The sequence below is a fragment of the Chiroxiphia lanceolata genome, chromosome 1 (assembly GCF_009829145.1).
Source record: "Chiroxiphia lanceolata isolate bChiLan1 chromosome 1, bChiLan1.pri, whole genome shotgun sequence".
NCBI lineage: Eukaryota > Metazoa > Chordata > Aves > Passeriformes > Pipridae > Chiroxiphia > Chiroxiphia lanceolata.
Window position 1 is genome coordinate 134690389 of NC_045637.1, and position 576716 is coordinate 135267104.

The window sequence follows — 576716 nt, forward strand, 5'->3', positions numbered from 1 at the left end:
TTTATGTTTTGAAAAATCTCAGAAATTTCTCTAATGACTCTTTGACTGGAGAAGAGAACAATGTTTTCCATTGGCCTCCTTGCTGAAAGTATTGCCCTCCAAAATTCCCATCCTCAGCAACAAGAGAGTTTGGGCAGGTCTGACCTCTCCTGTTCCTGATGGTGCATTTCTCACCTGATGGCTTTTTGGGGTGGCAAACCCTTTATTTAGAGAGGACTTCACTGAGTGGACCAGTGTAGGGCTAGTGAGCAGCCACAGTACCAGTGGTTACTGCTATCTCCAGATATCATCTCCTTCACAACAGAGCCCTTCCAAAAGGGGATGAAAAGGAGAAAAAAGCAGTATCATACAGGAGGTTCCCCACAAGGGCTGCCTGTTGCCATGGGGGAGGATGGTCACATAACCCGTTTTCAAAGACACACATATAAAGAAACTTCTCCTGAGCCAGGAACAAGCTTGGCTTTATCACCTCTGCAAGATCCCACATGCAATTACGACTCTGCAAGTGTGTGACCTGCTAAACTGGATGTTGAGATAAGATAACGTGCTCTCATCCATTTCTGTCAAGGAAGGCTGGTTTTGGCATGGCTAATGACAAAATTCTTGCCTCTGAACAAAACAGTGCATTTTTGTGATTCTGATGCTGGCTGTGATTCAGCTTTTCTGTGTGTCAGTTGCCAGCAGCTTCCTCAGATGAATCAGTTTCTGTTCCCTAAACTGAGGCAGACAGATGTTAGCAAAATATCTGTGCAGTACTTAATTCCAAATACTATAAAGAGAACTTTCTTACTTTTACCTTCTGTCAAGAGTACTGGTTGAGGCTGTGCAAAATTTGCCTTGGAAACAAAAGGAGGAGAAGGTATCTCCTCGTTCCAGTTTGGGCAGAAGTCTTTGGGACCCTCACATAAACTGTATTTCATATGTTATTCAGCCTCTGTGGGATTTCAAAATATGTTTTTTCTACATGATTCTGAAAATGTTAAGATTCCAAATTATCTTTGGACAGAAAACTCTAGCATTACCTTTTGGCCAGAAGGTGATCACAGAGCTTTTTGACTCATTTCTAGCACAAATAGTAAACAAAGCTTTTTCAGCATTGAACATCCACCTATGTTGACAGATTTTGTGACAATCCCAGCAAGAGTGGAACCCTACCAAAACAAGATTGTGCCTAGTTAACAGAGTACATCACAGAGGCCAGCATCTGCAAGTCCTCTTCCTATTGCTGTCAGATACAGAAAGCCTTGGTGCTGGGTATTACATTTGGAAAAGTATCTTGGCTTTTCCACATAAACATACTGCTCTGGAACAGATAGCTTGACCAAAGAAGAAAATACACACTGACATTATTTTGATTAACCTTCCGGGGAACCATTCATGAGGGAGTATAAATAGTTCTATAGGAAAAACCTGAAGAATTTGACAGCAGTATTAAATTACACTCTACCTCAGTAGTTGCTTTTCCTGATTGTTAGCCTGAAATGGAAATATTCTGGGAATGATTACCTGATCACCTTTCATTTTTAATGACAAAGAGAGCTTAAGTCCAAGAAAAGCAATAGCATTTTTAGGAAAAAGAAAAATGTATGTAGAAACATTTTCTGTATATCAAATGCATGCCCATTTATAACAATAAGCTAGAATGTATGGATTCCACTTTATGTGTCCTTAAAAAGAGTTCAGTGACTACTAAGGAAGCTATTATTATTCTTAAAATGTCTTAAATGACCAAAGGGCAAACAGATGGGTGATTCCAAGCAGGGTAGACAAGAAGCTCCTGTGGTACAGTTGGTGTTTGCAGCGTCACCACCTCCAGCTGAACTGCTCACCCCAGCTCCCCTGTAGGGTCATTGGAGAGGAAGGCATGACCCCCAAAACATGCTTATGGCATGACTCACCAAATCTCTTTTACAGTCAAAATTGGAGCATGAGAATTCAAGCACTGGAACAGGCTGTCCAGGGAAGTGATTAAGTCACTATCCCTGGAGTTATTTAAAAGATGAGGCACTTAAGGACATGGTTTGGTAGTGGAATTGGCACTGTAAATTTTATGGTTGGACTTCATGATCTTAGAAGTCTTTTCCAACCTAAATGATTCTCTGATTCTAATCTGAATTTCTCTTGCTGCAGCGTGGGAAGGTTTTCTTTCACTGCTCGTCTCAGTGAGGAATCTGACCCTCCCTCTAACCTCTGTCAGGTACCTGAGAACAGCAATCACATTCCACTTCCATGTCTCTCCTCCAGTTGAACAAGCCCAGCTCTTAGAAACCCGTGTCAGGCTAGGGTGAAGCTCCCACTACTCTCGCTGGCCAGCACCACCTGCATCTCCCTGGAGCAAGGTGAAAATCTCAGACTCAGGTAGTGATGAGTAGCAGGTTTAACAGTGTCACTTGTCAACTATCCATCTGTAGTTAAACACATGCCTTACCCTGGCTGATGAGCAGGGAAGCCTGTCCTCCCACACAGACTGCTCTAAGGACAGTGAGCATTGTGCTCAGATAGTCAGCTTAGCATCCCTTTTCAGACGTTAGGCAGGTATCACTGATAGTCTCAAAATTAATCAGCCACTGAACTGATATTTTGAAAATATCCAAAAGTTCATCTGTCTGGAGAAGTTTCAAAGAGAAAAAGGCAAGTGAGGTGTAATGGCAAAACACTGTTTCTAGAGTGACTTGAGTCAAAGCGCAGCTGTCGTTGCCAGCAGTATGACTACGTTCACAAGGTAGGTAGCTTCAAAAATAAAATGATTTCACCAGAACAGATAAGTGTTGTTTCAGAAATGGCAGATACTATTTTAGCATTCGTATGAGAAATGTTATAATTAGGTAGTTTTGAATATAAAGCATCCAAGCTACAAGAGAAGACAGACCCTGTTTTATGCTGTTGCTGCCTGGATTATCTGTGCTGTGACTTTGCTCCAGGAGGAATCAGCATTACCAACATTCTCTGACCTCAGAGAAGGACAGAAATTATGTTGAAGACGATATAAGAGTCCATGAGACCTGCCCTCTCAGGGTCCTTTAAAATCACGATGGGTGATTCTCCTTTTTTGTGTGTCTACACATCACGTTTTACACTAAAGGCTGTGGGTGGTCATCGGAGAAGACATGGAGGAGGAGAGACACACAAGCAGGAAAAGACTGGGATGTCATTCTGCACCTGGGCCAGCGTTATTTCCTTGGATGGGACAGAGGCTTTTCTCAGGAACTTGGAAGAGTATAGGTAGAGCCGTTTCTATACCTTTGTACTTTCACTCTGTCTAAAAAGTTTTCTGTTTCATGTGTTCCTTTTTAGCATTACAGATTCCTCCCTTCTCTTTAGGGAATTTAATCTCAAAGTCTTGGTCCATTTGGGGTATGTCACAGGAGCTGTCTGTCCTTGTCACCATGCTAAACAAATCATTGACTGACCTGTACATGAAACCATGCTATATATTTGAGAAAAAATATGTATGAAAATTTATACAGTATAAAAACAATCACAGGAAAGTTGGCATATACTGGGCATCTCATGAGGGGTTTCATTTTACAAAGCAATTTTAATTTTTTTTTTCATTTGTGTATTGCAAGAAAGATGAGTGCCAGGGATAAAATTAAATGAAATAAGGTAGTAACTTAGCACCCTGGGACAAGGAGGACAAGAGGTGTTGCACATGGGAAAACACATGATGAGAGATTCATGGTGTGCTGGAGCTTTGCAAAGCTTTCCTGGCACAGCCAAGAAAATTCAAATGAGACAGAATGGGCAACAAGGAGTCAGTGGCATGAATCACAAGGGTGTAATGAGGAAAAGGTCAGGAGCCAAGTTCATGTTAACTAGCTGGATAGACTGAATGGGAACAAAGTAAATCTCAGGAAGGCTAAATTCAATGACAGCACAATGTGAGTTGATGATTTGTAATTTTAATAATGCAAAATTCAGTAAATAAAATGTTAAAATAAGCAACTTTAATAATTCATTGCAACGTTTACTATTTTAGGACTGTTATTTTATAGCATATTTGATTCAATTGCTCAGTGTCATTGTATGTCCTTTCCTTCTAACCATGTCACAACTTAGACATTACAGTGTTTCATAATGGCCAGCTAATTGTAAGGTATTTCTGGATTTTTCAATAAAGCAGGACCCTGTCTGTCACTCTAGAACATCAGCTTTGAACTACACTCTTGCTTACCAAGATTTTATATTGCCTTAGGTGGCCTATATTTCTAGTGCTTGTACTCAACCAGTAAGTTTATGTAGGTTTGAATACCATTTTGGACTTCAGTAGTTTGTATCTTCAAAGCACTGTGTAAATATTAACCAATGTAGACATATTGTAACTCCACCAAACAATACTTGTGGTAAATGCAGGAGTTAAGAGTCAGAGGCTGCATCAAAATCTAGAGGTTATGTTGTGATTATCTTTGCAATATCTGTAAAAGCATCTGTAGGTGCTTTTGGTAGAGCTGAAATTTTTGCATGCAGAACATATATAACCTACACTAAAATCTATCTTTTTTTATAACAGTTGCCTGTGTTTGATGCTCACAATGACAGATGCAGATATATGAATAGGTAAAGTATTACTGGTGGGCAAAAATTCCAAAGGCTCAAAGGGGACACATGGCTGACTGCTGGCTTGTTAGCTTAGCACTCATCCTAAGCAAAATCGTGGGGAAGATTGAGCATGACATATGTATTATTGTTAAAGACTGGTTTAAGTACAATGTGAGATGCAAATAAGAAACACTGACAATACACCTTAATGAAAACAATAGCATCCCTGTTAAATGTAAATTTTTAAATGTTAGCATTTAAAACTGAAATACTGCTAGTATTTTTGACAAGCTTAATTAATAAAAAGTGACAGCTGACATAATACACTTAGATTTCCAAAGGTTCTTTTACTTGATATAATATGACATCCTGATTAAAAACATTTAAATGAACCACTGAAGCACAAACTAAAAAAGATTTAAAACTATCTATTGGGTGAATCTCAGAGATAATCATTGGTGGGGTCTCTTTTTAGGCTCAAATGTGTTCAATCTCTTCGCTGAGGAGCAGAAGCCATCAGATTACACCTACAACCCAGCAAGGCCAAGGCTTAGGAGAAGACTAGCCAGCTCAGTTTCTCACTAGCACAGAAAGGTTCTCAAGAAAGCCCCTACATCTGTGGTCATATATTCACATCTACTCTCTTGTTTTTCTTATCTGGCATTTTCCTCATCTGACCTATTCAAGTTACACAGTGTTCAGGGCAAAGTCTTCACTCCTGAGTTGGAACAAAATCTCATTGTAGCCAGTACCAGGCTTTCTGTTAATTTCAGTGAACTTAAGGTCCCCAGTGAGATATTCAAACAAACAAAATTCCATCAATTCCTTGTACCTTAACAGTGGTGAAAACTGACTCCCTGATGCCCCTGAGAACCTCTACAAAGAAAAACACTAGTCACAGAGATTTGGGTGAAAACAAGCCCCCATATATTACTCACGCTTGAGGGTAGCTTCCAGCCATAATAGACAATAGGTAGAAGAAAAGTAGAACAGGTACATACACCTTGCACTGCACAGCAAAATACTCTGCAAACTCTGTGTGAAAACAGAAAACTTTGGCATTGCTATGTACACAAAATTGTGCAGATCCAGGCCTTGTGCAAACCTGAGTAAATTGATCTCCAGAGCCCTGATGATGGGATTAACAGCCTCATAGTTACAGTGCACAAACTGAGATGACAGATGTGATGGACATAGAGAATTAAAATGTGATTAACATTACATACATGATATATGCTTACATTAACTGCCAATCTGACTATTGCACTATATAACCCATGAGAAAAATTGAGGAAGCCTGAGCATAAACAGAGATATTTTTTTATATGGGCATCAGTAGCCATGAAAATTAAATCAGAAAAACAATGGTGATCACACAATGCTCTCTGAGCCTGTGGCACAGAAGTAAGAGATTTGCAATTTATCATGTAGTTAAGAAGACAGCAGGAACCCTACAATTCCTATTGTGAAGCTACAGAATTGTCCTGTAGTCAGCAATTCAGTCTGGACCATTTTATAAAAATACCTTTTTGTGCTTTGCAACATAACTTCTATTTGAGACAATATGCTTAAATTAAAAGTGAGAAGAGTCTCCAGGCTCAGCGGAGAGCTCTGCAAGCTCAAGAGGACAGATTGCTATTAGCACTCTAGCAGCTCCTCACTGTGGGTAATCACTATAATATGCTTTCTTCTCCTGTAGGGGCTGATAAATGTATGTATATATAACAGGTCCAAGACTCATGTTTCTACCATTTTTAAAGTCTGACTTCTTACTGCGCCAGTAACTTGCTTTCTGTTTAACATAGACGAGTAAAAAAATTGCTAGAACATGGGCATCTTTCCCAGTCTCTTTAAACATAATGCCGTTATAGGAGGGATGACGCTTTATATGCTCCCACTACAAACAGCATAAGGAGCTCACTCTGTCCTTTGTTGTATCAAGCTTGTTATGGCTTTCATTTGACAAGATTGCATATATGTAAACCTCAGATAATGCAAATTGGTTTAGCTTGATCTGACATTTGTAGCACGACTCAAACTTGTTGGTTTGGAGTGCAAGGAAAAAGGATCATACAAATGGAGACTCCATATCAAAATTCATGTACTTGAGGTTCCTATTCAACTGTTATCAAGCCTTTGAAAATGCCTTATCATTTCAATGAAGATAAATAGAACGAATATATTGTGGTCTAGATCCGCAACTTTTTATGGCACAAAATACTGCTCCAATGAACAAGCAAATTAACAACAAGAGATAGGTCTCAGAAGAGGTCCTTCAGTCCCTTGTTTTTCCAGTTATAATGGGTCTTTACAGTAATTTTGAGATCCAGTCCAATAATGCAGCACAACATAAGAACACAAGAGGTGTTACTGAGGCAGATCACAGGTTTGTTGATCACTGTATCCTGTTCCTGACTACGGTCAACAACAGAGGAATACTAAAGCAAGGAAAGCAGGTAGTTGTATTTGCCCTGAGTTCTGTCCGTGACTCCAAAAAACATTGTAGCTTAGAGACTTTCTGAACAAGAGCTGTTGCCATTCCATTTAAAGGATGCTCATGGGTTCTTTTCAGTGAATTTTATCTAGTTGTGTTTTTAAATCTGTGCAAATTCTTAGTATTCACAGAATCCAGACTCAAGGGGTTACAGATTATCTCATAGTATGCAAAAACCATCTCCTTTGTTTGCTTTGAACTTTCTACCTGCTGGCGAAGTTATATGTTCCTCAGATCTTGTAAGTGAATGTGTCAGAGCCACCACTGATTCCCCATTAACTCTTTCTGAGCTGCTCCTTATTTTATAGATCTCATATGCCCTGAAACTCTCATATCTTAAGGCATATAGATCTTCTTTGCAATAAACTTAGCTCACAAAAAGAAACCATTGTAAGCTTTAGCCTTCTAACAGGATAGGAAGAAATCATCACTATCTTCAGACATCACGACAAAATACACATTGGCCATAAAACATCTTAGCAGTTTTTCTGTCTCACTCCAATACAAAACTTTTATTTGGAATGATCATACCCTGGGTGATGCAACATTGTTCCTCTTCCCAATTGTGTTCTGCAGCCATATGCAAACAGGCCAGTCATCAGAGGGCATCATCTCATCTTCAGTGTCCCATACACAAATTCCAAAGAGTAAGTGGTCTCCACGGACCCATATGTTTTATCATAACAAGGAATTGCACAGCTTGATTTTCACATTGAGGTAGTGCTTTAAAGGTTTTTCTGAGTCTGTGCTTGAATATATCAGTTGTGTTTGTTCGATGGTGGAATAACTACCACATTTCACATAGCAGCAAGTAGTATGGGAACTTCCAATATGAAAAAAAAAGTCTTAAATCACACAAATCTTCAGTTCATACTGACTCAGAATTATCTTCCATTTCTATCATTTACAGGAAATGGACACTTATGAAGTTTCTAAGCCTGAGTAGATATGGGCCCATTTCAAAATTACTGCTGTCTTTTCAAGCCTGTCTCCTTTGAGTAACAGAGGGCGGTGATGTACATTAACCAAGTATGCCTTTAGAACAAATCAGTACAACAATGAGTGCCATAGCTCAGGAGTTTCTCTCCAAACTATCTGCAATGCCTTAAACCACAAATCTTTGCTCCCTTCCTGACCACAGGAACATCAGAGGTGGATTTTATGTTCAGCTCCGAATAGCCAGGAGGTGGAGTCATGAGGCTTCAGCATGGCCCAGCCTAGCTCTTAGCCCACAAGCCTCTTTAAATGACCAGTCTACTAGAGATCTATCTTCTGAAAATAAAAAATATAAACCCATAAAGTTTTTAATGGATCATAGAAACCATTAAGCCCCTGAGCCAGCACATGCTTCTGAATTTGCTGCACAGACATATTTTGTGTCATTGGCAGAAGCCAGTACCATTATTGGAGAAATGGTTCAGAGAAAGGAAAACAATATGAAATTGTCTGCAGCCAGTCTTGCTAAGACACTATGGATCTGAATTTCAATACATTGTAAACAAGCAGCCCATCTCCGAGGATGTCAGCAGTTTTAATGTCATGTCATCCAATCAACACAGGTTATGTTCTGGGAATCAGAAAAAACCACTTCTACATTCATGGGAGAGAAGATGTTTTGTCTTATTTTACTAATTCCTTATACTAAATTGTACCCTATTTAGCACCTTGCTGATGGTAAAGACCAACATTCACTTTCTGGTACTGTGGAATTCCTCTTTGAACAATATAATGAGCTCACACACACTTCCAAACTGCCATACAGAAAGAAGTAGCAAATCACTCTACAGAGTGACATCTTCTTCTGTGATGCAGTTTGAGTGCACCACTGCTGAACACACTTTTTAAGGTGAACTGTCTATTTGAAATCACAATTTGCCTGAAGATACTGAGCTATTTCTTCAGCTGCTGAAGTCTGTCAGAGCTCCATTTAATTCAATGGAGACATGCTAATTTGAACCACAGAACTGACCCTTTGTGCCTAACCATATTAAATTATTATTCTATTAGACAGATCACAGATAATTATAATCCTTCATGTTTCAGTTTATTGACACTGTGCCTCTGGGAGCACTCTCTTAAAGGAATTTAGCCAGTCACCTGACATTTGCTTCAATTATAGAAACACACACACAGGCTCACAAACTAAAACTGAAAAAAATCCAACCCAGAAATAAAAGACTATAAAACCACAGAAAGTATCGGAGAAATTATAGGCTGGTCTAATATGTGATCTGCTTTCAACTCATTGTAAAAACATTGCCTATCAAGCTGGTGAGATTTGAATGACTCCTTAACAGGCAATTCATGAACCTTGTCATGCAATATCAGTCTGCACACATAAGCTCTGTCTCATTCAGTTCTTGACCAGGACTGGTCCCGGCACTCTTCAGACCATAAGTTTTTTCTTATTATAATTTGTCAAGAACAGATGTCTCCTGCCTGCCAGCATATCACTACCTTTGAGCAATGAAGAGCCACAGACTAGCCTCCTGCTGCCCACTGACCACAGCACAGAGCCTTGCCAGTGTGGTATGGAGGGCTCAACGTGTTACAGAGATGCTGCCCCACTGCTGTAATGGTGATGCTGCCTCATTGTGCCCTGTCTCATTCCATGATAGAGACTAACAGAGGTACAGTTACCTCCTATCTTCATGTTCTCATGAAAATCAGAGAGGAAAGGAGCTTTGTAGTCCACATGAGCCTTCCTATTTGTTTGGGTTTTCTTCCCCCCCACTGTGTTCATTTCACTAGTAAAAGACTGTGAACTTGGTTTAACAGATAAGCCTAAACCCTCTTCACATTGTAGTTAGTCCTTGTCTGTCTTAGTAAAGTAGGGTTTCATTTAATCCTAAATCACTAAATAGAAAAGTGTGAGGTGCCCTGCACATCTTACCATGTACGGTGGGAGAGGTACTACAACCACCTTGTATGCCATTTACACAAATCTAATCACACCAAATTTTACTCAAAAGGCAGACCATCCCCTTTCTTGTCTCTGATCTAGCTCACAAATCACTGTATTGCTGTACATCTGGCATGAAATAACCCTTGCAATAGCACAGGCTGGGTCCAGTGTGGGCACTGGTGGAGGGGCAGCTGAACCTGAGTCTGCAATGAGTTCTTGGGGCAGGGAAGGGCAGCCATGTGCTGGGCTGCATGTGAAAAGCAAGCTAGCAGATCGAGGGATGTGTTTATTCCCCTCTTTCTAGCACTAATGAGACCACATCTGGTGTGCTATATTTAGATTTGCGTTCCCCAATGCAGTAAAGGCATTAACAAATGGGAGATTCCATAGGATAACAAGAAAATTACAGGGTGGGAGCACAAATCAGGATTTGTTCAGTTTGAAGATGAGCAGGCTGAGATCTTATTGTCTTCTTCAACCAACTCCTGCGAGGATATAGGGAATATATCAGTAAGATATATGCAGTAAGAGAAATTTGACAAGACATAGGGAAAAGTACCTTAACAGTGAAACTAAACAAATTCTGGAACAAGCTATCCGGCAAGTTTCTGGAATTTCCATCCTTGAAAACACCCAAAACACAACTGGGCAGTCAAACAACTTGGTCTAGCTTTGAAGTTAGTCCAGCTCTGACCATGTGACATTCAGGATCCCCTCAAACCTGAACCATTCTGTGACGCTATATGGTACAGTAGTGGAAGAAACAGATGTTTTGAGGGGATGTAAGGTGGTGCAAATCCCTGGAAGGCCAATGGACTCATAAGGTCTAGATGCTACTTCTGAACCTGCCCCCAACCTCCCGTGTGACCAACCACTCTGAGGTAGCTTAGGCATCATGTCTCCTGGTGAACCTGGAGACAACAGGAACACCTATGTTGTGGGAGTAATGTCCCACTGCCAACAGCAAGGCATTCAGCCTAGTCTAGGATCATGCCATCATCTGTCAGAAGAGAAAACTACAGACACATACAGTGAGACAGATTAACTGTATTTGAAGGATACAGCTCCATAGCAATGGAGGCCATCAGGCAATAAAGGAAAATGTCTACAAATAACACAAACTCACATCCAATTCTGGGAAAACCCATCCATTTTATCTGCCAACTTGTCTGGAATGGAAATCAGACGTGAGGGACTGCAGTTAAGTGAGGAATGTGAAAACATGATTTTAAATGTTTGGTAAGTACTTTTCAAGGCAATATTAACATTAATAAATCCTGCTGGTATTTGGGCCTCCGTTGTCACCCACTCACTTTGGCATCATGTCATACATAAAAACTTTTGCCATTTAAGCTAGTTAGTAATGTCCTCCAATACTGCTACTTGCATTTAACTTTCAATTTGTCATCATTTAATGTTGCCAGGTCATCTGTTTGTACAATCTTTTAACTTATTCTTCCACATACTCAGAATCATTTACAGGCTATGGGCATCCAAATTTTACTAGACAGCCCTCCCCGTGAATCTGATTCATGACCTGCAGTACCATCTCTGTGCAGGCTGGATCTAGGAGTTCTTTGTCATTTAAAAGTAGGAGCCACCTGCTGCCCTTTGCATGCATTGAAACTGCTGCTGAAACCAGGAAACTTGCGTGCACAGGAAGGTTCATACGACTGTATACACTGTGGTCACCCTGCGGTACCTAATCACAGCTTTGTGGATGTATGCCTGTACAGGGCACCACAGTGCCACATAAAGAGACCCAGATCAGCTGAAATACTGATACTTTATTCTGGTGATCCATGAGGATGATTCATCTATTTCTCATCTTTAACAATAGGTTATATAGTATCTTCTTGCAATCATGAGAGAGCTACTTCCAGATGCTGATTACCTTGATCTTGGCAAGTAAAATTGCTGGCAGGCAGTTCAACAAGGTCAGACTGACCTCCAACACACTTGAGAGGAGTCTTTGGGGGATCACTGGCCAATATAAGGAACATGATGAAGCAGCTATATGAAATGTAGAAGTAATAATACTCCCAATAAGCACCTAGCTTTTCATTGCTACAAGATTTTGAGTTTATTTTCTTGTAAGGACTCTGCTGTAACTCAAGGTCAGAAGTGACCATCTCTTTACAGACCTAGCATTAAGAATTAAAATAAATACCAGTCAATAGCCATAAGCTTTTAAAAAGCCCTGGTTTTCATATTTTGCTGATATTTTACCATTATCTTTATTACAAGAAAGTGACACAAAATCAGAAGAATGTCTGGCCTGTCTTTATTGCATGTTTAATTTTGATACCTAAATAAATGCATTTTCAAGTATATAGCAGAGCTGAGGACAACATGCTTGACTGTGGGGCATGTGCCTTTTGCAGTAAGTGGGGTTTCAGAGATGCTGCCTTGCACTGAGACATGACCCCAAGCTTGTCTCTACACACGATGCTTTTCCCCATGGCCTGGAAGTGCAGAGGAAGTGCAGGAAGTGCATCTGCTGATGGCCACCGAGGCCACTTGCTGCCTGCCCTTCTCCAGGGATGTCTCAGCAGGTGGGGGCAGCAGCCCCCTGGCTCACTGCATTGCTCTGAGAGCTTCCCTCAAAGACAGACATCCAGCTACAGAGACCAGCCAGTCTCCGGGTCCCTGCACTTCTAACCAGGAGCACGGAGGAAAAGCAGAGGCAGAGGCAAGGTAGGGAGGAGAGATGTACTAGTCTGGGCAGATTTATTTTCCAACCATTTTTTTTTCTTACTGGCTGCATTTTGTATGTAAATGTGAGGGGGTTTTATTGGAGTAGGAAGTCATGTGTTGTAATAGATAATTTACAAATTCATACCACCTTTCTTAGTTCCTTATGAGTGGCTCAAAAGTGTATAAAAGATAAATATGTATTTATATAAAAGGTTAATATATTTCTTTTTTTTCTTAAGGGTATACATACTGTGAGAAGCTACAATTTAATGCCTAATACTGATTGGCAACCTGCACAGTCTGCAAAGGTTGAAGGGCTTTATCAGCTGTGTGATCTCATGGTCCAGTTTATAGCAAATATAGAAGGGCCAAGTCTGACTGTTAGCAACAACACAGCCATGGGCAGAAAACAGTTACTGAAAATATCAGTCACTAGAACAAAACAAAATTCTCTTTTAGTCCCACCCCCACAAACACTATATTCAATGCAAACCAGGAAAGATTTAAAAAAAAACCCCAAACTTATTATTCAAACAAAATAAAATGCTCAGCTCTAGAGCTAAAAAAAGACAGTACTGATGTGGGCATACAGAAGATGCTACTTTTCAGGGAAGTATTTGCCTTGCTAACACCCTGTCTATCTGTGAGACAAAAATTACACAAACATATGAAGATGATAAAACGGGGTTATCCACGGGGGTACGCACATTCACAAGAGGGGGAGGCTGAAAGCCTGCATTTACCAGTTACCCAGCACACTACTACTTGGTAGTGTGTCCAAATGGACAGTCTCTAATCCTCTTCTTAAGACCTTGTTGCTGCAGAGCTTGTTCTTCTCTGCCAAGACCCTGTCTGGTTGCATCTAACCTAGGTGAGGATGGGCCTGAGGTGGGTGTCCACTGCTGCTTGCAGGAATGCCAGCTCTCCCACTTCCTAAGCATTGGAATGATGCCTCCCTCAGATGGCCCTTGAGGTAGTTCAGAGGGGCAGCTTCTGTAAGAAGGTGTCAGAAGCTTTCCCCATGTCTGGAAGAGCCGATGCCAGCCGGCTAAAAGGCAGACTCACTGCTGGCCAAGGCTGAGCCCATCAGTGATGGTGGTAGCACCTCTGGGATAACGCAGGTAAGATGGGGGGAAAAATCCTGAATAGAACCTGCAGTCAGAGAAAGGAGTGAGAATATGTGAGAAAACAACTCTGAAGACACCAAGGTCAGTGTCGAAGGAGAGGGAGGAGGTGCTCAAGGCAATGGAACTGAGATTCCCCTGCAGCCCATAGGGGTCCACATTGGAGTAGATACTCACCTGTAGCTCATAGAGAACCCCACACTAGAGGAAGTGGATGCCCACCTGTGACCCCATGGAAAGCCTGGAGCAGGCTCCTGGCAGGACCTGTGACCCCATGGAGAGAGGAGCCCATGCTGGAGCAGGTTTGCTCGCAGGGCTTGTGATCCCACGGGGACCCATGCTGGAGCTGACTGTTCCTGAAGGACTGCACCCGATGGAAGGGACCCATGCTGGCACAGGTCTTGAAGAACTGCATCCTGCAGAAAGGATTCATGTTGGAGAAGTTCATGGAGGACTGTCTCCCATGGAAGGGACCCCACGCTGCAGCAGGAGAAGAGTGTGAGGAATCCAGCAACAGTCAGCCTGCTACTACAGTAAAAAGCACACCAAGTTTATAATCTAAATAAGACAGGTGTAAAACACGAAAGGAAGTCTGATTAGGGTACCAAAATCTTTAGCAGGACACAAAGGAAAAGAAAAATTATTTGATTTTGTTCATGACCAGTGAAGGAATCTACAGTAATATTCAAAAGCCATCCACTCCTCATGAATCTTCACCACAGATCCCTCACCTAGTGCAATCTAAGTTGAACCTGACTAGCCCTTTACCCAGCCTCAAAGTGTCTTCCTGGAAAATCCTTGTGTATTTGTGTCAATGCAGGCAGTGAGACAGTGCTATACCATGGAAATGGTTGCAGGTTCAGCACCAATCAAGAAAAGTGAAAAGGTGCTACCAAACACTTCACAATCTAGATAGAAAATAAAACACTTTGGTCCATTAGGAAATGGGCTTCCTTAAGTTCTCTTATTGGTTGTTCCACATATGGAAGGTTTTTAGAAACAGACATCAATAAGCTTATCCTCAGCTGCAGCAGGGCTCCATGGTTTGTTATTAACCACTTGTGCTCTCTAAAACCATATGTTGACTTGTTTGTATCTTTACAGAACTCTGTTCAGAACTGCCAAAATGAATTCCTAAGATATATGCTTGGGAAATTTTGTCCCAGTAGACTCTGTTTTTATTTAGCTTCTACTAGATTATTTCAGTCAACTGAAAAAAATTTTCCATCCCTTTCAATTATTCATTTTTTTTCCAGAGATGTTATTTATACAGTAGTGTACACAGTGCTTTGCAGTAAGTAGGTATGTCAGGCAAAGAACAATGTCCTCTTGACAGCCTTTGCAGCACAAAGAAATTAATAAGTTACAGACCAAAACAGTAAGAGTAAGGAGGCAAGGTGACTGCAGTTCAAATATTTCATTGAACAAAAGCAATGGTAAGAATGTTTGAAAAAGCAAAAATACTTGCCACATTGAGAAGGGTTTGTTCACTTACCTTCACACATCTATAATGCAAGGATCCGTGTCTGAGCTGGTCACTGGAGGTTCCTTTCTGGTGAGAAACAAGCATTTTAATTGCTGAGATTCATCTAATTTGGACACCTTTAGGAAGAAAGGAATCATGCTTTATGCTCTACTTATCATATAAAGCGTTCCTCCATTGACTGTAACATAGTCAAGCTGACCAACTCAGATATGGATAGCTATATCTAGCTGGATGATTCCAACCTACTGTTCTAGCCACATGATAATGTCTCTTTTAAGTCCTTTGTAAATTAATTTCTGCTTGACAAGCTTTAAGCAGTGGTTCCCATTCTTTTCCACTGTGGAGAGCTTTTTTTAAAGCACTTGTTCACAAACACTTTTTTTTTTCCCCTAGAGGTAATTGTTAGATTAGCTCAACTAAATCATCTGTCTCGTAGGCTGCACTCAAAATCAGATTTGGTTATAGAAGCCTGTTTTTTAAAAGCTGTCTGCAGATATTTTTTCCTTTTTTTGTAAATAGATGCCGTGTAAGTGTCATTTATGGCTCTGCCATGCCAAAGCCTGAATCAGAGCAAACTGGAAGTGACCTGACTTAGACTACTACATGACTGGTCACAAGCTCGGATAGGGTATCTGGGGGAGGAAGAAACCTTTTAGCTGTGTCTGTAACCTGTGGATCACTTCATGGCACCATGTCCTCAGATTCCACTGCTCCCACTCCTATTCAGAATGGTCACCCACTGAGCAGGAACAAAGTAGGCAGACATCCAAAGCGGTTTTGCCTGACACCCTGTGACTACTGGAGTTCCAACTTGAACTCTCACCTTTGAGAAAGAAAGTGGAATGCAGCATAGAAGAGCACAAGTGCACCCCATGCTGAGCACCTTCAGGTCCCTGCACCAACAAGGAAAGCTGAGGCTGCTCAGTGCTTGGTCTCACACGTGAGGTTATGAAAATTGCCACTAGAGAAAATACCTTTTATTTTCTTCTGAAGGTACAGAGTATTAAGCCACTTGCGCTGTGGCACTGAGCAGCAATGAGATTGCAATGATTTGGTGGCTGTGGTTACTGAAGCCCATTGATCTGGAATGGAAAGTCCTGCTTCCCATTAGCACTGCTAAACCTCAATCAGTTAGTCTCCTGTATGAGACATCCTTTGTTTTCTATTTAATAATTTCAGTAACTCTGCAATATGAAGCTTTCTCAATCCAGTCCTTGTGTGTGGGAGGGTGCGAATATTTCCAGCTCATAGTAATGAATGCTTTGGCACAGGCAGTTGCAGCAGGCATAGGCCTGCAAGCACTGCTTTCCAAGCCTAGTTCCAGTATGCTTCTTGCTGCACCCCAGTGCTAATGCAATTAGCTTGGCTTTGCGTGTGCACCACGGTGAGACAACACTGCCAGGGCAACAGAAGAGTACTCTAAAGACTCTGACATTTATCTGTGTTTTTTTACATACTAAGAAGTAATTCACAGTTCTTACTTCAGGCTCTTCAGTCTGAAAAAGGTGCCTAAGAATCTGAGACACCCATGAAAACAGAATGTCCCTTTGCAGTGCCTTGGTGGCACAGAAGAATGCACCCAGATCAGCTCAAAACTGGTCCCACCCTGGCAGAATATGGGGCTGAAGGAAGCAGGTACAGATGCTGCCTGCTCTCTTCCCCAGAAAACAAATTCTCTCTCAGCTACATTCAGGAGGGGTTTGAATTATCTCTCTGTTTTCAACATGCACATTACCTTCCTTTTCAATCCTGAAGCCAGGTTCCAGTGAAGACCTGGAGCAGCCAGACAGTATAAAACGCTTCTGAGTTGCCTTTTCTGTGACAACCCCATGAATGCATTAACATTTTAGCATTTTTGCTGCATTGTGGCAACACTGAAGTGTTGATTGCCATTTAAATGGTCCCAAGTAAGTAATGAAGTGATTAGATGCTGCCACAGTATGTAAATTAGATGTGCAGCACAAAACTTGTATATTTAGACTATCATATTATTTCTCTAAATGAAGCCTAATTTCAAACTCTAAATAAATAGAATGAAAAATATAAGTTAAGGGGAGAAAAAAGCAAAATATCAGCTAATGAAATTAGTTGATAATAGATTATTGTGCATGGTTTAATCACAAAAAGCACATTGTTTTAAATAATACATTGCACACTAAAACTGGATAGATGTAGATGCTAATTGTCTGCTCCATTACAGAGAGAGATAATGCCATGGATTTGAGACAAATGGCACTTAACCTCCTGAACCCCAGATGAAGAGGGAGATAGATGTTTACTTTTGATCATTCTGGTCTTTTCATGATCTGAATCAATAAGTACCCCTTATAGCTTTGAGTCATGTTTCTAATTAGTCAGCCTCTTGGGCCTGGTTTACAAAATAAAATATAAATCAACGCACATTTGTAAATTCCAACAAGCATGCTGGGCCAATGCCATCTCAATAAAATAATTAAAATGCCATCAGCCTGTTAACTTGCTCTCATTTCTGCCAAAATATATATACTGTCAAATGCCATCTCATATTTTGAGTGATAAGGAGAAAGGTATTTTGAAGATACAATAGCTGCAATAAATGTAATATATAAAATACATGTCTTAATATAACCAATTAAAACTTATTTTTCTTTGTTAGTGCAAGGTATTGCAGAAAGAGAACTAGCAAGGAATGTTCTTGACTATGATGATGATTGAATCACAGAATAGTTTGGGTTGGAAGGGACCTTTAAAAGTCATCTGAGCCAACAGTTTTGCAATGAGCAGGGACATCTTCAACTAGACCAGGTTGCTCAGAAGCCCATCAAGCCTAACCTTGAATGTTTCCAGGGATGGGATATCCACTGGGCAACCTGTTCCAGAGTTCCTCACCCTCATTGTAAAAATTGTCTACTTCCTAGCTAGTTAAAATCTACCCTCTTCTGTTTTAAAACCATTATGCCTTGTCTTTTTGCAACATGACCTGCTAAAAAGTTTGTCCCCATCTTTCTTATAAGCTGCCTGGAGACTGCTAGAAGGTCTTCCTGGAGCCTTCTCTTCTCCAGGCTGAACAGCCCCTACTCTCTCAGCCTTTCCTCACAAGAGAGGTGTTCCGTCCCTCTGACCATTTTTGTGGCTGTCCTCTGGGCTTGCTCCAACCCGCCTATGTCTTTCCTGTGCTGGGGATCCTAGAGCTGGATGCAGTACTGCAGGTGAGGTCTCATCAGAGCAGAGTAGAAGGGCAAAATCACCTCCCTTGACCTGCTGGCCACACTGCTGGTGATGCAGCCCAGGATACAATTGGCTTTCTGAGCTGTAAGTGCACATTGCCAGCTCATGTCCAGCCTCTCATTCAGCAGCACCCCCAAGTCCTTCTCAGCAAGGCTGCTCTTGATCCCTTCATCCCCCAGCCTGTACAGATACCAGGCAGTTGCCCTGACTCAGGTAGGTCAGATATCCATGATCCAGAAAAAACTCAGTGAAGTTCACAATCAGCTTCTCTAAAAGGCAAATGCAGCAGGTAAACTCTGCATTACAGAGCAAAATACATACAGTGCCTCATGGGGCTTGAACTCTACAAAGACAACAGCCTGTGAGGGACCCCCCTCATTAGGGACCATCCAGGAGACAAATTGTCCATTAGCAAGATGATTAATTTTCCCTTCTTTTGCTTACTATTATGCCTCATGTGTACTAGGACAAATGTGTAAGGACAAATTATCAAAAACAGCCTCTGAAATCCCATCTGCCCCTCTCTGCATTCCCAGCTTTGTGTACACGCTGTCGCTTGCTGCTTCCAACAAAAGGGCAGATTCAAGTCTCACTGGCACCAGTGAAAGAAGGGAGATAGAAAATAGCACATTTAAAGTGGAAGCCAAATCCCTATGCAAAAGAAAGAAAGGACTGGAATTTCTCCATGAAGGATCTCAAGTGAACTATTCAGGTAAGTGATGTGCTACATATCAAACATCAATTAATTGAAAATCTATAATTATGAGGGTCATCAACAGTATGCAAGACTTGAGAAAGAATTCTTAAGGGAAGAAAAGTGAAAGATATAGAAACATACAGGAAATGAGATAGAAATACTTTTTTTTCCAGAATAGATAAAGCCAAACTATCCTGATATTTTGAGGAGTTGTATGGTAATTGCTGATGATCTGTCCTAAATTTCATTTGTCTAAATTTAAGATAATCTACGTATGGTGCCATATGAGAAACAGTTAAACTGTTACTGAAGTGATTAGTGTTAGTGTAAGAATCATAAATTTGCTCAGAAACTGACTGCAATGGCAAAGGGAAAAGAAACAGGAAAGTTACTGGTGGAACTCCCAAAACACAAGTCTCAGGATGTAGCATGCTTAAAATTTTTACTAATGGCACTGACACAAACATAAGGATGCACAAAATGATCTAGGTGCTTCTGACACCCTACTGGGTGAATCCCCATGATGGGGATTCAAAACAACACAAAAGAAAAAAGCAGTAACTTAGTGACAGGGAGGAGAGGAACAGAATAGTAACACAATTAGCACATGAAGTTTACCAGGATTTAGTAGGAAGGGGCAAAAAAATTCTTTTTTGGCTACTCCAAGATAGCAGTCTAAATTCTGTAGCAAATAGCTTATCTCAGAACTATGAATTTTTAAGTCAAAGTGATATAAAATGCTCAACAGAGATGTCTGTTGTCCTGTGTCTGAGTTTTATCAGGATCAGAAGCTGATTCTCTTACTGGGATGATGCACCTTCTCTGTTCTTAAGGCCACGCTGCAGGAGCCGTAGGAAAAACTGGGAGGGGGACAGGTGGTGCTCCCATGGCAAGCAGGTCTGCATGGGCTCCTGAGCTCCAGTGAGAACCAAAGGTGATGTTTCTAATACACACCCCAAAGCTCAGTGAGCTTTCTTTTTGGCAGACTTTCCTTTCTCTTTTTGGCAAACCGTTCTGCTCTCTGCAGTTATGCCTCAGCTTTGATCTGAAAGCCCTGGGGCCTGAGAGCTGGGAGGAAGGATTCGAGAAGCACTAACATCAAAAGCCCTTTCCCTCTCAGAGCACCTTCGGCACTGGTCCCCCGTGGGATATACTGGGTCACCTCTCCAATATGCACTGCAATGGGCAATGAAGGGGATGAAGAGGGACGTGTTCTTGCTGGGTGTCATGCTTGCTTTGACAGTACTCTGTGTAATTCTGCATGGGTGGTTTTAGGCACAGAGGCTCACAAAGGTTTTAGTCAGGTGCTGGTTTGCAGTCAGCTTTAAAAAATAATTGAAATAGTGTCTACTGATGAAATAATGCAGCATTACAATGGAAGTAAAAGGCTGGGGAGTTGGGACAGAAGCTCCAATTTTGCCTATGCTAGTGACCAAGGAATCAGTGTGCATGGTTACATTTTTTCATCCCAGCATAAAGACCTATGGGACACAACATAACAGTCACTGGTTGGAAGACAGATGGAGGAGGATGTGCTTGAAAGGTAGTATCCCTTATCTGGACAACCCCAACCCGAGCAATATCTCAAGCTGGAAATCCCTCTGTTAATATGTTATGTATATCAACTAGTTTAAACACATTAATTCACACATACTTCCATTTTAAAAAGCTTAAGAATTTGTAACCATTTATTTCTTTACAGAAAACATTGTTTTGTAAGCACACTCAGAGAAGAGTACAATAATGGGTTTCTAGGTTCTTGGCCTTTGGCAGACTGTTTATGATAAAAACTTTAATACCTCAGTAAGTGATGATATAATCATCTTTACAGATAATAAAAAGGACTCACATCTCTGTTTTGTTGTTTTGTTGTTTTGTTGTTCTACTACTCTGAACTTAAGGAAAGACACAGAGAACCAGAGGAATGTAAAGGCCACCTGTTTCCGTGGCCTTCATAAACAGATAAAGCAGAGATTACAGGAAAGGGAAGGCAGTGTATTGCTCCATGGCTAATTGAGGAATCAGTGTGCTTCATTGCCTTAAAGACCCTAACATTCAAGAGAACTAGTGAAATTCAGAGCAAGAGGAAACCTTGCAGCTTCTGGAGCTTGAGGGAAATCAGCCTTCTATAGGATTAGGCACAAGAGGGTAGAGAGGGTATAGGAGGATTTCGCCACTCTCATCTTTACCCATTACCAGACTGCTGCTTTGATCTTGATTTTCTGATTTTTAAATTACTAGGATATTATTTTAAGGTCTCCTAATTTCCTCTGTTTCAATTTTCCCCAAATAAGAATAATTGTATATATTTGCTAATTATCATTATTTACAACAATTATTTCAAAGACTAATTACTCTTAATAATTTAAATCAGTTTCAAAAGCTGGAGGCTGCTGATGTTATATGAACAGGACAGAAAGAAAAGTTAGAAACCACTCAGTCTATTTTTTTCCAATTCTACTCCTGGGCAACCTCAACCAGCACCAATGGACACCCTACTGATTCCCTGAGGATAAGGAGAAGACAAAAGTGTCATCTGAGTTGTACCTATAATTTCTAAGATTGGTAGAGTGGTTTAGATCATCTGTCGCAGGGAAGTGATATCAACTAGGTTGAACACAAACACAAGACCATGTAAAACTGACAATAAAATAAACTCTCTACAGAAGAAGGATGAGTTACAAAATATTCACAATGTTGAATTGAACATATTCAGCCAGTAGAAATAGAGAAATTAGGCAATGAAGCTAAATTTATATTTATTTTATACTGGTGATAAAGACAGATTTAAATAAATATCAAATACCAACAAATACCCAAAGCAATTGTATTTCTTCTTGAGAAGAGGCTATGTTCTGGTCTTTTGCCTAATGAAGGATGCTAGGCAGGGACTGTAGGCCACTCCTGCATGGTTGGATATCATGAAATGCCAAATTTTAAAAATCACAGACATTCTAATGAGTGCAAAATATTTATCCCATGGCTGTAGTTGCATATGCAGTTTTCTTTCACTATAGGCACAAAATCCAGCAGTACAGTTGTGGCATGTCTTTTGTATCTTATTCCTGAAGACAGCTCAGTCTAGCCTGAGGCTGTTTTGAAACAGTAAAATCATTCCCCATTAAACAACTGTATTTTTAAGCTGTGATTAAGCTTTATAGCAACAAGCAAACAAGAATCTGATGTAAAACACGTATATAGCTTAGGATCTTACAATTTATTTGTTTGGGGTTTTTTTTCTTGTTTCTGAAGTACCTTAGGTGCCCAAGTCTTTGGAAAACCACACCTCGCTTCCAAATTTTTGGTAACGTTTAGAAGCGGAGTACAGAGAAGTGAGATAAAAGGGAGGAGTTCTGGTAGCAAGGTGGTGAGAGCATAGTAAACACTTGGAAAGATTCCTTATACGTTAATAAAAATTATTATCAAACTACTCCCGTCACATACCAGGCATATCAGCAGCTCTGCGAGGGCATACTGAGTGCATGGGGACTGTGCATTAAGGACAACACTTCTGCCTACATGCATACAGACATGATCATAACTGCTGTAGAGTAGAGAGAGCTGCTGGCCAGGAATCTCCAGCACAGCTGCACATGTAAACATTGAAGCACTGTTCCCCTTTCTCCCTGATGCAAAAAGCCTGAAGTCCCTTCTGCTCATCACACAGGGAGACCCTGACACATCAAGGCCAATGTCAGTGGTCACTACAAGGCCTGTCCTATGATGCTTTCCCTTAGGACTAGCTTTGTACATTTTCTTATAGATACTTTTATTCCTAGATGCTAAAATTCCATTATTTGCCTTGAATTGAATAGCAGAACTGTAGCATATCGTAAGATATGTGTTTCATTCTTCAGCAGATGCAGATAATGGCACAGATTTCTCAGATTAGGCTGGAGAAATTCTTTCATACTTTAAAATAATTAAAATGGTCTGGCATGCAAATGTCAAAATGGAAGAAATTTAGCAGAAAATGGAGGAGAAATGGCCAGATCTTCCTATTATCACTTGCTGTACATCTCTCAAGACAGCTGATTCCTGGCTCTGTATGGGTTCCAGCATTCAGTGATTTATTGGGTAATTCAGCATTTGCCAGTATGTCTTGTGCTAATTAAATGCATCGCACTCTATTCAGAAATGTCACAATTGATTTGTCTTCTGCAAGCACTGACTTTATTTCAATCTTCTAAAAAAGATTTTATGAGCCCCAGATAACTTATCCTGGCACATTCATTTCCCAGGGCAGCTTCTGCATCTGAGGGCAGTATGGGAAGAAACCAACAGTGAACATCCAATACAAATGTCTTCTTTGGACAGGTTATTTATCTCATATATCCTGTACATCCAGGAGTGCGTAGCCTATATGGTGAAATTACAAGCTGCTCCATTAATGTATAAAAACACTCAAATGTGACAGAAATTATATGCTGCATTGGTAGATTTTATTGGCTGATAGACTGGGTCGAAGAGCCCTGAGGATTGAGAATACTGTAATCTGTAACAAGGTGCTTATTTACAAGTGGTTTTGTGACTGAATTTAGCTATTAACTAAACTGTATCAAGAGGAAATGAGCATAAAATAGCTCACTCTAAATATAAGATGCCAAAGCATGCTTAGTATAATATTCAGAGTCTGAGGACAATTCTGTCATTTTAATTTACTGCTTTTCCCCACATACTATGCATAACTGGGTGCTGGGGGTGAATTGCAGCTTTTGCTACTCAGCCATGGAGAACATAGTTACAGTGCACAGTAGAAAACTGCTTTGTTCTGAGAAAGTCCAATTCCTGACAGAAAATTGTGCTTGAAGCTTAATCAGAACTGAAAATCTGTGATGCAAGACCAGAAAGGGTGCTTTTCATGGACACAAAAGAAAATAATTCCCTGTTTTAGGGCAGGAATGATTATTCAGAGAGCCAATAGGAGAACCAATGCAAACGTCTGATTCTTTATTATAAACCAATAATTTTTTATTACTTCTGTCCCCGACCCTTTAGTTCTTAGATTCTTCTGTGACAGAAATTGTTCCAGAGAGGGACTTGCTGTCTTGACTAGAAACTTTCCATAATAGGCTTGAATCAGTTAAACACAGTTTGAATTTGTCGTTTGTCTCATTAGCAACTGAATGTTGCATTTGCAGCAATTTGGTGTGTATAGCAGAGGGAGGACCCTCTGTTTTTTGCTGCACAGGCTTCCGCTGCTGGGCTCCAACCAAGGATGCCTCCTATAAGTGGTCGTCTGAGATACTGCAGCAGTGATGACATTTAACTGGAAGACAGTGATTCACACAGTTTACTCCCTGGTGTCAGACGGTGACTCTTTATATGCTGTCTGAAGAAAAGCCATTGCAATGGTCATGCACATGGTTATCTGGCTATGGCTGTTCGTCTTGGGAAAACATGGATGGGTGTGGACTGCTGGTTGGAAGTTCCTGTCCTTTTTTAAGTCTTTGTTGTCTCTTCTTTGCTGACTTGTATGTGAAAGTGAGGAAACACAGTTTATGAACTGGAATAGGAAAATAAGTCTTGTGTCCTCTGTTCTGCAACTTCAGGCACTTCTCGTAAACTCACCGTGTTCAGACTGCTGAAACCACCTCTTGTGTGAGGCTGTTCCAGAATCTTATCAGCAATTGGAAACATGCTTCTCCTATTTTCCCCTCTTAAGATATGTATTTATTTGTTCTGTGCTTATATGATTCTTTTGCTTATATAGCTTGTCTTACTCTGACTACATATGTCCTTTACACATTTATAGAGCACAATCATATGTTCTCCCAGTTTCCACCCAGCCCGTCTGCTAAGCTGCACCAACCAACTGTTTTGATCTCCATTCCTCTGGCCTTCCTCACTCCCTCCAACAATTCTAATTTTAATTCATGTTTCTAGCACACAGATAGCCAGAACTGTTTCCAATAATCTATATTGTACAACGACTTTTATACTTTTCTCTTTTTTTTTCTGCAAGTGCTTCATATGCTAGTATCAAATTTGTGTTTTTCACAACTGCATGACAATTATTGCTCACAGCCACTGTCATTGAGTGACACACTCCAGTTTTCTTCTCCTTTTTCATTTCAAACCTATGAGTTCCCAGTTTACCTTAAAAGATTACATCACTCTCCCTTAAGTGCAATTACATTTTACCCCATTTTATTACCTAATCTGTTTTAGTCCTCTGGTTACCAAGTTCTTCATATTATTCTGATTTGTGTCTCTCCATTATTTTCTGGTGCAACAATTTCTTTTTCTATATTCAGAATATATTTCATGTAAAAAACAAATATGTTCTTTACATAAAAGAGGGAAAAAATTACATATCAGAAGACATCTTTGCTGCAACCATATTTTAGCACTGCTTAATTTTTCCATGTCACTGATAAAGAAGGGTGCCATGCAAGTAACTGTCCCTTTACTACTGAAAGGAGCATCTGCTTCTGTAATAAAGGGTAGACATTTTTCTCCAGGAGTATTTTAGGATATCATTACTGCAGAAGGCTGAGACTGCTCACAGAAGAGCAATATTTTCAAAACCACAGTTTTTCATAACTGGCTGTTGGAAAGTAAGAATCAGTAGTTCAGCAAAGCTGGTATTTTAGAGAACTGAGATGAAGGAACAAATCTGGTTAATGAAGAGGATAACATCACATATGGAAATCTAGCTGATTAGTAGAGTCATTGACTATGCTTCTATTTAATCAGAAAAACTTTCTGTTAATCCAGAAAGCTTAAATCTAACACAGTATCTGGTGTTCTGGTAAGTTTTGCTTTCAGCTGTGATTGCCAATCCACTCTTTCAAGGGATCAGTTTTAGGTCCTGCAGGGAATCAGCACTCTGGAGTATCCTCAAGAGCACTCACTATTCACTTGCCAACCCAAGAAATCATGGACTATTCCCACTTACACTACTGTATCTTCCCACACAAACTTTTACCATCAGAGATCCTGTTTTCAGAAGGGGTCTCCAAATTTGCAAATTGCATTTAATGTCCCACCCATTGTGCTTGGTAAGTCTTCATAAAATTTTGTCATTTGGTAATGACAAAGATGTGGTTGAGTGAGATGGCTGAGGGCTGATACCCCTTGTCTGCTGTATGTGCAGCAGAGAAGGTCAAGTTTAAATGCATGTCAAGCTGGAGACACTGACAACAGTGTCACTTCTTGGTCTGCCCTTGTTGGGGAGCACTTACTGGGGAGGGATTGCAGGAATCTCAGTCTCTGAAGAAAGAAACACCCTCATACACTCTACGGTGTGAGACTTCTCTCATTTCTTCTAAATTTAAATTCTGTCTTGAGCCTATTACATCGCTACAAAGAGGGGGGTAAGGGACTCGGCCCAATTAAATCTTCTAATTGGAAGTTAGAGTAAAAATGTACAGTTAATGCCTGGAAGATAGAAGCAATGAATCTGATTACCCCTGAGTACCTCTAATGGGACAGTGCTAATGTAGCTGCTTTTTCTTCTATACATGCAAAGCTGATGCACTTCTCCACAAATATTTCCCATTCTCTTTCCTGCCAATTCACTCCCATTTGTGTCATTGGCAAAACTCCCATTGATCACACAGGAAGCATGATCAATGCCTTCTGTACCTGGATGTTTGTTTTCCTTTTTAGGAGATATTTGACTGAGTTTCTTCTTACTAGCACTCTTGTTCTTTCTCCTTGAAGGTCTTCCCTTTAAGGCACTGTCATAAAGACGGTCATTTAACAGAGGTGAGCAAAAGCCCACCTCTGAGTCTTTCTCTGTGTAAGAACAGAGAAAGAGATTGCTAGGTAGGTGATAATATGCATATCTACTGGTATTTAGATTAAAAACTGTGTAGAAATATCTTGGTAGACAGGAAAACCTAGTTAATGATGTGCAGGGCACATTAATCAAACACAAGCTTTTTCTTAGATCCCTAGGACATGCAGGCACCACAGACAAGCTCTATGTTAGAGCACTCCAGAGGTCCACAAATGCAGCACTGCTAGCTCAAGTCCTGGGAGAAACCTGTCCTTCCTCCCTGGCTATGGGATTGCTCTCCTCTGCCTTGGAGAGGTCATAGCATGCTATTGTGGCTATTGTGAGCAGATATCACAGAACCATAGAATATGCTGAGCTGGAAGGGACCCACCGGGATCACCGATTCCAACTCCTGGTCCTGCTCAGGACACACCAAAAATCTCACCACGTGCCTGGGAGTGTTGTCCAAACACTTCTTGAACTCTCTTTCTCTTTCTTCACACACCATCTACACTTCTCATCCCAGAAATGAACTACCGTTCCTCTATTCCTGTATCTTCTTTTTGTAGTCCCTCTTTCTGTTATGTCCCAATAGCTTCAGTCCTGAGTGTGGTTCCCCAAGGCAGGTTGCAGTGTGCCATCCTGAGCACGGTTCTGTGCAACAGCATGAATTTTCACTGGATGAGAGGCAAACACTGAAAGCAGAGAAGGGTTCTCTCTAGACTATGCAGGACTGTTCTGCCCTTGTTTTTGTTTAGACTTCTGTCAAATAAAAGCAAGCATTTGTTGTCTGAGCTATGTCCCCTCACTATGACAACAAACACGGATCTCAGAAAGGGGAAGGGAAAACGTGTTATGGAGAAATCCTGTACACAGGGTAGTGACCCCAGCCTGCTTTTAATGGCTCCTTGAGATACCCCAGCTCAGAGGAACTGTTGCAGGATGATCCCACACGGCGCGGCACTCTCACAAGCCTCCTCTCCACCACCCACACAGCCACAGCGCCGGTGCCAGGGAGCCTCCCACGCTGGCTGAGTCACAACACCCGCCGCCCGCCCAACGGAGCCCCAGCATTACTGAGCTCGTCCATGCTCCTCATCTTCCCCAGGGTTTCTGAGGGGAAAGCCAAAAGAGCCTTTTCCTCTCAGTCATTCTTGGAAGGCAGGCATTCATCCCACGGAAGCAAGAAGGCTATGTTTCTTTCATTTGCAATTAAAATACAGTTCTTAAGCACCACATTTTAAAGTAGAAGCAAAATAAACAATAAATCAACAAAAGCATGGTTTGTTAGTGAGAGAAAACTGCTAAATTCTGCCTTTTCTTCTTGCTTTCTGGGATACGACAGAATCCAGTCAGTCCCTGGGTGCCAAGGATTCAAACAAAAAATATATACATAAAAACAGTTACTTCTAGCAGAAAGCCAGGATTCGTGCATGATAGGCTCTAGAATAGCTATTACTCACTAGTTGCATCTGCTGAAAGTCTGGATCTTTCCTTGGAATATGTCATCTTACCTTCAAGCCACAAACTGAACCAAGGAGTTTCTTAGGGACTGTGAGCTCCTATCTGCTGTGAGGGTAAAGGTGGCCACAGGTGCTCAGGACAGCTGAGACAGTTGTGTGCAAATATCAGTCCTTGGAAAAATATCAGTCCTATTGACACAAAACTGCCATGAAATAAAATTATTTTTTCTTCTGGCATACAGACAACCTCTGAGTTTATTTAAATTAGCTGCACAAATCTAAATGAGCTGCACTTGGCCTCATCTGACTTCCTGATCATTTTGCAGCATGAAAAATTACATGCAGAAAACTTTAAGTGGGCGGCTTGTCCTGGGCAAAGGCCAGGGTTGTTGGAAGTTGCCTCAATAGGCAACTCAAAAGTAAACTTGCCATTTCCCTGATCCCTATGTGTTTCCCTGTTTCCTTGATTCCCTGGACATGTTTCCCCATTCAGTTCTTTGTCTGTCATTCCTTTGGTGGTAGAAATGCTCCATAACAAATTTCTGCATTTTTCTTGCTCTGCTAAAACACCAGGAATACCTTCTCTTGGTGTGAGTGTGACTATTCACAGTGACCAGAGTTTGCAAAGTCCCAACCCTGGCTGAGAAGACACCCACTGTAATTGATAGATGAGGTGATTACCATCAGAAACACTACCCCAAGGAAGTGAAAAAAGCAGCTAAGTGCTGATGAAATCCTGCAGTCAAGTGGCAACCGAGTCGCAGAATATCAGTCTTACCTGTTAATTGCTGTGATTTGCTTCTGAGACAGCTGGAGGCTGGCAAGAAAGAAATTTGTTTTGTTCAGCAGAAAATAAAAGCACTTCCGGGGAGTAATAGAGAAAATTCTTTTGATTACGCACCTGGGCAAGGTTAGACTTAAATCTCATAATTTTATTTCAAAAGGAGTTTTAATGGAGGAAGGATATTTTGGCAAGTGTGAAAAATTCCTCTTTAGGGTTCTTGTGACTGAATTTTGAGTGAGAATTAACCCTTGCAGTCTGAACAGCAGGAAGTGGAAAAAGCACTGACAAGCAAGACATTTGTTTCTTATTGTGCTGACTCTGGTAAGGAGTATGGTGACAAGCAAAAAGGACAGAAGAGATGGTCAGATGTTGCCTAGGAATAAAAAACAAAATACTTTTTGCAGGAAGCACAGAGAAATGAGTAAAACAGGGAATTAAGAGGAAGATTCAGAAAACAGATCACGCACAAACAGGAAGCAAAAACCAAACTAAACCAAACGTCACACATGATTAAGAAGAGGGAAAAACCAACAAAGAGGGAAAAGGGACTACAAATTTACTATGGTCCAAGAGAAAAAAAATAGATGGCCTTTCAGTAGAAGCTGATCACTCAAACCATCGATAGGTAAAAGAAGTAGCAAGACAGGTCTGTGTATCTCGCCACATCCTCAGCTGCCTTCAGGAAATCAGTACACATCAACTGAAATGACACCAATGGTGTTTCCGGCCCAAAGATTTCAAATTGTTGTGATTAGCTGCCTGTCAATAGAAGATGTGTAACTGAAGGAATATCCTTTCTTAACTAAAGCCACAAGTGTATCATTAAACACAAATCACAATGAAACCCAAAAGGTGGAGGAATCATCCACACTGACTCAGTGATGTTTGAGAGATCCAACTCAGACGCAGAGTCCTGTTTTTCAATTTGGAAAGGAAAATATTTACACAAAGAACCTGGGAAGCCTCATAGCTTTGAGTATAAGCAACTCTTGCATGAAGCTGGGCCAGCTGGTCACATCCACTTGAACAGTGGAATTATGGTAACAAATAAGCATATCAGCAAAGTTCCTTGTTTCTGGTATCACTAAGCATGCTCAAATGCCTCTCAGCAATTAAATTGCAACTTTACATTTGAAATGCCTTGTTAGAAAGAAATTAAGATGGTATGTAGGAGGTCAGCTAACATATCCAGCAAAGGAACCCTCCTGCTCTTATTGGAGGGCAAATGTTGAAATATGACAAAAAGCAAGAAATTTATAATTACGTTTCCTCAACACAGAAAGTCTAAGAGAAGTCTGTTAATGATGATGATGGGAGCAAAACAATTTCTTATCTCATTGCTAGTCCACTCCTCTTGGACAGCAGATGGACCTACCTGTTGGTAAGAACACAGATGGGCAGGCAGTCTGCATCACAAGCAACTTCGTGTAATCAGCTCTGCATGGAGGGCTGGTCCCTTATAGGACTCTGAAAAGTCTAACAAGAATGTCACTGAAACTTAGCACCAAGCAAATTAAAAAAAAAAAAAAGAAAGTTGGAAATAGTTATTCTTTTCTATTTTTCCATCCTTTTACTTTCCATGTTATGAAGTCTTTCCTACTCTTTTAAACAGTCTTGCATTAGAGTACTTGCAATAGTTTCAGACCAGATGGAGTCACTCATTGATAGGCAATACTGTATAAGAAGTGTCCAATAATTAATAATTACTTGGCATTTCATAATTTGTTATAAAAATCATCATATACTAATTTACCGCAAGCAGGAATCCAACAGGCAATTCCAGATGACTGCTATAGCTTGACTGTTATAGCTTGGCATCAGCTCATGTTCTTCATGTATATATGGTACAGCATTTTCATTTTAAAAAAGAGCTCTAGCAAAATCTTACAACTAAAATACACAGAAAAAAAATCACCAGCTCTCTTCCCCACACTAAGCTTTTCTGTGTCAGTAGAGAGTGGAGATCTTCTGTTGTGAAAGGTGATATAAATGTTGTACCTTTCTGATGGAAACCTTGTGACCACCTCCAGAGCAATGAAAATTTTTCTGTGCAACAACATACTCAGGTTTTACTGTCTTTAAAGTAAATCAGGATTTCTGGTCCATGGCCTAGTAAGAAAAGCTTCCTAAGGAATATTATGACTCAGGTACAAAGCTTTTCAGCTACATTGCACAGAATGTACAAATATGGGCTTCTTTTCAACATATTGGTGAGACTTTGGTGTCACTGCAGAAACTCTTTTGAAAGGAGCAATAAGAAATCTGTTCAACTAACTACAATGTGACCCTCACATGATTTTCATATGAAACATCTTCATAGGCTATTTTGTAATCAACACATGAACCAACATGTGCACCAGGTTCATGATCTCTCTTGAGCCTAGATATTTGATCGTGCTTCTTAAAACTTCATTTCATCAAGTTAAACAGTTTCATCTAAAAATGTACAATGTTGGCTTAAAAAAACAAACCAGCACATCTCCCTTCCCAACATCTCTAGCCCTAAGGGGAGCTGCTGAGAAAACCCTCTGAACATAACCCAGGCACTCACAAAGACTGAAAAGCTAAATGAGAGCTCAAGCTGCATGAATTCTCGCAAAAGCACCCCTTTCCCACACTGCTGGAGAAACTCTCCCCATGACACTGGGGAGCGGGCAGCCCTTGCTCTGCTCCTGCTGCAGAGCAAATCCTTCACTTACCCAGTAACTCTGTGAGCAGGAGCACTCATTCCAGCAGCTCCCTGGCTACTCCCACCCCAGCTCTCTGACACACAAATGTTTCAAACTTTTTTTTCATGTCTTGTTTGTAGCCCTGGAAGAGCCTTTTTGAATAATCCTAGTTTCAGTGTATTTTGCCAGTTCAGAAAAGCTCTGCAGACTTTAGATTCCAGCTTTTTCTTAGCCTACAGGCAAATTAGAAATACATGCACATTTTACAATACTGGAAATCTCAGAGGGACTTCTAAAGGGAACTGGAATACTTTCACAGTTAAGTCACACCAAGGGATGTTACCTTTATTCAAATAACCTTTACATAAGTGATCATTTGTACTGCCTGTGAGATGTCAAAGCAGTCGAGACAATAAGCAAAATGTCAATTCTCCTGCTTTCAACAGACTTCGCTACAGACCCCAGCAGAATCCTCTGGGCCTCTGGGAATAGAGTTGTCATGCTGCAGGAGTTAGAAGTGAAGGTGAGGTAGTTAATATCCCTAACAAGGCACCTACATTGATCTCCAGTCTACTCTCGTTCATATTTCTCTCAGCGGGATTAGATGCAGAGCAGCCTCCCCGAAGACCACTTAGCAGGCAGTCTGTGATTTGAACCACTTCAGGGCTTCTCGATCGGGTTGCTACCAAACACTAACAACCAACAGTTCTCAAGCTGTTCTGCCCTTTTGCTTAAGGTTGCTTCGTGCCTGCTAACCAAACTGATATCTCAATCATGGCAGATTAATGTCACTTTGCTATACCCTGAGAAAAAGGGGAGAAAAAAAAGAAGTGTGCTTCTTCCTTCATAAAGGCTACCATGCAAGAAGGGACCATGATGAAATTGCTCTATCCATTTGCCTATCTGCTCTGCACTCTCTCCATCAGGTGCTCTTTAGCAAGGCAGACTATCTTGTGTGATAAAAGACTCTGGGTAATAATTATGAACACCACCAAGCTTGTAAAAGGGTGTCCTGGTTCCAGCCAGGACAGAGTTAATTTTTTGCCATAGCTGGGAGGGGCATGGCTAGGACACAGAGGTTATTCTATATCACCTCACCTCACTGTCAGGGTTTGGGAAGACGGACTCTTGCAGGGAGAAGGGATTACTTCCAGTGGAGAAAACATGGTGATGTGATCCATCCAGTATTGTCTATTATCGGGAAGGCTTTTTTCTGTGTGAATAGTTTCTCTTCTTATACCCTCTGTCATACATTGTTGCTGTTACTGTTCGTTTTGTCTCATTGCTGTTTCCAGTAAATTGTTCTTGTCTCAGCCTGCCATCTTTGCCTTTTGCACCTCTAATTCTCCCCTCCATCCCGCTGCAGCAGGGAGGGGGATGGGAAAATGGGGCAGCGAGAGAGAGTGGCGCGTGTTTTGAGAGTCTTGGTGAGGGCACTGAATTGGGAAGTATCATTCCTAAACCATGAAAAACAGGCAGTGAGGGATAAATAATTTCCTTTTATCAGAATTAATGAATCTTATTAGGAAGGTCAGTAATTCCATGTCCTTCTAGTCCACAATCATGCCAGAAAAGCAGAATAATTTCAATAGTCTTGTGGTTAGATATGTTGAGCTGCTGTACAAGTATTGAACTTACCACTCTTACCTCTTGTCCTTTGAAAGTTGATGAGGCTGTTATTATGGTGGGGCCTGCAAAACGCAAAATGGAAGCCATTTCAATTTGATTTTTGGAGATTTTGTCATAAATCAGTGACAAACTACCCCTGAAGGATGTTTATATCCTCACTTTCTTTTCAATCTCACCACAAGGCTTACTGCATTTTATATGATCAGAGAGATATGAAACTGCTCTGATTGTCTCCTGTTTCCCTCCCCACTATTAGTGTCTGTGTACATAAAAATATGTTTGGTCACAAAAGAAATTGGGCAAGGGAGACTAAGGGGCCCTCCATTAGCCCTACATCCTGGTTCTGAAGTGACAGCTGAAATGCCCACTGTGACAACCTAAATAGAAAAAAAATCTTCTGATGCCTCAGGACTGCCAAAAGACCTGGGGAAAATGATTGCACTCAAATTTCCATTCTGGGTTTTCATAACCAAATGGGGCAACAGCAAAAAAGAAACCTCTCTCATCTCTTCTTCAAAAAGCTGGAAAAGACTTTTTTTACATGTTGATTTTCATCTTGACTCCAGGAAAGAAACAGCTTGAGAAAGCACATGCCTCCCATGAAATAACCAAAATTCCAAACCACTTCTCGCTGTCTGTTCTGTTCCTGGCCTTCTGATCTATGCTAATTGCTAAACTTTGAGTATGTACTTGAAATTTTCTGTGGGCAATGTGACTCTCTTCAAATAAAAATAGATGCCAGAAATTTTTTTCTAACTGAAATACAGAGAATGACATTTAATGTAAGTGTTTAATCATTATTAATTGCTTTGGTATTCGTTGAAATTATGATGGGTTCATTTGAATGTACAGCACCATTTAAGAATAATCTGAACAAGCAAATATGCCAGATCAGTGTAAAAAAGCTCAGTGAAGCCTTCTAGGAATGTTATTTAATCCATAGATGTGTGTGCTGGAGATGGTTAGAAATTCCAACTAATTGCATAACATACCTTTAAGGAATAACCCTACCTATTTTGCCAAATAAACAGTTTTGTTGAAAATATGAAGTCTAAAACATTTTCAAAGCAAAATCACTAAAATAATTAATTTTAAAATTTGAAATAAATTTTTCCTAGCAGTTTTTGTAATAAAGTTATGTTTCGTATTTTTGTTAAAATATCAGCCAAAAAAGAGAAAATGTCCAGCTCTAGACAAGGTAGGCAGACAAATTTGTCAGCTAAATTACACAGAACCTGTCAGGGAATATGGCATCCCAGAGCCTTGCCAAAAAGGCTGCTACAGAGCTCTTTCTTGTGAGTTCAGGGAAAACTGTTAACAATCCTGCCATTTTAGGGACACAGTGACTCCAGAGGACACTAAGAGCACAATTTTCAGTTTTGACTCTTTCTGCATTAAAATATCTCACTGCAACAAGTCAGGACTCTCTCTAACCTCATAACACAGAGGTCTGGTGTAAATTTATCCACTTACCTCTTCTCCAAAAAACCCTGTTTAGACTTATGAGCTCTTTACAACATCAGAAATACAATGATGAGAACTGGCAGAGGTAGCAAGCCAAGGACTTAGAGCCACACAGGGCAATGTACAGCCATTTATTCACACGTTCATGCACATAGATGCCATACAATTTAGTTTCAGAAAAAAACAATTTTAAAATGTTATTACTTCTTCATCTGATCTGGTAGCTAACATTTCTTCCAATTTCCTACTCATTACATACACCATTTTCCATGTTTCAGCCATGTTAAGCCTTAGCTGAATGAGGTCAAACTTTTCAGTATTAGACACCAGTGTTTGTTATTGAGCCAGTTGATGGCATCACAATTTTACTTGGTTTTTATCATTGAAAATTGGCACCAAACAAAAAAGAGAAACAGAGGCTGGATAAAGGGAAGGAAAACAGTTGCTCTACTGGAAAAATCTATCTTGATGATTGGGAAGAGCAATTGGTTTTCTTTCTAAAGTTGTGTATCTGAGCAGAGCAGGGTTTTACAAACTGCATAACTGCCCCTGCAGGAATCTACAGCAATGGATGTTAAGAAATCAAGAGTTAAAAGCAAGTTATTCTGAAAGATAATAAATCTATATATATATATTTGCATGACAATTTCTATTCCCATTTCAGAACGTGAGTGCACAGTCAAAGATATGCAGTGGTGAACATTTTGATATCTATCCCTACATTGTACCAGTGCTACCCACCACGTCAGCCCTCCTGCACTGCAAATACAATAGCAGAGTAATGCACTTCTCTCTATATTAATAACTGTATCTTAGCTCTCATGCTCCATATTTACAATTGCAAAAGCTTAAATGAAAAGAGTCATCTGGCCTTTTACATATAGAAGTTGTCATTTTATCTTAATGTGACAAAAGAATTGTTATGATACTAGATCATATATAAAGACTATTTTGAACGAGGCAGAAAGATTCAAATAGCAAGTTATATATTCTTCTACAAAATACGGAGATGTTTCACTCTGCTGGCTTAAAGCAGCTGGAGAACAAGCATAATGACATTTTGAAGTAAGAAGAAATCTGGCTTATTTGTAGAAGCAAGACTAAAGGTGACAGGAGATGTGAATTCTCTTCTCAGAAGAGAGAAAACATTTGAAAATGTATGCCTTAAATTCTCTACTTTTATATTTGTTGATTGAATTCCTGATAGAATTGGAGTCCTGCTACTGCCTTCCAAAAGATCAATATTGGAGTTGATCAGAATTTTTCTGGTAAAATAGCTTTCTGTCACAAAGATGTCAACTGCTCAAAGCCAAAAGTTTGTGCAAAAAATAGACATGCTTCAATAAAGATAATTTCCCCTGTGCTGGGGAGGGAGCAGGAGGGAAAAAAAAAAAAAGATTCAGAGCTAATATTTGCATCCCAACCCTTTTCTCTCAGATGACTGGCCAAAATACTGTGTTTTCATTCATTGTAAGGTGAGCAAGACCAGAAAGAATAACAAAAGCAGGATAGGTTGTGCCCCCCTTATTTTGTATGGTATGACTTTCACTTTTAAACCTGAGACTAAGAATAAGCTTCCCCTTTCACGTCCCAATTCATATAATATTTATGTCTGTCCTGAATGTCCAATCTATCTTATTTTCTCATTTTTCCATTTTGAAAACAGGTGAACACTCTTTGGTTTATCCCCATGTGGAACAGGCAATCAAGAAAACTTTTCTGAGGAGGCTGAAAAACATTTCTTATTTGGACTTTATTAATATTACTGGTTTCTAAAGAGCCCTTTCTGTTAAAAAAGGTGTTAAAAGAAAGTGTCCTTTCACAGCTAAGTGAAAAAAATCTTGACAGAAAGATAGCTACCTTTGCAATTAAAAACATTGGCAAAACTGTAGCTAAATGTGTTTCAAATTCAGTTTGGTACTTTCTAGGTGATAAGCTGCACAGCAGTTGAAAACCAAGGGAGATAAAGGAAGATATCCTGCTGGTGAATCAGCAACCATGGCAAAATCACTCTCATTGGACTGATACATGTCTCCATCCCCAGGTTATCTCAGGTACTGTCCTGATATACCTGCCTCCACAGTATGATCACCACTCACTGAGTAAGATGTATGATTACAGTCACTCAAGCTCCACCTAAACATAACAAAATATTATAACAGTGAATTAAGAATGGGGAGAAGTCGGGGAAGACTCCAACGTAACATTTGGGATCAATCGACAAGCTGAACCCATCATCTCCTCTATAGGGATACCTGTTGGGTAAGAACTGTACTCTATGCATGCTGAATCATTATCTCAAACTAGCTTTTATTGGGGATTAGAGCTGCTTAGTATATTGCTTTGAACTAGTATATTGCTTTGAACATATTTTTACAGTCAGATACTGTCACCAACCATTCTTGAATCTTAACCTGTAAAGAGTGTTACCCTATAAACTGGTAATATGAGTCCTTCAAGGGCACTGGCAGTCATTGGCAGTGGTAAACACCCAAGAAGGTGTTTCTCTGTTTGGAATGTGGCCCTGAACAAGTCAGTGAAACCACCCTCCTGATCTAGTGAACTGCTCAGTGAAGGGTCCCCATAACGGGATGCTGACACACTGATTGGGCACAAGGGTCTTGCCTTTCTGGGGGCACTAACAGACTAATCAAACACAAAGGGTTTGGGTAAATCTCCCCCTTTCATGTGACACCTTTTAATGCAGTTACACGTGACACTGAGAAAATTCCATCTGCTTACTTCTTTTTTTATATTGGCAGACGTAAGCATGCAGGAATTATATTGCTCTCTTGCATAGAGCATCACATTGGGGTCTTGGCTTCTTACGATTGTCTGCTGTGACTCCCATGTCATTTTCGTATTACTGAATCACACCCTTGCCTTATCAATACTTTCTTTGAGTCTAGATATGTCTTCATATGGGGATGAACTAAAAACCATATTTTTCAGGTAAGCATAGCAGATATAATTTACTCCACTGTGATTTTTGTATCTGTACATTTTAGCATGATGATTCAAAAATAATTAGCAAGACAAATGAACAGCAACAATGCAAGAATAGACATCTTCTTCCAGACAGATAATTATTTTCCCATTTTCCCATTCTGTGAGACTTACTAAGTAGCCAAATTCCAGGTAATACAGGTAACATTGACCTCACCTTCTCTTCTCAGTTTATTTTTCAAGTTGAAAACTGAATTTCTAGAAATCATTATGAGAAGTGGTCAATTATAAATGTTGATATCTTTAGATGTGAAAAGTAAAGAATTTTTCTTTTTTTAAAAAAACCCTAAAATTTTATGAAGAAAAAACATTCTGGAAAGCTCACGAATCTCAAGAACCCATCTTCTGTAAGGAATCTAGAAAATTCAGGGAATTCTTCTTTTTTTTTTTTAATGTAACTACAGAATATTCATCTGGTTTTGGAAATGTTCAGCCTATTCAAGGACTACAGCTAAGGAACAATATCTCAATATCAGCAAACAAGTATCATTCTTTACTTTGACTATTAACTTTGCTAATACAGCGATTACTAAGTCACTGTGTCTATGGCCTAAACAGGCTCACATTAATATATACATAGGACTATTTCAGCACGCAATTACCACTAATTATTTAATATGTACTCATTACAAGATGCAGTTGCAAGTGTGATGACTAAGGCTTCAGAAATATAAACTAATTTTTTATCATGCATATTAGATTATTTTCTGGAGCTTCCTTGCTTTAAACAAGGTTTTTCCCCTCCCCTCCCTTCCCTCCCTTCCCCTCCCTTCCCCTTTGCCCTTCCCCTTTGCCCTTCCCCTTCCCTTTCCCCTTCCCTTTCCCTTTCCTCTTCCCTTTCCCTTTCCCCTTCCCTTTCCCTTTCCCCTTCCCTCCTCTCTCCTTTCCTTTAGTTTTTTTTCTAAGTACCTTTAAGAGAAGAGATTATGTGAAGGAAAAAAAATTACAAATTCATTCAAGAACAAGTGATTTAGAAAAAGAAAATATTGTGTTCAGTCTACCATGAGGGTAGTAAGTAAACTTTTGTCTAAGGTACCCAGGAAATTGTCTTTTTCAGCATCCACTGATTCTCAGACACCTGAAATACAGACATTTTACACAAAGAAATAAAAAACGAGAATATTCTGACAGGATCAGGAAACAGCCTTGTCATGAAAAACCACATTAGAATGAGCTAGATTACACCAAAAATGCCAATTTGTTCTCAGGAGAGGAAGTTTCTGGAGATATTTCATATTTTAGCTACTATTAGTCAATTGTGTCTACATTTTAAATGAGATCATTTGCTTGTATTTGCTCCCTCAGTTACAGAAAACATCTCTGTTTTATTAGTCTGCCATGGAAGGACACTAGGGGCACAGGTTTATCCTAAATGAAGCACCTTTCCTACAGTGAGATGCCAGACTGATTTATATGCTCTTGCAACACGTGCCTCATGGCAAAATACAGACACCTCTAATCTGAAACCCGAGAGCTGTTTAACAGTGTACATAGATAATAAACTATACTTCAAACTTTGAAAGATAAGAATGTTTTATCCAAATCAAATTCCAGGATTTTTGGACAGCATTAGCACATACCTACCACATTTCATAGCACAAAACCCTCAGAACTGTAGGACTGTCAGCAGCCTAGACCTAAGACCTTGTCTTTAAGTTAGCTACACAACAGCAAAGTCCCCTGAACATATTGAACTGCACCAATTACTTTTTGCTGCTTTAATGCAGATGTGATATACTCTGTAGGTTTGCATCAGCCTGGTTTCCTAGTGAAGGAGGACACATTCCTGGGTGCTTCAGTACACCAAGACTGAATGCTAACAGACTGATGGCTGGAGAAAGATGGTGTGTCTCCTGATGCAAAAACTTACATACAGAAAGACTAAACAGCAAGGATATTAGTCCAACTTTTTAGTGAATGTCATATACAGGGGATCAAACCCATGACCTCGGTGTTATTAGCACCAGGTTTTAAACAACTGAGCTAATCTCAGGTATTCAGATGGTAGAGGGGTTAGAAGTGCCTTTACTAACACTTCTGTGCCAAAAAAAAAAATCTCTGTAAGCCTCATCTGACTTTTATTGGGTTACTTTAGTATAGGAGGAAATTGTATCACTAGACTGGTAATCTAACTCTCAAATGTTGAGAAAAAACTACTGTGAGTCTATTGATAATAATACATAATGTCATAATTCCTTCCTGGGTATTTCACCCTAACTAGTTTTAAAAATCTGCTGCTGCCCCTCTTCCAGCCCTTATGCATATATAAAAAAAACCAAACCCAAAACCCCAAAGTTTTAATTAAGAAACAAAATGTGGGTGCTTTCATCTGCACTGGAAGCCAGTTTTCTTTCTGTACATGAAAAATCAAATGCAGGTGCATTTGGGAGTATTTGTACTGCCAACTGTTTGACTGGTATCTTCAAATAAATTGTTCATGGTCCAAGTACTCAGGTGTAAAGTTTACACAATTGAATTCTAAGTGTAAGAGGGAAGCAAAGCTTGACACCTGCTATTTCATTGTTGCAAAAATATATCTCTTTGAACCTGAAGTCCTGTATGCACTAGAAACAATACGTTCAAAATAGTCAAGATGCTAGCTCCTAAGTCAAACACATATGGAAATGTCCTGTACCCTCAGATATCTACATGCTTTGATATGTAAAACAGAAGCTTTTTCCTGGACTTACATGGCTTTATAAAGGGTTATAGGAAGACTTGATCACCACCTAACAACTTTTAATATTAAGCAAAACTGATTATTATCAAAGAGCTTTTAGTAAAATAAGAATAATGGACAGAGATCAATAGAACACTTAAGAAAGGGCTTAAATTAAGACAGGTAGCCCATTCTCTTCTGCAGGACTACGTTTAACTGCTTTTTTAAACTCATTCCTACAAAGTCATCAACGTGCAGCATTTTAACCAAACCTTGTAAACCACTTCCCCATAGGAAGCAACAGACCTGGCAAATGTGAGGAAAAGCTATTGACTTGTTATGAAAGAAGACATGGCAGACAGGAGAAAAATCTATGATTTCAGCTCTGAATGCCACAGAGCACTGCAATGTTCCTGTTGAAGCAGTGTGAGCAGGACAAGCAAAGACCCAGCCTGCATGAGTCTGAACTACCTTCTCCTTCCACTGGCTGGACAACTAAATGTCAAATTACTGGGGCAGCAAACACCGGATTCTCACTGCAGGTATTCTGAATTTCCTCTGGAAAAATAAGTGAAAACCTCCAAGGCTGTTCATTTGGCATCTTTCATGAACACTAAATTCACATAAAAAAATTAAGAAGGGAAGAGTCACTAAGCCAGTTTAAGTGGAATGACACAAGTTGTGATAAATGTACTGACTTGTGATAAACCACTAAAAGTGTGGAGTGACTCTATTTTCAAAGCAATTGAAAAGGTACTGTTCGAATGCAGCACTAAGAATAACTAATTTGTTCTGGTAGTGTCTTCAGGCTGCCAAATGCATTTTAAAAAAACCCCATTTACAATGCAACCTTATAGTAAAACATACCAGTGTTATCTAATTGGACAGTGAAAGCAAGGGCCCACTGTGTCTCTTCCAAGCAAGAATGGTGGAAGAAAAGAATATTTCTGTTGCACCAAAATACAAAGCTGTAGGTGAAAACTGCATTTTCCTATCCATTTCAGCCTTAATGGGTCAGTACAATCACTATCACACTAAACTTCAACTTGCAGCATCAAAAAAATTAGAAGAGACAGGCACCATTTTAGGGCAGTTGGCACCATTTACCTTGACTTAATAGGGTCTTTCCGTGGGAGGATAGCTAGGGTTATAAACAGTCCTACACATATGTTCACACCTTTCTTTGATGCTTCCTAAGACTGTCTATTTTCATGATATTGATCATAGAAATATTTATCCTGCTCAGTGCTTTTTTGAATATGTCTTCATTCTATTAAAAATTACCAGATTTTTTAAATGTTCATCAGGTTCAGATGCAGGCATTGACAAAGGGTTTTTTCATGGCTGTTTTCTCTCAACTCTGTTTTATGTGCAGACACATTTTGGAGCTAACCTAGTGTGTACTCCTTCTGCTCCGCTCCCAACAGCAAGACCAACAGAGCTCTACTGGCTGTGGAGCAGTCTCTTAGTTCCTTCTTTTGTAGACAAAAGTAGCTATTTAAGGCAACTTAGACAAATAAGCAACAAATGTCCTGTTGTTTTACAGAACATCATATTTTCCAGTAATTAAAGGTGTCCTTGTTAGAGGAGGAATCCACTTCTCAGAGTCCCTGGGGTAAATGATATGACTGAAAGGAAGGTATGACCAGGATCCTCATCATCTGGATAGTGTTTTGAGGGCCACTGGCTGGAAAATCACATTGACTCTGGCTGAGTCCAAAACTCATGTACTCATTTCTGGGTTGTAAGTATTCTCCTAAATTTAACAGAGGAAGCCACAAATTGTTAGGACACAAGTAGCTGGAACTGGCTCTGCATATTTCTAACAAAGTGGCACCCATGTTACAGACAATTTTATAAATATACCAAGTTAATATTTCTGAAATTATAGACTTTCAAACAGGAAACAAAAATATACTCTAAATTTATAAAATGTATGTATTATCTATGATTAGTTTGTCCCATTTGATTTCCTTAGAAAATGATCTCTCTGTAAACATGGGCTTCCATGTACGATTGTTGTCACTGCTAAAACAAGAGGAGAAATTTCACTAAGTAGAATATTCACACTCCTTTGCACAGAAGTAACTGGCTATACAATCTGCATGACAATATAGGAACTCAGACCTAGAGCTTCTGCAAGGCAATTAAACAGGCAGGTACAGTGTCCCAAGTGCACTGTCTGACATAATTAATATAATATTCAGAAACTGTAACTTTCCCTCCTAAAGTGCAAGCTCTTCTGATTTATCTATCACCAAGAGAGGAGAAAAAAACCACTCCTGCTCATAATAAGAATATTGTGGCCTGAGACTTGGTATCTTGTCAAACATAAGCAAGGCAATAAATCAAAGAACACAGCAACCAAATTTTTAAAGAAAGAATGTTTTCAGCTGAAAGAGAACTGCCCTTGACTTTCTTCATCTGGATGTAAAACTGATTCAACAGCAAATATGAATAAAAAATTAAAATGTACATATAAAATAACTGTAGCTCTATCCTCAGAAATCAAAACATGAGAAAATGAGAAATCTCTCCCTGTGAGATGCTGCAATTGATAATGCTGTTTCAGGATACAAAGGGATACTGTCAGCTCATAATTTAGACAACACAAAAATTAACTAGAATAGCTTCTTTTGATATCTGCTTTGTCTTTGTGCATGTGTAGTTCCGCGTGTGTGTGGACGAGGATGCATGTGCAGCTTTCAGTTCTTTGCTACCTTTTATCTTCCTTTTTTTTTTGCCTGGAAGATCAACATAAACAAGGGAAGACTGACTAATGCACCTCATGCTGAAAGTTTCTCTCCAGGGGGAATTGCCTTTGCCCACACAGCACACCATTAAAAATGGTGAGGCTCCACATGGGAGCACAGGGCTTCCCACATGCAGCAGCCAGCAGGATCGGGGGAATTAATGATGCAAAATGTTGTCTAAAGCAGGCACTTGACTAAAGATCAAAAAACAATATAGATCTAAAAACTCAAGGAGATCCTTGTAAATGGAAAATAAAAAAAAATGTTTTTCTTGTCCTGTTCTCCCACGAACATTCAATATGAGAAAATCCCTTTTATTTGTTTGACTGATCTCCAGTTGGTTATTCTTAAAGAACTGTCAGTTTTCCCCTTTTCCCATGGCTACACCAATTCCTGCATGGTGTACACAAAGCAGAAGGGGAACATTTTTACTTTCAGAGCTGGATTCTTAGAAATTTTTTAACTGAAGAATTATGCAGGAAAAAGGTAAATCCAGGTCATCCTCACTCCAACAATCCCCAGCAGCTGCTATAGCCCCTGAAGTGACAGTAGTCAGCCTTGAAATTTCTACAGCTATGTAATATGGCTGGAAGCAATACCGTTGAGCATACAGTTGGTATCATATAAATTAATACAGTGTAAATTTTGCTACTTTGCTGCTCACCCCAGTGAACTCTTTCTTTCCCTTTCAAAGAGTAGCTGTGCTGATCAATAACTAGAAAATCTGTTAGAACCAGAGAAAATTGTTTGCCTTGTGAAAACTGGTTCTCTCCTGTAAACATTTGCTTTTAAATAGGATGGACTGCAGCTGCACCCTAGATTGAGCAAGCCAGCAGAAATGGCTCACCCTAGCTTGACTTGAAAGGGGCAGTCACTTCTGCTTCTATCAATCAGCCTAAAACTTGACCCTTCTCCCACCCAACTTATGGCCAATGCCAAGGGACTGCAGGATCATTAAGCAATGCTGAATGGATAAGTCCTGAAGCAAAGCAGAGGGACAGTCAATTGTAGGCGTAACGCAGCAGATTTATATCCACTAGGTGAAAGAAAAATGACTCCTAAGTGGGCTGGAGCAGCTGTGAAACTGGTCTGCCATAAGCAAGGATGAAGCATGGGAATCTCAGAGAAGAGCCTTTTTGCTTTCCAGCTCTAAAAGCAATTACCATAGATAAGAGCAAGTTCCTGACAGGGCAGGCAAACTGACAGGGCTCAATTCTTAAACAGCAATCTGATCCTAGGGGAGCTTCCAGGTCACTTACAGACCTACCATCACAGTATCTTTACTGACTGAAAATATGACAATGGAGTAAGAGTGGGAGAGACTGTCCCTTCAAATAAACTGATATTGCCAGAAAGAGAGGGATTAAAGAGAGGATTCCACATGGAAATTACTGTTCTCGATGCAGGTATCAGGAAAAAGCAATATAGTCAAGGTTGGTAAGAGTGAGCTGCAGTTCCACAAATCAGAAAGTAAAACTCTCAGGCATTTAAATTTTTAATTGAATTCCCTTTTATTGTACTAGATCTGATTGTGATTAGTGTTTTGTAGTTAATTTCACGGATCAGAACAATTGTTCTATAATCTGCTAAACACAATTCTGTAATGCCTAAAGCTGTATTACATTTTTGCTGTAAGCACAAATTAATATGATTTTTTTAATAAAAGATGAAATAATAACATATTACATTGTGTGGGGAGGCAACTATTTGGTCTAGTGGTAGGCACTGGTTTATTAAAAAAAAAAAATCAGACAAAAGATCAAGGTTAAAGTGAGACTGGAGAAAATACAATATCTTTCACTTCTCTAAAAGAAAGTTTTGAACCGTGTGACCCATGAGCCATGACAGAGAGCAAAAACTGAGAAGATAGAGCAGAGCAAGAAGCTGGACACTGAAGCATGGAAAGATGTATGTTTATTATTACTTAGAGAGACAGGTGAAAACAATGGGTAAGTGAACAAGTGAGAACAAAAATCTAGAAGATGAGGTTAAAGCTGAAGGCAGATGGCCATGCTGCAAGAAGGGAAAATAAAGAAACTCTACTTGTGAAAAAATAGATACCAATAATATAAGTTTACAAAAAGAAGCCAACACAAATAAAACTTTCAGTATGTGGATGGCTGGAGACAGAACTATCAAAGTTTTACTCAACAGGGAAATGATTAAAGGCATCATGTGACAACTCCTCTATTGCCTGTGTAGTTTCTTGGATTAGGCTAGCTTAGTGCAAAGTACAGGCAAGCTAAGGCATGCATGGCTGCATCATCATCACCAGGGGTAACCTAGATAGCATCAATAAGTACAAATACTTGAGCTTTCCTTGATCTAGCATTAACCAATTTCAGATCCATCTGTTCCACTTTGGATTGCAGCCTGGATGTTTCATGTTAACTTCATACGCTTCTAAATTGCCATCAGTTGTATCTCCTATTAAATAATGTTCATAATTCAATAACCATCTGGACAGAACAAGGGCAGTGTTCTCCTCACTAATTTTAAGATTACTTAGAGAATGAGGCATAGAAGACCTGATCCCATGCCTCTAAATTCACTCCTAGGTTTAAAGAACACTACTTACAGCATCTTTCTGTGCCCAAATTAGCAGAGAAACATATTCAAACTAAATAGAAATGTGCTTTAAGCAAACAAAGGCTTGCAAGCCAATTTTTTTTTTAATATAAGCAATTTCATGACCTTCAGAACCCTTTTCCTAAGTAATGGAAATTTGAGGTTAAAAAGGACAAATCTGGTTTGCAATAAAGAAATGGGAGGTAAGGCACTGATTTAAGGAGATAGGATTTGATCCAGTGAGTTAGTGGGAAAACAAAACAGTCTAGGCTCTCTTTATGATTTACTTTGAACCTGTAGAGCCGTCTCCATTTCAATTCCCTCATTAAGGAGTTTTCTCATTCTCAGTTTCTCTCATTAAAGACAAAGTTTAAAAGGTGTCAACTAACTGGAAGAAATTGTGTTTGTACAGTGAATTGAAATCTAGCAGCCTCAAGTTTTGCCCTCAATTACATCCACACGAACATATTTGTAACTTTGGTATTAATTGCAAGTACAGATGGTATCAAAGTCATTTATTTGCAGCTCTTGGGATTTATCAAAAGAACAAAGGTAAAGTGGTAGGCTGAATTGACAACTCTTGGTTTACTCATGTATGTTATCACTGATCACCAGCAGAAAGAAGCTTGAATTTTGTGCTACTGAATGAAGTCATTCTAGCACTGAGCTGGAAACAAAGCAGGAATTGTTTCCAGATTTCCTCCATGTAGTACTATAAAATGATGCTGAAATCAATAACAATGAACGAAACAGTAAAATTCACTCTAATATTGTTTTGTATTGTATTGTTGTGTAATATTTAGTGAAAAGAGATGGAAATATTTATTTGGGAATTTTTTACTGTTGATCAGCAGCCCATTATAAATTATGCAAATTGCCCCACCATCCTCTCTTCCACTCTGGCAGTGAACTATTCCTCTCCTTCCCTGTTCCTTCTCATTCCTCTCCCTCTTCTTTTCCTCTGCCATGCAGTCATCAACAGTAAAACACCTGCAGTTTAAGATTATATGTGACTGCTAAACCTGTCATTTACTAAAAAAAAGTCTGCGTAGTCACTTGCCATCTAGATCGAATAGATTTACGTATATGTCTTTGAAAAAATTCCTCTTAACACAGAAAGTGAACATGCACTTTTTTTCTGAAAATATCTCAGAAGCTTACAGACTCCCAGGAATACTTGTCTGCATACTCCTCTCCGGGAAAAAAATAAAATCTTTTTTAGATCAAACAAAAGCTTGAATACTTTCCCTCCTAAAATATTAATCAATAAGATAACAGAAGAGGTACCATCATATAACCTGCTTAGAGTTTCTAGCCTAGTCAGACAAAGAAAAAGCAGATGAAGGTGCTGAGAGAATTGAATTCAATGGTATTCTGAAATAATATTAAAGCTGAATTCTGCAAACTTTCTTAATGATCAGTCTAGCTTAGCTATTTCTAAATACCCTCCACTAACTCAAGTAATAACTAAGAATGTAGGATTAAGTAAGTCTTTAGTCAAAGTCAACGTTGTTCTGCCTTTTGCTTCCACAGACATATTTACTTTTGCTGTTAATGAATAGCTTTGTGTTATTTCCATTTAAATATTTTGTATTGCCTACTACTTCCAATTTTTATTTGCTCCTTGGAGCACCTGCAATTTAACAGTCAGGCTGGTACCTACATCTTTAGCATACCAGAATTTTTCAAAAACAGCCACTGAATAATACTGTTAATAACAAAAAAAAAGCCTTCCTAAACAAAAAAGACATACCTGAAGCCCCTTCCAAACAGTCACAGCTGATTTTAATATGCTACTTATCATAAAATTCTTCTCCTGTCGTTCTGTCATTTAAAAGCAACAGGCACATGCCAGACTGACTAGCAAATTATTCTTTCTAACCCTCCCAGTCCATGGAATCCCTTTGGAAAGAGCAGGGGGAATTTTGCTATAAGGATCAATAAAGGGTTTCCCTGGAGGATTAAATTTTTCATATTTTACCCTTACTAAATGAATTTTCTCTGCAGCGTTTTTTATGTTCTGGGATTCCTATTTATTCTACTACCAACTTGTAAATTGTGGATTATATTGTGCATGCATGCAAACGATACTCTCACTTCCCATTCCTCAACACTATGTGCAAATGCTTATGTTTTCAATGGCCCTTGCACAAATACTGCTTAAGTTACATTTTGTCTCTTTTTTCTTTCCGTGCTTATTATCTTTCTGAAGAAGGAATAGCAGTAATCTCTAGCCTTCAGCCACTAATTTGTACTAAAGCAAACTGGAATTTCCTTGTCTTTGAGACATACCAGAAGAAAAACTCATATACAACATGATATTGAAGAAGTGCTTGTTTATGTCTGGAATTTTGTCTGATTTTCCAGTTACATTAGAATCATAGAACTTTTAGATTGGAAAAGACCTCTAAGATCACTGAGTCCAACCATTAACTTAACACTGCCAAGCCCACCACTAAACCATGTCCCTAAGCACCATATCTACATGTCTCTTAAATACCTTTAGGGATGGTGACTCCACAACTTCCCTGAGCAGCCCTAATGAGTTTGGCCTAATGAGTGCTACAATGCTTCAGTGTTACCACAGTCCTCTCAAAAGGGGGCTTGTCTCAAAGAAGAAAAATATTACATTTAAGCTAGTGTAAACATTATCAATTGCTCTCTAAGTAAACCTAAAATATAGCATGGTTTTTATATTTTCTGCAACACCTGAGTAACTGAGCCCTGAGCAGAAGATTTCAGTCTGGAGAAGATCACTCAGTCCCCAGGGTCCCGGTGCAGTGGCTCAGCTGTTGCCATAACTACCCAGGTGGCAATGGCTGTCACAGCCTCTCTGCCCTGGGAAATCCCACCTGGTTTTGGGACCTCTGCATTCTCTGGGTATGGTCCTTTGAGAGCACTTTCCCCTGGGTCAGCCTGACCTGGCATTGCAGCTATTGATCTGCTCTCTTCTTCATGCACCTTTGGAAAGAGAAGAGATGCTACTGAAGCTCAAGTACTGCAAGTATTCGGTCCTTATTTGTGTCCACTGTTGAATAGTTGACAGAGTTTACAACAGTGTCCCAAATGGAAAAAGGAACATGGGCTTCAGTGACCTTTTTGGTCACTCCATGATTGAAGGGGACAAAAGCACAGGCATGACTTAGCCCTGAGCAGACTGTAACTTCTACAAAAGCTACTGTACTGACAGCAAGCTTTGCTGACAAAGAACACCTTTTCTTTATTTTTTTTTTAATAGTAAACTACTTCTCCTTTTTTCTGAATTATGCAATATGGATATTTTAGCTTGTGATGTTACTGACAGTTGTTGCTGCTATTTGTATAGCTGAGGGGCTTGGGGGACAAGGGTAGTGGGTTGTTTCCCCAATATCATGAACCATTTAACGTGGTAATCAATTCAATAAAAAGCCCACAGCCTGCTTTTCAGATTCAGGAAAGTGGATACAAATGACAGATACATTACCTACAGTTGTATATCACCTAAATTGTAAGTACAGTGTCATATGTATAGACTCTGCCAGCTGCTGACTTGTTTTCACTGTTCACTATGCATCTCGTCTGAACAAGACAGTCTTGTTACTTTATGTTTACAAACCTCAGTTTTGTTGCAGGTTGAAGTCAAGGACGTAAAAAATAAAAATATAGTACCTAACTTTGCTTTGGACATAGTGAAGATTGCTTTAAAAAGAAGCTCACTCTGCATGTGTAAAAATGTAGATTGAACATGGTTTTACTTTGTACCTACTCAAATTTTAATACTGCTTTTATATTTTAAAACACAAAAGAAATGTAGAAGTACAGGTCTTATGTAAAATTCATCACAAATCTTCAAAACAGGTTTGATATGGCCACTGACAAATGATGTCTCATAAAGCATTGCATGACTATTTTTAACATAACTCTCATACATTATTTCTCCTGCGTTGATTGCCCAGCAATATGAACACGTTGAAATACAAGGCAATATAAGCAACTTTCGTATCTCTGTTTAATCTTTGCAGGACCTCTACTTCCTTGACTTCATGTGAGAAGCAAATAAAATAAGTGACACTGACAACTGGAACCATCCCAGCAGCTTAGCTCTAGCCATCTATTTGTATTAATCACTGCTGCGTATACATGGTGAGTGGCTGCTAATTCAAAAGATTCTAAGCATTTCACTTGCTTCACTGTCTTCATCTTTACTTTTCCTTTACTGGGCAGTAATTTGCCTTTCAGTTGAGACCCTACAGGTTGAGCTTGAGCCCTCCCCACACCAGTATCACCAGTCATTGCGGACTCTAACCCTTGGATTCTAATATTCTCACAATGCCTTTTTTCTTTGTGTTTTGTTATCGTTGTTTTGTTTTCTTTTGGTTTTTTTGTTTGTTTGTTTGTTTGGGTTGGGTTTTTTTAAAAGACAAAATTCCATTTCTCTATCACTTTCATAAAAGCACAACTTTCTCTTACCTCCTACCTCTCTAAAGTTGTTTACTTTGGCACCCTCCTCATTTTTCATCCACTACCTCCACTTTTGTCCTTTGCTGTAAGACAGATGATAAACGGCCTGAGCATCGGCATGCGTTGGCTTTCATTCCCAGTTTTGCCCACTCACTTTCTGCATCACAGGATTATCCAGGATCTGAATAAAAGCTAGGATCTATCTCCCCCAGGCAATGAAAAGCCATATTAAAGGAAGGCACACCAGAATCCATTTCAGGCACTGTGCTCAGTGCTGGCCCCAACCTGGTACAAATCGGGACAGGGAAGAAGTCAAAGCAGAACAGATAACAATGAGAAGAGCAAGTACTTCTCCCAGGAAAGCCTCTCTCCCCAGAAAAGGTCTCCCACCTGACTTCAGGTAACATGTCTGCACAGTGCACAGGGTGGCTTTGCTGCAGCTTGGGCTGTGTGTAAGGGCTAGAGAAGTTCACTGTCCTCTGTGCCTTTGCTGGTCACGTTGCCAGCATCTGTTTACCCTTCTATAAAATGGAATAGTACCACACAAGATGTTGTGAGCCTTAGGGAAATAAGATACTTTTGAGATCCTGGATGAAGGATACTGAAGGTGAATTCTTCATCGGGAAGCATTTATTGACTAAAAGGGTTAAAAAGCATTAGAACTGGCTGTCTGGAGAAGTGATATAGCACTTAGTGCTATGGTTTAGTTAACGTGGTGGCCAAAGGTTGGTCTAGACGAACTTGGTTCTTTTCCAACCTTGATGATTCTAACTTGGTGTCAGCTCTGTTTTCATTTCATACTTTGCACCTGCACTTTTTTCCAGAATTACTGTCATTGTCATCCTGTTTACAGATACTGGGAAGCGCCTCTTCAACCTTCCCAGTTACTTGCATTGCAAGGGCAAATTAGAAAATATTGCCACTTGCAAGCCCGAGCATTCAGCGCGAGCTCCCAACCCCCCGAAATGACTCAGTGGATCCCAGCCTCCTTCCTGCTGTGTAAACAGGGGGTACGCGCAAGGACAGGCAGGATGCTCAAAACCACCGACTCTCATCTGTACTTGGAGCCAAGACTGGCACAAAGCACTGCTGCACCTCACTCCACGGGGCTCCTGGGAACGGGGAGGGGGCCCAGCGCCGGGCAGCCAGCCGGGCGGGGCCCGCAGGAAGCCAGAGGGGCAGCGCTGCCGTCCCGCTCCCGGGCCGTGGGGCAGCGCTGAAGTCCCGTCCCGGTGCCCGGCCGTGGGGCAGCGCTCCGCTCCCCTGCGCTCACTCGCCCGCCCTCCGGGCTCCCCGGCCTCTGGCAACCCCCACCACCCCCCTCCCGGCCCGCTCCACTACTCGCTCCCGTGCCCGGGAAGTCCCGCCCCGCTCGGGGCGGTCGCGGCTCCCGGCCAGCCCGGGCCCTGCCGGGGTGCAGTGCTGTCGGCGGAGGCTCCGTGGAGGCTCTGTGGAGGCTCTTGCCTGTGGGGTGAGCGGCGGGTTTCGTGACCTCCCGCGGCCCAGAGCCGCCCCCCGGGCGCGCCCGGGCCGGGAAACTTCTCCGGAGTTGAGGGGCGAGAGCGGCTTTCTAGCTCTACGCTGCCGGCCCAGGAGAGCCGGGGCGGGAGAGCGGGAAGGGCTGGCGGTGCCGCGGGGCTGGGCAGCGCAGGGCCGGGTGCCGGGGCTCGGGGCCGCCGCTCGGTGCGGGTCGGGGCTGTGGCGGGGCCCTGCCCAGCCCCGGCAGAGGGAGCGGCTGCGGGACGAGGGGCAGAGCGTGGCCGGGACAGGGCGCTGAGTCAGGAGTGTAAGGGGATGAACACCTCCTTCTCTCTGGAAAAGCGTTTCACAGGACCAGATGATAGTTACCAGCAGAGTAGCCTTCGAGCTCAGGCGCCTTAACTGTGTGAGTGCAGCTACGCTGCTATTTTTACCGCTGATTTTTAATATTTGTACTGTCATAACAAGTTAAATATTGCAACTACGTCCCCTCTAGTACTTCCCTCCCGACAATCCCCGATGGTGGCTCTGGGAAGGAACAAATGCCTCAATCCAAAACTAGGACCTTCAGAGCCTGCCTGCAGCTCACTCTCCATCTGGAAGCACCCGTATCCCTGTGCAAGATGCTTCCAGAGTTGCTTAAGCTTGACAAGGCTCAACGGCAAAGCGCCAGACTTGCCTGTGAGCCTTGTTGGGATTCACACACTATGCATGTTCTCTGTGGCCTGGGGCGTGCTGCCCTTTACAAGCCACAGCTGTGGCAGACTCTGCTCTCTCCTCCTCTTGCATGGGTTTGGTGAGTGCGGAGGGGAGTGCAGGAACGAGGGAGGTTTAGATCCCCCTGCCAAGTCTGCTTCAGTACTGTAGCCAAGCCACTGCTGGGCAGTCACCTTGTGTGTTTGGCAACCCCTCTGCAGCAGGTCTTGTATTGTGATGAATTTGACCTCAAGTTGAAGCATACAAGTCCTGTTGGTGAGGAACTCAGACGAACCTAGCAAGTATTTGAATGTATATATGATCTCTAAGATACTTGTAAGAACAATTATTCTTTTTAGGTGTCTGTTGTTAGGGATGGTATCTTCTGTATGCTAGAGGCTTGTCATAGCTGTTGAACGAAACAAATTTTTAGCCAGAGGTCACTTGCATTTGGGAAACTTTATTTTACTTGTTTGGAATTCCCTTCTGCTTTGTGTTGAATACATTACTCAGTGTTCTCTGTTGTAATATGTTCTGTAGTGTTTAAAGGTTGTTGCCTTCTTTCTGCTGGAGGCTGTTTCAGTGATGGGTGAAGTGATGCTTCTAATAGGTAGTTTTGTATCATTTTGTCAGGTACTTTGGGATTGTTTTATGAAAGAGTACATAAATGTCATTTATTATTATGAATACCTCTCATGGTTTGGAATTTAACAGACATAATATTTGCCATCATGTCACCATCGTCACATTCATTTTTGTAGTTGTAATCAAAGATGGCAATAATGGCATTCAGACGCTTAATTATATTTTATGTAGGTGACCAGTTCTAACTTATTAAATTAATGCATGGTGGAGCAGGAACAAGTGTCACTGCTTCCCTCTGTGGTTAGGGAACCATCAGCTTGCTTCTCACACATAAAAATCAGTATATAGTGAAGCATATGGCACCAGTGAGTTCTGTGTTTATTAAAGGACTATTTCTCTGAACATTCTGTGAATTTTGTTCCTTATTTCACTTGATGTAGATCTAAAATGTTTTTCCCACCTTTCAAAACTTGAAATACTGAACAAGTTCATTTTTTAGTAAGCTGAAACGAAGACTTCTTAAGGTTCATGAAAACAGTGAGACTTCTACTTTCATCAGACTGGCCACCTGTCTGGTAGGGGGAGAACAGAAATCTGTCTAAACTGTGGAAACCTAAGGTTCAAGTCCCTAGTTTGATTCAGAGCAGTTTTGAACATTTTTACATTTTCTGTATTTCTGGATAACTGGATTGCTAGCTGTATTGGAAAGAGAAGGGAGTGTCCCATCCCCCTAGTTCTAAGTTACATCTTCTCAAAACTGGTAGAGTAGGTTTTCTTCTTTAATGTCATTTTCTGGTCACAAATTAGAAAGCTTCCTCAGAATTTTCTAAGGAGTGGCCATGTCTTTGGTCTGATAGTAATATATACGTGGATAATAATCCAAGAAAAGCATTTTATCCTAGCAACAGCTGGGATATTTTTTACAAGTATTTAGCTGCCAAGAAGAAAGGCCACCACCATCATCCCTTATATGACAGCTTCAAGTAAATCACAATTTTTAACTTGGATGTCAGAGACCTGTAGAATCACTCTTCTCAAAGACACTCTGAAGCCCTAGTTTTGTCGAGCCAAAGCCACAGGGTTTTTCCTGAACTAATTTCTGTGGAGGAGGGGGGACCAAAGAAGAATGGTACTGCTGAACTACTCTCCCCTTTTCTGCTCTTTCAGCATCTTACCTCAAAGTGTAAAAGGGGAATTGTTTTATCCTACAGTTGTCTTTGCCTTGTCCAGTGTCACTGCAGTGAGGATGATTCACCCAATGAAAGGAATTCGACTCTTTTCCTTGCTGTGATTTGTGTACCTTCTGGCTGATGGGTCATTTTCAGATGGGTCTGGAAATGTTCGACTGGTTTTAATGCTTGAACTCTGGTGGTTTGTGAAGTTTATTGCAGGACTTTGTTCTTGGTTATTCATTTTAGACTGGGTAGCAAGGATTTTTTAATTGTGTGTGTTCATTGTTCCTGCTATTCCACTGCTGTACCCCGTTGGGGGTAAGAACTTAAAAACAATAGAAGTTGTGCAAGCAAGAGGTTGTTGACTTTGACCACTGACAAAGCATGCAGACTCTGTAAAGGCAGTCTCTAAGTTAAAAGATACTCATTAAGTTACACATATCACCTTTACATTTTCCCTTGACTAACATTAACTTTTCTTTTGTGGGCTAGTTTCTTGTTAGAGCAGAAGCGGACCTTGAGAAGGGCGTTTAGGTTCCATTTCCTTACGCAGCCATAAAGAACAACAACATTAGAAACTCTGAGGCTTTTCTGAGAATGTTTTTTTTCCAGTAGGTCTTCAGATTGGTTGCAAGTTTTGTGATGTAGTTGTTTGCAGTAGTGGGACATTGAATTTAGTTCTGCACATCTAAGCTTGTCACTCACTAGTAAAGAAGGTGGTTTTCTGAAAGTCTCTGCTTATCTCAGTTGCTGCAATCTGCAGTATTGAATGAAACACTAAACTCAATCCCCATGCTCTTTTCCACCTTCACAGGTCTCAGTGGATCAGTGACTGGTATGTTCTGTGGCAAAGCTGACCTTGAGGTTCATTCATATGAATTTGCTAGCTAGTAATGTCCAGTCTTGATCAGGAGGTAGTAATGCACATCAGTCATCCATTGCTTAGAGATTTGTGTGGTGAGAAGGGTGATATCTGTTCTTTGGTGTCTTAGACCTCCATCCCTTTTCTCCTTATTTCTGCATGTAAAGATCATAGAGTGATTTTATGTGGCTCTTGGTGATAGGGCTGTACAACTGAATGATAATGCTCCACTCAACATGCTTACTGAAATGTTCAAGCTCACGTGAAAATCTGTGTATGTGACCTTAAGTAGAGACAAAACGAATGAAAGTCAATGAGAATAACAGCAAGAGTAGTGTTTGATGTATACTGGTTTCAAATTTGAAATTTAGAGGGAATGAAGACTGGATATCCATTTCTGAAAAGCACAGGCTTTTTCCTACTTCCTATTGTCCTAGCAGGAAAGAGCATATGTGCTTGTAGCCCAGAACCCATGAGAAGCAAATATGATTCCATTTAGTCTTAAGAATACAAATGTATGTATCAACATGCAGGACATAGCCCATATTTGCATATAGCATAATGTGACTTCAGTTCTGATTTTTGGCCTAAAAACACTATGTGTGCATGTAAAATATAATTAATGTAATGTTTGACCCTGGAGGAGAATTTTTATCTGACCTTTTATTGAGAGTAATTTTGGAAGCTGCCCAAAATGTAAAATCCCCTGAAGTTCTTCTAAAGGAGATGTTAATGAAAAAACACTTACGGGTATGCTGGTCTCTCTGAGGAAGAGAAACTTCAATGTGACTTTGCTCAGAGAAGCCTAGATTTTGAGACTGTTTTCTGCACAGAAATAAGGTAAAATAGTAGTCTGACTGTTCTAGTCAGACTTTAACCAAATTGAAAAATTGCGCATAGTACAAAGTGGCTTAGATTCTGCTTCTTGGGGCAAATCACTATTGGCATACATGGTCATATGCTGAGCACATGTGCTTGCTTTGATCCAAAGGTTTGGCCTCTGTACTGAGAGGTCCGTATGAGGGGCTGCACTTGGTCTGGTGTGGCAGTTCAAATCTAAGGAAGCAATCTGGTTTTTATATGTGACCCTCAGACCAGGTGAAGCTGGAAGGTCTGTCTGTCTGCCACTAACTGAGCCACGAAGGGAATACGCAGTAAGAATTTTCACATACCTTTCAGAGGAGCATTTAAAAGCTTTGCTTCTCACTTACCCAGCTTCTCACCCCAGAGTGTGCTTTCTGGAGGTTCTGAGGGCAGGGGATCAATATATTGGCCTTTCCCGTAGGTGTACTAGTGTTTAAATTTCTCTTAAAGTTTAAGTGACTGCTTTTAGGCTGTAAAACATGTAATGTAACTCAAGCAGTGTAAATGGTGTGGTGTGTGTACCTGCATATTTTGCTGGGACTTCCTTTTATCACTGTAGGATTATATAAGGCTTGGGCTAAAGCTCTCCTAATTTTTTTTCATAGCACATAGAGTAACTTTTTATATGGTCTTACTTTTAGTATCCCTTCTCACTTCTGTAGCGTAAAGATTTTTTGGTTGCTCAATGCATATATAGACAGTCTAGTGAAAAACAATATTTAGTGTTTCTTTTAGCTTGGCTTCTTAAGGAAATATATGCTTCTGAATGGTTTGGGGACCAGAGGTAAGTTGTTGAGGGCTACAGCATTAACCCACTACTCTGAGTGTGTTTTGTGAAAAAATGTGGCAAGGTAAGGATAGATGATGCTTTTTAAATATTTAAATAGAAGGTCTCTAGGCTTTGAATCTCTTGGCCAATTTCTACCTAGTTGAGAGATTACACATATCTGAAATGCTGAGGTTCTTACTCACTGCACGAAGGTACAGCCACCCAAAGGTGGGAAAGTGCAGGTGCCCCACTAAGGGAAGAGCTGCAACATATGCTCCTGTGGGGTTAGACAGGAGTCTGTGTAGGAGAGAGGCACTGTAAATGTTCCCTTCCTCTCTGATAAGAGCTTTATTCAAGGCATGAGAGTTCTCCCATGTGACATCGTTCCTTAGGACACAAAGCCTTGCCTCAGTGTTGATGCCTGTGTTCATACTAGTGTGCCCTTGTCCCCTTAGTACACTTCTGCACTAGGCAAGGGGCCATACTATGAAAAGCTATCATGATACTTTTTTTTAATTAACAGGGTATGAAGGTTTTTAAAAAAAAACCCAAACACTACTTCTGAATAGGTAAGATTATTTTCCTTGGCTCATTTTTCTGAGTTAGCTTGAAGTTCAGGAAATCATGATAATCTCAGTTCCATTTTGGGAGAGGAAAAAGACCAATGTCTCTTCTAACCAATGGCAATTCTGAAGATGAGGAAGAACATTTAAGACTTGAATGAGAATAATCTGTCACCTTCAGAGCAGTATATCTGCCGTTTCTGCGGAAGAGACAGAAGTTTGCCCAGCAATTTGCATTTTGTCAGTACTTTTACCCCATTTTCAAATTCTGTTTCTTGGGCAAAATAACTCAAAAGCAACATAAGATAAGCTGTTGTCTCATGTAACATAGAGACAAACTAGTGGTGGTGTAAGGGCGCCTGTGTAGGAGTGCAACGTCACAGGCTGTTGGACACCTTTGCAGGGACTGACAGAGAAGTAATTGCTGGACTAAGTGGCAGGTGAGCCTGTGTCTGTGCTGGAGCAGATGCAAATCCAGTCATACTGCTGCTCTCACCCAGCCAGCTGTGGTGAGCTCTGCTCCACAGCCCCTGTAGCTGCACTTTGCTGACGCTGTGCATGAACAAAAAAGCCATGCTTATTTGAAACCTGTGTATGAGAGAATGTTTCAGGCATGTTTGTCCTGTAATTAGCACTTGTGAATACCTTTTTGAAGAAGGTAAAGCAGATCTGACACCCATCTGTTGGAGAAGTTAAAAAACTTGCTTGTCTACTGGGGAAGAAGAAGAACCGTGCTGGCAGTATCGAGTTCATTCCACCCTGTAAACCTCTACAGGGTTGGCAGAAACAGGAGGAAAGAGAGAAGTTAATTTTTTTAAATTCTTCCTGACATAGCCTACGTGTGTTCTCTTATGCTCTGCCTCATGTCTTCCTTTGTCTTCCTGACTTTTTCCCTTGTCGCAAAATGTTTACATTTGGGGAACGGTGAGATAACACAGCACAGGCTAGCTGATGGCAATTACCTGCAGATGTGTCATACATTTCTAATTTGTGGCTTTTCCATGCTCTGTAGGGGTTGCTCAAAGTAGAATTGAATGCTCAGAACATTTCCTCCATCTGTAAATATATAGTGAACCTGCACTATGTCACATTTCCCAGGACTGCATGGTTAAAAAGGAACGACCCGCTTAAAATGCTCTTGATGCAGCCAGGGCAGCCCTTGTTTCTAAATGGCAGCCGTATTTAACTTTTTCTGGATACAGTAAATACCTCTCGAGCCATTCTTTTTGCTTTTTTGTAAATTTTATGTCACAGCAGTCTGGATTTAGTGTTGCTGTGATCTCACATTGTAATGTAACGGCAATAAAACGATTCCCATACCAGTCTACAGAGAATCTGTGCTAATGCCATTAAAATGTGCTTACCGAATCAAAACAAATGCAGCATTAGCATGTGGAAGCTGTGTTTATGTGATTATAATGTTTCAGCAATATGAGATTACTGTAGGAAGCAACTAATCCAAACCCAAGGAGACTTCCCATTACAAGACCATTAAAATGACACAATGACTGAAGCGCAAGTTTCAGATGGGAAAAGCAGAAACACAAATCTTGTCATCAGTATTCAGGCAAAACATCTATTGAACTCGGTGGAGTTTTTACCAGACTCAGGAATGCAGTACCGTGACCTTTTTAGCAGCAAGTCTCTTTTAACAATACCTCTAGGAAAAATATTTACTTCAGCAATATTTAATAATTGATGGTGAGAGTTGTATTTTATGTACCATACATAAAATATGGTGGTTGTAAAGATTTGTCCAGAGTTTATCACAAAACTGTTAAGGTATTGTTTCAAGGCTGTTGTGAAAAAATACAAGTTTTGGTTATATCTTAAGGCAGTTCTCATTTTGTTTTTGTCTGAATATGTAATTTTCAGGAAATATTTATTTCTCTCTTTATAGAGCATCTGGAGGACAGAAGCCTTGGTCTATGCAGGAGCACCTTGGTAATACCACCACATGAATTAGTGATTTTCAAAACCAAAATAGCTATTATTTCCATATATGAGCCTACCTGCTTATCTTCCATCATAGAAATCAGCAGCTTTCCCTCTCACATCAGACTGGATTAAGATTGAGGAAATATAATTCACATGTCTTGTGTAGGACCATCTGGAATATACTTGTCTTGTCCAGGATTGTTTCTTGGCTCCCTCCTTAGTCCATGGAAAGAGGATAATATAACAAAAAGTAACTTGTCCTGTCCTATTACAAACACTCAAAATAGCCTGCATGAGTTGCCTGTGAATATGTCTTTCCATCTCCACTATGAAAATGGTCTAGATGATTGCTCTGTAAAAGACATACATAATTTTAGATGGCTAAATGAGGTGATATGAATTCAGTCCTTGGTGTATGGAAGAAGAAACTTTTTCAGAAGAAAGTTCTGTGGAAAACGTGGCATGCAAGTCGTTAGTTGATAGTTGATAGTTGATTTTTGTAGTAACATATACATACTTAAACTAAGCAGCAATCTTTACTCCTTTTAAAAGCTATTTGCACCTAAAATCTGTTTTAAAAACACTCAATTAAATTCCGATTCCACTAAGTGAATCTTATTAGGAATAATGTATCATTATTGCATAATCAGGGTAGGCTGTCTGTGTAAATGACAGTAGGGAAGATATCAAGACAGTGGTTTTAAAAATTATTCCAGTCACAGGTTGTTGACTGTCTTTATTTTTTATAATTCTTTTATTAAAAGCACTGGGTTTCTAAATCTGTGTTAGTAAGCAGGCACAGGCATTAATATTAATCATATTTTTCATGCAGATAAAATTAGACCTACTTTAAATGCTGTTTGTGTCAGTTTCCATTTTTGTGATGGTTCTTATATTTATAAAATCCTTCATCTCAATCAAAAGGTTCTGTAAATTCTGTATGTGAGCTGTAATATGAAATCTAGAGCCTAAAAATCAACAGGTTTGTGTCTACAAGAGAAACCTGGAACTGGTAATTTTAGATGTTTCCTGCTGTTATAAATCAGAAGACAGCAGCCTCAGGCTATAAGATGATCTCACATGTGCAACCACAGGTCTTCATAATGGGCAAACCAGATTAATTGAGGGTAGTCTAAATTAACTGTGTCAAAAAGTAATTAGTGGGAACAAATACTGAAAGTCACCTTTTCATCAAAGGTATAATCTGAAAGTGAGCAAAAAGTCACATTCAATTAGAGTGGCCTTTTTGAGTAACTACACTATTAAATAACTAAGTAACTGAAGTGGAAAATTGTTAAGGAAACAGACTGTAATCAATTTGTGCAAGCTTTATCAAAAGAAGTTAAATACTTGTATATTTAATTGTATGAAAAATTTGTATATGGGTTTGTTTTGCTAACTTAATAAATTGATTGGAAAATTCTCAGTGAACATGGGGAAAGAAAAGTGTGTCTCTGATGCAGAGTGTAGTTATCACTCTTTATGCTGTCAGGGGTTTACTGAGTGCCAGAGTGTAGATATTTAACATTTAAAATAAAAAAGGAAAAAAACCAAAGGTAACGCTTAGAATTGTCATTCACTTTGCTGTGCATGTAAGAATGACTCATATCACTGAACTTTCTCCAGAATAGTAGGTTGCTCTGTAGAACACCAGCCTTGTTCAAGGATGGAATTAATGACTGGGTTGGACAGCTTAATTGAATTGCAGTGAGCAGCAGTTTCTGACTGAGACAGGTATTTTACTTTTAATTGTTTGCTTAAGAATAATATTTTCTGAAATCATGCACTTCTTATTTGGCAAAAATTAAATCATTATATTAATCAGCCAGCAGTCTGTTCTATGAGAGTAATTATTCTTCTACCTTCTCAACCAAGTTAGCACACTAGTTTAAAAACGAAATTCCTAAAAGAACAATTCTTCATAAGTAAGTCTGCTTTTACACAAGGCAAGTAAACATAGTCAGTCGTTTCTTTCTTATGGATGGCCAAGTTTTCATATTGCAGTAACTGCCAGCACTACAGACTTCGCTAGGCAGGTGATAGCTGCCTTTTCCAGGGGCTGGGTCGCTCTTGTGCATTGGTGTTCTGACAGTGACTGCTTCTCCTGAGATCAAAGTACCTCCAAAGAGGTCTTGATGTTCCTGTGCCCTTTGATATGTAGAGTTCAGTGCCCTTCAGATTTCAGTTTTTCTGTCATCCTGGTGGATTAACTTTAGCAGTTAAAAGGAAAATGTCCTCTGAGGGCTTTACCAGTAACAAACCCGTGTTTATGACATTATTCACTAAAAGGGAGACAGGAATGGGAAAGACCTCTCTCTTTAATCAATAATGCATGCTCTAGTTAGTCCTTTCCTCTGGACATGATTAAACATGTATTTTGTTTCATAACTGATGATTTTGGTTGACTAGGGATTTTAACTATATATCCTCAAGCCTTTGTGACTAGCATCAGGAAGATCTAACATGAACTCCCGCTCCCAAAAGGAAAAAAAAAAACCAAAATCCCGATGGGGAGAGCTGCAGATAATTCCAACCTGCAGTGAGTCAGGCCAAACTGGCACAGGGCCTTTGACATGAACCAACTGCAGACAGTAGCCTCAGTGTTTGTCTTTGCCACTGCTCATTTAAGGTTTTGAGAAATATCACTGTTTCCTTCATGTTAGAGATGAATAAAAAAGTGTCTGAGATGCTGAGCCATATAAGTTAAGTGTTAGATTAAGGTCTGTACTTAAATGATAAAATATTTGGCCAGTGAAGCACTTTGACTTCTCCACCGCTCTTTGGGGGCCACACTACATCTTTTGCAACTGTTGTCAGCCTTAGAGGAGTTGTCCTGGGTTGTTCCAGACCTCCACAATGCAGCTGCAGGAGAACCTGAGCCCTTTTGAAGCCAAAGGATCAGGTGATCACCCCCATCCCTGCATTCTGCATACAGAGGAGCAGACAAGGTGCCCAAACACAAACAGCTTCCTTGGTATTTGAGGGAGACAGTGAGTCTTGGAGGACAGAGATAAATAAACTGAACATACCAGTAAGAAATATTCAGCCTTGGTGCCAAGTGTATTCATCTGGTGGCTCAAGCTGACAAGAATTGACAGCTGCTGAGGAGCAATGAATCTTAAATGAACATACAGTGGTTGTTACTAAATAGGAAACATTTGTCTTAATGTGATACTGACTGCAGCACAGTAAATGATGATGATTTCCTTGTACTGGAATGTGATGTGTTTACGTTGCTGGAGTACCAGCACAAGTGTGGTTGGGTAAAATCAATGCTTTGGTTTTCATCCTGACCCCTCTGCTGCGAACAATGTTTGAAAACATCCTGGTGAATACACACAGTGTGTAGTTATGTGTGTGAGAGAGAGGAGGGAATTCAGAAATTGCCTGAGAAAGGTTTTCTGAAATGTTTTTGTTTCCTCTCTTTTTCCTTCTCAGACTCTTTTAGGATCTGATTTTTTTTAACCTTTTGTTGAAGAAAAATGCCTTCCTTGAGAGGGAAAGTGCAGACTGTCTTGGGCCCTGTGGAGCCAGACTGCCTTGGCTATACACTGACTCACGAGCACTTGACTATGAATTACAGCAGCTGTTTTTGTCCACCTTCTCCAGGCCAAGAGCCTTTGTCTGATGGGCCCATTGAGATGAAGAACTTGTTTTGGATTAAGCAAAATCCCTACAGCCATAAAGAAAACCTTCTTTTGTATCAGGAAACAGATGCTGTGAAGGAGGAGCTGTTGCATTTCAAAGCAGCAGGTGGTGGGACTATTGTGGAAAACACAACTACAGGAATTGGTCGGGATATGAATACTTTGAAGAAACTTGCTGAAGAAACTGGAGTTCATATTATTGCTGGTGCTGGGTTTTATGTAGATTCCACTCATTCTTCTCAAACACAGGCCATGACAGTGGAGCAGGTAAGTCTTAACCATTGCTTGAGTGTCCCTCTCCTGTGAATTATCTCTGGGTAAGCCAAAGTTGGACAGAAGTTCCAACAAAATAGATGAAATACAGAGGTTCCAAATGTGAAAAACTTGGGAACAGCATTACTGCTTGGAAATTATATAACTTTCCTGATTTGTTTAATGATCCTAATAAACCTTTTAATTAGTTGTTTTAATTAATCATAGGTTGTGTGTTAGGCCTTAAATCATTTTTAGCCAGCATATAGCAAAAGGTTGTCATAAGCAACTTTTTTGAGAACATAGCTTGGGAAAAGTGCTAAAAATAAGTTTTCTTAAAGTTAACCTTGATATCCTTCAATGAACAAAGCCCATGAGAGAAAGATGTACTGTTGAAGCTGGACATCTGGAAATAAGGACCTTTTGCAGAAACCAGCAGATAACTAAGAAGGCTAATAAAGGCTCAGTATTTATATTGGAAAATCCCTACCAAAGGAAAAAGATACTAAAAAGACTAAAAGTGTGAACTAATTAGCATAAGCAACAAGAGATTTATAACCAGTAGTGTATAGAATTGTAGTTAATGAAAGGGAATTATGTAATTTAGAGCCAGTGGACATTAATTTCTTTGTTAAAAATGTTTAAGTAGGTGAAAAAGTGCTGTATTGGTGTCTGTATGGAGACAGGATTTTTGTTGGCCACATAGACACCCAGTGCTGCAAATAAAGAAATACCTTGCTTTCTAACACTAAAAAGACAATATTAGAGGGTTCTTTTATTTCCTATGATTTCTGAGGTATTTGGCAACAATACAGCTGGAGCAGCACTACTTGCATGTGCTGGGGTTATCTGTCAGCATTTCCAGTTCTTAAGCTCCATTTTCTCAGAGGGATTTATTATAATGCAACAGTAAAGGGAAAATAAAGTATTTCATGTGTGGACATCTGGTACAACACCAATTATCTGGGTTTTTTTACTATTTTTAAGGAAGGAGTATATCTTTGCTAGCTCTTTTGTCTTTTTTTCTGGCTAATTGTTTCCCAGTGAGTTTACCCAGCATTCTTGTAAAGAGCATAAATAATATTTATAGGTCAGTTGTAAATCATTGGTCTGCTCAGGCTGTGTGTTATATCTCTCCTCTCTGTCATTTGTCCAGGCTTTTCAGGGGAGTCTACGTGAGGTTGTTTGTATGGTGCCCAAGACAATGTGTTAATAATAACTGAGGTCCCCAGATATTCCTATAATAATAAATATTCATTCGTCTTTTATTAAGAAAATATTATGATGGAGACAAGAGGGAACAGAACTCTCCAAGGCAGGAGGCTGTGAATGTGAATGAACGGAGCTGAGAAAAATTTTAAAGATCTGTTACAGTTCACAAATGAGTCAAATTCATTTTAAAAATCAATGGTCAAAACTTGAGCAGTGCTGCCACCAAAATTAGACCCTAGCTGGCCCAAGCTGTACGCAACAGTCCTGCTTTTCCTAAATGTTCTTCCATCACTTGAAATTTGATATAAATAGTTTTCTTGAGGCAAAGGTTTCCCTTCTGTATTTGGGGGATTGATGGAGACCCATAGATGTCCTGTACTGAGCACTTCATCCAGTCCAGAAGGCGGGTCACCATCAGAGCCATTTTTTGCTCAGTTCTGAATGTATGCTTAAGATGTGTGGCCTATTCTGGAAAACAATAACTAAAGATTTTATAACAAACTACTTTTATTAAGAGATTCTGATGTCTTTTTTTCCTGTGAATATTTTAAAAGCAAGCTAATTTTGACCTTGTAAATTTGTTAGATAAGCTTTGTTTTTGTGGTCCTGAAGTCAGCAGAGCTCCTCTTGTTTTACATCCACATTCCCATAAGCGGGATTTGCCTTAAATTTGTCTCTTCGGGATCTTTGCCAGAGTTTTTCCCTTCCCTGTCTGAATGACAAGGTTTCCTTATTCTCTGAGCCCTTGTTTTGCAAGAAATTACACTGAATTGTGTCTGGAGCCAATTCACGAGTGCAAGGCACAGGTTTGGGAATAAACTAACTTTTTTTTTTAAAGAGAACTTATCTCAGGCTAAATCACAGTACAAATTATATGTAGACCAGTGTTCTTGGCAAACCTGGACAAATGTGCGAACGGATACTGTTAAATTAATTTGCTTCTCTCTTTATTTTGGTCTTAGTAAATGGCTGGCATAACATTAGTTGACAGAAACCAGATTTTAACTACAGTGTTTTCACACACCCAGCTGTTAATTAAATAAGTTCAGAAAGACCTTGGGAGTATAACAAGTACAGTGTCCATAGGCCAAATTTGATGCTATTTAACACAAATAGTATTAATAACCAAAAATCTCATTTTCCTGTTCTCTAGCTGACAAACATTATTGTTGATGAGATGCTCAAAGGAGCGGATGGGACTAACATCAAGTGTGGTGTGGTGGGAGAAATAGGTTGCTCCTGGCCTTTGACTCAGAGTGAACACCGTGTGCTCCAGGCAACAGCACATGCTCAGTCACAGCTTGGATGCCCTGTTATCATCCATCCTGGCAGGAACAGCGACTCACCTTTCCAGATTGTCCGCATTCTGCAGGAAGCTGGGGCTGATGCTTCAAAGACGGTCATGTCTCACCTGGACAGGTAAGCAGACTATTCTGCTGTCCATCCAGCAGCGTTGCCACAGCTCACTGGGGTTTACGGAACTAGGCTGGATATAGTTGACATAAAGTATTATCTTCAAGTTTACTGTCTTAAAAATAAGTGCTTTTATAGAGCTTGGTTGGCGTCCAGCACTTCAGTCAGGATCAACTTTTAGATTCCTATTGATGAAGAGGCTTTGGTATTTTAAACGCTCTCTTTGAAAGCCTGGGAGAGAGATTAGGAGTAACTGTAACCACATTTTAAAAATCAGAATTCCATTAATTTGTATCCCTGAACAAATCCCTGTATTTACAAAGCATTGGACATTGAGCAGCTCTCAGCAAATTGGGTGGGAAGTTGCTGGGCTTCCAGTGTTTTTGAAAACTGGATCGCTCTTAAGGGCCTTGCCAAAATCTCACAGAAGCTAATGGAAAACTTGATTTTGCTGGATTCTGGGTCAAAGCAGAAGGCAGATTTTTAATGTTCTGCTGCCAGACAGAAGAAATATCGCTTAAAAAGAGAATAGCTGGGTTTTGAATAGTTCATAGTGTAGTCCAGGTAGCTAACTTACAGCTTTCTCAAGAACAAAACCCAGGAGCTCCACATCAGGCATGGAGAGAAATTGGGATACTTTTTTGTCTCCAGCTTAGAAATACAGCCTCTATTACCAAATCAGTTTTGTATGACCTTGTGTTGCTCATGGTGAGCTGGAATATGTCCAAGCATTGATTAGTTTGGCCAGTTGCTGAATAATGGAGACTGTTTGTGGTCATATGATTCTCAGCAATTGGATTGTTTGCCCTCAGTGTGACTGCAGTATAGGCAACAACACTGTGCTCCAAATTTCTGATAGTTGTAGGCTCTAAGAGGTAGCAAATTGAGCTACAGGTGTTTTGTAGGAAGCTCCTTGTTTTACTTATAAATGATACAGACTTCCTTTATGTATTTACCTGCATTCCATTGTATCTATGGCTGTATTTTCCTTCCCTTTTTAAAGAAAAACTGATCACTTAAATCTTCTAATGAAAGACAACTGAGAAGGCTGCAGATATCAGTACTTACATAGCCATTTTGATAAAACATAAACATACAGTTATGGTTTTTTGCCTTTATACATTGTTGTAAATTGTTGAATTAAGTATTTTAAGAATTAAGTAATTTATTGGTGGAAGTTAAGCAATATAAGTAGGAAAATAGTCAAGACAGTGGTGCAGTTTCACTTACAGCCACTGATGCACAATATGACATTTCCTTATATCTCTTTCTATCATTACTTTCACACATTCAGGTTGGCACTTGCTATAACATAAACTACTGTGAAGTTTGGCTTTCCAATGTGCATTTAACATTTTAAGTCTCCTCCAGTGAGAAAAATCCATGTGGGAGCATCCCAGTCCTTTAAATGTGAGATAAATTTGTACATAGCTCCACATTTCTTGTCTGCATTTGACGTAGGCAGAATGGTAGTTTGCAAGTGGATTTACAATGAAATGATAAAGCTAAAATACTGGCTACCATGTTTTGCAATTTAGCATCTTAGAACAAAAGGTAGCAAGTGTCCATAATAGAATATGTGTCCATATGGTGCAGTTAAAGGCTGGGAAGCAAAAGGTATTGAGCTTTGGCTTTGGCCATTCATTAGGGGTTAAGGTTAAAAAGGTATCTTGGTAGGGATCAACATTCATTCACTTTTAGCTTTTGTTAGAAGGCTCACAGCAACTGCTCTGAATATGGGCTTCATAATGGTTTGGTGGCTGTCCCCATGGGGATTTACAGATGAGGCCCAAACTACAGAATGCTTCACTGTGTCCTTTTCCATGAGCTCAAGGCAACTCAGGTACAGTGTTGCCCAAACATCCAATTCCAGCACAGAGATCCACAATCTGAGCTGGGTACTGCTGCTGTTGCTACATCCCCATAGCTCACAATGGGACCCGATGGCTGATGAAACTAAGCTCTCCAGCTCTTCGTTGGGACAGAGCACCAAAAGCATGACAGTAACAATAGTCTAAAAAAGAAATTGTTGGGCTGTGATTTTGAAATATATTGTTGGGTGTTTTTGCTATGTGCACCAGGACTGAATACTCTTGGTGGCTGTCTCCCCATGAACCAAGCAGGGCTGGATCTAAAATAACCTGTTCTCTTGCTCTGCACTTGAAAAACTCATTTGGTAATAAATGTTCAGTCTCTGTAAACTGTAATATTTATTTTAAAATAACATTTTTTATTAATTACAGTTGGCAAGTCTTAGACTCCTGCTGATGGCAGGTTTGTTTGAACAAGGGGTTTGTCTCTCTCAACCCATCTGTTCCTCCTACTTTTAGTCCTGTTGTTAAGTCATAATATTGAAAATGTGACATCAGTCATTTCCATAGCAACAGACTGTGATGTAATTGTGTAGGGTAAAACTGCTTTGTGACATCAATATCTGCAATAATAAAAAAAAATTTAACTACTGCCCTTTTGGTTAACTGTGATGTTCTTGTGGAAATTTGGTTTTTAATTAGCTGAAAAAAATTGTGTTGTGGCTATAAAGATTAAATTGTATCATTTGAGTGGTTTTGGTTTCCTTTGGACAGCTTATACACTTGGTAAAAATGGTTCAAAGAAAACCAAGAATATTCCAGGGAGCTCTTATTTCTGTTGCTGTTCTTTTCCAAATGGGTGATATGTGTTAGAAGCTTTGTTCCTTCACTTTTCAAATCTGCTGTAAAGCCCATGTCCCAGGTACTCACAGTGCCATTATATATTTTGGTGAGAGCATTTCCTTAAGGCGTTCTGGCCAGATCCCAGTGCAAACAATGATATATTGCTGTTCTAATGGCAATCTAGAAACATCACTGTACAGAATAGAAACTAAAGACAAAGTTGTGTATTACTGGTGTGTGATGGATGAAACAAGCCCTGGATGGAGCTGTCTTCTATAAGTCTTTTGGGAAAGTAAATCTGCCTTGTGTAAGTAATCCATTGTCTTTTTTTTTTTTCTAAATGTCACTATGAATTAACCTCCTCCTTTAATGTCCTTCCTGGTTAGGTTGTCTGTTGAGAGGGTTAATGATATCAAAAGTAAGTAACTTTCCTCTTTCCATTTAAAGATTATCATAGATGTTTTCATTATTTCATGGGGAAAGAGTTGGGGTTTTTTTGTTTTTTTTTTTTAAATGCATGAAATCCCAAATGAATGTGAGAAAGACAATGCTGTGTATCAGCTTAAGTTGCATGTGTCAAGTAGGAGTCCTGTTTTTCAAAAGGGTGAATTAAATCTTAGATTATTGGTTTTTTTCCTTACAAGTAGGAGGTCACAAAATTACTGTCCTCATGCCATGAGATATTTTACTCCTGTTTTACAGTGCTGACTCTGTGTTATATATGTTCTGCAGGACCATATTTGATACAAAGAAACTTCTGGAATTTGCTAAACTTGGATGCTATTTAGAGTATGACCTATTTGGTACAGAATTTCTTCACTACCAGTTCCATCCTGATATTGACATGCCGAGCGACAATGAAAGAATTGCAAGGTATCTGCTCCCGTGCAGTTTAAGCTATAGCATGGCCATTGACAAAAGCATATTATTGGTACTTAAGACCATCACAGAGTGATTCTGCTTGCTGTTCAAAATTGTCTTCTTTCATACTAAAATAATACCATTTCCCCCTGCTGCAGTCACACCCTTAGAGCAGCATGTATCATTTCTTCTATCTGCAGAGGAAGATGCAGAATCGTAGTGTTGAACAAAGTTACTTGAGAAGAACATCAAAAGCTTTTTTAACTTCATCCTCCATCCTACTTCCATGCTGATCTGGTTGAATTTTATAATTTACCGCATTTACACAGTCTGTTTAAAAAAAAAGGCTGGTGATACTGGATTTATGTTAGGCTGTGGCTTTTATTTGAAACATAGTATTGGAAACCTAGTGCTGCTACTAAGCATCATCTGAGCCTGTTATATTTCCTCAGTAGTGTGCTAACCCAGCAAAACTTGCTGGTTGTTTTGGGTGGATTTGATCCTGTGCTTCTCTCCTGAAAAACTGCCTTTTTTTTTCCCAAGCGTTTTATCACCTTTCCACCCCCTTTCCTTTTGCCCTTTCTCTCTTTTGAAGGATGCAAGTCCTGTCTGCTCAGAGCTCTCATGCTCCTCACACTCACTCACAATGTGAAAATATTGGCCCCACTGGCAGGATACCTCTTCCCTGCTTCTCATCAGCACTTGCAGTCTCAGCTCAGCTGCACAGCAAATCTGTTGTGCTGTGCTAACACAAGGTATTGCCAAGGAGATGCATTCTGTGCAGAAACTGTCTGAGAGAAGGTAGGATCAGCTGGGAATGGGCACCTCACTCTTTCCACTCCATCTGGAGGTGTGATCCTTCTGTGCTGTTTGTCCACAGTGTTTGTGAGCAGTGAAGTGGCAGGTTTCTGAGGGTCGAGGTGCCATCCTGCCTGTGTCTTTTTACCTTCCAGAGTCAAAAATGGTTCTTATGTTCTCCTTGATGAGAAAGATTTTATGATCTCTGATCACTAATGAAGTAAATTCTAGCTTGCACTTACATTTCAGACATAGCTTCTCTCCCCCTCATTGTCAGATTAACCTTGAAACTAATCTCTGTTTTCAAACTGTTCCCTCCTAAGAAGGTGCTGTGGTTACTCTTCCACTCACTGCCAAGCATTTGCTGCTGCTTTTCACACTAGGAATAGTTTCTCTCTCTTAACAGTGCTCTCAGTCTGGCACTCAGTATTTTAAACTGTTGCAATGAATCTGCAGTTTTCACATTTAGAATGGATAAAGTTGCTCCCTCTCCTGTGCCTCCTCCCCTCTCCTGTGCCATGGAAGGTCAGCTTCTATGGAAGCACTGTGGAATACATATAGAGAACTGGACTATGCCTTGGTTAGCAAGTGCTCGTTCAACCGTGGCAGAGTTTTCATTCCATCCATAATACTTGCTCAGCCACTGATGTCTCTCCTTAAACTCTTTGGCATTTGAGTATTTCTTGCTGCAGGCTGTTCACAGGAAGAAGTGACGAAAAGTTTGTCTTCTCATTGTATGGTGTGAAAATGTGCATTTGAGTTAGAAACGCCCCTAAATGGATATTGATGCACCCACGATGGACTCGAGATGGCAGTGGCAATATCCTTAGGGTTTTGTTTTGTGAAACAGCTCCAGAGAGGTAGAAATCAAATTGACCTCTATATGAAAATACATAAGGGAAAAAATATCTTCAGGTCTTTTCTATTCAAAACATAAACTTATGTAGTCATAATGTACCTGCTGAACACAGTTTAGCCATCTGTGTACTTCGGCAGTTTGACTGCAGTCTACTGCTAATGCAAGTAAAATACTGATTTTTGTTCAGGGCCAGTTTTAATTTGAGTCAGAAGAAAGTACTAACTAAACTTAAAAGAATAAGCAAAAAGGAGCGATGAATACAAAATGGAAAGGATCATATGCCTCCTCAACCCGTGAAATTAGTCCAAATATAAAAGAAGATGATTCTAAATGATGTTTGGTCAGCAAACAACTTAGTTCCCCCAGTGCCATTGCTCTTACTCTCTGTTGAGAATTGGAACAGGCTGCCCAGGGAAGTGGTCACAGCACCAAGCCTGTCTAAGTTCAAGAAGGGTTTAGCTCTCAGGCACATAGTGTGATTCTTGGGGTGTCCTGCAAAGGGTCAGGAGTTGGACTCAATGGTCCTGATGTGTCCCTTCCAACTCATCATATTCTATAATACTATTCTATAGTCTCTCTGTATTTCAGGCTGGAGTAGATACTTGTGATGTTGTAATGCTATGGTATACATAGTGTTGTGCACTCTATGGCACTAGTTATGGTGTTTTTTTCTGAAAGATGATAATATTTTACCAAAATCTATCCTATGTGCTTTCTTCCTGCTGCCCATATTGATTAGGTCCTGCTACATGTATCTCCTCATAACTAATTGCAATAAAAACTGACAGTAAGGGCTTTCAGATACAGTGTAGTTACTTATAAAACTGGTATCTGTTTTCTTGTTGATCAAAGCACAGTCAGGAAGGTAAGAATCAGAATTTCACAGTGTTGGCAAATGACTGAATTGGAGACCTACATGAGAAACAAGCACTTTCCAGGTCTGGTCTGTCTGTCTCTGCCACTTCAATGCAGGAATCTACTGCCAAACTAAACTGAAGCTTACTGGGAAGCTTAACAGTTGTGTAATACAGGTGTTCAGACAATTCTAAAAAATTAGCTGATCAAGGATTAAGGCTACCTGAGTGAAACATGAAACAGAAGGACTTATAGCAGTCCTGCTACAAGGGAGTGACCAGACGGATTACTTCTTTTTCCAAGCTGACTTGTCATTTTGCCAAACCTGTTCAGCTGGGTTGCCATATTCACTCCTCTTATTTCCTGGCACATGCTAGCATTGTGCCATGCCAGTCTTATTTCTGTTCTTCCTTTAATGAATATCTTTGAAATGTGTTTGGATGATAACTGTCTATATGGAACATGATGATGGCGACTTCATATTTTTTTTAACCTGGTTTGCTAAATGGGATTTAACTGAAGATGTGGAAGTATTTGTGCAATTGAGCCAGGCTTCTTAAAGGACCTGTCACACACAGTCTGGTCATTAGCAAATGTAATTGGATCAGCTTTGTGATGGCAGCAAGAAGTAACCTGCTGAGAAGGAGTTTAGGTAGGAAATTATTACTTACTCATATATATAAAACCTGTGTCCCATGCATGGTGATGCTGAAGCTCTTGAATTCCTCTGTGAACTTCATGGGACTGGGAATGCAAAACCATGTGCCAAATGGAAAGAGTTTTCCTTCTCCATTTTGAGATGTGTGGTGGTATGTTTTCAGAGGTGTTTTTTTTTCATGCAATAAAAAGTGTGTTTTAATTTCAAGTAAATATAAGGAGTATGTTTTCTGAGCACCTAAAGTAACTATCTTCTGCTATAATAGAGTCCAGCAGTACAGTAATATAAGAAAGGTAAATCGTGGTTGCTTCTGTGCTGTTGCAGAGTGAGAACTTTCACTGACAAGTGTGCTTTTAATTTTTCAGGATTCGTACACTGATTGATGAAGGCTATGAAGACAGAATTCTGATGGCTCATGATGTGCACACCAAGAACAGGTTGATGAAATATGGAGGTCATGGATATTCACATATCTTAGAAAATATAGTTCCTAAAATGCTAATTAGAGGCATATCCCAAGATAAAATTGATAAAATACTCCTAGCAAATCCAAAGCGGTGGTTGACTTTTAAGTAGGAATAATGAATAATTATTCCTGTTCTGTAGAGAAGCTTGATAAAATTCAAATTTCTTTCCAGAGAGCAGTCATTTTAAAATTTGGTTCTTTTCAGAGAAACTGAAAATTATTAAGGACATGCAAAGAAACTGATTATAAATTTTTTTTTTAATTAGAACATCAAAACTGAGTACTGGCTCTGCAGCTTCTCCCTTCTGGAAATTTGTTCATGAGTGATTTACTGAATATGAACCTACCCCAAAATCTTTTCCATAGAAATTTTAAAATAATTGTTTCAAGAGCGTAATCTAATACTGTTATTGAATGTTACCCCAAACTACTTTTGAAGATGCACCACCTGGACTTTGAAAGAAATTATGGTTTTCAGTTAAATTTCCTGTCTCTGGGAACTGATTTTAATCTTTGTAACACTGACAATCTTCTCATTATCCTTGTATTCTTTGAGTAATGCTTGATGAAAGGTCTGTAACTTTTAAATAGCTTCTGTAGACAACACAAGGCAAAAGAAATCTCAAATAAATCTAAAAAGGTAATTTTTTTATAGTTTAACAATTTACTTAATTTTAACTGAAAGTGTAAAAAATACATGGAAAAATATATTTTTGAATAAAGCAATTTGATGATCTCTTAAACTATGTGCAGTATTATTACAGATGTCTTTTTTTAATCACATTTTTTTTATCATGAACTTTTGGAATCTCACAGTGATCATGTAAAACTTGACACAGACCAGCTTCTTTTTGTAAAGATGCAACACCAGAAGTCAAAATATATTACATAATACAGTTTTAATGAGTTCTAATAGTTATAACAAAGGTTGTGATATAAGTCTTTACAAATCAGTATATCAAGATATGATGAAAAAGGAAGAAATGTTTGCCTTATATGTGGTTTTTACATAAAGCGTGTTCTTTGCTCTTGTCTAACTTTAACCTGGGCATGTGATCTATTCAAAAAATGGTGTTATCCAGTAGCAGTGGGAGCCTGATTTCAAAAGCTTCTTCAAATTTGACCATATACATCTTGTAGTATTGAGCCTTTCCAATAAACACCTTAGTAAATACGCACTGCTGGTTGTGAATGATCTCTAGCTTGGTGCATCGGTGTGTGGCACTACGTAGAGGATCTCTAGCTACACTGCTGTGTGAGTGCACTGACCAGTAAAACAACAGTGGAGCGAACAGACCAACTTCAGTTACACATTTGTTATTAAAGTAATTTCCTCATAGAAATAAAACAGGAGTAATCACTACCATGTACAGATACAGGTTGGCACTTTGTCATGAAGTAAGAGCGTTAACCATTCTGCTGGGATAATACACAAGCAGCTGGCAGCACTATGTCCCCTTATAAACCCTACATGAGTTTGCCTGGTGATCCTGTCAGCCGAGAGTCACTCGGCATTTGTTTTGAATTGGACGACTCAAAACAGAAACAAAGAGTAACATGCTCTGTTTAAGAGAAGCGTCACTTATTCAGATGAGATTTTTAGAGAGATGTGTACAATCTTTATCAGACTTTTGCTGAGCAGCCAGCACTGGAGAGCTTTTTTGTCACAGTGGCAGACACTTCAGACATTTTAGTGCAGATAAATCTGAGTTCGTACCCTTAGTACATTAGACAAGGTTGCTTGTGGCAAAGTACGTGAAATAGCAATGGTAGGGGTAGCCTCTATTACACTTTAATGATTTATAGAAATGTTGCCTTGATTTTGCCAAAATGTTAAAAATAAATAACATAACCAACTGTGCTAAAGAACTATTTAGTAATCTTGCTAAAATTTAGGTTTAGAATGAAATCTGCGAGTTTTAACCTGAGAGAAACAGACAGCCTCCCAAAACCAAAACAAGTAATAAATCCATTTTCTGAATAAAAATATTCTGTGGACATTACTGGTATGACTGATTCTAAAGCATTTTTATAACTATGTAACTCATAGTATCTGTGTTTAGTTTAATTCTCCAAGCCATTAATCCTCTATATGGATTAAACCTCTTTTAGATTTTATATATCTATATCTATACATATATTAATGAGAAAAATAAGTTTTAATACACACTTTTTTTTTTGCATGTAAATATTTGCTTCTTTCTTTGCATATGTGTTAATCATTTTTGGTAATATGCTCAACTGTGTCCATCTCATAGGCACACTTTACTACAGACTGGTAACTAGCTTCCATGGGAAAGGTCTATGTGACAGCATTTTCTTATGTGTCAGATCTCCCACTCCTCCTTTGTGGGAAGAATCCCACTAACTTCAGTGAGACAAGACACCTAAGACAATTAAGGTTTTGACCCATTATATTCCTACAAAATTCTAGTGGAACATCTGTGGTATATTAATCCATAACTACTTTATTAAAAATAGTACCCAAGTACAGACTAAGTGCTAAAAGACTAATGAAAACTAATTGCTGCAAAGAAAACACTCTACCTTAGTGTGATGATGTGGATGATAGGCTTTCTAAATATTTACACAACTAACCATCAAGAATGGGCCTGTAATAATTGTCTAAATATATATTTACACGTATACAAATCAAAAAAGCCAAATCCCTTTTCTACTAATAGCAATGGGAGTTTTGCCATTGGCTTTGGTGGAATCAGGGATTTGATCCAACAGAATAGTTTGTCAACTATTACATTTTTCAGGGGAAAATAAAGTGTTTCTTCTGTCCTCCTTTTTCTTTTAGAACACAGCTAAGGGAAAGACAAAATTTAAACAACTCCACTGGACTGATTTTATGTTAAAAGTCTAATGTAAACCTACAAAGCAGGAACATTGAGTTAAGGCTTGAAGATGATTAGTTTCTAGTTTTAAGTGGAAGGGTAAGAAAAGTACAAGGCAAACAATTTCTTTGCAGAGAGAAAGTATATTTTGATTACCTCTTCCCTTTATTGTAAAATCATTCCTCACCACACTATCAGTGGAATCCAAGCATCATTGTTAGCAAGTAAGTCACAAGAACCAAAGCTGAAGTATGGATAAAGCAGCAAGATCATAACACATCAAAGTATCATATACACTGAAGAAATAACTCAGCGTCCTTAGGTGGGCTTTTTTCCTATAAAAATTTGATCTATGTAGAACTTCATTCACATGGACACTAACAATGAGGAAGTATTTGCTTTGGCGGTAGTGGATCGCACATCTGTTTTGAGCTTGTTTTGTCGTTTTTTAACATAAGATTTCTCTGTGTTGTACAGATGTGAATCAGGTAGCATTTGACTTTTTTCCCCCGCTACTGAGGTGTTTGGTGGTCGCTCTCTGCTGGGGTACTTGTTTCATTGACTTTTGCCACGCAAATCCATCACTTAGAAGAGCAGGCTTCATTTTTGGACTGGTTTGGTGGGTCTTTTTACTCATTATCAGTCAGCGTAAATAATAAATCCAGAAAATGTGCTGTATTTGTTGTTGTTTCCTCCATGTGCTTTTCCTCCATCTAATTTAATGTAAACTTCATCTCCTGGCTCCAAGTGAAGCACCACGCTGTTACTGGCATAGTCGTAGTTCTGATCAGCATCCTGAGCAATCGCACTAGCTCGAACCTACATAAAATACATAATGAGTGGTTAAGAAAACTCAGGTGGCTTTTCTTGCACTGTGAACTTATAGCATATCCTCAATATTTTATTCACCATGCATGAGTTGCCACTTTAAACATCTGGCAACCTATATTTCATGTTTTTTCCTATGGTTGTTGCTTATTTTCTCCTACAACACAACATCTGAAACTAAAGCAATAACACGCTCCTTTCTCAGTCATGTGATGAATACAAAACTTCTTGATCTCCTGTAAATGTCTGGAGCCTTTTTAAATATATGTGTAAGAATAACTGGAGTTGGGAGAACTGGATATGGTCATGTGCTAGTTTTACACTGGTGTAACTTTTATTTCAGTGAGACAAGTGATTGACAATGGTGAGGATCCACAGGGAGCTCCCCAGCTGGACTTTTTCCAGAGGCAGTTTATTGTCATACCAGTAATAGGATCATGCTACAGAAAAGAATACAAGAAATACACATCCACCCACACACATGCACACAAGCAGGTAAGGATCCTAGTCTGGGTTTGAAAAAACTCCTATTGCCACATTTCAGTAAGCAAAAATTTAATTTCGCTGTGTTTTAAGCTGTGTTCGCAGCTTTGAAAAATCACAGGAGAGTCACTATTTGCTTTAAGAGGTTTTTGGAATTTACATGTCATTGAGGGCTTTTAATTTGCAACTTTCTCTTAAACATACTTTTTTCCCATTTCTCCCTTGCTATTCCGCTACTGATTAAATTTGACATTTCTTGCAAACTGGAAGTAATCTGTAGTTTCAAGATATATGCTGGTTTCCAGCAATGAACAGTCTATGCCACTGTAAGTCTCCAAATCATTTATATATAATTTGACCGTGTTTGGTAAAATATTTAAAGATGGTTGTATGTGATTTATTTCAGTGTAACACGTCATCTGCTTGTTGCTTGTCTTTGTTCCAGCATAGTTACAGAGCAGTAAATGATTTAGTGGCATTGCAAAGCTGAACTAAGTAATAATACATGACTTGGCGTACTATATGTGGGATTTTATCTGTTCTGAATTGAAAAAATAGGCTATAAGTCACAATTTTCCATGGATTCCTTTCAAAGTTTACATGATAAATTTCCAAATTAAATTTTCATGTGATATGATTTCACATTAATATTGAAATGCTATAAAGGAGGGAGTTCTTTTACCATGCAGGATCTTATGGCATTATGCAGCTTAAAGATCACAGTAGGTGGAAATTCTTTATGCATCCTGTAAGAAGAGTGAGAAAGGCTGCAAAAGCTTGCAGTGCTGTGACAGGCTGCAAATTTAAACTGATACATGGCACGATGATTAACCCCGACTATTTCAGGACTTCTTGATTCTGACTTGCCTGGTATTGTTTACCATTACTGATCTATTTTGCTAGTGTTTAAGCAATAATTATTCTAAGCACCGGATGTTTTCTCGGGATTAATTACGGGCAGGGTGGAGTCGAAGGCTCTCTGGGTCATTAACCCTGGAAACACCTTCCAGAGAAAATAACAGACTGAAATGGTTGCTGGCCGTGTAAATGGAAAGGGCAAATGGTGAGGAGTGAAAAGTGAAAAGACTATACATGAGCTAGAAAAACTTCCAACCAGTGTCTTGCGTACTGGCAAGCAGATGGTTTTAATATACTTTTCCAATTCCCATTTACATCCTAATGAAATGCTGCTTTGTGGATTTGTATAAAACGTTGTTTTTCTGTGGATAGTAAAGGAGAACTCAAATTATATTAGTGACTATCCTAAAGGAGTCAGCATGTGGACACTGGCTACAACAGCAATGGATATTTCATTTTTAAGATTCTACATAGTACATACTGGCTGAAAAAAAAATATTTTGGGTGTTGAAAGTCTAGAAACCAAAGTGTAGATCTTACTGCCCTGTGTATAGCAGCAAAGGTCCCATAGACTCCAGTACACTATTCCTAGGGGGTTTACCTCCTTGCTTGGTTAGCCAGAGCAATTTCTTTTTAAAGCCTAGGAGAACAGTCTCAAATGAATTCTCAGTGAGTGTACTGCTGCGAGACAGTAAATGTAACTCAAAATTAAACCATTAAGGGACAATACATTTCACAAGTTCCATGCAAGTTTTTTCATGAAGCTATGCTCTCTGGCTGCACACACATATTTGCTGAGCCATCTCAGCACTTTCCTGTTCAAGCTTGATAACCATTAAAGTAGCATTAACACCGAGAACCTTGAGGTTCCACATATGTTTTGCTTAGAAATTATATTTGATATACACTTTCCAATGGTTTGGCTTTTTTCATTGTTAGAAAACACTGGATTTGTAACGTTACCTTTGTCACTCCACAACTTCCAAAATTTCTGAGCTTTCTTATAAATAATACACAAAGTGTCACATCGGCATTTAGTGTTTCAAGTATAAATCATAATCACTGATGAACTAAAACTGCGGGTCCATTTCAAACATTTTATATGCAGTTTATATTACCTAAATACTTGTCTCACACGGGTATATACAAATATATTCACAGAAGCCCGGGCCTTTTTTTTTTTCTTCTTTGAATAACTACGAGTTTAATTTGTCTGTCTGGTACTGGAAGTAGCTATATTTGGGAATGGTTAGACTTCAGGCTCAATTTAATATTTATAACTGGGTACTTCTTTAAAAGTATTGCTATATATATATTCAAGATTTGTGAAAATAAACACTTTAAAACATTATAAGTAGGGGTAAAAAATAGAGTAATGCTTTATTTGCATGTAAAATGGTATTCTTGTAGTATACAAGATTTCCCTTTGTATGAAGATATCGAAGTGAATGTATTGCGACATACTTTGCTTTACCAGTCCTGGTTTATCTGCTGAGACGGTATTTATAGTAGGTATTTTCTAACTTAATTAATTGCCGCTGATGTCCTCATTATTCTGTTTTCACAGTCCTTCTGAGGAGCCATAAACAAAAGGTTAAGTGGTGTATCAGGTTAATTTACCGGCGGCCGCCGCTCCGGTGTGCGCTGAGCACAAAGGGCCGTGAGCCGGAGGGACTCGGCGTGGGACGAGACGCTCAAACGAACGAGACCGTCCGCGACCCGCCCGGCACGGCGGGGGCACGGGGCCGGTGTTCAGTCTCACGGATACCGCACAGAGCTGATCAATCTCCCAGCCCGCCCCGCCGGGGGGTGAACAGCCCGGGGAGAGCGACAGCGCTGGCTCCGGGCTCTCGGAGCCCGGCAGAGCCGACGTACGGCCCCTCAGCCCCCGGGTGCCGGGGCGGCTCGGACGGTGAGGGACCTGTTGAGCAGCCGATGCTCGGCAGGTTCCTCGCCCTCCCCCCGCACGGGGGGCCGGGGGACCGGCGGGAGCACCGCCGGGGGGACCGGCGGGAGCACCGCCGAGCTCCGGGGACACGGGAACGCCCGGGCACACACCACACTGCCCCCGGGCACCCAGAGCCAGAGGGATGGCGGTGCCGCTAAGCGCTGTAGGAATTAGAGCCAACCTATCCGCGTCCGTTAACTACGTACGGAAGAGGCGCAAAATTGCAAAGGACGGCTCCCCGGAGGCAATGTTATAGGCGCAGCCTCTGCGAGCACGGTGGCAACGTTTATCCTAATTAAAAGAAATGATTCCTGTGTCTTTCAGACAGGTAGCATCGCAAGACCTTTAACTATTTCCGTTGTCTCCATCCTGTCCTGGGGGATGCCGACAGACCCGGGCCGTGCCTGGGCTCTCCGGTCGCCCCGCCACGATCCATCAGCCGGGGCCTCCCCTGGCGCTGGCCCGCCAAGGGCCGAGCTCTGCGGCCGCCGAGCTCACTCTGTCACCAGCTCTCCCGGGTGGGGTTCAAGCCTCGCTTCCCGCCGGGGGGCTGAGCGTGTCAAACCCAGCACCCCTTGCCATGCCTGCTTTCCTCCCACCCACCTCACCCTTTCCCCACGCAGTACTACCCTCTCTTGAGCTCACCCGCCGTCTCCAGCTCCCCTTCCTTCCCGGGGAGTTTCCCATTCCCGGGAACGCCGGGCCACGGGCCGGGCTATGCTCACCCCTGCGGGGGCAGCGCTGCCCGCGTGCCCGCCCCCCGCTCTCGTCCCGGCAGAACTGCGGGCAGCGCTCCATGTCCCAGGCGGGCTGGGAGCGGCGCCGAACAGGTGCTGCTGTGCCCGCGGGGCGGCCCGGACGGCGGGCTGGGACAGGCACCTGCGGCGCGGCTCTCGGGGAGGAGAGAGCGTCGAGTCCGCTTTCTGCTCTGCGCGGAACCCCCGGCCCCTCGGTGGTCCTCGGGCACCCGAGGCGGAGCGGGGCGGCGCTGCCCGCAGGGTCTCCGCCGGCTGCGGAAAGACGAACGCCGGTCCCCTGCGGCTCCCTCGGGGCTCACCCCTCCTCGCAACCGCGCCACCTCCAGCGGCCGCCCGGCTCCCCCTCCCCGCCCGCTTCCCGCCCTTCCCGCGCCGCTCCGCCCGCTACCCGCACAGCGCCCGCTCCCTCGGGGAGCCTGGCTATCCCCGGGCGCCTGCTGCCCTCATGTCCCCGGCTGCCCCCGGCGAGGCGCCCACCTGGTTGTTCTTGCAGAGGTCGGCCCACATGCTGGTGCCGTCGCCACCCCGCATGAGCACATGGTACGTGAAGAAGTAGATGCCGGGGATGGAGCAGGTGAACTTGCCGGTGGTGGGGTCGTAGTGGTTGCCCAGGTTGGTGACCACGTCGTCGAACTTGAGCACCTCGTAGCCCTCGTGCTGCCGCTTGAGGCCGGCGTAGAAGGCGATCTTGGGGACGGTGCTGTAGGTGGCGGCACTGATGGCCCCGGCCGCGTTCAGCCCCGGCGCCCCGGGGGGGCCCGGCAGGCCCTGCCGCCCCGGCTCGCCCTTCTCACCCGGCGGCCCCACCGGGCCGGGCGGCCCCGGCTCCCCCGGCGGGCCGCGCGGCCCCGCTTTGCCCGGCCGGCCGGCCTCCCCTTTGGGCCCCTGGATGAAGGTGGGCAGGGACTGCATGAGCCCGCGGTCGGGCGTGGCCGCCGTGCTGGGCGCCTTGGTGCCGCCGTAAGGGTCGCAGACCATGCGGCAGGTGCCCAGCATCTCGTAGTGGGCCGAGGTGCCGGCCGAGCTGACCAGCACCGGGATGAGGATGACCAGCAGCAGCACCATCACCACCCCCAGCGCGCCGGCCGCGATCAGCCGCCGCCTGCTGCCCACCAGCCGGCTCAGCGCAGGGCGATCCTCTTGTCTGCTTTTGGACAAAATCTTGATGGTTGGCGGGGTTCCTCCTCAGAGCCGAAAAAACGCCGAGCCCGTGCGAGCTCGGCTCCCCTGGGGCTCGGCCGCCCTCCCACGGGCCGGCGGTGGCGCGGGGCTCCCGCGGGTCGCGGCGCTTCGCTGCGGCCGCTGCAGCCACCGGGCGGGCAAAGGAGCGGAGAGGGAGAGGAGGGAGAGCTGCCGCCGCGCCTCGGCCGCCCGCACTTTTATGCTCCCGCTGGCGATCGACTTTTTTTTTTTGCAGGCTGTGCCAGTCCGAGTCAACTTTGCCTGGAACTTGCCTTTCCTCTCGCGATCGCCTCGCTCGCCTGCTCGCTCTCACTCTCTCTCTTTTTTTTTCTTCGCAGAGACGACTGTCCTCAGCGGGGACGCGCCTCCCGGCCGCCCCGGTGCCCGCCGCCCAGTGTCCGCGCCGCCGCGCCGAAGCCGGAGCCGGAGCCGAAGGGAGAGCGGGATCCTGCCCGGGTGCCACCTGCCAGGAGAGGAGGAGGCTGACGAGCGCGCTGGAGCAATTTATAGGCACCCAAAAGCGCAGGGGAAAGGGGAGCTGCTTTGGCATCTCATTCCAGCATCTGCTCTGCTCTTCCCACTCGCAGAGAGTTTGGCATTACTCTGTCAGTGTGGGAAATACATATTTTTTTTCTGATCTCCCTCCCCCACCCCTCCCGCAAACGGATGAACAGCGAAATCGTGAGCCTCACTCACTAGCTGCATCTTGCGATGACAGCTCTTCCTGGAGCAAACCAAAGGGAAGAGATGTGCTTAACAGCCTCCAGATACCCTTCAGGTCACCAATCGAGAATTAAAAGGTCAATCCACCTCCTGCTTAATGCTTCCCTGAGGCCACCCTACCATGTTGGTGTTTTATGGGAAATACCTCTTTAAATGCAGAGATGCTTTACCCATTGTTCAAGTAGAAGTTATTTGAAAATATATCTCCCACAATAATAGAGATTAACATCTCTGGCAATTTCGGATCTCTCTCTTCCCCCTCACCCCGATTACAACCACAAAGACAGAGAAAGAAATAGTTCTTCCTGTGAATTAAAATTGACATACTCATCACTGGCAGCAGTGTTTCCTGGTGTTAAAGCCAGCCACTGCTTTGCTTGCAAACTGACACCTAGGGAAAGTGTTCCCTTTTGTTTAGAAGCCAGAGAAAAGTGCGGGACATATGCAAATCAACAGATGCCTGGACCTGAGGAGAGATCTCTTTGGTTTAACTTGGGGGCAGCAAAGCATTTTGTTAAATCTTGGGGTTTTCTCTTTTCTTTGTGTGTGTGTGTGTGTGTGTTCATGAAAGTCTTCTCCTCTCCCAAGGTCTGGTGAGCACCTCTGTGACTGAGTGGGAAGGTGAATGTGCAATATTAGTGGCATTGCTGCTGAGAAAATATTAAGGAACTTGTCCTGCTTACAGACATACAAGGTACACAAAGAGCTGTTTAAATAAACAAACAGAATTGATTCCTAAATCATACTTCTGTATTCAGGAGCAATGGACGTCAATCAAACGTGGGTGACATTTGCCTGTCAATACAGGGATGATGGCTGGAAAGAGTGTGACTTATTACAGCAAGGCAAGAATCAGAAATGAGCAACAGCAGCAAATAGGACAAGAACCAAATAATGGCATCTCCAGCGATGATCAGAGGGCTGTGATCTTGTCTTGGATTTTATTAACACGAATCCCCTCTCCCCTCAGCCGTTCTCTTTTATTTCTTTTCTATTCCACAACACAAGAAGGTCAAACAAGCAGGCAGTGGGAAACAAAGATTCATTGATTCTTCCTTTTAAGCAGAAATGTCAGCAGCTCCTTTTACTCTTTCCTGAGAGACTCAAAGGCAGTGAGTGTGTCCATGCTGCTTAGAGATGGGCCAGTCCAGCTCCTTATCTCCCCAGAAAACTCCTGACAAAGCTTCCATTCATGCACTTGTAAATATTCCTCCCTCCTTTTTTATTTTTTTTTAATAATTTTTTTCTTTTTTCTTGTCTTAAAAAAATTCTTTATCTGGTACTGACACAAACTAGCCAGTTCCCTCAGCTAAGAGCTTCCCCTCAAGACCCAGGAAGCATTGAACACACTTGGAGGATTCTGTTCATATCTCATCCCTCTCTTTACCCCATAGGAAAGGGCTTTCAGCATTGCTCTTTTTTCTGGGCAGGAAAAAAAGAAAAGTTGGACCAGGAGTGACTGGACTGTCTCAGCCTGTAGCTGGGCCCTTGGGGTTTTGTGTGTAGTCATCCCTAACCCAAGTGGTTTTTGCGACATCAGGGTGTGCATAAAACTCCATTTCAATGACTGTGTTACACATTGGGCAAAGAGCAGACCTCTCATCCTCAAATAGACACAAACCTATCATGATCTGTCAAGTCATAGTGATGCTGGATGGCCTACTGGCATCAAGCACACCCTCAGTTCACTACTCTAGCCATGATAAGCCTGATTTTTAAAGTGAGGTCCTACTATACTGTGCTGGTTTAAAGGTAAACCAGCAGGGGAAATGAACTCAACTCAAAAGAGAGATTATAAATCAGAATAACAATTTAATAAAATAATACAATAAGTAGGATTATACAGACAAACAATTGGTTTTAACCCACAAAACCCAAATATATAACCCAGCACCCTGGGGCATGAACAGAGTGGTGTTCTTTGGCCCCCCTGAGTCCAAAGTAAAAGGAGAGGGGAAAAACCTGTTGGTGAGAGTGCTGTTGCAGTCTGATCAAGAGTGGTGATTGCAGTCCGGTCGAGAGTGATGGTTGCAGTCCTGTTGAAAAGTGGTGGTTGCAGTCCAGTCGAGAGTGGTGGTCTCAGTTTGGTTGAGAGCAGTGATCTGCAGTCTTCCTCTGGATCCCACGAGTGCTTAAAAAAGTCCCAAGGCTCCAAGATTATATATCCTCCAGTTCAGGCAGGAATGCTCAGTACATCCCTCAGGGCAGGGGGTTCCTTAATGGGTATGAGGACAGGAGCAACCTCCTATCTCGAAGGCCTCTTAACACCCAGTTTATAGCCTGAGGAGTCAGGCTCTATGTGCAGTTTCTGATAACAGTTTCTGGGAAATGGCATGGAAAGCTATAGAATACACAGTTTTGGGTTGCACCCATCCAATGATGAACTGGTACCCATTGTTCTAACTAGGACATATACCAACCACGTTTTCCTTCTTAATAGGCAGTATTATTCTCATGCATATTGCCAGGGATGCTCATTCACTCTGAACTGTTGCAGACTTTCTCCAAGAGAAGACAGTCACAAAAATCACAGCCAGAGTAAGCAGAATAGAGAGAACAGGGCAAGTAATGATGCTGGGTTGTCAGTGGAGCTTGTATGTTAGCTGGGAATATAACTTGAGACCTTGGATTTAGTTACCAGATTATCCTTAGTTCCCAAGGAAAAATTGTATTTTCCAAGAAAACTGAGAATAGGAAACCAAAGGCCTCAGAAGTTATGCACTGGAGGTCTCAGAAGTCTGGTGCAAAGTAAAAAGAAATGTAGAAACCTCTTTTTATCAGAGGACACTTGTTTTCCTGAAGTGGTGTGTCAAAACATTGATTTGCTGTAATTAAGGCTTAGGTAGCACTTGTGTTATAATCTCTCCATGCTGAAGGCTAACAGTCCAGATTGACAGTCCATTCTTAATATAACTGTTATATTTGCATGAGCTGCTGCCAGTTTAAATGCGTTAAATTTATTTGTATTTTCTGAGCCCTCTTGCAGGCTTGCTCCAGCCTTTCAGCATGTTTGCTTTCCTTCCAGTTCTCTGGGCCCTTTAAGCATTCAGACACGCAGTTGGTGTTTTGAGCCGTGTCCCCTGCAGCTTTTGCCATTTGGAACAGCCTTCTCACAGCTCTTACTGACTAATTAGTTAATATTCCTACAGACTGAAAGATGTACAGCATAACATGTATGTCCATTTTACCTGTGTGCCATTGCCTCAGCACTAACTTCAGGGAAAACTGAAGAAAACCATCTGAGAACCTGTTCCCACTGGCACACAGGAACACGTTCTGCAGTCACCAAGCACAAAATGGCTCCTTGCTCCTGCAGCGCTAAATTCAAAGGATTAGCCTGGGGAAAAAATACTCTCTAAGGAAGGGCAACCTTCTACCAACTACAGTAAGCAGGAGTAACGTGGAAAAAGGCATATGCCTACCAAACGAGCACTTGAATGCTGTGGCAGGTTCATACTGCTTCTGCTCACTCCTATCTGCCTCTGTTTTGTTCTTACTTACATTTTCGCTCCTTTTTATTATTATTTTAGAGAAGCATTTAAATTTCAGTCTATTCAAAAATTAAGGCTTGGCTACACTGGACTGTTATAAACACTGGTTTAATTATGCATGTAAAGGTTAGCATTTTAACTTGGATAACAGTAGTACGGTCAAGGAAAAACACACACTCACTCCAACAGGTAAGTGGGTTCAATACTACAAAATAAATCATAGAGGGAAAAATATTCATATCAGTATCGGTGTCTTAAAGGTACCACGGTGACATGGCAGTAACATACTGGTGTTCTAAACCATTCTTCGTATCCTATTTCAGTTCTGTTCACCTAGTTTGGTAAAATCTCAGTGGTGGCACATGTGTCAGTAGGTCCTGGAAAGCCACATCCTGCACCAGTTTTGGTAGATGCTCATACAGGCAGTGTTAACTACACTCTCACAAAACTTGTTTTGGTCAGCATGACTGAAGACCGTCTTTGTTCATAGTGCTGCAAGATGCTGTATTCTTAAATAAAATTAGGATTTTCATGCTCATGGAAGGAAAATCAGCTTTTGCACGTAAGAGAAAAAAATTGCTTTGCTGATTTTTTTGAAGCTTTTACCTGTCCTTTGGCACATAGGAAGTCCTTCTGCAGGGTATTCTCTGCTACTCAGGGATTTAAGCCATCTTTGTGTGTGCGATTTGAAATATTCTAGATTATCACAATTAATAAAGCTCTTTGAAAAGCAGCTTCTGAATGCAAAGGCAAACAGAAAAATGATGCAAAGAAATTGTGTCCAGCCTTAAAAGGGTTACATCCGCTTTTCAAATCCAAATGAGGGGGGAATGCAGGGAGGGCTGTCACAAAAGTGACAGGGCTCAACAAGGAGAATTTGCAAATAAATTCGACATATCTCTTCCTTTTTAGTTTTTAATCTGAAAAGATCAGTCAAACGTGACTAGTTACTGGGGGAGGGGGAACAGAATTAAAATGGGAAGATTGGAACCCAAGTCATGCATATCATGTTTTGACTGGTGAATTACCACAGATATAAAAACGTAACTGTGTGTGTAAAAATAAGTCTTAAACACATAGGGAGCTAAAGATTACACATTCAGCTGACAAAGTTTAAGAATATAAAATAATCATGTATGACACTTGGTAATTGCCAACATAAATAGCAGTAATTTAGCATAAAAGATGCTCATAATTGCAAGTGCCCCTGTTTATTCCAAAGATTAAAACACTAGTTGCAAGCATAAAAGATTGTTCTTTCAGGTTTCTTCTTTTCCATGCACCTGCTGCTCTCTGTCTTCTCTCTATTCCATCGCTCCAGAGCCATGATCAGTGGTGGCAAATGCAAAGCTGTGGTGCACGGGAAAGTGTACAGTCAACCTTGGCAGTATTTTTGATCATGATCTCCAACCCCAGTGGTGCCTGACCAGTTGATTGCTCTTGCACCAGTGATGGCATGGAACTGCTAGAGCTGTACCTGGGGTCAGTTTCATGCTCTCTGGGTAAAGCTGCACTCACTGAGATCTTTTTCTGATCTCTCCCCCCCTCCAAGTGGCAGGTTCACACTTCCCTTTGCAGGAGGAACTGGGATTTGGAGAGTTTCTGGGTAGGTTTCTAAGAGCCATGGTGCTATGGAGGTGTAATTGAGCAATGCTTGCACCAACCAGTAAATTCCTCCTCCATAAATAGCCTCAATTTGCCAATAAGTGCACTGCATTTCAGGAACTGGGTTTCCAGCAATAAGGGTTTTTTACACAGCACTCCCACTCAGCTTTCTTCACAGAAGCCTGGGCAGCCAGTGCCCCCAGACACCACGAGAATATCTGCTTGCAGCAGGGTCCAGCTCACAGTCTAGTTCAGCTGAAAACATCTTTTTTCTCTACCCCACCTTTCCCTTCCTGTAGGACAGGCATTTTGACTCATTACCCTCTTTTAACGTAGAAGTCTTGGCTTCTGCAGCTGCCTATGTAACCACAGCAGTGGTGGCAATGTTTTCCATGTAGTCTTTCTGCTTGATCCCCCCTGCTTTTAACTCCTTTCTGATCAAAATCTATAGCAGATAACCTGTCATAAGCAGGCACACAGAGGAACACACACTGGTCATTAATAAAGCCCAAAATATAGAGATATTCCTAATATGCTATTAAATCAAGGAGTATTGCTAAGAGTGAAGGCTACAATGTCGGCATTCTTATGAAGATGTAAATAGTAAATACAAAAGGGTGGAAGATAAATGCCTCTAACATGGGAGTAAGATTAAACAACCACTTTGTCCCTGCTTAAAACTATACCAATAAGCAAAGGCATTTATCATGTTGCACTTCTATTAAAAATTATGTCAGTAGTTAGAGTCAATCAGGAAGAGATTTCAAGATGATTTGCCCATGAGAATGATTTTGGTTACCTTTGAAACGGTTATTAGACTGCCAATGCTATTAAAGAGAGATTTTAGGGGCAAAAAGGAAGAGCAGAGACAAGCTTTTCTAAACTGTCATCTGCGATTTACCCTTCCTCCTCCAAACCTGAAAGACTCCCTTTCTGTTGTTCTACCAACCCAACAATCTTCTGGCATTTCATACTGGAGTCCGTTATATTCATCAGGAAGTTGATGGATGGGCAATAAGAATGGATAGCTGGGAGTGGAAAACTCAAAATTAAAATCCCCGGAGTGGCAAGATGCCCAAGAGATTTATTCTTTCTTCTGTCATCCCCCAACTGAATTTCTTTTTGTGCCTGATTATTGATTTCTGGAATAGTTAATGGTGTAATTTACTTTGCAAGTTGCAATAACTTCTGATCATTAATTTTTCTTCCTATCTGTTCATTAGTTAAAGCAGGAGACCCTTTGATCCCAAACAATCTTCCCTACAACAAGATGGCATACAGTGGACTTTGGTGTGATTCTGCAAGATGCTGAGCTTTTGATTATTATGGTAAGCAACTGTGCTCAGAATTTTGTGGAAGTTGGCCTTGTATTGTTAAAAAAGGCATGTTGCAATATTATTCTGCAGGTCTGATCCATCACAAATTAGGCATGACTTCATTGAAGTAAATTGTAAAATGAGATGTTAACTAATGCATCTGAGATCAGAATTGGGTTTGTTATTTGCATTACATTCTTGGTATCCAATTTCAGTTCTGTTCACCCAGTTTGCTAAAATCAGTTTGCTGCAACAGAGTTTCAAATCACAGGGAGTGCTCTCCTCCCCAAAGGGACTGATTATGCCTCCACAATGAGGGAGGGACCAGGACGTTTGGTCGCCACATTGTAGAGATACAGTCATGCAGAGGAACCATTGTGTAGGTTTCCCAGCATAATGTATTGCCAGTGCCATTATTAATAGGCTATCCTGTACTGGATGTAACTTTGGGTTTGGTATTTGTTATTTTAACTTACATGTATGCATTTAGCAATAATAATAAGTAAAGGAGGCAGATCGAAGAGAAAAAACTGAAGTATTTACCACCTCCTGAGATATGCATGTCTTTATGCAATGCATACATTTTCAGCTAGACTGCTTGTATTCTTTCTAAGCAGCATTAAAACTCTAGTATGCATGATTACTGCACAAATCCAAACTACATCAAGTGAGAAATGGAATGCGACTGGCTAGAGAGCATGTCTACCACTTAGGGACTCAGATTTTCTAATCTCCAGGAAGATAAAATCTCAGATAGACTATTCCTTTCATGTATTGAGATACATATGTTTTCAATATGGAGAGACACACATATGCCCATGCACATGTGTGCATACAAATGTAAAATAGAAATGTGTATGCTTTTCTGAAATCAGAACACTAAAAGCTGTGACTATCACAATTCAGCAACCTGCTATTTTCTGTTTTATTGTTTAAATGTAACCCAAAAGAGCAGGATATCCCAATATCCCATGAAAATAGTCTCAATCACTGACATGCATATGGAGTTACTCTACTGAGTTAATTGATAGAGTGCCAAATGCAGTTTGCACTTGACACAAGTGACTCCGTTGGCCTGGAAGGAGCCCTCGCTCCTGTGCTGCTACACAGTGAAGCTCATTGAACTTACATTACAGTTTCACTGCTGTGAGAATGGAATTTAGCCTGGAATCTTCTGTTTAATTAACTTTAAATCACTAATGACAGTCTTTAAATATCTAAAAGAGGAAAGAATCTTTTATGGATTTTAATGCCTGAGAGAGAAAATGAAGCGGAAAGAATTTGCACTGAGTATCCTGATAAATGCCGCTTCTCCCTGCAATGCTGAAAGGAACCAGAAGGAGATATCCGCGGAGGGGGCAGTGCCTATGAACAGGTTAGACCGTCTAACTGGGAGACTGTTGTAAACCTGGGTTAAAAAGGGAATGTAGAGGAAAGCAGCATTTCTAGCCATAATGTTGCAGTGATAATATGTTGAGAAAAACTTACTTAGGCATTATTTTGAGAACTAATTTTGAACCAGACATAACGCAGCACAGAGAACATGTCTGCAGGAGGAATCTCTGGCACAGTGCTGCAGCAAAGGTGAATGAGAGTAAATTCCAGGCAGCTTTGAGCAAATTCTTCAGATGACTTGTCTGGTAAGTGCTACTCCAACATTTGTCTCCAATCAGGTAGGGATATTAATGGCTTTAAGCTAAAACCAAATTTGTACTGCCGAGTTTGTCACTCAGGTTCCTTTATTCAGGAAGTATGGCAAGCAGAAAGCAATATACTGTTGTGCTGCCAAGCCACCAGCCAGACCAAGTCTAAAGACTTTGAGTTAGAGTCTCCTCTTTATGTATTTAACCATCTCCTTAGGGATTACATCCCAGATTAATTTTTTTTTTTTTGCTGGGCGGGCATTTATTTGGCATTTAACATGTATCTTTTATTAGGTTTCCATTCTTAATTATGTCATCACACCTCCTCACTCAATCTACTACAGCTTTTCTCATTTTGAAGTGCTAATAAATAGCTAGTCTGAAGTCAGCAAGTAGGTATCTCAGGGACAGCATCACATCCGGGTTTCCCTTCCTCTTGCTGTACTCACTGGACAGGTAAAAATACCTTTTTTTTTTTTTAAATTATTTTCCAGTGAAAATAAACTGCCTCACCTCTGTGACTTCAGCGTGTCATATTTGTTGTATGACTATTCATGTTAGAATAGCATGACTAGTCATGTTAGACTAGACTCTTTCATCTGCCCGACTTTCTTTATCCACCCAACTTCAGATGAGTGGCACAAAGGATAGACTGAGCTGCCCTTGCTGTTTCCTTTGCAGGGTTCTTTTTCACTTGTATAAGCATGAGGTCTCAGTGCAGAGGATGCTGCTGCCAGAGGATTGCGAGGGGACAGCAAATGCAAAACCGCCCCCAGCACTCCATTCACCTGAAAGATTCGTTTGTCTTCACTCTGGATGATCACACCTTCTGTGTTCCTGTTTATACAGGTGTTTGTGCCAGGTTTCCAGTCTCCTGTGAGAACACTTTGAATATCTGTGGGCCCATGAACACTATCCCTACAAATGCATTCTCCTTGCTCTCTTTGTCTTCATTTGTATGACAATGTAAATGAATTACTTTCTAATTGCTCCAAGTCAGATAGGCTATAGAACAGTGAAAAATACAGACAAAAGCTGGTTTTTGACACCCCCCGCTGACAAATCTGACACTTGGCCCCACAGCCATTCCCACTGGACACCTGCTCAAGGCAGAGGGTGCAGCATTTCCTCATCCCTAGTGCCAGCAGATAGCAACAGGGAAAGAAGTATAAGTGTCATGCCAAGGACACTCACCATCAGGTGATAACAATTTTCAGGTAAGGTAGACGCTGCAGGGGAGGTACTTGACTCTGCAACAAAGCATGTGTTTGCCTAGCTCCACATGAGAACTCTGGAAAGTGGAATAGAAAGCAAAAGTCTGTGGCTGATCTTGCTGAATGGGACAGATGGAAACCCTTGCCAAAAATAGCTTTGCTAGAAGTAGAACACATGGTAAATTGCATTAATTTTAATAATTGCTTTTTATGCTTTGATAAAAACTGGCAAGGACCTAAAGGATCCTCTACCCAAGATAATTAGCATAGTTCTCCTTGACTGCTCCCCTTTAAAGAGAATGCTGTTTGGAGGCTCTCATGGCTCACGAAATTGAGAAGGATGAGGCTGCCCACTTGTGCCAGGAAAGCAGAGTGCTCAGCTGGATGTAGGACCCACAGAAAAAGCAGCTTAGCCGCCAGTTCCTCAAGTAGTGAGACCACTAAAGCAGTGCTGAGTTTGGTCTACAAGGGGCATGCTTGTCTGCAGCCTGGCAGCATCCAGTGTCTGTCTGGCCAAAGGATCAGCAGTTACACTCTGGAGGTGAGCAGATCCACAGTCTTTAAGAAAATTTCAGCAACAGCCTTTTCCCAAAAGGAAAATGTATTTTAAGAAATTTTTTTTCTGAAGATACACAATTTCCTAGCTGCTCTAGGAGAAAGGGAACAGGCAGTTCCTTTGCCCGCTGCAAAGGGGATTTTGGCCTACCATAGTGCCAGGTAGAACCGTCCCTTTGCTGCATGAAAAGGGATAATGGGAAGAGTATGCTCGAGCTGGGCTGAAGTACACTGTAGCTGGTAAAACATGCAGTGCATTACTGCTTCTTACCCCAACCTCTGGTCAGGCTTTAGGGATGCTTGACTTGGAAAGAAATCCTCATACCAAAGCAAACTCCTCCAGGAATGGTGCTGGATGTAGTGTCAGACAGCACCAGCACCCTGTTTACACTAGCCATCTCACTGCCTACCTAAATTGGTTTAGTCTTCTGCCCAGCTGCAGCTAACCCAAAACACAGAACTCTGGCTGCTGGCAGTGTCCAGGCCAGTAACGCAAAATTGATTTCTAATTGATGTAGTTAATTCAGGGCATCTGTTGTTCAAACAACTCTGGAATAATGTTTAATTACCCAAGGGATTTTGGAGCCAACAATGCCTGCATTTCTTTCCAGTTCACAGGAATACACAATGCACTTCCTACTCAGGTGCTATACATTTTTTATATGAATGAAATGTATTCTCTTTTACAGCTAAAAAGTGTGCCTGTCAGTCCAGATCAGAGTCAGTCAGGGATACAGTCACAAACCTGTCAGAGTCAGGTAGGAGGGAGGACAATGTCTAGAAGTGGTATTTGTTTCTGTTAGATTAAGGAAGCTCACTGGAACTGCAATTTTGTCTCCCCAGAAGCACTGTGTGACTGCAACTGAATGAGGGTGATTTTCTTCTTCCTGCCAGGGCCAAGCTCAGGCAAACAGACAGGATTTGTACCACATAAGAGCAGCCTGGGAAGCTCTGAGTGTGTGATAGAAATGCATAAATATAGAAATATAAATGTGTCTGCACGCAACTAATGCCCCAAAAGGACACCTGAGCTAAACGTTAGTTGGTTTGGGAGCGTGATTTGGATACACTAACTGCTGATTGTTGAAAGTCCTTGGGCAGACAGACTGAAAAAAAATCCCTCTAATTCAGGTCTTCTCCAGCAACAAGGACTATAGAAGTGAGCAAACTCTTCCCTGTACAAGGGGCCTGCTCCCTCAAGTGGGGCATGGTTTGGCATTTTCCTTCCCAAGTCAGAACTGAAGCACATCGACAGGAGCTCAGCAGGGCCAGAGGGATGTTCTGCTCCTCCAGGGAGGAGGCAGCTGCTGGCTGGCAGGTCTGTGCTGCAGCATTTAGAGCAGGATTGGCACCAGAAGCAAGAGCCACCACACCCTGAAATGCCTCCCTACCTTCTCATACCTTTCCCTGGCACCCCAAGGATCTGATCCTTGAGCACATGTGTGCAGATAATGCTACTGATGCCATTTGTATCTGGTAATTTTTTAAAGCTCAGTGATTTAGATTGACAAATGTATTCTGATTTCCTAATATGTTTTTCTTCACATCTTTGCTGTGTTTTTCCATAAGAATTATTCTGTTCAGCAGCTCGGGAAAAACAATCAACAGCTAGAAGGTATATTCCACTTCAGAATTTTGCACAGAATTAGAATGTCTCTTTTTTTTTTCTTCCCTCTGAAAAATGTATTTGTCTCTGTGTTTCTCCCACTGGCACTATCTTGTAGCTCTGTGTTTGACCTGATATTCCATCATCCCTCCTGTTTTTGTTGATGTGTTTCTGTGAGGAGTACGAGGTTGGTCTGCCATGCTGATGTTACTTTTGCTCCCACTTTTTTCCTACAGCTTCACTGTTGTTTAAAGCCTCTTCAAAGAGCATCTTGAAGGCTGCTGATGTTTGTAACGTTGCAAGTGCTCAGTGAAGCCCTCTTCAAACACAGCCATTGGCTGAAAAACACCATGAGTAGAGCAAAGAACTGGGTAGAAGTGGACATACCTGAGCAAACACTGCAAAAGGAATGAGATATTTTGGAGCTGCTAGGTTGAAACATTTGACTACATCACAGGCAGCAGATGAGGACAATTTTTTGACTTTTCTGCAAACCTGTGGGTTTTGACTGTAACTGAAGATGAATGTCTCAGTGTATAAGGAGATGAGAAATCTTAGAAACACCAACAGAATACCAAAAATGCTGCAAGGAAATGAAGCTGATTCAGTTCTTGCCTTATTTAGTAATCAAAGAAGTTGCTTTTGGTAGCTTGCTTGTGAAAAAGTCTTTGTCATTTTGTTCCAGAAATTAGCAACTTTATTTGAAATCAGGATGCCAAAACTATGCAGGGAGTGAGACAACTGTAAAAACTGTATTTTAGGGCTGATTAGGGGTACCCAAGCCCCTAGCTTTGCAAGGTTCGATCAGAGCCACCAGCCTGTACTCGTAGGTCCTATAAATAGAGAAATCCAGCTAGGCACTGGTGGGATTTCTGAGGAGTGCCCAAGAAAGTGCTATTAGATCCATAGTGGTTGAGTTGAACAGGTTTGTGTCATGGCAGGCAAGTCATCCTGCAGAGGATAATTAAAAGGATTATATAGTGGTATAGAAGGAGTCTGCATGATGAGTGAGCTTTTGGAAATATCTGGGAGCTATTTCCAGCATGACAGATACAAAGTTATTTGAGCTTGCTAGACAGAAAATTCCTTTTTTAATCCATCATATGAATAGGCTAGGTTGTTTCTAGAGATGGTGCCTAGAGTTCTGTTTAGAGACAAGTTTCTGGACTCTACAGGGGGGCAGATTTTCCCTGTAAGCTCAAGATGGATGTAGGCTTTCTGTTTAGGATGAGAGATCCTGAAGCAGAGCACTGCTCTGTGCTGAATCCCATTCAAAGATTCACAGTCATCCAAGTCCTGTGGCCAGCTCCAAAGGGGAAGAGGGGGAAGAAGAGACACCAAGACCTGCCTGGCAGAAGGCTCTCTGCTCACTGATAGGGCTTGTCTGCAGAAGGAAAACCTGCTCACTACCAGTATAAAAATGTTACTAGGAATTTCTTCTGGACTTCAGTGCTGGCATTCCAGTGCCCAACAGGCATGAGAGAACAAAGATTCTCCATATGCTATACATCATAATGCATAATGTGTTTGTCCATTTTCCCCAAGAACTTTTCATTTTGAGGAGCCTTCAGCCCCGAGTCCTCGCAGAGGCAGCGGTAGGCAGGGCACTGCTGGTGCAGCCTGAGCAGGGCACCCACTTCCTGTCCTGGCCCTGAAACTTTATTTCTCTTCATAACATCTTCTAACTCCCATCAGGTGCTTCTACCTTCATCCACTCCTTTAAGAAGCTTGAGCCTTTGCCCTGGGTTTACTGTACCTATTTTTTTTGGGATGGTAGCACCTGACTCCCAAGCCAGGGTGAATACCAGCCACTGCTTCAGGTCTCTCAGCAATGTGGTGGTTCAGCCTTGAAGGCAGCTGAGCCTCCTCTGCTGGCTGGCTATGCTGAAATGGAAAATATTGACTGCACGAGGCTTCTGCCAAACACAACATGAGCATTTCCTACTCAACCACATTATAATTTTTTGATCATTCATGCTACAGGTTACAAATATACCTTCCATCCTCCTGGAACAGCCACTAGACAACAAGTGAGGTGAGGAGGAGGAAGGTAGGAAGTCCTGTCAGACAAAAAAAAATAAGGCATGAGGCAGAGCAAAGGCGCTTTGGGCTTCATCAGCATTTTTGCACCCAAAATAGTCCTGAAGGCTCATATCTGGACAATGGTCTTGCATGGTGCCATCAGTCACTCTTCACCCCAAATTCCAGGTAACCCTGAGCTCCTGCACCAGCTGCTGATGCCCGCCTCTGTCTTTTGTAGTGTCACGCCATGTTCCAGCAAACGGAGGAAACTGCAAGACCTTAGAGACAGAAGCTGTGATCTCTGTGAAAGCGTTTAGAATTTGGGCCAAATTTTATTTTCCTTCTTGGTAGGAAATGTCTGCCAAGGCACCTGTAACCAGGAGAAGAGGTCTGAGTGACAAAGGACATTAATTTTCTTCTTTTATAGGGTGTATAAAAGGAAAATGACACTAAGTAAAGACAAGGTAGGAAAACGGCTTATGTGAGATGTATAATAGATGTGCTATCTTCTTAATAATCCCACAGGACCTGATTATCTCAGTTTACAACCAGTTTAAAGTAAAATGCGAAAAAAAATAATGAGGCTGCAGTCATAACCATCACTTTAGAGGGGGATTATTCATATTATATTATAGGAAGTGGTGAATTACTAAAAGCCATCTCTATGTCTGCATTGCTGCAATTACTCCCAATTACTGTCACTCACTCTCGTAAGGGATTTCTCGCCACTGTGTTTGCAGGGGCAGCCTCCCTCTGCGGGGACACACCAAACCTGGCCAGCCACACCAGCTGGGCAGTGCTTCCCATGTGCTACTGTCCCCCAGCTCACTGCTGCTGTCCTGAGGATGATGGTTTTTGGAGCAGGGCTTAGCCAGGTCGCTGGACAGGCTTTGCACAGGTGGGGATATTCTCTCACCGCTATCACCCACTGCATCCAGCCTCTCCTTTGTTTGCCCTCAGCCTAATTACAGGTCTGGCCTTGCACAGGGTTGGCCCACACCAGGGACCCAGTCGAGGGTAGGGAAGCAGCTGCTGCACTGACCCTCAGCCCCAGGAGAGCAGCAGGTGGCACCGAAGCCTCCATTATGCTGCTTGCACTTAATCCTGGCAGGGGTGAATCGTTCATCCCAAGAAAGCCTCCACGTTTGTGAGAAGGGACCAGCTCTGGAGCAGCTCCCCAGCTTGGGCTGTGCTCCTCTGGTGCCATCTGATAATCACCTCCTTTGTCACAGCTTTTTCCTCCCCTCCCCTGTTGTTGGTTTGAGGAACTCCCATTAACTTGGCTGATTTCAAGACCATCAAAAAATTGGCTTGAGACTCATTTAGGTATTCACCCTGTTATACCTCTTCCAGCATCCAAAACCGGTGGGAAGAGAGAAAGGAGCAGTTTATGTCTGAGACCAGCTTTCCTCTGTGATTGTTATAACTTGCCTCCCTGAAGACTCGAGCTCACAGTGATGTGAAGGCTTTTATATACTGCAATACACGAGTGGCTCTTGCCACCAAGTCCTTCTGCCCACTGAGCCAAGCCCAGGTGACCATGCCCTGGAGATGGCAGCAGCCCTGGCTGGTGTCGGGCCTTTGCAGCTCTCTCACCGTGGCAGAGGATTTGTCTGCTTGCAGACACGGCCTGTGCCTGGCGCCAGGGTGCCTCATCCCTTCCTTGTCTGCTGGTGATCAGTGGCAATCTCCAGCATGTGCCAGTGACATTCTCATGCTTGCATTACCTTGAAAGGCAAGAAAGTAGGAGTAGTGCACCATGGAGCTGCAAATAACTACTCCGGAAATGCAACTTTATTTTCTGTTTTCATCTGCATCTGATGCACCATGACTGAAAACAAGAGTCATGTTTCAGAAAGGAAACAAAACTCAGTCTCCTCTTTGTTTTTCATCTTTTTTTTGAGACCTCAGATCCTCATTCCCTGGACACACTCCTTTAGTTTTTGGAAGATCTGGGCACTGATGGGACAGAAGCAGCATGGCTCATCCTTCCCTCACAGATTTATCAAAAGCCTCTTATTAATGACAATAAAGCAGCAAAACCCAAGCATTTGCCATTATTGAGGGATTTTTTTCACTTACAAATGTGGCTGCCTGCATGGTCAGGACTGTTTCTAAGAAACATATGGCACTGATGCGATTTACCTTGGTGTTCTTGCTGCTGGTGATAGATCTGCTTTTTTAACTCAAATGCTGGAGTCTGTTTTCTGAGGTTAGTGCAGGGATAGAGGACAGGAGGAAGCCACCTTGTTTGGCCAGGTTTGTTCTGCAGCATACACAGACATTGTCTGCCTCTTGGTGCCTGGATGCTCCTGGGGACTGAAATCAAACCTCCTGTAAACCCTGGCAGGGAGCTGAGCCTGACCAGCTCCCCGGGCCTGTGTGCAGGATGTGCAATCCCCGTGCCCTTGGGACTGAGCACGAGTTCTCACTGGTGCCATTTATGGGGGCACTTTACCTGTGACTTATGGTTTTCAGCTCTGATTTGCACTGTTGAAGCATCAAGGTTTGGTTCTGGCTCAGGCTCAGGCCTATCTGTTTGGGATGGCTCGATGCAGGGGGTGGCTGAGGGGCAACATGACATGGGAACACCCCTCTCAAACCCACATGTTCACGGCAGCAACCATCAGCATGTGGCCCCCAACTGCACTCTTTAGAGAGGAGCTGGATTCAATGCCTGGTGTATGTTTTCCAGTATTTGTCTTTTCATTTTCCAGAGGGTTTGTGAGCTTTATGAGCACCCAGCGAATCTCAGGGTCCTTCTCCTCCCTCCAATCCCTACCTCAAACCAAACCTTTCTCCCTTGACTTGTTACCCTGAAAATTCCTTACCACTGACTAAGCTTTTCTCTTCCTCCAACCTCAAACACCTGCAGTGTCTAACACCCTACTCCTCCACTCGTTTTCCTCAGGATCCCTTGGTCTCATTTCTGCCCTTTAAGCTGCTAGGCTGTTGCGTAAAAAGATGGTAGAGCCCGTCTGGAATGTCCAGAGGTGCTCGGTTTCCAGTGACACCTCATAGGTATTCAGGCTGCCCTCCTCCTTTCTGACAAGCCCCATCTACAGTTTTCCTGCATAAAAAACTGCACGTCAGAGGGGAAAGACAAATGACGATAGCAATAATGTGGAAGAACATCCTCTGAACATCTGAGAGGGCTGAATCATGAACCACTTTTATCAAGGCGTACAAGAGGCATTTAAATATTAGCTGCTGCTTATAAATAATATTGGTATGTTAAATACACACATATTTTCACAGTTTTATAAAGTGAGTGATCTCTGTTTGCTTTCAACTGGAAATCGTAAAGAAAAAATCAATGAGCTTATATCAAGCTCATATTATAGTCCTTGAAGAGTCAACTGACTCTATAAAAATGACTGTTTTCTAACGAAGTTATAATTAATTGGACTGAGTTGGCAAAGTTTAAGTGCCTTGTCATATTTTGATTGCTATGCAGTGCTAGAACTTATTGATTTTATAGAACACCCTGTAGACAAATGTAATGATTAATTTCATTTGGTTTACAAGAACAGAAAACTTCTATGCAGAACTGGATGCTCTATTTTATTTTTTTCATTACTGCCTGTACCTGGCAGGAGTGTGGGTCTAGCTATGGAGCTATGTCAGGTGGCCTGGCCTTCCCTGGTTCCTTATTTATTCCAAAGAAATTCCATTTTTCTCCCAAATGCAATGGTTTTTTTCATTTCGAGGATTTTTGAGAGATTATTTTTCAATATTTATTTCCTGGCTGTTTCTGTTTTCTTTCTGAAAAAAAAAAAAAAAAAAGGATGTTTTTAAGTTTTATTCCATGTTTCCCTGTTTGCAAAGCCATCAGCCACAGGTCCAAAACCCACGCCCAGCTCATGAACCCACCTCTAGGTCAGTGCTTGCCTTGGGGACAGAGAAGCTGGCTCGAGGCCCCTGCTTCAGAGCACTGAGTGTCTGGGGGCCCTGTGAACCTCCCTGCTCTGCCTTGGCACTCCTGGCCCCACGGGATTTCGGGGCCTCTCCCATGAAGAGGTGCAGACGAGGAATGCTGCCAGGGCCTGCCCTCACAGGCTTTCCTGCTCCCTCAAATCCAGCTGTGTGGAGGGTCAGCCAGGCCAGCTGCTGGGGGTCTGGCTGCCCCCAAAGGGGGGCAAGCCAGGGCTGTGATCCTCTTCACACACACTGCAACGGGGCTTGGCTTGATGCACAGCCCTTGGAGCAAGTTTTCCTGAGGCTCTGGGGTTATTTTTATCCCTTGCTGCAGCATTTGATGCCACATGACTGCCTCTGAATTATTTGGTTTCTTAATTGGTGGAGTTGATGTAAAAGCAAAGTGAGGGGAAAGGAAATACCAGCAACCTCCCTGGGGACACCCTGCCAAACCTGGGGGTGACAGTTGTGTTCACTGGGAACTGTCTCGGCATGTTTTTATATCAGCAACACGGGGAATGAAAAGGATTTCAGGCCTTAATTTTGGATCTGTTCTGGTGTTCCCTCCCTCGCCTCTCCAGCTGTATTCTTGCCCCCACTGCTGGCACAGGCGGAAAGTGCATCCCAAGGTGCTGCCAGGCATCCTCCATTGCTGCACCAGCAGCTTGGAGAGCCACTGACAGCTGGACTCCAAGCCCACATGGTATCAGCAAAGTACCAGGATTAAAATCAAAGCTTTGATTTTTATGTTTGCCCTCAGAATGGATTAGTATTGAATTCCTGATCTACAAGGTGTTTAATGTGTCTCTGGATACCAACCAGCAGAGCAGAGATCTTTTGAGGAGCTTATGATGACCAGAAATGAAGACAGGAAAGTCACTTTGTACAGTCTGGATGGTAGCTGCTAAAATCATATCCCAGTACGTACCCATGCACCGCATGCCTCCAAATCAGTGCTCTCTTCTGCTCCAAACACAGATGCTCCTTTCTCTATGATCTTGGGAACTCACATATGCCAGGTGAGTTTGAGTATCTAAAATAAAATATCTGGATCGATAAAAGAGCAAATAAGAAGTGGCTGAGGATGCTCAAACCAGGCTACCAAGAGTAGAGTTTCTAAACCCTACCCCTCTGAGCAGGCAGCTGACAAGATCACCAGTCCTCTGTGTCACTGCTGTGATGTTAGATCCTAAACCACTCAGTTGGAGGGAAAACATAGTCCAGTATTAAGCTAAAATCTACTCTCCCACTGAGAACCTGAGCCACCCAACACAAATGATAGCCTTTATTTACAGCATTGCCCTTTCTCCAGTGGTGCTCTGGGTTGCAGAGCAGCCCTTTGGCTCTACTCCCCTGTGGCTGGTCCTTGTTGGAGCACTACCCCACAAGTGGTTCCTAGGAGTGACTTTTTCCACGGCACTTCGGTCCTGGGAAGCACTGCTGACCGAGCTCAGTGTGGCTCCTGTGGGTGCAGAATTTCAGGCGAGGATGGCAAGGGCAATCACCAGGGCAGGAGGTGTCCTGCTCCTCAGGCTCTGCCTGGCAATAGCTCTGTGCCACTGGGAAATCCACTGCTACCAGGCTGCAATTTCCACGCTAGCAAAGCAAAGATTAGCAATACCACGAGCAGCACAGCATCGCTCAGGCTCAGGCAGAGGGCGAGACTTTCCCTGAGGGCCTGCAGGACACTCACCCTGGCAGAAGGCATTCAATTTAAAGGATTACTGAAACAGTAGGGGTATTTAGTCCAGTACTTGCATGGTGCCATCTGCAGGCACTAATCACTCCAGGCTGGAAGGTGCAGCTTGTCCCAGTGTTGGCACCCAGTCAGCCACAGCCACGCTCCCCACTCATCCTTGCGCTGGTGGCTGCCCTGGCACCAGGCCATTTGAAACATTATCCTGAATAACTGGGATGTCAGGAAAATTGTGAAGCTACACGCAGCCTGGGGCTCACCGCTGCTTAGCTGAGCACTGGCAGTACATTCAGGGCTGCCGGCGGCACAGGAGCGGGGCAGAGCGGGCAGGGAAGCTCTCACCAGTAGCAAGGGAGCCGAGATGAGGAGTGAGCACCCTGGCACAGCCACCTGCCCCAGTGCTTCCCCCCGACCTCAAACTGTCACAAAAGCTGCCTCTGAACATGCCCACCAAGCTGCAGGAGTGATTCCTGCGACTGGCACTCACACAATTAATGTGCTTTGTGATCTAAAAATACAGTTAAAATTTTGCTCTTGAGATATACGGTAAAAATGTCAGTTTTAAGGGTTTTCTCACAATAGGGATACAGTTCCTGGTGAGCTGTAACTCAGCCACTGCTCCAGGGGGGACCAGAGTGGTGGCACCTGCCTGAGGCACTCAGGTGAACTGGAAAGGGAAGCAGGAGCTCAGCTGTGCCAATAGCAGCGGCTTTGGCAGCAGTGCTGGATGTAAACCAACCACAGAGATTTATAAATCACTGTTCTTTACAGGCAAATTACTTCTCCTTAGATCAGGGGAAACAAAGTACCCAGGAGGGGAAGAAAATCCAACTTCTGGGAAGTTATCGTGGTTTCATCCCAGAACATCTGCCAGCCCTGGTGTCAGTGCAAAGTAACAAATACATGGCACGAATCTGGGAGTATAAAAGATGTGTCATTACAAGAAGGAGTAGGAGGAAAATAAAGCAAGTTGACAGCTCACATCCTGTGCCATAATCCTAGAAATTGTTAATATTTACAAAATTAACAACTAATATAACCGATGACAATCTCACTCCTCCTGGTTGTCATGAGGATATTAACAGTTACCACCCGCTTCAAACTGGAAATATTACCCATCTCTGGAGCTCCTGCTGCTCAGCAAGCGTGGGGACAGCACAGACTCGCCCTCCCAGCTTTCATACCAGCACCAAGCCATGAGCCAGTGTGGAACACCCAAGTGCTGCTGGGGCTGGAAATGCCTCCTGACCTCACTCAGCTCCCTGGGAGCAGAGGGTCTGGCAGAACAGGAGGAAGGTTTTTCTCTAATCTCCTCAGATCCTCCAGGGGCCCAGGATCTAGCCCCATGCACGGCACCATGGTGGGGAGAGCCCGGAGGAGCAGGATGGGGAGCACAGGCAGTGCTGGAGGGAGGAGAGGCGAGGGCCACGCTGGCTCAGATCGTACCTCCAAACAAGCTGCCATTTCAGGAGAAATGCCCATGCTGCTGGTGTGATTTGCCAGCTGTAAGGCTGGAAGCTAACTGATGAACAGATGCTATAATGTCATTTCCTTAACAGGAAAGACCTGACTAAAACCAAAATAAAGATGCAAAGGGACTCCATTGGAAACATATTCCCAGACTAACAATCATAAAAAGGTAAAACTTCAGAATCACAGTGCTGTTCCTCACATATTTTTTTAAACAGGAAAGAGAGTAACAGCAGCGCTCATGTTCCCAGAGCTGAGATTTGTTTGTTTGTTTGTTTGTTTTTAACTGTTACCTGTCCATCAGGAGGACTGCAGGAGGCAATAATGTACCGTAAGTACAAGAAAAGTGTGGATGGTGCGTGCACATGCAGGTTTTCTGACTCCATTTTGTCTATCTTAGCAAGGAGAATTAATTTCCCAGGCCACTCTTTGCACAGGCACATCCTATCCATCTTATGGTAATTTAAAAAAGTTTCCCCTGTAAGAGTGCATTGCACTGTATGCAAAAAAAATCGCCACACTCTTTCCAGTTCACCATGTGCAAAATCAAAACAGAGAATTACCAGCTTAATTGCTTCCAAAGAGCTCCCACGTACCAGAAAGTTATAAAAAACAAATTTCCTCTTCACAGGAATAATTTTCTCCCCTTGAAGTGGCAAGCTGTTGGCTGTATCAGAGGGTGGCCCAGAGAGGCATCTGAACAAGTGACCATGAAAGAATGGATGGCAAAAATGTTCTTTTCAAGGCACCCCGAGACCAGGGATCTCACTGTCAACTAGGCCAGTGAAACAATACTGACCAGCAGAGCAAAGAGTTGCCTTTCCAGAGCTTGGTGCTCCCACTGGCACAACACCCATGCTCACCTAGGGGTAGCACCAAGGGCTCACTGGAAGGGGCCTCACTTTGATGGATCCTCTGGAGAAGTGACTATGGCGACCAGCAAAGGGACCATCACGAGCTGCAGTGCTCATTAACTGGTTCACCACAGTAGAAAACAGCAGCTCTTTTCCCTGAAGTTCAGTGGTGAAATAATTGTGACCCAGTAAAATAAAACATTGTTTTTAAATATTAAAAAAGCAATGACTTTAGAGAACAGATACATAAAATCACCACACTCACATTAAAACTGTTGTGTAGTTTGCTCTAAGAAGCTGGTATCTTTTTAAAAACTCTAAAACCTTAGCATGTTACACCCCAGAAAGTTTGCTTTTCTTCCCCTTGTCTTTTATTCTGTCCCGAGCCTCTGAAGAGCTACTCCTTACTCATTTTGTTTTCTGTTTGTAAAGCTTTATACATTTCAGTTTTTCATCATCTTCTCAGAACATTATCTTATTTTTTCATCTTTCTTTTCAAGAAACTTCTTTTTTTCCCCCATCTGCCACCATCTTCAGTATAATACTTCTCCCTTTAGGATTTCTTTTATCCTTCACATCTTTATGCCTTTCACTTACTCTTCCCCAGACCCTTCATTCCTGCTTTTGCTTGTCAAAACTGTGTTTCTTCCTCCTTCATGAGGGAAGAAGTGGGAAGGTTGGGTGGATTTTTTTGCTATGAACACCCAGGAATGCTCCAATCAATACTTCGAAACCCTGCAGAGGAGAGATTGCATGAGTCTTTCAACACTTTCAAAATTTGCAACTGCAGTTAATGGAAGTCTGACTAATGTTTGAAAATCATAAGCTTATTTTAAAGCAGTGCTGTAGCTTCCCACCAATAACATCACCAGGCCTTCCCCAACAAGCTTTTCATTTTACATTAGAGACTCTACTCCATGTTTTGAAACCCTTGTAGCCCTGTAGCAACTTCTTTTTTTTTCCAAACCCCAGGACACAGCAGGTGACGGACGCAGTCTCAGATACAACCTGAGCCTTTAGCTCTGGTTGGATTTCTGTTCAAGTCAAAGGAAAGTCATAATGCTGCCCCGATCACAGAAAACCATGTCCGGGCATACCCAGCGAGATTCCAGAACAGCAGTGAAGCCAGTTCAGCTGGAAGTGAGCGTACGTAAAACATCCTCAAGCCTCAAAGAAACTGTCTAGCCATGGCTGCAGGATCTGTCAGGAGAGCAGTGGTTCCACCCTGAGGACAGTGCCACCCTCGAGGGAGGGCTTGGGTAGTGTTCAGTGCCGGGGAAGAGTCTAGAGTCTCTTCACCCTGCCCTGATAAATGTGCCCTTGTATTTATTTTGTTTCCAAAAAAATCTGTAATAGTAGTTTGGGGATCTTCTGACATTTCACTGTCATTTCATCAGGACTTCTTGTAGCACAATTATTATTGTCATTAGGTCCCCTCACGTGTTAATGCCTACATAACATTTAATTGTGAGTCTTTGTATCTTCTCTTTGGGGCTCCTCTCTTGTGGCAGCCGGTGGCAAGTTTACCAATAAAGCAGGATCTTAGGGAGTCGGTGGTCCTTCATCCTGGAGACGTGTCCTGCCCAGTGCAGCTGAGTTCTCAGCAACATGGCCTCAATACTTGTGATTGCTGCTTGTTCTAGAACAGATGTATTGGTCACATAATCTGACCAGTGGATGTTTAGGATTGTACGGAGACAGCGTTGATGGAAGCATTCTAGGAGACGCAGGTGGTGATGGTAGATGACCCATGATTCAGATCCGTATTAAGAGAGTAGACAGCACTATGGCTCTGCAAACACTGATACAAGGACTCCCTGAAACAACATCTCAGCCTTGGCCATATTGATCTTCATCACTGGTCTACTCTGGCCTCCAATCGGGAGGTGTGGAGACACGCTATCTTCAATGCACGCAGGATCACTCTTGAGGAGAAAAGACAGTGCAGAAGGAATCGTGCCTTGCAGAATATACCACCTAAGGAGTCTTTCTGCTGTGCCTTTTGCAACCGGACATGTCTATCTCGTATTGGCCTTTTTAGCCACCAACGTGCTTGCAATAAATAAGGATAGAGCCCTCCCCAAATCTTCGTTCGCGAAGCCCAGCCATGATGATGATGATTTAATTGTGAGCATTCCAGATGGGGGCCAGTTCTTGCTGTGAATTCTTAGCATGCAACCAACCTAGCACCTTCATGGGCCTGTTTCAGTTGGACCTGTTCCCTAGACAAATCACTTAAGAGGTCTGGAAAATCCTCTGCAGAGCTTGCAACAGATAGAATTGACTGTTCCTGACAAGTCTACCATTTTTACTGTTCTCCATCTGCCTACCAAGACTGCCTCATTCTTCTGAAGTACTGAAGACCACTTAAAATGTGTCTAAAGCTTGATGCCAACTTCCTAGCCCCACTTGCCAATTCAAAAAATCTGTTGCAAAATATATGTCAATACATTTATTCCTAGACTAAGGCAACCATGTTACTTAAATGCTGGGGTAATCCTAAATGCGCTGGAGAGGATGGTGCTGATAATAGAATCTTCAGACACAAAATGGCTTTTGCAGAAGGTATCAATTCTAGCATGAGATATTTAAAACCTTTTCTTCTCCCACTGAACACCACAGGCCTGTCTCGGCAGTCTGGGCATGCTTCCCAGCTTGCTGTCCGGATAGCAGCCGACTCTCAGTGGGTTGCTCGAGTATGAAACTCACGGAACTGGAAATCAAGGGCAGGAAGGTCCCAACACGAGTGATCTAGGTATGAATATCTGTTCTTGCTTCTTGACTTCCCTCGTTAGCTTTTGTTCTCCTAAGACTAAAATTGTTTGGAAATCACTGGCTTTTAGGTTTTCCTTCCCCACTGGTAAGACCTGAAGCTGTTTGAGCTGTTGAACAATTTGCAGTTTCTGAGCTTGGTTGCAGTGCCAGCTTTGTATAGATAAATATAGAACCTGTGGCATTTTCAAAAGCCATTTGGAATAGCTCTTCAATATAAGCACTTTCAGCAGAGATTAAACACATTATTTGGGTTTTCCGCCTAAAGAAAAAAAAATCACTTAAAAAATTGGCAGAATTACCAGTTTCTTCAATGACAAAGTTCTCTTCCCCAAACTGGGGCTGGCAATTGGCAGCTCTTTACAAAGACAATTTTTTTTTTCTTTCCTGTCTCCCCTTCCCTACTCTTTGATTTCAAAATAACTTTCAAGGCAAAAAGAGCAAGATACAGTAACATTAAAAAAAAAAAAGAAACTGATTAAAATTTTTCATTCTTTAAACAAAATGCCTTGCATTTTTACTAATTTGTATCAGATAAAATGCTACCACATTCCTACAGAAGAAATTAACACCTTACAGGAAACTGGACACATTATGTTCCTCAAGGAATTTTCTATTTCAGAAGTCCTACTCAAAAAAACAAAACAACAATACAAATTAAAAACTTTATTAAAATCAATTGGAATATAATATGAAATTTAATATCATATAATATAGGTGTAAAACCCCTGATATTAACAGTATGTGACACATGTGAAGAGAGGACATTAATATACATATAAATAGAAAAGCTAAAATATGTTTGACAGTGATGTATTAAATGGCTACATAAATGTGACCATAATTAGGAGAATATATAAATTTGTATCCCTCTAGCAGTACCTTCTAAAGCAGTATACATAGTAAATTGCATTTAATTCTAGTCTCTGCTTTCTTATAAGCAACAGGAGATGTGAAGGAATATTATAAGCACATGCAAAAGCAATGTAAAAGATATAAAACAGAGGCAGAAGCCAGGCACTTATTTGTTCTTGGCTGCCAGAGGCTTACGGCTGATCTTCTTTGACTTGTCATTGTTCTTCTTTGGAGGTTCAGGGTTTGCCTGCATGTGTCTGCCATAAAGACTGTAAGGAAATGAGACAAAAAAAATTGTAATAGAGGATTTTACTCTGCAGCATGTTAAACAATGCATCTAGTCACTAGAAATAAAAAAAGTAAGATCTTTATTTTGTCTCAACACACTGAATTTTCTATTAGATCTTGCTGCAGTCATTAACATTTGGGTTTTCGTGACTTTTCAGGGTAGTAACACCAGTAAGAGCAGGCCTTTGGAGCAGTGAAGGAGCAATCAGTTTTGCCTTAAGAAACTAGCAACCTTTATTCTGCAGTTATGGGATTAAGGCTTGGAAGGCTGCAAGGATGTGTATTCAAGTAGACAATGATAAAAATTGGGTTGAACTGAAGAGATAGAGTGCCTGCTTAGAGCAGAGTGAGCATCATCCCTAACCAGAAAACCCAAGGGCTTGATAATGTGACAGAGAGCAATGGTGTCACAGCAGCCTTTGCTACTCACACATGATTGATAGCACTGGGACAGCTACCAACACATCAATGCCACATTAGTAAGTACCACTGATTAAATGTTGACAAAGTATCCTACAATTAAGACACTGGCATTCACTGTGAAGCTAAATAGACTACATGGCTGAGAGGATCTTGCTAAATATCACATAGTAATTGATAGATAATTTATGAGTAATCCCGATTAAACTAAATTAAAAACCTACCCAAAATAAACACAGCTCAAATTTAACTTCCCTTATTGACATAATGTGCTTTTCGAAGACGTGCTTTGCGGGTTTGGTTGGGGTAATTTTCTTTATAGTAGCTGGTATGGGGCTGTGGTTTGGATTTGCACTGAAAACAGTCTTGATAATAGAGATGTTTTTGTTTTTGCTAAGCAGTGCTTGCAAAGAGCCAAGGCCTTTTCTGCTCCTCACCCCACCCCACCAGGGAGTGGGTTGGGGGTGCACAAGTTGTTGGGAGGAGACAAAGCTGGGACAGCAGACCCCAATTGATGCAAGAGATATTCCAGACCATACAGGGTCATGCTCATCATATAAAGCTGGGGGAAGATGGAAGGGGGGGACGTTCAGAGCGATGGTGTTTGTCTTCCCAAGTCACCATTACATGTGATCTTGGAAGTCTTTTCCAACCTTCATGATTCTGTGACTTTATTCTATTCTTTACTATTCTAATTATATGTCAAGTCGTTAAAAGCTACCACCTGCTTTATTTTGCTGTATCTGGAAGATACTGCAACCCTGGGGTTCCTAGACCATGGAGTGGGATTAGAGCTTCTTGTAGGGTGGGGTGGAGAGGAAGTGCTAGCTTCCACCTTCTCAGCAGCTGAAGATTTACATCACACTGCTAAGCAGGCTGCAGTCAAGGTGTACTGTAGCTAAAACAGCCTTGTTCAAGGAAAATACAACTGTAAACTACGACATTACTTCACCTTACTGAAATTTTATACGTGTCATCACCTACTGTCAACAAGGGATCAGGTGCCATTTCCTGACGAATGCAGAGAGCCCTGACCCTCTGTGATAACTACATGCTTTGTGTTAGCTACAACAGTCATATTTTCTTCTATTTCATAAGAGATAGAGCCCCAACAGCACAAGACTGTATTTTATCCAAGTACACAGTATGCATACTAATCAAACATCTATCCTAAATAACCGTCCTGTTTTGGAAGGCATTAAGTGAGTTGAGGGAGGGAGTATGTGGAAGGAGATGGTTTGGTATTAGGAAATACTATCACTGTAGAAGAGCACAGAAGTGACATTCAAGGAGGTTGTCCCATAAGAAACTGATCCAGGGTAGAAAATGTCAGGGAACAAGCAGTATCTTGTTCTCAATGATATGCAATGCAGCATTTGAACCACTGTCAGCAATAATTTTGTAACTCCAAGAAGTTAGCAACAGAGAAGTAGAAATGTATACTCAAATCTGTGAACACCAATAGTTAGCTAAATACTAAATTAACATTCAAGCTGTTTTTTGGCTCTTTTTCATAGAATAACAAAGTCCTCATTTGGGATTTTAAGCACTGAATTAACAGAGAATCCACTGGTCCACCATATTTGAGCACAAAAACCCTTCACAGATGGGAACAGAAGTCCCCTGTCACTGTCCTGTCTTCCACATCCTGCTGCCTCACAGCTCCTTTGTCCTGTTAGTGCCAACCCAGAGAGGATTGAAATAGCTTTAGTGGTTCTCAGCTATTACATACCCTCTTTTTGCACAGGTTGCTTTAGGTTTTCCTTTTTTTGGTTTGGAAACTTCACGTGAGTTTCCCTCTCAGGTGACCCTTTTGGCATTTGTTACGCCTCTCATTTCTTCCTTTCTCAGTGCAAATGTTCAAAGTTTGTGAACTGGCAGAGCTCTGGTAGTGAACTTTTCCTGAAGCAAAAGGGTGTGGTGGGGATTCTACTGACTACACAGATGCTTTCCAAGTGCAGAAACTGAATAATGACAATTTTGAATGAACTTCAGAGTTCTGCTGAAGTCTACGTGGGCAACGCCTTTTGACTGTGAAATGAGATCCAGTGGCCACTGCATGTAAGAATCCCAATTTACCTGGATGGAGTTTTGGTATTTCTTTGATACTTGCTCCTCACAATGTTCAGTGCTATTGGTGCTCCAGTGATTCCCTTTGCCCCATGCAAATACTCCAGTAGTAATAGATGTACATGAGTTGAAGGCATCTACAGAAAATTTCACATTCCTTTTATTTATTCTCACGTCCAACCACTTCTATCATCGTGTGCACTGAAGTTTCATCCAGGAAGATAATTACTGGGTTTGAAATAAGCAAATCGAATACATCTACTTAGGTTTTCCTGGCAAAATGCCAAGGAAGTTTCAGCGCACATTGCTATCTCAACTTAAGATGAGTGCTTTACAGTCTATCACAGGAGTCTGCTACACAAAGAGCAAGGATCAGATGTATTTGGATTATACAAGCCTTCACATACAGGGTCACTCTCTTGTGTTTGCATACATCAAATATGAGGAGACATATGGTGTCACAACAACATTTAAATACAATAATGACTGTGATAATGCCTCTGGGACAGAATTTGCATTCTGTTACACTCGGGAAAAGAGAACTCAAAATTTTCAATGAACTTTTGGTAAAATAACAGACACCACTTCCATAGCTCCCAAGGGGGAAAAAAAACACAGGAAAAAAAAGCAAAAGAAAAAAACTAATGGAGCTTATCTGCACAGAGAAGTAACTATCTGAATTCCACAAGAACCTACAACCCTTTGGTTGTAACAGATGTGAAATTTGCACACACAGCCTTTAATGATTTCAATACCTACTGGAAGGATGCAGCCACAGAAGTAGCCATAGCCAAGGTGTCCAAACTGTGTACACGCTCCTGCTCTGCATCCATGCAAAGTCAGCTGTGTTACGCAGAGACACTTGCACCTCGTCCTCGGCAGCGGAGGTCAGCTTATGACATGCACACAGACAACTGTGCTGCTCGGCTGATGGATGGTAATGTGCTGGGAGATGGCACCTTGACATCGCTGTTTGTATGACTAGACCCTTAGCCACAGCAGACTGTCTCCATAAAGAAACCAGGGAATACTGAGGCAGATTGTGGCTATAGTTTCAAGGCAGCTTTGTGAGATAAGTGCTGATAGCACACGGCAGCACCTTCCCACTTGAGATTTTGAAATGTCACCTGTTTATGGAGCTGGTACTGCTCTGAGAAGGACACTACGACAGCTCACACGCCAAAACCTCTAGTGAAGAATAAAATCTGGAGTGCAAATAAATATTTGAGATGTTTGCAGTTTGCAGCAACAGTCAGCAGCTAGTTATTATAACCACAGCTCACACACTGAAGAACCTTTGTAGACTTAGCAGCTACAGTACTGCATGCAGCCTTCTCATTATGTTAAAGTGAAAGGGGAGACTACATGCAAGACTGAAAGCTCTCAGATAGAGACTTCCAATTGCTTTCTTTCCTCGTATATATTTTTCAAAGCAAATATATCTCATGAACATAAATGTTTCTTTGTATGCAGATTTAAACATAAACAAAATCTCCCTGCATTCTCCACCTGCCTCACTGGAAGTAACAAACAAGAGCACTACGGCTGCTGCTGCAGCAAAACTAACAATATCAAGTGAGAAAGATGCTCATTAAACTTCATCATTCTGTCTACTTTAATGATGTTTTTACTTAATAAAAATTCCCTAAGTAGTTGCAAGGATATTAGGCAAGGTCTCTGCTTATGTATCAGGGGCCTAAGCTGTCACTAGCAAGCATGCAGTTCAGGAGGGGCATTCCCAAGAGGAAAGAGTGAATACAGCTTTCTTGTAATACATTCCAAGAGAATCAATAACCACAGCCTGCCACATTACTTAAGTATTTAGGAAAGTAGGTGATCCTTCTAAATTAAACTACAAATTGCAAAATATTGCAATTTACAGCATAAAATCAGGCATGGAGCCTTGTAACTTGAAAGCATAGAGTCTTGTTACCAAAATCTCTGAATTTAAAAACTGAACCACAGTTAAAATTCATAAAGTTCAAAAGAGTCAGTTTCAAAAACCACCTTCAGCACAACTGTCTCCAAGTTTTCTCTCTTGTACAACAAAATGCTCACTAGCTGAGGGCTACATGCTCCCAGAGATGAAGAGTAAACTTGTGTAAACTAGGGAGTTACTGCAAAGTGTTTGATGCACACATTGATTTTCTTCAGTTCAAGCATTTTGAAAGAGGATTTCGAGATCGAGCCATAAGAAATACACTGCTCTCACTTTATGTCTGTAACAGACCTACAGGGTTGAGTATGCAGTATGAAAAGGACTGCACAGCTAAATACAATCCTGGAGAGATGCTACCTCCAGCTATGTACTGTAATCTGGGAAACAAAGGTGAAACATTCCAGCTTGCTTTTTCAAAAGCTGGAGCTCAGGATCAGGCAGATATTTAGTGTGCAGATGAAGCTTCAAATGTGGGTATTTACAGTGACCTCAACAGGACGGTCCCAAGCCTCAGCTGCTGAAGCAGGAGACAGGAAAAGGCTAAATCAGTGGTAATATCACTAGAAGCCCAAAGCTGAAAGAAGTGCTTGCACGACTGGTACATGCTGGCTACCCTGCATTAGTTACAATTCACATGCACTTACAGAGAGGTGCTTTCACCCTAGTGGTTTTTGCATAGTTAACTGCTGCTCTGGTATCCCCTCCGAGTGACTGGGACTAGCCTTTTCTCCTGTGAGAGCTTCTAACACGTCACCTTCCCAAACCACATATTCTCCCAGAAAAGGGACACAGATACTGGGGTTTAATTTGTCAGTAACATACTAGTGAGAGGAAACAGTGGAGGTTAAAATTACTTTGCAAGTTCATATTATTTTGGTAGCTTACCAGTAATGTTTTTATTCCGTGTGACATAAGTTAGATGATTTCAATGAAGAGGACCACTGCATGGCTAAATGAAACAAATATCTGTTTTCCTTACACTTGGATGGCAAGCTGCCGTTTTAGGATTCTTAATAAGAAAGAACAGACAAGAGTGACTCATTTTATTCAGCTAATTTTTTGCCCCTTGTTTGCAAGTGCTCTGAGAGCAGATGGCAGCAGTGTCAGCAATATTCATCATCTGAACAAGCTCTCCCAAGTTTCTTCAACAAGCCACATCTTTGGCCTGTCATCAGTCTCTGTACCAGCTCTCTCCTCGTGCTCCACAGCGGACGCAGCACTGGCTGGACGAAGCGAGCAGGTGCTGGCAGTGCCACGTGCTATACTGCAAGGGCCTCTGGGCTACTAAATCCGCAGCTCTTAATGTGCTGTGAAACAGCTCCACTACTTTTAGGTCTGTAACGGTTTGCCTTCATCTATAGCCCACTGACTCTGGTACATCTAATGCTTCAGATTGCCCCAATCTCCACACACCATAGAACCCAGCCCTGAAACACTCTGAAGTGTAATAACCGGTGTTATTTTTCCATTCCTTCCACCTGTGCCAGTAATCTTCACAACCCGGAGTTCCGTCAGACTTTGCCTGTCATCACTCTCCCCAATCCCCACTATGTCCTGCATTTCAGCTTTCAAAGAGCCTTTCTGCATCACCAAAAATCCCTAATCCCCTCAAGTGCTTTCCGGGTGCCCACAGGCACTCAGTAGGGGAACTGATCACCTCCTCCCATCTTGGCTTAGCTTTTTTTGTAACTAGTTTCATTTTTCGGAGCCCAAATTTGATAAGAAGGAAAGGATTCAGTAGAGGTAGAGAGCTAGGTAGCTAAGCCCAGGTCTCCCAGTCAGTGGAGATCTAGCTAATGGAGCCATTGGAGTACAGAGCTTTTTGGGTGATCTGCTGTGAGATGCTTAGTTGCATTACCCTGTTAAACATTTTCACCAACTACAGTGGACAGTGGGCAACTGGCTGACATGCAGACATTCATGTTTAGCTATTTTAAAATGCTAGCTGAAGTCCATCCGAAGCAACCACTTCCCACTTTGCACACTCTCACAAGCTGTTAGCCATCTTACGTTATAGACTCTGCTGAGTCACACAGTCCAAAGTTGACTTACTGTGAATTTCTGCCTAAAAACACTTCAAATCTCAATAAACGAAAAAAAGTATTCTGCCAAAACTGTTCTGGAGCTCACTGTCTCAGTGACTGCGCACCCTCCAAAATAAGCCTACCCATTCCATGGGTCTTCCTACTGCCACTTCATTGTTTCCCACAGGGCTCCCTTCTGCTGGATCCCTCCACTATCCCCTTTACATTTGCTGCTCTATATACCTGAAGAAAAGAAAGACTCTGCCATGTTTCTCACCCTCTATCCCTACAGGTTACTGTCAGAGACAGACTCTGACCAGGGGAGATGTGTCTGTGGGAGGAGATTTCACCTGAGGTAACTATAATTTACAAACACTTGCTCTCCTATAGGACTGCCAATTGCTAGATAATTTTAATTCTGCTAGATCCATCTGCTCTTAAAATGGTTAATTTAATCCCTACTTCTTTGAACTCACCATCTTGCATGTTAAGGAGAACTCATTTTTTTTCCATAAGGGAATTCCAAGTAGGTATTAGGTACTTCTTTAATTAATACACAATAATAAAAGAAAGCCTTCTCCTTATATTCTCTGAGGCTAGCAGCCTTTTGAAACAAGTACTTTAAATGTGAGGCTTGTTAGGGAAGCACAGCTGGAAGCTAATAGAAGCCTAGCAAAAAAAAAAGATTTTTTTTAAAGGAAAATATACAGGCTAAGATTTGCAAAGCTGGCTAATGACTTTGCATATACAACCTGAAAGACTTTACAAGATCTGGGGCTTTTGACAGAGAGGGTTTTGAAAGCATATGGAACATGAGCATCTGGTTTCTGAAAGTCAGGCCTATCTAACACCCAGGGAGCCCAGCACTGAAAATCTCAGCCATGCTTACAAAGCCAAAGAGACACACAAGGCGGCCCTCTGTGGAACTGCCACAGAGATTGAAAGAAGAGGGTGCGATTATGATTATTTTTTTCAAAACAGAGACAAACAGGAATTAAGATCTCATCTAGATAATCTATTACGCTGATTAAAAAAAAAAACCAGCTAGCCCAGTAAAACGAAACAGCAGCCTGAGATGACCAGAGAGAGAACAATTTGTTTCTGCACGTGGAAAGTCCTATGAGACTATCTCAATTATCAAGAATTTCTCACCTGGGACTCGCATCTTCAAGAACATCTGTGAGGGCTGATCTCCCTTCTCATGTTTCATTTCAAATGGACTGATGACTTGTTCAGTCTACACATGCAAACCAGTCCCTGAATCCACCCCTGGCATGGAAGAACTGCATAGGTCAGAACCTGAAGTCCTTAAGGGTGAGAATTCCCACAGATTGCAGAGGAATATTTCTCCCCTTGTTTTCACCAATCAAATGGTGCTTTCCCACTTATATATGACCATAAGAAACAATTTAGTGCCAGACATAGGCATCAGCTGTTTACCCTGAGGGCTGAGGTAACCACTAGAAAAAATGACATCCTCCACCTAATTCATAAAAAGCAATTAGGAGCCACAGAATCTGCATGAGCAGGCTCAGCTTCTTTGGCAGAAGCCAGCACAGGCAGCTGCATAGAAAAATGCACGACCAAGAAGGAAAAAGACTGCTCAAGAGAGAAAGAAGTATGTTGTGTTCACTGAAGTCCTGTGTATCATCATAGTCCTTGTATTTATGTATTTGTAATTCATGAGCATTTAGCAGTAGAATCAACAGTTGCTCCACTTCTCCAAACCATGTTGTTGGGACCGCATTCAAGGCCACCGACCTGATCTCAAACTAACCCTGGACAGGCAGCAAACATGGTGCAGAAAACACACTGGCTTGCAGCACAGACAGCCTCCTGGAGCCAGCTGAACACAGTCTTCTTCATTCTTATGTTATTTTAATGCTCTTGTCCACATGGAGTCCTTTGGGCTTCAGTAGAACAGTGCTCATTTTCCTTTCTGAATGCTACACTAAGGGGCTTGCTGCTCAGATAAATCCCCTTACATAATCTTTATTATTGATTTACTACATGCATTTTGCTGTGCATCTAATTAACATTTAAAAAAAGGAAAACAGAGGGTAAAAATAGCTAAGTGCAAGCCAAGGAACTTTCTTTAAGTTATTCTGTGTCTGGCAGGTATGTATTTCTTTTCCAGTAACCAGACGAAGTGTACCAATAAAATGTATAGAAGGGACTCTGGGGAAATACCGATAGAGAGACTCTTCTTTCCTTGTTTTTTGGTTTTTTTTTTTTTAAGCAAAATTGAAGTGTCTGAGTTAATCTAAGCCTGCTCTGCTGCACACTGACAATGACCAATTTCATTGGCAGTAGCATGAAGAACATTCAGGGACCGCAATTCCCCCCATGCAGGGTTTATACAGTAGCCCTGCTCTGCTGGGCTGGCTCACATCTCTCTCCTGCTTCTGCCATCCCAAGTGGCTGCAGGGCCAGCTCTCCAATGGTTCCTTAAAACAGACACAAAATTGAACAGTGACGAGAGACACACTGTCATGGTGGGGAGTTCAACCAAACTAACCACCCTGAATTGCCACTTCTGAGACCCTTGAAGGGGACGGACTAAATCCTGGTCCTGCCACACAACCCAATTGCATGACCCAAAACAAGAAGGCTGTGTGAGCTCTGGGGAGCTCACACAGTATAAGGGGGCATAGGATTTACTGGGGGATGCTTAGAGGGAGACTTGGGATTGAACAAGAATGTTTAAGTATTATACAGGACTTATGAATTCTTATGGGGACAGACCAAGAGAGTGGAAGTGAGGGACCAAGGAGGATGGCAGAGAACAAGTGCAGGGAAAAGGAGAGAGGATCAGGGGGGAAATAAAGGAGGTCAGTAGTGTGTAAGCAGGAGAAGGACAGCACACTTGCTTGGCCGAGCTCTGTGCCAAATCACCTTCACTTTGTCCTGCCTAAACTCTTGTCTTCTGTGTGACTGCTCTCTGTTCTGACAGCATGCATGCATGACCCATCATCAAAGTTCAAGTCAGACTAGCTGGTCACTGGGATGGACTGAATCCTGGATACTGGAGAGACTAAGGGATGTTAGGATCAGCTTCCAAAAAGGCTGAGGGGCTGTAGTCTGGTAAGACTGAATCTGGGGGCCTGATATTGAAACATCAAGATTTGGGAGCCAGGTATCACCTCATTTTACAGCCAGTTTTGAACAAAGCATCACATCCTTAATACTTGGCAAAGAATTACTGGGTTTTAAGCAAATCTTTGGTGTTTTTCCATGGCTTTTACTGTGCCAACAAAGCTGTTCCATAATCTTTTCAGGAGGGACCTACGCTATGTGGCAGCCAATAATCTTTATGACAACACTGCAATGAAAATGCCTCTTACTGTAATGAGCAGAGATCATAAGTTAAGCCCCCAGCTACCTTTCCATTATTTTTCATTAGAGTTTTTCTGGCTTTGTTATGCTTCAAGAGTACTCAGGGAATTACCCCAAATTAGGCTCACTAGTCAGCTTTTCATTACTCAGACCACACTGAAACTGAGCAATCAGCAAACTGAACCAGCTCCTGAGGTAACACAAGACACTAACATTTGTTTCAATGTTTACCATTTCTTTTTTAGTTTCTCCTCTTTCCTAAAGTTCTGTTGTGTAAAACAAAGTTGCCTATAGTTGGAGGTGGTTCTAAAACAAGAAAATCACATAATAGTTTTTCATGCCATTAACACCTTGAGCAAAGGGTTGGGCTTCCCTTCATCTACCAGAAACAAATTGTGATATACTTATGTTTTCTCGACAGTAGTGTTTTTCCTAGATTTGTGTTCCATAGTGCTCGATGAGGTGGGTGAGATAAGAAGTCTCAGTTACTATGTGAATACTTATCCCTTGGAAAATATCTAATCCACTGCAGATTTTTACACTGGCTTTCTTCTTTCTTGCAAAGCAAGAAGCTGACCATCCTGTTGGAAAACAGCAGTAATACTGACATCAGTAAGTTCTGATGTCATCCAATCCGCATGACTTCCCAAGCTGCTTTCAGTGTCTTTCAAGGTCCACAGTGTGAAGAACATAGAGCCTTTTGAAAGGCTTTCTATTCCCCAAATGTGTGTCAAGATGAAACGGCAATATAGTGTCAGCCTGATTTTGATTTCACCAAAATCAATACAAGTTTTGCTTCTGATTTCAGTGGCAATGTTTGGCCTTTAATTACCCATGTAAGCAAAAAGGCATGGTGTGGTTCACAACCTCCAAACTATAAACAACATACGGATAACATCTAGGCTGAGTATGAACAGTGGAGTGAAAATGATGCTTTCTCATCAAGGGCCAATGAGTCACTCTGTGACTTCTTAATGCATGCACTGACCAAAATAGTTTCTCTTGCAAGGAAGGTGGGATTATGCATATCGATCTGGTTTTGCTGAACATCCTTTTGCTATAGGTAGGCAGCACTTATCCTAAATTGTTGGTGCTTACGAATGGTCATGAGTTAGAGGAATGAATACAGAACTTTTACTTTAAAGGACAAGAACTAGTTTACTCATCAGATATTTGCAAAAGGCACCCATGGGAGCCTTCAACAGTGATGTAAAATAAACCAGTGGTTCCACCTGTGTCTGGGCAAGAGGAAAAGGGACATGAAGCTGGAGCTTAAACCACTTGCACTGAATCAGTCTAAGTGACACAGCAGCAATGAAGGCAGAAAGAATGCAACAATGGGGAGCCAAACTCAAGGCTGTAGTCCTTGAGGACAAGCTGCAGATCACCTACTCTGCATCTTCTTAGAAACATGCTGGAAAACACATTGCAGGGAGGGCAAACAAGGTCCTTGGCGCTTTCTTTCTGGTTCCTCAAAACACAGGCTACTAACATGTTTGCTAAATCCCAGAATACGCACAGATGGTAGAAAACATGCAACTCCTTACTTGTGAAAGATAGATATTAGATCGCATATTAGGAAAAATTTGTTCACTGAAAGGGTGGTCCAGCATTGGAACAGGCTGCCCAGGTAAGTGGTGAAATCATCATCCCTGTAAGTGTTCAAAATATGAGTAAGTGTGGTGCTTAGAGGCATGGTTTAGTGGTAGACTTGGCAGTGCTGTGCTAATGGTTGGACTCAATGATCTTAAATGCCTTTTCCAACCTTCATGATTCTGTGATTCTAAATCATCCCAGTATTCCCAAAGTCTGTGGTATAGAGTGAGTTTATGATAAATGCAGTAGTAAGAAAAGCAAAGTGGCAAAAGATTTGCCAACAGCTGTCACCGAGAAAGCACTTCATTAGCCTGTCAATTGCAGTGTCTAGGAGACATTTATTGACAACTCACTGCCAATTGATCCAACATCCATATAAAGCTCTTCTTATGCAACAAGCTTGCTGACTCAGACAATGATGAGATCTATAGAGAACTAATAGCTATACTAAGCCTCAAAGTGCTCTAATTTCTAAACAACATTAAACCAGAGTGGTAAAATCCCATCAACATCTCAGCAGCTGCACCATATTCACTGCTTACAGCACATTTTAGAATGAAATTAATTTTGATACACTTCGTAGCTGGGGCATGAATGCATGACGAGTAAAAGTCCTTATACAAACAATGTTTTCCACTTCTATGGCTATACATGCTTGTGGGACTACTGAAATACAGGGACTTTGCATCTTCTACTCCCTCAATTTAGCATGGAAGCACTCAGAGATGTTTGATGCTGTGTGCCAACAACTGCTCTGTGTGGTCGGGCCCCTCAGCCTCTCCCCAGGCTGGGGTAATGCTGCAAATGGCTAATGGATCCTGCAGCGGCTTTAACAACTGGCAGTCACTTCACACAGCTGGCAGCATTCCTGCAGCACACACGCTCCTAACCCTTGCTTGCTTTGCTTTGTAATACCTGTTTTATCACTTCATGATAAGGCAGCGTCAAAGACAGCAGGCATAACCTATTCTGGCATCTCCATCTGGCTTTATATATCAAACTTGTGCTGCTCTGGTGGATTAGTTTCAGATCCCTGTTGGCAGATCAAAGGCAGCAATAATAACCACAAATCAATCCCTCTTTAAGGCCTAAAACATCTTCTCCCTCATAGCATACCTCATTTCTTCACCACTCCAGAGCCCTTATAAATACCAACTTTGCCTAGACACAACAGTTGTATGCAGACACTCAGGCCCTGGAGAATGTGGCAATTTGCCTGCATTCTTCTATTCAATGACAATCAAATGAGCGGCATCAGCAGAGAGGGGCTCATGTAGATTATAAACTTGTGTTCCTGAAAGTCAGAAAGCTGCCTGATGCCAAAGTGAGGGTATACACAGAAGATGGCTTGCTTCCCTCAATCTCATCTCAGGTAATATATTTTCCAGCACTCATCAGTAAGACAGTGCTGTATTTTCACTGAAGCACCCAGCTACCATCAGCTCACTGCTCAAGTGCTCTAAGCCAACCAACAGATGTTTTCAGATAGAGAACAGATGCATCCTCAGTTGAACAATTGCACTGTGGACCAGTTGCTTTCTAATGGCATTTCCAGACAGTTCATGCCCTTAATGAGCACATGCTCTAGAGAACAGGACTCAGAAAAGGGACTGAAAAGGTTCGAGATTCTCAGGGCTCCTCCCATGTAGGGGAAACATTTGGTCCTTTTTGCCACGATTGTGCTAGCATGCTTGAGATTGCACCTGAATTCCTAATGCTCACCTATTAGGATTTAGCTAAAGGCAGTGGGACTTAAAATATGACTCAAAGACTAGGTATCAGCTCTCTGCCTGATGCTTTGCTTTACTGCCAAATGGGACTTTTACTGCAGAGAAGTAGCTTTTGTTTGCTCCCTCTCCATAACAACTTCACAGTGACAAAGCTGCATTGATTATGATGTAGCTAGGCAGTTCTCTAGATCTCAACTCACCCAGAAAAAAAATCTGTGCCTTGGATTTTACAGGAAAACAGCACTTGTGCTGTAAAAGATATACCTGCACAGGCAGTGAAGACATAAACTCTTCCTCTTATCTTTAAGTCTTTCAGTTCTGTAACTTGCAGTTTGAACAATGTCTCTAAAGAGATGGCAACATTAGCTAGAACAGCAACAGTTCAACATTCCTACATTCTTCTTAAAAGGAAACTCAGAGATAAATAGTGAAAATGACAGCTGCTTAAAGATCTCCTGAAATTCTTAAGAAGAAAATGAATCAGTTAAAGACAAACAGACATAAATCCCTGGTGCTGACATTCCACTTCTACAGTTTGCAAAGGCCATAAAGACACAATATTTCAGGGTTACCACAAAAGGGTCTGAGAAACATTTTGTCCTAAAATTCTTCAGAATACAAATGTAAAGTACTTTGATCCTGATTTTTTTTTCAGTATTCAATTAAGACTCAGTTTCACTCTATTGACTGTTTAACCCTCATAATTTTTTACCAGACATATAAAACTAGAACATTGTCTCAACATATGGAAAATCTGGATGGTACATATTGCTCATAGCTGCACACAATTTTAAGAACTGTAACTGTACTATTTCTAGATAATTTTTAAACTATGACAAAGATGAATGCTATGAAGAAAAATGGTGAGCCTATAAAAAGCTACATGTGTTTGAGTCAATCAAGTAGAGAGTATAATTTTTTTTCTTATAGTATGATTATCCTACTGCTAGTGGAAGCAGGAAGTCAGAAAGATTAACCAAAGATCAAGAAAAAAAGACCATCCTCTTCTTCCCCTCTCCTGCTACTGAGCTTAGAAAAATGTCCTAAAAGGAAAAAAAAATTACACTGGCAGGTTCTAATAAACCTTACAGAAGACCTTAGTGTTGAATTTGCCTTCCCAGTAGTACCTAAAGCACTGCTACTAAAGCAATACAATAAAGTTTATGAACTTGTCTTTACTGCTGCATAATTTATCTTTGAGAAATGATACTATGGTGAACAACTGGTCTCTATGTCAATGGACTGCAGGTTTTATCACAGCAAGATAAAACGGGATCAAGACTGAACTCCAAGTTGAAATATATATAACATATTTTTGTGTGAATGAAAAATACTTAATTCAAAAGTTAAATACTACTACACTGAAATGTTTTTTTATGCTTCACATCAACTTCCCAACTAAAAGTCTTTTTGACACACTTTACACTGAAACTCAAAAGAAACAAATTCCAGAACCTCTCATATTTCTTTCTGTTCAAGAAACTTTCCCTTTTGTTTGATTAGTCTCCTGCCTAACAAAAGCACATATATCCCTTTATTAAAAAACCCAGCCAAAGCAAAACAAAAATCACTAATCCAAAACCACACTACAAATTCAAAATAAACATAAGCAAACCCCAAACAAGCCAAAGGTACACGAATTTCACTTTTTTTGCCTAGTCTGGTGCTCACGCTATAGTTTCCTCAGATCACTTTCCCGGTCCAGAAAATGCTTCTCTTTCGGGGTGCATGCTTTTCTGTCAGGTCAGCAAGTTAATGTGTCTATGCAGCTCTTTAGTTATCAGATGTAATACGAAAGAGGCTGGGAAACCCAGCCAGAGGGAAAAAAGGAAAAGGAAAGAAAATAGACAAATCCATTTTTGTAACTCAACCCCACCCCCACAAATCAGACGGTGGGAATCGGAAGGCGCAACTGCACAGCGGGACATGCATACGTGCTGTGGAGAAAACTCCATTGTCACTCAAAGTCCATGAGCCCATGCAAAGCTGACAACGAGTGGTGAGGAATGAGAACAATGGGACACAGACCCACAGGCAGCCCAATTTCTTGCCCAGGACTTATTAGACAGGTCTGTAGAACACCCTCATAAGGAAAGTGTCAGATGTATCCTGGAAAAACAACTGTGCTTAGGAACTAATGACCTACGAGTATAGTAGGTGTAATTGTACATCCCCAGATGTTATGATTGTTGGCCGAGCGGCATTTCTCCATGTGTTTTTCTATTACACAATAATTTCAGGATGCTGGATTATCTGATGTATTCCAACATTTCAGGGAACGTTCTAGGCAACGGGCAATGTCACATTCATTTTGGTGAAAACAAGAAAATGAAACGGAGAAGGTACATATATACACACACAGGGTTTGTGACCTCTTTCAGTACTTAGCAGTTGCAGCTGTTTCAGGCATCCAGGTCTGCGGGAATGGCCTACAGACCAAAGAGCCAGTGAGTAGTTAACTCTTTGCCAGAGTTAACACTTCCCCCTCATTTCCTCCTGTCCTAGTTAGAACATCTGGGACCTGCTCATCACTGTGTGGGTGTAACCCAAAACTGTGTATTCTATACCCTTCCATGCCATTTCCCAGAAACCAAATAGACCACTTCCAGCAGCTGCCCAGAGCATGCCTGACCCCTCAGGCTATAAGCTGAGTGATAAGAGGCCTGTGAGATAGGAGGATGCTCCTGTCCTCGCACCTATTGTGGAACTTCCCACCCTGAGGGAAGTACTGGGTATTCCTGCCTGAACCTGAGGATATAATCTTGGGGTCTTGGGACTTCTGGTACCATTCGTGGGATCCAGAGAAGGACTGTGACCACTACTCTCAACCAGACTGCAACCACCACTCTTGACCAGACTGCAACAGCACTCTTACCAACAGGTTTTCCCTCTCCTTTTACTCTGGACTCAGGGGGACATGGGGGGATCAGCACCGGAGAGGGGGGCCCAACAAACACCACTCAGTTCAAGCCCCAGGGTGCTGGGTTATACATTTGGGTTTGCGGGTTAAACCAATTGCTTGTCTGTATATCCGTATTTATTGTATTAAATTGTTATTCTGATTTATAATCTCTCTTTTGAGTTGGGTTCATTTCCCCTGAAGTATTACCTTTAAACCAGCACACCCCCATATCCTTGCAGGATTTGCTACCAGTACAGTTTAGGAAGGCTGACACCCAGAACAAATTGCCTCAGGGCGAGGAAGAAAGACCAAGGTAGAGAAAGGATGGAGAGAGGAAAGAAGAGCTGTGAGGGCAAGAGGGGGATAAGAGACACACAAAGCTTCATGACCCTGGCACGTGAAAGAGGACCAAAGCTGGTATTTTGCAAGAAACATGCAGGTAACTCTCACTTCAGTGAAGACAAGGAGCATAGAGGGAAGGAGGGAATAGATGAGCATGTGGACCATGCGAATTCATTAAGCTCTTATGATACAGAACAGAAGAACATGGGGGGGCCTCTTGACTGATGTAAGGATCCCTTAAACGCTGTCTCCTTAGTCTATAATTTTCAGTACCATTACTTCAAGATCAAGCACTGTCAGCGTGAGCACAGACTGCAGCAGACCTTTGCCTGTTTAAACATACATGGTGCTTGTCACTTCTTCACATCCATCTCTCAGTCACATTAGCTGCATTAATGCAAAAATACATGTTGCAAAGGGAAGTATTAACAGAGCCAATGCCAAGGACATTAATTTTAAAAATGCTATTTACTTTGTATCAAGATCATATATCTTGATCTTGAGCCTTGTCCAGATTCTGATTCCATGCTATAGCAACAAACTTGTCCTGACTCTCCTTCCTGCACATGATTCATTCACCTCGACATCTTTAGTACTGTACCCACTCGACAGGCTTCATGTGTTTAGTTAAGTTAATAATTCTTATTTAAGTAAAAATGAGGTTTTCAGTGCAAATCCTGAACAGTGACTTACTGTGAAGTACAGACTCAATACAGCTCGAACTATCTGCTTGAAGAGAGAAGTCCCTGGCTCCAAACATAACAGTTGGCCTGATGCTTTGTGAGAAATTTGCAGATCTGTGGAGAGAGTGGGTGGGTCCCCCAGTCTCGAGGGATAAGTGCTAGGTCCAGCGAGCTGCCTACAAGTATCACTCAGCATCTGTCTTTGAAGATCCAACAGCTCAGATTCATGGCCCTAGCAAAGACACTTGTGCAGGTAACCCATGCTCCTAAATCTGTTCCACTAACACAAACCAATCACAGATGTCAACTCTGCATTTCCTACGAGTCAAGAGAAAATACTGCAGAGAGCACAAAACTATTGCCAAAGCACAGGAAAAGGTCAGCCTACTTTTTTTTTTTTGATTTGCCAAGAGAACTAAGCAGTCAGGGCAGGAGAGCCTGTAAGGCCTCTGGGATGTGAGGGTGGTGCTCTCAAGACACAGAGGACCTGGTAATTATCTCCATAGTGGGTACTGTTAGAATTAAACTCAATATTTTCAGGGAATGGGAGAGGAAGCAGAAGCAATTACCCTGTCAGGAAATGTGCCAATAGATAACTTGGAAATAACCTGCATATGTGAACACAAGGTGAGCTTATTTCCACCACCTCCCCACTTGTCCAAGACATGACTTCAGTGGTTCTTACCAGACTCCAGGTGACCTCGATGCTCTCCTGCTCTCATATCACATTACTGCCCGTCTCCCCACCGGGGCTCTTGGCAGACATCACATGCTAAGTTAGTGTCACTGAAGCCCCAGCTGATATTCTCTTCAAAACTCCTCTGTTACCCCTTTCTTGGTCTCTATGGCAACGCCAGGATCCTGCAAACAGCACCAGCCAGCTCGGGGCTCACTCTGCACTCATTCATCTCAAATGTTTGAAGAATCACCTCTTTTCCTGTACGTGTTTCTAAAAACAGAGTTTTACTCCCTGCTGATGTCCCCACATCTTTGACACAGTTCCACTGCTCCATGTTGCCAAACCTATCACAGCTGCCCCAAATGAGGTCCCACTCCAGACTAGATAAAAGGGCAAAAATCAAAATTAAACACGTTGTCTAAGTATCACTGGCGGCAGACTGAGGAACTCTCTTGAAAATCCTGGTTCTTGGGAACAGTTTTCCCCTTTTAAAAGCTGTCCCTGCTCGGCAATGGATTGAACATCAGCTCGAGAGTCAAAATAAAGACAGAGAGGCAAGGACAAACGGCAGGACTTTCCTTTGAGCTACGCTTTTTCCAGGATACATCTTCCTTACCTGCTATTTTGTTTAGCTGGGCTGTGACTATATTGTTATCACTCTTTACACCCATTCTGTACTTAAGTTAATTCTGGCCTGAGAGAAACAAGAAGATTTCATTTAACTTGATTCTGTTCTTACAGGCTTTTTTTACTATATTCTTGAAATATAATTTCAGTACTGGCAACTTTAGATCAGATATTCTCAGAGTCTTTCTGAACATTTTTTTTACTTGGGAATTTATTTTTAGTAAGGAGGGAGATACACTTGCAGTGTATCTTTTATTTCTGCAAGAACAATGAAGAACAAGCCAGGGGTTCACAACTGCAGTATAAAATAATTAGCACATGAAATAAAAGTTTGAAGGAAAAAGAAACTTCCTTAAAGGAATTATCTTCCATAATTTTTGCAAAAATTAGTTTAATAGATACTTCTGTTTATGTGTATGGGGGAAAAAACTACATATGCAACAATGGGAGATCTTAACTTCTCTCACTACATGGGAGAAAACAACAAGTTCTTTCAGAAGGAAAGAGTAATTTTCCTTGAGACAGTATATAATTTTCCACACAGAAATGTGTTCATCCAAACCCAACCTACATGTCTCTGTACCTTATGCTCAATTTTCTCTCACTGCATTCAACACATTAAGTGCTGCCTAACTCCACCTCCTGAATCAGCAAAAAACTACCATTTTTTCCTTTAAAAAACAGCTTTTGAAATAGAATGTATTCTTTTTGTTATGGCCTACAACTCAGAGGCTAAAATAGCCATTAGTTAACAACATGCCTATTACTCTGTAAAGTGTAACAAGTGTGAACCCCTGCTGCAAGGAAATTGCCCAAAGAAAAGGGCAGAGCACACTCCCTGTCCGGAGAGCAAAAATGTACCTAGGCTTTATCACTTAGAAAGCCTTGCTCTTTTATCCTGCCGTCCTGGCTAACATTTGTTAGCCAGCAAATGAAAGGGTGGGGCCACAGCATAGCCAAGGGTTCATCCCTGCCACAGTCAGCACATCTTGGTCAGCATCTAAATCCTGGGAGCTCTGTACCTCTTCTGGAGCCCCTCACCACCCTAGGGACAGGAGATGCTTGAGATATGCACCACCACCATATTTAGCACCCTGAAGGCTGCACACCCCTTACACACTTGAGCTATGAAGTCAAAGTGTTTGCTAGTTATTGCATTAAAATAGGGGAGGGGATGTACTGAAAACCTGCACTTTTCTAGAAGCACGAGGAAGAGATGATTCAAATTGCCCAGAATATTTTAAAGCCTGTTAGTTCAAGCTATGTTCCTAAAATAATATGATTCAAGTAATTCAAAGCAGTCACTGAGTTTAGCAATATAGTGGTATTAAAGGAAGTGCAGTTGACCCAAAGTAAAGATGTAAACCCTAATCACAAACAACCACCCCCCCCCCGAGTCTAAGAAGAAGACAAGCAAGAAAATAGAAGTTGGTTGTGCTTTTTGACATTTGTCCTCATCCCTCTCCCACCTACTGATGGTAATGGGAGGAAAGGCTGCCAATAATCTTTTATATCCTATCCTTTCATATTTGCATCCCTGATTTCTGCTTTTATTAAATGCTCCATTTTTCTGCTATTGCTGCACTTCCTCCTATCTCTTCTCTTTGGCCTATCAGCTGACCTTCCCATTTATCTCCCCTGTCCAGAATCTCGGTTCTTCCCATTTCTCTTCTCCTTCCAGCTCATCAGCCTTCATCTTCTTACTGGTTTTCTCCTGTACCACTTTATGCTTTTTTTCTTTCCTTTCCTTGTTTTCTCATCCGTTTATAATTCCTTTTTTTAATATACGATACTTATCTTTCCATCTGTGCGCCCTTTTTGTCTCTCAGGTGGTTGGATCTTAAGAGGAGTTTTGAGACATTTAAGTAGAAAATGAATGACCACACACATCACAAAGGAGATCTGCTAAAATCTGTTTTAAGGTATTTCCACGGATCCCATATCATCGTTCAAATATTTTAGAAGTAGTTTAAAGAATTTTGTATGAAACATTTCATATAAATCTTTTATGGGAATTGCAGAAGTTCCATTTTTTCTCCTTAAAAAGCAGGCATGAAATAAAAGTTATTACTGACATCTGTCATATTTCAAATTAGTTTATAAAATTTAGTGGTAGCAGTAACAGATGTAGCATAAAACACTGTGAACAATCTCCCTAATAGAGCATCCTTTAAGAAAAGCAGCTTCATCATTGACAGTCATTTAGTAACACAGAAGGCAGCTTCCCAGAAGATATCTGCTGCTGTTATATTAGAGGTAATTAAACTATGAGGTGATTTATTTCTTTGCAGCCACGTAACTGAATTTTCTAAAGCCATTAATGATACCTTATGAAAGTATCAGCAGATGCAGAACATGATTATCCACAGCAAAACTGTGTTTACAACACATAGAGCCACAAAAATTCTACAGAATGCCACTTATTGGCAAAACATTAATATATTAAACCACAAAGGACAGTGCACTGAGGGTAGAAATGCTGTCACTAAATGTACATCTCTCCACCTCAGCTCTCTCTTCCCTATGATTGACAGTGATTTTCAGAGAGTAGGCTTTATCTCCAGGCAAGAAAATCTGTGTACATAAGAAATAGTTTTACAGTAGTTCTATTGCAGCACTACTGATTACTAAAGGAAGCTGTAGGCAAAAAATGTATATATTTAAAAATAATGTGTATTTAAGAGTAGAAAAAAACTCCTACATATAGAAATTTAAAGGAGTATCAATGCCTCACATATTTTCCCTACCATATTACCTAATCCAGCAAAAAAATCCTTGATATGTCATTTTCTGATTGATGAGCACAGAGAGCTGAGACCTGAGCACAGAATTTTATTGCTGAAGACATTTTCATCTGCAGCCAAATCACCAGGGAAACACTTTGTCAAACAACTTCATTCTGCAGGGAGACTTTGTGACAATATTGGCAACTTAAGAATTTGTTCTGGTTTTTCCAATAGCATCTACCTGTCCATGTTGAGAAATATTTACAGCAGCACTGCAATTTATGCAGATGTCCAGCTTAAAACCTGGGAACAAGTGTTTCACATTTCATTGCAACAATATGTAAAAAGTAGATGCTCAAGCTCTATTTTTTAAAAAAATATTTATCTCCATATAAGTGATCCAATATATTTTTTGGAAAAGTTTCACACCAAGCACCTGTACTTTCATAATAACTGATCTTATATGAAGCATCTGCAGGGCTACAAAATGATACACGTTTTCATATCAAAGAGCTCCAGTGCTTCTTTTACCCCTTTTGTTTGTGGGTTTGGGGTTTTTTTGCAACTGAGGGGGCATTTTGAATCTAACAAAATGCTGCTTTTACGTCATCAAATTAGGCAAGATGCTAGGCTTCCAGTAGGGAAGATCATAGGTTGATATATTCACATACTTGCTGTTCCTGAAAAAGGAAACTGAGTCTTGTTGATTGTCTTGAAGTTTCTAATTATTTTCTCTGTGGAACAACATTCCCAGGTTTCACAACTTTTTACTGAGGTGGCAGCAAGAGTGACTTGCTATGAAATTTCCTCAGCTGAGTAACAGTTATTCGGTGCTCTCAATGGCTCAGCTGTGCTGTCCACAATCGGCTAAATCTGTTAAATCCAGAAACAGGTAGTCTGACAAGGTCTATGTATAAAATTGTATGTACAATTCCTTTGTTCATAGATGAGGATAAAAATCAAAATGAATGGTCAAACAAGATGGTTAAGACTACCTGAGTGATGGAGTGGGGGAAGCAAAGAGTGTTACTGTTTCCCTGCAGTCAGGACATACTTTCATCTCAGCAGATAAACAGCAAGGAACTCCCATCTTCGATTCAAGTCAATGGTAAAACTCCAGTCCCTTGCATTGAACGGGGTTGGTTTCTCCTTGGGATTCTAGGGTTAAACCCTCTAAGCCTAATTGATAAATTCTGTAACTGAAAATGAGGGGTTAAGATGAATAATTACAATTTTTCTCAGAGAAGTTTCCTTAGATACTGCAACAACATTTTACCTGAGCAATCTGCTTATGGCACTGTTCCACTGACCAATATAAAGGATGTGGGGTCAAGGGCTTAATTCTTGCTGCAAGTCAGCTTGCAAATAAAAAGGCTTTCATCCAGCACTGAGCATCCATTTCCACCATGCCTATCACCACAGGATCCACTCAAATCCTCGCTGCTGCCCATCTTCCTGACACTGGCCTTTGGAAACACAGATAGAATTATGCTTTAAAAAAACTCACACCATGTCACATATGTACTAAGCAAGAATAACAGGCTGAAATATGCTCTGAGCAGGTTACCACCAACTTCATTACCTTTTTTTTAAGCTACAAAGACACGTTAATAGTTATCTCTTATGAAACATATTTCTCTTTGTAATCTGCTCTTACCTGAAACTTGAGATCAAGTGCCATCTCAGACAAATCACCTCCTTTGTTTCTACTTTGTGATCTTTGGCTTGTTGATCTAGTTCCTACACCTTGCAGTTCAAATGGCATACAAATAAATATAAACCAAACAACCACGTAGAAGTTCTTATACTCCAGAAAGCAGAAAGCACGAGGACAGGTTGACTGAAGACCTCACCTCACATCTAGAAGGGGAAGCGCTTTTCCCTTTCTACGAGAGCATATGAACACAGCTTGTTACAGGCACTGCTGCGTTAACATGACAGGTTTACAAGGCCCTGGCTTGCTCAGCAGTAATGATCCTTCAACATCCCTGTCAGATCAATGCACAGCTTTCCTCAGGACCCACTTACCGGAACACTGGTCAGCAGGGAATGTAACTTTGCAAAAACCATGTTCAAACTAGATGGCTTTACCCGGAGCTGCTGTAGAGAGAGACACGGGGCTGTTTGCAAAGTCCTCTGATTCAAGATGCTGGAGTAATGCATCCCTGACCCTTCGCTGACCACTCTGCAGCTCAGCTTTTACTCTTACCTACAATCATTGAGGATTTTCGCCTCATGATCTAGTTTTGTTTCAAGCCCTTTCCCACCACTGGGCTGTAATTTTTGGCAAAGTCGTACCCTATCTGGTCTTTGCCCCTCAAATAGGAGACAGAGGGAGGCAGTTAAGGTATTGTCCTGACATACTTTGACAAACTGCAAATGTAAAGAAAACATGCGACATCTCATTACCATAAAAACATGCTGTTTTTAATCTCTCCTAAACATAAGTGTAGCTACACATAGCTTGATCATGAAGACCTGTTCAAAAATAGATAAAACAAAACACCCAAGAAACGACAGCTCAGCAATTAGTGTTGGGCAATGAGTCATTTCTTACAGAACCCCTACAGCAACTTCCTCCTTGGAGACAAGAAGGTATTTGAGTGGAGGGGGCAGGCAAGAAAGGTTTGATAAAGATCAGTTTATTTTTTTAAATGTCTCACTGTTACAATCTAACCTGGTGAAACTAAATTTCAATATTTTTTCTGTTTAAGCCATTACGTTCTAATCCTCTTGCTCTATTCAAAAGTAATAGCTGTGAACAGCATTGCTATTAGTCCAAAGGGAATTCAGACAGTAATTATTCATAGTTACCTTAATCACAGATGCAGAATTTATAAATAAAAAATAATTTCTCATTTTGAAAGTATTATTTTTTTGACAGTCGAAAGTCTACCCCACAATTTCTCAAGGATCTTAATTTTCCCTACTCGGAATTACTAATATGAAAATACATTCTTTCAAAATGTCAAACATCAGGCACTAACACTGCATGTGTCTGAGTCTCAAATGTGGCTTCACTGAAGTGACACTGCCTATTTAAAACCTGCCTTCTCTGAGAGGAAAGACATTAATACCTAACCAAAGCATGCTAACATTGCTCCAGCTTAGGAGGTTGGACACCAGCAGCTCAGAGATGTCAGAAGACTGGTACTACAGCCCTAACAGCAAGCTTTAGCACAAATATTAGTTTCACATAAAACAAGGCAACATTACAGTAACTCAAGAGGAATGTATGTTGCTCAATGCACGTAATTTTAGAAGAAAGCAAAAAACGGAATGCTGGATGGCAAGAGCAGTCAACACCAGGAAGAACAGAACAAAGCTGGTGTGGTCTTCTTGCTGGGGTCCCATCACTGGGGGCAGTTACACAGTTAAGGTCATAATGGAGCAACTGCAGACACTGCATTTTCAATCTGCTTCAAAACTATTATTTAATTCCTAATATATTGCAGTCTCCATCTCAACACCAGAAATAGTATAAAATTAGGACTCAGTACTTATTCATGAGATCAAATTTAAGCAATTCTTCTTTTCAAGATTGCAGGCTTAATTCTCCTCTCATCTGCTCACACACAGAAAAGGAGTAACTCTGCCGAGGTCAATGTCAGTGCAAGAAAGGGATGAGTCATTCCTAAACTGCAGGTCTGTTGAAAAGGAAGAAGTGATTTCCCAGCCAAGGCAGCACAGACAACAGAAGCAGTGAAGAAGCAGAGCTATGAGTTTCAGCTCCACAAGACTGCTGAGCTTTATGTTGTTGTATCTTTACTGTTATTCATACTCATTAAAGCCAGCTCGAATACTTTCTGACATGCTTGGTACCAGAATTTCCTCTTAAGAACAGACAAAAGTAAGGTAGTAAATCTGCTCAGTTTACATGCCATGGGACTGATACTAGCTAGGTGTAAACTGGAACAGCATGATGGACCTCTTAGGTCAGTGGACAATTTCTATTTTACTTTCAGAAGTTAGGAGATTACAGTATGTTTGTTTTATCCTTTTCTTACATTCCAGGGTAAAAGATCTTGCCTTTGACACAACTGTCAAGACTATACTCAAGAATTTAATGGGTGGACTGGCTGTGGTGATAACCAAACAAGTCCACAGATGACTCAGAAACATTACCAACATAATCGAGTCAAATTGGGAACACACATAGTGCACAGAGACCAGCAGGTTAGATTAAAGCCACTGAAATGACTGCATTTAATTACCAGGATACAAGATTCAGATGGACAGAGAACAAAAAAAGACAAAATGAAACACAACCCTGAAGGTGCCTCCTACACAGCAGAAAAGAACTGAAAAAAAAAGTAATGGATATTTTACAGGTACAAGTATTAATAAGGATTTCTATATTTCTTTTACTTCCCTGTGAGGGGAACTTTCTGTTCTGACAGTGACAACTTCTTTGACAGACAAGAATACTCTCACTCCTAAGGTACCAACTTAAACTGCCTCTTAGGAAGGCTCAAACACCGATGAGTACCACTTAGTTTGGGGAGCGCCAAACATGAAAACCCTTGTCAAAATCTTGAGAAGCACCATAACCTCATACCTACTGGAAATCAGCCAGACAGATGAGAAGGAACCACTACATTTGCAAGAAGTTTTATCCAGCAGTTCAAAGCCAGTACAAGAAACCTGTCAAGCCAGTCAGCCAGACATTTCAGAATCAGAAGAGTGACACAGCAGACACGACACACTGAGTAGCACAGCAAACACCAGCAGCTGAATGGCCAGGACCACCACCAGGGATCTGCAAGGGAAATGTCATGTAGGTAACAATTCTTCCCCATAACTGCTCTGACTCTTCCCTGAGAATGACTAATTTTTAACTTGATGGGATCTAAAGAAATCCCATCAGAACAGAAAAAACTAGTTTTGCAAAGTTTAAAACCCATTCCAGCTTTAAGGAAAGGAAAGCATAGAGAGGCACGGATAATACAACAAAAAATGGAGAACTCAGTTTTACCAGTCTCTATTCCAAGAAGAATTAGCAACTTTGTAAGTCACTAACCTCAGAGAACATGCCTGACCTTGAGTATTAGATCTATCACTAATACACGGTGATGCAGCTAGACAACCTTTTTTTAATTAGCCATACATGCCCAGAACATAGGAATACACCAATCATAAGTAGGAAAAAGGCCACACCAGGCCAGAGGATTTGGAACTGAAAAGATCCCTTTGAGAGACTGGATCTATGTTGTATGCAGAAGATGTTGGAGCACCAATACATCTACCATTTAAGTGGCCTGTGAGTACCGAAGAGTGTGGAGAGATGTTCTCCTCTGCATTGCATCTGCTTACTGAACTGCTGGGCTTTAAAACATCATCTCTCCTGTGCCTGCTCAGCCAGGTCCCTCCCCAAAACACCCCAGTAATTCCACTGAAGCATGTCCCCTCTCCTCTGCATGCCCATAATGTTCTCTTGCCATTGACTTAGGGAATTTCTGTCTGATGCTTTTCATCACTGAAGTTCTTAACTCCTTTAATTTGGTAAATCTATGGCATTATGTGACGGGACTTCAAAGGTCAAAAAATTAATAAATTAAAAAATTATCTGGATAATGCCTTTGCTGTTTGAAAAAAAGTATTTTTTCTTCCTTGAGAATTGTGCTCTGCTTGGCTGCTAAGTGCATGCAGTAACACTTGTTGGGAAAACTAGCAAGTGTCTCTCAAAAATGCAACGAAATTATCCCTTTCCTGCAAATAGGATTTCTAAAAGCTGGTTATTTTGGCTGCTTCCAGCCTGCGTGAACACTTCTCCAGCAGGAAGTGCAAGAATTTTTCTGTATTGGGTTCTCATCTGTTTCTCTGAAATTCCCCAATCAGTACTTAAGAATGAGGTAATTTTTTAATCAAAAGCCTATTCAGAGAGCTGTCTGCCCTCAGGTCCATCTCATTCATCTCTCTGGACATGGGTTTCAGTTTTTTCCTCCAAAGAGGTTAACAGATTGCTGTAATTGGATGGCCCCAAGAACAGCGCTTTAAGCACCAGAGCAACTAGGAACAGAACTCAGTCCATGCTCTAAGCAATGAAAGTGTTCCCCCTTATTAAATATTGCTAACTATGTGTTCTAAGTACTTCAGGGAAACATATGATCCAAGGAGTTAATTCACTTGCATCTTGCTATGAAGAGGTCTTCCCTGGCATTCAGGTTGAAACTGTTCATATCCCAAGTGTAATAAGCAATAAAAATATTACTCTGACTAGTGGTTTCATCTTTTAAACATCTGTAGACTGTTATGATTCTGTAATTAACTTCCTCGCCTTACAGCCTTACTGGCAACTACTAGTGCCACAGAAGTACAGCTCCTCATGTCTTCTGCTTTATTTGCAAGCTTATAATCTCAATTATTTTCTAAAAGTACTTCCTGAAAAGACACAAATAAGGAAAGATGTCTTTACTGACCTCTAACATTGTGAAATCTGTACTATATTTGTCCTCATTAAAAAAGCACATCTGGTTCTGCATTCTTCCTGTGTTTTGGTTTGTTGTTTTTTAGGAGAATTTTAACAAGATCATAAGGTATCTTACTGTAATTACAACAAGCAGAAAAACAAAACAATTTTCAACTAATTATGCACAGAGAGTTAAAATCGACATGTCTGAATGACACGCAAAGCTATGTGAAGCACCACCTTTTAAGAAGCCTAAAACTTATCAAGAGTCACATATTTCATCACAATTAACACTTCTTGAATTTTCAATCTGAATATGCTTCATGCCTTAGTTCTCAAAAGAGTTGAAATATCCATGTAGAACTGGTGAATATTTATTGAGTTACCATCACACTGAATAACCAAACAAGGGTAAATAGATAAGTGTAATCTTCTGTGATGACTCTGAAAAAGAACTATGTGAAAACTCCTAACTACCAAGTCAGATTAAACTTTTCAGTATTAGAAGATAAACTGAAGCTTTCCCTAACATTTCATTACTTCTAACACCCTAACTACCAAGTCAGATTAAACTTTTCAGTATTAGAAGATAAACTGAAGCTTTCCCTAACATTTCATTTTAACAAAACTGAATATATTAACTCTGCACTAACAAAAACTCAGTTGTTATCTATTGGTACAACTCACAGATAAAATGGTCCCTGGGATGGCTCAGCATCACATAACACCAACCTACAGTGTGTGTAGAGGGAGTAAGTCCCACAGCACCCTTCACAGTGAATCAGAGATGATACATCTGGACAATACCAGTTAAATCCATAAATACAGTGACTCACTGGAAGGATAATAAGATATAATCTCTTATTGAATCAGGATGTGCAATGATGGATACCCTAAAGAATGATGGATACGCTTCAGTCAGAGGGAGAATTTCTGCTAAACACAGGGATATCAGAGGCAGATCTGAAAAGAATATTTACAGCCTTCAGATGAAACACAAATACTATATCAAAAGCATTTGCTGTATCACTTAACCCAGGCAAAGATATAAAACCACTTTTAAAAGCAAATCTTCCAGAAAAATCCAGTTATCCAAATATGTTTCTTCTATTTCCTGATGCCAGAATTTTAAAGCAATCCATTTATCAAAATTGCTTCTAAGAAGTAGGTTGTTTCTTTTTCCTTTTTGTTTTTAGGGTTGGTAGAGAGCAGCGGGGTGAAAAGGACAATAGACTCATTCATTAAATTCCACACAGACATACATATTCTTTTGTACATAAACTGTCAAGAAAGTAAAAAAAGATCACCATCACCCAAGTGTGAATAAAAAAAATATAATTATATTGAGAGTTCCTGTTTTAAAGGTACCAGAATCACCTGTCACACCAGAGCACTGTTCTGCGAGTCTGAGGGACAACTCTGAAAGGTATTTTTCACTGAACTGATTCACCAGAGCTACTGAACCAATGAACACAGGAAAACCGTTTCAACCAGCAGTGCCTACAAAACAATTGGACTGAAAGGAAGAATTATTTTCTCAAAATTTGAAGTGTGTAAAGACATAGGGTGGAAGACGGCAAAAAGAGTTTTCTTAAAAACATTTGAGCAATCAGCTAGGACTCCTGTATCAAACACAAGGGGAAAGCTCTCTGTGAGCAGAAGCACCAGTGAAGCATTTGTCCCACATTAAGCCCTGCTCCCATGGACATTCCTGTGTGTTATTTACATGCCCAGGAATTTTTGCAATGCACTGAAGGAAGGGCTTACCTGGGAAGAATGACTGGATGACAAACGCTATTTCTGCAAAACACATCCTCCTTAAAAGCACTGCACCTAAATTGTACTACAGATCTAATATATTTCTTAGGAATTATGCTTGAAAACATGTGATTTCCCAAAGCCTTGCTTTACAATTACTTTTCAATGTTTTTCATCAGGTTCTAAAATAGTCTGGTGGCTTCCAACATAAAAACTAAATGTATCTCCCAAAGCATCAAAAAATATAACCAATAGATGAAACCACTTTACCTGACTTTTAAAAATACTGCTGTTGGAGTTACAAATCCAGGAAAGATAAATAAGAACTGTTGCCACTAGATGCTGCTGAAAGAAAACTATTTCACATCATTATATGGTTGCTTTGAAGCTTCTATAACTCTGTCAAAATGCAGGTGAGATATTTTATGGGTACAAGAAAAATATTTCTTAAGTTCTGTGTGTTTCAAAACTTGCCTACACCATGTGCATGCTGACCATATGTGAAAATGAGATGGACAAAGATCCCCCACGTTATCTAAGGTGCAGACACAGTTCCAGCAACGATGCCATTTGATGGACAAGTCATCATCAGTATGCTGAGGATTTACAGCTCAAGAGCTGCTCCTGCAGGAGCTGCCTGCACATATCCTCCAGCCACCCAGTAAATGGCAGGTGACTTTACTGGAGGGGTACAGCCCCTTTGTCTCAGGACATGAGGGTGCATTTTGGTAGGTCTCAGGGAGCAGCTGGTATGCTGGAAGGTGGGGTGGCTCTGTGACCAGGCATCTCACCCTTGCCCTGAGCCTCAGCACTGAAGAAAGGGCAGGGAAGCACACGTGTAGCAGCTGAGGTCTTAAAAATAGCTTCCAGCTGCAAAAGCTGAACTGACCCTGAATAATCGTAGCCTCTCAGGCAATGTAGCAGTTACAGAGTGACTCTACGTAGACTATGGGTCAGCAACCTTGCCCAAGTGGCATGTCAGACTGCATGTATCCAGCCTAAAGCAGCAGAAACCAAACAGACACCAGAAGACACTACATCTCAGAGGAAATGTGCCTCTGTCCTCTGCAGAGGAAACAGCTCTTCCATGATAGCAACCTGGTGGGGAGCAGGTGGCACAGACACCACTTCTTTGGGACCCCTCTTGGCACAGTACAAACGCCATCTCCTCTTCTGCTAAAGCACTTGATCCTCTTTGCAATACACTGCTACACAGACCGTGTCGAACACAGGGCTGACATAACATGAAGGTGCATGGGTAAGAGGAAGAAAAACCCATACAAGTCTCAAAGCATCTCCTCCTGTCAACCACAGGTAACTTCTGCACAGTCTTCTTTTAACTGCTATCTCAACTAACTCCCATCCCATCTTCTAACTCTCAAAAGAATAATAACTTTTTCTGCTCATTGAGCTTTAGGTGGATCCATCTCCAATAACCTGAATATTAAACATTTGCCCCCGAACACGAGTACTCTGGCCTCAAGCAAGGAATGTCCAGGAGACTGAAATACAGCTCCTTACAGAGGCAAAAATTGCACCTGGAGGGTAATGGTATAGCCAGATGCAGTGCCTGGGTTAGGTGATAGCATGTGCTACGACTACTGTTCCTAGTATACAGCAGATTTCTGCCTGGTCCATTCACCCCAATTTTTTCTGTAGGAATGATGGTGATGGGGATATGAAGAGGAGTGATCTTGCCTTCAGACAGCAGCAGAATGAGGCTGGGAATGAATGACATGCTAAATACCAAACCATCTACCTCCTTCCTTTTTTCTGTTTTACTTCTATCCCAGATTATTTCTTGTAATTCTTGGATTATGAGAAATACTTACTAAAGTTCCTCTGTATCGTGCCACTTATTATTTTACAGTTCTCTTACACATCATGGTTGATCATTTCCTTCCCAGGATGGAGAGTTCAGCTCTATTACTGCAGATTTGTATTTCTTACTGAATACATAGTTTTCCAATATTAATTATTTTAATTACGTTCAAGGTCTTCCTAATTAAGTAATGCCACTGAAAACCTATAAACTCTGAATCTACAACTCTTCAACTATTTCTGCTATAAATGTACTGTAAAATTCTAAATTTTGCTTTGTAACCAAATAGACTCATTTTTCACGTTTTTTATATGATTCCAGGCTGAAGAGATTTTGTTATAGTTTTACAGATGTACTTCATAAATCACTTTAGATACATGTATACACAATCTTAACCTAATAATTATTTTGAAAGTTACAGAATAAGAAAAATTGCTTTACAGGCTTCAACTGACAATGACTTCTTAGACAAAAACATTATTTTTATCACGACTGTGCACCTATAGACAATTTCTGCCCAATTAAATACAACAGAAAAAAGAGAGAATTAAGAACTTTTTTCTTTTTCTAAATTAAACAAATCCTATGTGTCATGTTCTCCCTGCTGGACCCTTCTAGGTCGTGTTGCCCCTTCAATCAGGAACAGATTCAAACCCTTACTGTGAAATAAACAAACAAAAAATATTTCCCAGAGGAATAATTTTATCCCTTTCTAGGTAAGTGTCCCCCCTCCACCTTTACATTCCCATATTACTCTTGAAAGACACTGACAGCAGAGTGAAGGTACTGTCAGCTAAAAATTACTTCTGCAGTGGACAGGAATTCAATCTTGTAACACTTCTTTTTGATCAGATAAAATTTTTGTAGACCTTCTCCTAAAATGGAAAGTGGATTTTTTAATCAGATCCATCTTCTGGCAAAACCAGCCTTGCTATTTCAAAGGAACATTGTGAATGAGATGGTTTATTGGAGAGGAAAATGATAGCTACTGGCTTTCTAACTGGCAGAAAAAAAGAATACAAAACATTAGCCATCCACTACTGAACGAAAGACTACAGGAGACAAGCATTTGCCAGAATATTTTCTAAGACTACCTACTACAATAACTCTACCGTGTTACAGGTTTTACAGATAAATGAGAGAAAAGCGAGTCTGAAGGGAAAATTGCTGTAGGTGGAAACCAGTGTTTCAGGCCGGATTTAAAACACTTGTGATGGTAGAACTGAACTAGTCCAATTGCAAGCAAACACTTCAGTTAAAGACAAACAGGGCTGTCCCAAAATATTCCTATTCTGTAACAAGAGATCCGCCACAGCATAATACATTAGTACTTCACAGTTTGTACTGTTACTCTAAGTATGCTTCAGTAGTGAATAAAAATACTAAGGTTGATAAATTAGCTTTTTTTCATTTGTTTAAAAGTTTAAACAAAAAACCCTCAAGAAAATTACCAAGAGAGCATCTCCCTCACTGGCAGTGAAAAACAAGAGCAAAAAATTATGTCCATATATGTAAACTTTTAACTTTGTTTTTTTATATACTCATTTTACTAAGCACATTTCCAGTTTAAATAAAATAATGCTATTTCAAAAAGTTTACATTTGAAATGTCTTCTTTGCACATTAAAACACCCTGACATGACAGTCAAGTTTTACAAGGTGATAAAACACGTCTGTTATTGAGCAGAACTACACACCTTCATCTTTGCGTCCAACAATGCACCCAACACTGGAGTCTGACAAACAATACCTATTTTGCCATCTCTTAATGTTTAAAGAGCTTAATAGTATTTTGTGTAGATAACTACATTACATACAAATTCTTTGTCAATTATTTTGGTGGTGATATATATAGAGTTTACTGTTAGCCACAGCAAATGTGATTTTTTTTTTAAAGGAAAACTACAATTTCTTATTCTTGAAGCCTGTATTTTACACCTTTTGAGTATAAGCAGATAAAATTTCAGTGTCACTATTGCTGAGATTTCCTGCTATTTTTATTTTCTACTGACAGAATATTCAAAGCTGACAAATGTTGTATAACAGACATAGTTATTAAAAGCTTCAATTTACAGCAAATAGTGACAGTTTGCTTTTGCTGCTCATAAACCAAAAATCTTAGAGGTGTAAATAGCAGGAAGGTGACAACAAAACACTTAGATAGATCTTTAAATAATTCTACAAGTAATAGTGATACAGAGTCACAGATCTGCTTTCATTGTGTGCATCTGACATCATCAGGTTTATGGATCTTGAAACAGCCCTTTTAAATTTGCTTATATAAAAAACCCCCCAGGTACCATAAGCCTAAGCAAACAAAAAGACAAAAAGATAAATTGTGTAGTATGTTTAAGCACACCTTTTTGAACTGCTGGGCTTTGCTGTGAGATATCACTGCTCTTCTTTACTGAGGTTGTGCTTATGTTTGATGAAGTAGTGTCTGGCACCTCTCCAATTCAGTCCCTAAAATGATTATTTCTCCTCCCTCACTTCCCTCTCTTCTGCTATCATAAAAGAGTTGGCAATTTGGGTAGCAATTACTACTGAAGCTTTTCAACACTCAAAAATTTGTATATGTTTTTCAATAATCATAAATAATTTATTTCAGCACACAGGTCTTTGAATCAGATTAATTCTAAGCCCATATGCGCAACAGTGAGGTAGTTGTGTGAGATGCTGAAGATCCACACACTCCTGGTATTAAAAACTGAATTGCTGGCTGTATATCCTGTAAATTAGTAACATCAAAAGGGAGAGTATGAAGGATAAGGAAGGAAATCATAGCTGCCACTTCATAGTAAAGACTGGTAGAACTTAACCGTGCTGCAGACAGCTGAAATTCTTGGTATTTATGATGTTCTGGCTTCACTGCGCTTCCCAGTTCCCATGCTCTGCCCAACCTCCACACCTGCACGAAGGCTGAGGCAGCTGGAACATGTTGGACCTCACCTCACGAAGGCCCTACACCAAGTCTGCAGATGGGCAGCATCCCCTGTGTGATGGAGCTTATGGCATTTGATCTCTCCACTAGCAAAGAGCACTGGACAGGAAATGGTGACTTATTGAGTGGCAGAAATGAAATACAAAATCGTCTTACCCTAGCTGAGATCATAAATGAACATGCTGAGTAACTATGCTGTGACTGCAGTGTCCTACGACCCTGACTGGACCAGTGTGCACAGTTTAACAAGACTGATGGTACATTTTACTTCTTAAGAGATCTCGCCTTACTTTTTTACTCCTTTTTCACTGAGAAATTTTTTTCCCACATATTCAGCTCTAACTAAATAAGGCCTCCCTGTGCTTGAAAACCTGCATTAGTAAGCCAGCATTTTGCACAATTGACACTAAACTTTTTTGCATACTTTTTCCTTTCACTGCACTGTGACTTTGCTCTCCAGTAAGTTAAAAATTCCTAGTAAGACTAATTTTCACTACATCAGTCTTGCAGGAAAATATTTTTTAATCTTGTTATAATATGCCCAGTAAAGACTAAAACAATAGGTGCCTCAAACAAAACAGTTGTTTCAAGTTCACCGGGGAAACCAATTTAAACACAGATTGGGTTCTGACCAATGCAAGCTGCAGCATGTTCATGCACTATCTGCATACTATGGGACACATAAAAAAACTCCCAAAACCTAATGAATACCTTAATAACAGCAACAATACTAAAGTTGTATGTTTGATGCATCAATTTCATTTCTTTTCCTAATTATCTCGGGGGGGGGGGGGAAAAGTAATGCTGACTAACAAAACAGTGAAACTCTATTTATTTCATCTTCTCACACTGAAATTTTTAAAGATGACCTATAGAAGGCATTTTTTCAGGCTTCACTGCTGATTCCAAAAAATCCCCACATGAAAAATCTTTTGAGAGCCAAACTTGATAAGAGCAGAAAACAACCTCATAAGGTAGGCAAAGTATGCTGTGGCATATTTCTCTACTTTAAATAGTTATTTTGGCTCACTAAGAAAATTGGCAGTTTTGCGTTCATATTCTTTCCTGACAAAGTTGTGTTTTCAGCCACAAGAGGATATTTTAAAAGCTCTTAACTTTTATTTTTATTTAACTTTATTTAAATTTTTATTTACTTTTAAAGTAAATAAACTTCTTTCCCACTTCTACGTTGTAAAATTCTTCAGGGTTGCGACCTACCTGTAGTGTTTTATGTGTGCTTCACATAAAACCAGGGAGGACACCTCCCTCTAACAACACATGTACTATAAAGCAACATAATGGGTCTGAAGTAAGAGGATTACACAGCTCCACGACAGAGATTAAGATGATGGAGGTTATTACCCTGCAACGAACTCTGCTGAGAAAGCTGGAAGCAAACTGAATCTGCATTCCAGACTTCAGGTGTCCTTTAGGAACAGTTGTTGACCATAATTACAATCTCTCTGCTGAGATTTTTTTTTTCCCCCCAAAAAACCCCATAAAGTGTCAGGCCTCTTTTTTCCCCTCTGGAATTTGATGTTACTATTTAAACGTTTCTTCATTTAAATATTATATTTAAATACATACATAACACATACATAACATTTATGCACCTAAAGCATGATGGACAGACCTGAAGATCATTCAATATTACACAGCAACAAAGACGGTGCTAATTACCACCCACTTCAGGAGCTTTTTAGGGAGGAGGAAAGCACAAGGTACTTTCTTCTCTTCTTTTCTTTAAGAGTAAGGGAGAGGGGGAGAGGAAGGTCAAAGAAAGGCCAGATTTTGAGAACACAGTAAGAAATGGAGTCAGAAAAATAAGGCTGACAGGACATAGAGAACTCATACGCTTCAATCTTCTGCCTCATGACAGGATCAACTCTAGTTTGAGATTACTTTTGAAGATCTGCAGCGATGACAGAAGTTAATTTGAGTCCAATTTTTTTTCTTATTCTCACTAAAGATCACACTTTTTCCCCCCTTCCTCTTCTTCAGAGACTTGTCTGAAAACATTTCAGCATATACTTCTTCAGGGTAAATCCCTCAATTTCATCCATCTTTCCTCATAGGTCAACTTTTCTAGCCTTTGACTTTCCTTGTTCCTCTGCTCTGGACTTTCTCTAATTGGTTCCCATTTTTTTGCAGCTGGGATACATACCTTAAAATAGGGCTGACAGAACTGGGTACAGCAGGAACATTACTTCTTCCATGTCACATAAGACCCTTCCGCAGTGAAATGGCGGCATTTCACTGACACTCTGTGGTTCCAGAGCTCATTCTGCAAATCCAGTGCTCAGCAGTAATTCCCAACCATGTATTTCTTCAATCAGTACTTTACGCTCTGCTGAACTGCAGGCTGTTCTTTTCAGGACACATTTGAAATGTTATTTTATTTTCCAAAATCATTGAGGGTAATTTTTTTTTACTGTAACTCTATCTCCTGTACTGTTATCTTCTCTTTAACTCTGCTAATCACTTTATCATGCTGTCATGCCTACAGAAAAAAATACTTCTCAAAATACACAAGTTCCCAATTTTTCAGAGGAATACTTTCATATACAAATGAACTCTATGATTAAAGAGTCAGTAGGCAAGCAATACAGTAAGTAGAAAAGAAAGAAAAACAATGTCTGATATAAATACTGATTTACTTTGTCTGTGTTATTCACGGTATCATCTATCTCCTAATTTTTTCCCTTTATTCTTAGTTAGCAACTGCTTATATTGCAATCTCAGGTCCAAGCAGTGGAAGGGAATGTGCTTTAACCTTTTGTGCAGTAGAGCAACAACTTCTCCCAAACAAGCAGGAGTGGAGGAAAGACAATCTGATTTGGACTGTGAGATAGGGTCAAAAATGGCATCCAGGAAATCTCTGCCTCAGAAGTCTCCTGAAACATCTGATTTTTCTCACAGAAGTGCTGGCTATTCTAAGAAATCAGCCACTGCCTTTCTTTAAGTTTTCTTTACTCAGATTTGGCTCAAGAAAAGGATAAAAACTTGAAATGTTTTAAACATTTACAGTCATTCTGAAGTAGCTTTCCAATGTAGGCACTTAGATCCTAATCCAGAAAAATGCTAAAATTAATGTCCAGCAGGTGTAGGCCTAGCAGGTGTAGGCATCTATAAAGGAATCTATAGCTGTTAAATGAATTATATAACACCTCTAGCCATGTGCCCCATACAATAAGCACAACAATGACAAAGAGGGAGCCAGAGCCCTAGGGGTATAAAACTTTAATGAAATGGAACACAGGTTGGATAATTTGAATAAGATGTTGGGTGAATTAAGTTTTCTTGAGAAGCCTTGAAAATTTTTCCACCAGAATTCAAGCAATCAGGACTTGAATCCTCATGCTGTTTCCTTCACATCACTCTGAAAATCTGGCCATTGCCCACTGTCCAGATAGCAAAGGGCATAATTTCCCTCTGCCTATGTCACACTTATGAGTGTTTATGTTTTTTCTGATTCTCCTCATTCCACCTGGAAGTGGGGAACAGGGGATGAGTGAGTGGCTGTGAGGTACTTAGCTGCCAGCTGGGGATAAACCATAACACACAGAGCAAACTCCTGATGTGCTTCCACCTACCTATGTACGGACAAATCTCTCTGACATCCTGTGGCAAGGAATTACCCCCTTATAACTCAACATTTTCAATAAGGTCCCATTTATATTGTGAAGCATCTAACCAGTTAATAAAAATAATCATAAAATTATAAAGCACTTTGGAAATATTTATTCCCTTTGACATTGCTTTGCCTTTCACACTTCTCAGTTCTTAGGATCAGGAACTGTCTTGTATTTTGAATATCGTCCAGGATATTTTGGTAGCATCCAAAATCTAATAATCATAACAGCAATAAAAGCAGTAACACATTTCAGACAGTGTCCTTAGAGATTTCACGTTTCACAGGGTTCAGCCAATTAATGGAAAAATCAATGTTGCCAGTAATTGCTTTTAGAGTCAGTTGGTTCAACTCCTTCGAGTATGATGGTTATATTTCCACCCACTGGGTAAACAACCATGATGGAAAGCTCATTTGCATGATTTTTAGAACACATCAGCCCAAACTGAAGTGATCTGCATGATTTGGGAGGCCCTACAACATGATGTTTTTGTCAGTGCATGTGCCAACATTAAAAAAACCTTCTCTTGCAACTCAGTATGGAAGCAGGGTATTAGGAAAAAAAAAGTCCTAATAGAACCATGTCTTTTTAGTTATAACACATTTTGAGCTTCTTCCACCACTTAGTCAACAAAATTAGCAATCAGTAGAAATCCTAAAGTGAGACGGATGGTTTAGTTACTGTCAGTAACGTATTTCAGAGATCTGTAACAAATAGCAGCACCAAATGAATAAATAATGTTCAAAGCCTAACAGCCGGCTTCCCTAACAGTGTGAAAATATGTAAATGTTACATTGCTTTACTCTTCAACTGGCTCTCCTTTCATTCCTCAGAGACTCTTCTGTCAGAATAACAAGCTAAAAACAAAATATGAATGACAAGTGCACATACTTAGCTGATTGAGAACAGAGTCGAACAGTAACCATATTAATCTCGTCTCTCAAAGAGGCTGTGTGAATTCCAGGCAGAAATATTGATTTTGATCTAGTCTACTGCAGTGTAGATTGCTAATTGGTGTTCAAAATCTATGCTGAGTGCTTTCCTAACAAATGGCAACTTTCAGTACTTTTCTTAGTTCAATTAGGACACCTAGAATTTTATACTTAAAATCCATTAACACTGTCAAAAACCTCAGCTATTTCTATACATCCTTGACAAAAGATTTGATTTGTGAACTTTCAGTATATAACCAAGGCCTCAAGACATAAGAAAACTGTAAATGTTATCAGTGACTTTACTCTTGATCTGGGTTTTTTCAGTGAAGCAAGGATGTGGTCAGGAAGTCGAGGGAGGTGATTCTGCCCCTCTACTCCACTCTCATGAGACCCCACCTGCAGAAATGCGTTGAGCTCTGGGGTGCTGAGCACGTGGACCTGTTGGAATGAGTCCAGCAGAGGGCCACCAAAGTGATTAGAGGGCTAGAACACCAACCCTAAGAGAAAAGGCTGAAAGAGTTGTGGTTGTTCAGCCTGGGGAAGAGAAGGCTTCAGGAAGACCTTATTCCAGCCTTTCAGTACTTGAAGGTGGCCTATAAGAAAAATGAGGATGGACCTTTTAGGAGGGTTTCTTGCAACAGGATGAGGGGTAATGGTTTTAAACTAAGAGAGGATAGATTCAGACTAGATATAAGGAAGGAGTTTTGTATAATGAGGATGGTAAAACACTGGAACAGCTTACCCAGAGAGGTAGTAGATGCTCTGTCTCTGGAAATTTTCAAGGTCAGGGTGGACAAAGGTCTTCCTAAACAGTATATCCTCTGGGGCGAGGGGGCTGCTGGGCTTGATGGGTCACAGGTCTAAGACAGAAAGTCTTTTCTTATGTCCTTAGGATGTCCATTGTAAAATGGGAGCTGAAGCAGTCAAACCACAGGTAATACCAGCCACAAACGAATGGGTTTATTCAGAAAAAAACCTACCAATATATTTGTCCAAAAAGGTCAGAATCATTATTTAATATCTAGCTATGAAAAACTCTCAAGCTACTAAATTAAAACTGAAACATTTCATATAGAAGTTTCACTGTGAAAGGTTAGATAAACAGTTGCCTAAACTCCAATTAGTGCTGTATCCCGTGATTTTCACACACTAATTCACAACGGCCCATTTTAATTAAAGGAAAAACGCCAGGTCACTTTTGTTGGCATCATTAGTTGGAAAAAACCTCACAACACCCAACAAACCAACAGCAAAAAAAAAACCCAGCAGGCACAAGCAGCTGTTTACCACTCTCTAATGCTGTAAATAACAATTGCATTAAATCAGAGTTCAGGAACAAGGCCCAAAGTTTGAGCTAGTGTTATTCTTTACTGACTCTAAAAGTTTATGAGATTTTAACAGTAAGAGCATTAAGCATTTCCCCTCAATGGAGTAGGTTCACAGGAAAGTAAAGGATATAATAAAATTGATGACAGTATCCTTGGCTGCTGTTACAGAAGGACTGACCAAGGGTAGTCATTGGTTCAAATTGTCCATTATGCTGGTTAAAAAACAAGACTGAAAAACTTTCAGTCTTCCTGGTAAAACTGATGTCATGTTGTTCTGAGAGGGAAAAGGGCTGTCTGTCCTCCGAAAGGAGAACAGAAAGGTTAAGCTTTCCAAGTGGTCCATCTTTCATCCCCAAAACAATTGTGCTGACAGTAAACCATGAGCCTGCCACTGCCCTGAGACCCACGGGTAGTAAGAAGTGTCACTGCTTGCAGAGACTTAACAAAGAAATTAATATCACTGGCTCACTATTAGCCTGTAAGTGCAAACTCGTCCTGGTCTCTCAGTAGCTTCCAGTCAGTCTGACCCTTTTTGTGCTGAATATCCAGCAAGAAACACCTTCTAATCACAAAACTTCCAGAAAGTCCATAAAATATCTTTTATCTACATTGTGCTGGCAGAACAGGGGTGAGGCTGTCTGGAGAATCATGTGCTTCTCTCAAACTGCTGCCCAACTAAAGCTGTAAAATGTTGGATGGGATACAGAGAAAATCCCTTTGCTAACTGTAGACAAACACTGTCACACAGAGGGTTTGAGGCAGGTCAACCCCCTCAAGTCAGCACATACCTCTACTGTTTCGGAATCAAGTCACTTCAGGTATTTGTCTTATCCACTTGCTATAGCAAAAACTTCTAATAACCCCCATCTGGACACTGATTTCTGTTATCACATCACTTCAGAGAAGCACATGTGGACGTACAGACCACTGACAGGTTGGGAAGAGCCACAGCGGTAATTTGTGAGAGGAGCTTTTGTTCTGCCTAAGAAACAATGAAGCTTAACAGTGCATTTTCACTGTCATCCTACTGCCCTGAACCACTGTATCACACTGTCTGTAGAGAAAAAAGACCTTTTACATAGTATTCTGCTGAAAAGCTAAAATGGAAGGCAACCCCCACAATCTGGTACCTCTGTCCCAAACATTTGAATCAGTCCCAGACATCTGAGAACAGGAATTAAATTAATAAACATTACTGTGGAAAAATATTTTACTTTAGGTAAGGGTGAGCTCAGACATGATGTGGATAAACAGGCTGCTAAAAAGAGAAATTCCTTAGATTTCTGCATATGGATACTTATTATAAAGCAAAAGATTTCAACTGCAGTATCAGCCTGCTCCAGCTTCACGCAACAAGACCCAACCAACTTCTAACCATTCTACATTCCTAATGTGGAAATGTTTTAAGTTAAATTTTTCTTTCTGAAAGCCAAACTTTTCTTCTTGCGCTTTTGCAAATTACATCAAAAAATAAATACATGGTGCATAAAGTAAGGTACACAGGATGTATCATCTTAGGTTACTTCTGTATATTGGTACAGGAAGACTTTTTTGAACTCTGTTGGAAATAAAGATGTCTCACCTGTGTACATAAATTAGCCGATGTTTATGGAACAATCACCAGATAAGGTAACTGTGACTATCTTATAGTCACACTAACTGCACATCACGTTGGTAGAAAGCTTCCCCATCTTGTATTTTTTTTCAGCAAAAGTCTTGTTACCCAGACAAACACAGGGAACAGCTGTGAGGCACCACACACTCCATAGGTATAATTGATTTTTATAACTTTGTTGGGACATTTGTGGGTAAGGTCATAAAAATGCATTATGAACATGTTTCACCATCCTATGATATTTTTAAAAGAACCAATTTATAGTTGTAAGCTGGAGAACAGATAAGTACATAAAATGTAATTAAATGCATAGTCCTACTTTTTTCAATGTATATTCCTTATTCATCTAAATAAAACCTTTTTTTAAAAAAAGAGCAGCAAACAAATAGAAAATATGCATTGCTACTAAACCTTTAAAATGTATTCTTAAATGTAAACTGCAAATACATGTTTTTAAGAGATGCTGATAGGGGTTTTGGAAAATGCCCCATGGATCATTCTAAAATTTAGAAAAATTTCCATTATAATGTCATGATAAAATGATTCAGAAAATGTATTGAAGCAAGACACAAGAATAGAACAGTTCATCTAGACTGCAACCAGTTATGAATAATTTTAATAAATATGCAAAGACTACATTCTGTCACATAAAACAGCTAGTCAGTTGTAAACCTACAATACATTTTTAGGGTACAGTATGTGTATATCTAGAATTACATGATTAATTATGATCCCCATGAATATAATAATTTGGATTCTGCAATATCTACATTTTGCATCAGTTCCTCCCATGATTCATTTTGATAATCTCAGTATTTTACCTATGAATATTATTTTTACAAATTTATTTTTAACACCATTTGTATTTTATTTTGTGTCAACAGAATTCTGCACTTCAATGCCCATTGTTTTCTAAATCTGTCTTTCTCTTGGAATGGAGTTAATGGATGCATCTACTGAACAATATGTAATTTCAGCACTAAAGCAAATATATACAGGATGTGGGAGAATATTATGAATAGATATGTATAGAGACACATACATCACAAACACGTAAACGCACAACTTTTTAGAAGTCCACCTCTATCCTTCTAGCAGAAACACAGGGGACATTTCAGTTTATCTTAATGCAGACTCCTTACTTCTCAATATGTATACTGATTAGTGTTCATGCATATATTCCACTGTACAAATGTTTAAGTGAAAGCAGCCTTTCTGATTCCCAACTCCACTGTCTGGAGTTATATATATCAGGAAAGGAAGACTGGGGGGTGAAATACATCCCAGTATTATTTAATATCACAAATCAATCCTTTACAGGGAAAAAAGAATGACTAACCTTTACCTTTGCTACAAGGGTCTCATTTTCTTACACATAAATGTTAACACCCTCTCCAGTGAGGAAATAATGAAAGCAACTCACACTACTTACTTTGTGAACACAGGTAAATCTGACTCTAGTAAACCAAGTGTCAGAGTGCCAAACTAAACATTAATGAAGTGATGAAACTAAGTTTATGAATAATTATATATTAGCACACAAGAGTTGCCAAGCAGAGGGAATATGAAGTTTTAATTACCATTCATAACACCATAAGTCACAGAATACTTGACATTTAAATGCTCATAAGTAAGTATAACTGAAAAAAAAATAAACAAGTAGTGCAATACTTAAAAAATTAAATTTTAAGAAAAAGGAGCAAACATAAATACTGCCATAATCCAATGGTAATCCAAACACAACACCAGTACGTAAAAGGAAGGTGTTTATCTTTGCAAACTGAAGTGTCATAATATTTGTGAGGGCTCAGGTCACTGTCACGAACCTAATAAAATGCATGTGTGGGTTTCAAGACGGTTCATAAGAACCTTTACCTGCAAACTCTCCTCCATAAAACAATGTGCAATGTACAGATTATTGCAACTCTCAGACATGTATTTGCCCCATCCAAAGCTATCAATCTATGAAGTGAATCACTTGGAACTGATACACTATTACCAGCCAGATTTTGACTATAAGCACATCTGAATCTCTATGGCAATCTAGTTGGTAGTATCTCATCAAACCAACAGGTCTGGAGGAAAAGGAAAAATCTGAAAGAGATTAAAATCTCACGGCATGCAGCTACAGAATAGTCTCAAAAACTGAAGCAAAGAGTAAACAAACTAATCAAAATCTAGAAAGTGAAATGCCAGAAATGCTAGACTGAATTTCTAAGAATTCCATCTGACTTCAGAAAGAAACTATCTTGTTTCAATTCTCAGAGTAAAACTGCAAATTGAAGTCAACCAAAAACCAAAGAAAAAGGAGTCAATGTTACTAATTAAAAAAAAAAAAATCAAAATGACTTGGTAGAGAAATTTGTAGGCAATATAGCATGATTTGATGTACCCCTGTGTAAAACAGTTTTTGAACCATCTTTCCTAGTAATATCAAAAGTACCACACCAGAGACTACCTCAGATGCATCATGTCAGGTACAGAAAGTATCCAGATACACTGAAAAGAATGCATCCTCACTAGCTTCTAATAAAAATGCAAGGTACATGAGACAGCCTCATGAAAACAGAAACATCATCCGTACCTCGAGTTTTCCATATTACTGATTAGAACAGCTCTTGACACCCCTTTCCATCAGTCCTACGGAAGGGGCTGCAGGATCTTGGATTTAAACCCCACTTGACCTCTACATGCTGAAGAAAGGGTAGATCTTTATGCCTTTATCCTATCTATGTTACTGAAGAAAACGCTAGTGAAGCTATAGAAAATAAAGGCCTGGTCAGGTAGGTTTTACACTGGAAGTGACGTGAATTGAGTTCCCAGCGAAGGGAGCAAACAGAAACTGTGTTCTAACGCTGGTCTGTGGTTGACTGGTTGATTTGCTGGCTGACTGAACTGCTGATTCTTGACTACAAAATTCATATATGGTTTTGTCTGCTGGTATGTTCTTTGGGAGCTTATGACCCTAAGCTGGAGATACTTTGTGTTGAGACCTTTGAGAAATTACTAAAGCTGCACATGAAATCTGTGACAGACACAGAACTGGGACATGGAACTTTTACCTTGTCTGCCTCCTGATACTTCTCCAATTTATAGAAAGACTTGGAACTCAAACACTCATTTCACTATTCTGCAGATGCTGCCTAATTTACTCTGGAGCACTCCGAAATACATATGTATTTCAAGCAAGCAATCACTGCCTTTAATCCACAGTATTTAACAGTTCTATTAACTGCAGTTTTACATATTCTACCACAAAGCTGTCCTAAACCTGGACCAGGTCAAACCCCAGTCTGCCTTAAAATCAAGATCAGAAAAGATTAGTCTTTTCTCTGAATGCAAATGCTAATGAGCAGCTGCCACATAAAGGTTCACAGAGAGAGTTAGTTATTGCGATATGTTAATGACAAATACAACAGCTTAGAACTTTCATGTATTATAAATTTGTCTCGAAAATAAAGTTGAAGAAAATGTGGTGCAGCTGCACTCAGATGCTAGCACTGACTACTTGATCACTTTTAAAACCACCACACCTTTAAAGCTATGTCTAGAAGAGAAATAAGAGAACTAAATTTAGTTTTTTTACACCTTACATACACTGCTAAGTGAGTAACCTACAGCAATCATTTTCAGTCGTAACTCACTTGAATTGGAATCACACCAGGGAGATAAACATTAAGAGCTACAAGACAACAGGGTTTCTGTAAGCTGCTCATCCCACAGACAGCCGTATTTTCAGTCATACTTGGGACCAAAAACACAGAAAAGGACAATGCTGAAGTTAAATATGTTTCTCATGTAAAAGCACATAAGGTGGAAGAAGGAACAGTAGGGTTTCTTTTGTATTGTTCACGGTTCTGCACCACTTGGTAGCCATCCAAAAACATCCTTTCTGGTTATTAACACAGAATAAATCCAATCTCCCTTCAGTTATTTTTTTATTACACAAAACATAAGAAAGCTAGCTACAAGAACTCCACTAATGAGACTTGTGTATTTTCAGCATCACCAGATTCATGTAAAATACACAGGCTGCCAGGATTTTGTCCCCCCCTAATATCTGAACACAGAAAAATCCAGACTTCCCATTAGTTGACCGATGTTGGGGAGTTTTAATTTTTTAGTTCTTAAAAGCACTTGTGTTCTTTTCATAGGCTGGTGCACTAAGTAGACTCAGGTTCTCCTCCTTGTGCTGCTGGACAAACAGCTGAGGAGCAGTTTGCAACCAGCTCCTGGAACTTAAACCTACTTCAGCCCTGCCGCCTCTTCTGTGGTTGCACCGCTGCCCTCTAGCCTAGTGCTGGCTGTCAGGCACTGAGTTTGAGGAGGTAATTTGGACTAAAACTGCCAGAATAAGTTATTAGTTTCCAGCTGTATCAGCTCCCTGAATCCCCTTGCTACATGGACACATGAGAGCTCGAGCTGTCCTGGGTGCACTGGTGGGAACACACTGGGCTGGCCTCACCAGCATACCACCCACGGAGTAGTGCCCCACAGCCTTCTCCTCTGGGTGTCAGAAGCATGGCTTAGCTTTTTGGTGAACTGTCTTGTCCCTGAGGTGCCCACTTGATTATAGGGACAACCTAAGGTGGCTCTTTGTCCTCTCCAGACTGCTTGATTTGCCTAGGCTCCACAGAACAACACAATTTTCTCATCATTCCCCAAACACTTGCCCTCCTCTGAGGACAGGGATACCAGCTTGCATGTGGATTTTCCCCACTGATGCATTCAGCAGCAGTTATCAAAGGAAGCCCCGCTCCCCATGCTGTCACCTGCATGTACCACACTCCTGTGGCTTCATAACCTTGCAGTCGAATAGGCCAGGGAAGCCCACTCCTTGTGCACTGACTGGGGAGGAGATTCAGCCAGTGTAGATGTTATTTGCTACAGTGTTTTGGTAAGATGAGCATTTTGCTTTAACAAAAAGGAGGGGAAGTACTCAGCTTTGACTTCCAATGAAAGCTACAAGAATTGTGACCAAGAAATTCTTCTTAAAATACCAAACTAGAATCATGTAAGATTACTGTTTCCAGTAAGACACTAGAGGTCTAACTGGAATGAATATCAAAGCTCCTTAGGTAACCAGATCAGATACGGAAGTACTTTCATGTCACGCCTTACCTGCAATGTACTTCCACCACATCCCTCCTGAAGCATACATGATCTACTGCAACTAATTATAAAAGTTTCAGATTTTAATTAAAGTTATATTACACTTAACATAGAAGTTTTATGCCTTACCAGAATGGTGCTATCATGAATTTTATATATATATATATATATGTATATATATATATACACACACACATACATATATGTACAAAAGAAGGAAGAAATGTCTAGCACAAAAGGTAGCAAATTGTGTCACAATCACGACCATTTTAATGAAAGTGCAAACAAAACCTCTGACCCTAGCAGTAAATGCAACACGCAAGTGTCAAAAGCATGTAGTCTTGAATGATCTTCTACATGCCACTTTGTTCACCCTATTAAGATGCTAGTTGTTTCTTTGATTTATCTGCTAATAAATTTTTGATAGTGAGTATCTAAAAATTGCTCTGGTGCTGACTAAGTTGATTAATAAGCCCAAAGAATCGAAACTGTCAGAAATTCATGGACAAGAGTAAATTACTGCCAAACATACATTAGATATTCCATAAAATATAAAATAAAAAAGGTTGATTTGGTAATTTTATCTTGCATCAATTTGCTTGATACAATTATATTCGGGATCATCACTGTCAGTCCTTGCATACCTTTTCCTTTTTTAAAGTAAACAATAGAGTAAATCTAAATTTGTGAGGCAGAACATCAAATGCAATATCCAAAACTAACATTTAGAATTTAGCTTGGAAATTATATCCAGTTGAAAGGTGACTAAAAACCATCTTCTAAGAGCTGCAGTTTTTTAGGCAAAATTTCTTGTATGTTAGGAGTCAAAACTGACACGTAGGCCTAAATCCTATTCTTCTAAAACAGTGATCTCTCCTTATTGTGGCATTTATACTTAGCAGGTTCTTGCAACGCATCTCTGAAGAGTCCTGGACTCCGTGGTCCCACTCTCTTTTCTTGGATAACTCCCCAGACCATTTAGATGTGCAGAAAATCCCAGGAAAATAGACACCGGAGCAGGCCAGAGGTAGTGATCTGGGTATACATGTGAAGACAGATAAAATTTATCCTCTGCCTATCAAGAAGAACCATACTTACAGCACTGGGTTTAGGATTTGCTCCATTTACTTCTGTATTTATTTACCATTATGTGACAGCATTTCGGTGCAAGACGTATTACTGAAGGATTGAAAAATCTTTCTGATCATAAATTTATATAGATAACAAAAAGGAATCAGGAAATCGCTGTTCCCCATTCAGTGAAATAAATGCTTCTGATTACATCCAGCACGGAAGCCAGTTTCTTAAAACACGGCAAAACTATGAAGGGCTAATATTCCTGCATTTATTATTATTGATTTAGTGAAGCTGGAGCAAGTGCAATGGTCAGTATACTATGTAATTCTATTTACTGTTTATGCTCCTGCATACTTCACTTAAGACTACAATTTCTTTCCCCAATTTCCCAATCAGGTGTAATAAAGAAGAAAAACTACAGGGTATTTTTTTCCTGGGATATTTGATACTGACTGTCACTGTAACAGATTCTTAGGGTTAAATTATTAATGTGGTTCGGTACAGAATAGAAAAAAAAAAGCCATTGCAAAGCTGTAGTCAAAAGGACTTGCCTACACACCTAATCTGACTATCCCCAGCTTTAACAGAAGGGCATTTCTTGTGCAGATGGAGAAAAGCTTTGAAATCCTGTGTCATATAGAGTGGAAGCTCTTGCTTTTCAGGTTATACTTTTCAAGAAAAAGTTAATTTTAATGACATGAATTATAATTAAATCTGATTATAATAATTTTCTACACTCTGTCTTAGAGGTTGTAAAAGTGCGTATAAACGGGTTAACAGTAATACCTGCTAAAATAAAATCATGGCTTTTAAACAGTTTATTACAGCTGGCATTACAAGTGGCTCCAGTAAATTACACCATTCCCACCTCAGTCTTTCACTGGATAAATAGTTAATAAAGGCAACCATAAAATTAGGGACACTTCTCTATCTAACTGATAGCCCTCACCAGGAGGGTAAAAAAAACTTGCTAAAGATCACAAAACCCTCAAATAATGCAAGACTGAAAGAAGAAACTGAAGTTCAATAAAAACCAGCATGCAATAAAACAGATATGACTGCATAGAGAATAGAAATTGCAGACAGATCTGCTTGATTATAAAAGCGCCACTTTTTAATTTATCTCTCAAATAAAACCAGCAAATGTGTGCTGTAACTCTTCTTGTTTGGTTGTAAAGTACCAATCTGAAGAAGAAGAAAAAAAAGCAAATCAACTAAATTTTGAAGATTACGAAGGGTTAACAACTTACCACTACTTCTGGTTAGCTACATAAGTTTACCAGAAAACATTTGTAGCTACCAACATGTTTTCCACATTAGTCCCAATTAGTATTGTTCTGTCTGCCATTTCCTATCTATTCTTCTTCCTCTAGCAGCCTCAAGAATTTTCTTTAAAATTCCCTATTCTTTCTGTAAAGTCTGTTCCCTGCAACATCCTCACCTAAAGAAAAAAATATAAATAAAAGATAAGGTAAGTTATCTTCAGGGACTATCAGTCCAGTTTCTGAATTGCATGCATTTTGGACACTGCCTTTGGTTAGCAACACCACCACCCAAAAATGCTGAGAAAACCCCTTGAATCCACTGGAGGTGAGGAGCTGGACCCACCACGTCCAGAGCAGCTAGAGCCGCAGAGCTCACTATCGGATACAAGGCCTTACAACTACAGCAGTTCTGGTAAAGTCTAAAAATCAGGCAATACGCCATTATCTTTGGATAATACTATGCATAATGTATTAAAATCCATCATGATTCACAAAATAACTATCATACTGAGATGTGACTTTAAAACACGCTTGCCCAGAAAGTATCCTGAGGCAAGCAGAGGACAATAAGAGAAAAATGAATATGCTACTTTCCCTGGCAGTTTGCCTTATTAAGTTGTACCTTGCTTTCTTTATCTGCTTGACGTCTGCTCTCAAATAATCGAGGTGTCTGTATTTAAACACATTTTTAACATCCCTTTAAAACTACTGACACCAGAACTGAATTCAGTATCAGCCCTGGCTGATGTCAGGTTAGTGAATATGGGAATAGGAATCTACTACTTACCACATCAGCTGGGGCTGATACTGAATTCAGTTAGATCTTTCAGGTATAGCACTGAACTGTGAGCTGACAGTGCACTCTTCGATCATATTATGTCTCTTAAAACATTTTTCAGTGCCAATTGCTTTCTGGAAAGAAGTATTCACTCGCTTTTATCTCCTCCAGTAATCATAACCACACCATGCGGTATACCTTGTGAATCTTGTTCACATAACTCTTCTCTGAGCTGCTTTAAAATACACTATGTACAGGGACAGTTCATTAAACAATCCAAGACAGCCCATACTTTCACTGTTGTTTTTCACCAAGCTCCAGGTCATTAGAAACAACTGTATATTTGCTTCCAAATACCTTCAATGATTCCAGGTCAGATCTCTGTGAAGCTCACCAGAAATGTCCCTTTTGGTAACTGTCTCCCAAGACCTATTGTTGTTAGTTCTTCTCAAGTGTTTAACTGAATTAAACAGTGCTCATTTGCTAATGAAAACGTTGTGCAGCTGTAAAAGCTAAATGCCTCACAAAATTCTGTGGTTTAACAGTTGCCTTGACAAACCAATTCTGTAATATTTCTTCAGGAAATAGTTCTCAAAATCATAGTCACGCCTTAAACTGTAAGAATTATATTCATACTACAGTCACGTTCTTTAGATCATCACTAGCAGAATTCCATGTCTTCTTCACTATTTAACTCAAAATTGATTTTGAAGTAAATCAATTCAAAATAAGCAAGTTTGGTCCATTTGCCTTCCTTGATATTGGAAGGATACTGGCACTTCTGTCACTTTTTTGGTGTTTCCCTGATATAGCAATTTAATTAAGACTGAATTTTGGTGACTCCAGACTCTGTCAGTCAAGTCTCCTAAACCTTTTGACTGGATGTCTAGACGCCTGGAGGTTTAAAACCATTTCTCACAACGAATGTTGCTCAGGCTTCTACTCTGGGAACTGAGAAATAACTCATTTTTCCTAAAAGATCATCCGGCTTGCACTGAACACAGAACAAAAGCATAACAAAATATTAATAATTTCCTTCCCTTGTCATTATTAATAATCTATCACAGTTCAGAAAAGGGCCCATTTAATTTCTAGGATTTATCATAATCAGATAGCCATAAGCAGTCTCTCCAATGACTAACAAGATAGATCCCACTTTGGACCAGCCATCTTTCCCACTGCACAAACTTTATTCAATCCCACCTATCATTTTTCCTGCTCAAGGTGCCATTTGCCAGCAGCTGCACATCTCACTCTCTGCTTGCCTGCTTAGACCCCGACTTGTCCTCTAGGCCAGGTCCTTGATCTTGTTGCTTACCACTTTCTCTGGCATACCACTCCCTGTTGCTCATTTGGGATTTTACCATAATTACCACTGATTTTTAATTCAGCTACTGATCTTGCCTTGCCCTATAGTTTGGTGCAACTTTGAATTGTTTCCCTACTCAAATCCTGTATCCTACCATAACTGTTTCCCTAACTTTAGTTTCATCAAGTCCTCAGCTTCTGCACTTAACTACTACTTCATTCGAATTCCACTTCTAACATAGCCCTAGACATCTGCCCCAGTGACTTAAGCCCTGGTTATCATCCTTGACATGGTAAATGGATTACTACATAATATTCTAAACTTTACAGGAAAGTTCATATCAAAGGAAATGGCAAATATCAGTAGTTACACCAATATTTATATGTGCAGTATCTATATCTGTCAGATACATCACTGATAGCTTTGTTTTTATTACATATCCATCTTAGCAATATAAACAAAAATATACAGACATACTGTTTTTATTGTTTATCTTTCAACATGGGTTCTAGTTTGTTCTTCTTTAGGGAAGAGTTACAGATTTGCATGTAAATGTTGTCTAAAGATGTCAGGACTCCTAGTCATCTATTTTCTCTGTTGGAAATAATGTACTAATATATTTATCAATTTTTAAAATACAGCCAATAAATACAACATTTAGTTGGAATACAAATCAGCATTTTCATATAAAATATACAGTACCATGCCCTCAATACAACAGAACCAAACACAAATGACATTTTTATTTCCCCACATCAGGTTGATAAAAGATTGTTATTGGTGAATTTAAATTTTTTTACTGGTACGTGATCAAAATTTGTGAATCAGGACTGTTATAACACTTGTTTACTTCTCAGCTAAGATGGATCTTGCTTCCTGCCATCCTTTGAGAGAAGCTTAATTTGTCATGCGTTCATTGTCATGGGAGATGTGGCATCCCAGAGATTCTCACCTAAGGTAGATCACTGAGGTCATCTTTCTTCCACTACCTTTATCTAGTCTTTGAAACTACGTATGGGGTTTATTATTCTCTTTCTTTAATTACTGTTCTTATTGTATTTTATTATCATCAGTATTATTATTTACTTTGTTTCAATTATGAAACCGCTATTATCTCAACCCACAAGTTTTTTCTTCCCTGATTCTCCTCCCCATCCCATGGGAGAGGGGGAGGGAGCGAGCAGCTGTGTGGTACTTAATTGCTGGCTGGGCTTAAACCTCAACATCCTCAAACTACCAAAGAATACTAGAGCCAAAAGAAAAGAAGAACAAAGAAGGTAAATGGCATTTACTATGGCCTATTTTTCTTAGCAAGGCAGGGCAGACACACTATTCAAGTTCTTTAAATCTTTATTGACCTTCGTGCATTATACAAACAGCTGAGGTGTCTGACTGAACTCCTTTGAATTCAATCTATAGACATTTAAAGCAATCGGTCTTCGTTCCTCTCTGTGATCTTTATTTCCCTCAGGGAGTACAGAATATTAACCACTACAAATCACTCCTGAGATCAACTGTACCTGGTTTTTTTCGGTATTTTTACAAGATTAGTTAATGACTGGATAATTAATTTTACTTAGAGATAGCCAAAGAAAAGCATTCTCTCTATGTATCTCTTCAGTCTAAGCCGAAAAAGAAATATTATGATGACTTTCATAATCCCAAATGATTTTTCCTAATGAATATATAATTTATATAATAAAAAGTACTTATTAGGTTATTAAAAATTTTCAGTAATTTTAAACTATTGCTCAAAACTGCCATACATGTTTATTTAAACAGGTTATTATATGCACAAATATGCAAAATTAATCTTATTTATATTAACAGACAGCAGAGCTTTACCTCCTTTAGTTTAATGTCAGTGGCACTGAGAAGTTATCTTAATACATAGGAGAGTGTAATCTAAATTTTTAACTCCGAAATCAGGAGATATGAATACAAGGTCTGTCCACATCACAAACATGCCATCCTCTGCCACAAGCAATCACATCATATACTCCTGCCCAAACTGATCAGTGCTCATTTTGAAACAAACAAGACTTTGGCCTTCATGTCTTCTGTCAGAACACCACTTCTATCAGAGAGTTATTACTTGCTCTCTTAATAATTAGAGACCTTCCTTCAAATAAACACCTGATCAGCCAATTTATACTTTTTCTTATGTCCACAATTTTTTTATGCCTTAAATGAAGTTTCTTCTTCCCCTTCTCTCTTCCACTGACAGTCATGACCTCTGTTATGAGACCCTGCTTTGCTAAATAAACAAAATACCTTTTAAACCTCCTCTTTTTCTTCATTCATTTCACTATCCTATTATACTTCCATAGTTTGCCTGTTCCTGCCTGAATTCATCTTTCATGAACATAATGACCACAACTGCGTAATATTTCCTGTTCTGTACTGGAAAATTTCCACTCTTTTAACCAAGCTCTGGGGATTGTGCTTATCTTTCTCTTCCCCTTACTCCAGCATATCACACTAGTGACTCACAGAACACCTGTAACTAATGCATCCAAGCCTTCCTCTTTGTTTTCTAATTCTTACTGTGTGGTGTGCTCATTCTTTTCTGTGCTGCTAGTTTCGTACCATCAGTAAATGTCATTAAATACTCCTGCTTTTTATGCTAACATAAAACCCCTCAAATTCTTGCAGGTCCAAGACAGTGTTGCACAAGTAACACCATTTCAGGACAATCTCTCCTCCTGTCAGTTCAACCTGCTTATGCCTCCATCTCAACTGCTGGCAATTCCCACTCGCCAGCATGCTTCCCAAGCACCAACATGTGGATTTTTCACTTGTTTGACCTCTTTGCCACTCCTTGATAGGTGGTTTTACCAATCATCATCTTTACATCTTGAACAGCACCAACCATGCAGCTGAACTTAAATAGGCTTAACAACTGTGGAATAAGAACATGAGTTATTTCAAGATACTATTTGTATTATACAACACTACTCTGAGAATCTTGCCAGTCTCCTTTAGTTGTTAGAAATAAATGCTAAAATACTTTTCATTAATATAGTCCAGAAGAAGAATATCTTACTTCATGACCTGTGTCTGTTGCCCTGGAAGCAGCTGCTACCTAATAGTGGGGGTCCAGTACAGTAACTCATTTTCAAGAAGGTGGGGAGATTGTCTCTAAATAGAGGGCTGAATCAAGAATGGATTTTTCCAGACTGTCACCGATGATAAAATGAGGTTTTCAATTGCAATGCTTAGCACAGAGCAGCCTGCCCAGGGAAACCTATGTTCCAGTGCTGCCAAGAGATATATGCTCAGCACTGCATTTGTCAAACCATTTCCTCTGCTAAGAGTTAATGTGTCAGTCTTGAAAACGGCTTGCTCTTCTACCACCTTTCCTGATGGAAATCTGAAAAGTGCAACTTACTTCCTTTCACAAAGCATTTTGTTGAGACTCTTGACTCCAAACTGACTGCCTCGTGGGGAAAACCCGCTTTCTAGAAACTTAAAAATGCTGACTGTTCCATCATAATTCTGCCTCACTGGAGTAAGGAGGTCAAACAGGGAAACAACAGTTATTAAATATTAAGTGTTAAAAGGCCATTGCTGGGTTTAAGGACAGTTCAAACATGCTTGAAGTCTGAATGCTAATCTAAGCACTCTGGACTCTTTTGTTTTAGCTTTGATTACACGACCAGCAGATGATGACTGCAATAGACTCTCCTGTGATAAAAGAAAAAACCACTATCCTTTCTGTTGCAGATATAAACATGCAAAGAAGCAAGTTTCACATGAAGACTGATCAAGAGCACATGAATAATTCCAGAAATGCATCCAAAGAGCAGCTTTCTGGATTAACTCTGCTGTAAATGCCAGCAACCAAACCCACCCACTGGTACCAATTGCACATCTCGGCTTTACTTCAACTTAATCAAGTCACTAATTATCTTACACAGATCCTGAGGAGCACCACAGGATTTTCGTTCTTCATAGGAGCTTAATTCACTGTTTTCTTTAAACATTTATGTCTGTCTGCACTTATCTAAGTACATTGTAACCACTAAATCACACAATCCATCATCTCTTTGTCAGTATCCTACACCGAGAAGATCCTCTGAGAATATGCTTACAACATAAAGGTCACTCTGAAAGTTGACTAAAGGCATGAATAAAAAATAAAACATTTAGTTAAGCTCTTTGTGGAGATGAGGTTGCCATTACCCTTTATTGTTTAAGCAAGTTCTTCAACTTCTTTTCAACACTATTGTGACATCACACAGAGAGTTTAATGGCAGCTCCTGAGTATATACAGAATCAAAGCCAAAATTGAGCTTACTAAAGTTTCAGAAAGTTACACAGCAGTGAGAGATTAAGAATCATTATAACTTGGCAAACTGACCTATTTCCAAATGATGCTGTCACAGGATGATATGTGCAGTGGGCGTATTTTAGCCAACAAAAGCTAGCAAAGTGCCAAGAGCTGCTGAATTTCCTGTTAAGAATTAAGAGCCCCTCCACACACATTTCCCACTACAATATATGGCCCATCTTTTTGTCAGCCACAAGTCTTTCCTGAAAAATTAGGGTTGAGAAAAAATCACCAGCCACCGTTTCTCACGAAAAGTAAGGAAATTAAAGGAAATGAAAAAAGATACAAAGTAAGAAGAGCTGATCTGAGGGTCCTACTGGTTAACGTGCTTCTGAAGCAAAGTGCAATTCCAGTTTTATACTTGATGCGTGAGCACCATGTAAAATGAGAGTGTGAAAATGTAAAAGTATGCGAGACAAATGACATTTTATCTTTAGACATAGTCATCCCTCATGGGTGTCATGCCTACTTATCAATTAATCACTAGAGCATGAATATCTTAAGACAAGGCTAAAAATGGGGTAATTTTTCACTAAATATGCTTGAAACAGCCAGTACATTTCACAAAGGAAAGAAGAGGTTTGTGATCTATTTTGCAGTTGCTTCATAAGTGCAACCTCACAAAACCTGAATGGAGATCCCTGATACTAACTGCTGGGATGACTTGTGCCAGCCATCAGTAGAAACCTCAAGGTTTAGTGAGTGCATTGCCAAGACTCAGTGAGTTACCACTTCCTGGCTAAGTTAACAGCAAGTGAGCAACTATGAAGTTCTAGCCATTGCAAACACCACATAAAAAGCATTAGCACAAATCACGTAGTGAAATGTGTAACTTCATAAGCCTCTGAAACTTGGCACTTTTGACTCTATGACCATGCCCTCATTGTCTTGGCTAGTACAGACAATGTTAAACATGTAAATGAAGTAAAATCAATATTTCCTATCAGCTAGCAAAAGAAATGGGCATAGGGAGACAAATACACCCTCTGGAGCTCAAAATTCATCTGCCAACAGATGCGTAGGTCTGGTTTATGGAAGTCCACATCTTCTTGTACCTGCAAGTAAACTTACTGATCTGATGGTCATCTGCTAATATATGTTCTATCCTCTCAGTGTTTTAAGTGAGGTTATCTAAACAGCATTCTATTCAATCACCCATTTAACTGTACTGTTTTGCCTCATAGTAAAAGTTATGCTGTCTGGATCTATTAAATGCTGCAAGATTTTTTTTCTTTTGGTAGAATGATATAAAAAAACCTACCAAAAACCCAAGAGCTTGATTTTCCTTAGTTATACCTGCAGGGGAAAATACTACATTCACATCTCAACCTTGTGATTTGCTTAATGAGAAAAAGACACACTGCTTGGACACAGCTCTGAAAGAAAAAGGTAGTTGAAGAAAGTGTATAGCTGTTAGCAGGAAAAGACCAACATTTCATCACAAAAACCAGTTTTGATTTCTTCTGCATGTACATTTACCTGCTTTTGTGTACAATAATGCTACTAAGACCTGTTACCTGGACCATGCTATTGCCTTTGAGTTTTAACACCTAAAACCAAATGCAAACAGAAAAATGTCTGTAGGAGGTGGCATCCTAGTAATTCTCAGATCATATTTAGAGGAAACTGGAAATAAGGACAATATTTTTCAGCAGGAAAATCCACAAACTCTCTTTATAGGAGATGAAACAAGTAAAATCAGGAATCAAAGGAAGTTACTACTGGGATTCTAGCAAAATTATACAGATATTTTTATTATTTAATATAAAATACTGAAAATACAAAATTGACATCTAATTATTAACATGTTCCTGCATTTGGTTTTCCTCACTAAATCTTGAAAATTATGACATTTTAACATAATAAGCTTCTAAGATCAAAGTTGAAGTCATGAATGAGCCACAGAAAGATCATCTGATTTTGATTTTTCTCCTTATTAATGATCAGAGTCTGATTTTGCTTACACTGTTAACTATACATGCTTCAAACATTTACTGTGGATAAAATAAAAACGGGCCTGTTAACCAAAAAGACACTGTTATGCCTCAGCAAAGAACAAGACAACAAACATAATATGGCTAATTTAGAACAAAGAACAACAGCTGAGGTAACTGATGAATTACAGAACCTTTTTGTCAATTTTGATTGCACAAGGAAAGTTGACAGAGCAGTTTAATATACCCACAGTTATAAATTTTTATTTTTTTTTATTATATAGATACGTAACAACAGTCTCCACACTCCCCAACCAAACTAAATGTAGGTCAAATTCTCAAAACCGCACTTCAATCCTTGAAACTCTGCTGTCTTCATGATGCCCAGAGTGGTCCCTCTGAGAAGGGCATGAGGGTCCCTAATCTACATTGCTCAGCAAACAGAAATATAAGATTGACAATATAAAACGAAATTATGAAACATTATCAAGAAACCTGGATGCAGCTACACAATAGACTGGGGAAGAAATGGTCCAAGGAGATAGGCAGCTGTTTCCCTACACCATGTCTGTACTACAGAGTACTACTGTAAGAAGGGTGTTGCAGCCTACTTAAATCTATGAATAAATCTGTCTTCAGAACATGTATTACACCATAAATATCAGGACACTTCTGAGACACAATTTTTGCAACCACTCTCCCATCTGTGATTCTTTTCACTTAAATTCTGTAAATGAAGAACAGCCTACAAAAGCCATTGCTGAATCACTTAGTTTCATATAGAAATTTACATCTCAGTTACTTAACTGGAATCTCCCAACCGTCACTCGTGAATACTCTTCTCTGGTAATTTTGTTCAGACAGATACCATATAAAAGATTGGCAGAAATGCTTCTAAATTGTTAAAATATATTGTTTTAATAAAGGGGAAATGCAAAAACTATCTTTCCAATCCAGAGGTTGTATTGTTGTTGTAATACCTACTGCTGAAGAAGATAACAGCAGGATTGCTGTTGTATGTATGGCCAGTCTTCGCGAACGAAGATTTGGGAAGGGTCTTTGCCCTTCGAGCCTGCGCAGTGGATTTTTTAGGTGACACACAGTGTGCGCTGAACTGAGCCCACCCTTTAATCCTAAGGTTCATTTGCCGGGGCCGAGCAAGCTTGGACGGTGGCAGTGAGGTCCTCAGGACGTAGGTTTGTTTAGAGTGACCTTCTCTTAGATGGATGGCCTTACAGGGCTAACGAGCTCCATCTACCCGGGGGACTCCTCTGACCGGGACCCGAACCTGGGCCGCGGCGGTGAAAGTGCCGCATCCTAACCACTAGACCACCAGAGGGCCCCGAGGATTGCTGTTAAGACACCTAAAAATCCATCTAAAGTTTTACTGTGGACTGGTAAAATGAAGATTTTTACTTAAAATAAATATTTCAATTCAGTGCATGATGGAAGACATTATTTCATAAACAAACGCTTAGCATTTGTACATGGAATTTTGCATTAAAATGGAGAAGCCCCAGCACACAGCTTATTTTACACTGTTCAACATTTACACTGTTGAAGAAAGTACTAGTACCTATATTTGAATTACTAGGGTTGTAGACTTCCGTAAACCAGTCCAGATCAAAACAGGTTTGAATTCTGGACATCTCTCAAAACATAACAATAGGCATCCAAAACTCAACAATTATCTATTTCAATCTATAAAACCTTACTGTACATACTTAAAATTAATACTTCTCAAAAGACTTGTAATGCTCATTCTTTTACACCTCTCATGTTACATAGAAGTAAAAACACATGCAGGACAGTAAACAGTTTTTGAGCTTTCTTAACATGTCTACATGAATCTTATTTACCCCTTTTCTTGGCAACATTCCTTAATATAAATGTACAGGCTTGCATATTTGCCCTGAATACCAAGTCGCTGCATGGATTATGAAAGAAGTGTGTAGCCAAGCACACTACAGGGAAAAAACCAGACACCACAGCTACAGTATATAATGTAATACTTACTTTATATGTTTCTGAACGAATGTATTCAAAAACATGAGATACTCCAAGCTGGAACTGGTCAGCAATAGGGGTAACCCAAGGATTGTTCTCTGCTTTGAAGACTTGCTTTTGACCAGTCAAATCCAAATTACCTGAAGGATTAAACAAAACAGCATATGAAAAATACTTGAAACATGAACAATTTGAAAGAAATACCCTCTGTGCATATAAAAACTTTTCATTTGTTTCAGAGAGCATGGCCATAAAAAAAGCAAGCATTTCAGTCTTAACACAGAGGAACAGGAGGACACAGTAGTTCCCACCATGACGAATGCAGTTCCACTCTATTATTTCAGTGCTGCTACACACTGCACAGCGGGGTTGAACTCCACACGCTGCACATTATATTTATTCATCAAGTCGGTTTTAAGCAGGACCTGATAGCACATAGGTGTGGGCCCTCTCCACCATGATCTGCAGGAACAAAAGGAGAATGATGGCTTTGGTAGGAGTCTGCTCTGCTTGGCATTGCAGAACATTTCTCAATTCCTGCTCCAAGCAAAACACCAACAAGCAATGCCCAATAGGCTTTTTGTCCTCTCAGTGCCAGCCTGTTGTGTGAACTGAGATCCTACCCTAATCTGTGATTAGAGTGCCATACACTCAGAAACAAACAAAGAGCATCATTCTTGTAGCATGCCACTTTTACCTATTCTGTTGACAGGAAGACTTAAGAGACCTATTAGGGGTTTGCTTGGGGTTTTTTGTTTGTTTTTTAAATGTTTACCACCCAACCCCAAAACAGTCCACGCTCCACTGAAACTCCTCATGACTATGGATACAAAGGGCTGAATTCCAGGACAGTCTAGCCATTGAAATACTTTGTGTTCTTTAAATTAAAATAAGAAATCTATGGTACATTTTCAATTTATTTTTGTGAATTTTATGATGAAAAGAGGCCTACCCTCCCCCTAGAAATCTAAATAACTAAAAAAAAAAATTCTTTAACCCCGGGGAACAAAAAAACAAATTACAGGGTTTTGAAGACTGACTGAGCCAAGCTGTTGGAGAAATCCAAAATCAACCTGATGCGCCAAATTTCCAAAATGAAATGCCTGTTTAAGTGCAGGCAACGGGAGCTGCTGCGAACCCTGTGCTTGCTGCCCACGCGGGCTGCACGTTCTACATGACAGCTAATCCTTGGCGCGTTTCTCTCTGTAAAAGGGGTTAACAACAATTAAAGACAGGCTATTATACTGTGTGAAAAGATGCCAAGCATCTCATACTGGCCTATCACCGAGTCACCATTACCTTAACAAGCTCATCTGCCAGCTGCCTGTGGCAGGCTGGTTTGAGCTCACAGCCCGTCAGTCAGGCGGCAGCCGCCGCGCTCCGCACGCTCCAGTGCGCCTCGTTAGGAGCCTCGCGCCCGTCTCCTTTATTAAAGGACGCGGCAGCACTGTTCTAACAAGGATCAGGAAAAAGGATTAAGTACTGTGACAAAGAGGACCTAATAAGCTAGAAAGCAGCGTATCTAAATCTGTGCTGGCTGAAGGCGCAGGCTGGTGCTGCTCACTATCCAGCTCTCAGGTGGAAGCTGCCCGGGAAGCCGGCCAGCGTGGCGATTAGCCGTAACCCTCTGACCAGGGCTGCCGTGAAGATCATGGATCACTCAGGGTTTGCTTTGCAACTGTAAATTGGATTTCCCATTTTATTACCTGCAAAAAATCCCATACGTTGCTCTCCAAAACTACCAACACTGTAAGCATTCTGCAGGTACTGCATCAGGGTAAAATGATCAATGTGTGTACAACTAATAAAAACAATTAAATCTTGGCTCCATCATGGGTCAAGTTCAATGCCACCTATAGGACTAAGTCACGTGTTCCCAAAATCTCAATAGGCTAAATCCTCTCGACCCGAGCTATGTCAGAAATTTACCATCCAGGGAAGGTTGCCACACATTTCCATTCCCACAGTGCAGCGTGCTCATTTCATTTCTAACACCCGTTTAATACCAGTATGGCCTGTTTAAATGTAATTAATTGTAATAATTATTACTCTACTACAGCTGAAGAAATCTTACAGCAAACCTAGGACTGCTCAAGTAAAATGATCTGTAGGTCCCCATGCCAATGTAATACCTTTATTTTCCTCTGTCTTCTGTTTTTCCCAAAGCACACTGGAGGCAGGTGCAAATACTACTTTTTACCTTCAGAGGGAAGAGGGAGGCAGAGACCCTAATTAATCTAATTACAGAGAAACGGGGCACACAAAAGTTCAGCATCCGCACTGAAAACCACCCCTCCTTGCCCAGGACGTCCTTCTGGGAGTCCTGCCAGCAGCAGCTGGCCTGGCAGCCCATCCCACCGGCCACCTAGAGCTGGAGTGAGAGCCCAGGGATTTGAAGTGAAGAATTTAATCAAGTGCGGTGGTGAGAAAAGGAACAATTTGTCTGTCCTCATGGCAAGCACCAGGCAGAGAGCGGGTGCTTCTTTGCAGGTGAGTGGGCTTCCTCACAGAAGGCAGGAAGGACAGGGCAACCGATGCTTTAAAATTCTCCCCATTCAATAATAAAATTTCCATATAGAAATGAAGGACAGAAATGGACAGAAATTAAACAGGATAAGAAGTTACAGAGAGACTGCCCCACCTCATCAACACTAGGGAGGAAATGGCGTCTAACACTCCAGGCATAAGGCAAGCCACTTGAGCACAAAGAGGCCGCATAATTAAAACTGAGACAGAAGGGAAACCCTTCACTCCTGCACCGTACATTGCTTGGGGCCATATCCTGGTGTCCTTTCTGGGTGTACCTAATTCTGCTCTGGCTGCAGGACATCCAGCAGTCCCAAGCACAAGGCCAAAGTCTCAGTAACATCTCAGGAACCGTACATGCAGGGGTAACCAAACACAGGAGCGCTGCACGGACTCTTCTGCTGCAGTGCACCAAGACAAACCCAAGGGCGCGGAAGAGATGCTCACACCGCCTGAAGCAATGGCTCTGGTACCAGGTTCACTGCAGGAGAGCTGTGCAACTGGACACCTTACAGATGTGTACCTGTCCCTCCCATCCCCAATAGTCTCCTTGCCTAGATGATTTTTTTATGGTAGCACCATGTTAGGAAATGCTATTACTCCATCCCTGCAGCACTAGAGCCATTCACCAGGGAAAAAGCTATGGCAGATGCGCCTTCATGCATATTGTCTAACAGCAGCATCAGCAGAACACCATCCCCAGGGCTTTAGGAAATTTATATACTGTTCTGCTACGCAGATCACATTAAGTCCCTCAGATATTTTTAGTAAGCAAAATACAAAATTGCTTCTAGTAAAAACCCAGCACTGAAGATTCAATCACAAAACATATTAGGGTTGGAGACTGCATTGGTCATTGTTGTTTTGTTCTTTTCATGCACATCAGCCTATTAAAAAATATTTATCATCTCTAAAATTCGGCATAACTTGTTGACTAAAATTGTATTTCTTCATTGTGGACTTAAGGTTCTTGATACTCTGCCTTACTGAAGGAGATCGGCTCCACTGAAATGTATCACAGTCATATGCCTCTGGTAAGAGAGGAACAGCCCGTTATCTTCAAGACTAGTCAGCACAGCCCCCTTCCTAGATCACATAAATGTTTTTCACATTATTTTTGAGTGCTTCTAAAACTATTCTAATAAATGATCAGTGCTACACATTCCAGAACCCAGGTCTAACATGCTTAAAGAATATTCAAGTCCTGAGTCTGAAGGATACTTTTTTTACACATTCTACTTTCACTAAACATAGATTTCCAAATAGGAGGAATGCAAAGTGGACATATGCTGTTACCAGCAAGCAGACACTGAAAAGAGAAGAGTCTGGAAAGAGAAGAGCAGAGATCTAGCAGCTGACTGCTGTGCATGACCGGCACAAAATGACCAAAAGCCTTCTAAAAGGAGCAGCCAGCTGTGTGATCTTAAAAATGGCTGATCTTGGCATTTTTATTCCTGTCTCAGCACTCATTGTATCTAAAGATGATCCTGAATCCTTAAGTTTGATTGCATCAGTGTGACTTAACTTCTGTGTTTAACCCACCTTAAAACCAAATTGCTCCTAATGCCCAACTACTAAGCTGTGCAGACCTGAAAACTGTCTGCTGCCTGAACCTCTTATTGGCTGCCACCACAGAGCTACAGTAAATAGATCTACACCAGAACTCTTGAAAATTCAAGGGCAAAATCAAAGTATGCATATTTTTAATTTTAAGGCATTCTAACTTAAACCATGCATTGACTAAAAAGTACCATTTATCACTGCTTACATTCAGAGCTTCCACCACCATGAGTGGACAGAAGGCACATCTCATATGACAGTGAGCACACTCCATCCTGACTGACATTAAAGGAAAAGAAGGCAGCTACAGTTTTCCTGCACCTGTCTCAATGAATCTATCCTGCATTTGAGCTAAAACACAATCATTAATGTTTCTTGTTATTTTTCCTTCAGTGCTGTTGAAATAAAGAGTGGTTTGTGTGAACATTCGTGTTTTGCTCAACTGCCTGCAAAGGTCAGAAAAGAGCTCATAACAGAAAATAAAATGATGCCTCCCACAGTTGTGTTTGCAGACAGTGCCAGAGCCAGTAATACCACCACCTATCACTTTGACCAAGGGTGTCTCCAGACTTCCCAGGCTCCTCCTGTCCATTAGATCCAGTCTGTAAGCGCCTCTTACATACAACTAGAAGCCCATCCTCTTGTGATGTATGATGTATGAAGTGTGCAATGTTTACTCCATGTATGTATACCTGATGTACAGTAAGGTATGACTAAGGTACATGGGCATTGCTTAAACACAAGAAAACAGAATGAAGGCAAACCTGGCTTGTCCTTTCCACTCGAACACCCCTTGGTAACACTTTAAATACTTTCAAAAATTAAAAGGTGAAATTAAGTAATTAAACAACTCTGACATTTGAGAACTGAACATTGGCATTCAACATAAGAAACATGATCCTAGCTGTAAAATGCCAGATCAACGCTTCTTTGTAATGGTTTAAATTCATCCCCAGTGGAGCTTCATTAAAATCGATGGAAATAATTTTTAGCCTGTTGAGTTTCACATCTGTGTTCCATTGATACTCTGACTCACATCCCAGCCTACACTGTACTTCACTGACCTCAAGAAGAGTCCTCAAGCTGTAACATAACCCTTTTAGTGATTCCTCTTAAGACTGCAATTTAAATATTCTTTCCCTTTACCACACAAAGGTCTTACTCTCTGTCATACATGTGACAAGAAGAACAAAATTAGTTTTATTATTTAGATATAAATACCTTTGAATCCTGTTTTATTAAACCCTAAGTAAGGGATCAATCCACTACACTAAATTTAAACCTAGGTTATATGTAAAAATATGTCTGTCCTGGCTTGTTTTAGATTTGCTTTACACTACAGGGCTTATAATTTTTATTACTTTTGTGGCATTTGCTTTGTCTCAATAGAGAGAAAGACTGGTTTAAGCATGAGGGTAGAAGAAATATCATGACTATTATGTCATAAAAATGATGCCAAAACAATTAATTGTGAATGATGTCTTAAAATCTATGTAAAAAATGAAAATTACATATTGCTTTCTATGCCACAAAGTATTAAAAAGCAAATTATTTTTACCCTGATCTTAAGCACATGTAGACTGTGCATCAGTAACTCATACCATTTCTATAAACAAGTAAGATCATCTCTGTTTTGAAGACCTCCATCATTTTTGAAGGATTAGTAACAGAAGAGAGTAGATTTAAACAATATTTATAAAGCAGCATTAAGACAACAGAGAGCAAAGTCTTCTTGTACATAAATGAGGTGTGACTCAATCTCTTTGGAACCAGCAGTAATATTCACAGAAATATTCACTATGATAAACAAATCTAAATCTCCATAGCATATGTCGAAAAAGTAAATTTGGTTATTGATGAGCTTCTATGCATTAAAAGAGAACAACTAGTAAGTCTAAACCCAGACTGAAATGCCTTCAAAAGATGGATCCCAGGAACATTTTTGCTTTCTCACCCCTACATTCTTGTACTGGAGAAGGTCTAACAGTATCACTTCAAGCCATCAGCACTTCAGAGAACCCCAATGTAGCATTTGTGGCGGTTCTACACAACAGGGGAAAAGGTTCAAGTCTCAAATAACAAGCAATCAGATTCAGTACATGCAAATTAACCAGATACTCCAGAGCATCCATCAGACAGAAGCAGGCTGGACACCTTTCTCTGGCTCCTTTCCTAAACACACAATGGGAATGCCTGCAATCTCGCATATGAGTGTTAGACAGGAAGCCTCAAGGCAAAAGAAGGCTGAAGGAGTAACCTGAAAGCCAAACACTGAAGCCTAAGCCCATCCTCAGTTTTACAATTACTTTCAGAGACAGAAAATAGGAGTGCAGGTATCACAATATCACACATTATTCTAACAACTTCTTAGATGTAAATGAGAATTTCCAATAACGAGTTCAGAGATGACACCCCCAACTTCAGAATTCACCTGAATACATCTAACTGTAGATCTCTGTGTCAGTTCAGTAGTTGAACAGCTTACAGAGACTTTTCAAACAGAAAAACATCTGCTCTGAAAAACATCAGGAGATGGAGGCTCTGCCAGTGGTGTCTTGTTGAAACGGTTCATTACTACCAAAATACATTCTTTATTTCAGTGCTGAACTAAGCTTAGTTCTAAAACACTGTTGCTCCCTCTGCCCATCTACAAGGGAAAAGACCAACTGTGCTTTCTTCTCATGGAGTTAGTGAGGATCAGCAGCCAAGACTCCTCTCACTCTTCACTTTGATAGGTTATATAGAGTCTGATTATTCTGTGATACTAATACATAATAGCTACTCCCTTTGCTTCGACTCTTAGTAAAAGGAACACAGCTGAAATAAATAAAGTAAAAGTAGACCAACTAAATCTTGGAATTCTTTACCCTTGATTTAAATGTGAAGTGATACAAGGCAAACTGGTATTACCTCAGCTACAGCTATTACAATTGTATTGGAAGAAAATTTTACTCTCCAGCATTTCATAGAAGAGAGTTTAAAACAAAGTGAATATAGTCCTGAGATATTTATACAAAATCCCAACATCATAGCCAAAGGTCAGCCAGAATCATTATAATGGGAAGCCTGACACTTCAGCATGTGTCAAGACTGAAGATGAAGCCTGGGAAAGACAACAGAATGGATAAAACGCTGAACTACTCCCTTAAACCATACCCTTGCATTTCCATATTCAGGTGGCTGCAGGAGTGGTTAACTCTCTGGGAACACGGGGACAGCTGTGGAAATTTCAACCATCACAAGACATAACAAACTTGACCTTAGCAGAATAACTAGTAGAAAGAGTAAATAATAACAACACTCACAGATGAAAGCCATAAACCAGGAACTTATTTAACACAGCACACAAGGCACTCCTCGCCTAAGCTCTGCTAATGGCTTGTACTGCCACATGACAAATCATGCTGTTTCATCAGCCAAACTCCCACACACAGCCTTCAGGTACCAGGGCAACCAGCCCAGCTGATGCATCGTGTTGGTAGCTAAGAAGAAAGGCAGAAGAAAGAGCATTTTGACAAAAATCCAAGAAATTACTTCAAAATGTACTTTTTAAACTATATTCTTTCTAAAATTATTTCAAATTACTTATAGCTTGATTAAATTAATTTCTCCCACATCTTCACGTAAGAGCAAGACCATTTACTAGAAGACTTACAAATACTGCTACGTTTCACCGATTTCTCTCTGAAAGGTGACATGTTGTGCTGGAAATACCATTTCCTTCACTGCTCTGTGTGAGATCCCCAGCACCGACTGGGATCTCAAGGGGCAAACCGACAGCCACTGCTAAGTGTTCCCAGTGAAGAAACCCAAGGAACACACTACGCAGCAGACGGGTTTTAGAACAAAGGAAATTAATGTGATGTCAAAGTAGTTTAACATCAAAGACACTTTAATGGCACAGGAAGTATTACAGGCTTAGAGGATCAGCATCCCAATTTATTTTGAAATATATTACACATTTTTTCTAGCATCAGAAACTCCCCTGGGATTCTCAATTACACAGGAATTCAACAGAGCATTCTCTCTTTGAAGGGTCCCTATCAGATCAAAATCTAGTTAATTTTAAAAAATTACTTCAAAAAGGATTCACTATATTGCTTTTGCCCCACACCTTTGAAATTTCCATTCAAACACAGGTTGCCAAGAACTCAGAAGAGCGAAACCACTTAAGTACTATGAAACACAAAATGAACCAAATATAACCACAAATGCAACGTTTACTCAGATTGGCTCTAATTATGGTACTCTTACCTACAACAACTCTAACACAACAGATGAAATATCTGCTCACAGAAACATCATTATTATGTTGATTATACTTATAATCAGAGTACAGTCAACATTAGGAGAGCCCACACACACACTGTAGTCATCTGGGAAGTGACTGTAAGACTGGTATATTTTCAAAACTAAAGCAAGATCAAATCTGCATCTTGAAAAGTTTGGCAAGAATTACAGCAGTGTAAGGAAAAGAATGCCTGTGGTGTAAATCTAAATAATGGGTTATAGAAACATCTTCCTGTGTATAATGAAACTGCAGAGCTGCCTTCTTCCCATACACCTTAATCCCCACCAAATACTCTCCGCAATCATCCTGGTTTCTAACTACATAACAAGTGCTGGGGTTTAGTGGTTTTGGTTTTTTTTTTTTTTCATTTTTTTAACTTAAACCTAAAATGAGAATTACAATTAGAATATTCACAGATTTTCACAGAAGCTTTTCTACATAAATAGCCTCTCCATAGCCTATCTTGTTACATACATTTTTTCTATTGTTCCTTCACTAATAACTGCTACATCAGCAGTCCTAGAAAGCAAGTTACTTTGTTTATCCACCTTTGTCTTAGTTCCAAAAGTAGAAACATGTAAGTTTTTAAATTGTAAGGTATCAATTAGCTGTTCCAGTGCTCAGAACTGTTGTCCAAAGAGCCCCAGGGTTCAGGCTTCCAACAAGCACCAACAACCTGTACTTGCAGGTGTGAGCAGTGCTGTGTTGTGACACAGGCAGAGTGTAGTGACAATTTATACAAATAAGAAAAGTTTGGCATTTACGTCAAGTGTATTTAGAAAAGAAATATCTTTTGTGAAATAAGTGATTCCTGTGTTTGCACATGCCTGTTATAATTACCTAAGTAAACTGCTATTTCGATTAATATTAATTTGAACAAACAACTGAAGCAACTACTTTGTGTAATACAATATTAATTCACAAATTCTAGAGCCATTTCAAAAGCCTAAATTTTAAAAGGTCTTCCTGTGATGGAAATACTTTTGGAAGGATTCCCTGGACTTTAAATTTAAAGCCAATTCTTTATCCACAGAAGGTAATTTAGCTGTTCAAAACTAAAGAATGATGAAAGAATTACTTAGCCATTCTGACATAGAGATTTAATTTACAAAATGTTTCATGCTCCTTAAAAAGGAACACGGCTACTTACCCCATCAAGATCTTTTTTTTAAAATGCTTGAATTTTCTACTTTTCAAATATGTATGTAACTTTACACTTTTGATAGTGTTTCTCTTTACCTGAAGAAATTATTTGATAAACTAGAACAGTATTGAATAGCAACTTACAAGCCACAGATGCCAACATTCAATTTTGAAAAAGGAGGATGGTAAGCAGAAATGTATTCTTAGAAATCTCTGTTCTTCCATATGCATAAACATGAGCAAACCTCGTGTACTTGTGCACACGTGTATTGGCAGCAGGGTAATGCACACAGGCAATATTAGAATCTGGGGTTTAAAAATCATACCCTTCATTTTCACATCAAAATCTCAAAACTACAGATAAGCTGGTTACATTCTCTGGGTGGCTATTTAGTGACATCTTTGTGAATACTCTGCACAATATACCACCCTTACAGTCCTGACTCTGCTAAGAAAACCTTTATTGTGGCACATATGGGTGCACCCAGATGACCATACAATGAACATTAAAACACCATCACTGGTGTTACTAATTGCATCTACCACTTATGTGGTTCCTGTTTCTATTCAGCTTTCTTTCCAAACACCATTCTCATTGTTAAATGGTCAGAATACACAAAGCGACAGATTTAGTGCCTCCTTGGCAATTTATATAACTGACTGCAACTCTGTTGTTGCAGTGAATCATGACTTATTTGTCTCGCAATGCAGCACATAACCTTTTAAATGCTAGGGAAAAAAATGCCAGTGCCTCTTTAAAGTTTATATATGACTGCCCACCACCATTCCTCATGAACAAGGTTTTGAGAGACAAATGATAAAAACAAGCTGCAAATTCCACCCACCTACTCCTGGCCATTTCCTGTGTTCATCACTCACACGTACTGTATTTACAGACAACCAGACCACCAGTGCATTCTTTTAGTGCCCTTGTTTCCTCCTGGGCAGGAATATCTTTCTCAAATTAGTGATAGGTATTCTCTGCTAAACACAAAGAAGGATAATGCCAATCTCCCTTTCACTGCTGCCACGTTCAATCACATCAGGTGACATTACAGGCAGGTTGTAGGGTTTTATTTATTGTCATCTCTCTCCACACTAAAGTTGCAATCCAAGGTCTGTGGCCTTTTTTCATACCCTATTCTCCAAGCCTTCTTCTGCACTTATTTCCATCACCTTCAAAAAACTGTTTAATGTAACACACACTGCCATTCTCCTCATCCAAATACACTGTTTTATCCTGATATTTTATACTGTGCCCATCTCCCTGGTAAATGAACATGTAATGACTCTCTGCTGTCCACCAGTGCCCGAACTAAGCCAGTCAAAAGCCTTCAGCACCTTTAATTATGAAAGTGATAATGAGAGAGAAAAGACTGTTTACTTTAAATGGAACAGCAGTAGCTCCAATTAATGCAAACAGGACCTACTCACTGCAAAACTATTTATCCAACATGCACAGCAAAAAGTATTTGGATAGTTCTGAGTACATTATAATTCAATTTAAAAAATTTAGGAGGGAGAATTCGGACTGCAGACAAAGATGGTCTTCCCTCATGTGGTGACTATGGCATTGGCAGTCCACGTAGTAGGTTCCAACCCTTTCAAACCACCTGTCATTGGCAGACTTTAAAACTGACTGCAAAGGTGTGGTGCTTCTCTAAATTGCCTTCATTTGCAGAAGGGAAAACAGGGCTGCAGAGTTGAAGTGACTTTCTAACCATTCAGAGATTCACACTTGCCTGCGGCCTACTCCTACTTGATCTCAAAGAACCCTTCCAAAGCTAGCCTGGCGTTCCATTCCCTAGATGTGTGCCTAGATGTTTAATAAACAAGAACATTACTTTTCACAGTAAATATGCCTGCAAGTTGCACAAGTTACAACTCTAGACTTCAGTGTAATGTTCTTCGGAAATATACTTCGAAATCTATTTCAAACATTTGAGATAGTTCTAGCATTATGCACGGCATAGCCTGTGATAGAAATTATGCCAACTGATGACGAATGAAGGTATTGAGCAAGGCCATAAATTTAATAAATTAATAAATGAAAAGTCAAATTTATAGAATATCTTTTGAGTAGTAAAGACCAGAGGTAACAAAGGACTTAGATGTGTCAGTGCACCTCAGCTTGATCAGCTGGGGCAAAACTACAAGTCCTTTTTCTACCAGACCGTGATACTGTTCTATAATGCAAACAAATGCTAAATAAATGGAAAAACACTTCCCCTGGCCGAGTTTTGCAGGTCAGTGCAAAATAAACATTGAGAACTTTCTTTCAAACATTTCCATTTGGGTTGGATTTTGATAGTAAAATCATTTAACAGGGATTTGCTGCTAAGCTTGTAAGGCAGTAGCATTTAGAATATTTAATTAGCCAAAGAAGGTGGTTAGACTCAGTGTAGCATTTAACGTTCACTTCCTGAAAAAACGCAAAGGTTGTAATTTAGGAAGCTACAGAAAAGTACATTTACAGATGCTACATGCGTCTGAAATGTTACTGGTGTTGAAAGAGACTTTATAAATGAATATTACTTACACAAAAAGCTAAAGAAAGTATACCTGTGTCAAGAAACAAACATCTGAAATGAAGGAAAAGAGAACAAATTTCATCCACCAGTGGTGAGGGGGAAAGGCAAAAAACCTCATAGTGGGTAAATAAGTAAGAGTCAAAACAAACATCTTCCCCTGCCTCACAGAAGAAAAGTAGACACAAAAAGCATACGTTGCAGACTGTCACATTTAAGCACATAGCTGCCACATTCTCAAATGGGTCAATGTAAGTTCTTATGACAACAAATAATTTTACTTTATTACCCTAACTTTAGTCACTATCCTTCTGAGTTTTGGGAACTATTATTTGGAAGGTGCCAGTAGAGACAAAGCAGCTTCACCATTTAACAGTCCACAATAACAAAAACCAAGGAACAGACCCTGTGTAACTGCTGTTTCAAACACAGGTAGTTGATGGAGCTACATTATTCCCAATGAAAACATTTTTAAATATTTAAAGATCTGGAACCAAATTTTGGCTTGGGGTAAACAGGGACAATGCCCCTCACACAAAACGGAATACTGCAATGCAAATTCAGCAAAATCAATACTTGAGTTTCAAATAAAAACTCCAATTTATAGGTTAAAACGAGCCACCTATAACTATTTAAATGGCCAATATCACAAATTCAAAGTATATCAACCTGCTCCACTGCTTTAAGTGAAAGAGCTATCAATTCACTAAGAAACGCAGGTTACTGAAAAACAAAAAATTCTCTAATTTATCTATATTTCACTCTAGTTGATCAAACTTCCATTTTTACAGGAACACTCACTAAAAAATCACTTATGCTGCTGTGCTTTTTGCTTAATATAATTCTGGCTAATCTAAATAGTGTTCTCAAAACCCAGTCAGAGACAAGAATTGTTTTGCAGACCCAATATTTATGACACATTATATAAAGCAAGATGTTATAAACAAATTGTCAGTCAGGTGTATTAATATACAGGAAAAATGTAACGTAAAAAAGTAATAAAACCGAACACTCATCATCTTCCGGCTCCTCCTGTATATCCAGAAGGAGTCAAAAAGTGAGTATTTCTCAAGGAAAAGTAAATATTAGCTTATATAATGACTTAAGCATAATAATTTCAGAAGAAATACAGTGCATCATCATTGTTATTAGAAAAATAAATAAATGATCATCCATAATCTTACCCAGTTCTGGGGGCAGCACAGTAAGACGATTTCCCTGGATATGCAGTTCCTTAAGCTGGGTGAGCTCACCAATTTCTTTAGGCAGTGATATCAGGTCATTGTCTCTAAGACTCAGCTAAGAACAAAAATAAATTCAGTCAGAACAATTTTCGGTTACCATAAAGCAGCTCAAAAGAGAACTCTACTCCCTCTTCCCCCACCATTCTCCTAAATGCTCAATTCTTCCAATTTATTTACAAGTGTCTTCTGGTAAACAAGAAATAGTTCCAGGTGTAGTGGTCTATTGCTGCAAACATAGCCTACCACTCTTCAAATTGACTGGATTCTATTCCTACAAGTGTTGCAAAAGTGAATTGATTTTCCAAGAATTTAGATAAATTACTTACTATCTGCAACTTTGTGAGCTTCCCAATATCTGGCGGCAGGATTTCAAAATCGTTGTCACTTAGATAGAGTGCACGCAGGGTGGCTGCAAATTAAATAGCAATATATAAACAGGGTGGCATATAACCCAACCATTTGAGGTCTAATCAATAAAAAGGAGTCAGGTTTGATTAATAACCCTGACTTGGTGGAAAGCCTTTGACATACCCAGGGCTCACAATAATAACAAGCAGGTCAAACTTAGATTTACTGGCTTATTGTATTGTTGATGAGTTCAAGAAAACACCTATATTCAAAAGGACTAGCACAATTAACAATTTCTGCAATAGTAATCTCTGACAGATTCTGGCATATGGTATGAATGCTCAGATGTCAGAATACAGTCATTACTCTTTATTACCACCGATTCTTATTTATTACATCAATTTGCATCCTAAACAAACATTTTAAAAAAAAAAAAAATCTGAGTTTTTTGGACAAATACACATCTATGTTAAGCTCTACAGAAAGCACAATCTAACACTGGCAAAGAGATCTGAAATTAGAGCAATACAGAAAACTCAAACTGTGTAATTTGTAATTTCCATGCAAAGTCTCTATGAAATTCACTAAAAAAAAGATGACCCAGCACAATCATGTAGCTTGCTATTACTGAATTAGCATACATGCCCGTCTGAAAAACAAATTAAAATGGAGACTCACAAAGAACTATCAGGTGCAGCAGGAAAGAAGGTGGTCAGATCAGCAAAACCTCTCCTCCCCACCAGAGGAGATCCCATTTGTCTTACTCCTCCTCTTTTCATTTCAATAAATGTGACCATTTTTAATAATGCTGACTTAAAACTCTCCTCTGCCAGGTTACAATCAAAACATCCCTCAGACAGCAGCACTCCTTCCTCTCCCCTCACCTGTCACTTTGATGCTGAATGCACTGAACCTGAAGCCACTTCAGCAGAGTACATGGAAAAGATCGGTAAGGTAGCAGAACCACTGAAATCCAGAAAGTGCCAGAATTCAAGTTGCTTAGGCAACCATTTTGCACATATGCATTACAATACCTTTCTTTTAACTTGAGTGTATATTGTTAACATATGCAAAGGTCAGCTTAGGTCTACCATTCCTCTGCCAAGCTTTGTAACCCTAGTGTATGTTTTAACATACTGGACACTTCAACATCGACACGCTGATAAAACTATTTCAGTAACGAACCATCAGGAACACATTTGTTTTCAGACTCAACACACAACAGTTGTGCTGCAAAACTGTTTATTTTCCCCTGAGGCTTGCAACCCTCCATGAAGTTTTAACTGAGTATGGGACCCAAGGAAATATTACTCAGAAGAACTAAGCAAGTCTTCTCATGTCCAAAGGTGTCAGGTGACTGTATATCAGTGATAAATATTGCTGTGCTATGTAGAAGCAGTCAAGACATAAAAAGAAAAACATAAATATCAGAAAAAATTCTGCTGGATTTTGGTCTCCATCAAATAAATTTCAACTGCAGAAAGCAAAGCACCATATCATGAAGATTTGCAAGGTTTATAGAAAAGTTTCTTACTTAGATAGAAGAAGTTTCCTGGTAGGGAATTTTCATTTAAGTTGTTGTAAGTCAAGTCAAGAACTTCTAGAGCTGGTAAAGATCCAAATCCCCTTGGCAAGGTGTTTAGCCTGTTCATGCTGCAGGTAAAGAGGAAAGGAAAAGAACATGACATCAGCATTCACTTCATCTAGTAGGAATAATACAGGCCACAAGACTTGTTTTTGTTTTTTTTTTCCCATAAAAAAATTTAATCTACGTCAAGATTTCCTTTTGTTTTGAAAAGGGGTTGATGCTCTGAGATGCTGAGCAACCCCTTGCAATGCGGATCTTTTTTTATCTTTCACTTCAATAAATATACCCAAACTTAAGCACTCGCAAGGGATTCTGTTTGTTATGTCAACCAGCAGCCACATCTGAAACATACAGCACAAGGAAGAGACCTATCACAGTGCCATGCTCAGCTTAAAAGTGTTCCACAGAGAAAGCTGGTTCTTGTAGATGACTAGCTAAACTACAAATTACCCTTTTGCACATCATCTTGACCATGTGCCATTCTGCCATATACCACATAGTTCTTAACCATGGCACCAAATACAAAGAGGAATACCTCAACTGCACAGTATTTGTGTTCATTGATAACTGCTGCTCAAACCCCTTCTTAAGAACAGCAAATCTGTGTCACCAGATAAGTATTGATGCACACGGAGCATGAAGTAAATAAAATGTCAGTCCTGTGATTGATAAGGCTTAATCTAAATATAGCTCAATCAGCCAGTCTTAAGAGGGTTTAGGATAGCAGTTCCCACTGGCAACAGTCATAACATAAGGAAAACTAAGAGAAGGAAGGGATTTCTCTGATAACCTGGAGCAGACAAGGCACAGAAAACAGTAACTTCTCTCTGACCTCAAAGAGCTTGAACAAGGTGATCCAGAGAGCTGCTGCAATAATGAAGGCAGGCACAGAGCTGGAGATCTCTTCACAGAACCTTACTGTTTGTGTATGAACTAGAGCTCTGCCTGTTTATCATATGAACAGAAAAGAACCACCTGGCAGTTTCGTATTCATACTGTTCCTATTGCATGTACACCAAATATACGCCTTGTGTGTACGGATCCTGCTCTAGTTGTCACCCTGGTTTGAAAGCAGAACAGAGAAGGCAGGCATCTTCAGGAAGAGCCTGTACAGGTAGCCATTGTCAAAAACAGGATTTTATTGTTATGTGATGACTGGAAACAAAGATGACCTTTCAGATGTTATCTCTAAACATATTCTAAATTTTCTCTTTTTGATGCTAAAGTGATAAAGAACAACAGTCACAACTTAAGTCAAGAGGAGATGATATATGAATGTATGAAGCATGATCTAACATTTAAAACTACAAAAAATCCAGTAAACGTACTAACAAATTTGGGTACCCAAAAATAAGAAACACTACACATTCATGGTACCAAAGGTAGGATAAGCACATACACCATTTCTTTCACAAACTCTCATCTTTCCTCTCCCACTTTTGCATAAGCCAGTGCCACCAGAACAAGAACCTGTAGAGATCAGCTCTCTGTAGCTAAACTCCAGATGAACTCATTCTTCCTCCTCATCCCCCATAAGGAGTCCTATCATGGGCATACTCCTACTATTGCTGCGTAGTAGCAATTATTAAAATACAGAAAGCTCCTCTCCCCTATTGCTACTGCAGACTTGTCACTGTTTTAAAACTGTTCTTTACAGCAAACAGGACTAAAAGCAGATCATTAGTGGCCCTGACAGTCTTCCCTTTTTTAACCAAAGAATAGGGTGAGAAGGAATATTCTCCCTTTTGACAACAGGCAGAATGGTATCTATCCTTTGACATGCAAAGCGAACCAGCTCAAAGACCCTGCCCAGCACTATTTGGCCCTGCACAAGTTCAAACACTGAGCTCGTGCCTCAGAAACTGTGCCTCATCTGTCATCCAAATTTTACACTTTTAAGCTTTCAGTGCAGCTGTACACCTTTCCTCTTTCCACTCCACCACTTGACCTTTCCGCAACAAAACTCTCCCAAAAATAATCTCTGCTCTTATTCAAGCTTCCCCTCTCCCCTGGAGGACTGTTCTGAAGCCTTCTAACACATGCCCTGCAGATGACAAAAGGGTTTCTTGGCTGCCTCCTGAAAAACTAGTAGGTCAGAAGAGTTTCCTCTTCACTGACTCCAAGGACCTGCAAAACAGAACCCATTTTGCAGAGCTAAGGCTAGGTGGTAAATCCTGTACCTGGAAGATTATGGGTAAAGAGAGGATTAAGAAGGAAGAGCATTTAATCTATAAGACCTTAGGCCACATGACACATGAGGGTGGCAACTGTGGTTCCAGACCCAAATGTCTTGGCCCTAACATCAAGGTCTTTTGCACTACATTTCTTTTTTCATTAATGAAGACTAGTATTTGAACTATACCAATAATTTTCACTGCTTTAATCCATGGGAAGTGCCCAACTTCTTCCTTCATGTACTGCAACACGTTTATAAATATGGATTTAACCCCCAAAATATATAGAATCCTGATTAATATTTGCTCTGAAAAGCAACTGCGGTTCAAAGAGATATTAAGGAAAGCTAAAGATCTACTATGACCAAATAAAGACCAGGGAAGACAGATCATCATTAAAACATTTACTGGCATTCCAACAGACGCAATTCAATTACCAGTGCTTTACAAAAGTTTCTAAAAGCAGGATACACAGAGCCTAGTGAGAATCAGCTGGTATTCAGAAGAGTTAGAAATGCTTAGTTTAAGGTGTTCAGAAGTTTGACTTTATAAAATACCAACATTCTTTCTATGAGAAGCCTATAGTGCTAAAGCTTATGCTTACCAGTGCTTTTCTAAATAGTTACACTTTAATATGCCAATTTAATTTTAAGAAGGTCCTATGCTTTGTTTTCTTAATTCAAGAAAGTCCTCCACAACTGTAGTTATTATAAAGTATTACCAACTCTACTGGAATATATTATCTGAACACTTAACAGAAACACTCCTGGCTCAAATTCAGTCAATACTAGCTCTTTGAATTAAATGCATACCACATCTAAAGATTTGCTGCTTCTTTTACAGGTTTAATATAAATTAAAATGTCTATAATCCCAGTTTTGGAACCTTGGAATTAAAGTTCTAGATTAATGTGGAATTTTTTTTTTTAAAGCAGAACAGGAAATAAAGCCTGATTCTTCTGCAGCAACTCCAGAAGCAAGAGGCAGTTGCTAGGGAAGTAAAATTCAATAATTGTTCAGTTTGACCTCAGTATGTGATGAATATGAGTTGCTTTGCCTTAAATGTTTATCAGTATACCAGAGTAAGTGCTTGATCACTTCTAAGTATCTGCTTATTCAGAACATTAGCTGAACACTCTGAAGTCGTAATTGCCGAGTTATCCTCACAAACACTTGCAATAAAAAACTTCAATAGCAAAAACAAACTTCAATTGCAAAAAATAAGAAGTTCCAGGTTCAGTTGCAATGACTTTTAATTGCACCTCTATTACAGCAAATTTTTGCATTAAGATACGCACCCAAGGTTCAGATGTTTGAGCTTCTGAAGGCTGCTAATCTGTGTAGGCAGCTCCTCAATCTGGTTGTTGAAAAAGTTGAGCACTTCTATATTTCTCAGGTCTGCGATGTTTGCTGGCACAGCTGTGGGAAAGTTTTCACAGTGAGAGACTGCAATTAGAGCAAGCTACCTAGACTAGAGATGCTCTTCTAGCACCTGGTGTTTGCAGTGACTGCAGTACAAGGAGCATCTCATTGTTACTGCAGTAAAAGCAAAATTTATATTCAAAAAGCCTCCTATCTGGAATTCAAAACTTCAAAAATTACTATCAGAATTGTAAGATATTTTGACTAACAAAGACCACTGCAGAGAGAGAGACAAGGACAACAAATGCTCTTACAGACTAACAAACAGGCACAGGCTGTCATCTCAGTTCATGCAGCACACATAGGTCTCAAAAGAGCAGAGCCTAAGAGACTCGGATCATTTCATGATTTAAGTGGAAAAAAAATGAATGATACAAGTAGTTATACCAAGACAGCAGTTGTACTAAAGGTGTTAAGCAACAAACAAAATAAAACCTCGTTTTTAACAATGCTCCGTTCTGCTTACTGCTTAAATAATCTAGTATCCAAGTTTTTGGTCATTTAAGATACAACAAAATATATAAAAATTAAGTTCAGCCCTAAAAGAAGAACTGTTTAGCCAAGCCTATTTTCGGTTACCTCCCTTGAGTGACAGACTGATCAATACACGCACATGGCTACAGTGGATTACCAACAGATCAATAGCTGCTTGTTATTATCTAGAAATATGACATATAAGGCAGAAGCACAGTATGAATATGCCTGTGCTAATGAGGTTAAAAACCTATTCAGATTTGCATCTTTTCCCCCCGTAAACTTAGTGAGATTAAAGCAGCCAGCTGAGGGGTAAAGGAGGTTGGCAAGTCACCTGCACTGAAGCCTGCACCTGTGTTCAGTATTCACCTTGGTTCAGTCTCAACTTTGACTGCATTAGGAACCTGCAGAGTGCACATCTAAATCATTAGAAGGTTTTACGAGGCCATGATTTTCTTTTATTTGTTGGTATGAAGCAATCTCAGTCTTAAAATGGAGTCAATAATGTTTACAAAGCAGAACATTACAGTATGCCACATTTACTAGATTATAAGTCTGATTACATTGTGAACAATAATGGGATCCCTAAGGAAGACTCTAATTACGTTACATAAATATTACTGTTGAGGGTCATATTCATTGCAGGAGGCTTTTAGCAGACTTTTTTATAAAGTTATTAGGTAAATCTGAATATGTAAAAGACCTCCCTTTGCAGTATTTTCCAACAAGTCCATGCCTATCTGTCATTCAATGATAGTGAGAATTATGTGCCTTCAGAAAGTAAAGAGTAATGCACTACTACTGCTGTTTTAAATTATTCCCTAACACAAGTTAACTGAGGATTTTAATTGACATAATTCAGCTGTTTCCAGTCTCAATATTTCACCAGAACAGTAATTACCAATATTAAAATGTTTTCATTTCAGAAATTAGACTTTATAATTTGACTTTGATGATATGCCATGGACAGGCAAACCATGTTTCTGCTCTTCTCAGATACTATGTTCATGAAGACTAGGAATCAGAAATACTAGCAAATACTAAGTTTTAGCCTAAACAATACAGAGACCAAACACAATTTGCCTGAAGTTATACAATTGAGGCAATTAATAAAAATTTTGTTATGAAGGTTTTGGCCTTTTTGACAGTGTAGGAGGTTACACTCCTCTAAAAAACCCTGCAAATTGGCATCATGAGATGACCCACTGTGGTCTCTTCCAATCTGAACCATTCTGTGATTCTGTGACTCAGGTACTGAGCTACCTTTAACAAACAACAGATTTAGTGGATATATTCTTTCAAATACCAGCTTGTTTCCCCATTCTAGCATAAATTAATTCTTAAGTTTATCTCTCTCTTCTGCCTTAAGCTAGGGGACTGTGGAGAGATAAAGAATCATTTGGAGGAAGAAGGTGAACACTCCTCCTTATTTAAAAAAAAGCAAACAAACAAAAAAAAAACCACAACCAAAAGAAATCCCACAAACCAATCCAAAAAACCCCATGAAACTACACAGAAGAAGATGACATGCAGACATCAAGAAGACAGGAAGAAAACAGCTTCCAGAGATTTGTTCATGAAGATTACATTTGCACTGAAGATCCCACCATCAAAGAGAATCCTAGTTTCAATGAGTTACTACACAGTTGAAGAATCTGAAATTCTACCTGATTATCCCACTTGCAAATACGGGGCAAAACTCAGCTACCACTGGCTAGTTTATCAGAGGTTTTCAATTTGGTTTCTTTTGTCAGGGCACAGGTATGAGTAAGTGTCCCTAGGGAACAACAGGAGCTGTGCCCTTGCACAGCTTCTGATATATCTGTATAATTCCCCCAATACTGTATTTTATGTTGTGAATCACACTTAGGATACTTTATATCATTATTTTCTCCAAGATATACTAAAAGCTGCATGGGTAAGCTATTCAGCAAAGGATTTGAATGAAATACTTCGTGTCTCACTCTGTTAAATTAAAATGAAAAGCCCTAATCCACAATTGTACTTTTTGGTTTGGATGGAGGGCATGGAGCTATTTCGTGAGAAGGAAAACCAGAAAAGTAGGTCAAGACCAGGCTTTTGGTAGGGAAAAGAGAGGACTTTTTTTCTGTAACAGCTTATTTTGTGGTTCAACAATTCAGATTCGTTTGTAATACGAACGAATGCTCTCTTGTATTCAGTGAAAATGAGAAGACTCAAAACTCTCGTACTGCTGAACCTGAAAGTTCAGTACCTTCAGGTCTAAAGATCAGTGGTGGTCAAGCAAGGCTGACTAGTCATATCATGTTCTCTGTTCTGAACTTTACACAACCCAACTACCTTCCCACTGTTACATTGCAAAATTCTTCCCAGATACATAGCAGACTGCCAAATCCCCAGACATTCATATTCTGGCAATACTGAATTCCACTCGAGTCACCTTCTCATGATGAGCTGTGAGAGTGAACTGTCAGCATCCTGGTTCCATTCACCCACATATTTACAGTACGATCCACAGTGTCTTAACAACTCTTCTAAGACCATCTGCTGCCCAGTGTCATTAACAACTCCCCCTCAGCAAATGCTAGTAAAATTTGGCAGCCCCATGCCTTTGTGTTCTCCTGTGAAGCTTCAGTCACATCATACAGCCCCATTCATATTAAGTCACACTTCACAAGACCAGGAGCAGCTTCCATCCCTTTGTTCAATATTGAAAATTGCATACGGTGATTCACTGTGACAGCTCTAGACTTCACCTTGATTTCAAGAGGTTGGCTGACAGTGAAAGACAGGGTCTACAGGCTGCTTACAAGGAATATGAGGACTTTGTTCATGTTTCGGGGAATTAAAACTGGCAACTTGTTATTCTTCAAAGCATTTATAGTCTTTTTTGCCCTGAAGTTAGAGGCAATTCTTTAGACACTAAAACATGTTCTCATCAGAGCAACCTTTCATTCAAGGTGAGTTATTACATTTTATTTCTACATAACCAGCAGGTGTTCAAAAGTTACAAAATTATTTCCAAAACATAGATAAGGAGGACTAAATGCTACTATTTAATGCCTATATAACTCTGCATCTAGAGTATCCTGGATCTAGGCCTTAGTTCTGTTCCCACACTGAGAACCAGACATGATCTTTACAAGAGGTCTGATGTTGCCCTCTGTTGGAGAACAGATACTGGGCTAGAAGGACCTTTCATCCAAGACAACTGCTCTGCAAAGCAACATACTAAGAACATTCAAATCAGTGACAACAGCTTGGAATTAAGTGTCTCAGATGTAACCCTTTCTCATAAAGCAGAAAGTCAAAAGGTTCTCATACCACTACCTAGAATTGACATCCAAATCCAGTTCCTTTTGTATACTCAACCTTTGACAAAGGAGGAAGAACACAGAAAAAGATAAGATAAGAAACGGAGATTTATTATTTCTCTCCAGTTCCACTCTGCCATTCCTTTGTCATTCAGTTAGGTCTCTGTACAGTTGAAAATGCACAGGCTTCAGAAAGTCTTTATTTCTTAAAATAATCTCCAAGATTATTTCTCTTAAAGCATCTGTGAAGTCCTGAAAAACAACAAGGATCCTCGCTACTTTAAAAGTAAACATACTTGGGTGGTTGCAAAATTAAGTCTCCATTTCCTTTCACTTGAAAGATGAAATCTAGTCTGGTGGTTTTTTGTATTTAGTAAGGAACAACATTAAATTAAACATTTCTGAAGACACTCTTGGTAAAAGAGATCCATATCAAAACCTTCTTTACAATTTAAAAATAAAATATAAAACCTTTTAGATAAAGAAGCTCAGATGAAAAAAGTGACAAGAATCAATAAACTACCCAATTGGATAAGTGAAATGATTGAGTAAAAATGTTAGTCTCCATGAGATGAACACATGGTATGTAAACTTCTTTAACCGTTTAATTTATGTTCCAAATAAACACTGTCCCACTGCTGGTTGGAAAAGGGCATTTGTAATACCTTATCATGCATAAAAATGTGCATGAGTAAGGTTGCAATCTCCTTAATAACTATGATCCAAAGGCTATAGAAAACCTCCGATTGAATTCAATGGTTTTTGAAACAGACATCAAGTGAAATAAGAATTTTAATTTTTAAAAATAAGATTAGTTCCTTTGGCATTCACATTCTTAAAAACTTCAGGCTGCACAAACCCTGCTTTTTTTCAGAATGTTTCTTCTACTTAATGAAGTAATTTTGCAGTACCTAGGAACATGATGTTCAGTAGTACTCCAAACCTTTACAGGTTCTAAGGGAATATTTATCCAGAAGAGCTATTTAAATAGCACTACTTGACAGAAAAGAGATTTATAAGACTATGCCAGTTTCTCATTAAATTGTTCCGCTTAAAAGCTGGTCAAGAGTCATACAGAGTAAAGAGAACTCAATACAGACCTTTGAGAGTCCTATCAGTGCACTGTGGATCTCAGGTAAGGTTTTCTTGCCAAGAGCAAAACCCCACTTTTTAAGCCTAAAGTAAAACCTGTGGGCTGTACAATACAATAAACCCAGTTCCACAGATTTGCTAATCCAGTTAGTGTCAGCAGGAACTTTTCATGAGTAAGGATCCCTTAGTGTAAAGGTCATAAAGGTATGAAATGTTACTCACATTTCATGGGGGAGGAAGAATTTAGAATACTAAATATATAATGCATTCTGTGCATCCAATATAACTGTACTCATAGAGCTGGAGTCATGTTTAGATTAATTTGACAAGGGTTCTGTTATACTGAGAGAGAAGCAATCAGCTTCACCAAAATGAAAGAGGAATTAGCTGAGGGAGAACACAACAGTTTTCATTTTAAATATTCATAGGCATGCTGATATCATACTTGGCAGTTAACTGGAGAGAATCCTGATCCCAACTGAAGCATACAGTACTTAATTTACACACTGTGTAGTTCAAGTTTCCCCTTTTGCCCTCCCTCCACTCTTCCAAAGATGGATATTAATCTTCCTCACTCTGAAAACATTAAAAACAAACTTGTCTCCCTAATCTTCAGCTCCTTCCAGAAACCAGCAGGGTTTTTTAATTGCAATTATCCACAGAAGCACCTCAGTTATGAAACTGTTTTTATGAATATGTTTAAATTATACTATAGCTCACTAATGTGCTACTGTGCTAACAAAGCAATTTATCAATAAACAGTTCTAATTTAGAAGCCAGAGAAGTGGCTAAGGAGAAGTGCAGTGAGCACAAGAAAGGCTGAGAGGACACTGGGAATCAAGTGACATCTAGCGAAGACAAAGGACAAATCTGTTCTTCTCTGAGAAGAGAGCTTACGATGAACTTCAGAGATTGAAGAGCAATCTAGAAACCAGCGGTTGAGGTTAGGAAGGTGTTACTAGGTTGAAAATAAATCACGTAACAGCAAAGAACTGAAACCACATCAAAATAACTCACAAAAATCTGATGTTTATTAGCTTTTTTACAGCAGTAAGGAACAGCGCAAATAAGGATGGGTATAAGTATGTGGATATGCCCCTTCATTTCTACAAATAATTTTGAAGAAAATAGAGTATTAGCCAAGTTTTTTGAATTAATGTGACATGAAAATACTGTAGTGGATCACAGCATCTTCAGCTTCAATAATCCTTCTGTGAGGAGTGCACAGTTCAGCCAAGATGCTTTGCTGTCTTATTTTTAAGTCAGAAGGAAAAAAAAACCTCATGCAGTAAACTATGGAAGAGGTTTGAAGTACACCTGTACCCTTGTTACAGGTCAGATTATCTGTATATTTTGATCTTTCAACAGCAGGAAATGGTTAAGATAAATAACTTCTGCAGGACTAAAGAACTTGAGTTGATAGTGTTAAATTTAGAATTATTAGGCATCCACCAAATGCAAACAGTCTCTCTCACTAAATCTCCATGAGTCTCCTTCAGGTGTTTAGGCATGATCTTTTCAGAGTTTTACACTACTGCACAGTTGCCAGCTTTACATAAATCAAACTGTCTGAAGTTCATCCAGCATGTTCACCTTTCCCTCCCTCAATATTCTCTTCACTTCAGTCTATTAAACATGTTGTCTGCAGTTTACAGATGTCCTGAACACCAGGCCTTGAACCAACACCATAGGTTAACCTAAAGGTGAAGGTCACCTTCTCTTACTCAGAAATACTCATGTTGTTGGGTGCTTAGCAAGTGCTTAGTAACAGAATTCTGCTTTCAGCGTATCTAAAGAATGGTTCAAAATTTCAATTTGCATTAATTGGACAGTATTAGCAGCTTACACTTTTTATACCACTGAAATGTTTTTAAGAACTCACACAGGACTATTTTTCACTGCTACTTGGATCAACTGACTCTTCCCCCAGTTCAGCATTGCCGACTGCTGTGCTGACACCGCTTAGCGGGGACACCAGCCTGTCCTCTAAACACACACAGAAGAGGCTGCAGTAAAAGAGCTCACTGCTCAAAACCAAAGTCAGCACATGTGTTCCTTGTTCCAGTCCTCAGAACTGGACATGAATTAAGCTCCTTCCTAGTTTGGGCTCCCTATACCCAGTACTTAAAGCCACAAATTTCAGTCTGTATGGTACAGTCCTCCCTGTGCCTCTGTGTTACCTTCCCCCAGGCTTCAGCTGACTATACATTTCATTTCCAGCTACGGGAGATATTGAGTCAAGAGCAACAGTTACCACATTGCCCATCATCACATAAGGATCAGGAAATTATTTCACCCCAAGGGTTATGTCACAAGACATCAATGGAAAAAGTAAGAGGCCAGATGGTGAGTGGTCTGAAGGGAAAAGCTGTGTCATTATCCGCTTCGACACACCTGACTACTAAAAGAACAAAAAGAATACACAGGAAATAAAGTACAAAACCAAGTATACCAAACTAAATCCAGTTTCCTCTCAATCTAGACCAAATCTACCTTCTTATCTCTGTGCTTCCATATTAGTATCAAAAAATTCCACTTGGCTTGTTAAACAGTAAATTCTGTAATACAAAATTAAGCTCTTTAACAACGTGAGTTCCCTTTTGCACCAGGCACTAGTTTTGAAAATGCTAATTTCAAAATAGTCTGGATCTGGGCAAGAGGATTTCCAACCATTTTCCATTACAATCTGTACATACACATGGAGAATTTATATGGGACAAAAAATTACAGTTAATTTAAGCCACTGGGAAATAAGTGAAGACACAAGAAATTTGTACTAACGTCATAAAACATCGAGACTAAAAAAAAGGAGTTAATATATTTGCAGATGTCTTTTAATAAGAGAAGAACAACAGCTTCTGAAGCACTCTGTTAAAAGCAAGTGATTTCTGTCTATATTTTTAGTATTGACGTTTTACTTACAATGCAAAACTGACTCTGTTGCCATACAGCACAAACTTGACAATTTAATTTATATATAAATTGGGTAGTTTCAGCATGCACCCTTATACCATTACAGCACAAAACTCTTTCATAAATTATTCTGTTTCATTCTCCCAAAGCTTCCTAAAACCAAAATTTTTATTATTTAAAGATAAAATGCTCTACCATCTGTACTTTCTCAGAACCAAAGGTCTGGGTTTTTTTTCAGGAAGGAAAAAAGTTAACATTTTTGCAGAACTCAGATATCACAAATTTAGTAAGGTATATGTAGAGGAATCTCCTTTTCCCTCCTTCTCATGTCTCCCTTTGCACTTCATTCCTAAAGATATTTCCCTTTAGAGACCCCTGCATCAGAAATATAAAGTAAAACTAAATCAAAATATGTAACAAAAATAAAAGGCTTGCTGTCAATTTAAAGCATCACTCCCAGGCACTGCTGATAGGCCACTGTCAGGCACAAGTTCCTGTGCTTTGGACACAACCCTAGTCTCACCACACAGACAGCTTACTTGCACCATTTTGGGGCGTATCATGCCAGTACAACAGCACAGAATGACTTATCAGATGGAAGCAGAGGCAGAAGCAAAGTAGAGGAGACTACAAGAAGCAACAAAGAGTAAAGAATATACAGTCATCTAGTTTCTTCCAGAGGTCAGCAAGTTTGCTATATAAATAACCTGATACCAGGCAAGATGCAAAGTGTCAGACAATACCAGTGGGAAACACCCTAACACGTTTCAGCAGACTGGAGAAGACAGAGCAGCTAGACTGGGAAGGAATTCAGGACAGACAGATGCAGTGTTGCTTTGTCTCTGGAATACCTCCCATACACCCAGGTATCCACTACAGCCAGAAAGGTGACTCAGAAAGGAGACGTCCTAATATAAAAATGAAACCAAGAGATTTTAGCAGCATGTTAAATAAGACCCAGGACACAGTCAAGAGGGTTAGCAGCAATGAACTGACAAGCTTCTGTACTGGTTACATACAGAGCGCAAAACAATTTAGAAGATGGCAGAGAAAAGAAGCAGTAAGTCGTGTGAGCACAAAAAAAAAAAGTAAAGTTTTGAACTGCTCTGCTGGAAGAAGACAAAATGCAAAAGGATGATAAAGGGTGACTACATGGCTGTCAAAGGAACATGATCAATGAGACACAGGTATTCTGACAGGATCAGAAAGTGAACTCCAAAAATTCAGGAGTAGAAATGGGAACCAGCAACAAAAAACTATTGAGTCACCTCACAAAAAGGAAAGGACTAAAGATGAATAAAGGATTACATGAGAATCATGTGAAAAGCAATAGAAAGTGCACAGAACAGCACAAGACATCAGCTCTGGAAAAAAAAGGAGGACAGAGAACACGACATTAGGTAACATAGGAGAGGTCTGATGAAAAAATAGTTGTTCCAGATCTCCCATCATTTAGACATTTGATAATAGTGGGTAAGGAATCAGAGCACGAGAGCCAAAGGATAGAAAAGTTATCAGGCATGACCTCTGAATAGCAGGAAACTACTGAGAAAATTTAAAGGCAGCACAAAATTACGGTGAAACCAGTGAGCACAGACCACCTGAGGTTAAGGAGACTGAGCAGAACAGTAAAAACTTAAGTTACTGTGCACCACCACCTACCAGGCAGGATGAAGAGCTACCAGGAGCACAAGTTTCTTCCCAGGAAACAAACCGCTAAAAGTATTCAAACAGTGACCTCTAATGGACAAACCATACAGTACTGGTACTTCACTGGCAGCAGGAACACTCCAGGTACAAGCAGATAATGACACAAAAGCTAGAATCCCCGAATAGATTTCTCCAAGTGATTACAAGGTCAATTAATCACTGCTGGTAGGTAAGGCAAATAATTGTTAGTGTAGTTACAATTCATCAAAAACTTACTGCACATCCCAAAATAAGTGAAAATAAAACACGACAAGCTGGCAGTGTAATAGTTGCACTCATATTGATGATGACCAGCACTACCTGCTGTCAATGCTGAAGTAACCTTTAACATCCCAACTTGCTTTCCAGTCACATCTTCCCCTCTGTGCCCTCCTGGGGGGGGGGGCCTGGTTAACCTGAGCTTCTGAAAGCTCTTCAAGCATACTTCCTATTCACGATGTAGTACATGGATTTTAATTGTCAAAACTTCATCAGCACACCAAGTAAAAATTCCACATCCTATATTAAAGTGTGAAATTTTGTATATGCTTTCAGTAGCTGCAGACTAATGTTGAGCTAGCCCAGCTCTCTAAAGTCTAGAATGTTCAGTACCACTTCACACTTAATGGCAAAATAGGACACAAAAGCTGGTCTGCTAGGAAAAAATACATCAGGCAAGGCATAATCCACATTTTTTATGCTCTAACAGTTCCCTTTATAAATGGAAGTTTCTCTGTTGCTAATTCTACTCCAATTATTGTTCACTTACAAATGTAGTGGCAACAAGGGGACCCAAAGTTGAAACCTAATCTGCTCTGCTGACTTCAGCCTCCAAAGGCACTTTTTTCCAGTCTAAGGTAGCCATTTATTGCTCTAGCACAACCAATTTATAAAGAAAAAAATCACAAACCCTAAGCCCTCAAGACAATGTGATACACTGCTTGAAATAATATGGGGGCAAGACCTAGAGTAGAACAGACAGATAAACCTGGTGTGATATCCCTTCCTCTCCCTGATCTGGCCTTCCCAGAATATCAGTATTCTGCAATTCCCAACCTGTTCCCCAGAACCATTATGAAACCACACAGACCCCTTCTAGCTGAAGGGTTCTGAACAAAGTAGGACCAAGTTTGATTTCAAGAACTTCTGTGACAAATTCCTTGACACGGGACTGGCACAGCCACTCCATGGAACAGCAACACAAGAGGAATCATGCCACCTGGCTCTTTATTTTGATGATAGCCAATGGGTAAACAGACCCCTGGGTCAGGATCAGACAACCTATGCAGGCTAAGACTGTCTTGAATTTTGCTTCTCAGCTGTATACTGGATAGAAGGCTTTAAATCACTAAATGATGTAACAAAAACCTCCCAGTACAACATACAGAGACACTGGGCCACAAGTCTTACATTATGTTAAAAAAAGCACACATATTCACTATCTCCCTCCACTTTCAGCTGGATTTTCGCAGAGACTCCACAGCAGAGTCATGACAGGTTTGTCACTTATGCAGCAACTGGTTCAAAAAGACTGCAGAATTGCAGCTATTTATCTTTCCCCAGAGTTTTGCTTCTGATTTTGAAGCACAGAAAGTTCTCACCAAGCAGGAAAGGACAGACTCAAAAGGCACCGAGAGCAAAAGCCAATTCAAGACTCCTCCATTAGCACAGCACCAGATAGCTGAAAAAAAATTCAGCCTAATATGCTCCAGAAAAAATCAATGTGGACTGGAGTACATCTGATAGTGAATGATTTAGACACATACATGCAGTAAGAAGGCCACACTACAAATATTAACAAATCCATACCACAAAAGTATTCTGAGCAGTATGATGGATTTAACAGTGCAAACTCCTCATACCTGCTAACGAAACTTAACTTACTTTTAATAGTTCTCTGGCAAAAATATGAAGTATGTTTACATAAAATATGCATATCCAGCTTTTACCCGTATCTATTCTTCCAGATAGACATATTTACTCTAAACAGCAAAAAAAAAAAAAAAAAAAAGGCAAGCAGAACACTCATTTAAATGGCAGAAAACTAGTAGAAGATGCTAATATGACCTTAGTGTAGCATGTCAAGTGTCACTGCCATCAGCTTCCTAGTCATTTTAAGAACAATCTGCTAAGACAATTAATTACATAGCTTAAAAGATTAGGTCAACAGTGTCAAATATGAGAATATGAACTTGAAATTTAGCCTTTTAAAAATGTGTGCTGTCTATTTAAGTGTCAACATCCATTTGTGAAATAAGTTTCAGACTCAATGAGTTACTTCTCAGGAAAAGCAGTGGTCTTACCTTCCCATAAAAGAAACCCAAACACAGCAATTAGAAAGGCTGACAGAATTCCTTGGCTGAGAGAACCCATATATTTGTAGTCTGCTGATCTAATGGCTACTTTAGAAGAAAGCAGTAATTAAAGGCTGAGATTTAATATAACACAAATTTATAACAGTGGCAGTCCGTAAACTGGTATTTTGAAAACTTAAACCACTTTAAAGAAAGAGTATACTCTGGATTTTTCTTGAATAGTTAAAGTAAACCTAAACACATCCTTCTTGGACACCCCTTATTACCATATCTTTCCAAGTCAGGTCTACAGCTAAGACGCATAGCTGGTCATAGGTCAGTTACTTAGCTTTTCATTCTGGTGCTCATGCTGAAGAATGTAACCCCTCCCCAAGCTCAGATCTGACCAAGCCAAGTTTGCCTTGATTCGAGTCTCTGTGCAGGAGTTTCAGCCTGTCTCCTATTCCTCAAAGCAAGGCAGATACCTACTACCTGCCCAGCCAGTTGTGTGTTCAGCTGAAATTATCCTTTAGATACGTTTAAGATTTGTAAGGTGTCATGTGGAAGAGATGATTCAGTTTGTTAGATGTCAACAGTTGTAGGAATTCTACAATCCCAGAGAAAGAATAGTCAAGATTACAAACAGTAACACTTACAACTCATTTCATCCTCACGCCAGATAAGCAGCTACTCAGACAGAGATACCAGAGCATCAGAGAGAAGTTTTGCCTGGCAGCACCAGGTACCCAACTGTGGGTGAGCTGTCAGACCACAAGCATTAGACAGAGGTGTGCAGAATGAACTGTTATCTCAAAGTGCCCACAACCCTCCCAAGTCTGTAGAGAAAGCTGAAGTGGTTGGATCAAATTAACTGCCTGACTTTCAAGCAACTCAAGTTCAGACAGGCATCTCCTTGCAGTACCTGAGAGAACACAGAAGCCACCAGCTGGGTGGCCCCGCAGCCCAACTCCATCAGTGGTTTATAACAGATGCCAGACAGCAAAACGCTCAAAGAAAATTTACCACAATCTTTCTCAAAACATTCTCCCAGCTTCCAGCTATTTGTAACTTCATGACCTTCTAAACCAGTGATAGAACTGCATGTTTAGTAGTGATGATTAGGATTTTTCCTGCCTCGATTTGCCCATCAATTTACCCATCAGTCATCATTTACCTGATAGATGGTAGGAAACTGTTGGTCACATTTATAATTAAGTTGAGATTCTTTGAAAACTACCATAGGGACAAAAACAAATAGCAATACGCCAATCTAGAGGACACTACACAACTAGAAGCAAGGCACAGAATAACTAAGTCATACTTCTTACAGCCATTCAGTCCCCATAGTTTCATCTATTTACTGCTACAAACCCTTTAAGCTACACATAAGTACCCAATAAACTGCATCCAGATAAGTGTTTAAGTACTAGAATCTAAGAATATTTACATTTTTCCTCATGCTTAATCCTCTGCAAATGCTCAGAGCCTTTAGTGAAATTTTTGCATTAATTCATATGTTTTAAATAACACTACCTTACTACCTTCCAGTTCATGCAGCAAGTATTGCAAGAGTTCAATAGGTTGGGTGTTAATGGATTGTTTTTTGGGGGGGGGTTGTTTGTGGTTTTTTAAATCTATCTCAATTTGTAAGGATTTCCTTGGGTACATGCTAAAGCACCTAACCAGTCCTCTCGTCAACACAAACCCATTTTGGTGGTTCCATTCCCCTCCCCATTTCATACACTCTTCAGTTGAGTTCCAAAACAGAAGGACTGGTTGAGAGAGAAATCCACTGGCATGTGCAGAGAGCACACAACGACAAGAACATCAACAAAACCAACACTTCTCTTTAGAAGATGCAGCAACAATATGAGACAAAATTCACTGCTTGAATTTCAGCAACCAAGAAGCAGGAATGTTTCAACAAGACACTGATGGATAAACCTGAAGCATTCTACTACCAAAAGCCCCAAACAAAACAACCCCCCCAAAAAGTCCCCACAAAACCAAAAAAAAACCCCAAAACAAAACACAGAAAAACAAACCAAAAAAAACCCAACAACAAACCAAAAAACCCCCAAAACCCACAAACACTTCTGCCTTGCAAAAGTCAGCCTGATATCTGCCTCCACCAAGTTACATTTCATGTTTACATTGCTCTCATTACATGTTATTTACCAACACCTCACTTAAAGGTTTCTTCACTGTGGGAAGCAGGATTCACAAGGTAATAACTGAAGGCGGTGTGTGCAGTACAAGCAAGAGGAAACTTACACTCAGAAGATTTTTTTTTTTTGACAGAAGTATGCTGCTTGACTCCCATGCCTGATGCTTACATTCAGTTGGCTTTGCTCACATATGTTTGGTTATAGACATAATGCAGTGGAGCTGTAATCTGTTTTGCTTCAGTCAAATTAATTATCACTAAAATGCAAACTCTATCATTTCTGGTACAGTTAAAAATTTCAGAAGTCCTCATCTAAACATAAGGACTTTGGAGCCATGGTAGGAAATGGATTTCTGGCTGAACTGGTAACAAGACTGAGAATTCCAGATCTTCCAGTACACTGCAGATCTGTACTGAAGATGAAAAGGCACGTTGAACATGGCTGCTAAGTCACATCCTCAGTCTCTTTATTTTTAATGAAGTGCTAAACCAAGAAGTACTTTTAACAGTGACATTGTGTCCTATTACAAAAAAAAAAAAAATCAAACTAACAGTGTCACCTTTTCAACTCAACTGCCTGTAATGAAGTCTAAATACAGGAATATACTTACATGTAAGCTTGTTGTGACTCAGAACCAGCTGTGTGATATGAGACAATGTAACTGCAAATAAAGAGAGAAAGGAATTAGTTTATGGACATGGCAACTGAGAGCTTGCATCTATTCCAGCTGAAAATAAAATAGGAAAGTTATTCTCTCCACTCCAGTAACTTCAGATTCATGTGCACTGTCACAACAAACAAGACAAACTCAAGACTAAAGGACACATCCAGCTACTCCTCTGTCCCCACTTCTGTTACTGCATCAAACACGACTTGGAGAGCTTCTACTCACTGATACAGCAGCCCCTTTCAGTAACCCTTGAAAAAGCTCATGACATAACACAGGCAATTATAACCTGTTAGCAGAATGAAAGCAGTCACTCACAGGCACCATCAGATCAGAAAGTTCAGTGCAAAAAAAGAAAGCATCACCACAGTTCCCTATGCAATTGCAGGTTGTAGAGGATGGAAAGGCAGGGAGGAGAAAGGAAGAAACACTGTATCCATCCTAAATTTCTACTAAAATATGAGCACTTTAAGTACTGCCTGCACCACCTCACAATATAGAACAGGAGGACAGGGAAAGAAGCCCATAGAAAGTCTGTAAATATTGCAGGAAAGCCAGCACTAAAGGGCAGACAAAAGCAGCAGCCTCCACAAAGAGCTTTAGGCTTTAAAAGGCATGATGTAACTACAGTGGCAAAAAAGACCCACACCAACTCACCTCCATACTAAAGAGTCAGTATCTTGCCACAAGTACTATGATAACTGGGCTCTGAGCAGGTGGGACCCTGCATCACTGCTGCCCAAAGGTCCCCCAACACCCACACTGCCCAAAGGTCCCCCAACCCCACACTGCCCAAAGGTCCCCCAACCCCACACTGCCCAAAGGTCCCCCAACCCCACACTGAAGTGCAGGGACTGGGATGTCAAATTGGGCAGTCAGGCACAGAGCGGATTCTAAAAGAACTTCTGCACTATTTCTTTTTTCCCTTTTTAGTTGATGGTTCCTATGGTTTATTAGAGCAGAACAAAGACCGAAGGTGTCACCACACTTCTGTGGCCTTAACTAGTTCACTCCAGTTTTGCAGAGCTCTGCCAGCTTCACAGAAGAATCCAAAATTCAGACAATCTGTTCTTTACTTTGTCAGAATCCATAATGAACTTCATTACATTAAGACCATCAATCCCCACCAAGTGCCTTTTAATAAGCAGTTAGAATGACTTGAGAAACTACATGAGGAAAGCTCAAATTTAGTTCATATAACCACCAATATGATAGGACTTTCTTAACTCTTTTCTGCTCATGAACTACCTCTTCCATGAGGATATGACTTCTATGAATGATTATTTGTTAAGGCTACACATGTCCAAGGTATCAAAATAAAAGAAACTTTTCAAGGTAGTGACAGGAAATGGTAATGTCTTCCCCTCCCCACGCTCCACTAAGTGAAACACGCATTATAAGAATACAAATCAGAATGACAACTCACATGGACTAAAAAAAGGGCTGAGGATTTGCTGTTTCTGTGCTCAAGATGTAATTCAATATTTAAAAAAAAGCATGCCAAATAATATTTAACTCATACAAGAAGCCAGTTTATAAGGAGACATCACTCGCATGCAACTTATTTGCACCACAGAAGTATAAAGTCACCGAACTGCCCCAAATGCTAGACAGCAGCACACATGCAAATACCTGCTCTGGATCACCTACAAACTGAACAAAGAAAATTAAGTATTTACTACTAGAAAACAGAGATTGACCCTGATTAATCCACGTGTCCATGGTGAACCTTTCCTGCCACGATTTCATCATGCCTATACATAGGAAGTGTGGATGCCTACTCAAGGGCAATAAAGCTTTGGGGATGCAGACCTTGGTCTTCTGAACATCAAACTCCTCATGAATTTAAATACCATAATAAGTTTGGTGCCTATTTAGTTTTAAAAGGTAAGCCTGCTGACTACACCATCAAGCCATGTGCACTGCTGGCCTTTAACAACACCGGCTTACAAGCATTATTCTCACTATTCCCTCTCCTTTTCTGTCACATTACTTATTCTTCAACCGAGACTATTTTCAGAAAGGCTTCTTCTCACATACCTATACAAAATAGAACAAAGTCCATGTCAAAAATTTCAGGGCCAAATCTCTAGACATTTCAGTCTGGACCTTATTGTCTAAATTCGACTGAAGCCTAGACATCTTGTCTGAAACTCCACTATCTCAGTCCATCCTGATGGACAAAGAATCTCATTGCATCTTTGACCAGCAACAACAGGCCAACATCCCCCAAAGGAACAAAGAGGGCTACATTCCAACACTATTTGGAAAAGAGCAAAGGTTTAGGTGTCTGTGCTCTGGACTACCTCCAGCAGCAATTTAGACATATCCAGACAGAAAGATTCTTCAGTCTTGAAAGGTTCAAAGCTACTACCAGTTCAGAGATAGATTTACAAGCATTTTAAGAAAGGGAGCCTAGACAGAGAGTGGCACTTGATCACTCCTCACATGAAGGGACATTTGCTCACTTACATTAAACTCTCCTATGTGAAACAACCAGCCCCTGCAAATAACATGGTTTTCCATACTCCGCCACACACCTACTCCTGTGAAAAGGACTATGTTGTGGGAACAGCTGACTGTGGTTTTCCTCATCCTGTATACAAAGCCAATCCTGCAGGACAACTAAACTACAAACTCTGATAATAATGACATGTATCTTAAGAAACTAATTAACCTCCTGAGTAACATCTAGAATGCTGAGGGGGTCTGGTGGGGCCATTTGGTTTGGATGCACACAGCCCAGGTAAGCCTAACTAGCAGGACATGCTAAGATCACTCAACAGGTCAGACGATTCAGCCTGAGTACCAGTCTCCTGAGAATGGAAGGGAACAGAGATTCCCACAGGGAATTGCTATGGCCTCTCTATGATGCCACTGGAGGAGCTCCTGGCCATTGCCTTGATAACATTACAGTCATTAGAACACAGGCAATAAGTTATTGTGATTTCAAGAATGCACCAGATATTCACACAGAAGTTTGAGAGTCAGGATAATACCTACTGCCAGTTTTACTTGCACAGTAATTACAAATTCTCATTAAGGTCCCTGTCCCACTATTGCTTCAAAACAGAACAAATCAAAGGAAGAATATTTAGGCTCTTCCCTTTTGGCCCTAGCATCATGCCTTTTTATATACTGCTGCCATGCACTGCAAGCTACCTTTACATAAAGTATCTGGATGACACTACTCAACCTATTTTTTTTTATAAAAGGAAAGAATAAACAAACAAAAAAACTCCATCTCCCTGCCAAAAAAAAAAAAATCAACAAAAACGCAACTAAACCCAGGGTAAAATAAATTACAAAAAAAAACCCCAAAAAACACCCACAAAACAGGAAGACCCCAGCAACCTTGGCTGCACCAAGATAAGGCATTGTCCTGTCCACTGGAGGAAGTTAATGCAGGATGAGCATTTCAGTATTGTTACAGTAGCTTGCCTCTTCATCTTCTGTGCTTTGGTATTTTAGAAATGAACAATTATATCAACACTAACTTTCTGATAAATAATTCTAGGCATGTTAATTCCTACCACACAAGCATGTACTTTATGCAAAATATGAATATCTTACAGATGGAACGATAACGAGAGCAAATTAACACTTACAGAGTAAATCTCCCTGACAACAGAGCAGATGCCTCAAGTTATTTGGGCAAAATAATTCCTTAATGCGTAGCTTCTTCATATCAGCTCTTAAAAGGACACTTACATTAGACTGGTCCATACTCCCACAAACAATTCCATGGCTGTTGATGGCTGTTCAAAGTTCTACCAATAAGTGCCTCTAACCACTTGCTAGGCTAGGGGAAGGGCACATAATTCTTTATGTGCTGAATTTGCTTGCTCACCCTACAGGGTGCCTATTGGCGTTCTCTACCGTTACCCGTCCATAGTGGGTGCCTTATAACCAAAGGTCCATCTATTTATGCCATAATATGAAATAAAAAAAAAACAAACCAACCACCACAGAACACTTCCACAGGGCAAGATATTTTTTTAATACTATTTGTGTATGCAGGATGCACAACTATAGTGCGTATATGTGCTCACAAATGGTTATAACATCTCTTTATTATATGCTGGAATAAGAACAGTCTTTAATGCTTGAAACTGTTTTACGTGGTCTTTGAATTAATATGACAAGCTAAAGCACAGAACATTCAGATCAAGGGAGTATTTCTGTCTCAACTGAAATCTCCTTCCTACAGAACTTCTCTGAAAAGAGCTTTCTTGTATTACAATTCTGAAAGCATGAAAAATTTAGGTGCTCTAAAAGCCTGTAACACAATTCTAGTTTGTACTTTAAGTCATTAGAAGGCAACATGGAAGTACCTGGATTGAGGGACATTCCAAAATAGAACTCTATTTCTAATGATATTAATGAATCCTGAGCAAGGAGTGGCTAAGGAACTAATGAACTTTTCTTGGGAATCTGAATGCCACATTATAATAAGCTGGTAACTCCACTCTGCTAACACAAAACTGGGAAGAGATGTAAAGGTTGCCAAGATGTAAAGGTCTAAGCTAGCTTAAGACAGCTTCAGATACCAAGTGTCAATCTCTTTTCAGATAGAAGTATTGCATCTTGATTTGGAAAGAGACATTGGTATTTGACAGAGGCAAATGTTGTCTGTTTTGTATCTCCCACAGCTGCTACAGAGGGTGGAAGTCAAGGCAAAAGAAAATACAAGTGGTGACTGCCTTGTACTGTAGCAAGTAATTCATTAGACTGAAAGAGAAGCCAGAAGAGAATTGTATCCAAGCCCTTTGCTCCTCTCTGCCCCCATAAAACACCAGTTTTCTATGTCACATTTTGTGGTTTTTTGGTTTTTTTTTTAAACCACACATGACAAGAATAGGTCTACACCTAAGGAGAAGGACACTAAACGATGTTGCATGGTACCACTGCTTCCAAATCTTTGTGCTTTGCAGTAACTCTAAGTGAATTAAGTTAAGAAAGCTTAAATACAAGTCATTAGTCACCCTGCAGCAAGTACTCAGATATGCAGTGGGGCAAGGCTTGTTCCTTTCCTTGAAGAGTAAGGACTACAGCGAGCAGCTTACCTTTAGGAGTTACTGGCCCCCGTGGTAGGGGTATTTACCATCACTAAATAATTACATGAGACAAAATCTTTATCAGGGGTTATTGAACCCAGTAACTTAGGCATATCCTCCAATTACCAAGTCTTTAAACCTCAATAGCGAAAATGTTCCCTCCAATCATAGTCTAAACTTATGCTTATCTCTGAACCTCTATAGTAGCCCTTCTAAAAGACAAAATGCTGTGAAAGAACAGTTGTTGGGCATGAACAGTGATGGTTGCTTTTAACAAAGATCTTTTATTTTGTGAAAAAAAATAATTTAAAAAGTTGTGAAAAGCCAAGCTTTAACACTGCCCTGGAAAGATACCCAACACACCAAGAAAGGAATGGTACCAGGTCAGACTCATGTAGCTTCCATGCCACTTCTGAGAGCCAGAGACAGCCAAAATACCAGCCTATACTAGAAAAGACTTACCCATTCAGAGTCAGATGACAGGATTTGAAAACAACACATTTAACATTTTCTCAAACCTTACCAAAATTCCGAGGTAATACCTATTCATTGCCTTTTTAAAGGTATATCTGGCAGAAGGTATTCCTCATCCAGAAAGCGAATATCTTGACTATAAAAACAAACAAAAAACCAAAACCAAACCAAACAAACACTAAAAAACCAAACCGAAATAAAAACCCTGTCAGGGAGCAAAGTAACTGAATAATAAATTAACTTAACAGAAACCAGTCATTTCCTCCTTTCCTAACTTTCATCTCAAATTGGAGAAGGGCCCAAATCCCCAAATCCCCCATGCTAGATCAAGTCACTCAGTGTGCACCAGGAGTATCTGCACACAGACTTCTCTGATGCAGTGCAGCCTAACCAGGGTATCACAAAGTCTACATTTCAGGTAGGGAGCTCCCTGTCAAAGACACCTCAGATGCTTAATTAGCAGCCTGGTATCAAGGACCATCCATGGACCACAGTGTCCCACCTTGTGGTCCTTGGCTCTGCCTGAAAAAACAAACCCAAAACAGTCTTTGCCACAAGAAAAGCTTGTTTTCTTTTTAGCATTGCCAACATGCTCAACATTATCTTTTTTCCCTACCTAAAGATCAAAGCTGACTAATTAATTATGTGTTTAGTGTTGATAACAGGTGCCAAGCCTATTAACAAAACCAACTGTTACAAGTACTCTGTTGCTGCCCCACACACTCATCATCTATTGCTACCTGACAGGTATAAATATAGTTCTGAAAACTGATCTGTAGTTAATGTGAGCTAACACTACTTTGCCTCAAAGAACTGCCCATCAATAGAAATACAGTGAAGCTTTTATTTAATGTGGTTCACATGTACAGTCTTTACAACATCATCTTCCCAAAATCCCACACGCAACCCAGACAGAGGAAAAGAATAGCACATGATGAAGACTTCAGTACAGAACCTAGTTCTGTTAAACTGGACTTAAGACTTCATCTTTTACTGATGTGACTGCAGGTACCTTGGTGTGTTCCTGACTCTGCAGGTAATGGCAAACTGGTAGCGAGCTATACTCATGTCCATCTTATAAGAGTATGTACATTTGCTCCTGGCTGCTATCAAATTTAACCAAACATGGTAAAGAGGTAAACCCAGGATAGTTACAATTTTAAGTACCTGGGTTGGTTGAGATTTTGCTTTTTGTCTCACACTTCCTGCATTCAGGAAAATTTCAGACTGTGGCACACTACAACCAATCACAACTTTAACTCCCTGCATATTGGCTGTGCCATAACATCATGTGCATTTTTAGAAAAGCAAAAGCAAGGGAAAGGCACCTGACTCTTCATTTATGTGTTCTCCAGAACTGTGACAGCATGCTGTTATTGGTATCCTGCATCTGATGTAAATTAACCACAGTAAATGCAACATACCAGCAGCAACATCCTGTCACGGTTCAGGAAGCATGTGCAATCATTTAATATCTGAAGTATCATGCTGTAATACAGTGCTACTGTCCTCTCCTTCAGAGACCAGCCACGCGTAGTCCCAGGGTGATGTCACCCTATCCCTTCCCAAAAACTGTGGAGATGCTGCTTGGCTGGTGTTTTTGTTTCAGTAGCAAGGCGGAGAGGAGGCAAAGTCTTCCCATCACTCAAGTGCCAGAATGCCAGCAGTGCGACAGGGAACGCTGAGCGCTGCAGGTGCCGGGAGGAAACCCCGGCTCCCCACGCCGGTCCCTCCGGTGCAGGGCTCCCCGGACATACACGGCTCCCCGCGGTGCTGACGGGAGCCTGAAGCGGGGCGTGTTCCCCTGCCCCACGGATCTCTTCCGAAGGCCCCGGCGCCCAAAGCGTCAGGTCTCCCCTGGACGGAGGAGGTTCGGGCGACCACCCCGGGGCAGCGGGGCCGGGGCAGCGGCCGGAGCGGGGCGGGGCGGGGCAGCCAGTCCCCCCCGGCCCCGGGCGGCGGCCCCGGCTCGCCCGGGACAAATAAGGAAGTTTCCGCGCTGTGCCCGCCCGCCAGTACCTACACAGGCCAGGCACGTCCAGCATGCTGGAGATGCCCCGGTTCGCACCATGTCCACCTCGGGTTGGTTCTTCTCCCTGCTCTCCTCCACGATCTTCTTCAGCGACTTGGACATGGTCTGGGAGGGGCAGAAACGGACACCGTGAGCCGTGAGCCGGCCGGGGCTCCCACCGGGACAGCGCCGGGACGGCCCCGGCCCCGAGGGGTCCGAGGGCAGCGAGCCCGCCCGTCCCGCGCCGCCGGCGGGCCCCGTCCCGTCCCGTCCGTCTCCGCCGCGCCCGCCACCAGCCCAGCCCAGCCCAGCGGAGCACTGGCCGGGATGCCGGCCCGCCCTCCCACCCCCGCGCGGAGGACAGGCCCGCCGCTGCCCACGAGGGGACTCACCGCGCGGTGGTGCGGCGGGACGCGAGGGGGATACGGCGGGACACTAGGCAGGACACAGCGGGATCGCGGGGGAAACAGCGGGAGAATCCCGGCGGATCCCTGGTCTGCACGCGCCCGCCCCGCCCCGCCGGGCCCCGCCCGCCGCCTCCCGCCCCGCCCCGCGCGCGCAGGCGCAGTCGCAGCTCCCGCCCCGGAAGCGGGGGGCGCGCCCCGGCCCGGAGGGAGCGGTCGGGACAAGGGGAGTTAGAGCTCGGACAAGTGGCAAAGGCTTTCTGAGGGAAAAGACATTATCAAAAAACCCAACCAAGCAAACAAAAGGGAACATTGAATCAGCGGTTTCCATTTCTTAAGGTGCCTTCGTGGATTGTCTACTCAGTTTTAGTTGCAAACCGAGTGACACGGCTGGACGCCAGTGTCTGAGCACTTTTAGTTGGTCTTGTCACACCATGATGTTGGAGTCACAGCCTTACTGCCCAGAATGTATTTATGCTGTAACATCTTTGACAGGAGATAAGAAGCTCCTACTTGCTGTTGTTACACAGACATGGAAGCTCAGAGCAATTAATGACAAAATCTATAAAATTACCTAAGGCTAGGCTACCTGTTGAGAACCAAAGCTTGAATTTTGCATATGTGCTCCATGATGTTAGCCTAAATAATAAGCTAGCCAAAAGATGATGAGCGGGAATGTGCCTAAGCTGGCAAATAACAAACTTTCTGGAGGCCACAACTTCAACTTTACCTTTTTTAGGAATGTAAGGATTTAACTATGGGCTGCCATTAATGGTGACAGTCAGGGCATTTTCTCAGACACCCAGATGGTGTTTACTACCTTGAGCCTTCCTGTAGCTACAGGCTGCTTTCAGGTCTTTCTTACAAGCACACTAGTGGAAGACCTTCTTTTTATCTGGATTTCTCAGCACAGAACACACTGTCACTCACATGCACAAGACACTGATATATATCTCTTTTTTATCTTACAGGAACACGAATCTGGATCCCTCTTCTGTCTAAGAAAATGCCCTGACTGTCACCAGTCAGTTGTCCCAAAGATGTAGGTGCTAACATGTCTGCAGTTCTTAGTTTCAGGGAGAATGATTGCAGGCTTCATTTAGTAGCAAAGGCTCAGGCAGATTTATTGTCTATAAATATGGTCCTAACTTCCTTATTGCAACAAACAGCACACGTGACTATAACAAGATACTCACAAAACACTGTTTTTGTGGCTAATGCAAAGCTCACCTGGCTTCTCTCTGCCCCGCTTATGCAGTGATCAGAACATTGTATGTTGCCTAGATATCCACATTCTTCCCCTACCATAGAAGTATTTAATTACTCCTCACTTAATAAACATATTTTCATTACTCCCTTTTGTCAGGATTGTGGGGTTTTTTTACCATCCACCTAATTTCATTATCCTGTTGTTATGTAACAAGTTCATCTATCACTCATGCCTTCTATGCAACCTACTTTGGTTCCTGCTTGAGCAAACCTTTTGTCTGAGTAAGTGCACAAATCCATACCCCAGTCAGGTCCGTGCTGGATTTGGCAGAGGAGTTGCTGCCGAGCTTTGCTTTTAAAGTTTGTCAGCATCTCGTGGAGCACTAAATACCAGTTGTCTGAGAAGGAGTGGGAAAGAAGGTTCACAAGCCACACTGTCCAAGGGTCGGGTCATTTCTTGGTCGTGAAAAATTATGCTCATTTTCCCTTCAGCAGTCAAACTCATGAAGTCATTTCCTGCAAGGGGCCTATGCCACTGCAGTAACCCAGTGGCCCCTCTCTTATCCCCCACCACCTCCTCCCACTCCATCAAGTTCTTCTGTAACCCCTTTAGCCCCAAATATCCTTAGCTCCTGCTGTATACCCCCTGCTAGAGGCTGGTCAGCCTGTGCCTGGGGACCAGCCAGTGGAGCCCTCCCCACATGTACAGTGCTTGAGCTCACAGTACAGGCTTTTCCAATTTAGACCATCAAGCTACTGATTTTTTGCTTATGAAACAGCTACAAAATATCTTTGCTATCTGTCAGATTTGTTCTAAATCTGTCACTTGGCTTAAATGTGAGATGAGCAGATGCCTAAATTCTTTGCCGAGGCTGGTGTATGCCTTCTGTCCTTAGGACAGCAGGCTAAAGTAGGTGACTATGAGGTAGATATATGGCCAGGACTGTATGACAGAGCTGCAGCTGCCCTGTAGTGGTCAGAGGAGGGAAAAGTTGCCCCTGCAACAGTGCTCCCAGCCTGCTCTGATCAGGCAGTGAGTGCTGGATGTGGCCCCCACTGCTTCCTTTCACTGTGCTGGGAAGCAGCAAGGGGATCAGTGGCTCTGCCCCCGCCCTTGCTCTCACTGTCCTAGGTAGTTCTTCCAACCAAGGAATCGAGGTTTTGCATTATTATTCTATTTTTATCTTTTTTTCCCCTCTAAGAAAAGCTATGATAATGGACAACATTAATGCAGGGTTAGCATGTGCTCAAAGCGATACAACAGCAACATGCCCCTGCAAAACCACTTGTGTACTTTTGGGCACTGCAACTACAAATGTATCCATCACCATTACACTAAGTAAGTGTGATAAGTGGCATGTAATATTTATTTTGCTGATCTTTTTTCTTATAAAAGCAAAATTTGGCCTTCTATTTTAATTATCATTTAATAAACATTTTAAACATTTACTTGTTAGTAACCCTGTATTGTTGCAGTGGTTCTGTATTATGAACAGTAGTCAATCCTATGAATTTTTGTTGCATTTCATTTAAATTAGGACTGCAGAATAATTCTGTAGTTTTAGTTCAGCAGTTGACAAAAAATAATTATGCTAAATATGTTAATTCTGATGCCTAGGACACTTATCCTGAGTTGTTATGGGAAAATTAGACACCTCTTCCTTTGCTTTATGAACCAACTGAAAACTGTTTTTCAGTCAAAATTGCTTTGAAAATTTAACTAAAATTAGCTAATGTTTTAAATTGACCAACACCATGACTTCTAGCATTTAAGCTGAATATCTTCTGTCTCCTTTACTTCAAGTAACTATAGTCCTAACAATATCTCATTGTGGTATTACCTTTTATTTATTGTTTATAAAGAATAGTCCTGTCACATGGGAAGGGCAATTAAAAACACTGTTATGGACCTTTTAGTTCTTATTCTTCAAATCCTGGTCTTCAGAGGGCTTACTGTTCATATGTAACTGCCACATAAAATTACCTTTATATAAGAATAAATATCTATACTAACATGCAGAAGTTGATTTATGTATAAAATGAAAACATGCAGGCTCTAGGAAGTGAAAATATGCACTTCATTATCTATGCTTTGTCATTGACAGGGAGAGGTTGTAGTTGTGCAGGTATCATAATATGGACATGCAGCATTCACAGCAATGACATTATCTATAAAATAGCAATGTGCACAGACATAAAAGCAAAGATATTCATGGCAGCATTGTGAGTGAAGCTATAAATCTTATTAAACACAGATTTTGTCTTTTGAATTGTACACTGCAAAAAGCACATAGAAGTTTCATGGAATAATTCTTTTTAGATTATCTGTTTAGTTCTTCCTGTTTGCATTTTCTGTGCATTCATTTTAAAGCGTTTTAAATTACTCCTTACCTTCCAAGATAGAAACATGGCTTAGCACTAGCTCTCTCCTCTAAGGACCTCCACTTTAATACTTCTGCAGTTGGTACTTCTGTTGTAGTTCCTCATATAAAATGTTAGAGGACAGCAGTGGGTTACTTTGTTCCTGTTTTTTTAAAAGAATGGGTTTGATAATTTACTCTAATTTTAGACTTTGACTATTTTTGGCTAGAGTCAGTTGGGCTAGATCAATTGAACCTTGTACCAGGAGGTTCATTCAACAGTCTTCATGAGCACAAATTCTCCACTAGACTTTCTTTTTTTTTTTTTCTAAATAACCTTGTGCATTTTACTGATTTGTAAATAAAATTATGCATGAGTATTGAATCTTTCTAACATTTAAAGAATGCACCAATCATTACTTATTGTTAGACTAAAAAAAACCTTAAAAATTTCTCTTCCTCCCATTCCTAGTTCTCTTCAGTCTTTTATTCTGCAGAAGTTCAATGATTCTATAAAATTTGATATTGTGACCAAAGGTCTTGCCAAGAGCAAGTATTTATCATATCGAAAGATGTCCAGTAGTATTTAATCTGCTTTAAAGTGAAACGTTTTTTTTCTTAGTGAGATCAGCCTTTTTGAAGCACAGATTTCAGCAAAGTCACCAGTTCAGCTAGAGTTGCCCTCTAGAGCTTAAGGCCAAAGGTTGTGTTACCAGAATGGCCTCATGCACATCACAGGCCACCAGATCATGTCTGCATACCAGTCCCTAAGCCAGCAGGAGGCCAGCCCCAGTTCAGCAAGCATGGGGACTGGGGTGTTCTTGGGTGTCTTTAAACTGTATCATAAGTGACTGATACCAGTCTCAAAAATCCACTAATGAACTTCATTCATTAAAACCATGTACAGGTTTCTGTTTGTCAGTTTATGCTCTGTCACACTCCTGACAAGGCCAAGGTTTAATGTGAGAACTCATTTCTGACAGGACTGATCCACTTTTAACAGGAGCAATCAATGTACCACAGAACACTGCCTGCAGTGGCAGGGAGTTGTTTGGAGAGACATACCCTTCCCTTTCATCTGTGGCTTCCAGCCAAGCTGTGCTCCAGGCTGCAGCAGAAATGCAGAAAAGGACATTTTTGTCAAGCCAATTCTTGCCTAAAATCTGATGTTTCCATTCCAGCTACCTATCAGCAAGTGACAGCAACCAGATATTGAGGGGATTCTCTGCCCTGCGCCAACTGCGCCAAATCCACGGGGATTCATAGGAAGATCAGAGCCAAAACAGACATTCATAGCCCTGTGATGCAGGAAGAAATACAGTCTTTCTTATCTTTGTAGGCAAATAACTCAATCCATCCTTGATTGCACTTGGAGTGACTTACACATTGCTGTCTTTAGAATTTATTTTGTGGCTTCATCTCCAGGCAGTTCAGATGTTTCTTTCGTTACTGCTTGCTATCCCCTGTAGTGAGTTTTAATAAACAATACGGACAAAGATTGCATCATCCTTTGATTGCAAATATGCCATCAGTTTGGAAGTGGACTCAGAGCAAAAGTTTTCTGGACTACTAAATGTAAAATGTTTTATTTGACATTAGAGTCTTTTATGTCTTCCCTTATTAGAGGAATTTTCTGTTTTGCTAGCAGCTCAGCAGTTTGATCCCACACCAGGCATTTCTCCTTTTTCCATTTTATATTTAGGCATGTTAGCAGGAGTATCACCTGGACACAGGCTCAGTTTTTCTTAGTCCTTGTACAATTTTAAAATGCTGGCTTATATCTCATTCTGTTGGCCCGTGGGAATTAACAGGTTTCTCTCTTTCTAACTTACCATCAGAGGATTTTGAGTTGTATTTTGTATCTTGTCCTTTTTGCCTGCTTTGTTTTTTCTACATTTTATTTTAACCAGAATGGCTGCTCAGCTGCTATAAAGTTTTATGTGTTTGTGGAATGGTGGCTTTTTGGCCTTCACTATGAAATCTTCAGAGTTCCTAGATTTTCTTAAAACTGCCATTTATACTTTATCATCATTTCATAATTAATTTTTGCTATAGTCACATTAAGGAATTGCTTTCACTGTGAATGACTCTTTGTAATAGTTGTGAAGTGAGAGTTCTGATAAGGCCCATGTTCCTTTGCTGTGGTGTGACTTTCTCTTGCCTGTCCATCACAGTTGACATTCAGGAAATGAATTGGTCATTTGTTCTGGGTTGTGACAAAAAATGTTTCATGGTGGGAAACAGTATGCCCTGTCAACAACGTCTTTTATGTTTGATGTGTGTTAGCCCAGGGAACGGAAAATTTAATTGTAGTCAAAGATTAATTGATATTTCTATGTCTGCCCTATTCTGAAGTTATATCTGTTTCATAAATGTCTAGGAAGTTGCCTTAAAGTTGACTAAAAAGGTGACATAGTTGGTAAAGACTCAGAAGTTTTTCATATTCAGTTGTAAAATAGATTTAGAAGCCTGAAAATATAACTCAATAAGTATAATTACAGACATTTGTATATATTGAACATAGGGCTCTGATCCTGACATTACTTCTTAATGTGGTTATAAGATTTAGAACCATAGCACGTCCTTGCAGTGTTAAACTTCAGTAAATGCTCAAGTGCTGATTCAGCTAGGTTCTTATATCCGATGTACATATTAGTGGAAGTTCTTCAGCACAGTTATCTGTGTAAGAGGCTGTAGGATAGGGGTATTTTTTGGAATTTCTCATCTTATCTAATTTGAATAAAACTTGAGTTGACATTTTCAGGGGCACTTGGAACAAAACCACATAACTTCAGAGCAACATAAAGACAATTTCATATCTTTGGTCCTCTTATAAATTTCATGTTTAAGTTTTATCCTAGCTAATTCACTTTCTATAGCATTAATTGTAAAACTTTGAAATTATGTAGAAGAATATAAAAGATATATTGCAAAAACTCCTTTTCCCTGGGTAGATAATAGTTTATTGTCAGTACAACAGGAGATCACTTTTTTCTTTTTTTTTGACAGAATCCTAAATTCATAACAGTAACACTTAACAGTAACTTTTAAAAGGCCTTACTTCAGCTGCAGTTGTCATCACTGGATTTCAAACCTCCTTTATAATCTAAAGTCTCTTCAGTATAGCAAGGAATGGTAATATGTATTTCTCATAAACAGTGTTCTAGCTTGCCCAGCTTAACTGGAATCCTGATGGTAAAGTCACATATTCGGCATGAAATTTTATATAGACTTGATGAGATGTAGCAGTAAATGGAGCGATGTTTGTACCCTAAAATTCAAGACAAGAAAAACGAAAAGCATTAGAGAAAGTGAAGATTGTTTGGAAGAGCCACTGAGAGTGTTAAAACTGAGGCATGTATTGGATCATAGATTGAAAGAGGCATCAGGTCTGTGGTAGATACTGCCACTGCATTTCTCCCTCGGGGTATTGCAACTATTTAAATCACAAATACAACTAAATATGGAGCAAACTAGCTTGATGTCTCCCACTAGATGTCACTGCACGGTCTGAATTGGAAGGCTTCTAAGGCGCTTCACATGCTTTGCGCCTTCACTTCCACTCACGTGGATTCATACGGGAATTAGGGTAACAGTCTTGTATATCGAACAGTAAATAATCATTTTAACCCCTTACAGGGTCACAGACAGAAGGCAATACATACCATCCCACAGTATGGCCCAGCAGAGGGGTAGCTGGCATCTGGCCCATTGTAGAGGATCAGATAGTTGCTGCTGCAATCCCCTGGGTCATCGATGCTGATGAAATCAAAGTTCACTGTGACAATTCGTCCCCGGGGCACAGCAAGGGCCCACTCACAGTCAGTGTTGTTGGGGTAAGTTGCTGGGTAGCTGGGACTGGCAAAAGAGCCAGTGGTGCCGTATAATGTTCCTCCACATCCTGGAAGCAGACATTGTTAACTGGCCTAGAAGGCTTAATTTCACAAAATAATACATCATTTAGTACATTAGTACAGTATTGGTAGTAGCACTGAAAAACAGAGACACTGTGAACTGTAACAACTAATGTGGATAACAGCACTATTCCAATAAGAGACAAAACTGAGGGTCTAGCTTCAGCAGCCTGAGAAAAATATGCAATGGGCATCACTGAATATTAAAAACCAAAGTGCCTTGGTCAGTTCAGTTCCCAGCTACTCAACTAGAGATGAATTCTCTTTGACTGTTCTTCATGAAAAGTAGTGAATCCTCATCTGATAGAAAAAATATAGAGAACAACTCAGAGAAAATAGTCATATTCAGTAAACTAAAGGCCATTTATAAAAAAATTCCATCTTCAACAGTGGGCAGAAGCAAATGACCTGGGAAAAATGCAGGTTTATAGAGTAAGAATGTGCAGGTCATGCCTCAGATTGCTTTCACAGTCTCCAAGAATTTTCAGCTCACAGCTCTCAGAGGTGGAATCTTTCTATTCAGTGTTTATCAAATGTCTTCCATGAATTTGTGTAGGTAGTTTTTGAATCGATGTAAATTTGTAGTATGCTATGGGAAGGAGCCCCACAACTTAACTGCATACTATGTCAAGAACTGGTTTGTTTAGTTTGTTTTGAACCTGCTGACTCCTGGCTGTATCTGATGGCTTCTAGTTCTTCTATGGGAAAAGTCAGTGAACAGTTGATCACTAGTTATCATCCAATATCACTCAATTTTATAGACCTCAGTAGTTTCTTAACTAGACTAACAAGTCTCAGCATCCTTCATACAGAAGCTATTTTTTATGTTGAGCCCTTTGTTAATCCTAATTTTTATAAGAGGAGAAGACCAGAACTGTATACATCATTCAGTTTGTGTATGAGCTATGGATTTATACAGTGGCTTTCTATTTCTTCTCTCTCCCTTTCACAACAATTCCTATCATTCTGCCAGTCTACTTGACCCTTAGTGAGCAGTCAGCTTTTCTTTTCATGAAACTATTTTACCCCTAAGATCTTGCTGTTGAGTACTAAAAGTCAACTCAGTGCCAATATTTTTGTATGTAAAGTTAGGGCTGTCTTTTTTTGACCACATTCTTCATCAACACTTTCCTACACTGAGCTTTATCTGCCTTTTCATCATTAGGCCACTCAGTACTTTATGGTTACTCTGCAGTGCTTTTCATCTGGTCATGAGCTCTCCTACCTCCAGTAACTCAGTGTCATGAACAAACTATTACCCAGCTGTTCACTGCCATTTCATAAGACATTTTTGAGTGTGTCTGTGATACAGTCATCACACATTATAGTGAGTTTATTGTCTTGGGGCAAATTTCAGTCTTCTTCAGGCTTAGCAGTGCCTAGATCCTAGGGCATATCACAACTGGACTATTAACGAGGCAGGCTGAGTCACCATCACCGCTGCCACTCTGTGGATTCCAAAGTAGATGTTCCTGATATTTTCTGACCTCTCAGTGAAAGAAGTTGATCTTCATCTTAAGTGCACTACATCCTCTGAGGCTGCTAAAGTCAGCATTAGAGAGAGGGAATTTCCTCCATCTCATAAAATGAATCTCACCTGCCTGGTCTTGAGGAGCAACTACCTCTCTCCAGTGACTGAATAGGGTGGACTCTGTCCTCTGGGGAAGGTCTAAAGCGTTGATGAGGCAGAGTCCAAAAATAGCAGAATTCCATATTGCTGCATTTTCCTTCTATGTAGAATTACTTTGTAATTACAGCCTTACCACTTGACGATGAAGTCCAAGTGATTTCATATCCATCATGAGCCCCTGAAAAATCACTCTTGAAACGAAGGTAGACAATGTAGTTTTGGGGGAAGATGGGACTGGGCACAGTGTTTCCACAGAACCTGCCAAGTAGTGGTGATTGCACATCACTCCCATTTCTGACCTTCAAGGACACAAAAAATATTGTCAACATTAAATTCCTATGCCAGGTACACACCAGTACAATTATTCAGTGATACAAGCACAACATAAAATGACAATAATGGTATGCATTCAAGTCACTACATAGTTTAATACTGTTATTTTTACTATTATATATTCTTGTACAGAAGGAAAAAAAGACCATTAACCGGTCTGTCTGAGTTTTGTAAGTAATTGCACAGAATAAGTATCATCAGAAACAAGCAGCTAAATTTTATGGTACGGTACATCTCCTGACTGAAGAAAATTACTTAAATAGTAGCTAAGATGTGCTTTTGCAAACCCATATTTTACTTTTCATAAGAAATGTTAATATTCCAGATAAAAAGATTAATTCTTTACCCTCTTTTCCCTGGTCACATTAAGACACAGATCATATTACACAGCTCAGATTTAATTTGATATTTTTCTGAGCTCCAATAATGCTGATCCTCAGATCCATTTCTTGAGACAGTAAAGAGGAAATGAAAAGAGAACTAAATAATGATTCTGCCACAAATATCTGATTTTTCTCATCTGACCAGTGAAGGAGTGAGGATTGTGTAGGAGAAGGATATGTGTTTTATTGACACAAAGTACCTTTGCAAGTATCCTACACTTGTCACTAGAGCTCTTTTTTTTTTTTTAAAGAAAATTAAAAATGCTTTTTTAGGAAAAAAATATCAAGCAGATGGAATCTGCTGCTGGAAAAAAGCACTCATGTTTGTGGCTTTCTGTTCATGCATGAAGGTTAATATCAAATGCAAACTATTCCAGATTGCTCTGTTAACTGGGTAACCTCAACAAGCGCTAGGTAAAGATGAGTTAGCTAATAATGAAACTACTTATTCATTGGTTTTGGACTTACTATAGTGGGTATTGTTTAATCTCTTAATATAACACCTAAGTACCTTTCACCATAAAACTGTAGCAATAAATTAGTCCCTTATGTCAGTTCAGCTCAGACTTGATCAGAGCTTATTAATATCCTTTGAATTCAGCACATTTTGACACAGGCCCACAAAATATGTATACTTGGCTTGATACCTCTAGGAAATCACGTGAACAGTGGATACTGTCTTCCAAACTGAAAGCATGGAAAAAGAGAGATATTGTGTGATTTGGGGGAGCTCGTAGAATGATAGAACAATCCATATTATTGGGGTGACGACCAGGCCATCCAGGGCTCTTCAGGTAACCAAATGACTGATTATACTCTCTGCTGCAACCTTGAGATAGAAAACCAGAAACATGTAAGGATTTCAGGTCTCTGTATTGCTTTTCACTGTATGGCATAAACAGAGGGAATAATAGATAGATTTTTTTCTTCAAGCTTACCTGCAGCTTGATAGGAAAATCTGACTCCGTTATTAATCATATATTCATCTGACTTGAACGTCACGATGGCAGTGCGATCGTAAGAATAAAATTTGGGGATTGGAAAAGTTTCAGTGCCACAGAATCTATGGACTGACCCTTGACCATGCTGGAATTGAATACATGTCACAAGTTACTTAATTATATAATTCAGTTTTCTACTTCCTGAACTTGAGGTAAATAAATCTCTCAACACCTTCTGTACCAATTATGCAATTGTATTTCAAAGTTCTCATGGAAATCACTAAATAATGTTTCAACATTTTATGTTGAATTATTATGAGAAACATATCAAATGTAACAGGTATTGTCATGGTAAAATGAGAAATAATGAAAGGAGTTTTAGAATAATGTAATATAAGAGACATAAACAGTTGGGCCTTTTTTTTGTGGTGTTTTTCACAAACACTCTTCTTGGCATGAGTATTCATTTTTACTATGGTTCTTGCATGGAAGGAAGTAAAATTAGTTTATGGAAACTCACTGTTGGGCAGTATTTTCTGAGTGTTAAGTTTGGCAGAACTGTTACTTGGTGCAACTGGGAAAAACTGTGTAACACTCACCCAGGTCTAATTCAATCTGTGCACAGTGTGCTTCCATGAGGTCTGCGTACCAGTTAACCCACCTTAACTGGGGCACAGTGTGTAACGCTTTGGATGTGCTTCTCACACAGTATCATCAATCAATCTATTACCAAATGCTGGGTTTCTCCTGCCTCTCTTTCCAAAGAGGGATGAGAGCTGAATGTGAATGTGGAATGGTATCACCTGTAAATTTCTTACTGTTGGTGAGTCCTGGAGCTCTAGGTAGTTCTGAGAGCAGTCCTGGATGGAATGGAGGTGGAAGGCCTCTACCTCTACCCTGACTTGCTGTTGTGGAGGGGCATCAATGACCCAAGTACAGAGAGTAAATGGTGGATACTCATTCGGAAAGTTAGGAGATGTTGCAGTCAGGGATGTAGAAGTTGCATTATATATTCCTCCACACAGGCCTGCGTAGAGCAGTAACAAATGCATCAGAGTGAAAGCTTTTTAAATTGGGAAAAAATATTTTGTGAGGAAAACTACACTGGTCAATATACTTTTGTATTTACATCTGAGTCTCTAGAAGGAGAAAGAAAGTAAAACACATGCTAATGTTGCCAATGTACATCATAAAACTCAAATAAATGTTTGTTGCCTATTTGTTAACAATCTGTGAGCATTCCTGTTTTGCACTCCAGACTGAGTCACCTTACAATCAGTCAAGACCAAGGAGAATTGCACTGGGGTCTAGCAGACCTGCTTACAGATGCTGTGCTATGGACTATTTTTGCCCTTTCCTGAGCCTTATATCTATGACAAATTTTGATGAATTACTATTTAAATATAAATATCCACAAAAGAATCACAACAATATATATGCATACATATATATGAATACGTACGATCCACTGTGACGTAGGTAGCATTGAAACCCTCCCTTTCCACAGAATTGTCTGTGATAAATTTCACAGTCAAGGAATTACGGGTAGAGAGAAAAGGAGCTGGCACTGTAGATCCACAGAATGTGCCAACTAAATTGTCATTTTCATTATCTCCATCATACAGCTGAAAGAAGAAGAGTATATAAGCCACTAATAGTTTAGGCATAACAAACAAATAAAGAGAAATAAAATTGTATGACCCCTCCTTTTTCTTTTACTTGAAAGTGCAGTACGTGGTCTTGTGCTTTAACAGGATGTTCTTGATGACCATAATTATTCACTGCCATATTAACTAATTCTGTTGGACAGTAAATCTCATTATGGAACATTCTGGTTCTGTCTCAGCAAATCTATCAAAAAAACTATTATATTTTAATTTGGCATTCTGATTTCTTTATTATATGTGAACTCAAAGTGCTTTTCAGTGGGAAGGTTGATTTTATTCATCAAAATGTATAATGAATTCCTAGTTTCATTGAGAATGTCTAATGTTCAAGGATCTGTAACACTCCTTGGTGGAAATTGTTTAGCAGCATTCTGCTATCTGATGTTTTGTATGCTCATCTCCAAGAAAATAGCTTCCGCGGGTAAGCAGTGAGCGCCAAGACTTGTGTATCCAAAATTTTATGAATTCAAGATCTTTCAAGCATATGATAATGAATATGCAAGTTTGCTTTAAAAGTATTTGAGTTTTGTTTTCTGTGAAGTAAATACCAATTTATATGGGCAGCCTAAGAAGCATGTCCCCATAACAATGTTAAAACTCTTATTGGTTTCCAAAAAGGCAGAATGACATCTGGAGTAGTAATCCAACCCAATGAAAAAAAAATAATTATGTTAAGCAATTTAATTTCTCCTTAAGACCATTTTCTATTAATTAAGTTAGCCTCGTGGAGAAGATAATGGAGTGTATCCCACTGATATTTTCTTTTTAAAATACGCAGATGTCTTACTTTGACATAATCATATCGGCAAATCTGAGCAGTCCGTGCTTCAAGCGCAAATGAAGTGAAGGTGAGGTTGATCAGTTTGTTTACAGGTGCACTTATGGTCCACACACAGTCCAGATTTTTCTCATATCTTCTGGTCACATTGGAGACCGGGGGGCCAAAGGTATAAGCTGAAGCTGTCAAGTAACCACCACAGCCATTCTGAGGTCCTGTTGAAGACAGAGAAGCTTTTTAAAAGCCATTACTGGCATTTATTTAATCTTCAACTCTTTAATGTCAAGCCAGCAGCTTTTTTTTTTTCTATGCTACAGTCCTTTTTACTGTCCTGTCTTGCAAGGACTATCTCAGTGATGAAAAGACTTTCAACACAGAGAGATATGAATCACAATTAGATTTCATGGAGTGAATTAAGAAAGGCTCATGTCTTCTGTTAAGTATAAAAACAGTATCTATTTTGAAAATGTAGCAATAGGTTTTTAAAAGAGACTGTAAGAAGACAAAGGACAGAAATGAAACAAAAGAGCAGTGGTCCGAAGGCCTTTGGACGGGATTCTTGCCAGCCAGTGAGAATATTTGGTCAGTAGGGGGCACTGGGTTGTTGGCTTTGAAAATGTGGTATTTTCTTATTTTGGCAATACAATGGCATCCTAGGGGGATTGAATTTGGCAGCCTGACGCTGGGACTCAGACTCATATTCATGAATCTAGCTAAAAGGGACTTCTGGAAGCATTTTGCTTGGTGGGAACTTACAAGCCCTCTGAAACACAGGCTGCTTCTCATTTGAATCCCACAGATTGGGCTAAGTTCTGGACTTACGTGCTGTGAAAATTCAAGCCCTATAATGTCAGTAACATTGAAAGAACTTAACTTTGGAGAAAAGCAGTTATTAGGAGATCAGAACCCCTTTATTGCATCGAATTACAAACAAGCAAAAAATACAGACTGCTGAAGTTTGTTTTTTTTTTTTAAAGTTTGATTTCTACGGACAGGACTGGGCTAGTAAATGTAATCAATTTATTTTCTTCCTTCCCCAGTCTCTATGGGGTCTCCTGACCACTTATTTAAACTCAGGAATTCAAATAAAATGTGGTTTATACACTTGGTTTTGGGTCCGATAGTTTTTGTAAACTTCACAGAGCGAGGCAGTACCTGCAAGCAGCCTGTTGTCTCCCACAGTAAATCCGTTTACGAGCATTCCATAATAAATGAAGCTACAGCTGTGGCTGAGCAATGTGAGCGGAGTTTCAGAATTTCATCTGCATATGTAAAATATGCTTGTCTGGCACATTCAATGACTTAACCTTGACATGCTGTTACATTTCCAGACATATAAAACTGTGCCTTACTTGAACTACAGTATTACAAAAGATCACTCTGGGGAAAAATCAGCATCCAAGGATCAGGATTGCATCAGTAACCCAGTGCTGGAGAGAGCCCTGTCTTGGAGACTGTAATGGTTAAACCAGAGTGACTAAGGCTAAATGTCATCCTGCTCTACTAACCAAAGCCGGAAAAACCCCACCCTGCAAAGAAGTTTGCTTAACCCCAAAATCTTAATAACATGTGATTTCTGCTTTTGCTAGAGCTAAAAATGATCAGAAGAGACTTATTACCAAGTGAAAAAGCCAGGAATTAGTAGATTATAGTCCAGTTTTTCAGGCAGTTAATGAAGTTGGAAACTAGGAAAAGTGTTAGCGTTCATTCCAATGCCACTGCAGAAGGCGAGAACAACAGCAGGGGAAATGTGAGCAATAAATCACTTTCTTACAAATAGTCTAGGAAGGAGGAAAATGTCAGACAGGAGGGTGCCTGAGCCCTAAGAGTGCAGTTTCACTGTATTTTTTTCTTTGTTCACCCTTCTGCATGATTTATTCAGTCTCCCTGAAACAATCTTGTTGGAGCCATTTCCTGCTCAGCATTTTGAACATCGTCAACTAAACATAACATTAAGCATATAAACATCAGTCATAGATCATAATCTAGCTATCCAGCCCTGCAATATTGAGTCCAGACTGATATATGGGTCAGACACTTACAAAGCTCTCCTTCACCTTTTTTAAAGTTAAAATTGCAGAGATGCCAGTCAGACCATGGCAACAGGAGTCAGGGAATTGCCACAGAGCCAAACAACAGGAAGGCTCTCACTGCTATTGCATTGTACTTTCTTTGAATATCAAATGGACCTTTGCAATGGTGAACTTCACTGCTAGCTGTGCAGCTACAAAGACAGCTCAGATGACAAAAAATACAGATGTGGGTAAGCTGTGTGTGTACAGCATATGAAATGGACCTGACAGAGAGAGAAGCAGGCCAAATTCCCATTATCAGAAAATTAATTCTAGCTAGTATAGTATAGCCAGTAATAGCTTCTAAGGGCAGATAAATTACTAAAAGTGTGATTTATAGTTAACAAAGACGAGGTTTCATCATTAGCTTTCACAATGCCTGCCCTGCTTAGCTGCGGTAGAGTCAGATGCTTACAGGACAGTACATCATAAATACACCTAGACTGAAAGCTGACCAGATATCAAGTAGCCTGGCATCAGGGCAAATAAATAGCAGCCCTTGTTGAAAAATCTATCCATCTTGGTGCTTTTCAGTACTGATCAATGTTACATCTGATTGCAACCACTAGAAGTTACACAATAGTGAAGCAGTACAGATCAAGGGAACACCCACAAGTAAATGAAGAACCAACTGCTTAACAGAAGGGAACTTGTGCTAAGAGAAACAGTACTGCACTGCATTTTAGCCAGGACACAACACAGTGTTTTAAAAATCAGCACCACTTCTGAATAGAAAGCCGAAGAGTAGCCACCTTTAATGGAAAGATATTCATCACTGGCTAACACAGCCAGAAAAAAAATGTAGCTAAAATTTATGCAAAATCTGGGCCTGAGAAGTTTGTTAATTTGTAGGATAGACTCTTAGATATTAAAAGCTAAACTTGATTAAAATTATGAGAAATGTACCTTGTAGAACAGTTTGTATGCCAGCAGATGGACCAGCTATATGGCTGACTGTGTTGTTTCAGTTTCTGGTTTCTTATTTAAAATAAAAATCATAAGGTCATCATAAATCAGATGGCAATCTTGTCTTCCTCATAAACAGCTTGCCAGAGAACACAAATTATCAGAAGAACTAGGGCACACACTGTCATCACTAATTGCTTTTGGAGGGAAGCATTAATGAAACTAAAAGGCTGAAGGACCATTCAGAAAACAAGGTATTGAAGGTTCCTTATGGCAAATAAAAATAATTACAGCAGAGACCAAGCACATGTTTCTCTGTTAAGAGTTATACCCTCTAGATATGAAACGAAAAAGAAGATAAATCTTTGAAGCTGCCTGCCTTTGAAGCACAGCCAGGGGTAAGGTTCATTTATACAGGTATGAGTGCAGTGTAAGGGAGCTTACTGAATAGTTTGAAATCAACTGAACCACTGAAATTTCAAAACACAACAAAGTAATTTTGCTGCCCTTTCCTTCTTAACAAGTGAGCACCCCAAATGGGTACTAGAAGGCAGCAAAGTTCAAAGAACTGCTCTAGTTCTGCTTGAACAGTAAGGAAAATCCTCTCCCAGAATTTTGAATCTCATTTGGTTTTACCTAGAAGCATCCCTGGAAACTGAAGACTCCTCTCTGATCTGAACTAAAGAACAGAATACCCAAAGATTAACTCAGTCAAGACTAATGCTTCTTTCCTGATGGGTCTTATTTCCAGTGCAGAGGAGTGGCTGGATTAATTGTGGCAGCAATAATTATCTTGTAGATTGGTTGGATTGTGGCTTCAAACAGTAAGGCTCGGAAGGACAGGGCTGGAGAGAGGAATTGTACTGTTCTACTTTGTCTCAAGGCTGATGCTAAAGGTTGGTAAACCTTTGCAAGCTGAGCTGAGCTGTTCCCATGTTTGGTAATTGCTGCACCAACTTTGTGTGGCTGCAGGGCCCTGGCAGAAGTGCCAGTCCTGACCACAGAGCCTGAAACTTTTCGGGAGATCTCTGAAAGCACAGGGCCCTTCTTAGTCTATAGACCAGCCTTTATGTAGAAAGGTTTTCTGACTGGTTTGATGGCCTGGAAATGGTACCAGCAGTGACATTTAGGACTGCAAAGCCCCAGTATCCTGCTTTAGCAGGATTTCGCAAATGCACTCAGATGAAGTTCATATTCTTAAGTTTTTTTTGGCTGATACCAAATATAACGGTCCAGACATGCTCTGTGCCAAGCCTGCATAACTGTAGTCTATGTACTGTCCTATCCATCTCCTTGATGCTTGTCTGGGAGACCAGAGGCAGATATGCAGTCTTGCCTCATTTTAGCACTTACTAATACTGCATTAGAGTCCATATTTGGCATCACAGTTCCCAGGCCTTTGCAGGTCTCTTATGATGTGAATCAGAATTGTCTCCTTGCCTCTTTTTCATATGCACCAGAGGACAGATTTTCAGCTGAAGAAGTCATGGATTTCAGTCAAGCTAAGACAATCATGCCATTAGAGAGTTTGCTCACAGTTGTGTGATGTGCCATTAATCTGAATATCCCATCAGCTTCCAACCATTTAGTCACTACAAAGATATGTAATCACTGTCTGAAAATAAGTTTTCACCTAATTTTTTCAGATCAGTCAGAAATATCTTTTTTGAATGTCTGCCTCTCTTGTCTGTCCAATTTGAGCATGCAAGACCCCCTTATATTTATTTTGCTTTGGAAGAAGAAATCCTTCACTGGAGATATTCAAGAACCATATGGATTCAATCCTGCGCAAGGAGCTCTAAGATGACCCTGTCTGAGCAGTGAGGTTGGACCATGTGACCCAATGTGGTCCCTTCCAACCTGAACCATTCTGTGACTCTGCAATTAAATGACTGACATTTCTGAGAGGCATTTGTAGACTATCCCTTAGCTCAACACTTGTATTCTTTTCCAAGATACCAAAGAGATCTGTTTCAACACTGCAAACGCTTTCTAAATTTAGTCAGATTTCAAGCTGATGCATATTTTTATATTTGAGCCCCCAAATACATTTAGAAACAGTCCAGGAACTGTGACTTAGGAACATATATTCTGAGCTTGTCACAGATGTTTTTATTTTCATGGACTATAATAAGATCAAGAAAAGATATTATTAGCCACAATTTATTCATTATTTTAATAGATTAAACTAATCATAGTTCATCCATGACAATGTAATGAAATGTGCAATACTAATGTGTAATATATTTGGCAAAAATTGTGTGAACCAAAAGCCCAAAGAAATTTCTGCCAGAAGACCTGTGAGATTCAGACAATTTGTTTCTCAGCTAAACCCTCTGCAGCATCAGGTTCCAAGTTCAGGCTGGATACCTTAACATACACCCCTGGAAATCAGTCCTAGTTTCTGAAATCTCTGCCAGTCACTGCTGCATGAGAAAATGCAACAGCATTCACATGCCACAGTCAAGGACACATTCTTCTAAGACTTTATTTTGTTGGAGGAAGTTTGAAGGATGCAGCTTTCCCACAGGCCACAACTGCTGTTGTCAGTGCAGGTGCCAACCTTATTTACATAAATCAGTGCAATGAACTACTGCTGATGGTGTGAGAATTTAGAAATTACTCACAAAAGGACACCTAACCCTGACTTATGCAGCAGAATAACCAAACCAATATTTTACACTTTATATTGCACATTCAGATTTTTTTTTCAGGAATTCTGAACAACTCAGAAAGAATCTGCAGCAACTGTGCATCCTGAACACTGCCAAAAATCTGCACCTTGAAACCAAAGGTAGAGTGAGCCATGGTTTCAGTCTGCAGGGTAGAAGAGCATGTAGAACTAAATTAAGAATTTTTTTTTTTGTTGACAATATAAAATAGTATTAAAGTGCTGTGAAAATTCTACTGGACCAACTTTTAAAAAGTAAACTTTAATTTCATTAGGGGAGAGGATAACAATAAACGTGTTTGTGACAGCACTTGGTGTATTGTATTCCAAACAGGAAGTAAGTAATTCAATACACAGAAAATAAAATAAAGGAAGGCAGATCCCTCTGGGTGATTTAGCAAGTAAGCTACAGATCATCTGATCAGGAAAAAAAATATAGATTATAATCTAATTCTATTATACGTATACTAGATTATTTATGTAAATTACCTATTAATGCATTTTTCTGGTATATCAGGAAAGATTTATATTTCCAACTATTTTTTTTCTAAAGTCTGCTTGCTTATGATTATTTTCCTTATGCAAAATGATTAATATGCATTCCATAGAAATGCTCATTTCAATAAAAAGAATGGAGAGATCCTTGAGGGAAAAACTGAGCAAATTTAGGACAATGCAAAGGATGGAGTGTTTCAGGACTTAACATTCCAACAGCCTAATGGTTGCCAAAGGTTTTGGAGACATTTCTCCTGCCCTAGAGCCAACACTAGTCTTCTCATTGTTGCCACCCTATTCTTTGTGCCTGTCTATAACCATCTGGTTTTCCTCGTCTCATGTTTAAATCATAATCTTTTTGTGACAGCAGATTCCTCTGTCTAGTGCAGAGGAATTGTGGCCCCTGAGCTCGTAAGCCCCAAGGTAGTGCAAACAAGGGATGACATTGGTATTAATCCAGTGCATGATACTTGTCTGTCACAGAGCATAAACTTGAATTTCTCCTGCACGTTCACAAAAGATAGTATAAAAAAAAGGGAGAGGAAAGAGCTGGCTACAGCTTGAAGTCAAGCAGAATTTAGGGCAGTAGAGAAAAAGCAGGAAAGCTTCCTCCTCTCCTCCATCCCACCTTTCCCGCTGTCCCAACTCTGTTGCAGTTTTACCTGTATTGTGTGAATTAACCTCAGGAAGAGCTTTCTGACTCAACCTACTTATCTAATCATGTGCAACACTTTTTGCTTCTTGCAAATTCATGTGGCTTCCTTAGACAGCCTCAATGAGCTGAGCTGTATTTCAGAAAACCCCTCGATCCTTCTCCTTTTGTTTAGAATGTGATGTATTTTTTCATTACTGAGACAATGGAGCTATGCACACGAGCAGAGAGCTTTCAAGGAGGAATTATTTGCTGTTAATAAGGTCACAGCTACATCTCCTGACAGGCATTGTTGACTCTTTAAAAACAAGAAAAAAACCCATATGTTTTCTTAGCCTTTGTGTCATAAGCCTCAGAGTGATCACAAATTGAGGTGAGAGAGTCACCCCACTACTGAACGGGAATAGGCAGAAGCTCCATTTATCACCGAAGTCTTATTTGTGCTATTACAGCAGGGATGGCAGAGGTATGTGCAGGCTCTGTCCCTGCCAGCCAGGGTCAGCTGAAAAGCTCAGATCTCTCCTTAGAGCTCAAGAGATAATCAGTAGATCTTTGGCCAAGTCACAAGCTCATTACACGCAGACCTCATTCTTTGGGGAGAGCTCTTAGCTTTCCTTCCTTCTCAGAGACATCTCATGTAACCAAATGCCTTAAGCTGATATTGATTTCTCTCTTCTCATCCTTTTATTGATTGCCTAGAGGAGCACATGCTCACTGTGGAAAGGAGGCATAATTCTCATTTTACAGACTGAAAACAGAGGCAGAAAAGAAAGGTCAGTGGTAACTAAGAGGAGTCTGTCTTTCCATAAATCTAACACTTGGAGCAGGCTAGGATCTTCCAGTCAACCCAGCTCACCAGCTCAGCCTGAGAGCATTTCCAAGTGATTCCAAAAATGGGGCTGATAAGTGTCCAAACTTAGTAGCAGAAATAGTGAAATGATAAACCCTCTGAACCACACCACAAGGACCACATGTCCCACTGCCTCAAATGCCCCATGTCACAGAGTGGGTTATGACAAAGAGTGCTGCTTGTGAAATGTGCACTTAACATTATATTGCACAGTGTACAGGGTAGTATGGGGAAAGAAAAGACATTTCACAAGAAAGGTGAGATGTTGCTGTACTGTCAAATTAATACTATTTCATACTTTCTGTTAGTCTCCTTTTTCTGACTAGTGGGGGGACCTTGAATATTCTAGTGGGTGCAGGATCAGTGATGCAAACAAATTGTTTTAATAAAAACAGAGCACATTTCTCTACAGAAATGTCAGGGTTTAACATTTTGAGTGCCTGGAAGCCGCTGCATTTTGGCAGTACCCTTAAGAGAAGTCCGATCAGGAAAGAAATTTGAAGAGCTTGTGAGGAAAGGAAATAGTTTAGTTTACTACAAACAGAAACAATGTACTGTTTCTGCTCCCTTCTTTCCAATACATAATCAGGGTCACTCACAACATGAAACAGAGACCAATAATTATGTTATCCAGTTGTGCTTCCCTAGGGTAACTAGAGAATAATGTGCTCATTGTCATCCAACAGAGAATGAGGCTTCTTGTTTCTCTACAGATACCATCTTCCTCATTCAAGAGATTTATCATTATTAATTGTCATCTGATTGCATTTGTACTCTTACAAAACCACATGGGTTTTATCTTTTGAAAGACATAAGGGAGCTTCTCTAAAGCACCATGTAGAATAACAGGCTTTTAGATCTTCATGGTTTTATTCTCTTTCATTTGAAGCACAATCTCAGACTTCATAGTACGAAGATGTGTCACAGATTTTCCTGGCTCCATTTTTTAGGCAAGCCAAACTGGAAACATTTATAGGATGTGACTCATTTTTTCCTCTTATAATATACGTTTCTACTTTTTGGCCATTTTGTACTAGGATGGGACTGCCAGGATCCTTGCTAATGGCTGTGTGGTTTAGTCCCTGTGGCTTACTTCCCACAGTGAAGAAAGAAGACCTACCATTAAGCATCTCACCACCACGGGCTCTTTGTCACACAACCCACATCTCCGCTTGGTCATCTTTTATAACTTGCAACTCCATTGCTCCTGAGTAACTCCTGCAACATCATGATCTTTCTTTCCCTGGGAGCCTCCAGAAATGTCCCTCCAAAACATAGCCTAATAGATGTCAAAGTTTATTCATAAAAGGCTTCTCCTCACTCTAGGAAATTATCAGGCATGGTACTGATGTGAAGAGCTTGGCTTGTGTTCTGTTGTGTGCTTAAACAGCCTATCTGGCAAGTTGCACAAACAAATCTAAAGTCAGTGGCTAAAAAAGTTGACTAAATGCCAATAGGAAGAGCAAAAGCTTGGGGGAGTTCCTGATGATCTCATTCTGGAAACATGAACCCAGGCTGCAGGGGATCTATAACAACTGATACCTCAGGGTTTAAAGATAGCAACATGTGAAGCAACACTATGTTACCTGGAATACAGTTCACAAGAGGGGTCTTAATGATACTTGTAGCAATTATTTAGTGTGAAGCAAAGGAAGAGTTAATAATAGTAATAACCATGAGGTTCTGTGGGAATATTTTTCTTGGCAAGGCCAAGTAGAACCAGTTATTTTCCTTATCTGTAAATACTTTCTCAGACTGTATCAAATGAGAAAGTCACTGGCTAGGGGCAGGGAGGGGATTCAATGACTCAGCAGAAGACTATGTTTGCTCTGCCACAAAGGCCTTTCATTCTGATCTGTCTGAGCGCCAGCTTTGCTAACTGGACAATTACTTCTTTCTAGATCACAAAACCCATGGAGTTAATTACACAGGAAACTAGTAGAGATGACATGAAATCAATTTACATGTAATAATTATTTGTTGCTTACCTTCCCTGAAACAATTCAGATGTTATAAGAAGATAAAAAGCTCCTTTTACACCTTGATCTTAAAAAGACTACTGAGTTTAAGCTGTTTTTTTAAGGTAATAATCAAACTTTGCCCCCTCCTCTTGTGCCATCAAAACATTTAATATCCAGTGCCTTCTTACTATGATCCCATTTATGTTATGGCCAGCTAACCAGAATGATCCTGCTAATCAGTAGAAATCAGAACAGTGGTGCTTGGGGGGGAACCACAATCTTAACTCACCTCAACGCTTTTGTTCTTAAAAAGGTGTGAGGTGAACTGAAAGGAAATGGAAACTGAGGATAGATTGAAAGGAGGCATCTTTAGCGCACCACCAACCTCTGACTACAGAAGAATGAGAATTCTCAGATATTGGGTGCTGCTAAGCCTTCAGTCACCCAAGAAATGCCTGTGCCTTCAGAGAGGCAGGAAAAGAATAGCAAAGCATAAAAGGAATCAGTTCAAAACCAGACTGGAATGCAGGGATCCCATAAGCCTAGTATTTAGCTTAGTTCACTCAATTTTCACAAAATCAGAAACATTCTTCCATTTCTAGCACCCCTAGTGAGGCAGATCACAACTGCTCCTCACTAAAAGGAATTACTTACCAGCAAATTCTTGCGGTTATGAGTCTGATAATATGCTTACCTAAGGTCTCCCTGAAAGATGCTTTCCATCCCCTGTCTGCTCCATAGAAGTCAGTGCTAAACACCAGGAACAAGTTATTACCGGAGCTCTTAATATTGGGAGGCAGTTCTGAGCCACAGAATTTCCCGAGGAGAGGAGCATGGGTATCTGAGCCATCATATACTGCCACATAATCTTTGTAGCAGGAGGGAGATATTTCAAGCTGGAAGCTGTTGAATCTGCAAAACACAACTGGAGCTTTAGGTATCACATTTTCATTTCTGTTCCTGTGTTACATGTGTTTTTAATGCTTGAGGAAAAATCTAAGTACTAGCAATAGCCAAAGCCATACACAGACAAAACATATCTCTTCAGAAACAAACAAGCAGAACTATTAGCTGCATGGCAAAACATTTCAGCCAACTAGTCTCAAAGAAATTGTGACCCTCGCCCACCTGGTCTCTTGCAAGGCAAGCTGTCAGCACACCTCAGCTTTCTGTGAAGCAGCAGGTCTCCTTTGTACAAGATAAAATGCAGGTGCAGAGTGCAGACCAGCTGGGTCTTCTGCTAACTTGGGAAATGTTCTCTTAATTCACACTCAGCATATATATGATTGAAGAATGTATCGGTTTTTTTAATTTCTCAGTGGCAAGATTTTGTGGCAACCATATCCCTCTCTTAGGCAAGACAGCACGCACTCAGAAGTATACTCTTTTGGGGTGGGTATTATTACTTTGGCTTTAAAGTGAGTACCAGTCTTAAAAAGAATTACTATTTTTCTTGTATAAACTTACAGGAGTCTCAGAAATCCTCAAAGACTGACAGAATTTAACTAAAAAGCATGAGCTGCATTTTTACTATTTCTTAGTCCTCTTGGTAACCAAAGTGGGAACTTAAAACTGTGGTGATATTTTGCACATAACAAGTTGAAGAGAAAGATGTAATGGAGCCTGAGGTTGATCAAAGTGACTTCAGTAGCCATTTCTCATTTTAGTTAAGCTTTGCCATTGGAAAAGGAAAGACAGAGAAAAAATAGTCAATAATTGCTGTCTTTAATGGGATTCAGAGACTTCCCTGTCGCTTAATGACAAGCTGAACTTTGGTTACATACTTGAGGACCACTACTTTGCCATTTCCAACTGTGATGTAGTATGAGCAGTTCATGTTGTTGTGATAATCAAGAACTGAATGGGCCGGACTGGAGATAACACCGACAGAGCCACTGAAAATGCCACCACAAGCTGTAGGGGAAACAGAAAAAAAAGGTGATTAGTGTCTGAATACTAGCTTCATCCTAATTCTCATATTTCTTGAAGATGTTTACCTGTAAGGAAAAAAAAGCCCTTGATAAATTAGGAGCAGTCTTCAGTGCAATGCCTAGAACTGTAGAATGTGTAGATGTCCATCAGGTTGTGCTCTGCAGTGGAAGACTACTCAGCACTGAAGTAACAGGTTGTTATTAGTCCATACCAAATGGCAATGGCTCTGTGTCTGTGCAGTAAAAGACTGAGCCTGATTTCAAGTGTCCTGCAGTAGGACCAGGGAGCAGTGGGATGGGGTGGATGCCCCATGCAGAAGCATGAGTGAGGTGTGTCTAGAGTAGCTCTTCACCCATTCTAGCTTGCAAAGAGAAACCTGGCTGATATGTGGGCAAAGACATCCCTTCATCCAGGCCCTGGTGCCGTGGAAGCCTCTAAGCAGCCACAATTGGACACACAGCCCTGTCTCTGACTTTTCTGGAATAACTGTATGCAGAGCCTCATCATCTGCCAACATCTGGAAGGGTTGGGGCATTACTGTAGCATTTGTTCTGCACAGAGAAGCAGAGAAAAGTCCCCAGGTATCACTAATCCTGTTTCCCACCTCTCCTTGTGCTGAGACTTGCCAGCAGTGAGGGGTGGCTGAGCTAGAGTATGGAATACTTGCTTTAGTTAAACTTTGCAGCTGTAAATTCAAGGCACTGCTTGGCTTCTCAGGGTTTCACACCATGGATGCAAATGAGGCCAGGATGTGGCTAATGTTTGTTCCCAGCTTCAGTGCTTCAGGGAACAGAAACTATTATAAAACCAACTCTAATCTCCATTGTTAGCTTCAGCCTTTATTTTATAATCTTAACCTTAGCAAAAAAAAAAAAAAAAAAAAAAAAAAAGCTTCCCTGCATCCTGTTGATAAATTAGCTCAAAGCCACACACAGTTTTTCATGTTTTAAAGAAGATGCTGTTACCCAGGCCACCACCTTAACAAAGGCAGTCCCATACAGGGTGCTGTTGGATTCAGAGCCCCTGGCTCCTCAGGCTGGCAGCTTACAGCACTGGCAGATAAAGGACAGGACCTGGGAGGATAAAGAATTAGCATTATTCCACACTAGGAGCAGGGAGCCTTTTAAATTTTTTTTTCAGCAAACAATACAACTAGGGGGAAGAGGAATGTTAATTGCCAGAAGCTGCTTTGTATACAACAACAAGCTAATAAGGCTGCAGTCATCTTTCTCAAATGTCAGAAGTCACAAGTCAGATAGCAGCAACTGACTTGAGTGAGTTATGAAGGTCTTTTCCATGACTAACTGCACATTGTCATTTCTCAGTGCCATTCCCTCTGTCTTATCTGTATCAGGCCATTCATTTCATATAAAGAATTTAGCCTTGTGCTTTCTTGTTGTGGCTTTGAACATGAGGAATGCATTAAGGGAAATACCAAAGTTACAAACTCACACTTTGCAGTTAAAAACTATGCTTTCAAACATAAAAGTAGTCTCTACCAGTTAAATCTAGAAAATATTAAAATTGGTTTTGAAAATAAAATCAATCTTTTGGGATATTTCTGCAGATGTAAATTCTGAAGTCAGTTGGAAACTTTTTTTTTGAATTCACATTTGCTCTTTAAAATAGCTCTCACGTGACTGACAAAAAAAGCTTTGGTAAAAATAACTATCAAAAATTAGAAATATATCTATATCCCAGTTTTTATTTACATTAATACCTGGCACTGCAAGAGGGTCATCAAATGAAGGCATATAGATGTGTCTATTTCAAGATCATGTTCTGCTTCCTGTACGGTATAATATAGTTTCAGTATAACTGAGAATAAGACCATTCTTCTCTATGTGACAAAATATTTTAAATTAAATAAGTTAAGTAAACTGGTCACATTTCTCCTTAAACAATGTAAAAACCAAACAAACAAAATAACTTGCCGAAAATGGTTGCATTCCTTCTCTACAGCAAAGGAAAAGTGCTTCAGTTCCTGACTTGGTCCTACGCAGAGCCTTGAAAGGAGAATTGTGTGTGAGGTAACACACAAGTCAGTGTGTTAACATGCACCAAACAGTTCCATGTCCTCGTCCTGAGAGCTGTTCCCCCTGGAGAGGGAAAATGAACTATCTACATCCGTCTGAGGTATTCCCAAAATGAGGTGGAACATATCCTACACTGAACCGTTATCCAGCTGGAATATTTCTACCATATCAAAACACAGGACAGTGTATACTCACCAAGTGTTCTGTATCTTGCCTGGAATCCAAAGCCTACAATGTGGGAGTCTGTGTAGAAGTTGAGCAGCATAGGTCCAAAGACACTGACTGGGGCAGGGAGCTCATTACCACAGAGCGTGATGAGAGGATGGGCGACCACGCTCATCCCGCTGAAGATGCTCACTCCATCATAAAGACAAGCTCTGCTCAGGAGTGCTGGGGCTGCATGGACATATAATGCACAAGTGTTAGCAGCATATTTTACATGTGATTTACTGAGATGCAAGTATATAGACCTCACACGGGATAAGAATTAAATTTTCTATTATTTTCCATTTCAGGGAACTTAGGATCTCATTTGCTTGCTGAGGAAGCAAATGACAGTTTTTAACATGCAGTAAAACTGGGGCAGAAAAAGGCAAAGAGACCTTGTATATAAGACATCAGACTTGTCTCATTCAACACATCCTATGATCTGGAAAAGGCTCTAGGCCCCTTGATTTTGTGGGAGTTCATAGTTGAATGAATGCTCTCTGTGAGAAGATGAGAGGACCCAATGAAAGCATGGATCTCCTCTGCAGATAAAAGCAACACACCTTTTGTTACAGGCAACTAACTACCTGATATTTCTTTCCCCTAATGCAGAACACAGCACTCAGTGCAGGGACTATTAAATCATTAAGAGTGAGATTTTTGGAAAATGAAAAAGTAGGCCATGCAGTAGCCTGTTTCAGAGCTCACTTCTTTCTCCCTACGTTCCCTCAAACTTTTGAGTACCTAATCCCCGGTTCTTCAGCTTGACTCAGAAGACAAAAAAAAAAAAAGTAAATGTAGTCTTGCAATGATTTTCAAAAGCAATCTGTCTGAGGGGGGAAATCAGTGCAGATATTAAGCTGAGTGAAAAAAAGCACTAAGAAACACAGAAACGGGGAGTTTGGCATTCTATTTTTTTTTTCCCATTGGTTTCAAATTTCTCATTTGCACTTAGCTTTCTGGAGGAATGAGCCATTCTCTCTGTCTCCCTGCCCTACCTACTGGACTTTCTAGCCACCTATTTGCAAACAGATTCAACTGAGGCAAGAGGTCTCAAAAATAGTAAGTTCATATAAATTTTGTGAAGGTCAGTAGCTGAATTAGAGTGCCAGAGGAATGTCCTCAAAGAAGGACAAGTTGTGCTTTCAGTGTAAGGGCTGTGAGTTCAGGCAGAGACCTGCTGAACACCAGCCACCAGCACCCTGGGAGCTCAGAGCCGTGGCACCACCTCCCTGCCCAGCTGGGAGCTGTAAGCATGGGGAGAAGTTGGTGGTACCCAAGCTCATAGCACCAAGGGATGTATGGTGGGAGCAAGAACAGAGCCACATGAGTTGTGCAAGAAAGCTGGATTAATGATGTCAGTGAAAAACACAGCACACACCTACTGAAAAATGAGTTTCATTAGCTGTTATGCTTAAAAAAGAACTTAATGGGTTTTTTGCCTTTTGCATCATTTACAAACTTAATGGAAGCTGGGATGTCACATGTTTATTGAGAGTAAGTTACCATGTTTAATGACCTGTTAGCAATAATGGAGCAGTTATTTAAACTGCAAAGGCTTAATAGGGAATTATCTAAATTTAATAGGACTGATACTGAGCCTACTGTCTCAGTGGAGTGATTCCTTCATGTTGTCCAGTCAAAACAAGCTTCTTTCTATTGTAGGAAACAGGATGACTCAAATTGAACAGGATGACAAATAGGAATGGAGTGATAATTCTGTTTCATGAGAACAACAGAGTGATCTCAGCAGTCAGGTGTATTTTAGATCCTCTCTGGAGATTTAATTTTAAAAATTCCTTCTGTCTCAGTGAAGACAACAGACTTTACAATTATGTCAATACGGAAATATGACATGGTGCTTTTCTGACTCTAATAAGAGTAACTAAGCTGAAAACCAGCCACATTAGATAGCTGATTACACTGTTAGTAAAATAATTAATAAAAATATTCTTCATGTCCTATCCTGTTATTAGAATACTTGATAATGTGATACAATTAAAAAAACTATAATACTTTTAGAATGCAAATGAAAAAAGAAATCAAGATGAATGCAATTTCAGAATGGAAAACATTTAAGAAATCAACTTAGGTAATTTTCTGTAAAGACTCTGGAGAAAGACATGAAGTGAAATAGATTTCTCAGCAAAGCAAATGTCCATAATACTCATCATGAGTTGATTTGAACTGCTGCACTGGAAAATATAAGATGGTTGATGTAGGATTGTAAGCAAAATACTTAATTTCTAGCTTTGAATCCTCATTGTTTGGGCCAATATCAGTTATGACTCATGGATCCTGGCAAGACTGATAATTGTTTGATCTCTACCCTGTAGCTCATTCTCATGTTTACACTTTCCTTAATTTCTCACCATATTAAATGCATTATTCTGTAAATAATCCTCAGCCTCAGATTCTCCTCATATCATACTTTCAGCCTCTACACGTATTCAGCACATCATCAGTAATTCTTCTCTGTAGCTTATTTCTGCTAATCATGTAATCTTAGATCTTTTCTAGACCAATTTCCGTCCCTTACACTACAATGGAACAGCTTTCATGAGTCTCCAGAGATGTGTTCTTAGCCAGATGTAAGACACATATCCTCTTTGAGCTGACAACCACTTTTCACATAGCCAGCACTGTTTTTCTTCATAAAACCTTGTCTCCTAAGAGCTTTTGCTCATCCTTCTGGTATTACTGTATCTTCTCTTCTGATTCATCCATGAGGATTCAATGAGATAACTTCTTTCTGGTCTTTCTCTCTTTATCTGCACGTTAGCTCTGTATAATCTCATTTGCAAGGCCAGATGCAACTACTATCTCTGTGCTGATGACCCCATAAGTTTCCAGTGACTATCTTTCAGATAAATGCCTGTCCTTCCACATAGCTATGACTTTCATCTGAGAAACAGTGATTTTTCCAACATGGATACTGTACCGTTCAGTCCTCTAGCCTTGACAGTATGTCTTCCAAACACTTCTGGAGAGATCATTTATTTGGCCTGACATTTTGAACATATCCCTGTTTCTTTGAATTGCTGCATGCATTTGCTTTCAAGGCCTTTTTTATCTATCTGCACTCTATTTATCATCTCTTGGTACCATTCAGCATGGATACATTGACTCCTGCCTCCAAAGTTCACATGATAAGAGATTCAGTTGTCCTTACATTACATTTTGAAATATGCCTTTGGGTAGTCTCCTTTCCATTTAGCAGAAAATTCTGTCCAGTCTCATTATTCTTCATAAAATAATTTATTTGATATGATGCCTGCACAAAAACCTTGACCAAATTTGGGCCCCTTACTATCTAATCACTATTATCAATTTCCTCTTTCCATCTCCTTGTCTATAGTCATAGATTCTGTTTCATTTAGTTTTGAGGTAGAACCTGTCTTTCTGTTTAAAGCTTATAAAACTTAAAACAGTAAGATTTTGTTTCACAACTGGTTGCTGATATAAGTGGCAATACAATTAGTAATTACTAAAGTAGTAGTATTATGCAGAAATATAGCCTGTGCAATGTGTTAACCAGCTTCATAGCACAAGATATTGTTTTGAAAGCAAGGAATTACAAATCTTTCTCATATATATCCTCTTTCAAAATAATCTATTGCAAAACTTGTCTGTTTTCTGAATTGCCTAGTAACAACTGAGAAAGCAGATAGAGCAGACTCCAAAATAAAGCTGTGACTCTATCCTAGATTGCAAAATTACAGATGCATGTTTAAAAAGAAGAAGAGAAATAAACAAGTTATTAAAACATTTTTCAGGTCAAACATTTTTCGGTATCAACACAAAGCAGTAGTTTTGTAGGCAGAATGTATAAATACTACAGAATTCTAAGCAGATATTGCAGGAAGCCTATGTCCCTTTTCCCTATTTTTCCACTCTTTGGGACTCTGGCTTTATTGGATATTATACTCATACTTGAAGAGTATAACAGCCTTTTAATAATACACTCCTATAGCTGTCCTAGAGGTGCATTTGTAGGGATGTTAATCTGAATAAAGCTTATGTACGCAAAACTGTATGTGGTTAAATATTTCTTAGATAATAAGTCTATTAAGGTAGATAAATAAGGAGTTTTTTTACTAATTCTAATGTTTGATTTGTATAGACCTTTGATCCAAGTAGGGAGTACATATGGAAGATGACACTTATCACTGTAACAGAAGTAGGGCTGAGAAAACAAACTCGTTTGGTTCTTCATAAAATAACCAAGCACAACAATGCAGGTGGTACTACAAGAAGCAAGTGGCAACTTACACAATTTCATGAAATTGGAAAATCAAGAGAGTTCTGTGCCTATATTCAGTTTGGCACAGGAAGAGACATTCTTAAGCCTGCAAGGAAATCACAGAGACTAAGCCAAACTCCATTCATCGGGTTAATCTTGCCTACGTTTTCCTTCCTAAATTTCAGCTATCTTGTGTAAGCTATTACCTATGGCTTCCTGTAAAAATCAACGGGTAAAGAGAGTGAGAGGCCTCCAGAAGGCAATTCACTCCATCTGCATAACACATTTGGTTCTGAGTTTAAAGTACTTTTACACTTCATTATAGGAGGAGATAAATCTAGATGATTATCTAAATTAGATGTCTATTTTCAGGGGCTCTGAGATAAAAATTTTTCTACCTACCAGGAAGCAGACAATTTAGATTAAATTTTGATCACAAAATAAACAAATGCAGTTTCCTCCAGTTCTCTATTGCTCTGTTACTTGCTATATTTAGTGCTTAATACATATTTAATATTTAGTACATGTATGTCATGTTCATTTAGTTCCAGATACTGACACTGTATCGTGGCTGCGAGTTAACTGCCTCATTCGGAGTAGTTCTTTACAATCAGAACAGGCGTCTTATGATAACTGAAAACGTAACTACTCTACAGCAGAGATCTGTGACTAACCCATGAAGTCAATTAATTTTGTAGCAGTTTGTCACTGCACTATAGGCAATTACCTTATGCCTTCTAATATTCTGGAAAAGATATCTCAACCAGTTAAAGTCAATGACATATATATGCCTTACAGGCCTTATTTTAGACACTTCATTCTTTACTAAAAAACCATGGGGAAAAAACCCAATAAATTTATTTTGAGAGGTCAAATAGGTAGTAAATTATGTTAATTGGACATGTAGCTAAACTTTAAAACCTAATCCAGAACATCTCTATTAACATGGTTTAAATTTTAAAGGCCAAACTCAGCAACAATCTAAGCAGGTACATTGCTTACTTGCACATGGAATAGTTAGAAATGTTTTTAGCAGATGCTGCTGAACATTGTCCTACCCTTGCAAAAGAACTAAGAGAATTCACACTGGAAACCCTTAGGCACATGTGCTAAATATATTCAGTGAAACTGCTGAAAATTTTTCACTTCTACAATGATAGCTTGCAAGGAGGTGGTTTTAATCTTCTTTGCAATTTAAACACAGGCAGTTTTTCTTTACTACAGGGTTGTATTTTAAGACTTTGTGAAAAACATTAGTAATCAACTGCTGGAGAGTGTCATACTTTGCTAAGCAGATGTCCTTAAGCTCATATCCACAGTTCTTTCACATGACTCAGGACTTTTAGTTGGTGTAGCCTAAGGAACAAATTTCCCTGCAAGAAGTGCAATATTTTTAGTATTTGTTTAGGTCTATGTTTATTAATATATCTGTATCACTTACCTCTTTGCTTTAATCTTCTTGATAATAAAAGCTTGAATCAATTTACAAATTAACCGATTGAACAGACAGAATACACATCAGTAATGTACTCATAGAGTTGTCAAAGTTGGCACAATCTGATGCAGCCTAATGCTTAGTGTGTCTGATAGATAATGATGCATTCTATGTGAAGAAATTCCCTAATTTCTGTGATTTACATTTCATTAAAAAATTAACTCTTAAAGCAGTGGTTTGTATTAGGGGATGAAAAAAATACTTCAGATGAAACCATAGTCAAATCCAACCTTTGTCTCAGACCTAAATTACTTTTGGACCAGAATATTTTTGAATTCAAAATAGTTTGGAAACTTAAAAACCAAAATAAAAGAAGACTTTTCTCTGACTTTATTGTTTGGTCTGAAGAAAAATTCAAATCACACAACCCATCTTGGTAACAAATTAGTCAAAAATCTCTTTGTCTAGGTAATTTCAAGAGAACTAGATGGCCTCAAAATATATGATATCACCCAAGTAGTTTGGACATACTGATTCCTCTATGTTATCATGGCATCTCCACTCATAAAATTTTGATCCTATCAAAATTGAGAATTTTTTACCACTGTAACCAATGGGATTAGGACATTAAACTTGTTATTGCTTGGCTAAATGCTGCCAAGTTTGATAATTGCAGGAGGGATTTTTGTCCATGGGTAGCAACTTTTATACATTTTCCATTGCTGTAGTCTTTCAGCTAGTTTCACAGTTCTATGTTCTTACATTCTTGTTAAACACCCAAGTATATTTATATCTATTTTACTAGTTAAGGAACAGAAGCATTGAAAAGCAAAACAGCTGACCTAAGATCAAAAAGATTGTAAGACTGAATGGTAAAAAAAGGCAAGAACAGAGAGCTGGATTAGCCATAGTCACTCTTATACTCCAAGAACCTGGTAAATTCCCACCTTCATTGCTGATAAGTATTCAACAGGTGAGATCTATCTTCACTCTTCTAGAAGCCTTCAGTGACTCAAACCTGAACTCTGGAAACTATAAGTGTTTGTCTGTAAAATATTTTCAGAATGGACTAGCAAATTAAACCATCTATGATTTTCCACAATAAAAGACTTCTGTGTTTTCAAATAAGCAGATACACTTCATAATACATACTGAAATTAGGAAGAACAAGTTACCTTCCAAGTGAAAAGTCTCAAATTCTAGGATCACCAGAGACTGTGGTCCCTGATCTATGATATAGTTGCAGTTCAGGTTGTTATCATACTGACGGGGGTAGTTAGGAGAGACAATACGGCCTTCAGGGCTGGTGAAATTTACTCCGCATCCTGCAAACAAATAAATAAGACACAGTTATAATTCAGGTGGTAACATCATCCTGGTTTTACAGTAAGAAAAGAAATAATGTATGTGAGAACCTCATCTCTCCTTAGGAGGCTGGTAAAAACCCAGGGAGAGTAATATATATCACAATGGTAAAAGCAGGTCTTACACATACACAGAGCAGTGTTTTTGACAAACATGGGGCAAGGCCCCGTGTCACACTACAGTGTCACACTCTTAGGTAAGACCAGACCATAGGTACTCAGCCCACTGACCAGAAGGACAATGCTGTTCTTATGGGCATGGAGCCTGCACATTTCAAAATCCCTTAGTACATACAAATGTACCTGAATTGGAAGGAGGGTTACTGGGACACAGCAGCAGTTCAGTCTCATTTGAGAATGCGACTGACATCCAGGAGGATGCAGTCTGCTGTAGAGCCATCTCTGGGTTGCTTTGCTATATGTAGAGGCAGGAAAGGTTTGCCACCCAGAATTTTTCAGGCACACAGAACTGTTCATTTTCATGGAGCTCCTTCTGTTCCTAATGACTCGCGTGGCCTTTTTTCTTTATTTTAAGTCAAAGCTTTAAAAGAATGCAGTGCACAGTGAAATGCTGGCAGAAGATTAGGAACAGGCATATGAAGCCCGTGACTGTCTCCACTAAGAGGTTGTTAGTTGTTACTGACAACATTAGTGCAAACATTATAAAAACAAAAGCAGTTTCAGTTCAGAATTCTGCATACTTCAATATTGTCTTCATCTAAGCACTTGATTTCTCACTAGTTTAATCTGAATCCTGCGAAGGAAAAGTGGTTTCCTTTGGCAGCATCCTACAAAAAAAACCCCAAACAACCTATGGCAGCTAAGAACTACCTCCTCCACTTTTGGTGGGTTTGACTGTCACAAAGCACATGCCATGCTTAAAGAAATGGACAGGCCAACCCAAGAAATACCACTTGAGCTACATGAAACGTAAATACAACAAAACAAAGCAAAGGCCAGAGCAGGTAGTGAGGAATTTATGTGAAGGGCATGGACTACACCGTACACAGGAGAAATTGCCACAGTTTCAGCATGTGCCTTGAAAAGAAGATGAGACATAAAAATTCTGAAGGAAGAGCAGATCCTTTTTAAGATTACAGCTTTTGCTTCCATGTAGTTTAACTACAGAGAAATAATTTTTTTTACGATTAAAGCCCATTCTTTTCTTCTGGGCACAGTGAAATGACAAAGGTGGCTAAGAATAACTATAAAGTTAGAGCTTCATGGTGGACTTCTGGCAAGAGCAACACTGGAGCTCCATTGCATTCAGTATGGAAACTCTTGGTTTCCAAATCTGGGCAGAGGCTTCAATACCTTGTTGGACCGGGACCTGAATTGCTACACAGAGATCAAACTAATCCCAAAAAGACTAATAGAGCAGCCATCTGGCTTTAATATTACTTACTGCTTATGAAAGATGCAGAGAAACCTGGTGCAGGAGTATCCTGAGACTGAAATACTGTAGTTATCACATTGTTTGGAGCAACAACAGGATCAGGAGCTGACCTTCCACATCCTGTGGCTAATAAAGCTGTTTCTTCTTCATCCTTTCCTCTCCACACCTGACAAGGCCAGATTGGAAATTGTTTAGTGCTTTCAAAGACCAAGTAGGTTATGGAAACCCACCAGAAATTACATATGCAATTTTTCTTTCCAAAGACTTAGGTTAAGATTCATCTCACACTGAATCAAAGAGATCTAAATTGGAGCTAATCCCTGCACTCAGGGGAGTGAATCACAGTGATTAACTTTGGTTGCCAGGGACCTCTGAAGGGCATCTGGAGGTCATTTTCTTGAATCCCTGATGACAGCAGAGCAAACATAGATCAGGTCCAGGGGACAAAACTAAAATATGTTGTGTACAATCATTACCTACTTTCATTTTGTCTCTGTTTACTTATCTCCATACACCCTATAAATATGCATAACTATGTGTACAAGGAATTATTACATGCAATCCTTATGTTACTCATGAGTAAATAAAACAAAAAACTGTAATGCTAGAATAATATAGAGGCATCAAGCTGGGAGATCTGGATTCCTAATATCTAGCCTTAGATAATAAAGGTAATAAAAAAAGATTCCCATTTTTGTTATTTTGCATTTACAAGTATCAAGTCACATAGAGAGTTAAGAAAATAATAAAATTCACAAAAAATATAATGAAGAAAACACTACGATTTTTTTTAAGTATTACTTCAACTGTACCAACAGCCAATTTAAGTTCAATCAAGCCCTGAATTCAAGAAGCACATGCAGGTTTAGGTAGGTAAGTGAAAGCCTCTTCAGATATTTACTTAAATATGCACAGTTAAAACTCACAGTTTAAGCACTGAATTTCAAGACAAATATAAAATGAAACATAGGTATAAATGTTTGATGTTTCTAACCATTTAAAAAATTTCCTGAATCAAGATATTTATGGACAAGGATTTAAAAAGTCTACTTAAATACAAATTATTTACTTTAATAATAAAGTTATTTTTGTTGATATGTTTGCATAGTTTCTTTATTGGTAGTTTATACCAAAAATATATTAAAACCAAATTGTATTTGATATTTAAAATAATGTGTTTTAAAGAAATTGAGAGGAACCAGAACAACCACATGAAGCTCTAAGCAACCATCCTAGAAAGGAAAGGGTTAGCCAAGGGTTAGTCTGTAAGTGTAGGCATATGAATCACCTCATTCATGTGACCAGGTGTTTGAGGCAATGGATGCTCAAAGGATTAATTTTAATAGTCTATAGCCTGGCCAAGGTTTTGCAAAGTCACTATTGATTTTGGATTACTCTTTTGTGGCTGCTCAATTTGGATTAAATGGAAGAAACTTACATCTGTTCCACAGTTTTTCATATGCAGACACCTTCATGCATCTCAAACTGGACATTTAGAAATGGAAACGGACATCAAAACTTTCAGATTTTTCTCTATGGAGGAAATATCCAGTTGACATAGTTCTGCTTATGCCATTCAGGGCAGTTTAGGAATTTTAAATTAAACACCTTTACTGGTTGACATTAAGACTTCCATATTAGTGAAATTTATTTTAACATATTACATCAATTAATTACTGTCTTTGAAAAGACAAATCTGTTAGCTGTAGGGCTTTCTTTCACAGCCTTAAAAAATGAGTGCAACTGTGGTTTGTGAGTTAGTAGGTATGGATCAGACCATCCTGATCCAGCTGCTCAAGTCTTCCTACATGTTGTCAAATTATGTTTGCCCTTTATTTCAAGTGGGAGTTGCACTTCTGGGAGAAAATGAGCACAAAACCACTGAACATATGCCAAATGCCTGAGAAAAAAATGACAATGAAAAATTCAAGGCATGTCCACTTCATTCTATTGCTTTGAAAACAAGAGGCTCTTGACAACATATGAAAGATAAGAATACTATCTTTGGTTTTGGAGATTAAAAAAAAGAAGGATTAGTGCAACTTGGACAGTTTAAACACTTATAAAGAAGTTTGGTAGAATTACAGTGTCACATTCCTTTTTTTTTTTACTCACTGGAGTAATCTTTTATTTACATTGTATTTTCTCGTTATTTCCTCGTTCTGAAATCATATATGCTTTTTTTTTCATATTTTTAATTTTTGGGGCAGCAAGGAAGGTGATGGAATCTCAAGAAGAGATGAAAATTCAGACTATATACAAGCCAGTTCACAAAACACACAGAAAATGGACTGTATTGGTACAAGGACTTCAGTTTATATTTCATTAATTTTGTACCTTGACAGTTATAACCATGACAAACACAAAACAGGATTCTGGAATCATGACTTCTTAAACCACTGCTCTGCTGATCTAACCCTAACAATTATTACCTTCACGTAACTGCTCTGGCAGCTTCCATCGCTATCTGGAATATGGAAGTTACTATGGAAGGTCATCTCCAAGTGTTTGCTTTCATGTGCAATGATGGTCCATGTACATCTGGTGTTCATGGGAAAGTTTTGAGGCCAATGAGGGGATTTGATCACACCATTATCAGAATGAATGATTCCACCACAGCCTGCAAAAAACCAGCAACAAGTGGGAGAAATGTTCAAATATTTTTGGTTGGTGTCAGCTTTGAATGGCTGTTTCCTTTTGTGCCTGCAAGAGTGAGAAAGTCCTGATACCCATTGAAACTTCATTTACCCCTCTTTTAAGTAATTTTCTTTCTCCCACCCCTGCAGTAGGGAGGTAGTTACACTCTAGGGAAGGTCTCTCTTTGTACTTCACTTTATCTTCTGCACAAGCTCGTTCTCCTTGCCAGTTCATACACTTTTGCTTTGGTCCATCTATACACTCCTGGTAAATTGAAGTGAGTATTGCGTTGAAAGACTGTAAGGACCAGGAACACATTAATGAGGAGCTTCTCCTGAGACTTTGCAGGTTCCTTCCCACACCCCACAGCATGCACATCATGACAGACAGCCGTTCAGAAGAGTACTCTAGGGAAAAAAACCCAATCTACTGTTGAATACTTTTTTCTTCTCACTCTGCAACATGAAAATATTGCAGTTCTACATGTGAATCTCCTCAAGCTACATCTGTTTACCCAGGGCAAAATGGTGACTTCTCCAGTCCAGGCAGCCCTGTGGATCTCAGTGGGATTATGGAGAGGGTTGGAAAACATGACTTTAGAAATTGCTAACAGATTCATTTATGAAGAGGAATAACTGGTCATGGCTCTGTGGGAGCTCATGTTTTTATACATAGTACATTTAGATAATTAGAAACATATTTGCAAATACCATGCCAAGAATAATTTACTAGGGCTATGCGTACAGCACAAGCAACCCTTATTATTTCAGAGACGATGTAGTAAAAGGATTAATAAAGAGCAAAAAAAGGTTTATAACATTCCTTTTTTCCCTCTTAATTAAAAAAAAATACAGTTTTAAAAGAAAGATTTTATTTTTCATTCTCCTGTGTTAGTAATGGCATTTGTGTTTAGAAGGATGCAAAGCCAGATTTTGGTCACACATAACAAAAACCAGAAATTCTCAGTGAACAAGTGAGAAAAAAGCTAAAGAAAGGAAATCAGGTACATAAAAAAACCCCAAACCCTCTCACAGAGTGAATACTACCTATACATATTGCACATGTAGGCTAATGTCTACTACATCACTGAAGAGTGGTTTTCCTCACACATGAAATCTCAGTGAGAACAGTGTAAAAATCCTGCTTAAGTGACAGTGTATATTCATGCAAGTGTAGACTACTGAGATATTTAAAAAGACATTCCATCACTACTACTAAAAGACGCTGCTACATTATTAACGGACAGAAAGGTGATAAGCATCAGCCAGAAGGTTTGCAGCTGTAGGTGACAGTAGGGAGCACTTGGCCAGCTCTGTTCTGAGGTAGGAAGGCACAGTGATTTCTGTCCTGTCACTATCTGCCACATCTTCTCTTGCCTTCAGTCCTTTATTGACTTCCTGAGGTACACTGTGCAAACAGTGAGCTACCTTTTTTTAAAATCGAGAGAGCTGATAATCTCAACAGAAGGATGGTAGCTTTGAAAAATGTACCATTCAATCCTGCATGTATATCACCTTCAAAAGGGTACCAACATCTCCACTGCAGTGGAAGAGGTTTAGGCTATTGAGACGTGCTCTTTGAGAAATTCTGTCTGCCTCTCTGTTTTGAAACTGACTTCTTCCTAGTTTTAAATGTTTAAACCAAATCAAACTGTGGAACAATTGTTATTCATAAAATGAAATGTCTCATAGTCACTGACAATAGATACCACTGCCGGGAGGCTAATGGACATGGTATCAATTTACAGCCATCAAGAAGCTGCCAGTATGAGACTTAAAAAGTACAAAATCAGTCTAAGTTTTATTTCCTTGTGTGAGATCAGACAGCAACTTGATTTTTTTAATGTTGCTTTCTTTCAGGGATGCTGAAGATGTTGCCACGTATTTCTTTTGTTAGTTAATGCAAACTTACCTAAAGATTCTGATGTCCATGTTGCATAGAAGCCACCTCCTTGAATTGAGTGATCAGAGTTAAAGATGACAAGTAGTTTGCTGGAACCAGACTGAATTGTCCCAGGGGATGTATTTCCACAATACTTCCCTATGACAGGAGACCCTGGAGATCCACCATTCAGGATAGTAACAGAATCCCACTTACAAAGTGAATGATTTTCAACATGGAAGGCTGTAAAAGTAAGCTGCAACACACAAAAGTGACATTCAGGTGCTAAAACCAGTCACTCCAGGGAGGGTTTAGAGCAATTCCAGCCAGATCCTGTAGCCATCCTGGTACAATGATTTCTGGGTATGCTTAGAAATCCAACCCATGCTTCATGATGCTTTCCTGCAAGTATTGCTTGGAATCTTACCACTATAAGTAACAGCAGCTACTTAGCTTGAAGATAGAAATGGAAAAGGAATGCATAGGTTCAAACCTGGCATTATTTGGACTTAACCATACTTTGAAGCTAAGTACGTGCTTCAAAACAGTCTTGAATATGTGCAGGTGTTGAACTCAAGGCTTCTGGTCATGAAATACAAGTAGTTATGTAAGCAGAAGGCTCTGGATTTTTTTTCTTCCTATTATTCTGAATCAATGTACTAACAGTTGCTAAAAATAATGTTAGTTTCCATTAAAACAGAAACAGTTCCATGGTTCATTCCTGTGGGCCTGGAAGCACCACATAAACAGACTAGGAGGGGCAGGCAGCTTCTGACCCTGTCTTCCTCCCACACTGATTCCATTTGTCCTTGCAGTGATATGCACACAGGTGGGATTTCCAGTTCAAAGATTTAGATTGCTGATGCAGTAGACTCATGCATTTGTTGATGCTGAAATATTGATGTACACTAATTACTGCCTGGCCCCGTTACAATCAGTCTTTTTTTTTACCAGTTTCAGGAGCAGGATCTTTGTAGAAAAGTTTAGTGAACACATAATATTTCCCCCTGTACATTCTGTGTGTATTCATTTCCAAAAGAACTCTGCCTCAGTCAAAGACCAAATACAAATTTAGCTCTAATGGTTTAAATTCAGACCAGCAACTGAAACTGGCATCTTATACTGCAAAATTTAGTCTACCTTCATTGAGGGGGCTGCTACTCAGTCCTTTCAAAACAGAAATCTGCTTCCATCTGCTTGAGATTAGTTCTGCTTTAAACAAATTTGTGGATTAAATAGACATTTTGTTTTCTCTTAAAATAATCCTGTATTCCCTGAAGTAAGTACCTAGGCAGTGGTCAGAATATCATGCACCAGAATAATTAGGACTACGGGTTTGCATTTCTAAGAAATACCTTTTTAGTTGTAAACAAGGAAAACATGATAGGGAAATTAATGAAAGACATTACATATGAAAATCTGCAATGTGTTTTAACAAAAGTGCGTTTCAGATACTTTTCTGACCTGGACCATAAATATCAGTGATTGGACCTGTTCTTGAAAGAATCAGTCAAATAATTCAGTGAGTTAAGTTTCACACTGCTTGGTTATAAAGGTGCTTAAATTGGTCTCTCAGGAGTTTGACTCAAGAAAGTAGTACCTCAGGCACTTGTTAATAGTTATTGGGAAATAAGAGCAGCATCTCATAGATGTTATTTGTACCAGAAATTATGTTATCTTCCAGACCATTAAGACACAAAAGTAACTTTCTAGTGGCTTGTAACTTCTCTGAGGAGAAGAAATACCTGCAGCCTCATATTCATTCTCATGATATTGAGAATATCCATGCATACCTAATAAAATGAGTTATTTTAGGTTTTCTAACTATTTTTTTTAACCAAGTCACTGTTTAAAGGAGAAGTCAGTGCTATGTTTTGAGGTCAAGTTATACTAGAATCCTTCTGATTTTCAAAAAGCACAGTCCAGTTTGGTTATCTTCATTCCCCCTCTTAGTTAAGATTGATGGGGAGATATTTCATTTCTCCACATTTCTGATTTTCCAATTTCTCAAACCTGTTCCTCAAGACTCAGAAGATTCTTCTCACACTGTCAGCTGTGCACATAATCATGACATTACATTACTCACAGTGATGGTTTCACCTTCAGGGGCTTCCAACAACCAGGAGCAGTGAGTCAGACTGCTGTAAGGCTCTGGGTAGTTAGGACTTGAGATAACTCCCCTTTCGCCTGACTGTATACCACCACAGGCTGAAGAAAAAAAAAATTCAATACATTTTAGGAACTGAAAACTATAATCAAACAAATGGAAGATTATTCAGCTTATAATAGTACTAAAATGTATTTCAGTTAGACTGATACAGGTAAGGATGAACAACTTCTTTGGGAAAATTCATGTTTAAAATGTTTATCATTGAATAGTGAGTAAACAGATGCAATGACCTTGAAACTTTGCATTTTTTCTGACACTTAATATAGCTCTGCAAAACCTTAACCAACTGACACTTAGAGCTGCTTCTTCCACCTTATCTTCCATTTACTTATCTCAGACACTTAAGAAAATCAGCACCATTCTTGGACCAACACAATCAAGTAAAAAAGTTGTTGATGTGTCTAGAGAAGCCCCAAGGCTAAATTCAGCTGTGACAGGAAGACTAGTTGTGTTGGCATATAAATGGCAAAGTGGTGTAATTTGCACTGATACGGCTTTAAGTGGATTTCAAAATTAGTGCTAAGGTTCAAGCAGCAGAATGCATTTCAGCTCTGCTAGCACTCTGGAGACCTATTTGAAATAAGTCAAACTTGGCTGGTGCTACCTGTTACATCCCTATTCCCAAGAGCAACCAGCTGTTAAGAGTGTTGCACAGCATTGCAAAACTTCAAATGCAGTTTGGGGAATGGGAACAGTGAGGCAGAAAATAAATCTGAAAATTCAGCTTCTAGCATGTGCTTGCTTTAGAAGGATATAAATAGTGGCAGGGACCGTGTAACTTTGAGGGCCTCTTTAAGAGCTGATCCCATCACGTATATTCTCAGTATCACCAAATGAATGGCAACATTCCCCAGAAGTGCCTCAGTTGGCAAAGGCAGCAGTCTAGCAAGTCATTTACCTTCATATGTGTAATGGGCCAAGAATCCTTTATCTTCTGTGTTTTCATCACTTAAAAAGTGTACCCAGACCTGTGGGGCAGCTATGACTAGTGGTACAGATGGTGCAGCCTGACCACAAAGTCTAGCTATTAGCTCTCCATCAGCATCCCCTAAGTAAAGAAAAAAAAAACCACAACAATTTTTGAGTCCTAGAAGAGCTGCAATAGCATAAAGGAATAGGGCAAACATACATTTCCTTGTGTTTTAACTAGAAAACGGAGAAAAGTACATAATCACACTTAGTAACTGATTTTTTGTTATGGACATAAGGAGAGTGCTGCAGTTCATTGCTGGGATCTAAATCTTGGCAACAAGGAAGTTCTCTCCAAAGCTATATTTATGATCCTTTTAATACCCTGGGCTCCTTCCCTTCCTGCCACCCTGAACACTTTCATTTTGTATGTCTCATCAGAACCCTCATTGTTCTGCCTCAAAACTACAGACTTTTGGGGGGCAGAACACTGGGAAGAGATGGCCCAAGGACTGTAACACATGGAAACCTATTGAATCTTTGTTTTTATGACATCCTCATTAAATTCAACAGGGATTTTGAGTTTTCTACCATATAGGGATGTGCATCATCCATGAACAAGCTGTCACTGCTGTATTAACAGTGGGCATCTCTTTCCTAGGGAGATCAACATATTGTTCTCTGTACGGCAAAAAATGCCAGCATTTGCTCAAATCCTTGAAACCTAAAAGGAAGCACAACACAGTCCACTATACTTCTGTGACACTGCAACTTTGCTTATGTTGGTGTAAGCTCTTACCCGTCACATTGGCAAAAGTATCAGTTTCTCTTTATTACTGATAAATTATCAGGAGAAAGAAAAGAAGTGTAATAGCATTCCCCATGACATCCAGGCAATGCCATTCCCAAGTTCACTTCTCTAACAATAGTAGGCTGCTGGTCTTAAAAGTCTCTATTCAAAAAGCAACTTGTAGCTCCACATGTAATGACAGACTTTTCTTGCAGTAAAGCAAGAGGGAGAAATTTTGGGTGTTCTTCAAAGCCCTTTCACAGTTCTTCTAAGTCACACGGCTGAGTGACTTCATGTTTCTGTCATATATGGTGAGGCAGCCACCATTTGAAATGCCTTGAAGCACAAGGATAAAAAGTGACATATAATAAAATTCTATTAATGTAAAATACAAAGAGAATGGCTACAAACTGCCTTGTTAACATGCATTGATATTGACATTGAGCTGTACAAGCAGAAGGCACTCATGATAAATTATGGTTCAGGAAAAAATAGTAATATCTACTTTGAGTATGTGAAGTATATGTTTTGTGCACTTCTTATGAGGTGATTGACTGTGTGACAGATGTGACACAGGTTACTCAGTCTCTACGGTGTGAAAAGTGACACCTATCATTCCTTTCATGAATGGCCAGCTGGCTAGAGAACTAGACTGCTGATAAACAGAAAATGAAAACAGAAATACTGTGCTGTAAGATTTCATTCAAACTGAAGGGAATGGTCTGAAAGACAAACCCAAGAGTTTCCACAAAAGCCAAAAGTTAAGAGTTTATTTCACTGTAGCAGTATGCTCAGCTGTATTATCGTGTACAGACTACATGCACACACCCGATAATTTAATAACTCAATATAAACCCTTTTCCTAAGAGATTTAAAATATTTATTTTATCTATTTAGCTTAAATATTTCTCAGTGAATACATACAGTCAATTCCACTTTTTTCCTTTTTTTTCTTTGAGTACCATGACATGTATTGTATGGGTATCACAAAAGAATTTTGCACATCTTGGCTTCATCTGGGGTCTCTCAGGTAACTTATTGTTGAATTGGACCTTTCCCCAACTACACATCTGCTGTGTCAAGAGTCTTAAACAATACCTGACTGAGTTTAGTGATATTCTGCACTATTTGCATCTCAGTGCTCATTAAATGTTACTTGTCAGCATACACATATGAGTTAGGGCACTCTGCTTTTGACACAAGAGTAGTTGTGAAACTGAAGTTCCATTAGTATGGCTGAAGTGAACATTACTATTTAGATGACAAAACTGTGTAGAGCAAAATAAGACTACAATTTCTCCCCTCTCCTTTGACTGTATTACCTGGAGGCCTGAGGTTCATGATGAAGTGAGTAGTGGGAATGGATGTGTAACAAAGCAGATATATTTTATTATTTCTGTATTTGAGTTTTCTTTCTATTATTCCCCAGCTCCAGTGCATACATGGGAGAGAACTGCTAGGCTATGCAGCTATGCATGCTCTGGCTCTACAGAGGACAAACCAATGCTACACAATCAAAAGCTCTTGCTCAAGTGAATGCAAATAAGGATGTAAAGGATTCCCGCTCTCAACCTTTTCACATCTTTCAGAATTGATTTCCTGGTGAATTAGAACCTGCTCTCTCTGGGACTCACAGATACAGCCCTCAGTGAAGCAGACAGCTGAAGCTTTCATACTACGCTTGGCATCAGCTGAGTGACTTTCATATGACATTTCCAGTTGCTGTTCTTGCAGATAGCTAAAGATGCGCAAATATGCAGAGATATTATTGGTGCATTAATCCTGTGATTTTTGTTTTCCTTTTAAATGCTTCAGTCTGTATTTTGTGATGCAATCGCACAGGAAATATGGATTCCTTTCTGGAGAATCATCTTATAGACTACAAAAATGGGGTATGCAGCCCAGAGAATATGAATAATTAAAGCATTCTTTACTCCATTCCTGCTGTCCCTGGAGACATTGCAGGACCAGGGAGAGAATGGGCAGTGAACCAAATAAATTGTTTTGATCATTCTAACTTCCATCTTTCAAGGAAGATGAAGTTCATATTTTCCCTTGTAAAGAGAGAGTCAGGTTGGTATTGCAAACACCAAAATAATTTATCCTCCTAACATACCTATCCAGTTTTCTATTTTCTCCCCTGAAAGAAAAGGTGACCAAATGCATGCATCAATTGCTCTGGTAGTGAAATCTCGCTCCTGGTCATGGATGCAACATGGAAGGCATAATGTGAACACTCTCAAATGTACAGATTCTACAACAGCCATTCTCTGCAAATATATATGAACAAGAATTGGCACAAACGGAGTTGCACGACCAGAATCTTGACAGGCTTTATCCATTCTCCTGCTGAACATACAAACCTATTCGTAACTCTAGGTAGTCATACTGGCAGTTCTGGTGATGTTCCAAGTGGAAATCCTCGAAAGACATATAAATGGATGAATTATAGTGGGAAGGGTTTTCAATTATCCATTCACAGTTCAGGTTATTTGTGTAATTTTTGATGCCATCATAACCAGGAGAGGAGAAATTCCCACCTTCATGTCCCACCAGGATTCCACCACAAACTGCAGAAACAAAATACAGTTTATTAAAAAATAGTAATAATTCCTGAATGAGGTGAAATCTTGCCCCTGTTTATTCAGATCCGCTCATGTCAGAAAGCACATGTCCTGATTAGATCAAAACCTTTTCCATCTTCTTATTTTTCATAATTTACTGCTAAGTACAAGAGAATTCTTGCCTACTGTCCTAAAATTTATTGTCAAGTCTTTAAAAACACGTGTAAAGCAAAGAACAATTATGTACAGTATCAAATAAAATATTTCAACAGTACTATCAATACAACAAGCATTATTTAACATTTTGATAAAATCTCACTACAGCTTCAGTTCAGTATTGCTCAGCCCTGCTCATTAATGAATTTGAGACTCAAGAGAAAATTTTTCTGAAACACACCCTCAAGAGCAATACACTCACGCTATAGTAGGATGCTTGGGGTGGGAGTTGGAAAATCAAGTTCAAAAGACTCAAGGATGTAGTAGTAAGGCTCTGGCAGCTGCCTCCTCTCTGGAGGCTGGGCTTGCAAAAGTAGGTTAGCTGCACTATTTCACAAGCTACAATAAATTAATTACACCCATGAGTAATAAGGAAGCACTTGAATTATTCAATTTGTCTATGGCACTATGCTTTTTCGAAATTTTCATGGAATAAGGCCACTTCATACCATCTCTTACTCAAGACCAAGTACAAAACAATAGAACAGTAGGGAGAGCAGGGACTGTGATCCATATCTATTCCCATCCAGGGATGTTAGAGAAAAAAGGTATCAGAGATTTGTTATCTGTTTAGGTAATTTTTTTTATATGTGTCACCAAAGATTAACCACTTAATTCAAAAACATACACTACCTGCATCTTCACTAGATGTATATGAGACACTGAAACCTCTGGTTGCACGGGACATGTCTGTCACCAAAATGACTTTCATTGTGTTTCCAGTGGATTTCACCTCAGTGCCTGGATTTACCTCTCCACACAGCTTGGCCAGCCGGGGAGAATTCTGTCTAAGGCCATTGTAAACCTGTGGGGTCAGAGTAAACTCTTATGAGATCAATATATAGTAGTCTGATGAGCATCTCCTGTATCATTTAACAGTGTTTCACATCTTTAATATGAGGTTCATCGATGTCCCTCACAGCAGGTTAGTTCTCGAACTACTTCAAACCTTGGCACAAACTTGCATTGCCTTGAGTGGAGGAGGCCCTGAAGCAAAACATTAAAAATAACTTGCTTATTTTGATGAAACACAAACATATTCTCTCTGTCTCTTTCCTTTTTAAAAAGAGAAATTGAAATACTTTTATTGGGAAGAATACTGCAGTTTAGTTCAATATTTATATATTCAGTCACTTAATAAGATACTGATCATGTTTATTTCATTTCAAATCATTGCCTTTGTATTCTTGTTAAAGCCAACATCAGCTTTATCAAAATCTTCAACATATTGAGTGCTGGTGGGTGTTTTTGATTAATTCAAACATTTCACTTTTTGATGATCCAGAGGTATTTTTCTCAGTTTCTTTCATACAGTCCTTAGGCTAGGAGTTAATTTCCTTCTTTCTACTACTGCCTCAGCAGTGCAAGCAAGGCTGAAATGATGTTTCCCACTGAGAATTGGAATTTGTTAGAGTGTTGAATGCATAAAAGCTAGCAGGAAAAATCTTCCTTTAAGAGATCATTAATTTATAAAAAGCCAGCTCCCAATGCTTTGCCTAAAGCATCTGTGAAGGAAAACAAGGGAAACATCTACAAATCCCAAGGGATAGCTACTTCACCCCCTCCCCCTCCCCCATGCTTGTGCATGGGCTGGCTTCTGATCATCCTATAGTTAATTCCTATGTTTGCACTGCTAATCTGAACAAATGGGAAACTAAAGTCTATCTCTCATTTCTGCAATTTTATAGAGGAATCACATTTTTCAGGCATTTGTACATCTGATCAGGTTAAGGTCTAGATGCCAGGTTTGATTTTTTTTTTTCATTAAATAACCAGAAATCTAAAATAAACATGATAAAATAACCAATGTTTATCCATTTGGAGATGGAGGGTGATAAAGAGGTAGAGTTTCCTGAGATCTCCCTATCTTTCTTTCAGAATATACAAGGTCCCACCCAGTAGTAGTCATTTATTGCAATCCTTGGCTTTTTCTCTCTCTCTCTTTTTTTTTTTTCTTTTTTAATTGGCAGCAGTAAGTAACAACAGCAGTAACAACCTCCAAAGTAAAAAGAGACCTGGAACTGACTGATGAACTTTGTGTCCACAGAAAAGAGACCTTGAAAGCTTTCAAAAACCCCAGAACCTTTTTCCATAACCAATAAAGAGATAATTCCAATTATTTTTTCCAAGTCTTCCACTCCGCCTTGGCCACAATTTCAAAAATTCCACACTCTAAAACAAGCAGATGAGTTTATATCATCTACAGAGGTAACTTTCTCCCATTTATCTGTTTTCCCCAGATTAAATTATGATTTGTCTTTAAACCACATATAGACCTATAAGTGACATTTCAGCTTTATTACATCCACTAGTACTCCATAAAGGGATTAGGAAGAGCAATTTCTGCCTTTACACCCAATACTCACAGCCACATAATCTGATGAACAGCTCCAGTGGTCTTCAGTTTTCATATCATTAAAGGTTAGAGTCACACGTCGTCCTTCTTCCACTGTGATCCTCCATTCACACACTCGGTTATGTGGGTATAGGTTGGGATAGTTGGGTGAAGTAAATGTTCCAACAGGGGCAGTAAGATCCCCACCACATTCTGAAATACCCAAGTATTGGGACACTTCTTAGAGTAAAGCATTGCTTATAGAATTATAGAAAAAAAAAAAACAATAATGCAAGAAAAAGAGATCCTGAGAGGTTAATTTGATTGGCCTACCCTGTCCACATATTTATCTAAACAGCTACATTCCTGCCAGTCTTTATCACTCAGCCATAAATACAGTTGAATATTAACTGACTAAAGCAGCTCTTTTTAGTCCATTTATTAATATTGTCTTCTCTGAAGGGCTCATCCCAGGCTTCAGAAGCCCATGAGTGACACGTGGGCTTTGATGTGAAGTGATACAAGCCTCTCACTGTGGCAAGACTGACATATTTCTGCCCTTTAGATGACTGGGCAGAGCTACAAAGAATGAGCAGGGTCTTAGAGTGGGTAACAATACAATAACCTGACTGGCCACAGCCCTGGGCAACTTCCTCTACCTGACCCTGCTTGAGCAGGGGGTTGGACTACCTCATCTCCAGAGGCTCCTTCCAACCTCAGTGTTTCTGCAGTTCTGTGATTCTGCTTAAAACCTATGGGTTAAAAACTATTGATTTTAGGGAGATTTAAGAATACCACTCACCTTAGAGGGACAGAATAACATAAAGGAAAATTACAGCATTTCTCTACCTTCTTGCTCCTCAAGAGGGATGTGGGGAGGGTATGTTAGGACAACTCTAGACTAATTGCTGAAGAGAAAAGGAATGGAAGAGTATGCTTCATTGTGCAAGACCTACCACTGATGGCAACACCCATTATAGCAGGAGATTGCTTGCTTCACAAAGTTTCATCTCAACTAAGTAGTTGCCAGAGAACTCTATTCATATTTCCCCCTGAGTTTATATTTAAGAGCAAACATCACACCCCTCCAAGAAAAAGTGATCTACAATATATGCTCTATTAGTGCAATACAATCTGTGGTATATGTTGCTTCCTCAAAGTATCTTGCAACGTTACAAATCCAACCTTCAGTACTGGAATCAAAGCGCAGTCTGAAGCCTTGGGCATTGACTGATCCATCAGTGACAAACTTGACATAAGCAAAACTGTCAGAAGTGTCCACAGCATCAGGGAGAGTATTACCACAGTACCTGCCCAACAAATTTCCTGCAAAAATCACATACAGAAAGACAGTTTTATATCAATATTTTATATTTATATTTAAGGATCATTTTCTAGTTTAACTGGACAGGCAGGAACAAACCAGTAAAATCAAGTTATTGCTGGCATATAGAAGGGGGTTGTTTACCTCACTTTGTATTAGCAAGCAAGGCAGACAGAAGCAAATACTGTATACTGAAAAGGCTCACTTTGTACCCAAAGGGAAATGCTTTCAGGAACCTCTGGTGAGGTTTCATAGTAGTACTGGGGAGGGAAAGACAAACACTGAAATAATTCTCTGACCAGAAGCGTTGTATTCTCGGATCTCCACAAAGTCATTTGTGCACTCGGAGGAGTTTTGAATATCTAGGCCTTCTAGTCTGATGGTAAGATAGTGGCCCCTGGGACCCTGCAGAAACCATTCACACAGCAGGTTGTCTTGATAATGAATATCAGGATACCCTGTGCTTTCGATGATGCCAGTTTGTCCTATCACTGTCCCGCCACAGGGAGCTGCAAAAGAAAGAATATTGTTTGGTTGACTGAAGGACCTCAGAAAGATGATCATTCTCCTAGAGTTAAAGCTAAGGCACAACTGACTTGTTCCCTAACTGTGGCAATAAAACAGGAATTGCTTTCTAGTTAAAAATATTCCCTGTTCTCCAGCTAATTCAACCAGTCCTAGTTTGTTTTTTGTTGCTGTTTTTTTTTCACACACACACACATGTCCCCTGCCATTGCAAGCAACCCTTCCTCTCTGTCATATCTTTTGTAACTTGAACAAATTCGCAGTTTTCAATCTTATCTTCACCTATGTCCATATTTAGCAGAAAATCTTGCAAGGATGTATCAGACAAATTATAAAGCAATGCAGCTTGCTAAGCATGGATCTAAATTTTTTATGACTGGTAGAAGTTGACTCCTGGTATGGGCCTACAGCTATGGTCTAGACTCTTCTTTCCTGTTGTCCCTTCCTGTTCACATTCCCCTCCTTGTGATGCCTTGGTAACTGATCATTGCACAATTTGTAAAACAGCTTCAAAAGTTTCATTTTTAATTTTCTCTCTCTGAACACTCATTTCTCTGTGGTACCTGCAAACGTAAGTTTGTATTAGTAAGGCTTACAGCCAACATGTGCTTGTAGGCACATGCTGTGATTTTTCAGGTGGTCCTGTGCAGGGCCAGGAGTTGGACTTCGATGATCCTTGTGGATCCCTTCCAACCCAGGATATTCTATGATTCTATGAAACAATATTTCCAGCAGGAATTTATTGGAAGTTTTTTTACAGTGAATTCTGTGCCTGTCTGTTACAATCTTGCCATGGCAATAACAGTTGTGTTCTTACTGTCTCCTCCTCTGTGATCAGTGCTTTGTGTCAGGATGACTGGCATCCAGACAAGATTCTGTAAATCCATTAGGGTTAAATGTAAGTTGTGGCTTCATATACTAACAAGTATATATATACAGGTTCCTTCAGTTTTCATATTCAGAAATATAATAGCACACTATTTTGGCTTAAGTGCTTGAGATCTAATGCAATCAGCAAAATTCTGTGTAAAAACAATATATTCCACTGTTAATATATTTGAAAACAATATATTAACAATCCTAGACTTTCCTATATGAGTGATACTAACCTAATAGCTGTTATTCTTTGAAGATTATTAACATTATCAAAACCAAAAAAGTAGCATAGCATATTTCTCAGTCTGACCAAAGACTATTTTTTCTTTAATTTTAAAACTTTGCTAGTGCTTTCCAATCCTGTTTTTGCAGTTCGAGAGCAAATAATTTTAAAGTATTTCTCTTCCCAACTGACAAATAATACTTCTCAATTCCTTTTTCAGTCCATTATTCTGCTACCTCTGTTTGCCTAGCAGCATTGTCATTATAGTTTGATTTACATTTACATAGAGAAGCTCCTAATTTGTTCTTCTCCTGCCAGTTCTCAGCCGATCTTTGCATTCCCCTTCAGAATCCTGCTCATGAAAGTGACATTAGGTTTGCATGCAGAAAATCAAAACATGTTACACGACTTTATCCGTATTGACATTTTTTCTACTCCTCCTTTGATAATTGTCTTTGAGAAGAGGTTATCCAGTCATTGTTTTCACTGCTGCATGTCTGTGAGTACTTTCCTATTCATATTTCCCTAATTTTCACTGCTTGCTAAGTGCAGAACATGCTGACATCTGTCAGCCCACAGATCTGATTTAAACCCTATTACAAAAGTCTAACATTTGAGACCAAAATCTTCTTTAAAATCAAGAAATTGAATACAAGCATTACCAATGGAGTATTTAGCATTGAATCCCACGTGTGTGGCGCTGCTGTCAGACCTGAACCTCAGGTACATGACAGCTCCTGAGGATCTCTGCGAGCCTGGCATCAAACCTCCACACAGCTTGGCAATGACAGGGGCGGTGCTGTCAGCACCACTGCGCAGCTCTAGGTAGCTGGAAGTGCAGCTAGAAGAGAAGAGAATTTTCTGTTCAATGTATGGCAGTAAAGCTTCAAAATCATTTCAGTATGTGCACAAAGCCATGAAGCTGCAGTGAATTAGATCGGTTTCCATGCAGTGTGACCAGGACAGAATCAACAATTTCATAATCCATTGTACTATGTAATAATTGAATCAAAAGAAGTGCTAGAAGCATTGAGAAAGATTTATCTAAAACTCAGTCTATGATCAGACCAGATCTGACAAAAGCAAGTTCTGAGAAGAGATATGAACAGTACTGGCAAAGTAGTTGTGACCATCTTTAATATTTTTTATTTGCAGCGTTGAGATTCAGCTGATATTCCCTATTAAGTCTCACTGATGAGTGTTGAAATAAGGAACAACACCACAGATTAAGGGAATAAAAATTCAAATCTGGGGGTTACTTAGCTGCGCATAGAAAGACCCAAAATATCTTAACTAACAACTTTGCTTTCATAATGGTGCAGTGTCCTGGGAAACCAGAAAGGACACCTTTGGAATTGTCTATTTTTCACCATTTTTTCTGGAGGTGGTCTCACAGATGATGCTCACCTTTGCCTTATAGTGGTCCAGCCCTAACCAATGAAGTTACATCAGCTGGAAACGAGCCTTGTTTTATGCTTCAGGCAGGGTGTGCAAAATGTGCAGACCTATTGCAAACCAGCAGTCAGGCAATGGAGGGAGACAAGTGTCATGGTGGCAATCCACTGGCTTTAAATGCACCTGAGAGTCCAAATGACTGCAAAACTAAATACTGAATAGGAAAGAACTAGAGGGCACTGATTTTACAGAAAGCACCTTTCTACCATGGATGTTTCCACTTTGTCAGTTATACTAATTTCTGTTAAACACTGCAAAGTTCTAGGAACGTAAACCAGTGGCCTGATAGCTCCAGTGATCTCTCAAAAATTTCCTAGCCACATTGGATGTAAATCTAGAAGTGTTCTCTGGGAGGAATTAGAGAAAGTAACAGGGAAAGAAGAATTAGAATTAATTCTCTGAAGAAACACAGGTAAAATAATGCAGATGTATACTTTGGTGAAGGTTCAATGTAAAACTGATCTTCAAACTGCAGCTCTACTGCATGTCCATTGGGAGCAGTTATGGTCCAGACACAGTCAGCATGCGGGGGGTAATTGCTCGGATAGTTGGGGGAAGATGTATATCCACTGGGGTTGAAATCATTGATATAAATGTTCCCTCCACAAGCTGGGAAAGAAAAGATCAGCAATAAAAAAAACAACATGTAAAGGAAACGGGTGAGCCACCAAAAATATGAGTTATCACTATATTCCAACAGTTTCCTTTTGATGTCATACAGTTTCATAAAAAACAAATACATTTTATTGTTTACCATGAGAAAACATTTTAATGCAGTAGAATCCTATGTTTCTGTGCTCCTGTTTACCTATCCCTACACATTTCCAAATGTTCAGGGCCCTGAATTAAACTGCTATTAGTTCTTCCTTGGATTGCTTCTAAAACAAGCAGAAAACATATTTCTATCCCAATTCCCAAGAGCTAGAAAGCCCACAAGGCAGACCCATCAATATTTCTGTTAATTGTTCCCCACTTCTATTTTCCAAAAACTGAAATGTCTGTTTGAGAAAATAATGAATGTGTGAGGAATTCCAGTCAGAGCAAACATGAGGCTTTGTTCAGGTCCTTTATCCCACAAAAATATCTTTATTTTGACCAGAACTTTTCCATCAAAACAACACTTTATATTGTAGCAATACTGGTTTAACACAGGGCTTTAGTCAAGTTCCATAAATTGAAGTAGTAGAAATGCTATAGTAGAGCTTCATTGATTCTCCCTGTGAATCCACCAGAAGAAAGATTCTTTGGGGCAGCAGGGAAAATAAGCAAAAATCAAGCACTTAAAAATTTGATAGATGGGTCACCTTAGTTGTGTTTAGATACACTATTTAACAGTGTATCTAAACACGTGTCCTCAGTGGTGTGTGTCATGAATACAGTGGAATAACTGCAAATGCCTAGGTCCTGATTTACTCCTGGGACCTGAGTCTCCATTTTTTTCATTCTTTCAAAAAAGTTAGGTCTGGCAAGTAATGTTATTTTCTCAGCTGGGAATAAAACCTGTGAGAAGTGTTGTCACCTTTCTAGACATACTAGCCTGAATAATTCCTAACATAATTTAGCAGTTGCACTGCATATACTATATGTTCAAAATAATGTTCTTGTTTCCAGGGGTTTTTTCTTTTCCTGCGTGAATTTTTAATGCCTCTTCCTAACTATAGATGTTATTTCCCTACTAAAGTGTTTCCATTTTTTTTTAAACTTTAATATCTCCAGGTTCTGTGACCTGACTTTCCTTAAAAAGGAGAAATTTGAGTGTCAGATCAGAAGTTATGCCCTACAGGACATTTTTGCAGATATATGATTTTACCAGGGTTGGGACTTTTAACAAGAACTTCCTTTAAGAGGACAAACTCCAAGTTACATATATATGAGTGGCAGAATTCAGGCTTATTACCTAGACTTACCTAGACTCTTAGCTTCATATATCAGTTTGAATCCTTGACCCTCATTCCTGCTGTCAGAAACGAAGTGGACAAGCAGCTGATTGTCTGTGGTGTACATGGTTGAGATGGGGTTGCTTCCACAAAACCGTCCATTCCCTCTTGCAGACACCAAAGGTGGAGCAGCATTATCTAACCCATTCTTCAGCTAGAAGAGAAATTGCTAACGTCACTTCAAAACAAAACAGCCCTGGAATGAGCACACTCCATCTGAGTTCTTCCAGGCACAGGGGAAATTAATAACCTAGTGATTAGTTAATGCACAGCAATAAATAAGAGAGAGAGAGAACAAGAGAAATAATATCTGTGGTATTTGCCTTTGGTGTTTGCATGCTGTGACACCCTGACACTGAAATCTGTAAGATTCAGTAGCTTTTATAGCTTTGAGGATTGGGTGACTGAGTCAATAACCTCACCTCTATGTAATCTCCAAGGCTGCAGGAAGTATCCTCACTCTTAACCTGGAAAGGCTGTTCAAAATGAACAGCAATGATAAATCCAGCGGTTACCACTACATGCCAGGAACAATTCAGATTAGGAGCATAGTCTTGAGGGTAGTTGGGGGATGCTATCACACCCCTGCTCGTGTGCAAATAGCCTCCACAACCTGAGAAAAACGAGTTGAAGTAAAGAGAAAAATATTAGTGTCAACCATTCACCTAACCACTTAGAGAAAACCCCTGTCTACTAAAAGATGTGACAGGCAAAAAAAATGTTGAAACAAGTGTATGAAGAGTTGAGGGGTATAGAGCAAGGCACACGATGAATGATGTCCCAAAATACAAGCCAGTAGATTGCAAGATGACACACACCAAAACTCCTGACAGTGAGACTCAGTTCTCAGACTTAGCAGATGAGTAAGCAGGCAGCCATGTCAAGGACCTCCCATGGCATGAGCATATCATTACGCTGTCTGAGGACATTGCTTCTAGCCATGGACCAAACCACTGCCACCTACTCCAGCTGCCAGTCAGATAAACTTCGCTGACTCACTGTTGTCCTAACACCTTCCTTGGTGACCCAGCCCACTCAGGAATCTGTTATCATTCCTGGGTGCATGTGGGAGGACTGTCACTGGAAATTGCTGACAGTCCTGATAGAACTTAAACAGCTTTCTGCATCTGTCTCTTTATATTTTGTGTCTATGCTTTGAATCATTTATTTCCCTCTCTTAGCTGGGCATTCTTTCACTCTTAGCTGAGCTGTTAGAAGCTTAGGCATACACTTTTCTTCCTTCTGAAAGGTGACTGGTCTGGTTGAATCATGCTTTGTTGCATTATATTGCTGTGAAAATAACAAATTTTACCTTTGCAGAGCCAGATGTTTATTAATAAATATTCATGAGATGCAAATAATTGGGGTGTGTGATTAATTAGATAGATTGTAGACAACTGTTAACAATGCCAGGGTCTTTTCTTTTCTTACCCCATTGTTAGCAGCAAGGCAGGCATTTATCTGGGGATAAGAGAAGCATATCTTACTTTTTTGGTAAGAGGCATTAAACCCAGCTCCAGTGACACTTGCATCTGACATGAAGTGGATGAACATTGCCTCTCCAGTTGATCTTATTGGCCCAGGAGGTTCTCGTCCACAGAGAGTAGCCAGCACTGGGGAAAGACTCGTGTCTCCTGAGACCAGAAGAATACATGAGTGATAAAACTAAATCAGTTCACATTTGCCTGCTTGTTGCTGTGTCTCACATCTTCTTTCAGGAAGATGCTTTTTAAGACCTTTAATCCCTTACAGACTAAGAAATATTTTTATAGACTACCAAATATTTTTCTTCACTTTGCTAATTTTGTATTAACTACCAGAATGTCTCAGAATCAAGGAAGAGTACTGACTGAGAGCATGTTCCCATTGCCACCTAGATTGCTTAAGCAGCTATTGGGACCTTGGATCTGTACTGCATGCTGTCAAGGTAGGGCAATGTTGGCTACTCACCATCTTTGATAATAAGTTTGTCATAGTTGCATGAGCTGTGAGATTCTATGTCTAGTGCCAGGATATTGAATTCCACGGTGGATCCTGGAGCTCTGATAAGCCACACACAGTCAGCAAGATTTCTGTAATTCATGGGCCAGCCCGGTGAGAAGAGGAATGAAGGTGTTTCTTCAGTTGTTACAGTCCCTCCACATGCACCTGTCATGTACAAGAAGACAAAAATGAAAACATCCTCTTTTTAAACTGAACTCTCCCCTCATATAAGATGACAGTCCTATAATTAAGCATAATGAGGGCACAGTGATGATGTGTGTAGTCACGGTAATGCAGGAATTCTTCAACTTCAGTTTGGAATAGGGAGTATAAAACCCGAAAATCCTGATCTGTAAGGATGTTCCTGTGCTACCTGGTGCAGCAATGATGTGACCTTTTTCACCACGAATACCTAACAAATGACCTAAGAGTATCTACCACAGCTTAACACAGGTTGTGTATCAGAAAGGAATGGTGCATACATAACCAATAATACAGAAACAATTTAGACCCTCTTGAAATGGAAGTATTCTTTTTTCTCCACTAATTATGTCTCAGCTATACGCTTAGATCACGATGAAGCTGATCAAAGTCATTGCTGGGCTCAGTGCTCTCCCAGCAGTTATATCCCTTACATACTGCTACTATAGTGCAGAGCCCCAGGAATCTGTAGTACCTCTGTCCCCAGAAATCTGCCTTCAGATTTAGAAAGAAGACATTAACTTTTACTTGTTGCACTTGCTCAGAGAAAATCATTGGCACAAGAAGCATATTTCATCTCCTTCCAGGAGCTTTTTGTCAGAGGTACCTGATGATACTGAGCATATTCTTTTTATTTATGAATATGAGATGTATTATAGTGAAAGGTTTCATATCACAATGGCCAGTGATTTAAGAATGGTATTTCAAGAGGGATAATTTTTCATGAAAGAATATAAAATTTTTAGATTTAATGAAATACCCGTGTAAAGAAAAATGACCGTCCAGCAACATGCTTATTTTAGAACGCTGTAAACTAGTATATCTGAGAGTCCCTGGAAATTGTTTTAAAAAGCTATTAAAATGTCTAATTAAAATGTCACTGAATCTTTCCCTTGCTAATAGTAGGGCTTTCTCTTGTGGAGAAATTGGTTTGGAGTTCTTTAAGTACAGCTGAGTGTATCATGGGCTAGTATCGCTTTGAACTGTGCAACCCACTGATAACCCACCTCTAGCAATGGTGTGTGTAACAGCAGAAGCATCCACTGCATACCACTCCAAAAGAAAGCCTTTTCCAGTCACAGATGAATCTGACTGGAACTGGATTGTCATCGAACTGCCAGAGGATGCAAAAGAAGCAGGGTCTGCACCACAGTATGTTGCAATGGGACGAGAATGAACAGTGGGCCCATCATACACCTGCAGAAAGAAGGAGAACAGTGCTGTTCCTCATACAGCCAGGATGTATTTATCTGCCCCATAGCCATCAAGTCTCCAAGGAGAAAATTACCCTGTTCAAATGAGTGAGAGATCTTTCAGCAAATATCAGGTAGAGAGAAACCTCTCTTACAAAAATGGAACAAAATCTCCCTTTCCATTAGATGCTGTTAAATGTGAAGCTTTCACAGAAGAAGAATTTGAATGGAAGTCATAAAATTCAGCTCATTCTTCATCACAGGGCAGCTCTTTGGGGACATAGACTGGCATCCCACATTAAAAAAAGCGCACAGGTACAATTTTGTTACTCGAAGGGGAAAAAAAGCCATGAGATGAAGGGAAAAAGGCATTACTTTTCTTTTTTTTCTTTCCTTTTTTTTTTTTTTCCCCTGAGGAACATATATATTTTGAATTCTATCAAATAAATATGCAAATATACTTTTTTCATTTTATCTATTTATAAGCCAAAATCTTGGCTGGTGAAAAGGTGCTTGTCCTCTGCCACCTTTCAAACCTATTTGTGTCTATGTTGTCTCCTATCCAGTAGAAATGTCCAGTACAAAAAGCTAGAAAATATTAAATAAACATTACTATTAAATTGAAGATCTGATCCTTGAGTCAGGTTAAAGGCCAGGCTGATTTACACTCACGGAATGTCTAGCTGATTTAAGAAACTCATTTTGCTTTCAGAGGGACAAAGAAAGGTTGGCTGAGTTAGAAGAAAAAAAAACTGTTAAAATATGACACGAGATGGAGCAAAAAGTACTTTTTGAATTAATATTACACTCAAATATCAGTAAATTAATAATGAATTGAATATGTTGAACTAGTATGAAATTTCTCAAATATAAAAGGATAATTGGTGAATCAACTGCTTAAAAAAAAGACAAAGCCAAGAAGAGCTTTACCTTATTTATGTTTAGCTAAGTTCAGAAAGAAGCTTTTGCCTCTGTTGTTCCATTTTGCTTAGCACCATGTTTGCTGTATTGAAGATGTCCCTGCTTATTGCAGGGGGATTTGGTCTAGATGACCTATAAAATGTCCCTTCCAACTCAAACTATTCCATGATTCCATGATTCTATTTTTTAGCCTGGTATAAAGGCTAGATTATATTACAGGAGGGTACAGAAAAACAATCAAACTGGAAGAAAGAGGCACCTTTCTACTGCCAGCAGCAAGATTACTGATGCAGAGAGCAAAGAAGGTGCAAGTAAAGGATTGTTCCTTTTAGGATTTAGAAATAACTTAATTTTTAGAAGCACTGAGATGATATTATCACTGTTGTCCTCAACTGAACCAGCACAGAGCAAAGCCCAGTCTGGTATCTGACCTGAAATTCTTGAGTATTAATATTGTACCATTAATATTGTACCATTCTGGGCTTATTTTTAGAAAGTTTCAAACTCACAGATTGGAAATATCTGTTAGGGAGCCAAAGAGTATGTAATCCTTCCTCCAACTATTAATTATTGTAAAGACAACATAGCAAAAGCAATAAGCCACACCAGATCCTCAGAAATTCTTCCTCTTGTAGGTTTCTCTATTCAAGATTTTTATCAAAGTTAATTGAAATAAAATAACTTCTCACAGTGAAATCACCTTTAGCTTGTCATACTGGCAGCTGTGATGATTTTCGATATCCATCTGCAGGATCCGGCCATGGATAACTTGTGAACCATTAACACTTATTCGCCACTGGTAATTGGAATTGTGAGGGTAACTTCTGGGCCACTGTGGTGAAGCTATTTGCCCTCTGTCTCCTACGATGTCATTTCCATACACTGAAAAACAAGAAGGAGATATCTAATGATTCCATTTCACATAGATTAAAAGAAGCATTGGGGCCCATCTGACTTAATTTACTTAGAACTAGACAGTGCTGCAAGGCATAGACTTATGTCTCAGACAGTCCTAGGACACACATCTAATTATTTTCTTGTTTTGAGGGATGCAGTGTGCCCTTATCTGAAGGAAATTCCCCATTTGATGCCCTGTGGGTCTACATGTAGGAGAGGTGAAAAGATGGCATGTCTAAACTCCTCCCTGACTCTGCCTACTTGATGTTCATTTCTTCCTAAATAATATCCTAATTCTTCCTAAATAATATCCTAATAAATAATAATTTGTTTTTAAAATGCCTTTGTGTGTTCTGGTGAAAAACAGTTCTGATTTCATTGAGGTCTAAACTATTGACACTTCGTTTTCAAAATGAGTAGTTAAACTCTCAATACAAGGAAAATTTTTAGAAGTTTAGCTTGCATAATCAGAATGGCTGTGGATGTTTCACTTCAGCAATCTGTTCATGTAGCAAGTTGGACTGATGTTGGCAATAGTGCCTTGAAATTTTGGAACTATAAATTGGCATCATTTCCTTTTCTTCTAATTCCGGTCCCTGCTAGATGGCATCTGGACCCAAATCAGAAGATAGACACTGTCATACTCAAACAGCAAAATGGAAAGATGGGAAAGAAATGATTTTCTCCCCATTTGTCAATTGCCTGATAAATGGCACTTAATATACTCACAAAATTACTCAGTATACTTAACATACACACAAGTTCTGTTCTGGCATGTTTCAGAGCATCCCTTTACATTCAGTAGGTATTTTACAAAATATTTTTAAAGTGAATTTACAGACCTTTTGACATCAGCAAACATTTTGTAACAGACTTTATAGAGTCAAACTATGACTTTTTTGAATAATTTTGGAAGTATTATGAAAGAACAATAGTTTTCAATTAAATAACATCTACTTACAGTGAGAGAATGTGGCCCTGAAGCCAACATCAGTGCCTTCACTGTCCGAGACAAATTTGACCCACAGGACGTGTCCAACAGTAGATGTATAATTTGAAGGCAAGGAGTTCCCACAGAATCGTCCTGACAGTGTGCCTGTATCATTCCCTTCACGAATCTCCAGGTAATCTTTGGTGCAGCCATCGCTATATTCCACCTGAAATGCTCTGTTTCAATAGCAGGAGAAGAGCATTAGCATGCATATGACTGGCACATACTTCAGAGTGTGCCCTGCCAGGCCACTAATCCCCCTGTAGCTGGTACCCTACTGTAAGAGTTGAAAGGAGGGCAGCAATAAAACCTGCATCACCTGCCAAGGCCACCAATACAGGGTTCTCTCTTTCCTAGCCCCTTATTTTATGACAGAGCTTCAGTTTGCAAAGTTACAAATTTTAAAGAGTTCTCAAAACCTAGTAATATTTCTTGGTTCTCTAAGAACAACCATGAAACACAGTAAGATCAGATTTTTAATATAAGCTCAGGTTAGACTGTTTACTGAGTGTCAGGTGCAAAGAATATTTTGGCCTTACAAATCAGTTTGCAGCCCCTTCATATGTGTATTACTTCAGTACACTCTGTGAGAATACAATTGTTGGAGGCCTAGATTAATTTGTAGTTGACACCTCAGAACTCAGAAATCCCTTAGTAGTTTCTCCAGAATGATAAAATATTAATGTTTCTCTAGTGTCTCTGAGTTTCACATATTTGGGTGTGCAACATAATGAAAAGGATTGTTATGAACTCTTCCAAACTACTTTTTACTATAGAACAGGAATGGGATTTAGTATTCAAATTATAAATACTCAATTATTGCACCAAGCTGAATGCTAAATATATTCTAAAAATCATTATCTGTTATTCTAAGTGAAATGCTTTTATTCAATCCAACATGTTTTTCAGAAGCAGGCTATGAATATATGACAAAGATTTCAGAGAGTGCCTCTTATAACCAATGCCTTCAGCCCTGAATATAGCCATATGTGTTCAGCATACATATGCTGTGAAATTGTTCCAACCACTCATCTGGATATACTTCAGAACAATCTAAAGCTAACCCTCACATTGCGAGACAGGCATTTCTGTTCAGACTGAGCTGAAGAAAATTAATGCCTCATGGCAACAAAACTTTATAACCTCCTAATATTAAATAAAATAAATAGTACTTTCTAACACAATTACTCTATGCTTTCCAGTATTTTCAGCTTGCCTTTCAGCTATGTGAAACTGAAGAAAAAGAGTTTACATCTCTTCAGTGTCACTTTATATAAGTGAATGTATGTTCTGCTGAAGGTTTCTGCTTCATATTAGAATTTCTGGTTTGTTTCTGAAAAGCTGTTATTCATTATTTTTTAGCATTTTGAAAAATACTTTCAGGCTTTTGGAAAACATTTTGGAAAATGTTTTCAGGCTGCAGTACTTTTTCTCTGCTTCAGTGAGTAAAGGAGGACTAGAATGTCCTTTTATTGCATTAGTGAATCAGCACATGTCTAACAAGTTGTACTGTATGCAGGTAGTGTGTTACTGAGAAAATGTTCCTTTTGTCCTGATTAACTGCAAATGGAGGTTTCAGAGTTAGTTTTCTTTTCTTGCTCATTCTTGGTAAGCTTTGCAAAAGGCTAGTGCTGTCTTTCTTGGCAGCAGCCACTGTTTGATGCCCGGAAACAGAGAGGCTCAGAAATCCACCTCATGGGTGAAGAACAACCTAATAGTCCTGTTAAATGACTCCACATTATTCTGTAGGTCACACATGACTTTCCTGTCAGAATCTTCAAAGGAAAACTAGTTTGCTGAAGGGAAAACATATTTTCTTGGCTTCTGTTGTACCTCCACTGCTTTAACTGATGGAGAAATTTTGAAGACTTTTATTATCAATTTTAGAATCATAAAGTAGAATCATAGAATGGTTTGGGTTGGAAGAGACCATAAAGATCAACTAGTTCCAAATCCCTGCCATGGACAGAGACACCTCCCACTAGACTAGTTGCTGAGAGCCCCATCCAACCTAGCCTTGAGCACTGTCAGGATTGGGGCATTCACAGCTTCTCTGGGCAACCTTTTTCAGTGCCTCACAGCAAAAAATTTCTTCCTAACATCTAATCTAAATCTACTTTCTTTCAGTTTGAAGCCATTGCCCCTTGTTCTGTCACTACAGTTCTTGATGAAGCATCCCTCTCCAGTTTCCCTGTATTGAATTTCACGAGGTTTGCATCACCCCACCTCTCAAGCCTGTCAAGGTTCCTCTGGAAGGCATAACCCTACAATCTGTGGAGCATCTAGGCTCTTTATATTACTCAGCTATATAATAAACACTACAATGAATCTGGTAGTAAGGAAATAGTAGGAGTTTCCTTTGTAAAGAAAAGGCAGAGCAATGCTAAATTTCCTCTTCTTGTTTATAAGTGAGTGAGAACTGGCTTCTTCAGCATCCCATCCTGCTCAAATAATAAACCACCTATTTACATAACACTGTATATGCCTTAATATAAGCAATGACTAAGACAGGGAAACACTGATTGCAAACTGCCACTAACCCCTACTGTGTTCTCTTCCCAAGTTACTCTAAAAACATGTTTCTGCTTTATCATCTGGTAATTACACTTCCAAATAAACACAGAGCATCCTTCCTTCAGGTCTGTTAAAGGGCTGAATAATAAGCCCTGGCAAGGCATTTACATGAAGGACAGCTGGAGCCGGTTGCCAGGGGAGCTGAGAATTGTCCAGACACACTCGCTGTTGGGCGGATATGGCTCAGGATAGCCAGGGCTGTTGAAAGATCCTCTGTCCATGTGGAAAGTACCCCCACAGGCTGCAAAAAGAAAGAGACAGCAGAGACTTGGAAAAGATGGCATAAAAAAAAAAAACAAACAGTAAAAAGCCTTGATAGAGCCAGAGCATTTGCTAATAAAGAAAGCATTTCTCCTTGTCTCTTTGTTCTTCAGCTTGTTGATATACTTGCTGAGACCTTGGCCAAAAAGGGGAAGGGCAATGGGGGGGTTTAAAAAACGGAATGTCAGAAAGACAAAGAGGTAAAGGATCTGCTCTTTTTCTTAAAAGTCAGAGGCATAAGGGCTGTTATATGGACTTACATGATGATGATGCAGAATAGGTGGCATGGAAGCCCCTGGCAGTAACGTCGTTGTTGGAGATGAAGTTCACTACCAAAGCATTACCAAAAGAAGTGATAGGATGTGGTATAGTAGTGCCACAGTAACGGCCTGAAAGAGAACAAGCAGAGAGAGAAAAAAAGGAGTAATTACAGCATGTAATTACAGCATGTAATTACTACTGTAAATTTAATATTTGGAGTTAATGCTGACAACAGGAGTAACATTTGTTGCTTACAATTGCAGTTCCCAATTCAATCTACATAAAAATGAAATACTCTTTTTCATTTGCACGGAACTCAACTCTGGTGGCAATTTTTTTTTAGCAGAGGAAGGACCTCCTGCACTCCAGACATCCTAGTCACTATCTGTTCTGTCACTGAGCTCCTTTGTGTTCCCTCTAGCCAGAAATTACAGCCTAATCGGAAAAAAAAACCAACCAAAACCAACCAAACCCACCAAACATATCTGACAGCAGTTTCCATTTCACTCAGTTGGTTTCTGATGAAAAAAAACAAGTGAAAAATAACAGATCAGTTCTCCTGTAATGGATTGTAGCAATGGGGATTAGGAATAGGAATCATGATCTAGCAAAAAGGCATCTGACAGCAAAAAGTAACAGAATCATAGAATAGTTTGGGTTGGAAGGGACTTTTAAAGGTCATCAAGTCCAGCCCTCCTGCAATGAGTAGGGATATCTTTAACTAGATTAGCCTGCTCAGAGCCTCGTCCAACCTGACCTTGAATGTTTCGAGGAATGAGGCATCTACCACCTCTCTGGGAAATCTGTTCCAGCATGTCACCACCCTCCTTGTAAAAAAATTTTTCCTTATATTTAGTTTAAATCTACCCTCTTTTAGTTTAAAAGCATTACCCCTTGTCCAATCACAATAGGCCCTGCTAAAAAGTTTTTCCTCATCTATCTTAGATGTCCCCTTTAAGTATTGAAAAGTCCTTTAGCTAATGAAAGCCAAGGATAGACTAAAAATTAATTCTCTTCTTAGTTAAAAAATATTTAAATTGAGTGCAGCTCTACCCTCATAGAGGCATATACAAAAGTAGATAAAGGAGAACAGAATCAGACAGAGATATTCTGAATTTTCCAGAAAGAAATTTGAGGCAACCCTGGATGTGCAAGGAGAGTCAGGACCACCCTTTGTCTGGGGGTCTCTCATGGCTTCCTGGCAGCACAGGCAATGAATTTTGCTGCTCCAGGTTGCTCCTGCCACTTGCTGGTGATGGCTCTGAACAGATGTGTCAGAAGCAAGCTGCAAAAAAAGTCAGGAAAGAGCAGAAAAATCAGGCTTTCCAGGGCTTGAGGAAAAACCATTTTCTGCTCCCAGAAATCTGCAGCTTTCTTGACATATATTTAGCATGAACTGTGCTTATGAGTGTGGGTTACGTTGTGTTTTCTATAGTTAACTTGGAATTCAGTTTAAACTGAATTGCTTGGTTCCCAATATTGTTCAGCTGAAGAGGAAGGAAAAGGCAGCTGGAGTCAACCCCAAACTGCAGGTGAGTAGAAATACAGCCAGAGCCTGGGAGGACTGTGCCATTCATACTGAAAACTTATCCTCCATTCTTCGTTTTCTCTGACCAGAGTGGCCAAGGAGCTTCTGTTATCAGAGAAAATCCATGAAGCAGGAGGCCACACACAGAAAACCTTCTCCTGCTTACCTTGGGTGTAGTTCTACATATGAAATACACAAGGCAAAGGTACAATACCTTGCAGAGGAGCCTCGTAGTTATCCCCATCCAAAATCTCCACAAAATCTGTTGTACAGTTTCGTCTATTGTTTTCAATATCGAAGTCAACGAAAGAGAGGGTGACGTGGTTGACTGGCGAAAGAGTAAAAGCTTAGAAGTTGTAATTTCACAGAGAAATAATTACATGTAAACACATGTATCATCTTTTCTTTTTTCCCTTCAGATCAATCAGTCCCCATAAAGCATAACATCTGAAGTAGTTTTTTCCACAATATGTTGAATGAATTTGACGGAAGTGTATTAACCTTTACTGCAAAGGTCCTGGTAAATCATTTCACCTTTCAGTACCTTCTAGTACAGACAACATTAGAGGCATAGGATTTAACATATACACATGAATGTAAGTTTCCTGGTATCTGAACAGCTTCATTATATACTGAAAGCATCAGCAAAGAAAACATGGGAAATCTACACATGTTCAGAAACAAAACTTATTTCTACACATCCATGACCTTCTGTCCCTTTGTGATCTATACCATAGATCTGGACAAAATGTGAACTGTCTCTGCCCTGCTCCAGGCTTAGAAAGAGACAGTTCTTTCATTGTATTGTAACATTCCATATTCATCAATTGGACTGGTCAAAGGATCATTAACTACCCTCAGCTATACTTGTACAGAATTGGATTTTCCACACTCTTGGACTGCAGGCTACATTCTGAAAAAGAGAATTTCTGACTCAGGGTATTTTTGACCCTCATTTGGCTCTTGCTTGCCTGATATGAACAAAGGTAATCACAACTGGCAGAAGAGAAGCTGTCTCACAGACACCAGTCTGTGACAGTAGTTAGTCCTGGCCTTAGAGCTCCTATGCAGTTTGAGTGGGTCAGAAGGAGTCTCACAATTTAGGTGACAACTAAGTTTTCTCCCACATTGACCAAGCTGAATTTGACACAAATATTTTGCTTCTCACCAGGCCACACTTAATTGGCAAGAATAAGCTGCAGTGACAGACACGGACCCTGGTGCTGCATCCAGCAGGGTGCCGCTGACTGGAATTCAGCTGCATACGCATGTTCCGCGCTCTTTTGTGTCCTGTCTGGTCAATCAATTACAGCTATCAATGCCAGTCCTCAGGATACAGAGCAAAAAGGAAAAACACAGTGGGTGGCCAGGGCAGGAGACTCGTTGGCCTTCTCGGTAAAAGCAGAGCAGGAGCTCTGCTGTGTCTTGCCATTGGCTAAATCTATTGTATATGGTTATGCAACGCAATGTATGTGCGCTGTTTGTGTCTGTAGTGCTGTGGGACAGCAAAATGAAGCCACGTGTAGCTCTAACACGTGACATGTGGTGGTCCTGGTGGTAAGTGGAGAAAGTTACTACATCTTCTACAGCATTTTTCTGGTCTTTCATATTGATGTAATTCAGGAGACAACAGTTATGTATGAGTTTTCAACCTTGTCCAGGAAAAGACTGTCTTTAGAAATAAACGTTGTATAGATGAGGAGCTTTGATGACATCCATTTCACGTATCTGTATATAAAACTATGCTAAATAAAAAAGGTATTTTTTTGTCTCCTGTTTTGTGTTTTGGTGTTTTCTTTGTCAAATTGATTGTCATTTTATAAATTAGCAAAATAAGCTTATAAATGTGATTGGAACATTCTACATTTTTAACAACTCTGGCTAAATATGCACAACTGAAGTAGAATAGTTCCTATTAAAAATACAGATACCATGATACTATTATAGGATTTAACATATAAACATTTTTTTTTTTGGAATCTTATAAACGTAAAGGTAATAGTGGGTATTAAAGGTAATACCAGTATCTGATGAAAAATATTTGGTCTTTTATGATCAATCACAAATCTGTGTAAAATTAGGAATAGCTGAGAGTGTATCTATGCACATAAGACTGGCTTATTTATATAGTTTTGGTTACATTTGAAACTGAAATTCTTCTGTACCTTTTCTCATTATTTAATCTTTTTTTTTTATGTTAACAGCACAGATTTCACGTAACACAACTCTAGTCTGAAAAATCCAGACCAAAATAAGGTCAGCTTTACTTATATATAAACCCTTAGATTTTCTCATAGATGAATCCAACTCCACATAGTATTCAACACCTCATTTATAACTGTAACACTTGGGTCACAGTGAATGGGCTAAGATGACAAAATTGTAAACTGTTTTCCTCACTGTGCACTAAATCTTTTACAGTGAAGTCTGATTTGTGACAGATTAGGAAAGCCACTCTCTCCAACTACCAGGATGCAGGACTTCCTAAAGAAATAAAGGAGGAATTTTGCATTGTTATTACAGAAAAGAAGATGAGGATGTTAGTCATCCCAGCTAACTATAAAAGATGTTTTTACTTACATGGTTCCTGAGCCTGAATAATCCAGCTGCAGTTCTGATTGTTTGGGTATTTGGCAGGATACAGAGGAGAGGAAATTGCTGCCCCAACTGAATCTGACTCTATGAAACTTCCGCACGCTTTAGAATAAAACACATAGATCATATACACACATAAATATTTACATATACAAATCACCTTTCTTAGATTCTGCAGTGCAAATGAATGCACAAACTGTAACCTGGTATATCAATGTGAAATGAGGATAAAATTCACAACAGTAATTTATCAGAAGAAGAGACTTAAGGATTAACTCCCAGCTGGATCCATAGCCATGCTGTACCAGCCTGACCATCTGAGAGAAGCCAGAGTGACTTGAGAATAGACCTGATAATTTTCATCTACTCATAGCACGGAAGAGCAATCTTGGGGCCAAAATAACTTGATTTCAGGGTAGTGCAATACACCCATTTCACTGGTCATTTGCCTGTGTTGGACACTAGGAAGAAAAAATCATGAGTAACTCTCCACAACCTTCCAACACCCAAGGATGGCACCACATTGCACTGGCAGGATCCTCTTGTGAGCTTTGTCAGCAAAGCTGCAATTGTGTGAAGTGTAGCACGTGTGCAAGAGCGTGGTTGACTGCATAACTTTGGTTGACAGTGCTGAGTGCTGCTAAGCCTCACCTCTAAGCATAGTGGCTCATTATAAAGTCCCCAGGTCTAAGTTTAACACATGACTACTTTAAACAGCAGGGTGAGGAGGTAGGTACCAAAGAGTCGGATTCACTTATTGTGCTGTGTTGTCTAAAATACCCAACAGGAGATGGGTTTTAACAGGATTTTCTCAGGAAGAGGGTTGCCAACATCCTAGGCAGGGAGCACTTGCTCACCAGGCATGGTCTGTGCAGGACTGAATCCAGCAAACGTATTCTGAGAAAGTTTAACAGATTAGGCTCTCACAGCTGTTAGTCAGAAATGCTTAATTAGGTATCTAACTAGTACCTCAATAACTGGGGTTTCTGAGATTTTTATTGATGCAAGTTCCTCCTTTTCTTTATCATTTTTCACAATATTTTCAAAGAAAGAAACATTTCTGGGAAAACTACTAATTTATAGTGAAAAGAATCTTGAGAAGTAAATTATTTTCTCCACAAATCTAAATGGCTGTTTCTTGCAGAAAAAATGTTTACCAAATTATTGTGAAAAAAAATGAAAGAAAATCACCAGTTGTCAAATAGTATGTAATTTTATGAAAAATTCTGCCCAGCTGGTGTCATTTTTCATTAAAAAGGAAACCATGTAAAACACCAATTAGTCCTCCACAAATTGGGTAGTTGATGTTTGGCAGGGTGTGCAGGCCTGAATTCATGGACTTCATCAACAGCACCACACAGAATTCTTTTACAGCTTTTCAGATTCATGCGCATGGATGGACATATAAAATGTTATTTTGTCACTAGGTCTGTGGAAATTGCCAGTTGCACATTTTTCTCAGGAAAGCTGTGGAGAGCTAACCCTCTAGGGAGAAAGAATAAGAGGTAGCTGATGTGTTCTAGATGCCTTGCCATAAAAAGTACAGGTTTTTTTCCCAGTTGAAGAATCTAAGGTGATCCTTTAAATTCTTTAAACTATAATTTGGAAAAAATCGGTCCTGATAAAAATACACACCTGTGTGCTACATATATAGAAACAACACTTCTCATTACCAGCTGGGCTAAAAGATTGTGTCTGATACAAACAGACCGGTGATTAGATAAATATGCATTAATGTAAATGATGAAATTACCTTCAGTAAAGCGAGCACTGAAACCCCTGTGCTGGATGGTTGTATCAGAGTGCAGTCGGATGTACATCAGATTCTTGGAGGATGTGATAGGAGGAGGATGCTCTGTTCCACACAGTTTTCTAAGAAGTGGTGCTTCATTGTTAGGACCATCAAATACCTGTTACAAAAAGATCAAATGACTTATTTGGTTTCAATGTCAGTATTGAGAAGGCTTTTATTTCATTCTGTCTCTTAGGTTTCATGTATTCTGATCCTGATATAGATCAGTATGGGTATGGGCAGTGTAAACAAACTGGTATAGGCACTGGTATGGGCAGTGCAAACAAACTGCATTGCGTATCTTAACCCTGTGGCAATTTCCAAAAAATGCATGTATTTCAGTCTGAAGCTACTGTGGCCTTTGTAACAGAAATGCATCAAGTAAATGTGTATCTGGTATGGAAGCATCCGTCTTTTAACAATCCACATGCCCCCATACGTTTGTTGTTTCACAGAATCACAGAATATGCCAAGTTGGAAGGGACCCACAAGGGTCCAACTCCTGGCCCTGCACAGGGCCATCCCCAAAAGTCATGCCACGCGCCTGAGAGTATCAACCAAATGCTTCTCGAACTCTGTCAAGCTTGGTGCTGTGACCACTTCTCTGAGGAGCCTGTTCCAGTGCCCAAGCACCCTCTGGGTGAAGAACCTTTTTCTAATATCTAACCTAAATCTCTCCTGACACAATTTAGGCCATTTCCTCAGTTTCTGTCACTGGTCTTCTGTTAATGACTAACATGAGTTCCCATGTAGCTTTTATTCAGTCAAACTCTATATCTTGCCTCAGTAAAGACTTTTAAACATGCAACTGGTGCACCAGTGAGAGCTCTGACACTGGATAAAAGATCACTAGGATTATATTTTTTACATAAATGCACTCAACATCAAGGGTCAGAGTCCGTATATCTGTGTTTTATAATACCTTTAGGGTGCTGAATTACACACATATACATGAAATGCTATTTAAGTAGAGGGGAAAGAAAAGCGAAAAAAAAAGGGAGGAAGAAAGTAAAGACGGGTTTACAAAACTTCACTTTTAATTTTACCACAAATGCCTTCCTTCTCTTTTTTGTTTTTCTCCTACTGCTGATAATTTTGCTTCCTTCCTCTCTGTTTCACAATCAGGAAGAGAAGGATAGAGAAATTAGAAGCGATGAGCTTATAGCTTAAGCAGCATCAAAATTATAAGAAAAGAAACCAGAGAGAAAGAAAAATGGCCACAGTCTCAGAATCTCCCACTAGTGTTGCTTCTGTGTTTGGAGCCATGGGCCAGTCTCAGAGCTCTGGTGTCTGATTTCAGAAGTGACAAGTGCTGGAGCCCCCAGCACAGTTGCATGACCCACAGAGGAAGAGCCTTTGGGCTACTTACTGGGCAGCAACAGCAGTTGAATTCAGTTCCTGTTTCAGCATTAATGTCCTGCACTGCCACAGGCACTTCATTTAATATAACCTATGACTCAGTCGGAGAAAAATTTGGATTAAAATATGGATAGAAGTACTGGAAGATACTCAGGTGCCAGGATGTTAAAAGCTACATAAAAACTCTGAGCAAAATAATGCCATCAGATTAGAAGATATGTACTTCTTATTGAGATTGTCTTCTTTTACTTTGAAGCACCTCAAATTCCAGCAAGTCTGTGCAAGGCAGCACCAATGAATTAGAGATTTCTAACAAGAATGTATAACACAAGGCAATGTTTCTGCCTCCAGTATTCAAAGGCCTTTAAGCATATTATTGAAAAAAATATAAAAACAGTAGGTGGGAGAAAAGTGACCTCTCTCAAATAAAACCACAGAGCTGAGAAACAAAGGACAAAACTCCTGCTTAATCCACTGACATACCCTACATAGTCAATGCTGTACTCATGAATTAAACATTTGCTTGTGATTCCGTGAACACTAGAGAGCTGTGTGAGACCTTATGACAGAGTATTAAGTGTTCTGTAATGCTTGTAAAAATGAGTACCTGATAAAGGGACCCAAAAATATCCATCCATTCAACCTTTTCTTCTCTCTTGGCATCCTGCCACAATCAGCCCTTTAATACAGAGTGTGCAGTGTTTATTCTTCCTCTGCACATATATTCTGTATATAAATCAGACTGCCTGAAGTTAAAAACCACAAACCACGGAATGTGAAAAAAAAAACTAGTGACTAACAAAATAACCCTTTGGAATGAAGGCATTGTCTTTCCCTAGACAGTAGCAAGAGGATTTTATCTGAATACTAGAATTGAGAATAAGCATTGCATTGAGAGAGCATAGAGAGAGGCCTGACTACAGTTCTCCTAACATGCTGGTTTTGATGGATCTGTGCACCTCTGCCCAGCTGAGGATTTGACCAGTGACACACGGACTGTTGTGATGCTCTAGTGGTTGAGCTTTCTGACTCCTTAAGACGTTAAGGATGAGTAACATAAGAGACTAAGTAGGCATTTCATTCCAAGAGCTTTCTGGAATAAAGAAGTCTTTCTTTGGTAATACTAGGAGAGGAGCATGAAGTCAGAGGAATATTTTCTATATCAAGTGTATTTGCTGTTTCTGGGCATCTTGCTTGAAGAATAGTACTGTCTCCTCTTTGAGAAACTCTGGGATTGATTCCCCATCATTTCACTAGATACAAACCTGTCTCAAGCAACATTTCAGCACAAGCATTAGCAGGATACAGCAGCAACTCTTAGGAGTTACAGCAGCGACAAGTTAAGCAGAAACAGGAACGCGTGGGTATCTTCTGGCTGCATCATTTCCATTCACTTGTTATTTATTAATTTAAACTATTTTATGGGGACAATTTCAGGCTTAAAGTTAGATCAGAAATCACAATATTAACACACTAGTTCTGGAAAGAGTTGTGTCTTTCTGCAGTTTCTTAAATTTGTTTTGAAAACACTCGAGAAATGCATTTTTCTGGCTTTACGAGTAAAGGAAAATTACGCATTTACTTACTTAAAAGCCAAGTTTTGAATTTCACTGTGCATAGCAGCAATTTGCTTTTCTATTCCCTTTCCACAATGAACATAACTGAGTGAATCACTGCCTTCTTCTTCAAATATGTCCTGAATTTTGCAAAAACACATGACAAAAGGACAACAACTTTCATCTTCTGAGCCACAAAAACTCCACATGTTTCTAGCTGTTCTCTCTCGGAAGACTCTCTCTGCCAGTACCTGGAATAAATGAAGTCATACCTCCTCTCTAGATGCAGAAGCTTATATTTTTATATTCCTGTGTATTACTTGTTATACTGAAACAGGAAAGAAAAATAACAATTACTTAATCAAAGTCACTGGACAGAACAAACTATTTCTTCCTCCCCTTCTCAGGACCTTCTGCTACAAGCACTGCCTTCTGAGCCACATCCTCCTCAATCCCTAAATACTTGAAACTCTTGCTGACCTGCACTCCTGGCACAGCATCAGATACATTACTGGTTAAACATGGCCAAAAATACAGCTATTAGTGCACTCACTATTTCTTTCCCTCCATTTTCCTTCAAAGAAAGAAATTTGTTTGTTGTGAGACACACTCTCCAGATAGAAATAGGCTAGTACACAGAGAAGAATTAAAAAATTATTCCTTATGTATGGTGACAGTGACAGCAAAAGAGTCTTATGCTTTCTACAGAATATTACTGAGTTCTATTCGAGATCCTTATTTAGCAGATGAAGAGGTGCTCATCTGTTATTAGAAAAAATAAGGTACACAACTGGGGCACAGAAACAGAGGAATCAACAAAATTTAGGCAGTTAAGCAAATGAAGAATGTGCTCCCTGTGCACTCCTTCCACTGGCTCTAGAGGGAGCTCAGGGCAGTTACCCCGTGGTGACCATGAGGGGCTCAGAATTCATTTGGTTGAACCTAGGTCTGTGCTCAGATTCACATGGGAAATCACTGAGCAGAACTGAAAAATGCACTGAGCTTCTTGGACTTGCAGCATAGCCAAGAAGTAGCAGACACAAGTATTTTCCTTTCCTCCATTTTGCTCACATAACACGTGCAGTGGAAAACCTTAGAGGAAAGAAATACATTTTCATGTGTTCTCCATAGAAGAGAATTTATCATAGAAATATAAAACCAAAAAAAATCTTGAATCATAACACAGGGAAAAATGAGTGGATCTAGAAGGGGAAGGATAAAGGAAAAGACCGTTGGTACACTCAAGGGTGGAGGGAAGCCCCAAGAGAACGCACAGAGAAAATAAAATCCATAAAGATAAGTCAAAATTCAAGAAACAGAAAAGGGTGGAACCACTGTGTTACTCATACATGGTAGTTGTTCCTACATTAGGAAGAGAAAAACAACCCACCTGCTTCCTTAGCTGCCTGTATTTTCCATTTACACAGCTTTTGGAATGCAATTCCTAAATCATTCACAGTCAGACATCTACTTATACATTTCCAGTTCCTCTCTCTTCCCTCACACTGTTTTCCTCTGTGTGAGGCATATAACAAGCCTTTGCAATGAGACGAACACAAATCACAGCTAGGTGTTGGTAACAAGTGATGTTCTTCTTATTGGCATACTAGGAATGAAAGAAACTTCATCTAGTCCTTTCTTGCTCTGCTGATTCCTCTACATGAGCTCTGAAATGCTCTTCACTACCTCGTACTCCAAAGCCTCAGAGCCCTTCATTATCTCTTCAATACAACTTCAAACCAGCGTTGTCCCTCATCAGTTTTCAAACCACACTCCACTTGGTGGGCAGTGATTGATGCCTGCATTAAATTTAAATCTCTCTCCCTGTTCACATTGCTGCTTCAATTGTGTTTGCACAGCTGAGGCTGATGGGGAACTCCCTCCTTCACCACCGCCAGAAAACCAAAAAAGCAGAAGCAAACAGATACTCCTATAGCACTGGAGGACAAGGGGTGTCACTGCACTGCAATGGTCTGCAAACTCCACTCACAAGTGTTAGGTAAGGGGAGCTGTTTCTGTAACTGCAAGGAGCTCATGGAGCTGAGTACTCCACAAAGTGTTTAGATAGGTACACACGTCCATTGGCATCAGGTTTAAAAGAGAAACTTGTATATCAGGCCTTTTCGGAATTTAGCCCTTAACTAGTGAATGGTTCTGGGGGTTTTTTTCAGTAGTATGAGTACTGCCATCTCAGATGGCCCATGTTTCTGTCAGGCACTTTGATTTTCTACTCCTGTGTGATAGCATAGAAGACTTGAAAATTCCCTTCAATGATCCCCTGATGTAGTTAATAATGTAAATAAAAAGACATAACCATATTTCCCTATGCTTCATAACCAGAAAAAAAAAGGAAAAATAGTCATTGTACAAAGATGCTTTGTGGTCAAATGAAATCTTCAGTTCTGCTCAGCAAAATGGGGACACATTTCCTTTTTTTTCTGGTTCAGTACAAAAAAGCTTTACGAGACAATGTTGTTAAAACTGACGCCGTTTTCAAAAGAGTCTCAGTTCCTGCCAAATTGAGTTCTCTGTGAATGACAGTTTATCAAGGAGAGGAAAGCTGGATTTTGGGCTACAGCCACTGTGCTTTGTACAACTAGTACTGATTCACACATGCCTTTGTACTGAGTGAAGTGCAATCTGACATCAAAGGTCAGGACTTCATGTCTCTGCTCCCAAAAGGCCAAGTGGAGATGTGGAGGGTTCTTCGTTGTTGTGCACTGATTGAGAATCAGTTTGAATTTCTGTAGCATCAACAAAAACTCACAAACCAACAGCAATGTGAAGCTTTAAAGAGAGCAGTGCCTCTAATGAAGCAATTAAACAGACAGCTGAGGAGCACCTGAATACGCAGTGCATACGTAAAGAAAACCAGGCAGCCACAATTCCCTCTGGATGTAGACCTCCCTCTCTCCTGAGTTCGTAACAGAGTATGGGCAATGTGTTATATATGTCGGCAGTTCATCCTATGGCTTGGAACAAGCTGTGGTAAACTGTACTATGAATGGGAAAGGGTGTCATAATAACAGCAAACTATGTATGAGGTTATTTTGCAAGCATTTCACCAGACTCTTAAGGGAACCTTTTAAAATATCTTTTGTTACTTACTTCAACATTGTCATAGTTACATGAATGGTGATTTTCAATGTCAAAATCCGTGAAATTCAATAGCACTCTGTGGCTGTAATCAACTTGGATAACCCAAGAACAATCTGTGTTGTTATTATAAGGTTGAGGATAGTTTGGAGAATGGATTTCCCCATTGGTAGCTTGGAAAACACCACCACAACCTGAAAAAGACATGATCAATTTTAATCACAAGCTCTTCTCTTTCATGCTTAGCAAGAATTCAGCTCTATTTTTAAACTAAGAACATCTCCTTCTTTATATTTTCTACATTAAACTTCTGTAAGATGAGTGCTACAACTGTTGAAGTGTCCTGGCTGGAACAAAAATCAATGGAAATTACTATCAGGAAAGTATAATATTATCATTATAGTTGAATATGCAACAACAACACTGTGAAGTAGTTTCTTTCTAGCCCCAGGCTGGTAGTAGATATTGCAAAGGCTGAAGCATTAGTGCTGGTATTTCTTTACCCTAGATACTGCAAAAGCAATCCAAAATACCATTCATTTGAACAACACAAACCTGGCATACTGAGAAAGCAATGACTATTCCTAGCTGAGCATAGGGTGAGAAAAATACTTCTATACCAAGACAGCCGAGAGCTCGTCACTGCTCATGAGCAGTAGAGCAATTGCAAGCCTCAAGTTTCTGCATCTGTACCCATGAAGCTGAGGGTTTACTGAAGATTCCACCCTCAGATATTTCTGACCAGAATAACTCTGGTGCTCTTGAATAACTAAATAGCCTGGAATGATGGATCCTGTATGGAAAGTACACGACTAACACAAACAAATGGACTTTCATATCTTGTAAAGGGATGGAGGAGGGAGAGGGAAACATATTGGGATTGCTGTAGATGGAGGCAGCCTGCTGGAAGAATAAAAGACCATACTGTTATTGCATTCTAGTGAGTGGGTATTTTAGAGGCTAGAGGGGGGTGGAAGTACAAGAGGCAAGACGTTGTAAAGGGATGAGAAAGCTTCAGGGGGCCTAAGTAATAAAAACAAGCTGCTAGATCTTGGAGGGGGATTAATTCAAAGGACTATTGTAGAGTACTTTTCTTCAAAAAAAATCTTGTGCCTTTCTCATAAAACTTGTGAGAGAGGAGAGGTATAAACCTTGACAAATTAATGAATCAGTGTGCTTAATCAAGCAGAACTTCAAGAATTAAAATCTGCCTCTCCTCACTTTTCATTGCAATTATTTTCCGATAATTGGCCTTTTCATAAGAATTCATTCAACATGTGGTTGAATCTTTTCAGCCTGTCTTTTTTACTGATTACCAGTAAAGCTATGAACAATCACATGGGGTGTGGATGAATATTATAGAGTTCAAGTATTTACTAATCATGCCAAATATTTTTGGAGTCCACCGAGTTCACCAAGGTAAGCCACATTGTCAGATATTTTTCACTTTACTGTTTAAAACCAAAAGCATCATTCAGCTAATAAAGGACTCTGTATGGGTAAGTGGGTAGGAAGAACTGGTAGCATGCAAATGTCTTTTTTTGATTACAGGAATATCTTGATTAATTTTGTAGAGAAGAACCACACAAAAAATACATAAATAGGCCTAGATTTCAGCTAGTTAGACAATTTTTTCTTCTGTATGTCTTTCAGCATCTTCTAGTATTACCAAATCTAGTAACACCCACATCCTCCTTCAGCTTTCAGTCCTATGCTGTTTGACTGAGTGCTTGCATGGCTGATCCTCGATTCTCTGACTTCCTGAATTTCTCATGGTATTAATCAGTATACTCACCACCTGGATTTTCTTGCCAGGAGGCATTAAAACCTCTCCCTGTCACTGCTGCATCTGTCTTGAAACGGACAATGGCCGAATTGCCGGTGGTAGAGACTCGCAGTGGGTTTTGTGCTGATCTTGAAACACACAGCTGGGCCAGCCTAGGAGAGAGGAAATCTGGGCCACCATAGACCTAGAAATGGAAGAAATACTGTCAAAGTTTTCCAAAGAGACCGTTTGCCATACAGAGTACATGAAAACTGTTTAGCTAGAAGGAAAAAAGCAATCCAATCTATAACTATTGATTAGACATTTTTAAATGTAAAGCAGATAATAGAGTTATTTTCTCTGCAGGTTTACTTGGTATCTGAACCAACTGATTGAGCCAAGTATGAAATGTTAGATGATTTCAGAATAGTCTTGCATTAAATAGAAGTTTCTGTTTGTGGACTGGGCTACATTCCTCTTCCCCTTACCTTCAGGATTAGCACCTTGTTTCTGTGGGCATGTAAATGCAGATTTTTTTTGCATGCTTGTGCAAACAAACTCCTTCCCTTCACAGGAATCTGTGCTGATGTTTTGCATCATTGATGTTCAGAGACATTACTAAGGATGATTATTATATTGGGGCTAGATTTCATAATTCCTTCTGATAAAACAAAAAAAATTGCAATTTTTTTGACTTCAAGGACAGCATAAACATCCAAATGATGGGATTTTGGTCGAGTAAACTACATTTTAATAATACTCTTTGGAAGCAAGGATATATATCATATATATATGCCACAGAAGACAAGTTTTGACTTCAAAGAGTAATTATTTCCTACTCAGAAGAGTCTGCCCCAGAAAACCATCTCTCTCTTAAGCATCATCAGCAGTATTGTGTACTTATAATGCATTTTTAAACCAAATGAAGTGAATGAGGTGGCAGTGCTGAAGGATTGTTAATTCTGTTTCTTGTTTTCCCAGAAGGGATGTAGGATTTCAGTTTGAGCCCATTTATAACTTGTGGAACTGGCTCAGCTTCCCTAGTCTTCTGCCTCAAAGCAGAAGAAAACACACATGCTCAGTGCCATTTCCAAATCCAGACACGTGATTTTGGTGCTAAGAGCCCTCAATGATTGAATTTTCCTGGCTTCCTGCATGCAAATGAAATGCCACCTGATACTAAGAGTCTACCACCTTCCATCTGTATGTCCCTGGTAGGGCAGCAGCTCCAAAAGGCACCTTGACAGTAACCTCAAATGTGAAAACTAGGAAAGAGATACACCAAATTAAGTGTGCCGCTGTCTTTCAGCAACTGAACTAGTAATGGAAAGATTCTTGCTGTATAAGCATATATTATGTATAAATCCTAAAGCTAAACTAGAGAACAGCAAGTTCTAACAAAAAAACCCCACTACTCAACCCAAAACAAAAAAAACCAACCAACCAACCAAACAACCCCCCGCCCAAACAAACAACACCCCCCCCAAAAAAAAAAAGCAGAGAACAGGAATATAAGGCAACAAAACCCACCAGAATTTTCCAACCAGTAGCATCTCAAGTCTGCTCCAATATTTTATTAGTCTGGTAAACATCAAAAAGGTCAAAAGAAGCAATCCATTTATCTCTCTTCAAAAGCAGCAGTACTGTAAGAAACAGCTTCCTCTGTGACCCTTTTTCGTCTGATCACTTCTAGATGAGGGAAAACTCAATATTTCAATAAGCTCTGTCAAATACTTTTTATCCCCAGAAGAAGTTTGGGTTCTGTACAAGCTAAATATGTGAGCAAGTCTAACAAAGAGCTGAGCTAGTCCCCCCACCTCCAGGGCTGAGTGTAGTGCATTGTTACATAATTTGATTAACTGTATGCTCACTAGCTGCTCACAGGGCCTGACACTGCTCTGATGTTAGAGTTTTAAGAGAAAAAAAATGGGTTTTAACTGGAAAAAATATTCAGAGACTTCAGATTAATGTGAGATCTCAGAAAGTGAAGCTTGCATCCCCAGAAGAAATAAGGAATTGATTTTTTTATAAACATCATAGTCTGTTCAGTGTTCCAAAGACTGCATTTTGCTGATAACACAGCCTTAATAACTTAAACATATTTATTTTGACCGAGACAGCACTTTTTTGCATTCTGCAGAGAGGCTGCCTGACTTGAATAGATAATGGCTCCTCTGTCCAATCGATCGTCTCAGGGCATTCAAGAGAAGTCAGTATGGATGAAATTGCAGCTCAGATTCAGAATCTGTAATGAAGCTGTCACAGTCTGAGGAAGAAGCCTGTTTGTCCGCTGGAAGCTCAGTGTCTTCAGAAAAATCTTACTGCTTGGCTGCTCGTGAGGCCCAGCTGCATTTGTCAGCTGCATTTGTCAGAAGTCTGTTCAAAATGTGAATTTTAAAATGTGTTTGTGGTATATTCCCTAAGTAAGAGCCACAGCATGAGATCTAGCTGGAACACATGCTCTTAATCATCTAAACCAGCCTAGGGAAGCTATGGGACAGAGGAAACAGCAGGAGTTTCTAACATGCATCTAATAAGCCTCATAGACCAGCCTCTCACATCATCCCTGGTGCTCTGTGGGGCCATCTGCACACCACGGACAAGGGAACCAAACCCAGCTCTGACATAAGCCCTGCTGATTTCTGTAGCATTACCTCAGAAATTACCTTGGCCTGAGCTGAACATTTAGAATTGATCTGTTGGGAAGGAGTTAAGGATGGGGAAGAAATATTGATGGAAATCTGAGGTTTGTGGGTCTCGTTTACATTGTTAACTGTTCAGCAACAGCTTTCTGCACAGTTTCAAAATAAAAAGCACTCAGAGGCATGCTCTTTGTAGTTAGGGGTGTATTTTCTTTTCTCCTTTAGGCCAGTTCAATTAATCAGATGCTTTCACAAGGGCTGGAACAAAAACAAATTCAAGTGTTTCCATGACAAAAAACAATAAAATATTATATTTGGCTCCAAAGAGGAAAACCAATAGTTACCACACAAAAAAAAAAAAAAGAGGGAAAAGAGAATGGATGGAAAGAATGAATTCAAGGGTGTGGTTCACAAAGAGTCATAGGATGTCCGAGCTGAAAAAAAAAAAAAACAAAAATAAAAATAAAACCAAAAGCAGCTAGTCTGACCAGAGTACCTGATCCAGAGATAAAGTGGTATTGGATGGCATAACAGTGCTGCAGGACACTGACGTAAAGCTCATGGTTTTAATCTGTTCTTATCATTTGCTTCTGCCCCGTTAGCTCCATTTATTGTTAACAGTCAGCATTCCAGAGTTATGAGCAACAGAAAGCTGTTTTTATGTGGTTGGTCACCCTCATGACACAGATTTTCTGGGAATAACACTGATCCCTGTTCAGATATAACTTCCAGCAAAGAGAGAGCATGGTTTTGACAAAGAATCAAGAACTTTGGTAATATTTGGTGTTTCTTTATATTTAAATGAGAAGACCAAAGCATCTAATAAAGACTTGGAAGTACAATAGATTGAGAGTGTTCCTTCCTTTTCAGCTCAGAGCTACATCTTGGTGAGGCAGATATATTTATAACAATCTGGTCTGTACTAAGGAGAAGGTGTCATAATTTAACAAAGCAGACACGGTAATTTTCCTCTATGTGTGTTTTTTCAATAGAAGCCATTACAAAAATTATTTAACTCTTTCATTGTGTCCAAAATAATGGCTCCTATTTCCATGAAACATTTCTAGGAAACATCTTTATGAACAACTTAAAATTTGCTTCTGGATGTTAATAAAAGGAAGGGAATTTGATGAGGAAGAAAAAAAGACAGGGTGCAACAGGGAGAAAGATTAAAGGAGAATGTGTCAAACACTTGAGCCATGGGGATAACTTGAGGTTTTCACATAAAAAAAAATATTCACCAGTCTTGGTGAAACATACAGCAGTCCTGAGACACTGACATGGAAAGGACAGCTTGTTTAAGAGGCATTGTCAAAGGAAAGGGAAGGGAGATGCTGCATTTTACAAAAACAAGTATGCTTCAGACAAATGTGCAAGAGAGAAATGTTCAAGAAATTATGGTACAAAAATGAAGTTAGCAGGAAAGTGGCTGTAATGGGAAAGATCTCTTAGAATTTTTGTACAATTCTCTGACAGCTCAAAAGGATGAGGGTGTTTCTAACCAAAAGCTAAATGCATCCATAAGAGCAAGTTTTATGATTACTGGGAAATATTTATTACAAGATGGCTTATTTTAGGCAGTAGAGAGAGTTAATGGGACATGGAGGGACAGCACACTGCAGAGCTACTTTTGTACTTATTTTGACTTTCTATTACAACTGGAAAGTTGTTTGACTTGAAAGAAAGCAGGAAGCCGTAGAACTCACTACTCAGAGATAAGGAAAAAGTGAAATTGGAACAATAACTATGAGAAAAATCGGACTTCCAAACCCAAAGAACTGGTAGACAGGATATTCTTGGGAAGATAATGTGAGACTGAGAGACATTTGGAACCTTAGTGATCACTGAAACACACTGTAACAAAAGCACACCAGGAACCTCTTTTTTTCTAACACTTTGCAAATATGTGTGTGTGGTTTTCAGCTTGGACTTATGTAGACAACTAAATGAAAGAAGATGACAAGATAAAGCAGCTTCTGAAAATGGTTAACCCTAAATCTGAGTCATCGTTTGTTCTGTGCAGACTATGTTAATCCTGCTGTGAATGTGTAATTTTATAATAAAAGAAGAAAATATGCATGTGGAAAGGTACATAAAGCTCCACCAAGTGCCTTCAGTTTGGCAGGGCAAGTTCTACACTGCCAGGCAGAACCTTTGATCCCGCACTAAGGAATGAACCAATTTTCCCCAGTAAGCGGATTTACAGTAGGTTATCTGTCAGCAGATCAGAACCAGGTGTTGGGAACAGGATGAACCAAGGTCAGGAGACAAGTAACTAAGAGGCATGCCAATTCTGAGGGCAGGAAGGCAGAGGAGCTCAAACAGCAAGGTGGGTGTCTGTGCAGACGAATGAGTAAGGTTGGAAAGAAGCTAAGCATAGCAACTAGGCTTCAAATGGTAAAGAAAGAAAACCCATGACCTAAGGTGAATACCTTGCTTGGGGACACATAGGAGAAAACTGCAGGATCGTCTTAATCATCTTCTTTAAGCAGTTTGTGTCCAGAAATGCACTCAGTTGGTTTTAGGCCAGCCCTTCCTCCCCAGTCGAAGAGTTGTCAAACAAATGGTTGCCAGCCATCTGTACTCTTACTGGATTATGATAGCTCCTAGATGACAATCTGCAGATGTGGGCATTGTTCTGGGACTACTCAAGAAGTGGTCATACACAGCAGACTTAGATTGCTGTTTAATGGATTCCTCTGGTCAACAGAGACACAGCTGAAGCCTACAGGCAGATTAACTTCAATCTAATAATTCTGGGAACAAACAGCAATGAAGATACAATACAACAGACTTCATCAATACCCAAACCAGAAAATACAGGTCACCTCCCAGTCCCTGGTGTCAGGAATGTGACATACAGTCATACTTGCCAATGCTATTGATGGAGAATTCATGGACCAACTTCCTTACACCCACATCCTACAGAAATCCCAGAGTCAATAGGATACTCAAAGCACAGTGTCCATTTGGTCAAGGTTTCCACTGCATTGCTAAGCTAGAGAAGCCTGTTTTAGAGCCAGAAAGCTGGAGTTAAGCTACACATCTCTTCTATTCATACAAATGTTTAGTTAGCTAGCTATCTACCTGGAAGCTGTATATTCAGGACCTGCCTTAGGATGTGGGTTAAGTTTTCCATGAACAATGTTGCTTAGTGTTTACTAAGTAACACAGGCTGGAGAAATCAAAGGTACTAATGTGGGAATTGGCAGCAGTGAGTAGGTACAGCTGCTGGACAGAAAGCTGTCTAACTCTATGCTGGTGACACATCACATCATCTAGGAAAAGAGTAGAAGAAAGACTCCAGCAGAATGGTACATGACCTCTTAATCAATCTTTTGGGTTCATTATAAAAACATTAAAATGTCACCCATGAATTAACATCGACGAAACTCCCAACAACTCTACTTGCATTAGTGATCTCAAATGTCTCTAGTGAGAACAATCTAGAAAATCTGTAATTCTAAAGAGTTTCTTCCTGAAATTACTTCCTATCCCTTCTTCCTGCACTGAAAGTCTATTCAACTCCATTAGTTGAGATTGGTCATCTAGCTGCTTCCCAACATGAGCAAAAAGATGTCATAAATAAGAGGGTCATCCAGTCTTATGGGGCCCTTACAGTTCAGTACACCCTTAGAGAGGTACCTTTTCTCCTTGTTCCACCACCCTAACATGACCAGGACACTTCCTCTTCTTTTACTCTTTTTTTCTGAGTACGAAGATTCTTCATAGTTTTCATCACTCAAGGTTATAAATATTACCATTTCCTTGGAAGGTCCTACACAAAGTCTCACCATAGTTATCCACACAGTGATCCATTATCTTCCTTTACATCAGGAAATTGTCTCCATGGCACAGTACCCTACATTTAATTCTTTGTAAAAGATGGACTTTTTAAGACTGTTTCAAAACAGTTTTGTCTCTTGTTAGGAAGAGTACAGTGCCTAGCACCATTATTGATTATGATATACAGACACAAAAGACATAAATGCAAAAAATAATAAGAGCATTGTGGCCTCTGTGACAATACCTGTGAAACTTAACTGACCACGGTAGAAATGCGAAGCCACAGTAGAATTGTTTGTTCTGTTGCTGCAGTTCTTGGGATTATCTGTTCCAGACAGAAATCCATGTAACTTGTATATTTTAGTGGAGTAAATATAATGCTCTTACCTCTAAAACATCATAGCTGCAGTTTGGGTGATATTCAATGTCGAATTCCTGAATGGTGAGTTGAATGCTGCTGCCAGGTGCTGTGTGGATGTACCAGATGCACTCCCTGTCGCTTGGGTATCTGCTGGGGTAGTCAGGGCTGTGAAATGAACCAGAAGGGCCAGAGAGTTCTCCTCCACAGCCTGACAACACAGCAAAGCAGCCTGTCAGTGAGGGGCTCTGGAATAAGGACAGACTGTAGCATCCATTCCGTAGACAAATGTGTATTCTGGGCTGGAGGGTCTGATCTATCATAGGGAACCCAGAGAAAGAACAGCTGGCTAGCCCTGTTTGCGCTGCCTGTGCAGTAAGTACTTTGCCTCCTGTTTGGGTATGTTTTATACCATACCTCAGCATCTACTTTGACAGCTGAACAAATTGAGACACAGAGCACAAGAAGTGACATTTTTTTGTATTGGCCTCGAACTTTATCAGTTCTAGAAAGCTGAATCAGATCCATCCTCAGCTCTTACTTAGTTCAATTAATACACAAGTTAAGTTATCATGGGAAAGGCTTCCTATTGTTGTAAAAATGCATTTTCCACTGCCTTAGAAATCATAAAATTAAAGATAATACAATTTCCCTCAGCCTACTGAGCATGAGTACAAGCTGCCAAGTCACAGTGGATAAACTGGCTTTCTGACACTTTGTGGGTGTAATGTTCTTTTTTTTTTTTAATTCAACTGGAACTGTGCAATTGTAAGACAAGCCGTGTTTGAAAAGCTACATATTTTTATTTTCAGATAAGAAATTACTGTCCTAACATCACTCCCCAGCCCCTGGGGTGACTAAGTTCTTGCATATCATGAGCTGGATTGAAAAAAAAAAAGCAGCAAAGCAATGGATCAAATGCAGGCCCTGATTTGACAGCACAAAGCAGCTGAACATCTGAGACTGCAGTTTCACCATTGCTTTATGGAGATGTTGTAAGTGCAGCACCAGCCTCCTGAAGATGCTATCCCTGACTCAGTCCCCAAGTGCAGGCATCAGCAGGGTGGGAAAGCACAGCAGCCCTCCCAGTGTCAGAGAAGACTTAGATCAGCTACATTCATGGCAAAACTTCACCTGTGGAGAAGCCAAGAGGGTGGCTGTGTATCTGTCACATGCAGAAAGTGTTTGATCTGGTTTTACAAGTGTGCTGCTCTGTCTTGCAGCAGCATTTTTTTCTTCTCTAAATTACAAGCCCCCAGGTGTTTCATTTAGGCACTATCTTTTGCTCATACAGCTTTTATAGGGTCACTCGAGCTTTGCAAGTAATGCCCACACTCCATCAATCTCTCTGGTTTCATCTCCAGAGGGAAGGTTCTGTCACATGCAAAAAAGCCCCAAAATACTTAATAAAGCCATCTAACAAACCATGAGCTCTATATGTCCAGAGGCAAATACTGCAGTATGTCAGAAGTGATAAATAGCATTTGTATCAGAACCATTATTTATAGGACATATTTTATAACATAAATAAATTACCCCTTTGACCTGCTCAACTAATCCACACATATATGCAAAACTCATCTAATATCTACTAAGTCTAAGAATAATTTGCAACTTGAACAAGGTATCTTTGGTCATTGCTCTGCCTAATGCTTTCTTTTTTATTTCAGGAAGCTATAGATCAAGATCTTTAGTTAAATGCAAATACTTTCCTTAACACCTTCTGTGGCTGCTAAGTCCCAGAAGTATTTGCCATCATCTCTATCATGGGGTTTTTCAGGTCCTCACTAAAAACTTGGGTTTGGCTTTATCACAGTTGGCTGTTGGACTACAAAATAAAAATCTATGAGGGGAAAGAGCAGCAGGTCTGAAAGGGATCAAAGTAACAAGAAGCTATTTTAAGCTAAAAAAGAGATGTCCAAATACAGATGTGAAGAAGACTCCAGCCATGCCAGCAATGTAACACTGATCTCTGTCAGTCCATCACCCAGTACTCACTGGAAAACCACCTTTTAAACAGAAGAGCTCTCACAGTTGAACAATAGCTAGCTATAACCCAGGAAAATCTTTACATAGCTGAACTGGACCTCACTGGTGAATTCTCCTTTTCCCCACCTCACTGCAGCCTGATGTGGTTTGCCCTGCAGCCACAAAGTTAAACTGTCAAGCTATTGGGTGTCTCAATCTAGGAGCTAAAGAAGATTTAAAGTGTATTTCAAACCAATCCTGCCTTCAGTTCCTAGGAGAGACACAGAACAAGGTAGTGCACTTCCTTCCCTGAGGCCTGCCAGCACTGAAAAATGTTAAGTCCCTGAAACTTTGATATCCATTGATATATTTCATCAGAGAGATGGAGAGGAAGAAAGCTCAGTGTAACCCACCACCCCTTTCTCCCCCAGTGCCATTAGAAGATGGACTAATTTTCCTCAAAAGAAATCAGGTCGTTGAGGTTTTTTAACTGGAGAAAGAAAGGTGTCGGCAGCAGAGGAGCTTTACAGTGGAACTTCCAGGTGAGTTACTCGCTTTCTTTCCCCTCACCAGCCGGATTTACACAGCTACTTAGGACAGATTTCAGGAGGAAAAAGCTGCTTTGCCAGCTTGGAAAACAGAATGATTTTTCAACAAACCGACTTGATGTCTCTGCTCCTGAGGGGGTGGGAACAGGGAGGCAGGGGAGTTTCAGCGGCCGAGAACAAAGCCAATCGTTGTTTATCTCAGCCTGAAGAAAGCTGGGAACATTTTAAAACTAAACAGGCAGTTATGACTCAGCTTCTCCTACTAACAGTTTCCTGATAGCCACAAAAGACATGTTTTTTATTTAAACCCGAAATGGCTCTGATGAGTGGAAAGCTTGTGTGCTGTGCTTTGAGACACAGACCTTTCTTCCTTGTGAATTGTAGGTAGCATTCAGATTACTCACACGCCCTCTCCAGAGAGGTTTATATTTTCTCTGAGCTCAATCAATATTCTCTAGATGAGGTATGTGAAGCACATGAGTAAGAAGGTCAAACTGTTTTTAAAGTCCTGCTTCTTTTCTTCCAACTACAAATGTTCCCAGAAAAGGCTTTTTGTTAAAATAAAGTGATTCTTCTTAAGTGCTCCAATAAAATGATGGTAAAGTTTAGGTCTCTGTGATTCATTTCTTATAATGAATGTGTGGAACTCATGTTGCCAATCATTTATCAATTGTTTGCAAACAGATCAGAATTGCTTGAGTTTATGCCTAAGTGTTCACTGACAAATAGCTGAAAAACGAACTCACTGATTTTTGCAAATATGTGAACTTCACATCTGAATTGTTTTGATTAAAGTGCATATGCCAGTAGAAACCTCCACATCAGAGCAGAAGCACAGCCTCTGAACCTCTGGTCAGCTGGTAAAAAGTCTATATATTACGTTTCCTCATATGGATGAGGTAAGAATCAGTTCTGTTGTGCTTCTCTGAAAATACAGATAGTGGATTTTAACAAAGTATTTACAGAAATACTTAGGAGATTAAAAAAAGTGTTCCTACCTTTAAACTTACTAGCTACATTAAAACACTAAAATAAGAAAACAAAAATAATGATAGAATAACTTTCTGAAATGCTTAAAAAACTTTGATTCATTACATGAATATAAACCTTCTCCCAACTCTCACAATGTTTATATTTGTCTGCAAACATCAGATAAGATTTTGCTTCTATTCAAATAAATAGAACTTGTGCTGTTTATGGCAGCAAAGTAAAAAAATGTGATCTTTAGGGGTACATAAAAATGCAGAAGCAGAACCCATAAAAAGCTGTATGACTTCAGCTCTCACCGAAATAATAGTGAAAAATCCCAAACCATTCTGTTCCTAGTGGAACATTCTCAGCCCAGAAATACATGGTCTTGCTGTATGTGGACAGATATGCAGACAGCTGCACTGCGGAAAAGCTTCTTGCAGCTGAACTGCATACAGCATATACCCAATTTGTGCTGACCTTCATGCAGTAATTTTGGAAATTTCAGCCCTGCAGTTAAACTGAGGAAAAAAAAGAAAGGAGAGATACTTTTTTAGTAGTGTAAAAGTCCTGGAATTGCCTTAAAACAACTTAAAACAACTACCTACTTTGGTGTTAGTTGCTAGGAAATCTGACAACAAATAGAAAGCTTAGGAAACATATATTTGGTGGTTTTGCTTTCCTCTGACTAAAATCTACGTATTCATTGAAGATTGTGCAAGGGATGATTTATAGATCTTTCCATATTACTGCCTGTCTGGTTAGCAGATGCTGTTCATTAACCAAAGAAGAAACCCTATTCTCATAAATAATTATAGCAGAACAGAAATTTAGTAATCTGTGGAAATCTCTTTTATTTGCAAGGTTTTCAGATTTATTCATGGGTATGTTTCAGCCACATGCTAGAAAAATCCTGTCCATAAAGGTTAAAGTGAACTGGCACTGTTCCTGTAAAATCAGAGTTAGAGAAATGAAAGGATTCAGAGCTTTCCAGTTGTGGTGCTCATGGTGAAACATTTCAGTAAACATAAACTGACTCTAACTGCAAGGAAGACGTAGTATAAACATTTGCCTGTACTAAACTAATACTTACTAGCATGAAGTATAATTTGGATTTGATTCTGAAAAATTTTGCTCTGTTGAGTAGGTTTAGTTATAGAATACTGTGCAATGGATAAAGTGGAATAATTTTTGTGATGAGGATTTATGCAAGAGAGTAAAAATTTATGTGAGATACTGTTTTGGTTTTTTCTGCTTTCTGATTAGTTGATCATTTCTGTAGCTTTGATTATCATTTTATCAGTCTCCTGAATTCTGGTATTTTTTCAGTATGTTCCAATCTGAAATCAGTAAGATGGATAATAAATAAAGATAGAGTGCTGGGAGCCAGAGACATTAAATGCAAATTTAGGCATTTAAACAGGAGCTGAATCCTCTAAGATACAGAATGGCCACAGTTCCCATATCAGCTGCCAGTGTTCAGTGTTTTTAAAAAAAAAAAAAAAAAGCCATATTCCAGCTCTCAGACATTGATTGAACAAGCATTTTAAGAAAATTCTGGCCCCTATTGTTATGTATTAGTTTGGGAGTGAAAGAAGAAACAGAAAGAAGAAACAGAAGAAGAAAGAGAAGAAGAAATAGAAGAAGCAGAAGAAACAGAAGTTTGTTGTTGAAGAAACAGAAATTAGCTCTCATAGAGAACATGACTGTGTCTTTAATAGTCAGACTGCAACATAAAAAGCCAGTTCTGAACATGGTAGTACCCACAACTCAAAACAACTGCTCAGGACTTCAAAAGATCACACTCTGTGCATCCTTAGACTTAATGTGGCTGAAAGATGTTGAAAAGGAATGGTCATTTCTGAAAACTGAACAAACGTCAATTTGTCAAAGGCAACATAAGAAATCAACAACAGAGCTATGATTCAGGCTCAGAAAATCTGGGCCTCAGCTCCCTTGTTGACCTGCAGTGTGATATTCTTTTCAGCAATCCTAATGGATGCCTGACAACTGTTGGCAGTGAATGGCTTCAGTATCTTAATCTAACCTCTGTTTCTGTTGTGCCTCTCTGAAGAACTAACAAACTATTTAACATTTTATCTGACACATACACTGAATATATGAGACAAAAAGAATAGTGGGTGCGAATTTTGACTATGCAGAGAAGAGACAATTAAATTTATAAGCTCTACTGACAGCCAAGCAGCCAAGTGAGTGATCTTCCAATGAAATAGAGATATATATATAAATCAGTCAGCTCCTACATGCACATTGCTTAATAAGGTAGGTGACGGCTCTAGGAAATATGTATCTTCTCAGATAGTGACAGTTGTCACTGGTGTAATTTTGCACTAAGAGACCTTTGCCCTCAGCCTCCTGAGTTTTTTTATTTTTTTTTTTTAAGGAAAGCAATGCAATTGGCATTCCATCTTTGCAACATCCAGACTGTTACCAAGAGTTTGTTCTTTCTCAAAGGGCCAATATATGCCCCCTAACATATTTGCCTATATTAAGCAGAAGTGGAATAAGCACCTTGCAGATTCAAGCTTTCCTCTAGTGAATAATCCTCTTGAGGCCTTGGCTTACTGATTTAGCCAAATCAACTCTAAATCTATCCTCATTATTAAAAGCCCCTTAGATGAAAAGTGTTATTTCAGAACCACAACCATTTTTAAATTGAATTATTTGCACTAGAACTTTCCATCCAAGTTAAAATTATATAGGACATCTTTAAGCGTCAATAACAGCATTGTCCTAAGATCAGTTACTAACTCTGTCTTTGTGAAAGCCTAAAGAGTGGGTTTCCTTCAGTACAGCAGCTGGAAAGATCAGATGCAAATATTTTAAATCAAACCAGTTGAAATTTGTGTCATGTGTGGCAGGAGGGGCTATTCAAGTCAGTCATCAATGAGGTAAGCTTTTGGCTTTTTTTTGATCACCTTATAACTGTGAAAAAGGTTCTGGGAAGAGTGTCTGAAGCAAAATGTATCAGGCAAATGGTGTCAAATGTAAGTGCTGCTCTCTTTACCATCAAAGCATGTGAATGTCCTTGATGTATATCTCGTGGATGTTTCACAGCTGCCAGTTAAGGGGCACAGGGACGGTCTGAGAAATAGTTCATAGCAGCTTGAACTCTAGAGCACACATTTGTCACTTGAGCAGAAATAAAAGCTTTTCTCTCAGCAATACATGTAGCCTTGTTTTTTTCTTGTCAGGTGAGATGTTACCAGACCAGGGTGTAGATTCTCTGAGGGATTTGCCCTCAGGGAGGAAGGGACCTGAACACTTCACTCAGAAATATCCAACCAAAGGCTGCAACTCCTGATAAGTTTCCCCTGTACCAGGAGACTTTTTCTAGTGTTTGTTTTTGTTTTTTTTTGTGCACTTGAAATCTTTTCAGAAGGGAGAGGCAAATACAGCACCCTGACCACAGGAACATATTCAGTTTTATGCCCTGGTCTAGGGCAACAGTATATGCCCAGACAACATAGCCCCCAAGAGTAAGAGGAATAGCCATATTTGTGCATCATACCAATTGAGAAAAAAAAAAGGAAGTGCTTGCAATGAACAAAAAGCTGACAACTGTGGTTAGTTCTGGAGGAACTTGCACTCATATCGAAGCTGTCAGAAGTCACAGCCGTGACGTTCAGAGCCAGCAATGACATTCCCTAAGAGCCAGCCCTATCTGACCCTACAGATCCTGGTCTGCTCCTTAGACACAGTCTCACATTAGCAGTCTGTGCCCTGTGCAGCATTAGGCTGCAGTGTGGTGTCCAGGACTTAGCAGAAGGGCAGTGCTGTCTGATGGAGAGGTGAATGTGTGAGTGAAGAAAAGGAGTGCAAAGGGGTGGGAAAAGAGGGAAAGCACAGGAGTGTTTACCATGCAGGCAGATTTTGGAAAGCTTTGAGAGCTTTAGAAAAGCAAGTTAACCCAGCACCATGGCTACTGTATGGAGCTGATGTCATCTGGCTGTGCATAAAAGCCTCCACTTTGTCTTCTTTTGTGCAGTCCCAGAATGACATCACCCCAAAGCACAAGAACATAGCTTTGTGCTGCAGCCCTTCCCCTGCTGGCTCCTTGCACACATCCCACTCTTCCTGCATGTGTCCCTCCTTTAGCCAGAAATGCTCCTTCATTCACCCCCACTGAATGCAAGGCACCACTGTCTGGCCAACGAGAGCCCTTTGGGAGCCCACTAAGCGCCAGCAGTCTGTGGTAGGTGCAAGGAGCTCCTATTCAAACAGCTTATAGAATGCCACACACCTCAGCAACCCACAGCTGGGCCTCTGCAGCCCACTTCAGCTGCTTCACAATGCTGTCAAACCTGAATGCTGTGAACTGATTAGACAGATAGGGCAACTGGGGCAATTTAATTATTTTCAAGGTTGGATCTCCTTAGACGGGATGTACAATGGCACATGATTTAATCTTGTTACATTCCACTATTGCTGTTAAATAAGCAGAGTGAAAAAAAAATTGCATTTGTAGCATCACTGATGAAGAAACTGCAAGCACAGTTTGCAGTTGTACAGTTATACAGATTTGTTTATAAGTGGCATAGTTTTTTGCCTATTTAATAAGGCCTGTGACAATCTTCATGACATGTAAAAACAAGAGAACAAACACCCAAAGCACATCCTGGCCAATGTTATTTCATGCAGACGAGTGGGGTGGGGGGCAGCTGGAAGTGGACATTATCCAAGAAAACAAGTGCTGCTAAATAAAATTAGACAGAAGCCTGCAAAGAACACACTAGTCTATAGAAATGGGGAAAACTGAGGGCTGAATGATCCCATTAGAAAGCCCAAGTCACTCATAGTTACCCTGTAACAGCATCTATCTTCTGTTCAGTACAGACATTCTAGAAATGCTGCTCATCTCTGTTCCTACTCTTGGAAATGAAAGCATATTTCACTAACAGCTCTCAGTGTCCGAGCAGACAAACTTCGAAGGTGTACATGTGCAGAAACACTGACTGGGAAAATATTTAAAGAATTATGAGGAAATCCAAAGTTTTTAGAACTGTAATGGGTTATTTCTACTTAGATGGCATAGAGTGGCATAAGCTGAGACTCCACCAAACATACAGGGAAGGAAACCTACCCTCCCAGAGGAAACATGGCTAACTTACCATTAACATGCCACAGCATCTGGAAGCCACTTCTGGCATTCAGTCCATCAGAATAAAATTCCACATGAAGGCTGGTCCCTGTAGTGCTCCCTGCCAGTGGAAGAGACTGTCCACAGAACGTGCCTATCAGGTTGGATTGTACATTAGGCCCATCAAAGAGCTGAAATGACACAAAAAAACATGCCAGTGAGCAAAAAGCAGCTCCCCAATTCTTAATGTTTTGTACAGGATTTCAAGGAAAAAGCAGTGACACTTCTCACACTGGCCACCCTTGCACAGCAAAATGAGCCTGGGGAGTATGGAAAGATTTGGATTAACTAATAAGCAAATATAACTCCAATATGTCTTTAAACCTGGCTGCACGCTGTGTACAGTAGGAAGGTCTTGCTGTTTCTATTATGGTGTGTATTGGGGGTTGCTGGGGAAGAAGATAAAGGGCAAGTGGCAATGAACTGAAATAGAAAGAAAAAGAGGATGTCACGGGTCTGATTTGCCTGTCCATCTAACTCGCTCAGTGCCTCCAAACCCCTTGGTGACAACTCTGTTTACATCTTCATCTCTCTAAGACTGTGCCCAGGTGATATCAGGACTGACTGGTCTTCTGATGGAGAAAACCAAGCAGTCAGCATCATGAGGGCCTCCCAGAGTAGTGAGGACAAACTGAAAACCAAAAGTAAAGTAAATCTTTAAAAGCACAGGGAAACTTCATATGTGTTTATTTATGATTTCATAATCTTGTGCTAGTGTCCTGCTTTTTTTTTTAATAAAAAAAACCCCCAAACAAGCAAACAAACAAAACAAAAAATGCTGGTAAAATATTCCTGTAGTTAAATATTGACATCTGAAGTTAGCCATATACTCACATTTAAATGAAAACATTTAATACATGTTTTGATGGGGTGACAGTAGGTGCTTAGAGCTTCTAAGCCTCTTTACATTTGTTATCTCCAAACAGATTTAAATTCTTTCAAGTTCTAGTTTTGTAACTTTTTTCAAATCCAGTAAATCACTCTGAGCGTGCATCCATGTTCCTCACCAAATACCACAATGCCCCAGTGTCACTTTTCAGGCATGAAGACTGTAAATTTTTGAAAAGCTGGTAAAAATGAGACATTTTAGCTAAATTGCCTTTGACTTACAATATCAAATTGCTGGTTGTTGTCAAGTTAGGAGTTGCTTTATTATTTCTCCCTTGGTTACTATGATTTTTAAAGTTTAGGAAAACATCAACCCTTGTGCTTTATTATCACTTTGCAACAGTTCATCCGATCTTCTGTCTCACAGTGCATATCTTCCTAACACAACCCAGCAAACTACTGGCACAGAAACCATGTCTGAACATTCTCACTGCGAATTTTTGGCATGCTTCCTTTCAGAATTTCAACAAAATCTTTTCTTTGTTCTGAAGCCATCACTGTAAAGTTCTTTTCATGCAAAGAATCAAATCTATGATCTCTAGATAAACAGCCAGGGTTTATTTATCTTTGCTCTCCATTCAAATCTCTTTTCCAAATATATTTGATTCCACTAAGAATTCTCCTACACTCAGCACCCATAGTATGGAAGCATGATATTACAGCAAATATTGATTAACCATGCTAGCTACTAATTTTCACATATATTTTCTGGCAGACTCACATATGAGAATGAGTAATTAAACCCTCAGCTTTTCTGTTCAAGATGTTGGCCTTGCAGAACCTTCAGAAATCTTGTTGTTCATTTAAAACATACTTGGGGCCAAGAAATCTACTCAAATGCTTTCAAATCCTCAAGCACACGGTCTAATTGAAATGTCTTTTTTAACAAAAAAAAAAAAAAAAAAAAATTGGAGGTAGTTCTGCCAGAAGTTAGGTGCATGCTAAGTGTATTGTAACTTGGGAACTATCACTCTTTGTTATGATTTCTCTTAGTGAAATCAGAAAAGATTGTAGGTTTCTAATTGCAGACACATTGCTGGTAGCTCTTGCAAAGCCTTGATCAGATGTGTTTGATAATAAATATTAAATTTCATAAAGATTAGATGTTTATATGTTGAATATCCACTTGTATTCTTTCCAAACATAAAGTTTGAAGGACCACTTGATAAACGGGTGAGCTGTCCCATGCCCAGCATGCCCAGTTATGACCTTCTTCCAAGCCAGGCTGAAAGCTTTACACATTCTTTTAAGGCTTAAGTTCAACAAAATGAAATCAAGTCAAATCCAATTAGATTTTTTAATAGTACTACTTCCTTTGACAGCTTTGTGGTATATAGTACTCGTATTTCTGTGGCCTCAAGCCATGGAAATCTTACACCAGAAAAATATGAATGGTGAAAAATAAATAACTGTGGAGATCATGAATCCGTGCTCTGAATAGAAGCAAAAACTATGTTAAGATACATATTCACAATCAGCCATTAAGTCTAGAGATTACAAATGAAAAACCATTCTAATGAACTTGGACTAAATCATACCCAGAAACTTCCAAATCCAAACCAAAAAAACAAGCTTCTTGAGTCTCCTGCAATTTGATTCATCAAGGGAGTATTATTTTTACCTAAGACAGCTAATGCTGCATTTCTATGTAATTTCCTCTGAAAACAGTCTGTCAGTTTTTCGAGACACAAAGAATGGTTACTATGGCAATCCCTTCATGCCGTGCTGCCCTGTGGGGTTGGGTTCAGAGCAGCATTTTGCAGGGAATATGAGCGCCTGGCCAGCTGTAACTCATTGAGAGAGGCAGAACCACTACTGCTAGAATTACAGAGGGGTTTTTTTGAGCTGTCGTTCATTTCTAAATGAAGGGAACAGCTGTGTATTTTCTCAGGGCATTTTGAACTTCGCAAACTACCTTTTGCGCTCACACAAACACAGGCAAGTGAAACTGAAGCTGAACACAGCTCTCATGAGCTACAATTTCTCTTCTGATCTCTGAGATAGTGTTTCTTGGTAAGGTCCTGCTTTGTCAGCTGTGTTATCTTAAACTGCTGCAAATTGAGGCAAGATTCTTCTCCAGGCTATATGAGGCAAGGTACTCCTTAGGATTGTGAGAGGCAATTGGATTTTGAGGCACTCCTGTACCATACTGATCTAGGAACCGGTGATTTGCCTCCCTTCCAGCTCCCCATTGGGAAGAAAGTGCTTGCTCCCCTTCTGTGTATATATTTGCTTTGTAATATATTTATTTGTTTAGACTCTTAGCCTCCACCAGAAAATTCAAGTTCTTCATAATAATTTTGGCAGACACTCAAACAGTCAAAATATGCAAACAGCTGCAGCACATGTTCTTACCCTTGGCCTCCCTGCTTTAGCCAAAGAATTGTTGAGCAGCACCCAGAATGCTCCATTTTATCAGCCTGCACCGTGGCACTGGGACCAGGCAGGGATGCAGTATGTTCAGATGAATTATTAGGCATGGGCTCAATAGCTGTTAAGAGAAGCTCCTTATCAGGCTGCCTAGGAGCAAGCCTATAGGCTGACACAAAAGTAGAAAGGGGAGGTACCAGCTTTCTAGGGGAAGAATCAAGCTGTGTGACTGCCCTGCAGCGAAGTGGCAGCTGAAAACCATCTGCTGTACATTAGAATGGGGCTGGGAAAGCAGGACTAGCCAAGGCTGCAGGAAGGGTTCAGCTTGGGTAGCTCTCCCAGGGGAGACACCATGGTCACCAGTATGACATTTTGGCTTTCTGACTCTTCAGCCTGGAAATATGTTGCTGACATGAAGAATGATGCTCTGGAGGCCACAGCTGTTCACCCCTCTTTGGAGGAGCAAAGCAAAGCGGCATGACCTGTGTCACAGAAAAGCTCATTGACAGAACTGGAGGAAGGGCTCAAGAACTGAGCTGACTGGAAAATGGAGGTTCTCCTGCATGGAAGAAATAAAGATCTCAAACAAATGGGAAAAATAAACTTTAAATGTGTTCTATTTAGGCATACTTGAAGCAGGGACATTTTTCTACCTGAGCGCCTTGTCAAGCTTATTCCTTCTTGCAAAGTAAGCCTTCCAGAAAGGTAGTGAGACTCCACCTGCTCAGTTTACCTGGCAGAAAACTGGAGGGGGTTTAGGGCAAAACGCCATTTTTCTGTTGGAAAACTTTATTTCTATTAAAAAGCATGTTTGGTTTTTTTTCATCAGGAAAACCATTACAAAGAAAAAAACCCATGGCTAATCTGCTCTGGAAAAAACCTGCTTACATATAGTAGTTAGTCATAACACATAGTCTCGATCCAGAGATGATGGAGTCTTTGAAGTCAAACTTTCAGTTTCATATGAGGTGAAAATCCATCCTATAATACAGATGGTTCTCATTTTTTTGTATTGTAAATAATACTGTTATCAGATCTCAAGAATTCATTATAATTATGAAAAATTATATCAATAATTGTCTCAATTTGAGTCTTGAAACAGACTGTTTGCAGTCAGAAAGCCTTTTTACAGGGACCAACAACAACAGTCCTGGGCTGTATTTGCAGAACTCATGAAAGGAGGCTGTGCCTTGGATCAGACCAGCAGAGCTGCAAGTGTCCCACCCATGGCCAGAGCTTCTAGGACAGTCTCAAAGACCTTTTCTGACACACACAAGTATCCCTTTCCTCTTAGAAGTGGGAAACCTCATATAGGATTGTTTGGATCTAAATACCAGAGGCAGTGATTACAAGTTTCTGAGTAACTCTTCCTGAAAGGAAATGAAAGAAAAGGAAATTTTGGAAAGGAAGTTTTGATGGCATTACAACAAACATGTTACCAGAAAACAAAATGAAGCAAAAACTAGACAACATAATCATTATCCAAGTAACAGAATGCACTCCAAAGAGAGATTACCATTAATTGTTAAAACAAGAATAACAAAATCAAAACCAATTAATTTCCAAGCAACACATTTCCTTTCCAGATGAGCTAGAGAGTGAATTTAAGAACCTGCAGGTCTGCCAGCCAGATGAAAAAAACAAACTAAAGCTCCAGAATGTGGCCCTCTGTGCTAACTGAGCACCACAGCAACATAATTTCATAGGAACAAAGGTAGTTTAAGACTTTGAGGGGCTTAGTGCATGGAGCCTTGATATTTCTGAACAAACAGGAAAACAAAATGAGGTTATGTTTGTGCTTGCATGATGAGAAGTATTTGCAATTGCCACTAGAAAAAAAGCCCTCCTTAAGAACACCTTCTAATTAATATTTTAATATAATTGTTTAAATATGTTTATACCCTAGATAACCTTTGATAAATATCCTTGCTCTGACCACTGAAGGCAACTTTCTTGTCTCTGCACAAAGATACACTCACTAATTAACCACTTTATTCTATAGCACAATGGAGTTTGACATTGTACATCACAAGACGTGTAGGCACAGTAGTTATTATTGCTGGGATTTATCTAACATATGAAAATGTATAAATGTCTAGTTTTTTAATAGTAAGAGTTTTACCTGAGTCTATGTTTTGTCTCATAACCTGAACCTGAATAACTCAGAGCCCTTTGAAATTTTCAATGTTGAATTCCAAATTAGACTGCAGTATTTTTTAAAATATTTTTTCACCTCTTACATTACCACTTACTATGTTCTCAAAGAAAACAAGGGGTTTTAACTACAGCATATCTGCTTATTCTTATCTTTCTAGGAAAGGTTTATTTTGCAAATTATATAAAACCAGTGTTTTTCTTTAGCAATGAATGAATTATAAGACTGTAAGAAATGCAGGACATATCTTTGGATTAAATTTAAAAAGTGTTTTAGATATAGGAGTAGGAAAAAACTGCTGTTTAAGAACGGAATGTGTAGGAGACATCCACCTAGTTGGTCAACCCTAAGACCTGCACTCAAAATTTTATTTGTTCAGCATGGTATTTTAAATCCCCAAACCTGTATCAAGAGAGCACCTCCACCTAATCCCCAGAATCCAAATGGGTCCCTGAAGTGTCTCTGCAGCCTTTGCTGACCAAGGGACTGCCTTGGGATCCACGCCTTTGTGGCAGTGGGATCACATATGCCTGGTGATGAGGCTGTGGCTATTTTGGTAGAGCACCTGCTTTTCTCAAAGCCTCAGAAATTGAGGCGGTTCCTTTGCAGTGAGAATCCACTCATGGCGGAGGAAGCAGGACTACTTTTGAGCTTGGGACAATAATATTTCCAAAGTTATTCTTCAACAGAAAGCTGCTATTGTGGGAAAAGCTCCTTACAAAGAAACGGGGCTGTGCCTAGGGACACGGTTCTGAAAAGCCCAGGGTGATCTGAGCAGTTTGCAGCCCTGCCGACTCCAATGCAGGGCTGAGTGCTGCTCCTGCGGTGCTTTGCCAGCCCAGATGAACTGAACTGACACTATCAGAGACCAAAAAGGGCAGGATTGTCTCTGTGAATTCCCCCCCCCCCCCCCCCATTTCAGAAAATTTGCATTATGCATAACTATGGCAACTAAGGAGAATTGCAGCTGGTCTCAAATGAAGACAGGACAAAAGGGAAATATTCCTGCCACTTAGGCTTTCAGGCTTGCTCATGGGAACAATTCGGCTGAGGGGGGCAGACACAAAACCTTCCTCAAAGTCTGGTGTGGTTTTCTCTGAGCTGTCTGGGAGCTTCCCTCTGATGAGGGGAAGCTTTGACTGACGCAGATGGGGTTTCTCCTGCCACCATGTAATTTTGTATTGCAATGCCTGTACTGAATGGGATAAGCAATCTCACAGAGGTTGGTGCAGCTTTCCAGCAAAATTTGTAATACAGAAGAAGAACAGAGGAAAGAAGAATTCAGCTGCAATTAGATTAGTCCTAAATGCTCTGTTTCCAACAAGGGGCAAGCACACTACCGTCATATGGTGATATTTCACAGTCACTTCATTGTACAATGCTTTTTTCTGAAGGAGCAGGCAAAGTCACATTGCTCTGAGCTGGCAGGGTGTGGAAAACACAAAGTCCATGAAGGTCTGACTCATTTTGTGAGTCCAAAAGTGGAGTCTGTGCTGGCTTCACTCGTGCTTCTTGTCATCTGAGGTTTCTGTAGGCACCATGCAATCCTTTCATCACTATAAATTTAGTTGTCTTGAGGGGTTGGGGGTAGTTTATGTGTGTCTGTAATTTTGCTTCTACATAACCTTTCAAACAGGGAAGCCAAAGTCTACTTTGATTCTGGCAATGCAGGCAATTAGGAGAAAAAAAAAAGCCAGTCTTTTTTAGGGTGGGCAGCTTTGTGGCTAGACACTCCCCTTTTGAATATCCAGATCCCTCACTGAAAATCAGTGCACGGGCTAAGATTTCGTTGTGTACCAATGGTTAGGTCTGCCAGAGAAACCTGAGGAGAATTGTCACGTTTATCCTTACAGCCTTACACTGAAGGACTTTTTGTGGAGGCCCATAACCCACTGAAGGAATTCAGGGATGGGCTGGCATGCTGCCAGCTTGCATAGTAATACATTAATAGATACCACTGCAGCCTGGCCAGCAGGCTGTAATTTGATGTCTGTGTGCAGAACCTGGATAGGTATATTTCATATATCATCTGCATCCCCAGGGCGATGTACCACTGGTGACATTTTGTAAATCAATGCACAGCCATAAGCAAAGCCATTGTCTGTGCTTGGGGAATTCCTGCAGCACTTTAAAAAGACACACTCATAAATAAAATGTAATAATGCTAATCTCCTAATATGGTTTAAGCATATTTACTAATTACAAGAGAGAGTAACACTAGAAACAGTGTAAGATATTATGTTAGATATTTTTATGTTAAATTAAGAAAAAAAAAGAGTATGACCAGATGAGTGTGAGCAACAATTATCTAATGCAGTATTCCCAGATGGAGAAAAAGGATATTATGGCACATCCCTGGAATGCTACTGTGGTTTAGAAAAGAAAAAAAAAAAAAACAAAACAGCACATCCTGTTACCACCAGAAGGAAATGAAACAGTTCTCAGGAGCAGATGCCATATTAATTCCTATATTCATCTGATAATATTCCACATGTAAGTGTGCAATGGTATTTTAACCACTCTGAGTCTCATTGCTGAAAGAGTCTGGACTGCTTAAGTACACTGACAGTAGGCAAGCAAGGAACTGCTTTAGTCCAAAGGGGAATTCTGTCCTGCCCTGCAGCAGAAGAAAGGCATTTGTTACTATCAGGCCATTGTTTGCCCCCATAAGATGTTCTTTTGCATTAACCAACGATAATTCCATCTTTGACACTAGATCAAAGTGCACAGAGTAAAGGGGTGAAACTCAGAGAGCTCTGAAACATGTCTTGCTTCATGACAAGTTTTTTATCTGCTTATTGGGCTGGTGGCATCTTGCAAAAGGCTGGGCGAGGTCTCTTCTGTACTTATTAAAAGCAGAGGCTAAACAGGGTGGACTTCAAGGGATGGCTGTACTTTCTGAGAATAAGAACAGAGAGGTAGATTGTCATTGAAAGACAGAAAGATTAGTGGTTTTCAAATAATATTTTTCTTGGATAAGGAAGGAATAAATTTCTGTCCTACTGCAAGACTGATCTTCAGAGCAATAACATGACATTATCCTTACTTATAAAAGAGCTTTGCTTCCACAGAGATTATGTTTTACCATACAGAAGAAGAAGGTAATTCTTCATTAAAGATAGGGAATTGAACACATGCTTGTTCAGCTAATAACCTGGTGAATGTAGAGGAAAGAATGACATTTCTATGTCATTGTCTGTAATATCTCACTGGCTACAGCCTGATGACTCCTCTAGAAAGACTAATGTTAAGTTATTGAGCCAAGCCACAGCATGCAATATAATTTAAAGACCATCCAATCTAAATACAGTTAGTGAAGCATCATTAGGAACCAGTCTGCTATTTGGTATGACTTGTATCTTGTCATTGCCACTTCTGTCTTTATCAGAAGCAATTAATCTCATATTCTTGAAACTTTGCTGTAAAACTCCTTCCAAAATGTCACACTTCCTATGAGCATTATTAGCAATGAGCCAGCATCCTCTGACAGGCCATGAAACACTGCACATTGCTCATTTGTTGAGAAAGTGCTTATATGAGGTTCATGCTATAGACTGACATTATAAAGAACTGCAGCTTTGACTCCCTCTCACACTTCCCCTTCTCAATTTCTGTCACTTAATCACAGGGGCAGAAAATTGCCATGAAATCAGAAGAGCAGGGCTTTTTCCTTCCTACTTGGCCATAGTATAAATAGCTGTACATGCTAAAGTGGTGGAGATGCAGGCCCTGCCCAGATCAGAGTGAGTCAAAGTCACTAAATGCTTCCCGTGGAGAGGGAGTGCTGCTTATCATGAGTAACACCAGCCAGCTGGTGGAACAGTGGCCTGGCTGACAAGAAGCATCCCATGATCAAAGGAGAAAAGGAAATACATAACACAGTGCACAGCTGACTTCTCATTGTACAGCTGTGACTGCATTTCAGTCTAGGACAGCCACACATTGCACTTGTACTTACTTATACTCTCTGGACATCTGACTATATTTTCCCTTGTCCTGTATGGGAAATACTTATTTGCTCTACAGGATGATAATATCTTTGGTAACTGACAGTAGCTAGGAATACTCATGTGTAGAAACTTTTGGTTTTGTCATTACTCTACATATTCAATTTCTGGCTCATATGTGGACTAAGCCAGGGAGCAAATAGCAAATTAACATATTCTGTGTATATCAGATTGAATTAGTCATGAGGCAAAATTTTCTTCTTATATACTACATGTGGTTTTGGGTCAGAGTATAAGTCATAATTAAACACAAAACTGAAGAACAGACCCTTTTCCAGTATGGAGACTGGGACCAAAACCACAGTGTCCAACAGGCCAGGTCCAGCAGTACTCAAGAACATAGGTTGCTCAGTCTAACTGTCCCCACCCTATGATTTTCTCCTTCAGAATTCAGAAAGATTTCAAAAAAATCAGAGCTTTAGTTTGAGACATTTGCAATATAATAAAAATATGTCCACGTGCATTAAATCTGTTTCTTATACTAACTTTTTAAAGTGTCTCTGCTATTTTTTTTTTTTTTTTGCAACTGCCATTTCTTGATTGTAATCTGCTAAGGCAGGTAATGTCCCTGCCATAACACCTCTGCAACATTTAATCTTGTCCTTTTCCATCATGTATAACCCTCCCTTACTCCTTCTACCACTACAACTGTGATCATTACCCAATCCAACCTAAAAACTAACTCTTGTCCTTCCTACTCCCAGCCTCCCAGCAAGTAGGAGCAAATATTGTCACCAAGCCTGCCATCTGCTAGCTGCCACAGAGCACCATGCTGCTACTGTCAGAGCTGCCACAGAGGTAAGAAGATAAATAGGGTGCTGCTGCCTGCTGCAAGAGGCTGAGGTGGCAGAGCTGCTGCCACCAAACCCAAAAGGAGATGGGAAAAGGGACATCTAAAAGCTCCCTGGGAAAAGAGCACTTGATCAGCACCAGTGGCCACTCTGGTTTGTGAGTGCAGCTATATGTCTGAGCATCAGCTTCCCATTTCCTTCAAGAAAATGGTGAAGGGTTCTGGCATATGGTCCGTGTATCACCCACTTAGACTACAGTGAACAGGATTATATTTCTATTATACTCAGCCAGACCATTAGATCTCTCCCCTCTTAGGCCTCTTTGCAATAAAGGAATCTCAGAACTAGTATGTGTCAGAAAAGTAATCTATTTTAGCTAAACAGCTATGAGGTTTCTTTTAAATAACCTTTTTTCCAATCTGCAGTGGTGTCAGACTCCACATGGATTTCAATCAGAGAAGTCCCAAATATCTGCAGTCTGCTCAGAAAGTGACCTGTACACTTGTTCCAGATGACTCCCCCTTTCCCTTACACCGCAGAGCGCTCCCAGCCTTGACAATATGCTCCCCTTTCGCAAGATGCAGGGTGGGAGCAAACAGTGTTCAGTTCCCTGGCTGGTTCAACCTTGTTCTCCTTTTTACACTATGGCACATATTTGTGCAGCATGCAACAACCAAATGAGAACATCTTTTCCAAGTGGTATTTCTTAATGGCATTTGGAGAAAGATTTGTAAGTAATGACACAGGAATGACAAATTAAAGCCTCCTTAACACACTTCCATGATTCTCTTTTCCCCCTGTATTTTCCTCTTTATACCTCTTTCAGTCTGTATATTCTTTGATTGAAAGCACTGAAAAGTTGTTAAAACAAAGAGTGCTCCCTGTCTCCTCACTCCCTCAGATATGTTTTATTTCTGTTCTTTTAAGTGCTTTGGATCAGGTCCTTGCCTCTTGCATTATTCCTCCAGCCTTGACTTACATCTAGAATAGTGTCTTCTGGCAAGTTTCTTGCTCCTCACTGGCTGGCTACTGTGTGCAGGGCTCCTGCTTTTCATGGGTCAAGGGCTCAGGCATCTTGAGACTGGCACTGGCTCCAATGTTTCTTTTTTAGTCTCCTCACAAAAACGAACCAGGGTTTAATAGTTAGTTTTCAATGTAGTGCTCCCTTATTTATTTTCTTCACATGTCTGTTCTTTCTTACTGTTCCCGGCCGCAAAGAGAAGAAAGCTTGAAGAACATCACTTTTGCCAGTTTATTACCAGTTTTGAGCTGTGACAGCTGCCATAGTAGGGAGGTAGAGGGAATGAGGGAGGACATCTAGATGGAACAGACTAGCCCATCACCAGGCCTGTTGTTGAATCTTCTGCAAGACCCCAGTGTAAGTAAGTATCCCCAGAAATATGGGCACTATTCCATAGCCCTCTTCCTGGCTGTAAGTAGTCTTTCTAACACTTCTCTAAATTTCAGCTCCTCTAGTGCAAAAACCTAAATAGAGCACAGCAGCTACAGGCTGGCATCCTGTACAAGGGTGAGATCTGAAGGACGGATGAGTTCAGCAAAACAGCAAAAGAGTAGGTAGGGGATTATAACCCACGGTATAGCAGTGATCATGACTACACTCTACTTCCCACAGTACTAAGAACAAAATTGAGAGAAAATATCTTTTAAGTTGTCCTTGAAAATTTTAAGAAAATATCCTCTTTGTCCTAGAGATATTTTTTTTTTAAGGAAATGAAAATAAAGGGTATTTGGCTTTAGGTTGACTGGATGGCTTTATTTGGCTAAAAAATGTCACATTTTATTTGTGGATATCTTCATTTTCTTTCAGTCTCTTTAAAGAGGCAGATGAATTATGAAAAGAAAAATATAAATAGGAGATACAGCAACCCTCCCTTTAAAAATGTAGAAATAAAACATATTAAAGTTTTTGAACCTACCCTGTTCCTTCTCATATAAAAACAAGAGGAAAATAATTGGGCTCATTGCCTTTTTGCAATCAGTTTACTAATCCCAGGATTTCTTCTTCTTTACATGAAGCTGGAATCATGACATCTCACTTCACTTGTAAAAGCCAGTGCATCTAATCTCAAGTGGTAGCTAGACTGTAGCAAACCAAGGATTTGGGATTCATCCTCCCATTTGCACAGACCTGTCTTGAGGCAGCACTGCTTCTCTCCCCACCGATTGCAAAGGAAACAGGGCCAAATCATTTGGATTTAACACTTGAGCTTCAGTGGTTAAATTTAGATACAATAAATTTCCCCTTGCTCTTCTGCATCCTTATTATTTTCCTTTATGGGTGGAGATCTGATTTTTTTTATTTCTACTTACCTTCAAGAAGTCACGATCACAGTCCAATCCATCTTCTAAATCAAAGGCCGTGAAGCTATAGTTGAGAGTGTTCCCCTTGGTAGTTTGGACAGTCCAGCTACAGTGCTCATTTAATGGGTAATTATTTGGATAATTTAAACTTTCCAATATGCCATGGCTACGATTAACAGTCAGTACTTCATGGCAAACTGAAAAAGAAGTGATAACAGATCATATTTGTGCAGTGATCTAATAACTCAAAAATCTAAAAATTGAAGTTACTGATAGTATTACAAGGTGAGAAATGATTTTATTCAGATTAGAGAAGTCATATAGAAAATAAAAATAAACTAAACTAGATAAAGAAGGAAATTACAATTATGGCATCAGGTCAGTGAGTCTCATTTTCCTGTATTCACCTACAAACATCAATGTGGGCACTCCCTTGTCTGGAAGCAACATACGATGTGTATCAGGAGCAGAGCAGTGTAATGCACAGAGAAGTTGGCAGCAGGAGAGGAGTGGACAGGTTCTTTGCTTTGTACAGCAAATCTGCAGTGTTTGAACAGCAGAAATGGCTGAAATTCACTTGCATGACTGTTCTATTGTCTGTCACCAAGGGTAGCACACCTACCTCCTGCATATTTTTTATTCTTTCCAAACATATAAAGAGCAGCAAGGTCTCTGTTTTTAGTACTTTGAAATGCTTGGGATACAGCTGAAGGTCAGGGTTGGGTGAAGAGGAGCTTGTCTGCAAAGCTACACTGAAGCAACAACTCTTTGAAAGGACAAAATGAAGAGCACAAAATGGATTTTGAAGAATGCAAGATGGGTAAAATTTGCTACCCCCTGCCACCAAGATCTTATTAGAAACATATCAAGCACAAAGGTGCCTTTGAATGTTAACTTGATACCATGTTTTCCTTTGCAATGTTTTTCAATTCATCATTACATTTCTTTCACGTACATGTAAATGTATCTGGCATCCTTATTTTACACCATACCGCCTACATAATTTTAGCTTTTGGGCAAGCCATTGCCATTAAAAGCCTTCTCTGATTCATCTTCAGGAATTAAATATGAATGTAAATCACATTATCTGATAGCTCAGGTTCTTCATCTGAGTGCTTTGAAAGTGCTCTTTCTGTTTAATTAATGAAAGGGAGGGGAAACCTCTTCTAATATATCTTCTTGACATTGCAGTCTGAAAAGTACATGCTAGACGACTCTGTGATATCTGTAAGGAATTAGGGAGCCAAAGCTTCCCCACTCTTCTAGTTATTGTATGTGTCATGTGAGGATGAATAGCTTTGGCTTTTTTTGTAATCCATTTACTACTGTCCAACTAAATGTCTGTAAACCTACAGCAATCCCTATCACTCGAGCATGTCATATTTAGGGTGCACAAAGATGCTTGCAAATCATTTTGTATGCAGTGAAGTTATGTATCTTCCAATGTGCATTTAACTATATAAAAAATATAAAGTGTATAAGGAGAAAAGTAAATACTGGGACTATATTCAAGATTAAGACTGTGAATAAAATAACTTTAATTTGTCATGTGTCTTCTTGGATTTTTTTCTCCAAATGTTATTATTCTGATATTTCTAGGGTAGAACTATTTTACAAAAAAGTGTTTGCAAGAAAAATATGACCCTTACCACAAGATATAGAAATGAAACCTTTTTAAGTGTTCCAGGTAGGCTAACTTATCCCAAGCACCTACAATGATGCAGGTTGGCTGACAGGAACTCAATTATCCTTTGTCATCCTGCCTCACAAGAAGCTAGAAAATCAGAGAAGCTTGCTGTATCTGCCTTCTCTGTTTAAAAGTCAAGAGACTGGATGAGCAGAAGAGAAAGAACAGTCCAATCTACCCTGTTATGGACTTCCAGCACTTGTTATTCTGAGTAAATCTGGAGTGGTAAGTGCCACTGGTGCAGGTAATAAAAGTAGAGACACCTCACCAGCTTTCTCTTAAGGAGGAGATGAACTCCATCATAAGGAGATGGGCAGATAATTTTTAGCTCTCTATTCTATAACTGTAGCAGACTAGAGAATCTGGGTCAGTAGTATGCTGCACACATGTACCTCTGCTCATGAATAGGTAAGATCATGGGCTGCAAGAAGTTTCATGAACAATATGAAGTGTTGAAACTTGTTCTCATCTTCTTTTACTTACCCTGTTTGTATTTGGCTAAGAAACCTCCACCTTGCAGACTGTTGTCTGTCCTTAGTTTTACATACACGCTGTCTCCACTGGAATGGATGAGTTCTGGTATCTGATTCCCACAAAATTTACCTAGCTGTCTAGCATTACTGCTGTTGCCATCATATACCTAAAAAAATTTAAAAAATAAATAGAATGAAGCTGATGGCATTACAAACCCAAGTAATTTCCCACTGTGAAATGTCTGCTTAGGGAATTGTTACTGGGTATACAAGAGGTTAAATTCTATTCCCGTGCAGAGGAAGCCTGGCAGGCATTTCAGAAACAAGTAAATCACTGGAAAAACAGAAAGCCAGTAACTGAATACTGGTGGGTTTTGAGGGGCTTGCTCACCAAGAGAGGAAACCTTCACTCCATTTCAACTTTATTAAAAATATTCAAATAATTTATGCAACAATTCAAATATGAAATTTGGAATTAACAATAGGGTTATTGACACAGTTGTGGTTTTTTCCATGTAATTTACTAAGAAAGCATACTAAAGCCTTTGTTCAAAACCCAGCAAATTTAAAAGATATAGACAGATTCTCATTTCAGTGGCCTTTCTATCTAGACATAAATGCTTTTCTTACCAGCAGCTACACAAACACCGCTGCCTTGCCTCTCACAGCTCTGTGATATGAAGGCAGCATATCAGCAAGAAGCTTTTCTATTCTGGGTTTGTTCACCCAGTAACACTTGAAAACCAAGGCTCTGTGTTTTCCCTTGCCTGTGTGCTCATCATACCCCCTTATAGAGCAAAGCATCACGGGGTACATACCGCAAGGTAATCGAAGGTGCACCTCGGGTGATACTCTAGATGAAACTGCTCAAACTGGATTTCAAAAGGGCTTCCTCGGCTTCCTCTGAGGAACCAGTAGCACTCTGAATTGTGGTAATATGGCATAGGGTAGTTGGGAGACATGAAGATGCCAGAAGCTGTCATCAAAGTCCCACCACAACCTGAAAATGGCAAAGAAACCAAACGAACACTTAACATCTAGGATAGCAGAGAACTAGACATGATGTGTGAGATTCTCACTACTGATCTCCTTCACATGCTCTGAACATCTTTAGTGATGCCCCCAAAATCTGCATCTAGCCATCAGCACAATAAGCAGAAGAGTGCCCATAGCACATAGAAATATTAACTATCTAATTTGAAAAGTGCTTCTGATAGGCAGTTAACCTTCAAATAGAAACCTCTCAATTAAATTCTTGATTACCACTTTCCTAAACATGTGAGATAATTGATGCAACATTTTATCTAATAAATAGTATACCCTTCCCTGCAGTGAAAAAGAAAGCACAAGGATCAAGAAAGTTGGATCCTTTATGTTAACAACGTGCGGATATGTTGCTATATAATTAGAGGACAAATTTTAGAAGATGGGAAGCAGAAAAGATGTGGGGGAAAAGGTGAGAAATTAAACACAAAGGATCAAAAATGAGATGCGTAAAATAGTTCTGTACTTGATGCAGTAATTTTACCTGCTGCTGTACCATCCCATTCCACTGAAAATCCCCTTCTGGTGCCAAATACATCACTTACAAACTTTATCCACAGCTTGTTACCATGAGAGATTATAACAGGAGGCAGGTCTGTACCACAGTATTTTCCAAGAGAAGGAGAAGTTTCATAGCCTCCATCTCTAGAATGACAGAGAATAAAAACCTTGGGTCAAAGAGGGAAACCATGAGAAATGTTAACAAATCTAAAATACTGGGATTCTTTCAAGCCTGGGAAAGCCCAATCCTGGCTCTTCATCTTCTACAGCAGTATCACTACCAAATACTAGAGGATTCCTGCTACTTGCAGTAAGAAGCCCTACCACAGGCACCTGCTTGCTGGGTATGTCACTCTGTCGTCTGAGCAGCCTGTCCAGAGGGTGTCAACACAATAACAGGCTCAAGAAGTGCCTCAGGTAGAGTTGGTGCTGCAGAGGGCAGGACTTGCTCTGTATTCTACTAGGTGCAACCAAAGGTAATCCTCTAATTTGAAACAACAGTTTCACTGCTCACTGGTTAGCCTGGTGCAAAACTAGATAAGTTGACTTATTAAAAAAAACATGTTTATTTGCCACCACACAAATGGGAATTAATTTCTGAAGTCATTTTACTGATATGATGTGCATTTTGAAATATCTTCTTAGTCTTCAAAATTGTTTGTAGAACCACTTAGTTTCTTATTTTTAAATTAAGTAATACTTCTAGTAATATTTTTTAATACTGTAATCAAGATGCACAGTTAATGTTCTGTTTTGCTTCCTGCACATCTCTCATGGGAATAAAAAAGACAGTGACAACGTGTTTATCTATTGCTTTCTGACCTTATCTTTAAACACTTTCATATACCCTACAGGTAATTAGGACAATAATAAATACACTTATATCTATATATGGGTGTGATCTTGATATGATGCTTTTTAAGTGACAGTAATACTCTTAATTACATTTTGACATGCTCACTTTTGACTCACCTGCTTTTGAGTGAAATTTCTACTTAGACCTTGCCACTGTTTTCTTGTCATCCTCATAGGTTAAACTGCTTGCTCATGTTACTGGCAGTTGAAGAACTGTGCCAGAACCTCCCCTCACTTGCATCTCAGCCTCTGCAGCTGTGGTCAGTTGAACAATTTTCTTAGATGACTGAATGCAATTTATCAGAGGACATCTCAGGACAAGAAACCAAAGTGACACTTCACCTAAGACTTGTCTAGCTTCCCCTTTTAATGGTATCAGGTTTGATGAGACACTCTGGAAATCCAGTTATGGCAGCAGCAATGTGCTGAATTGCACTTAGCAATGTTCTGGCCGTATTTTAACATCTGTTTAATACTGCTGAGCTCTTCACAGTGAAAAAAGAGTTAGATTTATGCAATAAATGAATGTTTTCAGTTCTCAAGGTGAAAAAGTGAAAAAAGGTCACCCCTGTTACAATCCAGGTTGCCTCAAATTAAAGTGTTAATTGTTAAAATAAAGTTAAATTAAAATTAATCTCCAATTGTTGTTTTAAAACCTAAAACCCAAAACACTTTACTTAGAAAATATTGAAAAAGCTTTTCAGGTTTTCATAGATTTCTCCAGTTTGTATGTACAGCTGAAAAAAACCTCATAGCTAACTCAGTTGGAATTCAGAATCTCAATACTGCAACTTCAGCAAGCAGACTTTTGTTTGGTTTTAAAAAATAAGGCACTACTTACCAAGGAATAATTCGTACAGAATATCTGGTATAATGTTCAGAATCAGCTTTATCATGATGCTAAATGAGGTAATGGAAACTCATGGCATGCTCAGAGCGAAAAAACACACCAGCATTCTGTAGACATGGTTCACCCAGAGAGCTGGCTCATGAGGACAAAAACAGTGCGTCAACACTGCAAAGTGAAAATCCCATCTACAGCTACACGGTAGAAAGGACATGTACTTGGTGCTGCTTAATTGTAGGCATGCAGGTAACCTTCCTGCATTTCTTCTGCTTGTCTCTGTCCTGCAAAATTTCCTAGAAAGCACTGGGTTAGTGTCCTAAATTTAATGGTGATGCCAGTGTAGACAAAAATAGCAGATTATGTACATGCCAGAGTAGCTGCTGTCTAAAGACTATAAACATACAACAGAATATAGAATCATAAATCATATAATAATTTGGGTTGGAAGGGACCTTACAGGTCATCTGTACTACCCCACCTGCAATAAGCAGGGACAGCTTCAACTAGATCAGCCTGCTCAGAGCCTTGTCCAGCCTGACCTTAAATGTTTCCAGGGATGGGGCATCCACCAACTCTCTGGGCAACCCATTCCAGTGCTTCACCACCCCCATTGTTAAAAATTACTTCTGAACAACCCAAACTCTCTCAGCCCTTCTTCATATGAGAGTGCTCCAGCCCTCTGTTTCCATGGCCCTCCTGTAGACTTGTTCCAACAGGTCCATGCCCTTCTTATGTTGGGGGCCCCAGAGCTGGATACAGTATTCCACGTGGGATCTCACCAGAGCATAGGAGAGGGGCAGAATCACCTCCCTCAACCTTGCCATTCTCCTTTTGATGCAGCCCAGGATATGGTTGGCTTTTTGGGCTGCAAGTGCACATTACCAGGTCATGTCCAATTTTTCATCCATCAGCACCTGCAAGTCCTTTGCAGAGCTTCTCTTGATCCATTCATTCCCCAGCCTGTATTGATACTGGGAGTTGCTCCAACTCAGGAGCAGGATCTTGCTACAGACCTTGCACTTGGCCTTGTTGAACCTTATGAGGTTCACATGGGCCCACTGGTCAAGTTTGTCCAGGTTCCTCTGGACGGCATCCTGTCCTTCAGGTGTGTCAACTGCACCTCTCAGCTTACTGTCATCTGCAAATTTGCTGAGGGTTCACTCAGCCCCTTCATCTATATCATTAATTAAGATATTAAATAACACTGGTCCCAGTACAGACCCTGAGGGACACCACTTGTCAGCAATCTCCATCTGCACATCAAGTCATTGACTACTACACTCTAGATGTGACAATCCAACCAATTCCTCATCTTCTGAACCATCCACCCATCAAATCCATTTCTCTCCAATTTAGAGAGAAGGCTGTTGTGGGGGACGGTGTCAAAGGCTTTGCAGAAGACCACACAGGCTCACGTCACGCATCCACTGATGAAGTCATTCCATCATAGAAGGCCACAAGGTTGGTTAAGAATGCCCTTATAGAAAACATGCTGGCTGTCTCAATTCATCTTCCTGTCCTCCATGTGCCTTAGCATAGTTTCTAGGAGGATTTGTTCCATGATCTTCCCAGGCACAGGGATAAGGCTGACAGGTTGTTAGTTCCCAGGGTCCTCTTTTCTACCATTTTAAAAATGTAGAAGTCCAGTCACCTGGGGCTTCACTTGACTATCATGACTTTTCAAATACCATAGAGAATACGTCACAAAACAGGCAATAAAACTCTTTGTTTCTGCACTAAGGAAAACAACCCAAATGCAGTGCATGGGAACAGAGTTCACATACTCCACTTGCTCTCAGAACTGTAATTCATCAAATGGGAAAGCTGACAATGGAGCAGGATGAGAGGAGGAAAAAGGTAGACTTTAAGTTCTCTGCTAATTCCTTTCCCACATTGACAGCACAGGTGTAGAGTTAAAACTAAAGCTTGCGAACATGCCTAAGCGGATTTGGACAATTGACATGGTTATCAGTAATAAGAACAAGAGAAATAATTAGCCTTGCCTGATTTCTACATAATCCTCTGTACAGCGTTTATTCCCTTCCAAGATGAAGTCAGTGAAGTTCAGCACAATCTGTCTGTTCATTCCCACTGTAATGGTGTATATGCACTCAGTCCGGACAGGGTAGTTATTGGGATAGTTGGGAGATGTTAGCACTCCAGTTTCAAAACTGTAGTTGTGTGAGCAAACTTTAAAAAGAAAAGAAACAAGGATGAATTCATTTAACATGTATTCTAAATTAACAGGAAATTTCTATTTTCAACAGACAGAGGAGCAAACATCCTCAGCATTATAACTGTTCCTGGACATATCTTACTGCTGAACATCAACACTATAAACTAAAACCAGAATCCAGGTGTTTCATGGGATTTCTTACATTTGAGTTGATTTGTTTGGCTTTTACCAGAACACTGTGTCTGTAATAAGTAGGCAACATAAGAGCAGTTTCAGCTGCCTAAGTTGGCTTTGTCCCAAAACCCAGATAAGTAGAGAGAGGAAACCAAAAGGGATGTTTTGCTGAACAAAAAAGGTAGGATTTCTGAATTTCTGAAAAGCTGTGGTGGTGGAAACTGAATCTAGTCTCTAGCTATGAGGAAAAGCTACATTGTTCTCAAGCATTCCCCATGATCAAACCTGGCAGATGGAATTTTATATCTAAATTTCCTTTTCCATTTTTGGGGCCAAAAGTGATAAGCAGTTGGAAAGCTGTATAATCCTAAGAATCTGAGGACAAAGTAGTTCCTCTAAAGGTTCTATACTGAAATCAACTGCACTAATATTTTTGTGAGCAATGTAGAAGCACCTTGGTATTATGAGCTGGAAAAAAGAAAAGAGTTTGGACTAATGCTGAGTCAGAACCTAAATAGTAATTTAAAAGAAGCTGTTTTGAAAGCATGGACATAAGGGCTAGGAATAAAAATATTTGCTACATAATAATACATAAGACTTGTTTTGGAAAGAAGAATTGTTGTCTATCAGTTGATCACAGTCAATGAGCAGAGTTTGTGATGTGGCTGCAAAAATGGCAAGAAGAAATGTGAACTGTGTCAGGTGTTCTCAGGCAAAACAGAATCCTGATGCCAATGCACAAGGTAATGGTGACATTTCACCTAGAAAAATGTGGATAAACATGGTCACTGATGTTCTGGAAAATCAAATATGAATAAGCAAGACAGTGATTGTGGAGATAGCAGGACATTACTAGATTGGTAGGCAAGAGATACTAGAAGAGCTTACCTTGTCTAGCTTAGCAAGTGCAGATAAACATCAACAAGCATGAAGAAAAGAAAAATAAAACACATTCTCAGTGACAGTACAAGCTCTGAAGCTAAAAAATGTCTATGAATATGGATACACAGAAATTAGGAAAAAGTTTCTATCAGGAAGTGAGTTTCTAGAGCAATTATGCAGCCAACATAACAGATGTAGAAGGGAGGAAAAAAGTCCACAGGTTTTTAAGATACAGTTTGATTAATTTAAGAAGGGGCTTACATTATGTAGCTCTTGGGAAAAAAAAAAAAAAGAGGGGGGCATAAAATTGTGGTCTGTATTTGAGGACCCTAGGGACTCACTCTGGTCTTCCATTCCCCCATTTCAGTCCTACAGACTGCAAGTATAAGAAGTAGATTTCTTAAATAGTTCCTATCAAATAGGCAGGTTTAGACTAATCATAAGCACAACTGAAAGAGCAAGAAAAATATTACGATTAAGTATACTCATTTAAGCTGGTTGCCACAGATCTCTGAAATCTGTTTTCTAACATATCACAGCTGCAGTGTAGTAATGCTGAACTCTTCAACTGCATAACAGTTTAGGGCGAAGGGGTGAAGTCACAGTTCAGGCCTTTTTTTGTTTAAGGTTGGTCATTTCCATGTCTGTTCTCTATCCATTCTACTACTACATTTTCACTTTTAATTGTGTCTTTTTTAATGGTGTTTTTTTCTGTACTCTTGGTCACCTGAAACTCCTCTGTTGAAAACATTTTCTGTGGGGATAAATACTCGAAAGCTAGCTACCAGACTCATGTTCCTAATTCATCACAAAGAGAACAAAGAAACATGACACAGAAACAGGTCAATAATTTTCTGCCATTAGGCTGTACTTGGGTATTTACAAGTCAAAAAAGTTTCATGCACCCGTGTACCTAAAATCACGATCTACTAAAGTCTTCATCTAGAATTTTAGTCATTTGTGTGGTCCATCACAGATATGCTCTAATGTACTCATATAACAAACAGATTAGTCCTGATCACCTTAAAAACCTTGTGCTGCTTTATAAATCCTTGTAACACCCTGGCTGTCCTGCCACCTTCTGTGGTGTTTCATAATATGTAGGACTTATCATCAAACTCCAGATCCTTAAGTCTTATGATTTTTTGAGAATGCTGCCTGCCGGGTTAGAAATCTGACTTAGAAATGTGACCCAAGTTTTTCCTAACAGAACATTATAGAAAAAGCAATACAAAATTAAAAAGAAAATGTCTGTATATTTATAAGGCTACTTATTTTTTAACCAATTATTTCCTCCTGATTTTGGAGGGGTAAATCTCTGACTCATGCACAGTTAATGATTAGAGCTGTTGGAACACTGCCCTTACTAATTCACTCAGGGGTTGAGACCAGGAATACTAGATTTCAGTCTTGAGAATATTAAAACACGTACTAGATCAGTAACTAGTACTAGTAATCAGTAACAGTGACTAGTGTTGTAAGGGCCCTTACAGTAAAATTAGGGACACAGAAGCCAAAATGTTTCTATCAGCCCTTTTAATAACAATTTCCACAGAATTCTCCAGGTTCCCTCCCTCACTTAAGTTTTCCTTCACAGGAATCCATGCAGAACCTCATATCCCAAGTGTGCCATTTTGAACTGGATGCTGTGCACTGCTTAACACTTCACATAACAATATTCTTTATGAGCTAAGGGGGAATAAATGCAGAAGGTAGAAAAGTGACTGCCTTAGAAATGTCAGACTTCTGGCTACAGAGAAATAATCCAAGTGTAGATGGTGTGTATGCTGGCTGCTATGGGGATTAAGAAAAGTTTAAATGAACCCATGTTTTTTGACAGACAACTCTTTTCTGGTAACTGAATTAATTTATAGTGTTCTACTTTCAGCAGAGAGCTGACACTCACCTCACTAACAACATTTAAGGGGGGGTGCTTGAGCAGTTCCTTCAGTGAACACTTAGCAAAGTTAGCAGGAAAAATGTTCTATGACTCCTTTCCAAAGTTCAGAATGCAGTCTAAAACTATGTGTGATTATTATATGTCTGGAAAAAAATATTAATTCAGTTTAGTTGGAAGACACTTATTGTAGCTCATGAAAAACAGAAGGAGGCAATTGTGGCAGACAATCACACATCTTGCTTTGCCAGTGTGTGAGGTTTTGAAAGCTATTTAATATGCTTTCCGATTTTGGTACTGAATGTGTTTGCTCTTCTGAAAAAAATGCCATAAATGGCAGTAACCCACTGTAATAGCCAATAGAAGAGAAAAATGCCAGCTTTTGTAACACTCACTCATGCAATCATGCATAATGCAGAAAAATATATCCATGTTTTTTGCTATAAAGAGATATTCATCAGTTGCCACAATTTTAATTGATCAAAAATAAAGCTATATTGCTGTATGTAACACGGGATTTTTCTTTCAAATTCTCTGTGCCGAAGAAAAATTGGGATCCCTAACAATTAGATCTTTATGTAATAATATGCTTGTTTAGAAAAAAAAGGAAGAAACTATCACATGAAGTACATGCCTCTCCAAAGGCAATGGAAAAGCACCTCTGCACTTCAGGGCCTTCTGTTACTGCTGCTGACAGATGTGAACAGGCTTACTTTTTACCAAGGAGGCACACAAAGGTCCTTTATAGGGTTTCAGACCCAAACTCCTTTGAAACACTGGGTAGAATTGTTCAAAAAGAATCTCCAACTGTCTTCTGCTGATTTACACATAGACACACAAATTACAGAGTTGTATACACATATATGGGCATATATAGGCAGACTAATACCCTAATCAAACATAACCAAATTACAGCGGCCTAACAAGTTGCCAGATGCCAGCTAATTGAGCCTTTTTCCTGAGAGTCAGGATGAGCTGAGCAAGTGGCCAAGACACATGTAGAACCTTAGCTTTGTTTTCTGTCTTAGGTCAGCCTCGTTCAACCATGCCCTGTACATCTCTGCACATACATATTTGTCAGACATTACTTTCCATTCTTGTCTTTGCTCGTTCAACTGAAGAGCAAAGCCAGGCATCATACTCCAAATAATTACTGGGTTCAGTCAGCAAGATAGGAATGAAGATTTCAACCTGTACTCAGCTATCAATGAAGACACACAAATCTATACGATGCTTTCAGGTACACTTTTAAGTCCTTGAGTTCACGTGTTTTTCTCTCTCCCCATCCTTCTCAAACTCTGACTTCTCCAGTCAGTCATTGCAATTAACATAAACCACACATGAAGCTATTTAAAACCAGCTTACCCCTCTTGATAAATAATACCATTCACAATTCAGGACGATAATGAGGACAATTATCTTTCACCAAAGCCAGACCAGGAATAAAAAGTATCAGGAAGGCAATCTGGTAAAAACCTTGTTAAGGCTCACTTTTCCAAGCAGAAAGAATGACATTAAGCATCTTTAGAAAATAAAAAAAAAATTAGGAAAAAAAGGAGAAAAATAAATCACTGCCAAAACCCCATTTCAAAGTAAAACAAATGAATTCCCACTTATTTGTGAAGAAGTTGAGGACAAAAAAACCCATACACTGATTTCAGTGCTATTCCTGTTGGAAAATTGTGGCCTGGATCTATCAGGACCCTGAGCAAAAGTTCCAGGAAAGACTGAGCCCTTTCAAAGATTTTTCAGTAATTTTACATGGGTTCTTTGTGATGTGGTCAGCCAAGACATGCAGAAGAAAATCCTAAGATCTATCATAACATTTTCATGGCTGTCGTGACATTCATTTATATGAATGATCTGGACTCTTGGAAATAAATTGAAATATTACCTTGCTTTCCATCTGACTTTCCCCTTTCGAAGACAGAAAGGTGACCAAGAATTAACCATCCAAGGTAGATTTAGTTTAAGTGGGCAATACACATTTTAAACAACTGAGTATGAAGTGGGCATGTTTGACTGAAGGATTTCCATCTGTATTGCTGCCATATGAGCTATTCACAGCTACTAGCTGGCAGACGGCTAAAACAATTGTTTGCACTTTATGGTCCATGGCCACGGCTGTATCTCATGGCATTCAAATACTTTGACAGGAAATATAGCTTTGCCATTCTTTTCAGGCTACTTTTCAAGTAATTAATATATCACAGATAAATCATGCTAATTGTTTGCCAAAATGCCTGGAGAAGAAAATTAGTTTTGTTTTACATAAAAAGAAATTTCACCCCTACTTATCCTTTTTTTTTTTTAACTATTTATTTGGGGGAGGGAGAAGGATAATCTGATCCATGTTTTCAATAGCTCATTCTCTAAAATAACTCCAGGCAAAAGACTATTGAAATGTGTAATGTGAACCAGAACATCTTTGACAAGTTCTGATATTGGTTACAGTCTAGCTGGCTAAGAAAACATAACTTAAAAATATGAAGTATTCTTATTGCACAAGAAACATTATTAGAACCATATTTTCCTTAGCAGAAAAAATGAAAATAGCCAGCAGATGTAAAGAAAAAAAATCATAGTTTTGGTAAATCTCTCAGATATGATTATGTTCAGTAATTTGCTACCTTAGTGTAACTGGATATACATGACATGAATATCAGGCCTAAACATCTCACAGTAGGAAAACTAAATTTGATATGATTGCAGGGAAGTGGGGAGTTGCTTCTCACAGCAAAGTCCACATACATACATACATGTGTTTGCCTTCTCTCAGGCCATAGAAACTTTAAAACACTTTATTCTTAAATAAAAAATTAATTTTAGCAGTCTGGTATACATGAAAACATTATAGTACTGCTATGCTTGTTCTGAGACCAAAAGAAACAAATCTGTGTAAAGAAAACAGATGATAGTTTCAACCTCTGTAAGTTTATTACTCTCCATTTCAATAACTATCTCCTGCTCTGCCGTATTTATACAAACTATAGTGGCTGAAATTACAAAGCATTTATTCTAGAGATCATCATTCTAAGTCAGAGTGAAAAAAAAAAAAGTGAGTTAGCCCAGTTTAGCTGAAGAAAAGTAAAGATAACTGTTCAGGATGGGAAAAGAAAGTCAGATGTGTTGTAGAGAGTTTGGATTCAGATATTACATAGTGCTAATTTCATATAGTTGTTTAGAAGCATTGAAGAGAAAGAACATATGCATTTTTAAGGCACAGTTTGAAATACATTCCAAGGACAGTGGTGACGCAGTTTGAACCTGACATGACACATATACCAGCGCTTTGAATGAAAGATGAGAAAAGCCAATCACCATGGTGGTGGTTAAGGAGGGGATATAGAGAAGAGAGGAGGCAGAGCTGTGAAGCTGGACAGCACTGAAATAACAGAACCACAGAAACAGATATGGTTACACAAAGACAAAAATACAGATAAATGCTGAGTAAAGAATACTTTGATCTTGGTGAACTGTGAGAGAAGTTTCTATATGAACATTTAGGAAGGAATCAAATCCACCCATGAAATACTAATCTGAGGTAAAGTAAAAGAAAAAAATACCACATTAACAAGCAACAATCATATTTATAGAAGTTACAGTTAACAGACTTTATGAGGATAATAATTTCATAATTTCTCATTAGTAAGAATTTGGATTTCAAACTACAGAGTTTTCTTGGAAAGATTTTTAAAAGTAGAATTTGGGGTTTTGCCTATTTTTTTCTAGCAAATAGAAATTTCCCTATTGAAACAGTTCTCATTAAATCTTAATTGTTTGTACTGTCTTTTTGGTTTTCATGACAGATAACTCAAATACAAATGAAGGCAGATGAGAAAGTGGATTATTGGATTGTAAGTTATCTGGTGCTGAATAAAACCCCAGTGGCAATATCTGTGCTGGTCTGGCCTACACACAGGCTAAAAGATGAAATAATAGCCAACATTTCCAAGCTGTCACCAAGAAAGCAGTTATTTTTTAAAATGTGGGAATTGGAAATTTTGCTGATTTTAAACAGGTTGAATAAATTCAGGGGTTAGGAAAAATAGAATTATTGAGGGAACTGAGAGCAAACAATGTGGTAGCTAGTGGTAATTTATGACTGCATAGATGAGTACTATGAATTTCTGGTATTCATCTAATAAATCCCTCATATTCTGCACTCACACATGCAAACCATATAAAAACTGGTTATTGATAGATACATGAACATCCTAGCTAAAAATGTATTCTCATTTTTACTTTTTTTCCCTTGTCCCACCCTGCCTCTTCTGTGCTTTAATTCTGCTAGGCAGAACCTGTCCCTCTATTTCCCATAGCACTAAGTGCCACATCCAGTCATTTCTTGAACACCTTCAGGAATGGTGACTCCACCAAATCCCAAGGTAGTCCATTCCAATGCTTAACCACCCTTTCTGTGAAGAAATTCCTCCTGTTCTCCAAAAGAGAAGAGAACCAAGAGAATAAACAGTCATTCTTTGTTTGCCACACTGATGTATGTCTTGGCCCCTTAGAAGAAGATGCTTAAAGAAGATATTTAAGGCATAACAGGAGACTTGAACTCTTGTGGAGACAGAAATGCTGCACTCTGCTGTAATGAAAAAAAACACTTGTGCTTTCAGGTTATTTTCCTGATTTATCAGATTTTATCCTATATGGCCTTTCTCTAACCATCCTCAATATTGAACCTTATAGGGACTAAATTAATTTTTTATGGCACCTGAGAGTCTCCCATTCAAGTGAATTGTCCATCATCACTATGTTTCCTAGATCCCACATACTCAGCTTAGAGTGGACAAAGCAAAGCAAATTCAGAAAATACTTTTCCTAAATAATTCATGCAGTTCTGCCATGTCAGCTTTTACTGCCTTTTTAAAGAAAGGAGCAGTGTTGCTTACAGAAATTGCTTTCTGCTTTCCTAGGGAGGAAGCTTTTGAATAAAGCAGGATGAATAAGAAGGGGTAGAAGAGGCACCAGGCAGTCTTCAGTTAACACAGAAAACAAAGTTTCTGTTTCTTGTAGTGGTTATTTATGTTGACAGCTGAATACATTTAATTTGCATAATGAACAGACTGACATATTACCTTTTGATGCATTCAGGGAGACATAATTAGCTGAGAAGCCCTCAGATGCCATTCTGCGATCTGTCACAAAGTACAACATCATCATGTTGCCACCACTAGTGAGAGATGGTGGCACTGATCTTCCACAGTACCTGCAGCAAAAAGATACCCCAAGTTGAATGGCAATACTTTATAAAGCATCTGTATTTCTGGAAGAGGATTCAGCTTTTCTGAGAAGTTTGAACAGCTACACACGCACAGTTCTCTCCTTTGAGGGATACAGATCCCAGCTATATATCCTGTATCATGGGACTAAATAGCACACTACATGTATAAGGGTACAAATCTAAGGTGTGGCGAAGTCAGAGAAGAAACTGTTCATCAAGTTGTCAAATTCTTATTGGAATTACACTATGCTGTACCTACAACATACTCTGTTCTTTGTTGGAGTCAGAGTGGCTGGCCAAAGACTAAGGTTGCAAAATGCTCACCATTAGGAGAGTCATTTGCTCCTTATTTTCCAAAATACTGTCATGTCAGCCAACTATTTTACAGCCTGTAGCTGCAGCTGGGTACTGTTCCTAAGTAATTCAGATGTTCTTGAATTTGAGGGCAACAAGAAAATGCTGTGTATGCACCAACTGGAGAAGAGGAATAAAAGAAACGATTCTCCCTTAAGATAAAATCACATATCCAGGAGAAAGTGAAAACTAAACCCTACAAAATGCAGATTTTGGTTTAGTTTTTGCCAAGATTCAAATGCACAGTCCTTTAGGTAATATTTCTTTCACTTCTTCAAGTGTTTAAAATCATGCCATTTCTGAGCACAGATATATTAATGTTTTTGAATTTTATTTTCCATAAATCAAGATGTTAATGGAGCTGGAAAATGCCACTATTGAAACCTGTCCTTAAGAAAACTGTCCTTTTGACACAACTAAGTTTCTCCCTATATAATATTTATTAAATGTGCTTCTCATTCCATGGTCAAAGAAAGCAAGCTGCCTTTACTATCTAGCAGAGAAATTGCTTCTATTGTTTCTGTAGTTAAGAGAAAATAATCTATACACAAAACCTGAGGAAGCAAATGGGATGTCAAGATCTACAGAACAGTGATCACTCCAAAGCAATTCAGGTTTGTAGGCTAATGGACATATTCACCTTCCTAATTTTTGCACAGTGCTGTTGTCATATATTTCAAGATAATCCTTTCTGCAGCCATAATCAAACTCCAAGTTAAATGAAGTAAATGTCAGGCGGATAAGGTAGCCGGGTAGAACGTTGATAATCCAGGTACAGTTAATACCATGTGGGTAGACATCTGGATGACCAGGACTTGTAATGGTTCCCGATGGTCCAGTGAGAGTCTCTCCACATACTGCAGAGATTTAAAACATCAGGTTAAAATGATATATTTATAAAAAAAGTTAGGCACTTATAAAATTGGTTACTTTTCTTCTGAAATGTCTTTTTTTTTTTTTCCCTTGATCCATACTACATAGTGGCTGATTCAGAATTTATCTCCCGTTACACCATCATAAAACTTGATGTTCAACTGCTTTCAGTGTACAGGAAAATTTGACAAGTCCCAACACTCTACACAGAAAACAACAAAACAATCCTTACCTGTATCTAATGGCCAGTACTCAGCTCTGAAGCCAAGGTTGGTGAGAGAGGAAGCTCTGAATTTGATATAGAGGTTGTTCCCTGTGGATTGCACTGTAGATGGTACAACTGTACCACAGTATTTCTCCAAAACAGGAGAGTCTCCACTGTTGCCATCTCTGACCTGAAAAAAGTGTATTCAAAATATCCCTTAGAAATTTCTATTATATTCAAGTATTAAGCATAAATTAATCCATAAGAACTCTATAAGAGATTCTTAGTAAGTTAACCCTACCCTTTCTTCAGTGTGTTTTCTACTACAGGCACATACAATTCACCTCATGCCCATCAGAGAGGCATGTCAGAGAAAAGAAGAGATCTCACACCCTCAACAGTAACGGGCACATAAACCTCCCAAATCAGGTCTATCTGTTTAAAGACACATAATACTTGTCTCTGATTATCAATATGGTCACAACATTCCCAAAGAAAAGCTTTGGGATTCCATTATGAAGCTGGCAAAAGCTTTTGTGACTGCTGCAAGGAGTGCTCGCCTGTCAAGCAGTTCTGCTTTGGTAGAGATGAGTATGAGAAGGAACATGCAGATTATGCATCTACTATTCATAGTATATGTGTACTTATTCTTTACCTCAATGTAGTCTGAGTCACAAGTGGTTGCATTTCGAATGTCAAGTCGATAAAGTTAAGAATCACCACTTGACCAGCTGGCTGGGAGATGATCCACTCACAGATCTTTGGGTGAGGGGACACCCTGGGATAGTAAGGTGAATGGATTGTGCCTGCCTCAGACAAGGAACCTCCACAGATGCCAAGAGACACCAAGAATCAGTCTTGTGAATGAATGGTTTCAGGGGATGTATCATGTGATGTCTATCAATATCACTATGAAATTAGAAAAAAACCCCAGCCCTAAACCTGTTTTCTTACAGCAGCTACTTACAGATCACCTAAGTACCATAAGAACATATTTAAAAGAACATATGACTATAAGCATAGCATAAACATGCATATACAGAAGACACTGAATGTGCCCATGAAAACTAAAGGATTCGAACTCATCTGTTTCACAGACACAGACAGGTTTGTTGGGGATTAAGAAGGTAAAGACAAGAAAATAAAAGTCGAAAGGCTTAGGCAGAGTTGTCGCTATATCATCTTCAGTATGTTAGCACTAAGCAATTCATTATTAACAGAAGCAATGAGGCGCCCCACTTCCAAGCATGCTAGGACTGTCTACAAGAGACCTAATGCAGATGTCATCTTAAATAAATAAATGACTCTAGTTTTTTTTACTTCTTTCTTTTGAAGTTTATCTTAAACCTATTATATGAATAATGTAGCACAGAAATGATGGGAAGTGTCCAAATTACAGATCGGTTCACTGGTGAAAGTCACTAGTTCCTCTTACCAACTTGATAACGGCTCTGAAGCTAGCTCTTTGCACAGAAGCATCAGACTTGAATCTGATCCAGAGACTGTGCTGGTAGAAGTGATGGGAGACATGAGTGTACTATGACAGAATTTGCTAATAAGAGAAGACGTCTCACTGTCACCATCTCGAACCTAGTCATAGAAAAGAAAAGAAAAATGTTAACTAATACAAGGATTGGGATCTGATATCCAGATAAAACTATAATCTCACAAGAGCTGCTAAAAAACAAAGGAGTAACTATTTTATGTATTTATAAGAGGTCAAAGAGCCATCACAGTAGTTGGCACATGCACAGGACTTCGGAGAGCTCCAAGGAAGGAATCATATGATCAGCGCATAAGACATACACATGTTGCTGTTCACAGGGCATTAGGATGACACAGATCTTCTCTATGAACCACAGTTTGGACCTATGTTTCCAAAAGTGACACCTTTAGTATGAAAGAGACAGGCAAGGTGCTCCAAATGATAGCTATGAAATTTTTGCACGCACTAAAATCTGCTGGAGAAAAAAAGGTATCTGTGATTTCTGCTCTGGCCATGAAGTTTCTAGTGATTTTTCCAGAAACTTCACTTCTGGCATCCTCCAGAAAAAGCATCTGTTCCATCACACCCATACATCATTGCAGCCAGACAGGTCAGGAACAGGAGATGCAATCTAAGTAAGAAGATATACTTACTCTAAAGAAGATACACTGATGTCTTTCCATTACTTTATCTGAAGGGTTCAATGCATGATATGAAACGAAGCTGTAATCAGGGATCCAGCTTTTACCTTCTACTTTGTCACTCTACTCACCTCAATTAATTTGCTAATCATAGGAGAAAATGTATCTTATATGTTTTCCCTGAAGTTGAATATAAATTCTGATTATCAGTGGGACTAGAAGGGAAAGAGGTGTTGTACTTCAAAACTTCAGACCCTGAATCCATAGTCCATTAGTCCATAGGTACAAACAGGGGACCAAGGCAGAGCACTGGGATATCTCTGAGGTGCCTGTCTCATTCCAATAGGGCTGCCACAAGATGAGGTTCAAAAGACAGGTCCTCTGCTCTTTGCCCAAGCAATAAATGCAATTTTTCTCCCAAAGATTCTCCAGTAAACAAAACAGCTCTTTTCTCCTATAAAAGCAGGAGCAGCTCATGTAGATGGAACTGCTTTTAATGCATCCATATGCTGTCAATGCCAAAAATCATTCCAGTGAAATCACTGGCAAAGCAGGGACATACAGCTTTCAGATCCCCTCTCATCATCAATTCTTTATTCCTCAGCTGTATTCATCCATGGGCTGGGAGAGAAGGCAAGGAACACTTATTGGAGTCCTGGTGAGCAGACAGTGGCTAGCCCGCTTGCCCAGCTTTGGCAGTCTCAAGCTGGTGAGATCATTTTTCTGACTAACAGATATTTTTAATTTCTCTGGAATTTGAATTTAAGATGACAGAATTATTCTGGATTTACAGCAGAGCAGCTAAGATGAGAATTTGCGCTGGAATATTTAGAAATCCTTTGGACAGCAGTGGAAAGCTTCCAGAACTATAATTCACAGGAGTTTAAATATTTTTCTCAAGCGGATTTTCATTACATTTTTGGTTTATATAGCCTGGTGAGTAGTGATAAAAATAACAGCTTCTCTAAACCATGTGAATAATGTCTCCTATTGCCAGTTAGAAGGATAGCATGGAAAAGGAGCAGTCTTGGTAACACCTTACTTCTGCACCATATCACAGCCTTTCCTAAATAAGTTTTATTGTCTCTATTTCTTATTGCAGACATCTGGTCCCAGCCTGTTCCTTCCTTAGTAAGACACTAAACATCCCTCCCTTGAGCAAGTGCCTGTGAGCTGCCCTGTGAAAATTCTACTGGTTTCCTGGTTTCACCAGTGATGGGAATAATCTGCACCTTTTCAACATGACAAAAGAATTGCTGGAGAGTGACTTACAAAGTAACTTTGACACCCAAAGCTATCTATCTCCCTAGCTAAACTCACTGTAAAACCCAGTGAGACACTACTTACAAAAGCATATGTTGAAAAAACCAGGCCTTGAAAACAGAGCATAGTACTTTGGTTGTACTGACTGTCCCGGCCAGAAATGTCGGTCCTGTTTCTCTGCGCTGGGCTGAGCACTGAGTAGGAAGGTAGGAAGACGAGGAGGGTAGAAGAGAGGGAAACTGAAACAGTTTGTGACTGATCAGCAAACAGCGAGGTAAATGCCTTGCTTAACTAATACAAACCGATGGCGATCAACAGAAATGGTTTTGTGTTTTCTGGCTGCTGTGAATTAGCTGCTGTTCTGCCAGCAATTAGGCAAGAGGAGTACCAGGCCAAACCAAACAAAAGCTGTCTGTTTTCATTAAACACACTTCCCCTCTCATTTCAGAAACTAATTACACTTCATTCCAACCACGGACTTTAAATTAGAGGAGGACGGAAGGCAAGGATGTCAGCACAATGACATCTTTTAAAATAGACTAACAGCACGGAGCTCACAGGGGCCTGTTCCTCACTGGTCAAGAGGAGATTAAACACAAAACCAAACCTGTGCTGGACCACGTGGCCAGCAGCACTGGATCCTGCTCTCTGCTGGAGCACAGAGATGGCTCCCGCCTGCTTCAGCTGCAGCAGCACCTTCACTAATCAGTGTCTGTGCCTAGTATTTTTTACTTCTGTTAATCTGTGCATGGCACTGCCACTGTTTGTATACAGACAGTGGTACCCAGCACTCATCCCATGTAGGATGAGGTATTTGTGACTGTATGTAGAAATACACACTGAGTATGACAGCAGATACTTTGAGAAATGGCAAGTCAGAGTGCAGTGCAGAGGAGAACAGGGACAGGGTGACAGAAGGGGCAGAGGCCACCAACATACAGAGCTTGTCAGGCCCTGAGGGCACCACCATGACTCCCGTAGGCCAGCCTTGCCCACAGCCCAGGACTCCATGTCAGCCCCCCAGGGCTGCCCCAGTGAATCCACAGCCGGGCCAGTCTCTGGCTCCCCACAACCCTGGCCCTGTCCAGCCACAGGCTCTGCTGAGCCAGGCTCTCCTGTATGCCAAATGTCCTAGCCTGGCCTCAGTCCATCCCCATCCTCTGGGAGGTGTCCAAGGCCTGGGGCTCCCCTGCTCCCTGGCCAGGGCAGTGGGATGTCCCTGGCTCTGCCTGTGAGGAGCCCCAGTCCCTGGGATATGCGGGCTACACAGCACCAAGCCACACCTTCCCCATGGGTAGCTTAGGGGGTGCAGATTTGGAGCTGGGGCAAAACTGGGTTTAGGGATAACAAAGAAAATGAAGAATTGGTATCTCCTGTACTTAAAAGGCATCCTATGGTCATAAAATTGTATGTAACATGAAGCTGCAGACCACTGAAGAGAGAGCTAGGAGTATAAGCAACATAAAAGCCATCTCAAGTGGATCTCGGTTAGTATTGACATTACTATAGTATTATTATTACATTGCCATATAGAAAACATTCTAACTGTCCTATTATTTTTTATAATACTTAGATTTAGACTAATAAGAATCTTGAATTAGACTTGTAAGATTTCAGTTGTAGCAACACTAAACTCTTGGCTTTACAGTGTCAGAACAATGTCTTTCCGTGTAACATCATGACAACAGAAAATGTTGCATTGTGGCTATTAATGCTATTTTTCTTGCATTCGACATGCATATACCTTAATCACATACAGCTGATTAAGAATTAGTGTTAAGCTAGACATATTTTCTCGTTCTCTTATCTTTGCTTCACTCCAAATGCACAGTCCTGCTCTTTTAACCCCTGTGACTTTTGGACTCTAATAAATTTGTATACTTAGTCCTTTGATTAAACACCTATTTCTGCAGTAGACCTTGGGATGGAAGTTATGCGTGGTTTTGTACACACATGTAATCAACCTTTCATATCAACTGATTAAGGGAAGTCACCTCTATATAGTTTGCTGAACAACCAGTATGACTCTCCAGCTCCATATGGGTGAAGTTGAGGAATATTTTTTCATCCTCTGGCTGTCGGATAACGTAGATACATTGTCGGCTGCTGATATAAGGGTTAGGCCAGAAAGGGGATGTGATAACCCCTTCACTCTCTGTGTAATTTCCTCCACAACTTGGATCTGCTATATTAAGAAAAAAATAATCAATTGAGATATTCACAAGTACAGTAACTGTTTTTCAGGCTGCTTCTGTACAACAGCTGCAAATCAAAGAGAATTACTATATTATTAAAGAGCAAGTGTAATTACATCCATTCATGTGTTGTTGGCTCTATATTGAGAATGTCACAGACCAACCTTCAATGCTGAATTTTACTTACCAGGAGACGTTGTATAGAGAATGTGGAAGCCTTTATCAGTAACCGAGTCATCAGAGTGAAAGTGAATCCATGCATAGGGACCAGTGGTTCTGAGTGGGGGTGGAGATTGAGTGCTACAGAATTACCAAGGACAGGGTCTTGCGAAAGAAGACCATCTCGAATCTAGATGGAATGACAGATCAGCAGTTTAGGATTATTAGATGTGTGCCAACTGTGAACAGTACCAACACTCCTTAAGTTATCTCGAGGCCCCGGGAGATATTCTAGATGGAGGTGGAGGGAAAGCTCACAAGAAGTTTCCTCCAAACACACAGGAACCAAGAAACACATCCACCAGCATAGCTGTGATGATGCATCAAGGGTTTTGTGAAGGGAAAAAAAAGTATCAGGATATCTACTCTTGAACTGGTTTTCTAGAAATCACGCTCTGCATTGAACAGGATTTGCTATTCCGAAACAGCTTCTCATTCCATGAATAGGTATTGGTGAATTCTCTGAACATTACATCGCACCTGACAAAAAGCCCTAAGCTCACACATCAAGTCATGGACTATACTATGATGTGGACCTATTAAACTTAGATCACTTTCTTGATTAGTTTCCCTTAGGCTGATGAATTCTCTGGGGTTGACATTTTACAAGAAAACTGGAGACTGAACTTTGTAAGAAAGTGAAAGCTTCCCATCAGGTATTTGGCCTGAATCCCATCCTTTCTACTCACAAGACTTCACTGACTTCAGTGGAGCAGGATTTCTACCCCTTTCTGTTATACTGCCTGTATCTGATTGTGTATGGATGTCTGGAATATGTAATACAAATGAGCATTTCAACACAGGATTAAACTTTCACACAGCCCCTTTCTGTACATACAGAAAGTTTTGAAATATCTTGTTTTGCATATCTGTTTTTGCAATAACATAAACATAAAATGTTGTCATAATTCACAATTATACTTTACCTCTAAATGGTCAAAACTGCAGTTTTCATGGTGTTCTAGGCTTAGCGTGCCAAAGCAAATGTGATGAGGAGGCCAGGACTGGTTGAGATGGTCCAGACACAATCTCTGTTACAGGATAGTTACCAGGATATCCTGGAGAGCTTATCGAACCATAAGTACCTGTCAGCTCACCACCACATTCTAAACAGAAAGAGACATGGAAGAACAGTCTTTAACACTGTGTGTCGGATCAGAAGATGAATTGTCCCTCAGTGTCAAAACTAGATACCACATTAGGGTCCAGAATAAATTAAAAACCAAGATTGAGCCAAACAAACCAGTAAGTTACATCTTTCTTTAAGTTTTACAATTAACTCTGCAACTCAATTTTAAAAGCAGAACTCTAAATATTTCCTGATTGGTACAGTAAAGAAAGATTCTTTCCCGGTTATGATGAAATTATCTTTCAGAGGAATGATTAAAAGCATTGTGTTTGGGTTGGATTACAAAATTGATCTGAATTTCTGCACTTTGTAAATAGTCTCAATTTTTTATCCTAGCACAAGGCTGTTTTCATTAAAAAAAAAACCAAAAGAGTTGATTACAGGTAAGGGAGTTTTATATATACATCCATCTCAGTGCATCAGTTGGGAATGGGAGGAGTAACTTGTGTGTTATACCTAAAGAATAGCTAGTTATAATCACATCTATAACACTCTCCTTTTACTTTTTTTTGTGGGTGGTATTTTTTCCCCAAAATATCTGCTTTCACTGTTCAGTACTCAAATTTGATACTTAATAATTATTTATCTAATAATGACAATTGAAGGAAAAAAAAACCCCAAACCACCAAAAATCACATTAAAAGCATTCAATTCAATAATATTTCTAGAAATAAGGAAACTGTTCCTCCCCTGAATTTTCTGTACCTTTTGTACCCTATGGTTCTTTCAAGCCACAACTCAATGCACTATTTTGTTTCTTGATAATACACAGAATACTGAAGTGAGCTTGATGTTACATTAGATGATTTGGAGTTTATCTCTGGAAATGCACTGCCAGAACACCTGGAGGAATCATCCAAGTGGCATTACCAAAAATTCAGGCAGAAAGTATACAGCAAATCATACCCAAAAAGTTCACATATTCTTAAAATCAAGTCTCAGTAATCTATCATGCTTGGAAAGCATGTTTCAAACTCTTCAGCCTGTCATAAATTTTCAGTGGCAAAAAAAGTTAGCTTGCTTGCTCAGAGTACTAGATACTTCATGGGAAACAGAACTGATCAGATGAATTGGCATCTCCAGGAATACATGCTCTTTGGGGGAATTCCTCACAGGAGGTGTAAAACAGCCTTAAAAAAAACCAGCAGAAAGCTATTATGCAGAGGCCTAGAGACAGACTTCAAATATTTGAAGTGGCATACATGTCTACATTTCAGCCTCACTCCCTAGTAAATATTGTTCCTGCCATTCCTATTGTCTCCTGATCAAAGGAAATAAGTAATTGATTTTGCTCCAAAGCCATGAAGATGCTAAATTACTTATGTTTATCAACTTACCAGGATTCTGAGATCCCAGTGAACAGTAAAACCTCCAGCCATAATGGGTGTGGTTTGAGTAGAACCAAAAATACAGAGAGTTGTGAGAACTGAAAAGCTCTTCAGGAGCTGAGGAGCCACAGTATTTTCCCAGCATGTGCACTGATGCTGAAGGCCCATCATGGATTTGAAGGAAGTCAGAGCTACACTCATGACTTGCCTCCAGTTTGGAAGAATGGGAAAGTAATACGCAGAATCTAATAGAAGGAAGGAAACAATAAATGTCTTTTTTTTTCCATCTGCTAAGACACTGTTTATGCAGAAACTGCATAAAGCAGACACAGTGTTCATGCAACTGTGAGAATCTATGAGCTTTAGAGCCATTATGCCATTTAGTGAAATGTTCCAGGACAGAAGAAGATATTAAAGAATCTTATGGGTCAAAAGGAAAGAGAAAAGAGATAGATAGATAGATAGATAGATAGATAGATAGATAGATAGATAGATAGATAGATAAGAATTTAGACAGTGAAGTTTTCTGGAAAGAACATTATTTCTATAAACTAATAATTGAGACCATTGTCTGTGTGAGTTATATGTGTGAAATATACATATGAGTATATTTCAAGCCATGTGAAAGGCTTGAAATACAGCATAAAATATTTTATTCCAGGTTTCCCATGGCAGTTTTGTCATCAGATAATTAGCATTTCTTATCCTTGCTATGGTTGAAACTATTGTAATGGGAGTTAAAAGATTAAATGATCTTGTTTTGCACATATAAAATCAGTTGTCTCATAAGCCTACTCTGGACACTTAGTGACATACACAGCTTAAAGTTTGTTCAGATTCTTCACTGCTTCACTGCTTTAATATGCTCTGCCAAAGGACAGTAGTGGCTCCCAGGCTTAAAGATGAGAATAGTCACACACATATATATATATATATGTTAATACCGTATAAGCCACTAGCAGCACTGGTTTATATAAACTACTTAATTCATTCCACAAAATGTCAAAAATAGATCAAATATTTAGGACCCCGAGCAGAGCTTCCATGCTAACTATTTTGTGGTTGTTATTATAACACAGGTGGAATTGGCTAGTTGCAGATTAGAGTCAGAATGTACATTTGAGTGCAACATTTAAAAAATTAATCCATAAAAATATCAAATGCTGTTACTACACAAAGGTATGGACAATATGAATTCAGCATTCTACATATCTGGCACTCAGAAATCAGAAACATTAAATTGTTCTGGGGTCACTTAGTTCAGGCACCAGCTGTGGAGCTCATCAGAGCACAGCTTTTCTCATGGCAGCTATTCACAGATCACACTCTAAAGCAGTGTAGAACAGGCCCCTTCTGTAGCTGGACTTAGGTGAATAAACTCTAACCCTCAGCTGCATAGGAAAAAATCTGGAAAATGTAACCCAGGTAAATTATCAGGCTAAGGAGCCTGAAGGCTTTTAAGGTTCTGAAACTTATTCTTTCGAAAAACTATTTGTTCCAAAGAGATTGGATCAGAACATTGTAACACTGTAACATGAAGGACAGTTATGTTTATTCTATCAGAGCTGAAGGGTCCTGCAGAGTGAGGGTTTTCTTAATCCGAACTCTATTTTACCTTGTGTGGGATTAGTTGAAAACCCAAGCACAGCTGACCCTGCTGTTGTACCGCTGGCTGTTTGGATGTTAGGGTAACTGAAAGTCCCCCTGGAGCCTGAGAGATATCCTCCACAAACTGCAGAAAGAGACAGAAAATTAAAAGGGTTACTTTATGCTATCACTATACAGACTGAAACAAAATCTAACTTTGTTGCATAGCTTTGGCATCTTACACATTTAAAACAATGGTGAAAGATAATTTCTATAAAAGATTCTTCAGGATTTCCTCTAAAGTGGAATGAATCTCAAAAAATGAGCAAAATTATCCCCTGAGAGAAAAGTAGTTCCTGGAAAAGAGCAAGGAATTTCAGCTGGAATATGTGGAACGATGGGATATGTTTTCGGACGATGTCCATAGCTGCTTTGCTTCCAGAAGGTACCTCCAGATGAAAGCTTGAAATTCTTTCCCTATGATGAAATAACATTTTGAAGATAACATAATGTAAAATTTCTCTGGGGAGGTGGTCCTGGCTGTACCTGCTGGGCAGTCTGGCACTGTGGTACTGTCCAGGAGCTGGTGCACTCACCGGAGTAGCCGTTGATCCATCAGTGCAGCTCCCCCCATTTTGGCAGGGTGCTAAGGCATTCATCAATGTTCTCTGTACAGTCTAGGCCTGTCAGCCCCCATTACACAGGCAGAAATATCCAGAGATCATGCCTACAGTATAAACAAATCAAATAAACTCACGAACTTGAACACCTAAAGAATCACTACAGTCACGCAGAAAGACTGATATTTACACTATTTTATGAGGAGATACTGGAGCCAAAGAACTCACAGAATCAGAGCATATGATGAGTTGGAAGGGATCACAAGAATCATTGATCCACTCCTGGCCTGCACAGGACCATTCCCAAGAGTCACATCGTGTGCCTGAGAGTATCGTCCAAATGCTTCTTGAACTCTGTCAGGCTTGGTGCTGTGACCACTTCCCTGGGGAGCCTGTTCCAGTGCCCAACCACCCTCTGAGTGAAGAACCTTTTTCTAATATCCAACCTAAACCTCCCCTGACACAACTTCAGGTCATTTCCTCAGGTTCTGTCACTGGTCACCACAGAGAAGAGATCAGTGCCTGTCCCTCCTCTCCCCCTCATGAGAGAGCTGTAGACTGCAATGAGGCCTCCCCTCGGTGTTTGGCCTTGATGGTTACTGGTGAATACCAAAATAAACCTGAAGCCTAATCAGATTACCTAGGTCTTTATGTTTTTTCTATTAAATTATTTCTTTGCAAGGATCTTTCAGGTTACTTTCTAAAAAGTCAGAAACAGAAAACAAAAACAGAAAACTGTTTGATTGGTTTCAGTCAATCATATTATCTAAATCTCATAAATAGCAAGTCAAGATAACTGGTTTATAAATCAGTTCCCTCAAGCCCTTTCTCTTGGAAGTCTGCACTGCAGTTACGTGGGCTGTTAACTTTCATTTTTATCCTGAGGAATGTTAAATGGGAACAATTTCATTACCTTTTCTGCATTATCCCTTATTCTGTATGTCTCTTTTCCATTTCTCTTGTCTCTACCTTTACTACTTCTCCTTATAATCAAGTCTTTCTATGTCTCTAACTGTTTTAATTTCACATGTTCTCCTACATTATATTTCCTGTTTTGCAGACACGATCTTTACAGGTAAAACAGAACACAGTATTTCAAGGCATATGCTAAAATCCCATCACTGAGGACATACAATCAATATACTACACTCTCTGTTTTCTTTTGTATTCTCTATTTGCATCCTCTGTGTCCCAAACAGATTTTCAGTATGATGGAAGAAGATTTTTATGTGTATTTAGGACTCCGAACATTGCTCTAGAAGGTGAAAAGTTGTTTTCTGATCTGCATTGCCTGATATTTAATTAACATTACATTTCCTCTGTCATTATGCTGGCCAAATATAGCTCTGCTGTTCCTCTATTTTATTAGATGCTTCTGTAGTCCCGTTATTGAACTATCTGACTGTGTTATTACCTTTAGGTAGTAGTTTGTAGCCATCATTGCTCACTGTTTTATGCTAGGTTATACTTAGGGGAAGATGCCATATCTTTTAATAGATTGATTAAAATGAATAGTTTCTAAATAGTCAGGAAAAGTAGATTAGATCTGGTCACAAAAGACCCTTCAAATATCTGAGAGAAGACACAATAGGTATCTATAGAATAGGGAATAAGGAATGCTGGTAAGGAGTGGAGTGGAGGTGAAAGGATCATCACACTTCATACAGAAAATGGAAAAAGGGATAGGTGACATACCATAGAATCATGGAAACATTTAGCTTGGAAAAGATCCTTAAGATCACCAAATCCTGCTGTTAAACTAACAGTGCCAAATCTATCTCATATATCCAATTTTCCCTGTGCCTTCAAGGACAATCAAAAAGAGGATATTTGCAGACCAATGTGGATAGATGGGAAAAGATTCTACTGGAACAACAAATTTAGTATTTCTGAACATTTCTCCAAAATCATCATCATAAATATCCTCCACAACAAAATTCCCAGATCTGCAGTATGGACTTCCCTAAGCACAGCACTCCTCACTGAGGAAGCCAAAATCCTTCACAGGGTCCATGTGGACAAACTAAATGGTCGCTGTGCATGAGAAAGAATTCACACCACTGATCAGTTTAGGTCCAAAACACTTGGTTACCAGCAGAAGTGCAACCAATTCCCTTAAAGCACCCTTTCCATATCTATGTAAACAGTCTGAAACTCCAGGAGTGCTCTCACAAGATCAAACTAGAAATATAACTAACTCTACTGGATATTAACAGTCTGAAGGTCAGCAGAGGTCCTGGTTTTTTTCATGGGCAATTCCTCCATGATCCAGGGTGGTAAACTACTTCCCTGTCCCACCAGGGACAGTCATTCATGAGTTCTCCCCCACCAGCACTAGCATTCCATCACTAGCCTGGGATACCAGACAACTTCTCATGTCATGAGTGCCAAGATTGCTGCCTCTACATACAAAGAAAATGGCTTGTGTGCCCTGCGACTCACTTTGTTTTCCCCAGATCCATTGATCTTGCACTCCCCACTGATCTTGCCTCATTTCCATTTGTGTGTCTGCACTCAGCTTTCAGCCTCACCAGGCTCCCTGATGTACTGATTATAACTACACAACCTTGTCACTAACTGTGAGGAGCCCAGCACTTACCAAGCACTGCCCATTTGCACAAGGGTTTTGCAGCTGACAGATATCACTGAGAGGAGAGCACCCGTTTAGCCCATATCCACTTCCAGTGTACCCAGGCGTGCAGGAACAAAATGGCATTAGTCCTTGGGAGATAAGACAAGATACAGAAGGTAATTCAGTCCTTGTTACAATAACAATACCAATGACCACAAATGTCGCTGACATTATATTTTATATAATTCTAACTTATTTGATCTTTTGACACCTTCCCTGATCAATGCCCAGTTTCACCACGGAAAGATCCCTACTGTTGTTTTGCTGTGAGTATCTGAAAGTCCAAAGTCACCCCAATGGGAAATAGCAGGAGTAGTCAAAGGGTATTTATGGAAAGAAGACTAGCAAAAGCAGCTGTATAATTGGAAAACCACATCAAAGAGAAATGGTAAAAGTCTCCATAGTTTTAAGATAAAGTCTTATCTTTGGTGGAATCTAAATCTGCTTCTCTCAGTGTTAGTGGAAAGGCATGCTGGTTTTAGCTAACCTGCCTGTAAACTCCTTTGGGTGAGGCAAAACTGACTGTGAAGAAGAGGCTGGAATATGTTGCTACAAAGTGGATTAACCATAACCAGATCCTCCTTGAGAGACAGAGGTCTGGTATTACTTACAGTATTTAGGAAAGCATCATACCTGGAGCTGAGGTACAAGTAGCCAAAGGATGGCACCCTCCATTATTTATTGAGCAGATATCAACCTGGGTACAACTTTGTCCATCTCCCTCATAACCTGTTCAGAAGCAAATCTCAGTTAGTCTGTAACAAACTACGTTCTTTGAGAATTGACAGCAAAACAATCAACTGGTGAGCAAAACACTAATTTATGGTGTAAAATCAGTCTTCTGCAGTTAAAAAGAAAAAGCTGAGATAGCCACTGAAGTAAACCCTGCATATTTATTGTGGTTTCTGCATTGCAGGGGTGGATTATCATTGTAACTAAATCCTCCCATGGTTGTAGAAAAGAAGATATATTAGTGTTTGCCAAATACAGTGAGGCCACAGAAACCCATGTCTCTCAGCCACCATGTGCTGCCCTCCTCACACATCTGCACCCCATCGGCCCTAATCACATCCAGGTTTCCTGCTGCATGCCAGAGCTGTCCTTGGGTCTCAAACAACATCCAGTTCTTCCCAGGAAGTTCAGCAGGACCAACTCTGAGAGGCCAGAGTTAACGTCACCAAAACTTGCCTGAAGCCACATTTCCAGCATAGTGATATGCCTTCAGCACTCACTTACTGAGGGTCTTCACTACCTGCCATTGCCATTTAAATAGCAATCAAAAAGTCAATTAGAAAGACTTTTTCCTGCTAGTGCCTCTAGTATCTATAGCATGCATTTCAGAAAGTATTTTAAATCATAAACCACAAATTATGGAGACATAAGTTGCGACTTCCACTACTTGACCTGTACTGCAATGGAAATTCTGCTGCCTTAGACAGCATTCAGAGCGTGACAATTATCAAGGCCTTTTTTTATGACAGACAATACAGCTGATTTATGGCACAGAGGATGCTCTTTCAATTAATACAGACAATGAAATTACTATCATAATTATGCAATCCTTCATTCCTTTTAATGATTTTGTAAAGTAGGTACTTCATCAAATCAAGGCTCTAACACTGAAAAGGGTTACCTACTACAAGAGAAACACATATCAGAGGATCATCTTTAGTGATGTACTCTACACAATCTTCATTAATATCTGAAGCAGTTTGAATATACTTGGACTCTGCATTCTGTATTACAGCATTGTATTGTGTATGCAACACTTTTTTAAAACCAATTTTCAGCTTCTTAAATCTACCACAAAACAGAATCAAGTGTGTTCAATCATCATCTTTTAAGCCCCTCCATATTATTATCAACAAGAAATCCAATTTACCTGGCGGGCAGAGCCCACAGCGGAAGGATCCAATTGTGTTGATACATTGAACCATTGGTGCTGTTGAGCAGCCTCCATTACTACTTGCACATTCATCAACGTCTTGGCAACTGTAGCCATTTCCTTGCCAGCCTAAAAAGCAGCACAGAAAGGACATTAGAATAGAAAATGACTGACCTTTTTGTTTTTTTCTTTGCCCAAATCTTTTCATAGAGCACAAAAATACAACTTCTGAATTTCACTTCATTAACTCAAGAGAAGACCTGTCTCTCTCATAACTGATTAAAATTAATACCAGTCTGCAAACACAACGAGGTGGAGCTGTGTGTGCAAGAATGCTTTATTTTAACTGTTTTCTGGTTATTTCAGAATCAAGCACACTTTTACCTGCAGAGGAGGCAGTTGTGGTCTAGCGCACATATGTACAATTTGCAGCAAAGCTTTAGTGTAACTCCAGTTAACTACTTCAAAACCTCCTCCCAGAGACACCACCTGCCCATCTCCAGAAGAGGAATAGTAGGTTATAGGGTTTGAGGGGACAATCAGGTTTTTATATTGCCTTAGGGCTGTAAGCATATGGATACTGAAAGTACTGCAGACCTATTACACAAATGGACATGAAGGTACTTGTGAGCATGAAGGTACCTGTGAGCGTGAAGGTATATCAGACCTATTCAGGTGCTCAGTTTAGAATGGGATAAATCACGCAATCGACTTCACTGCCTGCGTTACCCAGATAAAACATAATCTGCAGACTTTTATTCTCTAGAGTACAGACCAAAGCATTTCATGGAGTTACCTCATCTTGGTCCTGTACCAAAGCATTTCATGGAGTTACCTCATCTTGGTCCTGTGTCTTTGCTTACGACATATGGGCAGTAGTACCTACTGCCACCCCATCCTGCCTGAGAGCATGGAAGGACGTGATACCTGGGGCAGGGACCACATGAATAGGAGCCTGGAGTGTTGAGGCACTGCACAAATGGATCCTGTGAACATGGATGATCAGGGAGGCGACATTCATCTATGTCAGCACTGCAGGCAGGGCTGCCAGGAGGGGACATCCAGCCACTGTCACACATACAGCGGTACTTGGGCTGCCACAGAAAACATCACATTGCATATTTAAGACATTTGGAATAGCCAAGAAAAAGGCAGGAGGAGTTAATTTTATAAGATTATTTTCAATCTATAGCAAGAAAGCTTTCAGAGCATTACATGGCTTGTGCATTCTGTTTTATAAGTTGCTTTGGTAGTTTTCTCAGACTGTTTCTTCCTCTGAACTTACCTATTTAGATTATGGAAGCAACTCAGGCTCATTCATTATGTTCATAAAAGAAATCTGTAATTTACCCCAAAGCTCCCAGAGAAAATGAAGAGCAATTATGAGCTGTACATAAATATAATTAAAAGTCATCAACTTGCTTTTTAACCAACATAAACAGATCAGTGTAAGCAACCTGAAATCATCTTGGCTGTTTATTTTTAATCAAACTATTAGTAATCTATGCAATGCGCAGCACTGGTATTACATTGCAAATATATTTTTTCTTTTAGGAAAACAGTTTTCTCTCTAGTAAACTTTACTAATGGCCAGATTTCAGCATTTATTTAGCTTTGGTCCAATTAAAGCTAATGGGAGCTTTATTGTTGACAGTCACAGGAGCAGACACTGTTAAGCCAACACTGTACCCTTTTGAAAAGCTTTCTCCACAAAAAGTGGGCAGAAAACAAATGATGAGTTATGAAACTTCTACAAATTAAGCAAAGAAATAATTTTACAGCATAGTACAAAAAAATATGTGCCATGACTGGAATGGTGCATGGACGCATAGGAGTATTAAGGAGCACAGGCTTGGCTGGGTAGTTTTGGAGGGCTGCTCTGAGCGGAAAGAGCCAAAACTGGCATGTTCCATCTATCCCTTTGGAGTGAACACCCTGTACCCAGCTTCTTGCCCAGATGGAATGAGCTGGCTTGCTCCAGAAGAGCACTCAAGTGTGTGCTAGCATCCACCCAGTGCAGACGCTTGGAAAGATTGGGCCTGGAGTCAGAGATCACTTCCAGCTGACACTGAGGAGCACCAGGGATGAGCAACAGCCACTCAGTCGCTAGGCAGCCCTGGCAGCTTCCAGGCCACTGGTAATAATGTTCCATTGGTATGCCTTTTCCCAGGAAAAAAAAGATTCATGACGTTTGTCCTTCTTAATCATTTAAGTAGTAAAATATTCTAGCAACTTAGAACTCCCCAAATAATGAACATCCAGCCAGAGTCAGAATATTATATTTCAGATAAGACTGACTTATTCAAAGAATATTCCCAAGCTCCCTATGGATGTAGTAGTAGATTTAATGCTATGATAAGTACCTTTAAGAAGACACAAGATATTTTGATTCTTTCTGCTGTCGTGGGACAACAGAGAGGTTAGGTTATGTTGTATCGTGGCATTTCTTGCTGGTTTTCAGCAGCCATGTGCATTACACAGGTTTGTGGTGATCAGCATTATTTGTTGCTTTTTCATGCTATGTATATAATGAGATTTACACGTTGTTCCATACCCTGTTTGTGCTGATCCCTTTCTTCATCTATGCAGAGTCCATGCTCACAGAGAACATCAGATCCTTCCTGGCAGTCATCAAACTTCAAGGCACAGTGAGGTCCATAGGTTTCTGGAGCACAGGAGCAGCTAGTGGTGAAAGCGGACAGAAAAATCAAAATTTGTTTTTCCCACAGCTGTCAAAGATTGTATATTGCCATAATAGAGATCATCACTACTATATGGGGTTCCGTACAAAAATATATCTATTTAGCTATATTGACAATCCCATCAATAATCATGCACAGAGGCAAAGCAGTGACTCAAGAGTCATGTGGGACTTTTGTATATTCATGACGGCCCGGCCCTGTGGGAGAAGCTACATGCTTTTGTTGCATTCATAAGTGCAAATCCAAGAAAAAAGAACGTCTAACATTAGACTTAACCGAATATGAGCCTGGAAAACTGTACTTCAGTCAAAGAGCACCTAACTGTCCATTGCAGTTTATGACCCTTGTATGATGCCAAGTGCATAAAATCCTACCTCCAGCAATATGCAGAAATGCCATGTCTGGCCTGTCCCAGAGAGCAGGAAACCTTCACACCCACACCATAACAAGGGGCGGCCGCTGTCCCAGCAGCAGCCCAGCTTTTAGGTAAGTGTGGTGTGCAAGAGGCGGAATTTGGGGCTGATGGGTGGGAAAAACAAAGTAGTGGGTTGAAGAAAGGCTTTCTGTTGGGAGAATCTGGCTTAAAAGCTGCCAGATGCATCACATTTTTATTTATAGGGCAGACCTGAGTTACAGCGTTGTACGCATGTGGTGGAACTGAAATTGGGAACTTCTAAGCCATTGGGTAACATTTCCCTTTTCTCTGGCTCTTTATTTCCACATAGACCAAATCTGAGGCTCTGAAATACAACTGAAAGGGATCTAAATCTACAGAAAACATACAGAAAGCCAGACAACTGGTTTCTTATTAAAATGACAGCGAAACTCTCATTTGGATACAAGTCATATGCTGCAAGGTCTGCACCGCACAGAGACATATGGCAAGTACACACTCTTCTTTGATTGCTTTTAAGTTGCCTAACGAAAAATCCTCTATAAAAGCATTTCTCTGCAGAATTCGAATAAGAGTATTCCATGAATCTGATCTGGACCTTGGAGCAATTTATATACAATAAGCTACTGCTGCCTGCCACCCGTGTCACATGCTCAGTTGAAACTGCAGTTTGATAAGCCAATTGCAGGTAACTAAAACTGCACCTAGGACAAGTAACCCACATGAACTCAGGCTTCAAAAAACCCACAACAGCTTAATGCTTAACTGCAAGTACTGCAAGACACCATGTTCATTATTGTAAGAGACAGCACGACAGACCCACACCATCTCATCAGTGCAGCAGTTCAGCCTGGGCAAGCACAGGGGCAACAGGTCAGGGAACCAAGTGACTTTTGTATGTTCAAAGTACATTCAGAGCTTCATGGTTTCAACTCCAAAGGACACAGCAAGGCAACCTGACCATCTCCAAAGGAGGAGGACAATGGCAATGTCTCCTGCCTAGTCCAGCAAAGATTAATCTGCTACCCATTTGAAGTTTCTCAGAGAACAGATTCAAGAAGTAGGTCACACTGCAAGGAACTGCAGCCAAATTGTGATATACTGCCTGCTCAGTACTGCCCTGCTGCTGTCACATGGCTGATGGCATGTTGTGATGAGGACCCGGTTATTTTGGTTGTGACACAGATGTCTGATAGACTTGGGGACTCTCACAGCCTTTCATCCAACTGATGCATGTCCCCTTAAGGTTCTGACTGAGGAGGGTGTTTTCCTGGATACCTGCTCTTTTTCCTCACACTTCAGTGCCATCCTGAATTACAAGAAAAGCATGGGGGTAAAGAATCTGAATAGGGAGGTGAAGACCGAAAATGTTCCATTTCATGCTACCTAATCCAGTACTGCCCATCACCTGCTGTTATCTCTGGGGGTTGTGGAAAGTCAATTATTACCATCTTCTTTTGCCTGCTGTCCATGCTTGTGTATTTAATACACCAGAGCAGGTATTTAACTCCACCCAGCAGTGGAGTGACCTGGGCTGCTGGGTCCCAGAAAGCTTAGCAGCAATGTCCTCACAGTTGTTGGAAGTGATATGTTACACTCTACATGGGGATAGATTTAGAGCATCTGGGGAGCACTAAGAAATGAGTAGACAGTATGTGAAGGGAGACTGAATACAGTACAGTGGACTTGGGGAAAGGACTATATGAAAATCCTGAGCAGACCTCTGTGTTAATGCTGAAGCATGAGGACCACTGTAGGAGCACTTCCCTGGTGTGAGGTCTCTCCAAGAACCGATAAAGCACTATAAGCTGGTGTTATGCCAAGCAAAATATTTGTGGGGGCTAAGAGTTTGCATGCTGAAGCAGAAGTCAAAATGCTGCACAGAAAGCTGTGGCATGCTCTCCAGCCTGCTTGTTTCCCATTGCACAGGGATAGCTTTGTGTTATATCTGAAAGTTATTTATTTACCAGATGATTTGAACTTTTGGAAATAAGACAGAACGTTCAGGGCTGGCTTGCCCTGTAAGCAATTGCGTGTTTCCTAAGGAGTTGGGCACAGCCAAAGAAGGATTGCTCCAAGGGCCTCATGTCTATGGGGTCTGTACACAGGTAGGCCAGGTACTCTCTTGGCCAGTCGGCTGCCGAAGTCATTTCTCCTTTCTTTATGCCTGGCAGGACTGTGCATTCCTTGCTCTGCTGCTGTCTCAGCAGTGCTTGTAGTTCTGGAGGGGATGAGGCATTTCACAGAACTGTTTCTGATTTCACAGAATATTATGAGTTAGAAGGGACCCACAAGGATCACACATCCAACCCATAAGGGAATGGCCCATATGGGGATTTAACCCACGACCTTGGTGTTATTTGCACCATGCTCTAACCGAGTGCGCTGGGAATACCAATGATCAAGGCTGCCCATATATTCAGGAGATTTCCAACAATTCAAAGCCTTTGCTGGGCCAAAGCTGTTCACCTCTTTCATCTCCTCACTCCCTTTGATCTCAAGAGTTGGTGATAACAAAGGGATGGTAACATTGTTGTGGTAGGTGGGCATGTTGGCGAGCGCTGGTTACAGACCAGCATGTTGCATCTCACCACCTCAGCTACATCCCATGGTGCAGTGAACTTCCATTAAAGCATCTGCACCTAAAGCAAGGAGGGTGGGCCACTGGAGTCAGTGTTTAATTTGCAGCCTTCTCCCCTGGCACTGCTGTGTGATGGATCTGGTTCCTGATGGTTTTTTTGTGTCAAAGCAGGCAATGGCTTTGGAGGGGCTTTTGTGTCTGCAGTGGGCTCAGTGTACAGTGTATTAAGGATTTTATATTTTCTCAGACTGCAAGGAATTATAGTGCATAGATACTAAAAGATTTACTTCTAGAACTTGTGCTGCAGATGTGATATGGGGTACAAAAATAACAGTATTCTACACAGGATATTTGTGTCTACTTTTGAGAAGTTACCTGTAGTTGCCTGGTGTGTTCACACAAGTGGCTCCATTCTGGCAGCCTAATGCAGTTCCAGCAAAATCTTGGCATTCATCAACATCTACTGAGCACAGCGGACCCTAAGATGAAATGGAAAACCAGTTTATTTTCCAAATAACTGAGAAATGAAGCAAACCATGGAGCCAATGTTTAAAATAGTTTCAAAGACATAGAAACCATGGGCTGTTATCAGCACGGCTTCCCTTATGAACACAATAACAAAACTCTATTTTTCAGCTGTGTTTCTGTGACCCTTGTTATCAGTCAGATGGGGATAAAATGTTTCAGATGTAGAAAGCATATGAACAGCACATTATTGTCATCCCCCCAACTTTCCAACAAGCAAAAGGCTCAGAAAACTTTCCTTCAAACTGTTTCTATCAGAAAAGCACATCAATTTTGACCCAAATCTTGCTAGGATAACTTTCAAGTTGAAAGTCTTTGAGAAAAAGATATAACTTTTCCATCTCTAGAGCATTTAACAGCACCATTAAAGCATTTGCCAGTAAAGTCTCTAGATTAAAAAAACTCAGAATGTCATTGATTACTTACATCATACTTACTTGTTTGAGATTGAATAAATATCCATCCCTTACCCATTCTCTCCCTATTCTTGTGTAAGGTCACAGCAAGGCACACAGTCAGTTCACTGCTCAGCAAAAAACAGAGACTAATTCTCTGCTGTGGGACTGCCAAGAATCACTGACTTCACAGGCCATCGCCTGCATATAACAGTTCAAACACACACAAACACACACTCCGTAGTCAAGGAGGCTAAAGACTCACCTGCCAGTTGCTGGACAGAGGCAAAAGAAACCATCCAGTGAGTTTACACAGGTACCTGAGTTCTCACATGGGTTACTACTGCAGGCTCTCTTCTGGATAGTCTGAACTCAGGAAATGAGGTTTCTGCTTAGCTGGTGTTCCATTAACATTTATTTTCAAGAAAAACCTCTGTCTTTTTTTTTTCTTTTTTCATTCTTTCTTGAATCCCTCCTCCCACCTTTTTCAGCAAGGTTGATTTGTAAAGGTTTGAGCTGTTTCAGTTATCCCTGTACAAAATAATGACACTATGTTTGGCCATACACAGAATGGCAAGCACTAGAATGAGAAAAGTCCTGTAAAAAGTAAATATTAACAGAGATTGTTCTTCAGCAGCAGCCTGTGGGTCTAGATGGAGGGTTATCTTGTCTTCTTGATTCCATGGGCAACTCATCTGACAACTGCTTTTATTGGCACCTGTAGGTGTGGCTTGTCACAAGCTCACTGGAGAAACAGACAACAGTTGAAAATTAGCTAGTTCCAGTATAATAAAAACCCAGTTTGAATTTTCTGGTCTTTGTCTTGACAGACCAGTGAAGGAAAAGCTTACTTCTCTTTGGTAGCTAGCTGTTGTTCTTGAGTACACAAGAAATGCAGGCTCCTACACAGTTTGTATTTTGTAAGAAGGTATTTCACCTCCTCTACAAATCTTGGGTTTTTTTTTTCTTTACCTCCCGTTTCCAAAAAAAAGTTTTCCCGAGGAATGCACGAGATTAAATAAATCGTTGTAACCTCACTTTATTGTACTCAGGGCTGGGATTTTCTTTCTGATCTCTAGTTTGCTTCTCATTTACTTACTTGCTCTAAGCTTTGAAGTTGGTTATCAAGATTCATGATCTGAAAAAGAAATGCAAATTACATTGTGCTCGGTATGACAGTGACCACAGAGTATGTGTTGGAGGCTAACAAAATATTTTCCTTTGAGAAAAGAGAATATTTGCTTTGTGAAACCAGGTGACAGTCAGCTTCAAATCAGGCCCCATTCACTGGGATTTTGGTAGTTTAGGCTGTTCAGGAAACGACAGTTTAAATATGTCCCAGCTTGGATCCAAAAGGCAAGACTCAGTCTTGCAAGATGTATTCAGGTGCTCAACACTGAAAATGTGAATATTCCTGTGGGACTGTTTGGGTCCTTGCATGTATGTGAAGGACGTCTGGGACAGCCAACGAAAGCCAGGAAGAGGATCACCATATCCCAGCGGGTTGTAGACACAAACAGCAAACTGACACTGAATCAGAGAATATCGTAGATATGTATTATCACAATTTTCCTGAGGGAAGGTCTCTTAGGCTACAACATATTTTCCTATAAAGAACTTGTGGAAACACTGTAGCAAGAGAAACTTAAATCAGACAGTGGTTTAGAAATACTCTGTTGGGACAAAAATTTTAAAGAGCAGGGAAAAGACTAAAACTACTGCATAGGTCTTTTTTTTTTCCACTGCAAACCCCTACAGTCCATTTCACCTATGGAATGGAATGTCTGTGTAACAACTATAAAAACATATATGGTCCACTTCCAGAATTTAGTAGGATTACACTTCCATAAATATTAGAGGACATAGTCTATAGACATGTTCACAATGAACAAAAGAAGAAACACAGTAACTGGAAATTAGGGGGTGATTTACAGAAATATTTCCATCATCTCCAGATTTTCTAAATATCTCAAAATAAAACACAGACTCCAAGTTGATGTTATGTATGGACTCTGCTCCAGTTCCCTGAATTGAAGTCTAGAAATACTAAAATGAATCAGGTTGTTTAATGTTAGTGTGAGGAATAGAAAACTGGGAATGTTGGAGGAGGATACACGAAGGTATGGCTTACCTTGGAGGTCAGCAGGGCAACCTGCTGGGACATGTTCTGAGAGGCACCACTGGCTTTTTAAGTTCTTGAATCTCTGTGTGACTCTCCTCTCACCTAAAGTTAAACAACAGAGATAATGTGAAACAAACTTTGCTTTTTCAAAAGCTTAGGAAAGTTTTGTCCTTACATAACTTTACTATTATAAAGTCCACTTAAATACAGAGAGCTCTGCTACATACACAATTTAATCTTTTAATTATCTTCTGTAATGGCATGATTACTTATAAGTCTGCAATAGCTTACTTTCATATTAGACTACTGATATAGATAACACAAAATACAATCATAACAAAACACAACAAACACTCGCAAAAGACAATTACTATTAATGTGCAAACCTGAAATTAAAATATATTAAGGAAAAGTAACTATATCACCTGACTACAAAGTTCTGCAAAGTCGTCTTCATTAATTTTTACTTTCCCCAGTGGTCCAGTTCTAAATTCAATATTTTTGCTGGAGCCAGCATGGAACCCAAATTGCCCTGCTCTGAGGACAAACGAGGCCTGTTGTATTATGGGGGGGAAAAAAAAAGTAAGAGATCATTTAGTTTACATGTATCTGTCAAAGAGTATGTAACAAGGAGGTTGCAATAAAGCCATTCTGTTCCCACTACTAGAACTTAGAGGGGACCGTATGAACAAAAGCAATGGTACTTACTGCTCGTCATAAGTGGTCCGTTTCTGCCTCTTTTTTCATGGTGGTTTTAATTCACAGCTCAATCCAGTAAGTAATAATAACACAACTAAAAGCACAGGAGCAGGAGCAGCCCAAAGCATTGCTCTCCTCCAGCTGTCCTGTGTTTGAAGTGAGACCTTTAGTGCTGGATTGTGCTGTTGTGAGCCCAGGTGCCCTTTGCTCTCCTTGTTCACAAGGTGCCCATTCTGCTGCCTTGTCTTGCAAGGGTGAACTTTATCTCAGATATCTTAATTAAAGATTGACAGCATGCAAATCCTCAAGACAGAAAATGCATTTTTCTCATTTTGTCTTTTGGTTTCAGGAGCTTTGAGAGATTATTGATTGAAATCTGCTTGTATTTTACCAGTTTGTCTTTGACCTTTGTACAGCTGAGCACCCCAGCGTCTCCAAGAACCTCCTAATCTGCAGCTGGTTACTGCAGAAATGGCTCACTCTCTAACATGCTGCACCACATGGATGAAGGCAAGATTATTGGCAGCACTAAGGACTTAAATTGTTACAAAAAAGGAAAAAAAAAACCAGCCCCACATATAAAACCCACAGTGGCTGGCAAGGAATATTGGTATTGGAAGAGAAGCTTCCAGACAGTAATTATTGGTCAGATGACACAAACAAGTTAAGCAGTACCAAACAGCGTCCCATGGATTGCAACAGCAAAATACAATTTTAACCAAATATGGCTGCTCTGATTCAAGGGTGACTCAGTCCCCAGATGCTGAGGTCCAGGCTGTTGCTGCTGAAAGCCCTGACAGAGTCCATGTCCCACCTCCCCTTTGCTTTTGCCAGTCTCCATATTCCCCTTGCTCAAGACTTTGCTGTGCTTTCTTCTTCCTGCTTAGGGGAGCTCTGTGCATGTTTTCCTTCCTCGTGCTGGGAGCTTCCTGAACCTTCAGGCCCAGCACCATTCTTTTTGATTTTCCTTTTTGCTTAGTAGATAACTTATTCAGGTTGCTCACATTTCAAAACTCTGCTGAGAAGAAAAGAGAAGAAACAGTTTTAGCTGCTCATGCTCAAAGATAACAGGAGGCACCATTCACTGATACTTTAAGCCCCAGATCTTCCTGGAGGCCATGGAGCTCCTGCACTTCCTAACCTTGCCCAGCCTTTCTTTCTGCTCCAGTTTGCACTTGTCACCTACAGATGGACCTGCCCTGGAACCGAGGAACTGAATGAACTCTACAGCTTTCACGGATGAAAAGCATTAAAAGGTCAAAGCAATCTGTGAAGAAATTGGATGTGGTGGCAAAAAATATTAATGTCACCTCAAAAAGAGACAGATGTGGACTGTAAACATGAACTGAAGTCAGGACAGCTAATGTGGCGCTGCCATAGACAATAACTTGATCTTTGCTGTGAATAACCGTAATGCCTGAGATTTTATCAGCTGTGTCACACCACCTCCACTATTTCCTGTTGTTCGCATAAAAACTAGATTTTTATTACATTTTATTATCTGTGTTTGCCGAAACTTACCTTGGAATTCAGAACAGCATCATCCTGCTGACCACTTTCCTTGTACTCAGACAGACTCTGATGCAGGTAACCCAACAGCCACCGCTGCTGCCTGGGGATCTGAAGGGCAGAGGTAAAGCTCCTCCTGAGCCCATGGGAGACAGCCTGTCCCACGTACCTACTGGTGTGGCAGCAGCTCAGCTCTCTGGATGTTCACTTGTAGCAGCCTGCAGCCTCCAGGAGACTATCACCTGTTCCTGACAGAACAGAGGAAAAGAAGCAGAAATTTTCAGGTGTTATCCTTTATCATCATAGGGGATAGTGTTTCCATAAAAATACAGAATTGTATCTTCAGTTGTTGGAAATATCACTGCTCCATTTGATCCAAATGAGCTACAGTATTTTACACCAACTGAGAATCTGTCCCTCCACTTTTTTCTGTTTGCTATTATGCTTTTTGCTCTGAAACCTCTGTTCAAGAATAGGACAGCATAGATGAATTATCAATGTTTCTGTCTAGTCGACTAGACACCTTCTGCCTCTGGGTATCCTGTACTGTCCATTAAACTAGTGCTCATTAACATTCTTCCTGTCAGTTCCAAAGTCTGTCTAGTGGGGGTTTTTGCTCTTTTTGTTTTGATTTGCTTTTTGTTTTAACAGTTTACTGAGTTTGTATAACTGTCCATTGGGTGTAAGCTTGAATAAACTATGGGCCAACTACACCCGCACTCCTTACCAGGCTGGTTGAGTGTATGCATACTCTAGGAACTTACTTCCACAAAGTCCATTGTGTGCTGACAGTTTCCATCCTGGCTTTCAGCTGTGGACCACAAAATCCTTCCTTTTCTCTATTCATTTCTTTTGCATACTGAGCATGCATTGACTCTCTCTGCTGCCTGTCAACCTCTGATTCAGGCTTCCCTTTCCAACTAATTAGCTCCAATGTACCAATAACCAACGCGCAATAAACCATGAAGGATGAGGAGAAGGTTGCTAATGCATGGAACAAGAAGAAATTCACCTTCTCTTCCTGCAGGCTTTATAGCTTAGAAAATGGTTGGCCTGAAGACCAGCTGACTTCAACTATGCACTGATTATAGCATGAAAAGAGAGCACTGGACATTCACCCAAACTTTGCATAACACGCTATTTTCCATTTCATTAGACTTTCCAGATTTTAGTTAATTTACTCTTTATTCCTAGTGAATGCACCTTAGGCTGGCCAATTGAGAAATCTAAAAACCATCTTAAGGAGAAAAATAGGTCCACACCTTCTAATTTTACTTTAATACATTGGATTGAGACATCATTTTTGGAGGAATAGAATGGAAAAGCTGCAAATGTCTGGCACAAGAATAGGGGCTGTTCTTTCTAACAAGAGCTGGCATGAACCCTTCCTCCTGGGACAGGTTGTTTAGTACCTCTCTAACATGATGGCTCAGAAAACAGCTCTATAGAATACAGACTGTGTGCAGATTTGGCAGAGAGTAATGGAGTGTTGTCTCTAATTTTGGTTGAAGTTCATCCTGTACCAGCAGGGACTACAGTTTACCACCTTCTTGTGTAGCTGTATGAAATGAAATGGTGGCATCCCTCTACTTCTCCAGCAGTATGTGCCTGCAATGCAAAGACACTGGGGTAGAAGAAAAGAGTTGACTCAGATCATGGCCAAAAATACTAGTTGACTTCTAGGAAGTCAACTCAGATGCAGAGACATGACATGAGTCTGTGACAATGCCACCTTCATAAATGGAACAAGGGAAGCAATTGGTGCAAATCCAAAACTGGCTAATTTTTTAATGGAAAGCTAACAAATTTTTTATTTTTTTTTGCATAGATGGAAAAGAAGATCCCTGCTATTCAATGTTATCACTCAAATATTTGCAAATAATTATAAATCCAGCCCCATTGCTGCTTAAATCCTAAGAAGAGCACATTTACTCAAGTCTTCCCTGAGCTGAGGTCCTATCTTCCAGTATTTCCATCTTCACTTCCCTGGATGACTCTGAAAAATAACATTCATCTTTCCTCTTTCTAATAAAATTCTACTGCTCAAAAGCGACACATAACGTACAAAGTAGCACCGTTACCTGCATGGTACAAACATGCAATTGTTCCTTGTATATTCATGGTATAAGCCACGCTCTGTATTAACTCATCACTTTGTGTGTGTCCCTACAGCTCTGAGACAACCAAGCACTAAGCTGCTATCAGGCCCTGTGCAGAGGATCAACAACCACGGGGTTTACATCAAACAGGGATGACTCTGAAAAATAACATTCCCTTTTCTGTCCCTTACTTATAACCACCTATCATTGCCTCCTTCCTTCTCTTCACGAGTGTCTGGAGAGTTTTATGGCCACAGCACCTTCCCCAGAGTCTGCAGCAGCTGCAAGCCTCCACTTCCCACACCCCTCCTTGAGGATTTCTTTTTTCTCAGCATTCTGCCCCCTGACACCTGCTTAAGATTCTGCCCCCTCAACACAGTTAATGAAGTTCATCAGTTACCTGCTAATGAACTTAAACTAAGTGGCCAGGAAATTGAGTTTTTCAGAGTTTAATAGCAAATGACAAAGATTAGAGTTCAATTTAGTTACCTTCTTCAGCTCAAATTGATCTATTGTCCCAGTTCTCCCTGGATTCCTTTATCACGATGAAGGCAGTTTTAACACTTTTTACTTTAAACAGTTTTTACCTTCCTTAGGAGACTTGTATTTTGGTTCTGTCTTTCTGATTTTTCTTCCTACACATTTTGTTTTATTTCTACAAACCACCATCCATTTTGATGCTTCCTATTTTCCATTTCATTCTTTTTTGAAATTAGGCTCATGAAAAGTTTCCAGTCAGTTATATTGGCTTTGCTCTTTTCTATTGATTATTCCAGTCCTTTTAACACATTCCAATTGCTTTAACACTGGGGTTATTTTTAGGGACTTCCATTTGCATAGTCACCCTTCTTCACTAATAACCCTAGAGCCATGAATGGACCTGGCTGCACAACCTCCCTCACATTCATTCTATTCTGTACTGTTGGCTTTCATTGAGAAGCTTAGATCTGAGCTAAGTGTGTAAAGCCATTTGCTGTGTTGATGCTTTGATTACAAGTACTGGCATTCTGTAACCACAAAAATGTAAGAAAGAAAGAATGGTCATACCTAGAAAAACATCCATCTAGGTCAGTATCCTGTTTCCAACAGTGGCCAAGAGCAGATAGGAAATGACAGATACACAACGGGGAAAGCACAAACACTACCTCTCCCAGATACTCTGTTGGCCTCCAGTTATTTTCAGCTCATGCACTTCTTCAGTCAGAAGTCTCCTTAGTCAGTGCTCTCAAAGGAGTTTTCTTCCATGAACTTGTCCAGTCTTGTCCTTTGCCCCATGCTTCACCTTACAACCTTTGTACACCTTATGTACAAAGAATGAGCAAATATAGTCAATATACAGACAAAATGCCAATCAGAAATAGCAATTCTGAGAAGAATCCCATTTTTAAGTGTATTATTTATAAACAGAATGGGATTAGTTTACTTTTAAAGATATATACAGGGCAAACATTTGAACTAAGCAAAGCTATTTATTACTATCTACATATAAGAAAATATATCAGTACCATGAACATACTTTGCTTCCAAATGCCAAGTGGTAATTTAAAAATATTTGAGTTACAACAGGCCAGCACATGACAAACAATCCTCTCTCACTAAAAGAGGTCTGTTCCACTTGATTTAAACCCTTCCAACTCCTCTTCTTGCTTCACCAGACTTCTTACCAAAAGATCCTTTGTCCAGCTTCCTCCCAGTGTCGAAAGGACCAGGTCAAGGAAAGTCAAAGAGAAGAACCCAGTTTTCTTGCCTTCACAGATGGCTGCCTAGTCCCCTAAGGCCATGTATTTCTTTTCTTCAACAGCTGTATAAATTCCCCTAAACTTGTAATCAATTAAAAATAAAAATAACACAGATCTCTTTATGCTCTTCACAATAACATTTAAAGTGACAGACTATCACTACTCAGTACTTCATGAACTCCCCCTAATAAGATTGCAACACTAGAACACTCATGTTTGCACGGGCAAAAGGAAAACAGCTAATGGAATTATTTGGGGCTTTGTGTCTAGTTTTTTATGCTTTCACATTATTTCTCCCTGGATATTTCTTTGACCAGTTCTACTTTATACAGTAATTATATAAGACTGCTCAGAAATGCCTAGTGCTCTTAACCAATTATTACTTTGTGTCCTCCAAATCCTTACTAATATGGCATATTGTTTAAATGCCACAGAAAATCATACAACACTTAAGAGGTTGCAAACACATACAAGACAAAATACATTAAACTGCTAAGGAAAAGAAATATAGTTCAGTATTTATACAATAAGCCAAGTGTTAAACTTTAGTATGAAGAGCAAGAACTTAGAGCAGCAATATTGAAGGGTGAGCTGAGAATTGAATCCTTGAGATGTAACAAGTATTTTCTGAATTTTCTATTTATTTTAGATATGTATGACAACTGCTACACAGAATTGCAGAGTTATTGAAGCACTGGGCCTGTTCAGATTTCTATTGAAATGTCTCTATCAAAACCAAAATGGGCTTACCCCTGACTAAGTTTAGGACATACCATAGTGTTATCACTGAACAATGTTTTCCCAGCCTGTGACACAGATTCCTGAAAATCCTTATACTTCTTCTATGAGGGATAGTAAAATGTGAGATAAAAAAGTCTCTGGGCAGGAGTCTTACATCCACTGCATTGAAGGATACACCTCCATTAGAAAACTTTGAGTTCAAGTATCAAAAAATATTCAAACTCCCTGTGTTAAACAAATGGTATTTAGACTTTGCTGCTAGACAGGTTTCTTCATGAGCGTGGGGAAATCCTGGATTAACTCAGATAGAAACCAGCTGATGTAGGGAAGACATTTTCTAAGGCAATTGGCAAGCTTCAAAAACGACTGTATCAACGTAACACCACATAACCATATGACATCCTTTTTTTCAGTGGAACTTCTCGAGTTTGAGGGAACACAACCATGTCATCTCACCCAGATAATGACACGTGTTTCAGATGTGCACAATGAATGAGCTACAAACCCAAAAATCAGATTCTGGAAATCTCCTTCCCTTTCCAAAGCTGTTTTCCAGATTTCACTCCTTCACCTTTCATCTGCTTTTGTAATCACTGCTGTGAAAATGCTTAAGCTGAAGTTGCAAAGTTCAGCACTGATGTAGACTGCAAAGCACTTAGGATTAGGAGATTGCTTGGAAAAGAAAGCAACACGATCATCAAGTGAGGTCAAGCAGGTACAACCCAACAGAGCCCAGTAAACCAGTTCATTAATGACAAACCAAGGGGATAAGAAGCAGTGGCTCAGTTTAGCTGTGCTGGTATTACAGGGTTAGCAGGGGTAAAATACACATATATTTACAACTCTGAAATCTGTTCTTTCAAAGTATTTCCTTCAGAAACAGCTTGGATTAGCAAACTGATTTCAGTCTTCACAATTACACTGAATTAAAATTCACTGTCAACTTATAACGGGCTGTACTACTGCATCAGTTTTAGATGCAGCTAGGTAAGTTTCAACTTATACTTTAATACTGCTTGCTTACAAGTGGCATATAAATCATTAAAATATGTTTTACACTTTAGAGATTTGAAAATTATTTGTTAATAGTAATATTTTGCCAAATATTAGTATAGCGAGGCAAAATTAACAGCTTATTTACATGGTTTATACGAAAGAAATTCCAATTTATACATAAAATTGATATCCTTTGTTTTCATACCAATGTTTGGATCATGCTAGAAAACAATAGATCTTTGCATTACCACATTTCTCCCAAGAACAAGACCACATGGCCACTAGTTATGGATCTGGCTGATAAATCTACTCAATAACCACTGTGTGAACAGACCCCTGTGGTTCACTGTCAGAACCACACCTCCTCTTAGCAGTTTAGGAGCCAGCACAGACTAACATCAGTCTAGTACTTTTTTGTCATTACAGTACTACATGTGACCAGGAAAAGACAGAGGCCAACCTCACCCCTCTCTAAAGCCTAGTTCCAGACTTCCATTTCTCTTTTGCAGCTGGAAAAGCCCAAGACTGAAGAGGAAATACACAGGAGTCAACATAAGATAAAGTATGGCAAAAAATACCAACACAAACTCATTTTGGTTTTCAGGACTATAGCAGATGAGAGTAGCTGCAGCATCTCTACAGCAGCTCTATTCTGTATGGTCTTCAGTTTCTCCTGCATTACCAAGCCCAGATGCAACGTACCATGACTCTTCCTATGTCATCCCATGGGCCAGAGGGGAGAGAGACGAAGAAAAATCATTTTTTTTCAGGATTGGGAACTTTTACTGCTTTGGTGCACAGGAATGACAGTCAATTTACAAAATTCTTCTGGTTTGTGGCACATCAGCTCCCTAAAGGATGCTTACTAGGTATCATCTCACCTTTTTCTCCCTCAAGTTTTCTTTTCTCTACATTCCAATATCATATTATCTGTAAGGGAAAATAACAACCAGAAAAGACATGCCTCTTTAGAGGGCTTTCAGTTTTCCCATCATTTTCTCTATTACTTCAGAGACATTAAACTCACAAGACTTGATTAAAAAACTATTCAGTCCAGCTCTGTGAGGTGGTGTAAAATGGTGGCGCTCTGGATAACCACATGCAGCAGTGTCATCCCAACAGATATGCCTAAACCCACCCAATACTACTATCAAGTTGCATAAAGAAATTTTCAGAAGTAGGCCATATAGTTTTTCTCCAGTTCTTATGCCATAGGAAGCTAAACATGGAGCTTTTAAAATTTTTTTATGTCTTTTATATGTAAAGAGCAATGATTTATATGTATATATGTCTTTTATTTGGTAAGGAGCAATGATCTTATCCTGAATAATGTGAGAACAGAAACAGGCAAGTTATTGTCAGAGTTGTGATAATCTTGAAATATTTTTATTCAGCTGCACCTAAACAAATCATTCCAGACAGACAGAGTTGGGTTACAGAATCCTAAAAGTATTTACAGAGGATGAGACAACCATAAAGAATAACACTCTGTCTTCTTAAAAATGGTATACAAAATACTGAATTTAACAGTTTCATGAGCATATCAAAAGTTCAGAACATATATACAGTACGTCTTTTCAGAATGGAAAACTCATATTTACAGATGAAGACATTTTACACATAGAACTTGGTCTCTGCACTTAATTAAAATGGGTTTGACACTTAGAGCCTTTTCATGCCATAATGAGAAAATGGTTTTAAGATAAAATAGTCATCCAATTTAATTGAAGTATTTGTAAATGCTGCCCCTTTTCATTTTGCAAAGTAAAAAGGACATTTAAATAAAGCAATCAAGTCCTGGAAATGTCCATTTAAATAAAACACCTCTACAGTTCAAATCCATCATGAGAGGAAGTCATTAAAAATATATCAGAACTGTTCAGCAAAATGTGTGGACGGATACTTTAGTAAGCTCTGATTTTTGTTCAATTTCTATTGTCTGTCTTTTGAAAGATGGAAGTATTTTGTGTCACCAGTCCATATGCATCAGATTCAGGTTCTAAATTATCCAAGTAGAATGGAGATCAATTTTGCCACCACATGTACATTGAGGCTGTTTCCCAGAAGACGATAGCATTGCTTTATCGTTACTTTTTCAGGAAAGCCTAAAACAAAAACATACAGTGCAACATCATTAGTCTGGGTTTGTTCCTAGTTTTCAGTCTACTCCTTTTTTCAGTGAACAGTTCTAAATGCAGTTATCATAGGCTGCAGCATGGTTCACCCTCCCCTCCCAAAAAATTCATGAAGTTACAAATCAATTCCTAATCAATTCATTGGATTTGGATCTGTTTTTCTGTTAGCAAAACTGCCATCTCTAAGCTTTCACAAAAGGCTTCAAAACATTTCTCTATCGTGTAATTAATGCCGATATACCTTCCCTTCACAGAGCTTAAAACATCCAGCAGTATCAGGGAGGGGCAGCAGCCACCTAAACCACTGCACAACTGCTGCTCTGGAGGACATTCACAGAAGAACATGGCAACATCAGAAAGAAAATGTGATGATTCTGCAAGTAGACTAAGTTGCACTTCCCAATAAGCTTTATATTGTACTTTCCATCTGAGCCCCCCTAACCAGTTCAGGTAAATCACACGAGTCTCACAGTGCAATAAACCACCAGTAGATTAAATGATGAGCAAGGCTTATTCAGTGAGTGATCAAGCAGCTGAACAATTTTCCATGTAATTCAATGCTGACCCTGTTAAACACACTCAGAAATACAGACAGCATCAGAAACATCTTTCCACGGTAAGTGCATGGACCAGCAAAAAGAAGGGAGGGCCAGAAAAAAATTTAAATGGTCCAGGTATTGTGAAAGGGCTGTGTTGTGTACTGAGTGCACAGCCAAAGGTGACCAAGCTCCTGAGAATGAAGTTTTCAACAGCCAGCTGATCTGCTCTGTTTTTGCTTTTACTTTTACCTTACTCCACCTGTGAGGTAAAGTGCATTTGCTTCAACCTGAGTGAAAGACTAATAGCAGTGGTGACTTAACTGTGAGGGACATTTACTAAGTTGCTGAAATGTGACCACATTCAATTATTTGATCATTCCCTAAAAAGAAACACCTAACTTTGACTCTGAGGACACCACCATCGTAATTAGCTTGGATGCCTTTGTTTGTGCAAAAAGTGATATGATATATATGTTCTGAAATTCTCACAGCATTTCAGAAAAAATTCTTTTCTTGAGAGAGCTCAGGAGAGAATGTGGTTGGACAGTTGTTGAGCCAAGGGAGGCTCTGAGGAGCAGGAGGTGTCTGGGAGGAGTTGTTCCATCCTTCTCTGCCAATTATTAATGCCTCGAATATGGACTGCTTTGGTAAACACATTTTCTGCCAGCTCCATCCACTCTGCCTAGCTTCCTGGCACTCACATTTGGGCAACCATTCTCTCTTTGGAATAATCACTTTCACTCCCACACACACTTCCTTAGATGGAGTTTTCACATTCCATCAATTAATAAGGTACAGAATCAGCGCATTTTAAAAGAGTATATGAAAATAAACATGTATTTATGCACACACACGCATGTGCATTTACAGCCTAAGAAGCTTATCTGAACCCTGAGAATTTCAGTTTCTCCTTCTGCCTCTTGGCAACTGAAGGCCAAGAATTAATTTTCAGATCTCACAGTTTCCTTTATCCCAAGCCTCCTCCCTCTGACTGTTAACATTATCTTGCACTGTCTATCTTCTTGGCTCAAGAGTAGCCTTCATCAGAAGGTCAGATTTAACAACTCATAGTATGCTGGCCCTTGTTGCACAGCCCTCACTGTACCGTTTAGGTCACACGCTACTGGACGATATTGTGGTCTTGACCACTGCACTGTGCTGGCTTTTGTTTCCTAAAAGCTTACATACACTGCTAATAAGAAACACATCCTGACATCACCCTCATGAAAGCAGGTCACAGGTGCAAGAATGCTCTGATCACTTTTAATTGATATTGCTGTGGGACCCACAGGAGGGACTAAGACTAATGACTGCAGTATTTCATTGAACTGTAGTGCAATTACTATTTATGTATTTAGATGTTAAAAGCATTAATAAATCTGATAATGTTAAGAATGACCTTAACTCTGGACCTCACATATTGGAAAAGGCCATCAATTTGTTAAAATACAGAACCATTTAGACACAATCATACAGAACAATTTAGGCACAATCATATTTCTTCTGATGATACTACAGCTGCAGCTAGTAACAGCATCTGTTACAAAGCTCCTGACAGTCTGTTCACTGTAGTTTTCAGCTTATAGTTTTCTCATTCTTTAGCTTCTTGGACCAACAACATATTTGCAGTGGGTGCATCTCTAGGCTTTCTGCTTGTTGAAAATTTTAGCCTAAATGTTGCTGTCATTAGAGAACACAGGAGCAGAGAAATTATAGCACATTTTTCCTCTGAAAATACCATATTTCACTATAATGAGTTGAAGTTTAATATGGGAGAAATGCTGTGAGGGAAACACCCTTTACTGCAGCCACAAATATATCCTCTTTCAAAAAAATCCACAGCTTGCAAATTCTCAAAAGAAACTGAGATTACAGTACTAAATTTACTAAAGATTTCAGTCAGCCTACAGTTGAGTAACACTTTTTTAAGCAAAAAGTGGGAAATGCTTTAAACACAAAGAAATGCCAGACTTGTGACTCAGACCAGGCTTGTTCTGCCTGTGAATCAGGATTATACCTGAGGAAGACACTGGATGAGAGAAGCCTGCTTTATGTGTTGTGAAAGTTGGAAAAATAGTATAGAGAGGGCAGAGAACTGCAAGAACTGTAAAGCAGTTATAATAATAACTGCCATAATTATGGCAGAAGGGTACTGCCCTCTGGCAGGTGGAATCTGTCCCTGTCCTTCCTTCCACAGTTCCTGGCTGACAAAAGACAAGTCTGCTAAATCAGCACATCGAAGATGGTGATGATCTGGATGGTCCTCAAATTCAGAAGCCTGACTTCTCTTGAGAGTTCAGTTCTGGTTGAAAAAGTATTGAACATGACAGCTATCCCTGAAGATGAGCTCTGAAGAGAAAGCATGGTGTCACTCCAAGCACTATGGAACAGTAAAAAGCACGTTTCGCAAACTGCTCACCCTAAATTAACAGTTTTCCAAACATAAATTTCTCTATTGTCTTAGTTCTCCCTCTGTAAAATAAAAGCAACGTTAACTCTACTGCACCTCTCAGTGATATTGCAGAGGCTAATTTAACAGTTGGAAAACACCAGCTGTATTAAAAAAAAAAAAAAAAAGGAAAAAAGGAAAATGAGCAATTCAGTGCTCAAAAGAGATCTTGAACAGCATGATAAGCCTATACAAGCCCAATGAAGTCCTCTGTTTAGTTCAAGTATCTTGACATCAGCCTACATCAACACGGAACAGAGCTGTGCCATGAAAAAGGCTGTCTCCAAAAAGAACACATCTATTAAAGAAGAGAGGCTATGAAAAAATACTGTATGTTGGCATGTAACTCAACAGAGCACACTCCTGCAAGTAAGCTCAGCGCTGGCAACTCTAGCATTTCACTGTGCAGCCTTGATAATGTTCTTCAAATGTAGCCATTTTGAATATAACAAGTACCAAAAAGACAAACTAAAACTGCAAAAGAAAGAAATGTAGAGAAAAAAGTTCCACTCCTCAGAACTCTAAGTCACTGAGGAAGTCAAAGAAAAATATAACAAATTACTCAAGGTCAGTGCTGTCTCAATCCCTGAGTAACCTGGTCTAGCAGAAGGTGTCCCTGCGCAAAGCAGCAGGGTTGGAAACAAACGATCTTTAAGGTCCCTTCCAACCCAAACCATTCTATGATTCTACAATTCTATGGATGCTTTTGTTGTTGAGTGACAATAAAGTGATCTGCTGTGATATCAGCAGGCCAGTTTCTTAGCAGATAGTAACAGCTACACTTTCCTACTTGCCTTGCTTTACAAGCAGAATTCTGATGAATTTATTTCAGGTTTAATTGTTGTTGATGTGTATCCAGTGTACTGGTACTGCTGAATCTTGTTCCTTGACTCCCTCTTCTTCACAAAAACAGTTAGAAAAATAAGTAACTGATCAAGGGCTAGGGCTGCCTTTTGTAGAAAATAGAGATGACTTAATAGATTGGTTACTCCTGAACAAAGAACTATCTGTATCTTCTGAAATTCCCTGTCAGCAGCTGTAAATGTGTGGAAGGGAGAAAGCAAGCAGCTCCAACTCTGAGAACCACAAACAGACCTCCTAAACTGGCAGGATATGTTGACTTACCACAGTTGTGAGTAACACTGGCTGCTGAGCAAATAGTTTCAACTTTAAACAAAGGTATTCCTTCACTGTGATTCAGAAACAGACCACTTCTCATGCCAAAATTTTTCTCTTAGCTTGCGAAGATAAACCTAACCACAGAAGCTGGCTCTTTCAAAACATTTAAAACTAGTGGAAACTCAGAGAAATTCAAAGTTAGCCAAATTACAAGAATAAATCAATCATAAGAACTGAGCAGTGCAAAAAAATTGTAAAATAAAAGGAATGCAGTAGTCCCTAGCAAAAAAAAAAAAAATACATTGGCATTTCTGAAGAATGATGTAGAAATGGATATTTAGCAGCACATACCAAATTCCAAAGGGAATCCATGAAGATTTGCTATTTCTCTTGGAGTGAAGTACCTCAGTTTTAGTGTTGACAATTTCATAAGCTTCTCTTCTTCTGGTAACTCCTCAATGTGTTTAAACACTGATTCAAGCTATGAAGAATACCCAAAACAAGAGATATTACCAAAGCAGGCCAAATATGTAAAATTTACAGTCACATCTTAACAGAGTATTTCTTTAATTATCACATAACATGCCAAAGACAATAGCATGTTTTGCTTTAAAGTGTAATTGGCATCGTATTTTTTCAGCAAACACCTCAACACACAGACTTGAAAGAAAGAAATCAATGCTGCCACGAGGGCGCTCATCATTTCTTCCTCCAGTTCTAAGCTACACCGATAGTTAATGAGGCAATCAAAGAACTATAAACATTTGTTAACGACAGGACAATGACTCAATAGAACTCAACAGCAGACCATTCACACAAATTAAGCTGTACGGATGCAGCTGTTTTAATACACTTGCTTTGAGATTATCCTGAATTCCAGAGCTGCATTCTTTTTATGCTTAGAAATGTCCTATAATATTACTGAACAGCATCAAAATGCAGGAGAAAGTGCTTGTGTACAAAACAGGCTTTGTGAAAGGTATCTTTGAATGCTGATTCACCAGTATAATTATTATTACCTTCTCCAGTGACTAAATACCACTCTGTGGTGAACTTAGTATCAACAGTAGAACTTTTCAAAATATTCTTCCCAGACTAATAATTTTGAAATTCAAACATGTTAAACATTTGACAGTATTTACTGGATCATCTGTGTACAATGAATGGCCCTCGATTCACAACACTTGTACTGTAGTTCATGCATGGAACTAGTAATTCTAAACATTTTCACATACCCCTGTGAAACCTCTGTGTGATACTACAAATAATAAAATAGTAGCAACTCACATTCTCCCCACAGAGAGGCACAGATATAATTTATAATTGTGGTCTAAACAAACTGCTGTTTAGGAACACAAAGTAAACCAATTGGAAACTCAGTTGCCGTAAAATGTACTTTTAAAAAGTACTTTTAAAAGCTTTTTTTCTTACAATACGCAGAATATCAAAGGAGAAGACAGGGAAAAAAAGTTTTGAAACAAGTCTCAAGTTTTAAAACAAGTCACTCTAGTATGTTAGTCTACACACTCACCTGTACATCTACTGCTGTCTGCAGAACTGAGCCTGTCCCCTCTACATAGTGTCCATACCTTAACAACAACAATAACAACTTTAAATTAATATTTTCACTGGATCTCATAGCACTGACAACTGCAAAGATACAGGGAGGTCACTTGGGTTCCTTTGCCTTGATTAACAAATAGCCTCCTGGATAGATGAAGCAAAAGGCCTCCCTATAAACAACGCTAACCCCTGGAGTGCAATACCCCCTGAACGTCCTCTCTGGGGATGAGTCTGCACTCAAAGCACAAACAAGGGTTTATCCACACTAATGCCTTACTACAGGCAACTAAGCAAGACCTAGGAAGTCAAGCATAACATCACCAAAAAGAACCCATCTACAGAGCCCAAACCAATTTTACAGTAAGGCAAAAGGTGTTAAAGGTCAATGGTCCCAGTGGTTCAAATTAGCTCTCCTTATTCAAAGGAGGACCATTAGTGTGTGCCTCCAGCTTTCATATCAAACTATTAGGAATGAAGTCGTTCAGTCAGGTTTAACTTTCATGGCTTGTGGATTTTCCACTGAGGGAAGGGGGATGGCCAGGCATCTATGGAGAGCATTAGTTGAAAGAAAGAAAAGGAATAAATCCAACTACAGAGTAAGCAAACTTATGATAGCTGTTTTGTATGCTTTCTGGTTGATTGCATAACAACATGTTTACTTTGTAGTCACTTCAAGGCTATCATTTAAATGCAATTGTGGGTTTTAAGAAACATAGTCTGCTGGTCTAACTATGACAGTGTTTGAACATCCTGAACAGAAAGAGGCTGAGCCAAGACAACAGATGGCTTTGTACTGTGAAAGAACTTCAGAAGATGCCCTGCATTAGAGGGATTTTGATAACCTGTCATCACTAACATTAATTATTACATTAACAGATAGTATTCTCTAGTTTTATCTCTACATCTGTAAAGACAATTATAAAGGTCTTTTGCTCCCCTGGGGACCCATTCTTAGAGAATGGCACCAGAACAAGTTAGGTTTCAAGCGTTTCTAATTCCACAATGAATAAAGGAATACTCTGCTTTCAGCACAGACACAATGACCCAGCAAGGCTCAATCTTGAGTATTTTGTCCTCAGTTGAAAAAGCTTACTATTAGTTCTACCAATAACAGTAAGAGCAGAACTCATTTAAAAAAAAGCACTTACAAATATTTCTCAGGATCAGAACAGAAAACCTAAACACTGAAGCAGATTAAAAACATGTGGAATCCAACTGTGTTGTAAATACATCACCTTTAATTGGTTAGTTGTATTCTGAAAATTCCCTAGTACCAAGTTTAACAATGTAACAGACACAGCACTAAGGAATTCTCATCTTCCCCTTATATAGTATCTGATCATATTTCAGTTTAATATATCTTAGCCAAAATAAATAAATGAGGTAAATTTCAAAATGGTATTTGAGAGTTTTATTAGGGGGAAGAATATTTTAATAAGATCCATGTTACAATAAATATTCCAGTCTAAATAATTAGTAGTAGAGTACAGAACTCATATCCCAAAAAATCCAGTTGGTGTCAATGTGGTTTGGGGGCTCTGCGTGTGTGTGTTGGTTTTTTAACACAGATGTGAGCAGATGGCCAATGCAATGTTAGCTGGACTGTTATTAATTATTATTCCACCTGCTGACTCCAAAAAAATTAATATTCCTACCTTAGACCCAGAACATAATTAATTTTTATCACAGTAAAAAATGATGTATTGATTTTCTGACATTTCATTACCAGTTACAATGAAAGAAGTTGGCTTAAGAAATTACAGTCTTCAATTTTCATCTGATCCAAGATTCCCTCCCCCTTTATTTTTGTAAGTTTTAAAAAAAAAATCTTTTAATTTCATACATATATTATTTTTGGGTATATTGTATCCTACACTATGACTGACAAAAAGTAATTTCCACAAAGTGAGAGAGCATTTCTGTAATTGGTATTTACACTATTTTGGAAGGTATTGCTTCTCTTGTCAACAGCATATCAAGAATTTGAAGTATGTCCAGAATGATTATATCTAAAGAAGCAGTTTTCATTTCCTCTATCCTTTAAAATGGATAATTTCCTCCCATAACTTCAGTCACCACAAACATACTCCTCAGAGAAACCATAGTGTCTGTAGCCTCAAGGAGCTCTGCAATCACTTCCCAAGTGCCTAGAAGTCTAATGTTAGAAGGGAACATAGAATTACCTGCTTGATCTCTCATGCATCCCAAACTATTACATTCTGCCCTATACAGCATCAAAGCCTTTCAGAAGACAAAACTGGTATGACAAAGGCAGAAAGGCAAAAAACCACTGATAAAACTACAGAATTTGAGGTCCCTGGAGAAGGTATACCCGGATTATTCCCAACACACAAAGTTTGCTGGAAGTATCTGAAAACCAAACAGAAATGAGGAAAACTCTTCTCCCACACTCAAAGCTGACGGTCAGCATGACTTAGAAGAAAGACATCAGACAGGCATAACAGCAGAGGGAATCTCTGTACTATGTGGAGTGCTGCTCCACTCAATTCAGGGGCCTGTTTCCTAAATCCCCTGCTTCAGAGAAACATAAAACCAGAACTCCTGGAACAGATACAGCAGGGACCTATTCTTGGCCTCAAAAAGTGAAGCCTGAGATCTAATTATAATCATTCTCTTAATGCAGAGCTGTAAATGAGATAATCAAATTGAGAACCAGGTTGGCAACCTTTCTTCCCAAAGGCTCTTAAAAAAGGGAACAAAGACAGAAAACCAGACTCCTACATTTTGAGTCAAGAACTACCACCACAAGTATCTGGCCTGTCTCCTTCCACAGCAGCAGAAAGGCAACAGTCACGTTCTCTATCAGATTTCCCACCACTATGCACACAAACTTCATATTAGCTACTCAGGAGCCTCCTTCAGTGGGATTTTGATAACCTTGACCACAAACTACCACGACATATTCTAGTGAAACCACAAGTGACCAATTTAGTTTTGATGACATTTAAGGCATACATGGGATACAAGAGAGACCATTCTGGCCTAAGGTTTTTTTGAGTATTCTAGTTAAGAAACAGATCTCACAAGACACTGACTCCTCAAAAGAGTAAAGGCAGAAAAGAAGGCACATATATGTCAATGAAAGCTGGGAGAGGGGCTTTCCTGTTGCACAAATTTTGAACTTTCGAAATTATTTTTCTTTTTTTTTGTCAAAAAGTTAAAAATCACAAAATCTGCAGGAAGACTGTCAATCTGGCAGTCTAATTTCAACTAGTAAAAAAAAAGTTACAATTGGTGTTAACTCATCATCTAAGCCATTTTATTGATATATTCTGAGAATTCAAAAACCCCAATCTAATTAGAAAAATTTGCCAATATTAGCAATATTGATAAACAATCTTTTTCCCACAAATTTCCTGGCTCCAACTGGCATTTTTCAATACAAATATGTTCAGCGGAAAAGTACACAGACTTTCAGAACACTCACCAACTTCAAGCAGTCGAACTCAAAATTGCAAGGTACAAATTAGAAAACTACTAGACAGAAAAGCACTGATGTTCTGCTCCATCAAATATGATTTATAATGCAACAATTTAACTGGTTTCACGACATATGGCCAATCCACAGTTATTCTGATCTACACAGCTGAAAAATCCAAGAAATCAATAAAATGTACAGCAGAGACAGATTTAATGAGTAATGGATCTGTCATGCCTGACACTTTGTAACTTCACTGAGCAATATAAAGAAATTCGTTAATGAATCAGCACTACACCAGTCTACTGGAACCATATTTCCGCAGGGGTAATTAAGCTGCTGTGAAGGTCAACAACAAATGGCAACTGTCTTTTGTGAAAGTCTTTTTGGAGTGGGCACATGATGCTCTGCCAGAGAGATTCTCATGCTGGCATTCCACTGGACCAGGAAGCACACTATATAAGGGGATTTCTTTCAGAGGCCTAGGTTTTTTTTTATGAAACATATCTCTGTGTCTTTACAGGACACAAGCAAAAATACACTTAAAATTTCAGGACGTGATTCAGTAAAACATTTTCTATGCAACTTACCCTTTTGTAAAGCACGTGGATCTCCGGCAGGTGGGTTTAACAATGTCTAGCAAGAAAGCATAGCGCAATAAGGACTTTGGTGGTAAGAAATACTGACTCATTTCTTCATTTTCCTCTTCCAAGAAATCTTTTAACATTTGAATAGAGCAGTCATTATCCTGATCATGTTTCCTTTCCATTTCTTCTACTGTTTCAAGCTTAAAAAGAAAAGTCCTTTTTGGTAAACTCTTCTTGCTGCTGCAATCTGGACCAATGTTTGGATCCAGATTCTTCTCTTCAGAACACAAGGAAGAACTGGTTTCACCCACTTTGTCAGCAACTTTGTCCTTGCGTAAGTCTTCTGGATACTGATCTGGGAATCTTGTCAATATCTAAGAAGAAATTGTGACCAAAAAAAATAGCTGTATTTAATAAACAACTGGGTAGCTGATCCTGCAGTGAGTAAGAATTCTTTAAGAGATACTCAGAATAAAGCAAGTAACCTTTTGACGTTATTTTCATGAAGATTTCAAAAAAACAGTTGCATCAAGATTTGCTGACCTATCAGCAATGATATCAGGAACAACCGTAAATAATTGCCTTGGCAAAAAGACCTTTCCCAGGGTGTGAAATACGGAGCAGAATGACCTGTTTTCTACCCCACTATCAGCCACAATCCTCCAGCTGTTTAAAGCCATCTCAATCACAGGCATGCACATCAGTCCTTAAAAAACTCAGTATGCAGGCTGAAAAAAAGAGACAGAATTAAACTTTTGGTATTACTGATCCCTCTTCTTCATTCATCAGCACACACCATTAAACTGAAAATTTAACCCTCAATCTTCATTAAATGAAGCAAATTAAACTAACACTAACAAGACTCACCTGACCAGGAGCTTGAAAGGAAAATGGTTCATGGTGAAGCTTTGCAATCAGAAAATATCGCAGCCTAGAATTGGGAATGCCAAGCTGTAAGCAAAATTCACAAGCCTTTAGTCCATGTGATAAAGAAAAAGTGGTCTATACCACCATACAAGTTATCTACTATTATATACAATAACAGAATTATGACATACTGATATATTTGTGACTTCAGACATACCAGTACTAGCTAATAATATCTAAACACTTGTAAACTTCCATACCCAGGCATTTTCAAGGAACTAGGCAGGTAATTATTCTTTGTACCTCACAGTTTTGACTTTCTCTGTAAATGAACAGGAATGCAAACAAAATTTTATGTGATGTAAGAAGAAAAATTACATGCATCATGATTTCTTGGGACAGGTACTACCTGTTTTCTATTAAAAGCAGAAGAGTCTCTCCTTGCCTTTCTGGACAAGGAATTGTAAGACATCTAACAATGCAATAAATCCACCACAACTGGTTTTCAAGCTACGCTCCATTAGCTTCTCTCAAATATTTACGGTACTTTACTGATTCCAGTTAGTCTTGCACAACCTGAAATTTCTCTCCAACTCTTTTTTCAGTTGCCAGAGAAACATGGAAACAAAGCTCCTCCTCCCACAAGTAACAGTCACAGTTTCTGTGCTGGGATATTCTTAGGCACAGCACTTCTAAATCAATGAGGCTCCCACAGGGAAAACCACCTTCCTGGTTACAGTGTAAATTCATGCCTTCTTAAAAATATCAAATAGCAGCAAAGGACTAGGATCTGAACACAAACAGTAATAGGATTATGCCAGTATGAGAATCAGAAGTCATGTTCAGATGGTTTTCTAATTCAAGAGTACCTTCGGCTTTGGGCACGCCTCTCCCTTCTAACACAAAAGATCATTTTCAAATGTTCTTGGACTCAGTGAAGTTTGAACAGGTAAATAATATAAGAGCAATTTTAGTACTCACACAGGTTGGAGACAAGAGAAATTCTTGGTATTGAAATCCACATGTTGCAAGTGTTCGCAAAAGTTCATTTCTGGCAGTGAAAAGAATCAAAAATCAATTACTCCCTTCATACAATCCTTAGGGCCTTTATTTATGGCAAATAAAAACACTCTAAATGTAACATCATATGTACCAAGGCATTCACTGAAGGAATTGGGACAGCAAACTACAGATACAATACTATTCATTTCCAAACTTCAGAGACAACATAAAAAGTTCAGTGTTAGTGACTATTACACATTCACAGGCATCTCCTAATATGGTGCAAATGCCCCTTCAAAAATCAACCCATCTCTAGGAGAGTGTGTCAGCAAGGAAAGTAATCAGAGGGCAAAAAATTCTTTTCATTGGGAATCATAAAACAGGAGATTAAACCCACTACTAATAGCTCACTACTTCCCTCTGCTCATATACACAGCACCAGCTAAGCCTAATGAAAAGGCTAACTCAAGGGATGATAAAAACTGGTGGCTTTCATAATAAAAGTGAGATAGGATTGTACTTTATAAACAATGGAAAAACACTGTAATGGAAATAATTTTTAAAAGACTTGTCTTTTCTATTCCATGCAGATTGCACTGGGCTGGAACTACACAACAGGCTGGAGCTGTGACCTGCACCTGGCACTGTATGTAACACTGCATCCCAAGTGCCATAAGAGAAAGCAAGCATTCCAACTTGGGTGTTTTCTGAACTACAGCTTGTTCCAAGCACTGGCCAGCAAGGCATAGCCTGGGGAATTACAGGGAATAGAGCAGAGAATCATGAACACTTAAACAATGAGAAAGGTGAGCATGACTCCCAGCTGCCTGTCAAACTCGTTAAGGAGCATGATATCCAGGGTGGCTGCTCTTGGTGCTTTAAGGAATGCTACAGAAAGATCATACTCTGTTCCAGAAAGAACTGAGAGGGAAGACTGCAACCCCCTGTCTCCTGCTTTGGCCACAAGAGAGGAGAATGTTCCTGCTGTCAGTAGGTAATTAGATAATGACACCTTTCCTCTTCCACATGTCAGACCAAGACTATATACAGTCTTCATACTGTACCTGTGGACCATCTGCTGGCAGCCCTGAACCAGGGATAACCTACTATCACCAGAGGTACTCAAGAAAGCCCCTAGACTGTACTGTGATCTTAACACAAGATACCATGGGCTTCTGCCATGAATAAAACCCTAAAACCTCTGAGTGCTATTGTTATTTTTCTTTGAAAACTAGTGTGACCCTTTCTAAAGAAGACAGGATCATCAAAATCACTGCAGTCAACTTGTTACAATGTATTTTATCTGCTTAGAGAAATAAATATTTAGCAAGTTCCTTTCACAACCTAAGATTTTAATTCCTAAATTTAAACCATATTTTTAACCCATAGCTGCTTACCTGTCCCATATCACTCTATTTTGTTAAGTCAAATGCTAGGAAATAAAAATCCCACCTCCCTCTGCTAAAGAAAATATCCTTTATTACTAAAGGAAAATATCCTTTATTACTATTAAACTAAAATCTGCACAAATTAATTAGACTTTACCTTGCAGAAGAGGATTCAAATCCTTTAACATTTTCTAAAAGTAGGTATTTTGGAAGCTTCTGAAGCCTAGGAAGAAAAAAAAGCAAATCAGAAAATCAGAGTAACAAGATGTAAAGTACATCATATTCATCCACGGATTTGTTTAGCTGTCAGAAAGATCAAAGTATTTCCACATCATGTTAGCTGGTGAAGTTTAGAATCCTTAAAAAATGTACCTCAAATCATTCTCAAGTTAATTAAAAACATGGACTGCTGGTAAAAACAACAAACCCTACCTATGTTTAGATAAACAGCTGCACTCCATGCATATACTTCTGAAAATGCTTACCACTGTTCATTTCCTATAGCACAATTATTGTTATTCAACAGATTGAGTTTGTAATAGGGAAGGTAATTGTTGGGGGAAAAAAGATCCCTATTTAGCCATAAAACTTCTGTTTTCAAGTGCTTATATCTGCAATCAATGCCAAATGTCATAGCACCTTTAGTGATAACACATCAGAACCAGTGTTCATCTAACTGATTTAAGAAATACAACATGTTTAGAGCTCGAACTGCAGATAATCTTAATTTTCTATACTTAACTTTTCCATTTTGATGGGGGGAAGGGAATAAGGCATCTGAGATTTAGCAAGATCAGTGCAAAGGTCTGGAAATAGGCACATTCCAAAAACAGCACGTTAAATCTCTGGAAAAATGAACATGCCCAAACTGTGCCAGGGACCATTCCAACAATTTAGAAGCATAGATGATTCAGATTCAAGTCTCTGGGAACATTCAGTGGCACTGATTAACTCTCTGGTAAGGCTAATGTAGATACAGAATATCTGTCACACACTGAGATCTCAGAACAGCATACAGAAACAGGATACTTATGCTCCCAGACAGCAGCTCCATGATTATTTAAGTCAATAAATGACTTTGAACTTCCACTGCTCCAAATCATAGCAGAATTTGCATTAGCACATTCTTAACTACCACCAATTATTGACATTCATATGAAGAAATAAAAGAACCAATGCATCTCACAAGAAACTGGGAAATGTACAAGATACTAGGCCAAATTTAAAAGTACTAAAAATAGTAGTGAAAAAAATAATACTAAACTGAATGTTATGTTTACTCATCCTCATCATCACCTACTAGGAAACTTCTTTTTACAGTAATGAATCCAGAGCATAGGCTGAAATGCAAGAGCTCATACAGGATCAACAGATCACAAGACAAGTAATCACTATACAAAGAGTAAGTGTTAAGTACTGGGCAGGTATTAATGTTACAAATGTCTCTGTAAAAGCAGCACTTTGATGTCTTAGCACTGGATTTCTCTGGTTATGGCTTGGACACGATAAACAAGAAACACGTTATCTGGACCACTTGTTTGATGGCTGGGTGCTCCAAGGATTTCCCAGGTCTTTCCAGATCTTCAAATTGTCCTTTCCATATCTCTAGTATTTGTCTTCCCAGGCCACCTTTCAGGCTCATTTCAGCCAGTGACATTTCATTATAAAAGGGTGAACAAAAGGTAAGAACATCCATGGGATGAGAAATTATTTTACAGTTTCCATAAACTGCACACATGCCATACCAATTTAGAATGTAAAGTGATAATTCCTATATTAAGAATTTCCCTTTTTTGGGCTGTAATACTCCACACTCAATGTCTGGCAAACATATCATATTCAAAAAAAAAACCCAAATGCTATCTCACTAAAACATAAAACTGGAATTGAGAAACTGCAAAAGCCACCATTTTGAACATACTACAGACTACTTACATTAAGTGCTGCCTCCAGAAACAACCTGCCCAAGGGAGATAAGTGACAGGAGCAGCCTCTCATGGAGTGTTGAGATAACACAGTTACAGCCAAGCCCAGATCCTGTGCATCATCATGACGAAAAACAGAAGTCCTGTAGTGTCTAAAGCTTTGGTTTTGAGAAGGAAACGCTTCTGCCCTTTACCCAGCTAAGCCCACAACAACCAGGCAGCAATATTTCCATATTAATGCACAACAGTGTCCTAAAAGCAGCCAGCTGCTTAACTGTGTCTTGGTTTAATGGAAAGGAATCCTGAGGTCAGGATTGCCTTAAGAGAAGGTACTCCTATTTCAATAAATGAGAAATTTATGCACTACCTGCTGGTTTTTATTGTTTTGAAATTTCTGGGGACCTGAGTTACATTCCTTGTTCCACAAAAGGCATCCTTTGCAACTTCTGAAAAACCCATGTTCTCTCCCTACTTTTGTGTCTCTGCCAAAAGCAGAGGGAGTAGTAATAACCATTCTTTTTACCTATTAATTGTCTAACTTACTGGGCTACAGCATCTGTATTGTGTTCTGTGTTCTCTGCCACAGATTTCTTAGATAATCCCTGCCAAGCCACTCAGCTGTTCTGTGTCTGTGTTCTCTATCTGCTGATGACAAGGGCAAAGACATAGTCCCACTTAATGTTTTTGGCTGCAAAAAGTTTCTGGGTGAAGGATGAAGACCCTTTTCTCCCAGTGTTAACAGCAGTTTGAAAGAAAGGTTGTTTGGTACTGGTTTCCTTCTGTGCTGAAAGCGCTCACAAAAAAAAAAAGAAAAAGAAAAAAGAAAAAGAGAGAGCAAACATCCCTTTGTCCTCCTCCAATCCTGAGAACAAGATTAACCAATAGAGGAATATACAGAGAACAGCTGTCCCAGCAGAAGCAGGACTGCCAGGAATGGTGTCTGGTGGACTGTAACTGATGCAAATCCTCAGACTCCTGACAATTGGTGCCCACTAGACATCTCAATCCAGAAGCACTGATTTCTGCTGGATAATCTCCCTAAACAACTGCCTGCTCTCCTTCCTCAGGAAGAGTTCTTACTGTGTTATGCATCTCTTCCCAAAAAAGACTACATGCATTATGTGCAGCTGATTTTTAACACTCTCAATAAGAAGATCAGCAAAAACCACTTTGCTTGCATTTACTGTTTCAGAATTTAAGGCATATGTTATACAAATAATTATGGCTATTTCATTAGGAACTGGGATCTGACCAGACACAACATGACAGATAAATACAAAGACAAGGTCGTTGTTCAGACAGTGCAGTACCATTTGAATTCTTTAGTATTACTACTCAAAACAAGAGCTTGTACTACAAACCAAACATACACAATCTGCCCCACAATATTTAGAAGCATCACCAAAACCACAGAACAGAGACTTTAGGAAAGAATGGGAGGGGGTGGAAGATGCATGACATTGTGCAGTTAGGAACATAGTTAAACAAATTTTCAAATAAATGTTGCCTCTTCAAAAGATGACTAAATGTTGAATCTAAGTTTTTTTAATCTGGTATTTCAAACAATTTTCATGTTTCCTTGAGGCCAATTGGCAAACTATTATATCACGCTTTATGATGAACTTGCCACTGGCTGCCACATGAGAGGAGCCCCAAAGAGGAGATACAAGGACTCCCTGAAACAGCATCTCAGCCTTGGCCATATTGATCAACATAACTGGTCTACTCTGGCCTCCAATCAGGAGGCCTGGAGACACAGCATCTATAACGCTGCTGATGCTTTTGAGAACACACGCAGGATCACTCTCGAGGAGAAAAGACAATGCAGAAAGATTCGTGCCCTGCAGAATTTACCACCTAAGGAGTCTTTCTGCTGGGCCTTTTGCAACCGGACGTGCCTGTCTCGTATTGGCCTTTTCAGCCACCAGTGCGCTTGTAATGAATGTGGGTAGAGCCCTTCCCAAATCTTTGTTCACAAAGCCCAGCCATGATGATCATGTTGATGATATTACCTGCTCCTGCTTCTACATAAAATCAACACAAATTTGATGATGAACTGAAAAGAGCTCAATTTTTACATTTATGAAACAGACACACAATAAAAAGTAAACCAGACAATGAAAACATATACAGCAACTCTGAGGTGATTATGGCATTAGTGAAATACAAGTATTTTTAAGTTACATATGATCATGTGAAAACAAGGAATACAACACAGTACTAGTAGTGTCTCTGTCAAATATTACAGATGGCCTGTCTCACTGATATACAGACCTACTTAGTTACAACTAAGGCTTTTGAATAGAGCAGAAGTTCATTTATACCTTGGTAGAATATCGAGGATATAGAGAAAGCTCTTTGTCCGTGGATCTGATACATCACCTTGCAGGCCAATTCTAAGAGAGAATAAAGAAACACCTGAATATTACTTGGAGCAGACTGACATCTGAGACAGACACTTTTTGCTTTGAGTTTCAAAAGGGGATTCTGCAAAAGCATCATGTGCAGACATGAGAATGTGCTCACTGGGGCAGTGTCCTAAGAGATGCTCTAAGGAAAGAAAGCCTGCCCTGGAATCCATCAGCTCACAGAGAAGTTCAAATTGAAGCACTCAGTAATGAAATCCACTCCTCAGTCTGCAAAGTGTTTAGCATTCTGGTCTTGTCCAGCAAACCCTTTGAACATACTTGGCTCTGAAAGAACAAAAAACCCCCACAGGGTTTCTGGGAATACCCTGCCATTTTGCACTGAATATATTAAATTATGTCTATGAATTAAAGCCTGAGTGCTCACCGTTTTTCAGGATTGAGCTCCAAGTGAATAACTTTGTAACCAATTTTCTAACATTAAACTAGACAGATTATGTAGGCTACAAAAATGATAATGATTCCAGACCTGCCTTTCCCTAGCTTACACTTGTATTAGCTCTTAAAAAAAGAATAAAACCTTTGTAGAAGAGCTTTAGCATGTCTCTAAATGAATCAGTCACACACAGATTTTGGTTTTCATCATATTATAAAAAAATCTGAAGAAATGATTCCTATATGCATCATAGGTTTGCACTAATAAATTTTATAGATCAGCGCCACTTTAGAGGGATTTCTTTTCAATCTTAGAGCATTCTCTGAGATATACTTTCTTACATAAGCAGTTTCATCACCATCTTTTCCATGAAGCTACTACATTGCATGAGTGTGCTTACCAGAATCTTATCTCCACTGGTCACTGCTGAAAAATGATATGAATTACAAACTAATAGGACAAATAACACCTCAGTAAACTCAGTTCTTAATCAGCAACATATTTCTCTGTATCATCCACAAAATCATTTCAAAGCCATTACCCTTCTGGTCTTGGCTAAAATAGAAATATTCCTTAGAATAAACTATGTGTGTGCATGTGCGATTTTCAAAGTACAAATAAAAACAGATTACACTCTTAAATCTCAGGCAGAACTGAGGAATTCCAATCCTCCTCCTGGATTTGCCCCAGGAAAATATTAGATTGATACCTAAAAGGAGAACCAGCACTCCTAAACAGCAAAATCTTCAAATTGCACTATTAGAGGAACTGTACAAAATAGGTGTTGTAAGAAGCTTACATAATTTAAACTGAATTAACATCTACATATTACAAGAAATGTGATCAGTAATTAAGATGCTACTTGCAGCATGGTGAACAGAGCTACAACATTTTTGCTCAGGAAGATACACAGATAAACCACACAGAGTGTCACCCTTGAAAACTAATACAGCCCTCTCTAAAGGGGACAGGATCAGCAAATAAAAGCAATGGAGGCAACTTGTTACAACATATATTATGTTCTTACAGACATAAATAGTTATTTTGCAAGTTCCTTTCACAACCTAATATTTTAATTCCTAAATTTAAACCATATTTTGAACCCACAGCTGCTAGCTGTCCCATCTAACTCTATTTTGTTAACTCCTTTGACATTATATATTGCAATAACTGCACTTTTTTTCCAAGTGTGCTATATCTACCTTGTAAATGGCTGACAAGGAGGACTCATCAAAATCATATCAAAAGATAATCTGTCAAATTCTTTCAGTGTTATGCCCTGAAAAAGGAAAAAAAATAGAAGCATGTTGAGTGTTCAAAACTGTATGAAACTCGTAAGTCATCTTTCAGATCAAACTACCCTGCTTACTTCCACTACGTGCTTCATCTAGCAAAAAACTACCTAATCTCCCATTTGACCTATAATTTTAAAATCTTTTCTACCTTGGTAAACCATACAACACAAATATGCATGCACTGCTTTGAATACAAAACAAAACACTAATGTTAGCATCTATACATGATCTTGAAGGTTTTATCTACTCAGTCTTTCAGAAGAGGTGTGTAGGAGTTCTATCAGTAAACACTGACCTGTTATTTCTCCCCAAATAAAGTATCATTATTCAGATATGAAGTCTTTGTACATCAAAACGAGTGCTCACATATTCAAAATATGTGAAAAAATATCAGATCTTCTCAAAAGAAAAAATATCTGAAAAGCAAAGTAACTCAAGTGTGAACATGATAATTTTTACAGGTCCAAACTATGGGGTTTAACTGTTAGGAGCTCAGTAGCAATGCATCCCATACAGTTAACTTCATTTTAGTTTTTGCATGGTAAAAATTCCTTAAAGACATTGTATGGCTGAAAGGTCTACTCTGCAAAAATATTTCTCTTCAGAAAAGAAAGTGTTAGGTCTGTGGTATGAATTAACTGCACAGGTTGAAGTTTCTCTAGACTAAATTTTAACCAACACAAAAGGACAATATATTAAGGGGCTAGAAGGACAGAAGAAGGAAAATTATCAAGTAACTAAGAACTGGACAAAGAAATCGCTGCCTTACGTATTTTGAGGATATCTATATACCAAATATGCCATAACCACCCTCAGAAACTAGACAAAAACTGATATTTTTTCCAATAAATTTGAAGAAGGTCTTACTGACTGTAATAATCCACTCTTGTCTACTATAAGCAGACACAGGTAAGCATTCTTCTTTTTTTTCCATTATAAAACTGTAAACTACCATTTAGCCTGTTATTGGGTGCTGAATAAGCATTTAACCTTTAGCCACCTACTTAACTCTTACTTAAGCTGGTGTCTTAAAACAGACACAGTATCTTTCTTTTACTGTCACGTAAAGCCGTAAAAGAAGGTTAAGAAGTATATAGTAATTTCTAATTAAATCCAGACAAAATTACATGCCTAGTTTGCCCCTCATTTATTTAAACAGAATCCAATTTTACCTACTTCTTCTTCAAATAATTTGGAAAGGGACAGAATTCCTAAAACATTTGATCTATTGAGTCCATTAAAAAAAAAAAATCCAATATATTCTCTTTTGCTTTTCTGAGCTCAACTATAACTACAAAACAAAGGCATGCCTCCAAATAATTTAATCAAATTCTTTCAAAGTACATGAAAATATTTTTTTTAATCTAAAAATATGATTTTTGACATTCCTTTATTACTGGTAAGCGTTCCTCTTGACATTTATGTAACCTTTCTTGATGCAGCAGTGAAGACTTCAAGGAAAAGACTGCAGTGTGAATATCCCTCCAACAAGCAACCACAAGTAATCAGTTATTGTAATGTTCTTTATTCATAACAACACAAATATTTTTGTTTCTCTTGTTACTAATAAGGATAGTGAAGACAAGTTACGCCTACAAATGCCAGACTATAGTAAAAAACACATTAATTACTCACCTCAATAGTCTTTGCCCATAATGGCGTGCTGGGAAAGTTGTGCTTATAAACATCATTGGCAAGAGTGTTCACATCAACAGCAGCAACAACTTCTGCATCTGTGCAGCTTTCTAAAATTTAAAAAAAAAATAAAAAATGAAAACTGTAGCTTCTCTTTACTACTCCTGGAAAAATGTGTTTGTTGTGTTACAGCTATGCACAAAAACAAAAGGCAAATTATATAATCAAACTCTGCTGTGTTGCCTCTGAAACTTTGCAAAAAATACACTGTTTTTCTAATCATATGGGCAACACTTCCCTTTGTTATATATCCAAAAACGTTAATTAGTACATACATAAACTCCAAACAGGGTGCATCTCTACAGCATTCTCACCTGTGCTCTGCTGGTCTCTGTGGCCAGCAAGTTCCTCAGCTACAGCAACACAGCCCAAGCTGTGCCGAGCACCCCCACCACTTCCTGAGCCTCTCACAGGAACTAAACGTGTCATTTTAGAAGTATACTACTTCTCATGATGAAAAAATGACATCAATAAATACGTTTGAAGTACACATACTCTTTCAATAAACCTTTTAAGTTGCCTGAAAAACATCTGTGCTTATATTTCAGCAAAACCTTAGGCCTCAAACCCAACTGCTGCCTCCTTTTAGTTCAAGGTCTCCAAAATAACAAATTTGGGAGCTCCTCCTCTCTTGATATCGAAGGAATTGCTTCTGGACACTTAGAGGTGTTATTGAAAAGATGAGAGGAAAGTGTACCAAATCTACTGACAGCTAAACCCTGAAAGAAAAATACACTAAAAAGAATGTAAATAACCAATAGTTTAATTTATAGAGTAACAGAACAGAATAACAGGTTCTACAGAAGCCAAAGAGATAAAAAGAACAGTGTTTATTCCACTGCTCATCGTGTCACACTATTTATTATTACTAACCACAATACCTTCACTGAGGCTTTTTATGCAGGAAGATGGGCTGTGGTCACTGTTACAGCCGCAGGCAGAAAGCAGTGACTCTACTTCCTCATACACAAGATCAGTTTCAACCACCAAGATATTTATATTATGGTCAGCATTACAAAGCCCCAGATGAAACACAACCAATTTAAAAAAATTTTCGTAAACCAAAAGAAAGAAGGCAAATAGCCACATGCCTTTGAATAGTCTCACAATATGCTCAAGTAATACATTAACAAATGACCTTATGAGACAGCTCATGAATTACTGCTAGTCAGCTAATTATTTACAGTTTGAGAGGATGAAAACCAAACTGTGATGACCCCAGTGGACCTAAATTTGAATGATGCAGTTATTATCCATCTACTATCTTTCAGGTTTTCAAGGCCCTGTTGTTCAAAACTAAGATGAAAGAGAAATCTGGGTAGTGGAAAGCTTGCAGCAGATGCCTCAACACGGACAAAGCTGATTCTTCTGGGTTTATTTGGTGTGATAGAGGGCAAAAAGATAAGGGTTTTCACAAGATAAATATTTACAGACCATTAAGGGTCAACATACAAATCATTACTTGACATTTACTGTCTTGACCTTTTGACCATAAATTGTAACTGAGAATTAAACACAGGTGTACCAACAAGGACACCAGAATGACTACACCTGAGATTACAGCACAGGTATGTTAACACTGACACCTAGCGTGAAAAGAAGCTGGTTGATTGTCTCAATTTACAAACATATTCAAGAACCAAGATTTTCATCATCTTCCTAAAACAAAGCTGTAACATCTAAGTAACAGGAACAAACTTCAAATACGATTTAAGAGACTGCTTTTCTCAATTTATTCTTTCAATTCTTATAACATATTGTCCTGACAACTTGACCCTAAATGCATTTTCCAAGCACTCTAGAAGAAACACAAAATTAAAAAAATCAAGAACCTCAGTTATTATCTAAATCAATATATAGTTCAAAAAGGACAACTGGGAAGGCAAGCTGTGTGCTTTCTCTCACAACTCATGACTTAGATCCTCATCTTTATTACTGCCACCAATCCAATCTCTCCCTGCCTACATACAAGAAAAAAGAGGTACTGGGGATTTGTATCAAGGGACTTTACAAGTCCAAAAGCCTGTGAAGAGAGCACTGGAAGAGAGCACATAGCTACTAGTAATTTACTGAATCCCCTTGCAATACAATGTTCAGTCTAAACTAGAGATGTGAACCAGCATGGAAAAAGGACAGGAACTTTTCCTAAACTATTCCACCCGACATCCTCTCTTTCCAATTCAAAGACCTGATAATTTTTTCAAAGCTTCTCTTTCTTTTGACTTAAAAGCTGTGGCTCACTTGGGAGTCCCTGTTACAGAACAGACTCCCTCTAAAAGCTGATTAAGCGTATTTGTGTGGAAATACCCTGGAAACGCATGAAGGAGCTCGAGCAGACAAGCATATCTCACACATCCAACCCAACAAAGAAAAGCTTGTGTAAATTTCAAACAATGTGAGAATACAACATTTTTAAAGAACTTCTGAAATTTAAATAACTTCTATTAAAACTGTGATATTCTGCTTTGCTACAGCAATCATATTTACTGCTTGAAAATTACTGTAAGGAATGTATAATAAAAAAAGCCTGAAAGCAGAATCTAAGAAAAACAGAATCATGACTGTGTTTAACTATCCCCACTGACAAAAGACACAAAACTAACTCAGGAATTGCTGACTTGGTGAGATGTTAGATCAACTCCCCAAAATACATAGCAGAACTTCAATAAAGAAACACAGCACTGAAGACTTTTTTCCCCTCCCAAACAAGTACATCCAATTTTCAAAACATAGAGATTTAAGAGAACTGTAACTATGCAGAAAACAGTAACATTTTATTCAGACTAACGAAAAAATAGTACACATTTCCTAAGTGAAACTAAGAGACTGCTGGAATATTTGATTTACAAGATTCCTCAACTCCACAGTTTCTGAACTGAGACTTCGCATTTCTGAACAATTTGTAGCTCAAACGGAAGCCACAGACATGATGGGGAAGTTACAGAGGGAGGTGTTATGTCTTATTTTTAGGCAGACTAGATTGCAGTATTCTCTCTTGGCTGAAAGCATGTGAAATCAAAATTTTATCATACAATTAGTAAAGTACTGGTTTTGCACTTAAAATCTCTAGGACACACACAGCAGAAACTCTTTAACTGTTATTTAAATTGCCTAAAGAGGCGGCAATCAAACTTTGGGTCCCAGTTCTCTACTTTGTTGTATACACAATGCTTACAAGCCATATCAGACTCCTGAGTGAAAGGGACACTGCTGTAATGATTGGAAGGTGTGGCATTTGGAACAGAGGAAGAGAGGATGCATTAGCTTCTGATTTGGAAAAAACAAACCTAAGGGTGTCATTTCCAAATGCCGAAAATAAAATTTCTGATATTAAAATATCTGCCCTTTTTCTCTCCAGATTTGATCCCTTTGTCATGTGTTTCCAGCAGACCTTAAAATTAACATAGATCTGTTTATATTCACCACTGTATTCTTGTAACAAGAGTCATCAATATCAAGACAACACATGAAATACATTGTGTTACAGCAAGGGCAGCCTGGTGGATTTCAGCATAATGGAAAATCAGAGCCGGAACAATTGTCTTCTAACAGGTATATGGAAACAGATGGAAAAGGGAAGATTAGTCACATGTTCTGTCAGTCCTGTTTCCTTCTAAAATAGAGAGCAAAGATTTCATTTCTCAGTAGTCAGCTCTTGGCTGACATGACTTAGGCTGAACTGCCCATGGCTACAGTCAACAGGACTATCAGTAAACTTGATACTTACTTCCTGCAGGATACTTAGCAACTTTTTTCCTCTGCTCTATTTGTACAGGATTTGTTCATGTTCAGCCATATAAACTTACATAAAAGCACAACGGGCACCATCCTGTGCTACAAAGGGCTATATTTTGAAGAAGCATTAAATCAAAATGAGTTTAGGTGTAAAAACTTGCTCAAACCAGCAATATTTTTGTTTAACTTTGTGCTGAATCCTAAAGCTGCTTGCCAGTTTTGTCTCCTTTGCCTCTCCTGGTGGGATAGCTATGCTCAATGTAATTACACACACCAGTTTATTATACTGTGCAATTCACAGAGACAACCAAATAAAGTGAATAAACAGCCATGGTAGAGTACAAGAGACCCAAATTCTTACTCTGTAAAATTGAAACGTAACAATTGCAGAGGAAAAATATCACCGAATATGTTCTTTAGTGTTTTATGCAAGCAGACTTTTTTCAGTGACCTGGCAGATTACAAACACTTGTGGCAGAGATGTGGATCCCGTTTTTCATGGGAAAACTGCCTCAATTATTAAGCTAATTTAGGTTTGTTTTTGTTGGGAATGAGGAGGACCAGGCTGTTTGTTTGATGGAAAGTTGCTAAGGAAATGAATTTATAGCCATAGATTTTCTAAAAATAAAGCATTATTTTTCACTTCAGAAACTCTGCACTTTATGTATAAAGAAAAAATTCACTCACGCGCATGAAAAAATAACATATGTTTAGATGTATATGATTTAAACATCAACATTTACAAACCCCATAAGTTTTGCAGTACACAGTGCGAAGAAGGAAGAAATGCACTTCCATCTCCCTGCTGCCTCAATCTTTCAAGAGTGTGAATGCAAACACACTCACTGACTTCTAACTTTAATCAAGTCTAACTTTCTAAATTGTATTTTTTCACAGCTCTTTGGTGTTGCATTCAAAACGTAAACCAAGAAATTTTGCATATGCTGAATTATCTATAGCTAAAGTGCCAACACAAGCTAGACAATCCCCAAGATTTTTCTTTTTCAGCTTTGGACTGAAACCTAATTTCAGAAACTGCCTTCTGTCAAAAAGAACCTGATTTAACTATGAAACTAGGTACTCATAACTTCTGTGTACTCTTGATGGATAAACACAAGACACTTACAAGACTGTGTACTCCTGATAGATAAAATTCCAAGAATATGTGAAAATTCAATTTTTTCTTACTGTAGAATCTCAAAACCAAATGCATATTATTTGGTGCCAATTATATTCTACTTTAATGACAGCTGCTGAAACAATGAACATCCCCATCCTGCAAGCTCAAGCATATGCCATCCTAAAATTAAGTTTATGGAAGACCACAGCCAAAATGGGCATCAAGGTAGAAAAGGCAGCATCAGATTTCCTGAAAAATACCTATTTGCCAGTTGAAAACACTGGCAGTTTCACAGAAAAGTAGACAGTTGGACCAGCTCTGCTAATCATAACTGGCCATGTAACATGGCCAGGAACCAGCACTGAGCTACTGCTTGCCAGGGCTGCAGAATCCCTTTTGTAGAACAAGGAAATTTCCTGGTGTGCTGCCACTGAAATACTCCACACTCTTTTTGCTTTCTACATATTCCTATTATTTTTCTTGGCTGTATAGATTCACTAGAAACCATACCAAGAAAATACATTATTATACATAATCTTCATCCCTTGTGTGCCTGGCTTATGAAAGCACTGGCAAAATGGAGGCCTTTCTTTCAAGCTTCATATTTATACGGAAAAAACCCACAACCCTTCTAATATTTCCATGCTTGATTTAAATGGAAGATGCTGAACAATCTCCATTTGCTAAATGATAGCCAAAAAAACGGATCAGAGACCTTTTTAAATAGCATGGTTTCATGTACACATATAGGCCTGAAACATATAAGAAGCCCTATTATTAAAGTACTTATAGAGGAACATTCACTTTTTTCTGTTTGACTTGTACGTAAAAGGAAACACATAATGCCCATTGCCTTTACTTGGTTCCTTTATAAACTGTGTAAGAAAATTGAATCCAGATGTCTGAGGGACTTAAAAAACCAGCAGAAATTATCAAAATGTCCCAGTATATCTATACACCAAATGAAATCTAATTCATCAAACCCAGTTCTATATAATAACCTGTCATTTAATAAGTAATTCAGTGCAAATTCCGCAGAACCTTTTTTATTCAAATTGCCTGACTATTATTTTTAACAGCACTCTAAACAATATTTTCATCTAGAATTGTATGGTTTGGATCTTTTCTAAGACAACACAATCCTTATGGGCTGTTCTCATGTGCTTCCCAGAAAAAAAAGACCTCGGATTGAAAAATATTATACCAACTGCAAAGCAAATAATGTTGTGTCCATTCGCTTCACTAATTTCAATTGGCAATTAACCATTTAGTGCTGTTTAGGGTCATTTACACAAATAATAATTTAAATGTTGTCTTACACACAGTCCTTTCATGTTCTTTGGCTGATACCACTACAGAAAAATCTCAGTCTCACTATTCATATATATGCAATTTCTTCAGTCAAATGTAAACCCAGAAGAACAGAAATTACAACATACACTGACACTGAAGCAGGTGTGTTTAGCGAGTTCAGAAACAGTAAACTTGGAAATAAATTTACCTTTTCAAGAAATAATACAAGGATTAATTCCTTCAGCCTTGTGTCCAAACTACACAATATAGGTGACATGATTTCAAGCCTTGTGTAGCAGTTATCCAGTGGGGGTTCACCAATTCCACATATCTTTCGGATAAAAGTTTACAATATTCTGACAATCTAATGCTGCATTCTCAACATTCCCATGCTTCTAAGTATTTACTGAGTTGCAAATGATGTTTTCTTAGGTGGAAATCCACGGGGTATCACATCTAGCTTTACAATTTATTACCAATTGCAGCACACTACTGAACAGCCCCAAGACATCTATAATTACGTCAAGAACATTGCTAGATAATTCAGTGAAGAGTGAAGGACCATGCTGTAGGCTAAGTTTCAGGAACCAGTCCACTTTCTGTGGAAATATGGAAATTGTCTACAACACATAAATAGCTCCCCATCACTTCAGAAATACAGCTACTAGAAAAGCAGCATGTTATCACTACAGCTATGCACACTATATACAAGGCATAACTCACTCTTTTAATTCTACAAAAACTCCAAAATCTGCAATTCCATACAAAGATAAACTTTCCTCTTAATATTCTAAGAATGTCTCTGGAAATAAAGCAAAATGCATCCTTAAAACAGGTGGTTAGGTACAATGTATGAAGCTATTTTGCTGTGTACTTTTATATATTATAAATATATATTTAATATATTTATATATAAAACACTTATACACATTCAAGCAAAAATAGGACAGTAGAAAAAATGCCATACTGACAATTGTATGTTTTAAGCAAACAAATGATGCTAAATGGATTCCACTCTGTAAGCATAAACTTGTAATATTACGTAGCTCTCTGGAAAAATAACAGGATAAGGCGAGTTTCCACCTGTTATTTTTACGACAATACTCTCTTATGTAGAGTAAAATATAAGGCCTGCTGATGTTTCCGAAGGCTGAAGGATTTTAAGGATTGTACCTAGTTAAAATTATTATTGTGATTCTCATAATTTATATTAATGTGTGTTGAAGCCTGGACTTCAAAGTAATAAGGCCCAGGGTACTTTACAAAGGAAATCAATAGCGCTGCCTCAATATTTTATTTAGGGAAGCCAAGTCACAGAGTCTAAAGGACTTTCCGAAGGTCACCCAGGTCATGCTTTAACAATTCAGCAAATCAAGCTCCAAGGTTCCTTGTACCAGATCAAAAAACTCACTGGGCACATGGGCTTGTGTGAACTCTCGATACCAGGTCAAATTCCATATTCTATTTTCATATTTATAAAATGTTATACCAGCCTCAGATGGTCAGGCTCATATTGGAGCACATATCAGCTATACACCTAACTACGTGCCAGGAAAACCAAGTCCACGTGCATGCCTATGGGATACCCTGAATAATTAGATTATCAGCCCATGCGCTTCAATGACCCCGATCACATTTGCAGCAGGGGCGCGTCTGTGTTAGAGCACATATTAACAAACACAAAATCAAGGCCTTGTCAGAAGCAGCTGCCTGGGCCAGAGAAGGCGCATGGATCTCTCATTTTCATTCCAACGTGTCCCTGGGTACCTGGTGCCCACGCCCGGGCTGGGGAAGGGGCTATGGGAGAAGAGCGGCCACCTCAGCCCACCCTGCACATTCGCCCTCCCTCGGAGGCCCGGGTTCCCTCGAGAAGAAGCCCCCGAGGGTGGGGTATGGAGGCAGCACCGAGCCCCGCGGACCCGCCGGTACCTTTGAGGGCCTGGTGCATCCCCCCGATGCCGCTGTAGAGCTCCAGCACCCGCAGCGTCGCCATGCCGGGGCTGGGCCTCGGCCTGGGGCTGGGGCAGCCGCGCCCGCCCGGCGGCTCCCCGAGCGCCGCCCGCCCGTTCCGCCGCTCTTTGGTTCCCCCCTCCCGCCCGCTCCGCTCGTGCGGCTGCTCCGGAGCCGCAGCTCCCCCGGGCATCGCTGATCGCTCGGGAAGCTCCGGAGCGGGCTCAAACCCGGAGGATGACCGGCCCTGCTGGCCCCGGAGGTGGCCGCGGGGCGGAGGCTGCCCCCGGCTCCGCCACCTGCGCTCTCATGGCCGTGAGGGGTCGGGAGCAGGGCCCGCTGCCCGCCACGAACCCCTTGGGGTCAGCCGAAATTAATTCGGGTGGCTGGAAGCAGGGCACAGGGAGAAAAGGGATGCGGGGTGGCAAAAGAGGTTTATCCCCATGAGAGAGTGTGTTTGCTGCCCGGCTGGGCAGCTGATGGAAATGGCCTCGACGGTGATTTCGGCCGTAGGTGATGTTTTTGAGAAGTCATTTCAAAGCCTGCACTGCTGTTGGAACAGGAAGGAAGGAAATAACTGGTGAAACTGTACTAATTTGCCCCAAGACTACAAAATTGCTGTTGCTAAATTGAAAAGGAAGAGGCTGCACAACGACATCGTTGCCCATGAGAAGTAGTTTGTTTTTAAAACAAAAATTAGATAGATGTATTAATATATATGTATATATGACTCAACCAAAGTAAATAGCTTGCAGACTGTTACCTGGGTTAGCCACCGCAGACAAGCAGGCAGACACCTATGCCTCAGTTTGCAGATTCCCATTGTAAAGTGAAGATGAAACATTAAAATAAAAACAAATCTCAACATGTTTCTCTAATAGTTTCTTGATTTAATTATATTTTTGTGGGGCCTCTTGGAAATGTGTCAAAAATAAGTTGGATTTGGGGAATATTTGAGGAATATGTACAGCATGTCATAGTAGCTCCTACCTTGACTTGCAGTGGAGAAAGAATTTTTGTCTGAAACTGGAGGGCAAAAAAGGGAGAAATCTGTTGCTTTTCAGCACACTCCTCCAGAATATGGGATGTACCAACTGTGGAAAATGGTGGAATTAGAAACAAAATTTCAAAGTAATATTGGTCCTTGCCAGCTTTTTCAAAACAGTTTTGTCATTCACCTGTGGATCTTCACTGCCAGAGTCTGGGGCTGCTTCTTTGTTTGCTAGCCATGGAAATAAGCAGGTGACAAAACCAAGAAGTCCAAGGTGTATATCTAGGATTTGTGAAAATAAGTGCAGCAGCTGAGGTACCAGAGAAGAGCAGCACACATTGCAACCAGCAGTAGGCAGGTTTCCTGCACCGGTGGTTGGCAGAGAACTGAGAGAAACTGAAAGAACCAGGAATGTGCTGGCTGGGGAAAAGAGTCATGGGACAAAGATGCTGAAGGCTCTGAAGAAAAGGGTTCAAGATGATGAAGATGGCTACAAAGAACAAGGTTGTTATCAGATAAGAAGATACACTTCAGTAGAACCCCTTCAAAGTATAGATGCAAAGTGAAACTAAAGAAAATGGCAGCTTTTAGACTATTGAAATTAGTAAAGCTGATAAGTTTGAGCTTCTTTCCTTACTATTTCCATAACCTACAGATCACAGCAATGCGAGATACTCTGAGGAGTGGGATCTGGAGTTAGCCAGAACAGTTCATTTATTTAGAGCTGTCCAACACCTGGAGCAATTAATATCAGATAGGGAGACAGAGCTGAGACCTGTTTTTCCTTATCCTTTCCCTGACTCCAAGGTATTATTGCCATTCACACATAGGAAAAATGGAGTCTGATGGAAAAAGCAGCAGAGACGTCTCTGCTGTGCTAGTGGCAGTATAGAACACTCCCTGCTCGGGAGAAATGCTCCACCTACTTCCTCCACCAGTGTAGTAATTTGGAGAATCCGATCAAAACACCTACTCTCTGGCAACAAAAAAATTTGCAAACTAGATTTGGATTTTATTGGCTTCCTCTTGCAAAGACTGGGAAACACCAAAATTTCCCTAGTGTTCATTTTTAAACAACTGCCAGTAGTCAGTTTTATCGTTTTGTATGACTGTGTCTGCCCTAACCTGGTTCTCATTATTAATTGACAGCTGCAAAAAGGACTGAAAATGCAAACAGGGAATCTGGAAACAGTTACTTGTAGTGCTCTTCACTTTATAAATGTAAAGTCAGCATAATAATAACCATACTTTTTGGATCTGACATTACATAGTAGTATTTAAGGTATGCTGCTTATTTCAGAAACTGGGGCAATGGCTGAGAAGTGCTGAAATCCATGGCCATGCATATCTTTCTTCTTACAAAAAACTGAATGATGGCAGAGAGTGGATAAGCCCTTTGAAAGCATTTGTTCATACTTCACTCAGGAAATCTTGCTAACACATGCTGCCACTGCTATGGGGCGGGCTAAACATTGCTCATGCTTTGTCTTGTGACCCAAAAGCAGCCACATGTCTGCAAAATTTCCCAACTGGTTCTCTCTGACTTACTGAAATTTGGATATTGTGACAACTCCTTCTTACTCTGTTCTGTGCACATAGTAAATCTCAAGGAACATTATTAATAGAGGAGATTAATAACAGAGTTGAAGTCCAGTGCCCAGCTCTGTACTCTTTACATTTTTTAGGACACAAGTATGGGCTGTTTCAGATACGAATTATGGCTCCACAATATAGCTGGCTTTAAATAGCTAATGACAGGCTATTCTAAAATTATGTTAGTTTATTCTAAATGAGCACATCTACATAACTATGATAATGCATTGATGAAGCAGTTATTTTCTTGACTCTAATGTACTTATAGTAAAATATATTTTAAGCAAACTGATCACTCAATGATACATTTAAAGTTTTGACATAAGCGTATGGTATCAGCATTTTCATTAAGACAGCTTTTGAAAACCTCCTCCTCCTACCAACTTGCAACATTTCCTCAGTGTAGAAGTTTCCAAAGTTTGCCCACATCTCTGATGAGTGGTATGATACAGGTAATCATGCTAGATTTGTAATTGTTGCCCTGGTAACCAAGAAACACATCCAGTGAAACAGTTACATGTGGTAAGAGGAACACGCAGATGAAACCACTGCAATATTTTCGCTCCTTAAAATGCTTTAGAATTGTTAAAAACGTTACAATTACCAATGCTGCCAAGGAACATCACAGAAACATGCAAAAACTACTGCCATAAGATTCGGCATTGTACTTGGCAACTGAAAGGTAAAATTACAAAATATGACTGGGCTGTGTACTCTTGTTCCCCAAGTGAGAAGAAAGATTTTCGCTCTTGTGTTTCTATAACTCACGCCAGCAACAAATGCACATAACGAACGCACAAAACTCTTACAAGCATCTCAAGCCTTCTGCAATTACAGGTAACTCTCCTCCCTGCCCTCCCACCTGCAGCAGAGCAGACAGGAGCACACCAGAAGGGCCTCTGCCTGCCCCTGGCTTTGAGCAGGAGGTTACCAGTCTGCAGAGCATGTCACTGGGTTTTTTTGAAGCCAGGAATATAACCCCTCCACATAAGGCTGGGTGATGGAAGGTAGTAGACTTGTAGCTGGGAAGTGTTTGTGAGCATTTCCTCTATATTCAAAAAGTGGAGAGAGAGCAAGAAAAATCTCCTGCTGCTGATACACCAGATGTTTAGAAGTGCCTTCACAGTGGTCAGCCAAAACTTCAGTACAAGCAAATATCATTGGTGATGGCTGAACAATGAAAAATACTGCTTGTGTCTGAATGTCCAGTATAACCTACTAAATATCTGAGTGAGGATCAGGAAGAGTATACAGATATCTCAGCTGTCTAGAAGGGAAGCTCATGTTCTGGGTCAGAAATCACTGTGGCCAGGAAAGAATGTGAGGATGTCATACCCTTGCAATGCAACCACTGAACTGAAAAAAATACTGAAACTGGATAGCATGAATTACCGTTTCCATAACCATTGGTCCAATAGGTTACTAATAAAACTGAAAACCTTTTGCAGTTTGTCAAAACCGATCTGTAGCGGATGTAATATTTCAGGAGGGAATTTATCAGACTCAGTTTCTGCTGAAGTGATGCTCAGTAAAAGTAGCTGTCAGCCACAGATGTGGTGTTTCCAGGAAGCCTTATGGGCCGTGCCCACATAGCTAAGGAAGCCTATGATTTTCATTTATAATGCCATGCTTCTGCAAGACTAGAAGTGAAACCCACATAAAACCAGATTTGTCAGCCTCTCCCAATGCATTTCTAGAAACTCTATATAGGAGAAATTTGTGTAGCTGAAATTATTTGGAAGAGTGAACAGGCACAAACACTTTTAGCCTTTTGTTTTTCAAATATATTAATAGCTGCATTTCAGGATTTTATTTTCAGGTCCTGGTGCTATGCATATACTCTGTAGGGAATAAGGAATAAAAAGAAATTGCTTCTCTAACTAAATTTTACTTTTCTGATTTAAATACTTTTAAATCTAAGTAAGTCTGGCCCGTTTGTTATGTTTGGCCTGCAGTGGTCATCCTGACTGGATGAGAGGCATATGTTTACATGATGTTATTGACTTTCTTGTTGTACTTACACATTCCAGTGCTTGACCAAAAAAATAAAGGATAAAAAAAAGGCTAGTAAGCAAAGAAAAAAAAATTTAAAAAATCATATAAAACCTTCACTTGACAGAACAAAACAAACTCTAAACTCTAAAAGGCCCACTGCACTCAGCCGAAAGATTGCTGGTGCAACGAATGTGTTTTGAATCAGATCCTTGAAGGGTCGCAGGAAATGGGTGACAGCAGGCACAGAGCCAGGCCTTGTTAAGGGGGAATCAGTTCAGGATGAGGTAACGGCGTGGGAGATCCCAGCTCGTTTGCAGGGGCAGGAGAAAATGGTGTGGTGCTTGCTGCTCTGCTGGAGGAGGGGGGGGGATGATGAGGGAAAGGAGAGAAAAGGAGTGCAGATGGTGGGCCTGGATGTACCTCCTAACTTTTTACTTAAGGCAGGACTTTTCACTTCCAGTGTCCCCATATGATTTGCAGAACCTATAGTGTTCAAACTGAAAAAGATTTGCAGCTGTATGTCAGTGTTGGTCACGCCTTTTGATCACAAGGCCATCTAGTATCACCTAAAGCTTTTATACACCATAGTCTTGTCTTTTAAGGAGTTCAGCCCTTGGCTAAACTTTGTTTTTTCATTCAGTCCCATGTGGTGAGTTTAATCTTTGACTAAGACTGTAGTTAGCACAGGAAATGAGATCTTTTATGCCATGGTGGTACTATTTCAGTAGTAGGGTATTTCCTCCGGAGAGAAAGAAAACCTTTAATGTGGCCACAGCAGAGCTGTAACTTTGGAGCTGCTGAGCTTCAGGTAGATAAACCACATTTGTACACAGTAAGTACCATAAAATCTGCCCAAGAAGCTGAGCACTTGGTGCCTAGGCGGCACGGAGGTGTCTTCCAACCTGGCTATATTGCTGGCATTTCTAAATGAGTTATTTTGAAGCTAATCTGAAGCTATTTGATACCACTTATTAACTGCAATTACAGAAGTGATTGTACTGTAAATATTCTCTTTCTCACTTTGTACGTGTCCACAAATGTCTGTCAAACACACCAATATACTGTCTACCAGAAAGTCTCTTGGAAAATAGTCTATAGTAAAACACAGATTTGAAGATGTGAAATTTTATAAGGATAAACTGAAATTAAGGATAAATTGAAAAATTGTTCTGAAAATAATCCTAGGTAAAATATAACTGTAATTTTTGGCTGCTAGGTCTTTTGGAGTCCCTTCTCCAAGTAAGTATTGCCTCAATTAAAAACAAAAAGCTTTTGGTTTTTTTAAAGTTGAAACAAAATTTTTTTAGAAAAAGGGATGTGTATATTTTGTTATTTTTTCTAAGACAGCCTGGAGAGGAAAGCCCCAATAAACCTAACCTGAAAGGGTCAAGATGTCCTAAAATAATTATTTCTGAAGAAATCATCTTGCAGAAGACATATGCCAGTATGGACTGGCAATGTCAACATTCAGCTGTAGGGAGTTGGGCTGAATTAAGACTCCAGCAAACATGTTTCACATAATTCATAAGAAAAATACAATGGGAAATTGCTGAATTGTCTGTTGGAAACCCTGCATGTCAGATGAAGTCCCTGAGGATGATTTTATTGTAGTTTCAGTGCCAAGTCAGATGTAGCACTCACCTCCTACGGTATGGGACACTGTTGATCAAAACCTAACATTAAACTTGGGTAATTAATTAACATAAGCTGTGCATAATTCCCATTATCATTGCCACTCCAGGCATCATGTATATTGTAATACAATAGTATTGTGTACTTCATCTGCAGGATATATCTCAAGATTCCTCTTGATACCACAGAACTTGATTATTTTTGGGATACAACTGAAGGACAGTTGCATTACCATATCCAGGGGAAATCACGGCTCTCTCTTGGAAAAGCTGTGACATCTGACCTGTATGTTGTTTCATTCTGATGTGCTTTGGACTTACATGGTAGACTTCATAACTTCCATGTCATGGAGTTCAGGGCAAATGCCTCATCCATGTCAAATGAACAGCCACAAATATTGGCAAAAGTCTGAATCAGCAAAACTGAAACATCTACAAAGTGCCTGAATAGTTGTTAGGTCCTTCCTCCTGCCATCCTACACAAACTCTCTCCCACCCAGTGACCATATACAAGACCAAATTCTTAAGGAAAATGTCAAGTAGATAGTGAATTTTGTGTGTGATGGGAAACAGGACAACTTTACACCTGAAAAGTATGGACACCTCCACTCTTAGAGATATTTGCTCTCTTCCTTCTCCAGCCATAGGCATTATCTGTTCTGTATTTAACAAATTTTCCACTCAGTTCCTTTAGCCCACAATATTTTATGCATCTTAAATCTGGATCATTTTACCTCCTTAATCCCAACTGGACAGAGTATATTTATGCTTCGAAATTAGGCATAGAGCTGGCATGTAAAAACAGTCCGTCTTCTCAGAAACTCAGTCTTCTCAGCTTTGGGGTGTGTGCACCACCGCCTCTTCCCTTTGAAAGGAGCCAACTAAGCCCAGAATGGCTAACACAATGTACGCTCAGTTTATGACTCTCATTGGAACCAAGGATTTGGCACGAGAACTTGGACTGGGGAATCCGCTAAAAACTTGGCCTCAAGGAGCTAGTACTGTTCTGCTTGTCCTGGGCATCTCAGAGGAAGAATGGAACAATTGCTGCATGCAATTAATGATTCCATTGCTGAGTCCTGCCTCTTCCTCAGAAGGATCATCATTTCCTGGTATACCATGGCACGAAAACATTATGCTATTTATGCTTTGTGTAAGTGATGGAACTGGGGGAGAGAGAAGAATGAAATCACTCCTCAGATTTAATTGCTTTTTGGCTAGAGGACCTCTTTAGGCAGTTTGCTTTGAAAAAAACTTAGCCAAAAAGTAGTAAATGTTTAACCAATGGGGTTCATTAATGGCATGCTAGAATCACTTCTTTTAGCTTTCTCTGAAAGAGAGAATGGATGGATGGATGACTGATCTTTGAAAAAGGTTAAATTTAAAACCGTGATTGCAGACAAATACAGCTTCCCATGGTAATGTGCCATGACATATGAATGTTCATCCATGCTGTTGACTTCTACCTGTGCCAACAGTTTGCTGCAGGGATAGTAACTGAGCTCTGAGCAACATCAAGAGGGACAAAGGACAGGAAGAAGCTATGCACGCTATACATTTTACATAGATCCTACTGAAAACTTAAGCTATCAATTTAAATATTTTATCTGATATTTAAGTAAATGGTCTTTATAAAGTGCCCATCATGATCCTTGAACAATTTATTGGTCCTTGAAAAAATACAAATTTCATGAAACAAGGACAGTGGAGATAAAATTTCAAATCGTCTGTTGTTGGCATCCAAATCAAGGCTGAGAGACTTTGTTTATTCTGGAAATTACTTCTGCTTAAAGAGTTTCAGGTTGAGCCTTAAACCACACCAAACTTCTTGTTGGTTTGGAAGACATTGTCCTTTGTGTCCCAGTCATTGCTAACCATATTGCTGGCATTCAGCAGTCAGTGCTATTGCTATTAAATGAAGTGACAAATGGAGTGTACAGGTTGTCGTACTTTTTTGCTGTGGTTTTTTGTTTGTTTAAGGGATTGATAAAATAAATTGCTATACCAGTGATAGAGCTGAAAAATTTATCCTTCCCTTCCCTACCCTTCCCTTCTCATATTGCTAGAGCTGTGCATGGTGTTTGAGAAGAAAGTGTATAGGGCCGTACTGGCTTTGAAAATGAGCACCCAGTTTGGTACAGAAATGTCCTATTTTGACACAGAAAACATTCTATTCTGGCAATTAGAAACCATAGGAGAGAGGAACTTAGTACATGACAATAATAATTCTTTGGAAATGTAAGTCATGCAACTGGGAGGCTTGAGTCATGTTCAAATCACTTCCCTACTGATGAAACCCCTACCAGTTTCATATAGTTTATTATACATTAAAATAGAATATTTTAAACAGAGTTGGTTAGTTTTGAGTATAGAGCATAATCATTTACTTGAAAAAATCAGCAGCTAGTCACACCCGTTTGATATGCTTTGCAACACTGGCAATGACTGTAGGCAACATTATTTTAAAAATACGTTTCGTAAAAGAATTTACCAATTTCTTTCTTAAGACCTCAGTTAGCCAAGGAAGTTACTCACAAGGGGAGACTTCAATGCCTGAACATTTAGATGTTCTGCAGCCCGGTGATATTCACAAACCCAAATCAGCTCTTCCCAGTCGGCATGAAGGGAGATGGAATCTCTGGATTCAGAAAAATCATCTCTTCCCTCGATGCACTGGCCTTTCTTGGAGGCTTCTCCTTCCACTTGGCTCCCAGCTAAAGGGAGGGACAGGTCTCATGTGAAGATTTAGAACCAAAATCAATTTTTTTTGGAATTTGGACTTTTCTGTTTTCAAAGCCATAGCAGTATTAGTGTTTTCAGGCCATGGCTGCAGGAGGAAGTGCTCTTTGGCACTGAAAGTTCAGCAATCACTCAAGTGATAGGACACAGCACTTGCTGTGGCTGAGCACTTCAGAGAGTTCCTGTTCAGTTGTCTGTAGGGCATTAACAGCCTTTCATTTCCTCATGTTAAAGTGGGTCCCTATTGCCCAGAGTCTGTCCAATACTAATGGCACAGGGAAAGTGTGAAGGAATGCCTCTACAGCCCCATGCATGCCAGGGCTTAAGATTGCTGTATGGTACTGACAAGAAAAGTGACTGTATTTGCATAGCAGGATGTTTTTCATGGTTAGTTAATATTTATGGGTCCTTTTGCACCTCCTGGAAGCAGAAACTTTGGAAAAAGGAGCATAAATCTAATTAATGAAAGCATTCACATCTGCTTGGTCAAAGTTTATAATAACTGGAAAGCAAATTCAATGTTTGGACTAAATTGCTCTAGTTTTTTACTGTTTTAATGAAATGGTAAATAAAAAAAAATAAAAAAATAAGTGAATGCCACTCTTTTCAGTGAAGTTTTCAGAGCAACGGTTATTTTTTCAAGTAGATCATAGAAATTCTGTTATGAGGACATCTTTATTTTTAGGGCAACATATATTCAGTATAAAGCCATTCATGCATCTGTAACCTCTCTCTATACATACTCATTTTACCTGTTAATGACAGTTACATGCAATACAGGGGCTTTTTGCTAAACTTCTGTGGCTTGATTCTGAATTTCATTCTTGGCAATGAACCAATACATAATCCTCTGGAAAAAAGCCAAAAAAATAAATTAAACATTCTGCAGTGTGAACTGGAAGTCTCACGATAAAAATACCTGATTCTTTTTTTAAGAGTGCCATTGTCTGACCTCAGATCTACCTCTAAAGAGGTAAGTGATATTTCAGACTGACCAGCCAGCTACTAGGTACTAGAATTGCAAAGAAAGGCATCATAGAAAACAACACAGATGACAACTAGTAGTTTATGAATAATCCCCAATGTGGTGCTGAGTGATTCTATTAGCTGTCCTTCATGTCAGAAGTGGTCAAGATCTCGATCACTGACTGTCTCTGAGAGTCCCATAGCATTTTCCATAAAACTAGACTGATTACTGTGATTTCATTTCCATTCAAAACACACTTCCTATGATTTTTATGACTACATGGAGATAGAGTCTTTCCTGAAAAGGAGAGTGGAGGTTTTTTTGCATTCGAGGGGACATGTTTTATTCCCCTTTGAGGTTTGGGATGAAAATGCACGTTAAATCTATTACAACCTTACAAGAAACTTAGAGCTTCCTCCATTTATGCATCTGTGTAAATGCCAACCAGCAAAAGGCACCTAAAGTTTTATTGTAGTCCCAATAGCCAACAATATCTGAACATTTCACAGTGAGAAGAAGCAATGGGGCAGGTGGCCAAGAGTACATATGGCAGTGGTGACATAAACATATGGAAATTACACATGAAACATGAGGGGGGTGGATCATATTTACTAAAATAAACACCTTGGATTTTAGGGGCAAAGTACTTCCTGAATGAGGATGACTGTTGCATATGTCTGCCATTGAAGGTTTTGTGAAGGATAAGCAAGTTATTTTCTGTTAGAAAAAGCAAACTGGGCACAAGCACACCTTAAAAAACCAACGATCTGCTAAAACTATCAGCATTTCTGAGTAAAACATCTTTAATCCATGAGGCTGTTGATTATGTGCTGGTTTGCTTTTTGCCTGCTCATAGAATCAGTATGTACTTTTGTGCCAGGGCTCACAAAGGCTTACAGCTCAAACTTGATGGCTTAAATAGAGCTCTGAGAGGGCCAGGCAGCACAACAGTGTCCAGGCTGGGCTTCAAGAACCTTTAGCCTCAGGAATGCCGTGTGACCTCTGCCTCTTATTCAGTGGGTGAATGGAATGAGCTGTAGCCCAGGACTTATGCTGTAAGCACTTCAGTAGCTCAACCTTGTCAGCTTCCTTTGCTTGAGTGAATAAAGGAAACTAAAACCTCAAGGACCTACATTTAGATACAAACTTCATTCCTGCACTTCTGGTTACCAACAGAATAAAACTAAAGCACAGTTGCTTTTAAAAAACCAAGATCTTTGATAAAATATATAGATTCAAATTCTCCCTTGTAAGCTACAATGCCTGAAGTACAATAGCTGACTTTACTATGAACTGGAGTGTAAAAATTACCTTTCTCTCCACCCACTGTTCATGTTCAGGTTTATCAAAACTTCTAGTGAAGATATTTGCCTCTGCAGGACTGCAAGCTAAAAAGCATTAAAACTCAATGGTAGTTTTGCATCTCCTAAGTGCTGAAGTAATACATTACAGATAACACCTCCACATTGTATCGCTCACTTCCCATAGAAAAGAGGACAAAGTTGTCCCATACCTGATGCATCAGTGTAGAAGTAGAGAATATGAGTCGTGCTTTGGCCACTCAAGTTTTAATTTATCTAAATGACAGGGATTCTGTCATCTCCCTTAACAAACTTCTGCATTCATACTTAAAACAGTCTGCTGCTACTCAGTCGAAGTTTTTCTCTGCTGACTCATATGCCATTGCTATTGCCCTGCACTACCTACATCATTCTTCTCTACTGCTGGTAGCCCCATTTTGATTGTAAAATTGCTCTTGAAACACTGGGATTTTTTTCTGGCCTTTCGTGTTCATTTGCAAATCATGTCTACTGAATAATTATCATTTTTGCTTTCCTAAGACTCTGACCATGTGCCTACTGAAATTAATAGCAAAAGTCTGTTGGGTACAGCACTGCAGAAACAAATCTTTGTTAAAATCAAGCCTGCTACTTGATATCCTAATCAAGCCTGCTACTTGATATCCTAATTAATATCCAGGAGCAAGACCATGGATGCAGCTATTTCAATAATGTACTGTCCACACTAAAAAAAGTAAGTTGTTTCTGGAATCACTGTTACAATAATGGCAGAATTAAGCCTTACTCGTGTTCACCCAGCTCGAGGGGAAAACATATTTAGCCTGTAAAGTTTGTGTCTTTAGTGTAGAAGTAGGAGCTGACATTGCTGTCATGGGAGGCAGCTAAAGAAAACATATACATTATTTTTCTGGCTGTTTATTTTGAACATTTGACAGCCCTTCGTGAATAGTTAGCATCAGTCTTTCCTGATCTTACTCTTTCAGAAAGCTCAGAAAGAAAGGTTCTCAGAAAGTTTCTTTTACATCTATATATATATATATCATACTTATAGAGACGTTTTAATGGGTTAACTGGAGTATTTTGCCCGTCCTGTGACATAACATTAAACCTGCCATCCCCCCCTTGCATCACCGCGCTCACTCTCGGAGGGGGACAGCGAGAGACAAGGGGAAGCTCAGCGCGGTTTCCGCGGAGCCGAGGATGCCGCTGCCATCACCGCCGTCCTCCCCGGGCGCGCCGTGCCGGGGATCCCCGCGCCCCCATCCGCGGGCCACCGCCCCGCCGCGCCCTCCCTGCCACGTCCCGCAACCCCGGCGGAAATGTGCCGTCCCACGGGGCTCAGAAAGGCAGAGACTGCTGCCCACTCTCCACTCCCCGAACCGCCCCGCTCGCCGCCTTTGTGTCCGCGGCCACCGCCCCCTCCCCGCGGGCCGGCGGCGGGCGGGACGTGCCCGGCGGGGCGGGCCCAGCCACGGGCGGTGCCGCCCCATAAGAAGGGGCCCGGGCGCCGGCCACCGCCCTTCTTCGCCCGCAGTACGTTCGGGTTCCCCTGCTCTGCTCTGCTCCGCTCCCGGATTACAAAGCCCGCGCCGCCGCCGCCATGAGCAGCAGCACCAAGAACTCCTCGTACCGCCGCATGTTCGGCGGGGGCAGCCGCCCCAGCACCGGCACCCGCTACATCACGTCGAGCAGCCGGTACTCGCTGGGCAGCGCCCTGCGGCCCAGCACGGCCCGGTACGTGTCCGCCTCGCCCAGCGGCATGTACGCCAGCAAGACGACGTCGGTGCGGCTGCGGAGCAGCATGCCGCCCATGCGGCTCCACGACTCCGTGGACTTCTCCCTGGCCGACGCCATCAACACGGAGTTCAAGGCGAACCGCACCAACGAGAAGGTTGAGCTGCAGGAGCTAAATGACCGCTTCGCTAACTACATCGACAAGGTGCGCTTCTTGGAGCAGCAGAACAAGATTCTGCTGGCCGAGCTGGAGCAGCTTAAGGGCAAGGGCACGTCCCGCCTGGGCGACCTCTACGAGGAGGAGATGCGGGAGCTGCGGCGGCAGGTGGACCAGCTCACCAACGATAAAGCACGCGTGGAAGTGGAGCGGGACAACCTCGCCGACGACATCATGCGGCTGCGGGAGAAGTGAGTGTGCCGGGGGGACGCGGGTTCGGGCTGCCGGCGCCTCCCGCTGCCGTCCCCCCTCGCCGTCCGTTGGCGCGGAGGCGGCCCCTGAGCATCCCGAGCGGTACCGGGCCGGCGGGAGGCTGGGGGGGGGGATTTTGGGGACCCCTCGCTCCCTCCTCACTGCTGTCTTGCCCCTTCCAGGTTGCAAGAAGAGATGCTTCAGAGGGAGGAGGCCGAGAACACCCTGCAGTCCTTCAGACAGGTTAGCTGGGGCTGGAGGGAGGGAGCGGTCGGAGAGGAGGGACTGAGGAGGTGGTGGCGGTGCCTGGGACGGAGGGTGGGACTGCAGGAGTTTGCTTTTCTCGCACAAAGAGATTCCGTCAGTTCTCACGCAAACCCTCTGTGTTTTCTTTAGGGGGATGCTGCGGTCTGAGGGGAGGGGAGGGTAACTATTGTCTTGCTTTATCCAAGTCTAGCCTGTTTTACAAAAAACGCTCCAACGTGGAATCGCTTTCCGATCCAATAAAAGTGAAAGGGGGCCATCTGCTCGCTTGGCTGAAGGGTATTAATGGTTTCTATGGGATTCACCGTGGAATGCAGATACAGGCATTCTGGCAAGTGTGGTGGCAGCAGATTGAAATAATAGATCCCTTTGTGTCGGAGGGGAGGGCGCAGTGGGCTGCATTCTTACTAAATGTGTAATGGTGTGGGCATATTTCTAGCAAAATGTGTCTGCTATGTATATCGTCCATTTTTTTATATAAACCAGAGCTCCTTTTTGATGAATCACTTTGGACAGTACATCACTGGACAACAGTTTCAAATTTAAAATTTTTCATGTGGGTGTTGTCTGCTGACACGAAGTGGTCAATTTGTTCCTCGGGGTGAGGTCACAGGAATTGAGCCTGCCTTCTCTGGGTGTTAAGAACATGAAATTTAATCCTCTGTAAAACGAAGTTGTTAATTTAGGAAACAATTTACATTAGAATTTAGTCTCTGTAGGATGCTATGATGTTATCCAGATAAACTAAAACCTACATGACAACCAGAACCAACTGTGCAAACAGTGTTCAAAAATTGTTAAGCTCAAGTTTTCACTTGTGCAAAACCAGCTTTCAACTTGGATTAAGCCTTGTTTGGACTAGGAGATGTTTAGGAATGTACCTTCTCAAAACAAGGTCTCTTCCCTAAAACTGCTGGTGTAAAACAGCATTGCTAGCATTCCTCCAGGCTGGAAGTGACTGCCCTTATCTTCAGGCAGCTGGGTACAGGCTGATTTTGTTCCAGAGCTCTTCATAGGCATTAGTAGAAGTCACCATTCAGGAAATCACCACTTCATTGTCAGCATTTCTCCGGGCAAGGCTTTTGACGGCAGTATATTTATAGTCCTTGAAGGATAGAAGGTGTCTCCATGAGATAATGTGTGGGAACTGAAACACCTATTCCCATTCAGAGCCTGGGAATTCAGTCTCCCCAGGCATTCTGGGGAAAGAAGTTTGAAACAGAACAATTTGAGATACTGCCTTAATTAATTAAGCTTATGGTTTTATAGAGTGCTAAGCCAATTTAGCATAGTGTGAAGTTCCATGCAGAAGCATTTAACTTAAGTTTTAGAGAACCTGATCTACTCTGATTCATTGCTGAATTTAGTTGAAGGTTGGCTTTTACGTGATCTTTCGTCCTTAAATGGTGCACTTTAGGCATGTCTGTATTTCAAACCAATTGAACTTCATGAAGACTCTAGGCTTTCAAGTGAACTTGGCTTTGTATGTATCTATCCCACACTCATTCTCCAGCTCTTCCCTGCACTTTGGAAAGGGGTCATTCAGGAGCTCAACCTCTAGCAGATCTGTGTGTGCAGTACAGTCAAAATTGGATCAATTTAACCTCCTACAGTGTAGCTTCTGCATAAGAAATGAAAATCATTGTCTGTGGAAACTCTACACTAAATCCAGTTGTGACATAACTTGCATGCTGATGTGTTCTATCTGAACAACAATAATACCTTGCTTTTCCTCACTAGGAAGGGTATGGTTAACATACAGGTTGTGAAAACTAAATCTATTTCAGTATTGTTCTCCTGAAAGTGAAGTGAAATTCATAGAACGCTGAAGTTGAAATATCCTGTTATGCTTTCCATTGTTAAAAAAAAAAAAAGCCCAGCTTTTTATTAAACCATTATATTCTTCCACTGGAAAGTTTTATACATGGATTCAGAACACTTCAGCAGACATTTTGCTGCTCTGATGTAGCATCAAAATAACTTTCTATGAGATGGAGCAGTTGTATACTTCATTTTTTTTAAATAAGGTGAAAAAATATTCGAGCTTTTATTACCAAAAGCTGCCTTCTTCAGAGACTGTTCAGCTCACGCATACTGAATTCTAATTTAATTCTTCTCGGCAAAGATGTGATTTTACTCATGTGCTGAGGGGTGTACTGCATAAAATAAATGCAAAAGTTCAGTGAGTTCTTTCCTTTGGGGCAAAACTAGCATCACAATTAGTGAGAAAGTTAGTTATTGCAGTGTTGCCAACTACATTGGCAGCAAGGTCCTGAAGCTATGACAAGACTAACAGGTCAGCTCCTGGCTAACCTGAGGTGTGTCTGAAGTAAATAGAGATGCTCAACCTGTGAATTATGTGGCTTGCATTAAAGAATCTCGTAGGATAAAATCAGTGGGTACTCCATTTTCATGTTTCTATGACTTATACTTTGCTCAGGCTACAAGTAGCTTATTCATTCATGTGGTTCTCCATCTAGGAAATACTGATAAACTGAATCTTAATGATAGGGAATATCCAAATGATAGCATATAGTAAAGCACATACAATATATTAAGTGTCTTCAGTTGAAGATTCTTTCAATTTATTATAAGGTCCTAAAAATTCTGTAGATATTCAGTTGTTCAGAAAAAAAAAAGGAGTAGTCTTCAGGATGCAGATTTCTGTAAAATCCACTAGAAACTCTTGGGATATCTGACCGACGATGTTGGGTCATAGCCATGTAATTTTCTACCAGAATGATCTTGAGGGTTTTTTGTGGGGAGGAGAACAAATTAATTAGGAAATTCCTTCCCTGAACAGAAAAACAGAGCCAGTATGAACTGTGGGGTGGAAAACTGGATTTGATAGAGAAGTTGTGGAATAACACATGAAAGGGGTATTTTGCTGGATAAAGAGAACAGAAGAATTCTTCTGAAGCAAGAACTTTACCCCAGAGTAGGAGTGATCCAAGGAATGGCTTTCTAGGAGGCTAAAGAAAACACTCCTTATTTCAAAGGTGTCATAATGGTAAGAACTGCTGATTAGGAATTTTGGGCAATCCAAAATAGCTTTAGAGTAAGCTGTGAAAACCTGATAAGTTAATACCCTGTGAGCACAAGCATGCGACTGTGTATGTAACTATTGTGAGAGGAACAACCATCCTCTTTGCAAACGAGTTGTCCTACACATTTAAAATGTAAGAAGTTACCAATCAATGTTTAGTCTTAAGGTATGTTTTTGAACTACTTCAAGCTAGTCCCCCCCATGTGACATTCATGGTGTGTCTTCTGTTATGCCCTAAGTGAATTTTTTCTGTTGATTAAGATTATCTCTGTCCAGCAAAAAGTGGAGTGTTTGCCAGCAACTACGAGGGTGTAGGCAATGATGAGTAACTCAATTTGCATTTATGCTCATACCTTCTTTTTTTCAAGGGAGACCTGTTGAACTGCTCGGAGAAGTAAATGCTGCAGTTCCTATACATACCTCACTAGCTTTTACAAGTATGTTTTCAGCTGTGGTCTGTGGACCTAAAGGGCTCTGTGGTTGGTCACCAAGGAGTCCATAAACCAATGGAAGTTTGTAAATTGCAAGTCTCTTTCTCAGTGTAATCAAGCTAGAAGCACTTACTGCTGACTTCTGACTCAAGCATGTTTCATTTTCAAGCAGGATTTACACCACAATCTGTGTTTTCTTGATCATGCCAATATGTTGGCAAAGATACATATGCTGTACAGTTCACAAAAATCACAATGAAGGTGCACGTAATGGTTTCAGGCTAGGGTAGGAGATGACAAAAGGGTTTCTTACAGCTTTTGATTTCTTATTTTCTTGCCAAAAAGCTCAGATCAGTCTGTTGTATGCTGCTGAACTTGCTGTAAAAGACTTCTCTACCCCAGTTTTGTAAGACTGTGAATCATTCTTCTCCCTGGTCAGGATGTTGACAATGCCTCTCTGGCACGTCTTGATCTTGAGCGCAAAGTTGAGTCCCTGCAAGAGGAGATTGTCTTCTTGAAGAAGCTTCATGATGAGGTAAGCTGAATAACAAGGGCCTGTGTTTAGGTTCTAACTGTCTGGCATGCAAGTAAGTTCTTTACTGGTTCTGTCCCAGAGTCCCTGCCTGTGTAGGTTCTGTATGCTTGTGTGTAATAACATTGAGCATCTGCTTCTCTCTAAGGAAATCCGAGAACTGCAGGCCCAACTCCAGGAACAGCACATCCAAATTGATATGGATGTTTCTAAGCCTGATCTCACTGCTGCCCTGCGTGATGTTCGCCAACAGTATGAAAGCGTTGCTGCTAAGAATCTTCAGGAAGCTGAAGAGTGGTACAAGTCCAAAGTAAGTGAAATGCATCAGGCGCTCAAAACAATTGTACATAACAGCTTTGCTGTGGCACTCAGTGTTCCCTCTACTGGACATGAACACAGCCATGACACAAAGTAATCTTTAAACTTGTCTGGGAAGAGTACAACTGAAAGCATTCTGTGCTGTGAGTTAGAGCATCAAAATAATGGGTGCATACTTGGAGTCTTTCCTATGCTTGTACCTGGAAGCACGTGTTGGATGAAGTACTGGAAAAACAAGTGAGCAAATGGGTGAAAAAATGGTGAGAAAATGGGAAACATACAGGGTAGGGAAACAAATCTGAAAGCTACAAAATCCAATTTAACAATTAGAAATAGAGAAGCATTCTAAGAGTAATGTTAATATTTAAATGTTTCGGGTGTTAACACTTGTAATGACTTCAGTTGCTCTCAGATGCTGTGTCCACAAAAAGTCTGTTTCACCATTTCTGTTGAAGTGTTGTGCTAACCAAACTGGGGCTTTCCACAGTTTGCAGATCTCTCTGAAGCTGCTAATAGGAACAACGATGCCCTGCGCCAGGCCAAACAAGAAGCCAATGAGTACCGCAGACAGATCCAGTCTCTCACCTGCGAAGTTGATGCTCTTAAGGGAAGCGTAAGTAGAAGACAGCAGTGGTTGGGGCATTCTTCCCTTTGCAGCTTTAAGCACTGCAGTGCAGTTTAATTGTTGATCTAGGTGTGAATAGAGGTGATCTGCCATGCAATACAGCAGCTTATTAGTACTTTTTGAAGAGGATGCAGTGGGCTTAGTTTGCCTGCATGCATGACAGTGTGCTGGTCAGATTGATACACTGAACTAGTCTTATCTGAGCTATAAACAGTGAGTTCATTCTCTTGCTATAATATTCACTGTTTATGTAGCACTTTCTGGAAGTGTTTATGCATTGTCTGTCAGGTACAGCTGAAGCCATAAAAAAAAAGCTGGAGGAGCAGTGGAAAGGAGGCACAAATCTTGCTGCTGCTAGAACCTGACTGCCCTAAAGGCTGTCTTGAAATGAATTTAACAGTCTTAAGTACACCTGCAGGCCCCCTCCCTGAGGACTGCTTGCGTGCTGACTTGTACTGCATATGTTGGGTTTACTGTAAGAGATCGCTTTTCCACCTGGTAGAACAAGTACATGGCACACCTCAAATCATGTAGCAGAATAACCCTCCTTGACTTTGCAAGGGAAAGATAAGAAGATGATAAATTTGGGATGTGTCTGGGCATTTTCAGAAAGGATGCTAATGTAGCATAACTTTTTTTAAAATGCTAAGGGTTTTGAGAGTGGGGAAGAGTGGCTGAACTGCAGCAGTGCTTGATGTCATTGTTCTCTCCCAGAATGAGTCCCTGGAGCGCCAAATGCGTGAAATGGAGGAGAATTTTGCTATGGAAGCTGCTAACTACCAGGACACTATTGGCCGTCTGCAGGATGAGATTCAGAACATGAAGGAAGAAATGGCTCGCCATCTGCGTGAGTACCAGGACCTGCTGAATGTAAAGATGGCTCTTGATATTGAGATTGCCACCTACAGAAAGCTGCTGGAGGGTGAAGAAAGCAGGTAATCACATGCAGACACTTTCTAAATGCCAATTACTAGAAGATGCTCTACACCTGTCTGATTTTATCCATTTCTTTTTTCCTTTAGGATTAACATGCCCATTCCAACCTTTGCTTCTTTGAACCTGAGAGGTAAGCTGTTTCTGCTATTTTAGTTTAGCCAGTTGTTCTGTCACTAGTGAGAGGGGTTTGGATAGTTCCTTTTATGCTGCTTTTGAACTTGTGTAAGTGCAGTTGGTTGTGAATGTTTTTCTTGGATATAACTACAATTACAACTTGCAGTTACTTAACCTTGGATGGTAGAACCTCTTGTGTTCCTGGACACTTGTTTAAAAACATCAATACATAGCAAGTGATTAGTTTAGATGCCTGCTGAAGGTGCTTTAAGGGCAATGGGGAGAAAATGCAGAGGACTGCCTTATTCAGAGCCACATACTTTTTTGTGTACTAAGTTGGTATTCTGAAAGTAGACACTAAAATCTATTACACCTCATTTCTTTGAGGAGGCCCTTCATCTAGACTATTGGTAATAATACACTTTCTTCTGCAGAAACCAACATTGAGTCTCAGCCAATGGTTGACACTCACTCAAAGAGGACACTTCTAATTAAGACCGTCGAAACTAGAGATGGACAGGTTGGTAGTAACTTTTAATTTTATTTCTATCACAGCTGGTTGCCTTAGTGCAGCCTTTATATTGCAGTAAATATTGAGTAGAACAGAAACTGGCAGTTCAAGCTGTGTGACTTAACATGTATGGCCAGTAGTTGTAGCAAACAGGCTTCCATGGAAAAGTTCATAAAATTCATCTGAGGGTAAAACCTTAAGTTTCTGACAGTTACCTGTGTATTGGGTATTTAAGTTCACCTGAGTTAGCAGTTCTCAAAAGATTTCCTTAGGAAAACGTGGCAGCAAACAGAGGTACTTGTTTGGGGCAAGATGCTGTTGTCAGTCTTAAGTCAATAAAGCTTAAATGGTTTCTGCACAGTCTTTGCAAACTAGAACTTCTCATTTAAAAGTGAGAGCTGATAACCCATTTGTTCACATTTTTGTGGTACTGCATGTTCCACTTTTAAGTCTAAAAAACCCTACTTCCCACTAAAACTTAATGCAAGTTTTTCTGTTTTTCATCAGGTTATTAATGAAACTTCCCAGCATCATGATGACTTGGAGTAGAGCTGAAGTGAAGATGCATACTTAATTAATGCAGGAGAAATTCTTACCAGCAAGATTGAAAAAGTCCATGTCTTAAAGGAAGAAACAGCTTTCAAGTGCCTTTCTGCAGTTTTTCCATGAGCGCAAGATGATTATGCTAGGAAATAGGTCTTAGATCTTGCAAACTGACTCTCCCTGAAAGATTAGAGTTTACAATGGAGTCTAGTTTACAAATAGCAATATCTTGTGCTGCAATACTGTTTTTAAGTATCAGAATTCAATAAAACTGCTTTTTTCCAGCACAGTATGAGCAACCTGTCGCTACTTCAATAAATCTTTGGAAAATGGCTCTTGATGTGTTCTAATTTGTTAACTTCATGACTTTCTGGAAAGCCATAACAACATAATGCTGGAATTACTATACGGTTGACATCTCTAGTACTGGCTGTGTGGAATGCTGTTTTCTCAGTTTAACTAGATAAACTGTTTTACTCATTTACTGCTTAGGTTTTGGAACCAACTAAATGGACTATAACTGGCAGATGCATAATGTATTACGATATTTCTTATCAATTGAATAAAATATGATACTTCAAGCTAATAAAAGTTAATCTTGCTTCCATATACTAGTTAACCCAGTTACTAAGAGCCAAGAATGCTCAAAATACCTTAAAACTTGGTTTCATAAAACATACTAGTTATGTAGCGGAGAAATAGTTCATGCAAGCCCTTATCTCAGACAGCACCTTTGCAAGTTAACAGCTGACTTGGTACATTGACTTCATTTTCCAGGAAAGACTAGTTCCCAAAGGCTTGTCTATATTACAGAAGCTAAATGAAGCTTTCATAGGGATTGGGGGTTAGGGGAGACTAACTTGCCTTATTGCTGACTTGATTCTAGTATTTAAACTCCTTTTTAAAAACAGAGAGCCACCATGCTTGGTGTTCTCTGCTGAACATCATCGTAAGTGCTGTAGAATGGGAAAGAAAGCTCCCATCTGGCTTGCTACAATCTTATGGAAGGCAGAAGTGAAAGGCTGAAGTCCTCTATGAACACTTAAATTCTCTTTTACAGAGCAAGGAACTTCTCAAATTTAAATGTTTGAGACTGCAGCACAGCCCCATGAAAGTTGTTATTCTGTTCTGCATCGCTCCTGTAAAACCTGCCTCCTGTAAGCTTTTAGTGAGGTAACAATTTTTGTGGAATGAGTAAAAGCAAATGAGTTGTTCAGTAAATATGTATAGCATTCAGTGCTGATTCAAGGTGAGGGTAGTAGTTCTGTGTTGTACAGGCACTCTCACAAGCACTTGGGAACTGATCTGTAAGAAAAACATACTATTACCCTGTCTGATAGGGATGAAAACAAATTACTTCTTTTCAATCCTTATTAGCTCTTCCCTTGGCTCAGGACTAACTGGATGCAGTGCAGGCACTGGAGTGAGGGGGCAGTAGGAGTCTGCTTTTCCCATCTCTGTTGCCTGTAGCACCAGGTAAGGAGACCTGCAGCTAGGATGCTAAAGAGAGGTGGGTAGTGCCTGGGATGTGCTGAAACCCTCTGCAGCTCAGACACACAGATATTCCACAACCTGATGGTAGGGGCCTGGGTGTGACAGCAGTTTACAGCTTTGAACCACCCAGGCAGAAGTGCTGAAGCTGTTCTTCACAGCAGAAAAGAGGCTAAATTTTCAAAGTGTGGTGCTCAGTGTTCACAGAGGACTTCAGCCTCTAACTTCCAACTCCTGGCAGGCCAGAGGGGAGTTTTCTCTTCCCTGTTACACCACAATTGGGCTGATGTTCAGCAAAATATACAAATCCATATGTGCAGCTTGGTGCTTTAGGTGCTTACCCAAGAGAAAAGTCTTGAAGCTGATCCTGTGTTTGTTCTGCTGACTCTTCCATGCAAAAGAGCCAGAAGTGACTCTGAGGAGAGTGCCTGGCATCAAGCCTCAGCTGCTGCTTGCTGCAAAGCAGAACAGATTCAACCTGGTCCATAGCATGGTGAGTAGGATAGTCTCACTAAAAACTGAAAGAGTGAACCCAGCTTCTTTCATGCTGCAGAGATTACAGACACCAGGTTTTCTTCTACATCCAGAATGATTAAAAAAGCATGAACAAGCTTGCATGGGAAATGCTTTCTGTGAAAGTGACAGCTCTGGGCATGTGTAATATCTCATTTTGAACCCTTAACAAGCACAAGTGCCTACACCCTTTCAGGACAAGGGTGGGATAAGAGGCTGATGTCCTGCCTATTGCAGACCACTGAAGTATTTCTTGATCTGGGTATTGAAGAGGTTGGGCCAATGTTTAATGTCATTTGTTACAGCTGAAGCAGTTTGACAGCCCTGGTCAGTGGCATCTGGCAGCGTGTGGGCAGGGAGAGCCAGCTCCACCAGGGGACAGTGGGGACCCTCAGTGGCTCTGGGCAGAGACCCACAGCGCAATGTGCTTTTTGAGATGCACATTGACTGCTGGAGGTTACCTGAATTGTGATAGTCTTTCAAATGTTGCTCTCCCTCTGCTGCCAGCTACCTGGCTCACTGCTTTCTGCTGCCTTTGATTGCTTCACTCAGTAGATAAAAGAAGTGATTCTATCAAGCACTGGCAGTGCAGCAAAGGAGTTATTCCTGGCTTTTCTGTGTTTGGGTTTACTCAGAGCACAGAGAAGCATGTGGCAGAGCTTTCACCCCTGGGAATAAATAGAAAAACAGAAATAAATAAACCTAGTTGCCAAGGGGATAGCAATATTGCAGGAAACCTCCAAAACCTGCACTCTGTGCTAGTGTGAGAGTATCCTCATGGTGGAAAGGAGAGCAAATGGTGACTGTGTAAACTTCTCAGTGTTTGATCTAGGGGCACCAGCCTCATGCTCACAAATAATTACTGAAAGCTGCTTAGTGTTGAGCCAGCAGCTGACCTCAGAGCTGTGTTTCACATCCTAATAACTCCAGGCAGCAGCTCTACCAAGTGGTGCAGCCCAACCGATGGCTGGGTGCTTTTCCTGCCCTCCAACGAGCACCAAGAAGCTGCTCCTGCGAACTTGTAGAGTGACTACCTCCCAGTGTGTGAGCTGTTCCTACAGTAAATAATATTAATTCTCCAGATAACTAAGAATCCGCATGTTTAGTTTATTTTGCCTCATGTAGCTGGAAGCTTACTTTCCTTTTTTTTTTTTTAAATAATCTTGCAAAACACAGACACTGTTAGCAGAGACTCGATATTCCAAGTTCTTGGGAACATATAACTAAAATCACTTCTGCCATCCAGTGGGTCTCCTTTAGTATACAGCAAATATACTCCCTCCCTCCCTCTTCAATTTCTTTTTCTCTTTTTTATTTCTCTCTCACTCTTTCTCTTTTTCTCTCCTCTCCTTCATCTCTCTGTCCAGTATTTCAGCGTTGAACACACATATTTGGCTCACAGAATGCTCAGAGTTCTGGCCCAGCCAAAGGCTCTGGCCTTCTCTCTTCCCTTCCCTGTGGCAGCTCTTTTCAGCTGTTACATCTGTAAATTACTCTGGTGCTTTCACTGGTGGCCTACTGTGCTCAGTGGGAACATCTGTATTATTTAAAGTGCATGGAGGAAATAGTTACAAGACTGCTCGGAGGTCCTGAATGTTTACCTGTGAGGTTTAAAGAGCTTAGGACACTTTGGATGAAGCCTGATGGCAGGAAGGTGGGAAGCTGTCCATCAGGGCTGGTGGTGGGGGCATGGCATTGCTGCAGGATGCTGGCCCACAGGCAGACAGGTGCCCAGGCACCTCATGCAAAGCCATAAAAGCATCTGAGGAACTTTCAGAAAACTGCTTACAGGAAATGATTCATCCTAGACTGTCATTGGACCTCACAAATGAGGTCTAGGCAAATCCCACCATGCCAGGCAGGTGCCCAGTGCTGCCTGTGATTAGAGCACTTCAGGGCTCACATTTAAAGTCCTATTTGTGGGTGCAAAATTCCACAGGTTAGTGGGTTACTGGGTGCTTTGCAACTGGTCTGTTCTCTCATTAGTCAATTAAAACATATCCTGTAGTTTCTCAATCACATTTAGGCACCCAAGGAGCGTGGAGAAACTTGTGACTGACATCCCTGTCATAGGGCCATTGGTGGCAGTCACCAAGGACCCAGGCTGCATGGACACCACATCCTGCTGGAGCTCAGCTGGTGTTGGGAGGCTCCTGCTCCTGGCCAGTGTTTGCTTATACCAACTGGTGAAAGGGAAGGCATCTATGGGACATAAACTTCTCATGCTTGAAGAGGATGAGCAGCTGAGTGGCTGGATAGAGAATTTTGCTGGAGCTCTAACAAGTATCAGAGATTTTAACTATAAAATCCTTCTACAGGGGAAGGAAAACCTTACTGAAAAATTTTAAGCAATTTGCGTACAATAAACTGCTCTAAGGGACATTTACTTGAGTGCAGTCATGCATGCAGAATTAGAAAGTGCCAAAAGTAAAATTACATCTTCAATCTTTATTTGGTCCCTTCATTCTCATGCATAATGCTAAGGATTTCAGCTGCAAGTTCATGGACCTTTTTCTTGTGCTGTGTACACACCCGATGGCACTTCAGGAATCACCACTGCTCACTCCTAGAGCATTTCAGATCTGGATGTATGTCCCCCCGTTTATCTGCTTTAAATTAGAGTCTGAATTTTTAATTGCCTCTAGAGCACCCTCTGCTGTTCTTCCTGGTTCTTTGCAAGACCCCTGCAACAGGTGGGTTGTTGTCGACCCTGTTTCAAATGGGGGCCATGGAGCACAGCAGTGCTCAGAAGTGGAATTTAGCCTCAGGGGTCCGCTGTGAGGGCTGTTAGCACTGTGTGCTTTTAAGACACTTGCTGTTTTCAGCTTCTGGTACTTTCACAGTTTAGATTTCAGAAAAATTCCCCACAAAATGAAGCCTGGGCATTATGGCTTACCACTGCAAAGCACAGTTCAAGTGAAATTCCCAGCTTCAACCACGAAGGCTATAGCACAAACAGGAAAAAAGATATTTCTCCAACAGCATAGGAGCCTTAATTGTAGGACTCCTCTCTGCAGCATATTGTATCCTACATTCCACTGTTCCCTTCTTCTGCATTATGGACAGCAATGTTCTGGCTAACAGTCCCCTCACAACCCGGTCCAAGGCCATTCCTCAGGCCCATGAGCTGATCAGAGGTAAAAGCTGCTTATGGGCAACCAAACTCACCGCTTCAGGAAAGGACAACTCCACAGCAGCCACATCTCTGCACAGTGGTGTGTTGTCGTTTCTGTACAAACACTTCAGCCTGACATTTCCATAGACGTATTGCAGCTGTCTCCCTGTGGTGGGTGACATGAACTGCAAGGGGAAGGTGGCCTGTGTGGAGCATTTCTCCTCGCCGGTGGATCCTTGCCTCCGGTGAACCATGAGAGATGGTATTGCCTCAAAGGGAAAGATGCTGCTTTCCCCAAGAACTGCTCTGCAGTTATTCTCTGCTACTGGCTGTGATTCTGAAGTCCAGGACGGTGTCACAGACTTGGCAGACAGCAAATAAAAACATGTTCAGCATAGAGAAGAGTGGTGGGTTGAACCCAGCCGGCAGCCAAGTACCTACACAGAGGCTTGCTGTCCCCGTCCCTCACAGTGGGATGGGGGAGAAAACAGAAAAAACAAAAGTAAGAAAATTTGTGAGCGGAGATAAAGACCGTATAAGAGATGAAGAAAAAAGAGGGGGAAAACGCCAGGAAAAATAAAGGCAATCACACACTATGCCCCACTGGGCACCCAGACAGATGCCCAACTGGTTTCCGAACAATGGCCACCTTGGAAGCCTTCTTCTTCCTTTACTTCAGTTTTTATTGCTGGTGATTGAGCTGATTAAGCATGACATTGCTTATGGAATGGCCCTTTGGCCAGTTCGGTTCAGCTGTCCCAACTGTCACCTCCAGTGTCTTTCCCACACCCAGCCAACTTGATGATGGCTCAGAGCAGGAAAGAAAAAGAAAGCTTTGATGCCTTGCAAGCACTGTTCAGCAATAGCCAGTGTGTCAGTGTGTCACCAATACTGTTTTAGTCACAAATCCAAAGCACAGCACCCTAGGAATTGCTGTGAAGACAGTGAACTCCATCTGTACCAGACCCTGTGCATGAATCTTGGAGAGGTTCAGATGGCAGCAGGGTGGAGGCCATGTGTGAGGTCTGAGAATGAACCAGACTCAAAGTCCACGTTTTCCAAACTAGGGGGATGGTTTTAAGCCCAGATCTCCCAACATAAGACACTCTACAGATTTTATGGGTGTCCAAAAAATGTACAAGCTAGAAAAGCTCTGCCCTTTTATATAACCAGCTTTATTGTACAGGGAAAAGTGAGTAATATGGGGAGTTTTTGCTGGCTGAAGTGTTCCATGTCCAGGACAGGTTTCCATCCTAGCTAATATTTAAATACTGCAAAAATGCCTTGGCTCCCACCTACTGAAAACTATTACTATCATATTTTTAAAGTTTATTTTCCAAATTGGAGATGGCAATTACAAACATACTTTCTATTCCAGAAGTTCTTCTTTGATGATGCTTGCTGGAGTGCATGACAGGTTTGCTGCCCCCAGCTTTCCCCCTCATCCCTTAGTGCCCTGCAGCTGGGCAGCTGTGGAAGTGTGTGCCTGTACCACTCCCGCCGAACAGCACAAAGCACTTTCCATGCTGCCTTAGGCTAAAAAATATTGGACTGTGATCTAGGAGGGGTCTGAAGTGGGAAATTCTTGCATTGGTAGGATATGTGTCTATCCTGGCCAAACCCTGTTTGGTGTTCAGTTACTCTCAGTGACAAAGTTGAATCTTGTATTTAAACAGAATTACTTGGTTTTCATTTCATTGCCCATTGCTACTGGATAGCACTGAGGAGAGCCTGGCTCTGTCTTTGGTATTCCTGCCATCAGTTGTTTATACACATTGATGTGATCCCTCTGAGCCTTCTCCAGGCTGAAGAGTCCCAGCTCTCTCAGTCTCCTCTACTCGTATGTCAGGTACTCCAACCTCTGTGTTGTCTTTGTGCCCCTTGGCTTGACTTGTTCCAGTAAATCCATCTCTCTTGTACTGGAGAGCCCAGAACTGAACATGGCACTGCAGAGGGATCTCATCAGGGCTGTGCAGAGGGGAAAGATCACCTCGCCCAGAAAATTTAGCCTCATTAGATCAAGTTGTACTTAGTGGTCATGAAAAGGATCCAAGAAAGTGATGGCCTGGCAGATGGGAGGTGAAGTAAAGGCCAGAGCTCTAAACCAACATATGAACAGTCTGATTGGGTCAGACCAGTGATCCACTCAGCCTCCTACAGATCTTGCTGAGAAAAATGGTATAAGGAACATGGCTCCAATCCCTGGAATAGCTTTTATTTCAAGCAAATTAAAATTCAGGGGCTTTTTGTGTCAGTGGCTTTATCCAGACCATTGATGAAGTTGTCTGACTTGATATGAATATTTTTTTATTTTTAGCTTCTAACAGCCTATATTTCGTAATATGACAGTATACCAGGGAAGAACATTTGAACATTTCTTTTGATTGTTTTATCCTTATTGTCTGATTATTTTATTGACTTTCTAGGAGTTCTTGTGTTATGAAGCATATAATTCTGTATTCAGCCTCTCCATGTCACCCCTCATTTGACAGACTTCCTACCCCTAGAAATGTTCAAGGACAGGTTGGATGGGGCTCTGAGCAACCTGGTCTAGTGAAAAGTGTCCCTACCGATGTCAGGGGGGTTGTAACTACATGATCTTTAAGGTCCCTTCCAACCCAAACCATTCTGTGATTCTCTAGTAGCTCTCCTCCAGCACCTCTGCATTTTTCAACATTTATAGTGTCTTCTCATCAAGAAGTCATCCTGTAACCCTAATAATCCTCATCACTCTACTCCTCATTTTAGTTCTGCTACAGTCTATTTAAAACAGGGTGACTTAAGACAACATGCAGTCTCCAAGACACGTGCATTGGAGCAACACAGAGTGACATAATGGGAACTCCTGTTTTGGGCTCAGTTACCTTCAAAGTAAGTAAAAATATCTTAGCTACTTTTTTGATCACTGCTCAGTACTGTGCTGATGTTTTCAGAAAGTTATCCACTGTGACTCAAAGATTTATTTTCTAAGGACTAATAGCTATGACTTTTTTTCCTCCTGCTTTGCTGTCATTGACATTAAAGTTTCATTCCCTGTTTGATCGCCCAGTTAACCAAGACTGCCATACCCTTCTGCAACTTTAAGCTTGGTATTAATACTGATTGCACTTAATAATTTTGTACCAACTGAAAACTTTTGTCAAGCTCCCTGGCAGCCTTGGCTAGGTCACTGAGGATTGTATTGAATGGTAAAATCCAGTGTGTAAGTAGTTGTGGCAGCCCACTGACAACTTCCTTCCACAGTGAAGGCTCTCCATCATTTCTGTAATTTTCTGCTTTCTAGTCTAGAACAGGGAGAATATGGCCTCTTAGGGTATCTCTTAGGAATCTGCAGTAAGCGTTATGAAAAATTTTTGACAAAAACCTTCCATCTGCTTCACCCTTACCCACAAAACTTGTAAAATCCTATAGATGTTTCCACCAAATTCATAGGGCATGACTTCCTCAGGAACAAATGCATGAATCCTCCTTAGCACAGCTGCTCACACAGTTTCTCCTGATGTTGCCAGGTAAAAACATTAGATTTGTTGCTCTCTAGATTTCAGCATCACCCCAGAGCCTTTTTTTAAGAGTCTGAATTTGTACAGCCCATTGACTGCTCTGACAGCAGATGCATTGCACTGCAAATTAGCAGTTTCATGCTGAGTTGCTACAGAGCTGTTTGATGGTTCCCATCCTGCCTTCTCCTTTACCTGTCAATGTATTGATTTGATTCAAAACCTTTTCAGTTTGAGATTGTTCTTCAGCTGTCTCAGGGGGCTCCTTCACCTTTTTCTTAATGAGCTGCATTCATCCAAGTTTTTTCCTATGGCCTTATCTTGCTGATTAATCCTTCTACTTCTTGACTGTCTTACTTTAAGCTGCTCTGAATTTCCAGCAGACATCATGGTTTGGATGTGTTTGAAAGTGGTTTTTTATTAGTAACTGGCCTCTTGAACTGGTATTTGGTCTATCCCACTAGAGATCGACTTTGCAATCGCTCCAAGGTCAATTAGGTGTATATATTAGGTGTATTGAAAAATTTCAATTTTCCTGGTTTCTCGTTTGGACATGACTTCTCTCAACTTCTAGTAGTTCCCTTCACTGTCCTTTCAAATTTGAGTGTGGCTCTTTGTTTGTTTCTTTGGCTGTGGTTTTTGGTTTTTTTCCCCTTCCATTTTCTTCCCCTTCCCCTTCCCTTTCCCCTTCCCCATCACCTGCTGACTGATGCCCAGCCTGTTCCTGAGTTGGAATTAGCCCCTCCTGGCCAACTCCCCCAGTTTAGACACTGGGCATGATGTCCTGGGGTGTGGAATGCCCCTTTGACCAGTTCAGGTCAGCTGTCCTGGCTGTGCTCTGTCCCAGCGAACTGTGCTTCTCTCCTCACTGGGCATGAGACACTGAAAAGTCCTTGATTTAAGGGTAGTGCTGCTCAACAACAATGAACACATCAGTTTGTTATCAACATGATTCTCACACGGAATCCAAAACACAGAACTGTGCCAGATACTAGGAAGAAAATTAACTCTAGTCCAGATGAAACTAGGATATAAAATGTCTCAAAAAATCTCATTGTGTTTAATCAGCATTTTCAATTTTTTAGCTTCTGGGGTTTGTTGGTTTTCATGTGAGGTTTTATTTATTTATTTTACTTTGTTTTGTTTGGGCTTTTGTGGTTTTGGGAGTTTTTTTGTGGTGGTTTGTTGGTTTTTTTGTTGTTGTTGTTATTGGGTTTTTTGTTTTGTTTTGTTTTTTTTTTAATTGCTGTCCACTTCTGATGAAAGCTTTATTCAAATGGACTTCCATATAATTTTTCCTTCCTAGCTTTATTTTGAACTTTAGTACATGTGGCTGCTATATCCTCTTCACCACCAACCTCTCCACTTTCCTCAAAGGCTGTAAATTACTTGGCGCTCTGTCCTTCGCAAGATCTGTTCTTAGCTTTTCTCTCCTTTAACCCATAATTCTCTAGCTGCCTTTTTTTGTAGGTAGTGGAGCTCCTATACACCTAATTGACCTTGGAGCAATTGCTTTGAACTTCATGGCATCTATTTCAGAGATGAAGAAAAGCTTTCTGATGAAAGCTTGCCATTTTCCCCCAACCTTATTAGACGGACTAATAAAATACAGGACCTCTATCCACAAACCTTGACTTACACTGTCATCAGATGAACAGGCACTGTAAGATGCTCCCCACACAGAGTGGGAGGGAACAACTTCACCATCAGGGGCTGTCCCACCTCCCTGAGCCAGGGAACAGAGCAGGCTGGTGTGGAAGGATGGATGGGGCAGCCCTAGCAGGCACCTACACCCCAAGGTTTCAGGCACCTCCATGGGGAAGGAGGTGCCTGATGTAGAGGGTGTCTGCTCTGATCAGGAAGAAAAAAGTAGATAAGGCCTTCCACAGCCTCACATTCTCTGGCTCTGGTCCTCATGGTGGACTTTAACCACAGCAATATCTGCTGGAAGGAGAGCACACTCTTGGAAGGTCCTGGAGAGCACTGATGAAAACTTCCCGACCCAAGTGATAGAGGAGCCGGCAGTGAGAAGTGCTTTGTTGGACCTCACACTTACAAACAAGGGAGGGCTCACTGGGGATGTGAAAGTTGAAGGCTGCCTTGACTGCAGTGACCAAGAGATGGTGGAGTGAAGTATCCTGAGAGAAAACAGCAGGGCAAAGTCCAAGATCCCAACCCTGGCCTTTAGGACAGAAGACTTTGACCTCTCCAGGGATCCTCTTGAAAGAGTCCCATGGGATAGAACCCTGAAGGGGAGAGGGATCCAAGAAAGCTGGTTGATATTCAACAATCACATTACTTATGCTTAAGAACAATCCATCCTAAAGAACAGGAAGTCAAGCAAAAATGTCAGGAGGCCTGTGTGGATTGTTACAGAGTTGCTGGCAAAACTCAGACCTAAAAATGAGGTATGCAGAAAGTAGGATCAGGGTCAGGTAACCTGTGAGAAATATAGAGACGCCATCTGAGCATACAGGCATGGTTAGGAAAGAGCCAAAGCCACCTTGAGTTGAGTCTGGTAAGGAATGTCAAGAGCAACAGGAAAAGCCTCCATAAATACATAAGGTGAAAAAAGACCAGTGAAAATGTGGGCCTTCTGCTGAAAGGGGCAGGGGTTCTGGTGACACAGGACACGGACAAGACTGAGGTACTTTATGTCTTCTTCACCTAAGCCTTTGCTAGAAAGATACAACTTCAGGAATCCCCAGAGACCAGGGCGAAAGACTGGAGCAAGAAAGGTGTACCTTTGCTGGAAGAGGATCAGGTCAGATAATACTTAAGCTAACTGGACATACATAAACCCCTGACCCCTGACAGAATGCATCCCTGAGTGCTGAGGGAGCTGGCTGATGTCACTGTAAGGTCACCTTTAAGTGTTCCTTCCCTTTCTTCTGATGATTTTAATATTTCCAAGCAAAACAACAGGCATCATGGGCTTCTCACAATAGATCAGAGTCCCTCATATCATCAGCCTCCAGTTGGAGACTTGCACTTTACTGCTTTGCATGTTGACATTAAGGTAAGATATTACGTGGGTAAAATCCTAAATAAATAAATTCTGCAGGGTTTATTTGTCTGCAGTCTGAATGGAGCCTGCAGGAGCTGTTATGGGGGTAAGAAAGAGAAGCAAAAGTGCCCAAGGACTGAGAAAAGACAGATTGGCACAGGTGTGGATATAAAAGACTTGGAAAACCACTATTTTATGCATGAGACAAAGCAAAACACTGAGCTAGCTGTCTACATTTGTTCAAGCTCCTTTCCATGTACACAAAGCAATTGCAAATGGAGGATTTGCTTTTTTGTATCTCAAATATTATTTCTGTTCATCCAAGAAGCCCTACCCCAAATGTACTGTATATCACTGGGGACCTGCACCACACTCCAAATGTTTTTTTCATGTAATAAATACTTGACATTTAGAAAAATCGCTTCCAAATTTACACAGTGCAGAGCTCACAGTTTGAGATTGCCCTCTAAACACCCTGAAGTGCCAGGCGCATAAATAAATATCTTCGCAAATAGATTCTCACTTATTAGTTTTGCAAGTGCATTTTCATTTCTTGGAAATGGGTGATTATTATAGGAAGACAGAAACACCTCTGGTTAAAGTTAAGAAAATGCAGGGAAAAAACCAATAAAAAATGTTAAATTATCTCCTTGATCTTTTGATCTGTTTTTTATCTTTGTAATTTAAATTTCATGATAATGGTACTCTGCATCTAAACTGTCCAGTTGTGCTTTATGTCATGGCCAGCCAAGCATAGATCAAGTTGTGGAACAGCAGCAAGAGATACACTGCAGTTTTTAGGGAGAAGAAATGCTGTCTGTCTGTAGGTCACACATGATCTCCATCATACAGGACATAAACAGATCTCAAGATGTACTATCTACCCCCATAACACTACAAGCATTGTTGGCCACATTTTGCAGGAGGAATAATAGAGGACTAAGTGCTTGGCCATGGAAAAATCTGGGGACTGCTGTCTACTTCCACTACATGAAGCTCGAAAAGATCCCTCCAAAGGCATCCTTCCCTGTTAACTGCAATGTCTCACCTCATTTCCAGCTGTAAAGAAAGAGAGAAGAGATTCCTGATAGCCATGATTTGGTTGGCATCCCTTCTCACTATCACCTATGGATGGTTCCTGTGCTGCACAGGCTGGAGTACTGATGCAGTGAACGATGCCATGCAAGGATACAACCTTCATCAGTGAGCAAGGTGATCTTTTGATGCCAAAAACTAAACCTCTTGCCTGTTTCTCACTACAGAAGGTGGCTGTATCAGCCCAGATGGTTAGCCTGGGGCAGGCTGTATGGGCCAGGCTCTTCTTCAGTACAGGCTGAGTCTGAGCAGCCAAAACCACAAGGGACCAGGGATCCTTGGACATGTGCTCAGAGCCCTTGAGCCCAGGGCCTTCAGCTCAGGGACTGTCTGTGTTTTTCCATGAAGTCCATGAGTCAATAACCATGAGTCAATAGCAGCAATAACCATGATGATTACAGACTTTTGTTTTGGTCTGGGTGTGCCACAACACTGTTTCTTGACCAAGTCAAAACTTTAATGAAACTAGTTTGACGCTTTTCCTGGCAAATGACAGGCGAAGCCATGTGGAACATAATGAGTGTGGGGTCCCTGCACAGAATCATGCTTTTACCACTGCTTACCTTTCTCTGACTGTGGATATCCAGATTCAAGGACTATGCTGCCCAGTCAAGCTTCATGACATCCTCTTCACAGTGTTGTATTACACTGAGAACTGGCTATTACTTACCTCCAGTTTTTGGTTCCCTCAGGAAGATCTAGCCCATGGCTTAACCAAAGCCCTGCAGACTCACAGTTACTTTATGCCTTGCTAATGAATTTATCCAAGTGAAGCAGTGACAATCCCTAAGTAAAAGCAGTTTTACTTGTATTGCTGGATTGCTGAACTAAGCTAAAGCCAAAGTACAATCGGATTAAACTACTTTTAATGTATCTATTCAGGGCTGCACAACAGTTCAAGTATATAAATCCAATACTGATTTCTGTGAACATTTGATAAAGAGCTTTTACATTCTAATTAACTTTTTGTGACCGTGAAAATTGTTTTAGAGGTCAAAGAAATTAAGGTCACTATGTTTGTGAATCTATCCCTATTCTCTTTCAGAGAATCCTTATCGACCTGATCTCATCATATGCTATTTCTAAGTGATGTTATATAGTTACTATTTCCCTGCTCACAGCTTTGTGTGAATAGGGTAGATGGCAGCTCAGTCTGGGGTTGTATCTGCATTTCACCCATTCCGTAGTCCCTCAGGGTGGAACACTGAATTATGGGCCAGCATACTGAAGAGGGTGGCCCAGCTGGTCACCCTACACTCTCTGCATAAAACATGGAATCTAGGGCATGATTTATCACATCCCAACGAAGACACCTAAAACAAGCCAGATGAGTTATACTCCACTTCTCACCAAGCTCATAAAGGGAATCCACAGTGGTGACTTTGAATTGCAGTGATGACACCTACATTCAGTTTCATGGAAACCACCTTTGCTGTCAGAATGCATCTTCTTCAGTTCACTGCTAGACTGTACAGCACTGAACTCCTCAGCTGGGCCACACTACCCCCTCTTCCTTTTCTTTTCCCCTGGTCTGAGGTCACTTTGCAGTGATCTTTCATCTCATCTGATCTCTTGCTGTCTGACTTTTGAAATTAATATCCTCAGCAAATCATTCAGCTCCTGCAGAGCATATACAACACAATCAGTATAATTACTTCATGTCATACCTCAGTTGTCACTTCACTTTAATGGACTGCAAGTAAGATGAACTTGAAAAGTGCTCTAAGTTAATGTTCTTAGAGTTTCTATTTTAGACTCTTCTGAAAATGCTAAATATATTCAGAAAAAGAGATTTCATTCTAGAAATTATTATCTGTATTGCAGCAGAGTGAATAGGGCCAGAGTTCAGAGCTCTATGATTAAGGCACTGTAAAAGAAACATTCAATGTAGATTGGGAAAGTGCAGGACAGGAATGATGGGACTGATCTAATAAGTGTAGGTTTTTATGATGTAAAAATTTATATAAAAAGTAGTCACCCTGACTGTGAAGTAGCCTCCTGTACTTAAGGATCATGGGGCTGGGCATACAAATCTCCCTACCTTGAACTGGAGACTAGTTGGTGAGACGAATCTCAGGCTATTTCCTTCTGCCATCTTGCTCAGTCTTACAGCAAGGTGAGATGCACAGGGACACTGGTAGACCTGTGTCACAGCTGCTAGTTCTGCCTCTCACTCTGACCCATTCAGTGCTTCAACATGTCTGGCTTTCTAAAAAGAAGTTATTTTATACCATCATTTGATGGAGATCCAGCTTTAATCTGGAGGTCTTAAAAATCCTGTATTTTTGAAAAGAGAACCAATTAATTTAAAATCTATCTAGGGTAAGAGTCCTTTTGCTTCTCTTTTATATCACAATCCAACTTTAGGACATTTACTGAGGCAGCATGCTGCCACCTGTCTCAACTCCTTCCTCTCCTACAGGTGATTCAGACCCATCATAGCTACATTCCTAGCAGGAGTCCTAGGCACATCACAGGGCTGGGTGGGGGTCAGTAGGAGCCCACAGGCAGGAGCTGTGCCTGTGTTTTGTTAGAGGGCAGAGAAAGCAGGGGACTGCAGCCCACTCCCGGGGTCCTGCCTGGGCTCACAGCAGGTTTTGCACAATGCATATTGTTCAAGGGGAAGTATCAGTATTAGAGGGGCAGTTCAAATTAAGGGACCTTTTCTGAGTGATTTTACTCCATTAAAACTCCACACATGTAATACCAGAGCAATGTTTGTCCTTACAAAGAAGATTAAAAGCTAAAAAGATGTCCCTGCAGGTTTGGAATTACACAAGCAGAACTGCACTTGGAATTCAGTCAGATTATTTTTGCCCTACAAGTCTCTCAAATTACCTAATAAAAGTAATTTCAAAGATGAAAGTTATTCCATTTCTAATGCTTATATCTTTTTCCCAGCACATCCAGCATTTCTTCCTCCAACAACAGTGGTAGGATGTGAGCTCATGGAATAATTCAGCTTTGCTTGCCTGTGCTGTAGAAAACAGACAGCAGCCTAAATTCAGTCCTCAGTGGACTCTCTCTTTTATCCCTGACATGATAAAAGATCTGCATTGCTATACTTAAAAACTAATGCTTTCATTATGGTATCTCCATTAACCAGATGGTTCCATCTATCAGTCTGCAGAGGCCATGAGGCCTTAACATTCCTATTCACTATTAATTTGCTCTGGTGCAGTGACAATGACACAGACACTTGATACAGGATGGGAGAAGCCTGTGTATTTCAAAACCCAGGCACCTGAACATGGGCATATTGAGATTTGTGAGAAGAAGGCAATCTTCCCTCAGTTTTTAAAATTCTGATGACTTCCTCTGCCTATATGTGTATTTTTCCAGCTGCTGGCTGTGCTGTGGCTGTGACTCCAGCTTCTCTAGTCCACTGCATGGCTTTCAACTCGTGGAGTTTGGCCGTTCTCTTCTCCTGGAATAACCCAGTGCCCTCATGTTTTAACATCTTTACATGACACTTTTTGCCTAACAGTATTTTGAGCCAAGAGGAAAACCTAACCTGGTTTTGGACAATATCGTTGCTCATGGGAACATTCCTTCTTAAGCCCTTCTAACACCAGTGACCATGTGTTTCCACAGCAGGAGTGCCATCTTGATGGGAGATGCTCTGCCTCTAGGAGAACAGTTTGTGCCTGGTGTAATCCAGAGGTACAACAACTGCTTGACAGGCACAACCTCAGTACACAGCAGCTTTTCTCCAACTCTCCTCTTGCCCAGCTGCCTTTTCCCAGACTGCTCCCCTTCTAAGCAAGAGATGAGGAAAAAGCAATGCTTTGTCTAGAGCAGCACTTAGTTATTCTGTATTTGGACCAAGCAGTTCTGATCACCAGGCAGTGCTGCTCTGTCAACATTTGGCTGTTCATAAATATTTGAGATGGCTAAGCTCAATCTAAGACACCTACTTTCCACGGCAGAAATCACAATTCTGCTTTAGAAACTGCTCTGAATATGAGCACACATTTGCATCTGCATCACTTATATATGCAATTCCAGGTGTCAGCACAACAAACAAAAGAAACCTTTTGATTTTGATCATCTGTGAAAGACTCATACACTATGGGAAGGAGGGAGGCCACAGAGATCCAATCTTAATCTTTGGGCAGAAGCCACTTGATGGTCTGTGAGGCCAAATAAAAGCTTTCAGTTCTAACCCTCTGTTCCATCTGCAATAAAATTTGCCAATTGCAGCTCAGTCCCTAGAGGGCCCTAAAGGATAATTGTCCTCCTCACAAAACAGCTGCATGTACATATTTGACCTGATTTAATGAGGCAGTCAGCTTCTATTTGGAGAAGTCGCAGTAAGTAGCACAGAAGTTATACGGCTGCCTTCTGTCCAAAAGTAAAAAGTAAGTGCTTGGAGGGAAAATTCTTTCTCTGAACTTTATCTGTTTGAAATTTGTTCACTGTAAGTATCTGTGTATGTGACCAAAACCCATACTAAGAAAAAAACCCCACATAAGCCACTAAAATATATAGAAATCTACTAGAGACACATCTATCAGACATGCATTCATGGTATTTTGCATGAAAAACTTTTGGTTTTAACATTTTCCATTAATCATTGTTTTCAAAATGTTCCGTTATTTTTAGAGATAGTTTTCTAATTTGTTTGGTTCCTTTCCTCATTTGATTTTTCTTCAATAAATAATTTCTGAAAAGTATTTCAAGTCATTTGAAGTAACAAGAGAAGATGGTTAACTGTGTTGCCATTCAAGAATAGAAAAGATTGAAATCACATGGAGATATTATACACGCACCAGTGCCCCAACCCCTCCCCTATACCTGCTTTTAACCACAGTTTGCTTTTTTCCTTGCACAATTCTAAGGAACTGTCTGCCTTCCTACTGTCAGTTGCTAATACTGCTGCAGAAGAATCAGACTAATGCATTTTCTGTGCTGCTGCCTCAGAAGACTGATTTCTGATTGTTTAGTCACAGGAGTTCACAAAAGTAAAACACCCCCACAATTATGCCTAATAAGTCTTTATTTCCAAACAGAAATTGCAAAAATATTCTATTACAGAATAGGTAACAAGTACAGAATTCTAAGTATGCGTTATAACAGTGAAACCATTGCCTCCTTGACAAAAAATCATCAGGCACTTAAAACATGAAAACAAAGTACAAATTAAATGAGCTGTAACAGATGACTCAACAATACAACTTCATCTTGGTTTTCTGTAATAAAAGCACACACACAGCTGAGGGGCTCCTGCCTCCTCCTAAACCCTGTGCAGAGACATTTCTATATTATGCTGCACACATTCTACTCGGACAATATCAAGTTCACATCTGAAAACATAAATTAAGTTCAGCACTGAGAATTTGAGGAACCTTTTTGGAACAGCAGTAGCAGAGCCTACACTAGCAGCTTCACACAGAGCCTGGAGCATGTGGAGGAGCACAGCTCCATGGGGAATAAACTCTGCTTTGATAATTGCACTGAAAAGAATGGAGCTAAAATGAATGCAAACAATACACATTTTAAGAGACAATGAAACCTCTGGGCAAAAGCTATCATGGCAACTTTATGGAATTACATTTTAACACATGGAACAATCTCTGAAAAGAAAAACCACATATTTGCCATCCCTTAGGAGCAGCCCTGTGCAGGACCTCTCCATTCACCTGTCTTCTCACTTGCAGATCTTGAACTAAATTAGAAGCAGAGGTGGCCTCTTAGACCCACCTCAGAAAGGTAAACCTAAGAAGCAAGTGTCCAAATGACTAGTGAAAATACTCCTCCAGAAATCAGTCAGATACCCTTAAAATTATTTTGGCTTGCATCACTGTTTTTTAGGTGATACTATGTAACTTCCTACACACTTTACTCTGGTGGCATAAAATATAATGAATATTTAAAATAATTTTAATTAGGCACTCAAAGAAAAGAATATCAAGAATATTAACATGAAGAATACATATGAAGCTACTATATAAAATGTGCATATAAAACATGCAGAAATGTTAGTTGTTATACTTCAATGTCACAAGAATTTAAGAATGGGTTTGCATTGTAAGCACCGACAATAAATACATCAAGGAGGAGGTGTTTTTAGGGAAACACATCACAGCCAATCCAAGAGCTGAGAAGCCTAGCAGGCTGTTGAACTACAGACTTCCTGTGAAGAATCTCCTCTTGTCAGGGACTAAAGTGATTAGCGAGGAATTTAAAATCAGCAATATTGTCTTAGAGTAGGCTATCCTGTCACCACCATTAGCATGATTCATTCTGATGGGGTCTTGCCTTGATACCATGAACTCATGGTGGGATCATTAAATACTTCCATCATGCATTGTGAGTTTTCTCCCTCTCTGGAGAAAAGGGATGAAAAAAGATGAGACACAGCAGTACTAGGTGTAGCAACAAACACTGATGTATTGCTGAAGGTACATCAGGATTTAGCAAGAGACAGACTTGACTGTTCATTTGATTGCAACACGAGGATGCCACTCCTTCTTGTACTGCACAGTCAGACTCTTTTCATCCTTAAATTAGTATTTGCCAACACCTGCCACAAAAGGGCAGTTATTGTTTGTGCACAGAGTGTTGTGAGCTCAATTATCACACACCACAGTACTACATTTACTCCCTGGTCTATAGGAAACTCAAGCTGGTGTCCTCCTCCCACGTTAAGCTCTTGTATTGCTGGAATTTGCTTGACACCAAGAGCATACTCACAGGCTGCTACTGCAGCTGGACCAGTGCACGATAACCCAGTAACCCGGGGTCATTCCCTTGGTGAGCTGGCATTCCCAGAATAGGAAGGTACTGTGAAATGCGCCTTTATGAAAGAAGACCACTAAATAATATCAATAGTTCCTTTGTTTAGTGGCATGCTGCAGAGTGTTTCATGCTCTACTTGATCATAATGATAATTTTGAGCCAATTAAGAAACACTTTATGAAACTCTGGAACAAAGTTTAATAAATATAAATTTGCCCACTTGTTATATGCTGTAGCTGGAAAACCTAATGGATTTCCCCATGTTACCCTGAGAGATCAGCAACCTTTGAAATTCAGAGAAGGATAATTTTCTTGCCTAAAATGACAGAATTCCAAATAAAGAGAGTTGGGTTTCTATGGTAAATACACATCCCTTTGTCAGTGTTGCTGGCTAGCAGACCTAGAGATTAAAGAAACCAGCTGCTGAAGTACCACAAGAGGAAGGATTACCTGGCTTTGAATATTTCAGACTAAGATACATTTAATGAAAAGGCTCATGTGCAAGAAGTCTGCTGTTCCAGAGTGTGCAACAAGCAGCTATCAGCTATTTTAGATTGAGTTGTTTCAGAATAAAGCACTCCACAGAATATTCCTTGAGCTTGATCTCACACAGACTCCTGTACACAAGTGGATGTGTGCTTTGTGGACCTGAGAGTCCCTGGAGAAGCTGCTGCATGGATATTCAGGATCTCCCTCCACAGATTTGTCCCAGGTCAGCAAGTGACAGGGCAAAAAAAGATCTCTAGGTCAAATGTTTTTAAACCTAGATTGCTATGTCAGGCTGTAGCTCCATCACAGAGTCTGTGCAGGCTCAAGGCGTACATGATCAATTAACCCAGACCAATTAACTTATCCAGATACTTGCGCTGAACAAAATCAAATAATACATAACAGCAGGAATATTTTGCTACTAATTTTGGGAGCCACAGAGGGTTCTAGGTCACCTAGATAATTTAGTTTCCTTTCTCAAATCACACAGGACAGAGAATTTCATCTTGTTTCAAGCATGGTGCTAAGGTCAGTCATCTCACTACTGTACAAAGGAAAGAGAATCAAAGTGAGAGTAACCGGTCTCAAACCCTCTAGACCTCATGCAGCTCTGTTCTCTGCAGATGCTGTTTGAGATGCTAGGATTAGAAGTGATTGATAACAAAGGCATGCTGAATAACAAGCAAGTTTATATAAGTTTACCATCGGTGAACTGAGAATTTTTTATACTTATCATTTCTGAATCTTTTTGCGGTGAACAGCTTGTTAAAATGACTGTAATTGTAAAGAGAGAAGGGGGAGCAATAATCAAGCAGTGTAGACACCTAGAGTACTTAGTGTAGGTACCTTCATCATCTTTTGGCACCACAGGGAGAGACGGGCTCCTGCCCACCAGAACAGCTGTCATGCTACGATCCCCCTTTCAAGAGCCCATCTCTCCCTTCTGACCAGGAAGGCCCCCAGAGATTTTTACTTCTGCACTTGACCAAGCTCTCAGGGAACCACTGGACTGCCCAACAGCTGTCAGATAACAAATGGCCCCTGTTGTGTTCCTATGATCCCACCTACATGGTCTCATCCCTTCCTTTCTTTTGAGTCTGAATTCCTCTGGCTCTGCTAGCATGAACAAATTTTCTCTTTCTGTTGCCATGTTAGGGTTTTGCCATCTCAGTGTGCCACTACAGCTCAGTGTAGGATCAGGCAAGAGCCAAAGGAAGGGGTGCAGCACAAGAATGAGAACTGGACTGTGTAGCCAGGCATTACAGTTTAAGTCACCATGCAGCTACAGACCAAATTTAGCACTTCCAGTTAGGCAACATGAATATCCCATCAAGTTGCCTTCCTTGAAGTGTAAACCAAGTCACTTAAAGTATGTTTTACTATTGCTGCAAGCATAGCAGCATTTGATTCATAATCACACGAATTCCCTAACAGACGCTAAACAGGACTAAATAGTACTCCATGGGGAAAGACAAGAAACCAGCTCAAGGATCCTAAGGGAAGATGCAACATTAGAGATTAAGGGGAGAAGAAGGAATAAAAGCAGCCAAGCAGGCTTTAATGTAATAATGCTGTGTGCAAGGACACTGTCAGCCTCTGCAGAGGTACAATGGAACTATTAGCATGTTGTCAGTGTCTCTATATTTAGAAAACCATTTAATCTCAATATTCATTCCACAGCATGTGACAGCAGTGGAGGCCCACAAACCCTAAAAATGAATATTCCTCATGTGAAATAGAGGGAACTGAAAGGTCCTTCCTAACTTTTGGACAAGAATCCTTAATCAAAACTGTAGTTGGCTCAGTCTTGCAAAAGTGTCATAAACATTCTGAGTCAGATACAAAATCCATTTATTCAACATTAATCTGGCACAGATGTAAAATAAATGAGAGATAATTTATTCAGCTACCCAGGAAAACATAATTTCCCACAGTGAGTGTACTTTAGCAAGTCTTGATCAATCTAACTACCCTGTCACACAGAAATGCCACTATTAGCTTTCCAGTCTGTGCACAAATTAACACGACCCAGCCACCAAGCACACAACACAGTAGCTATAATAAAGCTGAGTGCAAGGTCTGCATTCTTGTAGAGAAAAGTGGATGCAACTAACATCTCATAATAACTTCATGTCTGGAGCAAGGCCTGAGGTTCTTAATCTAAAGCCCAACAGGGCATATTTTTATTCTAAAAGGAGTTAAGAGCATTCTGTAGAAAAGGGTAAGAAAGGCTAACAATTCCTCCATGCACTTCTTATCAGTCCTATGCTCCACACAAATCACTGAGGGCTTTGAGAGCATGAAAGATCAGGTCTTCAGGTCAATGGCAAGTTTAAACTCTGTGGAAACAGTGCTAAAAAGTCAAAGTGTTTGTCCACGCTACAGAGCTTTCCATTTGCTCTCATTTGAGTGCTACATCACATTTCTTCAGTTAAGATCTTTTCTCATCAAGCAAGCTAGAATAGGTTTCTTCTTTTTGGCTAAACCTCTCTTAAAATGTATTCCAATAATCTTTCCAGTTACCAGTACATGTGTGTTTTAAATAACACAGCTGCACAGAAATAATCCAGGCACACAGTAACAGCTCTTCATGGTGTGTCATGGTACACTATTTAGATTTATTCACTGAGATAATGCAATATGGTGCTAACTAACAAGTGTCTCTGCTGCAAATAAATTTCACTTTCTCCTCTTCCCATCTTCAACTTCGCACAAGCAAGTTTTGTCCCTTTACTCAAGCCAAGTATTTAATTGAATTTAGCCTGAGCAATAAATGATGCCCTTTGCATTATCTCTGCATACACATAGAGCACTTGAAACTGTTCTGGATACAACAGATGCAAGAACCTCTAAAAGACGTATGAATTTTCCCCAAGATGAACCATGTAGCTGCTACACAGCCAAGATCATCTCACTGCACTGGAATAAGCTACAGTCCTTACCTGAACACAGGTGTGCCTTTGTCTCTCTGTATGAAGTATGGCATATTTTTCCTCAACCTGGGCTGTTTGCATCACCCAAAGGACAACTACATCACTTTGCACAGCTTCCAGCTACAAACACTCAGGGGCAGTCCATGTGAGTGATTTATGGCATAAGAGGAGCTCTTCTGGGAACAAATTTGTCTTTGATCTATAACTAGGATGTTGCGGTAGGCAACCATCCATAACACTCATAACATGGATACAGGTTCTTGCAGCAGCCAGCTCTCTACACATAAGTAGCAGGTGCCTGTGGCCAGAAAATGACAAAAATCTTACTACTGGTGAAGAAAAAATGTGGACGTGTGGTGCTGGAACCAGAACACACCAGAGTGAATCAAACCATTGTGCTCGCCTCTTTCAGTCACCAGCTGGTAATGCAGATGGACCCATCCACTCAGTTCTGCTATTTTGTTTCTGTTAAAAGCCCTACTGACATTCAGAGGTTCACACGTGCATTAGTGCCATCAGTCAATGTCCCAAAGCACTATATATTTTTTAAAACCCCTTATTTTCGGAAATTGACTTTACTGCTGATATTTGCAACCAGGATTTATGGACACTTCTGCTGGAGTAGGAGTAGTACAGGCTTCTGATACCATTATTGTGGAAATGGATCCAGATGCTGAATGTGTCTCAACCAGCAGACCTGTAACCATAATGATTGATTCTAATACTTTTGGGAGTGTTTACGTGTTTATAAAACTGCTGCAAGGTAAGCTTCCAAATATTACAACACCAAAGTAATGCTCTTATGAACTATCAATTCAAAAGGATTTTTTGAACCTTATTTTATAAAGTTCAATTCATTTAAGTGGGAATAATTTTGCAGATATAATCCTCAAGGAGTGGAATACTGAAAGCTCTTTAAATCAATTGATTTGGATTTTAATGCTGCACTAGCAAAAGGAGTTTTAGTAAATAAAATACCTGACAGTATCTGGCTGTAAAAGGAGGAGAAGGACACAATCTTTGAACTGAGCATTCAAAGGACACTCAAAAAAAGTCAGTGAAACTCTTCCTATAACAGAATCTGGTTATTACATTTTTTTTGTTTTGTTTGCTTGGTTGGTTGTTGTTTTTCTTTTTCCTGCAGTAGAACATACAAGCATATAAACAGTAACACAGAAGCAGCCATAGCTAGGGCACAACTGCTTGTCACAGCTCCTGCAAACGTTAATGTGATTCACTTTCTTTCGTTGCAGGATGTTGCTCCACATGTATCCTTGGACCATATGGAAAACTGAAAGCTCAAGAACTTCATAGGTTATAAATTAAGTGAATGTAGTCACTTTTCTCATATGCCCTGGTATAGGAGAAGAGCTTGGGGTTGATTGTAAGAGGAACATTCTTCTTATAATGCTTACTGCAGTTTCCTTATCTGTAGTCACATATTGATAAGAGCTATACTAGGTGAAAAGAAACAGAAGAAATTAAAGGTTTGGTACCTATCATCTTTCTAATGAAAATTCCATCTCATGTATCAGCCAAGACACACAGCTGGGATGGCAGGAATATGTGCAAAGTCATGCCCTACCAGGACTCTGGGGGTTGTAGCATAAAACCTAGTTCACTGTCCTCATTTGGAGCTGAACTGGACCTTAGACAGGAACACAAGCAAGAAGAATGGTTTATAAATAACTGTACAGCTCTGGTCCTTCATACATGTGCTCCCGAAATTAACATCACTCACATCAGTGATCCTATTAAATCCACAGCATCATTTATTGCTCACAAAAGGAAAGCCCATTAAATCCATAGCATTACCTATTGCCCACAAAATGAAAGCCCATAAACCACTTGACTATCTCTAACCTGAGGGATTTTATCATCTGTGAAGCCTTGGACAAGCTAAGAATGACATGGCTCTGAATTAATTACTCTTTTGTAGCTCTTCTCATCACTTTTTGCATTAGACAAATGTCAGTATTTACAGGATCAAGTTCTTAATTGAAAATGTTCACTGCCAACTCATGCAGCCACCAACAAAAGCAGAGATCTTATATCAAAATATTTTAATGATCCTTTAAGAAGCAAAACATGATGAATGTCACATGTTGCCACCATCCTGAGATTGTGCTTTGCTACAATTAAACCAATAGCCACGAGTTTCAGAATTTTCCAAATAATCATTACTTTGTATTTTAAAAATGATTACTCAAAATTCATAAATGTAGCAGTCACTGTGTGAAAAAATCACCACCTTTTCTCTCCAAGTGTAAAATATTTCTCTATTGTAATAATGCAGTTTAATGCTCACAAAATCACATCAGATCAAATCCAACACAGAACTGCTGAGATACACAGAAATTGTCTTCCTTAGGATCATCACCCTGGAATTAAAACAATAAAATATGTTATTGATATTCCTTGTATAGTAGAAAAACTGCTTGCTATACTTGAAATAAGCCAATAGCTTACTCTTCTGTGTATGCATTGCACCCTCTGCAAGGATGCTTTTTCATCCTTATTTCAGACTGTGAGTCTGTGAGATCTATTATACAGAATCACCAGCTCACAAAATTCTCCTGGGTAAGATGGACTGCTAGTGCCTGGTCTAGCTTGAGCACTTGCTCTTTCTGAAGAAGGGTTCCTTCATTTGAATAACCCCAGAACTGCTCACACCTACCCCACCTGCATCACCCTCTTCAGGCTTCCTAAGCTAACCAAGGCTGGATCTAACCAGTATCTTCACGGGAACACACCCACTGCTAATCTGAATATGGAGATATTCTAATTTATAGTATCTTAATCATATTTTGAATTAGCTAAAGATTGAAATGATTCTGGATCTTCAACAGGATAGTTCTGCTGTGGAAAACCAAACAAACCCCTTAAAGATCTGTAAATACTTTTTCATTTGAATTGAAATCTAACATAAATTCTAATTTGATTTAATCTATATTTTTCTATTCTGGTGGGTTTTAATTGAAACAGAAGCATCTCATCTCCACTTGTTTCATTACTGACATTATTCTTAATGTTTAATTTTGTTCATTGAATGCATGAGCAAAGTGTGTGCTTAAAAGCTGCACTGCATGGGTGCTATCGCAGAAGACTTTCTTCTCAATATTACATATATCTAATAATTTCACACTGCATAATATTTGCTAAAGTCAAGGATAGGCTGAAATCTGTCAGCCTGACAGGAATCTAGAGGAGTCCTTATTTTAAAATGTGGTATCATTTTTCTCAAAGTAATTAGAAGTGAACTGTGGGGCAGTTCATATTTCTCTAGCTACACTGAGACACCATGAGCATAAAAGAATTTCAGCAGAATTTAAGCTCATGTTGGTATTCCACTGTTATAAATAGGTTATATATAACTGTATTTATCACTTAGTTGTATTGCAGCAAATTTCAAGATTAAAAAAATATCACAAGCTGACAGAGTTTGGAACAAAACGATCCTCTTTGATCTTAATTCCTGTGCAAGTAAGCAGGCAGCCCTCTGCTCTACAGGATGCTGATCTGCTAGTTCCACCTTGAGTGGAGGGAGTCACTGCTGCTCTCTCTCAGAAATAGATGGCATTTAATCATCTGGTTGGAATTAAAAAGCCCCATACCTAAGTTTTACTTTCCACGTAAGATACACTCACACAGTCGAAGGTTCAGCAGTTCTTACTTCCTAATCATGAGCACACATCTGCTCAGCCTCTCCTCCCTCAGTCCTTCTGCTCAGACAATTGAGCAATATTTTTCTTCCCCAGGTTCAGGGTCTCAGTTTCATTCTTTCTTTTGGTGTGTTTTTTGTTGACTGACTCCTCTGAGCAGCTGCTTAATGTTAGTGTTCTGTATGTCAAAAACCCACATACCTATCTTCGTTTTCTAGCAAACAGAAAACCTGATGGATTCTTGGTCAGACAAAATCTGCATTTTAACCAGGCTTCTGGGCAATCAAATTTATGCCAGTCTGATTAATTTATCATCTGACAATTTTTCTAATCAGATTTTTCTTTCTATTTTTAAATATGAATCAGGTCATTTCCCCTCCTTGAACCTATGTTTACTTGAAGCTAATGACATGCCCTTCAGGCTTATCAGGTTAAACCAATGAACAAACAAGACTTCCTTCAGCTGCACGGCCATAGCAAAAATGATTTGGTAATCTAATACAAAATAATAAAGACCATTATTTTAATTACATTTCACGATTTTGCTGATGTTGCATTTTACATTTTACCCTTTGTGATAGGTATGCACCTACTGTAGTGAAGGCATGTACATGTCTGTTGAACATGATCAGAAATGTGCAGGAGCACATTAAGGCAGATGGAATCTCCCAGGTTGGGGGACTCTACAAGGCTCTAACATATGGCAATTCTCCCTGTCCAATAAGAAAAGTTCACCTTTTCAATGGCAAGGATGGTGTTTAGGAGCAATATTGCCAAAAATGATTAATTGGGATGCATTTATACTCTCCCTATAGATGCTTGCAGCAGAGCAGGTTCCTTCACTTCCTATTTACAGCAACAAACCTTTGTGTCCCAGCAATATGTGAGAAAAGTTCTGCCTGAGCCTTCTATGGGCACCCAGGGGTGTAACGAAGCTTCGGATACCCAGGAATAGGAAGAACATGGAGCAGGGAGAACATAAAAGGGAAATTGAAAAGAGAAAGGAGATTGTTCAACTTTTCGAAAAGGTTATCTGCAGTGAAATACAGTCATTATAGAATTTCAATTACCTCTAATAGTTGATAATACTAACAGAATGGTAGCTCATACTGAAAGCATTTAATTTCTTTGGCTTTCTCTTTGGAAATATAAGTGTAAATTAGGGTAGCACAACTTATTTTTCTTGTGGCATTTTTTTCTTTACAGCTTATTTTGCAAATTTAGCCACATAAGTGATCTTCAGTCTGTCAAGCAAGGACAGCATTTAATTAACAGATACAGATGCTTAAACATTTTTGTGGCTTCTATCTACTTCTCTCTAGAGTAAGTATTTCTAAAGAGCTGTCTTTCATTTTCTTAGCTGATGTAGTTACTACAATTAAAATTACACGGTTATGTCTCCAGGGATTTATATCATAGGAATAATAAATAAAATGGAAACTGTTGGGTATGAACAGCTTAGTGACTAAGAAAAATACATTATGTATTTCTTAAGCTTTCCAGTATACTGCAACTTTTCACAAGTAAAAAAGCATACCTTTGCCACATGAAACTGCATGCATATACAATTTACTTCCTCCTAGGTAATCTTTTGCCACAGAATAGGAGAGTGGATTCACTAGATGGATTCTAGGTCCCTTCTCACAGGTTTTATATTATTTTAATAGTCTACGAGAGCAGTTTAGTTCTGTATTTTTAAAAAAACCCCTGAAACTGAATAAAATTGTGCCTTCTTGGTACTAGCAATCTGCTATTTTAAAACTTGGCATTCTCTGACAATAAACCAAGTGTGAATGTATCTTTGGTAGCATGTTTTCTAGATATCAACAAAGGATATTTTCAAATACATTTCAGAATCGAGCCAGAAGAAAAGCCCTTAGCTTTTAAACTCAGAATTTCTGGCTTGAACAAGATGATGTTATTTTAATTTATTTAACTTGAGTAATACAGTCATGAGACTACATCCGTAAAATTAAAGCATATTCTATACAATGGCAGTTCTATTGTACACATCACTTACTGTTATATTAACTTGAACCCCCTGGAAAAATGGAGTTCTCTGAAAGGCAAATCTGACAACAGTATTGTGAGCTCAGGAATTTTTGAGTTAGATTAAAAGACGAAGAAGTATTTATACAAATTGGTCTTATTTTGTCAACAGGGCAAATCAAGATTGAAAATGTTGACAAATCTTTTCAGAGTCATCTGTAGTCTGTACACAGTAAACTGGCTCAAGGTCAGAGGCCAGACTGTGCTGCATTTCTCTGAGGCAACACACAGAAGGCAGAGGTCCAAGGGGGATGGGACAGATAGAAAGGACAGAAGAAAAAGAATGACACTTCATCCCGTATTTCAAACTCCCAGATTCTGAACTGCCTCAAGGTAAAATCCTCAGCAAGATCTGCTGTACTGTATAGCAGCTTCCTCACTGCTGCCCACAAGCTGTTCTGCAGCCCCAGGATGCAAGAGCACACTGCTCTGGTTTTTACCTAACAAGAGGGAACAAGGCCACATGCATGCTACTCCTTCATGGAGCAATCTTAATCCTTACTGTGCTCTCTGTATACATCTGGAAAGGCTGTGCCAGGATTAGGTGTCTTCTCTTGTAGATCACAATATGTGAATGTTTCTAATAAAGGAATTCTCAAAGGGGTTGGTTCCTGGGAACTGATACCAAACCAAACATAGGTTGGTAGAGACATGTATCTGAGATAAGGTGACTACTGACTGTCTGTTATTTATAGGGATAATCTGTATTTAGCTATGTTTCCCATCTAATGCTCACAATTAGAAAACATTTCTCAGCTCTGTGATACATATTTATTTACAAAGCTCCAAACTTTCAGTTATTTAGAAACACAACTTTCACTGAGTGTAAGGTAGAAACGTCTCTCTAAGGAAGAGCAGACCCTTGACTCATTACTAAAATAAAGACATTTTATGTGATAAGAATGGGACCTACCTTTTTAGTCTGATTCACATTTACCAAACTGCAACTTCAAAATGCCTTTGCCATGAAGCTGAAGGATCTGGTTGTATTCTTTGGGCATTGCATGGAAGCCCGGTTTAGGCAGTTGGTTGTCGTAATAGTGGTGGCTGATTGGCATCTTCTCTGTGGATTTTGAAAAAGGCCAGAAGCCATAGAGCTTCACATTCTCACATAGCTCAAGAGCAGCACTAGTGATCATAAAACCAGATGATAACCGGTAGGCTTTCACACCCTTAGTTCTCCAGAACTGGGCAAGACTTTTCAGATAAGCGGGATGAAAAAATATTGCCCTTTGGGTTGCTTTGAACTCTTTCAGAGTGTGATATACTTTAAAAGAAGTGGCTGTGTTGCTTCTGAAGGAAAATGCTGGCAATAAAAGAAAAGCATCTCCATAGACGGCAATGTTTTCCAGAAATTCTGTCTTCTTTTCATTTAGCTTGTTGTATCTGCAAAGTACAACATTTTAAGAATGGAATGTACTATCGATATAAATATTACAGACCAAAACAGCACAAATGCACTGGCATATACGAGTTATGAACTCTGCTGCACCAGTTCAGCCTGTCTATACTGCAAATTTATATCACCCTATTATATGTTGTCATATGTGCAGTTATGAAAATTGGACTATTGTATAATAAGAACACACTACACAGGACTTAATTGGCAACACAGGAGCTACTGATGCAGATCAAAATCACTGCTAATGAGACTAGGACCTGTTTACAGAATTGATTGATGCAAGAAATTTCAAAGGAGAATGCAAAAAAAAAAATACTGTATTAATACATCCTCTATTTAAACCTACATGCACTAAGATATGTACTGCATATTTCTTACATTAATAGGTATAAAATAATCTCTCTTCAGAATCTGTGTGTCTGCCCTGTGTGGAAATACAAGGATGTATGTAAGCAGTCTTGGAGCGTTAAAGATTAGTGTGCGCTCAGGTTTTGTAGTGTTTTACTTGCATTTGATATACTCTTAAAATAGCTAAAAATACAGGCATGTCTGTTTATATGCTTCGACTACCAAGGGAACATATGGAGATCTAGAAAGACTTAGAGCCCTAACTTCACAAATGAAGAGCATTCATTCTTGGCTGCTTTCGGTCCCCAACAGCAGAGACTTAGCTCTCACTACTGTATAATTCAAATTTGGTGCTCCCAAATACTGGATAGTGAAATTCACAAATTATCCAAGAAGTGATACAAGAAAGGGCATCACTCAACTCATGTCCTCTATAGATCTCACTATTCTGAATCACTTGAACTTGTACTTGCACCGCCTTTGGGATTCAAAGCACTGAGTCCTCTTCTGTAGGGAGTTGTCTATTTGAGCAGTGTATTTTCACTTTTTAAGGGCTACCAGAGCCCACTTTTCACGAATGGTTCCAGCAGAAACTGGAAAAATTGGTTTCACTTCCCTTCACAACTTGAGCAGGTTCAAACCCTCTTTTCATGCAGCACTTCAAGACAGAGGACAGCAGCTACTGCCATTTCCATTCAAAACCCTCACAGAGGAGTTATCAGTTACCTCTTGCACAATTGAATTCGTGCAAGGAGTGATACAGCCCTTCTCAGCCTGAAGGGGTTTAAACTTACAGCTTCTGCTTCCCAGAAAAGTGCCATTATCACCAGACTCTGAAACAAAATGAATGAGAAAGACTCAGGCCTTCCTGTTGACCCTGAGCCTCTGTGCATGCAAGAGTCACACAGCCAAAACAAGCAAGAAACACCTGAGCCTACAGCTAGGAAAAGTGGCTGAAGGCTGAATTTCTGGCCTCTACTCCAAGAATTTCTCTATTTCTACTCAGAGTAAAGTACATAAAGGGCCCCCAGGACAGAACTCAGATGTCTGTTCTTCCTTAGCTAGAAACCTGGACAACCCAGCTTTGTCTTGTCCTTCTTTCCAGCTCTGCCACTGTAAGGAGAAGTGTAGCCCAGCTCCATTAGAACACATTAGAACAGTGCTTTTCTCCAAGAGAGTTCACCTACACCGTACACCCTGACAGACACAGTTCAAACACTGATTAACCTTAACAATAATAACATCAGATGAACCCGGTATGCAAACACAGAATTAGAAATTACAGGGCATAATATCAGAATAGGTCTTCTGAAAGATGAAATCAACTCAGTTCTGCTAAACAGTACCAAGTTGCTTCCTGCTCCTTTTTCCAAAGCATTTACAGTCTTTTCTGAATATTTAAATAAATAATGTTTTTAAATTCTGAAGTCCTCTTATAATCTCTTTTCACCCTTACACAGGTTTAGCTCCTATTATTTTCAGTGTAACTCCTATTAACCCTGTTGTGCCTTCATGTGGCTAAAAAATGAGGTCATTTGTGGCAGAACACTTTGATCAAGCCCAGACATCATGGATCAGGTCAGTAGTCATCAAGGATGCTGAGTCATTGGACACTTTTCCTTCCTCATGTTCTTGTGCAGCCCTGCTAACATCAATGAGCTAAATCTATTTTTGGGAAAGCAATAATTCATCTTCATTTAAATCAAAAAGGTCTAGGTAAGCATTAACATAGTTAGTACTCATTCCAAAAAATGAAATTCTATCCCTGAATCAATGAAAAATGCCTGTTAGTCATTTCTATCTACTCACTGTACTTTTTTCTTCTTCCTTTCAAGGTGAAAAAAAAAAGCTTTGCCTGATGTTGTCTTTTTGACAATACAGTTATGACAGACAATAAGATACAGTAAGATCAGTAAGCAGTAAATAACATGCCACAGCAGTCCTTTTCATAGATAAGCTGCAGTTTCAGCCTGCTGAAGATGTCAGATTAGTCAGCCTGGCCTTATTAGATTTTCTTTTCATCAAGAAGGTGAAAAAACCCCACCAAAACCTCTGCTGAGAAAAAAGAGCATCTTTCATATGGATTGAGAAAATGAATTACAGAAACTGGGCCTCCATTCAGGAAACAGCCTTCACCAAAACAGCCTCTAAGCACTTTACCTAAGAACATGTGCTTACAGTCCTACCGACAGAATCAGACATACATTTCCAGGCTTTACCTATTTATGATTACAATTCCTTTCTAAATGCCTGGGGTCATGAGGGTCATGGGGGGAAAAAGAAGAGGTTTGGGCTTACAATCATCGATTTTACTCTGCCATAAATTGTTGACTTGTGTCAGGTTCTTGCTAATCTGGGTATTGTTGACTCCTTTCTGCTACAAATAAGGCCAGGTTTAACAGATTTCCATTTAGACTAGTACATATTTTACACAGGAACTAAGGCTTAATGAGGTAATCTGCATGCACTGCTCTTATGATGGTATCCCAGTGAATTTCTGACAAAATTTAAATCATGTCAAACAATTATACACCATTGCACAGAAACAGATTTGCAGTGGTACTCACTTCTGAGCTATGATACTTGGATTAACAGTCACGAGGTTTGTTTTATTGCCAACATCTTTGCTAATGCTTCCCGTGGTTGGAGGAAGGTTACACCTGGAATTGAGAAACATTTGCTTAAACAGATGTGCACCAGAAATGCTTTACAGTTATTATTTGAAAATTCCTCTCTTGTGCAATGACACTTTCACATCAGCTCCCAGGGATGCCTAAGCACTTTACAAATATTAAATAAGGCTTACAGCACTCCTAGTAAAAATATTTAATCTACTGTACAGATGGTTAAAATAGGGCACAGAAAGTTGGTTTTTATAAATCGTACCACAAACCAGGAGCACAGTTAAAATCCCAGAAGCATCCAGTCTATGAACACTCTACACTAGCTGCTAGGAAATACCTCTTGTCTAAGCAATGCATTTCTGCTGAAAGTCTTCTGTGTCTTCTAACAACAGTGTAACTTGCCTTATTGCAGAAATAGTGATTTCCGTAAAATGCAAAACCATCATTTTTTTAAAGTTGGTCACTTAGTAAGTTTAGTATTTTAGTATGTAGATTTCCTACTTTTATTAGGACAGTTATCTAACTGGAAAGACCTTTTTTTAAAAAAGAGTTTTCAAAAGCCCAAATAGTAGCCAAAAGTAAGAAAAGGAAACAAAATCCAGCAGACTGGAACCTTCCTTCTGTTACTCTGTTCCCTTGTAGGAACTACAAAGTGTGACTCCTATTGATAGTGTGGGCCAAATAATGCTCTGAGTATACCTGATTTTCTCCCAATCTATACAGCTTAATTTTTTAGATGACTAACAGAAGGTGAGACAAATATCAGGACAGTTAAATGATTACATGAGTGAGACAAACTAAAGCTCAGTAAATCCTTTGTTAAGCAAGAGGTAAACATGTGGCATTTAATATCAGTCTCCTAAGGGATCCTAAATGAGCAGAAATTTCAGGTTCTCAGATGGTCACATTTCAAATCACTGCAAAGTGTCTTTGCCATTACAGATCATACATGTATCCATATAGACTCCTCTCTAATTAGAAGCAGCATTCTGAAAACTATGAAGCAGTAGTATTCTTAGAGAGGCAGAAAGAAAGAATTGTTAAGATCCTTCCTCATTGCTACAAACTGGCATTGGTAGGCTTCCAAGCCTGCCAAGTTTTTAGAAACACTCGACACACTTCAGCAAGATGAAGCAGCTCTTACCTGAACACAAAGTCAGAACTATCTATTTCAGCTCCGCAGCTGGAATTTTTCAGAATGCCTCCATTTCCAACCACAGCACAGGTCTTGAAGGGATAGACTGAAAGAGGCGAGGACTGCAAACAAATAAAAAGACACAGACAATGCCTTATAAATCTTTCAATTGTTTCTTTGTGTCGATTTGCTCCTGCAGGTTTAATCTGGTAAATCCCAGTAAAAGCATTCACCATTTAGGCAGACAGGGTTGGCAGACCTTGACAGCCAAGAGCGAAAAACAGGCACCAACAGACTGAGAACTGCTACTTCTGTCATCAGAACTTCGAGGGAATAACACTGGATTATTAAAACTGGGTATCTTTTAAATACACAACACAAAAACTATCTAGAGGTGAATTGAATCCTTGAAAAGCTAAGGAACTAGTTTGTACTGAAGATAGCTTAAATTTTACCCATTTTCCTTTGCACTGTAACAGATTGCAGGCTCTCATATAGTCATTGACTTTCTCAGCTAATAGAAGGGAACTTTGTAAATGCTCAGCACTTGTGTCATCACACACTACATTTGAAGTAAAAAAATGAAATTAGGGGAACCTGAAGATGTTGAAAAGGATAATGATGTGCCTTGGCTTAAGTCATGGTGAATGTGAGGCCTCACTGACGAGGTTACTGTTTCTGGCTGTTCATCTCTCTGCTCCTCTTCTTGTTACAGCTTGCTGTCTTGCCATGGGGAAGCTGAGAGGGAGCTAAGTGCATCCACTTGAGAACCAGCACAGATCACAACCTAGCAAATGAATGTAAATTGTTGGCTATTTATGAAGACATTATATAGTTGGCTGTTATCCCAGCCTCTGAAACTTTTCGTACATCTTGTTCACCCCTTTCTGCTGTGGGAGCACTGACATTCAACAGAGACGCCAACAGTTGGGTAACTTTGACTGCAGAAATTAAAGCCAGTTGTAAGATTGAGTCAAGACTTGCTTATGGAAAGCATTATCCTTCCTCCTTCTCTCATCAGCTTGCCTGAAGAGAAGAAGGACGGGACACCATTATGAACAAGACAAAAAGTGTGGGGAAAGCAGCAAACATCATGTTGCCTGGCAATATATTACAAAACAACATGTCCAAATATTTTGTTCAATTCTGAAAAGACAGTAGGAGAACACAAAGGCCAGACAAACTCTGGCTAGTTTAGCACATATATGTGCACGTAAAACAATACTGTTCTCTTTCATTAAGTTTGTCTAGTTTGGAGAAAAGGAGGCTGAGGGGCCTCATTGCTCTCCACAGAGGAGAGCAGGGAGGAGGGGAAGAGGGGAAATGCTGAGGAAGGTGCTGATCTCTTCTCCCTGCTATTCAGTGCTTGCTTTAAGTTGGTCAGTCCTGAATCGGTCAAGCAGTTGGACTAGATGACTGTTGCAGGTCCCTTCCAATTGAAATTATTTTATTTTGTTCTATTGTGTTCTATTCTATTCTATTCTATTCCATTCTATTCTATATTGTGTTTATTCTATTCTATATTGTGTTTAGCTTTCATAAATTACATGCCAAGACGGCACCAGAAATGGCATGGGTATATGAAGAATATGAAATGTTCTTCCAGACTGAAATGCCTTTAAAAATGGGAATGATAAAAGCAAGGCAAATATTTTCAGAATATTCACTCCTGAATTCAGCTGGCTGCCAAGCTGGGCTATAGCTTGTGTTCTGCAGCATCTCTACCTTTAATCTGATCTATGATACCCTGTCCATGCCTCAACCACGGCAGAGGAAGGCTGAAAAAAAAAACATATTGCAAGGTGAATAAAGAAGTGCATACAGGGTCTGATGGGCCTTTTCCAGAGGAATCAAAGCATCTCTATTACTAGCCCAATATATATATATGATACTGCAATTATAGTAACAGGTAAAGATACAGTTCTTACCACAGGCAGCATCTTAAAAATGTCCTCTGTAATGAGGATGGTCTTTTTACTGTCCACTTCATAACTCATGTTACTTCCCAGTGGGCTGTTGTTTTGAGAAGCAATAAAATTGTGAATTGCATCACAGCAGGAAGCTAATTCTGACCTGCAAAAAACCCAAACAAAACCTGCTCAAAGATAGGCAAATAAGTAGGAAAGCAGTGCTGGAGAATTAGATCAATGAAAAACAGTTCAAATTAACTAAGCAACAAAAGGCTATATGAACCTTCTATAATGTCATTTCCCTTGACTTGCTTTGCAGAGTAAGTCCATTTTCACAGTAAATGTTCAGAAATCAATCAGATCAAGAACTTACACTACTTTTCTTTCTTGGTCTCCTTTTCCCACCAAAAAAAGTTGTAGTCAATCTCCTCCACATTATTAATCACTAAGATTATTATAGAAACACTGAGAACCTTCAGTTCCCAAAATTAACAATGTGATTTCAATCAACATAGAACAAGTAAGAAACTAGAAGGCTGAAGAAAGAAAAAATCAATGAGATGAAAGAAATGATGATGAAAGGTATGGAGATAGTACTTGGTGAACAGCGAGATGGTTGCAAGCCAATTAATTAATAATTAATTTCTGCAACTGTTCAGCACAGTTTTCCTGTGCACATTATCAGAGATGTTAAATAAATTAGATCACAACTGCCACATAAAGAAGACAGATACTTTTGTGGTAGAGATAGCCTAGCTGCTCCCCAAAACACCCAGCAGAAGTCCTTAAATAAGTAAGAGTGCAAGGGATTCACTCAAACTTTTTGTGTGAGTGAAGACTATCACTCATCTTACAATTTCTGTTACCTCCAAACTTATGAAAATATTATGTGTGCAAATATCCTGCATTATTAACAGTGAAATGCAGTGCAAAGCCCATCAGACCTTTGAAATCAGACCTAAAACACTGAAATTCATTTTGCTTTAGGCAACAACATTTCCTCTGCTGCCACAGGATCTGATTTTCAGATTGTAAGGCTGAAATATTAATGTCCAGACATTATGTACCAATTGTTAAGACATAGCTTTCTCATTGGGTGAGATACTAAGAGAACTACTGACAATTTAGAGAAGAATATACATTTATAACAGAATTGCTTGGAATTTTGAAGAAGATACCACAGCAGGGAAAAGATAGTGATTCCTATCCTAACAATGAAGGTTAATTGGGAAGAAAAAATCAGTTAGAGTCTGAGGAACAGAAAAGTTTTATTTCATACTTTTTCAGTGACTAAGGTAAACCAAACTGTTGGAACTAGTTAAACATTACAGGACAAATCCTAGGTAAGCTCGCTTTAATAGGGTAAGACACAGGGAAGAGAAGTTGCTTCATTTCACTTTATCAACAATGTAGACAAAGAAAATATTCTAATAATAATAATATAATTTTATTTCTGATGCAGATGAAGCGCAGAAGAAGAGCCCAAGCATTATGTTTCCTGGAAGACAGGGAACAGAATGAACAGGTCTGGATATTCCCAGACTCACTTCTCTTGGAAAAATGGTCAAAATAAGGGTAAAAAAAGGTTGGGAAAGTTGGTTTGATTCATATATAAAATACCAAAGGAAAGAAAGAAAAGAATAACATTTCAATAGTCAGATGACTTACTGGTATACATAAACCCATTTTGAATATTGAGCTCTGAAACTCCTTAAAGGCAAAGTTCCCAGATATGTGAGGAAAACTGGGAATGACTGAGTGCTGGGATGGCACAGATCTGTAATAACCATACTAGGAGAGTAACTAGGAAAGGTTAATCCTGAGAGAGGAATGAGTAGGGTTCAGATTTCCACAAACTGCATTCTGCTCCACCCCCTGAATTCAGTGACACCCATTGCCCTGTTCAAAGTCTTAAGGGATAGAGAAGGTCAGTGGTCACTTAAAACCACTAGGTACAAGGGTGGGGATGAGACTATGTTCTGCAGGTCAGGAGGTGCCCATAGGGTGAAAACAATTGGCCTGGGCATATATAGTACCCTATTTTAAACATATGGAAAAATAAAAAGGGAGCAATGAGGCAGTAGAGTCAAATGATGAAGTCTGGGAACACTGGATGTTATTGGACCACTCTCGACTGGAGCCCACTTCATTTTCTTTCTTGTACACTTTTTTCTATAACCAGTTCTTTCTAACCTTAATATGTACTGTAGTAATAAGACGATTCAGACGTCACTGTCAAGTCCTGAGGGCGCCACCAAGCCTTACTACCCCTTTCCAGCACTTTGGGGCTGCCCCATCTTGTCTATGGCTCAGGACCTACTTCAACCCTCTAGAGCCATCAGTCCCTGCCCCAACAACACCACAGCAGGGCCAGTCTCCAGTTGTGTCCATCCTGTCCCCAGGGATGTGGACGTGCCCATGCCCAGGGCTAGGGCTGACCCACTCCTGGCCAGGGGTAGGATGAGCCCAGCTGCCAGTTCCTGTTCTGCTGGCCAGGTTACTGTGTTGGAATCACACACCCTGTTCCTCAGGAAGAAGCCGTCCCTTACTGTTCCCTGGCACTCACATGGAGATGAAGAACCACATAATCCATAATTTTTATTTGCTTTGTTTTTTTTTCTTAAAGCTAAATGGGGCAGGCCTAAATATTATCTGTGTTAACCATGGGACATGAAGAAGAGAAGGAATAATGCCAGAATATTCTTGACAGCTTTAGTAAAACAGCTGTTTTGGTGTGATGGCTACCAGACCCTGAAAAAGCAAACTGATGACAAATACCATTCATTAATACTGATGACAAGTTTTTGCTTTTTAGTACTCATTCCACAAGAATGAGTGCTTCAATAAAAGCAGAAACAGCCTGGAAGAAAAACAGATATCAGAATTAATATGAAAGTAATTGTTTAAATTAATATTATGGATCCACTGAGGAAGTAAAACATAGCCAGGCTAGTTCAAAAACACAGTAAGAACAAGAGAATACATACTGATTAATGACATATATTCTTAGAGCACCTGTGGTAAAAATTGGTGGTAACAATAGCAACCTTATTTAGATCAAATCATGAAACAGAATCCCACTGTGCCCAAGCACCCCTGTACAGAGCTCCAGTGGAAATGCATGTAACTTGCAGACAGCAATACCCACTGGCAATGTATTCAGCAGTCTGTTCATACAGGATTTTGTACAAGCTGTTACATGTAATCTAAAACTGACAGTAAATAATGAGGAAGGGGTAGAGACTGGGCAGTTCAAGCAATTTATTACTGCAATCATCATCAGGGTATTGTCATATGTGGTCTCTCTCATCAGGTGATGACACCCCTAAAAAGCATGTACTTCGTAAGACTAAGATATATATCATACAAGCCTATTATTTTAATAAGTGCTATATGCAAGGTGTTGCAAAGCCAAGACAACATTTTAACTTGTGTAACATGCCACCTGGGGAGAGGGAAACTGTTAAAATCTACTGTACAAAGAAGTTCCTAAACAGATGGTGGGATAAGAAACAAGGGGCAGAATCTTAACAGCATCAAACGGTACTACCTTAAAGTCAAACTCTGCTTTTTTTTTTTTTTTTTTTTAAGAGTAGAAAGTGATCTATGTTGTCTGTTCTGACAAGGAGAAAACACTGAGAAGCAGCTCTTGGAAGATGGGATGTTGCTATACAGGCTGAGCATCCACTTCAGATACATGTCAGAACAGGTTTGTAGCTTACAGTAAGAAGGTTTAAGTTCCAGATTTTAACAAAGACTGCAAGGTTGCCCTTGAACAAAGTGTTTTTATGATCTAGTCACAGCATCAGAAGTCCAGAGGAAGGAAGTTAACTTTCTTCACAGTGGCTAGTATGGGGCTATGTTTTGGACTTGTGCTGAACACAATAATATAGAGATATCTTTATTATTGCTGAGCAAGGCTTACACAGAGCCAAGGCCTTTTCTGCTTTTCCTACTGCCACACTAGTGAGGCAACTGGGGTGCATGGGAGGTTGGGAAGAAATACAGCCAGGACAGATGACCAAAGGGATATTCCATACATATGACATCATGCTCAGGATACAAAGCTGGGGGAAAAGGAGGAAGCAGGGGGGACATTTGGAGTAATGACGTTTGTCTTCCCAAGTAACCGCTATATGTGGTGGGGCCCTGCTCTCCTGGGGATGCCTGAACACCTGCCTGCCCACGGGAAGCAGCAAATTAATGCCTTGTTTTGCTTTGCTTGTGTGTGTGACTTTTGCTTTCTCTATTAAAGTGTGTTTATCTCAACCCATGAGTTTTCTTGCTTTCACCCTTCTGATTGTCTCCCTGAACTGGCGGCAGAGTGAGAGAGTGGCTGTGTGGGGCTTGGCTGCTGGCTGGAGTTAAATCACAACACTAGTACTAAAAGTACCAAGAGGCTTTGATTCATCCTCCTGCAGTAAGCGGGATGATTTTCAGAACATCTTTAAATAGAAATGCTTAGCTAAAGTAATTTTGTTCTCTCAATATATTTTTTAAATATATTAGTCAGATACATATCTGGTGTGAAAAGGCACTTGCTTTTACACCCAGTTTTACACAGCTTTGTACTTTGGGACATTGGAAAGAGAGTATACCACTGGAACTAGTGTACTCCAGCCTACAGCTGGACCACTGGACCAATACAATTAACTGTGATTCTTGGGAGATTGTAGTATCCCCACTTGGATGTGAGCCTGCAGAGTCTGACAAAACTGGGTGAACTTAATAGTATTTCTTTTGCGTAGACTACACTTCAGTGTGACACCAGGGCCTGTGGATCTGGGGCCAGAGGGCATTCATCATTGCTGAGAACAGCGTGAAATATTTCACTGTCATTACACATTGGACTAAACTGAGGTGGGAGGAGGGGAAAATGTATGGAGATGGACACTGCAGAAGTATCAAATTATCCAAAACATTGTTCAAAATAGTAGAAGATCAACTGTCCTCTAAGGTCATGGTGGGGAGGGTAAGGAAAATAATTTTAATTTGCTCTAAAAACCCCTTAAGTTCAGTATTAGGAAGCACACTGAAACAGGTTGCCTAGGCAAAGTGCGAAGTTTCAACAACTGGAGTATTTTAGTAGATATCTGGACAAACCTTTTTGAGTAATGGTCTAAGTCCATTTGATTCTAAGTCACCTTTTACAAACATCTATAAAGTGAACGTTTGTTTGCAAAAAGAATACCATATCAGTCAGTCCTATTGTAAAGCATTTGCACATTACTGACACCAGCAATGCTTATACAGACATATCTCCTTGTGCTTTTTCAGTTACCCAACACACAAAAACATCACACAAGAGATAACCAAACACAATGTAAGACCAGCAAATATTTAAAGCTGTAACTTCTGTAAGCCTGATGCTAAAGAGTATTTCACAGCACAGTTTGTAATGTCATTTGCATAAAGGGCAAAGTGTTAAGGTGACAAAAGTCTTTGGATTACTAAGAAGCAGAAAAAGCCTGTGCTTGCCTAACAGCTTGTTTTAACAGTTCACCTGGCTTGGCTGTTTGTAATCATTAGTTCATGTGAGTTGTTATACTGTACAGGTGAGGACATCAAAGATTTTGAGTTTTCATACTGAAGAGGCTATCATGACAGTAAAAGAACTCACAAAAAATTCTACTGTATAACAGCAAAATTTCAAGGGCACAACTATAAACAGCAAGACTACCTTTTTTCTATGTCCACTGCTGTAATATTTTACAGTGAGTAAGCAATTATTTATTGTACTTCACTGTACAATAAATAATTGTACAGTGGGGCTCTAAACAACGATACAGGTTTCTCCAGGCCCTTGTCAATCCAAGTCAATAGCCCCAAAGTACAGTGAGGCATATTATGACATATTCCAAACTTTTAGAAAAGAGTGCTTAAATTTAATATCTGAAATAGAATATGTTGAAGAGGAATGCTACACTGACAGCCCTTGAACTGTCTATATATGAAGTAACATCATAAATGCCTAAGACAATGAAAGCCAAAAGGGTTGAATATGAAATCAAGACTGAATATTTAAAAAGCGTAATAAAATTTTCAAACCAAAGACTATTTAAAGAGTCTGCCATGAAGACATAATTAACTCAGACTGATTCAAAATTAGGTTCTGCTTACAGGAATTCTCCAACCTTTAGAAAAATATATAAAAGTCTGTAGAGCAATTAAAAGATTCAACCATTTCTTCAAACTGTCACAAACTACTATCTCTCTATCTTTTCCTCTTTTGAAATAAAATATGTCTTTGAATACATAATCATTGTTTTATATGATCTATTAAACCTGTGCAGCAAATGTACTTTTAAACCACGCTATAGTCTCAGAGTTCTATATATGCTTGTATACTGGAAGATTTCAGAGATTACAGTGGAATTATTGATCTGTTTAGTGTTAGGAAAGCTATTGATTATGTGGTGGTGTGAGCTTATGTAAGCATAAATTGACCTTGCAGGGTATTTTATTTGTATTTCAACTGGGGTTCATGGCAGTACACAGATGTGATAAGCAATGCTGTTATATAGGTTAGAGTATAGCTCGCGACAAATTAATCTCTTCAAGAAGGATTGGGGTTTTTTTAATCTGCGGGAATGTTTAACACACACTTTTGAGAAGAGATATTGAAGTGGGAAAAGGGTAATAGAGGTCAAGGGGAACAAAAAGCAAGAGGAAAAATAACAGGACTAAGAAAACGGGTTGATCTTTTAACTAGTCTTTTTAAGAGTTTGGTTCTTTTTTTGAAAGTAGCAATGTTTTTTCTTTTTAAAAAAAGTAAAAAATATTTGCGTGAGGGCAGAGGGAAGCAGTGTGCCAGCTAAACTGCAGTGTAACATCAGGAATTTTACAACTGTATTTTACATCTAGGAATTTCCTTCTCCCTTCATTATCAGATGCAAATAAGGTTTGTCTGGAGTGGTCTTTCCCAGGGAGAGGGCCCAGTACCCACAGTTCACACAAGGCTATTCCAGTGTGATACCACCCCTGAGGAACTGTTGCATTGCTTTGCCAGGCTTCAAGCTCAGGGAGATAGCCCAGAAATACAATGCCCAGAGGCTTCTCTGAAACACAGCATCTGCACAGCCTTTCTGTCTCCATATCCTTCCTCCCCTCATTTTGAGGGCTGTTTTAACTCTTTGTAGCTTTCTGCAAAAACAGGAGTCACAACTGTTTTAAAAACCTGTAGATTATTTGGCACCATGGGTGTAGAGCCCAAATGAGAATAAATCAAGCTTAAAAGTCTGTAAAGCAAAGAGACGTGAGGTGCAAAAGACGATTACAGCTTGCACCTAATCGTGCTCTGTAATTTGTTACCCTAATGAAACATTTCTTTTAAGTTGAAAACCTTTGAAGAATACTAATATAATAATTAATATTCAGGTTACCTAGGGAACCTGAGACTCTACTGAGTGTGGCTAGAAGAACCTTTGCAGAGGAAGCTACCCAGCATGGCTTTTTTTCCTGGAGTTTTAAGGATGACACTTCCAGGCAGCTGTGAGCTTATTTCCCTTACCTTTCCAAGTTTCTACCAAGTTTCTCTCTTAGAACCAAGAAATCCAAGGACTTGCTCTGTCTAATACAAGTTAGAGCTGATGTAAAATTGAAAAGGGAGGAAGACTGGACTTGAGGTTGACTTAGAAACAAACACATAATGTGGAGATGTGTAGAGCCATAAAGAACAAGAAGAAAATTTAAAAAAGAACCAAAGAAAGTGAATTTCATAAAGAAAAAGTCTGAATAAAAAATTAGTTTTCTATATGTCCCTACCAGTAAATGTTGGAGAAGATTTTCCCTAAATCACAGTTAGTAGGATGCTATTTACACCACTTCCGGTTCATCACCTTTACTAGCTTCTATTGTGAAGCTAGATAAAACCTCTTTAGCAATGACTAACAGATGCTACTGTGGGGCACAATAAATCTTAACTAGATTTCAAGAGCAATGAACCAAGTGCTTGCACTTGCTCCTCTGAGGGCAGCCTAAATCTGGCAATGCTGATGTCACTATTACAGACACTAAACTGAAGGGCCAGGGTACTGGTTTCCTGACAGAGGCTGGACAAAAATCAACCAGAGAAGAGTGCCCATGGATATGAGAGGTATCAAAGAGAACATCATGGCTTGTACTTGCCTCCTGGTTCTTGATTTTGAGAAATGCATGTGTAAACATCACGTAGCTGTCAAGAACCACTGACCATTGCCAGATAGTAATCTAGCCACCTGCAGAGCAGAGCAGCTTTGGAGGAAGCCATTTGGAAAAGGCCAGCTCTCTGACAAAAAATGGACACAGTTTGCACAGCTGCATGATAAAAGTAGTAGAGGGTCGACCTAGGATCCAGCACTCTTCTCTCCAACAGTGAGTTGGCAAAAACACTGTACTTTGTGCAAGGTATGCCTGTCAGCTGTAACATTTTTGCCAAATAAAAAGACAAGTATTTCTTTCCTGCACTGCACTTCTAATTCATATTCTTTTATTTGGCCTGGATTTGCTGGGAGAGCAGCTTACAAAGAGGATGGATGTGTACTCATTGGCACACCGTGCTGTCTTCTAGGAACATAAGAGTTACTGGCTTAGATCACATATCGTGATGGCAGCCAAAAGCTGCAAAGGAAAGCACAGGAAAGCTTCTCTGAAAAATTGGCTACCCCAGGAGAAGCTGCTCTTGAACCTTATTAATTAGAGGTTAGTTTATGCCCAGAAGCATAAGACATTAAATCCCTTATAAATATGCATGTGTGTCCTTCAGAACTCCAGGATAATAGAGAGATGTCATAAAATTGACACCATGCCCGAGAAGCATCTAAGTGTTCACTCCATTTAACAGATGGGCAAACAGGAAAAGAAGTCAAGCAGCTTCTCTGCAGTCTAGTCAGCAGGCAGACTTCTGGTGGCACTGACAGGTGCCTAATGTGACACAGGCAGCCTCAAGTCCCCCTCCTAAAGGTGGTTGGCTGTAGTACCCGATCCCTGCTGCACAGCCCCTCTGAGATTAATTTCCTCTTCTGAAAATGGGTGTGTTTATCTACCTACTTAATGAAATTTCTAGAACTGTATAATATTTGCATTATACAGCTATTACTAACAGGAGGGTAAGTTAGAAAAAGAAAGAGATGTACTTCCCATGGATTATTAATTCATTTATTTCACCACAATTCTAGAAACTTTGTTCCCCACAGAGCTCTGTCAATGCATCATTTCTCATCTAAAGTGTCCTTGCAAACCTAGTTCCAGGCTCTTGGGCTTAAGTCTGATAAATAAGTTTGGGAATCCTGTAAGCATGGACTGTATTCAGATTTAGACAGTAAATTTTAAATGTTTTTATTTTTTAAACCTTTGTTTTAAAGCCTCTATTGACCAACTGCTAAGAGCCTTGAAAGTCTCCAGTATGGTTTGGGATGAAGGACAACTGTAAAATTTTCATATCCTATTTCCAAAAAAACAACAGCGAAGAGTTTGAGGACAGAAAAAGAAAGAAAATACCTACACAAAAGTATCCATCTTTTGTAAAACAATCATCCATAATGCCCTACACAAAAGTACCAGTCCTTGGTCCTACCAATGGAATTCTTGGATGACATCAAATCAGATCAAATTTCAGGAACAGAAGAATATACAGTACTGTCATCAGAATTGCAGCATGGGTTGTGTATCTATGTATTAGCTAACACTCTGGCTAATTTGGATGTTAAAACCCAAGGAAACCATAACAGCACAGCCCCGGACTGCGGAATCAGTAACAAGTTTGTCCAGCCTGTGCAGAACCATGGATTTAAAAATATGGTTTTTTGCTTGGTATTTGAGCTAAGTTAAAGCTAGAAAGATCACTTCAATGTACATACAGTCCACATTTTTTTGGTGGCTTACTGCAGCCCACAGTTTCCACTTTTGAATATTTCCAGTTTGATCACTGGTTGTATAACCCATCTTCACTACTTATGACCCACACTCCTTGCTGGAAGCCAAAGACAACATGAGGTACAGTAAGTATCTTGTACTTCAAATCCAACAGTCTTATATGATGGTTTGGATGTTTCATTCCAGTAGGCCTAGAAGATGTAGAAATCAGCACAGTGGAAGGGATATTGCAGAAGCAATAAATGAAGAGGTCCAGCTGGACCAAGGAGCGGCTACTCTGCCATTGATTCATACATCCAGAACAACAGAAGCAGTAGCAAATTGCTGGTACGTGGTGGCTGGTCTGTTTGGAAGGAAGTAAAAAAGAGATTGGAAAACAAAAAGCCTAAATGTAGGAGAGTGATGAGCAGATGAGAGCAGCTTCACCTTCTGTCAACTCTGTGCAAGACGTTTGTCCATTCTGAAACAGAATGGGCTGCTTTACAACTCCTTATCATGCTCTGATATCTTTGTGCACAGTTAAAGCCTGCCTGAGTCAACACAAAGTTTCTAAAACCTTAAATTTGTGTATACTCCTACCTCAGCTTTGGGAAACACTATTAGTTATGATACACAGGAAACACAGTAATTTATGTTACAATTTATGTTATCCTTTACCCTGCTCCCACCCCCCCAAACTACTTCTTCTAAAGGTATCATGCTGAGCATAGGGATATTAAGTTCTTAATGCCAGTTAACTCTAAAGAGTTGGAAGGTAGGCCAGTTCATCAATTTTTAAAGATTATGACAGAATCTTTAAGTCTGACTCATGTAATAATATAATTAATAAAGATTTTTCCCCTGGAAAAAATAGGGATGGCACAGTGAAGCTGTTCTTTAAAATCAGCATTTCCGAATGAGAGTTTAAGCTTTTCAGGGATCACTGTTCCTACTGAGCATGTACTTATATGCCACCCCAAACAAGGACAGATGTAACCACGTGCTGAGGTGCTCAGGGGCCATGACATGCAGCATCAAACCTAATGAGTGCCTTGGGCACTTCTGTAATAGAAGCAATAGTCTTGGGGTAAGAAATACACTGCTTTATTACACAGTCTTTTACCAGAGTGCTATATCAGATGGACAAAATAACATTATTGTTTGGGGTCTTTTTAACATTGAAGGTTTTGTGCCACGAATATTTTAATCCATTCTACTTGAGTAGTGGAGATAGCTGATATTGCTTCATTTATGTAGTTCTTCTACTCAGTTTGCACAGTTCTATTCCAACAAACAAGAAGAGTCCCAGCATCAAAAGAATCATAGAAATTAGTAAAAGCAATACAAAATTATCTGTTTAAAAGGGAAGATTTAAATTTATGGCTTGTTAGAAAAGTCTAGGTTAAACAGTTTTTCTACATAAGTCAATGAAAATTACCTGAATTTTGTAGATTCTTCTGGTCTCCTTATCCAGGTGCAGTTCTGCAGTTTTGTAACTATGTGAAGATAATAATCTTCTGAGTATCTAAAAAAGGAAACAACATCAAACAGTAGAATTTATATGTATGTATATTTAGAAGCAGTCTCTAAAACATTCAAATGATGCATGCATTAATAATAATGTGCATGGTGCATATATAATAGATTGCTTTTAGAACTCCATGACCTATTTTATTTTTGTAATTTTTAACAGTACTATCCTCATTTAATTAGCATGACCTATTAAACATCTCTTCTTAGTAGTGATGTCCTAATGAACTTTTTCAGAAACTTTCAAAAGTACACTGGTTTCAAACTTAAGCAATTAACCATAAATATCTTGAAGTTATTAAAAATCATCTCAAGTGCAAAAGCCCAAAATAATACAAAATACTCTTGTACTCGGTGGTTTAAATTTCAAAAATGTTTTGAAAAGTGGCTCTTGCAACTCAAGATGAAACATCACACTTCTTATGTTTTTTCTTTAATTTACTTTATAAGAGTCCCCAAAGCTCAATTCAATCATCTAAAACCATAGACCAGTATTTACAGATGGAAGTTTTCCTTTAAATTTTTCTTAAATAAAACAATCTGCTATTTTACGTCAAGCAGCACGTGTAGCAATGTACATTGCTACATGTAACCAAAGAGCTCTCTGCTCCTTTTAAACCTTTCAAGAGATTTAAATTTGTCCCTAAGTGAAATACTTTATAACACATAAGTCAAAAGATTGGATACATTTTTTCCTTTCAGGTTCAATGTTACTAATTCACCCATTTGTGCTTGGCTCACAATACGGTTTGTAAAAAACAATAACTGACTTACAAGGAGGACTGGGGGAATGGGAAGAAGAGATGGTATGGATGCCATGACTAAGAATTCTGTGGTACTCAAGTCTCCATAAAATATCTACCATGTATTATTTTAGCAAAAATAGCTTAGTGTTGACCCAAACCCAAATGATTACTATTTTATTTGCTGGAACTTACAAGTGTGTATTGTGAATAGTTTTACAAGAACTGGGATGGCAAGAAACCCTGCTTGTTTTTAAATGGAGCATGAGAATTGATACAAAGGAGGACTGTGGTAGCTTGCAGCAGCACAGGTCAATGATCTGAAAGCTTCCCTCCCTCTCTTATGTTCAACATTTGAAAAAAACAGATCTCTGTTTTGTTTCATTCATAAAAGTATTGCAACTGCTAAAGGTAACTGCTAAAGGTAACTACCCCTGAGCAAAATCATGTCCAATTTGGAAAAAATAAATGATACTGTTAAGAGTACAATATAATAAATGATATGAATATAATAAAATAAATTATACTGCATTAGAACTGGTCTCTGGATCAAGTTTGCATCTGTGACAACATGTGTGATTTTCATCCTCCACACTTAGAAAACTCTTATAGGAACTAGATGATTATGACTAAACTGATTTTACTGAGCCCTTGCACAACTCAGGAGGAATTACTGGGCAGAAGCAGGAGAAGAGCAAACTAGTTTCATTGCAGCTGTAGCTGATCTGATCTGGTGCAGTACATTCTTCCTCTTTCCAATCCAACTCCAAATCAGTTCTCTCCCTTATGTCACAGCTGGTACTTACTTGACTCCACCTCTGTTTCCCTTTGGCCAGTTTTTGCACTTGCCAAATGCTTCAATAGGCCACTTTAACTTACTGCCACAGCAAAAACAACCAACCAACTCACCCAACAACCAAAAAAAAAAAAAAATAGAAGGAAAAAATATGCATATACATTTTCTTCTTAGTCATTGTGTTAAATGAGATCAAGAGAGGTTCCATCAAACACCACAGCCAGTATAAGCAACAAGTAATGGGAGTGGAAAAACTGGGAACAAGACCCTCCTATTTTGGCAGCTGCCTGCTGGTATGTTGCATTATCAGCCTTAGAACTGCAGCCAGAGAAAATGGAACTACTTTCCTGCTGAAGCTGCTACCTAAATTGACTCACCATGAGGTCAGAGAAGTGTCAGTACCAGCACAAGCCAGGGCAGGGAGTGCATGTGGAGGGAGGATGAGATAAAAGCACAGGACCAAAATAGCCTATTCTGACGTTGAATCACTCATCTAGTTTTATTCCTTAAGGATAAACAACAAATAACTCTTAGGTCCTGGGACTTATGAAAAAATTCCAAAAATTAATACGATAACAGAGCATGAAGAGTTACTTAGGCTATCATCATCCAGGAGAAAAAAAATACAGAAAAAACAAAGTCTAGCCTACAGACATTGATAAGATGAAGATCAGAGTCAGAAATTAAAAGAAAAATTACCATCAGCTCAGAAAGAAATTGCACGGACTGACAAGTTATTAGCAAGTTGCAGGGAAACATTTGGTAAGGAGAAAAATGAAAACGTCATCCATAATGCTGTTTCTGAGGGCTCATGGGAAACACAGGCACTCACTGTCAGAAACTAAGGACCTTCTTACACATATAACAGAAGATGCACACAGGGTAAGAACATCAATTACAAAGGTAAGAACACTGCAGCTTTTCCACTCCCATCTGCTGGATGGAATGACTCCTGCTCAGAGGTTAACCAGTTCACCCAGAAAAGCACCACTTCCAGGTCTTTACAAGTCAGAATACTGCTCTCCCTGTGCATCCAGTTTAGCTCTTCTTGTGACTTACAAAGGCACTCCAGACTGTCAGAACTCATCTTTGCCAGCTGGCACAGTGCTACAGGGAGCAGAGACATCCCAGCACGCTGTCCTGGGGGACAGAAGCTCCCAACTGTGGCAGCTCTGCAAGGCATCTGCTCACATCAATATGAGGCTTCCATGAAATGAACTCTATTTGAATACAGACAATATTTCTATAGATAATTTTTTTAAGACCCAAATTGAAGCTCTGAGATTTGCTGCAGCTGGGTTTACAGCCCAGAAAGCTTTGTTTTCTTCTCAGAAAGCTGATTTTAACACTTCCTGCTTTAAAGGAGCCTTGGGGACTCACTCCTCCAATGGAATCAGACCAGAAGGTCATCAGGGAATCATTTCATGGCTCTGCTGTAACCCAGACAGTCATTTTCTCCACTGATCCGTTTTAAAGAGCTGGGACAATACATATATTTCCACTGGCACCCAGGAGCCTACAGCACATATTCACTGATGCTAAAAGGGTTTTATTATTAAAATAAAAAGGCTTAGGTAAATTGAACTATAAAAATACTTGGACAAGACAATTATTACAGTGCTGAGAATAGTGAATGAAACATGTTTTGTCCTGTTTTTGTTTGCCACCTGCACCACAACCATTATAATAATTTCCTGTCATAGAAAACTCATACTGTATGAGCCTTACTGACAAATAACATCTGGAAGCCACTTTTTTTTGTTGCCTGCAGTATTTGTCAGGTACACAGTGACCTTCTACATTAAATGCAGTGGCTAAGGTGGAATTATTATGCATAGTTTAAAAATGACAAAATATGACAAAATATAAGTATCTTCTGATTTTTGGCAGATATCTGTAGGACAACAGCAGGGATAAAAGTGTTGGGATAGTATGGAGACAACAGGTAAAATGTCAGAAGAGAGAGACAGATGCAGCCCCACTGGTTACTTGCTAAAACTAAACATCTACTTGTTAAAAAACTATTTGAATTAGAAAGAAGACTGAGCAGCAGGAGTGAAAAAAAGATATATTTCTACTTAGCAGCTTATCTTCAAGAAAAAAAACAAATAAGAAATACAATGGTAGGATATGCAAGAGAATGGGAGGATCCATTTTGCTTTTGGACACTTTACTACTACCAAAAAAAACTATCAGTTTTAAAAACCCTCAGGACAGTGTGCACAGCGCTTGCTCTAGAATAAAAATGGAAAATTGCCAGCCAAACTCATTATTTCAGGCTTTTTATCACCACGAGCGCATACCTGCTATAATAACTCCCCACTTACATAGCATTTTTTACTATCAAATCATTTGACAACCTTTAAACTAGTAATTTTTTCCCTTTCTGCCAACTTAAGAGGCAAGAGTGTCCAGAACATCCCTGAAAGTCTAGAACTGCAATATAAGGCATTTATATACCATGTCTGTGGGTCACACCTTGAAAAAGCAACAAAGATCCCTACAGCTCCTCTCAGTGAAGGGCAATAGCTACAATATTTGTGGCAAAAAGCAATCCCTTGCTCCTTCTCTCCTTTCTCTCCCTATCTGCCCAGTTCCTCTTTTGCCTCATTAAATGGTGCAGTCCCTTTATCATGAGCCACAGAATAAACATCTTGCACTTTCTAAAGTTTCTCCTATAATCTCAGCTCTCGATATGAAAAGCTCTTTGCAATGTGTGGGGTAAACAGCAGTGATATATTGCTAAGTGGATTTTGAAGGCAATACACTGACTGGTTGTCCTTATCTTGGTGTCAAATACTCAAGTTTTCAGCATTCTTTGACCTCTGTTTGCCAGTCTATGTTTCAGTTCTCACTAGCAGTGCACCAGTAACATAGTGGTATTCCACCTTTCAAGACAGTAAAAACATTAATGAGTGTTGCTGATGAGGTGAAATATTCATGGGAGAAGACATTATAGAGAAAGCAGGGGGCAAAAAGGAGAAATAAATAGAGAAATAGTAATAGTAAAGAGAGAATGCTGGAAGTATGGTGACAGAAATAGGTGAAAGATCTTTAAATGCAATGAGAAAGTGAAAACAGAAAAATTTTTTGAGTTTCAACTTGCTGTTCTGTCTTTTTCTGACATGGAAAAGCCCCCAACTTTGATATCAGCCCTGCTCAAATTCTTGTCACTCTCTAAAGCGTCACTTTCTAAAGTGATCTCATAGATTCTACTCAATCTTTTTGGGAATAATTTGGAATATAATGTTGCTAACTGACAAGGAGAAATTTTGTTGACTTATGTTGTTAAAATAAAAAAAAATAAAATCCAGTCTTGAATAAATTTTATCCACATATAAGAAAAAATGAGGAAAATATTGGTTGAACAATTTCAGTTTCCTGTTGTATAGCTCCAGATTAATATATCAGTAGTTACGTAAAAAAGACAATCTCTTATCCTTCAATTTAAAACAAACAAAGCAGAAAGCACAGAAAACACCTACCTTTTCTTCTTGATAGATGATGACAAAATGTTGTCCTGAATTGCCTTACATTTTGAAGCCTGTTCAAACTGGTAAATTCCATTTTTATTAGCAGTTGTTCTGTTAAAAACGGGAGAGGAGTAGGAGATAAAGCAACAAACGTTAAAAGAGAGAACATATTCTAACAATGCTGTCACATTTACTTTGCTATGACAATAAGATTAATAACTGTTGATTTAGCTGAAAACATTACCAAACAAATCTTATTGACTGCTTTTGTGAAGCTCTTGTTATAAAAGGGGAGTTTGCTGCTAGGAACTACAAAATATTCAATTCTTTGAAAGAACCCTATTTCATAGTCGGAATTATATTTTGTGCTTTACACTGTAATCAGCAAATGTAATTTAAAAAAAATAAATTAAATGGAAGCATCTTGTACATCATGTTTTGAAGATATTTGAACTATTCACTAGTAAAATATTAAGCAGATGTGATTTCCTAAAGTTGTTGACGAAATTCAATGTTCAGAGCCAATATAATATGTACAGAAAACACCACAGGTGAAGTGGATCTTTGTACTTGGACCTTAACTTATTGACTTGAGTGTAATACTTCCTGCCTTGTTTATTCTTTATTTACATAGAGAGGGTAAATATTTGTAAAAGGAACTAAGGCAAGTGCCAGATACTGATCTTTAATTCCTGTCTTATTTTCACCAAACTCCTGTGTGGTCCTCATGCTCTGGCAGCCCTGGTAAAAGACTGAGATGTAAATTACTAAATGACTGAGATACCAAGGTCTTATTGCATTCACCTCAGTTCACCTCCTATCTATGTTCCATCTCATATAATCACCCTCTTCTGCCATCAGTCTTCTGCTGTGTGGATTGCCATTTATCATGAAGATTTTTCCTCCAGTATTTTTATTCTCTTTGCCCCTCACCATCTTCCTCCCTGCCACCTCCCTGTCCTTTTTGGTTCTTTCCACCGATTCACTATTTACAGAGCACTTGGACATTGCAACCTGTTTGTCCAAACTAGAAGCAGAAATGCAGAAGGCAGAGATGCTGTGTCATTCACTCCTGGGTGTGAGCTGCAGCAGAGAACAGAACTCATGCTGTTCTTAGAAACAGAGAACTGAGACATCTCGGTACAGAGGCACTCATATACAAAGAGAAAGGGTCTTCCTACTTTGTACTCAATGCACTCTGCTTCTGAACCATCACTGCTTTTAGTGAAACGGACCAAAACTCCATTGCCTTCATCTTTTAAAACATGGAGATCACTTAGCAACAAGATTTCTGACAAGCTGACTTTGAAGACCTTACTTGGGAAAGATACCATTTCAAGCCACAGAGTGGCCGAGGTTGGAAGGCACCTCTGGAGGTCACCTGGTCCAATCTTCCTGCTTAGGCAGGGTCACCTAGAGACAGTGGCCCAGGACTGTGTCCAGATGGCTTCTGGATATCTCCAAGCATGAGGACTCCACAACCTCCCTGGGCAGCTCGTACCAGTGCTCAGTGACTCTCACAGTGAAAAAGTGTTTCCTGATGTTCAGAGGGAACCTCCTGTGTTTCAGTTGGTGCCCACTGTCTCTTTTCTGTCACTGAGCACCTCTAAGAAGAAATTGGATCCATCCTCTTTGCACTCTCCCTTCAGGTATCAATACGGTCCCCTCTGAGCCTTCTCTTTTTCAACACTTCAAATGAGAAGAATGACTGAAGAAGAGAGAGAAGAACATATGCTTGTTTATTTTGCTACTGAACTGACTGTCATGTTCATAGCTGATGGGAGGAAAAGGAATGAACCATCTTCCTCCTCTTTCCACTGCACACGAATGTTCTAGTGAATCAGTCACTTCACAGGAGAGAAGAGAAATTAGCTCTCTTCCTCTCTTTCCACCATCAACAACTTTTTCCCAGTATACACTTAGTGCGCCTAAGGAAGTATCCAGTGTGCACATCCCTTTTTGAGGGCAATGGTAAAACAATGTAACATACATCTCTGTCCTTTCAGTCCTGCCGTGACTTTATAGTAACAGCTCACATTGCCTACTGAGAGCTCCTTGGCTGCCTTTGCATGCAGCTCCTTATTTAATTCTTTCTCAAGGAGTGACATACAAATGGCAGAAGGCTCTCAGAGCACACAGTTCAGAGCTAACAACTCAGCAGATCTCACACAGCAAGTGCCAGCAAATATTCTGCCTATGCCATTTATGCACACAGATTTATTGCAGCTTGGTCTGAATGATTCTGGTAGGCCCTGAAGAACATGGTAGGCCCTTTCCAGTTACCAAACAAATTTAGTTAGCACTAAATCATGTTTCCTCTCTCTTGCTTCTTTAACTCAGTAACCTCAAATGATTATTCTGCAGTTGCAGCTCAAAGTAAGAGAAATGGCTACAGGCAAAGTTTAGCTGCCTAAACAGCATCTTAAAAAACAAAAAAAGGTCTTTCATTATAACTAAAACCTAAGATGTTGGATGCCGATTTGAGAAGTGGCCCCAGTCCTCCTGAGGGGGTCAGAGGAGAACCTCTTTAACACATGAAGCTTGCTGGGATGACCAAGTCAGAGCAGGCCATTAGATCTGATCAGCTCATTGAGAGGTGCGTTTGCAGGCATCGGTGGAGAACCAACATTCTTTCAGAAGTGGGTTTCAACTCGGTGCAGAAAATCATTACCATGCCCTTACAGCTTCCTAATAACTTATGTCCTGAGGTCTGTGGAGCTACGAATAAATATTCTCTCCAATACAAGCTTTGCTCAACAGACTTTTAGTCCTTTCAAATACGTAACAACACAAGCAAGTTGCCTCGTTTTTTTATAAGTACTTGCTTTTTTATGCACACATTTTCAAGAATTGAAAAATTCTAAAAGGAAGAATTCAGAGAAAAAAAATAAGCAAAATAAATCCCTGATGTTTTGTCATTAAATCCTCACTATCACTTTTACAGCTATCAAGGGGAGAAAAAAGGAACAAGGAGTCTTTCCTTCCCTTTCCATGACACATGTAAAGATTGGTTAAAATGACACAGCTGTAGGGAAAACTAGACAGGCATTTTAATCAAAATTGTTTATTCATATAATGCAGACACATGGTAGATCACCGAAATGCTTCTTCTGTGGCTATTTCCACACAAAATTTACTCAATGCTTTTCATATGGTGAAAAAGGTATGAAAATAAGACATTTTATGTGCAAGACAATGCAAAACAATGACTCATTCTATTAAAAGTTAAATCTATAAATTTCTGTTTCCCTGTCAGAGTGGCCTCTGCTTCATGAGTGAAATCTTTTTGCATTCAGATAAAAAGGGGTGTGCAAGGGGCAGTCCAGACTTCCACTGCATTATTTATGGCAGAGTTGTGCAGACATCAGACTCAGATTAAATTTCTGATCACTTAGGACAATTATGCTAGGCAACATTTATCACTAAACGAATTCACCTGACCTAGTGGATGACAGTCTTTGTTCAATACTTAGAACTGCGTTAAAACTTCTGCAATGAAATCAGATAATATGCCTAACAGTGCACATAACAGCCTACACTCAACTAATTTTGCAAACTATTAAGCTAAATGAGAACTTGAAGTAGAAACCATGTTATATTCTGTTGGGTAGAACTCATAAAACTGATGATACAGAGAAATTTCAGCTGCATTTCCCTTAGGGTTTAGATGTTCTCAAAGCCAACCTCATTGGCCAAAATCTGAAAAACACAGGTTTTTTTTTAATCATATACAAACAGCTTGAGGACCACATACTTCCTATGGTAATTCTAGGAACTCAGAAAGTACACCATCTGTACTTTAATAAATCCACAGTAGATTAAGACCATGTGCCATATTTATCAGCATGTTTTTATTCTATATCTTATTCTCAGGAAAACAGCAGATCTTTAAACTGTAAAATTCTTTTAAGAGAAAGATAACATCCACCTTTAGAATAAGAAATAGAGAAACTATATGGAAAGTCCATGGTCCCTTTTGCTGCTCCTATAGCACTCAGTCCTGAGACAATGGGGAGCCTTAGTGCAGGGAATTACCAGAGAGGTACATCAGTTAACATGGAATTCTGGGGAAGCAGGGAGGGAAAGAAAAGGGAAACTCTTTAAAAACAAAACCGAAGTCAACCCCAAACAGTTATCAGAGTAGGAAAAGGGATGGGCATAAGATAGACAAATGGTAGGGAAATTAAAAAAAAAAAAAAAGGCAGATGGAAAAAGGAAATACAGTGCTGTATATTGTACCATAACATAAAGATAAGCCCAAGACTGAAAGATCAATCCTCTAGAATTCCCACAAAATCAGCTGGAAACAACTGAAAGAATGTGGGATGAGATTTTCAAAGAGCTCATAACTGGACTGTCTGGCAGCAGTGAAAGCAACAAGAATTTCACCTCCCTAATAAGTCCACACTGAAAGTAAGGGATAATCCCACTCATTGGCTTTATACACTCCACTCCCAGCAGATCTACTTGTTGCTCTTTCTTTTTTATAGCTTCCTGCTCTTGTGCGTTTGAAGCAGTACAGGAACTCAACATGTTCCCGATGAGCATCTCCAGCTAAAAAGGATAACTTCTGTATGCAAAACTGCATATTCATATTTTTCTGCCAAAGGGGCACTGAATAACACTATCCAGAATGTGAATACCTTCTGTCTTAATTTCTCTCTTGAAGAGACTAATTTATATTTGAATCACATCATCTATTAGTTGAATGCTATTAAAAAAATGTAATCCATACTTCCTTAGGAAGGGTGCTTTTAAGTGTTCTGTCTTTGATGCTCTTTCAGATTAATCAGATGAAAAGAATATAGTGATGTTTTTAAAATTCACAACACCTTGATTAATAAGGCAATACACAATTTAAATTCCTGGTGAAATGGACTATAAAAACGGTTTTATCAAACCATGGGAGTAAGAATTTGTCTTGAGACATTAGTCACAGTAACTGTGAAAGAGACTGATCCTACTATCCTTGTTTGAGTTCCCATGGAGGTTTTGCTTATCCAAGAAATGCTAACTCAACTCTTTAAGACAAGTTGCATTTTTAAATTATTTGAAAGACCCTCCAGTGCATTCACCAGAGTTATACATAACATCAGACACTTTTTATTTACAAAATCTGTAAACCGCATGGCAGGTAACATGACAAGCAACATTCAGAGCCTCGTGGTGGGTAAAGTGAAAAGAATAAGGTACTTACACTAAAATCATGTTACAATAGCACGTGATAGACAGAATGACAGAGCAGTTTCACTTGGACCAAGTAAACAGAAAGTCTGGGAAACCTTTCACCACTGTCAGAACATAAATATGTCCTGGCAGCAGCTTTCGACTGAACACCTATTCATTTAGACAGAACTAATACACGAGGCATGTGTTTAAAATGTGCTCCTAAAATATGTCTGTATGCATCACTTAGGAATGAAGGGACAAAACACTAAGACAGCAGTAAAATTAGTGGACACCACTGCTGACTAATCTAAACTGTAGCAAATTATTTGTGCAATACACTAGGCTACTGTTCATAATTGTGGTATTAGCCTGTCTCTTCTTTCCCTTCTGAGTGCCTGAATGCAATATTTTGACAGGAGACAGAATGTACAGGTCTCTGTAGCATAGTTAATTAAGTATAGCTGTTCATTTCCTAAGCCTTCATAAAGATCTGCTGCTAAGAGAGGAATTGGAGAAACCAACACTATGGAACACTGTATTAATACTAACTTGTTTACTCATAGCTTCTCAATCACTTCCTCCCACTGTTCAATTACCCCAATAGTCTCTACACTGTGCTTGCCTCGGACATGCAAAACCAGAGCAAGCTACAGAAATAGTAAGTGAATGCAACTGGCAACAGAAACAGAATAACAGAGGTGGTCAGTTCTTCAGGGTACTGCTGCCTTACTGTTACTTGTACGTAAAGGATATATAAATAACGCTTGAGAAAATTATTTTCACTTCCCCTGCAGGAGCTAGCATTATTTATCTGCTATATATTCTCAGCAGTACAAAAGGAGCTAGAATTTCTGTCTACGCTTAACATAGCACACCCTGAGCCTCATAACAAAGAAAAGACTACCTATCTCCTCTTATTATTGTCACCTTCCCCTGATAAGCACTAGCAGTACTGAGCTTTCTGATTTGCTATTAATGCTGTGACTACAGAAACAAATATGCTGGCACAAACACAGTTGAGAAGGGAAGGAGGGAGGAAGGGAAGACCAAGTGTCTAAAGGTGGGAAAAGTGTAAGACTACTTCTTTTGGTTGTACTGTTGGCTTAAAAAAGTTTAAGCTGTACTTGCAGTTACAGCTTAAAAATTGAGAGGGTGGGATTAAGCAGAGACATGAGAATTTGCCAGAAAACCATAGTATTGCAGTGTAAATGATACTGATTTCATTAATAAATCTGGGGACTATTAGACAAATCTTACTAACAATGGCCTTTTTTTCAGTACGAAAACTCTACTAACAGGCTGGGAAATAAATTCAAGACAAAAACTGGGCGTCACACTCTAGGGGCAGTCACATTGCTCAAGTTATTTAACACTTAACAAGACAAAGTGGCAAGGAGTGTCCTGTAAGAGGATCTTCAAGGTTATTTACTAAGACACAGATCTTCAGAGAACTTTAGGTGCCTGGTCACCGCCTAATTAAACACTGCTGTGCATAATAGCTGCCTAAATATCTATGACAGTCTGATCCAATTCCTTGCTTTTCATCCTTTCATCTCTCAGTTTTATCCTTTTAGAAGAATTACTCAAAGTAAAAGAACAGATTAGCTTTCAATACTGTGAGGCAACAGAATAATAGGGCCTTAGAGATTTTTCAGGAGATGTCTGGTTACAAATATGCCTCCAACAGCAAAGGAAATCATGATAAGATTAGCTGGAGACTGTCAAGATTGTGTAGATTACTTATAGTGAGAGATCAAAAAGGATAACAACCAGGTTTGATTTTTTTTCTTTTTTCTTTCCTGGAAACATCCATGCGCATCCTCTTACTCTTATGCAGAAAAGGACATTGCTGTCAATAACACAGCAGTGCCATTCAAATGATCAGGGTAATTTAAGAGAATCATACTTTGGGAAGTCTGCACCAATAGATTGTTCCCAGTTTTATGCATCAATATACTAACGTAGCCTCACGCAATTCAAAAGTTCACTAACCCTTGTACAATCTATTTCAACAAGGAACTCTTCTGTCCTTCTGATGTGCTCATGGATACTGCAGCAAAACCCCACTGAAAACTGGAATCTGATTTCTATTGACCAGACCATTCATCTCTATCACTGAGAGATTCATCTGAACCTCCTGAATGAGTCCAGATGCTCTCTGGATCAAACCTCCCCAGTATGGCCTTTAGCCAGGCCCAGTCCAGCTGCTACCTTGATCAAACCCCTCCAGCATGGCTTCCTGCCCAGTCTAGCTGCTCTCTGGATTAAGTAACAGTTCCTGGTCAGTCTAAGAGCTCTCTGTCCTTCCTCATATGCCAAGATGCACCACAAACTCTTGTCAGGCCAGCTTACTGAGCATAGTCACACAAGTAAGAAAGTATACCCACTCTTGGATTCAGCTTGCAAGCCATTCCTCCAAAGACACTACAGTTATAGGAGCTAGAGTAAAATGCAACATCTTTTGATGAGCTATTTCCTTGTCAAACTTTCACAGTAACTTAGTCATACAGTTTCAAGTTGATCAAAAATAGATCCAAATTGGTGCTAAAATCCTCCAAGTAGAATAAGGAAAAACATGTATTTAAAAATCTCAAGCTCACTCGCCTTATTACAGAGGTTAAAAACATGCCATGGATTTTCAGCTCTCTTTGGAATGTGTTGCTTCCACTTTCTTTGCTCCATTTGTGAGTGTACTAACAGCAGATGGGAAGTAGCTAGACTGTTCTCTGAAGTGCTCCCTGCCAGCATTTCTAGTCAATTTGACTCCATGGTTTAGCTCACAGAGCTGAGTGGAAGGAGATGTAGCTCAGAAACTAGCAGGAAAGAGTGTGAGAAGATGGGCCAGGGGAAAACCACAGACATAACCCAAAACGAGCGGAGAGAAGAATGGGGTGACAGTTAAAAAAAGAAAGAAGAACTGAGTACACACTGAAAACCCATTATGAAAAGTGGAAAAGAAGAGAAAAAAGGAAGAGGAAAAATGAGCACAAGAAAGAGAAGCAGGCTAGAAGCACATAACAGCAGACAAAATTTTCCAAATACTTCTGTTCCTTTTGTTTCACTCTAATTTTGAAAGATGCTTTCACTTACAGCTTGTGAAAGCTCTGCATTTTGAGGCAGGGAGCAAAAGGGTCTCTCACTGGAAATGTGTAAGAAATGTACTGTTAGGGTACATTGCAATGGTTACTAATATCACTTGCATTCACTTAGAGAAACCAAAGGCCATTTCAGACTCAAATTTGGGTAAACTGGGTGAGATGATGGCCTCAATAAGGTTAACTGCACTGTCGCCATTGACTTCAGTACAACCAGGACATCACAGTTACCATGAAAGATGCAATTCTTAAGTTCTTTCTAACTTTTATCGGGTGTTTTTGACCATAATATGTATTAACATATAGTAGTTATTCGAATGCAGTGTTAAAAACGCCATATAACATAAAAGAGAATAGCAAAAAATGTTTGCCAACTACTTCTTACATCGTATTATTTCATGTGTGGATTACACCACCCTCTTCTGCACTATTAGTTTTCTTACAGTGTGTGAAGACTCAAGAGCATGAAAACAACAGTCGCTTGCATGTAAGGCATGACTTGTTTCACAGCTAATTTTACCAGCTATCATCCTATTAAACTTCACAGTATAAAATAACAGGCTGTAAAGCAAAGATCTACACTGATGTAAAGATCAAGACATAGGATCAAGCAAAAGAGCTCTCACGATGTAAGATGCCACACCAAACAAAAAAAGCTTCATATGTCTCAGCTTCACTCTATGGATTTTAAACGAGAAATCTGTATTTAAAACTAAATTCACGTTACAAAACCAGTAACAGTATTACCCAGTTCCAGCTCCACCTTCCTGGAAAGAAGAATACAAGATACCTGGAACATGTCATTCAGCAAGAACCTTTTGCATTGTACGTTAACAAAACTGCTCTATGCAACATTTTATTGAGCTCAAAACTAACGGCAGAGTGACAGCCGTCATTAAGAGAGCCCATGAGCAAGTAATTCATTACAGTTAAAAGTAAATCGTCATTTTCTCTAATAACCTCTAACGCTCTGTCTGATTAAGCTGCCAAAACAAAAGGAAGAATAAACTGCAGCGAAGGTGAATTTCTGCTTCTGCAGACCCGTCCTCATGGACCCACCTGCGGGAGGGCAGCTCGTACCTGTTCTCGGTCTGAGGAAGGGGCGTCAGGGGGGACCTGAGGGCTTGCACCACTTTCGGCGTGACAGCAGCTACTCCTGCCTCCTCCTCCTGCCAGCCCCTGGCAGGCGAGACGGGAAAACAAAGTTGTCAGAACCAGCGATGGAACATCACCCGGCGCGACCGGCGCCGCTGCCCTCCCCGCGACCCGCTCGCACGCCGCGAACCCCCGAGCCCAGCACCGCCCGCGCCGGGGCACCGCGCCGGGCTCCGCCGCGCCCCGCGGGGCTCATCCCGCTCCTCCCGTCCTCCCGGCCGGCTCCGGAGCGAGGGCGAGGCCCCCCTCGGCCGCCCTACCTGGCGCGGAGGGGCTGCTGGCCGCCGAGGCGCAGGAGACAGCCGCCCAGCAGCAGGCTGCCCAGCGCCGCGGCCAAGGCGATGACAGCCCGCATGGTGCGCTCGGCAGCGGCACCCACCGCAGCTACGGCCGTCCCATAGTATTTAAGGGAGGCTGCGGGGAGGGGGAGGCGGCCATAGCAGCCACAGGGTCTCTGCGCTCCGCCCCTCGCCCGCAGCCCTGCGCCGCCGCCATCGGCCCCCTCTGCGCCTCACACCGCGGCCGCCGCTCGGGGCCCTGCCCGCCCGGCACTGCCCTGGCTCAGGGAGCTACGCGGCGTGAGAGCAGGACCGGGGCGGCCTTTGGAGCGGCGATCGGGGCGGTTGTCGGTAGCGAAGGCTGAGGGGCGCTCGTCCAGCAGTGCGAGGGAGTTGAAGCTGCCCGAACTTTAGTAGGGGAAGGGGGCGCCGTGCGGGCGGTGGCGGGAGCAGCGTGCGGGGCTTACCTGGCAAGAGTAGCCAACCCTGCCCTGCGGCAGCAGCGGTGAAGTCGCTGCTACTTTAATAGCTCTTAATTAAAAATAGTCAACGTGTCGTGCATTGTATAAAAGTGACCCCACCTGGGGTACTCTAGGGTCCCCAAGGTAAGAAGGGGGTGGACCTGTTGGAGCGAGTCCAGGGGAGGCCACGAAGGTGACTAGAGCAGGGCTGGAGAACCTCTGCTATGGAGACAGACTGAGAGTGTTGGGGTTGTTCAGCCTGGAGAAGAGAAGGCTCTGGGGAGAGCTCATTGCAGCCTTCTGGTATCTGAAGGGGGCCTACAAGAAAGCTGGAGAGGGACTTTTTAACAAGGGCCTGTACTGACAGGACAAAGGGAAACAACTTTAAACAAAAAGGGTTTAGATTGGATATTAGGATGACATTCGTTGCTATGAGGGTACTGAAGTGCTGGAACAGGTTGCCCAGAGAAGCTGTGGATGCCCCATCCCTGGAAGTGTTCAAGGCCAGGTTGGATGGGGCTCTGAGCAACCTGGTCTAGAGGAAGGTGTTCCTGCCTGTGCAAGGGGCTTGGAACTAGATAATCTCTAAGGTCCCTTCCAACCGAAAACACTACCAGTCTATGATTTGTAGTGGTTTTGGTAAAGAAATGTTTCTGTGGTAAGCTTTTATCTCTCTACCTCGTGGTACAATCAATGTTGCTTTTATGAGCCAGCCTTTGGTATGAGAAACCTAGTAAGGTGACAAGGTGCCATTAACTAGGCCCCCTTTATTAAAAGAGTGGGTAGTAGAGATGCTATGACTTACAGCAGCCTTTCAGTCATGAGCCAGCTGACACCTTGTTTTTACAGATTCTTCCCTGTCCTTCCTGTTTTCTGTATCTGTGAGCATTCCCTTAAGCCTTGGAGCTGCTGCTCTTCTGTTCTCAAACAATGGCTGGAAAGCCTCAAAGCTTTTATTAATAATAAAGGAACATGGACTTGATATCGTGAGTGGTTAGATATGACAGAAGGAGCATGCCTACGATGCATCAGAGGAAGAACACAGCACCAGCTGTGATGGAGTATGCAGGGAAATACCTCCTGATTTTTTGGGGCATTCATTAGCACACTGGTGAGCAGTGCTGTGGGTGCTGGTAGAAGCCATTGGCTGGTGTCCCAGGGGTAGCAGGCATCTGTCTGGCTCAGTGCACAGTCCTCCTGAGAGCACAGCTCAGTTGTCTTCTTGGCTTTGAGGTACTTAGTTGTAACAGAAAAAGAAAGCTGGTGTAAAGACTTCTGAAGTCCTGAAAAAGTTTGTGATTGTTGTGAATCATAAATGTCTTGAACATGAAGATGTTTCATCACCATTTCCCAAGAGCTTGCTTCAGGCTTATCCTATAAAACCAGGTGGCATTGTATATGAACATGTAGGGGCCAACAGTCAAGCTTTTCAAGGTACCTATATGTTCACTGATCAGCAGATACTAGAAATTTCAATCCCACCATTACCTCTGTAAAACTTGAAGGCTTCTACTTATGTTAGTGGACAGCCCACCCACAGATAGTATCAACTATTTCATAATATCCATTAAGTACTCTATGTAAAACAATAAATCTTTCATTTTAGAAAGTCTAGTGGTATTCAGTTTCAGCTCTGAATGAAAGAAGACTAAGAATTACAGTCCAGAAAACAATTTGGTTTTTTTCTGTCACTGTTATTTCCCTCTGCAATACGGTTTTCCCATGAGTCCTGAAGTATCACTGTCAGTTAATCCATGGGTTATTTAGTGATGTCAGTGAGGACATCGTATTTCAAGTTAGAGGTCTGCTGCCAACACTAGTCTATAATACCAGTAAAGATTTTTTTTTCCAAGATCAGAAGGTTAATCTTTGTGTCATATAAAGTTCTTGCAAAGAAAATGGGAAGATTATAAATCACATCTGTTTAAATTAGACTTGGCACTTGGTGCTTGTTGTTTACCAACAAATTTACAAACATGTATTGATTGATTGTCACAGTATCTTTAAGTTTTACCAGCCTTAATTTCCTGGCAGAGCAGCTTAGTAGAGAGGTTAAGTGACCCTGCTAAAGGGAGAGATGAGAATTCATGGTAAATCAGGATTCAAATTTAGGAATGCTGGATTAAAAAGACCAAGTTTCTCTTACATGTTGTTGTCCTGTCAGAAGCCATGGGGTCAGGTAATGTAACGTTGAGGGTCAAAATGATCAAGGCACAGATGCCAAAGATGCCACACAGGAAAAGACAGACTATGTCCCATCTCATCCTCCTCCTCACAGCTGGAAGCTGCTGCATCTTAGCATCCCCCATCCTCTGATTTCCATTAGCTTCTGAAGTCAGTGGGAATTGATAATTGCTGGCTTGCACAGAAGGAAGGGATCACTAATCAGCCAGGTGGTATCATCATGACTTTGTTGCTGAATTCTTACAGCCCTGCTTAGCTGCTAATTTGGAAAAGCAAAATGCAGCTTTGGGTATCATCCATGAATTGCTGCCCCCCCCAGGTTGGCAGGATTGCATCTTGAAAGGAGTCTGGTGGAGGTGCCTGTAGGGCTGCCGGTCACATGGAGCTAGTTTAGCCTTCTTATTTCCAGCAGCTAAATCATATTAAGAAGCAATTAATGTTCATTAAATGCTTTCCTAGTGCTGCCTTCTCATCTAAGCAATGGCTGTCATAGAGATATTAGTTATTGCAAATAGGAGGAGAGATGACTGTTACAATTAGGAAGAGAAAGAAACTAAAGATATTCAGTGAAGCTGGAGTCCCACGTTGTGCCACAGTATGAGAGTCCCCAGAGCGAGGTGTTGGTGCGAGACGACTATTTTGGTATTTTTAGTGTAGTCACTAATGTGAGTGCTTTTAGCAAAAAAATTTCCAACAAACTCACGAAACTGAAACATATGTGTTTCAAACTGGGAGAAAGTCATTGGTTCATTGCGTTTCACAACTTCTTCATTTATTTCCACCCACAGTTTTGGGCAACATGGTTCCACATAATGATAAGCAGCAAGAACTGAGGTGCTATCTGCCAAACTCCAGGACATCAAATTGTCCTAATCATTTCACAAAAGAAAAATGGAAAAAAGCAGTGCATTTCTATACCCCATTAAAACAAAACCAAAAAAAAGTCAAGTCCAAACCCAATAACTACCTTGTGTAGCTGTTGCTGCTAGCTTTTTTTCTTGCCCTAATGTTTTTCACTATTTTTCGAGGGCAGGATTTTGTGTCCTATAACTTACAAATTAGCTTTATTAAAATAATAATTTAATAACTAAATTCAGCTAGCAAACAGTCTGTTAAGATCTACATGAAACTAGCTAAAGTATTAGGTATTTAAAAGTAGCTATTTGTACTCCGGTTTTGAGATGTTTGTCAAGTGTGCCAGTGATGACTCATCCAGTCAGGCACTGTTCACTCTCCAGAGAAGGTCAGGGTGAAAAAAATCAGAGCATGTGGAGAAATCTTCAAGTTTCTCAGAGTCTCATAAGATGTCATACTTACAGAATCACAGAATATTCTGTGATTGAAGGGACCCACAAGGATCATCGACTCCAACTCTTAAGTGAATGGCCCATACAGGGATCAAACCCATGACGTTAGTGTTAATAGCACCATGCTCTAACCAACGGTAGGACATGCCTCTTCTGCACAAAATTAACAAATTTTTCACTGTTGTAACTATGTTTTTTTATTTGTCAGAGTAGTGTATTGTGTGTGCTTCACCAGATTATTCAGTTTAACTGAGAAACCAGCTTCTCCTCTTTAGCAATAGTGATCCAGCCCCACAGCAGAAAAATGCTCATTGCCAAAAATGCATCTTGTAGCATAAGCAAAGTCTAGGCCAGTAACTACTGAAAATGAGTGCTCTACTGCCAGCTGCTGTGCAAGCCTTCACTCAACTGCAGGCAGTGCAGGCACTGATGTGCCTGTGACAGTAGTGCAGTCTGGGGTGTGTGCTTTCCAAAGGAAGATGATGGGGACAAGAAGATCTGAATTACAACTAGATACAAAGGAAGATTTTAATGCAGAAACCCCAAAACTTTCAAGTTGTTAACCTGAAGGGATATTATTTTTTTTTCACCATTCTCTTTTCTTCCTAAAGGCTCTTAGCCTTGAGACATCTTCACGTGACACCACGAGAAAGGCCATATGGGGTCAGACTAGAACACCGAGTTCTTCAGGCAGTGCCCCGTAGCAGCGTCCTAGGGAAGAACTGTGCAGTGATCCATCCCTAGGACTCTTTCTCATCTTCCGGCAATCAATGGCTCAGGGAATTTCTGAACCAGAGCTAGCTGTGTGTTTTGTTGCCTTTCATGGATTTTTCTTCCATAATTGTGTCTAATTGCTTTTTAAAACCATGTAAACTTTTGGCATCAACAGTCACTTGTGTCAGTGATTTCCATCCAAGCTGAAATCCTTCCATTACAATTAGCCCAGGAACAATTTGCTAAGACAAGTCTCTGTTGTTATTTAGAAACTCTGATCTCCTTTGCTAAAGGACATGATGTGTTAGTGTTCTTTTGCAAGGAATTTCACTACAGTTGCACAAAACAGCGCTGCTGTTAATACAAATTCACAGCATCCATTGCTAGAATTCAGAGGGAGTTATTACAGAGCATACTGTGAATGCAAATTAAAAATAATGCACAACATTCAACCAAATCCTAATGGACCAATGGCACAATGTCAAATACACCAGGAGCAAAGACTTTTAATACTATTATTAAAACCCCAAGCAAACAAACAAAGCAAGTAAATTAGCACTGACAAAAACTGTTGGAGCAATATTTACTCATCATAGATCAGCGTGCAGACTGACTGTACAGCTCCCAGAGGTTTTTCAAATGCCTGCATGGCTGAAGGGGGAATATGCCTCCAGGGATGTCACATAATGGAAGGGTTCTCATTGGACACTGTGGTCAATGGCTGAGGTAATTATGCCAAGCTAAACATTTTTTTCCATCAGTGAGTGTGGCACAGTGTGTCCAGCTGCTTATCTGTAGAAAAATCCAATTTGGGATCACATGTTCTTTGAAGTATATATATAAAATACACAGCGATAGAAATGAGAGGCCATAGTGGAGTTCAGAGTCATCCCTTATGATACATGTGATGGGCTGCAGTGGTCAGTCAGCAATGTCTATATTTATGGAAAATCAGAGCAACAATTTAAAAAAATAAATGCATGATGTAAGCAAATAGCAAGGACTACTCGGAAGAAGAAAAAAAAGGGATGGCTGTATGAAGGCCTAATCTTGGGAAGGGAAGATTGTTTATTGAGTTTGATCCAGGAGGGTGGTCTGGCAGTTCAGCTCCAAACTGTCTTTTTGGGATCACAATGCACTGAAAAAAGCTAGAGCCTTTTTGTTTTGTTTTTTTTTGCATTCTTACATTTCCTTTGCTGAAATTCCCTGAGTACAGTAAATGAAAAAATAAGGAAGAATCGTATGCTGATGTAAGGGAATAGACTACTTCATTGGTACCAAAGAAAACAACAGAAGTGATACTCAGCGCCATGATCTCATGGATTTGAGGGTTTTGGAGGAAGAAAGATTCGACCTCTGTCTTTAAACTGGGGAAAAGCCATTAACCTCATTAAATAGAGTTAAAAATATAACTGCCCAGATTGCAGCCTAAACATATTCTTACATAATACTGATTCTCACAGTCTCTTCTGCAGTAAACACTGTTGAATACTCTACAGAAACATAGTGGCTGCAAATTCCAGATTTTTCCTCTTTCATCATGAGGTACTTCTTAAGCTGTTTGCAGCACTGTGATGTTAATGCTGATAAGTCTTCAGTGCAAGGGAGGTGCCAAATGGGTGCAGATTAGGGACACAGGGATCCACAGTGGGGACAGACAGACAGGGCTTGTGAGTGTGGGATAGTTGAGAAAATGGGATCACCTGGAGGAGAAACAGTGCCCCAAAAGTCATGAGGCTGTGTAGGAAAGTAATCATGAGGGTGCTTGAGAGCCAGGGAGCCAGTTCAGCAAGGTCCTTTAGCTCAGATGCAGCTTTAAGCATATGAATAGTTCTGTTAAAGTGGAGCCAGTCTCATGCTTCTGGTGAGATACCTACCCAGTCCTCTGAAAGCACAGTGTGTGTCTGCAGTGTTTACACAGGGCAAGGGACATATCCATGCAGTGATGGAGAAAAGCAAGACAGTCATCGAACCTTCAGCACACTCTGGGAAGAGAAACGGTGTAGGAAAATAAGCCATACCAAAAAAAAAAACCTCTTAGCATCAAGGTGGCCTTCCTGTTTCAGGATCCTCAGTGAAAGCAAAGGGGAAAGAAACTACACAATTCTTTATTTTGGTTTGTCTAGTAACGTCTTGAGCCATTTATAAACTGGAACTGAAAGCCTTTACCTTCAAATAGAAATATATCCAGCGTTCTTTAAGAGCCAGCAAGATACACAGGCATTTGGGAAGGCTTCTTGTAAACTGCAGTTGTCTTTAATATCTTTTTTCTCCATTCTGAAATAATTTTCTGAGTGATACCAGTTGTAGGTCAGAGTCCAAAATGGGCAAATACATGATGAGATTCATGCCAACATATGAGAGAGCCACCTCAGCTGGTGCATGAGCATTGCTGTACAGCTGGGAAGGGGGCTGTTGGTGGGGGAGCTGGACTGGGGCTGTCCCTGGCAGCTGTGGAGCAGCACAGCCCCTCTCTGGCATAGGGAGCGAGTGAGAAACGCTGGAAGGCCTGTGCTGTGGCCAGGGAGTGCAGAAGGCAGCAAGTAGAGGCCAAGGGAGGGAGCTAGGACATTTTCCTTCTCGTGGCAGATCATCATCAATTGGGCTCAGTTCTCTGTTTCTCTGTCTCTCTCTCCTCTAAACATGTAGTGCTAGGTAGAAGTCCTCTTCAGTAAATATGCTGATATCCCATGCCTCAATGACAGGGCTTGCTGATCGTATTGCACTCCTGGCTCACTTTCATTAGGCTCTGCAAATATACTGCCATTCCCGCAAAATCTATGTGCTGGGTAAGCCAGAGTCTCTCTTGTGGTCCTCAGATAGTCACTTATCTATTTGTCTCCCTCTCAATTACTGTACTTCCAGAGAAAGCACATTTTGGTTTATTATATCCAGTGCTTTTGATGGTCTGGTAGGAGAGAATTAAGGTCTAGCTGAGGGGAAAACCAAATGTAGCCTAGGAAGAGTGAGTGACATCTGAACAGAAGGGATCAATAATAGCTATTATATTTAGCATTATTTTCAGAACAGGTATTCAGTACCTGGCTCCCAGGTGAGACTTTCTGCAGCACATGGTCATTTTCTTCTTACAGATTGACCAACCTTATTTTTAACCTTAAGAGCTGTAACACCCATACTACTTATTTGGACATACCCCACAGTTAACAAGTCCATCTAAGCAGACTAAGCTTATTAAGAATGTGGTTTGCATAATTTCTGAGTCTTCGTTATTGAACAGCCTTGGCCTCACCATTAGATCTGAAGAAATTTAAAAACGTGTCAGTGTTTGGGAGGAGGAACGAAAGGGAAGAGCAGGAGCAAGCAGAGGAGGATGGAGGCTCTAGGGTGGTGAGGAGGTGCATGAGGAGCACCAGGGCTCAGCATAGGGGACAGCATGCTCATGAGGAACGTGAACCCTAAGGGCAGAGGAGAGGGAAGAAGAAGCTGAGGGGAATGCTGATGCTTAAAGTACCATTATCATGTGCTGGGGAGATGTGCATTTTAAATACCAACATTTAAAATCCTTCGCCTTTAATGCCGTGTTTGCATATTGCATGAGTATGCATTTGACCGAATAGCTGAGTGTGTGTAAAAGTCAATTCTAAAGCAAGGAATCATCACTTGAAACCTGCAGCTGGAGAAAATTTATTCAGGCTTCCCAGATGTACTCAGGCTCAGCTTTGCTGTGCTTAAGAGCAAACTGAGAATTTAACAAGTAAGCAATATGTGATTTTTTTTTATAACTGTTGGGTATGATCATGAAAAACTGAATGAACCCTGCTGACAGCTGACCAGAGAGTAACAGAGAGAGCAGCAACGAGACACAGCAGTGCCTCCCTGAACTGCCCCAAACCACTCTGCCTGGATCTGTCTCAATAAGAGATGCTGCTTCAGCCTTTGCACCACTTCTTTCCTTCTTGTGTGGCTCAGTTTTCAGTAATGTGTATGGTGCAATAACTTTTGAGACAAAAAAATCCAACCAGTAATTTTTTCACCAGGAATGAGATTGAGACAACAAATTCAATCCACATTGGAGCACTGGTGAGTTGGAGTTAGCTCCTTTTCTCAACCATAGTGAATCAGATTTTCAGCACCAAATTGCATTTCTGTGGCATGTTAGCATGTAGCTAAGGATGAATAATGTGTTGTGGCAGGTATCTCAAAGATCTGTTGTATGAGATATTTGCATGTAGCCTCCTGAGCCCTGCAAGACAGGAACCAGTGCTGTCATGGGGCCTGTTTCCTGTCTGACCCAGTGATGCATGTCAAGATCTGAAGCAAGATGATCTCTGGAAATTAAAAGATGCCAAGTAATTCAAAATTGTGACATATTGATTTCTTTGTTCAGACACCATATAATTCGTAAAGCTGCAACACAGCACTGTAACTCAGTGTTTTGCACTTTAACGACTGGCCCAGTTATACTGTTTTACCATTTACTGACATTTTACATTTATTGAGCATGTATTTTATCTAGACTCATAAAGAGAGTACAGGATATTTTTAACAAACACAAAAATCTTTCAGGCTAAACACAATCAAGAATGTGAGTACCCTCCCAGTGTGTGATGAGAAGGTGCTGCCAGATATCCCACAGGAAACTGGTGAAGGAGGAGTGGGTAGGAAGATTTAGTGGAGCATGGAGAATTGTACTGGTAGGGCTCTGGTACAAAGCCATGCCCTGGATACCAGCTGTCTGAGGTGCTAAGGTGGATGTGACATGAGTGGCAGGGCTTTGAGCTGCCCACTTGTTTCCCCCACAGAAGGCATCATCCTAATCACATTCTGCAGCTGTTGGAGGAGACAGTGGGAAGGGAGCTGTGCTTTCTCCAGGCTCTGGGTGAAGAAGTACTGAAGGAGCTCTGCAGTGGGCACATGAGGATCAGATCACTTTGGGGTTTTTTTTCTGGTTATAGTAAACAGGCATTATTTTCTGTAGACTACAGCATCTGCACTCCAGGTTAAGGTAACATAAGGAAAAAAAGTGACAGAACTCTCTATTTGGCCCTTTTAATGAACTGATCTATTCTGTAACCATAAGGTTAAAATTGTAAAAAAATTGGAAGTTTGTGTTAGATTCCGAAGTCCATATTTAGTTACTTCTCTTTTATTTTGGCACAGAGAACATTTTAAGGAAATTAAGTTATTACATATAAACTTAGCTTCCCATTCACAATTTTTTTAAATAGCCTATATATACTGTGTTTTCCTAGACAGGATGTAAAATGACTAAATGTTGTACAAACAAGCTGGTTTTACCAGTTATAGATATAAAACCTTGTAAGGGCTTCCTTTTAAAAGGAAGCTGAAATGATACATTTTTCATGAAAACCATGGACCTCATTATATCTATGTATTTTAAAGATCTTTAAAAAAAAAGGCACAAAAGTCTACTTTTATGGGACACAAATGAGGCATCATGGCTGAGTTTAATAGAATCAGATATAGTCATATGAAATATATACATCCACATCTGAACCATTCACCTTTGCTCCATTTATACTTAGTGGAAAGATACTCACTTCTGGGGAGAAATTTATTTCACCTAGAAGTGAACATATTTAAGCTGAGATTTATTATCACGTGTACAAAAAAGATACCAGAGAGACTGATTGCACTACAGGTGAGGTAAAGCCTTCCTCTCTTACAATGACAAATATTTAGGGGAACTAAAAGCATTCCTGTCCTCATTTGAAAACACAGATTGTTTCATTTATTCAAACGTATTGTACTGTGAGATGGCAGCAAGCTTTTAAATGAGTATTTCTTACATAGCCTGGTACACAACTTCTGTCATATTTTGACATGGACTAAGCTTGACAAATCTACAGTTTAATTACACTTGCATATTTAATTATGTGGGAAAAATAATTTATAGACTTGTTACAGTGCATGTTCTCACGGCCATATTGAAGTGAGTCATCCTATCAGTGGACACCCTGCTATATTCACTCTGCCTACTTCAGTTTCTCCTGAATTTAGAGCCAAAATTTGTCCTTATCTTTCCTATCCTTTTCATGTAGAAAATATCTGCCACACTCTCTCCCACATCACCCTCTACCTTACTGCCGGGTGGAATTTTTCAAGCACTTACCACTGAAATCAAAGGCAGTTGAATTCTCCAGAGAGCAGAAATAGTTGGTATGAACTACTCAGAGAAATTCTGCATCCACCAAAGTAACTCATCCATCATCTGTGAAGGGCTCTGGACAGCACTGGCATGCAGAGCACCACCAGGCTTGTTGCTCACCGTGTTTATATTAAGAAGGTCACAACACGTGCTTGCTTTGGGGATTCAACTGCCAAAAGCCCATTCTTCTCAAAGTGATAAGAGACTTGGAAGGAATATTGGGTTAAATTTTTATTTACGTTCATGAGAAAAAAAAAAACCTAATAAATGACTAGGTTCAAATCAGTGAAACATAGAATCATTTTGGTCGGAAGACCTGTAAGGTCATGGAGTCCAGCTGTTAACTCAGCAGTACCAAGTCCATCACTAAACCATGCCCCTCACTGCCACATGTTTTTAAAACTCAAATTCTGTCAGACTGAGCATGCTCCTTCAAGAAAACAAGCTGTCAGAGGTTTTATTGTACTGAGCCATAAATGTGCAAGGTGATTAGAGCAGATAAAGCCCATGGACAGGCTCATGGGCCCAGGCACAAAGAGAGTTGAGATCCACAAGGCATGGTGAGTACAGACACAGCCCAGCCATGCAGGAGGCCTTCCTGGGTGGCATTACAGCCAGAATGTCTCGCTGAATAAAGAGGAGGTAAACTCCTTAAAAAAAGGGTTGGCAACAGTATAAAAATCCCTCTTAAGCTGTAAAAAAAAAAAAAAAAAAGAAGAAGAACGGCTTGCTCTGCGATTCCTGGAAAATGACAGTCAAATTAAGGCACGGTAAGAAAGCTGCTCTTAAACCCCTCCTAAGAACCTGTTTTAAGAAATTTTGTCTGTTGTACTTGAGTCATTGTATTGAGTTACAGAAATAGAAGAGTTAAAAGAATTTCTGTTATGCAAAACATTCAAAGCTATTTTAATTTTGTAAATTCCTCCTGAAGAAGTGACTCTTGCAGGGAAGGGGAACTAGTAATTAATGTAGACAGTGCTGTCTCAGAAGCATAGTGAGCTTGGCTGCACAAAGAGCTTGTTTCATGATTCCCTAGCTATTGCCTTTTCTCAAAAAATATTTATTGAGGAGCCCTGTTAATTTGAAATAACAGTTTTCATAGGATTTCTTCAATGCCCATGCTACTCTTAATTTGAACAAAACAGACATTCTTTGAGTAGCTATTCAATACTTTAGTCTAAGCTTTATGTAAATAACCTTTATATTTATACCTGAACTGGGATCAGCAATTTGCCCAGCAATGGATTATACTGCCATGGAATTAAAAAGCAAACAGTTTGGTCATGAGTTAGCTTCAGTGTACACTCTAAATTAAATTAGATTAGATTAGGGATGGTTGCCTTTCCCTGGCCAGGATTAAAATGTTAGCCGCTTTCGAGATCAAGAAAAAATTCTCAGGACAAAATCTGAAGGATGCCTGTGATTTAATTATGCATCTTGTGTTATTTAGTGCTTTTCCCACTGCTCAGTCATTGGAATAATGAGATTCTGAGAAGCCAACCTTTTCCTTAAAAACTAAACTATTAGTTCTTAAACTTGCCTAGGGAAAAAAAAATTAAATATGTTGGAAGAACTGATGTGTTCATATGCAGGTTCTGAAAAGCTGTATTTGATAATATCAGCCATTAGTAAGCAACTAATGCAGACAAGAGATTGTATAGTTCACAGGGATAATTTTTAAACCATTTTGCACCCCTTGGTCCTTAGAGGAAAGCTCCAAACAGATGAAGATCAGGCAGAAGAGCCCCAGCCTCTGTTGGTGCAAAGCCCTGAGCCTGCTCCATCCCGCTGCAGCAGACAGCGAGCGGCACACGTTCAAGGTAGGAGCGAACTGGTGCCTCCTCCCTGGCAGTGACTGACATTTACAGTGCTAACAACTAAAGGCAAGTACCCTCAATCAACAAGCAATTTCAATGTTTTTCCACAGATCTCAAAGCTGTGATCATGTTCTGGGACCTGATCTTTGTGTCAGACTGTCCTGAAGGCAAGAGGAAAGATGTGGGGAAGGGACGTCAGGGCTGATGCACACACACACCTTCCCAACACGTATTAGATGGTACCTGGTCTTCACCTCCAGAGTGAAACCTGGGCAATGACTCAGACATTTAAGACCATAACAACCACCATGTGTGCTTAGGGTAGCCTCAATGCTTCTCTCCAACCATGGCCAAGAGTAAAAGCATAAGGAGAAGAGAATGAAGCCAGAAAGCTTTCCCATTAAGTGTAACCCCTCAGCACTGTGAAATCTCTAAGTTACTGGTTATCTCTCAACTGTCTTATTAAAAAACACTAGGAGTTTTCTCTTCCAGGAATTGGCCCAAATTCCTCTTGAACTTACTGGCCACATGGAATTGAATTCTGCACTTTCGTTGGTAATAGTGTGGAAAAAAAATATTCTGTTATTTCATTTGCATTGAATATCTGACAATTTTACCGCGTGATCCTTATGGTGTGCAAATAGTGACTAATATTTTCTCACCATCCTCTAACCAGACAGTGATTTAATTATCCTTGTCTTAATGCTTCTCAGCTGATTTCTTCTTCTCAGTTTTTTTACATGTGGAAGCAATTCTCAAAAGATTTGAAAAAGTTTAGGAGCACAGCTTATGAAAATCCCTTTTTTCCAATACCTGTCTTCAGGACAATTTTACATTGTCCTTGGTAATTAATTTGGAGGTACCACATGCCACATTTCTAACAAGTTCTTTTTTGCACAAATTCAAAATACCATAAAAACGAGCTGGCTATCTTTCACCTGTGGCTGGATAAAAAAATTGAAAAATAGCCAAAAGCAGAAGAACAAAAGTAATACTTTATAAAAGAAAACACGTGATACCAGATTGTATCTTTTACCAGCAATAGGAAAAAAAAAAAAGCAAAGAAATATCACCTCAAGGTTTTGTACAAGAGTCTAATTTGAAGTAACTATTTATAGATGCTGCATATTATGTTAATGTGGCTTCTCCTGACACACAAAGGCTTCCTTTGAGGGCCTTTATAGTAAAGGAAAGAAGGAAGCCAGGGGCCCTCACAAATAGAGTTATGATAAAAGCTGCTGTCATTATAACAGATCATGAGAAAGAGAGAAGGAAATGCTGAGATACCATTCATCACTGAGAAATGCTCACAAACAGTTCCTGGTTAGGTAGAACTAGCTACAATTTTTATGAAGAGGGATATGTTATCAGAAGAGTGCAATTTTTCCTTTTTTTCATGCTGTTTACAAACTCATCCCAATTTCTGCCAGTGTATTTGTTATTTGCAGGAATTCATTCAAATACCTCACTCAAAACAGTAAGAAAGAATGCATTTCTATTTGAAAATAAATTTAATTTCCCTGAAATGTTGTTGGGTTGGGGGTTTTTGCATAAATGGGATGTGAAATTTTTAGCTTGTTGACTGACTGCAAACAGGTCATCTTAAGTGGTTTATTTTCACTGTATTGAGGTCATTGATTACTCTATTTTTTCTACTGCATGGCCATATGCATGAAAAACAAGCTTTTTGACATGGAAAAACAGACCAGAACTGATGAGCTATTGACAATGGATATGAATAATAGATAGCAAACAGAAAGTAGCTGTGCATCACAGAATTTTAGATTGTCTTTTATTTTTGATGTTTTAAAGGGGACAGTGGCACCCTGGCCACCTTCACTGATTGTTTTACTCATAAGAATGCAATTTTTTCAGGAAGAGAAAAATAAAATCTTTACAAATAAATGTTTGCAAACAATATGATTAGAGAGTAAATGTCAGAAATTATGTGTTCATGGGTGCTGCTTTGTGGCCAAGTTCTTTTCACTGCCACTGCAGACAGACATCAGTGTTAACCCTTTGTATAGTGAAACAGTCCACTCACAATGTGGAGATCCTCCAGAACTGTGGTGTTGCTTTATTTAAAAATATTGTTAAAAACACTAGAAATAAGCCACTTGGAGATTATTACAACTTATTTCTATAAAGATGTTTTCGCATTAGTCTGTAGCAGTGGCGTTAATCAGACACTCAAAATACCAGTCACTTGGGCAGTGTTCAAGGAGAAGCTCATATCCCAGGACTATGGCACAGCAGCATTAGCCACCAGCTGCTCTGGCTGGTGTTTGTGGGGAAGGGGAGGGGAGCAGGAGGTGGCAGACCAGCTGTTTGCCCACATGTGAAGTCCATCCACCAACTGCTGGGGCTGGCCTGGGAGCACCCTGGAGGTTTGCCTGGTATGAGCAGGCAGGCCAAGGGAGGGCACAAACCACAGGCAGACTGACAAGGTTTTAAAAATTACTTGTCTGCATTCCAAAATCATCAAGCATATCGCGTTTTGTATATTGCTCACATAACACGGACATGTAAGTTAAGAGCTGAGGCTCAGAAGATCTGATGTCTGTGCAGGTGCTGCTGGCCAGGGAGGCTCTGCCAGCTTGCATGGGGATTTTGCTGTGGCATTCACTACATGGTGTCGATTTAACCTCATCCCAGATATTATTTGATTGAACTGACACCATCAAATCACACCTTGGGCTAGGAAATCTGTGTTTAGACCAGATGCAAAGATGTATATAAAGCAGCCTCACCATTTCTTATAGTTCTTTCTCCTAGCAGTAGTCTGCAGTCAGGCTGGAGATGTGTAAAATCAGGGGCCTCGTCATTTTTCAAATCAGGGATAGAAAGTTATCAGTACACTTGAAAAATTACCATCACACTCATCTCTGAGCTGGCAGCTGATACTGAGACTGGAGAATCAAAATGAATCCTTCTGGACATACTGTTAAGTCAACATAATTTCTTATCACCCCATTCCTCAGGGACAGAGGGAGAGAGCATCCTGATCTCCTGCATCCATATTATTACAGATGTTATTATCATTACTTGCTGAAAAGCAATGTAGATTTAAAAGGGGACACTTTCTTCCTGCTAAAGGACTTGCCTTTAATTTTTATTCTAGCATTGTTCACGGTAGAGGGTGGTGCTATTTAAATGAGCTTAATTCTGCTGAGATAATTAATTCATTTATATTCTTCTATGCCACTGCCTTTACCACAGTTTGTCATTGAGCCACTCTAAATTTTCAGTTGATGCAACCAGATGGAATTGAATTGGAAAAAGCTGACATTTCCAAACGTGTCCAACTAGGAAATGATTCAGTGGTTCCAAGGAGTGAAGCCAACTGTGAAAGACCATTTGCAATATGATACATCTGGAACCCTAAGCCACCCTTTTGTTTTAGGAGCTTCTAATCTTTCTATTTTAATGTGCAGTGCCTTCCTTTTCCATACGAATATTTTCATCACATGCTGGCTTCTTCTGCATCTGCTGGGAAGAATTTGCATATAACTTTCTAGGGAACTCATCATAGGGGCAGCCAGTGGTCCCTGCCCTCTGCAAACCCCACCGGATCCCAGTCAGCCCAGGACAAGGCTTCGATGTATGGTGAAGCATACATCTAAAAACCTTAAGAACATCAAAGACTGAGCCTCTGTCATTTCAGTGATTAGACTTTGACCTTGGATTCAAAATATTCATTTGCATTTGTCACAGAAGTGGTCACTGAGGTATGCAAGTCATGCTGGCTCATTTTCTAACAGCCCATTTTGCAGCATATTGAGGTACTGTACGCCCTGGGAGAACAATCAAAAGCTTGTTTTACCTAATAAGGAAACTGCTGAGGCACATGAATAAGTATTCTGTTTTCCAATACATTTCACACTGATTAATTTTCCAGTTTTATGAAACAAGCTGCGGTTATCTTTGAGTCAGGTTCAGTGAACCAGTGCTTGACTTTAAATAGAAAACTACTGATGTTGCTGGGCAGATGTGCACAGCCTTTTGAAAGACCAGGGCTCCCATCAACAGTGAATGACACCACCATCTTCAGTCTCTCTCTTGAACCCCTTACTTTCTCATGCCTACAGAAAAACTGATTTCCCTTGTAAATAAATTATATTTTTGTTTGATACTTACAATATTTTTTGTAAGAAGTTATGTATCTGCTCTGCAGAAGTTCAAGTTTCATAAAAGAAAAAATAAAATTCAATGTTACTTTTCTAAATCCTTCAGTTTACGGGTGTGGTAGTTTGGGCTAGGCCTTCCTGGGTGACCAGTTTGTAACCAAGGAAGGGTCCAGATTTACCCAGTATTCCCTACGATTTTTACGTAAACCAGACTATAAGAAGAAAGGAGGAGAGGTGTTCACTCTCTTTCCTTCCGGCGGCTTGGAGGTGCAGGTTCCCTGCTGTTGAGTCTGCCGTGTTGGGGAGCGAGGCCTGGTAGGGCCTTATCGACCTTGGGAGGCGGAGGTTGCCGGCGATCATCCCGGAGCGACTCTCAGTTGTCCCAAGGAGAGTGGTGGGATATTTCTTTGCTAACTCTTTAGTTACTAGATCTCGGGCTACTGATTGGGATATATATATATATATATATATATATATATATATATATATATATATATTATTTTGGCTTTGTTCCTTTTCCCTTCCCCCTTCCCCTTCCCCTGTGAAATTGTATATATATTTCAATTGTATATAATTGTGATATAGGTGTAAATATATTTATATATATCACTTTAGCTGTCTCTCTCTCATTTTGGGTTTTCTTAGTTGTCTTTTCTCCCTCCTCTCCCTGAGGTTTTTTTTTCTGGGGGACGGGGACGGGACTTCTTGTGGTAAGGTTTGGAGACTTGGTAGGGAGCCAGCTTCAAACCATATCAGGTACTTTGTGGTATAGAACCTGAAGATGAGTTGGCAGGCTGGCTGAAGGAACAGCTGAGCTGTTTGCTCCTCAGATGGTCTTGTGTTGCAACTCTGTCCATGAAGAATGTTCCATAAACTACCAATATTAAATACTTAGTCTTCTCTCTGACATCTGCACATGACCCTTGGCTTCCCTATTATCATTAAATAATGCCAATCTTCAGTCTGTCATCTAAAAACTGCTAGTGGCTTTTTCTTTTTTAAATTGCTGCTAAACAGCCAAAAAGAATTTATCATTCTCCTTTTTCAAGCATGCTAGGAAATTAGAATGGCACTGAGACACAGGCACTGGCCTGTGATTGAAGTACAGAGCCCAGACCTTTTATTTTGGTCACATATAAACAGTTCTGCTTCTGAACTGTACTTTACACTTAAACATTCAAGTATCCCTCTTTGATTCAGAGCTTTCCTTACCAGCACCCATGGCATCAGTCCTGGCTGTTTGCACAAAGAGGTAGGAATAGTGATATTTATGCTTATTAAGAATCATGTTTATTTTTGACATAATGGACCAATTGGTAGGCTCCTGTAGAACCTCTTCTTTTGTCCCACAAGCTCCCATTTTGTAATTAAAGCATTAGGGACACTCAGTCAGTGCATGATCAGAATGACAAATTTAGGAAGGGCATTCACATTCTACCTTATTTCATATTTGATCTAAAATGCCATCTTTATTTTTCAGGAACTTTGCAGTGCTACAGTAACAATTTCCATAAATTCATCATATCGCATCTTACTGAGCTGGGACTAGTTAGTAGCTGGGTGAGAAAAATTACAAGTAAATTCAGCAATGGCTACAGAAGCTGATTCTGAAAATTAGAGCTAGAAACATTTTCCCACCCAGATCCTGTGTACAATTAGGATATCCATTAGTAAGGAATGTAAATGAAAAATAAAGCAAAGGTACTCTTGGCCAACACAGATAAGTAAATATCCCAAAGATATTTCTAGAAATTAATAGAGACTATAATATATAACATAAATAATAGACCCAACATCATCATCTCCCATCAAACAACATCTCTGTCCTTTGCCTGATTATTTCTAGTGCTGCTATGCTTGAATAAATGCACATTAGTGGCACCACATTCCTGAGACAGTAATTCATGCTTCTAAGGCACACAGGCAAGTCTTGCTTATGTTAAGCCAGTAGGAACAGTATGAACATAAAGCTCACGTCACTTACCTTTTCATGCTCAACTGCCTGGATCTCCACAGTACCCAAGAGAGCACTGGTGTGCTAAAGGATGGAGCTGTTGGCACTTCACTGTTTGGAGGGATGAGGAGAGTTGACAGTGATGTGGCTGCAGGACCCTCATCTGAGAACTTGCACACTCCCTTCCACTGCTGTTCCCTGCAGCATGGCACGTGAGCACCATAACTCCCTATGTAATACTTATGCCTGCCAGCCAGGTCAGATAGGCTCACACACAGATCTTTCCAAAGCAGTAGCGAAGGGTGTTGAATCCTCACACAGAGATTCCCTGATCTGTGCATGTAGAAATGCTCTGGCATCATATTGACAGCACAGCCAGCAGCCAGGGCAGGATTCCACACATAGGTTTAAACATTCTTAGCATGAAAGGTGCCGTTTAAGCATCAGTCATCATGTTCACTGCTGGCAGAGGGTTAGGTGACTCATTTTATCACCAAGGCTATTCCTAGAAAAAGAAAATATAAGTGCCTTAGAAAGGCAGAAGGGCTCCAAGTACAAGAATCTTACAGTCTTTATAGGAGTGCCTGAAGTATAGCAATTAAATACCAGTGAAATCCTGAGTGATTAATGATCAGAAAAAATAGCAATGGGTTTATGTTACTGGCTATGCAGCATCACCCCAGGACCCAAAGGGGGGTCTGCAGGGCCAGAGACCAGAGACACAGGCACAGGTGATCAGCATTTGCCAGATTGGTGGGTGTGTGGTATTTTACAAATTGTTAAAAGCTGGGTGAGAAAGACTTCAACATCCTAAATAGGGAACTCTAGAACAAGTATTACTTTGTTTCCCACAAGTGCTAATTCACTTCTTACCAAACTTTTTTGTACCAAATGGAGTCCAACCACTAATGGCATTTGTAACCTTCTCCATTCCCCTCCACCACCCCACCCCGAATAGTGTAGACATTGGATCCCCAATGCCAACTGTTTCACTCCACAGATCTACTCCTATTACAGGGCACTACTCATTAGTATGGGTATCCATTCAGATGCTCCAGCCAGGTTCATGCTGATTTATGTGTCTGCTGATCTGAACAGCAATATAGGGTCTCTCATGCTTCTGATTCATTTGGAGCATGTCAGCTGACACATCTTCAACCTTGCAGGTTGTAAACTTCAAAATCTGTAGACTAAACTCACAGATTGTACGTCAGGGTGTCCATGCATTCCTCCTCACATACCCCTCTCCTAACCATCTCCTTACTTCATGATTCCCCATAACCTTTCCCTGTCCCTTCTTTACACTGCTGGATGCATCCAGCCCTATTCCTTCCTGAAACATAATTTGAAATCATGCCAATGTGGCAAAGCGTAGAGAAGTTAACATACATTTGGTTAGCAGGTTTGAGAGAGGGTATTATTATGTTAGAAAGCATTCTGGATATTGCTCAACAATTATTTCACCTATTTCATTTGCTCTGCATGTTGCAGATCTTGTTTCTATTTTCTCTGAATTTTCATCTCCCTCAGAATAAACCAATTCAGGAGGATATGGCTTCCTAAAATCTGAGGAGTGGCCAAAAGTCCATATTAAAATAATGGCTCTATTTGAGACAGAAAAAAACCCATCAAGGTAATATATGGACTTGACAACTCAGCTATAAACACCTGTTTGTCTCTTCATAGATGAGGTTCAGTTGAGTCCATCTTGCTTCTAAAATTGTCTTGACACTACTGGGAATGTTGGCTCAGAGTAAAGGAAATGAGCAAATCCAGCAGCTCTGCCAAACTCAGTGCTATGTACGCTGAACATACTGGGAAAAGGAGGGAAGACTTATTATCCACCTCACAGTCACTGGCAAATTTTAGTCATATTTCATTATCCATGAAATTATATTCAGACACAGGAGGAAAGTATCAGAAAGAATATTCATGTATTGGCCAGGGTTTACACAGAGAGGGGCTATCAGTGATAGGAGGTCTTAGTTAAGGGGTTTATATTTTCAAGAATGAGGACAAGATTTTCAGATGTGAGGAAGTTGTGGTCACTACAAAGGGAAAGGAGTTTTGCTATCAAATCAGATCTCCATGCTGCTGCCAATTTCTTTGCAGCTGCTGCCCCTCAGAGTAGTCTCCAGTTAAGGAGGTGCTAAAAAAAATCAATGATAGGAAGACAAAAATAAGTAATTTCCTAAACAGGAAACATTGTAAAAGTAAACTCATTGAGTCAGAACAAAAATTCTCGACCTACAGTATTTGAACCAAGCTTCTTCTGAGACTGCCAGTGGCAGAAAACAAGGCAAGAACGCATCCTTGACTAAGAAGGTTGCTTCTAAATGCTTTACAAGGCACCTAACATATTATTTGCCTTGACAAAACCCAGTTTTAAAAATCAACCAACTAAACACGCAGGACAATAGAGATGTGAAGCTATTTATCCAAGGGGAGAAAGCCTACGACTCAAATCCAGGTCTGTTTGCAAAGTCTCTAAATTCAAACATCACCAAAAGTTGTTGCCAACTTCACAGAATTGTGGCACCTGGTTTTCACTGAACTCTAGGGTTGAAGGAAAAAAATTTTTGTTCCTCATACTCAAAAGCTAAACTTTGTTTCCATTACAAAGTTTGCTTCTGAATTGAACAGCTAGAGATTCTGATGAATGTTGGTGCAGCTTTGTCAGTGTCAAGGGAAGATCTAACCTTCTGCTTCAGTAGGCTGGAGAGTGGGACATGAGAAGATTCCTGACTGAAAAATGTGGCTTCACTAGAAGGCTGGTAAACAAAACCTGTTTGTTCAGATGTTATTACAGAACAGCACAGCCACATAAAAGATACAACACATCTTTGCTTCTGCATTGATCTATCAGTTGAGAAAGAGTTCAGATGTGGACAGGAGAAAGAGCACATTTGTGTTTTCTTTCAAAGTGCACTCTTGCTTTTGTTGTCCCAGTTCACTATTCTTAGAGCCACTGGGGGTCCAGAGCCTTTTGAAGTCACTTTTCTTATTTACTATCATTTGCCGATCATCCCAGCTCCTTCACTCTCATTCACTCTCAGGTACTCCCTGCTGCTGTTGCTATTGTTGTCAGCTATTGGCAAAAACAACAAAAAAAAAGCAAATCACCCCTCCTCCCAGACCTGTTATCCTCCATATTTCACATATAGAAGCTGCCTTTCACATCATTAAATTGCTTCACCTCCTGCTGTTAGTATGCCTGCAGAGCTTTTGGTAGGTCCCTGTCTCTCCTGTGGAATGAGGTACACCTTTCCAAATAGCTGTGATTCTTACCTGGGACAATAACCCTTTGTCTCTTTCATCCCTGTCATCTCAAGGCTTTCAATAACAACCTTCCCAATAGTTATTTATTGCTGCTAACAACGCACTAGTCACTAGTCAGGTTCATCCTGCAAATGCAGAAGGGCACATTTTGGGAGCAGCTATTAGGGTAGCAGTGTAATTTTTCTTCAGTTAATGTGAGTCACGGGGCTTAACTGTGTCTCACACACATGTATGCACCCCCCGCACTGGAATTTAAGAAGCATCAATCTCCAGAAGCATGGATCCTCTTCACAGTCACCTTACAGCTCAATTTTACTGGTTTTTTTTCATCTGACTAGTGTTTTTGCAAACAACTAGGAAAGGTTTCATATTTTACAACTATCATGTAACATACATCAATAGCTGAAATAATTACCTACACCTTCTCAAGCACAAAGAACTGTATCGCTTTTCTTTAGTGTCCAGAATATTTCTTTAACATGTTTCTAATTTACCTGAGTAAATGAGTATTTTTCCTTGAAGGTAGGTGATTATAGACTGGACATGAGGACAAGGGGCCATGACAGAGTGAAACGTGCTGGCTTAGAGCAATCCTGTCAGAATTAGCTGTCTGCAGGCAGGCTGAGAGTAGGCTACATGGATTCCTCTCCCTCCCTCGTGTACTATTTCTTCACATTGTCTTTCTTTTTATCTTTTGTTGTAATAATGACTCACTGTGCTTAAAAGCTGTAATTCTGAATTCTGCAAAGGCTCCCAAATCAAAAAATGCTCCTTGATGGAAGGAGAGAGAGAATAAACAAAAGTAGATTAAAACCAGAGAGGTTTTAGAAATAGAAAGAAGTAGTGAATCAAGCATTTAATGGAGAGGCATGAACTTAAAACTACAAGAAAGGTGACATTTTCCAGAAATGTATCAGACAAGGGGAAAAAGTTCAAGTGACCATTATGTTTTCTGGGAAGACAACAGGAAAGAAAGATGGCCCTGAAGTGGGTATTTTTTTATATATTGCTAAGAGACAGGCACTAGATTTTCATCTATTCAGGTTTGCATAGGGAAGTGCTGAAGTTGGAGCCACTGATCAAGCAGCACAAAAGATACTGAAGGGGTATATCACTTCTAGGATATAGAAAGTACTCTTGAAAGGTATCAGCTTTACAAAAGAAACTAATCAGAGGGAAAAAATTTCTGAGCCAGATATAGCAGATTTGTAACTTCTCTTAACTCAGAATGCATCATATACTGTTATTATAATCACTGTGTCAGAACAAATTGTAATGGGCATCAGAGGGGAAAAATCCCCCAAAATCAAGGGGAAAAATCCAATCAACAGTCCTGATTTAACCTGTGAAAACACAGGGATTATTTAGCATTAGCAAAAGAGAACCAGATCTGATTGCAAGAGTTAGAAGGAACAAAAGATGATATTACAGAACAGAGAATAACCAAACCAGAAGTCAGTGGAGGTCAGAGGAAAATAAAAGAACTGGATTTCTGTAGGCCAAAGACTGAAAATCATAGTCACAGTCAATGTAACATGCAGCCCTCTGAAAGACCATGCAAGATCTGTGTGTTTTAAGCACCCAGACTTTGGCCAGAATTGTTATATTTGTAGGGGGAAATATTTTGTAAGAGCTTGCAGAATGGGATTTAATGTACCTATTAGTAAACAAGGACTCATTCACAGTCCGTACAGTAAAACATAATTTCTCAAAAGGTAGTGATGTGAGCAGAACATCACTCTGCTTAAGTTTTTATCAGCTTGATACTGGCTTTTGAACTAATCTGAGATCTCAAAAAGAAAATCTCGTACTGCTGAGCACAGGACATGCTGTGCACAGACAGAATGGCTGCCACAGTGGGTGTTCAAGAGCTGCATGCAAAAGGGCAATAACATCTTGAACATTCATTTTTAGGGTATAGACTACTGCATCTGTTCTAAGGGGGAAAACAGGTCAAATATGCCGGATCATTAAAAAGTAAAAGAAAAGAGTCCATAAAGACAGAAAGTAAAAGCACAGGTGAAAAGAATGATGGACACAATAAGGTCTAGAAAGGGCAAACAAAAAGTTTAATTCTGAGTAAGCAGACAAAAGACAAAAATAGAGTAACAAAAAATACCGTTACCATTAAAAATGTAAGGAAAAGAGTCTTGTGTTTTATGGACAGTGTTCAATATAGCATGAAACAAACTGATTATGTTAAATATATATATATATATATATATATATATATATATAAAACACATCTGGATTATTATTCCCACTATTTAGAAATAGCACTGTGACAATGCAAGATGTGTAATCTCATACTTCTCAATTGGCCTCCACATGGCAGATATGCTAATAAATAATACACTACCGCATGATTACGATAATTTCTGATGCTATTCAAAATAGAATAACCCACAGCCTAAAGCCTTCCTAGAAAACCATACTGAAATTGCCAGAAGGACACTTGAAAAGACTGGTGGGTAAAGCCCTACTGGCTTACAGGCAGACACTACCTCCCTGCCTAACAACCAGGCTTAAAAGCAGGGCACTAAAAATCCTTAAAATACAATGAGAAAACAATAGATCAAACAGAAAATGTACATCACAAAAGTGTTTGTCCTTGTCATCTTCATGGGAAGATGAATTTATATACAGATTTAAGCGAAGCTGTTTCTTACCCCAGCATGGTAATTGGAATGGGGGAAAGGGATAAAATCAGGCTCACTAGACATAAGCACACCAATGTTTGAGGCCAACAGGACAGATATCCTGCTACAGACCTCCCAACCAGGATGAAGACGCAGATGAAATATTCTATAAGCATCTGGGAGACATCTTACAATTGCTGGCACTTGTTCTCATGGGAGACTTCAACTTACCAGGTGTCTGTTGGAAATACAATACAGTGGAGAGGAGGTTCTAGTAGTCTAGTAGTTTAAGAGGTTCTTGGAGTGCGTGGAAGATAAACTCCTGACATGGTTAGTGAGCCAACTAGGAAAGGTTGGACCTGTTGTTCCTGAAAAGACAGGACTTGTGGGTGATGTGATGGTTGGAGACTGTCTTGGGCACAGTGATCATTAAATGTTAGAGTTTTCATTTCTCAGAGCAGTAAGGAGTGGGCCAGCAGAACTGCCACCTTGGACTTCTGGAGGGCAGACTTCGGTCTGTTTAGGAGCCTGCTTGACAGAGTCCAGGCAGTTCTGAAGAAAGGAGTCCAGGCAGGCTGGGCATTCCTCAAGGAAATCTTAAATGTGCAGGAGCAGACTTTAACAGTAAAGAGGAGTTGTTCTCCAGGTACTCAGCCCCCCTGAGCTAGAAGACAGAGAATGGGAGGAGAATGAAGCCCCCATAATCCAAGGGGGGCTTCATTCTTCTCCCAAAGGTCAATGATCTACTATACCACTTAGATATGCACAAGTCTATGTGGCTGGATGGGATCCACCCAACGGGACTGAGGGAGATGGGACTTTTTAGCCTGGAGAAAAGGAAAAGGAAAGTCATCATCCCAGGTATTTCAGACATGTGGATGTGGCAGTTAGGGACATGGTTTAGCAGTGGACTTAGCAGTGCTTGCAATGGTTGTACTCACTGATCTTAAAGGACTTTTCCAATCTTAATGATTCCATGATTTTATGATTTCTGTATAACGAAAGCTATACAGCCAGAAAAGGGAACCGGATTAGTTCCTTTCAGAGATAAAGAAGGAAAAAGGTATGCCCAAATCATGGATTCTCAAGCAGAAGGGCCAAGAAGTCAGTCAATAGGACAGGCAGAGAGTTATGACTGAGCAGAGCAGGGCAGGGAACAAAGGGAGCACGTCAGGAACCAATGCCCACGAGATGCTCTGAAAACCCAAGACTTACTCAAAGACTGAGGAGGTTTAAGGTATTAGACATGATAGGGACATGCACATGCTGATTTTAAGCAGTTGTTCAGGTTGGTTATAAGCTTGACAAGTGGATGTTTCAGCCTGGATGTTGATCCTCTTCCACACTGAATTTGTGTAGTGTGTTTTGCAGAATTTCCACTGTTGAGCTTTCCCTAGTTCTGTGACAAATTGCTCAGAGGAACCTCCTTTCTATACCTTTTTCTCTCATTAAGATGTTTAAGTAGACTCATTAATATAACATTTAGACAATACCCAGGCAGTAGAGATGATCTCTTCTCTGTTAGCTGAACAGAATTGCTGATAGAGTGCAATTTTCTTTATACTTTTAAGTGTTTCAGGGGGTTACTAAGAGGATTTCATGTCAGAAAATTCGGGATTGCAAAAAATTATGCTGTAAGTGAAGGCAAGTCAATAGTTTGCTCCAGTTTCTGAACAGTATGTATATTTTATGCTCTCAAATTCTCCTGGTTCTCCTTTGACCTCTAGAAGTAAACAGAATTTACAATGTTACAAGTGATTAGGAATGACATGTGCAGGTCAGTCTTAGCCTGTATTCCTATGGATTTTTATCTACCTAGCATTTCACCACAGACATAGCTATTTCCTATTTCCTTTCTGTCTCAGCAACCTGAGATTCTGCTCTTATATTCCTGAAATCCTTGCTTTCTATTGCATCCACTAGGTACTAGCTAGAGAGTGAGAAACAGCAGAGTGCAGTGGCTCGTCCAGAGCCTGTTGGTGCTGGTAGGGCAGCCAGTGTGTGCACCCTGTGGTAAGTCAATGACCAGCTGATGGTGCTGCCTTTTGTTCATGGTAACATTCATTTGGTGCTTTCTTCTCTATTCAAGCACAAATTTTCTGAAAAAAAAAAAATAATTAGGAATACAATGTCCTTGAAACATTACTGTCTCTTTTTCTCGTGGCTGAAATTCACAACTGGGTTGAAAAGCCATTGAAGAGAGGGCACGGACAAGCATGAACTGTAAGCACAGTCACATACACGTCACTCCTTAGGAAGCCTCTAAGAGATGTAGGACTTCTAAATTTCTCATAGACAAGATCCCGAAAAATACGGGACTGATCTCCCCCTTTAGAGATAATCTGCAATGTTTTCCTTCATTTGCTTCAATTGGGGCTTATAAGCCTTGGAGAGTGATCAGTTTTGGAGAGTTTCTCAAGTGAAAGCTGTTATGCATCAGGGGATACAACCAGTCTACTCATGATGTGGCAGCCTATGAACAGTGTGGAGGCCTTTATCAGTGTATCTCTAGGAATACTGTTTGCAGAGCCAAGTACAGTATGATATTTATAGCCAAAGAGGCTAGGGTGCGATTCACCTCAATTAAAATTCAATGTCTACAAAAGCTAAATGAACCACCCATTTCTCTCTCCTGATTCTCAGGGGAAGCTTGTATACCTGCCCTGGCTGCAAACATCTGCAGCATAAAAATCTAAGGAATCTCACCTTAATATCCAGCCAATAACTTCCCTTTTATTTTACTTTCATGTAACAATATTCTCAAACAGAAAAATACAGGTAAACATAAAGCAACACGGCAAGATATTTTTGAAGTACAATCTTGCTACAAAATGCATGGGTGCCAAATAAATCTGTCCCCTTGGAGACAAAGTTGTCAGCATTATCTTGACAGGATGCTGTCATTCAGCTTGCAAATGCTGAAGATTTGGTGGAGTGAGTGGACTACACTTCATCAAAATCCATTTCTCAGTACAACCACTGCCAACACCATGAGCTCTCACTGCAATTAAGAAAATGTAAAATGATCCCCCGCAGAGAAGAGTACAGTAGCAATGAAGGGAACAGAGTCAAGTCCAAGCCTAAGCCAGCAAATGATTTTCTTTTTACAGCTTCCCAGAAAGGACTTGGCAGGGGACATGAAGAGACAACGGAGAACAGTAAATTGATGAAGGGTTTGTCATGATCCTACTTCTCTGTCATGCTGAAATGCATTTCACTGAACTGTACTCCAAAAAAAAAATCTTATATTTATATATGGATGTATGTACATATATATGAATATGACTATGTATGAATGCATGTATTTCCCTCAAAACCTGTACTTTGTAACTAACTTGAAGCTTGCAGCAGTCACTGCTGTCAAGACTGACCACTTCTGCCTTTTTGCCTTGTAGAAGGAGTATGACCAGCTAGTCACTGATATCACTCTCTCTGAGAAGCTCTCAAATTCAGTTCCTCAATGTGCTTTTCTGCTAGATTCTCATTATAACACATTCTGATCTGCCTGAGGCAGCTATTAAACCCCTTGTCACAGCTTACATCTTGACTGTGAATCATATCTTCTTTTAGCTCAAATTACCTCTGTATTTCAATAGTCTGAAATAGATACTGTGCAATTAAAGCATTTTAAAGCATTAATTGACACTTACAGCAATAACTCATTTTGTTGTTTTGTGTCAGAAAAGCTATTTGTCTGCAGATACTGTATTATTGTAATTGCTTTTAGTGTCCCCTTTAGTTTTATGTCCCATAAACAGCATCAATCCTTTGTGAAGACAATATTATGTTCTCAGTGGCAGAAGGGAACTCACATACAACGGCAAAGAAAAATTGTGTTTGCCATAGCCTTAAACCAAGTAAGACCAAGTACAGTGAAATGAGTAGCTGATTTCTTTCAGCTTTCAAAGGAACGATCTAGAGAGATGCAGCTTAGAAAACTTAAAGCAACACAGAAAAGAGAAATACACAATGTGGCTTATGGACACAAAGGGCCACATATCAGCTGGTGTAAACCAGCAATGTAACTTTCCTGACACTACACTAATTCCCATCAAATGACTGTCTGGTCCACTTTAAGTGTCAGAAAAAAAATCTGGGTAATATGGAAACCTTCTCCTTTTACCTCAGATATGCAAGATAAGCATTTGTAGTTTGGAACTAGCTTGTTTTTACTTTGCACTGTTGTTAAATCCCATGGTCCTACTCTTTAAACAGTTCTTGCTGTCATTTCATCCTTTGTTTTCTCAGCCAGTTTCTTGTCTGTCACAACATTAAGCCTCTTTCTAAGCTTCTGAGAACAAAATATGGTTCTCTTAGTCAGTCGCCCTTCCCAGAGGTGATATTGGTAAAAAATGAGATAGGTGAACTGTTCAAACAGGGATTATTTTAACTCCACCTAGACTCCCAGACTGAAAGCAATGAACCACTGCAAGAGTTCAGATTCATGGCAGTAGCTGGTTTCTTTTGAAGATCTACCTCTGTATCAGAAGGGGGTTGGAGGCTACCTATGTCTGAAGCCAAATCCTTGGCAGAGTTGGAACTCAGATTGCTGGATTCTAGCAAAACTCTATTTCAGTGATTTTCAAAGGCTTCAGGGAAGTGACTGTGTAGGTGTTTCAGATGGACCCTAGAGAATTTTCTCAGCACAGAATTAAGGTGAATCAGGGTTAACGTCCTGATGCACTGAACAAGCCAAACACTCCTTTGGAGGTATGTAGTACAAATGTAAGAAAAGGATGGTTCCCCATTCAGGTTCCTGCCCCTTTTCTCCAAATTCCAAATCAAACTCACCAGCAAGAAAAGAGATGCCATGACAAGTCAGAAGAAGTTTCCATCCTGTTGCTTATATTGGACAGAAACAGATTAATTCAGAACAAAAGATTACTCTGCCAGTGACAGATTGGGATAAATTAATACAATGAAATCTCATTCGATGAGACTTCTTCTCAGGTCTGGGATTAATGAATCCTTCACCTCCTTCTCTTCCAGCAACATTACCTCCTTTTTTTTGCAGGACAGAAGACCCAGGAAATCTTTCCTCTAGATTTTACAACTATGTGTTAAGTGGCTGAAGACTGTTCCTTTCTGTCCCTCGCCCCCTGTGGCCACTCCCTGCTTCCTTGGCTTTTCAGGCTTCACTCAGTAGTGCTCCTTCCACAGCTTCTTTCAGCTGGTATCTCTCCAGCCTGCCCTGGGAGCTGGCTGTGTCTCCAGCCGCTGACCCTGTTCTGCCAGGGCCGCAATCCTGCACAGCAGCTGCCTCAACATGGGAGCCTCTGCCGGCCACTCACAGCTGGGGAGGCAACATGGCTTTTCATTCGCCTTCTTCCACCCTACTCCCTATACCCACATCCCCAGTCTCAGGACTTCGAGACTACGCTAGCCAAGAGTCTCCTAGGAAAATAATGCATTTTTGACAGAAAATTGCATTTTCACATTATTACATTATTCAGAAAAATGTATCATCTAAAACTGGTTCAGAAGAAACCCCCTCACTGTTTCCAACTTTGTTAAAGAAACTTGTTAAATTAAATAAATTAAAATTCTTTTAAATTAAAAAAGAAAAATATCACATGTACCACATATTCAAATTTTGAACTATTCTTAGAAAGGCTCTTTTAAAAGTCAGCTCTTCAAATTTGTGTAAGTCAGCACAATGCCACTGAGATACAGCAGCACAGAATCTAGTCCCATGATCTATGTCTCCAAACCTACTGTGAACTGCAAACCCACCCAGCTGTGACATCTCAAAATGTAATCTCTTGAAAGCTTTTGTAAATTATCACATCCTGCCTGCAGACAGTCTCGAGAGGTATTTTTTACAGATAAAACCTCTTGGTAAATAGTATACCTAAAGAATAATAGCTATTTAGAGCTCAGAGTAGTTACATGGTAATTATTTCTCAGTTTCCCACAGAAGAGGAGCCGCAATAGGAAGTGACACTGGTTGGTGCTCTGAGGGCAGTTGCTATCATCATGAGACCCATAATTCTCTACCTGTGGTTTCTCAGAGCAACATACTGAAATAATAGCTTGTCTGCAGCTGACTTTAAACATATCTAATTATCTCATTCAATAAGCACCTGTTACAGTCTCAGAGGTTCTAGTAAATAATGAATTTAACCCCTTCCTCCAATTTAAGGTTTCATTGCAGATCTCACAGCTTTGAAGCTACACATTCCTTGATAAAAAACCTCCATGCTGACAATCACCAAATCAAGCTTAATAACCTTTCTCAACCGGATGAAATACTAGGTAATCTTACTTGGGCTGTGAGTATTTTGAAGTAGAACAGTCTCAGGGATATAAGAAAGATCATAACTGGAGGGATGCTACGGGCCTGTAATGGGAATATAACTGAATCACAGAAAGGTTAAAGCCCCTTGAAAGGTAGAAATCTTAGTACAAGACACCTTGAAGGCTTAAGCACCATCTCTGAAGTGAATACTGCACCCATCTTAAAGCAAAATGACCACCCTGACATGCCTTGGGAAAAAGAGCTTGTGACTGACTTCTTAGCAAGCACTCACAAAAAACACATACCTGAGCAGATTCCCCTCAAACTGTTTCACTCAGAAAACTTTTCGGCCAGTGTTAGCGACCAACAGTTTTACTATTCCTCAGAATTGTTGGTCTGACATTTCCCCCACAATTGCCACAAAAGATTGCAGTAAGGAAGAAGAGGTCCCACCTTTAAAATATGTAGGCTCACCTGCATACCTCATATTTCTCTTTCATACATATTTTATTTTGTGTAATGAGATTTCATAACGCAGAATGAATTAGAAGACTGTACTGCAAAAGACGACATCAGAAAGATGGAAGACTGGACTAAATTATCTGCCAGAACTATTTACAGAGGGCACCCAAAACCCTAAATAGATTTAGTTCTGCTGCTTGAAACATTCATGCTCTCATGATGGAATCAGATTAGTCTAAGGTGCTATTTCTTCCAAGAAGTTCTTGACAATTCTTTGGAACTAAACAACATTAAAACACTGGAGGAAGGTGTTAATTCTTTTAACATGTAGAACCGTGCAAATTGCAGGGACATAGTGTGCCCGGAGATGAAAACCAAGAGCAGATATATAAATGGTACCTCTCATCAGTGAAGCACGTCTCATGTGTCTTCTCAATACCAAGGGCTAAATAGCAAGCTTGTTCCAGTCACAAGAACAGCAACCATTCAGGCGTGACTGACTCAGAAACACAGTCAGTGTTTCAAACACACTGAGTTCCTCAAACATATATCGTACATACTACTCTCAGCACATGGCTAAAGCTACTCACTCTTCATCTAACAGACAGTCTTGCTTCTGTTGTTCTCTGCTGACTTTCTGCTCTCTGCACAGTCTAACCCCGAATACTTTACAGACCACAGGAAGGGGATTGAGTTATCTCCAATTTAGTGACGTTTAACAGCTCAAGGATTGTAGCAAGTGTTCAAATGAGTTAGGAGAGGGAAATAAGAACTAACAACCACCTGATGTTATTTACAAGAGATCTCATCATCGTTCCCTCTTGGTCAGTATCCTGCACAGATCAGAAGGAAGCAGGACAAAAAGGGAATCATGTTTAAACATTGAATGTCTTCAGAAAGATATCCTGAAGTATAATGCTCACTTCAGACAAAAGGTGAAATCACTGTATCCTTCCCACAAATATCTGCGGTTAAGAGTTGAAGCTAATGATCAAAACAGTGGACTACAAACTTGCCATAAACTCAAAGAACTCACATACCTGACAACCACAAAACTCCATTGACTTCATATTCAGTAGGAAATGGAGTAATTAGTTTTTAAGTAACTACACAGGTGGAAAGAAACAAACAGAAAACCACATAGCCCCATTCAAACATAACAGACTTATTTCAGGAGGCAAGCACATTCATAAAGAATACTAGCCTTGAATATTTGATCTTCATCCTGCAATTTGTGGGAGAATAAAGTTATCCCTAAAGAATGCAGCCATTGCCCAGATTTAGGAATATCATGATGAAGCGTAGTGCCAGCTGTAGACTGTGGACTAGTGCTGATTTGTAAAATAGCAAGGCCTGAGACAACTGAGAAAGTCATCTAGACATAGACTTATTTCCACGCAGCAAAAAAGTTGTGGGAAAATAATAATATAAAAGTAGCTTAATTTTGGTTTCATGGCAAAAGAAAAACATCATGGCAACACTATCTAATATGGCTCGTAAGACAATCTTTCAATTTAAGAGGAGTAAGAAACGGACATACTATGCCCTCTTTTTTTTTTCCAACCCAAGTTGCACATGGCAGTGACACATTTCTACCAGGAACTACTTATGTCTATTGATTTAAAAAAAACCTCAAAACTTCTGTATCAAGTATGAACACAGTGAAATTTATAACATAATAGACAATAGCAGACACTGCCTATGGATTAAAACAGAGCTGAACATGAAGATATGAAATTTCAGATACTGTTTCCATTAAGAAACTTAGTTTGTGCCTCTGCTTTCTTTCTGGTAACCCTAAAATATGATCATTTTAAAGATTCAATACCAGCATATTTAGTATCTGAGCATTGTTCTCTACATTTCCAACACCTTTTCAAGCACTGTATTATAGTAAGCACAGAGAACAAAATAAATAAATAAATCTTCATATGATTTAAATTATCATTTCTCAAGTGTATGAAAATGTTCAAAATGTTTATATCTCATGAACTCTAAAACAAATTTTCTATTTAGGAACTTCTAGAGGAGTTGTTTCCAGGGTCTTTTTTCTAGAGACAGAATTCTTTTGTTAAGAGTTGGCTGGATACAATGTAGAGATAGGAAGGTTAAATCAATTGAGCTCCAGAGATGATCACTGTAAAAGACTCCTTCTGGCAAGAATTACATTCTTTTATTCTCAATAAGACCACTTCACCTTGAATGAAAACAGGAGTAATGTTAAATACTTGCTTTCAGTTGGCTGCAAATGTCGGCTACAAGATCCACAGTTCTGTCTGTTTTGTTGCTGGTTTGTTGCTCTCAATCTTAATGGTCTTCCCAGACTTAATTTACACAACAGAACTTAGTTTGCTGTCTTCAATACTGAAATCCATTTCTTTTCGTCATGAGTTGAAGGTCTATCCTGTTCTACTATGCAGCTTCATACATGGTAAATTAAGAGGTGTGCAAATTTGACTACACACCCAGGATTCTCTTCCGAGCGGAGGAGGGTGCCTGGTGTGTGAAGCAGTACACATTTGAATCTTTGCAATTTGCTCTACTGACTCTGGAACAGCCACTTAAGAGCAGGCAAAGTGCCATCTTATGAGAGTGGTATGAGGACAAACCCCCAAGAGACTACCTATGGAAATCAAAGTTGTTCAGTGACGGCAGTATTGCAAGCTAGGAATGTCCAAGCAGCTGTGAGGGATGATCTACCCTGCCTATTTTTAATGGGATGTGTCACTGGGCCTGGATTAATTTCAGAAATAAAAGATACTTTTGCAGATATGTGAAGGGATTTTCTATGACTGCTGAATTCAAATCAGTATAATGCAATAGTGGTGTAATGCTGGAGATTTCCAGGCCTTTTGGTGTGTTCTGCAGGGGGAGCAGTGCTGGGCACACTGTAAAGCTGGGAAGAAGTGTGCCATCATGCATCATGCACAACAAGCACCTCCTTTCTCCCAGACCGTACTAACAGGGAGGCTACAGTTTACCCTTTTCCTTGCAAATCCAGATTTATACAGAACAGAACACACGAATGCCTACGTCCCAACATAGTCCTGTTGAGATCAGTGGATACTCTTCCACTAGCTTCTATGGAAATCTGAATGGTTTAACCTTGGTAGAGGGCCAGGATAAGTAAATCCTGTCCTGCAAATTTAGATCAGAAGACCATTTCTGTGACTTTCAGATTAGGAGATCTACATCTCCATTAAAATACATCTGACTAACACGATTTAGGCTTTGTATGCAGTTAAGCTCCTTGGGGTTGATTCCTAATTCAAAAGAAGAAGGTGTGAATGCTCACATACTGCTTTATCATACTGTCATGGCAACAAAATCCTCATAGCTGCAATGTCATTGTTAGTCACACAGCAAAGGACAGCCAGAGGATGTTCACTGCCTCCACTCTCCTCAAAGGTTAATACCACAAAAAAGTCCTGTTCCCAATCACCGACACATCTTCTACTGGAATATCTATTTCAGGACCAGTGTAATGCAATTTTCTTCATACATGTTGACATTCTCTTTAATGCTCTGTGTTTTCCCCTCTTGTATGATAAACCAACATTACTACTCAAACCTACCTTTTTTTATGGAATATATTTTAAGAAATATGAAAACGAAGGGTGTCTAATAGTAAATATGTTACAGGGGACCTCAAGATTAATTTGTGAAATAATTCTAGATAAAAAAAGTATAGTATTTGCAAACAGAACCAGGCTGATGTATTATGCTGAATGCTGAATTACTTCTAGATGCTAAAAAAAAAATAAATCAAATAGAACATACTTTAGAACATGTCTTTTAATTGATGCATAATTTCTACAGTGCTACAGTATTAACAATCTCTAAAACAAATATCTGAATCTATATCCCAAAAAATCTTATAATCTTTGCAAATAAATAAGTTATTAAAGTGTTGTATTGTGTTGTTTTCCTGTCTCTGTAAACTGCTAGTGATAACACATTTCAGAAGAAATAACAGTAATAAGCAGCTGCAGTGCAATTACATTATTAAGAATCTTTAAGTACAATTCTATACATGATACACTTAGATAAATTTTTTTGTACTTACACTTTTACAAAGCCATTAACTGAAAGGACATTCAAATACATTCAAGACTGAACACAGAAGATAGAGAGGTATGAATAAAAAGACAACGTTTCAGGTGATACAACATGACACAGAAAGTATTGAACATTACCAGCCACTACCAGTTGCAGGCCTGAACTTGACAGCAACTTCCTATGAGAGAGCTAGAGTTACCCAACATCCAGGTTCTTCACAATTTGTCTTGGTACAGCCTTAAGTTCACTTGCCAGACTAACTTTTGTGAGCTAAGAGTTCACGAGACAGGTCCTCTCCATTGAGGAAGTCATAAGGATGACTCAGGCACATCTGTAAAGCCTTCAGTCCTACTGAAGGCACTCAGGACCCCGAGAATAGCACCAGTGGTATACAGTTTTACTCACTGAACCCACTGTGAAGGTGTGCCATCATGAAAGCAAGTTTAAGGAGCTATCCCTTGCAAATAGGAACCTGCCACTTTAGCAGCCTTGCAAAGCATTGTAGACAATAACCATACTGCAACTCACTTGAGCAAGAGAACACAGAGCTGTGCAGAAACATGAGGTGTTTGTTTATTAAACAGCCACTGTAACAAACACAGAATGAAACATTTTAATGGCCTCAGTTAATCATCTATAAAAACTGTATGTTTGGCATGAATTTAAATTGTAAACTGGTAATAAATAATACAGTATCTCTCAGCACATTTTAAAATATACGTTATGATATAAATTTTAATTTTCAGAAAAGCTTTCAACCTTTTGTTCAAAACCACATAACCGATCCTTTATGAACTGCAGCCAGTTTGCCTGCATGAAAATTTTGATTTATGAAGCTCTACTGCTTAGTGCAGAACACTTATTTGTATTAACTTTCCTTCATTTTTTTCTTTCTAAGGTAGATTAAGTAACAAAAAGTGTTAATGTAGCAACTACCTTAAATTATAAATTATTATAATGTTTGTAACTTTTTTTCATTATAGTTTATTTACTAATCATATAAATATCCAAACATCCACTGAAGTAAGCTACTGTGAAGACTGCAAGTACCACAGTCAGAGCAGTAGCTAGACCTAGATTTAAAATATTTTATCTGGATAAGAAAGGTAGGTTCCATCTAGTCACAGAAAAAGTCTCCATACACCTACCTATTAACTAGCCATTGCAATCTATTCATTAACATGAAGCTGGCTAAATGTTATGCTCAATGGGAATTAGAAGCAGCACGCTGCACCATTTATCCAAGGTAGTTAATTTTGAACTAGATGATTGAGAGCAGTGTGGCACACCCACCTTGGCATACCAGTATATCTCAAGATATATAGGCTAATAGATAGTAATAATATAGCTGAGTGGAGCAGGAGAGCCCTTTCTGCAACACACCCTTTGTCACAGAGATCATCCCAGCTGATCTCCTGAGCTTCCTAGGCAAAAGGCACACTGAGCTTCCTCTCTTCCCACATCCTGCATGGTGAGAGAAATTACATCTATCAGCTACTGTTCACAATGGCCCCAGTGACCCCTTGGCAGCTAACGAAGGAGATGCAATATCTCAGCATCATATTCCTTTCTGCTGTCCTTGCCCTGAGGCCAGGATCTGGCTTCCAGACATTCTGGGCAGAGTTGTGATGACACAAGCCACCTCAATCTGTCTCAAAACAGCCTTTCACAACAGGAATGCTGTGAGAGTGCTGGGGAGAACCTCAAGAAATCCAACGGCTTTTAGCTGGATTTTATATGAAGGGTGGTGTGTTTCTGTTACTACCAATAGTAGGCAAGGTCACCTGATGAATATGAATCTCCTTCCAAATGCATATTCCTGTCTAATGTCATTAGAAAAGCTTCAAAAGGCCATGCTCTATATGAATTCATTTCAGAAAACATGTATAGCACAGGTAAGAAAACAATTCGTTAAAGACTACATGAAAACAGTAGAGATGCTTATGTTTGAATACATTTCTAATCTTACATAAGCAGGAGGATTTAACTGCTTTAGAAAACTAAGAATATTGCAGAGAATAAGACAAAACAAGACAGGTGTAAAAAAGAAGTTGGAAAGAGAGCACCATGTGAAAATCATACTTAATTTTAATGTCCATTTAACAAGCTAATTAAACTTTTCATGATGTTATACTGAAATTTTAGTAAGCTACCTAGGAAGTCTGAAGTCAATAGCAAGAGGATTTTACTTGCAATTCTCACTATCTTTCAGAAGATATTTTAACAATATAGCAACTAACAACTGGAAAAGAGGAAAAGGCCTCAAGCTGCACCAGGGGAGGTTCAGGTTGGACATCAGGAAGAATTTCTTCACTGAAAGGGTGGTCAGACTTTGGAACTGGCTGTCCAGGGAGATGGTGGAGTCACCATCCCTGGAAGCATTCAAGAAGCAATTGGACATTGCACTTAGTGCTGTGGTCTAGTTGACATGGTGGTGTTTGGTCAAAGGTCGGACTCGATGATCTTGCAGGTCTTTTCCAACCTTAGTGATTCTATGAAAAGGTATACATGGAGGCTTCAGCAAAAGGTTTCAGCCAAAAAAGAGGAGTAAGGAAAGATACATGTTGCTTACTCTTTTTTTATGTACATGCCATGTCAAATAATCTACATGGCAATCTCTCTGGTCTATGAAACGCTGAATGTGATACTGTAAGTAATTTTTAGCTTTATTTGTACTCATTTATCATGACTATATTGTAGCTGTAAATCAGTTTTTAAATTGTATCACTACCTTGTACACTGCTGCTCTATGAAAGTGCAACTCAAGATTTTAGCAAACAGTGCTGTATTTTTTTCATGTCACATGTACAAAAGGATATAAAAATAGCTCCTTGATGGACGTATAATATCCTTAGGCCACAATGAAAAAAAATATAATACAGTATTATAGTGCAAGTATTCCTTTTATTGCAGGAATAGTATCTGTGGGATACACTCATCTGACCAAGGATTTCAAAATCACACCCTTAAAGTATCCAATGCATTTTCAATTAATTGGTAAGCTATGGTCTTCAGTGAGCTGCCCTGACAGTAAAAAAGACACAGAATTTAATCTAATTTTAGTTAGTTATATTTAGTCACACTATTCTGCTTGCTAACTGAGATATACTTCTGAAAAATGCCATGATGTTCCTCATGGATCAAAAAGCAAGTGGAGTTTATAAAACAGTACTTTAAGAACTTTGGACAAATACAACTGCTAGTCTGAATATGTGTAACACAACTATTTTGTGATGCAGTGTTGTAAATACAGTTTATATCTCCAACCTTTAATAATTTTAGCTGCATACAAAACACAGAAGTAGTAAGTTAAATTATAGCACCTTGTGTGAAATTTGTTTTAAAGAATACGAAGATTCCACCTTTTAAAACTGCAAAAAATACAACTCTTCTATCTCAAGTCCACTATGCACCTATTGTTTGAAAGGAAACTCATTTACGTGTAATGAAGACAGGCATAAATATCACAAATTTAAGGCACAAAATGGAATTTGAAAAGTTAGGGATATAGCAAATCCTTGCTTTTCTTATCAAACTACCTGATACACCAGAAAAAAGTTGCAGCTACAAATTTCAAAAAAGCTGTATTACCACAGAATCACTGAACCTAAAAATGGAAACTGCCTCTGCAAGTACATAGCTCAAACTCTTGCGAAATATAAATGAAAACCTTCCAAGAAATTGTATGCATTGATAAGCACTACTGTGTCATTCCATAACCTAACTGATCTCATTAGTAGGATCTTTCTCCTGACATTCATTGGCTATTCACCTTGTTTCAAATTCATATAATCAATTCCAGTTGCACCATTATACTTAGAAAGCCTCTTCCTTTACATGTATTTCTCCTAAAACAAAAAATTATGCACATTAATGACTCAATCTTTCCGACTTCTTTCTCACTTAAACTAATCATGGCTTTGCTCTGTGACTTTTCCGAAGATTGTCTCAATTCTTGAGGTACCCAAAAATATAAGACTGTACTCCAGATATCACCTCAGCAATCACAAATATTCTGATTTTTAGCTGCCTAATGCAGCTCGTCTGCATATATACTCTTCTTTTGACATTAGTGATGCCAGAAGCAATCTTGTTGCCTACGTTATCAAAGCTGCTTACCACATTACTACATTTCAATCTTCTCTCTCTCTCTCTCACTAAGTATCCAAGTTTCCTCAAATGCATTACCTTTTCTCTGAATCCCTTAGGCAGTGTCTAATTTGTTGGACCCCTCCTACTCAGGTATCATATAATGCAATATCATCTGTAACTTTCATTAATATACTGCAGATCCTTCTTGCAGATTATTGAAGACATTGAATAGAATTAGGTCAACGCAGTATAAACAATTAATGGAAAGGAAGCAATTAAAATTGCACAATGGGATGATTCAAAGCACAATTTCTATTTTAAGACATTATTTCAAATATATTTTATCCCACAGAGCTATTTATAAGAAGTCAAATATCTCACTATAGCTACAGTTTCTAAATGCAAAACTGAGATTTTTCTGCATACATAATTTAAGTGTAGAATAGCAAACACCATGTTAGTCAGACTTTCTCTGCAAATGAGTCCTATTCCAGCCACTGATCAGAGAAAGGTAGGCACATCAAGTCTGCTCCTCAGCACAAACTTTTAAACACTTAATGTGATATCTGTTATTCTACGTATCTGTAAATTACAAATGAAAATACAGGGAGATCCAAATTTGCACTGAAAATCAAAGACTCAGCTGCTATCCAAAGTCCTACTGTAATTCAAAGATTGTTCAACAATGTGCTACAGTACTTATAACAGGAAAGGTATTATTTAATATAAAGCTTAAATAACATTCAAGCCACCTAGACTACGAAAAACACAATTACCCAATTTACGCTCTGCTGTTTTCCAGAAGACTCACTTTGAGTACAACTTATCAACTCTCCTGTTCTTGATGATGACTACAGGTCATAACACAACTTTCTGAATAGAGGGCACAGTAGCCAACTATTCCAATTCTTAAAGCTATTTGTGAAACTAAGAAAACTATTTGTGAAAATAAGAAAATAATTTGTTTGAAGAATTAGACAATTAAAAACCAAAGCGAAACTGAGGATGAAAAGATAGGTCTGAAAATATATCAGTTGTAAAAATAATAGAATCCATGCTATTTTATGCACAGTTGTTTATTCTTGTTCCATGTTTTAAAACTTGGACTCAGAAAAATCACAGGAAATATTGAGGTTTTACCCTCTTTTTTGTTTTCCACTAAAAGCACCACAGTTACACATCCTGATTCAATCGTCCTTTTCCACAATCACTTCTCCATGAAGCACCCTTCTTCTCTGCCGCAGCATGTGGAAGTAGAGTTGTGGAAATACTTGATAAAAGCATAAAAGAAAGCAAATTAGATGACAAAATTCAACAGATCATATAAAACACAATTTTGCAGAATGAGTAAAAATTATGGCACACAGTGCTGCAGTTGGTTAAGGCAAATAATAACAAGGCATTAACATTGCAGTGAATTACAAAACAATAATTACTCAAAAGTCAGACAAGGTCCCCTGAATAAATTCAAGGAATTTTGCTTCAACGCTTTCTTTCTAGAAACAGGACTTAATCACGTTCTGGCAGTGCCTGAAGCCTTCAAATCTGTGCTAAGGTAAGCATGTTTGAATTAAGACTTTGAGAATACAAATTTAACCTACTTGTTTAAGTCTCAAGTGAGAAGATCCCTTCCTCCTGGCCCTCTGTCATCTATTATATTACTGTCCTGCTGACAGATTTCATTCTTATACTTAATGGTTAGAAAACTAGATTTATTCCTTAAACATTAAGTTATATAAACAGCTGTAAAACCATTAATAAGTTATGACAGCTTAGGACATCTTTTACTCACATCAATCTCACTTGTTGGCCTTCATGATTTCCTGTGACAAAAAATTTCAGTGTATGTACATATTATGAAAGTCCATGCTTAAGGTCTCTTTCTCCCTTTATGAATGCAAATCACAGACCTTTTAACTTCAGATTTCCTCTTTCTCTATTTCTCTCTCTAACCTGCTACCTTGTTTCTAACCTCAACGTAGAGATTATTCAAAATATTCTATTATATATTCTGTTAGTAATGTTATCTAAAATATTACATATCCCTAGTCTGATCTAGCCCCATTTGTGGCAGTGTATCTGAATCAGGTTGCTTTCTCCTCGTCTTCACTGCTTAGGTACCTGTGGAAATAACACTGGAAGTGAAAGACAGACAGTCTCTCTACCCTTAGCTTAGTTCAGCCAATTGATCTGTGGCTTCTGGTATCCGTTAAGCACAAGGACAAACTGATTAAACCAGGGACTAAAGATGTTCTGAGAGGTCTGGAGGCAGGGAAGGAAGGGCTGATTTCTGTGAAAATGAAATCTTGGAGAATATCATTTCAAGTTTTTCCCAAGCATGCTAAAATTGTGATTTTTCAGAGGTAAATGAGCATTAGTAGCAATAACAACACAGCAAACCTCTGGCACAATTTGCAGGACCATTTTTAAGCCATTGCTTCAAAGTGGCCAAGGCACAAGGAAGTCTCAGTGACACAGTTACAGACATTTCTGCACGTAAGCAAAAAGTTTTTTTACTTTGTACAAGTCTTAGAAATGTTTTTGGCATTTTCACTGAAATTTATGACAGCTTATGTTCTGAGACAGATAACAGGACAGAAAATTTCAGTCTAACCAATTAAAGCACAGCAAAGCTTGGAACAAGAGAAAGCAGGCTTTTACAGTAGAAAATGTTCAGCTAATTTTACTACAGGCAGTGCTTCCAGCATTGCTGATGACTGATTATTATGTTAAAACGTTTCTACAGTTAAATAATACTTACACGGCACATAGGAGAACATGACAATAATAAGGAAGTAATAGTAGTCAAAGGAGACATTATATTTGTTCGGAAGTCTCAGTGAAAACATTCCTGTTTTCTTCACATAAGGTAAAGCAGCATATATGGTTAGCAGTTCACCTGCAACTCCAGCAGGATACAAAATGATAAAAAAGTTGTATCTGCATTAAAAAGTAAAAAAAACTTTGTGAGAAACACTCCCCAAATTTAAAATTTTCTCTTGTTATTATTAGTGGCACAGCAATGTATTACAGTAGATCTTGCACCAAAATCAAATACCACATCCTGACTTGGCACAGAGCACCAGTTTCATTTACTTTGGAGAGAGTTGCTTACATTTACAGAGCATGCATTCCTCAGTGCTTTTATTAAGAACAGTGAAGTATCAGAATGTTTGTATGTCTTTATAATAAAACAATCCTCAAACTTGTAGTCTCCGATAATGATTTTCTTTTTACAGGTACTGATCTTGGCTCCTGTTGTTATTGAGAGGATTCAGATCAGGACTGAATCCCAAATTCAGACGATCTTACATATTTTCATGCACACTTGGTCAACTGTATGTATTATAATTTATTTGAAGATAATGAAAACATTGAGAAACATCAGTCTGTTTTACTTGCTACCACATGGGAAATTCAAATAATACTACATTTACCACTAATGGAAATTGGAATAAAAAAATAAAAGAAAATGGCAGTGCCAGAAACTTATCAGATCGATTTTGAAGTGAGAAGATGTTCAAATCAAAGATGAAGCATTCAGTTTAAATAAAATGTGGTTTGAATGCCACAGGCCACATAGGCAGTGACAAAATGAAAAACTGTAATCAAAAGGCTTTGTACTGTCCTTACACACAGTACACCATGGATATGCAGGTTCTCCTAAGGAAAAATTCTCCAGTTCATGCAGGGAACAGCAATGACAGCTGTGGCACAGAGAGAAAGGCACAGTGTGTACTCCCTGACCAAAAGAGATGAGATCCAAAACAGCAGTGACTAAACATGAAACCCTCCTAGAAGTAAATGGGCTTAGAGGACTTGCAGTCAGACTACAGATTAGGGAAATCACAGAATCACAGAATGGGTCAAGTTAGAGGGGACCATAGTGGATCATCTGGTCCAACCTTCCTGCTCAAGCAGGATCATCCCAGAGCACGTGGCACAGGATTGTGTCCAGACAGTTCTTGCATATCTCCAGTGAGGGACACTCCACAACCTCTCTGGGCAACCTGCTGCAGTGCTCAGTCACTTTCACAGTAAAGAAGTTCTTCATCATATTCAGGTGGAACTTCCTGTGCATCAGTTTCTGTCCACTCTCTCTTGCCCTATTGCTTGGCACCACCGGGAACACTACAGATTAGAGGAGGTATTAGAAGGAACTGATGCAACGATTTACACACAGTGTGTCTACGCAGTTAAAAAAACCCCAACAATTCTGAACTAAAATTTGAAGCATACCAATTCCATTAACAACAGACAGGAGAATCTTTTACAATTATAAGCTAAAGATCAGAAATTCCAGCTCTCTTGGAGTACTGAATTTATGTCCAGTTGTGCTGTTTGTTTATCCATAAATCTTGATGGGATATTTTGGACTCTATGAAAAGATAACATATTTTCAAGTGTTTTGTTTATAATATATTTCACCACATAAGTCTGCTGTTAGAATGTCGATTTTCTCTATTGTCTATATTAAGGAAACAAAATCTTGTCATTCAAGACACACTGACGGCAAAAAGTATATCTGTCAATGGACGCATATTTCTTTCTGAAGCCTATATAAAAAGCTATTAATGACAGCCAACCTGATTATTTTAAGTCTGCCATTTAATGCTTAAACATAACCAAGTCTATCATCTTAGGTACTAGCAAAAATATAACATATTATAGGAATGGACATAAATATCAGACATATCAAAGAAGTATATTAGAAGCATCAAAACTGAATTATCTATAAAACAAAAATGAAGGAAAATAACAAACTCTTTTAAATAGAGTCATCTGCACTGAACGTAGGTTAGATATTTTCCTTTTAACATCCTGTCTTACATGTATTTTTAAAATAATGAATACAGAGAATAGTCTTCCAGTCTACTGATAAACAGGCAGTCTCCATAACATATGTGATCTAATGGCCAACCCTAAGTATGCTTCAAAATCCAAATAGTTTTGATATGGAATACACTTTTTATGTGGACTAAACTAAGTCAATACTTCACTACATGGATATAATCTTACAAAAGCTCTGATAAAGCAGAACTTCATATAAAGTAACAATATCCACACAGATTGAGTGACAACAATGCCCATATTTTCAAAGAACTGACATCCACAAAGACTAGCACAGGTGCTTAATTTTGGGCACAGTATTCAAAAGCATCTTAAAGAGTCATATTTAAGTTAAAAGAGGACTCCAAAGATAAAGAAAAAAATTTAAGAGTAAGTGAAAGCAGAGCTCAAACTGTGAGACATGGAGAGCAACGAATAAATCAGACCCCAAAAATCTCAGCTAAAATACTTTTAACATTTAAAACCAAGCAACAATGATGCCAAGTACAGAAAGCAACCAACTTGCACTTTGCTGACACATAACAAAAGCTCAAAACTCTGCTCTCCTGAGTGTTAGCTCAGCATGCGAGAAACTACCATGCACAGAACCACGAGAGACTGAAGTGCAAGACATCTCCACCTGGCCCATTTAATGAAGTATGGCAAATGGTTGAGCAGGTTGAATGTGTAGAAGGAATATCGAGTAATCTCTGTCACAGTCCATACCACCAGAAAAAGAATAACGCTCTCCTCATTCTGGATCTGCGGAAGTATAAAGAACCAACATTCTCTTCATCCTTAAGCCTCTTTTCTGTGCAAATGCAACAGACTTCTCTTTAAGATACATGGAACAGAACTAACATCTTATAAAGAAAGAAGATTTTGTCATAAAAGTGATATGTACAGTAAATACATCATATGTGTGTACTAACATACAGACATTTTGCAAACTGAGCAATCTTTATCCTTTATGCAAATACCAAATATAAACCTCTACAATTATGCTTATTCCTCCCCTTTGTTCTCTACCTGCATTTCACTACACTAACGGCCCCTCTCTTTATTTGTGGTTGACTTACTTGATTATTTTCTTACTCCTTAAAACAGCAAGAACAAAACAATGCTACAGAAGATATGTTGTTCCATAATGAGTTTTTAACCATCCTACATTTCACTACTCTGTCTCCTAGACTTTCTCTTACTTTTTATCTTGCTTCTTCCTCACTGTATAATGCACGTCTCCATGAAACTTTAGACAAAAGGAATTGCTTTGTATAATCTGCTAACTGGAACTTGGTCACAGAAGATCAAGTTTGGCAGACTTCAGGGAGCTCTAAGATAGTTAAGTAGGTGGAGTACAGATGGCTCATTAAATGAAGAGTAGTTGGTAGATCAGGAGCTTCGGGTAAACCCACTCAACAATCCTGTTTAAGATTTAAGTTCTGAGTCATTAAACTGCCTCATCAGTAGGTAGCACATCTCTGCTATTTCAAAACATCGGCTCTTTTTCACTCTTGAGTGAACAAATAAACAAAAGTCCCCAAATACAGAGAAGGCTCCTGGGGATCTATTACAAACACTGCCTTCTGAGAAGAAGAATTACATACAAGTAATTTTCTTTTCTTTAAGAGGGAGGAATTTTGTAATATACTTCCATGCCTGAAGGCTGAAAAGGTACAGGGACGTCTGTGAAATAAAATAAAGTAACACAAGTTTTGTTAAAATTACAAAAAAGGAAAATGATTTTTTAAAATAAAGTGCAACACAGTGACAAAGCTTACTATTATCTCCAAGATGCTGAAAATCCACAACCCTGTCAAAAGTCAAGAAGAATGGTAAGTGCTCATAAAATCACCCCCTCAATGTGTCAGTCAAAGAAGGTGCACTTTTACTGGATCTCACCAACATCATAGAAAAAACTGGGATATAAAAATAACACCAAAATCACAAACAAAATAGGAACAACTGAAATGCAAAGACATCCAAACTAAGAAGCAAAAGTAAAGACAGAATTAGGCTGTTCTTTGCCTCACGCAATTAGAGACAAACATGGATAACCCAAACTTGGATTCATGTCACAGTGCTAAATCCAAGCTGAAGAGCTTTTAAATAAGTATGCAGAGAATTTCTACTGCCTTGCAAATCACCAGTCAAGTGGAGAGATCTGGGTCTGGCTATTATCACTGACATGCCTCTCACCATCTAAAGTGACCCTGAACACTCATGCCTGCTAAGCAATAATAGCATGAAATACAATCAGACATACATTCACATGTAGTTTTTCTTGGACACAGCTTGACCTACTGTACTGTAGATAAAGGAAATAAAAGAAATTACTGTATATGCTAAAGATTTAGTCCACTGTAGATAATAAAAAATGGCAAAATGCAGTGGTAAGTCCAGCTTCTGTGTAGACATTCAATATAAAAAACCTTTTTAATCTTTGAGACATTTTCCCTTAAGGAAAAAATGAAAAGCCTATTCCATCTTAAGAAAAGCAACAGTAAAGAAAAAGATGCAGTGTAGAAAATGAGTCCTCTGTGAACTGAAACAAAGAGATTTGGTAACTGAGGCAGGTGCTAGGATAACCCATTTGCAGAAAGGTCTATGCCATCTGCTGGTGAGACAGTTCAATGGCTCAGCTTTTCAAGTTCTAAAGAAATTCAGGAGCACAAAATCCTTCACTTAATTCTTACATGCCTTTCGCAGAAAGCAGATCTCAGAAAATGCCCCAAATGTCCTACCTACGAGCTGTAAGCAGTCTCCTTCTTTCATTCTGCTAACAAATCACTATCCTTAAAATAGCCACCTACAGCCAGGCAAACAAACTATAGTCATTTACATAGGACCACAAGTGCCACTGTGGCGTGCTGGATGTGCATTTACGCATGTCATCAAACGTTAATACTACCATAACATTTAAATTCTGAGATAGTTCCTAAAACAAACTGCAAAATCACAACCATGTTTATCGAGGTAAATTCAATATGAGACATCAATTTAAATACACAAATTTACATTTTATTTATATTAATTCAGCAAGTGCTAATTAAAGTTTTTGAAATGGAACTGGTAACACTGTGGTAGATTTGCTGCTAAATAACAGCAGTAGTCATTGATCTTGCCTAGGCAGACCACAGCCAGCACAATGCTGAAGACACTGCTGATTCACAGGTAAGACCCAGACTCAGTTTCCTGGGAAGAAGCACATAAATTCCATTTTTTAACCCCAAGTTCCAAGATTGCACTCAAGTATGTAAGCATACTCATTAAGGAATATCATTAATTTCTAAATTGGTCTTCCTTGTGAAATGAGAACTGTATTAATAGCTTCTCCTTAAAAAAAATCGAAACATAACTTGCTTATGCACATACCTGTTTTATGCTATGTGCAATGAACCACACCATGAAGATTCTTGAACTCACTTGGACCCCAGTCACAAGCACAGATGTGCGAACTATTCCTTAAAAAGAGAAACATGTTATCTCTGTTCCACAATTCATGTTTTAACTAGTTATAGGAGAAACTAAAACAAAGAACTCACCAACTGCACAGTGGACTACCTGTAAATAAAAATAAGTTAGAGGTTACAGATGTGCAGCATGTTACTAGCTACACTATAAGCATGGGTTTTTGATATTAATATAAACCTAGGCTTAATTCTGAAGGGAAGGGTCTTTTGTCTCCAACTAACAGAAAAGAAATTCACGGCAGAGCCCTGGCAACAACGGGCTCAGGATTTCAGCTGTGCAAGCATGTGAAAGACATTTATTTTATATTAGACATTTAGATATTTACAAAGCACTTTATTTTCAACTAGCAAATTTCCCTTCCATTACCTTATTCAAAGAAGAATTTTACAGGATAGAATTTTACTATATACAGCTGGCAACAGGATTTTGAACTAGAGACTTTGTGGCAGATTGAGGAAAAAAGTTAACTCTTTGTTGTGCCTGGGAAAGAACTGCAAGTGCTCAATAAACCCAACAGCTTCCTTCCATAGATGTACGTGAGTCTGATCTGGAAACAAGCAGAAGCAGGGAAGGCACAAAGGATAGTAAGCCCAGTATAAGGAGTAATAAGTAAGCTATAATCTCTGGAGATGGTGGTGAAATACCTACAACACTAGAGGGTTGATCTGATGGCTGGAATGCATTTGAATTTTTGCCTTTTTCATTCAAGACTCTCAAATCGAAGCAGTTCCCAGGCACTATCTGATTTAAAGAAATACTAGAATCAAGGTTGAAAAAAATGTGCCCACTTGTTTCAAGTAATCATCTTGCCCCTCCTTCATTAAATAATAAAACTCCTTTATGAATAATAAATTTAAAAGGACTTCTAGTACTAATATAATACTTTGATTTTAAATTCAGGATAATAATGTGTTTTGCCTATGATATGCAGTATTTAGTAAAGCAAACTAATGTTTAAAATTTACCTCAAGCAAAGCAAATGTCTGGAAAAATTTAAGCGTCTTTTGAACGCTTCTGAATAAGCCTCTATGTGTTCCTTTCTGTATATAAAACCGCACCATGGCAATACCTAATACCAGCCACCTACAAAAGAAAGAGAATGGATACATTTCAAATTAGAATTCTAAAAATATCCATCCATCGTAAATAATTTAGTAGAGTATTTTTCTTTACAGAATATCTTTGCTTCTTCACTTGTCAGTGTTCTTAGATTATCAAAAATATCTTTAGACATAAATATTATAATGTTATGTAAACATTACACTCTTATCTCTTTACTTGGAAAAGGATGGAGAATGACTTGCTACCTTCAGAGGATTGACTTGAATTCAGGGAACCCCCAAAACCACCAATCCATCAGACTTTTCACTAGCAGGGACTCCATATTTTTACTATTACATCCTCATGCATCTCTACCATTAATTACTGTTATTTGAAAACACACAATCAACTTGGCACTGAAGCCACTGTTTGGGTTGCAGGTTTGAATGAGTAAAGGACCAGAACCTATGCCCATCAGTTTTACACTTTTCACAGCCCCTCAGCTCATTGCTTTCAGGACTGACTAGTGATCTGAATGCTTCTGTTTGTGATTGTCCAACTGAAGTTACCATTACTATTATGTTTTCAATAGTCTTGAGAAGTAATCTTTAAAAATCAGGTGGCAAAGTGCTGAAAGATGGGTGTTCTATGCTCCTGGCTTCCAGAGGCAGGTATATTTAACTAGCACACTTGAGGATGTTGGATTATTTTTATTTTTTTTGTGGGGGGGGAAGCTGAACAATTATACCAACTAATAACCCTTCCAATGTAAAAGAAAGAGAATAACAGTATCTTTTAATCATACTAGAATTTGATACAAAATTTAAATTGAATGGAAATTGAGATTAAATAAAAGTAAACTTCTAAACTGTGGTTGGTTGATCCCCACCGTCAGCCCAGACTCTGTACAATAACCCAAGGCATACGCAGTTCCTTCCACACAATAAATCCATATTTATATAATTAAGATTTTCAGAAGAGTGTATTATACGTTCCTTTATCATAGAATCATAGATTGTTGCTCAGAGCTCCATCCAACCTGGCCTTGGATACTTCCAGGGATGGGGCAAACAAAGGTTCTTTGGGCAATGTATGCAAGTGTCTCACCACCCTCATAGTAAAGAATTTCTTCCTAATATATAATATAAACCTGCCTTCTTTCAGTTTAAAGCCATTCTTCCTTGTCCTATCACTACAGGTCCTTGTGAAAAGTCCCTCTCCAGCTTTCTTGTGGGCTCCCTTCAGGTACCAAAAGGTTGCAATAATGTCACCCCGGAGCCTTCTCCTCTCCAGACTGGACAACCTCAACTCTCTCAACCTTTCGGAGCTATACCACATTTATAAAGACATCATACTAGCACGATGATTCAAAACTTCAGGCTTCAATACACAAAGACTAAGAAAGTACAAAAATTCTTTAATATAGACACAGACATAACCAGAGCTATGGATGGCTATTTTGAGAGGTAAAAATAAAACCCCGAAATTATAACAATTTTAGTTTAACTTCTCATCTGATGATACTGGGAAAAAATACTGAGTTCTTTCATTCTCCATAGGTCATAGCAAGCATGCTGTACAGCGACATGAGTTCTGGCTAAGGAAGGGTCCAAGCAACAAAGCACAGGGGTCTGAGAAAAACTCAGAGGCAGATTCAGAGAGTGCATAAACATTCAGAGAAATATTTACACAAACATTTGGATAAATATTTAACTCATCTACTGTTCCTATACTCCTCCCTAAGCATAAGGTATTGGTTAATATTGGAAACAGGGTATCAGGAAATACTAATCTTCTGGTCAGATCCATTGTGCTGTAACAGCGTGAGTGTCACATGGCTCATGACAGGTCCCTGTTCACCTCGGATGGCACCTACTTCAGTATCAGCCCCTTAACAACTCTTACGCAAGGTGGCTACTGCTATGCAGTCACTTGGCATGGCCCATCCCAGCATTTCATGACAGCATTTCAAACTCACATAGTTAGTCAGGTTTCCCCACATGGTAGGAATGATTCCCCTTCTTGATCCCTTCTACTTTAAGCCCATGAATCCGATCTGCCAGAGCTCCAAAATTTTCCCCTGCAAGTGTCACTTAGATTTTATAACGGATTTTAAATATGAGTGGATTTATTTCAGGTGGTCTCCCACCATTGTGGAAATGCGGAATTACTGAAATATCACTTGTAGTTCTCCACAGTAAAGCTGCCCTGTTTCATAGGGATGTGTTTAATAAGAGGAGGGTGACAGTGAGTTTACATGCAGCTGGCAGCATGAATGGTGACAGCAACAGCTCTGTCCTAGCCCTAGACTGAGAAGTCATAATACATCTAATCTAACAAGACATTCTCTGTATCTTGTTCCATAACCAAAACATTGCAGAGAGAAGTAATCTTGGACTACACTCAGAAGCAAAGATTGCAAATACATTTTTCTTAAATAAATTTTTATGTGGACATGAATTTCTGTAGCTGGATTTATTTAGTTGTCGGTGGCTTTGACTTGAGTATTGCAAATCACAAGGAAATGGAAAACACTTCCTATAATAAAGGCAGCATTTCCAGTTGGGGCTTCAGTAGGACTGGGTATTCATCTGTCATTTTAGTCCCTTAAACCTGTGTTAGAAAGGAAGATAAGCTGCAAGTTTTCTTTATTATAATAGTTGTTAACATGCAGTTATGCATTAGTTTATTAAAACTCTAGAAACACTTTGCTATATTGCACAGTCTGGATAACTGGACCAATATGCTGTTCTAGCTACTTATTTATCCTGTGTAGTACCCCTGTTAAGTATTGCTCTATTCCATATGTGTATTTTTTCTCTTAAATTGTAGCCAAAAAGATTATAAGAATTTGTTCCTCTCTCTTTTTTTTCCTCCATTTCCATATAAAATATCCAATTTTGCATGTCTTAATCCTTTTTGATAAGAATGGCAGATGGGAGAGAAGGAAGTGGGAGATACTGAAGCAGCACCTAAGGTCAAAACTAATATGGTTCGATAATCTTTTAGAGACATATAAAAGTCTGTGGCAAGAGTCAGTGTTCATTAGCAAATTCACACATGGAGCACAAGTCTGGGAGTTCAATGAGGTAACAGTAACCTGCCAGTTAGAAAAAAATTACTTTCAGTAAAAGCACTTTTCAAAAGGTGTTGCAGCAATATATGAACAGACTTAAATACCTACTAATGATTCACGGATGACAGAGAGAAGAAAGCCATTAGGATCATATTCCTGGCTTTCTCCATCAGTACTTGAACTACTTCAACTACAGCATGTCAGTTTTGCTTTATGGGATTCAAAGGACAGAGAATTCACTCACTGGTAACCACAGTAAAACTGTTCTCCTGATGAATATCACTCTGGAAGTTATAAAATAGTTAATTCCTAGCTTTCTTTTAAGCATGTGGAAATTAAAAGGTTGGAAGTTTTTTTCCCCAATAATTAGTGAACAGGGCAAATTTTCATTAAGCGGAAATAGGTGCTTCAAGCACTAATAACACAAACCTGAGTGTTCTTATGATCTGTTCCACTTTCCCTAGAGCAAAGCCTCACAGCACAGAGCACAAGCTCAAATGAACCCCCCAGGCTACTGCAATGCTTTCCCCTTCACCCGTCCCCGCTCATCACTAATGACCGCCGGTTCTGCGGGCCGCGCTCTCCCCTCCGGGAGCCGGGGTGGGCTTTGCTTGCCCAGAGCTGGGGCTCACGGACCCGAACGGGCTCCGCTCGCTCAGAGCAGGGGCCCACAGACCCGAACGCGCTGCCCCACACGGGACCCCGGGGCGTGAAGCTCCCGGCGGCACCGAGGGGCGCTTTCGCCTCCCCATCCGGAGGCGGGCGGCGGCGGCGGGGCGGCGGCGGCGGCTGTGCCGAGGGACGCGTCATCCCGCCCGGCATTCCGGTGCCGGCTATACTTAACCTCGGCGGCGGGCGCCGGCGGCCGGCAGCGCTGCACCGTATTAGGCAATGCCCGGCGGGCCAGGATAGCCCCGGTCCCGGCGGCTCTCCCGCATCCCGGCTCTCCCGCCCCGCAGCCCCCGGGCCCGCCGCGCCCCCGCCGCGCTGCCCCGGCTCCGCCGCTCCGCGCCCCGCGGAGCCGCCGAGCTGCCGCCCGCGCCCGCTCACCCCGCGGTCATGGCGACGTTGTAGAAGATGAGCCAGGCTGTGGCCAGGGCGCCTAGTTTCCGTTTCTTGCCCTTCTCCTTCTCCTCCACCGCGCCGTTACCGCCTCCGTCCTCCTCGCTGGACGCCATGGTTGCCCCGGCCGGGAGCGCACAGCGGGAGGAGGGGCTCCCTCCGCGGCGGGGCTCGGCCGCTGACAGCCGGACCCGCGCTGTCTCTCACCCCATCTGTCTTCCCCGAGGCCGCTGCCGCCGCCAGCTGCTCACATGGCCCTGCGCGCTCCTCCCTCCGCCCCGTGGGGCTCCCCGGGCCAGACAGACCCGGCGGGGGCGGACGATCCAACATCGGGAGGGAGCTCCTTGTGGGATGGTACCCGGCCTCGCCGCTCACCGTCAGGCAGCAGCAGCGGGCATAGCCCACCCCAGCAAAAGTGACAGAAAATAGTGCAGTTCATGGAAACACAGAAACGTGTGTCTGAGGTTGAACATCTGGGAGTCTGCTCAGAGACGGAGTGGTGGGAATATGCCCAAGGTCCCCATCTCAGAGGCCAAACAGGGTTACCTGCCGCGGTGACTTCGGGGAGAGAACGTCTCCCAGTCTGGTAGATTTCCATAAATATCATCCTCAGAACATGAGGAACACTGAGGCCCACACCTGAGAAGGGGGAAATTTCTTCCAAGGGCCTGAAGAGCACCCACCTGGCAGACTGAAAGATGACATTTGAATATGCATGTTATCTTGTAACTCTGCTCTCTGTGCACACACACAGGGAAGCTAAGCCAGCACAGGGAGCCTTGCTGGGACTGTCTCTGGAAAGGGGACAGCCTCAGCCTGAGCTAAGCTGATGTGACATGACCCTTCAAAGGTGTGGGTTGCACCTGCTATCATGACACCTGTCTCAGTCTGTGCTAGCCTGGGGATGCCGTTCGCTACTTGAGGCAGTGTACATGTAGCCACGGGCTCCTCATTTCCACAGCTATTCATGGTGACCATGGCCAACTCAGCCCAAACACCACAAACACAGGCATATACACACAGAAGAATTCCAAAACTGGGTCAGGATATTTTTGAAATGCTACTTGATCAGTCCTAAAGAATTTCAAGAGTCCAAGTCTCTCTACTTTAGGATGGAGTAGGTTATCTCAATGTTGAAAACATCTAGATGGTCTCAGTTTGAGGGCCTTCAATAAAATATGGGCCATGCAAAAGCTAAGTCTCCCTCTCCTCACCAAAGCACACAAGCAGATCTTCATCTTTCAGCCTCAAAATACATATCCACTGGCAACAGCAAATATATGTGTGTGCAAAATGAATAGTTGGCAAAACAGCACATTGTATATGAGAGTAAGATTACAGTAGGTACCCTTATTATAAATATACAGATGCTTTTCATGTTTAAGTCATAAAGATAACCCAGTTTGAGAATCCTGTGGTTAAAAAAAAGAGACAAAGGATTGAATGACCTAACTCCCATTTTGCCAATATGGGATAATCCAAGCCTACATTTCATCTCAATGTAACAGTTATAAATTGGTTTAAACTGTAGCTTTCCAAAATATTTTCTATATTTACTATTTTTATTCTGGGCATTCCTGCTATCTTACTTACACCTTTTCTTTGCTCAAATTTCACTTCTCTTTTCAAACCTTTCTAATTCTTAGCTTTGAGAACGTAGTGTTAAAATGGGCATAACAAATTAACCACGTACTATGAGCAAAGTGGTTTTTGTCTGTCAGTTTATGACTTCATTAACTGATGAAGACTTTCTCATTTTAAATTATGATACATGGAGACCTGATCCCAATTTTAATATTAGTTTTTATTTCTTACTACTTTTAGCTATCCTTTCCCTTTTTTTTTTCTCTTGAAAATTTTCCACAGCAGATTTGAGGGAACAAATCTGATTTGCTTTCTGAAGTAAACATTTTTCATTTTTAAATCCCTCCTTGGATGTTTTCCATGCTTTTGCACAGAATCTTTTGAAATTTGACAAGTAATGTTTGATACTTTCTCATTAGAATTCTGTATTACTTTCCTTCCCCTATTTATTTGTTCAAATTTATTGATTTTTGGATGCATGCACTATCTCTAAGGATGACCAGGTTTGCCTAGAGTTGATTTAGTCAATTAGAGAACTTACTGGTTAGGATAAGTATCTCAGTGTTTTTACTTTAATATTGTGGTTGCTATTTATGAGCTTACTATTTCTCTTGCTATCACACTACCCATTTACTCAACTGAAGAGGACTTTCTGGATATCTCCATAATCCTTTTGGATTTGAATAAACTAAATATTTTGTGCCATTTGAAAGTTTTGCCATCCCACATTTGTTTATGTTTCCTGACCACTTATTAATGTATTAAGCACTAAACTTATTGCAGAACTTTCATAAACATCTTACTGCTTCCATTTTGCTATAATAAACTTGCCCTTTTCTTCTGTTTTCCATGTTTTGATCCATGAAGATATTTGTTCCTTACTCTGTAACTACTTCCTATCCTTGGTAGTTCCTGTGTGACAATTTTTCAGCAGCATTTTCAAAATGTGTTTGTTGTGTTAATACTATTTTTTTCAGATTTGTTTTTTGTAATTACATGTTCCAGGAATAGCAATAAATTAGTTGAAATGTAATTTCCTTTTCATAAGTTTCCTATTCTTGTTCTTTTAATTATGATTGCTGTCAATTATATTTATATATTTGTGGTTTACTAGTCTGTATTTTCTAAATCCCTTATTTAAATTTGATAAAGTGCCAGCTATTTTCAAAGCATATAGTGGCAAAACTAGTTCATTAGTATTTCAACTTTGGTTAGCACCTTTTGACCCCAATAAAAAATCTCAAATTATTCATAAAACAGATTTTGTTTACATACAAAAATGTAATCAATGGAACTGAATAGGCTTGTACATTAATTGCATTATCTAAATCAGCTTTTAAAATCGAATTTAGACGGACTTAACGATTGAGTTCAACTTTGCTCTTATTCCAGTACAGTGTGAATCAACCTTCCCAATAAATTTAAGATGGTCAGATCAAGGTCTTTTGTGTGTAGGTGAGAGCATCATTGTGTTTCATATTCATTCTCCACCTTCCCAGGCAGTTTGTTCCCAGCTATTCACTCAACATAGCTATATTGTTATTACAAAAATGAGAGTTTTTTCTGGTCTTCTTCATGACTGACTATTGTCAATATATATTTATCTCCTAGATTTGTATTGCACATGTAGATATTCAATACCTTATAAAGCTGGATGGGTTTTATTTCCCATCTATTTCCAGAAATACAAAGTGATGCTTTATGAGATTATTTTCTCATGAAGTGCTTACAATTTTTTTTTTGTTACAAAATTTATCTATTCAATATGGCACACTTCTATGAAATGAAAAAATTTAGTGCTCTGAAAATAATATAATGACTTTTCAGCTCCAGTATCACAGAGGAAGGTCATCTACTATGAAACACCACAAGAATTACTTGGTATGAGCCATGCAGAATCATGAGATTACCTTTATACTTCAGAGTAGTTAAATGCCAGGCAATGAGTTAAAAACCTGAGGAAGGAGAATTTGTTAAAAAAATAAACAACTTAAATTCTGCCTGTCCTTTTGCCCTGTATTCACTTAATGCTCCCAACACACTACAAGAATGTGTTTAGACAACAGACTTACATATGGTACTTGCACACTATTTTAGGTTTATGGTATGTAGTAATCAGTGAGGTATTCAAGAATAAATCAAATAAACAGAATTTAGCTATGTCGAACAACAGAATGTCTACATATCTTTTTGTACATTCATCCAGATGTGTCTATCTATTATTTTATTTACTACTCTAGGAATTTGACAGAAGATGCCTACAAAAGATGTGGTGTAGAATGGATTGCATAAATCTTGTGGGAAGAACTAGAAGCTGTGTTTGTATTGGCACATCTGAAGCAGTGGAGTTGTGCACTGCTACTGGAAAATAAATGATTCATGTTTAAGCCTCTGACTGTGCAGCAAGTAGTCAGCAAAGGAAAACAAGTGTCAATGAACACAGGTGGAAGTTTCTCTTCTGCTATAAAAATACAAAAATTCTGGTTAGAAGGCTTTGTATGAAAACTATTGAGTCGATATATCTGAAACCATTGTTCTATTTATGTTTTGAAAAGCATGAGTCGAGATGCCCCTGTGTATCGTTCTATTTAATCCTCTTCGGGAACAAAACTGTAACACAGTTGAACGTGTTCAACTGCAACATGAAGAACAACATCTGTAAAGGGATATGAGTATCTGCTCATTTGAGTTTGTTTATCTGAGTTTTCAGTTTATCCAAACTCAATGTACTTTTGCTATAATAGACAAATTGAATTCTGTAAAACTATTATTTTCTTTATGGGATATTTTAGACTGTAGCACTGTTGAACTATCCTGATGTTTCATTGCATTGCTGGGCTTGGTAAGATTTATGTATAGACCCATCCCACAGACTGTGATCTGTGCAGTTGGCACCTTGCACACTGCGACTGGCTGTATCAGGAGGCTAACTCCACTCTAAATGTTCTAATTGTGGGATATATAAAATGCTCAAACTTAAAATTAGTACCATTCACTTCAGTGGTAATGTTCATGTGAGTTAAATAAAATACACGTTGAAAATTTACTGCTAGCATAAGCATATTCTTAAATTCCTCCCCTATATTACACAATGAAGTATATTTTTCTTAAATAAAGAAGGTTGCTACCTTGACAACAAGATTACCAGGCAAATTTTTCACAGGGTTTCACAAAACACACTTCAATAATTCTAAAAATACCTTCTGGTTTTCAATATATTTCAATGATGGCTTGCTTGTGGAGCACGACAAACTCTACAGAGGAGACTGCTTCCTTTATTGGTTTCAGAGCACACACAATCTAAGCTTGTTATTTAATTTTATTTCAAGGACTTGAGTTAAAAAGGGGCTCTTTATCAAGTGAGTAGTGTTCCAATCTAATGCCCATTATGGTCAGTGGAAGTATTTCTATTTCCTTCTTCAAGAGTGGTGGAGAACAAAAAGATTAATTTTAACCTCATCATTGGTTGAAAACTGGTCTGATTATCAGCAAGAAAAAGTGACCATATTGGGTGTAGTCAGTTTGGCCACACTAAGAACAGGTGCTTGTGCCAAAAAAAGCACTAGGACAAGTGGTTCCCTATGGCAGTGTCAGGAGGCTGGCACACAGTGATGCTCCAGTCAGGGAAGCCCAGGCACCCAGAGATCCCAGCAGTCAGCAGCTTACAGATGATCTGCCTCTTACAGATTTATCATGGTACATCACTATAAGCTTACAAAAGCAAATGTTATAAACACATTTTGTGTTTGACTCCAGTGAACTTGTTATCCAAAATCATTTAACAAAACTACAATGTAAGCATATGAACTATTACTTCATACAAGTTGGTTTGCAAGTACTGCTTTGAATTCAGAGAGATTGAGGAATATATAAAAAAAAATTAGGATGTACAATAAGATTATAGATAGGAAGTAAATCATTGTAGTCCAGTACTTAGAACACTGTACATGTGCTCTGTGACTGGGATAAATTTTGTCTTAGTCATATCATTGTATTGTTATGCATTACAGCATCTTGTGTGCCATCCAAACGTCTTGTACTTGCCCAGTCAAAGACAAAAGCTGTGATTAAATGGACTGCTGGCACTTTCTCTATTCTGTACCTTTCTCTTTTTCCTTTGATTATCATTTCTCCACAGCTTGCAGTTCCAAAGCAATGTACACAGTAGACTATAATGAAAAATGCAGTTAAAATAAAGTCACTGGTTGTCATGAGATACTATTGTTCTTCATATCTGTCTTCTTGCTAAAAGTGTACTGGCCTGACTTTTTCCTGGCATTATACACCTTATCTTTACAATGCAGCAACTATAAAACTAGTATGTGCTAAAATAAATGGGTATGACAAGTAAAATACTGCTCCAGTAAACTAGAACGGCAGTAGACCTCCACAGCACAATGTTTGGCCTTCCTCTAAGAAAATGCTTATCTAATGCAGATGTATGTCAGCTGAGTGATTGTAAATATATTAGAACTTCCCTAGCAGATTGTAATTTACAAGTTGCTGTTCCTAAGTATCCTTTCCTATCAGAAGAATATAGGGAAATGAATCATTGTATATCATCAGAATCCAGAACTAATCTTTCTATGGATAAACTCTTGTCATAGTTAAAAAAAAGTAATAAATTACATAAACAAACAACAGAAATAAAACACTTATTAAAGCAAATTTAGAAGTATGTCACATCTTTAAATCCAGGAAAAAAAAGGAGTGTGCAAAGAAGAAGAAATGTCCATACCAGTCATCTGAGACTGTTTACTTTGGACACAAGTAGCACATATTTTTAGAAAATACCCTACTTAAAACTTGCTATAAGGCTTTCTAAAGGCAAGCCCTATGTCAGACAACTGTTGGATAAATAACCTCCTCTGTGAAATCAATAGTCACTGTTGCAAAGGCCATTTTTTGGAATGAGGTCTGAAATAGAGCAGATGAATTATCCCCTGGACATGCCTGTTTTTCCTCACCCAGTCTGCTGAAGTACTGTCCCTAGCCGTGCCTTCCCACCTCTTCACTTGCCTGATCTAATTCCAAGGTGAGTCAGAGGCATGACATGATCCAACAGGGAATTTGCTGCAGTGAGGTAGTTTTTGTCTGGATCAGCTAATTGTGCAGCCACAAATGAAATGGATCAAATTCCAAATCTAATACAAGATATGTGGTGGCAGCACATAGTTGTGGGCACAGGGTGTTGCTACATTCTCTATCAGCTGTGGATACCCTGAAATTAGATGCAATTTGAGACTGTACCTTTGAACTAGGATCCTTACTTTTAGATAGCTAACTTGGGCAGCAGTAGAAAATAATACAAACATTTTGAACTACATCCAATAAAGGAAGATTAACGCACCTGTTTTAATAGCACAGTCATTATACTACTCACACATAAGGCGGAAAAGCTAGTTTCTGTAGTCATTTGGTGCCTGAGAGGGCAAACCCCACACTTTGTGGAAAAGTGCTCTAACCACCACCCATTGCTGTGCCATGGAAAAATATTAAAGCCATGAGACAGAGAAAAGACAGAGATACAATATATGTGGAGTTTTCAAAGGACTCTTGTACTTCACATTGTGTTCAACAGTAAAAAAAAATCATTACAGAATTAAAATATGAGCAAAGACCACAGAGCTTTAGATGGTCCCTGAGTGTAGATTACCTTTTTCGAAATGTTAAGTAGGGTGTTGGGAAGTGAAGTTGGGTTGGAATCCCTTCAAGCTGAAGACAGTCTAAAACCCCAGTTCCCCATGACTTGTGTTTGCTCTTCCTGCAGGACTACTGCATAAAAGCTCTGCTTGTTTTGAAAGAATTCTTACAATTCCTTTTGAAACCCATCAGAATGAAGAGATGAAAAAGGAGGGGATAAAAAGGCTCAGAGAACATCTACCATATGTCTTTCGTGAACATAATGGGGATTATGAATGGTGAGGAGGCAAGCATCCTCTGAGAATATCTAGCAGATGTCGTCAAATTGAGGCAGAATCCAAAGAAAACATGCTATTCCTTACAAGTAGTCAGTTCTAAGCAGTAGATCAATGCTGACCTGCACCACCTACTGAGAACAGTTGTTGTGGATAGGTAAAGAAGCAGAACTAGAGATCCCAGAAAAAAATTTCAGTAAAAAACAAAGCGACTAGTGCTTGTAAATCCCTTTGGGAAAAGGCTTGGTGTGCAGTTTTCATTTGATTTGTCAGAAGTCTGCCTAATGCAAGCAATCACATTATTGAGCATGGTTAGTGCTATTGATTGCAACTAGCGTTTCTGCTCATCAAACAGTAGTAGTACCTTTTTCATTTCTTGTTTGCACTCTTGTGATGTGCCCTCATTGCTGTGTCTGACTCTTCCCGCAAGTGTATAGATGAGCCCAGTTTTACTTAATTTGCAATGCAACTAGTTCATAGCAATCGAACAGTGCTAAAAGGCCTTAAGGATAATGACTTTTCTGTGACAGCAGGAATAGGCAGAACGTGTCTTATCCTATGAGTCACACTGTTAACGTGGGACACACCCTATCGAAGCCAGTAACATAGTCTTATGAAGTGGAGCAGCAAGATAGGACTGTGCAACCACAGGATATTCCAGACCCTGTGACCACCTGACAGCTACTGATCTCCAAGGGATGTAACCGCGGAGAAGCGGTGAGAGTCCCATGTCATGCTGTGAAAGATGCTGTCAAAGCTGCGAGGCTGAACCTCTGCCGTCAGGATACCCACGTCGCAAGCATGATAGCATTAGCAACGAAAACATTCAAGTCAGCCCAACATATAAGGAAGCTCCAAAAATTTTCTATAGGGAGCAGACGCGTCTGAACACAAACCCAGCTGACCTCCTAACTAGTGAGGCACGAAAGAGCTTCGCAGATCTAAATAATATAAACCCCGTCTAGGGTCGCCGTGCCGGCCCTAAGATGCCAGGCCTGGGCTGGTGGGGCCGGTGTGGAGCCTGCTTGTCGCAGACCCCGCGGAACGCCGGGTGCCCGGTCCAGCCCCGCTTCCAGCCCCGCTTCCAGCCCCGCTTCCAGCCCCGCTTCCAGCCCCGCTTCCAGCCCCGCTTCCAGCCCCGCTTCCAGCCCCGCTTCCAGCCCCGCTTCCAGCCCCGCTTCCCGGCGTGCTGGGCGGGAGGCGGTGCCCCGGCGCTGGGAGGAGGTGGTGGCGGAGGTGCCCGGGGCTGGAGGAGGAGCCGTCGCCGCCTGCTCTCTCTCTGTCCGCTGCCGCCGTGCTGCCGGGAGGGGCGGCCGACCCGCGCCCCCGGCCCCGCGATGCCGCTCTTCGCCACCAACCCCTTCGACCAGGATGTGGGTGAGTGGCTCCCGCGGCGCCCAGGCCCGGCCTCCCACCAAGGGAACCCCGCGGGCGGCCGGCCCCGCTCCCCGGCCCCGCTCCCCCGGCCCGCCGCTGCTGGGCTTGCTGGCGCCCCGCCGGGAGCCGGGAACCGGGAACCGGGATCGCGGCGAGGGCCCGGCCGGGAACTGTCGGTCACGGTGCGGCCGGGCCGGGGCCGCCTCCCGGTGGGGCCGGCGGGGGCTGCGGCCTGGGAGGTGACAGCGCGGGGCTCCTGCGGGCCCTGCCGGCCCTTGGGGCTGGGGGCGAGCGCGGGGTGCCCGTGGGGGACGGACCGGCCCAGCACAGCAAAACAAGTAGTGAGAAAGGTCCGCGCTGGAGTGTTGCTGAAAGGATGAACATAGAAGCACTGTCTACAGTTGCTTCACAGACAGGCATGAGAAAATCGTCAAAGCGTTTTGTATTTGGTGCTTTAAAGTGTATTCCTGTGGGAGCTTTCTTTTTTTCTTTCAAGTAGAGTTTGACGATCTGTGATCAGGTGTCATGCCCTAATTGCTTCTCTTCCGAGACCAGACTAGATGGAGAAGAAATGTCTGGCTTTACTTGACAAAAATTTTGCTTAATGCTGATGTGTCCCAAACTGAAGGTAAAATGACGTATAGGCAGTTAAAAATTAGTTTTGTATGTCTGATTTGGATTGTGTAATATGGTTTGTCTTCAACCTGCTGCTGACATCTGTTTTACTTTGAGTGATAAAAGTTTTGTCTGGGGAATCAGGTAATGTGGCTAAGTATCCCACTTCCCCCGCCTGCCTCCCCATTGTTTTCTTACAGCAGTGTAACACTCTATAGGTTTCTTGAAACCAATTTCTTTGTAACTTTCAACTATATCGATACATTGTTTCTTAAGATTTAGCCAACTTTAGGAGTCTTGGCTCAGATTTAGTTCTTCCAGCTCCTAAAGAAAACAAACAAAAACCTCAAAACTGTCTGAAAAGTGTGTGTCTTTTCAGGGGAAAGGATTAGTGCATAAACAAATTACTGTGACATGAATTCTGTATGTATGTATGTATGTATGTATGTATGTTCTCAGAAATTCTTTGTCTGTTGCATCTTAATAAGGCATAGCTTGCTCTTCTCATTTTGAACTGTTAAGAACACTTTTAACCTGCACTTCAATTAATGATTTTGTTGGTAGCAGAGTTGACTGAGTTATTTTGGAAAATGGTAAATAATTCTTCCTAATTGTTCTGCTGTTCTAATGTAATTTGGCAGTTGAAAGTGAGGAAGAGATTGTACTGCTTGCCAGTTTTCCGTGGACCATTAGAGGATTGAAACATTGGTGATAATGTCTGTGAGAATGATTTGAACTAATAAGATTAAAAAGTGATAGGCTCAGGTTCTGGCAGATGTTCACTTTTTTTACTTCCTAAGGCTGCTGGCTGGCAGGGAAGCTCAGGCTGCTTGAATGGACTTCTCTAGAGCTCTGTCCAGTGGATGTGCTTGTCAGCACTGTGAGTCTCACAATGCAGGGCAGTAGCACTCAGCGGTTACTTCAGTGGTTTATTTCCTGTTTTCTGTGTGCAGAGGATGCCAACACCTTACCTACTGTGCTTGCCTAATACGACCACCAGTTAATATTTTTCAGAAAGGTTATTCTGTTAAGTGTATGAGGAGAGGGAAATAACCACTCAGTCCCAAATTGTTCTTGGAAAAGCAGATAGTGGGCAATAGGCTAATTTTCACTGGTAAACACAGTTTCTTTCTTTTGACCTCTTTCATGATGTCCTGGGGAGACCTGAGGAGCAGCGGGCTGTTCAGTTGGTGACAGCCTACTTTCAGGAGCCTGGTACCTTTATCCATCACTTAATGGGATTTGTGCCAGGGAGATGGGAATGGTGAAGTTTCCCAGAAAGTGTCCCTAGGCTCTTCTTCTCCGAGGGCCCTTGGGAATGTGCTATTATCTGGATGAATTTCTTGGCAGGCTTCACAAGATAACATCATCTGTAGAGTAAGCACTCATGTTGTCAGGAAACTTCCAAAAGTTGTCAAGCCATAGTGTTATTTTTCAATTCTTTTCTCAGAGTGAAAATTGAGTGCTCTGCTTTTGTTCTTGTCCAGCAAGAAAGTTTTCTATTGAAAATCAGATTCCTGAAGCAGAAAAGCAGTCAGAAGCTATTCTTAATTTCATATGAATTCGGACATTGGTGCAGTTGATAGTACTGCTGTGATAGCTGTGCATTCTTGTCTACTGGACAGCTGCTCAGTATTGTAGAACAGTTGGATATTATTTTGGAACCATTTAGGATGATGAATTGCAGAGAACGTATCTGGAACTAAATTGTTTTCCATTGTTTTGAGGAGCATAAGTATCGCTTAAGTTCAGGAGAATATTTTTCAGTTTGTCTGGCCAGTTAGCAGCATTTGGCTAGTCCTGTTAACTTGTTGCTGCTGTGGAAGCTGGTTATCCAGCTTACTGTTTAGAGTCAACCTTGTACAGAGATTTTGAGGGGTGCACCTCTTTTTTTTTTTTTTTTTTTAGGTGTGGTTGGCAAAAGAATGTTGTTTAAGACTGCTATTAAATTAATAATATTAAAGAATGCTTTAAGCTGCCCATGTATTTGAGGAGGTAAGCCATTGTCATTGTCAAAGAGTGCAAATCTCTGGATGAAGCCCAAATAGTTTTCATTTTCTGAACCTTCTTTTTACCATATTTAGGAATATTTCAACAGGAAGGGATACTAATCAGTGGTGACACAAGTTGGTGTGGGTTTTCACAACGAAGTCAGGGAACCTTTGACAGTGTGTCCGAGTAAGGAACATAATATTGGAATTTAACAAAAGAAAAAATCTCAAGACGCTGGGCCTGCTGAGAGTACAATTAAGAAACTCTAATCCTCCATTTAAGGGGTTAGAATTAATGGTGTTCTTATTAGGTCCATGGTCATCTGTTCTGGTGTTCTTATTAGGTCCATGGGTCATGTGTTTCTGCCATATTTCACAGCCTTGATTATAAAATTACTCCCAGAGGGTTATTCCTGAGAAATGCAGATTTATCTGTAAGTTTGATGCAGGCAGAATAATGGTGAAAAAGTGCTTTAAGAACCAAAAGACTGTCTACTAATCTGTCATGACAGGCTAATTAGTAATATAGCTAGTTATTAATACAGCTTAGGATAGTTTTGGTGAAGAACTTACTGCTAAAGTTGTTCTGAAGTATCATTTAGATCTTAAGAATAAAATCTGTGAGTCTGGACGTAATGTGGTGCATACTTTATTCTAACATGATGTCAAGCATTGTAAACCTAATTTACATAGTAAGAAGAGAACTGGAAGAACATTTACTCCCTACTCTAAGCTTATTATTTCTGAAGTTTTATAAGCTGGAATAAATGCATATTCTGGTGTGAGTTGTCATAAAAATCACACATGATCTTAAGAGGAGGTGTTTAAAAAAACGTGGTTTTGTATGAATTTTTTTCTCCCTTACACACAGTAAAGGATGAAAGTACTTGCATTTGCTTTGGATGTTAGTGTAGTTCTGAGTGTAATGGTTTGAGGCACCACAGGAGTGGGAATAAATTCAGGCTTACTATTTATAGTAATAGGAAATTAAGTGGGTAGTTTAGTAATGTAGTAGAACTGTCAAGCTGATGTGACTTGCAATCATTTTTCCCATGTTTTATTAACTATAGCAGTTGTTGATAATGTTATGCTTACAAATCTTCAGATATTTATAATATGCATGAATTACATGTGATTGTACATATGACCAGCCTATAGTTTGATGTTATTAGAATGTAAGAAATGGTTTGACTATGATTCCCATTGTGCAATTTCTTGAAATAAAATCCTCTTGCTATTTAAACTGATTATTCTTTAGATTTCTCCCCTTAGTTAGTCAACATCTTCAAAACAATCCAGTTACATGTCTCTGAGAGCTGGATTTTCTCCGTTAGGCCGGGTTTGCCAAAAGGAGGGAAAATTGTTGCAGATGAGTTTCTCGACCCCAGACAATTATGGAGACTGCAGACTGTGTTAGCGTCTGGCTGCAAGGGAAGGTGAATTCCAAGGATTGGTTCAGTTTGTCATGAGGCACATTTTGCCTAAGTTGACCCACTGCTTTTCTCAGCATTGTTTTAAGAAGGACATTAACTGTAAACTAACAGAGGGAGTGAGTAGAAAATGTGTGGGAAAGGAGCTATAGCCACCCCCCTTTTCAGTTATTTATAAATGTTTATGAAAAACGAGAACTACTTACTAAAAGGTACCTTTGGTGTATGTTCTCAGTGAAAAGTGGCAATGCGACAGGATAAAACTGAGTGAAATACCCCTTCTGTATATCGGCCAACAAAACATTCACTACCACCAGACTGAGTTCAGCTGGGCACTTTGAAGCCAACACAGTATGTTTCATAGTCAAAACCAGTACTTTCCTGGTAATTCTCTTTCTTTCCTCCAAGGGAAGAGCTGTCACTTTAAGTGCTTCTCCTCATTTCAGCTGTGACTGTGTGCATTATAATATAAAAATTCAGAACAGTCAAAGTAGATCTACAACATGTAAAATCTGTTCCTCTAACTGATTAAAATAACACTACTTACCTGATCTGAAAAGTTAACTCTCTTACTGATCTTCTGAAATGCTCCTTCTACTTTTGGCTTGATTTGTGGGGCGTTGCAAAGAGATTCTGGCACTATTTATTAGTATAACATGCCTGTGATACACCTTGTTTACAGGCTGATCATCCTCCTCATGTATCTCTAATGTGCTCACCTTCCTACTCTGTTGTAATATTTCTAGGTGAAAGGTAGTTTGAGTTCTGTGGATTTGTTAGGGTTTGCATGAGATATCTAAACATCTAAATTATTTTTGCTCAGCTGGTCTTATTATTTCAACATTGTCTTCCCAGATCTTGAATCTTTTGTCTTCATTCTCCTCAGTTTACTGAGTTGAATGATGTTTATTTTGGATAGGCTTATTTTGGATAGGCTACCTCATGCGCAGTGAGATCCTACATGGTCTTCTGAAGGAATGAGTTGAGGTGGCCTCATGTCAGCTCAGTCACTGCTGCTTGCTTTGCCTTGGATCAGCTAGCAGTGCTTTCATAGGACACCTTCTGCAATGGCTTCCATAAGGACTTCTCAGGAATACTGTAGATGAGGATACAGTTAAACTGCAGAAGTTGGTTAATAGCTTTGCCAAGTTAATGATTCATGGAATTCTAGTTTCTCTCTATGGTGGCATTGCCTTTTAGAGGTTATTTTCAATCTTGTCTGAATGGAATCTGGTTGGATGTATTCTTCTTGTGCAGTTCTGAGCGTGTTAGTGAAATGCAGAGTGGTTAATATTCTATTGGTGGCTTTTGTAGAACAGGCCAGCAAATGCATTTGTTCATTTTATTTGTCAGACAAAAAGAACAGAATTTAATGGCATTTAACTTCAGTGATGTGGAATGGTATGTAATCCAAATTTCTCAACAAGTGCCTGCAAAAAAAAGAAAAATGTACAGTCAGTTTCAGTCTTTAAGGACTGAAATAAAATATATAGCAATATAGCAAACTATATTGCTTTGGTATTTTAGTATTTGCAATTTTATAGAGAAGGAGAAATTATTTATTTAATCTTGGGAAGAAAACAAGACTTTCAGTGGCAATGGAGGAGAGAAGGCTGAGGGGAGTGTTGAATTTTTTATTAATTCTGTGGTGTTTACAATGTTATAACAGATTTTTGAGGATTTTTTTATCATGTCGGAAACTGGTTGTAATATGAGTCTGTGAGTGTAAGACTTTGTTTAACTATTCTTTTGAAGACTTTCTGTAGCCTTTTTTTTCTTTGTGACTTCAGTAACTGAGAACTTCAGTATTTCATTTTAGAGATGTCCAACTATGAAAACGAGATTATGTCCATGAATAAAGTAAGAACAAACAATAAGTAGAATGGCTAAAAAACTTAGTAGAATTTTCTGACAGTTTTTACTTGTATTTGTGTGCTTCAAATCTCAAATCATGTACATTTCAAGTGTTGGATTTGGGGGTGTTTTGATCTGGAATTATTTCTTGAAGTTCTAGCTAGTTTTAACATCTTTTAAACTTTGCAGCAGAAAAATAGCTCAGTTCTGACATTGGACTTTTTTCAAAATAAACATCAGTAAAAGCTTGGAGAGCTCCATCCTGCCAAGAGTTCCCTCTGAAAATGATGTTAGCAATAGGTAGTTGCTAAGTTTTCTGCTTTAAGAAATGCATCATGTGGTTCAGTGCAATATCTGAACATTGATGAGAGTCTTTACTCTTGCAAATTTCGAATAAGACAGTAAAATACTATTGTTAAAATGCAGAACTAAGACAATCAAATGACTAGCACATGTCTGCATGGAAAATTTGCAGCAATATTTATATTCCTCTTACCAGCACCTAAAGGGTCAACCACTAAGCCTGGTGGTGGATTTTTTTCGGCAACGTACTACATTTCTTTTGTTTAATAGTGCTTTATAAATCTGATGGGAAATTTCCTTTAGGACAGTTATGAATTTTAGAAAATTATTCCCTTTTCCTTCTGAGTAAAGTTTTTTTTCTTCTGTCTTAAAATAATCATCCGTAGTTGTGCTTTTTGTATACTTCAAATAGAATCATGGGACAAATATTTTTGCTTTGCTTAAAATTTCTAGGTAATGCACAGAACCAGAGGAGGAAACAGGATTTTATTGATGCTCCCAGGCTTCAGGTTTGTGTACATTTTAGGGAAATTTGGCCTCAACAAAATTAATAAACTTTACAATACAAGGAGTGCAGGTTTATTTAGGTATCCCAAAACAGCCCATGGAAGAGCCTGTGTACTTTTTACCACAACCAAAGTATAAGTAATTAAACTCATATATTGATATCTTTCTGGCCTGGCTTCTCATCAGTAGGTGTAACTCTGTCATTTGTGTTTCAGGTACCGTATTTCAGTGAGCATTGGTAAACAGGAAGGATGTTTTCTTTAGAAGGCAGATGATACTGTTTTGTGTAAATTTTATTCAGAGGTTTAGTTTAAAAAAAGAAAGAAGATAGAACCATATGTTTGGAAGAATGATTTCAGCATCTAGGTATTTTATTTGAAGGACATGATGTTCTCATTGAAAAACTTCAAAGATACAAAACCAGCCAAGATTTCTGTCATAGACATGTTTTACTTCAGAATACTTCCTTAATTATTTGTTCTCTATGTGATTTATGACAGCGTTTGTGTGGTTGGAGCACCAGTTCTGACTCAGAAGTTACGAAGCTGCAAATTGTTGGTCACAGAAAGGTGTGTTGGTAGGGAAGTACAACTAATGCTTACCTTATTCTTTTTTTGTTTTCCTAGGCATCTGCTTTAGGTATAATATATGTATTAGAGACTGAATGTTGGGCAAGATGGAATTGGTCTAGCTCAGTATGGTTAGTGTTCTGAATAGAGAAGTATAAAGGGAGAGGCCTCCTGATCCCACACACTGTGCCCTGCAAAGTGGCTGAAAAATGTGATACAGTTGTTTTTGTGTGTGTTGCTTTTGTTTTAGGGATTAAATGAATTGTTGAAGTTATTTAGAAAGGTATTCTTATATTGTTCAGGATTGTTGTTGTTGTGTTTGACCAAAGAACCCATAGATCCAAGTATTGTTTTCCTCTGAAATGATAGTGCTTACCATTTTGTCTATCTGTCTTTGTGGTATTGCTTGTAAGAAAATAATATTAAATAACTTCTAGAAAAATAAAGGTAAGAAATGAAGACATGTAATGAACAAAAAAAACCCAAGGAAAAAAGTCAGTTGAAAGAATGTAAAACTACTATTTTACTAACTAGTCTTAATAATAATTAGTATTAATAATGACTTTTAATTACTACAAATTAATATGACACAATGTAAGATTTTACAGTCTTGCACTGGTTAAAATTACTATGTTTATTTGTAGGCCTTGCTTGTGCTCAGAAAACAATGCCTTGAATTAGTACAGCTTCATGGAAGAGAGCTGTGTCACGTAGTCCTGTTGTCCTTTGTGTTTGACATAGCATTACCAGGTTTTGAAGAATGCTGATTTCAGGAACTAGCACTGTCTTTTAAAGTTGTTTTTGTAAAGTTTGAAACATTATCTGATCCTATCTTGGCATTCACTAAGTTGAGTAAGATTTTGAAGCAAGGATGAGGTAGAGGGACAGAGCCTGAACTAAATGTTAATATTGTTATGGTAGAGTTATTTTTGATCAGAGATGGAAGATGAAGAACATTTCTTCCTTAAGTTATCTTCTGTATGCTGTGCTAACCTGTCCTAAGACTTTGAAAACAAATGTCTGTTCTTCCTTCCCTATCACAGTCCATTTCAGTACTAAGGTAGAGTCTGCCAGTGACATGTCAGCTGTACCTGAAGGCTGGGAGTGTGCCAGCTGTTAGACAGGGTAGGCAAATACTGAATGCACATAAACTTTTTTTGGACTGTGAATGTGTGCCTCACGTTAGAAGAGAGAATATTCATGGATTTTAAGTGATAATAGTGTAAGTAATTTTACTTCAGTAGCTTTCCTACTTTGGTCTACAAAACACTGATGCATCATAGGAATTTTGTCAAAGCGTCTTTGTTGCTCCTGTTCCCAGAGTGGTGAAAGGCAATAGTCACTTGCTAATGCTCTGACAGAGATAGTAGCCTTTTTTGTGGACAGTCAGCATCACTGTAGCATCACTGTGCTGATAACATCCTCAGTATGCCATTAGCTTTTAATTGCCCTTGTTTGAGACAGAATTTCACTGAAATTCGAGACAATTTTTTTTGGCCATGTCTTACCATAAATTTTATTATCTAAGGGAATTAATGTATGATTGTTATTACAGAAGACTGAATGTATACAAAGAAACTGGGTTTCAGGCTGAAATCTAGTAAGAAACTATCCAGTGTTTGTTGGTGGAGGAAATACCCTGACTAACAATGGGGAGGGCATTGCAAGCAAATGGCAGTTTTTATATAGAACTAGCTTCAACTGCCAAGAAGGAATGTAGCCATGGCAGAAAACTTGTAATTATATTCATGGATAAATTTGCAAAATTGAGAATTAAAATAAGAACTGTAATCAGTGTGGTTGATATGGGTCAGGGATTTCATCGGTCTCCATCTTACTTGTAGTTTTAGCCAAAGTATTTAAATTATCATAAAAGGCACAGTTTACTGTTATCTTAAAACATTAAGCATGCATTAGTTTACTTCTTTGTTTGTAGAAGACATAGTCAATTGCCATGACATTTCTCTCTGATAACACTGTGAGGAAAGAAAGATCAATTGTTGTCAAAAATGCAGACAACTGTCTGTTATGTAGAATAATTGAAAAGGTTTCGGTTCCACTGGATTGCCCAGCTCTCTGCTGAAGGATGTGCTAACTGAAGTGCAGCATTAGGCAGAAGTGACCAGTGTGGTTTTGTGAGGCTCCATGTGTGAGCTCTGAGCCTGGCGGGAACTTAAGGCTGTCGAGAGCACTGTGCAGACACTTTGACTGGAGCTGGTCCAGCTCCAGTAGAACTGGCAACGAACTGAGTCAATTGAGTCCTGAAAGTAAACTGCATCCATGTGGTCTGTTCTGTGTGTCTCTGGACTGTGCTTATCAGCTGTTTTCAGTGTGGGGAGTGCATTCTAGCTCTGTGTCTCATAAAAGCAGTTCTGATGCTCCAGAGTTGATGCTGGCTGTGTGCATAGACTATGCAGTACAGCTGCTGTGTGCATAGACTATGATTTCAGAAGACTGCCTTGGCCTGTGATGGCTCTGCCAGGCATTCAGTTCAGGTGTCTTACCTGAACATCAAGAATTTCAGTGATTGCGATTGTTAACTTTACTAATCATAAGCGTGATTTGGAACAATAGCAGACTGAAAGAAAAATTGTGATTGGTTGATCAGCTGGTCTGTCTTCGTGCTAGATGTTAGTATGGTGTCTACCTATAATTTTTCATGTTTCTGTTGACTATGCTTTTTGAAATCAAATTAATGTTCTAGATGAGTTTAGAGAGAAGAGGCAGTGCTCTATTACTTTATCTGAGAGAACATACAGAATTGTAACTAACTTCCATTTAGGATTTTACTATACTGTTTTGCTGTTTTTCTTGCATCAGGAAGCACAACTGATGTGTTATCATTTCAGTTGCATATATGTCAGTGTTTAATTTTTGCTCGGAAATACTTTGAGAGCACGTAACCATAAAGTTTTACTTTTCTGCGTTTTTGTTCGGAATTAAGAAACTAATTAACTATAACATACTTCAGTTTGTAAGACACAGGAACTCATTCATAAGAAATCCATTAACTTTGAGATGAATAATTCCTTGTAATTTTTAGAGATTAATTTTTTTGCTTTGTCTTTCTCTTCTTTGCAAGCTTGCAAGTGCTAATATAAATAATGAGTTGTTCCTGACAGATGAGTTTTTATAGGGAATCTTTCCTTCCTTTCAAAAAGTTAAGTAGTCTGAGACATTCCCTGAAGGCATATTTTGTGCTCTGTAGATTAAGATGTGAACCTTAGATGAAGCAGGGATGGGAAGCAAAAGTTTGTGCACTATTCTATGCCCATTCACCTTCTGTTTGGTTACTAACGGAAAATCCTTGTGCATTCTCTTATGCTCTCCAGCCCTCATCTGATCTGTTAGTATTTAGATAATCTTCTATTCAGCTGCAGTGTAAGCCTCAGTTTCCTTTAACATTTTTATTTATTATTATCCTTGGTGTAACTAAGCTTTTCTGGGGGATAAATAGGGAGAGAGTCTCTCTTTTTTTTTTCCTGACATGAAATCTATTTCTTCTCAACCTACTGTCTCTATTTCTTTCCTCTTCAGCAGCTTCTATGAGATTAGTTTTGGTTTAGCAATCCTTCTAGCTGAAAAGAAACAGTGGAATATATCATCCAAAGCAGAGATGAGAATGGGGAGATAAAAGTTTAATGATTATTTGTGAATTGTTAAATCCTCCTTGTTGAGTTGTAATATGTAGAAAGGAAATGCAAGACGTAGCCGTTTAGTGTCTGAGAAAGTGACAAAGTCAGTTGTATCTGACTCTGTAGTGAACTAATACTTTGGGTATTCATATGCTATTAAACTTTATAGTTTCAAATTGAAGAAAAAATTTGTTGGTAGCTAAACTACTTGTGTCATATTCTGGGTGCATCTTTATTATGTGCGAAAACAAACCCAAAATATATTTGCTCGTTAGTTGAAACTCATGACCACAAGTGAACATTCAAAAATTAAAAAGAATTAGGTAGTGTTAATATATGAATTTTATTAAATATAGGGATTTGTCATATATTTACCAGTATACACAGAGGTAATATTTCAACATGTTTGTTGACAATAAGGGTTTTTTTGTTTAAATTTGTGATTTGATTTGCTTATACTTTGTTTGTCAGAGAAAGCAACCAGTGAGATGAACACTGCAGAAGACTGGGGCCTCATCTTAGACATCTGTGATAAAGTTGGACAGTCACGCACAGGGTAAGTAACTTAAGAATTTCCTCCCCAAACTTTCCTCACACTCAGGTGAGGAATGAAATTTTTGTTATCTTTTGTAGTCTTTTGCAACAGCTCAATTTAACTTAAATTTGTTACAAGTAAAAGGAAAATATATGGGGTTTCTGCTGAAATATTTTGCAGTTCTTCCTTTGGAGATACTAGGTGATCTGTTAAAATTAGGACTTGTGTACAGCAGCTTTTCACTGATGTAACAGGATAAATAAACTGATATGTTTTAGCCGTGTCACCGTAAACCCAGGAGACTTCATAAGGGATTTTTCTTACAGAATCATAATCTAGGTTGGAAGTGACCTCCAGAGGTCATCTAGTCCAACCTCCCAGCTTCAAACAGGTCTAATTAGATCAGGTTGCTCAGGACCGTGTCGAGTCTTGAATGCCTCCAAGGTCAGAGGTTTCACAACTCCTATGGGCAACGTTTCAGTATTTAACTACTACTACTACTTACTAAGTAAGTAAATAAAAAATTAATTCTGCAGTCTGATTACACTTTTCTTATACTTCTATGTGTTCTCTGATTAGTTAGTTGTAGAAAGCAGTCTGCCTTTCCCAAAAACAAAAACAGCTCTTCCATCTCTCCTTGGGTGTGACCCACTCTGACCATCCTGGCAGCCATCCATTGGACTCACGGTCATGCATCAATAGCCTTCCTGCACTGGGGAGTCCCAGACTAGACAAAGTGCTCCAGATGCAGAATGGAGAAGAAAGATCACTTTTCCTGGCCTTATTGGCTGTGCTGACCACTAGTTTGACCCAGGATGTGGTTGGTTTTTCTGCTGCTAGGCTACACTTGCTGACTCCTGTCACCCAATACGATCTGCAGATCCTTTCCTACTTTTCAAGTGGTCAACTCCTTACCTTTGCTGGAGCAGACCACCCAAAATGCAACATCTTACTCTTGTTGTTGTTCAAATTCACGAAGTTCCAGTCTGTCCATTTCTCCAGCCTCTCGAGGTCCCTCTGCCCTGCTCTCCAGTATATTGAATGTTCCCCTTCCTTTTACTGTGGTCAGTAAGTTGCTGAGAGCAGTGTTGGTCCCAGCAGAAATCCCTGAAGGATCCCACTAGGTACTGCCTGCTACCTGGAATTTGCACCACAGGTGACAACTCTTTGAGCTTAGGAGGCCAGTTTTCCACTCACTTTATAATCATCATTTTGTACACCCCATATTTCACCAGTTGTGTGATAAGGAGACTATAAGGCCTTCAACTGTATGTCGAAACTTTGATAAAACCGAGGTATAAAACATCTGCTGCCCTTCCATTTTCCTCACCACCAGACCACCAGTGTCTTTGTCACAGGAAAAAATGAGGTTTTGTGTTTCTTCCCCTTATTTTCTGAAGCTATTCTCTGACATCAGGGCTTTGATAAATTTACATTTTGAAAATGTGATATTAAATTAAACACATCTTAATATGGGTCACTAATGTTTCCATTATTCATTCTTTACTGAGCTGTTTCATAAAATTTATACATGAACTTGCTTTTTGGGCAAGGAAAGTTAAAGTATAATTTGAACTAGCAACTAAAAAATACAGTTTAAAGACATGATTTCGGTGTATCTATAGTGTTTGTAGTCACTGTAGTATTAGTCTTTGGAAAAGTTTTAAATACACCTTCTCGAAGCATTGCCTGTAACAATTTAGGTAAGGAACAGACTGAAAAAAAATGTCTTGCCATTGCTGCTGTTTAGTGAAAGGCTTCTCTGAGAAGAACCTGGATTGCTGTGTAAAACTGTGAGAAACAGTATGAGATGTCAGACAGCAAATTCCCACCTGAGACTTTTGTTCCAAAGGACAGGTTTGCAAATAAGCTTATTCCTTGGAATTAGAGATGGTCTTACAAATAGCATGGCATATTGAGACTTCTGTACTGTTGTGTATAAATGTAGTTAAGGTAAGAACTGGCAAGTTGTTAGTGATGTTTCATATTTGTATATGTAAAACTGCATTTCTCTTCCTTGTGCATGTTGACGCTGAGCCTGTAACAGTAACTATACTATTGAAGGCTTTAGTATTCTATTTAATCATGGAAAGCATTTCCACAGGTGAGATTTAGTCTCACAGCAACACAGCCTGAACAGTACTCAAATGTGAGTAGCTGCAAGAGACAGCAGTACAGACAAAGCTGGAGATCTTCTGGTAAATCTCTGCAGCTCAATCCCTGTTACAGTTTGTGGGGTTCGTTTGTGTTGGGTTTGGTCTTTTCCTTTATGTTTTTCTGTTTTGATTTTTTTTTTAAAATAAAACTGTTTTTAAAATAAAAGTGGGACTTAACCTTTGTAATATTTACCCTGCTTAAAATAGGCTGCCAGCTGACTTGTTGCTTAAATTCAGATTCTGTTAAAACCTGCTGATAGTTGTTTTTCTTTGTTTTGATGGATTATGTCATGCCATAGCAAGGTAAAGCAAGACACTGTTCCCTATTAAGAGGTTTAAATGACTTGTGCTTAGCTGTTTGAAATTCTCCTGCAGTTTAAGTTCTTCTGACAAGGATGCTAGTCTTCTTAACTGGGATTGGCTTTAATCTTTTAACCAATTCTGCTCCGGTACAAGCTGCCTGTTACTGTTTTTGGCAGAAGTTTAGATTACAAAATCTACTTTATGGGTTTTCTTTGTACCAGTCTGTAAGCTCCATTGCATGCCTGCAGCCTTCTAGATGTGGGTCGTCTCACACATGAAGCCACGGTAGACTACAAGGACTGTTGTTCATTAAGTAGCACGTCCCCCAGTGCTGTATGGCACATTGTCTCATTTAGGTCTGCAGGCTTGTTTGTATCCAGATGAATTGTTGGAAACCTGTTACTCTGCAAAGGTGCTATATTTTCTCTTAAGATAAATTAGTTGCAGTTCAGTAACAGAAATGCTACTATTAATTTTTATGTTGTAATACTTTTCTTATGCAGAATTGCAAATAGCTGAAAATCTTAACTTGCTTCTTTTAATCCAACCAAGACAGGTTTTTGGCAAGTTAGAATTCCACTGAATCCTTCTCTGACTATTTTCTCTATTTTTGGTGAATTTCAAAATCAGTTAAAGTTGATATCAGAATTTTCCTAGATAACACAGGAAAGACAGAAAATGCAGTAATATTTTTAACAATAAGATTTGCTTACAATAGTGTATATAGAATATTGCCATATATAGTGTAGAATTAACTTGATACTTTCTGCATGTTTCACATATCAGTTAAGATGATCTAAAATTTATCTATGAGAAAATCAACACAGTTTTTTAATCTCTGAATTGGTTTAGCAACTCATACAGCTCTGCAGTTGCATATCACATCGTTTACATCCTGCTTTTTTGGCATTATTAGCTCAGTGAGCAAGTTGCTCTTTCAACATGGAAACATGATTAAAACAAAGCTTTTACCATTAGAGGCAATCTTTTCCCCCCTTGTTTTTATACAGCATTATTGAAAACTTGCTTATTTTAAAAAATTTAATCACATGGTGTGATTCTTGGGCCTGTCCTCTGCAGGGACAGGAGCTGGACTCTGATTATCTTTGTGGGTCCCTTCCAACTCAGGATATTCTATGATTCTATATTTGAGTGACATTTTAAATCTGATTACAGGAAAGGTATAGATTTTTGCATAATGTTACTTTTCTGCAATGAAAATAATTACACAACTGAATCTATAGTTTATCAGCTCAGAATAAAATAATATTGTAAAATTTGAATGATTCATTAAACAGAATAAAAGGAAAAATTAAAGGCCACGTATAGTATATTTTAGCATGAGGTGTCCCCCCTTCCTCAGTCAGTTCAGTGCTAGCCAATTCCTAACTCTAATTGTGTTTGCATTTGGCTTTGAAATTGTTGTACCATTTATATTTATTTCATGAGACATATCAGTCTACATGTTTGAAACTATCACAACTTGAGTTTTTCTCCAGAAAAGTTACTTAATAAAAAAAAAAGATGGCTTAAAAAAAATTAAATCAGTGGGAATACATCAGTGGTTAAAATAGAAATGTTCATTGCAGCACTCTCTTTCGAGGGTAGGTATTGGAAAATTGTCATTGAGAAATGGTTTGTATTGCTGCTTGCCTAACTTTGTCCTGATTCCTTAAGGATTAATCACTGCCTCAGTGAGCCAGTATTCTGGTTAGCTGTTTCTTCTTTGGTTGCTTTTGTGCCTGTTCATGCAAGAGAGAACAGCAAAATTGCTTACTTGATAGTTTTCCAAGGTACCTTCTATTTTTTTTTCCCCCCTCAAGTTACACAATCTCAGTAGCATTTTATGTAGTCATTGCAGTGTATCTTTCACAGGCTGACCGGGAAGCTTTTTAACTAGCTTGTTTCTGAAGGAGCAAGGAGGAAAATTGAGTCACCTGTGTAGTGCTGAGCACCACAGTCAGTTAACTTAGACTGTAAATGAACAATAAATTCCTGAAAATACATGAAATGTTTTTTGCAGAGTAGTATTTTAGACTGCAATTGCTAATCTTGTCTTTGTTAAATAAAATATCAGCTTGATTTTTTTTTTTTAAACTTTCTAAAACTAAGCCTGAAATTTATTGTGAATATTTTCTGGATATATTAGTATGTGATATCATATATGATACATAGCTTCTATTGTATCTTGCCATATTTTTGCCCTACTGATTTGTTATTCCTACTCACTGTGGTGCCTCTGAAATTTTGATTATAGAATTGTTGGAGCAGAACTGTGGCCCAATGTTTGTATAGTATGGTCTGGATAGGTGCTAATAAGTAGATTGAATTCTATACTCATAGAGTGCATGCTTTCCTCTGCTTTCTGCATAGTGCTTCTCATAATTTACACACTAAATTGTATGATGAGTTAATTAGAAGTAAAAATAAGGATTACAGTTCTGTCTAGAATAGGTTTTCTTACTCTGACTAAACATTGGTAAGCTTGGATTATTTTTTTTATGTAGGTGTAATCAAAAGTTTTCTTATTTTAAACATTCGAGCATGTTAAAACGTTGAACACTCAAGTGTTGGTCATTTCTGTTAATTATATGAGCAAGTAGATTATATTTAACACATGTGGATAATCATTTGGCTTTGAGGCTTTGTTACTTTATTCCTTTTAATAAGACTTTGGATCCCTTAGTAAAAAAAATCTCGGGCAGGTCCTGCTCCTGAACTGCTAAGCTCTTGATCCTGCACCCTACCTTTATAAATACTGGCTTTACAATGGAGACACTTTTTTGAGCTTGTACTCATCACATCAATGCTACTCATAAATTAATGGTTACAAAAACAGTTATTTCTGAAAATTTTAGCATGTATTCTTTCTCGGTTAAAGCAAACATATGAGAAATCTTGCATAATTAATAGATAAAAGGTAGTACTTGCCTTAGAGCCTTCATTTGTAATAATTGGTTATATGAAGGTATACACTGAATGATATGTACTCATGCTGCGTGACAGCATTTTCTATAATTAGTACCACTAAATATGAGGTGGACATTTCTGTAAAATGTAGACACTGCCAAATATAGTATAGCCAAGCAGTGGTGTAACTTATACCTAAGTTTCATGTTAGTTCTTGGATACCAGTTCAATAGGAAAATACTTCTGCTTCGAAAAAGACCCTTGATGTGTAAAACCTCTTAGTTTAGATTTTCCTTCCCTTTTCCTCTTTCCCTACTTACCCTCCTTCAGGTTTATCTTTTCAGGGTTTCAGGGCTATTCACCAAATAATGCTTGTATGCCCATGATAATTCCTAACCCAGCCTTGCTTAGCTTTCCACTACCTTTAAAAACAGAATAAAATAACAGAAAGTCACACAGATTTTAATACACTAAACTGTCTGAAACTCCCTTTCAAATTCTTTCTTGAAGTTGCTTTTTATGTTATTTCTATCTACCACAATATAGGTAAGACTTGAATTCTGTATTTAATTGTTTAGAAACTTTGTCGAATGTCTGACAGGTTTTTTTAGAACTTGTTGGTTCATTGCATGTCTTTATAAATGTTATTCTGTACATTAAAAGAGGCTGAGGAACATAGTGGTGGTAATTCAAAATGAAAGTAGCAAAAGGGTGTTGGTAAATCAGTATGTAAGGAAATATTCTTACATATGTGTATGAAATATAAAGGAGTAGGTGCATGGACTGCAGAGAATTTCAGTTATCTAATTGCAAGGGATTTTATGCATTTCTGGAGTATTTACAGTAATTCTCTCTAAGTACAAAAGGTAACATAAATTACTGAGAGGTTTTGATCACTAAGAAAGCTACAAATCCTACAGATAGAAATGGCTGCAACTGTTAATGGTGTTAGTTTATTTTTTTTATGTTACACTTACGAGCTACTAAACTGACAATGTTCAGGAGATCTTGCTGTCTGCTAAAGTCGTCAGCATTGTCATGTATGCAATAGGAAATGTTCATTCCATTACATTTTTTTAAATGTCTTGTGTTTTTTAGACCTAAAGACTGTCTTCGCTCTATTATGAAGAGGGTGAACCATAAAGATCCTCATGTTGCTATGCAAGCGTTAACGGTAGGTTCTTTTTGATGTAGGGATTTTTCTTCCTGGAAAGTTATGTTGCACAAATCTGAGTTTTAATCTTTCTTTTGTTAGCTTCTAGGAGCATGTGTATCAAACTGTGGCAAAATCTTTCATTTAGAAGTCTGTTCAAGAGATTTTGCCAGTGAAGTAAGCAATGTGTTGAATAAGGTAATGTATTGCATTGATTTATACATTTCATCTCTAAGTGAAATCAGAGTTGGGTTAATCTGTAAGTGGAATGGGATCCACTTTTGGAAGACTGGAAAGCGGCTGGGGGAGGGGGGTAAGCCTAGATTACTGAGAAGACTGTGGCTATCAGAAAGAACTTCCTGAATGCCACTTCACAGTAGTTACCTAGGTATTCTGTTTGGGGGAGGTGTGGTGTGTTAATTTATAAATAAACTAATTCATTTTCACATTAAATGACAGCAGTGAAACATTAAATACAAACGTGAAATGGAGATAATACAGGGCTTCAATGTAACCTTATTTTACTTTATTTTGGGCCTAGCACATATTGTACTAATACAAATATGATGCTGGTGTACTATTCTCCCTTTCTAATAAAGATATCTTTAAGTGCTAAACTTGACTGTGAAAGAAAGTGTCTATATGGTGAATATTGAACTAAGATGAAAGTACTTGAAATTAAGAACCAATTTCTACATTATTTAACTAGTTTCTACTGTCCATGCAGGGTCATCCAAAAGTTTGTGAAAAGCTGAAAGCCCTTATGGTGGAATGGACTGATGAATTCAAGAATGACCCACAACTTAGTTTAATATCTGCTATGATAAAAAATCTTAAGGAGCAAGGAGTTACTTTCCCAGCGATTGGTTCACAGGTACATTAGATTTTTATGGTTGTTCTCAAAGGGTATCGCAAATTCTTTTTATGCTCAGCTCTGTATTTTACAGTTTGTAGTCTTGGATTCTAGAATGTACTTGGCAAAAAAATGAAAACTCTCTTGTCTTAATAAAACTTCCTTGAGGAGTGAAATGCTCTCACTTACCTTAGATTTTTATATTGCAGATGAATACAAATCGAAGTGGTGAACTTAATGCATTGTCAGTTTTTTGTTGGATTCATTTTTACATCTTTCACTTTTGGCTAGGCTGCTGAACAGGCAAAAGCAAGTCCAGCTCTAGTTGCCAAAGATCCTGGTACAGTAGCCAACAAAAAGGAAGAGGAGGATTTAGCTAAAGGTAAGTACATTTACTTGCTGACATGAAGCATATATTGATAAATACCAAAAAAGCAAGAACAAATGTTTTGCTTCCTTCCTCTGTGAATAGTGTATTGATGGCTTGGGGTTATGATTTCTGTTGCTTTCTTTTTCTACTCATCTTGGAGGGTTAGAGATTAAAAGTATTCTATGAGTAAAAAAAATATGAAAAATTTTTGATTTTTACTTTTTTTTCCCCTTACCAAAGTGAAACAAGTCTTCAAAAATCTCATATTAAGGACATGCCTCTACTGTGGAAATGTTTGATGCAATTGCTGTACTTGGATTTTCCCTATTTCTGGAGCAAGTGAAGCACACTCATTTGCAATTTAGAGATTTGATGGAAGAAGAAAATAAATATTATGATTTAAGTTGTATGCAAAGTATTCTGGGTATACTACTTTTATTCTTTGAATATTGTTTCTGTAGTATACCTTAAGCTTTGATTGCTGTAAACATAAATGACTGTTAAATGTCTCACATCAGTCCCTGTAAACAAAACTAGGATGGTTTCTTCTGATTTACTGTTGTACTGAAGTATATTTAAAGGTCATTTAATGATCCTATACCAGATACATGGGAAAGTTATTCTTAGAGTGGTTTGATATTTATGGTTGAGAACTGTTTTTTGAGATCAAACTTCAGCAATGTAAAGGCATCAAATTTTATGTCTTGTACCTGGGATGGCTTTGGGCTTAAAGTTGTAACAATGGCTGTTTGTTAAATGAGTGAAGTTCTTTTACTAGTAGTTGGTGCATGTTTGCAGTTTCTCATCTTAAACTTTTTCTTGTTTAGCTATTGTCTAATATAACATTGATTTGTTTAAATCACCATTAGCCAATCTGTATATGTTACTAATGGTTTCTTCAACAGTCAGTCCATCAAAGTCTGTTTAAATCTGTGTCTTAAAGTTCATACTCTGCATGTTTCCTAATGTTTGTTTTCTTTGTTTTTGTATCCACTCTGTCCCTTGTTAAAAATGATCAATTTTTTTTCCACAAACTTGGAGGGGTTTAATATGAGTGAAACCTTTCTGCTCAGTCAAGCTTTAGTAAAAATGACCCAGAAATGTGAAATTATTCAAGAAATTATAGAGATAAAAAAAAAAGGATAAAATTTTGCTTGTCTAAGCAAAAATAATTTTGTTAATTATGAATTAAGGAGGCACTTCTTTACTGTGGGGGTGACCTAGCACTGGCACAGGTTTCCCAGGGATGTCATGATCTCCGTCCTTGGAGATATTCACAAGTTGTCTGGACACAGTCCTGGGCAATCAGCTCTAGGTGACCCTGCTTGAACAAGGGATTGGACACAGTGACCTCCAGAGGTGCCTTTCAACCTCAGCCAATCTGTATAATCCTCTGATTCTGTGGAACCAGGCTAAAGGCTCCCATCTAGCAGAGAAAAACTGTGTACTGGAACAACTGTATTCTTTTAATGTTTCAAGCAATCTGTAAAAGTTCAACATAGCGTAAGATGTAAAGTAAGTATGTAGATATTTTACATCAGTTCAAGGTTATAACAATAATATAGTAATAAAAAATGGATAACTTCACTGAGTTATTCCATTTGTGCTTAAGTGCTGTTTATTCATCCTGTCCCTGTTGAAAGCCTCAGTAAATCTACAGGCAGAATTGTGCTCTCTAGTTGTAAAACATCTTTTTGTTTTTTATTGTTATTTCTAAGGGAAAAGCAGAGGGTGATTAAAATGCAACAGGAATAGAATTATACTAAAAGTTTTCACAGAATTAAATCTTCATATTATTCAATCCATTTTTATAGGGAATTTTCATATGAGTAACTCTTCTTTTGCAGCTATTGAACTGTCACTAAAAGAACAAAGGCAACAGCAAACCACACTTTCCAGTTTGTATCCGAGCACCTCAAGCCTTTTAACAAACCACAAACATGAGGGCCGAAAGGTTCGTGCAATTTATGATTTTGAGGCTGCTGAAGACAACGAATTAACTTTTAAAGCTGGAGAACTTATAACTATCCTTGATGACAGGTAATTTATATAGAATGTCTACTAGAAGTATATTAGACTGTAAAAATGATTTGGGGATGATGATATCTTCTATGTAGAAGCATACCTTGGAATACCGTTGCATGGAAACATATTTACATATTAAATACTTCAGTTATCTCCTAGATTTTTTACAAATAAATGTAATTGCATAAAAATTTTTGTGTATACACAAGAATACAGTCTCTGTGTATACAGAAGTTGTATTTACGTACAAGTAATATAAAAGCCTTTTCTGTGCAATTCCTAGGAAAATTCCATGTGAGTGGGTTTTATAATGTATGGGGGGTTTGTTTTTTTTTTTTATCTTTAGTGATCCAAATTGGTGGAAAGGTGAAACTCACCAGGGTATAGGATTGTTTCCATCTAATTTTGTAACAGCTGATCTTTCTGCTGAGCCAGAAATGAGTAAGTAACATTGTATTTATGTATATATGTTAAATCCTGCCATTGCCTAAGGTATATTTCTGCAGTGATTTTCTTTCCCTTATGATGGAGTTCAGTTGCAAGTTAATGTGATAACTGAAGTAAAACTGAGGAACTCTTGGTATGATCTCACAGACAACAGACATACCTTTGTGTCAGACCAAGGTTGCTCAAGCTGGCTTCTGCTGAAAAATATGATGCTTTCTGTTCTGGCTTTGTCAGTGGCTTCCTTGAGACTCATTAAATCACTCCATTGAGACCTGGATAAATGTAGGCATTAGTAGCTTTTTTGTTTAAACTGCCTTTTTGCCTGGTTACAATGGTGCATAACTAATCGAGGTAAAACTGAAGGCCCCTGGGCAGATGTGAGTCAGATTACCAGTGTTCAAATAGTTCAGGAAACCTACATACTGTAACTGTGTATGTGTGCATACATACATGGAAAGAGGGGTTTTCTGTATACTGGTTATCTATTTGTATCTATTTATATCAGTCTAACCTACTCTAAATATTTAATAAAAATATTAAACATTAGAACTAATTCCTGTAAATCTCATGGGTTTGCAAGATTAATCTCCTGTGATCTCAATTCGAGGGTGCTAAAGGTAAGAGCAGGTCAGCAGAATTACATGCTGTAGCAGTCATTTGTGATATGTTTAAACTATCTAGTAAGAGTAATATGATAAGAGTAGTATTTGGCTTTTTTGTTCTAGCTTCCACTACAGAGGAATGAGATGGTTTGCAGATATGATTTGATGGAGAAGGAATAGTGAAATTTGAGAACTCTTGATTCTGTATTTTGCTTTGGGGAAAAGAAGGCTCAGTTTGTCATAGATGATTTTATCACTTTTCTCTTAAACCTGACTCATTAGCCCTATTTCTTCCAATCACTCTTTCTTAGTCTTTTTTTCCTGATGACTTACTAATAAGAATGTTATATGCAAGGAGACTATAATAAAGACATTTATTTGATAAAACGTGTTTCAGTTGACCTTGCGTGAACTGTTGTATTTTTTTAATGCAATTGACAGATTTGTTTAAGAAAATTGTTTGTGGATTTCAAATGTCAACAAAATACTAATTTTTAAAATTTTCACAGTAGATGTTTCAAATGCAAAAAACCTAGGCAATATACTAGCTATATTATATTTGTCATTGTTTGTTTATTTTTATTTTATAAAATTTAGTCTGCCTGTTTGTCTTGCAGTGAAAGCTGAGAAGAAAACAGTGCAGTTCAGTGATGAAATTCAAGTAGAGACAATAGAACCTGAGCCTGAACCAGTTTATATTGATGAAGTAAGCATGCTAAAAGTACTGATTTTCAACTGCTGGTACATTTAAATATGTGATATTTAACCCTTTCATACTGTACTTCAAAAACAAAAACAAAAGAGAATGGGAAGGGAAAGGCGATTTAATTAAAATAAAAAGAAATCTGCAGTATTCTCATTTCTTTAAGAGTCTGGAATCTGTTAGGAATTTCTGAAACTGAATTTGGAAACTACATTTCATTTAGGGCCCTTCTCCCAGGTTGTACATCTGTTTACCTCCAAACTAGAAGCTTGATGTTGAGTGACAAATTTGCTTTCAAATTTTACTTTTAAGTGCTTCAGGATACCTCAGAGATATCCATCTTGACTCCTGTCTTAGATTTATTTCCAGTATAACCACCACTGTCTACCCTCAGAATCAAAGATCTCTTTCCATCTCTGAAAATGGAATGTTTTTCCCCTGCCTTTTTTTTTCCCCTTGACACAAGTTCTGTCATTTTGACATGAGAAATCAGTTGCTGCCTCCCTAAAGTCCTGTTAAAGTCCCACCTAAAAAACTTCTTCCCGAGAGATATTAGTTTGTAATCCGCCAAAATAGCTTATCTCAGCCCTTCCTTGAGGTGCCTTGCAGCTTTTGTCTTCTGTGAGTCCGTGTCAGTTTTTTGGTTTAGTGTCTTCTTTTGTTTTTAAATTTGCTGTAGTATAATAGAAAGTAATTCATTTGGCTTTTTCCTTCCTTTCCAGAGTTTAAGGAGGACAAAACATGGTTTTATTTTCTACTTTGATACAACCTATATAACTCTGGCCTGATAAAGGCTATTTATTTGACAGTAGTCATCTAAAAAGTGATTTAAAATCTTTTACAGATAAGGTTTCATTAAGCAATATAATTCACTCTGAGACATATTTTTCAAAGAGTTTATGCCTGTTCATTTTCTAACCTTTGGTAATTTTATTATAAGTGGGTTGCACTTAAACTGGTTAATCAAGGATGACTTCTTCTGAAATCAACCATGCAACCCCTCCAAACATCATCTTAAAAAAATCGTGTGTGTGTATATATATGTGTGTGTGTATATATATATATGTGTATGTATCATCATGGCTGGGCTTTGTGAATGAAGATTTGGGAAAGGCTCTATCCACATTTGTTAGAAGCACACTGATGGCTAAAAAGGCCAATACGAGACAGGTACGTCTGGTTGCAAAAGGCACAGCAGAAAGACTCCTTAGGTGGTAAATTCTGCAAGGCACGATTCTTTCTGCACTGTCTTCTCCTCGAGAGTGATCCTGTGTGCTTTCTCAAAGGAAGCAGCAGCGTTATAGGTGGTGTGTCTCCAGACCTCCTGATTGGAGGCCAGAGTAGACCAGTTATGATGATCAATGTGGCCAAGGCTGAGATGTTGTTTCAGGGAGTCCTTGTATCTTCTCTTTGGGGTTCCTCTCATGCGGCAGCTGGTGGCAAGTTCACCATAAAGCAGGATTTAGAGAGGTGGTGGTCCTTCATCCTGGAGACATGCCCTGCCCAACGCAGCTGTGTTCTCAGCAACATGGCCTCAATACTTGTCATTGCTGCTTGTTCTAGAACAGATGTATTGGTCACATAATCTGACCAGTGGATGTTTAGGATTGTATGGAGGCAGTGCTGATGGAAGCGTTCTAGGAGATGCAGGTGGTGGTGGTAGATGACCCAAGATTCGGAACCGTATAAAAGAGTAGACAGCACAATGGCTTTGTAAACACTGATCTTTGTACTTTTCTTCAAGTGTTTATTATGCCAAACTCTTTTATGGAGTTTTCCATGTATGTGTATATATATATATAGGTAATGACATGGCTCATACACTGAATAGACCCTATACACTTAAAAATGCAGGATAGATTTTCAGTGAATTTGAAGTACTCTCTCCATGTATTCTGTCAAAATATTTCCACTAATCCCACTAGGTGGTGTTATTGCATATGTAATAACTAGAATCGAAAAATAGAAGCTGCTCAGAAAATACTGTTTAGAAGGGCTTCTAGGAATAAAGGAGTATTCTGCACATTCCACTTTTTACTACTGTTGATTTTTGTCAATTGGCTTTTCCTTGTTAAAGCATCTTCGTTCCTATAAAGTATTATGTATGATTTGTATTTTCTTAGTCTAGATGATTCTCAAGTGCTGAGAGATCAAAATGGCTGTTGCAAACAGCTGCTTTAGTTTACTATCCTGAAAGTGCTAATTTCCTGCCTACCGTATGTGCCCTAATTATACAACTCGTGTTCTAGGATAAAATGGACCAACTCTTACAGATGTTACAAAGTGCAGATCCATCTGATGACCAGCCAGACCTCCCAGAATTGCTTCATCTTGAGGGTAAGAAAGTACTGTTTTGTTGTTGTTGTTTTCCTCTCTAGGAATTACCTATATCGAACCAAACTGAAACTAAGTTGAAACTACTTCATGTGCATGCAAGAAACATGTGTAGAAAAGTGCCTGAGCCATAATTATCTTCTCACTTCCTTTTTTCCACATCTAAGAGACCAAAGTGCAAAATGTTAACTTAAAACAAGCCTACTCCTCTCTCAAGAAAACCATTTTCTATATTCTTTTCCTTTTCGAGACCCAGAAATATTTAATTCAATCATATTCATCCATTATTTTTTTTTCCTTCATAGAGTAGCACAGCATGAGTGGCAAAAGGAGTGTAAGGAAGATTCCATGAAAGGAAGCAGAAATACTACTAAGGTTTAGAATAGACCTGTGGGTGTCTCACATGCTTTTCACTTGCATGTGTATTTCTGTAGGAGTTGCATATTAACAAATACTTTATAGAATGCTACAAGTTGTGCTAGTCTTTTAGAGTCAAATTATTCAGACTACCTCTTCACAGAGGCATTATAGACCATTTTACCTGGGTTGATATATGCACCAAAATTTTTGGGAGGGAACTTAGAGAAGGAAGAAAAGAAACTTACTGATTATGAGACAGAACATAGGCTTAGACTGACAATTCAGATAGGACCAGACTTTGTCAGGAAAATGGCAGGTTGTACATCTATCTAGAAGTTAATCATGGAAGTGTATAGGTTTATAAGCTTTTGGGTATGTCCCATCTTTCCACACCCATCTGATTCATTATGCCTGTAAATGAATCCTGTTTTAGGAACTGCACATCAGTGAACTGTCTGCACATATTCTAGTTCCACTCAAGCTAAAGAGGGGTAAAAAGAAACATGACCGGTTTTATTCTTTCAAGTCCCAAATATAGCTATAGAGGCTGTTGTCTAAGAAGCAGATTGCCTGTATCTGGTCCAGGACAGAGGCAAAGAAATTAAAAGGTATGCTTGTCCACCAACCTCCAGATATGGCTTAGATTAGGATTTCCTTGCAAATGCATCATGAGATCATTAAAACAATGCTGAATTTTATATTGAATTGTGGGACTGGTCCTAGAATCTGAAAGCAGTGGTAGGATCAGATGATTGCTCCTCAGCTACCTACAACAGCACTTGCTGTATTCCTGCAATGCCAATACAAGATTACCTGCTCTACAGTTAAGTAGGCCTTGGTGAGCTACTGTTTTTGACACAGGTTCTGGGAATTTTGTTACAGATACGTTTTGAATCCTTGATTCCTACCAGTGGTGACAGGTGCTGATTAATATTTGACAGAAAACCCACTTAATTTTCTTCTGCCAGCCACATGTCCAGTCACAAATTCTTTAAATTGGAGAGCTCATCCTAACACGTTCAGGAGCCCAGGGTTTGTGGTTGGCAACAGTGCAGTCATCATGTTAGCATACAGACATCTGAGCAATCCTTGTCATGCCTTTTACCACACTTTATACTGTACATAAAAATAGGCAGAACTTAGACCAGGTTTTACATCTTTTCCCAGAATTTCTGTCAATGTATTACTAATTTGAGGTTCAAAGAAGTAGATGGGTATCTCTCATACAACTCCTCATTCACCTGGTGTTGCCTTTGAGGAACACAATAGTAGTGCCCTTTCATGCATCATGGCCCAGACATTTTCAGGACCTTCTTTATTCCTAATATCCAAAACTTCCCTTTTAGCTTCCTTGTCAGTTTATTTTACATTTGACAAATTCTGTCTTTCTGTTAATTAACTGTGGTTTGCTCGGCAGTTGGGTGAATCCCATGTCCTTGTGCTGAAAGGAAGCAGGGGGTGCATTTTTGTTTATTTTAATGCTTTTCTATTCTGCTTCTGGTAAGCTTTTGTGTTGGTTTTTGCACTTTAGTGGTTTGGAAAAGCCTCCCTCCCCCAATTAGGTTCTAGTGAGAGAGAAATGTGCTAATAGTGTCTTTGACGTGCAGGCGATTGAAACATTGCATCCAGTTTTCTTCTTCATTGTTTTCATAGATAGTCTTTTTGTAGTATTGTTAGTTGAGCACGATTTGCAGTGGCAAATTTTCTTCCTTGAAGAAGATATCACCTCTCAGATTTGCTTGAACCTTTTAATGCAAAATAGTTTCAGTTTTTTGCTTCCTGGATGTTAAATGTGTTTTGCTTCACTTTATTTTAAAATGTACTTTTGAAATTTTACCAGTAGTGAAAACTGAGCTGGATCTTATTCTTAAATTTTTCATGATGCTCTCTTGTTGCTATAAATTTTTGGCATGCAGATTATAGTAATGAACTAAAAAAAAATGGACTAGCATCTACACATTTCTGTCTCATAATTTTTTTTAAATTGCTTTCTGACTTTGCAGTATGGAAATGTTTATTACGCTGTTATATTTTAGTGTCTTTCTATTCTAGCAATGTGCCACCAGATGGGACCTCTCATAGATGAAAAGTTGGAAGATATAGACAGGTAAAAAAAAAAAGTCATGTATTTTGACTCAAAATTCATTGTTAGGAATACCAGTCTTATTACTTAATGATATCTTAATAATTTTTATGAATATTGGCAAAGAAAATAGGTGTACTTAGTAGTTTCTCCTTTGGAAAGAAGTCTGAAGGTTTTTTCCCCCTACTCACATAATATTTTATAATATTGTACCACTTGATGCTCTTGTCAGACATGACTTCACAGCAAGAATATGTTGCTTATCACACCTCATGAAATTTTTCTGTATTGTCTGTTTATACTGAAGTTATCTAAATTGTAGAATAAAGTGTAAAATATATTTTCTAGGAAACATTCGGAACTTTCAGAGCTCAATGTTAAAGCAATGGAGGCTCTTTCTTTGTATAACAAATTGGTGAATGAGGACCCAATGTATTCCATGTACGCAAAACTACAAAACCAACAGTATTACATGCAGTCATCTGGTGTTTCTGGCTCTCAGGTATGTATGTAACCTTGAATAGCCATTGACCTTATCAAGTGCATACCTACTGAGCAGTGTTTTCTCTCAACACAATACGTAGACAAATAAAAATAAAAATGTTTTATTTCAGCTGCAAGCTTTGGATGTTCTCCTTTTGCAGATTCTAACGCTTTTAGTTTTTGTCTGTTCAGTTCCTTTTGATCAAGGAAAAAGCCCATCCTGGGCTTTGAGTTGTACATAAAATTAAAAATTTAAGCTGCCAGGGCTTTGCATAGTTGGTCAAAGAAAGTAAAGAACCGAGGGAGTACTATTCCTGGTTAAGATTTGCCCTCCCCTATCTACTCAGAGATAGCCATCAACATGGAAATGCCGCCATGAAAGAATTACCATTTTTAACTTCAGTAATTTAAATTAGAGGAAATTAAAGGGTTGAGAGGCTATCTTTAAGGTCTAGTGTCAGATATTAAATGCAAATTTTCTTGTATTTTATTTCTAATATTCCTTTATTTAACTTCCTAGGTTTATCCCGGGCAAGCTCAAAGTAATGCATACTTGGTAGCAGGGAGTGCACAGATGGGCCATATTCAAGGTTACAATCTTCCTCCTGAACAACTCCCTTCTCTCAGCCAAGGCACAGTTACTCCATCTGCCAGCTCAGTACTGCCTGGTCAGCCTGCACAGACATCTTACACGAAGTAATTTTAAATATTTTCCTATTCAAGTTTAAATCAATTTAAACATAAAGGACTACAGATAATTTTTAAAGGAGACTTTTTTCCTTACAAAAGTATAACTATAAACACAACTGAAAGATACTTTAGTGCAATTATTTCCAATGTGCTTTTTATTGGTGTCATGTATTTGTTAAAAATTCCTGTCAAACTTCTCTATATTTCTTTTACATAAAAAAAAAAAGAAAATTATATAGACATGACTTAGTAGTAACTTTTAATATACATTTAATGATGAAGGTTATCTGCTGCTCTTGCTGGCTTAGCATAATTTCTGTATATTCTACAGTTCTTTTTTTTCAAATATCTTACCATAGAAGAATGGGGAGAATTCTGCTCATTTTGGAAAAGAAGTGAATGGGCTATGATTACTTACTAAAGCTTATGCAGCTTGCCCATATAAAGGATTTACAAGAGGCTTTCTACATTGGGTAGATGGTCGAAGATGCTAAGCTTTGGTTAAGCTACCTATATTGTGAAAAACGTTTGAATTGGCTTTAGGAAAAGATTAGGGGATTTGGGTATTTTGGGGTTTTGGCTTGTTGGTTCTTTTTTTTTTTTTTTTTTTTTTATTTTACTGTCTGTGTAAAGTAATTTTATTCTGTAAAGTTGGGAGAGACATCAATCTTGAGTCATTAATATGTTTGATAATTTCTGTCCCCCAAAGTTACTTACTTGGTATAGTGAGGCATACCTTGATAAAGTGAGTTTCTGCATACTTCACCTGACTTGTTTTGCTATTTAAAACGGTTGGGTTTATGGAATAGTTCGGTTGGGTTTTGTTTTTTTCTATGAACAAAATGGAATACAGATGGCCCCATCTTTCACCTGGATTCCATGTTGCACCTTAAAATAAAACAAAAGTATAGATTCACAGTCTAATTTTAAATCCATGGGAGGTGTGTTTAAATCTGAGGAGGGTGTTTGAGTTTTAATGGGAATACTCATTGACTATAGTTTTAAATATGCAAGGTGTCCTGTGTTAAGAGATTTTTGTGTGTAAAGTTTTGCTGTTCTGTTGGTAAATTGTTTGTAAATTTAACTTTAAATTTTTATTTTTTTTTTCAGTGCAATGGTTGGTTCTGTTGCTGGAAGTACTTACTCTAACCAGGCTTCAGTGTATAGTCCACCACCTGCTACTGTTGATGTTGCTACTTATCAGAATGCTGGAACTAATATGTCCCAGGTGCCAAACTATAACTTAGCATCTACAGCTCTGCCACAGACAGCAGGCAGTCAGCAAGCACCTCCACAACAACCACAGCCTCCACCACCTCAACAACCACAGCATAGTTACTCACAGAAGGCTCTACTATAGGATGCAGGACTTCTGATTCCTAATCTTCTTTAACCTCTGCTAAAGGCAGTTGGCGATTCTATGAGTTTCTTCCTTTAATCTCTTAAACTTCGTTTATCCTCAGCTTAATAAGAATCTCTCTTGGTGAACAAGTTCAATTTGCACTGACTTTTTAGGATTTTTTTTTTTAATTTTGCAGAGGAACTGATATATTTAGGAAATTTACTTCCTTTTAAAATGCCTAAAAATTGGTACAAGATTATTTATGTATGGTAAAATTGGCTAGTCTGTGAAAACTCAACATTTGCAAACTGTTGTGGCATATATGTTATGTACGTATAGTGTGTGATTGCAGTAGTGCCCATTTCGTATAGCTGTGGTGGTTGTGTGAATATATTTAACACAATGTTTAAAAATAATTTACTTTACTATTTTATTTTAATCATGAACTGACAACCATATTTCATAGTTTTGTGTAGTTTTAAGACAGATGTGATGTCATTTTCCAATGCAGGAATAGCAGTAATTCTGCATATCGTGGTTACAATTACGAGCTAGGGTCTATATATGAATTTACAAACTTATCTGAGTCTAGGTTTCACTACTTCTTGAATTGAACACAAGTGTATCATGACTATTAGATAGCTTATCTACCAAAGTAAACTCGTTAACTAGTAAGTGATTTGGGGGGATAACAGCAAATTATGATTCTGCTTCGGACATAATTAATAACTTAAAACTACTATTCAGAGGCTGCTAAACATATGGGACCATGCAACAGATCAGGATCTTGCATTTTGTCATGAGAAGCATGTAATTTATTTTTTCCAAGTTGTTTTTTACAATGAGAACTAGAACTATGTTCTGTGTGTGTTGGTAGAGATTACACCAAAGAAAGACAGAGGAATTGAATTGGAAGAGAAACAATGGAGTTTTAAACTGGAACACACAACATGAATTACATAATTTTATTTGAGTCTTCTTAATTAGAACATGGAGAATTATGGACATTTAAATCACTTTGCTGAACAAACCTTCAGGGCTTCGTTTTATCTCTTGTGGCCTTGCTTAGCAATTTGTTCTGTTTACTGTTCTAACACAAACACTTCTGCCTTAAATGTCTGTTTCAATTTTCAGTTGTACCATTTGAATTTATCAACCCTTCTATAGTATCAAGAGTTTATGAAGCATCTCATTTTAGTTGACATTCAGGTTATTTTGAATTCTCTTCTGCAGCAACATGTATTAGCGTGTTTTAAACCCTTGTGTTTCTCAGTAACTTAGTCAACTGGGTCTTTAAGGCACTGTATTTTCTTTCTGTGGCTGAGGTGCTACAAAAGAAACATGGTAATTGAAGGCAGCATTTTAGGTGTGCTTGATCTGAGTTTCTTTTGCAAAGACTGTTGTTATTTTGCATTTGTATTCAATCTAGTAATGCATCCTGGTTTTGTCTTTTCCAGCTACTTTAATTCCTCTTAAAGCAATACTAGATGGCTTCAACATCAGATCTGTGTTTTTAGTCTTGCTACTGTGTGTCAGAAATTGTTTGCTTATATGTATTATATTTTAGTGTAATGCTTCTGGAATTAAATGTTGCAATTGTACATTATACTATAAAATGACCTCAGTTTTCCCATACACTCCCGCATCTGTTCACAGCTACCTAACATGCCTTTGTTTCACTATTTTAATTGACACTGGTGTTTTGCCAGATGCTTTCAGATGACTACTTTGCATAACCTTTGACAGGGTTGGTTACGAAACATGCCCATAGCTGATCTGTTCCAGTTGGAGATGTTCTAGCCAGCTGATTGTTCTAATACTAGTATTTTCACATTTTTTTTCTCTAGAATTCTTATGCACCCTCGCAAACTGTCATTAGTTACTTCAGTACTTGGTAGCATCACAAAAGCCTGTGGAATTTGAAAGGAAATACGAGGGAAAAAAATAATAATCCAAGATATTGTGTCATAGATAATTTTTTAAGGATTGAAGAGGTGATCTCTTTAGAAAAGACATGTAGTATAATTTAGTGTTCCCTATATGCATTCAGTACCTTATTCCAAAATCAGATATACAATGTGTATAGAAATGTATAATTTATACACAAAAGTGAAAATAAGTTTTGATTCTATAGTTCTTAGTCCCTGATTCAAAGAGAAGCTTGAAGCATCGAGATAGTGTGGCTAACATTGACTGTTGTATTCTTAGGTTTTCACATGTTGTGCCACATGTTCACTAACAGCCTGTGGAACTTCTGTACAGAAAAGACCCAACAAACATACTTTTTTTTACTAATTTGTCATTGTTTTTAAAATTTTGAAGTCTTTTCTTGACATACAGAAATGCTTGTTCCTGGTTTCTCATTTGAATGCTGAAGCCTTAAGTGTATCTTAAGTTTTTCTGCTTTCCAACTTGCTTATTTTGGGCATTCAGCCATGTTTATGAAAATTAAAATCACCTTTCATTTATATTCATCATGACCAAAAAAAACACTTGCTAAATTCAATGCCCCTCTAAATTCAATATAATGAAAGTTTTGAATAAAAGATGGACACTTTATATTTTCCTTTCCACCTTTATTAAAGTCACTGCTCTAAGCTATCCCCTGTAACAGACTGGGAATTTTAGCTGATTTTGATTCAGATTTCATTGTCTACAGCTGGTGCAGTAGGTCACTATTTTTAGGTTGAGAGTCTTAGTGTTTCTGCTGCAACCTACGTTTTCCATTTCACATGCAATTTTCTGATTAAATGAAATTTGGAGCTGTGTTGCTTTGTGTTGATTTTTCTCATCAGAAAAGTTAATTTTATCTTCTTGCTTGGTTGTGTCCTGTATGCTCAATACTCTAAAGTGATGCCTTCTCCTACCTTGCTAGGTGCTGTCATTGCATGAATTCATTCAGTCCTCCTCTTGTATTCTCTGTGATAACTTAGAAATTTTATGTCAGTTCAGCTCCTCTCTGTGCGTTTGGTATCATGAACCTGGAGATGCCATTGCTGGTCCTTCTCTGCCATAATTGATTCTCAGATTCGTCATTTATGCGTTGTTTTGACCAAGTTCATGTATGTTCCACCTTACTGTGGTATTGAACACAGAAATGTGGGTGAATGGAGGAAAGTACACATGCAGCTACTGTGTGGAAAAGCTTTTTAGCAATTAAATAAAATGTCAGAAAGTTAAACTATTTGAAAGTTAAGAATCCTTGGAAATGTTACTCATGTTCCAATAGAAGACCTAATTTTTGAATGCCTTGTTTCTTCACATGTAAATTGTTGATGTAAGGCTGAAATGTTTTCAAAATATTTTGTATAACCCTTTGTCACTTAACCCTTTCATTAAGGAATACAAAAATGTTAATTACCTTCAGAAGGGGTATTTCAGTACCTTGGTTAGCCTGAACTGGAGCAGATTCTGGAAAGTGCCTTCTGTGCATTTCACTTCTATAAGCAAAACTTGTTTACCCCGTGTATCATCTCAATTTATGTGGGCATAACAAAGGTGTTAAGATTTACTGTAAAACATCCCAGAAAAAAACTGAGGCAGTGTGTTGAAATTTGCTGTATTGATGTCATGGCACTGTGTTCCAGAGTGCTCAGCTCCAGGAACATATTTGTCCACCTCTGTTTAGTAAATGGTATGGTGTAGATGTGTATTTAATGTCATTGACCAGAACACATATAGACAGCAGTAAAACAACAGTAAAAAGAAGCAAAATATAAGAATTACTGCAGGCTTCTCAACAGGTGTGGGGCAGCATGCTATCCTCATGGTACAGTTACTGTTCATGAACTTTGAGTTGGGAGAACTGAAATGAATTTGAACTTCAGAAAATTCTGCCAGATTGAAAATGATTAGGTGTAACGAAGGTGATAAATTTGCTCTTAATACCATGTACTTATTTTGCTGATTAAATCTAGGCTGCTATTATAGTTCTCTGATTTCATCTAGATGGCAGGAACATCAGATTTACACTGGAGAACTGCTTAATACCTCATTCTCCAATTTTTTTTAGTGTTTTCTCTAGTATCACTTACTTTATTTTTCACTCACATTTCAAAGATATCTCTGCAGTCTTTACATACAAAAGTCTTACCATATTCCTTCTCTGCTGGGTTTCACAGAATGAAAAAGGATATCTCTAATTACAGCAGCTACACTGGCACTTTGAATTACACAGCTGCAGCTTCCTTTGAGGAAGACGCATGTATCTATTTTGAAGAACAAGGGAGCATAATTTTTCCAGTTAAAACCTTGGAGGAGATATTTTTAAAGAAAAAGGTAGAGTAAAAGTTACAGAAACCTCCATTACTAACAGCGGGCAGAATCATTTTTTTCTCTGTTACTCAATCTTAGTAAAGCTGACTGACTCCACACTACAGCTACTCCTTTCTCATTTTCGGCTGCAATGAAGAATAGTGACCTTCATACATAGACTGTCCAAAACCATAGGAAAACATGGAGAAGGCCTTGACATCTGAACTTTTTCCTTCAATATGTAAAAAACACTATCAACATTTTTGAAGCCTTGTTTCTTGAATTAGGATGGTTGTGTTTAAAAACATTCCATTTGCTACTATGTAAAATTGCAGATCTGAAGATCTCTTTTTATGCTGCTGCCTTGGCAAAAAGGTGGTAGGGGCTTTTGTTCTTCTATCCTGCATGTTCTTCTGGAATCCAAATAATTTTTGTCTTTGTCATGAAAAAGAAACCTGCTGCAGTCTGCTTTGGTTTTAATAAAGTGTACACAGTAGCAAAGTGCATTTTTGTTTGGCTTTGTTTGTTTTGATGCTCCCTTTGATGTTGGCATATGTATATATTTAGATATACTACACTGTTGTACAAGAATTGTTTTAGTAAATAACACTATTTGTAAAAACTGTTAATTTTTTTAGTATGAATGCAAAATATTAAAGTTGGAGTATTTAGTTCATTACGTTGCAAAGTCAGTTTATAAATTTAATGGAAGAATAATCTGAAAACTACTTCCTTTGCTGGATGGATTTTTGGTTATCCTGGGTGGAGGGTTGTGGGTTTTTTCGGTATGATGCTTACTCACATATTACATTATTTTTGCTTTTAAATCTATCATTAACTTCCTCCAGCGAAACCCTAGTAATATACTGTATATATTACTTCAAGTATGCTGCATATCCACTTTTGGTAAATAGAACATGAATATATTGAAGGGATTGTAAAGTAGAAATGAAAACAACTGCATCTATACCGTCTAATGTATATATTTGATTACAGATCTATGTAGCAGATACTATGGTAGCCTAACAGTTAGTTTACACAGTCATTTGACAGTTAATTCCATTTCTCATGACAGTAACACAAAATAGCATAGGACTTGGTGGTTTATCTATGTGAAATGAGTTGAGCATCAGGCTAAAACCTGATTTATGAATATTCAAATACTTAAAATGCTGACACAGTTGAAACTTAATAGGCTTGACAGCTGTGTTCTTAAAGCAATGTTAAACGTAGATTTCTTGCTTAAAACATCTGAGATCACTGTGGGACTTTGGCAGCAGTATCAGTTTGGCCTGTTCTTAGGGTCTCTTCCTGAAAATGTGAGCTAAACACCTTAGAACAAGAGGTTATGTGGACTGTGGATTAATTCAATATGATAATTTTTGTCTTTCAAGAGAATATCTATTCTTTGAATCGTAGAATCAACAGGTTGGAAAAGACCTCTGAGGTCATCAAGTCTAACCCTTCATCCAGCATCGCCATTGTTACCAGACCATGGCACTAAGTGCCACATCCACTCTCATCTTAAAAACCTCCAGGAATGGTGAATCCACTACCTCCCTGGGTAGCCCATTCCACTATCTGATTACTCTCTCTGTAAAAAATTTCTTCCTAATATCCAAGCTATTCAGTTGGTAGAATTAAAAGTCCTACAGATTGTGTAGAAATTAAGCATGTTTTGTTTTGGAACAGGGAGGGGTAATTAATGTTGAATTTACTGCCCCTTTTGGATGGAAAGCATTTCCGTTGAGATACCTATGATGAAAATAGTTTGAGAGTTTGTTGTGTAGTATTTAAAGTTTGTTGTAAAATCTGCTGCCCTGAATCTGCATAAGAGGTAAAGTAAGCATCATCTGTATTTAAGGCAATGAAACCAATTATCTTCACTTAAACTTTTAAAGAATTGGTTCATATATAATCTGTCTTCATAGCACTCACTTCATATCACATTATGAAGCTGGGGACCTTAATGAATTGCCTTACTACTGTAACTGTTTTCTGAAATTGTATTTTACTCTGTTGCAGGATAGACTTTTATCTCTCACAATTCTTGTAAATTTAAATTATCTGGATTATTTTCAGTCAAGGCTGTTTTGGTTGATACTGTTTGGGATCTATGTTTTAAGTGAGAAATGAGAATTAAGCCATTATGAGAGAACTTGTGGAGGAACTTCCACTGATTAAGGCTGATTTGTACTTTTTAAAATTCACATCAATGTTGGGAGTATATGTGGGCAACATGCAATAATGCAGATAATCATATGGAGTTAAAAAAGGCAAATAAATATTTCAAGTTGTAAATTTAGAGCAGCTTTAGAGTACAGTCTCGATATATAATATAAAGAATGTAGCAATTGCAGTATCTCATATTTTGCTTTGACTTTGCCTAACTGTTAAACATTAGTTTTGAGTCCTTATGCATGCACCTTTGATCTCTAAAACACAGGGTGGGTTGGTGCTTATGCCCCATGTTCCCAGGATTGGTGACATCTACTACCTTAGCAGTTGTACTTTGGACCCTCATAGAGGTGCAGAATCCAGCAGGAACATGTTGGGTGGTTGGTAGATTCTGTCATGAGTGAGACACTGCTCAGTAGAACAAACTCATTGACTGGTCAGTGTCTCTATTTACCACTTTCTGGCTACAGGAAGCACACATACCAAAAGAGAAAACTCTTCAGTGTACCCATGCTTGGACCACTCAACTTTATACTATAACAGTTTTGTAAGATTGATTTACTAATATGGAAACAAATCTTTCCTGCTACTGAAATCACAATAGAATCTATTTCTAGCCAGTTGAGATGGCTCACCTCTGTTGAGTCATGCATCCTCACGTATTTGTGGATTATGCAGAGGTGTTTTATTTCACAGTCTATGTGCCAGACTGTCCTGATTTACTGTGCTTCACAAAGGAGTGTGAACATTTAGATCACTTGGTTTAAAGGCTTTTAGACTTGCAAGATTTCCCCCAAATTAGCCTTTTTCTTTCCCTGGTGACATGCTTTCATAGCCGATGCTGTTGCATTGTGGTGAAGTTAGGCAAACCCTGCAGCAAGGGTCGTGTGGCCAGAGGAATATAGGTAATATAATGATTTTCATAAAAATATATTGTTTTATGTAAGAACAAATAACTCTTGACTCAACTAAGGGCAGCAAAGTCGTGGTTCTCTGAACCTATGTATGAACACAGGGCCAGCACCAAGCACCTCACTGAAATGTGCTACTGAAACTTTGAAATAGATTGTTTGTTTGGGTTTTTTTCAGAGAAATCAAGACTGGTGAGGCT

At 39.7% G+C, this 576716-nt stretch overlaps 9 protein-coding genes and 2 long non-coding RNA genes across 58 annotated transcripts; 3 read left to right on the forward strand and 8 right to left on the reverse strand.

Moving 5' to 3' along the window:
• Positions 1-23534: 23534 nt before the first annotated feature.
• On the reverse strand, positions 23535-51278 carry LOC116779941. Its single transcript, XR_004354255.1, has 6 exons — positions 50320-51278; positions 48723-48831; positions 33439-33482; positions 30498-30598; positions 29117-29155; positions 23535-24655 (listed from the first exon to the last, which is right to left on the reverse strand). It is a non-coding gene; the product is annotated as an uncharacterized LOC116779941 (long non-coding RNA).
• Positions 51279-51618: 340 nt separating this feature from the next.
• PTER (phosphotriesterase related) lies at positions 51619-73659 on the forward strand. Of its 28 annotated transcripts, XM_032679539.1 has the most exons (8): positions 51738-51781; positions 52142-52195; positions 59201-59244; positions 60865-60972; positions 62677-63152; positions 65503-65768; positions 69149-69289; positions 72813-73659. In XM_032679539.1, exons 5-8 carry the CDS (start codon positions 62721-62723, stop codon positions 73021-73023), a joined length of 1050 nt encoding a protein of 349 aa, XP_032535430.1. In that variant the 5' UTR covers positions 51738-51781; positions 52142-52195; positions 59201-59244; positions 60865-60972; positions 62677-62720; the 3' UTR covers positions 73024-73659. The 28 variants fall into 28 exon arrangements, with proteins under 28 accessions (XP_032535622.1, XP_032535586.1, XP_032535613.1 ...); XM_032679712.1 differs by lacking the exon at positions 52142-52195 and having other exon boundaries at positions 51681-51781; positions 62848-63152; XM_032679547.1 differs by lacking the exon at positions 52142-52195 and having other exon boundaries at positions 51696-51781.
• Positions 73660-73793: 134 nt separating this feature from the next.
• Positions 73794-82468, reverse strand: C1QL3 (complement C1q like 3). The gene is made up of 2 exons (XM_032679770.1): positions 81109-82468; positions 73794-76575 (listed from the first exon to the last, which is right to left on the reverse strand). The coding sequence occupies exons 1-2, from the start codon at positions 81694-81696 to the stop codon at positions 76396-76398; spliced, it is 768 nt and encodes a 255-aa protein (XP_032535661.1). The 5' UTR covers positions 81697-82468; the 3' UTR covers positions 73794-76395.
• Positions 82469-107349: 24881 nt separating this feature from the next.
• Positions 107350-213677, reverse strand: RSU1 (Ras suppressor protein 1). Of its 5 annotated transcripts, XR_004355985.1 has the most exons (11): positions 212129-213677; positions 208133-208250; positions 200526-200576; positions 185869-185989; positions 182344-182462; positions 180788-180870; positions 180402-180516; positions 167179-167309; positions 165747-165748; positions 130192-130381; positions 107716-107822 (listed from the first exon to the last, which is right to left on the reverse strand). XR_004355985.1 is itself a non-coding variant. In XM_032682478.1 (10 exons), the coding sequence occupies exons 1-10, from the start codon at positions 212144-212146 to the stop codon at positions 107720-107722; spliced, it is 861 nt and encodes a 286-aa protein (XP_032538369.1). In that variant the 5' UTR covers positions 212147-213668; the 3' UTR covers positions 107350-107719. The 5 variants fall into 5 exon arrangements, 4 of the variants coding, with proteins under 4 accessions (XP_032538369.1, XP_032538392.1, XP_032538401.1 ...); XM_032682478.1 differs by lacking the exon at positions 130192-130381 and having other exon boundaries at positions 107350-107822; positions 212129-213668; XM_032682501.1 differs by lacking the exon at positions 130192-130381 and having other exon boundaries at positions 107350-107822; positions 208137-208250; positions 212129-213655.
• A 1360-nt stretch (positions 213678-215037) lies between these two features.
• CUBN (cubilin) lies at positions 215038-356490 on the reverse strand. The gene is given in 80 exon segments (XM_032682519.1): positions 215038-215368; positions 215763-215998; positions 217775-217940; positions 219005-219186; positions 219296-219443; positions 220117-220325; positions 220761-220923; positions 221753-221958; positions 232045-232262; positions 233135-233264; positions 235514-235714; positions 242379-242528; positions 243973-244129; positions 246396-246583; positions 248512-248737; positions 250568-250689; positions 251550-251699; positions 254714-254920; positions 255764-255935; positions 257497-257678; positions 258651-258791; positions 259089-259298; positions 261076-261254; positions 262303-262477; positions 263776-263959; positions 264228-264418; positions 265293-265439; positions 265756-265953; positions 266997-267186; positions 268804-268985; positions 269962-270167; positions 272674-272806; positions 273087-273215; positions 274830-274943; positions 277196-277312; positions 278964-279120; positions 285026-285207; positions 286809-286983; positions 293594-293775; positions 302182-302341; positions 314753-314940; positions 316914-317070; positions 317722-317903; positions 318432-318592; positions 322154-322340; positions 330367-330497; positions 331507-331723; positions 331972-332134; positions 332600-332649; positions 332652-332777; positions 333379-333450; positions 333453-333534; positions 337329-337519; positions 337717-337839; positions 337842-337878; positions 338675-338730; positions 338733-338786; positions 338789-338854; positions 340215-340413; positions 340415-340450; positions 341811-341887; positions 341890-341939; positions 342340-342403; positions 342406-342437; positions 342439-342481; positions 342484-342519; positions 345008-345133; positions 345678-345773; positions 346927-347061; positions 347858-348023; positions 349470-349611; positions 352982-353085; positions 353792-353802; positions 353805-353892; positions 354626-354664; positions 355658-355713; positions 355716-355750; positions 356066-356171; positions 356174-356202; positions 356357-356490. Coding segments are annotated over 80 exon segments (10905 nt in total). The 5' UTR covers positions 356476-356490; the 3' UTR covers positions 215038-215260.
• Positions 356491-364721: 8231 nt separating this feature from the next.
• Positions 364722-394448, reverse strand: TRDMT1 (tRNA aspartic acid methyltransferase 1). 12 transcript variants are annotated; one of them, XM_032694209.1, is made up of 11 exons: positions 394314-394439; positions 386177-386286; positions 384449-384525; positions 382769-382840; positions 378677-378742; positions 377111-377180; positions 376130-376213; positions 375266-375636; positions 371205-371262; positions 370025-370154; positions 364722-365536 (listed from the first exon to the last, which is right to left on the reverse strand). In XM_032694209.1, the coding sequence occupies exons 1-11, from the start codon at positions 394375-394377 to the stop codon at positions 365436-365438; spliced, it is 1203 nt and encodes a 400-aa protein (XP_032550100.1). In that variant the 5' UTR covers positions 394378-394439; the 3' UTR covers positions 364722-365435. The 12 variants fall into 12 exon arrangements, 10 of the variants coding, with proteins under 10 accessions (XP_032550100.1, XP_032549870.1, XP_032550024.1 ...); XM_032693979.1 differs by lacking the exon at positions 394314-394439 and adding an exon at positions 387118-387225; XM_032694133.1 differs by lacking the exon at positions 394314-394439 and adding an exon at positions 386551-386743.
• A 12550-nt stretch (positions 394449-406998) lies between these two features.
• Positions 406999-415600, forward strand: VIM (vimentin). Its single transcript, XM_032694956.1, has 9 exons — positions 406999-407693; positions 407877-407937; positions 411875-411970; positions 412116-412277; positions 412773-412898; positions 413625-413845; positions 413933-413976; positions 414395-414480; positions 414979-415600. The coding sequence occupies exons 1-9, from the start codon at positions 407152-407154 to the stop codon at positions 415018-415020; spliced, it is 1380 nt and encodes a 459-aa protein (XP_032550847.1). The 5' UTR covers positions 406999-407151; the 3' UTR covers positions 415021-415600.
• Positions 415601-438459: 22859 nt separating this feature from the next.
• ST8SIA6 (ST8 alpha-N-acetyl-neuraminide alpha-2,8-sialyltransferase 6) lies at positions 438460-477201 on the reverse strand. Of its 5 annotated transcripts, none has more exons than XM_032682570.1 (9): positions 477078-477201; positions 476722-476841; positions 467411-467509; positions 462295-462381; positions 451044-451188; positions 449125-449237; positions 447924-448016; positions 444520-444992; positions 438460-440276 (listed from the first exon to the last, which is right to left on the reverse strand). In XM_032682570.1, exons 1-8 carry the CDS (start codon positions 477170-477172, stop codon positions 444524-444526), a joined length of 1221 nt encoding a protein of 406 aa, XP_032538461.1. In that variant the 5' UTR covers positions 477173-477201; the 3' UTR covers positions 438460-440276; positions 444520-444523. The 5 variants fall into 5 exon arrangements, with proteins under 5 accessions (XP_032538461.1, XP_032538479.1, XP_032538487.1 ...); XM_032682588.1 differs by having other exon boundaries at positions 476743-476841; positions 477078-477200; XM_032682596.1 differs by having other exon boundaries at positions 451044-451128; positions 477078-477198.
• A 34983-nt stretch (positions 477202-512184) lies between these two features.
• HACD1 (3-hydroxyacyl-CoA dehydratase 1) lies at positions 512185-530308 on the reverse strand. Of its 2 annotated transcripts, none has more exons than XM_032684997.1 (7): positions 530030-530308; positions 525828-525945; positions 524934-524952; positions 524764-524852; positions 522029-522150; positions 519320-519498; positions 512185-517828 (listed from the first exon to the last, which is right to left on the reverse strand). In XM_032684997.1, the coding sequence occupies exons 1-7, from the start codon at positions 530155-530157 to the stop codon at positions 517746-517748; spliced, it is 738 nt and encodes a 245-aa protein (XP_032540888.1). In that variant the 5' UTR covers positions 530158-530308; the 3' UTR covers positions 512185-517745. The 2 variants fall into 2 exon arrangements, with proteins under 2 accessions (XP_032540888.1, XP_032540897.1); XM_032685006.1 differs by having other exon boundaries at positions 524764-524846; positions 530030-530277.
• Positions 530309-538750: 8442 nt separating this feature from the next.
• On the forward strand, positions 538751-574103 carry STAM (signal transducing adaptor molecule). Its single transcript, XM_032691779.1, has 14 exons — positions 538751-538920; positions 550296-550380; positions 556827-556902; positions 556984-557079; positions 557609-557755; positions 558026-558116; positions 559952-560144; positions 560476-560570; positions 561796-561884; positions 564131-564218; positions 566628-566682; positions 567007-567160; positions 567662-567837; positions 568942-574103. The coding sequence occupies exons 1-14, from the start codon at positions 538881-538883 to the stop codon at positions 569189-569191; spliced, it is 1635 nt and encodes a 544-aa protein (XP_032547670.1). The 5' UTR covers positions 538751-538880; the 3' UTR covers positions 569192-574103.
• LOC116788732 lies at positions 544285-554866 on the reverse strand. The gene is made up of 2 exons (XR_004357750.1): positions 554596-554866; positions 544285-544386 (listed from the first exon to the last, which is right to left on the reverse strand). It is a non-coding gene; the product is annotated as an uncharacterized LOC116788732 (long non-coding RNA).
• Positions 574104-576716: the final 2613 nt, after the last annotated feature.

Excerpts from the sequence above, each read along its gene's own strand:
- ST8SIA6 (XM_032682570.1), bottom strand. The coding sequence starts at position 477,172 with ATGCGGGCTGTCATCGCCTTGGCCGCGGCGCTGGGCAGCCTGCTGCTG. Across the intron at positions 462,382-467,410 it reads TCATCTATCAAGAAGAAAAG|ATACTCAGAAGATTATTATC; the intron begins GTAGGTGTTTTC and ends TTCCTTTTTTAG. Across the intron at positions 451,189-462,294 it reads GAAGAATCTACAAAATTCAG|GTCAGAATTAGCTTCCTGCT; the intron begins GTAATTTTCATT and ends GGTTTTTTGCAG.
- TRDMT1 (XM_032694133.1), bottom strand. The coding sequence starts at position 386,665 with ATGACACGTTTAGTTCCTGTGAGAGGCTCAGGAAGTGGTGGGGGTGCT. Across the intron at positions 386,287-386,550 it reads CAGAGACCAGCAGAGCACAG|AAAGCTGCACAGATGCAGAA; the intron begins GTGAGAATGCTG and ends TTTAAATTTTAG. Across the intron at positions 377,181-378,676 it reads TTTGAATCCTCTTCTGCAAG|AAATGAACTTTTGCGAACAC; the intron begins GTAAAGTCTAAT and ends TTTCACTGCCAG.
- VIM (XM_032694956.1), top strand. The coding sequence starts at position 407,152 with ATGAGCAGCAGCACCAAGAACTCCTCGTACCGCCGCATGTTCGGCGGG. Across the intron at positions 413,846-413,932 it reads CTGGAGGGTGAAGAAAGCAG|GATTAACATGCCCATTCCAA; the intron begins GTAATCACATGC and ends TTTTTCCTTTAG. Across the intron at positions 413,977-414,394 it reads TGCTTCTTTGAACCTGAGAG|AAACCAACATTGAGTCTCAG; the intron begins GTAAGCTGTTTC and ends TTTCTTCTGCAG.
- STAM (XM_032691779.1), top strand. The coding sequence starts at position 538,881 with ATGCCGCTCTTCGCCACCAACCCCTTCGACCAGGATGTGG. Across the intron at positions 566,683-567,006 it reads AAGTTGGAAGATATAGACAG|GAAACATTCGGAACTTTCAG; the intron begins GTAAAAAAAAAA and ends TATATTTTCTAG. Across the intron at positions 567,838-568,941 it reads GCACAGACATCTTACACGAA|TGCAATGGTTGGTTCTGTTG; the intron begins GTAATTTTAAAT and ends TTTTTTTTTCAG.
- HACD1 (XM_032684997.1), bottom strand. The coding sequence starts at position 530,157 with ATGGCGTCCAGCGAGGAGGACGGAGGCGGTAACGGCGCGGTGGAGGAG. Across the intron at positions 525,946-530,029 it reads AACGTCGCCATGACCGCGGG|GTGGCTGGTATTAGGTATTG; the intron begins GTGAGCGGGCGC and ends TTTCTTTTGTAG. Across the intron at positions 517,829-519,319 it reads CATGTTCTCCTATGTGCCGT|TATTTCCACAACTCTACTTC; the intron begins GTAAGTATTATT and ends GCTTTTATCAAG.
- PTER (XM_032679617.1), top strand. The coding sequence starts at position 62,721 with ATGCCTTCCTTGAGAGGGAAAGTGCAGACTGTCTTGGGCCCTGTGGAG. Across the intron at positions 63,153-65,502 it reads AGGCCATGACAGTGGAGCAG|CTGACAAACATTATTGTTGA; the intron begins GTAAGTCTTAAC and ends CCTGTTCTCTAG. Across the intron at positions 65,769-69,148 it reads GTCATGTCTCACCTGGACAG|GACCATATTTGATACAAAGA; the intron begins GTAAGCAGACTA and ends TATGTTCTGCAG.
- C1QL3 (XM_032679770.1), bottom strand. The coding sequence starts at position 81,696 with ATGGTGCTGCTGCTGGTCATCCTCATCCCGGTGCTGGTCAGCTCGGCC. Across the intron at positions 76,576-81,108 it reads ACCTCTGCAAGAACAACCAG|GTTCGAGCTAGTGCGATTGC; the intron begins GTGGGCGCCTCG and ends TATTTTATGTAG.
- RSU1 (XM_032682478.1), bottom strand. Across the intron at positions 180,517-180,787 it reads AGCTCACAAAGTTGCAGATA|CTGAGTCTTAGAGACAATGA; the intron begins GTAAGTAATTTA and ends TTTTGTTCTTAG. Across the intron at positions 167,310-180,401 it reads TGTGCTGCCCCCAGAACTGG|GTAATTTGGATTTGACTGGT; the intron begins GTAAGATTATGG and ends TTAATCCTTCAG.